Source organism: Phalacrocorax carbo, chromosome 1 (assembly GCF_963921805.1).
Source record: "Phalacrocorax carbo chromosome 1, bPhaCar2.1, whole genome shotgun sequence".
Taxonomy (NCBI): Eukaryota; Metazoa; Chordata; class Aves; order Suliformes; family Phalacrocoracidae; genus Phalacrocorax; species Phalacrocorax carbo.
Window position 1 is genome coordinate 7,259,706 of NC_087513.1, and position 496,583 is coordinate 7,756,288.

At 43.1% G+C, this 496,583-nt stretch overlaps 7 protein-coding genes and 1 long non-coding RNA gene across 21 annotated transcripts; 5 read left to right on the plus strand and 3 right to left on the minus strand.

Annotated features, from left to right (window-relative positions):
* Positions 1–417: 417 nt before the first annotated feature.
* PROSER2 (proline and serine rich 2) lies at positions 418–25,959 on the plus strand. 3 transcript variants are annotated; one of them, XM_064443160.1, is made up of 4 exons: positions 418–537; positions 9,936–10,151; positions 21,075–21,330; positions 22,197–25,959. In XM_064443160.1, the coding sequence occupies exons 2-4, from the start codon at positions 9,972–9,974 to the stop codon at positions 23,186–23,188; spliced, it is 1,428 nt and encodes a 475-aa protein (XP_064299230.1). In that variant the 5' UTR covers positions 418–537; positions 9,936–9,971; the 3' UTR covers positions 23,189–25,959. The 3 variants fall into 3 exon arrangements, with proteins under 3 accessions (XP_064299230.1, XP_064299239.1, XP_064299249.1); XM_064443169.1 differs by having other exon boundaries at positions 21,075–21,327; XM_064443179.1 differs by lacking the exon at positions 9,936–10,151 and having other exon boundaries at positions 454–537.
* A 5,292-nt stretch (positions 25,960–31,251) lies between these two features.
* On the minus strand, positions 31,252–36,764 carry LOC135311963 (uncharacterized). Its single transcript, XR_010371548.1, has 3 exons — positions 36,293–36,764; positions 34,448–35,250; positions 31,252–34,166 (listed from the first exon to the last, which is right to left on the minus strand). It is a non-coding gene; the product is annotated as an uncharacterized LOC135311963 (long non-coding RNA).
* Positions 36,765–38,571: 1,807 nt separating this feature from the next.
* Positions 38,572–111,051, minus strand: UPF2 (UPF2 regulator of nonsense mediated mRNA decay). Of its 4 annotated transcripts, none has more exons than XM_064443036.1 (22): positions 110,924–111,051; positions 105,099–105,478; positions 103,262–104,041; positions 98,023–98,183; positions 96,840–97,037; positions 94,865–95,014; positions 88,673–88,776; positions 88,069–88,154; positions 80,354–80,462; positions 78,949–79,062; positions 77,713–77,829; positions 71,818–72,003; positions 71,072–71,275; positions 70,145–70,420; positions 68,198–68,381; positions 64,364–64,503; positions 62,439–62,543; positions 61,409–61,507; positions 59,510–59,677; positions 54,443–54,584; positions 47,696–47,816; positions 38,572–39,860 (listed from the first exon to the last, which is right to left on the minus strand). In XM_064443036.1, the coding sequence occupies exons 2-22, from the start codon at positions 105,458–105,460 to the stop codon at positions 39,851–39,853; spliced, it is 3,816 nt and encodes a 1,271-aa protein (XP_064299106.1). In that variant the 5' UTR covers positions 105,461–105,478; positions 110,924–111,051; the 3' UTR covers positions 38,572–39,850. The 4 variants fall into 4 exon arrangements, with proteins under 4 accessions (XP_064299106.1, XP_064299098.1, XP_064299117.1 ...); XM_064443028.1 differs by lacking the exon at positions 110,924–111,051 and adding an exon at positions 110,637–110,792; XM_064443047.1 differs by lacking the exon at positions 110,924–111,051 and adding an exon at positions 108,819–108,969.
* A 6,852-nt stretch (positions 111,052–117,903) lies between these two features.
* On the plus strand, positions 117,904–137,800 carry DHTKD1 (dehydrogenase E1 and transketolase domain containing 1). The gene is made up of 17 exons (XM_064442985.1): positions 117,904–118,097; positions 119,888–120,043; positions 120,810–121,021; positions 122,819–123,013; positions 123,331–123,600; positions 126,675–126,846; positions 128,384–128,582; positions 129,413–129,725; positions 130,782–130,866; positions 131,539–131,678; positions 132,072–132,222; positions 133,449–133,555; positions 134,636–134,800; positions 135,199–135,281; positions 136,030–136,199; positions 136,723–136,808; positions 137,277–137,800. Exons 1-17 carry the CDS (start codon positions 117,935–117,937, stop codon positions 137,376–137,378), a joined length of 2,769 nt encoding a protein of 922 aa, XP_064299055.1. The 5' UTR covers positions 117,904–117,934; the 3' UTR covers positions 137,379–137,800.
* A 6,097-nt stretch (positions 137,801–143,897) lies between these two features.
* Positions 143,898–161,901, plus strand: SEC61A2 (SEC61 translocon subunit alpha 2). Of its 2 annotated transcripts, none has more exons than XM_064443148.1 (12): positions 143,898–144,006; positions 145,424–145,491; positions 149,443–149,508; positions 151,283–151,361; positions 154,705–154,836; positions 154,980–155,089; positions 155,694–155,847; positions 156,794–156,954; positions 158,012–158,209; positions 158,452–158,643; positions 158,794–158,870; positions 160,913–161,901. In XM_064443148.1, exons 1-12 carry the CDS (start codon positions 144,000–144,002, stop codon positions 160,941–160,943), a joined length of 1,275 nt encoding a protein of 424 aa, XP_064299218.1. In that variant the 5' UTR covers positions 143,898–143,999; the 3' UTR covers positions 160,944–161,901. The 2 variants fall into 2 exon arrangements, with proteins under 2 accessions (XP_064299218.1, XP_064299209.1); XM_064443139.1 differs by lacking the exon at positions 160,913–161,901 and adding an exon at positions 159,574–160,659 and having other exon boundaries at positions 143,899–144,006.
* NUDT5 (nudix hydrolase 5) lies at positions 161,603–175,306 on the minus strand. Of its 3 annotated transcripts, XR_010371544.1 has the most exons (11): positions 175,197–175,306; positions 173,242–173,364; positions 171,535–171,698; positions 170,900–171,008; positions 167,223–167,290; positions 166,037–166,089; positions 165,255–165,362; positions 164,631–164,726; positions 163,531–163,632; positions 162,355–163,111; positions 161,741–162,088 (listed from the first exon to the last, which is right to left on the minus strand). XR_010371544.1 is itself a non-coding variant. In XM_009511123.2 (9 exons), the coding sequence occupies exons 1-9, from the start codon at positions 170,960–170,962 to the stop codon at positions 161,979–161,981; spliced, it is 663 nt and encodes a 220-aa protein (XP_009509418.1). In that variant the 5' UTR covers positions 170,963–171,008; the 3' UTR covers positions 161,741–161,978. The 3 variants fall into 3 exon arrangements, 1 of the variants encoding a protein (XP_009509418.1); XM_009511123.2 differs by lacking the exons at positions 171,535–171,698; positions 173,242–173,364; positions 175,197–175,306 and having other exon boundaries at positions 162,355–162,408; positions 163,103–163,111; XR_010371543.1 differs by lacking the exons at positions 161,741–162,088; positions 171,535–171,698; positions 173,242–173,364; positions 175,197–175,306 and adding an exon at positions 161,603–161,739.
* An 86-nt stretch (positions 175,307–175,392) lies between these two features.
* CDC123 (cell division cycle 123) lies at positions 175,393–232,019 on the plus strand. Of its 2 annotated transcripts, none has more exons than XM_064443118.1 (13): positions 175,393–175,556; positions 176,519–176,590; positions 178,852–178,906; positions 179,731–179,763; positions 182,293–182,388; positions 183,099–183,205; positions 190,923–190,971; positions 192,659–192,734; positions 195,728–195,850; positions 199,641–199,669; positions 207,041–207,169; positions 209,005–209,142; positions 231,697–232,019. In XM_064443118.1, exons 1-13 carry the CDS (start codon positions 175,483–175,485, stop codon positions 231,763–231,765), a joined length of 1,050 nt encoding a protein of 349 aa, XP_064299188.1. In that variant the 5' UTR covers positions 175,393–175,482; the 3' UTR covers positions 231,766–232,019. The 2 variants fall into 2 exon arrangements, with proteins under 2 accessions (XP_064299188.1, XP_064299198.1); XM_064443128.1 differs by lacking the exon at positions 231,697–232,019 and adding an exon at positions 209,932–211,178 and having other exon boundaries at positions 175,394–175,556.
* CAMK1D (calcium/calmodulin dependent protein kinase ID) lies at positions 184,631–478,216 on the plus strand. Of its 5 annotated transcripts, XM_064443201.1 has the most exons (12): positions 184,631–184,637; positions 246,320–246,545; positions 346,158–346,289; positions 385,287–385,361; positions 429,478–429,616; positions 433,571–433,697; positions 443,220–443,295; positions 454,625–454,737; positions 456,531–456,609; positions 465,811–465,898; positions 466,484–466,622; positions 470,447–478,216. In XM_064443201.1, exons 2-12 carry the CDS (start codon positions 246,454–246,456, stop codon positions 470,566–470,568), a joined length of 1,182 nt encoding a protein of 393 aa, XP_064299271.1. In that variant the 5' UTR covers positions 184,631–184,637; positions 246,320–246,453; the 3' UTR covers positions 470,569–478,216. The 5 variants fall into 5 exon arrangements, with proteins under 5 accessions (XP_064299271.1, XP_064299264.1, XP_064299279.1 ...); XM_064443194.1 differs by lacking the exon at positions 184,631–184,637 and having other exon boundaries at positions 246,195–246,545; XM_064443209.1 differs by lacking the exon at positions 184,631–184,637 and having other exon boundaries at positions 246,195–246,545; positions 470,495–478,216.
* The last annotated feature ends 18,367 nt before the right edge of the window (positions 478,217–496,583 follow it).

Genomic DNA, 496,583 nt, shown 5'->3' on the forward strand with positions numbered 1-496,583 from the left:
CCACGTCCCCCACCCCGCTCACACTGCTGTGGGGACACTGGGGAGCGCCCCTCAGCGGAGCCACCTCAGGCGGGCAGCCCTGCGGCCGCGGGGACACGCGTTTGCACCGCGGGTGGGGGGTGTTATGGAGCAGCACAGCGAAGTCCCTCAGACCCGACCGGCCCTCGGCCGCCCGGGAGGGAGGAGTACCGGCCCCGTGCCCTGCCCAGAGGGCCCAGGACAAAGGCGACCGTCCCGCCCGGACTAGGCGGAGCCGTGACGGGGCACCGCTCCCCACACGGGGCAAAACGAATCAAACCGCCCCACCCCAGACCGGGGCAGCGCCTGCCGCTTTAACCGCCCGCCGTGGGTGGCGGCCGGGCGCAGTGCGCATGAGTTGGGGGTTGGCAGCTCGGCGGAGCCCGCGCCTGTTCGCCGCCGCCGTTCCGGACACCTGCCTGCCGTCACTGCTGTCCGCTTTCGCCCGGGCTCGCTCCCGCTCCTCGCCCTGCCCTCCGCTCTCTCGCCGGGAGAGGCGCGGACCGCTCCCCGCAGCCGGTGAGTGCAGCCTCCCTGGTCCTCCGGCTGAGGCGATCTTCGCTTCCCGCCCCGTCCCCGGCGCTCGGGGGCTGGCGGCGAGGGGAACAGCTGGTGTGAGGCGATGAGCTCCCGCCGCTCGCCTGCCCCTGCCTCCGTCTTCCTCAGTGGCCCTTTCGGGGAGAAGCCATGGGGTGCCCCGCGCGTTTGTCAGCCCTCCATAGGAGTGGTTCAACATTGGTCTAACTACTCATTAATGGGTTTTTAATTGTGTGTCCGTCCCCCCCGCCCCTCGCGCCGGTTGCCGCCGTTCGAGGAGCAGCCGTCGGTGCCGGGCTCGGTCCTGCGCGCCCAGGAGCAGGGAGCAAAACTGTTAGTGCTTCTCTGCTCCGTGGGAGGTGGAGTTTCCCAGTATTGAGCTGTGCTAGGATTATTTTTCCTTTTTTTTTTTTCCTTGGCTTTCTTCTTTCCCTTCATATGCTGCCTAATAACAATTTCTGTGTGATAATTGGCAACTTAAAAAAAAAAAAGCTAAGGAAACGTTTCATACCCATGCACTGTTAAACTTCGGATGTGTGGTGTTACTAAGGGTGATGGGAAAGAGCTGCCTTATTCTTCCTCATTTTCTGACTGCCTGCGATTTACTGTTACCATTGGAAAAAACTTGGCTTAAACACTAGCAGATTCTAGTTCAAAATACTTTTTTTTTTTTTTTTTTTCCCCCTGTGTCAGGTGCAATTTCCATCTAGAGATGGTAAGTGTGAGATGGCTGGTGCTTTTTCAGATTGTAATTTTTAGGTAGCCAGGATGAGGCATGTGTAAGAGAAACCGCAGCCCTAAAAACGCTCTTGGGATTTTCAGTAATCCAGGATCTCAAGGGCATGTTTCCTGAATAGTTTTTGTTTTAGCGTGTCACTGAGAGGAGGTGGCTGGAAGTGGAGCTCTTGTGCTTGGTCCTGTGCATGGGTGTAGCAAGAGAGGATTCCTGCAGTAACAAGCATGCAGATGAAATAGGACAGAAATTTGGAGGAGGTTGTCTTTCTAAAAATTTTGTAAGGATTTTAAACTATAACAAGTATTAGAACTATAAGTAACAATTCTTTCCTCTTCCTTTTATGAAGGGCATAGAAGGAAAAACTTCTTTACAAACCCTAAAGCATAAGTCTTAGTTTTAAAAGCTTTTGCAATTTTTGGCTTAGGCTAATAAAAAGGTATTTTAAGACTCTTCTATAAATCCTCAACTAATGTAGCATTGCAGATGGACTTCCTCATACAGGTACTGCTATAAAGAATAACAATTGTGGTTTTTTTCCCTTCCTTTGCAGTAATTACTGCTATATGAGGGGGGAGCTGGTGTTTAAACAGTAAAAAAAAAAAGTTGCTCACTCGGATCTCCGAGAGATGAGGGTACTAATTATTTCTCTGATATGGAATTGATTATTCCAACTGTTTCTATCTTATAATGGATTTGTTTGGGGTTTTTATAATGGAATGTGAATGAGTAAAATGAAGTTTTTGTGACTAGAAGTATGACTAATGCCTGATGTCGGAAAGGAAGAGGGAGATTCTATATTGCATCTCTTTATTGCAAGTTTCTATATTACATCTCTCTATTTTGTCAATAGTAAAATCTCCTCCTCCTGTTGGTCATAGCTCCTCTTTTCTGCATGTGTCTGAGAGAAATAGTAATGAAGAATGTTGGCAGAGGGGCTTGCTGGTTGGATATAGTAACTGAAACAACTCCTGAGCAGTTGACAAGTCTCAGACTGACTGACCTTCTAAAATATTGGAGCATGAAAATGAGTGAGCATATGAACGTGGCTTTCACAGCCAGCCAGCCAGGCTGTGTCAAATACTGTTACCAAGTCCTCCCTCTGCCTTGTTTTTTTCTTCTAATTAAAAAATAAAAGCAAGGAATTTTAATTTCCAGTGTAACTAACTGCTTAACGATGTCCTTTTCAACTGGGTGCCTATTGATTATCCCTGTACCAAGGACAGTCCAGGGCAAGGCTTTGCTGCTCTGTTTTGCCAGTGCTGTTTCCAGCTCTGTTTGCCTTGGGCAGGCAGACCTTTATGTACTTGCATAGGAATGAAATGTGCATTAAATTAGTTGCTTTTTAAAGGAGACACCTCTGCTTTGTGCTTCAGATGTCTTCTGCCCTCCTCCCTATACCAGCACAGCAGTCACAAAAAGAAACACAGGAAAGCAACCTAAGATCCAGCTGTGAGGCTGAAAATTATCTTACTATCTTAAATACTTCGCAAAACAGGATTTGGTTCACCTTTGTTATGACTGTAGCAGTAGTTACATAATGAAACCCTAAACCCCGGTGATGCTATACCTGTAACAAGGCAGAAGTTGACTAATTACAGAGGAGTCTGTGCCTGAAATTGTTTGTGCACATTTCATATTTCTAAAGTGTTGGCTGTGGTAGATAGCACCACCCTGATGTTAACAGGGGAGACTAAAAAAGAGTAACTTTAAAAGAATTGGACACTTTCCCTGCTGAAATTTGCATAAGGATATTTGAAGTCCGAGGAGACTTCAGCCATCACCTGCATGGGTTTAAAGTCCCATATAATACTGGACTAGACAGCTCTGGGTATCATATGTTGTTTTCCCACTGAGCAGATACTGGTCATCAAATCTCAACTGGAGAGTACCAGTGAGAGCCTTATCATATCCTTCGGTAAGATGTTAATCTAAAGAGAAGTAACTACTTGTCACTGGCTTTTCAGTTGGGGCAGGGAAGGAGTCTGTTGCCATAAATGCATGGGAAATGCGAGCACTTCAGGGATCCTTCTCTGGTGATTTAACCCACTCTATTGTATATGAACGTTTGCCACTGGCCTTCTTTGCTTTAGGCAACAGGATTCAGTTGAAGCTTCTGTGGATGTAGTGAACTGGGAAGAGTTTACTTGCAAGGGATAAGGCATGTGAGAACCTGCTTCACAGTTTTCTCCTGAATAAATTCTGTCCTGAGGCTGGACCAGTGTGCTTAGCATCGTCAAATCCTGCGGTGGTATGCCACTGCCTGTTTTAAAAGAAGCAGCATTTCCCAAACACTGCAGAGAAGATGATGAGGTAATGATGATCTAGGCTTTTGCAAAAGTTCTCTTGTCTAGTGTTGGCTTAGTTGTCTTCAGTAGGTGACAAAATTTCTGAAGTATAGGGTCTCAAAAAAAAAAAAAAAAAGGCTGTTCTTGAAAATCCAGAAAGACCAGTTAAGGATGAAGCATGTTATTGAACCCTCTTTTTCTGGTATCTTAAGGCTTGGATTAGCGTGGTCAAAAGTGTGACCTTAAGTGTTGTTTCTGATTTAGAGAATTCAGTGTAGTAATTGAATTATTACTTGGGTGATGAAAACGTTGGTTTGTGATTGTTTCCTTTCTTTTTAAGTGGTTGCTACATTTAATTGAGATCCAATTCAGCAAACCGTTTAAGCGTGTGATGAAATATCATAGTGAAGTCATCTGGATTTAAGTTTTACTGAATTGGTTCCTTGCCCATCTAGTTCTTTTAAAAACTTATGTACACAGGATTAATTATTTCACTGTTGGCAGCTTTTGCAAATTCTAGTGCGAGTTGTATGAATGACATTCAGTGTGTTTCTTGAGGCTCCAGTTTCCACATTTAGAGGACTGAGAGAATCTTTGTTTTTCATTTTAAAACTAACGGGTTTTGTAGCTCTCCAGCCTGTAGAGGAAAGTTTGAATTGTCATGAATACACCACAGAAACCAGAAAGTTTAAAACAAAATACTGGGGTTACTTTCATTAAATTCCCTTGAATTGTGGGAGTCTTGCATGGTTGTAAGCACTCTAATTACTTTGGTTGTAGCTGCATGTCTGTCCTCGGCTGCCAGGCTACCATGCGAGGACCTTGAGTTCTGACTTTGGTAAACGGTGTTCAATGTTGACACCCATTCTGAAAATCTCTATCAGCATTAATATCCAAGGAAGTGTCTGTAAAGGTGCTGTTGGCCTAGTTTTTGTTTAGAGGACCATACTGTCATAGACTGGGGGGTGGGTTTTTGTTGGGTTTTTTTGTTTGTTTGTTTTGTTTTGTTTTTTTTTAATGCTCAGCATTTTTATTTGGCTGGCTGTTCTACGGTGACAGTCCTTCTCTAAACAAGGGCAGGAACAATTCTTGGTTACTGGATATTAAATAGCCATGACTGTTTTGGACAGACAGGATTTTTCATGAGCAGAAAAGGAATGTATAGTATAGTAAAATATGTTAGCACATTATCATAAGCATCTACGCTTATGGAGAAGTCAGAATTTAACTCTGTTGGCTAGTTTTGGTTTATCTTCCTTCTTAAACATCAAGTGTTGTTGATTGTTACTTCAGTTTTGTTTTGACTCTTTCTATAAGAACAGCTTACAAATTTACTGTCTCATTCTGGGGTTTCTATGCACTCAAAGCAATACCTCTTCAGCCATCCCATGTACTCCTACCTTTAGTCAGCTTGCCTGTGAGGTTTGTCCTTTGTAGGCAGTACTGTCACCTAGTCCACTCCTCTACTAGAAAGCATAAATCCTACTGTATGTATATCACAAGGGTTACCTTTAAAGGTTGAGGATTTGCTCTGTTTCATATACTGAAGGAGGTAAGAAGAATTCAGTTGCTCATAGCTCTCTTTGTAAGGAGGAGATATGTCCATCATACTGCGTCAGTTAGTTTTGAGGAGTTTGTAACAGCAGCAGCTCAGTGAAGGCGTGTCACAGGCCAGGTGGTTTTGTTTAGCTGTGATCTCGTACAGCAGGTTCAAAGGTATGTTGCAGGACCACTTAATACAAGAAAAAAATAATCAGGTTTAGACACAAATACCTGGCCTGTTTTGGGAAGCCCTGTGGTCTCCTGAACACAATGTGTAGGAATCTGAATTAATTCCTACCCTCTGCTTGCCTTGCTTCCCATACTCTTCCCTCAGCATCTGCGGCTAACTGTCAAAGACTAATAGAGGTACAGGTCTCTAGTCTGCCCCTGTACCATCTGTTTTATAAAGCCTGTCCCACAGTAAAACTTCAAATGACCTCAAAGTACTTTCAGGTGTGTTTGTTCCAGATGCTAAACTCTCCAAGCTCAATCACCATTGTGGAGTACAAGATGACTGACAGCGTGCACAGAGCTGAGCGTGTGTTGGTATGTCTGGGTACAGCTGATAGATCAAACAAACCTCAAAATTCACTGGCCAGTTCTTCTGTTTCAGGTGTATCACTGAGAAATAGCTGTTTAAGAACAGACAAAGTGTGTGTGATGCTCAGAGTACAGTCTAGGCTTAGAAATCTAGCTTTAAAAATGTTTTATGGGAAGAGTGTTCTAGAAATTGTATGTATAGTGAAGGGAGGGAGAGACTGATATTGTGCCCTTTTAAAAATGTATGATAACTTTCTAAAAATTGTCGACTCTACTTGCCTTAAATATACTGTGCAGTAAATGGGATGATGCTGTCTGTCTGCTGGCTTTCAGCTGCTGGCTTAGGTAGCGGTTTACTTTTAGCCTCTAAATGTCTTCCATTTTTGTGGGATTGATCTTTTGCCTATTAAGCTGTTCTTCAAACAGAATTACTAATAAACAATTTTTTCAATCTCCTGCTGCTACAGAAACAGTCCCTTGTAAATGAACTTCAGTGGAGAATTAATCTGAGTCAGCAAAACTATAAAAATATCCTTTTTAAAAGCACAGACCACACCTTATCTTTGATGGCAACTTAATATAGTCTCTCTGAATTATGTGCCTCTGTCAATGCGAAATAAAATCTTTGGAGGTAAAATTCAATGTTAACTTTAGAATATTTCAATTTCTTCCTACTACCCTCTGGCAAACATGCATGATATGTGAATTGTATTGTTTTAAATACCTCATGAAGGCTAGCTCTAGTGTAGTCAAAAAGCAATTGTTTCAGCTGATAGAATCACAAGGTATGGCTAAAGATGCCTTTTTGGGTTAATATTTGGGATCTTCTCTCCAAATGGTACTGTGCTTGTCATACTTCTGCAGTCTGGTATCGTGGTCTGATTTCTTTTATTAATCCCTAATGGTATAGGCACGCATATCTTAAACCAAGCAAAAAAAACCCTCCACTACAATGCATTGAATAGACCAAGTGACAAATCCTGCTGTGAGCAGATTTCATATTTAATGCATCTCTGAAGGTCAGAAGGAACAGCCGCCTGTTGTCCTGCTGTTCTTGTTCTCTCTGAGGATGGTTACCTTATTTTAGAACCTTTGCTTGTTACCCAGGCAATCCTACAGAAACAGGCAGGGGGGGGCCTTGAAATTCATTAGATTCTAGATTCTTGACTAGTTCTCTTTTAAATCCACAAAGTCTCTCACTTAATAGAGTGGGACATAAAAAAGGGTGAAGGGACTTCTGTTAGCCATGGTTAGGAGGGGAATTCGTAAAGCATGCTGTATGTATTGCAGCAGTGCTGGGGGACCTCACATCAGCTGTAGCTGTACTAGGCACTATACAAATGTGTAGGAGTTTCTCCCTTGAAGTATAAAGAACACAGCAAATGGGAGAAGAAATAATGTATATGAACGGGTTATAATCTTATTGGCATGTACCCTTGAAGTGTTAAAGATGATGTGAAAGATAGAAGGGAAAAATATCTTCCCCCCCACCCCTTTTCTGCAGGCTCACAGGCTATTGCACAGCTCCTGAGCTTTTCTGAAATGAGCAAAACCTCCAAAGAAGCCACAGGTTACAACACAAAAGCAGAACCAGTGCTGTAACACTTGCTACTTGATCTTGTGTGGGTGGCTCTCTTAACCAGTCACAGTCACTGCATTCATTCATTGTTCAGGAGCTTTGTGAAACATCTGAGCTTGAGCTCCAAAATGAGTAATAGGAGCTTGCTGGAAGCAGAGTTATTTGTTGTTATTTAGAACTTGTGGCTTTAATGTTTATTGCTACTGAATCTGGGTGTTCCTGCTCTCCTGGACACATATAGTGCACTAGGAAGCTTAGACCTGGTTGTGCTAAGGTTTTGGTGTTGGAGAAAGCAGAACAGTATTCTTAAATACCTTTTTCTCCCTCAAAGTTTTGGCCCATTAATTGGTTTCTTGACAACTTGGATTAATATCTTAGTCTTTAACTGTGGGTTTTGTCTATGTTATCTATTGTAATCTGGAGCAATGACCACTTATGTAGTCTATAAAATGTTCACAAACAGTTTTGAGTATAGCTCTAGAAATCTAGTAGTTGTGTACAGTACATCACTGAGGGACTGATCAAACATGGCATGTCCAGTTTATACTGGGGACACCAGGATAGAAATTGATGCTGCAGCTTAAAAGTGCTGATGAGAAGTAATACCTTACGCTGGATGTCAGTAGGAATATAGTCGCCTCTTGCTGGTCTCTCCTTAGAAAAATAATCTTTTTCCATCTGAACATCACCTTGAAAGTCATGGGATGAAATCTGAAGTCAGTGGGAATTTTCTGTGAATTTCAGAGGTGTCAAGGTTTTCTCTGATAGTCTTGCCTTCTACAAATGATTTATTTTTTTTTTTGTGTGTGTAGCATTTCAGAGGAGTAAAGATTTTTCACTGATAAAGTTGTTTTCTAAAAATGATACATATTTACTTGTGTGTGTGTTTGTGTGTGGGTATTCAGTGCCATGGGGTTTGTTGTAGATGGAGCTGCTGTTGCAGGATATGTTCTAGACTCAAGCTGCTCTTTTCTGGTTTAGCTTTCTGCAGCACCGGTGTTTGGCTGGAGCCTGGGTATGTGGCAATCAGAGGTACAGCAGCTGCTGGGGTGCTCTCCTGTGCTGGTCTTGTGAATCTGAAAACCAGGACCAAGAGCATGTTTCTATCTCTGGCATCGTTTAAAGACCATTATCCTGAGGTGCACTGTATCTATTTATAGCTAATGTTGTTATAGAAGAAAGGAAGAGGTTCTTTTTATGTAAAAGCAAGGTTTAATGTTAATCATTAGACCTAATGTTCATCAGAAAGGCTATCAGATGGTTTTATTGTGGCAATCCAGTACTCTGTTTATGTGGCTTGTGCTTCCAAGACTTGCTGGACTGCAGCCTAGCTACATTGTGTGGGAGCCTTCCCGCAGGACACATGTTGGTGCTATGGTACAGATGAGGGAGTGTTCGTATGTACCTCTGGTAATGTCATAGCCCTCTCCCGGGAGGAAATGTTCAGCGGGATGGAATTGTTGCTCAGTATTGGCAGATGTTATCTCACTGCTATGAAACACTAATCAGCTTACCAGGAGGCTCTGGTTTCTCAGCCCTCAGCTGACAGGGGTAGGGAGGAAGAAGTAATCCAATTGAATTGGAAATGCAGACTTGACTTTGCTTCTCATGTCACCTCTCAAACCATAACAAAGGGAGAAGCACTTGGGAAGCAGGACCATGTCATTTCATTTGTGCCATGTCAGGGTAATGATATCTGGTTCCCAGCTGGTTGCATATAACGTGGTCTCTCAGAACCAACTGTTTTGAGGAATGTGTAACTGCGGTTTGCTGGTCACAGGCAGGGTAGGTGAAAGGCTTGGTAAAGACAGCAGCAATTTCTGGTGCAAAGGATGTTTTAACATATTGGAGAGAGAGAGATGAGCTGTTCTACATTTTGCCTTCCCCCTGTTTGTGCTGTAGTGGAAAAGGATGACTTTTGGTACTTTGAGAATGAAGGAAGAAATTCTGCCAGAGTGTTTTGGGAGATGATAATTCAGAGAAGTATTACAGAACTGAGCACTAGGATAGCTTAAAAAAACTGGGGCCTCTTGCTCCAGTAAGTGCCGGTGCATATGTCTGTTCCAGTAAGCATCTTGCAAGCGTACAAGCACTGTTTCTTCATGGCTGAGTGAAATAAAAGCTCTGTAAGCTTTAGAAAGCAATTTTGCTATGTTCCACAATGGTGCAAAAATGGCGTTAAGTTCTGTTTACGGATTTTTCACCAGAAGTAGTTGGCATAGAGCTGCTTCAGTAACACACGAGTTAACTGCAGCAGGATTCTGTTTCCCTCATGTGATCCAATAAATAGAATTCTTGTCTAAAACCTCAAAAAAGAGAAAGATATTTGAACTGGATCAGTTGGTGTCTCAGCCGACTGGATTTTATTACTGTTAATGATGTAGCATAATAGAAAACACAAACTGAATCTGTAGGGCAGGTATATATGCAGGGTCCATGCTTGTAAATGTAGGCATCTGGTTTGGAAGCACACGAGATGGCGTACAGAAGCTCGCTATGCTGGATTTTTAAAGGTACCTTTTAGAATAAGGCTAACTTTTTTAAAAGGTGCCCACAGGTGGTAGATGAGTTCTAGAGCATAAAGATATGCCTGTTATTAACTTGTGTGGGATCTTTTTGCTATTTTTTTCCACTCCTTTTGATGCTTTTTTTTTTTCAAAAAAAACAGATTTAAATATAACATGTTCTCTCTTTTCAGACATGAATAAAGCTAGCAGCCCTACGTAATACGCTGATGGCATTCTATGCTGCATCAGGATCAATAAGTCAAGAGGGTGTGATGCCTAGAAATCTTCTCTTGGCTTCTCCTGAAATGGCATCTGAAACGTCTCCAAAGCATGCACTTGGGAGCATGGAAAAGAGTGGCAGCGTGGAAAATCATGGCAGCCAAGCTAGGTGCAGAAATCTTGCCTTGGTAAGTGTTTAATGAGCCTTATGCTTAGTGATACAAGTTACATTAATAGCTTTGTTCACATCACAGGACTTTTTTAATTAAGCGTTGATTTTTTTGCCATTTCTAGTCCTAAATGGTTGCTTGTGATCTTGGTTGTTAAGAAATTGAAAGGCCAGAAATAACTACTCTGATCTGGTACAACAGCTTGTTATTCTGGTCTGGTTGTCCCACAGAGCTAGGAATGGCAGTGAGGAGCGCCCGTGGTGCTGGGCAGCTTGGTGCAGCTACCCGTATGTGGCGCACAGTTTGGTGCACATCTCTGCCTTTGCTTTCTTAAGTAGCTTGTAAAGGAACTTAAGGATAGTTCCTTTGGTTCTATAAGCTGTTTCTTGTTTAAGCTCCTTGTTCACACTTCTGAATGAAGGTCTTGGTTTATTCCACCTTCATATAATTAGGTGAGTAGCAAATACATCACCATAAACAAAGTCTTCTGCACATTAGTGAATATGAGTGTGTGACCATTTAAATAGCATGTGAGTAATTGAAGGAGTAGGATGTACTTCTGCGTTTTTCCAATTAGCAGGATGATTCAGGAGATGAACTCAACAGTACTGTTTGTGCTGACAGGCTAAGCCTAGAAAGCAGGTATGGTTCCCTGCACATTTTTTTAATCATCACAACCATTTGAAAAGCATCCAGTTTAAATACAGGAAAGAGCACTCCCGTAAACATGCTTTACCAAAATGGGAATCTAAATATGCCTTGCCTTAAACATGGAATTAGGCTTTCTGCATCTACCCCTCTACCCTCCCTGCTAGCTTTCTTTTAGTGGAGTAGTTTGTTGCTGTGAAAGAGTAAGTGATGAAAATAAGTTGGCAAGTCGATACCTGTATTTATCTATATACTTCAGAAATGCTCAGTGTTGTGTGCTACTTTGTGAGCTTTTTGGCAACGGAGGTGATCCTAGAGATGTTCCTTCTTGGTTATTTCTAACAAAAATACAACTCAGTTAATATTTTGCCATATCCTTAAGGCAGCTTGTGTTGTTAGTTAAAACACAAAACAAGTATTACTAAATTTAGCCCCTCAGCTGTTTCTGATCTGCTCTAGAACAAAGTTGTGAAGGGTCAGGGTGGGGGAGGTCGAGAGAGTAGCCAAGTACACCATCTGGACTCAGGTATTCAGAGTATGTTGTTTATTACAATATGAAAACTGATTGGATCTTAGAGAAATACAGTGGGACTTGCACTTTGTTAAAGAACTGCAACTTAATTTTATGCAGAATTACAACTTAATTTTATGCATTACTCTGACTCTAGCTTTCCAGGTTATCAGACTAGTAGCCAATCATGTTTCCACAGGTTTTATTCTGACCTGTGGTAGCAGGCATGAGACTGGTCATTCGAAAAAAATCGGTATTGAATAACAAGGCTATGTATAAATCAGTACATTTGTAGAGTCTCACCTTGAGTCTGCTGTGTCAGAAAATGACACAGATTCCCTTGGTCTAACTAGATCTTACCATGTGATAACCCATATGATGATGCATCAGCTAGAATTGGAATCCCTTCCTACTCTGTAATGCAGTAATTTATAGATGGAGTAAAAGCTGCCAGCAGGTTTAGGCAATTCCCATCAGACCTATGCATCAGCAAAAGAAGTTCCCAAAGCCTTGAGTTTGTCTTGTTTGAGCTTGTGCATGAAGAAAGTGAAACATCTGCTGACAAGTTCATTCTGGTGCCACAGATCCCCTTCCATGACTGTTCTGGCAGTATAGTAGGTGGCATGTCCGATACCGCTGACAAGTAGCATGCATGGAATTACAGGTTGGGGAATGGAAACTCTTTTCAATAAAAGCATAATTTCAGTTTCTGAGTTTGAGAAGGGGTCTGTGGTGAACTGAATATGAAAGAAATTTGGCCAATTGTGATTGAGTAAATATGACTCAAGTCTTCAGCGCTCCTCAGATCTTTCTGCTTTGTGATCAGATGTAAGAAAACAGTATTGCTCCACTGGCTGATACGTTTGTCTGTTCAGCACTGAAACAGGCTTTAGAAATCCTCAGGATAAAGAGCAATATTCTTCAAATATTTCTTTTTATACATGCTTGTGTAACTGTGTATTAAAAGCATGATTTTTACAGTCCACTAAGCAGGTCAGGGGATTTGTAAGAGGAGAAGCTAGTTGCTGGAACATGCTCCTAGAGACCCTAACTTCTTGCTTCAGTAGTTTTGTTACCAAAGTTCAGAAGATGCAGAAGCTTTGATGGCCTAATGAGAAGGAGGGGATAGATAACTTTTGTAGACAAATAATTTCTTATTAGACCAATTCTGAGAAAGGAAGGTGCAGATTTTCAGGCACACAGGACCTTTATAACCCTGAAACAGAAGCAGCTACAGACTTGCCTGCCTCTTCAGTTATCACTCTTCTGGGTCTGTTCACCTAGAGATGCAACAAGGGAGGTCAGGGTTGACTTAGAATTTTTTTTTAATGGCCTTGCAAAGGAATGAAGTGTAGCAGTGGTTTTTATGACAGGCCTGTACTGCTGCAGCTTTCTTCCTACTTGATTACAAAAATAAGACTCTCTTAAGGTTCTCTGTGTCAAACTACGTTAGTCACTAAATGTAACCTTTGTATTGGATCTGTGGAATTCAAACAAACCTAGGGATGTGATAATAGACACAGATACTTGGACCGGCTTTAGCCTACACTGACTGCTTAGAGCTGGTTTGGCTGACTGTTAGCTGTTCCTGTGTACTGTGTGTCTGCACTGGCATTACTTGCTGTAGAACTGGTTATTGGTTTAGGAATGATGAGGAGATGGACATGAATTGCCATGTGCCATAAAGGTCTTAAAATTCTGTGTGTATGATTCTTACCAGTCAGCTGTTGTCAGTTCTGTTTAATTTTGCCAGATTTTTCAGCTTCTTACCCACCCAATGGTGCTTTTAGTTAATCTTTGACAATTGCAGTCATTAAAGCCAATTTTTTTTTTTTTTCTAATGGAAAGCAAGGTGCTGATGTCCTATCTTGATTGCAATAGGATTTTCCATATAGAAGATAGATGTTCGGGTCTGGATTTATGCTGCCAAATTTATCACAGCAGCTGAAGACAAGTACAAGAGTATACATTTAGATAGAAGGAATGCTTGCTTTAGGATTTTAATCTCACACTAACATAAAATTTCTTATATATGAGGACATGAATTTGCATATATATTCTGGTTTCTTTTTAATGAAGGTGGTGTCTCATCCTTTTGCCAAGTGCATGTATGGATAAGCGTACCTTCTCGATACATGGAATCAGTTGCACTATCCAAGGGGGAGGGTAAACAGAAATACTCTGTTCTGCTTGGCAATTCTGACTTCCAAAACCCGTTCTCAAATGACACTCCCTGATATGTGGTGTAGGAATTAACTGGCAGTGAAATAGGCTTGCAGTAATTTAATGACACTTAATTTGGAGATAAAACTGGGTCTTAGCTTTTTTTTTTTTTGAAGCAATTTGTCTTATTCCATTGACTGAAGAGGCACAGACTGACTTCCGAAAGCCAATCCTTTTTCAGTGCTTCACTCTGGTAATTGTACTGTGTATCTATTCTCAGCCATGAGTAATTGCGTTAGTTTCTAGGTGTGAATAACATGTTAGGACAATAGTATCACCTGTGAAAATCATACCAGAAGGTGCTGGTTGTACTTAGTGAGGTGTGTGGAACTGCACAAGTAATAAGCTGTGTCAGTGCCTTTGATCCATTGATACGAGTTCAGTACTATACCTTCTGTATTGAACATGTCTTACTGAGTGATAGGCTTGAGGGGTAGTGAGTTTCTTGTTACTTCCAGTGGATCATGCTGTGGGGTTTTTTAATTTTATTTTTGCCTTTGGTTCAGACAAGTTTTCAGTTAATGCCACAGATCACCCCTCCTCTTGGCACAGTGGTGACCTCCAGAATTTGGTCAAGTGACTATTTCTTTTGATCTCTAATCAAGTGGCTTAGACTGGCAGATGGCCATGATTCTAAAATGATGTCTTGCTTATTCCATTTGTAATTTCTTCAAATGAGCTTCTTCTGTGGCTCTAAGAGGACTTTATACCCAGTCACTTAAGATGTCATTGCCAGACACCTTGTATGTAGTACAGGTAACATTTTGAATGCTGGTTACATAGACAGAGAAGAGCAAGTATCTTGTGAGTAGTCTGAGCCTGGCGTTTAACTCAGGGTTGACCTGGTTATTTTGTAGTTATGATGTCTCTGGAGCCTAAAGATCAGTGGTATGACCTTTTACTGTTTTTGGATCAGTACAGATAACTCAAATGCAACAGACCTGGTTTTCTAAGCGCACTGTGTTACTGTCTCCTTGCCCCAGCCTCTCTGCAGAGGTCCTGGCGTTCCAGCGTGGTTTTAGGAGTTACTGGAAGAGGACAGATCGTGTGTCTGTTAGCCCACTGCAACCTTTTCGTCACAATTTGAGTGTGTGGAGTCTTGCGATGCTGAGCTGCACTTCAGGTACTTTCAAGGGAAAGTCCTGAGAAGGACTCCTTTCATAAAATTAATGTGGGGTTTTTACCCCCTTGATACTGATATTCTGCAGGCTTTACTCTACTACAAGGTCTTTCACGACGTTATTTAGCAAAGTACTTGGACAATACACAAAAAAAAAATTAAAAGAATGTTTGAATGTTTGATATTTTCTATGGATACAGCTGCCTCTGGGCAGATGGAAGCCATTTCTTACAGGTTATGGAGAAAACTGTATGCTTCACCCACTTCAGATTGATACTAACACGACTTGGAAGCAGTATGCCTTAGAAAAATAAGTCATTGTTCCTACCAGCAGGGCAAGGAGTAGAGAGGAAGAGGGGCTTGAAGACTGCTTGCTTTGGACCATGAGTGTAGAACTAAGGTAAAGAGTCTGACTCCTAGCAAGGAATGACCTTGCTGTAAAATGTGCTAGTGAGAATGTGCACAGAGTGCAAATTGCTTTCAGGATCTATAAACTGCATCATTCTGCTTCAAAGTGGGATGTGGTAGATAGATTATTCCAGCAGGTGGGCAGCTCTGCTCTGTAACCCTTGCTGACAGGCATTCCTGAACTTCCAAAGAGTTCTCCACTACTTTCCTTTTCAAGGAATACTTGGTGTTTCTGTGATATGAATGCCAATTCTAACTTGTCTCACCTTCAGTGCACATAGTGGCCAACATTTTATGTATTAAAATACATCCAGGGCTGTGCCTGCCTACCATGCATTCTTCCCCGTTTTAAAACGTAACATGCTTCGTTCTTCCAGCCTTCCAGTGTAGCTAAACTCTCAGTATTCCTTGCTTTGTTCTGGACCCTGTCCAGCTTGGCTGCATCCTTTCCAAAGTTCAGCGACTGAATCTGAACCCTGTGTTCCAAATGGAGATGTCCTGTTATTTCATCACCCTGGTTAATGTATCCCAGAAGGACATTCGCATGCCTGAACGCCAGCACCCTCTTTCCTCTTTACAGTGCTTAAACTGACCTGCCACTCCTGCTGTCTTGTATTGCCACTTAGACATTGTTCATCACTCTATTCATGTGGCTTTACAACTGAATTTCGTTGTATGGACTACTAGCACACCTGTATGGCTCATGAAGGTCTCATTCTGTCCTACCTAGTTCTTGGAGCAACATCTTCCAGTGTAAGGGGATTAAGAAATACTAAGTTAATTGTCTGCTGTTGTTAGTGAAGTATCAAAAGTTTAGAGGTGTAGGGATAAATCTGCTTAGGACTTACTGTGTTTCATATACAATTATCATGCTACTTCTCAAAAATAACAGTCTCTCCCCTGATCCCCAGTTACAAAGGCACCTTGCAGTAACTTTGTCTAGGCATAATTTTTTATTCATCTATGAGTGTAATTTTGGGGGGGCCGTGCCATAAAGCCTTCAAATTAAGGTGTATGTGACATCTCATGCTTATACTTGTTGGCCAACTCAGTAACCCTCTTGTGAGAAATGAGGCTGGTGTGAAATTACTTGATATTTGTAAAAACTTTTGCCTGAACCTTCTCCCAAACCTTATCAATGTGTTCTAAAATAGAAATTAAAGGGAAGAAGACATCATAAGCTGATCAGCCCAACTTTGAGAGCCAGAGAGATGTCTTTAGAGTTTACGTAGATCTTGCATTGCTTTAGCTTGCGTTTTTTAAAAGTAGGTTAGAAGTAATGTAATCAGTTTATAACTTCAGTTCATCTAGTTTTTTTTAAAATACTGCTAAATCATTTGTTTCCTCACATATGACCTATTGATTATATGCTTTGCTAACTATTATGAAACACACAGGTACAATTATGTTAATAAACTGAAGACAACATTCAATATTATAATCTCCTTTACCAAATGAAATAGTATTATCAAAATCATCAGATAGTGGGTTGTAAAGGAAGTACTTTTTGACACAGCACACAATTAAACTATGGAACTCATTGCCACAGAATGCTGTGAATGCCAGCCATTTAAATAGGCTTAAACAATAAGATGAATTCTTGCTAGAAGAGCTCATTAAGGGCTATTAAGTACACAGATGCAGATGCAACTGGGAAGTCCTTAAGCATTGTGTTGCTGGAAACTGGAAGGATGTAGGGAAGAGAATATAAATCCATCCAATCTACAACAGCACTCTTCCCCCCAGCCCCATTCCCCTGTGCTGTGCATTACTGGTGGCTGAAGGCTACCGAGCTAAATGGACTTCTTGGACTGTGTGGTAGTTCTTGTTCTTATCTGTAATTCACTTGCTTCCAACTTAAGCAATGCCCAGTATGATCCATTCTGTTTCCCTTTCTGTAAATAAATCATAGGTACTTGCTTTTTTCTTCTGTGCTGAAGCTTTTGTACCTGTTCTGATAGTGTTCCTGCATGCAGGGCTCTCTCCTTCCTTTCTTTTTACAAGAAGAACTGCCTGCCTTGTTGTTAGGCTGAGGCCTAAGTGGTGCTACATCGGTCTCTTCTTACTACATATTAGAATACTTTGCTCCCTTCATGGTTGTTCTTAAGCATCCAGTCACTTCTCTTCTGTGGATCTGTGCCTATTAATTCTTTGGCACTGTCAAGTGATTGGTGATGAATCAGTTGAATCTGGTGTTCTCCTGGTATTTTGCTGATTGAAGTGTAACTGGCACGGGCAGTACTGTTTGGTTCTCCAGCAGTTTTCAGGAGAAACCTTTTTTAAAAAAACACTGCAGATGTATTGAGATTTCCCCTGCTGTTCTGTTTCCGTCAAAGCTGTGCTGGTCTTAGGATTCTACATCTGGATGTGATGTTAAGAATTTCTTCAGCTGCATGTGAAAAATTGTAGGCCTTAAGTCACTGTTTTGGGCAGGTAGGAAAGGGATCTTTTCCATGAAACAGATTCTGTTATTTCTCTTTTTTCCTTGTTTCTTTTTTCCTCTTTTACACCAAGGACAGTCATAACAGACTCTTTCCTGTTTGGCATAAGCAGGAAATATTTGGCTGTACAGGGATCTAAAATATTAATGCCAGCTGAGCATACAGAGCTATTTCAGCTGTTTGCATCCCAGACTACTTCTGTCCAGGCAGCGTTTTTAATACTCAGCTGAAGCACAATTTTAAAGTTTCAAATTTGGCCTGGCTTTTGGTAGCAGCTTTAAAGTTGGTGGTGTCAGGTATATGTGAGCTTTAGTTTTGGGATGTGTGTTTGTATACTAAGAGTAGGGAGTTAGTGGAAAGTATGAGGGGAATAACTCAAGTAGCTGAAAAGACTCTGCTTTGACTGTTAAAAACCCAGATTCTTCAAGGAGAAAGGAGGCCCGGAAAACCAGCCCAGAAAGAATATGAACTGTTCCAGTACTTGGAATATGTGGAAAATGGACTAATTACAAATAGACTTGGTAACCTTAGTTAAAACTGGCACTAGCTGACTACAAAAAAAATCACTCCCATCTTTCTGAAAGCTTTGCTATAAGTAATACAAGTGGGCATTTTATAATACACCACTGTTCTCAGACCAGTGGTAAAGCAAGTCACTACTTGCTTTACATCTCTGAGCTCCTTTGGTTTGACCAGCTTGAGTAAGTTTATTTTCCTGTGCTTGCGTGTTTAAAATGAGATTATTTCCTTGTCTCTCAAACTGAAACATGCCTCACCTGAGGAAGTTTCTAGCGAGGCTTGATGCCTTGCATCTCAGTAAGGTAACCTGACATAATGCTGCCTAGTCTCTAGAACTACTGTCTCCCCCACCCACCCCCTTCCCCACCCCAGAGGAAATGTGACATTGGTCATCTTGAAGGAAAACTGCATGAGGAAAGAGATCAAAGTGCTAAGTGAGATGAGGTTGGCCTTCCAAATCTAGGTATGCCATTTATTACAAATGTATTTGCAAAGGGATAGTTAGTCATTCCAGATCCTTCACCTAAAGCGAAACTGCTTGTTTCAGCAAGATCCATGAGGGATGGTAAGTCAGGCAGAGCTTTGCTGACCAGTCCCCCTGCAAATCTTACCTGGCATGGAAAAGTGCTCACTCTTGCAGCACAAAAATGGAAGGAAGGGCTTCTGAAAGTCTCTTGCTTCAGTTCACATGCTGGTTTCCTCAGATCTTGATCAAATGTGTTAAGCTCATGTGGGGGCAGTTGCTCTTTTAAATGAACAAAAGCGTGGTGCGGTCATTTCTGTGCCATACTGCGCTCTGGATCTGCTGCCACCATGAACCTCTTAAACACATTAAACGCAACCCCCTCTTTTTTTTTTCTTTGCCGGCGGAAGCCTGGCTCTTGCAATGAGCTCACCAACGACAAAAGCTTCTTGGAGTCCGGTTCAGCTCCAGCTAGGACCCTACCTAACAACGGCTCCTTTCCTGTCATTCTCTCGCCTACTAGACATAGCAGCGGTATGAGTATTTGGGTGGGGAAGGAAGGAGATTGCAACATCCATTAAGAAAAAAAGAAGGCTTGTCTGTCTCTCATTTTTCAAGCGCAGCTGTAAAACTTTCCTTGGCCTTTGAAAACTGAGCTCTGCCATGTGGTGGGTGCAAGCTGTGGAATACGTCAGCCTTTGAAGTTAGTGCTTTAAATAGGCAATTGCAAATGGCATCCAAATTTAAGCTTTTGTAGCAGTTTTGCTGCAAGCTGGAATAAGTTACTTATTTCGACAGTGCACTGTGGATGGTAAGACTAAGTTACAGGTACCCACCCCTGTGCACGTGTCTCCCAGCTGTCAAACCATGATCACCCTGATGACAATAGATCTGAATCTGTAGAAATGTAGGTGTAGAATGCACCTTTTGTCAAAACCGACTTTGTCTGTCTGTCTTCTGTATTTCATTCATTTATTTACAGGGAAAATGTTCTACTGGCCACACAGGAGAAGGCAACAAAGAGCCCTAAAGCATTTAGTTTTCATCTGTAGTGTTTTGAGTGCTTAGAGACTAACTGCTACTTGGTACAATACAGCACTTCATAATTATTAATCTATAGGCATTTCTTTTCTACAGAGGTATCTTGTCTTATTTTTAATGCCAGGGACAGGGATAAAGGCTTTGTTTGCACAAGAAGTTGAGTTAATGGGTAGAGCTGCAACCAGTTCTTTCCATTCTAACCTAATGTAAGATGATCTGAACAGGCATGGTGAGTTTGAAGCAAGCTGTGCTGCCCTAGCAGGACCATCTCTACCTATATCTGCACTGCATACCTTTATGTATTTAAATAAATCCCCCAATCCTCCTTTGAGAAGTAGCCTTGTTACCTGCATGCACAATCAGATGTCCTTGAAGAAGCAAAAAAGAGATGAAACTTTCTTGTGTAGCTTTGCTGGTGTCTTCTTGTTGAGTTACTGATGGCAAAGTTTCTAGTATCGGCCTAGTGGGGGAGAAATTCAATCCAGAAAAGGGAAAACCTCACTTTTCAACAATGCTTAGTTACATTGCAGAACTTACACAGCTCTCTTGGGAAATGTCTTTCCTGTATCCATTGTCTAAATGTAGTGCCTTTCTTAATCACTCTTTGTCATTTCCAAGCTTCTGGAAAAGTGAGTGTTTCCCAGGGTGTAGGTGGAGGGTAAAGAGTTTGTACATTGCTGCCTAGCTTCTCATAGCGATATTGTGTTAACCAAGTTAATCAACAGCAGTGACTCATAGAAGATGAAGACTGGATAATCCAAGTGACTATTTATCACTTCTGTGGCCTACAGGATTGTCTCCTGCTGCAGAAAATAGCCCAAGGCACGTTATTGCTAGGGAACACATCTTAATATTTATTCTAAATTTTTCCTTTCTGAAACTCAAAGGTAAAATCTTTAGAAACCCTCTCCCTTATTATTACTTCTTTGTAATCTACCATGTAACTCTGGGTAACTCAGAGACTGCAGTGGTAGGGCCAGATTTCAGCTCCGGCTCTGCCTCTAGAAGCCAAGTCCCACTTTGGTCTAGAGCAAAAAGGGAATCAACCCATTTATTGGACTGTCCTGAACACCCCCTTTCCTCCCATGCTACTCCCAAGCCTTGTCCTTGAACCTGACACAGCACCTGATACAGCTTGCTGCAGTTTGGAGCCCAAAGAAGCTATCTTAACCCTTGTAAAGGCACAGGTATGGAAGGTTTTTTGTCATTTGGGTTTTTTAGTCTGGTTTTATGATCTTTCAGCAACTTGTTCTGTCCAACTCAAATGGTCTCTGAACTGAAGTTAGGTAATTTAAAGAATGAAATACCAGTTGCTGTTCCTCAGTCAAAATTAATACACTGTAAACTCCTGGCTTTTCCCCATCCCCTCCTTGTATTGTAGTGGCTGAATGCTTCTTTGGGAAGGGATGAAACAGCAAGCAGGGGATGCTTCTGATGTGACTGCTGCCTGTTTCATCCTGCCCCTTTTGGCCTTTGAAAAGGGGTGCTGCGTTTGCTATCATTGGACTTACCTGTACTCATCTGTAGGGTGTTAATCTTTCTGGCTTTTTTCTTCCCTCCCCCATAGGATGATGAGAGTCTGAAATACTTAACTCACGAAGAGCAGGATGTTCTCATGTTCTTTGAGGAAACCATAGATGCCTTAGAAGATGACTTGGAGGAGCCGGTCCTGCGTGACAGTGGCATCCACTGTCAGTCTCCAAGGTCAACGGAAGAAAATGTGTCCAGTCATTCAGAGACAGAAGATATCATCGACTTAGTACAGTCAACACCTGAGAGTAGCGACCACGAAGGCCCTCCTAGCAGAGATGCAGAACCAGGTAGTAGTATTTCTTGGGAGTGTGGTTTTCCCTTTGACGTAGCCCTGATATACTCCAGTTCTCAACAGAAGCAGCTAAAGAAATTCTGTACTTTCCTTACTGCATCAAGATGAATCTGTTACACATCAGGAGCTCTGAGGACTGTGACTTTAATTTGACTTGGGATTTCTGAAATTCTTGCTGCTACTATAACTTTTTTCCTCATGGAGGTCATGCATATAATTAAGTTGTTGGACTGCTATCTGTCCCCTAACTGGTGACTGAGTTGTAACAGAACTGAGTATTGTGCAGAGTCATTGCAGCAAGGCAGGCTGGTGTTCATCAATGCGTTCACGCTCTGCTTCTCTCTAAGACCTCTTAAGGCTTCTTCTAACAGTTTTAAGATCACAGATTGTTTGTAGTGTGACTTTGTGTGGAACTGAAAGGCACATGATCCTATCAGTAAGTTCATGATGAGACATTGTGTGGTATGTTGTTTTCTTCAACCTGCAGAGTTTGCTCTTAAGATTTGGAGAAAGGATTTGTCAGCTAGCTCTCCTGGCCGTTATAATAAATAAGAATTGCAAAACTCTTGGAGAACAAAAGCAGCCATTGAAACACAGTGAAGCTAACATGCAGATTGTGAATGAATGCAGAAAGAGGGGCTTCTAGTGAACGCATTGTAAATATGGTGATATGAACTATAGCGTCGCCTACAAGATGCCATTGCTAGCAGTTCAGTTATAGTTTCTTCTGGTAATGCAGGTTGCGTTTGAGTTAGGAAGTTTGGGGGAGGGAGTACTGATGCTTGCTAACCTTAGGTGAAAGAAAGCCTTGTATTCTGCTCTGTGTGACCACTTAATTACATTGTTGCTGCTTTGTCTTTTAAGTGTTGGATGCCACCTGGAGAACAGAGAGCCCTAAGCCTGCCGTACCTGCTGACCTTCCCCCACATCCCCCTGTACCACCACCATCAATGTCTGAGACGCTTCCGCTTCCTCCTCCGCCCCCTCCTCCAGTGCAGCATCCAAAATTGCTTCGCTCTATCCCCACTCCGCTCATCATGGCCCAGAAGATGTCTGAGCAGCAGTTGGAGAGCAGGGTGCGCTTCCCCAGTGCCCTGAAGGAAGGGAATTCAGACAGGAAGAAAACCCCAGTAGCCAATGGTGATCACTTTGTGGCTCCGAAGCACCCTCCTGCACCTGCACCCAAACTGTACCGGTTCCCGAGCAACATCAACATAACCAATGTCAGTGGCAAAGAATTCAATGAGACTATTTCAAAAGCAGCAGTTAATGTCCAGGAGCGGAGAGCTCAGGTGCTGGCCAACATAAATGGAGGAGCTTTTCTGGCAGCTGAACTCGAGGAGAAGCTGCAGAAAAATGATTTCTTGTCACGTAACAGAAGTTCTTCCTTAAGGGATCTCTCCTCTGAGCAAACACGATACGAGGCCTTGACAAAACTTGGCCTAGTTAAGGGAAAGCCAGCTCAGGACCAAGTGGACCATGCCCCAAGCACTCAGCAGCTTGATGTGCAGCCTAAACAGGCAGACGCTGTTCCCAATGGATATCAAAACATCCATGATATTTTAAAAAGCCAGCCCAGCCCTTTCCTTCCTATGGGCAAAACCATAACAATCAAACCAGAGGTAGCTCTCACCGCTAACACGGTCAGCGGCACACAGCAGGACGCAGCAAAAAGTTTTAATGATTATAAACAACCTAGTCTAAACCCGGATATGAGGAGGCGATCAGGTTCGCTGCCTAGACCTTCAGGATTTCGATCCCAAGGGATAACGGTAAAGTTCTCTGGCCGTGGTTCAACAGAAGAAGCTAGGAGAGAGGCGCTTCGGAAACTGGGACTGCTGAAAGATACTGCTTAATTTTGACAGGAATATTCTGGGGGAAGTCATAGCATGGCTTTGTGCTAGAATAGTCCCAACAGGATTGGGATCGAACAGACTGGAAGAAGAAAGGGGAAGTTCTCTGCTTCAGGCAAGCTACAGAGGTACTAGATACTGTGGAATGACCACTCATGTTTATCCCAAAAGGACCAGCACCGTGTGCGGGGGGTTTCACCTCTCCTTCCTACAGAAATACTCATCCGTTGCTCTTTGTGACTAAGAGGAGTTTTGTTTAAGTAATGCTGGACTATAGCAGACAGCATCTTGTTAATGAAGTGTACAGTGCAGTATTGTTGTACATAGCAAACCAAATGGCAAATCTTCCTTTTGCTCTTTCTGAAGCCAAAAAGAGAAGTCTGTCTGTCTGTCCCACCTCTGTGTGTCTGCTCGTGGGAGCTCAAGATAATGTCAAAACTGAGATTTCTGACCAGCGTGACAGACTTCCATGACTTTTTGTTGTCTATACTGTCTGGCTTGGCTTTGTTCCCTACCAGTTGTGGAGTCTTCTGCTTCCTTGCTCTGTGCCCACTTAACTCAAAACTGTAGAGGGCAGTTTCTGTTTTGACCTTCTTGACAGAGCAGCCCAAGCTTTGAGTGGGTGACTGCATTGCTCTGCTGCTTCACTTGAAGTCTTGCCTTTCTTCTCAGACACCTGCTTCTTGGTCACGCTCTAGCAACCTACGTGTCCAGTGAAAGGCACCAGACAAGCCTCAAGGGTATGCACCATGCGCCGGTTTTCGCACTGAGCCAAAGAGCCTCCTGACAATCTGTGACCCCAGCTGCTCTGTACCAGTGACGATCTCATAGCTGAGAAGCCATAGGAACAAGTTAACTGCGTACCAAATGCGAGAACCTTATGACAAAAGTCTTGTCTTTTACGTTAGGGTTCCTGTGAAGAAACTGTTACTTTTTGAACAATAGCTGTACTACACTGAATAGTTCTAAGTTCTCTTACTTCTAAAAACTGATCTTCACGTAGTTTGACAGCCCTAATAATCCTCTGTTCACAGCCTTATTTGATTCTGCCCTGCCAACGCATAACAGAAGCTACAGCCAAAATTCTTGCAGGCTAAGTGGAGTTACAGGAGAGAGGTGTACGTTAGGAGTACGTTGCTCCTGAACGGTCCAAGTTGGCGTGTATTGCCTTTGTTCAACAGACATGCTTTTAAAGATGGTCCCAAACTATATTTTTGTGTTGGTATGATTAATTTTTTTAAGATGGCAAAGCTGCTTTTCCACATTCAAACTCCCTTCCCTTTTTGTACACCTGAAAACATCTAGAATAGCCATTTTAAAATCAAATGCCAAACTCCAGACCCTTTAAATTTCTTATTCCTGCATGTTTGAGTTCTCCCTGCTTTGGCTTTTTTTCCTAAAGGGAAAAACTCACCATTTTTCTGCACTTTCTAAAGCCTCAAGCAACCCCCTCTTTTTCCCAAGAAGGTGAGTAAGGAACCTTGGGGAAGAGGAGGGGAGCAGCTATAATAGAAACTGACACACCCTTCAGCAAGGAGCTCTGATATAACTGTGATAAACAAGTTTGTAGTTCTTGTGATAAAGAATTTCAAACTTGTTGAGCTGTACTTGTAAATGAAGCTGTCATGAAGGAAAAATCTTTGCATCATTCTCGACCTGCCTCATAAGTTAAAGTGTGTGGTTCTTTGGTGTATTTTTTTTAAATTATTGGCTTGCTGCTTAAACTTTTAATTATGTTCATGTGGTATCTGGCTGCTTCTGTTATAGTTATTCTTTTCAGCCTTTTCACTGGGTAACTGATCATGTTCCTCATTGTGATGGGCATACTATACATAAGCAATCAGTAATTAAAATACGTGGCCATTTCTCAGTCTGGCAAAGCACTTACGCGTGCATAATCAAATGTGAGAAGTGCCACTGAAACAAAAAAGGCTGCTTGTATGCTGCAAATAAAGCACATACTTATTTTGCTGGGCTCTGAGTCTGTAGTCCTAAATCAGAAGGACAAGGAAGCACATAAAACACATCCAAGCACCTGCTTCTGTGCAGCGGAGTCCTACGTGTGGATGATGCATCGTAATTTATTAACATAACCTGCTAAGTAAATTTAAATGTTTCATGACCTTTTTGCTTTTAAATTCTGTTAAAGCAGATTCTTTATTGTGAATGTGAAGTGTGTACGAAGCAATCTTCACATCTAATAATTTCTTGCCAGTTCTTCTTTGAGTTGTTTACAGCTGAGAGGCCGTGCTAAGCAAAGAGGGGAAAAAACCCAACACTAATCGTTTCACTGAAATTCAGTCCTACTCAATAACTCTGTAACATAACCCTATTTTAAAAAGAATACATTAGATGTTTAATATCTAAAGTATAAAGTTGCAGTATGCTGAATTAGTTGGATCATGTTCTTTCATCCTTTGTGCAGGGCTGTGTCCTCAACCAGTGGGAAGTGAGAGTTAGATCTTCATTAGATAAACCAATTTCTGCCCAGTGAGGACTTGGAACGAGGTATTCATTGTGGCCCTTCATTATAGCAAATACCCTACTGGTAAATTCTTCTTTGTGCCTAAAACTGTAGTAAGTAAAGCCATGTACTAAATGAAGTTAAGAGTCTAGCTGCTAATAACCTGTATATAAATTTAGCTCTATTTTGTGTATCTTGTTTTCTGTGTATATGTTGCTGTGATAGTATTTCCTCTCCCCCTTGTGTTAGAGGTAACTGTCTTGCACAAATCTGAAATCTATTAAACTGGGATAAAACCAATGAAACAATGGCTGATGGGAGGTGGAATTTTTTTGTCACCCAGTAGCATGCATCTTTCCTGGAAGAGGGAAGTGACTTTTAAAAATGGCTAATACCAATTTAATAACTTTTCTTTTTGTAACTGTGGATGTGTGTGTGAGCCAGAGCCCAATCCCGTCGCACCGTGAGTGAAAGAGGGAGAGAAAAAGAAATAAAGAGAATTATGTCTGTCTTCTGTCAAGAGATGTGTATTCCCACTGCATGGCTTCAGTAACTGTGACCAGGGTCCTTGCAGGAATGAAGTTCATCCTTAAGAGTGTTTGAAATAGGCAGAAGCCCCCCTCTCCCAATGTTTTTGCAATATTAAAATGACTTCCAAGAGGAATATTGTATGTGTGAAAGAACAGTAAATCATCTTTGTGTTTCCGTAAGTGAGCATGATTCTGCTGAGGGTCAACATCTTTCCTGTTGCACAGAACAAAGTTCCCCTTTACAGAATATTCCTACCCATCCTTTCAGAGCACGTGCATGTGTGTTCTGCCTACCTGTCTTTTGTTTGGATACTTACACATCAAGACTGCTACGATACTGCCAACCGAGGGCTACCGCCGACTCTGGCGTGCGTTGCTAGTGTTAACTTCTGCTCAGTATAGAAATGAAGGTTGCCTAATGAAATGCTGCATAGCTGAGGTGGTGGCTAAATCATCTTGCGCTGAGACTCGTCCCACTTCAAGCAGTGAATGGTTTAGAGCCAAAACTAATGAACGTTGACTAAATGACAATGACAAAACCCGCAGAACAGATGTTCAGGAGTGAGGCTGCTTTTCGCTCAGACTCCCTAGGGTAAGGGCTGGCTTCAGCCCCTAGTTCTTTGTGCAGGCTGCCTGGAGTGGGAGGCTGGAGGGTGGTGCTGCCACCCCAGCTTGTACCAGGGAGGAACCCCTGAAACAATTATACTGTTATGAAAATGTTTGGGTTTTTTTTTAATATACAGGTGGTGTTGAGTATTTGTCCAAATATCATGTATCATGAAAGATACAATGGAGATCACTCTAGGAGAAAATTAACTCCCATTTGCATGAGCTACTGGTTTTTTTTTATCCCTGGGGTGGGATGTTGATGGTAGCCAAAAGGCATCAGCAGGTCTGACAGCCTGTCCCCAAGCTTTCCAGGGCTGCCTCAGGGCCTGGGGCCACATCTCAGCCAGGACAGGGCACGGGGCCTCTTGTAACTGTGTCCAGCTCCAGCCTGGAGCCAGTGTGAGAGAATTTAACTTGGCTCAACCTGTAATGAAACTTCAGCCACGCTGCAGTGCCTCACCTTCGCTGTAGGGTAAAACCTCACACCGCTGCCCAGTTGCTGTCAGCCTTTCGAGTGACTGCAGCTGTGGGAATAAGCTTTTGATGTGTTGACTCCTTCTGTGCTTCTTTTATATATATATATATATAAAAGATATGTTAAATATATATATACACACAGAGAAATTAATTTGGCTTCTTGCTTGAAAATAAACAGCTTCAGAAAGCATCACCCATAACTGATCAGAGAAGGCATGATGCTAAAGGTAGATGATAGTTTTAGCCCAGTGACTGGGGCTGATTTTCTGTACTGCTGGAGGCACAAACAGGACTGTAGTTTACAGCGCTTCTGAATGAACTTAAATTACTTTGTAACTGAAGCTACCGAAGTAAGAATTACAGAACCCGTTCTTTGGCTAGATGGTGGTCATTATTCCTGGCAGAGCGGGAGCCCAGGATAGTGCACCTCAAAAGCAGTGGTGTGGGGTTGCTCTGGAGGCAGCTACAAAGCCAAGTCTTGATGGGTCAGTTTTCAGGGGTCTCCTGTGCCCCTGCAGCACCCACAGCTCCAACTAACTTGTTTTTGGTGACTTGGACCCTATGCAAGTTGTTTGTCTTTCATAGCTCAGCACTGAATGCTGGGGGGGGTGGGGGGGTGTGTGAATGTGAAGTGAGAGGAAAACCTTGAAAGTCTGTTTCCCTTAAACACACTTACCTCTAAACGTTACCCTCTAACCTTTCTTTTGGTTGAAAAAGCTGACACCAAGTTGGTTTGGGTTTATTTACCAGTGTACTTTTACTACTTCGGTGGAGTTATGAGCTTACATCCCTGCTGGAATAGCACTGGCCACAGCTATGTTGACAGCAGTTCCGCAGAGGATGGTTTGGGTGGTACCTCGGGGCCTGTGGTAAGAGGTTACATGACTGTAGCGATGACGGCAGAGCCAGGGGAGGAAGGGCTGCAGAGCAGGAAGGCAGCGGCATGGCTGTTGACCCAGCAAGAGAGGAGTGTGGCCTCGAGGCAGTTCTGCCATCCCGAGCCGTTCACTCAGCACTGCTTGGCCGCTAGCTCGGGAGTGAGTTATATTAGGTAGATACCTGTTCTGTGCATAATTTTGTCCCACCCTTATTCCTGTTAACTCACCAGAACAAGCTGTACCAGCGTGAGTTCAGATACCAGTGCTAGTAATAGAGTTTAGCAAGGTGATTTTAAAACAGAAGTGTATGCAGATAGGGATGCTCACTTAGATGTAGGTCTTGGACGAGAAGAAGCCTTTAATCCCTCACTTTCATGAAACCCTCCACTTGTACAGGGTCTTGCTTTCAGATAATCCCTGTGCCATGTAGAGGCAAAAGCAGTGGAATCTTCATCACGGTGTTAACTCCCAAACTATAAATATCTTTTCCCCTGAGGTAAGGAGGGTCCTTAGACTGGATGGAGCCAAACCTTTCCAAGGGAACACACCCTTCTCTTGCATGTGTTTTGTTTGGTCTTTTTTTCCCCCTCACAACCAGGCTTTCTCTTCCCATGCAAGGTGACCCCTCCCAGATGAGGAAATGCCTTCCTTGAAAAGTCGTAGGTGCATCCCCAGCTACTTCACTGACGGGTCAGATGTGTTCTTACCTCAGGGGACCTGCGAGGAAAGATTATTTTTGTTAATAAGCTAGCCCTTACTTCTCAGCCTTTGCATTTTGCTGCTGGGTCATAATTACCGCCTCCTACTTGCAACTGGTGAAGTAAAGAAAACCAGAAGTGGCTTCAGTAACTTTAGAACAGGCATGAGGAACTGTAGAGAACCGAGCTGGCAGGCTTGAAGGGGTAACTCACCTTCCCTTTCTCTTTTGTTGGCCAGTCTTTGAGCCTGCCCCTGAGCATTAATGAATTTTCACAGATCCCCAGGAATTGCAAACTAATTCTGAGCAGTTCCCCAAAGCTGCTGTGGCACTGTTCTCCTGGGACCATTATTTTCTTCTCAGATGAGTGTCTCTGTATCACAGAGAAATGCAGCTGTTACTGTGTCCTCACCTGAGCGACAAACAAAGCCCAAGGGTTTGGGCTTCCTCACCCCCTCACCCCCTCCCAGCATTTAAAAAAAAGTACTTTCCTAAATAAAAAAAACTTGATAAAGACCAGTGCATTTGTTGAAGGTTTGAATTTAAAAGAAAACAAATAAAATCCTTTACTTAAGCACTGAATTGGGGTGCAGCTCCAATTTGCAAAGCCTGTGCCACTGAACGTTCTCCCTGTCCCTGGGCTGTAGCCAGCCATGGGCTCTGCCAAGCTGCTGCCTGAGGTCTCTCGCTTGCAGTAGCTGCACCGGGCACAGCATCCCCACCGAGCTCGCATCCAGGCCCTCCCAGTAAGCGCCCAGCCCAGCATCACTGCCCTCCCTGGCAAAGCCCAGCACAGACCCTAGGGCTGGTCCCATCTTTTTGAGCTGTGGCTTGTTCAGTGCAGGAGCGACTCGGAGCCTGAGTCCCCTGCAGCTGCGTGGTAGGGGCCCAGCATCCTTCATGAGCTGGGAACACCAGCACGGAGCTGCACAGGGCCCTGGAGACCCTGGCTCTGGCCGTGCACAGCACACACTGGTGCTCAATGGCAGCTCTCGCAGCGCTCTGCTCTTGCCGCTGCCAGTGGCCGGTCACGTCCCTCTCTGATTCAGCCCCAGAGATCCCTGTTACAATGGGATCACTCATTTCCTCAGAGGTTTTGGGAGGTCAACTTCACTATCAACCATTGATGATGTGGTTTTTTCCCATAATTTCAACGGAAGCTCTTTACTCTTTGGGCTTTTGTTATTGTAAGCATCAGAAAATTCTGTACTATTTTATCTGCTCTCTGCCTGCTTATCCATCCCTGCAAGGAAGGGCAAGACCTGTGTTTCCCAACTGGGAAGTGAGGGCAGTGCTGTTAAACCAAGAAAGAAAGGGGCAGAGATGAGCTTGACCTTCCCGTTCCCAGGCTTATGCACTAATCCTGACTCACCCTTCCTCTCCCACCACCACACCTACCGCTTCGGGAGCTTTGCTTGCCAGCTCTGGAGAAGAACCAACAGCCTGGAAGCCTAGACTCAGGTGTGCAATGAGTGAGTTGTTCATGGTTAACGACAAGAAGCTACCCCTCATACTGACGCTCAGAGGGTGGAAGTGACACCAGAAGGAAAAGCATGTGTACAAGCTGTCATGGCAGGAGGGGGCTTATTGCTTCATATTTAAACTTCTACTAGCAAATAGTTGTCAACATGTTTCCATTTCTGCCACACAAGCCAGCACGAGGGCAGAGGATCAACAGGGTCTTCAACCTTCATGCCACAAACAAACTTCATTACTGTGGGACATTTCCTGCCTTCCTAAATGGATTTAGTTTGTCTGATTAGGTTTAATTTTTATTTATGGCATGAGTTTTCCAGCACGCTCAAGCCCAGGAAATGGGCACTGCATGCCCAGCGTGGCGGTTCCTGCTACGTCCTGTAACAAACCCCTGAGCTCTGGGCCAGCTACGCCGAGAGTGGAGAGTTTCCTCTGCGGCATGTCACCCTGCAGGCAACGGCAATGCTTCCTCTGAACCAGCAGCTGGTTTGATTTTACATTAGGTAAGACTCACAGCTAGTAATAAACCCTTTGTTTCACAAGGCGTGGGACTTGGGACCAACCTGACTAATAAACCACAAACAATTATGCCTCTCTGGCATTAGAATAAAAAGGGAAGAGTTTGTCTAAGTCCTGCTGTTGGATCCATCTTTCCACTGGAAAGGAAAGCCTGCTGCAGGAGGGATGAGGAACCGGCGTCTTCCTGGAACAGCTCGGCTGAATTCCCAGCGAGAAGCAGCCTGACCGCTGGGTTTTCCTCCCAGGAGAGGGCTCGTCCTGCCGCGAGCCTGAGGAGGAAGCCAGAGCCCCATCACCACGGGAAAAGCGTCTCAGAGCAGAGATAAAAAAAAGCCAATGCCGCCTCTGAGATTCTTCTCGCCACTTCAGTCTTGGGCTTCATTTCCATCACTGCAGGCACGCAACTTCCAGCAACTTATACCAATTTAATAACCGTTTACTGGATTAATACAACAGAGACCCTGAACATCTCTTCAGGTGGGTTATGAAAGCCTGAAGCATTCAAGTCTTGCTTCCCAGGAGAGAACATCTGATCTTTAGCTTACTATGAACAGATATACGAGAGAGAGAAAGGTGTGTCCATATACATATATATAATATATATAATTTCAAAAACTGGATACTGGCACAGCAAGGACAGCCGGCTCAGCTGGGCAGTGACACTGAGATGCAGGGTAGCTCTGCGGCCAGGAACAGCTCTCCCTTGTAGAGCACATGTGGGCTTCCCTCAACAGCTGGCGGGGGCTTCCAGCAGTCCTTTCCCCTGCAAGGACGTCCCCAGGCCAGGCAGGTGCAGTGTGTCCGCGTGTGACGTCCTGGCCCCGCTGGTGGGGAAGGGTTTCCGAAACCAGCTCCCTTGGGGCACCCTCTGGCTCAGGAGAGGTGGTCGCAGTTGGGCAGTCGCTGCTTCTTCACGGCATGGCTGTTTTCACCCAGGAGCTACCCAAGAAGTAAGCCGATGGCTCAGAAAATAATATCTATCTCCAAAATGGGGCTTTAAAAATTTGATTTAACCAAATTACAGAGAAGAGGCTTTTAAGGGGCTGATTGGTGGCTACAAGCCCTAGAAGGTAGGAGCAGCAAGTGGAAAACGGCAGTCCTGAGCAGGCCTCTTGGGTATCCCCAACTCCTGTATTTACATGGGCTTTCCTTGGTTGCAGGGGAGGCAGAGCTGACTAATGGCTAATGCCACCCCAATTAAGTCTCTCACTAACACTCTTTCAGTGTTTGTTCTCCCGCAGCAGGCTGACTGCAGTCAGAGCAACCCTGTTTGTTTGCTCACATGATTTAGAGATGTTTCACACCCTTGCATACCCTGTCTGAGCCTCTGCAACCACTGGAGGAGGACGGCAGATCTACCCCAGACCCCTGCCAGTCCCACCTGCCAGTCCCACACAGACACCCTGGGTAACACCTCAGGCACCTGCAGCGTTCAGCTCCAGACAAAGGCACCTGAATTTCCGTGGCTATGCACACACAGGACGCCCAGCTCCCACGGCCACAAGGGAGATCTCACCCGTTGCGCCTCGGCAGTGGCTGAACTCACCCTGAAGGAGACACCTCGTAGCTGCTGAGGCTTCACTGCTCCGATCTCCACCAGCTGTAGCAGGACTTTGATGCCTCGCACACTGTGTAGACATCTTGGCTGACATCGAGGTGCTGGAGCGCGTCCAGAGAAGGGCAACGGAGCTGGGGCAGGGTCTGGAGAACAAGTGTGCTGGGGGGCAGCTGAGGGAGCTGGGGGGCGGGGTTAGCCTGGAGAAGAGGAGGCTGAGGGGAGCCCTCATCGCTCTCTGCAACTGCCCGAAGGGAGGTTGTGGTGAGGTGGGGGTTGGTCTCTTCTCCCAAGTTACTAATAATAAGGCGAGACGAAACGGCCTCAAGCTGCATCAGGGGAGGTTTACATGGGATATTAGGAAAAACATCTTCACTGCAAGAGTGGTCAGGCATTGGCACAGGCTGCCCAGAGAGGTGGTGGAGCCACCATCCCTGGGGGTGTTCAAAAGCCATGTAGACGTGGCACTTCAGGGCATGGTTTAGGAGGCCTGGGAGTGTTGGGCTGGTGGTTGGACTTGATGATCTTACAGGTCTTTTCCTACCTTAATGATTCTATGATTCCATGATTCCACACTCAGGCACCCGTTAGAGGCAAGAAGTAGCATCTGAGCAATTTTGGATCTATACAAGGCTTTATAGGTACTAAGGGGCTTCTTTTTTTTAGTGGAAGCAGCAGGACACAACACGTCGCTCTTCACAGCATCACTCCCTGACTGGTCACACCACCTTTGGTGGTGCTTCCATGCAGCTTTCTGCATTGTAATTTGTTCCACAAAGTCCTATTTTGAGGAAGAGCAGTACACGGGGGAGAGGCTCCTCATGCACATAGAGCTCAAATTCCAGTGTCTGGGAGGGAAATTTGCAGTCTGAAACATAGACATGAGCTACAAACCCCTACAAGCTCAGTCTACCCTGAAATGAGGCTCCTCACCCGTATCACTGCAGGATGCTGACACCGATAGAGGAGCGGGGCCGGCCGAGCCGCCGTCAGGTGAGACGGAGCTTGCCTGGGCCCAGGCAGCGCTGGCAGGTTTAGCAATGCAGCTTCTTAGATGCAAAGATCGCGCCCTGCAGTAGTGCCTGGAAGGGGAGTGATACAAACGCATTCAGGTGATCAGCACGCTGGAACAGCACGTGGCCCCGCAGCAACGCGACAGCCCATTAGGACAAGGTGCCCCAAAAACAGGGGGTCCGGTGGCAAAAGAACAACTGGCTACAAGTATTTTCTGTGAATAGAGCTGAGTGATGGAACCAGTCTTAAAGTATTGGGTAAGTTATCAAGAGCAGGCCAGTGGTGGTGATTCTTGGGGACAAAGGTAGCCCTAAGGGTTTCACATCACGTAGATAAACTCAAAGATAGTATTTTTCCCAAAATTTCAGTAAGTTACATCAAACGGACGGAGCAGAACGTGCAGCCATGTTCCTATCACAACCACACGACCCAAAACACAGACCCACCGCTGGCTTTCTCATCACGCCACCGACGCCAGAGCTGCACGGTACCTTCGGCGGAGAAGAGCGTCACCAGCCCCCGAGATGGCTCCCCAGGGCCCACTCGCGAGCATTAGGGCTGTGAAACGCATTAATGCGAGTGTGGCGGGAGTGTCCTTACCACGGCAACCCAGAGGTGCCACCAAAAATTGCAAAAAAAGGAAAAAAACCCAATGAAGGGGTAAATAAAACAAAGTTCTGAAGCTCTTGGGCTGTCAACCACTACTTGTTTCCAGCAGAAAAGGTCACTCCCCTTCATCCCATGCACGACCAAGACTTTTTCCTGCAGGTAAATGTCAAAGAACAAATAAACGTCAGCAAAGTCTATATTTCTTCCTCCTTTTTTAGTGCCTCAACCGTTTTTTATTTGCCTGATGGCATGGACCCAGGTAATGGAAGGAGGAAGGAAGGAAGGAAGGAGTCTTTTGAACAACAGTTTGTTCTTCTAACAGTGATCATAAACACGTAAGTGTTTTAATAGCACAGTCGTACCCCGACAATAATAACTTAAAAGCAAAGTTTATAACTCAAACAATACAAGTAAATGTTTTGACATTTACTCACTGTTTGATTCTTGCCCAGATAGTTTCCTACTGCCAGTAGGCTTGGATCTCCTTAGGAGTGGTTGGAAAAAGCCTATTTATAGTCAAGTTCTGAGGAGAGACAGCGAAGTGTTGTCTCGGACGAGCATCTTCAGCGGGACAGAATGGCGCGTGGCCGAGGAGAAACCTCAGCATGGAAAAAATGCGTTACAAAGCTCAAAAGAAGGGGGGGAAAAAAAGGAAAATAATAATATATTTATCAGGGGCCAACAGCAGCCTTATGGTATTATTATTATTACTATTATTATTGTATTTATTTTGAAAATATTCACTCACCTGACTAGGGTATGTGGTCTTAACACTACAGCGCCACTTCTTGTGGACAATAGTAATTAGCAAGTTTGCTTACTCGCATTTTCATTTCTCTATGGCCCAACGACCGTTTCGGTGACAAGCGCGTAGCCGGGGGCGGCTCAGCGCCCGTGCTCGGGGGCGCGGTGCCCCCCCAGTGCTGCCGCCGCCGCTCCCGGCAGCGTCGGAGCATCGATCGCTCGCCCTCGGGCGCAGCCGTTCTGAGCCGGTGCCGATGCACGGGCTGGGAGAAGCGGCGCTGCCGGCCCGTGACGCCCGTCTGGGGTTATTCCTCCAAGTCAGCGCTTTTCAACGGCACCGCATTTACTTAAGCCAAACGCGTTCCCGTGTGAAGAGAAGGCTGCATCAGCAAACCGCCAGGGCCGAACGTGGTAACCCCTCCGTGTCCGTGCTGCCCTGCCAAGCACACGATCACTGCTTCAGCGGGAAGGGCAAACGACAACAACCTGAAAACTGGAGCAAATCAGGCCAAATTGTCACCACAATACGGAGGTGGCTTCCCAGCCATTATATATATAAAATTACGTGTGTGTGCCGCTACGGATGTGCGTTGATCTGTTGGCATGTATTTTTATCTCTATAACACGAACAGCAGAATGACTTATTTCTCTGAGGCTTGGGAAGTTAATAAAACTAGAACAAGTATGAAAGGCTAATACAGCACCTCAGCTCAAACAGGCTTTCAAGGGATGTGCCATAAATCATGGAATCAGAGAAGGGTTTGGTTGGGAGGGACCTTTGAAGATCATCTAGTCTGACCCCTGCCATGGGCAGGGACATCTTCCACTAGACCAGGTTGCTCAAAGCCCTGTCCAACCTGACCTTGAACACTTCCAATGATGGGGCATCCACAGCTTCTCTGGGCAGCCTGTGCCAGTGTCTCACCACCCTCATAGTGAAGAATTTTTCCACATGTCCAGTCTAAACCTACCCTCTTTCATTTTTAAAATGTTGCCCCTTGACCTGTCACTACAGGCCCTGGTAGAAACCCTCTCTCCATCTTTCCTATAAGCCTCCTTTAAATACCGAGAGGCCACAATAAGGTCTCCCCGCAGCCTTCTGTTCTCCAGGCTGAACAACCCCAGCCCTCAGCCTGTCCTCACAGGAGAGGTGCTCCAGCCCTCGGCCGCCCCAGGGTGCATCGCATCAGGTCCCGTGGCCTTGTGTATGTTCAGGTTCCTCAGGTGGTCACAAACCTGATCTCCTGCAATGGGAGGGACTTTGCTCCCCCAGTCCCTGCCTTGGGTTTTAGAGGCTTGAGAGATGCGGGAAGAGAGATCACCATCAAAAACTGAGGCAAAAGAACTGCTGAGTGCAATCCTGCAACACATTTTCTGGTTGTCAGCAAGGCAGCTCAATGAGCCTCACGTCGGCAAAGATGCAACTTCAAATGCCTGGGCCTGACTCGAGTCCAAATTCTTTCCAGAGGACGATAAGATAACAAATTTTTTTACACAATCAAGGACATGAAACAATTTCTCCTTCATCTACGTACATTTTTCCAGATTTAACTGCTTCCATGTGTGTTCAGGAATGCTGCTTTCGAAATACTTGTTGCAAGAGCACCTTCAACGAGCAGCCCTTTGCGTAACGTTCCCGGAGGAACGTCCTCTCCCACCAGCGATGCCACAGCCTGAATTTGGCACGATTCCCCCAGAGACCTGTCGCACCCGCGGGTCACTGCACTGTAGGAAGAGAGGAGCAATGATATTAGACATAACTCCCCTGTGCCTGTATCAAAAGCAGGCTGCTCGCCTGACCATTTTAATATTCTTTAAAGGAAGACAAACCATTCTCCGAATGGCAAGTGAAAGGAAGCCGCACAATCCCCAAAGCAACAAATGGCACGTGGATCAGGTGGCAAAGCTGCTCCGCAAGCGGCAGGACGGCCTCTGGCCACACCACCAGGCTGCGGGGCCAGCCAACGGAAAAGCAAAGAATAAACACGATCCAAGCACTCCCCCCGACTCCGCTGTACCCATTCAACCCTGATGGCTTCACTCGCACTGATGTTTAACATGAGAATTTTATCCAGCAGAACTTCGGAAGAGTTTATTTTAAAATTAAACTTCAAAAAAGTTTCACTGAATTTTTAGATTTCAGCCTGAAGTTGGGGAAAGCTCCAGCTGACCCCCAACTATTTTTGGCAAATAGTTTTATAAAGATATTTCCATTGATCCCAATTCCATCCAAGACATTAGATCAACACATACAAAACAGAGGTTATGTGAATTCATGTTTTATTTTTATGCAGTTATTCAATTTGGATAAATTAAATGCCTTTGAAACTAAGCAGCACGTTGAAAAAAAGGAAGTTGACTTTAGTCTGAACCACAATTAGATGCTTAATTTGCTATTAGGAATTGGTAAGCATTTTTCATCAGGGAAGAGGAAATTAGATTTGACCAACAGATAACGGTCATATTGCTGTAGATGACGTTCCTGGAAGAGCTCAGAGTTACAAAGGTGATTAAGAAACCTACCCTCACATTTTGTGTGGAAAACATTGGTATGTAAAAATCACACAAGACTCAAAACAAAACCACAAAACGGCAGGGGTTGGAAGGGACCTCTGGAGACCCTCTCATCCCACCCCCCTGCGTGAGCAGGCACACCCAGAGCAGGGGCACAGGGCCGCGTCCAGGTGGGGTGTGAATGTCTCCAGGGAAGGGACCCCACACCCTCTCTGGGCAGCCTGTGCCACTGCTCTGGCACCCGCACAGCAAAGGGGTTTGGCCTCATGTTCAGGGGGAACTTCCCGTGTTCCACCTTGTGCCCGTTGCCCCTTGCCCTGGCGTTGGGCACCACTGAAAAGAGCCTGGCCCCATCCCCCTGACACCCGCCCTTCAGGTATTTATAAGCACTGATGAGATCCCCCCTCAGTCTTCTCCAGGCTGAACAAACCCAGGTCTCTCAACAAATACCTGGCCTTCCTCCGACATACTCCTCCTCAATGGGCACATGCGCCACCCACGCCCAGGGCATGGAAGTACCTTCCCTGAGCACAGAAGCCACACCTGGAGGTGGTTTTGAAGCGGCAGGGTTTGGGGGCCCGCGCACAGTCAGGGTACTTGCCTCCTCACTCAGTGAGATCTGGCAGAGATCTAGAGAAAGGCATCTACATGTGGCGTTACAACTTCAAGCCACGCTCTGCAAACTGGCAGTTGTCCGCCACGGGCCTGCCCGGCCAGGTCCTCGGGGAAAACGCGCTCTAATGATTCCAGCGCTTCTCCAGCCCTGAGCGCTGTTACAGCACGCGTTACCGCAGGCCTAAAGCTGCGCTTGCTGCTTCTCCACTCCCCATGTTTGATCCTGTGATTAAAGAACACAACTTTAATTAGGTATATTGTAAAGATCTCAAATCATTCTCTCCAAAGCACTGTTGCTTGGTTTAACTCAGGCCAGTTTTCTGGCTGGGTTCAACACGCGGCTGCACAAGCCCCGGCTCCGGACAACACCAAGGGGGCAACAGGGAGCTGCTGTGGATGAGGTGGCGTTGAAGTCGCTTCTTCCAGAGCCACCGTGACAGCTTACGCTATGTGAATGAGAAACCAAGGTTGTCAACTCCCCACCAAACAGCAAGAAAACCTTGCGTTTACTAAGCGCGCTTCAAGGATGTTTTCTGGGGCAGGAATGCTCCTGCTTTGGTAAAACGCCACGATTTTTACGTTGCTCGCATGAAGCGCTGCCCGAGCTACAGCCCCACAATGGGCCACAAACTCTCCAAATCATCACTGCGGAAGAACAAAGTCAGCGTAAAGAGACAGGCACCAATAAAGTACAACACTTTATTGCAGCATTGGCAAAGGTCAGATTTCTGAAGCTGGTGAAGATCGGGCGGCATTTCTGTATGAAATGTTACAATTTTATAAGTCTCTCTTCCTACATGCAGAAACCAAAAACAGTGGTAAAAAGGATTTTAAAAGAGCTAGAAAAAAGAATTAGTAGTAACATACAGATGAGCTCCTTAACTCAATTAACTACTTCTACCTGAAAGCAAACAAAAAACTATGCTAATAAATAACAGATTGTCAGAAACAGACCAAGAAACCTCATTTCTACCTAGAAAAAAAAAAATAAATTCTACTTGTTTCCAGACTTAAATCTTTTTTTTTTTTTTTTAAACATTTTTTGTTTCAATAGACACAGAGGCTTATCAGCCCATGAAGATCAACAAAATATTTGGATCCACTCCTTGACATCCTCCTGTTTTGCTGACTGGCACATTTTGGTTTTCAATGATACATACAATGGGCTCAACTATATCCCTGTCCTTAGGCTGGTGTCAGGCTGTTCCAAGCAGTACGAGTCAACACCCTGTGTGTTAATCAACTTCACATTCCATTTTAAACCTTAACAGACATTTTACCTCCTTGGCTCTGGAGTTTTTCACCCCTCCCCGCTCCCCACCCCCTCCTTCTTGCTCATCTGGAGCAAAAGGCTATTCCTTAACCAAAGACTTCCACGCTGAGGAGCGTTTGAGAAGAAGTTATCCTACTTGTCAGGGTTTTCCCTTAGATTTCACTCTTTGCTCTACTGTAGATTTGCAGCCCCCAAAGAATATCCTTCCAACACAAAGTGCTCGATTTGGAGATAATGTAACTGGCATCGAGTTTAGAACTTTGCTCCTCCATATACTGAGCTGTCAAAGACCTTTTCCGTTCCAGTGTAATCCAGCTGAATTTCAGGTTGATCTCCGTCTTCACTGAGCTGCTCCCTCGTCAAGGTAACCATCTCATTCGTTTGCTTCTGTTCTTAGGAGAAAATTAACCCTCAGCACGGTTCCCATAACAAAAAGCTTTTTTGTTTGTTTGGTGTTTTTTTTTCTTTTTTTTTTTTTTTGGAAGCTTCCCCTGTTCTGTGTGGGGTTGGGGGGGGAAGAGGGGAGGCTGTTGTTTCTGCCCCACGGCCCCAGCCTGTCCCAGGTTTCGATTCTGAATGCTCTAGACTGACATGCTGAGATGTGTCCACTGCTCTCGTTTAATCGCTGGAGGACTCCGCTATCCACAACATCAGAGATACAGGACCTAATGAAATGACACTTGCTGCTGGATCAACGTCTCCTAAGAAAAGAAAGGAAAAAAATAAATAGTTTAACATGAGATATCCAACACTCTACGGGTTAGCAACTGGCGAACTGACTGCTGGCGATTTTGACATTCTTTTAGCCTCTACATGTTAAAGTTACTTATTTCTGTCATCCACACAAATTTCTCAAAAGATAACATCAGACAAAAGAAGGCAGGTAACTTTTACCACAAAAAAACAGTCGCCTACACAGTTTCAGCAGATGGGTCTGAAGTTGTTCAGAAATAGCTGCCGTATCCTCCCAGACGAGATGCTGAACTACTGAAGTGCACAGTTGATTTATGAGTTTGTTGAAAAACAAGGTATTTAAATAGTATTCATCTTTCTATGCAGTTTCTTGATGTTCAGAAGTACTGCAGAAATGTTAGAGGACTTTCTAGAGTCAAATAATTGTTTAGAGCATTTTTAGCGAGTCAACAGTTGTATTAAGATCTTCAGTCATCCCTTGCTCATGAAAAACATGTCCCTGCCCACAAAAGTCACATTTAATTCTCTTAAGAACATAAACATGCACTGAAAAATTACATCAATTTGCAGGCATGTGATTCAACAAGACCAGAGGAGTCTGGCAGCTCCCGGAGTATCACTGCCTTCAGCACAAGGGTCAGTGACCGTCTCCGGGCTGGTTTTCAGCACGTTTCTAGGCTGCAAATTAAAATTTAGTAGTGCAAAGCAAAGTAAAAATGAGACGTGTACAATTACCAGAAAGCTGCAGGGCTACACAACCAAGTCATTTACCATGTAAACAAAACAGTGTGTTTCTTTACATTAGTGCATAAACCTCAAGCATTTGTTGAACAGTAATTTAATCTAAACTTAGTTTTTATTGAAAACCTTCCAAGAAAAATGTTATCAGTACGTTAAACCAGACACAGTAACTTCTGCATTTCTTGTAACAGATAAAGCTTTCACAGTAATTCTGTGTTCTTACGTACTGCTTTGTTTTGTGATCCAGCATTTGTGTATTTTAGTTAAACACACCATATATTTTTGTCAGGAAGTGCTGAGCTGATGCATCACTAGAACTCACTGCAGTACTGCCTCTGTTACTTGGCTTTAACCATCTTTTAGTGTTACATACTGCAATAGCCCCATTCTTCGTGGCGCACTCATTACCAGGAACATCAGCCACGTGGTTGCAGAAGAAAGGAACTTTAATTTTAATACATTTAGTTGAATGAGACTTCACTTGCAGAATGTTACAGCTGAGAAGAAACTTCAAACGCCAATGAACTGCAGAATCGTGCTTTAGAAAAATAATTATGCTCCCTTTAGGAAAATAATTATACCGGTGACGGGGAGGGAAGGAGAAAGGCTAGGACTAGCTGCGTGTATCTAACTTCGTACAAACATCCCCCAGCCAGAGCAGCAGCTGCCACGGTGTGCCGGCGGCAGGTAAGGCAGAGCGCGCAGTGTTTCAATAGCTTAGGACCAGATGCTGCTGGTAAAAACCTTAGTAGCAGTTTTTCCAAACCCAGGTATTTCACATGACATTTCTCTCCAAATTAATAAACTTGATCCAAACCTGCACTTGGCAAGGTCAGCCTTTGTACGCAGCTGTAATTAAAGACATCTTGAACTGTACGTGTACAATGAATCGATTTTTTGCACCCTACTCTCCCCACCTCCCTTCCCTGCTACCAACAGTTGTTAATTTGTATAAAAATCTTACAGTCATCTTTTCCACACCACTGCTTAAGTATTAATACTGCCTAAATATCACATAACTACTCCATGTGATAAAGACACAGATATGCTTTTACCCAATCGTGGCTGGAGCAGAAAACCAGAACTTGTGAAGAGGCAGGGAAACGCTGCACCACAGTACGGGCTAGGGAATAATCACAAGCCCACTGCACATGTGACGTTGGCAGAATTCAAGTCAGCAAGACAACACTATGGCTTAAGTTGAAATGCGCCCAGGAGAATACACATGACTTATGAAATCAAGTCCTTTTTGCACATCATTGACATCAGAAGATGACAAAAAAATCCTTGTTGTTTCTTAATGTGTGAGATCTTTGAGAAGTTGCACGCTTCTCCCTGATCTCTTCATGTCCTGCACCAACCCACAATATTTCACATATTTCTGAAGTTAAATATGTATTCACAAATTTCAGGCACCTTCCCTTCTCCTCCAAACCTCACTTGCTGCTTTGCTTTTCATGACTGATCTCAGCTTTGGTGCTCTCTCTTCCCTCTCTCCCCTAATCACATTAGCCAAGAGCAAGGAAATGAAACAACAGTGAACACCTGAAATATATTTTTCTCTTTTAAACATACCACTCTTTCATGAACAGTTCTTTTTGTGCCTTACTCTGCTGAACGCATTTTCTTGCTTTCAGATGCATGAGCTTTAAGGGGGGAGGGCAGTCCTTAGAGGAAAACAGCCTCTGAAGTCCCGACTCCTGCTCTGAACTGCTGCCTGCAGGGACAGCAGGGATACCTTAGAGAGAAGGACCTTTGCTTTGTGCTGTCCTCCCGCAAAACTGGCCTTTGAGAATAAACAGTACATACGTGTTCCTATGTGCTGGCAGGAAAAATACTGGAGAGTACTAACTTAGGTCCTGGCGAACTTAAATTCAAGTACCTCTCGTGGCAGAGTCAGGTTCTTTCCTGTCTCACAGATCTATGGAACTGGCCAGAACATCATCACTTGCCTTCCACACGAGAGCGTGTGTGCGCGCTCACATATCAGACTGTGACTTGATTCCACAGTAAGGAATGCGGTAACAGAGATTACAGACATTTGTACCTTAATATGGGCTGGAGAGAAATTTCAACAAATGCAAAGGTGTTTCGACTCATTCTAAACATAACTGCTGCTGGCGTGACGAAGTTCTCAATAGCAAAACTGGTAATGACATTCTGTAGAACGTTAAAACTTAGCCATTTGGTATTGAAAAAACATAGCACTGGATTTTAAATAGCTGTTATCCATTAGGCTGTGCAAGAATATATTCTCTAGACAATAATATTTCAGTGTGTGTGTTTCTAGACTAATAAAATACTAAGGTGCCCTGGTCGTTTCCGAACAAATCTGAATTATCAACTTCCACACTGTAAACATCACAGATTCAAATAATCCACAAAAACTAGACTCACCTAAGTAAGAGAATCTTAATTTGTGCAAATTATTTTATATTCTCATCTGTTCAACAGAAATATAATACTCTGACAAAATCAATTCAAAATCATAGTATGCAAAGTGGGCTCTTAAGGAAGGCGTTCTGAGGACTGGTAGGTAGTTTCCAGGAGGCCACAAAGCTGCGGGGGTTTTTTGTTTGGTTTATAATTTTTATTTATTTATATTGAAACAACTTGTTTTAAATAAAGAGTCTTTATAAATGAGTATGCTAATAAAATCTTGCCTTCCTTTCCCTCTAAGCCGTAACTGTGATCAGGTCTCTTCACCTTTGCTCTACGGGTTAGACTCACACCTACATTTGCAGAGCCAAGAAGCACCACATTGCCACGACAAAAGCCTGGGAACCTCGCTTTCCTTATTCTTTTCTCTTCAATTCCAGTGCACCCTACCAAAAAAAAGCTGCAGGATTTGGAAACCCCTCCTTCAAGCTCCTACCCTGGGCTTTCCTTCCCTAAAACAGCTGAAAAGGGAGGCTGAGTTTCTCTGCTGAGTCTGAATGGCTTTCATGGAAAGCTACACTAGCACGTGTATGTATTAGGGAAAAGAATGTAGGACAGGATCAAGAATGACAACTGAGAAAAGATCAAGATTAAAATACTGGTGGAAAAGGTGGCACAGAATAAGGTGAGCTGAGCTGGCACACAATTAAATAGACCACTGAATTTTTTAGTTTTTATGGTATCTAGAATGTGAAGATGGGAGCCATATCATCATAAAAATTCCTGAAGCAAGAGCAAAATATGACTGAAGTGATAACCTTTTTTTTTTGTTTGTTTGTTTGGTTTTTTTTTTCCCCTGGAGAAGAATAGAAGAGATCATTGGAAATGACACCTAAAGATTTCAAAAGCAGCGTGAGGTACCAGGGGGCAGATTTGTCAGCTCAAGCCAGTGCCAGGCCAACACCCAAGAGTTTGGCCAGTTTGAGACCATGACAGTCTATGACGGTCAGCTACACAGCGGCTAACAGAAAAATTGGATTTAGGCTGCCCAAGACTTCTGGTATATGTCAATAAGTGAATTCAAAGCTTCAAAATATAATATTGGTCAATACATCAACTACATAGCGGGTGAGGTATGAAGCATGTTTGTCCAGTAGCTGAAACAGGAAATCATGTTAAATTCACATTTTTCCTTATTATCTATACTTTGATTTTTCAGCATTAATGAAATACTCATTGTGAGAATATTTAGCTAATAAAATCCCAGCATCCTGTTATTACCATTATGCTTCATTTTTCTTTATTAAATGGGTTAAAGAGAGTAAGAGTCAGATGCAAATAGGGGACCTGAAATTACCAATTAACTTGAAGACGACTTAGTTTGTCACCTTTTGTCGGCATCCCAATGGGCCTTTTGCCACAGACAGGTCCTCTTTCCTTACTATACTTTCAGAACAGCAGGGAGGTTTGAGGTTACTGCTTTTAATCAGGAGAGGTTTAACAAGTTAAAAACCTCCCTGGTAAGACTTGCTTCTCCATAGTCAAATTTCTTGCTGCAATTCTTTTTTCTGTCTTGGTAATAAATGTTTTTAAACAGATTTCAGAAAACGTGGTTATTCACATTTCACTTTGTAAGCAAGCCATTTAATGGATCTCAGTCCTCTTTAAACAGAGGAAGAACACTTTTTTGAAGTGAAAGGCTGTTCTCCAGAACTGTAAAAGAGTTTTTTCATAATAATCCCGTCACTGAAAAAAAACCACACCACTTTTGCAACTTTTGTGTTTCCTGAAGGTATCAGTTTAATAGCTCAATAGCCAAAGTCCTCTTAATACACAAATGCTACAGAACTGGAAGCAAGGGTGAAAACTGTTGCCTTCCCAGTTCTGCTGAAGCAAACCAAGGAGCCATACATTCAGTGGAGTCACAGTAAGTTATCTTTAAGGCCAGTCAGCCTTAAATGTACGAGTCCCAAAAAGAATCACCTCCTTGCAGGATTAGCAGGCCTTAAAACCTGAGGCTATACACGCAGGCAGTTACAAATAAACAGCAATAAACTCCAGTTTTCGATCCAGCATTTTGTACACACTGAATTGTAAGAAATCTGACAAAGCCTGTCAATCTCACTGCATTTAACTCAATACAGAAAAAGGACATTAACAGATAATAAATAAACACTGCAACACATTTCTCTCTTGTTTTTTGTTGTTTTTTTTTTTTAAACAAAATGCATGCTGTATAGCCACAGCCACTAATTCACTCTTCCATTTACTGGAAGTTTATCACCGGCAAAGGAGGTGACACATTTATGGGTGGGTTTGGGTTTTTTGGTTCTGTTCTGGTTTAGCACTCTGCTAGACCAAAACAGAATCACAGAAAAATTTAGGTTCCAAGGACCCTCTGGAGATCCTCTAGTCCAAACCCTGCTCTGACAGCAGGGCTAATTGCAAAGCTAGACCCAGTCGTTCAGGTCAAAAACAAAGGAGAGAACCCAGCGCTGCCTTCATTAAGTTTTGAATCATCCATTATGATATGAACATTTGGATTTAACTTCCTGAAAGATGTTTGAAACACGGTGCTTAGGACATATTTAGCAACACAAAAGTAAAGGTAAAAACACCAAATCAATTTCTCTAAACACTATCTGAAATGCAAGACACTCCTCGTCCCAGCCTTAGCTATCAGAACCTGTCAGGCTGTACGTTACAGCAGAATCAACCAGGAGATTTACTCGCTCTGATTATCCCTAACCTCAGGAAATTTAAAATAAAAAGAGCCATACCTTAAAGAAAGTTACTATTATAAGAAAGTAACATATCAATCATCTTCAATACAAAGGAGAGACAACACAACACAACTCACTCATCTAAGTGATAATATCTGTAATTATACAAATTGGTTCTATCACATAGGAAAGTGAAGATTTCTCCAAACAGGTATTAAAATTAGTAGCTCAGTTACTATTTGCTTTCAGCAAATAGGAAGATACTCCAGGGCCCTCAGAGGCCGTGGGATAACTTCTTAACTAAAACATGAGGGTAGCCTGGGCAGAGGCTGCAGCTCACCCTTCAAAGTCAGAAGATGATCTTCAGTATAATCTAAAAATCAGAAGCTCTAAAAAATGTAGGTGACAATCTATACCATAAGTGGTAAGCCACCAGTGAAGTCTCCAATAAATAAGTCTCTGCTTAAACCTCTTTCAGTTGGGGTTACAAAAAGTAAGATTCCCTTAAAACAGGCTAAGATGGCTCAACTGATGCATGACTGCAAAGCCTGAGCATTGCACTATACAACAAATAAAATATGCCTGCTAAAACAAACTTCCTGGTCCCTGCTCTACTGAGCTTACAGATTAAAAGGAACAAAGAGTAAATTACTTAATACAAAACTACATCAGAATTGCAAGAGCACGGCACAGCTATTTGAACATGCAAACAGTACTCATTTGCTGGACAACATCTGACCTAGTTTATAGTGAAGTCCCAAATCACGTTTTTCCTAAACATTTGAAAATAAAAAGCTTTCAAAAGAACTGCGTTTAAAAAAACCTGCAAATATCACATTTACTGGTCTCGCTGCTGTATTTAAAGAATAACTGCAGTGTGCTCCTCATACAGGTTGCAAGGCATTTGGGAAAGATGCCCGAAAGAAGAGAAGACTGGGCAGCTCTTTATGGAACACCTACAAGTATCAGAGCAATTCGGTGTAACTGAATACTTTGTATTTCTACAACAGTATTAGGCCACAGTGGTACGGAAAAGCTAAACAGACAGCACTGCTCATTTTATCGAGTTACATCCGTTAATTTTTTAAAAAACATTTCTTTTAAATTGCAGTCTGCTTCCAAAAAAGATGGGGTTTTTTTGTACAAGCAGTATCTGTATAGGGTCTCGCTGGAGTCAGCAATTATCAGAAAGTTTTAAAATTACTATAAAAATGTTCCGGAAAGCAGTTGGCGATGTTACTGTAACACAGGAGTAGCACATTACATTAACTTATTTGTAGTTTACAAAGAGAGACCCATTAGTAGGTAAACTCTCCCTTCCCAGTTGCTGCTCCTACCTATCCTCATCCAAAATTAACTCACAAACGAGAAACATGAAAGCAGTCTGTGTTCCACCTGAAACTCTGTCTATTCAAATTTGTGCTGCAGGGTTAATTTAATGGTTTATTCGCAAGCTTACTCTGAGTGAGAAAAGACACACTGAGATGTATTACAGCTTTAGAATGACTATTAGGCAATCTGGGATGACTCTTCATGTTAATACTGGTTTTGGTATGCTCCTGCACACCACGAATCAAAGCTTCTCCGCCCCCCTTCCCACCTTTACTATATTTACTTTCCATTCAGGGCTTCAAATACAGAGGTATAGGTCTCAAATTCACCAAATTGAAAAAGCACAATAGGAATTTCTCTAGATTCTCAAAAATCTCTTCCCCCTCTCGCTGAGAAAGCAGGCTTACATCTTTTCCCCTACAAAAATAGGCTCAGATTCTACCAGCCATTTCACAACTAATCCTCTGGTTTCTAAACCTCTGTCAAGGACATGTTTACAGACCTGCGTTAGAAGCACAAAGCACTGCTCAGTATTTTAAACAGAATGCTTCAGAATGGAAGCAACTAACAAATGCGCTTACACTACAGAGATCATTATCTGTTTCAATTATGAAGGTAATTACTTGCCTAGAACCAGAATTACCACATTTAAAAGAAGATTGTCCTACCTCCCACCAGTTTTAAAGATTAGATCTGCATTAGGTGCTCCCTTCGGATGCTGGTAACGAGGCCGCCGTTCACGATTAGTATTGGCTGGAGCTGGACGCTGGGCCAGAGACTGCAACATTTCTGTAATTTTGTACAGAAAAAAGTTAAATACATTTTCCTATGCATCTTTTAAAAAAAGAATTTACACAAGCACATTTCACTGCCATGTAGTAAAAAAAGACATCTTATTTACTTTGCTATACTGTAGGGCTAACCCTCCTCCAGTTATTCCACACCAACTAATTTTTTAAAAGTTACTACATTGCATAGACAGCTTTGACAAATCCAAGCTACTCCATAATAGGAACCTGAATTTCCAGATGTTCTTCCAGAAGGAACTGCCAGAAACGGTTTTCATCACAGGTGCTTAAGAAAGGGCTGTGACCTTTCCTTTCTAAACATACCAGCCAACACTTTCTTTATCAACGATCAGGGACAAAGCTTCCCAGCAGTATGAGAAGCCACAACATTAAACTACCCTGAAATAGCAACAATTGGACAATGTTGCTGCCAATTAAAGTCTCAGCAAGAAACCTGTCCTAAAATTAGGCACTGAGAAGTCAGGTATTTAAGCCTAAGCTAGCCATAATAGGATCCTTTTACAGAGAGGACAGGCACCTGAAGAGGGTGACTCAGCTGACCTACATTACACCAGCTGTCTCATGGATGGAGTTTTTCACTTTATTACCAGTGAGAAGAAATAGGTGACTGCAGAAATAAGCCTACACTACCCAGTTTAGCCCTGGACATCCAACTCTGGGGCAGTTTAAGGTAGTTAAGTATTGTGTTTTGGCATTTGGTAAAACTTCGTTTCTAAAATTCCAATTCATTTTTTAAAAATGGCTCTTTACCAGGCTAAATTAACAGTTATTAAGCACCCAACATAATTACAAATACATCACAGGAACCTCCACATAGCCTCCACCCATGTTAGTGCATCTAATGGGAAGTATTTCTGACAGTCCACCTGTGCAAGAATCTACATTGCTCAGCAAACAGACAGATGGAATAAAATGAATGGGAAAAGTGGAATAAGCTGTTAAACTGATTATGTTTGAAAGTCTGCTCTGTCTGATTCTCTAATCTCTGGTAATCTCATTGAAGACCCATACCCATCACCTGCTAGAAACAAACACTACTCTCACAATGACTTGCATGGGGCAAAACCTGAGACTAATGAGATCCTCCCACCATTTACTAAAAGCTTTGCATGCATTTTGTAAGTTATCCACCAAATCTTTGAAAAGCTACGAATGATTTCCCAATCCAAAGGGGCAATGCTAGTGCCATCACATCCAGCGGGGGAATAAGCCAGGCCAACCCGAGCAGTGACAAAGGTGCCTTAGCTGCCTCATAAGAAAACAATCAGAAGACCAACCACCTCAAGGGTGTGCATGGCTCTAGTGGGTCCTCATGCACCCCTCCCGGGAAACCTGTGTGCTCAGTTACCTCTCTGAAATGCCTGTACACCAATCCACACAGCATGGGGAGTAAACAGGAGGAACTTGAGATCTGTGTGTGGTCGCAAGGCCACGACCTGATTGCAATTACAGAGACATGGTGGGATAGGTCACATGACTGGAACGTGGTCATGGATGGCTACAGGCTTCTTAGGAAAGACAGGCCAGCAAGGTGAGGTGGGGGAGTTGCTCTTCATGTGAGGGAGCAACTAGAATGTATGGAGCTCTGCCTAGGGGTGGAGGAAGAAGGAGTCAAGAGCTTATGGGAAAAATCAAGGGGAAGACAGATATGGGTGACACTGTCATGGGCATTTGCTACAGGCCACCTGCTCAGGAAGTCGATGAAGCCTTCTACAGACAGCTGGAAGTAGCCTCACAATTGCATGCCCTGGTTCTCATGGGGGACTTGAACCACCCTGATATTTGCTGGAAAAGCAACAGGGCGAGGCGCGCATAATCCAGGAAGTCCCTGCAGAGCATCGAGAACAACTTTTTAACACAGGTGGTGGAGGAGCCAACGAGGTGCTGCTGGACACTATACTAAAGAACAAGGAAGGGCTGGCTGAGGATGTAAGAGTTGGGCGTAGCCTTGGCTGCAGTGACCATGAGATGGTGGAGTTCAGGATCCTGCGTGGTAGACTTTGGCCTCTTCAAAGACCTGCTTAGAGGAATCCCATGTGTTAGAGCTCTAGAAGGCAGGGGGGTCCAAGAGGGCTGGTCAGTATTCAATGACCACTTCCTCCAAGCTCAAGATTGGTGCATGCCTAGGAGGAAGTCGTCAAGCAAAGACCCAGGAGACCCGCATAGATGAGCAGAGAGTTTCTAGAAAAACTCAAATGCAAGAAGGAGGTTTACAGTACATGCAAAAAGGGACTGGCCACTTGGGATGAATATAGGAATGCTGTCAGGGTATGCAGAGATGTAACGAGGAAGGCCAAGGCCCGCTTGCAACTCAGTCTGGCAAGGAATGTCAAGGATAACAAGAAGGGCTTTATCAAATACATCAGTAGTAAAAGAAAGACTGGGGAAACTATGGGCCCACTGCTGAGCAAGGTGGAGACCTTGGTGAGCCAGGATGCAGGGAAGGCCGAGTTACTGAATGCCCGCTTTGCTTCAGACTTCACTGCTACGGCTGGCCCTCAGGCATCCCAGCCCCGAGAGGTAAGAGAGAAAATCTGGAGAAACGACTTCCCCTTTCTTGAGGAAGATGGGGCTAGAGATCATTTAGGCAAACTGGATCCACACAAATCCATGGGCCCCAATGGGATGCACACATGAGTGCTGAGGGAGCTAGTGGATGCTCTTGCTGAGCCACTCTCCATCATCTTTGAAAGGTAGTGGAGGACAGGAGAGGTGCCCAAGAACTGGAGGGTACCCAATGTCACTGCAGTCTTCCAAAAGGGCAAGAAGGAAACTATAGGCCAGTCGGCCTCACCTCCATCCCTGGAAAGATGATGGAACAGTTCATTCTGGACGTAACCTCCAGGCATGCAGAAGAAAAGAAGGTTATCAGAGGTAGTCAACATGGATTCACCACAGGGAGATCATGTTTGACCAGGGAGCCTTCTATGATGGTGTGACTGGCTGGGTCGATGAAGGAAGAGCAGAACACGTGGTCTATCTCAATTCAGTAAGGCATCCAACACTGTCTCCCATAGCATCCTCCCAGGTAAGCTTAGGAAGTGTGGGTTAGATGAGAGGACAGTGAGGTGGACAGAGAATGGCTGAATGGCAGAGCTCAGAGGGTTGTGATCAATGGAGCAGGGTCTGGTTGGAGGCCCATAACTAGTGGTGTTCCCCAGGGGTCTGTGCTGGGGCCAGTCTTGTTCAACATATTCATCAATGACGTGGACAAAGGGACAGAGCGTAACCTCAGCAAGGTCACTGATGATACCAAGCTGGGAGGAGCGGCTGATACACCAGAAGGCTGTGCTGCCATCCAACGAGACCTGGACAGGCTGGAGAGCTGGGCCCAGGGGAACCTCATGAAATCAACAAGAGCAAGTGCAAGGTCCTGCCCCTGGGGAGGAAGAACCCCTGCACCGGTACAGGTTGGGGGCTGATGTACCGGAAAGCGGCTTCACTAAGGTGGCCCTGGGAGTGCTGGTGGGCAGCAAGGTGACCCTGAGCCAGCACCGTGCCCTTGTGGCCAAGAAGGCCAACGGTGTCCTGGGGTGCATTAACAGAAGTGTGGCCAGCAGGGTGAGAGAGGTTATCCTCCCCCTCTGCTTTGCCCTAGTGAGGCCACATCTCAAGTCCTCCGTCCAGTTCTGGGTTCCCCAGTTTAATAAGGACAGGGAACTACTGGAGAGAGTCCAGTTGAGGAGCTACGAAGATCATCAGGGGACTGGAGCATCTCCCTCATGAGGAGAGGCTGAGAGACCTGGGTTTGTTCAGCCTGGAGAAGAGAAGACTGAGGGGGGATCTCATCAATGCTTATAAATATCTGAAGGGTGGGTGTCAAGAGGACGGGACCAGACTCTTTTCAGTGGTGCCCAACGACAGGCCAAGGGGCAATGGGCACAAGGTGGAACACAGGAAGTTCCACTTAAACATGAGGAAAAACTTCCTTCCTGTGTGGGTGCCAGAGCAGTGGCACAGGCTGCCCAGAGAGGCAGTGGAGTCCCTTCCCTGGAGACATTCACACCCCACCTGGACGCGGTCCTGTGCCCCTGCTCTGGGTGTGCCTGCTCAAGCAGGGGGTGGGACGAGAGGGTCTCCAGAGGTCCCTTCCAACCCCTACCATTCTGTGATTCAACATACAATGTTGGTGTCAACAGTTAATAAACCATGTATCCACACTCTGTATATTCTCCTGTCAACACCTGGAAAAGGCAAAGAAAGCCATTCAACACAATGACAGTCCATTTTTGTAAACATCGTGAAATAACATCCTTCAACACAATTCTGAATTGCAGGAGAGATCTCTGTCGGCAATGACAAGACCCAGGAAGAAATAAGAAAAGATTATGGTACGTTGTCAGCCAGTTGCTAGAAGCAAGTAATGAACGAGCAAGTGCGTCCATGCCTGTCTCTACTGTTTTCCACACTGTAGGTGGAAGAAAGTATTGGGGTTTGTGAGAAGTCCGTGACTGAGACGTTGAATAACTGAGAAGATAACACAAGGAAGAAACGGCCAAGGAGCACAGTGTATTAGTGTGTCACCCATCTTTGGTTTTAGTGAAGAAAAAAAAAAATCTACACAGAAAAATACTAGTCTAAACTACAGAGTCGCCTAATTCCTAACATTTCTCTAAATTAAAAAGTGCAATACTAATAAATATTGCTGAAGTATTAGATTATTATCTGATACTACTTTGGTGAATTTTCATCTACTAGCTACCCTGTGCAGACGAAAAAAAACCTAAATGTACATGCAAATGTTAGGACAACCCTAAGGCCTTCTTCCAGAAACTGAGACTTCTTCCTCCCTTGGTAACTTCAAAGCTGGAAACAGAAACTTAAAACCAGCTCTTTCTTTCAATGGATAAGTACCAACTTGTTACAGGCGGGCTGACTCTTTGAAAGTAATAATCAACTGCACAAAATCTAAATAAAACAGTTCTGAAGAGGAATGTAACTTGGCCTGTTTGATTTAACCTGATTAAAAGGTCCTTTTTAGTTTGGTTTTACTGTGTATATCACCCAGGTTAATAAAAAAAGAATCGACAGCTCTTCCAAAAATGGATGTCAATTATAGAACTTATTTCTTCGGTATTAATTTTCCCCCTATACTCATAGCACCTAGAAAATCTACGAGAAAGTTAAAAGAAAAAATTGCCTATTGCTGGTTATCAATTGGTATCAGTTGTCTAATTCATTTGTCTTGGACAAAATCAACGTGATCCTTTTTTGGATAATAAGTACAGTTGCTTACAATAAAACCATAAATTAGACAGGCTCGTTTTAAACACAAGGTCATATGACAAGGCATAAAAACCCAAATGCCCTGATCAGTAAAAATATGAGAAATATCATTAATGAGGAAAAAAAAAAAGTCTGAGAAAAGTGCTGAAATATCTAATTCTGAAGTCTACTGTTTCTCTTCCTTTTTCACGACTGAGCTTTATAAGAGGGAGTGTCTTGGAAAAGATGTTTTTTAAGCTGATTATGATATTTAATACTAAGAATATATTGTGTTACCATATCAGAGCTCTGTAGACACTCACTTTGGAAAAAATACTCCTTTTTACAATTACACATTTAGTTCCTGTACTATCGAAGTTCTGAAAGGAATGTTAGATTCCACAGTGCTTATAGAGTTGGAGCTGCTTTAATTTAGATTTCCCATTTCTTGATGAATAATGACCTTTCACGAAATACCTTAAAGGATATTTCCTGGTAATTAACTATTTACATTGCGATTACCACCAGACTGCAATGTTTTTACAAAAAAGTAGAGCAAGAGCTTTGGAGATGCTAAATGGAAATTCTAAAAAAGAATTGAATACATCAGTGTTACTGGTCAGGCTTTGTTTACTATTCAAGTAAGCCAAGGAAAGTTGGGTGGTTTGTTTTGGTTTCTTCAGACCCAACAGCCAAACACATCAAGTGCACCAGGTTAGGGGCTATATCATCTGTTGTATTCACTGCTTGCTTCAATCTGTCCAGGTTCCAAAATGCCTGCCTTACATATCATTAAAAAACAAATTAGGTCATATAATTTATATGAAACCTTCATTCTCTTGATTTATTCTTATACTCCACATTTGTAGCACTCCTAGAATCTTCAGCAATATGAAGCTGAGGTGACAGTTTTTTTCTCAGGTGAAGGTCACCTCTTAGTATTTGCAAGTTTTAGTAAGGCTGAAGGGTCTAAATACTATTCTTATCTAAAATACGTATTAACATCTAAAAAGCAGGGTTCCAGTTGCACCAAATTAACTCCTCTTGTATCCAACTCAATTGTCTTGCAGTAATGGAGGCAATGCCACAAATATCAGATTAATTTTCTGTTATCTTATTTTTAAGGAAACAATCTCAGTTCTTCCCCTTTCCCAAAATAAGTGGAAATGCTAAGATCTGAGGCCCGCTTGCAAGCTCCCTCTCACAGAAGAGCTATAAAAACTTCTTCAAGCACAGAGACCAGGCAGTAAATAATGAATGACAAACTAAAATACAGGTTTTCCATGAGGTATTGCAAATCCCTATTCAGAACTTGAACTGCTAATTATCAAAAATAGTATTTCTGTAGATCTGCTAAAGTTCCTCCGAAAATAAAAATTAAGTACTTGGTGATTTTCTTACCCTGGTAGTCCTCTTGTTCTTGCCGTTCATTGATATCCAAAGTGAGCTTTTTCATCCTCATTCTCTCCTCCTGTTCAGCTTGCTGTTGGTTCCAATGGTTTGCAGCAAGTTGGGAAGACATTGGAACATTTAGGATCTTAAACTGAAAATGAAAATAAGTTTTTAAGTGCCCATCACAGAAAAAAAAACCCAACCACAAACCAATCCAAAATATAGAGGGGTTATGGTTATTTCTAGGTGACTGTGATAAGACACTTCTTACAGAAGTTTCTACTGGAAAGTATTTGTTGGTTTTGGTTGGTTTTTTTTTTTAAAAATTATTTCGCATAAGGAAGCATGAGAAAATACAAGATATTCAGACCTCGCAAAGACACACAGAACATATGAAAAAGACTGATGTACTGCTAAGACAAAAGACTATTACACACAGTATTTATGAAAACAACACTGATTAACTTTCACCAGGAGCACATAGCTATGTGCTTTATTTCTTATTTTCATACAAGCCAATACCATCTCAGTGAATTACACTGGTCTTGAAATAAAAGCACCATCACTGACTCAGAAAGCTGCACCTCCTTCCAAAGGTCTCTACCTTCCAAATAGATGAAGCTCCTGAGCCCAATTTCTACTATTCTCCCTTGAGAAAACAGAGGAGAAATGTTCCAAGCATTCAGATATCCCCTGGTATTCCTCGGCTTTTCCTTTTACAGTGCTTCTTAGTAGCCTGTAGACAACTGTGGTGTCGAATTTAATCTTTTCCTCCTCGCCCACACCCAAACATCCACACTACACATTCGACACTATCTGATTTGCCGTAAGCTATATTAAAGGCAAGCTTTTACTACTCCTACAGAAGTACCCTCTCTCTGACAAATACGGCTGAGATTTTTCAGAGGCATAGAGAAGATGCTTTCTTTTTCCTCAGACTCAAAATCCAAGGTTTTATCTCCACAAAATTGTTTTTTACAATTGTTCCAAAACAGAGAAGTGATTCTTAATCTTATCTGCAACTGAAACAATAGTTTTTAGAAACCCCTTAATGCTAAAGTTTGTGAACATATTTAAAAAATTTTCACTTCCTCCTTGAACTGCATGTCCATTAGAAGTAAGTATTTCCATGCTCTAAGTAGGGTAATGCATTTACGGATAATCACTCTCAGTATTCCACAAACTACTCTGAATCCTGCTGCTTGTTCTTGTCATCTGAGATCTATTTCCACAGAAATAGAACACTCAGAAATTTGCTCTGCTATTTTTCTGCTACACTGTCAAGAGCTGCAGACAGAATGATACATTATCAAAACCTCTGGTTGAGCAGGTATACAGTAAAAGTGAAATCCTCTCTGTGCATGGTATTTAGTGTAATAATTACAAAGAAATCTCAGGGTGTCTCTATTAGACAGTAGTGCCCCCCTAGCAGCAGATGAATGATGAGCGTGAGAAGACGAAGTACTCAGATGCAGCATTTGAAAATAAACTCTGTTTGGAACAGTTAAAACAGACTCTTGCAAAGACCTGAGAAAACCCTGGGTACAGTGAAACCTGATCAACTAAAGGATTTATCTAGACGAGGCAGATCAGGCAGAAGATTGGGGTTTTTTGGGGCAAGGGGGTTAATGGCATATTATATTGAATATAAATGCAAGCTTGGTATTAAGGTGTGTGTGTAAGAATGAAAATGAAAGTTCTTGAAATTCCAACAGAAAAGGAAGCTTTAGTTACTTATTGCTGAGCAGACTATGCATGTTCCCAGGCATTATCAAGTGAGCTTTATGCAAACTACACAAATAACTAACCCATTAGCAGCATTTCATGATAAAAATAATTCCCTAGCTTCACAGTTAAGCTCCTCGTTCATCTTAACATGTCCTTTATATTTTATCTGTTCTATGGATTTATCAGCTTAATGGCATTGCTAAGCGTTTTCAGGCAGGATACTTAAAGTAGAAAAAAGAAAACTGAAATATAGAAGGGTGCAAATGGAAGAAACTGGTACAAAAACCAACAAACTGGTAATTAACAAAATATCACTGAGTCACTATCTCAAGGCAATCAGACAGTTGCCATCTGAAATCAAATCACTGATGACAACTACCAACGGCTATGATGATTACTGAGCAAACGAAACATTTCCAAGTTGCAAAGAGTAAAGAGCTATATTAAGAATCTCTTATAAAATCTGTGAGATGAGGACAGACCATAAGTCCTTCACTCAGAAGACGGCAAACTGAAGAAAGATCAAAAATGATCATTCAGAAGACTAGATTACAGATTTCATAAAAATGTCACTGTGATAAAGAACTTCACATTCAAGGGCAGACTTGAGCATTCCACGGATATTACCGTATTACCGTTCTTTCATGGTATGCTTTTATTTTATTCTAAAAATCTCTGAAATGAAAGGAAATCTTTTGTCATCGGTATTAACCAAATTTCTTGACACTAGGTGACTTTTTGCTGTCTACATCTCACCTTGGTTCACACCTACGTGGTACGTTTGGACCAGTTTCAAAAACATCAAACGGTATTAGACAGACCTCAGCTCTGACCCGTTATGACGGCAATATTTCTTTTTTCCTCTTGCTCCGTCACGGCTTGTGGATGTATCATGATGCCATGGTCTAATTTCCAATAACCATGTTCAGTTCTACTGCTACTAGTTTTGTAAGTTTTGTCATACAACTTCTTTGCTACAGCTGACGGGTGAGAAAACCCATCCACCTGTTGCAAGACACTGGTCTACCCAATATCCTTGCTATTGCCTGGTTTTGTACATCTCAGTGTGACAGAAAATAATAAAATATGGTGTCCCTGTTACTATCAGCCTGCAATGACTATTAATTCATGTTGTATGCTGCTGGTAAATAGCAGTCAGTTGTTCTTGTGTTGCTTAAAAAAAAACCATGAGTTGTCAATGTTCCACTAAGTCCAGCTGAACACCGGCACGTAAGCTGAGTATTTAGGGACTGGACCTCAACTACCAAATATTAACCTCCAGAAGAAAGCACAGCATGATCCATTTTCATCAGTAAGTACTTCTTACGGTGAAGATTTCTAGTTTCAGCAGCATCGTTGACAAAGAACACAGAGACCAAACCAAGTACTAACGTAGAAAGCGGTTAAGGTTGATGTGGTAGTGAGGTAGTGATGCCTATCATTCCAGTGACACTGCAGATGAGAAGTTACTTACAGCCTTCCAGGTTGTCTTCAAACTCCTTTTGACTGTTTTAAAAAAGCTGAAAGTTTACAGCTATAACTTAACCATAAAGCATGCACCCATCACTTCAAAACTCTGTGCTTATTTTAAATGTGTGTGAGCAGAATAAAGTACTATAAGAAGGAATACTTATTTTCTTTTCAACTCCACCTTTTCTTTCCTGGTTATTTTTCTATTAAAACTGACTACGAAGATATGTTTCTTTTCTCAATACCGAACTATGGACAAAGAAGCCTTTCACTGACTCAAGAACTGAAGTAGTCTATAAAGCAACTGTTTTCTACATTTCTAGAAACACTGAGAGGAGTTTTGGCAGGAAGAGCCTACTCCCAAAAGCAAATATTGGGGGTGGAGCAGGGAAAGCTCCTGAACAAGTTCTGCTTTCTTTTTGAAGCCACACTTCAGCAATACTTTCCCCTCACACAGAATATGAAGATCCTAAAATTCTTGGTAACTATAGATACTTCCAGTAAGTTATCCTGAAAAAGCTAAACACCACTTCCTTTTAATGGAGTTCCCTTAAACCCCTTCTCAGCCCAATGACAACAGTTACAATTCCCCACTCAAAGCTTCTGTAGAACTTTGTATACAACAATCAAGTTCCAGGAAAACAGAATAACCCAACAAATGTACTAAGGAAATCAGTTAATGACCACTACTAAATGCCGCCATGTATGTGCCCATGCAAATAGGTATCACCACTTATATTTTCAGAGCACTTACATAGCACAGCATTTTCTTTACAGATTAATGAGGCTTAGAGACAGATTGGGAATCACGGAATCAATAGTTCAAGGGTTTTATGAAAACAGACCTCACTTTCTACACAGATTTTTAAAGTGTCTTTCACATGGAGAAAGAGAAAATTCTACTTCAGCTTTATATACCTCAACTGATACACTGCTGTCACAATTCAGGTAACAGAAATCAAAACAAAGTAATGGCATGGAGGACATAGATCTAAATATTTGAAAGGCACAGATGCATGGAATAAAACAATGCCTTGGCTTCGCTTTCCACAAAAAGTCACTAGTGTCATTCACTTTCATCATCAATTTATACCACCAAAATGAAAAGGTTTCTTTAAAGAACCTCAACCTTGACCAGAAATGCATGCGGAATGTGTTAGGTATTGATTTGCATCCTATGCGTTTGCTTATCCAGGAAAATTCAAACATGTACTAGAGAAAAAAGCCAAGACAAATGTATAGCTTGGCTGCATGAAGCAAGAGGTGTATTTGTTTTATCAACGTGATTTCCATTTACGTTTCTGAGAGATTCACGCAGCAACTTCTGGAAGAGCCCCCTAAAAAAGCCTTCAGAGATAATGATTTTTTTTTCCAAGCTGAACAAATTCAACCAAGTGGCAGTTACTTAGGACATGGAATGTCGCAAATACCATATATCTTGATTAGAAGCTGAACGTATTTTCAGAAAAATCTATAAAGTTTTGAAGATTCTGGAATATTCCTTCTCCTTTTCTTTTCTACTCCTTTTAACTTCCAGTGGCAGTCCACTAACCACAAGCATCCATCTTCAACAACCATGTTTAACAAAGATATAAAACGTTCCACTGCCCTGCTGGCATGGTCATGAAATGTAATCAATAGCGGTATAATTTAATCACAGAATTTTCCTACATGGTTTCTATTAACAACCAAGAATTCCAAGAAACTACACACGGTGTTATCTATTTATCAAAATTAAGATGTCTGCAACCTAATCTGATTAAAGGATGAAGAAACAAAAAACTCTGACTTCACAAGTTGCAGAATGTGACTTTCAGAAAAGTGAACGGATTTTATTTGTTTATTTAAGCATTACCTATACCTTACGTGAACTCTTACCTGCTGTTTGTTGCCTTTTCGTGTTAACATGACAAATGGCATTGTGTCTCCAGATTCTGACTCTCCTTCCCCACCTCCAAGCGGGGGACCCTTCTTCAGCTGACTTTTGAGATGCAGAGGAATAGCAACATCCAACTGATGTACTTTAACAGATTCGCCACTCCGTTGCTATAAAAAAAAAAAGTAAATTCTATAAATGATCAGGTACTAAAAATGTCAGTCTGGCAACATTCATATTGTCATGACTGAGAAAAGTTTTAACCTTCCAAGAAACAGTGTAATATATAAATAAATATATTAGGCTTTATTTCAAAATCCCAGGTTGGAAGGGACCTCAGGGATCGTCTAGCCCAACCTTTCTGGGAAGAGCACAGCCCAGACAAGATGGCCCAGCACCCTGTCCAGCCGAGTCTTCGAACTGTCCAGTGTGGCCGAGTCAACCACTTCCCTGGGGAGATTATTCCCATGGTGACTGTTCTCACTGTGAAAAATTTCCCTCTCATGTCCAACCGGAATCTCCCCAAGAGCAACATGTGTCCATCCCCCTTGTCCTCTCCATGGGACTCTGTGTAAATGGGAGTCTCCGTCTTCTCTGTAGCTACCCCTTAAGTACTGGTACACGGGGATGAGATCCCCTCTAAGCCTCCTTTTCTCAAGGCTGAACAAACCCAGCTCTCCCAGCCTATCCTCATATGGCAGCTTCCCAGTCCTTTGATCATCTTGGTGGCCCTTCTCTGGACCCCTTCCAGCCTGGCCACATCCTTTTTGTATAGCGGGGACCAGAACTGCACGCAGTGCTCCAGGTGTGGCCTGACAAGCACTGAGTAGAGTGGGATAATGACTTCTTTCTCTCTGCTGGCGATGCCCTTTTTGATGGAACCCAGCATCCTGTTGGCCTTCTTGGCCACAGCAGCCACTGTTCGCTCATGTTGAGCTTTCTGTCCACCAGCACCCCCAGGTCCCTTTCTACAGAGCTGCTCTCCAGCCAGGTGGATCCCAGTCTGTGCTGCACTCACGGATTATGTTTTCCCAGGTGCATGACCTTACACTTCTTGTTGAACTTCATAAGGTTCTTGCTGGCCCACTCCTCCAGCCTATCCAGATCTCCCTGCAGAGCAGCTCTCCCTTCTGGAGTGTCTACTTCCCCACTCAACTTGGTGTCATCAGCAAACTTCATCAGGCTACACTTGATGCCGTTATCCAGATCACTTATAAAGATGTTAAATAACATTGGGCCCAATATCAATCCCTGTGGGACTCCACTAGTGACAGGTTGCCACTTGGAAAAGGAGCTATTTCCCACCACCCTTTGGGTGCGGCCTGTCAGCCAGTTCCCCACCCACTGCACAGACCACTTGTCTAGGCCACAACACATCAATTTCTCCAGGAGAAGACTATGGGGGACCTGATTAAACACACTTGAGAATGGACATTCTACATTCAAGATTTTTTGGTAGCATGTTATTAATGTGTTGTTCATACAGGGCTTGCAACACTCAATACTTAAATATTTGCCAGATGTGACTGAAAAAAAAACCACAGGACTCAAAGGTTATGTAAATTTAAATGCAGCTACATTTTAAACATATTAGAACCTAGGCTTAGATAGTCTAGGATAAAGTCTAAAAAGTCAGAAGCATTGCATAGTATCAGATGCAGTTGTTATTCATCCAATAAAATATCTGTCAGCATGTCATACATTCACTGGGCAAACAATACAATTAACAGCTATTTCACTAAAAGCTACTTATCCGAACATGTCAATTGCAGAGAAGCTACAACTAAGAAAAAAAAAATCCATGTTCTTTAGTATGGTAAGCTGTGCATTTATTTACTTTAAAAAAAGTCAAATACAGTTAGCTGTACAGCAAATTAATTTAAGAAAATAAATATTTATACCTGAAGATTTTCCAGCATCATTTTATCCAATGCCTGAATGAAATCCTCATCTTCTGCACAAGGGACATGCTTAAGTCCTCCTCCCTTAATCATTACTTCCTATTGCAAAGGGAAAAAAACCCTTCTATTACATTAGATCCAGAAATATTAATATTCAGGGTTAAAATATCCTTACTGCTTCCATATCATACATATCAAAAGCTTAAAAAAAATTGTCAAAGAAAAATGTTTTCAGCCTAGATTATTTTCTTGAAGAAATATTTTCTGACATTTATTGCATCAATTGTTACAAAGGCTGGCCACTCATTCTGACACACTACCGTACCTGTACAGACGCGCATGTACACATTTGAGATACAGCAACAATACAAAGCAAAGTTTTATCCATACCATGGCCTAATTTAACTAATTCTTCCATTAAATCCATAAAGTTAGATGGTCTTTTCAAGACAAATATTGTCCTTCAGTATTTGGAAAACACAATATGACAACAAAACAAAACCACACTGTTTCAAGTCAGTACCCCAACACATTGTTCTATAATGATTATCTCGTTTCTTACTGTGTAACTGCAAGTCAGGCTCAACTGGATGGTTTTTTTGCTACAGATGTTATGATCTGCCAATCCCAAATCTGTATTTTAGGAATTTTACACTTCTTGGTTTGTCTCCTCTTCAGTTTTGCAATCTAGTGCAGAGTAACTAGTTTACCTTGTTGTACCGTATCAGTTTGCTATCATTGCTGGCATTGCAAAACCGTCATTTATGCAATCCTTTCCAGTCTAGCTACCTGTGAAAGTGCCTGGTCCTGTGAAAACATGTTCTAGTAAAGTTGACAGCATAAATATTTTCAGAAGGTAATCACTGAAGTTTGCAAATACAAAAATAAGCTCAAAATGCATCTGAAAAAACAGCAGGAAGTGTTCTTGCCATGTTTTCCCAGGTATGTTATAAGAGCATTGGCAAAAAGCGTTCAGTAAAAAAAGCCAAAGATAAAAAGACAATTACTTATCTGAAGTAACAATACATACTGTATTCTCCTCATCAGTTTCATTTTCCTTATTTGAGTCTGTAAGATAATCTGTGTTTTCTTCCTCCTCTTCTTCACCTTCTTCTTCCTCATTGTCAGAGCCCTCCTGAAATATTCAATGTTTAAAATTTGAGAATAGAATAACTTCTGACTGTTTGAAAACAAAAAAGACCACTTGCATATGAACCCTCATACACGTTTTCTGCACCTTTCCTACGCTCTCCCCATCCGAACCTGTTCAGTTCAGTTTAGTCTTACTAAATTTGTTGTGTTTTGTATTTAACGTTTCAGTCTGACCTCACTTGCCTTTGACATTTTCACAAATGTATAGCATAAAACTGGGAGCGGTGGCTGATACACTAGGTGATTGTGCTGCCACTCAGAGGGAACTCAACATGCTGGAAGAATGGATTGACAAGAACTCATGAAGTTCAACAAAGGGAAATGCAAAGTCCTGCACCTGTGGAGAAACAGCCCCATTCACTAGTACAGGCTAGAAGCTGCCCACTGGGAAAGCAGCTCAGCAAAGAAGGACCTGAGGTCCTGGCAGACAACAAACTGACCAAGAGCCAGCAATGCACCCTTGCAGCAAAGGCAGCTGACTGCACCCTGCGCTGCATTAGGAAAAAGTGTTGTGGACAGCTCAAAGAGGGTGATCCTTCCCACCTGCTCAGCACTGGCAAGACACATCTTGGGTGCTGCACGCAGCTCCAGTTCCCCAGTACAAGACAGATATGGACATACTGGAGCAAGTCCAGCAATAGGCGTGAAGTTGACTAAGTGACTGGAGCACCTCTTATAGGAGAAGAGGCTGAGAGAGATGGTGGTGTTTAGTGTGGGGAACAGAAGGTTTGGGGTGAGGTGGGAGATCAAAATGTGTATAAGTACCTGAAGGAAAGGTACAAAGAAAACGGAGTTGGATTCTTAGTGGTGCCCAGTGACAGAACCAGAGGCAATGGCCACAAGTTGAAAAATTTAATTTTAACGTAAGAGAAGCCTTCTTTACTGTGATGGTGTTTAAACATCAGAACAGACTGCCCAGAAAGGTTGTGGAGCCTCCATCCTTGAAAATATTCAAAACTTGATTGGACACTGCCTCAGGCAACCTCCTGTAGGTGCCCCTGCTTTGAGCAAGGGAGGTTGGACAAGAAGATCTCCAGAAGTCCATTCCCTACCCCCCAACCATTTATGATTCTAGTGATATTAATTTGTGGGTAAAGGCACAAACCCAGCCAAACTTCAGGAACTGTAATGCTGAGAAGCACAGCCTGAAAGAAATCTTACTAGTAAACCAACCAATCCAAGCAAGGAAAAAAAGTGTTTCCTATTTCCTCGATGAACTCATTTTCTCCTAACACTACCATTATCACGTCAACTTTGCTGTGTCATAGTGACAAGTTAGAATTTCTATGTACACACCTATTTTTAAGTGGCTCCACCGTTTTTGATTCAACAGATTATTTGGCACAGTAAACAAGAAAGGTTTTTATACTCCATAAATCATTTATTTATTCATATTATTCATATTCACAGGCACACTCTAAACACCTGTTAATTTTCCTGCATGACTGCTTTGCCATCTAGTCAATACATTTGCTTCTGCAACAGATAAAGTTATCTGAAAGTGTTTTCATGCCAAAAAACTGAAGGCATCTCTTTGTTGATATGCAGCACATACCCTGAGCAATGTTGTCAGGTTCAAGTTTCTGCCATAATTTTTTTGGAATAAGCCTCAGACACTCTGTATTCAGTTTTCCATATATACAAAACTGAGATGTAAATATCCTCAAAGTAGTGACTGGCTTGTGCGCACCCATATTTCACCTGCTAACTCTGTGACATAAGAAGGGCTTCAGAAGTAAGGAGTAGCCAAAACATTGATTACTTATTCTCTTTATGCGAGGTAAGGTAAGTGATTAAGTTCACCTCTTCTTCAGGCTCATTGACTTCACTTTCATTTCCAGATTGTTCCTCTGTCTCTGCTCCACCTTCCTCCTCCTCTTCATCCTCCTCCAGATTCTCTCCTTCAGTAATGGAATCTTTGGAATCTTTGTCATTCACAATTCCTGAGATTTAGAAAAAAAGAATTAAAACAAAGAACTGGAACAGAATTAGAACGAGAACTAGAACATTAGAACACACACAACCACTCAAGTTATATGTGGAAGATCGCTTCAGTAGTCCATTTTTACTGAATGCTAAAACTTCCCATGGGTCATTATGTTCAACTTCTGAATGAAACATGTTTATTACCCTTTACAAGCAAGGTAGCTGTATAATCTCCCTGACAGAAGAGGAGGAAAATGTTGTGGAGAACGTTTAAGATCTCCCATAGAACAGCAATCAAGCTGCACTGTGCAAACTGCTTCAACATATCCTCAAACCAAACATTCAACCTTATAGAAACGTGCACTGAAATATGGGCACTAAGTTACAGATGCTCTACAAAACCAGTAGAACCCAGAAGACATCAAGCCTCCGCAGCCTTAGTAGTGTGAAGTACTGGAACTGTCAATTAACAGTTTTGAAGCAATTATTTTCTCAGCCTGTAATAAACCTTTCTGACTCTCTTCTAACGCTCCAAGGCTGCACTGCAACCTATGAGGATGCAGGTCCCTATATAAGGTCTTTAGGAAATCAATCTCCTCCAGAAGTATTATCTAGTGTGCTCATCCTACTTGCATACAGGACTGACAGCTTTCACTGTGTTTTAGTTCATCTTGCAGCTTTCCTTAACGACCTGTTTGCCACCTCTTTCCCTCAATACATTTTTATTACTGTGTGTCTAAGGTATCAAGCATAGCTCCCTAAACCTCTGCTCTCTATCAATAAGGTATCCTTCAATGTAATACTCATATCTATACCATTTCCACAGTAGTAGAAAAATAAGTTTTAGCTTCTTTCAGTGCTTCAGTGTCCAATTTAGTCTTAGATACAGAATGTTTCAGAGAAAATATTTAATAATTGAGCATGGTTCTAATTCAGGAAAAAATGAAGACCTGTTTTTAGAGAACAGCTATTGCAAAAATTAAGTCATCCAATGCAAGGAACAAATTTCCAGCATACACTATTGTTCTTATACATGCTTTCAATTTTTTCATTAATTTACATTAATTTAATCCTCCAGAGGATCATGGTTTGAGCTAGCAGAAAGCGCTGATGGCAGCCTTCTGCAACATAGATCTAAGCCAGTAATTTTTCAAAGATTTTACTAAGGAGTCAATACAGTGACTACACAGTTTGCCATTCATATTTTGACATTATACCAACCATACTTAGCGCCCACCGTTAGCTTAAAAGTTTTTTGGACAGCAAACACACACATCAGTTCTGCGCTCATGGCACTCCTTGTTTGTTCTCTGCCAAATGCAGAGAACAAATGCAGCACTATGTTATTCTTACGTGAAAGTCTAAATTCTGAATATACAAGCGGTTTGGGATTTACCAGGTTTTTGGTTTTTTTGCTCCACCCCAAGATGCCATTAAGGCATGCACTATGCAGACACACAGAGCCAGGCCTCTTCACAAAAATTTTATTAAGATCACAAAGATCAGCTCTGGGAGGAGGTGAATCTTTACAGCCACGCTTGAATTAGAACTCAGAAATAAAATGAACGGTATATATGGCTGAATTTCAGTCCTGTGCAAACACACGCACGCACAATTCCTCCTTCATATTCCAGAGGTTTCAAAGCATTCTTTTTCCCCCCTTATTTATAAACACTGTGCTTTTCAAAATCTGTGCTGCTCCATAATTATGCAAGAATTTCTTTTGAATCACTCAGTATATTCTCACCGGCACAAAATCACCAGAGCAGCACAGGAACCAACAGTCAGTCCCCAGCTCAAGGTCTGCAGGCAACAAACCACCCCACTGTTCTGCCTAGAATTACGCTTCAGACTGATAAAGAGCAAAGCACATCAGAGTCTTCAGCACAGTACCTTCTCAGTGTTGTTGTCCCTGGGCTGAGGAACTGTGGGGACAAATTTATCAAGAACTGCAGTTTTACTAGAGCTTTTGCTACAGTGTTAAAAAACTCATTTCCTTCAGATATGCTCGTACTTGTCATCATAACCTTCAAAGATGAGAAAGGCAGGTGACAGCCTTCCTGAGACTGGCTTCAAACAGCCCTAACAGGAGGACTAGGAGCTCTCCCACCCCATACTGACATTTCATAGCAAGCAAGTAACACCAGTATCAAGAAAAGCAACACACTTGGGGGGTGGAGGGGGAACACAACCCCCTTTTTAAAGGCTGTACAGTTGACGGGCTTTGCTCATGCCAAAACAAACATAATAAAATGCCCACCAACACTTGCTCATATTCAGTGACCACATATCCCCCCTTCAAATATGCCAAATTCAACTGCTATGGTAACAGCAATTCAGAGAACAGAAGTCATTATGATTTGTAGGAAGGAAGTGCTGAGTATCTTCTAAAACAATATTAGTTTATGTAAATAGTGGTGAATTACTTCCTGGTTATCATTTTAGAGCATAAAAGCTAGTAATTTAGATCATACAATAAGGAAATTTTATCTGCATTTCAGTTGCTATATAGGTAATTTTAAGGTGACTCAATTAAATTAACAGCATATTAAAAATATAGATTCCTCCTAAAACAGAAGTTGCAACGTTTTATCTGGCCATTACACATACTTATCCCACTGGATTAAAGGATTATTCTCAAAAATTGAACTTGCCTAACTAGGTGAAGTGCTACTAAGGCTACAGTTAACGCTTATAAAGTGTAAAATTTACATATAGAAGCTTTTCATGACAAAGCTTGTCTTCAAATAAAAATAGATTAGAAAACAACTCCATTTAGTGAGAAGTGAGCACAGCAGTGTCCAATAATTAGTAAGAACTGACATGTACAAAAGGTTTAAAGGTTAATATGATGATAGTAGTTTTAGATACACACTAACCAGTATTTTGTCAACTTCACTGTACTGTAAGCCCAACTTTTTTCCTCCTGAAATTAACTGATTTTTAACACAGCAAAATTTACAAACATACATCACTGTACTCTTAGCAGGAACCTAGCCAACAGATACATCTTAAGAAGAAAAAAACTTCAACAATCCAACCAAAGCTCTAATTCATGAAAAGGAAATCATCCTCTGACCTCTACTGAAATGTAAAGCCCATTCAAAATTATTCCAAAGGAAGTACAAGGCTCAAAGTACCTGACAGTGTTTTAAAAGCAAAGCATGTTCTCTCTTATACCGTAGTCTTACACTAATGCCTATTTTGACACAGCAGCTCTAGTCAAATCCAGACCTGGGGAAGGAACACAGAGTTGCAAGCAACCAGTCTGCCAAAATGACCAAGCTGGTTTCCATCAGTGCTCACCAACCAACAGGCTGCAGTAACCGAGCGCGCAGATGCTCCTCGCTTTTTGTAGCGGAGTGCGCTTCCTAAATTTTCCTCATGAAATTCATAGTTCTCTTCCTCATCATTTGCACCATACTACTCCCTATATTTATTTATATATTTATACATACACACACACTCCCCCTCTCCAAATACTACTATATTAGTAGTATTCATATTGACTTTTTTTTTTTTTAACACAATCACTTCAGAGTTCTAGAGATTCTATATGATCCCTATGGTGATCAGAAAAATGTAAAGAAGTTACAAAAATGTTTCTTTCATGAGAACAACAATAGTTACCTGTCATCATCATACAAAAGAGAATTTCAAGAAATACAGGAATTGTCAAAAAGACCTCATTTCCCTTGCACATTTTCTTACCTAATTTTATTAAAAATTCTCGTTCCAAGTCTTGCACCAGTCTGATAGCTTCTTCCAGAGAATTGCAGAGCTTTATCTTTGGTCTCAGCAGTTCCAGTGTATCACTGATCATATAGTCTATGTCTATAGGAAATGGGTGGTCTTTCGTCCAAACATCCAGACTTTTTTTCCACCAAACATACCGCTAGAATACAAAATAAATTATATGCGCACTACCATTTATAAACTATTTATGAAATTTGTAACACCTAGTCATGTTTGTACAGTAGAAAATGCAAAAGATTTCACATCACTACTTTCTTATTTCATATAACTATCAGATATTTTGATATCACTAAACATTGTTCAATAACAATGGATATCACAAACATTAAAAATACACTCCTTTTATCATAACGACAGAAGTAAGAAGACTGAGCAAGCAAGCACTGAAAAGAAAGTGCCTTTTAAGGGTAGGTTGTTTCTAGGAGAGACGAGCACTTAACAGTCAGCCAGCTTTCAATTCCCCCTTATATTTTAAAGAAAATTAGTTCCCCCAGAGGCATATTATGGGAAGAAAGGGGGAAACATCACAAAAAGTTTTAAGACTGCAGCTACCATGAAGTGACTTACCCGGTTTGCTTTATAACGAACCAGCACACATCCCTTACAATAAAATTGTAAAAAGATAAACACTGTCTTAAGTGAACCTAATAGCAGAATCTGAGAACAAAGGTTTTACAAAAATTGCTTCTGAAAATGAACTATGAGTAACAGATTATTTCTTTAAAAGGTGACATGGTCAGAAGGAACACTTGCTGAGATTGTAAAATACGACTTCACTGACAAATTTATTTTGGGCTTAAAAGTAGGACTATATGTACTTCAAAACATCATTTTACATCTCAGACACAGAGGAAGGATATGCATCCTATAGGTATGAAATAAGTTATCACCTTAATTTTTAGTAAAACAAGGATATTGAAAGAGGGAAGCAGAAAGAAAAAGAAATTAAGTCCGAAGAGTTTTTCCATGGACTGGAATTCCACGTTTGCTCAGAGGAACCCATTCCAGTATTTAAACACTCCCGTTATGAAATCTTTTTCCCTCCCTTACATCTACTGAGTCATAACTTCCCCTGCTGCAACTTCTGACCATTACTTCCCAACCTTTCACCGTGCATACCTAGGGAGTATCTGACTCCTCCCTCTCTACAAACACTATTAGCTGAAGACAGCAACTTAATTAGCAAATTAATCAATCTTCTCCAAGCTAAGCAAACCCATGATGTGAGAACTGAGAGCCTCCTGATCATTTTGGTGACCTTCCACTGGACTGACCTCAGTTTGCTGATGTCTCTCCTCTCATCTACCAGGGAGCCCTGAATTGGAAACTGCTCCAGATGTGGCCTCACAAGGGGGGAAAGGAACAAGAAGGGAAGGGAAACAAGGAAAAAAAAAAAAACACTTTCCTCAAGCTGCTGGCTATACTCTCAGCAATGCAATACGCTGTTGGTCTTCATCACCCTAATGGTGCAGAACCTAATGTCATGTTCATACAGTCCAGGAGGCCCGGCTCTATTCCTGCAAAGCTGCTTTCTAGGTAGTCAGTGCCAGGCTGTGTTTTTGCATGGAGCTACTCCATCCCAGCTGCAAGACTTGATACTTACCTTTGCTGGAAATCCACTTTTCTGTCAGCCCATTTTCCCACTTAGTGAGACCCACTGAAGGGGGAAACCTAAACCTTCAGTGAACCAACAACTTCTACCCCAGTGTTCTGCAAGTTTGTTGGAACAGTAACATCTACATATAACCAAACATACATGTCACTAAAAACCAAACTGCTATCAGACAGGCAGGATTCTAAACATTAAAGTGCTAGAGAACAATGAGAGAAATATGTAACAGACTGACTTACATCGCTTGTTAAAGAAACCTACAGAACTATATAAAATTTAGTTTAAGATACCTGAAAATATACAAGGAAGCAATCAAGTTTTCGTTTGCTGGATCCTCTGTCAAAATATTGCCCACAGGTGTCGAGAATAGTACAAACTAGTCTGATTCTGAAAAGATGCTCTGGAGGGTCCAGTGGACTAGGACTGCCATCAGGGTTCACACCAAATGATGTGAAAGAATAGAGAGTTCGAAATATTACAGCTGATTCCACCATTCGATAATTGTAAAGCTCCCCCAAAAACTTGGCACTGCTGATCCGCCGTTGGTTAAACTTTGGCTGGTTAACCTTTATCAAAACAGAACAAAAAATTCACTTTATCATATAGACACAAGGGAATCTTCATAAAAGGTTGGTTGTTGGGTTTTTTGTTCTGGGGGTTTTGGGTTTTTTTGTTTTGTATTAAGGAAAAAAGCAGTCTACAAAAATGATAGAATTAATTTTAATAAGATGGTTATTTATGGCTACATACATTACACAAAATTAAACATTAAAAAGTAGTTATGAAAGCTGATCAATTAGTAGTTATTATAAAGTTCAGATACATTTAGCATACACTTTATCTTAAATCTATGATGATTTTTCATTGCCCAGAGAACTCTTTGAATTATAACATCTATCAAAATACGGATGGGTCTCCAAAGTTACCTGAAGTTGCATGAATCTGACTATACTGTGAAAGAATTAATTATATGCCCTTATTACGATAAGGGGGGCAAAACAACTGTCCTAGTTATCGCTGCAGTTTGTTGGGGTTTTTTTGGGGGGTGTTGGTTTTGTTAATTTAAATGAACCTACATAAAGCAGATAACCGAGATAGAAAAGTCAGTAGACAAATCTAGAATCCAAGGATTCCTTCCTTTAAGCAAGATGATTTTATTATTTTCATTTCAACATAAGTATATAAGCATAGCTTAAATAAGAATGTTAGGGTTTTACCTCCATTCCTAGTCGAATATCTTCTAGCACTCCATCCACAACGTGAATTCCGACATCTTCCTGGTAAAGGACCAACCCTGCTAAAAGGTTGGCTACACAGTGAATACTGTTATACTTGACATTCCAGATGTTGATCATACAGCATATAACATAGTCTTTTACTTCTGCATCCTGCCAAGGCAGCTTGCGCATCTGTCTCAGGACCTAAACCAAATTTTAAGACAAGCGTAACATTTTACAAGGCAAAATATTGAGATACTACCTGTCACCCCCTGCCTCCCATGACTGGGATGAAATCCCTGTAAGCACCTGCAAGCAACCTCATTCTCTTTTACAAGCATCCTTTAGATCTGCAGTAGCTACGGAAAACTTTATACAGGTAACCCAACTGCTGTCCACTAGCTACTAATCAAGCTGTCCAAATCTGTTCCATAATTTCCTTGCTCTTACAGTCTGTATTTAAGTCCAGTCTTTTGTCTCTTACTCTGAACCCAAGATACTTAGCGCAAAGATTCTCATTTCATTCTCTATTTCTTCAGCACTTAATGCTGTGGAGAATGCAGGTCCATGACTGGAGCTTCTATGCATTTCAATAAAAGAAGTGAATGTACCTTAACAATCAGGGATACAAAAATGATCCCTCCTCCTTGCAATTAAATAAAATTATATCCCTCCCCAAACCCTTCAAAAATTAGTACTACATCACTTCCAGGAAAATCTGTATTAAAGATTTCAAACGGATTTACCTTCTCAGTGGTGACCTTGGAGAGATCCTTGTAAAGAAGCTTACGAATATACTCCTGCAAAGGAGGACGTTTTTTCTTCACAGTTTTTTCAGCTGGAGGGGGATTACAGTAGTAATAGGCATTTTCTACCATCGTAACATAGCGTGCATCAAGATGCATTGCTTGTTTTTTTCTCATCATTTGTTCCTGGAAATAAATGCAAATGATCAGTTAAAAATGTTGACATGCTACATTCTCAAGCCAAAGGCTTTTATAGTTATGTTTGGGATAGAGGAAACACAAAAGGTACAAAAGTAAGTTAAAAGCTTGGGTAAAGAGAAGAAAGGACAAAGCATATACATGGTTCCGTGTTGCTATTTCCAAGGTCATTTTTCTTTACAATCCATTTTTTATAATGGTTCACCTGTGGTGAAAATGGTTTCAGAGAAATATCTAAAGTTTAACTTGAAAACTAAATGTTATTGTTTAGATAAATGGTTAATAAGATTAACCACTCTATTCAAAACATGATCTTATTTATCTAAAGTAGCTGAAATACTGATGTCTTGACACAAGCGCAGTGAGTCATCAGAAGAATGGCAATCTACTTTTTACATCAGTATGCAACTCCAGAGAGTTTATACTGATGGTTTCACGTGAATTTTCAGTGGTTTAGGCAATGGCATTTTCCTTATTACATGCTCCATTGTTGCTGTTTACCCAGCAGAACAGAGTGCAAGAAAAAACGGTACCTACCATAAAGTAGTATTTCAGTAAAAAATCAGACAAGTCAACACTAATTTCTGTGCTTAATTGTCAGGATTGTCCTAATTTTCCTCACAGAATGCAATCTTTTCTCCATACTTCATTTTGGATATGTACTTTAATATTTACTTCGTGGACTTCAATGTCTTGTATCTAAAAAAACTGAAGTAGCAGTTCTAAGCTGCTGATTTTTACTCTTAAAGATGAGGATGAGGTTAACTCCATTAGAAAATAGTTCTTATATGCGTATGTGTATTTATAGGTATATATGGGTGTAATTCTATAAATTGCATTAAATTTTTATGTACATCATATAATCCCATATACTCTAAATCATTCTAAGGAGATTCAACAAGAAAAGGAACTGCACTGGTTTAGACTGTTATTTAATAGAGGTCAGCCACACGGTTGTTTACAGCATCAAACAGATAAACAAAACTAACCTGTAAGTACTGGTATACCGCTACACACAAAAGTTAGCATATACATTCATGCAGTTCAGTAAGCTAATGATCAGTGATGAAGCAGCACAGTATTTCAGGCTGGTAGACTTTCCACTAAACTTGAATGATTTAAAGTTTCTTTTACAGGGCAGTGGTTCAGTTCAACTGAAGTGTAAGTACTCAAACAGCTCCTTAACTTTGAGTTTCAGCTTCTAATCCAATGAGGAAGAGTTATTTTGTTTAACACAGTAACCCAACAAATAACATAACTTTCCCCCTACACTGCGTGCCTCCATTGCCAGGAAGATCTCAATCCGACACAAGCCCTAAGGCATTTCATTTTTAACCTTTTCCATGACACAACTGGCCTCCCCTTTGATTCCCTGACACTGCTCCTTCCCAAGTGGGAAGTTTCTGTCCAGTAGTAGTATGAAGTGTACCTACAGGTGCTTAAGAGATGCACAGCACTTTTAACAATTGAGTTCATAAAAGAATTTATGTGGGGAAAACCCACTCACAGTAGAAAGTTCCAAAATCTTAGTGTCATATACGTTAATGCTAGCGTTGTAAATGTTTTGCCTTTTCTAGATGCATCAGGAGAAAATACATCTTTGCTGCCTTAATGGCATTTATCGTGTTTTACTATAATCTGAAAAATGAAGTGGGGCAAAGCATAACAGAGAAAATGGCAGAAGAGCCTGCAAATAAAATTTAAAAAATCCTAAACATACATAATTTGCACATTTTCCTGCAATAAAAAGTTGCACATTATACTGTAGATAATAGGTTATAATTAAAATGTTTCTTCCCAGAAGAGACAATACCCACTATCCCAAGTCTCAAAATCACTGCAATTTATCATTTTTTTGAGCAATCCCAAGTATGTATTCTAACTCTAAGTGGATGGTACTAGTCATAATGTCTATTAAAAGTCATCACCATTTAACCAACTGTGTATGCTTCAATCCTTTTTCATTGGAGACACCAAGTCAGATGGACAAGCAGGAAAGAGAAACCATAACAATACACTGTCTACAGTAACAAAAACCTTGACACATTTCAGAAGAAAAAAAGCAAGACCTGCACTCTAAAGCACTTTAAGCTAATTACCTACTTTGGGTCTTCATTTTACCAGGCTAAAATGAAGAACTACGAAGGTAAAGCATTATATATGAAGATTAGGTTTCTGGTTTTCCTTGATAAAAAGAGATCACAAACAACATCAAAATGTTCAAGTTACAACAGTAAAAGGGTTTGGGGTTTTTTCTTGGTGAGTAACAAAACTTCTCTGCACGCAGCATATATTGCAGATGCATTTCAAAAGAAAATCTGGTGAGAATTAGGAGGTGCTCTTCTGGTTCGTACCCTTGCTCCTGCCCCACCCCCACCCCCCGTAACACCAATTTGCACTGCAAGAACTACAATTTTTGCAAAGCTGGGTGTGGGGGGTGGGAGAGGGAGAGATCACCAAGTAAAACCCAAGCAGCAGGAAAAGCCCAATTCAGAAAAGCATTTCAGCATGACTGACATTTCAATTATCACGTAATAAGACACTGAAACTCTTCAGCTCCTCCTTCCCTTTACTGCCGACATTGCTCTGCCCTGCTACTTGTTCCAACAGTTCAAAATAAAAATTTTAGATTTCTTGGAAGCACACCATTGTTATAATGAAATAACAGTCTCACTCTAACTACATGTAATTTGTCACGGCCTGTCTGTACAAACAACGCTCTCCCACAGTTTCAACTCCATCTATAAAAGGAGTCACCATGTAGCTTAAGTTCTGTATGTTTATAGATAAAAGTGATCTTGCTCTAAAGCTTAAAAAGACAATTTGACACAGTTGTCTGAATTAAAGGATTAAAAATGCATCAGAAGGCTTAATACTAAAACTTCAATTATTCTTTTAACAAGACTACAACAGCATAACACAAGAATTCGACATTTTAACATGATTACATTACAGAAACATAGATCAAGATAACGCTGATTTTCCTTCCAAAGCACCAATTTAAATAATCCAATTCAGATAATCCATTTATCAACAGACCAATCCTAAAGCCAAGTTAGTTTTACATTAATATTCTAAATTACATAAAGGATACTGAATTTGAAAGACTTGCCAAGAAGAATGATTAACAGAAATAAACATAAAAGAAGAATCTTTCAATAATTGATTATAGTAGTTCTATAAAACCAGAATGTGATCATTAAACGCATCTCTAAAATAAGTCACTTAGTGCTGCTAAGTTTGTGGCACTATTCTAGAACACTTTACTTCTTCATAATTAATTTTCCCTTCATTACTTTTAAAATCCATTCTTAACTATGACTTTCTTCCACACAAGGACAAAGCAATATTGTCTTTAATAGGAGACATACGGCCTGTTTGGCAGGTTGTTACATAATATATCATCAGCAGTAAAATTAAGACCAATAATTATCTGGAAGATCAACAGGCCTCAATTCTACCCATAAGAATTACTGATAAGATCAGCTTTACATCTACTTAGATTTTTACCACAAGAACCTAATTAGCGTGCTTTGAGAGTAATCTTTTCTACAGTTAACACTAACGGGTACCATAAGACTATGATCCAATTTGTATAATACTATTTAAGTAAAAATTAATCTCTATAGTTTCTACAGGGCAACATTAGAAGATGCAGCTATTAAGATGGTTGTAGAATATAAATCTATTTGGCCTATTTTACATCTTAATTAATAGATATCCCAAACTTATTTGCCATCTCTATCTTCTCCTGGTTCCTCAATGAATACGAAAAAGCTACTTATCCAAAACCTTGTGAGGCTTTGAGCCTCAGTTATTGGAACAGTGATTGTGGTTTGTCTTACACTTCGCTGTTAAGCCACGTTTAGCATTCATCCAGCGGATTTCAGCAATACAGCCAACTATCTGCATTACTGTAACACTTAAGACTAAAAGCAGTCATGAGACTAAAAGCAGCTCAGGTAAAGGCATTTAATTTTTCCTGACTTCTAAAATTTTTTATTAACTACAAAAAATAGTAGCAATGAGTAAAGTGTCTTTTAAAGATAATGGAACAGTGTTTTCAGGAGAAAAATACTTGACTATGGAAGGGTATATATTTAACAACAGAACACATCACCCGGCAAGCCTTTAGAAAAGTGAGAGATTCAAACCTTTCAAGACACAAAGTATACTGCAACAAAAAGCGTGAGCCAAGAACTTGCAGTTAATTTGTCCATCTCTTTCCTCTTGTGACTACACCACAACAAATGCTATGACATTCAATGAGGTTTAGAAAGAAACAGCATTTTGTGGAAGAGAAATTGTACAATATACCCAAGTATGAAACAACTGCATCTCCATTATCTCTGCAGCATGAGAAGGGAGTCTACAGATTCAAGAGAAAGACTGTCAAGTGTAAGTCTCTGCTTTGATAAGAAAGGAGATAAATACAGCAGAGTGATATTTCACAGCTTCAGAGCTGTATCTCTAGGAGGAGACTCCAAACACTTAAACCACTCCCTTCCAGAAGGGAGCTTCACCCCCAGATGCAGAGACTGCTCCCTTTACTGCAGACACATGTGTCTATACTCTTCTGCAGTGCACGGATTTGAAGGAGCAAGAAAACACCTAGTCAAACTTCTAATACAACAATGTGGTCTATTAGCTGGTCTGTATCTGCTTAAGCTGCTTTTAATTTAATGCAATTTCCTATTGCTAGTATCCATCTTTGCAGGACTTCCTCAACCATGTTTGACTCAGTCTCTTGCCCTGGACAGAGTTTTAGGATTGTCTCCCAAGCCAGCAAATACATTATTCAGGGCTCAAATTCATACACTAGAAAAGACCCAAAACTAATGCTTGTTATTTTTAAATCTTTGCCAGTACTTATCTACAACTACTGATACCACTTCTCTTACCTTAATTACCAATCTCTACTTCCAAAAGCCCTTCCTCTAGTGTCTTCATAAACTTTTTCTTCAAATTTAGAACCCCAGATTGTTACACAGGGTGCAGAAACTACCTCTCTCACAGTTGTCTTGACCTCCAGCTGGAATATCTTGCCATATCTGCTTCTATTCACTACCATTTTCCCCTTCTAATAGTATCTCAGGCATGTTCAGGTATAGCTACTATATTTCTTTCATCCTCATCCCTCTGTTTTTGCCCTTCCTCTGAATTATTTGTAGTTCAAAAGCAATAGATCTTCCCTTCAGAAATTTAATTCTTTAATTACATTTAAGTCATAAACGGATTTATAGGTCAACTAGAGTCGTCCAGAACACTTTCAGAAAGATATTCTCACAGAAGGTACAATCTCAGAGCTGAGACAACACCAGACAGGCTATAAATAACAAGATGACATAAGTCCATAGGACTACAAAGTGCCAAAACAGCCTAGGACTTGAACATATGTAGCAGCAGTCCATCTCAACCCCATCCCACAACGAGGAGGCAAGACTTCAGGAAAATGGATTCGTTCTCTTCCCATACTCATCTGTTTTTATTAAAGAATCAAGAACATTATCCTCCCTGCGCATTCAGGATAAATGAAAGTTTTCACTTACTAGTGCTCAAACACTGTAACTCATAATTAAGATATTAGTCACAATCATTGTTATGATCAGACCGCATCAAAGGCAGAAAATAAAAGTAGTAATTGGTTTAATTCAGTACATGACACTCTCCCGCACAAGACAATAAGTTTTCTCTTACCAAAAGGACACTGGTTCTTAAGTGAGATTCCGGTGATCGAAAGAGGAATCTTCCACAGGTTTCCAGCAGAGTACATGCCATTTCAATATGGTGATGAGAGAAGTCTGACAGAAGCATCTGATATATATTTATATAAAACACAGCATGTTAAGCATCATTTTCAACTGCAGAAAACAGTATGGTATACCTACTAGACCTCACACTATTTTGGTATTCCATATTCTTTAAGAAAAAAAAGCAAATTAGTTTCACTTATCAAATGTTAACAAAATTCAAAATATTAATCTCATTTAAACAGTATTCTAAGAACAGTCCAGACCCCAAATTTAGGCTCTAGAAACCTAAAACAAGGATGCTTCTTCAGCCTTGCATAAGACGACTACGATATTAAAACAAACACTATAACCTCTCCCATACCGCTTCGAACTCGGTTATATCTGCTTTAAAATTCCTGCTGCTAGACTGGAAAACCACTGAAGAACCTTGCACAGAGACACAAAATCCTCAAAGCGCACCAAATTTAATTTTATTGTATTAAGTGAAGCAACAACTAAAAATTAATGGAGCTTTATATTTTACAATATCTTATAGATGAGAGGGGAAATATGAGTTAGTATAATTTTTTAAGAACTCAGCTTCGTACTTAATGAGTCAATGAATAGAAACTATTCCTAGAGGAATGGATCTTAACCCATGTGAGTCTTCAACCACCTTTTAGAGAAGGCACTTCTATTTTTAAAATCCATTTTTAATTTGGGACCTGACATCAAAGGTAAGTTTGAATGTTTATCAGCATGCGAACTGAGATGATATGGCCAGAGATTAACGCTTCCCAAAGGTTTATTTTGTTCCTCAATAAACAAAAGCACCTGCTAAGTTGGCATATAAGCCTCTCCTTGCATGACTGAAAAGTTTTCTGCCTCTAACCTCTCTTCCTTACCATTATTTTCTATGTTGATTTCAATTAAAGGTTTTACAGAATGGGAAGAAAAGCTCACTTCCAGTTTTGTAAGATATCGCGGATGAATAAGTAGCAATGTCTACCATCGCTGTACCAAGAAAATTATTAGCAATTTAGTTACACCCATAGGAGGAAGGAGAACAGCTACAAAAGACTCCTCATACACACTAGCAACAGACATATCCAATGAGTTAATGGTTAACATCAGCAGTAGACGTATGACGGGGGGGTACATCAGCAGCACCCACAGTAGTACAAGATTATCACACACTAACCTTTAGACAGTGCAGAGTATCGTTTTTGGAGAACATCTTAAACTTGGTAAGCTCACCGATAAATCTCACAGTTTTATTCTTTGTTTCAATGTTGATCTGGTCCTTTTTTCTTACCTTAAAAAAAAAAGCATTTGATTTTAGACCCTCAAAAATACCTCCCTCTTATAAATTACTTTGACCCAAATGTATTTAATAAGTTTGGGAATTCAGTTTGATATTTGTTTGGTTCCTTATGCTCTACCTTTACTTATCACTGGGTTTCCTAAAACTCTCTCTACAGCCTTCTTCAGAAGCTTTTGAATTTCTTCCCCAACCTTCCTGCCTCCCCCAAAAAAACCTAAGTCCTCTAACATACCTACAGTTACACACATCAACCTGGCCACCCCCACTTTGTCACAGTGAAGCAGTGGTTAAGTACTCTAGATTCTACATTTTTATTATCAGTAAGTAGTCTCTATATGACTAGGACCACTGGTATAGTCCCTAAGGAAATACTAAATATTGACAGCTTTTTCCCATCAGGTTTAATAACGTGCAGACTTTTTTCTTTTAAAATCACTGACATCCAGCATAATTTCACTAATGAAGTACAAATTTATCTCTATTTCTAAACACAATCATGTTCAGCAAAATAGAAAATTGTATTTCTCCACAGAGAAGTAACTTTTTCTGACAACAGTTAACTTGGCACATAGTTAAGACTTAAGTCTGAGTAATTCAAACACGTGTTTAGCGCCAATATTAGGAATTTTAGAATTTAGAAATTTAGAATATTAGAAATTAGAAATTTTGAAGCCTGTACCATAAAATTCACAAAACAGTGAAGGAGTCATCACTGTGCACCATAACCAATTCTAGCACAAAACTTAGAACAAAGCAAAACAAACAACATTGAAAAATATGTCTGTGAGGCATCGAAAATTTTGGTTGATGAAAACTGTAAAAAACATTTTTTAGAATTAAGCATTACATGACAATAGTAACCACTACCTTACTATAGTAAACTTGTAGTGGGGATCTTTGTTAGAATAGGTCAGTTCTCATTTTAAATGTAAGTTATTAATTAACAGAAAACTCTTAACACGGAGCACAGTTTCTAGTTTTTGCAACTTTCATTTTAACTCTTATATAGGTCATTTTAATCTGTTTAACACCTGAAATTAAGGAAGACACTACAAACAACACAATTTGTCATATATGTCCATATATATCTGCAAAAAAATTTTCAACATACAAATATAGTTTTCTATAACAAATCTGCTTGATGACAGGAAAATATTTTAAGTAGAGTCACTAAATTTTAGAATTAGCATCTACATAATATCAATTGTTATTTTTTCCCCAAAAGATGACAATTATCAGACTGGTTAAATGGAGCGCAAAAAACTAAACCAGCAAAACGTACATGAAATCTGAAATCCCCTTTCAGCATAGAACAAAGATCCTCTGCTACATCAGACATACAGGGATGCAACGTGGCAACCAGCCTTGCGTAAAATGGTAGCAAATCCAACCTGCAAACAAAGGACACGATCAAATAGACAACTCATTTATGTTATAGACAAGAATGTATTTATGTCTAACAAGTACGGCTACCATTTTGCTTGTGAAAAGAACAAATGTGCATATACTGACAGAACTACGTACATGCAATCTTACAGTTTACACTAGGTTGCAATGCCATTTAGAAATAACAATACATAAAGGTGTACTACCACACCCTATGGGAATCCTTCGCATTTAATTTCCTTTCAGAACTACTGCCTTAGGTTAAATGCCAAACGCCATCTTAACTATGGAATTGTATCTTTAAGAAATTACCAAATATACACAAAATTCAGATCCCACTCAATATGCAAAATGAAATATTCTAATAGACAACTCCATTTGTTATTGCAGTTGTTTTTTTTTTAAAGAGTAGCAGCAGACATAAAAAGAAAGGTAAGAGCATCTTTATTTTTACGGCAGTGGAGTTCTAAATAAATGTAGTAGTGTTATTACATAAAACAAAGCTCAGCAGATGTGATGTGGCAACCCTTTCTCCCAGAACTCAGCTAGTATTCCCACAAATGGTAATATTTTAAAATTTCTACAGAACTTCATTTCTTTTCTTTTCTCCTGCCTTGATTACATGCCTTCATACCCATTTCATAGTATCCCATGTTTTCCTTAGGGAGTTTTGGAGGGCAATTTGTGTTTTCCTTCATTTGTACTTTGTTTCTTGCCATTAAAGACTATCTGGTTGTAAAAATGAGATAAATGCCCTTAAACCTGGTTTGTGGCATCATGTAACAGGACAGAGACTATAACACAGCTGCTTTGCATAAATGTGCATGTATCACTTAAATGCAGAGAAACCAACAGCATTCTAAGGCCTCATAATATCATTTAACAAGCTGAAGAAAAGGATTTGTTTTATTTTCAGAATGTAAGTTAATGCTGTAAACAGATGAACTGTAGAACAAGCCTACTGTTTAAGTGGAGAGAAACATCTTAAATCTGTATGCTTCTAGTGAGAAATTGCCTGTAAGGGAAAAACAGATCTTGAGTTTATACCCTGAGAAAGATTAAGGTTTTCCCTACTGCTAGGGAAAAGAAAAAAAAAAAAAAAGAGAAGGAAAAAAAAAGATGCTGCTGAAAAAACCTAAAAGCACAGTCAAGACATAGAGCTTGCCTTGGGCAAAGTAAAACTGGAAGACTATCAAGCCAAAAACCCCCAAACCAGGCATACATGACTGCCTCCCCTCTCCTTTTTACTGCTATGTCACTACAGCACATTTCCAAGATCTTTAATATCCACTCACAGAAAGAGAGGGATAATTATGCATTGAAATTGTAGCTTAGAAGCATCAGAATATACTAGCTGAAAGACCCATAGCTAAGCAGCCTCATGATAATACATAAAACTCCTGGTGAAACATTGCAGGTATCCCAGTTACCTATTTAACAGATTTTATTCTCTCTTGTTAATCAATAACTGAAGCAGTGTTTGCATTTTTCAAGCTTGTTGGAACACACAGTCAAGGATGACTAGCCACAGCAAATTACTATGATGTTATTAAGCATTTAGCCATTAACTCTCAGAGAAGAAGTCTCATTACTGCACACACAAATGCACAAGCTAAACTAAAAAAGGACTTTAGCTGAATTGTTTTAACTGAGGGATTTCTGTATGGCATCTCTTTTAAGACAAATAGCAGAAAGTTTTATTCTGGTCTGAACAAGTACCTGCCTACTGAGAGCTAATAATTTCATCTCTGTAAACTGAACATACCTGGGGGAAAATTCAAGTCTTAGAGGACATTGTTGTTATTCCCTCACAAAACACAAAAGGTTTCTTCATGGAGAAGAATACTAGGTCTGGGTATTTCTAAATAGGTGAAATATAATAAGCAAAAGCCTAGGGTCAATTACTGTGAAACTGGCAGCCAGAGATTAAATTCGTTCCCTCTCTCACAGGGGAGACAAAAATTCATGATCAGAAGTGGAGAGATTGCAGTACCAGTGGCACCATCTACTGGTACCTGCATTAAGGCTAATCTGACTACTTATTTTTGTTTTCTCCAAAAGCATTTCTTTTTCTTGAGAAGGGGATAGAAATTAAGTAAAAAACAAAAACAAAACACAACCCACACTATTGCTTTCTCTTCCTGCTCTTTCTACATTATGAAGCAAGATCTAGCATCAGGAATGAGTCAGTTACTCTCTGGGGCCTATGTCAAGCACCCCAAATATAAACTGTCATAGTAAAAACCCACTACTTCTGACCACTGTCATTCTCACCACATACCTTGGGTTGAAATCTAGTCAACTCTGGACCTCTGATCACACAGACTGCACTTCAGTGAAATATCTCAGAGCACATCTTTTTGTGAGAATTTCAAATGTTAGTTTATTAAAAAACAAACAAACAAAACTTCGCTCAATTAAAGCACTAATTGCAATCTCTCTAGAACGTGAGCATCCAAAATTTTAAACCCAGCCAGAGTGAAGGGGGCATTTTGTACATTTATTAACTGGGATTCTACCAGAAAGACAGCTTAAAGAATGACGCAACAGAGCAAGAACTCCTGCCTCACAAGCGTAATCATAATCCAGATAAATGCAGCATATTCACAGGGCCTGAACAGGTACAAAATGGCACCCACCCACACTGCTCAGTGGGAAGAGAGTGATGCTGTGGAACTGGCATGCTGTCAGATAAGCACTTTTTGCTTTTGTTTCTTAGCTGTGACAGAAACACCTTACCTCAAGCACATCCCTCAATTTTAACCTCAAATGAGACTGAAACACCGATGAGTCAAGTTCAATTAAACAAAAAGGATGTTGCTATTGAAGATTCTCATGATAAAGAGCTGAAAGAAGGTATGAGCAAACAGTGGCTGCTGCAGCCAAGAAGGCCAACAGGATGCTGGGTTCCATCAAAAAGGGCATCGCCAGCAGAGAGAAAGAAGTCATTATCCCACTCTACTCAGCGCTTGTCAGGCCACACCTGGAGCACTGTGTGCAGTTCTGGTCCCCGCTATACAAAAAGGATGTGGCCAGGCTGGAAGGGGTCCAGAGAAGGGCCACCAAGATGATCAAAGGACTGGGAAGCTGCCATATGAGGATAGGCTGGGAGAGCTGGGTTTGTTCAGCCTTGAGAAAAGGAGGCTTAGAGGGGATCTCATCCCCGTGTACCAGTACTTAAGGGGTGGCTACAGAGAAGACGGAGACTCCCATTTACACAGAGTCCCATGGAGAGGACAAGGGGGATGGACACACGTTGCTCTTGGGGAGATTCCGGTTGGACATGAGAGGGAAATTTTTCACAGTGAGAACAGTCACCATGGGAATAATCTCCCCAGGGAAGTGGTTGACTCGGCCACACTGGACAGTTTGAAGACTCAGCTGGACAGGGTGCTGGGCCACCTTGTCTGGGCTGTGCTCTTCCCAGAAAGGTTGGGCTAGACGATCCCTGAGGTCTCTTCCAACCTGGGAGTCTGTGATCTCCAGGAGTTTTACAACTTTTGAGTTAAAATGCTCAGAACTATTTTACACTGAAGAAGCAGCTAACTTCTGAGTTAAGAACAGCCAATGATAATGTTAAAAAAATTCCGTAAGAATGAACAACAGATCTCCTGCTTTATAAACTTGCAGCTTCATAGATCACCATAGATAGGAATTGCCTAAAAAAAAAAAAAAAATCAGAAGCCACGACAAGCTCTATTTACTGTTTAGCATTTGTCTTGAATAGTTTAGAAGTTAAGGCCTGAAAAGAGATTTTAAATTTTTTGAAGTTGAAAAAATTTCAATAAAATTGCAGTATGCAGTTAAACAAATATTTTTGTGTATCTGTACAGGAAGATAATTCAGTTAGATAGCAAAGAATTACACATAAATGCCCTAAAGCTGTGAGCAGTATGGATTAAATCACTGTAGTGTCACTTCAGTGCAAACTCTATAGTCCTGAATTAAAAGGCTAATATTTAGTTTTAAATCAATTCTTCAACACAAATCTGAAAGCCACCTGTATACTAGCATTGAAAAAAAGTCTTTTTAAAAGGCTTTCTGTTCTGTTGGGTTGGAGGCTCAAATTGCAGCTGAAAATATAAATGTGATCCATTCATAAGTATTCAACAGAGCAGTGCAATGATGTTGCATACTAACACTAATCTACAGTTAGTTGAGGAGAAAACATCCTTTTTTGTCAAATTAAGTTTTTTGTCTTGAAGAATTCTGCATTTGTCCCAATCAGCCCAAGCCCATGGGAGCAAAAAAGCTCCCTGGCAACACTGCATAATGACTGACTTTCAATGTCCGCATTACTCCTCAAACATGAAACCAGTTTTGTATTTTCTTGATAAAATTGTTGTGCCTGCACATTTCCTAAAACTGATCTCTCAAGAGAAGAAACAGAGCTTATTCTATTATTGAAATATCTTATTATGACTTACAGGCCAACAGCTAGACTTAAGCAGCATTATCTGATATGCTTGGAGACTAAACACTTCTGGAAAATATACTACTTTATCTATATCCTATAAGGACATTGCTCCTCTGAACCTTTTACAAAAAAACCCCCAACAACCTCCCAAAAAACAAAAGCAAACAAACAAACAAACAAAAAAACCAGAAAAAGCTCCTCAAGAACATAACCACAACAAGCTTTCTTCTCCCACAGTATCCTGGAGAGATATTGCAGAAACTCCTGGAATTAGAAAAAAAACAGTACACAACAATAACAGAAGATAAAGACATATCATTATGGCTCAGTGAAGAGATACAGAACACAAAAACGTTAATGCATAGTACACAAAGCTTCAAAGCAGTGTGTTAAATAATTTTCTAAATTGATTTGTAGCATCTTATAGCAACTGTTAGTACTGTGTGCCATATACACACCTGGAGTTTTTCACAGGATTATAAATCATAGAATTGTTTGGGCTGGAAGTAACATTGAAAGCTCAACTGGCCCAACCCCCCTGCCACGGGCAGGGACACCTTCAACTAGACCAGGCTCCTCAAAGCCCCATCCAACCTGGCCTTGAACACTTCCAGGGACGGGGCATCCACAGCTTCTCTGGGCAACCTGTGCCAGTGCCTCGGCACGTTCATAGTGAAGAATATTGATTTCAAGACAGAAAGCAGAACTGCTCCTTTACCAACTGCAGTAATAAAAGCTAACTTAAGTATCAGGATAGGTTGCTCTTTAAAATCATCTGCATCTATGGGCAATTCAGATGGTATCTTCAGTGTAACTGTTTGTGGTTCAGAACAAGAAGCTCAGTCAACATCCTGTTTCTCCTGCTTAGTAGCCTGGAGATGGGCATCGCTAATCCAGGCAAAAGAATGGGCAAATACATACAACTGAATGTGAGACCTTACAACAGGAAGCTGGAGTATTCGTTAGCCCAGAAGGTCGCAGAGCAGACAGCAGAAAAAAGAGTTATACATGGAATAGTAATATTTCTTAATATTAAGAATATTTATAATTAAAGAACAACAGCGATCAGATGAGCCATTCACTTCAGTATTAGTTCCAACTACTACAGAACTACCATGAAGATAGCCGCTCCTTGAGCCAACCACACCATCTATACTGGTCTACTGAGTTCCTACAGAAAATGAATCTTTTTCAAACTGTTATTAATTTTTAAGACAAATTTGTGGGATAATGGAACTAACACTGGGAAGACGACAAAACAGCGGCAATGTGGAGACTCTGTAAGTTTCTAGCAACTACTACATTCCTAGTACAGCCTGATCAAAGACACATCTCCTTGCTTTTAATACTACAATACACGAGGAGTTTAATTTTTGTTTCAGGGTATCTATGAAACCACACTGCTGAATCTGCAAGCCATCAAGTTGTTCATGTTTGAAACTACCTCTTTTGCTCTGCGCAATGTCAACAAGTTACTTTAGATCATTATCATCTAGTGCACTTTATTATTATGGATTATGGAAAGAAAATCGTTCATCTTCAAAGAGGTTCCAAGAGTTAATGATCAATTTGAGCAATCTGGAATTTACAGCACCAGGAACAAATACAGGGCAGTGGTGCAAATATTACCGTATGTTTACAGACCAGCCAACAACCCGCTTCCATTTTGCAAACAAACATGGAAAATTCTCTATTACGGTGGAGGTGGAGACAAAAGTCAAAGTCATCCTGCTGATCTACAATGCTGTAGGTGCGTAGATGTTCTAGGCCATGATAAAGAGTCAAGTCCTTCTCAAATTGTGTTTTGATCCATTTCACAATTATCAGCAGGCTGATAAACTGAAATGTTATTTCCTTTACAACATAAATTTGGGCTGAAGAGCACTTGTTACATATAACACAGAAGATATTCAAGTGCCTTCCTCCTCTGTCAGCAATTCATATTTCAGGCACAGACATCTATCAAAGTCTCCAAAGACTGAGGTATCAAAACCATAATTTTTAGAGAAAATAATACATAAGAGAATGAAAGATAATGCGCACTTCTAATTGCAAAACTAGTATCAACATAGGGTCAGGTTAACGCATACAGACAGCAAACAAACCGTCGGTTTATATATGGCTAAGAGAGAAGGGTTATGAGCACGGCAGATCCTTATTACAGATGGGATGTAGAAATAGGCTAAAATTAAGGTTGAAAACACAATGCAAGAACAAAATGATTAAAAGTAAGGAAAACAAAACACTACAGTCTGTTTACTCAAAGCAGAAGTCTATGCTAAAGTCTTGAGACGAAATGGACAATCCATTTTTTCCCCCCGGTGTTAAAAGGGAATGGAATTGAAGTGGTGTGAATTCCAACAGGAAATTCAAGATGAAGATGAAACATTTGAAGCTAAAAGCAGCATTAAAACAACCTCTCAGGAGAAAAAAAAGACAAGGTGGAGCGAGAAAAGTGACTCCTTCATAACTGCACCTATTTAAGGTGCAAGTTTACCAGAGAACAGAGAAATATATTATTCTTCCAGTGAATTTAACAATTTTATCTCAATATTTGCAATCATTTCTAAGCAAGGCTCCTCCTGTAAGTGCAGGGACCTCTCTTACAGATAAAGAGAGAGACAAGGAGAAACAGGAAAACTCTACAGGGACAGACCTACACGATGGAAGAGGCCAGGCTCCAACTCTTATCCTTGCTTTCTCTAAACCAGCTGGCCTAGAACCAGCTCTGCTCCAGAACATAAATAGCCAGAATTAACATATCACAAGAGATCCTCCTTCCTAAACTACATTGTGCTCTAACTATTCATAGGCTCTTCTATAAAAAAGCGCAAGTTCTCCTGAATGACATATATCCTCCTTTTTTTATAGAAGGTAGTTTTTGCTGTTGTTTTCATAGTTAAAGTAATGAAAAGATCCACTATAGACACAAAAGTACCAGAAAAGATAAACTAATTATTAAAAAAAAAATTTACACTGCTATGGCAAATTATTGTGGTGAATTGCTTGATCACTAATCCCAAGCGTTTCTTTGGTGCTCTAGCGTGTATCACTCCAGAAATGCAATCAGGAATAAAAAAATCCAACTTGGAATATGCACTGGTCTTCAGTACTTTAACTGGTTACAATACATATACGTGTGTTAAGTTAAATAACCAAAGGATGGATCCAGCTTGTTCCCCTTCCGTTCTTACCTTTGTCGAGGAACTATGAAAAGTGCTCGTACTAGTTTTCTTCTGTTGGCTTTTGTATTCATATTCATGCAAAAATCCATTGCTGCCTATAAAAAGAAAAGTCGATGTAATACTTCACCTTTAATGCAGTGGGCTTTTATTTAAGGCAATATAACATGCTTTTCAAAAGCATCTTTTACAGAGCTATTCCTGTAACATGCAGCTGCTTTAAAAACAACCATAAAGAAAAAAATCTTCATTTTTGTCTAGAACTGACATAATTAGGAAACACATCTAGTTACAGGAATAGAGACTGATTCTTTAGATCAACACAAGGGAGAAAGCAGTTTTAGGTAGATGGGGAGTAATTAGTCAGGGGATGACGGTAAGAAGAAAGGAAAAAGCCAAGTCTACTTCTAAAACAAACTAACACATAAGAGAACAGGCAGACAAAACCAGTATCACGTGGTATTTGGGCAATGGGTGACTAAGTGAGAACAATAAAATATTTCCTCCAGGTTAAAAATGAATTCCATTACTGCTAGACTCCAAAGCTTCAAGTCTTTATTTCCAAAGCATTATAGCTTTTAAGAGTGGGGGGGGGAAAAGAAAACTATAACTATACCTTGTCTATGAGGTCTCTGTTGACACAATTTGGAAGTTGCTGAAGAAAAGCATCTACTATAAGTTTTAAATGAGATCCAGTACTGGCTTCTTCATCCTCTTGTTCTAACAGAGTGAATAAACAAGCAGCACACATCTTTAAGCTATGAAATATGATTTACGATCTCATTCCTCAAACACGGTGCATTTGTAATGTTTAGTTGTTAAATACTCATCCACAGATTAAACAAAAAAGATAAAATGACAAGTACAGAACTTATTTTTTTTTTTGCATTAAAAAATTCCATTGATGGTCTATGCTGACAAAAGTAAAAAAACAAACACCTTTAAAACTTGTCTTCCAATTTATGAAGTTCCCTACCTCCTAATTTATGTCAGGAGTAACAATAAATATATATTCCTAGAAAACTATGGTAATTTCTTCAGGCTATAGAAGGAGGGAAGAAAATAAGAAGGCCCGAATGGGAGGGGGAAAACCCAACAAAACATTTATATGCAATTGTGGATTCTATTTTTAATGCATGTTTGCCCTGCAGGAGAAACAGAATTTTTGATCAAAAATGTCCATTAAGGCCATTCTTTCATCCAGTACGTGTTTGACATCTTTTCACTTGAGGCTGTAAAAGCTAGAGGCCAACTCAATTCTTTCAGCTGTACAGAAACCAGAGCAGAGAACCATAAAGCAACAAGGATGGAGGGTTGATCATGTAGCAGTTGCAAGGCAAGTGACAACTTGCTTTTCAAGCAACTGCTTTCATGTTATTTGCAGCACAGGAAGCAGTGACAGTGACCTGTATCTACTAACTGAGTCAGTAACACTACTCAAGTAAAAGACTGCAGCACAACTCTACCATTCACACTCAGGTTTTCTGGCATCATCTATGAAGATCTCACTAGACCAATCCCCCTACAGTTACCCTTTAATTGCAAAACATGGTATACTTCAAAAATTTTCCAGATTTTACTAAGTCCTGGAGAAGAGTCTAGTTTGCTCTATAGCACAACATGACCCACGACGAGTTATAATAGAACCGCTTGGAAAGAACCCTTACTTGGCCAAAGCAACGCAAAAGGATGCCATTTCCTGAAAAAGGAACATGATGTTTGGGTTTTTTTCAGTTTGAGGATGCTCATCAGCAACAAGACTACCCGGGAGGTACTTGTAAGCAGATCAGAGACAGACAGAATTCAAAAAGGTGAATGTGATAGTGGTGAAATTGCACCCAAATAAATTACAAAATACCTGAGACTCAGTAAAGTCACTTTGCCTTTACAGGCTACACAGTAAGGCAAACTAGCATAAAAGACTGAAGCTCCTTTTTCCAAGTTAGAGAAAGGCAAAGAGAAAACAAAGATGCTATGCTGTACGGCTTTTTTTCCTTGGGTTTTTTGAGGAAACATCTGGGGGCAGGGGTTGAGCTTTGGTAGAGACCAAGAATTGTTCCAAGGAACACTGCCACTACCCCATCTTGAAGATGCTAGAGAATGAAACAGATGACATCGTCTCCTCTCTTGCACAGGCAGCTAGAAGTTGGAAGAACAAGAGACAAGGGTTCATTAAGAAAGGATTAAAAAAAAGAAGAAAAAGAAAGATGTTCCAGATCCTCATGGTCCTCTTTTGTCTGAGCTTCAAGGAATCCTGACTCTCTCATCACCCATATACTCTAAGTTAGAGTTCACTAGGATGCATGCAATAGCTCAAACCAGACAATTTTTACTAGCAAATCTTGTTCTAATATATTTTTCCATTTAGGAAGGTGTGGCTGTAAATATCTATCTCCTTTTATTTTCCCCTTTCTCCCTTACAGCTGTTAGTTGTCTCACCTTAGTCTTCTTTTCAAACTGACTCAATGGTCTCGAAATAAATTTAAAAAATAAGTCTTCGACATTTCAGTCACTTTTCAAGACAACCTTTCAAGAGGCCCTGCTATCACATTCAATTTCAATAGTTCCCAGATAGATCTCTTCTCTCACTGGTCCTCTCCCTCACTGGAGAGCTACAGATATTTTCACATTATATTTCTAGGTATTTCTTTCTCATCACAGTATGTGGATCATTTATAAGTGGAAAGGCTTTTTTGCAGTAGCTGAAGCAGGTTTGGGACTTAAAACAGAAAGCTAAGAATTTCAGAGTGACAGGAAATGAAATGGTCAGAGCTTCCTTCTCTAAGGCAAACAACAATTCTAAGTATGCAATTCATGCAAAAAAATAGTTCACTTTGATCTTCCCAAGTGTCAGTCTTGCATCATCACATTTTAAAACTGCATTACCTCTTCTGAAAAATTTACTACAAATAGTAATGCATAAAAATTATGGTCAGACTACTTGTAATAGTCCATCTGGGTGCAGATCAAATCATGCAGTAAGATCACTGAAGAGACAAAGAAAAATTATTTTCTTCTTTTTAAGCACCTTTATATTTAACCAGAAACATATACAATCCTGCAATTTCTAGGGAGGAATATGAGAAGATCCCAAGGACTTACTTAGTAAAGTTGTTCTCTGCAACAATTGGTGCTAAATAATTTTCTACAGCAGTAACTATAGTTATTTGCCTTCCCCCCCCCACACACATACTTTCTGAGAAAGCCCTGGCTCCCTTATTCTATTATCTTATACTTCTATTATTAACTTCTTTTTTGATTTTTTACAGAACTAAAAACTTGCAGAGGGCTCTCTCCTAGAAACTTCACTCTGCCTGAAAGCTTCAGTCTACTTTGTATAGTATCACCCAGACAGCAGAAGTAACAGAAGTGCTTTTGTAATGCTCGTAGCTATTCCTCTGTGAGACGAGCTTCTGTAATGAATTTGTTCATGCAGGAGCCCTCACATTCGGATGGTACAAACCAATACTGTGAGCAAATTTTTGGCTGGATTCCCCCTCTGCACAGCGCTTAGGCATAAGCATCATGTTAAACATCATCTTCAATCAAAGCCTCACTGAGGAATGTGTTCAGAATCCAGTCTCACAAGTCACCCAAGTCCAAAAAAAAATTTCTTAACGAATATTTTTAAACCTTTATTAAATTTCTGCTTTTCTGATAGGAACTTTGCTAACTCTCTAAACAGTGTAGCAAAACCAACAGAGTTGACTCTTACTGTTGACTGTAGCAAAACTAACAGTGAGGCGATTGTCCCGCTCTGCTCCGCGCTGAGGCGGCCTCACCGCGAGTGCTGGGTGCAGTTTGGGGCGCCAGAGGACATTAAGGATATAAAGCTACTAGAGAGTGTCCAGAGGAGGCCACGGAGTTGGTAGAAGGGTTTAGAGGGGAAGCCGTATAAGGAGTGGCTAAAGTCCCTTGGTTTGCTCAGCCCGGAGAAGAGGAGGCTGAGGGCAGCCCTCATGGCGGTCTGCAGCTTCCTCACAAGGGGAGGAGGAGGAGGGGCAGGCGCTGATCTCTTCTCTCTGGTGGCCAACAAAAGGACCCGAGGGAATGGCAGGGAGATGTGCCAGGGGAGGGTTAGGTTGGGTATTAGGAAAAGGTTCTTCCCCCAGAGGGTGGTGGAGCCCTGGAACAGGCTCCCCAGGGAGGCATCACGGCACCAGCCTGGCGATATTCAAGAAGCACTTGGACAAGGCCCTCAGAGACATGGTGTGAATTTGGGGCTGTCCTGTGCAGGGACAGGAGCTGGACTCGATGATCCTTGTGGGTCCCTTCCAGCTCAGGGCATTCTGTGATTTAATACTCACTTCTACACATCATCTCTGCTGCTGACCAACCTTACAAAAACTGGGACTAGATATATATTAACAGCAGACTTCTGCTCACAGTACTCTTCATGGCTTCCACCCTGGCCACTCCTTAACATCTTTGTCTCCATTCACACAGCTTCATTTTTAATGTTTTATCTTCTCTTTTAAAAACAACCTCAAAACTCACTTCTTTCAGCATGTTTTCCGTCACTATTTTCAGCTCCGGTGCTAACTGCTCCCTCTCTCTTCCCTGAGCATATTGAAATAAGAAAATTAAGATTCACTCAAAGTTAATACAATAGAGAAACAAAATAAATTAGCTGAATTCCTGGTAATTCAACTACCAGCGTCAACTTTCCTTTTACATCTCATATCTTAAACACACACTTTGGAAAACTGCAGTGTCTCCCTCATATTTGGAGAGGGGAGAAAACACTGAAGTGACAGAAGGAGATGAAGAATTTACAACAGATGGGCAGCGCCTACCGTCTGACTGGACTGTCTACCGTATTTATCCTATTTCCCCCCTCAATAATTTACTTATTCCCTCTGGCAATGAAACCCACACCCCTAGATTATCATAATAACTAAAGACACCTTTTTTCTTCATCTTGGACTTTACATCTAGGACCCTGATATACCTTATGCACCCTCCCTTTTTATATTAAAGGCCCATCTCAACCTAGGAATACTCTGTTTTATATTTGTAATAGTCTCATAATACAGTGGTTTCTTTCTTTGCTGGCTTTGCAGAAAACATTACTACTAACTTACCTGAAGTACAGATACACAAAAATTCAGTACATATGAAGAAAAGTTAAAGCTATATTTTGCAGTTGAAGAACACCTAATTCTCCTCATTTCAAACCTAAGCAAATTTTACTTAAGAGATCTACCTGTTCAGTAGATGGAAATAAATCACAGAACTTGAAACAACATCTAAATACAGATTTTTGTTAATTCTGTATACCTGGTGCTGCCAACTAGGGGTGTTCAGAATTACACACACACCCCAAAGAACCCAACTATTGTGTTCCTCTAGATGTTTCGAGTAACACTTACACGCTGCTAATTTATAGCCTAGTTTTCTAGGAGAGATGTGGCAATCATATCTATTTTAATTTCTACCATTAATTTATGAAAGTCCTTGTCAGTATTAAAGAAATTTGACAAAGGTATAGAGTTTGCAAAGACACTAAGGTTCTACATTTTTCACAAAAATAAACTAATCAGCAAAGACAATCATGAAGCAACAGTTCCCCACTAATAAAAAGCCTACACTGTGACCCAAATGACATTACCTTCACAAAGTAGAAAGTAATAGGCTTTCTTTAAGGGCTGGCTGTTTAATGATAAAAAATAAACCCCCTTCTGACACATTTTAGTTTACCCTTTCAGATGGGAATATGTTTAATGCTCAGACAATAGCTAGTGTAAAAACAGAAACTAGTATTGGTGATTAATATTTTATATTATGACAAAACACACATCACCTTCCTTTTACAATCAAAAGCACGATCATCTGTCCCTCCTGTGCTACTGTACATACTCAAACGGGCATTGCCCCCCAGTAAGCTAGAACTATACAGAGACTGCATCTTCTGTTTCTGACCTCCTCCCATTATTCCTGCCTCACTTCTACAGGATCTCACACTCATGTTATTTGGCTTTGTCTTTATGTTTGGAATAATCTTCATCCTATCAAGTCAAGAATCCCTTCAAAAAAAGACACGGAGGAGATATCCACATTCCTTTAGAAGTCTATTGACAAAGTATTTTTGGCCTATCTAGCAGGCTGTAAGCAATCCAGAATGAACTGCTCTTTTTCCTTTTGACTCCAAGAGACCATCTACGGGTACCTCCCTTACTGATAGCTGGAGGTCTTCCCACTATTCAGTACCACTGAAAGAAAAACTTGTTTCTTAATAGTTTTTCCTTATGACTTACATTTTGCTGCTGTTTCCCCTAGTAAAACTAACACAGCTAGATTTTCCCAGGTGCTATTTGCAGCCCTTTATGCATCATTAGATGTCAGAATTCTTAAATCCTGCTATTAAAGTCATATCAACAGAAGAGTCTTTAACAATTAATAAGACAGAAAGGCAGAGCTGAATCTTAGATTTCAACAGAAGTTAAAACCAGATAATATTTCATTAGTACCCCAAGCACACTTGTTGAGAAAGTAATTTATGCACCGAAGTCCTCGTACTTCTTTCTAGTCACTTTTCAGACAACCACTTTCACATTTTATTATTTCTGAAAGCTCTGTGAAGAAATCTGGAACCTTCACCACATAAACCTCCATATAACACTTTTCACTTGTATCTGAATGCCTTGTTACAAATGCATTCTTCACCACAATCCTAGCAGTTTCTAGCTACTAAAGTTTCATAAATAAATAAGTAGTTCTCCCTTAAGTCACTCTACCTACTGACTAAAAACTCAAAAAAAAAAAATTCAGGAAACAACAAAGAATTCCTAAAACCATTTCTTTTTACCTTGCTCATCAAGAAGCTTTTTTGTAAGATCTTCTGCCTCATCTCCACAGTCTAACTCCAGAGGATCATCATTAATATCCAGGTTCTCCAGCTCCAACTCCAAATCCTCACTCCCAGGTGCTTCCTTATTATCTTTGGCATCTTTTGAATCTATTTAAAAGTCAAGCAGAAATATTAAGCTATTAAACACATGCAGTCACAATTAGAATACAGGAAGATTCACGTTGCTAAACATACGTCTCTTTAGTGTCTTAGTCTCGTTAAAAGGAAATGGGAAGAATATCTACTTCTTGAGACTATACTGTCTAATCTGAGAGGTCTCAGTGGTTTGATATTCTTCATATAGCTTTACCCATACACCTGAAAACTGCACACATTTACCTACACTGGGGTCTGTTAAGGACTGCCAACAGTTTTTAGTGCTTTGGTTTGCTCTGAACTATAGCTGCTATGCCTTCATTGGACGGCAAGCATACATTCAAACGGAACAAGATATTCAGAAACAGAGCAATCTAAGTCCAAAAGTTAAAATGCTTAAAATTGATTGCCAGGCAATCAATGGAAAGTACAAGCAAAAAGAAACCCAATCAACCGAACAAAAAAACCAACTTGCATTCTGGGAAGGTCAGACAGAAAACCAGTGCACTCCAGAACTGCAGTAAATGAATATCACAAACATTATTCAAGAAGAGCCAGATTCAAAGGTACACATTCTCATTTAATATTTGCACTGCAAATTCTTATAGCTCAACTGATCTCGAAATTGTCAAAGCAAAGTAAAGAGAAAGTATTTTATACAGACCAAGGAAAAAAGGCAAAAAGCAGAACAGGAAGAAGATACTGAATAAATAACATGCTATGTAGAAGGTAAAATAAAAATCATATTTTCCTTGAATACAAATAATCTATGAATCTCTAGATGAAGATTCAGAAAGGAATAGCTAATATTCTTCTTTGACAACACTGGTCCAGCACTGAGCACTTTCCCAAGAGATCACTATCTACAACATTTTACTATTCTTTTAGGTCTCCTTCAAGCCTCATCTGCAGACTATGCTTCATGTAAAAAAATTTTGAAGGCAAATAGCCTTATTAAAATTCATACACTTTTTCAAACAAAAATGTGACAACTAAGCAGTGTACACATCATATGAAAATGGTAGACTCACAAAGCAAACAACCTGTTTAGAACCACAGACTAATTTAGTCTGGAATGGACCTTGGTGAGGTCTCTAGTTCAGCCTCTGCTCAGTGTGGATGAGCGCTGTATTCAGACCAGATTTCTCAGGGATTTTTTTTCCGGTTTTCTTGAAAAATCTCTTTAGGCAGAGATTCCAGTCTCCCCAGGCAAGCTGCTCCAACATCTAATTATCCCCACAGGCATATTTCAGAATTTAGAGATCAGAAAGAAGGCCATGAACTATAAAGATGGATTTTCATTAACACTCAACACTGACCTACTGCATGTGTATTAGAAAACCACTTTGCGCCAGTGCTGCTGAACGATATTTTTATCCCATTATAACTAAAGTCTACCAATGCCTGGTGGTGAACCTAGGGCTGCCTCAGAAGTGAGGACCCATCCAGGCCTTTTAATCTACTGGAATTTTATATGGAGATAGTTGGCCACCACTGACAATTTAGTGGAAAAACCAGAATGAACACTAACGTCTTCCAAAGAGGGTAAGCTTTTAGGTTTCTCACAGAAAAGTTAATATTTACTCACATTGGTTAATCTCCAATTATTTTAAATTTAAAATTCTATCAATACTAAAAATGCATTTACTTTTTCTTCCTCAGATGCCATACCCAGATATAACCCCTATCCCACATAGTTTCCTCCCTAAAAAGTAATCCAAACTGGTGTACTGTCCTGATCACCACAAATTACTTCACTGGTGATTCATTACTTCCAAAAAATTTGCGTACTAGTTGGGCAAGATATTTTAAAAAAATAATCATCTAAGCATTCTACCTCTTGATTCATCTTTGCCGGAATCCTTGTTCTGGGAACATTTTTCGTTATCTTTAAACAAAATTGCTGGCACAAAAGCCTTTAAGTCGATGAGATTCTCGTAGAAGTTTCTAGCATCTTCATCTTCCCAGATGCCTCCCTCCAGGTCATATTCACCAGGTTTTCCTGGTGTGAAAATATCAATACCAGGTCCATGTTCTGAAAATAGTGAAACCATAAGAAAGTTATTTACACAAATTTCTCACCTTCTAAAGGGAGGCACCTTTAAAGATTTTAAAAAAAAACTTTTAGAAACATGTTAACGTATTTATTACTACCACTTTTAACAACCCAATCTTAATATCAGATATATCAATAAGCTATCTTAAAATTGTAAATTTGGCATTGACAGAAAACAGTGTCGGAGTGAAGGTCAAATGAAATAAAATCAAGGAACACATTATGTGGTATTAGAAAGGAAACCTGTAACACTAACTACATTAGCATAAAAAGTAATCACTTTGCGCATGATGAACTGTACTCTACTGTATTTTAAGAACAGAAGTTTAAAAAGAATAATTTTAAATTCAGAGGCATTCAAGAAATACAGCTTTTATTTAAGCTCAAGATCACTTCAGACAAGAGGTACGGTCATGGTTTCAACAACATCTCCAAATCTAAAACTTGAGATTCATTAAGGCACTGAATAGCTCTGCCCATTAAATGCAGTACTTTGCCTCAGGAGGTCAGAGAGCCACCTAGTGACTTCTCCGGCTTAACAATATGTTCCTGCTACAACACCATGACCCGACGTATACTTCAAACTCAATTTTTAACAACATCTAATTTTAGAAGTCTAACATATACAGTTCTTTATTAAAAATGCATTATGTAAAATGGAAAGGATTAAGTTAAAAACACTTTCATTTTTCCATTGATTCCTATATTACCTGAAACAAATCTAAAGAGATATTACTTAAGTTACCATAACTACTCAGCATGCACAATAGTTACAGTTATGTGTTAGGTTTAATTACTTTAATAAAAACTTATGTATTATTCATTCACTGATATCCTTAATGGGGAAAGCCTAAATAAAAAGAAATCAATGGGAAGACCACACAGTAAGAGGGTTTGGTTAGCTTTCCCACCACGTCCAAGCAAAGTCCAGCATCCTGTTTACTTGTTTTAGAAGACAGCCTACCCTCAGGTGCTGGTTTCTCTTGGGGAAGGTCGGGCATGTTTTCATCCAAAAGGTCAGCTAGAGATTGAGAATTTGCCAACAGCTTCTGGTAGGACATTGCAAATTCCTCATATTGCTTGTGTCGATCTTCACTCAGCTCTCCCTTGGAGTGAAGAATGCGCCTACAAGAATCAAAGTTACAGTAAGACAACCTTCTTTCTTAAAACGTGTTTGAGCTATGTTGCACCACTACCAACTGCTCTATTGAGCAAAGCTAGCCTTCCCCCTGCGGGACCTGTGAGTATCCTAGTTTAGACTGCAACAGCAAAAATTTGAGCAATGCTATTTTTTCCAAGCAACCGTACTGAATTACCGACTTCAATATCATTCAGGACAGTACAGTCACAGAAGCTCTCACACTTCAATGTCCAAAGAGAAAGGCCAACTTATTTTTTGCCACAATTGTCCTGTAACAGTCCTGCACAATGAAAAGGATCTTGTAGTAAAGTAAAACATTCAACTAACATGGAAGTTGGACAAAAGTTGCTTTGGATCTGTAACAATACATTTCTATGTTGTTCAAATGATTAAATGGGCAATTGTGGCCAGGAGGCTCAAAAATTGTTCCACATTAAAACCAGCCCATTAATTTTCCAACAAACCAAGTTATTTTAAGGCTATCAGTCCAAATTAAGAGCAGTTACAGTTCTTTTTCACTTGTTTTTTGTTTACTTCTATTAAACTATCCACACTTGTTCTAAATTTTTATATTTAAAAACAAAATCTATTGTCAAAAGCAACTTGTGTTTGAAGGAGCATAATCACCACTCAGAACTGGACAGGGAAGCAGTTTCATGATTACATGCAGAGCAGTACAACTCAATTTTCTTTCTAATCTAACGCCAATTAAGGCCTAACCCTATACCAGCTTAAAAATGGTCTCACTTGTTTTTAAGGACAATATAGTTCAAAAGTGTTACTCTTTACATCTTTTTTAATTTTGCCAGTCTTCACGATCCACTTTCAAAGTCATATAAAACTTCATGTAATCTGTTTGACAGGACTAGATCTCTACAGGAGCACGCTAAAACAGAGACTACATAAAGCCCTGTATGCATTCTGAAAGCCAAGGCATTTTAAATTGACATCACTTTGTAAAATCATACAGTAAATACTAGGACTGCAAGTTACCGATGTATCTTTCATTTCAGAAAGACAAATCTTTGCCTCATTTTCAAAGGATTCCCTTTTACTCCTCACTGCATTTGGTTGCTTTGATTCACTTTAACTATGTATTTTTAAGAAATGGGAGTAATCTAGAATTATCTACTATTTCAGAAAACACCAAAAGCTGATGTTAACATTATAAAATTTTAGGAAGTAACATACGGCTTTTCTCCCCATACATGCTCGTGTATTTTCTCAATTTCTAATAGAAAAGTTGTAAAAAAAAGAAAATATTTTTCCTTAAGTCCCTTGAAAACTCTTGGACTAAATACATCTTTATAGTTATCAGCAAGTTACCATCCATTTAGTTCAACTTATTAGTTATAAACAACCAAAAAGTACACTTCTTGATTCTGATAAGGTGTTGTACAACTTCTAAAGTCACATACCAAAAAGGAATATAAATAACAAACCTCCTACAAAACATCCTGGATTTTATGCAACAATTATCAAGAACTTTCAAGTAGTTTGAACCAAATATCAAGAACAAGGTAATCTCTGCTAGTACAAAGCTTGCCACAGCAGGCTGACAAAGACTGTCAATCCTTGATTTTTGGGTTAACTCAGAATACACTGAGCAATGTTCTAGTTTGTCCCCAGCATGAGCTCCTGAGAAGTGCATCTTCCCCATCTGTGGCACAATCCACTCTGCATGAACGGTTCTTGTAAGGACAAGGCACAGTCAGTTCTTTACCAGTAAGGGACACTTGAGGCCAGCGGAGCTGTTTGGGGTCCCAACTACACGTGAGATACAAACGGGCTCAGATGAAACATGGACTTTCAAAGGGGAGCTGACAGAATGAGCTTGCCTAGCAAGTTTCCAATTTGTTTTACAGTAGTTTGAATAATGCTAGTAACATTGGCCTAACTGGCTTTAACCACTGCCAACACACCCTGCACTGAGGTGAAAGCATCAGAAGCTACAGTTTGAAATAAGGTGTGAATGCCGTAATTCCTAAAGCAGGTTGCAACATTACATTAAGATTAGGCTTTTATTAAGTAGTAAGTGTACAATCACATTCTTGCCAAAAGACCCAAACATTTTATGGCATAAAAATTCTAAAACAGTTTAAGGAATATAAGTTGAGGCATATCAGGCATGGCTTTTTTCAGTTCCACGTTAATCGTAAAACAAGTCATCTTTGTACACAACACATTCACAGGGTGAGCAACAAAATCCCTATCTGCTCAGAAGCAAGACTTGACACAGATGTCTTGCTAGAGGGCAAGACGCAGTAACGCTAGAAGTTCTATTGCTTGACCCTCTTACAAAAGCACACCTATAAAACATGTATTACCTGCTCCTGCAAAGCAGAGCAAGGAAAATTAACAAGTTAAATAACCACTAAATTTCTAAAGTGCAGTGGTTCAGTTTGGATCCAGGAAACATGTTAAGTGCCAATTCATAGCCTTTCCATGGAGACAGCTATCCATTAGGTACCTATTTTAAGTTTAAAATACACCAGCAGCCTCATAAACATGAGCACTGAAGCTCTGTGCTATTATTAAAAAAAAAAAAAGAGCAAAGTGCTGCAACAACAGTACAAGAGTTTCAGTTCTCAGTTTCAGTTCCCAAAAGACAAGTGTTAACAAATTCAAGCAAGCTAAAGCATACTAAGCAAACTTTAAAAAGCGCAATTCATAACCAATTAAAAGTACAGCACACAGTACTTATCTTACTTTATTCACAAATTTCACAAAGTGCCACAAAACAAGTTCAGCAGGTCTTAAAAAAAGATCCTTAATTTAGGCAAAAAGAAGTCTCTTCCATATCCAACACTCATTCTTGAAAACTCACACTAGAAGTTGGGAATCAAGTTGTTTCCTTCCAATGACACAGCCTGCAGATTCCACCGTGCCCTCAGCTGTGTGACCCAATGACCATTGGGTTCTACTGTCAAAGCGTAACTCAAGGTAGTTTTCCTAATTATCTACTTGCAGAAACCCTTGTGTCTGATAATGCTTTAATTTTACCTATTATCCAGCAGGTAACACAAAATTAAAGCCCTATTAAGGTTAGCATATTAATTTTCAATTAACCAATCTGTACAGCTTGAGTTATTTCACAGTCATTCTCCTGACAGAGGTGCATTTAAGAGGTGTTTACCTGACAAAATGTCATGACCTAAACAGATGTCACTGTTGCTGCACTAGAGGGAACAGTTTGTTCCCTGTTCACTTCACCAGTTCTGGAGTAACAGTGGGAATAAAAGCTGTTGCTATCAGCAAAGTGGATCAGGTTTCAAATACACAGAGGACCGTTTTTTCCAATAGGATTATTTCTTTTTTAAAACAAAACAAAGCCAAGAAAAAAACCAACAACACACCACCACAATCACTTCTCAGAAATCCACAGGTTAGGAAGATTTCTATAGTATTCACAGACTTCTTAGTGGGCAAGTTTCTGTCTTTGACCTCATGCCTTGCACATCCACAGCATGTAAATGCCATGCATCTCTCCTGTCACAGACACATCGTAAGCAAACAAAATTAAGCAGGAAAGTTTTTCTGAAGTCCTAGATCTTTAACAAAACTCATTCCTCAACTTTTATTAAGCAGCTAAAATAAACATCTAAAAGTTCAGACAGAGATAAATAATAGAATTATCTTCGTCCAGTGATAAACACATTCCCTCCCCAAAACAAAGCTTTGCACCCAAGTTCACAAGGACAATTCAGATGATAAGGTGCATAAAGAGGTCTCTAGTCTGACCTACTCAAAGCAGGCTCAACAATGAGATCAGACCAGGCTCCTCAGGGCTCTATCCAGTCATTTTTTTTTATCCAGTTGTGCAAGTAAACATTAAAGTATACTTCCCTCTCCCAGTTCACTTATGTTTTCTTTCTTTCTTCTTCATGGTTTCTTAACATTCTTCATATCTTTTAGAATTTTTTTCCCCACTTCCATTTCCTATCATACAGACTTTTCAACACTCCCACATTGAAATCCCAGCTAAAACCAATGTGCTCAGAACCATTTATAACTGTGAAAGTATAAAAGTTTATATTCATTAACTTTAAAAAAATAACATCTAAGTCAATAACACACTTTAAAGTAATAAGGTACTTGTAGAAATAACGGTAGCTCAAATGTCAGTTCATGGTCCTGCGACATACACCACTTGGCTGACCGAGACCAGCGAAGACTGCAGCACAACACCCATCACCACAATGGATCCAAGTCCAAAGCCTTGGTTTGAGAACACCAAATTTTAACGTATTCCAAGCATACATTTGGCTCTGGACTGATGTTCAGCCTTTTCGATGAAACCTATGCCTACAACAGTAACATGTTCATTTCTACTGCCTGGAATGCTTCCAAAAGTATTTAAGAATGACAGCCTTTTAAGACCAGCAGTTGGGGTTAGGCTGGCTCCAATAATGACAATTCAGGATGCTTTAAACAAAAGCAAACACTTGTTAAACAGTGTGGTCGTAGTAGAAATTAAATTATTCAGATCTTAAACATATGTATATCCGTACCCTTCAATGTTAGTATTCCATATAGACATTTAAGGGGATTTGAATCACTTTGTATATACCCTCCAACATTTTAATATATAAAATTTGCCCACATTGAAGCGTAAGGGATACATTGTTAATCTAACCTAAATTTTCCTCCATACTGGTACACTAAAAAAGTAAACAAGTCAAAGCCATTGTGGCATATGCTCCATTAGATGTGCGTGGGTGGAAAGGGAGAAAGCAGATTGTGCCAGCTGGAAAAGGGCGGTACCAGCTGGGAAAGAAGCATTACTCTCAAGCTACTAAGGGAGCGTCAAACTTAGGGAGTTACAGAGAATTAAAGCTAAAGGTTGACCTCCATTTTCTTTAGAGATATTCAAAGAGTCTGCTTGGTTTTTGCTTTTTAAGTATTCAGAGCAAATTCAGAACCTCTTTTAGATATATTGCAGAATACACTTATCTTCTACACACCACTAATAGACTTTGTTTACAAATACTGCAACAAATCTAGGCATTTCATAAATAAACTATTTTTTCTCCATAAATAAAAAGCAACATTTGAGTGTCACCTGTTTTGTCTTTCAATATTTTGAAGCTCCCTGTGGTCCCTTTTCAGGTGTTTGGTCAAAGACGTAAAGTATTCCTTCAACAAATTCTGGAAGGGCTGTTGTTTCTCTGGACTAATTATCTCACTAGGAGGAAACCTCAAGTTAAACTTCTCTGCAACAGTTTTTACTCTCCTTGGTACCAAACCAGCAATGTCATCTCCACAGTGCCGACAAAAGCTGATAACCACAGAAACATGAGTGTGGGATTCTCGATCAGCGTTAATAATATTTTTAAGCTGCTCATAGATTAAAGACAGACCTTCCTTGTCAGTGAAAATCCCGACTATTGTCAATTCTGCAATGAAACGCAGATCAGTTCTTAACTTGGTAATGTTGGGAGTCTTCTCTTCTTTCCTTGCTTCAAAATGTTTTTTCCAAGCCTGAAGAAGTGAAGGAGCAAAATCAGCATAGCGCTGGTGAAAGAGGGAACACAAATGCACAGCGCAGTTCACGTCTGATATTTTCAGTTTGGCTTCCACAATAGAAGCTACTGCTTCTGCTATGTATTTGCTTAAATTCAGGCTATTAAAGTCATGCGACAAGGAGTCCCTTTGTTGCTCTGTAATGGTTTTTAGCTTCTTAACAAAAGCTGTGTTCTTCTTCAAACTGGAATCTAGTCTGCTGAAGAAGTTTTCCTCAGGGCGATTGTCTGGTGCATTCTGGTTTTTGCTGCGAAGCTCTTTTCTTGCCTGATGGCGCTCCCAAGCCTCCTGGTGGAGCTGATGTGCTTCCTCTTTTTCTCTAAGAGAAATAAAAATTAGTCATTTTCATTACAGAACCTTACTTTCAGGTTAACAGTTTAAAGGGAAAAAAGTCACAGTTGGAAACCCTCCAGTAGTTCTAAACACAATTTCCCCTTACTACTCTATTTTTAAATATTTAACAAGTTAATCCTAGAAAGCTAAAGCATCTGCTTCATAAACTACTGTTCCATTTTTTTGCTTAAAAGGCAAGCACTACTTGTTACAAAATTAAATTTCTCAAATATTTCTATGCAGAACATGTTAACCCAACAGACATAGAAAATATAAACATAAAACTTCATTTACTCCAGACAGAGATAAAGTTCTTACAGAAGAGGACAACAACCTTTCAACAGGTTACTGTGTTACCCAGGTAAGGGAAATCTTATTCCCAGACTACTGATATTACACAGAAAAATGTACATAGGTGAAGTATAACTGTCCCAGCTAGACTTCAGCTATGGCATTGCCCCAGTCTTAGAAAGCGACATATTTCAAACACAAGAATGTCTGGAACCTTGGCTTTATTGGTCTAAAGACGCTATCTGCAACAGTGTAGTACCTTTTGATAACATACTAAGAAACAGTGGCTTTGTAATACCACATATTAAACTGCCAGGTTACATTCTGTGGTTGCCGTCCAGGTACAAACTGTCTATGACTGATTAAAAGTAAGTACAGCCATCCCGCACAGTCCATTCACTCCCATTATGGTATGCGGACCTGTTTGAGCCTCTATTCCCAATTTTATTACACCAACACTTCTCCATCTTAACAGAAACTGTGCTTCTTTATTCAATCATATTTGTGCATTACTTGGTCATCCCATGGAGAACACTATCAAAAACCCATGTTAGAGACTAAAGAGGTTAGAGGTAAAAACTCAAAACTACACAGAAGTCATAAAGCACACTCAGCTAGCCATGTAAAACTTACAAGACTACATACAACTTATTATAAGTAACTCAAACAGTTCGCCTTTTGTAATTCTGCCCACCACCCCAACTGCAGCACTACAGCATTTGGCACAGTTAAACCATTAAGCGACAACTTACTTCAGTTGAGCAGCTGCTTCTTCTTGTTTCTTTTTCTCTTCCTCCTCTTGTTTCTTTTTCTCCTCTTCTTCAAGTTTCTTTTTTTCTTCCTCTTCTTTCTTCTTTTGCTCTTCTTCTGCCTTTACTTTATCCTCTTCTTTTTTCTTCCGCTCCTTGTCTTCTTTTTTTCTTTTATCCTCTTCCAGTTTTTTCTTTTTATCTTCAGGAACCTTTAAAGTCTCTCTCTTCATGCCAACCTTGACATCCTCTTTCGGCTTCTCCCTGGTGCTCACAGGTCGCCTTTCACTAAATTCCTTTTCTTTATTATTTAACTGAGATTCTTTTTCTTCCATATTTGCTGGCTTTTTGCGCTCAGCTGGCATTGTGTTACCCAGGCAAGCCTGCAGAATCACAGGAAAATAAGTACTTTTAACTTCTTGATATATTAAGGTCACTTGCACAGCACACCCACGCTCAGTTAAGAGCTAAGTAAGGTAACTCACGAATGCCTGACTCATTAGAATAAAATACAGGTTTAAGGTAAGTTTTCTTGAACTACGATATGGACCTAACAACAGGTAAAAACTAATCATTTTGTTACAGTGTTATACTGCAAAGTCGTCTTCAGCACGAATTGTGAAGTAGAAGCATTTGAAGTTTCTGCAACCTGAGGAACCCAAGATCTTGGAACATAAACAGAAGTCCATCTGCAAAAAAATCCAAGACCAATGAAAGCAAAGTACCCCCACCTTAAAAATGAATAAAAATACTTCGGCATGCACCTGCGCCTCACTTCCACCTAAGAATACTCTCCCTTCCACTACCTCTACTTCGGAACATAGTATAATGCAGGTTAGACAGGACCTCAAGGGGTTCGACCTCCTGCTAAAGCAGGGTCAACTGTGAGGTCAGACAAGATTGCTCAAAGCTCCAGTCTTGAAAACTGCCAAGGAAGCAGACTGCACCATCTCTCCAGCCAACCTGCTCCAATGCCTGACTGTCCTTGTTGTGAAAGGGCATCATCTTGTCCCCTCTTTCCTCACCCCACTAAAGATTCCCCCAGTCATCTCAAGCAACTCTTCTGTATAGCACAAGTACCAGCTGGAAAAGCACACTGTGCTAATATGCATACACAGACCTCCCTGCCACCAGAACAAATAGAAATGAGAGTGGAAAGGCTACAATTATCAGGAGTCATCAAAGGCTACAATCTGTACCTCTTTCTACTCAACCAATGTTTTTCTAAGGACTTGTAGGAGCTTTAGCATCTTTGGAGTTTCTAGCCCTCTAAGCTTTAGTTTCATTTGGCTGAGGATTCCAAAGATAACAAATATTGAACAAAACCCGATAGAATTACAGAATAATTTAGATCGGAAGGAAACTGTGGAGGTCACCTAGTTTACTCCCTCACTTAAAGCAGGTCAAATCAGATCAGGGACTTAGCTAGCTAAGTTTTGAGTATCTCCAAGGTCCCCTCTGGGACCCTGTTCCAGTACCTGAAAAACTTTAATTTGCTATGCTCCATCTTGTCTCCATTTCTTCTTATCCTATCCCCGCAGAGCTTTGAGAAGAACCCAGCTCTATCTTCTCTATACTCTCCCATTAGGTTGGTGTAGACACTAATCGGACTTCCCCTTCCTTTCTTACAGATGAGAAAACCCAGTTCTCTCAGTTTCTCTTCAGATATCATGTCCACCAGCCTCCTAATAATCTTTGTGGCCCTCCAGTGGACTTGCTCCAACACGTCAATGCCTTTCTTGGAACAGAGAATCCACAACTGGATGTGGTGTCCAGATGTGGTCTCGTAACCACTTGTAAGAGGGTCCTCAACCTGCTGGGTAACACTTGTTACTACAGTCTAGAATGCAGCTGGCCTTACCACAAGGGCATTCTGCTGACTTATGCCCAGGTACAGATAGGGCCAGACAGGACTGGAAGAGGCAATTAGAACCACCTAAGCCTTATTTACTGCAGCCTAAATTGATTTCTTAAAACAAAAAGTATTTTTCACATATTCACATGCTTCAAATTAAATTCATATAGAGGCAGGGCTGATGGGACACAACTGAATGTGACATCTCCTGAAGAACCATCGCTTGGTTTTTATTAGTAACACCAGTTTGATGCCCAGTTACTACCCCTACTTTTGCCTTTCTAACACTTCACTCAGACTGAATGATGAAAATATGCCAGATTCACATATTTCCTGCATCTACTCAACAAAACAGATAATGAGACACTCGCATTCCAATCTAATGTAGAGTGCTTTTAGTATAATTTTTAAGTATTTTGAAAGATATTTATAAATAGGACATCACACTAAAGAAAATCTCTGTTTCTAACTAAGTATGCCACATTCCCTCCCCCATCTCCCAAACAATAAGACAACAGATTCATATACTGACTATCCCATATGGAACGCTGCATTGCAATTTTTAAGATGCTTGTCCACGTCTTCTGAAGAAAAAATTGTTCACAAAACTTCACAGTATATTTGGATATGGGAAGAGACAACTTAACGAATTGGGAACCTATTCAGGACTTGGCGTATTTAACAGCCATTGGCAACAGCACCAATGCAGAAATGTTTCTGACACTGATTTACAGAAGCGAGACCAATCAAATCAGTGTTGCTTAAACACGTACTAGCAAATTTGGCTCCCTAATACATATCTACAACTAAAAGGTTTCAAAGCTCAGCATCTCAGAACTACCCGGATTTCAAAAACACTTACCTACATAATCTTAAAACAATATTAAATCAGTATTTAACCAAGGAAAAAATTAACAAACCCCAAACAACTAAGCAGCCCCACCAAACCCCTTCATATTAAAGGTCAGAACTAATTTTTCCATCTCTGTAGGCCAGTTAAGTGGGACCCGTTCCTCACATATCCACCTGGGAGATGCAAATCCTCTACATGTTCTGTTTCCAATTCAACAATAACAGTTCATTAATCTTTTCTCACTACAAATCCACATTGGGAATTCCATCAGTTTGAGACAGCTAAACGATATCTCCCACCATTTTTCGCAAAAGGGGTTTGAAACAGAAGCTTTTAGCATATAAACATCACTGTAATACCTTACCAGTAAGATTAGGTCCTTTAGGACATTGCATGAGACTCTCCAACAACTTTATTAAAATGCTTTTCATCAAGAAGTCTATTAAACAAAAAAAAGGAGAGTAACACATTTGTTCTAAAAAAGGCATTAGATTCTGAAAGATTGGGAGCTAAGTTTAAAAAGAAAACACTGGGGGGGGAAAAAGGGTTGTTTTATTAAAGAAATGCTGGAATGCCACAATTCCAATACTCTAGTTTTTCTCTCTGTCCCCCACCTGTTGTTAGCAGGACAATTCAAATACAATTGGGGGGAAAAAAACCCAAACAAAATATCCAGCTACACCTGTAACTTTAAACAACATGGTCACTTTCCAAAATCATCACACTACTCAAACTCTGATTCATTTCAGAAACTCAGAATTCTGTTTAAAAGATATCTGTTTGTATAAAAACAAAATAGAGAAGATGGGATCAAAAGAAAAGGGATGGACATTAATCGGGTACACTGGGATTTCGACCACAAGGCAATATTATCCACTTTTTCCCCATGAAAAACTGTTGACCAAAATAAACCCAACGATCTAGTTTATAATAGATTTCTGTCCTGTATCACACAATATGTATGTTACAATACTCCTCCCTACCTGCTACATATACAGCTCCTTATCTCACAAACCTTCTCGTAGTGTCGTCTTGCTTATGTCTACCAAGCACCGATGGCAGGAGGCAGGCGGCGCGGCTGCTGCCCCAAGCGCGGATTCACCGGTCAGCACAGGAGCGCCAGCCGACAGCAAGGATGTCCTTTTAGACACTGTTACTTTTCCTCAATTGCCAGTTATCACAAGATCTGTAAAAAGTTTATACCTTCAAAACATCTGCCTCATTTGACTGAAACTGGCAGAAAGATTCAAAAGTTGTGGGATGCAAAGAAAAATGGAAACAGAGAGGCAGCAGGATTGCCTGGGTCTCACTTCTATCGGAGATAAGACTGAAGATACACAGTTTGGTTCACATTAAGGGAACGGTAAGGAAACATTAAGAGAAACTTAATCATTATGAGAACTCCTATTTAATACCTAATGTTTATGTGAATCTCCTGATGAAAAGGCAAGATAACAACATGAACTTCATAAGCCAGTAGATAGGAAGAACTAGCACTTACAGCTGAAGATTAGAAAGGATAGAGAAGACAGATACAAGTGCTCCATATGCTTTTGGACCCTTGACAGTCCATTTCTGCAGTGACATTTAGATGCTTTAACACTCTATCTTCTTAGTTTTATCACATACAGATGCTGTTTTTCCAGAGAAAATGACTTCTCTTAATTTTCCACAATTTTTTTCAGAGTTTGAAAAACTGATGTGGTTGAGTTCATGATGATCTAGGCTCAGAAACTTGAGAAATAGGTTTGAAAGTCACAGGCAACATTTAAGAGAAAGCATCCATGTACTTACTCACAAGCAAACCAAAAAGTCATAAAAGGTATTCAGCACCATTAATCTAGTCACCATTCAGAAGAAATAGATAAAACATCAACACCTTGGTCTGGTCTGATATGACTGAATCCTCTCAAATCAATAAAAACAGCCGACTGTCACAGACTGCAGTACCACGAACCAGAATCTCAATACTTGCAAATACAAGTATGGGGGAAGAAATACAGCTTTATTAAACTAAGAATATTGAGATTTTCCACATTTTTTACTGCTACCAGAAATTAAATTGATCACATAAACAATCCTTTATGCAGCTACTCTATTACAAAAGAGATAAGGAAGATAAAGACTGTAGGCAAGACCTGCTGAAAAACCTCAAAGAGCAACAAAACTTCTTCACCGTTACAAATCGCACCACTAGAAAATTAAAAGTTTCAAGAATTGAAATGCAATTAAGGTTTCCCTTAAAGTAAGGGAAAGAACATGAGAAAAAGACCCCGGTCAATCAGAAGAAAACAAACTAAGCCATAAGTTTTGAAAGATGAGACGCAGAGGAAGTCAGGAAATTAGAACGCAGGGAAACAAGCCCCCCCTGCGCACGGGCAGGGAAGGCAGGCCTGCCCAACCGGCCGGGCACTTTTACTTTCGATTCCATTAGTCTCGGACAAAGTGTTTTGCTGTCAGATGTGAAGGAACGCGCTTTCCACTGGGGAGAAAAGAGGCCTACATACAAGTCACTGAACAGACACAGAGCCAGAGCGCTCCTGGCTGGCAGCCCTCCCGGGCCCCCAGATGCCGACCCACGTCCGCAGGCTCCCCGGCAGCCCAGCCCCTCCTCGGGCTCTGCTCTCCCCGCTCGCCGAAGAACAACCGCCACCTGCTCCGCTCCCCGCCACCGCCGCCCTGCGGCCGCCCTTCCCTCCCCTCAGCCCCGCGGAGCCGCCTCACGGCCCCCGCCTCCCCGGGCCCTCTCTCCACACACACGGCAGCGCCGCCCCTCCCTCCCTCCCTCCCTCCCTCCCGAGGCGGCCGGTGCTCCCCCCCCCGTGCCCGGTACCTCCGCTCGGCGCAGACACGGACATGGGCCCGGGCCCGGCCCCGGCCCCGCCGGCTCCACCGCCCCCTCCCCGCTGCGCGAGGCCCCCTCGCTCTGCTCCCCTCACGACGCCCGCCGCGCTCCCTACCGGGGCGCCCGCCGCGCTGCCTGACCGACAGCGCAGCACAGCACAGCCCAGACTGAGCCCGCCACGCCCGCCCCGCGACGCCCAGCCTCGTAAAGGGAGGGCGACAGTTCCTAGCCGCACCGTCGCCGCTGCCCTGGACGGCCGAGCGAGGGGCCCTTACCGACGGGCGGGGGTCAGGCAGTGCGACGGGCAGCCCCGGGCGGGGTCCTGCCGGCGGGCGGCCCTGCTCGGGTTACCGGGCGGCCGCGGAGGCGGAAGTCCCGGGGGGTGGGGGGGCTGTTGGTGACGCCGTTCCTCACGGCGGGGGGCGGGGAAGGATGGGACATAAACGGCGCTTCCGTGGTGTCCCCAGCGCACGATTCGCCTTGTTGCCCTCCCGTGACGTCGCTGTCGTGACGGTCTTGGGTCATGAGTCGTCACGTCGCGTCACGCTAGTCGCCACGCTAAAGGCGGCCGTTCCGGGGGGAGTGCGCGGCAGCTGTACCGCACGGGTGGGCATCCGCGCGACGCTGCCTGATCCGTTCAGCTGTCACCGTGATAAAACACTGGGAATAACAGTGGCGTAATATCAAGTTATGACATCATTGATGATTTAAAGGATGTCATCTGTTGTGTTTTGTAGTCTAAATGTCTAAATCTGGTATCTCCACTTCGCCCTCCTGCCCTGTCAGTATTCTTGTCCGGACATCCGAAGGCATTTGACAACGGTAAATTTAGGTGCATGAATCTTCCCAGTTTATTTGAAATGCTCGTGGCCTGCGTGTCGGTATGGCCTGCCCAGAAGCTGGAGGCGATGATCCCTGCGGGTCCCTTCCAATTCAGGCCATTCTTAAGATTCTATCATCTGGGCATGGTGTCATTGGGCAACTCTAAAGTGACCCGAGCTGGAAAAGCTGGCAAAATCCAGAACTTCAGGGTGTGAATCTGATATTTATTTTACATTTAGAATCCAGATTCTGACAGAAGCTTTTTCTTAGTTACAGGGAAGTGTTGACACCCCCCCCCCCCCCGGACTTACAACAAGCACATGCACATACGTGACCGTGACAGCAGGCACAGGCCTGGATGTGCATAATGGGATTATTCAGCTGTTAAAGCCACCTTTTATTCAGGGGCAAGAGTCAGCCCAAATATAAGACTCTGTTTACTGATGCAGAGTTTTAGGTATCCTCTGCCAACTGGTACAGGAATGGACAGGTTTTTTTCCCATGAAAGAGCTCTCCTCCTGTTTGTTAACTTCATTGCTCGTTTTGCAGACGCATCTAAAAATCTCTTTCTGGAAAAGTTTGAAAGGACAAAGTCACGCTTGTTATTTACACAGATCACTCAAGTGCCCTGGCTACACAAAGACTGCATTTACTTGCCAGGATATCCTGAGTTACGAGGTTGATTAAACTGATTCACCAGAATGAAGAAGATCGGTGTGCTTACCAGGGAAAAAAAAGGGATTAAATGAGGAGGTAAGCTCCATATTCGTGTTGGTGCTTTATTTCCCGAAGGCACCAATCCTGCAGCCTGTCAGCGGGTGCTTTGTATTATTCTGTTTTGGGCTGGATTGAAAAAGCAGACTCGGCGTTACATTAGGCTTAAGGATCAGTTTTGGTGGCATTACATCAAGAAATGTTGGCTTATTGTCTTCTGAAGAACGATATCGCTGCCATTTTAACACAAATAAAATACACTTTTGCTACAGCTTTGAAGGGAAACAAAAGCTCCTTCTCTATTTATATCACATTCTCCCACATCTACGACGATGTTGGAACTGTCTTTTGTAAAGACCATGCAAGTAAATCTTGGTTTATGTTTGGTAGCTCGGAAAGCTTTTCCTCATAAAGTACCCATTTCACTTGTGTACATACTGATCAAGTTTTTATACTAACATACCAAAAATAAAACCAAGCAGGTCTCATTTCCTGAGTCTCAGATATAAACCATGTCTTCCAATTTTTTTTTAATTCCTGAAGATCTTCTTCCCAATTTTTTCAGTATGTTTCCTCAATTACTGGCACCAAACATACACACGGTAGTCAGAGAGTAATCACAGTTCTGCCAAATACTGGCCTAATGTAGAATCTGTAGGTGTACTCAGTATTCCCTTGTAGCCAAATCCAGAAAATGATCCTTTTTGCCAACTGAGCCGGTATTCACATAACTTTTTCAGACCCATCTGTTTTATTCCCAAAATATTTAGATTTTTAGATTATTCATAGTCAGTTTCCTGGAAAGAAGCTACATTTTAGTGCATGTACTTTTTCAAGGTGTACAAGCTTGTGCCTCATCCTGTTAAAATCACAGAATCATAGAATGGTAGGGGTTGGAAGGGACCTCTGGAGACCCTCTCGTCCCACCCCCTGCTTGAGCAGGCACACCCAGAGCAGGGGCACAGGGCCGCGTCCAGGCGGGGTGTGAATGTCTCCAGGGAAGGGACTCCACTGCCTCTCTGGGCAGCCTGTGCCACTGCTCTGGCACCCACACAGGGAAAGGGTTTGTCTTCATATTGAGGTGGAACTTCCTGTGTTCCAGCTTGTGCCTGTTGCCCCTTGGCCTGTCAGTGGGCACCACTGAAAAGAGTCTGGTCCCATCCTCTTGACACCCACCCTTCAGATATTTATAAGCATTGATGAGATCCCCCCTCAGTCTTCTCTTCGCCAGGCTGAACAAACCCAGGTCTCTCAGCCTTTCCTCATAAGGGAGATGCTCCAGTCCCCTGATCATCCTGGTAGCTCTCTGCTGGACTTGCTCAAGCACTTCCACATCCGTCTTAAACTGGGGAGCCCAGAACTGGACACAGGACTCCAGATGTGGCCTCACTAGGGTAGAGCAGAGGGGGAGGATAACCTCCCTGACCTGCTGGCCACACTCCTGTTAATGCAGCCCAGGATACCCTTGGCCTTCTTGGCCACAAGGGCACAGTGCTGCCCACCAGCACTCCCAGGGCCACCTTAGTAAAGCCGCTTTCTGGTACATCAGCCCCCAACCTGTACCGGTGCAGGGGTTGTTCCTCCCCAGGGGCAGGACCTTGCACTTGCTCTTATTGAATTTTATGAGGTTCCCCTGGGCCCAGCTCTCCAGCCTGTCCAGGCCTTGTTGGATGGCAGCACAGCCTTCTGGTGTCTCAGCCGCTCCTCCCAGCTTGGTATCATCAGTGAACTTGCTGAGGGCACGCTCTGTCCTTCTGTCCAGGTCATTGATGAACATGTTGAACAAGACTGGCCCCAGCACAGACCCCTGGGGAACACCACTAGTTACGGGCCTCCAACCAGACTCTGCCCCATTGATCACAACCCTCTGAGCTCTGCCGTTCAGCCATTTTCGTCCACCTCACTGTCCTCTCATCTAACCCAAACTTTCTGAGCTTACCTATGAGGATGTTACGGGAGACAGTGTCAAAAGCCTTGCTGAAGTCAAGGTAAACAACACTCACTGCTCTCCCTTCATTGACCCAGCCAGTCACACCATCATAGAAGGCTCTCAGGTTGGTTAACTATGATCTCCCCTCGATGAATCCACACTGAGTACTTCTGATTAGCCTTGTAATAAATCACATTTGTTTATGTCCAGCGCATCTTGACACTCAGATCCAAGATAACCTCTCTTCACCACATACCACCAGCTGATAAACTTCACCAGGACTTATTTGTGGGCAGTTTTTTCAGGCTGATACAACTACTAAAGTGGCAAGGACTACAGTCCCTTTAGAAATGCTCCCAGCTGATGATGATTTTTTTTTAAAAATATTGCAAGTTCAGATCTTTGAGGTAGTCAGTCGTATACTCTTTAGTGTATACAACCTTGATTTTCAAGCATTTCTAGTTTGCTTAGCCAGAACATCAGGTAGTACAGAATCAACGTCCCATAGGGGTCTTCTCTAGGACAGGCTCACTGTGCCAGGAGAGTCAGGCCAGGAGAGTCCCCTTGCAAAGCCAGAGCATATGCCCTTAGCAGCGGTGTTTCTGCTGGCATAGGTATCACTTTCTCACATTTAGATATGAAACAAAGTCAACAAAACCTTTTATTGACCTAGATATAGTACAGCAAGGCTTTTGCCACATGTAATCGTGTGCTAGGCAAGATGATTACGCTGGCAAAGGTCTGCAAAGTACTTTAAATCTTTATTAACTGAATTTTGAATCACAGAAAAAACCCAACAAGTTTACTTGATGAGTTATATATTCCATAAACCCATGCTTAGACTTGATTAAACCCATAAGTGAACCTGTGTATACAAATATTCCATTACTTCACCAAGATCCACACTGTGTGACCAAACCACCTCATTTAGTCCTTTTTAACTTCGGAAGATTTTTGATGTTCAAACTTAAAGGTCTTTTCCAACCTAAATGATTCTATAATTCTATTCCTATCAGAGCTAACTGGGAAATATTAAACTAACTCTCTATCTGCTTTAAAGCAAAACCACATTGATATCTGTTATTTGACTGATATTTGCATAAGAACTGTGGAAAAGTATTTCATCATCAGGTGATCTGCCTGCAACATTTGTCTTTTTCCCCAAGCACAGGGTAGAAATATTTAACTCTATCAACCTATCCTGCCTCTTTACTGTCAACTCCGCAAAATCATGTAATATTGCAACATTATTTTCAAGGTTCCTTTGTTCTAATATACATTGAAAAAATAAATATTCAAAGACACATTTCTGCTATGCTTTACTCTGTTGGCCACACGTCAACTGTCCTACTACAGCTGTATCCTTTTGCCTTCTCTGCAGCTTTAAAGGTCATTCACTTTTATTTTTCTACTGAATTGGCTGCTATAAATCTTCATAAGACCAACCATACAGACCTCAAGGAACACGAGTGGCCCCTCTCCAAGATCATAAAAAATCCCTGTCCAACTGTGGTGTCATAACTGATTCACTTGCAAAATCCTGTTCTGCCTGTTCCAAAGGCATATAACTAAAGCTTGATTTGAAGGAAAAAATACTCTTTGATTTCCCTGTTGTGAAGGCAATTTCCCAAGTAGGTCCATGGGCACAAGCCTATGGAAAGGTAACTTGCCAGGACCCCTCCTGCCTTCCAGGCCTGAATTCACACAAAGTTCACAAAATCACAGAAGGGTTGAGGTTGGAAGGGACCTCTGGAGGTCATCTGGTCCAAACCCACTGCTCAGTCAGGGCTTCCTAAAGTCAGTTGTCCAGACAGCTTTTGAATATCTCCAAGCATGGAGACTCCACAACCTCCCTGGGTATCCTGTTTGAGGACTTGGTTGCCGTTAAAGTAAAAAGATGTTTCCTGATGTTCAGACAGAGCCTCCAGTGTTTCAGTTTGTGTCTGTTGCCTCTGGTCCTATCACTGGACACCGCTGAAAAGAGCCTGGCTCCAGCCTCTTTGCATTCTTCTGCAGGTACTTACGTGCATTGATAAGATCCTCCTGAGCCTTCTCTTCTCCAGGCTGAACAGTTCCAGCTCCCTCAGATTCCTCATTTGTGAGGTGCTCCCGTCCCTTCATCATCTTAGTCGTTGGATTGTCTCAAATATGTCCATGTCTGTCTTGTAATGAGGAGCTCAGAACTGGACCAGTGTGGCCTCACCAGTGCTGAGTAGAAGGGACCTGCTGGCAGTACTTTATCAGCCCAGGATACCATTTGCTGTCTTTGCAGCAAGGGTGCGTTGCTGGCTCATGTTCAACTTGGTGTCCATCAGGACCCCGAGGTCCTTTTTTGCCAAGATGCTTTCCAGCTGGGTGGCCCCCAGCATGTACTGGTGCATGGGGTTGTTCCTCCCCAGGTGCAGGACTTTGCACTTCTCCTTGTTGAACTCCTTGAGGTTCTCATCAGCCCATTTCTCCAGCCTACTGAGGTACCTCTGGATGGCAGCATGACCCTCTCATGTATCAGCCCCTCCTCCCAGTCTTGTTTCATCTGATGTTAAACAGGACTGGACCTGGTAGGGACCCTTGGGGAACACCGCTAGTTACCAGCCTCCAATTAGACTTTGCACCACTGATCACCACTCCTGGACCTGGCCATTCACCCAGTTTTCAGTCTACCTCACTGTCTGCTTATCCAGCTGATCAACAGCTTGTCTATGAGGATCTTATGGGAGAGAGCGTCAAAGGCTTTGCTGAGGTACAGGCAGACAACGCCCACGGCTCTTCCCTCACCTACTGGGCAGTCACTTTGTTCCAGGTGCTTATCAAATTGGTCAGGCACGGTGAAGCCACGCTGACTACTCCTGATGGCTTGCTTGTCCTTTATGTGTTTGGAAGTGGTTCGCAGGCACCTGAAAACTTTAGATAAAGCTTTTAGGTTTTGTTAAAACTTTCTCTATAACTTGTCATTTTTTGGTAGGTTTTCCAGAGGCAGTGAGGTTACTGTGTCTTTTCCCACTCTAACCATGATCCAGCATAGACAAAATTATACTGTGATACGTTTCAGGAGAGATGTTTAATAGGAAATTTGGGCAGCCTTTTAATAGGAAATACCAAAACACTGGAATATATGTCTGGAGTGGCTGAAAGGATCATAGAATCACAGAATGCCCTGAGCTGGAAGGGACCCACTTCGAGTCCAGCTCCTGTCCCTGCACAGGACAACCCCAAATTCACACCATGTCTCTGAGGGCCTTGTCCAAGTGCGTCTTGAATATCACCAGGCTGGTGCCGTGACGCCTCCCTGGGGAGCCTGTTCCAGGGCTCCACCACCCTCTGGGGGAAGAACCTTTTCCTAATACCCAGCCTAGCCCTCCCTTGGCACATCTCCCTGCCATTCCCTCGGGTCCTGGCGTTGGTCACCAGAGAGAAGGGATCAGCGCCTGCCCCTCCTCCTCCTCCCCTTGTGAGGAAGCTGCAGACCGCCATGAGGGCTGCCCTCAGCCTCCTCTTCTCCGGGCTGAGCAAACCAAGGGACTTTAGCCGCTCCTCGTATGGCTTCCCCTCTAAACCCTTCACCAACTCCGTGGCCTCCTCTGGACACTCTCTGGTAGCTTTATATCCTTAATGTCCTGTGGCGCCCAAAGCTGCGCACCGCACTCGAGGCGAGGCCGCATCGGTGGGTCAGAGAGCCAGGCTGGACGCGCGGCTTTAACGGGACACACACACCCGCCCGGCCGCACTGCGGCCCCGCCGGGCCGCCTCAGCCCTCCGGCCGCGGGGCGGGGAGCGGCGGCCACACCCCGCGCGGGGGCGGCGAGCGGCGAGCGGGGCGGCCATGGCGGCGGCGGCGGGGGCGAGCGCCGTACGCTGCGCTCTGTGGCGGGGCGGCCTGCGGCGCTGGTACCGCACCGAGCGGGGCGTCTACGGCTACAAGCCGCGGAAGGAGGCGAGCGGGCGAGCGGCAGAGGTGCGCGGCGCCGGGGCGAGCGGCAAAGCAGGTCGGACACCGTCAACCCCCCCCTCCCCGCTCCCATCGGGGCCGCGCTGGGCTGAGGGGAGCGCGGCGGGGGCTGCCCCGGCGGCGGGGGCCGCTCATCCCGTCCGCGGCCGGGGTTGAGGCTGGGTCTCCCCGCAGCGGCGCCCCGGGCTCGGCTCGGCAGCCCCTCGCTCCCCTCAGGAGGCGGCGGCGGCGGCCGCGGGGCCCGAAGTCCGAGGGCGCCGAAGCGTCCCGCTGTTTCGCTCCCGTTGCCCGAGCGGGCGGCGTCCGCCAGAGCCCCCGCGGCTCCCGCGGCTGCTGGGGGGTCTGGCCTTGCCGTGAGGCAGGGCTTGTCCCCTCTGCCCGCAAAGCCCTTCGCCTCGGCTCCCGAGCAGCCTCCGGACACCTTGCCCGGCTCCGCGGCCCGGAGGGGCTGTCAGCGCCTGAAGTTGCTTCAGTTACGTCCCCTTGTAGCGTGTTACTGCTCGTAAAAGCACTTATGCCACGTGCCTGTGTTTTTTCTTTATTTTTGTCCTTGAACTAGCTAAGTACAGATAACTCTGCTGTAGCAATAACTGTGATGCTTTTACCTCAGCTCTACAGTGCAGAGAAGTAACTTCAAGCAGAAAATTCTGGGGCTGTGTTAACACCTCAGGAGACTGCAGGAGGAATTAAACCTGTTGTACAGAAGCAGGAGTGAAAACAGTTTGGTAGCTGCTGGCCACCAAGTTCCATCACTAAGCAGCCTCCTTGTTAAGCAAGGAAAGGGTTAATATATTTTTACATTACGTTTGAAAAGTTGCTTTTAAATGGCTTTCTTGCTGAGGGTGTTGTGGGAGACATCAGGGTTACGTTCTTCCATCGTAGAGCCCGTTAGAGAAAAGGTCCTGTTTGAACAGGCTGGCTGCATGAACATAATAGCTGGAGCAGAGCGCTGGCAATGGAAACACAAACGTCTGAGAAATAGCTTCATGAAGTGGTCTCAGAAATTGCATTGCTTTGGAAGACCTGAATCTGTCAGTGTTGCACCTTTACCAGGCTGAAACGCTTCCCACCCTTTAAAAACATGTTATAAACTGGTTCATTCAATTAATTTGTAGCAGGTTCTGCTTGCAGTATATTTTACTGGTGTACAGTTTATCGACCTGGTCTGTGGCATGTGTTCACTGTGTGCATGACCTTTCTGCAGGTCAAGTTTTGCATATGTCGATAACTGTTTGATCTCACAGTGAAATGCCTGCCACGGTGTGTTGTTGATGTCTTGTTGAAAAGCTTGTCCACATACTTGAATTTTTAGTACATCTGGCTCAGCACATGCACATGCTGTTGGTTGGTGGCTCCTGCAGATGCAGGCTTTTTTTTTAAGTCATAGGACCTGAGTTATTGTTAAGACCTCCTGTCATTCCAGCGAGCAACAGGGAAGCACAAGCAGTATGATTTGAGTCGGTTGGGGAAATAAGACTTTGCACGCTGGTACCATGCCATTCTCAAGTTGTATGTGCGTGGTATAAAGAGATTCAATACAAAAGGAAGTAGCTTTGTGAATGTTTGCAGGAGCCTAGATACGAGGGGAGCCATGGGAGAAATCTAGAGTGCACTTGCTTGAAAATTTGATGAGTGAGCAGATTTAGCAGTTTGATGATGGGAGCTGCTGTGGGGTGGTAAGGTGAAAATGGCTGCTTAAAAAAGGTTCTATCTTCCCAGCCAGAACCTTGTTGATTACTAACGGACCAAGTACTCTGGTGTTGGTGCTCTAAATGGATTAAACATGAGCATGTGTGAGATACTGTTCTGCCTTCTTTTTGTTTTTAGTTGACCATGCTCTTGCTCGTTTAATAACTGCATATGCTGAACATGGCCACAAAGCAGCCAAAATAAACCCACTGTTTGCTGGCCAAGCGGTTATGAACATGGTACCCGAAATCCAAGAGCTGGCTGAAGTTCTTCAAGGGCCTCTCATTACTACAGGTAAGTCTGCAGCCTCATCACAGCAAATTGTCTTCACGGGTGATCTATTAAGAGGCTGTGTCTGCTGCGGAAGAGCCAAATATTGAGTGGTGGTTCAATCAGTAATGAACTGTTGGACGGAAAATTGTTAACTTCGGCCTGCTTACGTGTTTGTTGCAGGAATCATCGTGTAATGAGTGGCTACCCTCTAGCGTCTTTGGAAACCTTGAAAATTTTTGCTTGGTCTTACAACTACTAAGGTTACACATTAATTTCTTGTGTTGCTGTAATATTCTATGATTTAGCATAATACTTAACACTGTAGTGAAGCTGCCAGAGCTCTGGGGCAGAAGTCAAGATTTGTCTTTCCTTGCATCTCTTAGACTCTCGCTGTGGCCTTGAACAAAGGTGGGCCTTCTCCATGCTTTATCTTCTCCATCTGCAAAACAGGTGCTTATTTACTTGTGATGCAGCTGGGATTGGAGCTCATCTCTCTGAGCCAAAAGATACCGAGTGCTATATGGAGTCACAAAACCAGCAACTTAGTTTCATTCCTGGTAAACTCTTTCAGAAAGGCATTCTGAGCACCTTACTAATAAGCATGAGGCCCTCATATTAATAACACTGAAGTGTGCTTATAAAATAATTTATTGAGTTTTGTTTTTAAAGGAAGACAAGGCATTAATTTGTATGCGCAAAAAGTTAATGTAATTGCAAGACAACAGTTTAGGTCTTAGTGCCTCCCCCTTGTCCCCCAGAATCGCTAACAACATTTATTTTCCACCAGGGCTTCTAAACATGGGAAAAGAAGAGGCTTCCCTAGAGGATGTGTTGGCTTACCTTGACCATATATACTGCGGGCATATTTCCATAGAAACAAGCCAGCTTTCAACTTTGGAGGAGAGAGAATGGTTTGCTAAAAGGTTTGAAGAGCTAAAACAAGAAGCATTTACACCTGAAGAGAAAAAGCACTTGTGCAAACTGATGTTGGAGTCCCAGGTACCTTGTTCGCTACAGTTGGATTCTAATAGAGTTGTGGAGGCTGTCATGAACCCTTCACTGCTCCAGACATTATTCGTGCCGGAAAAGAAAAATTGCTATCCTGAAAGGCTTGGACGGTGTGCAAGAGGAAGAAGTACAAGGTTTTGCCTGAAAAAGTGCAATACACAAATGTAGGAATCTCATGGAAGGTTGTTGCTGTATTTACTCAACAGCTGTTATTGAACGACATAGCGACGCCTTTTGGTTTGTGTCGACTACTTTGGAAATTATTTCTAGGAAAATATTTCCAGCCAAACTCAAAAGGCTTTTGGAACTAATTAGAACATATATTGAGTGTAATATATATTCCTGTAACTCATTCTTTAATGTCTGGAGACACAAATAATGACCCTACAAATCCATGAGTAATCAGTATTCAGAAGTGAGATTCTCTTTGGCTAATGACCTGACAGCTTATATTAAATGTTACTGATGGGGACGCGAGGTTGGGCAGAGCACTGTGAAATTTTGTGCTCTGGTGCAGCTGGTCTGTGTTTTCCTTTCACTGTCATGCTGATCTGTTTCCTTAGCTTTAAAGCATGATGTCTCTCAAAGTTTGGGGAGGAAAAAAACAGAGTTGGACTGAGGTGTTAGCCATATAGCACTGGTAAATTTGCTGCTTTTCAGCAAAGGAAGCTTTGTTCAATGCATTCTGTAAGGAAGTGAAAGATTTATATACTTGCAAAATGTATAGAGAAGATTTATTCCAATACTACTGTACTGTGAAAAATTTACATTTTTTTTTCCCTTTTCTCCCTTCGTTGCCCAGAAGGATGGAAAGGTAGAAAAGCAGGATCGGTGAAGTTGTCCCTGTTCCCAGTTCTCCTAGTGGAAGGAGTGTTAAGTGTAATATTTACCAGTGACTGACCAGAAGCATATGGCATGTTTCATATTTTTCTTGCCTCTTTGGCAGTTAAAGGAATTTGGCAGTGAGGCAGGAGGATGAAATCAGGACACTGATAGATGCCCTATTGACTTCCATATGGTCAGAACTGTACTTGGAGTGTAGAATTTGACAGGATAAAATGTCTTCTGTGTGTGATCAGTTTTGTATACATTATTCCTTGGAACTAAATGTTGCTTAACTAGAAGGTGTTCAGCAGTTGGCTGAGATCTTTGGCTGTGGCTCAGGCTTCTCAGTTACAGCCTTCGTTTATTTTCAGTCCTCAGTTGCAGAACACTACAGACACTTCCAGTGTTTCCAAAACTTAGTCACTTGTGAGAGGTGTCTAGGAGTAGGTGAATGGAGTGAAGTGGGAGGAGTGAGAGGAAAGTGAAGTAAATATATGGATTAATTTATTTTCTTCCTCTCAAGCGTTCTTCTACCTGTGTTCTCTAAGGGCTAATAGTGATCAAAATGAAACACTGTTTCTCTGGCACTTTGAATCTCAGCATATTTAAGGTTTATACTGTAAAATAACACCACTCCTTAATTTCCACCTAAAATAGGTAAACTAGCAAGGAATTTGTAAATTGTTCTGGTGTTATATTTCTTCATGCATCTCCTTCCATGTTAGAGACAGTTTGGTCCTCAATCCAATGTTTTTCTGCCTAAGAGGAGATAAGAGCTGATTTCTTGTAGTCATCATAGCATCTGCTCTCGGACTGTGTGGGTGGAGAGTAAGCTGAGACTTTCATGGGGTGGTCTTAGGTCTGTATGCCTTAAAGGTACAAACATAAATAATATTTCAATTTTATAAACAGAAGACTGCTGCTAAAAATAGCCTAATACTGAAGTTCTCCTGTTTTTAATAGGAGTTTGATCACTTCTTAGCCACGAAGTTTGCCACGGTGAAGCGGTATGGTGGTGAAGGAGCTGAGAGCATGATGGGTTTCTTCCATGAGTTGTTCAAGATGTGTGCGTACAGCGGCGTGACGGATATCATTCTTGGGATGCCTCATCGCGGAAGACTTAATCTTCTCACAGGTTTACTTCAGCTTCCACCTGAGGTGAGAGACTTACAATCTCATTGAGAGTTGCTCTGTGCCTTATCCATTTGCAATGAAATAAAACCTTAGAAGTTTGTTGTGTTGCAAATGCTGAAGCAATAAAAAAGTTATCTGTATGAGAATGTACTCCCCTTCTGTCAGCACCTCAGCCAGATCTTCAGACTGTTGAAGAGAACTCTAATGAAGGGGTTTGCATGCTGTTATCAGAAGCATCCTTTCAATTTTAGGAGTAGGAGAGCATACAGTTCTGTAAATGTTTTCCTTTCAATGTGTTAATGAATCATAAAGGGGATTTAACCAAATTTGTTTCCATGCAGCTCATGTTCCGTAAGATGCGTGGTTTAAGTGAGTTTCCAGAGAATTCAGCAGCCATTGGGGATGTTCTGTCCCACCTGACATCTTCTGTGGATCTTGACTTCGGTTCACACAGGCCCGTGCACGTCACCTTGCTACCTAACCCCTCGCATTTAGAAGCAATCAATCCAGTGGCTGTGGGCAAGACGCGAGGAAGGCAACAGACTCTGCTCGATGGAGACTACTCCCCAGAGAGCTCCGCACAGCCTGGAGACAAAGTTATTTGCCTGCAGGTATTTAACTCAAACTTTTTAACTGATCTTTTTAAGACTTCCTGGAGTAGCATGTGAACAGTAGTAGTGTATATGGAAATATCAAATGAAACTGAATTAATGTAGAATATCAAGAACTGGGATTTGCTTTGTGGAGAAAGAGGAAGAAAAGGAAGATTCCCAGGTGACATGTGATGATACTGGCATTTAAACAATTCAATTTCTAAGATTTCTGAAGAATGATTATGATACCTTCCTTTATTTTAATAATACTCTGCATTGAGAGTCGTGTGTGCCTTTCCTCACAGACCACTTTTACATTTAAACCACCACTGTTAGCCTTCTTCTAAATGAGTTTGGAGAAGAGCTATTAGCAAGGTGGCAAAATATATAGGAGGTTTTAGAATTTTGTTGTTTTATCATAGTACTGTTGAAGAAAGTCTGCTGGAATTGTTTTTTACTCCCTGACCTGTCTTTTATAGCTGTGGAGGCAGTCCTAGATAGTTCCTTGATAATTTTTTTTCTTGCATTGTATTCAACTTGGAAATTACAAGTGAGTCAATCTCTGAAACATTTTTAAAGCTGGGAGTAAAAATGAGTTGGGGCAGAACTGTTCTCCTGTCAAGTATGATAAACATGGAGGAAGTTACAGGTAGAAGTGATGACCTATTTCAGTTAAATAAATGTTTTGCTTCCTTCTGGAAAAATGTGTATACTGAGAAAAAGCAGAACTATTGAGAAACCTGGAGGCAAGTTGGGGTTTTGTTATTCTTTTTTTTTTTATTTAAAAAAAAAGGGCTTTGGGGCATGCAAGTGTTTGTTGCCCAATGCATCTTCTCCTCATCTTTCAGTGCAGTTGTGTCAGTGAGTTTGATAAGATATTACTGCTTCTTAGATTCTGTCTGTCTCATAATATTAGATCTTCACAGTGTAGTAATGAAACTACTATGACTCCTTAAACAAATATTCTTCAGGATAAACGGACCCTCCCTGTGCAAGAAGAAATTAACTTTTGGGTTTTGAAGGGGTAAGTGGTAGGGAGGGTTGCACAGTAGAGGAGGACAGTGTTTAACTCCAAGCTAGCCACCTCTGTGTTAGTCAACTGACTCAAAGTATTCCCAAAAGAAAGAAAGCGTTTTACGTAATGTGCACATCGGTAGTCGTGATTGTGTCTTTAGGAGGTCCAAGAGTTAGACTTTTAAAAAAAGGCAAATTTTTACAGTTCTGACTGGTAACTGCTCTCATTCAGTTGAGAAGAAAGATGAAAGCAGAAACTTCCTGTTTCAGAATCTTGATTTGGAAGTTTTTTCTCCTTGGGCTTTCAGTTTTCTTAGTACTTTCTCTCTTGAAATGTAAGTGTAGAAACTCTGATTTGAGGTTTACTCTGGCATTTGTTCTGTCCTTTCACTAGCCTGAGTGCCAGAGCTTGAGGGTAAAAAGAGTAACGATCAGATGAGGTGCCAGTGTCAGTGGTGAGCCTAGTTGTCCAAGGTCTAAAGATCACCTTTTCTGGAACTTCAGTGTGCTTGGAATACATGAAGACTATAAAACTCTTGTGTGGATAACTACTATAGATACTTCTGCAATGTTTAATTGTCCATCTCAGCTGAAGAGTGGCTTGTTTTTCACCTTCTCACATATCTTAACTCCACTTCCTGGACATCCAGCAACTACTGGTGTCTGTGATTTGAACAGAAATCTGAGAATAAGGTCTCCCTGAAATAAATTTCACATTTGACATTCCACTGTCAGGGTCACTGTTTGAATTAAACTTGATGGTGACCTTCCTTGCAGCTTGCTTCTAGAATGAAGAAAATCCTACCTGCCCCACAGGAATTGAATCCTCTGGGGTTGAGGTGCGTATGAAGAGTCTTGTGTAGTTGGATATTCACACTGTAGGCTTTAATGCTTTGGGATGTACTGGAGGCCATAAAGTTCTTTCAGATGTTCTAGGGTCTTCAGTCAAGTGGTGTCACCGAGATACGTAGCCTTCTTAGGCAGCAGAAGAAACCAGAGGGAAAAGTGAAACCCCAACACTTCAGGAGCAAGTGTAGCATGGTAAGGGGTAGAGTGGGGATGCTGTGTTGGCTCTCTTGGAGTAGTTAGCTTTGGTTTTCTGTGATGCCTTTTAAAAAAGTCTGTATTAGAACTTTATAAAACCGAGTGCAGCATTTTCACTGGTTGATTGCACCTCTACTCTCTCTCAGGAGTACTTGCACCTCCAAAAGTCCCTTAAGGCTTGAAACCGTTACCCCATAACTAGAAAGTAGAACTGTCATCTGCTCTTAATAAGAAATTGCATCGATCTGCATAGTGACTTTGATATGCAAAGGATTGCATCTGCATTCTGAAGAAGCTGTGATCAAATTCATCAATAGAGAGAGCTAGTTCTAGCTTCAAAACATTGAAATGTTAGATGATACTCATTCTAGTATCTCTAGCCCTTTTGGAAACCTGGGTTGAATGCCACAGTCGCCTCCCCTCTGCCTCCAAACTTTTTTTGCTTGCAACATTTATTTGCAATTTTGAAATATGACTAAGAACTTAGGTTTTATTTCCTTCTGAAAGCTTTATTTTTATATGCTTCCATTCAGTTCCTTTTCCACTTTTATTTTTCTCCCGTCATGTCTGTTCTTGTCTCTATTTAGTGAGGTGGCAGTAGGCATAAATCCCAGCTCACCAGCATTTAACTTTCAGCAGAGCATGTACCAAATGCTGTGGTGACTGGCTTCGTTTTGTTCAGTGGCCAGTGACTTGCTACTGACTACTGCAGCTTTGCTTTAGCCATGATCCTTGCAGCCACCTATACGCTGGCGAGTCAGTTTTAAGAGATGTAGGTCTGTTCCAGGTAGGGATTACATCAGGCAGTCATGTACAGGTGGCGGCTGTTATGACCGTGTGTTAGAGATAAGACTATATAAACTGTCATGTCATGAAAACAGTAGTCTGAGAGGGGTTAAGAAGTGGATTGGGCTGAAACTGTATCTGTTGTACCTACTTAATTTAAAAGGTCTTGCTTAATGAGTTACAGGTTTGATTTCTCTGTTCCTCCAGCGTTTTCTAATAAAGGCTTTCCATCTTCTTCCCTAATGTAGGTTCATGGCGATGCTGCTTTCTCTGGGCAAGGGATTGTTCCTGAAACACTGACCCTCTCTAATCTCCCACATTTCAGAGTTGGTGGGAGCATCCATTTGATTGTTAATAACCAGCTGGGCTATACCACTCCTCCAGAGCGAGGAAGATCATCTCTGTACTGTAGTGATATTGGTATGTACACCTGAATCAGAAGGAAGGTTGCCTGTTTTGTCAAAAAGGAGTTTTAACTCCAGTGTTGATACATGCTCTTTGATGGGCTTTTTGTAGCAAGTGCCTGTCAACTCTGGGGAGCTAGATTAATCTATCTCCATTTTCATGATTGAGTAGAAATTAAAATTATTATTGATTATCACCTCCTACTGGGAAAAGTTCAGATGCTACAAACATGCCCTGTGCTTTATGGCAAAGGCTAAATATCAAGGGAAAATCTTGTCACATTTTCACAGGACGTTGTAAAATACTTGCAGGATTACTGTGAAGTTTATCACTAATTTAATTTCTGCCATGTCCTTGACAGCTTTAAAAAATATATTGTGATGGAGTGTATAAGAGACGTATTTTAAATATATCTTATTAAACGTAATAAAAATCACTGCAGTGTGTTTTCTGAGCAAGATTTATAAGTCAGATACTCCTTAATTTTTCTGTTTTGTTTGTGGTCAGGTGACCTTGTTGAGTTTTGAAAGATGAGCCTTGTGCTATTTCTAAGCTTAACCTTGAAGTCTTTTGGTTTGGACTGGTCTTTCTTAGTGATAAACAGATGTATTGTAACCAACAAGATAACAGACATAGTAGTTGGTGTCCTTGTGTACATCTTCTAGATTAAAAATATACTCAAGCATGTTTTTAAGACATACCATCAAGTGTTTGTATTTGTCTTATGGTTTCATCGAACTGAACAGGTAGATTCATTAAATCTGAAAATCTGATTAGGTGGTAGCATATGTTACTATTACTTTTTCCCTGGGCAAGTTTGTGTTGTGTGGTGTGTTTTTTGTTTTTTTTTTATTGGGTGTGTTTTCATTTCTTCTTGCCTGGTCAGTGAGGAGCAGGGCATTACCCATGTAAGCTTCATGATTTTGCTAGGGAGGGAAACTTGGCATGGGTCAGGAATGGCTGAAGCATCTTAATTTCCTAGAATTTGGGCAGACAAAGTACAGGAGGAAGATTTGCAGCCAAATTGTCATACAGGGGAGGGTGTTAAGATATTTTGCAGTGTTCTCTCTAATTTAGAGACCATTCTGCCTGGAGAAGCAATGGATAGGATGATTACTAACAAGGGATAAGATTGTTCCTGGCCTCTATGAATTCATAGTAGTGACAGCTTAGGCTAAGAAGGAAACAAAACTTGTTTTTTGTCTGAAAGGGAATCAAGCAAATAGTTCTCTCCCATTCCCCAGAGACTTCCATCCAGATAAAGATGATGTAGGAACTGCATATAGAAAGTCCTCTGGGAATTTAGCGCTGGTAAAGAAGTTGTGCTCAAACTGTGACAAATGTAACAGGCTGGGCTAATTGCACTTTCTCTTGGGGAAGACTCCTTACTCCTTACTACCACTCTTACCACAAAGAGCATCTTTTGTAGATTGGTTTTTGTTAAATACACTTCATGTGAGCTGTCTGTAGTTTTCAGCAGAGCAGGTGTGTCTGCTTTCTTTGGAAGGGGTTGAGAGTGATTACTGCTGTTATGTTTTGAATCCCTGGGCAGGTAAGATTGTTGGATGTGGAGTTATCCATGTAAACGGGGATGATCCTGAAGAAGTTGTCCGTGCCACACGACTGGCTGTTGAGTACCAGCGCCAGTTCCGCCGGGATGTAATAGTAGACTTGCTGTGCTACAGGCAGTGGGGCCACAATGAACTTGACGAGCCGTTCTTCACCAACCCCAGCATGTACAAAATCATCAGGTAAGGGTAACGTGCCCAGTGGGGGAACCCAGCACGTCTACACCAACTCAGTACTGCCTCCTGCGGTAGTGGAAGTCTCTGTATAGCGAAGATCCTTTGACATACCAACAAGTCTTTAAGTGTAGCTACACTGTCAGCGGCCCTTGACTAAGGTGTGAGTCTGATGATGATGTATTAATGAAGGTAATGACTAGTGTTGGTTCCTGAACATGTGCCTTGGAGAACCATCTTGCACATAACTCTTGAATTTTAAGTCCATGATGGCTAGCAGTCAGAAGGCAGTGTTTTTTTCTGTGTGCCAGAGGGAAGCGTAGATAATGCAGGAGAATGGGCAGGAAGCCAGTATGACATTTGTCTCGTCTTTGCCTGCTTCTGCTGGTTCCAGTGCGGACTCATCTTTATTAGTGTTTAAACATATTCAGATTCCATCCTTATCCCCAAAGGAAAATACACATGAAAATTTACTGGCCAGTGAATTCTGGTATTTCAGGTGAAGCATTTATGGGATGGAGGCTTGATTCTCAGCTAATACTGAAATCCTACTGTCAATTTGTTGGAAGAAAATATGCATGCTAGCACAAAGTCAGTCTAACTGGGAGGTTTTTTTGACTTGTTACCTGTAACTGCCACCTATAAGCACTTTATTTTAAAATAAAGGGCTGTATCTTTCTGGAAGTGCGAGAAAAGCAGACTTGATGCAAATAAGTATAATGCACCAGGACCATTTAGTTTTCTGTGGTACCCAACAGTAGTAAGGTGGTATTTCCTTGTTCTGCAGTGACACTGTTTTCAGGCTTAATGTCTATGGGGTTTGATTCCCTCCCTGACAGGTCCCGGAAGAGTATCCCAGACACATATGCAGAACACCTAATAGCTGCTGGGCTCATGACTGAGGTCGAAGTATCTGAGATAAAGACAACATATTATTCTAAACTGAATGATCATCTTGCCAACATGACTTTGTATAGTCCACCTCCTACCAACCTGCAGGCTCACTGGAAAGGCTTTGTCGAGCCTTCTGCTAAAATCACCACTTGGGACACAGGTATGCCTGTACCCCTTCTGCAGTTTATTGGAGTCAAGTCTGTAGAGGTGCCTGAAGAACTCCAGGTGCACCACCATCTTCTGAAGACCTACGCACAGGTCAGTAGAGCATAATGATGCTTCTAGTCCCATTGCTCAAAGGTGTGACCCGTTACAGGAAAAACTAAACCCAGCGTGGCTGCCAGTTGGAGAATATTACAGTATTCTCTAGGCAGGGCAGCTTGCTCTCTCTTTCAAGGCTGAGATTATGCCATTTTTCCTCTAGTTTTGAAGAAAGATATGCCCTCTGCCCCAAATCTGACCATATCCTTAATTTTGTAATTTCAACAATATTTTGTTGCAATGAAGAAAAAAGAAAATATATTTTATTTTTACAAATAAGAAAAACTATTATGATAAATTACTATCATTTATATACTTTATAATGAGTACTTTGTGAGAGAATGAATCAGGAACTTGGTAACAATTTCTGAAGCCAGTAGTGAGTGTTCATGTTTTATATATAAAACATAAGCATACGCATGTGGCTGACTTTGACGGTCCGTTTTTGATAGCTCATAAGTTTGTGTAATAATTGCACTGGCTTGGGTTTGTGAATGTTTCCTGTTGATGAATGATGACCATGCGCAGGTGTCTAGTTGGCAGCCAGCGAAGCCATGAGTTAAGTATTTTAGAAGATGGATGTTCTGCCTTTCCAGCCCAAGACAAGGACAACACAGCTGGGTGTGATCATTTGTCTGCAGTCCTGCAGCCAGGACAGGGGAGAATTCTGGAGGCTGAAATACCTACACCCGCTGTCTTTCATAACTGCTAACCAGACAAATCAAAAGTCTGTCAAGAGCACGCTCTGTGCTGTGCTAAGATTCTTAATAGTTTCAGACTAAGTTCTACTTTGTCGATCCACAGTTTGTTTGACTGGTAAGTGAACATGTGGGTCATCCATGGTTCTGTGGTCTGCAGGCCAGCCTTCTTCAGGATGTGCTGAAATAAGACTCTGTGTATTCCAAACCGACTTAAGCTGGCTGCAGGAATACAGCATTTCTCTCTATAGTGTGTTAATTTTTTCCTAGCTTCTAGTATTGATCAGTGCCACTAAAAGAGCTACAAATGGGAAAAGGCGAAATAGTAACTTTCCCTTGTTGTTTGCTTGTTTAGTCAAGAGTTCAAAAAATGGAGGAAGGAAAGAAGCTGGACTGGGCAACAGCTGAAACTTTAGCGTTTGGTTCCCTCTTGAGCCAAGGTAAGAGGCAGATAGACAGCAGACAATAAAATAGTTTTGCTTTGATGGCAATGAAGTACAGCATCAGTCTTTTTTAGGTGATTCTAAGTCCAAAGATTAATATGATGTATATATTTGAAAAGTTGCATTTGCATGGTACTAAGGGAAGGTAAATATGAATACTGTATGTCACCAATATTTGTAGATTGACTACTAAATATCTTAAAAAAAAATATTGTTGATCCCTCCCACTGCCCAAAGAGTTGGTGCTTAGCACTAAGCACGTGAGCAACGTGGCCGCCATCAGCGGGGCCTCCCATACGCTTACCTCTTACAGTGTGTATCATGCTGCAATTTATTTTCCCTCCTCTCTAGCCTGAATTTGTATCTCCATTTACATATGATACAGAATGCACTTATTTTGCAGCTTGCGTTAGTAAATTGAGCTACTTACCACAAAACAATTCCTGGCTGCAGAGAGGATAAAAGAGAAATGTCTGAGCATCTCTGTGCTTGTGAGTTGGAGCTGCTGCTGGTTAAGAATTCCATCTCGGGGTTGATGTTGCTGATGAGGGGAAGTCCAAGAAGAGACTTAACAAAAGAAGTAATATTTCAGCAGTGGGGGGCTGTTGTCCTGCATGCTTTCTGTTTACATGACTTACTAATCCAGTGTTTTGTTTATTGCTTGGCAAGGGTTTAATATCAGACTAAGTGGACAAGATGTTGGCAGAGGAACCTTTAGCCAACGACATGCAATGTTGGTTTGCCAAGAGACAGATGATACCTACATTCCCCTGAATCATATGTCACCAGACCAGCAGGGTTTCCTAGAGGTAGGTTCTGTGGCCCACAACATGACCTTCTTCAAGTGGTGCTGAAGCAGAAAGCATATTTTAAAGCTGCTGAGATATGTAGGTAGCCTGTATAAACTGGCAAACCCCAGATACAGAGACATAAAACTGTCAGAGCACCTCTGTTCTTTGTAGTTACCCTCTTTATGAATTTAATAAGGGGTTTTGATTTTCCATGAGAGATCAGCTATTATTCTTTTCCCCTCAGCGTCTTCATTCAAAAGCAAAAAAAAAAAAAAAAAGAGATGACCATCAATTGCCTGTAGGAGCACGTGTCCTCAGTGCACCTAGCACTGATGTGCCTGGTTCCAAAGGTTCTTAATCTTGGGTTGTCTTCTTCCTCCCCCACCCCTCCCAACAATTTCCTTTTGTTAGGTGAGTAACAGTCCCTTGTCTGAAGAAGCTGTGCTCGGTTTTGAATATGGAATGAGTATTGAGAGCCCTAAGTTACTGCCAATTTGGGAAGCTCAATTTGGAGACTTCTTTAATGGAGCCCAGATAATATTTGACACTTTCATCTCTGGAGGTGAGTGTACAAGGAGCTAATATATTTAAAAATTAATCATATGTAGTAAGTCTATTTTTAGAAAATCCTTTATCTTTAAAAGTGCAATGTGTTGAGAAAAGAATTCTGTTTTCTCAAGAAATCTTGTGAGCTTGCCTGTGTGGTCCTGACTTCTATGCAGCTTGTCTCTGAAGATGATCCATCTAAAAGGAAAGACCCCATCTTTGGCAGAAGACAGTCATTCTGAAAGGACAGTTGATTCTATTAATGGCCTTTCTTTCCCCCTGCTATTTATTTTACTGTGTGCATTTATAGTTAATAGCTTTTTAGGCTGTACCTTTCCTTCGTGAGGCGTATGAAAAATCAGTGGAGTAACATGGAAGGTAAATAGAGATTATTTCAAAGAAACAAACCAACCCACAACAATGCCTTACAACCAGCCTCTACGTTTAACTCTAGCGTTTTTTCTGAGTGCTCAGATGTTGTGAAAGGACCTGTCTGAGATGGAACATGCTGAGAAAATGCTGAGATGGATTTTTAGAGTGGGATTCCTTGTATGTAAGCATCCAGAATTTTGGCATCTAGCCTCACTTAGGCCTCTGCACTCCCTCCATAATCATAGATGGAAATTCAGAGGCCCTCATATCCCACCCATCCTCAATGTGTATTTGAGGCTGGGATGAATCACCTTCTGGATTTGACTGTAATCCTTCAAACAGCACAGGAGGTTTGATGGAGCCCAGGAGAACTAGCCTGGGGCTAGCACTGCTGTGTTAACTAGGACTGGCTCACAGGATGCTGCCTGGGTCATGCCTGCAGGGGACCAAACAACAAGATATGCAGAAAACAGCAATGAATTACAGTTAGGGGTTTGCTCACTGGAGAGTTACTTTTGAAGACCCCTGTTAGTCAGGAGGACAATTCCATTAAGAGGATTCTTGTATACCATGGTGAAGCTTTAGAGTAAGTTTTAAAACTTCTCCATATCACATGCTCCACGTGGAGGCTTAAGTCTTCTGGAAACCCAAAGTTAGGTGCTAATTTCAGAGACTTCAGATCATCTTAAGTGTGCTGTTTCGTTGTTGTGAATCCGTGGCAAAATGCCAGCAGCATGTTTCAGGCTTGTATTTAATGATGTGGAAATTACCTGTTCTTTTTTCCTGAGTAGTTTGTGCAAAGTAATGTGTTTTGCAGCTTTATGTTCTGTGGGAATCATTCTTTCTTCCTTCCTCACTGTGTGTTTCTAGGTGAGGCCAAATGGCTTCTGCAGAGCGGGATAGTAATTCTTCTCCCCCATGGCTATGATGGTGCAGGCCCTGAGCACTCATCCTGCCGGATGGAACGGTTCTTACAGGTACCCTGCCACACCCCTCATTCACATGTCCCCCATCACAGCACTGGCAGTCAGTGCTCTGGGAGTCTTGCCACAAAATGCCCCGTTCCTGGTGTACCTGCTGATGACATCAGAAGCTGGAGACATACCAGGATCATACCACCATGATGAGATAGGAATGGGCTGGGCTGAAAGTGGAGGTAGAAGGGAGCCTGTAATGAGAAGCTGCAGGTTTGGAAGTGGTGAGGAAGCAGTTTGAGCTCAGATGCTGCCACAACAGCTCTGGTCCCAAGAGTTTGAACCTTGTAATAAATGCTTGCTGTTCCTGTTGCACCTCTGTCACAAGCCCAAGTGGGTGTGTGGTAACATGAAATTTTGTAACCTGAGATTCACACAGTGCAGAGGCCGTGCGCCCTCTGCGAACAGCCCTGGTGGGATGTGCCTCAGTACTGCCTGCTGTCTCTTTTCTGATTGCTGCTCCTCAGCAACATCACTGTACCACAGAGCGAGTCCAGTAGCAAGATGGAATTGTTGAATTGCGAATAGCAGGCCTCTCATGAGCACTTCTTAAGAAGACATTTTGGGAATTGGCATCTGGAACAGGCAGCCACCTTGAGTGAACCACTCGTCTGATCTGTGCCTAGGCACAGATCAGACAGAGTGCTGGACACTGTTAAATACCAGTTAGAGTATCTGTGGCTCATTTAAAAAAAAAAAAAATCCACTGTTGTGCCCTTGTGACTGTAGTAAGTCAATGAAAGCTTTTTCATCTGAGTAATGGCTTAGGGAGGGTTTTGCAGCATGTTTAGAGGATGCTGCCACTCTGATGAAGTAGTCATGACCTCTCCACTGTTAGAAGAACTGTCATGCCCTGGTGACAATGTGCTAGAAGGAGGCAGTTCAAATATGGTCTTGCCAGTTAAATGCTAAAGCAGTTTCTCCTCTGAAGTTGTTCTTCCTTTGCAATCAATGTCTGAATTGGAATATTTGCTTTTCTATTCTTATACTAGTCAGCATGCCTTACGTGTCTGGGTTCTGTCTCATGTGTTTGGCTCGGTGCTTGCTTCTTGACAAGGTACTGCCTGTGTTTCCCTTACATAGATGTGTGACAGCTCAGAAGAGGGAGTTGATGGGGACCAGGTCAACATGTCAGTTGTGCATCCCACCACGCCAGCACAGTATTTCCATTTACTCCGGCGGCAAATGGTCCGAAACTTCAGGAAACCTCTCATTGTGGCTTCTCCCAAAGTGTTACTCAGGCTCCCTGTAAGCTGAACACTTTTTCTTTTTTCTTTTTTTTTTTTTTTTCCCTCTCCTTTTCTTCCTCCTGTTCTGTGTTCTCTTCTGCTTTTTCTTTGGTCTTCCTCTGTGTTCTCTGATCTCTATTTTGGGGCCAAATCAATGGGGTTTTGCCTGTTGGGCATGGGATAGGTTGAGGATTAAAGCTGGGTGGAGGTGGGCTAGAAGTAGGGTTGATTCTTGGTCTGGTGGTGTTCTTGGGAATCTTATCATCCCACCTTTCATCAGCAGGAATGGGAATAGAGGGAGAGGGAAGACTGTATCTTTTTTTACTTACCAAAACCCTGTCTCAGTATCCTCTTCCCAACTCTGGCCTGAGGCAAAAGGGAGCAAGATTTGGTAACTTCCAACTGTCCCCCATGTAGGCTGCCGTATCAAGTCTTGAAGAAATGGCCCCAAGGACAACTTTCAAGCCTGTCATTGGTGACTCTGCAGTAGATCCTAAAAGGTAGCTCTACTTTCTTAGAGGAAAAGCTCAGAAAAGATGTCCTGTCCCTTCCTCCTACCTAACAGCTGAAGTTTGAGGTGATATGAAAGAGGTGACTTTAGGGGAAAAATGTTGGTTTATGGTGGGTGACTTAGTTTTACTTGTTTCTCTCCTTTTCTTCTGCTGACTTGTTGGTAGTTAGCGTAGATGTCTGCATAATTGTAAAGCGTTCAGGCTTTTTTTTAAGTGGGATGGTGAGGCAGAAAGGATGGTGTTTATCTCCTTGCCTTTTTCCAGTAAGGTTAGGCAGCCAGGACTTCTTGGATTGCTGGGAGGGTATTGTGTATCTCCAGCAGGCAGTTCCTCTTGGGCGTGGGAGAGAACTGTCCTCTGGAGTTATTTCCCTCGCTCTCTGGTTTATTCTCTATGGAGAGTGCATAGATTACTAGCTTTGACTAGGTGTTTAATTTTTATATAGTTAAAGCTAAGAGAGGTGAATTCCATTGTAACGTAACTTCCCCAGGATTACTGAAGAAGCAGGACCTCTGGGCTCTGACTTAACTGAGCCCAAAGGTTAGTTTGCCAACTGTTGGAGGGGAGAGGGAGGGAAGGGAAGGCAAAGAAAAGAAAAAGATGGTCTAGGATAGCAATTTAGCTTCATAAAGATGTCTTTAAAGTTTGGCTGGTTGTTTTTGTTGAAAGTGTGAAATGGCTTTGCACAGAGTTTCTGTAAAACACTAAACTTGGAAACATTCCTATTTTTCTTCAGCGTCACCCAAGTGGTGCTCTGTTCTGGTAAGCATTACTATGTGCTGGTGAAGCAAAGAGAGACACTAGGAGAGAAACAGCACAACACAGCTATTGTGAGACTTGAAGAACTCTGTCCTTTCCCCCTGGAAGCTCTACAGCAAGAGTTGAGCAAATACAGCCGTGCAAAAGGTCAGCGTGTTTTTTACCTTTGTGTTCCTAGACTTTTCAAAGTACTGAACTAAACCTCTTGCCTGTCTTTTAGGATGGATAGTTGTAGTAGCTTTTTCCTCTTTGCTCTCCCCTGCATTTGTCTCATGATTCTGGAGTGGGATAAAACAAATGTTTACGTCTTGTGTTGACAGAACTTGTCTCTCTGCTATTGTTACCTTCCATAAAGCACTACTAAATACCAGAGTGAACCATTTGGGGCATTTTTTTGCATGGTCTTTGCAGTCCAGTCGTTTAAGTAGCTTTTGAAAATGTCAGTAGAAAAGCGGAATACACCAACGGTATGCCTTAATGGTGGACGTATTTTTAGTTTGACTTCAGCAACGTGTGACCTACAAGGGAATTCATTCTGGCAAGTTTTCGTTTCAAAGATAGTGCCAACACAAAAAAGGCAGAGGTGCTACAGGTGAAAAAACCTGGGTTTTCTTGAGCTGCTGAAAAGGTAAATACGTGCATTTGTAATGTACCCTTATAATTCCTTTAGTCTTCATCTGGAGTCAGGAGGAACCACAGAATATGGGTCCATGGTCCTTTGTGTCACCACGGTTTGAAAAGCAGCTGGGGATTAAGGTAAGATGTCTCCATGGTGTTTTAGTCTTTGAAATGAAGTTTTAAGTTCTCCTTGAATGCAAAATTCTGTGGTGCTTGCACAAAAAACAGCCTGATACATAAATGTGTGTTCTAATTTATGCTACTTATGCTCTTAATGGCACCGTTTAGTGGTGATGAGCAGGACTGGAGCTTTCTTTTACGAGGCGTTTAGTCTAAGTAGACAGGATGATGAAAGATCCCAGGTAGGAAACAATATGCTTGAAGTGAGTAGGAGGAGAATCCAAAGCTGCTGTTGGCTCTGGCAGATTGTGCACTGTAATGTTCTTGGAGCCATGCTCTTTGGGAGATGGAGGATAACTTCCTGCATTACTTCCAGCTGGGGCTGCCCATTATCTGCCAGTAGATATTGCCATGGCATCAGAGGACCTCAGGATGTGAGCCTATGCTTGTGCTTCATTAATCATTTCCTCCTGACTCAAATTTCAGCTCCGTCTTGTGAGCAGACCTCCTTTACCAGCCCCAGCAGTTGGCATTGGAATCCTGCACCACCAGCAGCAGGAAGACATTCTTACCAACACATTTATCTAAGTTTTCACCGGACAGACTGACAGACTGCTGTCAGTCATGTTTGGTGCCTCCTCCTGTGAAGAACAACAAAAGACAGACCCTTAAGACTCTTAATTCTCCAAAATGGGAAGAAAGAATGGAACAAGTTCTGTAATGATGAAGCAATTTTTTCATTTAGGGGAATACCTAAAGATGTGGGTTGATACCTGTTACTTCGTGTTCTCTTCCAATATTTTCTACTAAACATCTTCTCAAAGCTAAAAAAAAATCCAGTCCAGGGGACAGGTCAGTGAGGTGGCTGTAAAATACCTTGTGTCACACAGCCTACCTTCACTGGACAGTTCCCTGGGATGGTGCCTGTGTGGAAACAGTTTCTGTTTCCACAGAAGTGTTAGTGCTGGTTGTTTGAATAAATGCTTCCCTGTGCCTGGGAATGAGCCATTTCCATAGCAGTGTGTTCTGGATTTTCTCATTTCTTTTCCTATGGGCCAGGAATTAAATCAGTTGGAGCTGTTGGTGTTCTTCTTGACACCTGAGTTGTTTAAAGCAGGATTCCTGGGGGGGCCTTGCAAGATGGCTCCTGAAGGCTTCAGGCACTGCTGTTTCTCTCAACTGGAGAAGCAGTGCTTTCACATCAAGCTTGCAGGTGGAAGGCAAGCTGCAGGGCTTGTGCCATATTTTAGAACCATATTTTGTAGAGGCCAAGGCAGATTCTAGAGGCTAGCCTGAATGGTGACACTACCTCCTACCTGGGAAATTCTTCTCCATGTCCTTCCAGTTTGTTGTTTCTTTTGGTTTTGTTTGTTTGTTTTTAACCCCAAGACTGTACTGTTAAATTGGTCAATTGGTTTAGTCTTCTGTGTTGACAAGGAACTTCTAACTTTTCACTAGTAAAGCCAAAAGGAAGTGCATTTAAGAAGCCATCTCTTCTCCAGTCCCAGGCTCGTGAATGTGGCCTGTTTTTGAGGGCTGGCTTCTGCTTAGTTTCTTCCTTCAGCAGTCCTTAGTTCCCACACAAAATCTTGCTCATGCTGGAAGAAGGCTGAAGTTGTGACCAAGCAAGAGCAACAGAAAAGAGTCAAAAACTGTGGCAAGCTAAACAGAGAAGTGCAAAGAGCTTGAGGGACAACTTGCTGAAAGGTGTAATAATGAGGCCTCTTTCAAATACACCAGAAGGTGGAAGAGGGAAAGATGGGAGAATTAGGAGGTTGAAGGGGCACATCAAAAAAAACTGCTGTAGCAAAAAACCCCAAACATCATGGCTTTTTGGGGGTTTGTTTTTTTTGTTGGGGGAGGTCCTCAGCTAGAGGCCTGTTGGGATGTTCCTGAGCAAAAACTCTTCTTTGCAGTGTAGGTATTACAGACTTTGCTATGAAAAGGTGTGCTAATAGAACACCTTTATAGAAGAAATCAGTGAAGGGAGGAGCAATACAAGACGGAACAGGAGGGTAATCAGCCAGGTTTTCTGAAGGAGCTCAAACAGATACAGGTATTGAAGATATTGAAGACATTTGAAGAAGTTCCCAAAACGCACCTTTATGCCAGCAACAAGAAAAGGTGAGCAGGAAGGGACTGACTGAGAGGAGTTCAGCTTTAGCACTCACAAGCAAGGAGTGACCACGGGTCTTCCCCCTCTTACAGCTCCTCCTGAGAGGGCTGCTCCTGAATCCTGTCTTTTCCTTCCACCATGAACGAGCTCTGCATCATTTAGTGGACTGGTGTGTCAGATAAAGCCGCACAAGTGATCTCTTAGGGCTCCCTGAAGGCTTGGTTATACCACTGCTCTTTCCCTTCTGCTTGTGTGATTTCTTCAACTTAATGTGTTTAGAAGAAATGCGACAAAACCCCTTTGCCTGCTTGTTCCCAGGCTGCTCACCACTCCTAACTGCAGAGATGCTTCTGTAGCCAAATGCTCTGTACCCCAGCAGTCGGCATCCAGCTCCTGGCCACACAGCTCCCTGAGGGAAGGTTTCAGCACAGCTGTCATCTGGGGACAGGGAAGAAATCAGTCTTAATTGGGAAGCAAAGGTTAAATGACCAGAACATTGAGGTTAAGCAGGAGAATAATGAAGCCAGATGGCGGAGGGAGGTAAAAGCTGCCCCGCTGCAGCTCCCATCACCACAGCATTTTTCCCAGCATTTTCTCTTTCCAGTCTAGTTGTCAGTATGAAGTTGGCACCTCCCTGCTCCTCTGAAGAGTTATCTGGGGGCACATGCGTGAACAAACCAAACCCTCTACAAGCCAAAGACCCTTTAGAAAAGAAACAAGTGGGATTTAACCAAATCCAGCACTTCAGGCAGAAAGTCATGGTAGGTGAGGAAGGGTACACAGTCACCTGGGGCAGTTTCCAACAGTGTCTCTGAAGCGTACTTTGGTGTTCTACCTTAATTAATTCACACATTCATTCATTAACTCTATATGACCCAGAATTAACCTCTGTAATCTCTGTTCTGTAGTCTGTTTCACATTACTTCTTTAGCATATCCATCACAGTGACATGAAATCACACAGTGATCATGAAATCACTAGCAAACTTCACAAATTCTTATGAATTCTGAATAGCTTGATGTAAGCCAGATATACTCTGGTTTAAATTTCTGATCTGAGATTTCTGAGGATTTCTTGCTGTGGTACCTGGGCAGTAGATACTTTCAGGTTGAAATTGCCTTTCCTGAGAAGAGCTGGAGCTCTGCCTGTCCTCTTGGTTAAAACCAGCAAGAATATCTAATAACCTCAGCTGTTCTTTTACAGGAATATGGTTATATTTTGGGGGGTATAACTTGGGGTGTACACTTCAGTTTGTTAGACACTCAGCCCAAACAGGTGCTTGTGTCGTGCTGGGTACTTTCTCCACAATTTCTCTCCCGATGCTTTGCTCACAAAGAACCTCCACATCGGTAAGTGGAAAAAGGAGGCTGAAGAGAAACATTGCTTTGGCTGCGGCTGTAGCTAAGGAAGTTGTAGAGCACAATCATCAGCCTTGACTGGAAGCTGCATAAAATTACATAAACCCACACTTCTCACTATGACAGTACGCACAAGGGAAGAACAGAACCTGTTTGTGGAGTCTCAGGCAGCCTAAGCCCAATGCACCGCTTGCACACAGGCTGTGCAGGTTTGGTTATCTGACAGAGTAAAGGATGCTGGAGCCTTCCGAGCCTATTTTATCCTCCCAATGGAGTCGCAGCTATTTCTCTGGTGCTTCTTGGCTAAATGCGCCTGGGCCAGTGCTGCTGTGCCTGGAGCGCCCTAGGGATGCTGAGTAAGGGCGGGAGAGCTTCAGCGCTGCTCTCTGTGGTATCACTGATGCAGATTGCCTGCAGAACGCTGCTCTTTCACAGTGGCTACAGGAGCAAGGCAAAAGCACTTGCTGAGTTGGGGGTTAACGCTGCTTCTCCCACCAGTTCTGGATGTGCACGAGGCTGGTTTTGGTCTGTGTGCTGTGCTCTGCCTGTGTGCAGACTTGGCTCTCCCTGCATGAGTGCTGGAAGCCTTTTGCAAAAAAGCATTTTGGAAAAGAAGCAGAAATTGTGAAAGCCCTGGATGTGGGTGCTGCTTGACAATGGAGAGCAGGAAACCTAATTCCGGGAAGTGCCAGATGAAATGGTGTGCAAGTTGGGTGAGTGGGCAACAGAGCAGGTCCCAGTCCTTGAACTGGAGAATTTTGTGGGTCATTGCAACAAGAAATAAAGCTGTATGTACTTTTAGATAGTAAAAAAGCTAACTAGAAAGAGAGGAAGTGTTACGGCACTTGTGCATTGTGGTGCGTGGGCTGAGATGCAGAGGTAGTGACAGAAGTTACGGTGGATGTTCAGGATTTTCAGAGAGAAGTGTAGGACTGCAAGGAAAAAAAATGAAGATGTTGAAGGAATGAGATGTTAGGTTGAGCAGTTCATTAGAGACAGCAGAAACTCTTAGTGGCAGGAAGAAAACACATCAGGAAAACATTTTAAAACCAGTACTTTACTAACAGTGGTGTTAGTTTAGATTGAAAAAAAAATCTAGCCTGAATTTTGAAAGTGCAAAACGTTTTTTAACTTTTTTTTAAGTTAGCTTTTGGACGCAGTGTTATTCATTTGGAATGAGCAAGAAAGAGTACTGCATTTTGATTTTATTTTTTTTTTCACTTCCGTCACTGGGAACCCATTCGGAGGTGACACGGTAACATTCCTGCAGCACAGCTGGATCAGCCCACCTGTGTTAGTATGGACTGAAGAAACCTCCTGAGTGTTTTATCCATCACCAAAACGCGGCCCAGCGACATGCAGATAGGAAGGTCTGCTGTGAGCAAGCAAGCTAACAAGACCTGTAATTTAAGGAACTTTTAAGATAAATGTGGCTAAAAATCAGAACAAAGGGTAATTACAAGAAACTTCCTGAACTTTAGCTATTAACCCAGCTATTAATCTGTAAATTATAACCTACAAGTAAGATGCTAGGCTGATTAATTACAAGCATTTGTCAGACTATTCAGGAAACTATAGGTGAAAGTAACAGCCATGGGGTAACTGATTAGTATTTGTAAAATTGTGACTATATAAACTGGAAGAAAAACCCTTTTTCAGTAATTTCAGATGAGGGAGGCTACTGAACAAAATTCTTTAAAGATACTATAGCAGGGTCTGGGTGAGGAGGGTTTCTTCTCAGGGAATACAGAATAAAATCCAATATTTATATTCAAGGTTGGGGAGGAGCCCTAATCCTTCGCACATCTCATTCCTTCTTGGTAACTTAGTCTGAAACAGGAAGCATACAAGCTTATGCAAAAGATGAGTTACTGAGAATATTATTTTATATTATTGTACCTAAATCCTGCAATAAATTCTGATAACTGTCATTTTACAGACTATTGCATGTTGTAACTGAGAGCCATGGAGAAGGTACGATACCCATTGCATATGTTTTGTGAGTTGTGATTAACAGGGCAGAGTCTGGTTGGAGGCCCATAACTAGTGGTGTTCCCCAGGGGTCTGTGCTGGGGCCAGTCCTGTTCAACATATTCATCAATGACCTGGACAAAGGGACAGAGCGTAACCTCAGCAAGTTCACTGATGATACCAAGCTGGGAGGAGCGGCTGAGACACCAGAAGGCTGTGCTGCCATCCAACGAGACCTGGCCAGGCTGGAGAGCTGGGCCCAGGGGAACCTCATAAAATTCAACAAGAGCAAGTGCAAGGTCCTGCCCCTGGGGAGGAACAACCCCTGCACTGGTACAGGTTGGGAGCTGATGTACCGGAAAGCGGCTTCACTAAGGTGGCCCTGGGAGTGCTGGTGGGCAGCAAGGTGACCCTGAGCCAGCACCGTGCCCTTGTGGCCAAGAAGGCCAACGGTGTCCTGGGCTGCATTAACAGGAGCGTGGCCAGCAGGTCAGGGAGGTTATCCTCCCCCTCTGCTCTGCCCTAGTGAGGCCACATCTGGAGTCTTGTGTCCAGTTCTGGGCTCCTCAGTTCAAGAAACACAAAGAACTACTGGAGAGAGTCCAGTGGAGGAGCTACCAGGATGATCAGGGGACTGGAGCATCTCCCTTATGAGGAAAGGCTGAGAGACCTGGGTTTGTTCAGCCTGGAGAAGAGAAGACTGAGGGGGGATCTCATCAATGCTTATAAACATCTGAAGGGTGGGTGTCAAGAGGACGGGACCAGACTCTTTTCAGTGGTGCCCAACGACAGGCCAAGGGGCAACAGGCACAAGCTGGAACACGGGAAGTTCCACCTGAACACGAGGACAAACCCCTTTGCTGTGCGGGTGCCAGAGCAGGGGCACAGGCTGCCCAGGGAGGCTGTGGGGTCCCTTCCCTGGAGACATTCACACCCCACCTGGACGCGGCCCTGTGCCCCTGCTCTGGGGGTGCCTGCTCAAGCAGGGGGTGGGAACGAGAGGGTCTCCAGAGGTCCCTTCCAACCCTCACCATTCTGTGATATCCATTCCCAGTCAGTTCCTGTTATCAGATTCGCTTCACCCACAGGCCTGTGATTTTATCAAATTTTCCAGTTACCTGTGAAATTATCACAGCCACCCATCAATATGGGTGGATTGGGGTACTAGTAAATCACACCGGTACCAAACCCCTGGCTGCACTTTCCCGGTCGATACTGCTGTATCAACAGCATCATCGAAACCTCCTCAAAACCCCTGAGGACGGAGAAGGTACGAGCGCGGCTACGGTGCGGAGCGAGGAGGAGGTGTATTCCCGCCTCTCCACACAGGCAGTTGGAACACGAAGAGGGAGTTCGGGCGGCGTGAGGAGCCGCGGCTGGACGGGCGCAGCCGCAGCCCCGCGGCTGGAGCGGCGCCCTCACGGCCGCAGCGCACGCTGGGAGCGCGGTCGGTCCTTCGCCGCTGGGGCTGTCTATGGGCAGCCTGATCCGCCCCGCCGCGGCCGCCGTTCCCCTCGCCTCGGGGAGGGCGGCGGGACGGCGCTCGGCGGGCCGTGGGCGGCGGGGAGGCACCTCCTCCCCCCGCCGCGCCGGGAGCGCCGTCCCGGCGGGCCGAGGGAGAACCGCCCGGCGCGATGCCTGCGCGCGAGGGGCGGGGCCCTGCGGCCGGCGTCACGTGACGGCGGTGGCGGAGCGGCGCGGCGCGGCGGTGAGGGCGGTCGAGGCGGGCGGCTGAGGCGGGCGGGTGGCCCCGCCGCCGCCGCCATGGGCAGTGAGTACGGCTCCGCGAGCGGGGGTCCCGTGAGGGGAGGGCGCGGCCGGTCGCCGGCCCAGCGGGCTGGGGTGGCGCCGTGCCTCAGGTGTCCGCCCCGGGCAGGCCGAAGGGGCGGCGGGGCACCCCCCTCCGAGCCGGTTTCCTTGGTGCGGGCGGGGGGTGGGACGAGTCTCCGCTTGGCACCGCGCGGTGCTGGGCTACGGCAGCGGTGGGACCCGAGGGAAGATGTGTCGGGGGGGGTTAGGTTGGGTATTAGGAAAAGGTTCTTCCCCCAGAGGGTGGTGGAGCCCTGGAACAGGCTCCCCAGGGAGGCATCACGGCACCAGCCTGGCGATATTCAAGAAGCACTTGGACAAGGCCCTCAGAGACATGGTGTGAATTTGGGGCTGTCCTGTGCAGGGACAGGAGCTGGACTCGATGATCCTTGTGGGTCCCTTCCAGCTCAGGGCATTCTGTGATTCTATGATTGATTCTCCCCCGTGTCCTTAATATATTAACACGGGACCCAGGCCGCCTTCTGTGGAGCAAGATGCATCTTCTGATGAGCTGTCTGAGGGCTTGGAGTAAAAAAAGGACAAATACGGCACAGCAAGCGTGAAAGTAAATGTGGCATTTCGACCAAGATGTTACTTAACTCGGCCTGTGCTGTAATAAATGGCTTTTCTTTGAAGAGGAGCTGATCGCTGTTCTCTATGGCTATCCAAATGGGTTGGGGCTGGCAGTAATGTACAAGTTCTGGAGGGCAAATTCCCCACCAAGCATGTGTGCTTTCATTTTATTAATTTATTTATTTCACAGAAAAAGAGCTCAAACTGTTGAGCTTCTCTGTGTTTTTAAAGGAGAGATTGTGAAGAGAGATGTAGTAAAAGTTAAAATTATATCCCTCAAAGTTCTGATCGGAATAAGCGTTGCAGTGATTTAAATTGCAATTTCTAAACATATTTTAGCAATTGAATTATTTTCTCAGCTTAATACTTCTGTGAAGCACAAGATACTAATCTCTACATGGGTACTTTTTGATGTCAGTATCCTTTGCTTCTGTGTTTAACTAGCACAGACTGATACTAGGTCACTTATTTTTAGATGGAATACAATTTCGTTCGCTTCTGGTGACATATATGGTGCTGCTTCTCAACAAAAATTATTCCAGCTGTTGAAAAAAGAATGGGCCAAAACTGATTATAGCAAGAATTCTCTTTTCACATTTTTGCCCTGTCTTCAACTGTTTAAGAAGAGGGTGTTAGTTTTCAGGCATTGAATTAGAGTGTATGTTGATTCAATAATTCACTTACAAAGTGTTAGAGTTTGTTTATTTCCCTAGAAGTTAAATAAGTTGTTTGATGTTTTATAAATTCATAAAGGTTCGTTAACACATTTTTCTCTCTTTTGTATGTGTCTTGTTTTTCTGGAACAGTAAAATTTTTAGAAGTTATTAAGCCATTCTGTGCAGTGTTACCTGAAATCCAGAAGCCAGAAAGAAAAGTGAGTGCCACATTATGTTCTTAGTTTTATTGGCTCAAAGATAAGAGAATATTGTGATGCTCAAGTCCATGCTCCAATATAAATACAGACAGTGGGCCCTAAAGTAGGACGTATTCTTTGGTGGAGGGGAGTCCATGTTAAGCTAAAAGATTACCATGATGATGAATTTTTAGCAGTCTTCTGATGTTGTTCCACTTGGTAATTATGCTAACTAATTTTTTTTAAAAAGTCCCGTCTCTGGACTAAGTTTACTTAGTTTCAGCTCAATATGATTGTGTCTGGTTTTATACACCAGAAGAGAGTTTTCCAGCTTTTTTTTTCCCCCTGTGGACACCACTCTTGTCTTTGTGGATACCGCTGTGGGCTTCGAGTACTGGTCACAACTCTGGGCTTCAGGCTGTCTTATATATTACTTTGAAAAGGCTTGCGCTGTAATTCAGGAACCACTAATTTAGTGCTTCCTTTCCCACAAAATATTTTCTACTCCCATAGCTGTGATTCACCTTGATGAAGTGGGAAGGTGATCTGTGATGTAGCTGAGGTAATTGCTCCCTGTTTACCTACTGGATGTGACCCTTTTCTTTGTTCTGAGATCAGTGAACTGAGTTCATTTACAGCTGATCTCTCTATTCCCCTATCCTGAGAGACTCCTCCCATTTCTTGGCACATTTCCTAGATTAAAATTAATCAATTTCTGCAGATCAGGAAGAGGCCCACCTTGTCAACAAAAGAGAACCCCCCCATATTTTACTTCTAAAACTCAGGCAAGCACGTATCGCTTAGGTGTCAAGGGTTCTAATTAGTGTAAGAGATTTACCTAGTATTCATTGTCACGACTGGCATGAACGTTTCTTAAGAGCTAAATGTTGATCTTTATTTTCTTGAAAAGAAGTATGTAGCTGGGAATGTGACACCATCCGAGAGAATTCTCTTTTGTTGATGAGGGAGTCCCAAAGGTTAGGACTGGATGCAGAGATGTTTCTGTCAGTAACCATAGCGAAGCCTGCTGGATTGAATAGAGAAGATGCAGTAGACACTGCTGTTTATTCTGCTCTGAAATTGATTTTTTTAAAAGTTTGGGATTTATCCCCTGGCTCTTTGCTCCATCTGTCTTTCCCTGTTGCTTTCCAGCATCTTTTCCTCTTGGGACAGGTTTCGAAACAAATTATTTAGGTCAGACAAAGGCATCTTCAGAACAGGAATTTCCAGAGCCAGACCCTGTGCTAAGATCTGGATGCACCAGATCTGGGTGGAAGGTACCCATCTTTGTTTCTGCAGTGGTGAACCTCAGTGCAATCTCCTGGTGCAGATTTATGGTGTATCTGTGACTAGCTGGTTACATCCATCCCATTTTTGTCTAGTGAAGTGGGTGGGAAGAGGAAGCTAAGACAACTCTACAGATATTGATGTTTCTGGAAAACTCTTTGACAGCTGTGATTTTCCTCTGGGTTTTTTTCCTCCTCCTTTTCTATTAGCTAGAGAGGAAGAGGGGCTTGATCTGCCCATGTCCTCCATCAGCAGATGAAGGCTGCCCAGAGGGGTGCCGAGATGCCTGTCCTTGCTATTTGGGTCACTTTGTCTTTATTACTATCTAGGTCACTGTCTAGGCAATGACTGCCAGTTGCCAGCTTTGTACAAATTTGAAGTGAAAATACAATTAGGAACATCTTTCCTAGACTGAAAAGCCCTTTGACCATTCTAAGTTATGTTCCTTGCTTGTGTTTGGTCTATCAAGAGACTGAGGTCATGCTACATATCTGTAATTCTTTGTTATTTATTGTTTTCTTGCAAGCTGTCACTGGCAGACATCATTAGTAATGGTTTTAGTGGGTTGGTTAAGGCCAGGACGAGAAATGAAGGTAACAAAATAGAAAGAGACATCTATTTTCTCTAAACTTGTATTGATTGTTAAGTGAAGGTGAAGTTTTGATTTGGTTGGGCTCTCATTGAATCGTTTTGCCATTACTGTTGGTGCGGGAAGTGGGCTTTCTCTGTCACTAGGGAGTGTTGCTTTTGTGTTTTGGCCAACTTGATTAACAAAAACAATTGCTACTTTCTGTAGTTAGTGGTATCAGCTCATATTTCCCTCATATGCACAGATTTTTCTAAGTAGAATGTGATGTTCAGAACACCAAGAAGATGATGCTTAAGTCCTTTCATTTTCACAAGTTTTAAGGAAAATATTGGAGGGATAACATGTCCAATTGAATCTGATCAGATGATGAAATGTACCGTCCCCAGCTAACAAGATTATCCATGATAACAAGATAAATGCTTGTTGTCATTTGTGGCTGGAATATTTTGGTACCAGTCTGCCTTTTGCTGTTCCTGGTATATGGATTCAGATGCCTCCTTTTTCCTTTTTTTTGTCTTTTTGAATCATAGAGACTGTTTTCCTTGTGAAAAACAGTGATTTGGGTGCTGCAGAATTCCTGTAATGCTCATCATCACTGCAGTTGTAGAGAGAGCCAGAGCAGTTGCAGAGCTTGACTGATACCTTGGAAGCTAAGGGTAACTGCTGGGCTGCAGAGATAATTTGGTTAAGCATTTTTCTTTTTAGAAGTCTGTACTTAAAACCTGAATTATAGAATTCAAACAGCACTTGGTAAAGTGGGTCAGCACTGCATAAAGCCTAACTCAAGATACTGTTTGGATTTGTTTGCTGCTGTCACTATTTTTCTTTTTTTAACTTTGTACTGTAAGTATTTTTAGCATCTGGCCTTTTTTTTAGAAGAGTGAGGCGGTATCAGTAAATAAATTAAATTACTGGGATTACTTTGCTTCTAAGTAAGTGCATGATTTCACTTATAGAGTACTGCTGGGTTTTCTGTTGCTCGAGAAGCTGTGCTGCTGCATTGGTTTGTGGGTGTTCAGTCCCTATAAAACCAGGCACTAATCCTTTTTCTTGTTACTTCTCTACAGGCAGGTTCGGTGGTTGGAGGCAGAAAGCTAGTATTTCTGCTGTATCTATCTTATGTGTTAGTTCATGTCACATTTTAGTAGCTGCTGTACTCTTGCCTACTGTGAACACACTTATCCTAATGTTTACAGTCCGTGGAGGAGAGGTGGGAACTTGAACATAACACTGCATCTTAGCGCTCTCTGCTCTCTTCAAGCGCATTTCTTTCTGTCTCATGCTTTGAGTAATCCTCTGGTTCAAACTTAAATCTTGCGGTTCTTCTCTTCTTGCCTGGCACTAGTTACAGTTGCCTCAGATGTTGTGACCCTGAGATGCTCTTCAATGTGTTACTGACTAATGACTGTTGATCTCACGTTCTTTTTAAAGTAATATGTAGTCTACATCGATAAAAATATTTGGGGGGCGGGGGGCGAATAGTCTTTAAAAATTTTGTGATCTGTGTCCATGAACTTAATGGTGAATTTAAGCTTCCTCTAACAGCCTTTGAAGAATTTAGATCTAAATATTTTGAATTGCTCTCCAGAACTCATGGTTCTTCTTTATCACTTGTCTTCACAGCAGTTAAATCTCTTTAAAAACTTTATACTGTTTTAGTTTAATAACTTCCAGCCTTACAAAACAGTGCCTCCAATCTGTTGAAGCCTAGAGCACTAATCACCAAACATAATTTTTTTTGCATTAACCCTTCACATTTGTTCTGGTATGTCCATGTTTTTAGCCATGCTGTTGTTTTTCTGTAAATACCCACTATATTAGAATACTATATATAAAATATATTTTACTGACTGAATGTCAGCTATGGTGTCTGCCAGATCCCATATAAGTTTTCTTTGACTACACAGAAGCACATGACTGTCTCTTTCTATAAAATCTGAGATTATATTAAAAATAAAATCTAATGGGAAATTATGCTTTGTTATTCAATATCTTCGCATTTAATTCTGAATGATACAGCATTTAGTACTACTGTGAGAGTACAGTGAAAATTCTACATACAATGAACATATAAATCTCTACGATCTGTTCTGTAGATCCAGTTCAGAGAGAAGGTACTATGGACAGCTATCACGCTCTTCATTTTTTTAGTATGCTGCCAGGTAGGTATCAATGTTCTCTGTGTTTCAGAAAATGTGCATTCTGTACATCTAAAGCAGAATGGTAGAAGTTCTTGTTTCATGTTGACCTGCCAGTTTCACTTACGAATTTTTATGGTTAAGTATTTAAAGTTCAGTTAAAGAAACCTGATTCTCTGCAATAGTTTTTATTATTGATTGTATATGTTTTCAGAAACTAATGCTTTCTATTTAGTCTAAAGTGCATAATGATTTTTCTTGTTATATGGAAGGTCCTATCAAATGATGATACTGGCTGCAGGGTAAGCAGCCAAGCTAATTACTCATTGAGTAGTCTAAACAAGCTGAGCTGTTTTTACCTGATTTCTCTTGAACAAGCTGATGGGTTATAAAGATTGCAGAAAAATGTTTTTCTGAGGAGTTTAAGTTGACATTTCGAACTTCTGTGAATATACTGGCAAAGATGTGAGCTAAACCCCCTCTAAAACACAGGTCTTTGCAAACATTTACATGATCTTTATTACTCACAGTTGCAGAAGCTCCTGGAACCTGTACCAGGGTTGTAACAGTGTTGGGTTTTTTTTAAGATTACTTAGATATTGCAGAAAATAAGAATCCATGTATTACTTCATCTATATTTTTTAGAACTTTTAGACCTCTTAGGACACGTAAAATGAACCATACAACTTCAGAATCAGGTGTTTTATGTTATATTTATTAATGTACCCATTCCAGCCTCTGGAGCAGTGGTTTAATAATTTTTGTTTACAACTCTGAAGGAGTGTTGAAAGGCTAAAACCCAGCTCTTGTACCTACCTGTTTTTTTGGAAGGAGGAGGTGGGAATGATACTAGACCTAGAGGAATATGCAGTTTACCTGTGTTTCCTAGCTGCTGGATATGTGCCTAATTAAGATTTTAATCTACACAAAAGGTTATATTAGTTGCATTAGGGAATCAGATGGTGCAGACTAGAGTTTTCAGGAATTAATCTGTAAGATTGCCTGGATTCCTTGTTTACTCTTTTTGTGATTGAGAAGGGTTAAAGATCCCTCAAAATCAGTATTGACATATAGAACATTTGAGGTTTTGTATAAACTTGGCTAACTTTGACAGTTCTGTATGGGATATTGTAAAACATATTCCCAGCTGTAGGATTTGAATATATAAACTTATTGGAGGAAGATATTTACCTCGCAGTTTATGCTGTATATTTAATTTGTACTGAAAAGAAATGTTACTTAGGACCGTTTTTAAAAAATTTTAAACCTGCTTTCTTCTGTCTTCTCAAAGATGTTTTGCTACAGGTTTCTCTCTTTTTTTTTTTAACTCAAAATTGCAGCAAAAATTTTGTTAAAATAAGTAATGGAATATCATTTAATATTTTTCTCCATTCTGTTAATGATTTGTGTGGCTACCCTATTTATTTTATGCTTTTTCTGTTCTTTTGGGGGGTTGTAGTACTTCAGAACGGCGTATGTCAGGCATTTCATCTTCAACTTCAGTAATCTGGTTTATGTGCACCGAATCTTCTTTCTAGGGGCTTCTGCTTTTTCCTGTAGAAGGTTCTTAGTTTGCATAGTGTCATCCTCTGAGTCATACCCCCCAGCTGGAGGATTAAAATAGATGGCATCAGTGTACCTGTTATTGTATGTATCTGGTTTAATTTTTTAAAAAGTTTATTATATTACACAGTATGACAGTCGAATCCTTACACGTTAAGATGTCTGGATTAATGCAGCTTTCTTTGTATATCTGCTTAATACAGTGCTTTATAATACTCAATGTGCACTTTGACAGATACCTTTGTTTGGAATCATGTCATCAGATTCTGCAGATCCGTTCTATTGGATGCGAGTCATTCTCGCGTCAAACAGAGGTTAGTAGATTATTCCTTTCTCTGTTTTGTAGCATTGTAAACGGTCTAGGAGAAAAAATGGTTGGCTGATAAATTTCATGCAGCCCAGACGTCATGTTGAAATGCTTTGTAAAAATCTTAACACAGATGTAATTAAACTTCACTGATACCTGAGGAGTACTTCACCTTAGGAATGGGGTTTCCTTTGACGTGCACGTGAGATTGATCTTGATTCTTAAGTTCTGGGATGATTCTGTTTCGAATTGTAGAGCAGTCTCTTTCAGATTAAGATATGGGACAGGGAATCTTCTGCCCCACCACTTAGAACAGCACTAACGTGCAGTATGAGAGTGTCGACTAGAAAATACCGTAGGTGATCAAGTCAGTTACGCCTCATAATATTTTGGCAACACTGTGGGTGAGTAATTTTATAGGTGTGAATGCTGAGGGCAGAGGATATTAAGCTTATACTTTAATGAAGCCAAACTAGCTTGTTTTAGAATAGACAAGGGGATTCCAACCACATGTAGATGACTTAAACTAATGCTAGAAGTCTAAAACTCTGGATGACCTGGCATGCGTGACTCTAAATGAGGACGCTGACCTCATCTCTATCATGGAAAATTGGCTGGAAGTAAGAATATCAGTGGAACCTTCTAATGTGAAGGTACAAACTATTTAGGAATAGCAAATTTTGTCACACCGGTGAAGATGATAAATCAAGGTATTAAGTCAGCTGTTTCAAACTCTACTGCAGAATGTGCATGTAAAAATTCTGTGTCTCACTAGCAGCCTGTGACAATATGCTAAATGTGCTATCCACTACCCAGACAGAATGGTAACAGTGGCCAAGAAAAGACTAGAGAGACTGTAAAGGCAACAAAAAGCCCGAGTGGGAAAGTTAAGTTGCGCCTATGTCAACTGACTAGATGACATTGGAGGATGTGAGGTAAAGACTAAAGTTTTTGACATGCTAATTTTCTTGCTGTTTGAGAAGTAGAGATTTCCATGAGAGATGACGTAATATTTAACATAGTGCTGAACAGTGTGCAGACTGCAGGATGCAAGTGTGAAAGAACCACATTATAATAATGGCTTTAATGCTTTCACATTTTACATTTTGATAGCAGGGAAAACACTTTAAAAAAAAAAGTTGTGCAATAATGCTTAAAATTAAAAAAAGTTAGAACTGAAATGAGGACCTGTAGTTATGCAGAAATGAAAAGATGACTCCAGATCACTTGTTAAAGGCTCTTTAGGAAATTAAGCTATTGCGGGATAAAAGGGAAGACCTAATGGCTTAAGAACTGGTTGAAGGATCAGAAGAAATATCTACAAATCTGTAAGGTGCCACAAATTGAATATTGCATGCAGTTCTAATCTACCATGCCACAAAGGATATTAGTGGAACTAAAAAAAACCACTCAGGCACCAGGGAGTATATTAATCTATAGAAAGTAGATAATAGATATTAATTTGTAGGAAGAGATCCTAAAAAATAAGGACTCTTTGCCATGAATTAAGCATATCCCAAATGTCTTTTAATGCTTCATCTCTGGAACAAAGTGGGTAGGGAACGGATAGTCACTTTTTCCTTACACCATAAGACAGAAGGGGCAGCCAATGGTATTATTAAGCAGCACATGTAACTCAAAATTTCGGACTAAATTACTGGCAGAAGTTGCCAGAAGCAGTTTCTGAATCAATGACTGATACATGGGAAAAGGGGAGTACAGAATGGTACTTCCCCTGAAGAAGGGGCCCCTCTCAGAGATGGGGTGTGAGGACAGATAAGCTTCTAGGCAGATCAGCTATGGATATGCTGTTTCTATCTCTCTTCATGTCCAGTATGACCGTACAGACCGTGTTCCCCTGTCACTGGATCTTGCTGAGACTCTACAAGTCTGCAGTGGCTAAATAGTTTTTTATTAATAATTTTCTTGGTAATTTTATGATGAAACACCACTGTACTACACGTGAGAGCAGAGTTACGCTTAAATGTACAGAACTGAAAAAGATCGTAAGCTGATTCTCTTTTGAATCACCCTCGTGGATATTGTGACTTAACATCAGAAAAAACATGCATTATTTTTGTCCCTTGAGTGACCATGTAAAAGATGGTTACAAAGTAATTTGATCTGCCTTAATTGAATATTAAACTTGTAAAATGTGTCCTTACTCACACTTTCTTTCTTTAAGATTCCACTTTGGGAGATGTGAGAAGTTTGATCACTTGGTAGTTCTGGTTTCTGAAATTTCATCCAAGCTTTCAGCTTTTTGGGGTTTGTTGAGCACACAGTGTCTTCAGATAGGAGAAAATGTTCTGGTAGTAGCTGAAGGACAAATTAAATTTCAAAAAATAATCTCTTTATAATGCTGTTGCTCCAAAAAGATGATGTGGAAGGTTGTTTCTGTATTGAGATGGGACAGTGTACTGTACAGGCAAGAGGCAGGCCATTTTCCTGTGTTTGTTTGTGTACTTCCAGTTCTGCTTCTGTACCACGTTATACCATAACTCAAGACTTGAACAAGGTACTTGAACAAGACCTTGCTGAGAATACTTCTAAATCAGAACAGCAGGTGGTAGTTCTGGTGTTGCAGGTGTGTCGGCCTGAGGATGCAAGCAAAGCGGGTGATGCCCGACTTCTTATTACAGCAGATGAAGTGACTGAGAGGGAGAACCAGGCAGGGTTTCTGGAATATACTCTTCTGTGCTGCAGCAGTAGTGCCTTCTGAAGTTGTACCGCCCTGTTTGAGTTGTACACAGTTGGAAGTTGATGCCTCGGCGACATTGTGCTAGTAGGTGAATTGGCAGAGCAGAGCATCCTGAGGACATGTGTGTGTTTTGTTAAGAACTAGTTTTATCCTAAACTTCTGTTCTCTTAACTAGAGTCAGTAATTCCAAGAGTGGCGTTACCAGCCGCTGTGGATCTGCAGCATCTCTCTTGTGGTCTTCAGAATTAAACTTTTGGAAAATGTGACAGTTGAAGCACTGACCGTAAACAACCAGGGACAAGATGCTTTCCTGTGAAAGGTTCCTTGATATGACATGCCAAAAAGCCAAGCTTCAGTGTACATTGACCTTTAGTGTTAGCATGGTTTCACAGAAATATTTGAAGTGAAAAGCTGCATAGGTTTCTCATGCTGCCTTCAAAATGACAGATTTTAACACAGCAGCCTTCTTTTGTGAGGATATAATGGTCTTTGTTTTGATCATACCTGTACTGGAATATATGTGTTTGAAGCGTTATGAAAAATGTTCCATATAGGTCAGAAACCTTTCAACAGACCTCATATCCTCAGAGTGTAATTCTTCAGGAGAGGTGCTTGAATGGCAATTGTATTAATTTTTCTTCCTGTTTAGGTACTCTGATGGAATTAGGTATCTCACCCATTGTGACGTCTGGTTTGATCATGCAGCTGCTAGCTGGAGCGAAGATCATTGAAGTTGGTGATACTCCAAAAGACAGAGCCTTGTTCAATGGAGCTCAGAAATGTAAGCCATGTTCCAGTTAAAATTAATAAGCATATTTTTGTTCTTGGGAAAGCAGCCTGCCTAAGTGATACTAGATGTGAGATTTCTTTGGTAGGAGATTTCAGCAGATTATTTTAAAGGATTTGCTTTCTCTCTTGTTTTAGTATTTGGGATGATTATTACCATTGGGCAAGCCATTGTGTATGTTATGACTGGAATGTATGGAGATCCTGCTGAAATGGGTGCTGGAATTTGTCTCCTTATTATAATTCAGGTTTGTAATGAGCTATTTTGTGTGTAACTGAGACTGGTTTGATGCAGTGTAGCTGGAAGGAAAAGCCTTTCTATGTCTGGTTGCATTTCTTTCTTTGTAACGCTGTAAAGCAGCATCCTTCGTCTCTGTCTGTCTCTATATGAGAAATTCTAAATATTCCATAAAGGAGGAGAAAGTTGGGATAGTTGGTATCAAAAATGTTTCAGATAGGAGCAGCTGTTTGATCAGAACACAGGAGTTAGTATTGAAAGCAGTAGCTGCTGTTCAGTACCATGGAGGACTTCTCGCTAAACGGCACAGATGCAGCTTTGAGGCGTTATCCTGTAGGGCAAAGCAGTAAATGCAGACTTACACACTCTTTTGAAAAGAGTGCTCACTGAGTCATCTGTTTGCTAGCGTCAGTATTGAAAAGTCACAGAGATCATTGCCAGGTGAGATGCGCAGGCACTTGTACGTGAGAGGGCAAAACTACTGCATGAATGATATTTAGATGAAAAACATAATGATCACTCTCTGACATGATGAAAAGACTGAAGCAGAGAATTAATGCATAATTCTTGACTTGATTTATTGTTTCTGCTCAGTTTTGTTTCTTTCCCCACAGCTGTTTGTTGCTGGTTTGATTGTGTTGCTGTTAGATGAGTTGCTACAGAAAGGTTATGGCTTGGGGTCTGGTATTTCCCTGTTTATTGCTACCAATATCTGTGAAACCATTGTCTGGAAGGCTTTTAGCCCCACTACCATCAACACTGGCAGAGGTACGTGTGGGATTACAGTTACAGTACATAACTATACATAAACATACATAAACTCTTGAATGTTTACCAGATGGATATTTAAAAAATGTTGTAATGTGCGACAATTAAATTCTAAAGTCAATTTTCTAACACTGAAGGTGAAAATGTTGTCTGACTCATGGTAAGATTAATAACCTACAAGTTTGCCTTTGCTGATTTGAATCGCAGCAGTTAGAATGGGACTTGAAGCCCCTTGATGGAAGATTTTTGGATTTCCAAACCAAAAGAGTCTTGGTTTAGCATCATTTAGTTGATAGAAATAGAGAAGATAAGAAATTCCGTATGTTTAGAGGAGTTGTTTATGATCGAACTGTTGTCGGTGGCTATAGGATACTTTTATAGACGGTGCTTCCAAATTACTTTAAGCTGGTTTGATTCTTCAGAGGCTACCATCTCTTCATTCCTCAGCCAGTCTTTGACATCTGGTTGTCCTGAGACCCTGGAAATACCAAGTCAGGTACAGCCTGTTGCATCAAGAAGTGAACTAGTTTAATGCATACATTTGAAATCCAGAGCCATGTTTTTAGCTTGCTTTCATTTTCACCTGATTTTTAGTAGTTCTGTCTATTGCATTTTACTACTGCTTTTCTAAAGCTAATTTTCTCGTTTATTATTTCTTCCTTCCAATCATCCTCCTGCCCCCAGAAAAGGAAGAAAGAGTATTCTTTCATGTGTGTGACCTTTATTTTTTCTTTTTTAACTGGGAATAATATTTTGGTAGCTTGTTCTACATTCTGTAGGCTAAAACAGAATCCTGTATTGTGAGATATTTGCTGTAACAGGATTTATGTTCTCTTTGTATCTGATTTTATATGTGTCATTATTAAAATTGCCAAAAGTAAGGTACTCTTGGTAAATGTTTTTAATTTACAGATTAAAATTTATTTCACTTTTTTGCTTTGTGCAGGAACAGAGTTTGAGGGTGCTGTGATTGCATTATTTCATCTTCTGGCTACACGAACTGACAAAGTCCGAGCCTTGCGGGAAGCTTTTTACCGACAGAATTTGCCCAATCTCATGAATCTGATTGCTACAGTATTTGTATTTGCCGTAGTCATATATTTTCAGGTAAAATGAGAATTTCCTCATAGTAGCTCTGCAGCTGCGTGGTGGAAGCGTGCAGACCCTAGGCAGTGCAGGCAGTGGGAAAAACGCAGAAGTTAAACTAGGGTAGCTGTGAAGTATCTTGGCTTTGAGTAAGGAACTCTCTTTATTCCAACATTGTTATTTCAGTAACACACCTCTGCGGCGGTACAGCTGTTAAATTTTACAGCCAGACATACTTGTACTCAGACAGTGATGTAATCTCACATTCCATTAAATGCCTTGCATGCTATGAAAGCATTTTTGCTAAAAAGGGGTTCTGGAACTGGAGTGGTTGTATCACACAAATGATATACTTGATATTCATAGCTGACTTCAAAGAATACCTTTGGACAGATTTAAAGAACCTTGTCTTTGGGGTGTGCGGATACAGATTTGGTCTAGAAAACAACCGTGGTATCAATGCGTGGCTTACTGTTTTTCCCCTAGTTTTCTTTAAATACTTTCCTAGTATGTCAACTTAAGTATTTACTAAAATGGACACTAAAGGAGATCCACATGGTGCTTTTGGTTTTCTTTTTTTGTGTGTGTTTGTGTGGGGCTAAAATGTGATTTTTTATTTTTTTTTTTTTTAAGCTGTTGAGTCGGAGTGCTGGCAAAAAAAAAAGAATTATCTGGTTTTCAAATCCATGTAGCTTTTCTTGGGTCTACTCAGATAGGAGCCTGCCCCAGAAAGCAGAAGGCTGGGCTTACTTACACAGAAGTCTGCTGTTAATTGGCTAGTTATCAAGCTTTTAAAGGCTTTTATCAAACCCTATTCTATAAAGTGTGTCTTGGAGGAATATCACTTAGCAGATGAGAGATGATGTTTATGTAAAAAGCATGTAATGCAACCAAGCAGTAACACTTACAAATCCTTAAAATTTGTGACCCAGACCGTAGCCTCTGGGTTTTACCCTCTTGGACCTTGCACGCCTTGTTTAGCCAGCAAGAGCTCTACAGTCAGGAGCAGCTTTTAGGCGTACTGGGAATACCTTGTGTCTTGGAAATAAGCTGGGTGCATTTGTGTTCTTCCCTGCAGGGATTTCGTGTTGATTTACCTATCAAATCTGCCCGGTATCGTGGACAGTACAGCAGCTATCCTATCAAGCTCTTTTATACCTCCAACATTCCCATCATCCTGCAGTCTGCCTTAGTTTCGAACCTCTATGTTATTTCCCAGATGTTGTCTGTTCGTTTTAGTGGCAACTTCTTGGTGAACTTACTAGGACAGTGGGCAGTAAGTATTCTACCACTTTTTTAACTGCATAGAATTATAGGTATATATTACTTCACTGTGAAATTTTGGTATTTAACCACCAGAAAACCGGAAGACTTACTTTTTAACATTTGTTAAAGCTGTTTAAAAGCATGTTTAAAAGCTGTTTGAAACATTGAAGAGGAATTCCTCTCTAACTACAGGACAAGAATGTGAGAGATCCGTGAGAAGTAACTAATTGCCTTTTTCTTCCCCTCTCACAGGACGTCAGTGGCGGTGGCCCTGCTCGCTCTTACCCTGTCGGTGGCCTGTGCTACTACTTGTCCCCTCCAGAATCCATGGGTGCAATATTTGAGGATCCTGTCCATGTCATAGTTTATATAATATTTATGTTGGGATCCTGTGCGTTCTTCTCAAAGACTTGGATTGAGGTGTCTGGGTCATCAGCAAAAGATGTAGGTGTTGTGATAAATGGGCCTGAGCATTTTCAAACGTTGCCTCTAATTTAGAAGTGACAAGCTACTAGCTGATCAGTTACTGCTCTGACTAAATAGCAGGTGACACTGAAACACCACAGCAGTTCCATCGAAGTGTGTTTTTTGCAGGTCGCCAAGCAACTCAAAGAGCAGCAAATGGTGATGAGAGGCCACAGGGACACTTCAATGGTTCACGAGCTTAACAGGTAAGGGCAGGCTGAGGCCAGTGGCGCCGCTGTGCTGGGGGGCTGAGGGAGCTGGGAGGTGTCAGCTCGAGCAGACGCAAAAACCTCCTTCCACTGCAAATGTCACAACTCTTCCCATTCGGCTGACGCCTTTCGTAGCAGTGCAGATCTTTATAGCAGTAGGTAAGAGATTAACCTGTAGTATCTTTCGTTTAGGTGGCGTAATGAGAGAATGTGGGTTGAATCTCTTCCCTGTTTGTAAAAGGAAGATACCTTGATTTTTACAGGTCTTTAATTTGCTGTTACTGAGCTAAGATGGCACTACAAAAGCAGTATTTTGTGCAGTATTGCAAAGCCTGCAGATCTATATTGAAAGGTAGATTGATCCCTGCATATTTAAGTCAACGTAGTTATTCTTGGTCCTGTGGAGGTTACACAGCATGCATACGTATAAAATCGTTATACTTCTAATTGAAAAGCTTCGCCAGTGTTCAGTTATTCACACAGCTTTTCTATCAGTGAATATTTATTTTAGTTTCTGCTTTGTGCAAATACGGAAGGTAGTAAGAGCCATTAGCTCTTTGCAGAGTTGCCTTTGCAACACTAGATTTGTTGCTCAATATTCTAGTTGGTTATTTTAGCAGTAGGTGTATTGTTGGACTCCTTGGATGAAAATCCCTGACTAGGAATACCGTTTTCTTTTCTTTGTTTTCCCTTGGTGCAGGTACATCCCTACAGCAGCCGCGTTCGGCGGTTTGTGCATCGGTGCCCTTTCAGTATTGGCTGACTTTCTGGGAGCCATTGGGTCCGGCACTGGCATTCTGCTTGCAGTCACTATTATTTATCAGTATTTTGAAATATTTGTAAAAGAACAGGCTGAAGTTGGAGGAGTAGGCGCATTATTTTTCTAGATGTCCAAATACGTCATGGTTTGTGTGAAGGGGAAAGTATTTTGACCACATGTGTCACGTAGTCCAACAATGCTGTTTTCTTTTTTCTTGTTTTAAAGCGCTCCATGTCCCATCAGTGGAGTGGGCATTGAGCAATGCCTGTGTGCAGCATTAGTACCAGCTGCCTTAAGAATAAAGTTTACATTATCTTGTTTAAGTATTATCTAGTGTTGCCTGTAATGCTGGAAACCAATCATCTCCCTTGCTGTTCAGACGCTACAGTGAGATGGGAAAATGTATCAGTTCGATATCAGTAAACATTTTTGTGCACAGCATTAAAATCTTAAATTTCTTTCCCTGTCCTTAATAGGATAAATAAAAATCTGAGCTCAGATTGCCACGTGCCAGTACTCTTCACAAAATTTATTTGCAGCCTGTATTTTACATTAATTTTTTTATACTTTTTTAACATGTGTTTCCCCATCATTGAACTCGGTGCTCCTTATTCCTTTGCGGTGTCTCCACCCAGGCACCTTTCTCTTAGCTCTAAGGGTGGACAAGCAAACATTTTACTGGAGACTGATACTCATCTCACCTGTGAACTGGTTCTGTGGTGGATTTGCTGCATCGCCAGGCCCCGGGCGGCCTGCCTGCTGTGAGACAGCGCGCTCGCCGCCGTCACGCTGGCAGGTCAGCCCAGTGGTTTTGTTTAAACATGTACTTGTGAAAACTGCGCCACTGAAACTTCACGTCCACCTCGCTTCTGTGAGTCTAAAGAACAAGGCCTGGTTCCCAAAGCAGTGTTCGTAGAAGGGGAAGGGGGGGACGTGGAGTTCCTCCTGGAAATTTATTTATGTTGTCGCACTTTACAGTGGCAGTGTAACAACTGTAAACGTTAGACAATAAACTTATTTAATTAAGCTCTCTCCTGTGTCTGATCTGTGCTAGATGTAACTCGTAGGCAGTTTTTGATCATTTCTAACATGCTTTGGTAGTGAGGTAGGTCTGGAAGGCTCCTTCTTTTTTTTAATCTTTATCCTTTCTCTTTCCAGAGTATAATTCTGATTGTTTTTTAGCAGCCTTAATTAAAAACCAAATCTTACGATTCCTTCCCTTAAAATTGAGCGTTTCTGCTCAGCTGTAATCAATGACTTTTCCCCTTTGATTTCACAGTTTGATCTCTTCTGTCTTCTCTCATGCTTAACTTGAAAGTAAGTTCGTGCTGTTTGTGACGGTAAGAAAATCCTAAGCACGTTTTCTGCCTCGTTTCTAAGCTAGGGAAGTCTTCCTTTCTATCTGTGCTCATCCAAATTTATTTCAGAGGCAAGACTTTGATATTCGCGTGTGTTTATTACAACTCAGATCCTGACCTTTAAGTGGTGGTGGTGGGGTACGTAACTGGAAGCAGTCGGCAGCGCACAGGTACACGGCAGGTTGGTTTGTTTGGCAGCAGATTTACCTCAAAGGGTAAATCTGTGTCTGAAGTGAGGTGCCGCCTGGGTACAGGGATGTGTCTTAGGGAGAGGGAGAGCCATCTCATCTCAGGGCACGTAAGGAAGCCCATACCTTAAACAGACTCCCCAGGCTGGGTCCTACACCGTTCTGGTTTGCACCACCGGCTCCTTTGTTGTACTGTCACCATCATTGTCAGAGCCTGCGTTTGCTTAGATCAAACAAACCAATTTTCTCTTTCCAGAGAAAAGGCTAGGAGAAGGAAGCAGCTCCTCAGGTCTAAGTCGTAAAAGGAAGTTCCTGAAGCTGCAGTTTCGAATGCTGCAGCCAGAGCACACACCCCCTGTGTCCCTGTGCAGCTGTTGCTACTCCTACTGCAGAAAGTGACCTCGAGTTGTCCAGATGACACTGCTGGTGGACAAGGGAAGCTCTTCCTGCTGCCTTCCTCCTTTTGAACGGACAGCATTACTGCATCAGCTGCAGTTACTGAAGCATCTTCCTTACGTTTCAGTATAAGTGCAGTGAAATACAGTGAGAAACAAGCCATTCTGAAAATTAAACAGCATTTTTATTATGATTATTCTGCCAAGGTTTGATATCATGAGCAGTGAGAATAAATGCTTTTTGTCAGTTACATTAATTACAGATAAAAAGACCAGAATTGTTCCTACAAATACTTTTTTTTTTTGCTCTACGAGTAAAGCAAAGGACCTTTATTACAAGAAGAGTTATGCTTCTAAGCCCTCTGAATTGGGCAGCTTTCAACAAAATTTCTTATCCTCTAGTTTTAGAACTTCATAAAAGGAACTTGGAGCGGTTTTTCCGCTGCACGCTTCAGGGCCAAGGCGTAAGTATAAACCCTGGCATCCACTGCAATATGTTCTTCGGCTACTAGTTCTGAAAATTTAAGAAAAAAAAATGCTGTTAAAACTTCTCTACAGAAACATAAGTCCTTTATGAAAATGACGATGTATAGCATGCCAGACACGAATCCTTAATGCTGACACCTCGTGCTATCACTAACTGTTACCTGGCCAAGTCCCTCACAGCTTTTTAAGACACAGTATTCTAGGCTGGGAAATGCCACGAGTTGCTATGAGAAGAGAAGCCAAGGGCTTCCTGAAGCTCACATTAGTGCACCAAATGTGTCAGAAAGCTCTTACCATCAATTCTTTGCAGTAGGTCATTCTTTGGAAGTGAAATAACTTCCACAAATTCTAGGAGAGAAGAAAAAAAAATTGTATGCACCTTTAATTTAGTGAACAGTAGCAAAGTCTACCTTGGCGTCCTGTTTCTTACAACTTCGAAGGGGAAACAAACTGGCTTAATGCTCATCAGCATCCAAAAGCCGTGAGCCCTCATGTATCACAGAAAAATCGATTAAAGGAGGGAAGGCAGTGACTGGGGTCATTAAAAAACAGGTTTGGCAGAAAGCAACTGGAAAAAACAGTGTAGCTGAGAGCTACGGAGGATGAGAATCCTTCTAAAATGAGACCTTCTCCCTTCTGAGAATGGAAAACCTACTGTTGCAGTGGGCTTGGGTTTGGCTTATACCGGTACAGTAATGGATTGCGGATGCATTTGAAGAGCAAACCAGCACAAAGGCAAAGGGTTTGTGCTTGATGAATTTGTGTTGACTTACACCTCCCCGGCCTGTCTGAACTGGTTGTCTTTGGGGCTGTTGTGGATCCAGTAATTTGTATTTCCTGCGATACTGGTGCTATAGGAGCAATACTTGAGTGAATAGTGCCCCATGTCTAGGCCCAAAGCCAATCTCATGCATGTTTGATTATGGTCAGGAGATTAACGAAGCCAAATAACCATTTTTAACTGACATTTTCTAAGCAAAACCCGCCATATGAAGATCACACTGGACCTTACTGTCCCTGTGAGCACAGCTACGTAACGTACCTCCATCATCTGCAAGTAAAAAAAAAAGTAGCAAGTTACAGATTTTGAAATACACTTGAGTTTACAACTAAAAAGCATTTCAGTAGCTGACTGATGGTGAGTGATGCTGTAGTTATTTCCAGGGTCCAGCCACAACTAAGAGGAATACGTAGGTTCACAAGTGCTTATGGCTCTCACCAAAGTTTGGCACCTCAGTTTCTCATTCTGGGTACGCCAAAACCTGACACTTGACACTTAACACCTAAGCCTCCCCAGTGAATTCAGCAAAGGAACACAGCTCTGCTTATCTAGACTGCAGGATAGGATTTGAAGGATGTATGGGATCTAAATCAGCCAGGACAGAAGAGGTGCCAGCGGTAGGGGTAGTTCTGTTAAACCCGCTGTTTTGTTGTCACCTTGGAATTTTCACGTAAGTGGGCAAAACTCACCGAGTTTTTGCTTAGGTCTTGTATTCTCAGCCTCATCACCATTAATGGTGACGCTCACGATGTGTGTTGTGCTGTTTGACAGGCCTGGGTCCAAGCAGAGAGCTGCCAACAAGCACATGTAGAAGTTCATTTTTCAAAAGCAGAAGTCGGGCATCTTGACATTTTAACAAAAGCTTTCACAGAAACATGTCTGATACAACAGGAGAATGTACATTTGACAGAAGTTCACGCTGGAAGAGTTGCGAAAAGTTTGTTTTCACAAGTTCTTAAAAGTAGTGTTTCTGTAATTCTCAGTTCTTCTACAGATTCCTCGTAAGCCTTGTTTTCAGCTCCTAGGTCTACTTTCTATTCCATAGGCTGAAGATTAAACGGTAACTGTAGTTCCCTTATAGACTTCCTCAGCCATCAGAGTGTAATTTTGCCATCACCTGCCTCTGTCCCTCCTAGTCCCCAGCACGCAGTTGTACTGGATCACCAAGAGCCAAGGCTCAACTGTAACGGCACTTCCTTGAAATCCTACGCAAGCTGCCTCACCTTTCTACCTACCTTCTGAAGTTGTATTTATGACCTTCATTTTGCCTTTATTTTGTTTTATGTCGGATTGGCAACAATAACATTCCAAAGGATCTGTGGATTTACTCCAATTATTCTCTGCTTTCCTCCTTCCTGGTTGGAGAGTGTGAGCACCATCACACACTCCCCCCCCGCTGACGTGAGTGTGACCTCCCTCGGACTGCATCGCGCAGCTATTTCTCCTACCTAAATTCATGGATGTTGTTCACATTAAGCCCAGCAATTTAGACCTTTATACTAACATGCCAAATCCCTGCTTGAATAACCGGGTTTTGTGGAAAGGATCTTAAAGGCAAAGTTTTCCCCTACAGGCATGGAATTGTTACTTTAGTCCTGTACGTTGAACAGTTAAGCAACTGACTCATAAAGGACCAAAGTCCCATTGGTACAGCCATGGGATACTGCTCTCTGCTAATCTGCATAGGCTTCTCTGCATAGATTTTTCCTTTGGTTTAGAGCATTTCAGACATTTAGAGTACTCATCACAGACAGAATTAGCTTCGGAAAAATAGGAATAAAGCAGAGACCTGGAGTACATTCAACGACTTCGCCCTTGTACCCAGTTTCTTCTTCCAACTCTCGCAATGCTGCACTTTCCGCAGTCTCATTTTCTTCAATGAGGCCTGTGAGATAATACAAAAGAACAATTAAAAAGTTAGCACTTAACCACAGCACCCACCCCGAGATCTAAATCCAGCTTTACAAATGAGGTAAAACATTGTTACTACCCTATTTTTAGAGAGGGATAGACTGAGGCGGTAGGAAGGACTCCGGTTCCAGTATCCATCATGCTGCTGCCTGTGTCTTCAACTGATTATCTACAGGAGCATGCTACCTTCCCAGGAAATGGCATTAATATTCTCATGAGCAAAGGAAGCGAAATGCTTCGGCTCTTACAGAAAGTAGAGTGGAGGAAATGCCATATTCTACTAATGGGCTATTGTGCAAAATGTCTGCAATCTGCTAAAATGAACTATGTTTATTTTGTATCCTTCGTTGTCACATATTCCTATCTCTGAATAGCACACTGAGCTACAGAGCTCACCACTATCTTCTCGTTTGAGCTACTTCATTAAGACTGATGCTCCAAGCACATCTAAACACACTTATCTGTCAGCTTTGTGACTCATCTTAATGTTTCAGTCACTTACCTGCAGGAAATTCCAAGCAATAGCCGTTAATTGGGGGCCTGAACTGTTTCACTAGGACAACACAGTCGTAGTGGAGAGTCCTCTGTAGCACAGCTATCACTGCTACACCTGCAACAGTGACAGAAGACACAAGTATGAGCATAGCAGAAAGCGAGGATTTAGTGCTAGATCTGGAAGGGGACACAAGTACTGTTACTCTGAGCATTAAACACGTAGGTGCCTGCTCCAGAATCCTGAACTAAGAATTTAAGCATCTTTTATAAACGTGATGAGAGATAAAAGCTCAAAACGGGACCTTCAAAGTACCCCAGCAAACAGGAGGCACACATACCAGCAAGACCAAGCCGGAGCCCACCAATACCTAGGGAAGGACTCTCTTGCCTGCAGAGACTGTGGAAGCCATTTAACAGAACCCCCTCCTATGCCTTTCATGACTAAACCATGTCCCTCTTTTGCCCAAAGAGAACTGGATCCCAGCCCCTAACAGCACACCCAGTTCATCAGTCTATGAGGGTCTCCGTATCAGGGCATCCATTGTGTCTTTGAAATTGCTCCATTGTTCTGAAGTGAATACAACAGTCTTGGGAAAACACTCCCAGTAAGGTTCTGACTCTTCAGCACTGAAGTTAGTGTTTCATTAGCTCAGGGGTAGAGCTCTGCAGAGCTATTTGTTCCACAACCTCATTAATTCAGAAAGAGATCAGCTCTAACTCTGCACTCTGAGTTTATCAGAAGAACTTTCAGAGGAAAAATTGCAAACAAAAAAGTCACCAATGTCTTACCATCAGCTGAAATGCCCTTTTTGTTGCCAGTACGCTTTACTGTTTCCCAAGTTCTGTTTAACACAGAGAATAGAACAGATTAATACATTAAAAGCAACAGCATCCTTTTTATTTGTTAAGTATTCTTCTACCCTTGCTGTTGTCATTTAAAAGCAAAATACACCATCACACAGTGAGCCCCCATAAGAAAACAGCTGCCCTTAGGCAAGCCCCATCATGCGCTGGCACTAAAAAATGTCAGGTATCATTTTGGTTTGCCTGCTTAAAGAAGGGAGAGAGAAAGACATAAATGGTTGTCACAGAACAGGCAAGTCTTATAAAAGTGATCCTGGAAAAATGCAAAATAAAGCAATTTCTATATTAAACATATCAGATTTTGAAAGACAGTTTTGTATCAAGACCACCTGTGTCCTATCTTTTATCTTGCTTTTGCATAAGGTTTATGGTGTAAGTTATTGTGAACTCTCAGCTTGGGTACCTGAGCACACGAGGAGCACGCAGGCAAGGAAGACCGAAGTTTCTCTCTCAAATAAGCAATGAGATGAGTAAAAACCAAAAATGCACCAGCAATAAAAATTCTTTCACAAAAGCTCTAATCTTTGCTATTTTTTAAAAGGATACCTTGCTGATGAACTGGAGGCACTAGAGAAAGCAATCCAGACAGAATCTAATACATCAAGAGGAAGGAAATAAAGTTGTGTGGTCACGTCTAGATAAATACAGCAAAACTAAAGCATAGAAAAGAATTGGACAGGTGTGGTAATACACAAGAGGACAGTAACGTATGAATAGTATATGCAAGTCCCAGCACTGGCGGCAGGGAAAAAGCAGCCCTTAATGAAGAACCAGAAAAGCCAAGGGATGGACCCTCTGACCATCACAGCCTAGTTGCACGGCGAGAACTCGCTTCTGCACAGCGCCTTTACAAGGAACAGAAAATGCACGGCAAACCAGGGTCCAATGGGCCTGAAAGAATTTGGGAGCCAAATGTGATCCCACATGCTCACACATCTGCAAGAGCAAGGTTATTTTTTCTCTGAACAGCACAAACTATAAAGGAATTGCGCAACAATAGATCTCATCTTGCGCTGAGTAATCGCTCTGTAATGCTCATATTCTCTAGCCTGGGGCTAGTCTGTCCGACTGGGAACATTACAGGAATCTGAAACACCAGAAAGGCAATTACCTGGTTTTACCAAAGGCATCAGTATAAGTTGTTTCTTCAAGCTTCAACCATTTTCTTTCTGCAATTACCTAAAATAAAGAATTCTTTGTTAAATACATTATAAGATTAATCCCAAAGATATTTGGGGGCGAAGGGAAGAAACAACACAACTATTTTTGGATTCTTTTGAAGACAAAATCTCAGCATCAGAACACATGCAGGAACACGCAACAACATTCCTGTAGCTATTACGGAAAAAAAATATTTACTCTGAGTTCTTGAATAGGAATAGAAAATAGGCTCAGTAACTTTTCCTAATATGACTTTTATAACCATGTTTCAATTAATTCAGTGGGTTTTTATGTACTGGAAAGTCTTCAACTTTTTAGAAGGATTTTGCAAAGGTCACATTTCAGCTGAAAAAGAGTCGCTGGTCAGCAGAGGCTTTAGTGACGCTGGTGATTACGAGTGCCCAGTTATCAGAGAGAATGGCATAATGGCTAAGCATGCAAGACTGAAACCCAAACTATTTTGAAACTCTTCTTGCCATGATCTCAGAAGGCAGCTTTGTGTAACTGCTGTTTCTGCACCTGCGAGCTGTGATACACACCTGCCCTTTTAGGGTTTCTGAGAGCTGCTGACTGAATGCTTGGCATTAACGTTGTTACAAAACATCCTTTCTGAGCTAAATGAGTTATTTGCCCTGTGATGTTTCCTCATCTTCTATGTAATTCCTTTAAAAGGGGAAAATCCCTAGGTACTAGCCCAGCAATTTACTTATTAAAATAAGTATTTTATTTTAAGCTTTGCTAAAGGTATAGGCAGACAAGAAGCTTGTCTCCAGAAGTCTGTATCAAGTTGGCCACAGGTCTGACCACAGAAATCAGAAGTAACCAGTAAGGTGAACAAATCACTTGCTATTGCCTAATGAGACACACTGCTGACAGCAACAGAGCAAGCCTAAGCAAGAGGATCTGGGAAAAACCCCACAACATTAAACTGTAGCAAAGGATGAAGTCCGAGAGGCCAGTCACGCGGTTGGCACGCTACAGTCCTCTAGTGCCGGACAAGGAGCAAATAGGGCCTGTGTGGCTGTGCGGATCTTGAGCTTAAAAATGAGAGATTCGCCAGCTAAAACAGGAATATAGTGAAATGCAATGTAGTACATGATGCAGCTGTAACTAGGGAGCAGAGCCTCAGTATAGTATCAGCTGGAGGCAGAAGGCAAATCAGAAGTGATTCAGGCATCCAGTAAATTATAACTGAGCTGGATCAACTCATGTCATTCTTACAATGGTCCTTCCGAACAATTATTTTGATAGGCAATTGAAAGAACACCACCACTCCTATGGTTGTGAACATGGCTGCACGTATTTTACACATAGGAGTTTTGGCATTTCTTTTGGAAGCATATTTCCACGTAACAGGAATTGGAAAAGGAGAGCTGTGTGCTTGCAAAAGGGCTTTTTAATGGCTTCATGGTCACAAAAACAGCAGGTGAGGGGAAGATGAAGTATATTATGCTCATTATAGGTAGAAGAAGCAATTCCCTTTGGAAGCATTCAGGAATATTTTAAATAGCTTTGCATTCACTCCTAAATCACTGCAGAACTAGAGTACAGGAAGATCCAAAAGAGAAATAGAGGAAAATCAAGTTCTATTGGTTGGCCAAGGCGTGGAATATAAATACTTCAGTTAAGTAAACACAGCCAAATGTTTTCTGCTAATGAATTTTTTTAAACCTTGCAGAGAACACAACGGACTGGATTACTGATTACAGTCCCATATTGCTGCAGCACTCAACAGAACTGGCAGACCATTGCCCCTCTCACCAAGTTATTGCTTGCTAAGCAGAAAGAAGAAAGTGGCTGAAATCAGAACCACATCACTGTCCCCAGGAATCTCAGAGATAAAAATAAATCCCTCATCTGTAAGAAATTAGACCTTTCCAAGCTAAAAAAAAAAGTTTTACCTGTCAAACCGAACAAATTCAAACAAAGTGTCTTAGTGTCTTGGTTTTAATCAGATATTCTTAAGTAAGTACAGCTTTTGGCCTCTACTGTCATGGAGCAATAATTAAAAACTACTGTAGGGCATGTACCATAAATATTTACAATGGAAATGTTCCACAGTCCTCTAAAGTTTGGTGAAACTCCTGACGCAAACAGCCTACAGGGTGAGAAAAGTGAAAGTTGACGGGTTTCCCTAGAAGAAAAAGAGAATTTTGTCACCCGCCTCATCGGGTGCACCAGTAACACCTGCGGAAGCTGGCCCAGAAGCGTAACTTCTGCTCTGCTAAATCCCCCACTCAGGGCCTAAGGACACTTTGCAAGATGTGTTGCACTTACCATACTCAGTTTTAGAATGAGTTATTTTTATTGTTTTATCTAGTACTTTGATGGGCAAATAACATCTGCTTTTGCTTACAACAGCCTGACTGTGGGTTCCCAGAAACAGGAAGAAGGAAATAAGATCAGCTGCTGCTTTTGCGGAAGGAGATATTCCAACATCAGACCACATAGTTACTGAAGAGTTACAGAACCACTTTTAATATAAGGGCCACTGGCAGAGGCACGGTAAATACTCTCCTGTATTAATCCCACAAAATGACTGAAAAAACTAAATAGCTTAAGATATGTAAGTTCTAATTACAAACTTCCAATGACACCAAAGAGTACAATATTCCAAAGGAGAAGAACTAAGAGGCATTATGGAAGAAAAAAAAAAAAGGATTAGATGAAAACGTTACCTGCAAAAACAAGGGTCTTAACAGAAAACCCAAAAAGCTTACCAAAACAAAACCCTTTTTGCTTGAGAAATATTCATATTAAAAAAACCACCCAAAGGGAAAAACCATAAATATACCTCCACAATGTGAGTCTCTTCTTAACTGGAAAAGTTTTGTACCTTGAAACCTAAAGAAATTACCAGACCGTGTTCATTCCAAGGAAGGAACAGTGGATAAAAGGAACTACATTTGTATTATAATGACAGTGTGACACTGTTGCCAAACCTGCCTTTAACACCAAAGATTAACTTTTAAGAATTTACTTAAAAGAGAACAGAAACCAGTATAGGCAGTTTAAATTAGGGTGAAAGTGCTCCTAATAAGCCCTCAGAAGTATCTCCAAATTCCTTCCTCAGGACCTGATATCTTCTGATTCCGTGAAGAGGCGAGAACAGTTTTTTTGAAAAAAATCTTACTGCCTCCTTACTAATGTCTAAAACAGTAATTATCTAAATTCAAACCCTTTTGGAAAGCATCAAAGAAGGCACAATCCTAAATGTTAAGGCAACTCTTAGCGGTTCATCATCTTAAAGGAACAGACAACAAGGCTGGGTTTCGTGACCGATTTGTTTAGTCTCTCAGAAGTATCAGCATTATTTCTGAATGTTGAAAACAGCCTCAACAGACAATACAGAAACAGCTGCAAAATCATAAAAACAGAAGCTTAAAATAATGCAACACTGTAGATTTCTCTCTCCCCACTGATAATTTGTAAGATTATTTCAACAAAGAGAAACGCCACCTTTTTTAAACTCTCTGACCATCAGGAGGAAGTGTTTTGTCCATTGAATAGATTTTACAAACATACAGCATCTATAGCATTTCTTACTCTGCACTCACAAACAATCTGATCAGTCTCAAAAAACTATTATTTAACAACAAACACGTGTCAAACCCAAGCACGTTATACCTGTTCTTTAAGGACGAACTGTCTAGTAGGTTTTGGAACTTCTGTGGATGTCTCTGCTGCCATTTTCAGGAATGTCAGGCTTTTTCCCTCCTGTGCAAAGTCCAGCTTACTATGAAACAAAGTCAATATTTGCTTTCAGAGTAAAGTTAAAAGGTTCATTTCTGCATTCTATGTTAACAAATAAAACTTGCTGGAGAAAGTTAGGGACATGTCATGGCAAGTGCAATTCAGCTCCACCTGACGGTTTCAGAATCAAATAATTCAGCGAAGCGGAAGTTTGGGTCAAATCCCTGATTTGCATAGCTGTAATAGTCCTATCAGTTGTGGAGTAACTATGCTGGCTGAAGACACCCTCCTTAACTATTCAAAGGCCAGACACATGCAGAGACATAACTGAGCTACGTCAAATTGTTTCATCCTGATCTGGGTGATGTGCTCTGTCAACACAGCACTACCACGACAGGACTATGCACTCCACTGTGAAAGTGGAAGAAACCCTTATACCAAGAGGATTTCAGTGGTAAAAACTGTTTGCTATTGAGAAAGACTCAGAACTAGAACCTGCCTTACACACACCACAAATAAGCATGTAAATGAGTCAATCATTCCCCCCAAAAACAAGGTCAAAAAGTCACCTTGTGTTGCAAGTCTAGGTGGCACGTGGAGTTACTGTGACCAAAGCACGTCAGTCTCTCTTACTGGGAATGATGTGGCTAACACCGTGCAAAAGGCAATCGAACACAGGCCCCAGCAAGGCTCTGCACCTGCAGCTCAATGCCTCAGCTGCATCCCAATGCTCCTGAGGAAGATAAGATTGTCCACTCACTCTCTTGATCCAGTTCTAGCTGAAAGGCACACCAGGCAGCAGAAAAATGCAGTGCGTTAGAGATTTACCATTAATGTCCCATCTCACTGTGGAGCTACAGGGCGCTTTCAGCATAGAAACTCTTACTCCAAGGAAGCTCATCTCTGATATTAAGTTGTAATACTGAAGTCCTGAAAATCAGCATGAATCATAAGCAAAAAGACAGTGCGAAGAAGCAAACCAGTTTAAACACCAGGAGAGATGAGATAATCTTAAAGATCTCTATCATTCTTAATACTGATGGTTGTAAACTTTCCAGAAAGTCAACAGCAACCTTTCTGTTGACTTCAACTAGGGTTTAATAAGGCTCTGTGGGGTCTCTAGCAATGAACAGTGCCACAAGTGAGTGATCACCTTGGTCATTTCATCTGACCGAGCACTTCCAATATTTACTTCATCTTTATCCTTTCATGATAACATCCACTGCATACTTGTAAAACATTTAAAAGCATGCAGCAACAATCAGCTTTCTTACATATTGGATTTGTGTTAACTCCACAAAGTAGTTAAAAAGAACAGGTAGTGCAAAATATTTCTAGTTATCAGCAGGATTAAAACTAACGTACATGAATCTATTTCCTCAGCACATACACAGGGCAGGCTCTTTCTTAAGCCTTAAGGCAGTTGCGTTGGATGAAGGAGGTCATAGTGGTCAAACGTTCAATTTGTTTTCAGGTAACAAAAGTCCTGAAAAGGAACCCTGACCTATTAAACACAATTCGTTTTTTTCAAAAATATGTGCTATAATCCTTTCTTAAAGCAATAAAGCTCCGTCTTTAAACTATGTAGATTTACTATCTACCTTACTACTGTTTGTATGAAAAACTGTTCTAGAACCTCACTTGCTTACCCTGCAATTTCTATCCTGTGTTAGTTCAGTTAGCTATTCCCCATTTGTTATTGAGCCAGTAACATCTCAAGCTCCCTTCACTTAGGATTTAAGAGCTGTAGCTGGACAATGGCCTCGGTCGTCTGCTGTGACTCTAAAATACAAGATCAAGTTTTCCACCAAACTTATGCAAAAGAAGCACAGCCCAGCAAAGCAGTTCCAAGAGGTTCCTGGTCATCCAGAGGAAACAGTTGAAGGAGGCTCTGTGTGATGCTGGAAGTATACAGCATTAAAAATATAAAAACCTCACATATGTAGCTACAACAAATCCACCTTCTATGTTTGGAAAGAATTATAACCCTTCTGATTGACAATATAAACATATCAAGAGAGTAGATAGTGAACCATATCCTTATCAAACTGTTTTTGATGAGGCTGAATAAATCTTCCTTTTAGTCTCCCCTCACAGGAAATCCTGTTCCATTGATCACACTAACCCTTCTACATAAGCCTGCAAGTATCAGCGTATCCTTCTCAAACACAGATTACCACAATCGTACCTAAATGCCACAAGCAGGTACAGTAATGGTTGGCACAACAGTATTAGTACTTACCTATAGCAGTTACAAACACATACTAGAACCTCACCTCATGGCAGCAGCTCTTTCCAACACAGCTTGCTCTCTTCTGCAGTGGAGAGATTCCAGGGTGGCTTGCAACTTAAAATAACAAAAATTATACAGCTTCAGTGGTTTGAATTATCACTCAAATCTACAATAGGTGAAAACGAGAGGAAGACTCATCTCAGCTTCTGTAGTTTTGATCTCCTCCACAAGTGGGTGCAAGAACTCTACATATGAGTGCCATTTTAAAAAGTTCCACCAAAGTAATTTTTTCCCAATTCAGCTGACTGTATAGAAGGGAGAATTCTCCTGTTAGAAAGCTGAAATACTGTTTGTTTAAGTGAAGACTGCAGTTCTTGTACTTCACATTAGTCACTCTGTTACGGATGGCCACACCTTTTGTTCATAAAATTAGCTGCAATGGAAAATTAAACTTAACACTACAATGTTATGTTTCTAAAGCCCTGTGTCAGGTTTCAGAATAGACCTTGTCTTACAGCCCTCAGACAGGAAGGTCTCAAAATTACCATCTCATAAAATTACCACTGCACCATTTGAGTTACAAATGCAACGCAGCTCGCACAGCAGTCTGGGAACATGACTTATGGTTACATCAACTCTATGACTATAAATTTTTAATAGTTACCAGCACAATTTTAAGAATATGTCAGTGTCCACATTTATCAGCCTTCTTAGCACAAACCAACAGCACTTGAACTATAAATTATGGAAAAAAATAATGTTTGGCCTGCTTCTGCCTTCTCTGATGATTTTTGTGGCTAGCATTACAGGCTACTGCTGGAAAATCATGCTACTTGTTCCATTTATTTCATTTGGGAGTCACACTCAGACCTGAAAAAGGCATCCCATTTATAAAAGGTTTAACTTTATTCTTGTTCTCTTATTAAGTGGCTTCCTTTCAAGGCAACGTCCAACCATGCTACAGTTTCCAAGTTATCCTTCCCAGGAGTTAAAATCTTAAGCCAACTGAGCCCTGTCAATCAGCTTGGAGAGCAGCCAAGCTATCGGGACTTTACATTAACTGGTCCAAGCCACGAGAGATGGATTAGCTTTTCTAAAACAATTCTGAAAAGATATTCTCTGATCCAAACTGCACATCCCAGCTGACAGCAACCAGATTTAATGGAAGCCCAGCAATGGTGTCCTAAGGCAAGCTCAAGATAAAACAAAATACAGGGTTTCTTACACAGGATGTGCCAAAGGGACACTGGCAGCGTTTTATACACGATTTAACCAACAGCACACTGAGATAGGTGCGCTGAAGAGAAACATCACTAAAAGCTCCTAACTCACTTTAAACTTGTTACGATCAGTCAGTGCACTTGCACTTCAGCACTATAATTCTAGTAACAAAACCAAGTAGTTCGCAGAAGTTGATGGGAGAGAGGAAGAAGGAAAAAACCGGTAATGTTTCATTTTTGTCATGGCATTGAGAGCGTGGATGACTCGCTCAGCACCAAATAAAATATGGAAAAATAACAGGACAGACAACGACGACAAAGACTATCTTGCATAAGCAGAAGAGGGTTAGCAGCATCCCACACGGTTATTGACCTTGCGGACAACTGACATGTGAGGCCTTTGGGAGATGGCCTCGGACTGCAGATTCGAGAGCATTTGAGGAAAGCATGGGATGGAAACGACTCGACCCTCCATATAGGAAACACACAGGCACAGACACGACGGCAGAACCATGGGGCTTAAAAAAGAACGTATTATTCCGTTATTACTCGATTCGCCCCGAAATAAAACGAAACGCAGCCCTGCTTGAGGGTAGGGAGGAAGCTCTGTGGCTGTAGAGCTCCGTTACAGCGTTGCAGAAATGAGATCTTCCACAAGCACATGCAAAGCGAGCCAGCAAAGCCTGCTAGGCAGGAAAACCACCCGCGGCTTCCCTCAGGCCACCCGTGTTTCCAACGTAACCGCCCGCAAACCCCCGCTCGGGCCACGCACACGTACGAGGCCGGGAGAGCGGGCCGGCAGCTGCGGGGAGCCGCCACCGCGGGCGGGACGGACCAGGGCCGCGGTCAGCACCAGGGCCGGGCGGCGGCTGAGGCGAGGCGAGGCGAGGCCACTCCCGCGTGCGCCGCTGAAGCGGGTCCGGGTGGCGTCGCGCCGCGTGCGCCGCCGATGGCGGGCCGGGTGGCGCCGAGAGCTGCAGGGGGAAGGTTCCGGGCGGAGGGGGAGCTTCCGGGAGCAGCGGGGCGAAGTGGGCCGAGCCGGGCCGAGGGGGAGGAGGAGGAGGATGAAGAAGGAGCAGGTAGTGCACTGTCAGTTCTCCCTTTGGTACCCGCTCTTCCGGGCCGTCACCATTCGCAGGTGAGGGGCGCGGTGCGGGGCTGGGGGCAGGCCTAGGCCGTGCGGGGCGGGTCTGGGGGCTGTGTGGGGCTGGGAATGGGCTCGTGTCGGGGCAGGGTCGAGTGGGATGTGGGGTGCAGTGCTGGGATGAGGTGAGGAAGGCTTGATCTGGAGTCCCCGGAGCGGGGGTCTCAGACCCACACTCTGAGGGGGAGTTTGGGTAGCCCCGGGGCAGGCCAACACTCCTGTGCTCTCTCCTCACTGCTGGGGTTCCACACTGGGCACCAGCTGATAACCACACTGCTGCTGCTCCCACTCGGGTGCTCAGAGAAACTGAGGCAGAGAGCACCCAAACCAAGTGGCTGCCTTCGTGTTTCTGTGTGTTTCTGGAAGCTATAGCAAATTCTGCAGTTTCTGAGGTGCTGCTGTAGGTCACAATGTGTATACGAGAACTACTTAGGAAAGTCAAACTCAAGGTAGTTGCCCTGTTGGATCAAAAAGTGCTGACATCAGGCTCTTAGTAATCAAAGCATTTAATCTTATATGGTTTTGGGTGTTTAGCATGTGCATATTTTTGGTAAGTTTAGTGATAGTCCTGTATTTTTGGAACATTTGTGTGGAATAGGCAAGTCTTGGTTTGGATCTCAGAAGGGTTTGAGCAATGTGTTGTTTCCTTCTCACCGCCACACATGCTCTTTCTTAGAATTTCCTGGAGCTTTGAAGGAGTGGGGCATTGTGCATTTCATCTAAAATTTTTGCCTCTTTCTCCTCTACTTCCCTGGAGGAAAAATGGGCATTGCTTTTTGGGAAGGGATGAGATGGGAGAAAGAGAAATGTTTTTTTTCATAGTGTTAGAGAATGAAACGTACTGTTATTGAGGTATGTTCTATTAAAAAACAAGTTATTTTTAGTCAACTCTTGTTATAATTTTAACAAGTAATATTAATAATAAATTATTAAAGAAATGCTTCTGTTTCTTCCAGTGTTATACTTCCCCTACCAGAGAATGTGAAAGAATATTTGCTGGATGATGGAACACTTGTGGTTTCTGGAAGGTAAAGAGCATTGTCCCCCCACCCTCCAAGTATTAATACTATTTTATATTCACAGTGCTATTTTGTATACACATATTATATTTTGCATAATGAGTTTTTAAAATTTGACCAGTCTGGCTGCAGTAAACCTCATACTGTCTGACCATGTGAGTGGGCTGACTGTTGCTGTTAGTAAAACCTGACTTGCTGGTGCCTGATGTAGATACTAAAATCATAGAATCATTGAATGTTTGGGTTGGAAGGGATCTTAAAGCTCATCTCGTCCAACCCCCCCTGCCATGGGCAGGGACACCTTCCACTAGACCAGGTTGCTCAAAGCACCATCCAACCTGACCTTGAACACTTCCAGGGATGGGGCATCCACAGCTTCTCTGGGCAACCTGTGCCAGTGTCTCACCACCAAATCCCTGTAATACATTTCATTCTAGACCAAGTGGAGACAGTTCTTTTGTTTTATTTCTTCACCTTTCCTTGTGGAGTCTACCAGTCTCTCGGGTGCCTGGCCCGCTGGTTTGCATTTGGTCGCTTTGATAAGGTTGGCTCCAGTTCAGATGCTTGACCTGTCCCACACCATTCACATGCCTGCTGCCTTATCCAGGGGTGAAGTGACATTACCCGAGTTTAATTCTCAGTAAGATAAGCCAAATATAAATCTTAGTAATTATTCAGTTTGTATAACCATTAGCCTACCTATAATCCATGCATATGACAAGGCTGAATATCCAGTATGTATACCTATGCCAAGATTTTGGATGGAGAAGAATGAGGTGGATAGATATGAAAAACAGTTGGTAAGAACTCAGGCCTTGTTCCTTGTTTTCTGCTTAGACTCTTACTGTATGGCTTCCTTGTAAAGTGATTATTGCATGCATACATCTTGTTAATGATTAGACTCAGAAATCAGTCCACACTCCATCATTTCCTAACTGGTAGTTTGCCTCTCACAGAGCAACCCATTAGGCTGTGAGTGTAAGGGAGCGGTGTCTAATTTCTCAGGAATCAATTTATATAAAATTGAAGCTGCTTAAACATCTTGTAAAGATGAAAAGTCTTTTTTATTTTAATTTTTTTTTTTTTTATAAACGGCATCCAGTTGTCTTTTAAACCATTTTGGACAAGAAGTTATATTGTTACCTGTTGCTACAGAATTGTGTGACTTATTTAGCAGCAGCCATTTATTTTTTAATAAGCCTTTGGAAAAGCTGAAACTGAGTGTGTGACTTTATAGCTGTGCTTTCAAAGGAATAATGGACAGCTGCATGGTTGACTTAAATTACATTTTTTTAAAGATATTTCCAATTTAAAATCCCTTTTAGAAACCACTTTTCCTCTGAGTTGAACTAAGCTAGAGGTGAATATAATCTTGTAGTCAAGGCTAAGACTGCTTTTAATCTTCAGTGAACCGGTATCTGACCTCTAGATCTCAAAACCTGAATCGATAGTTTAATCCCTGTGGAAGTGCATTAAGGGACTGCACAGATGTAGCTTGTTGAGGAGTTGACTTCAGGCAGGGATGTACATTTAAACGTGCCTGGTTTGCTACGCTGACTTGCTGTGAATGAGTTGTCTTCAAAAGCTTGTTCTTCTCCTTTAAGATCTTCACATTCAGCTATATTGGCTAAAGAACTTCAAAAGTCACTTAAAACTTCAAATGAATATTTGCAATCAAGTGCTTTCTCCCAGCTACGCTGGAGAACAGCAGATCTCGCCTGTGTAGAAAAAGGGGCTTTTCAGGAGGAAGCTAACGACTGCGTATCCACTTGCCATAGGATCTTCTTTTCTGTGCGTGGAGTGTGAGGGCATTTTCTTTTCAGAACCAGAAGTTCAGAGGTCAACATCTGAAACTTAAGTTTTTCTAAATTTTTCCTTTGAAAAGGAGTGTGGAGGCAAAGCATAATTTAGACTGAACTTTTTTTAAATTAAAAAATGTTTATTTAATTTGTGCTTCTATGACAGTACAGTAAAGAATGATTAACGGGGTGTTGAAAAGCTTCAGTTATAGCATTTTCAGAGCAGAAAGTGATCTGGTAATTTGAAAGAAGTGAAGTTGTTTTGGTGAGGGCCCAAGTCTAATGCCAGGGTGTTTGGTCTTCACTTTTCTCTAGTGACTTGCTCTGATTTTTTTCTGTCAGGGGTTTTGAGGCTTAATCTTCTCACAAAACATTTTGAGACCAACAGCTGGTAGATGCTGTGGCAATGCAATGTGTATGGTCAAGTCAAACTCCAGTGCTTAAATTTTTCCTGCTATTTTTTTGTTTTAGAGAAGATCCGCCAAGCCATGCTCAGGAGGGGAGTGATGATGCAGAGGAAATACAGGTCAGTATAAAATGCAACTTCATGTCAAGTCTCTTGAGAAAAATATGAATGTGTAACCTTTTCTGCATAATTTACAGGTGAGGAGAGTACTTCACAAAACAATAATCATGTGGTAGTTGCCTTCAAAAACTTAAAGCTGTCATTATTTATACTGTGATGCCAGAGGAGGTTTAAAACGTTTCTATGCACTTTCACAGAAGACTTTTTTATTTTTGTTATTGTTTGATAATTGCATTTGTAGTAATGAGGAGGGAACGTTGAAGGATGTTGGAATTGAACTTAATGCTGTTTCATGCCCTGAAAAATTAGGAGGAGGCATACATTTGCAGGAGTTATTTCAACAAACAATGAAAGTTTCTGAGGCCGTAATAGCTCAGAAGAGTATTCTAGAAGAAAAATGCTGAAAAATGTTGTAAGCACAAAGTGGCAGAAGGTACGAAAAGGAGATGAAAAGAAACGTAGGTGAAACTGATGGATCCTGGGTCTAAGGATAGAAGTGCTGGAGCTGGAGACAAGCTTTAGACAGGGAAGACTGCTGATTTCTGAAATCTCCAAGTTTATGTTAAAATCCACAATTAAAATATATAGGTGTCTTCTTTTTTCTGTACTTCAGCACTTCTGCTGAATGTACAATATTTTTCCTGTTTTAATTCACAGCCATAAAGCCATAATAATTGGAGGATGGTGATGTTATGCTACAGGAGCTCCAGGGTAATGATTTGATCTACATGTTGTAGGAAGCCATTTGAATTCTGGTGTTCTCATAAATGATAAAGGATGTCTCAGGAAACCAGTAACCTTTGATTTGTTCTTATTTTTAACAGTGGTCGGATGATGAAAATACTACAACACTTAAGGTAAGGTCCTGTATAAGCCTAACGTGTGGGTTTGTCGGCAGCATCCTTTCTGCAACCTTGTGATATAAACTTGTTGCCAGTTAGAGATACCTGTTGCTGTATTTAACATTTTTCAGGCCATTCTAGATGGTTGGCAGTGTAGATGTCTGTATCTTTAAAAAAGTTTTGCTGGCTTAATTTTATTTAACTAAAAATAAAATGCTTTTATTCATCCCCAACAATCACACACTTGTTAGACTATAGGAAATGAACTGAAGTATGGCTCTAAATATAGCTGTCTTTCATTTTCACTACTTTGAGTATCTCCCAATTACTTAATCAGACTGGATGCAGAAGAAACGAAGCCCCTGCAGCTCAATTTTCACAGCTCTTCTCTTACACCTGCGCCATTATTTCCTCCTAAGTGCATTTCTTTCTGTCGTTTTTTTTTTTTTTCCTTTTCCTGTCTTTATGCCCTGCTTGCACTGTGCCTGGCTTAGAATCAGGACCAGGATGGGTACAAACGAGGCTTCCCTGATCTTATTTAACATCTTTTTTGAAACTTGCTGGTGCCCTATCATTGCCAGAGTTAATATACTTGTGTCATTTGTCTGCCATTGATACTATTACTTCAGGCCTGTTAGCTCCCTAATGTTCAACATAGTCTTGCATTGCTCACATTGGATTTGGTGCAATATAAACAGCCCTGCTTTGAGTTGTACGTATACTAGCACAGAATTTATAGCCTAGATTTTAAAACTGGGACTGCTGTTCTGCATTCACTGTTAGCCTAGGGCTTTTGTATCTTACTGACGATAAATCCCAGGTTATAATTCTCTGTTGGTTTCTTGGCTCAGGGAGCAGTACGGTGGGTTGTGGTTGTGATTATTCTGATTTGATGACTCGCCTGAGTCATCAGGTAGAACTTGTTTCCTTTGCCCCTTCTGTATTCTGAAGAAAAATTAGAATATAGGTTTATAGAAAATTCTGTGTTTAAAAAAACATGCATTAATATAGATGGCTTCAAAGTCAGGCATTCAGAATTTAGGAAATGTTAGAATCTAGCGTATTTACACAGCCTTAGAGGTATCCTCTTGTGTGTATTTCTTCACTTGTTTTAATCAAATGACGTGATGGTAACACTTTTCCAGGGAAGCTTAGTATGTGCTGGTGTTACGTATATAGCAAGACTCCTGACTTCTGTCAAAAGAAGAGGAGATTGGAACAAAATACAGTGGATGAAGAGTTTTACTTCTTGCAGGAACAATTTCTAGATTTGACTGAAGGTCTAAAAACAAAGTAAAATAAAAGAATTGCTTTTTCAGTGTTTCAAGTGTGGTTTCACATGGGGAGACTAGGTAAAGTACTAAGGAAAGATTCAGAATGTTTGAAGTTGGGTCTAGGTCACTGTGCTAAAATGTGAGAGGGTTTTCTTAAGTGTTGGCATTTGTGGGGGCTGCAGAAAGGAGATGCCAAAATGTATGAACTTTTTGTGATCACTTGTGTGGCTGTGAGGGCTTTGTTGTTTTAGAGACATCAGTTAGCTTTAGCCTAGAAATTATCTTTGATTTGAGTTTAAAAATACTCAGGCAGAAACAATGTTCTTATACTTTTTGATATAAATCCTATTACATGAAAAATCTTTGACATATGCCTGAAATCCTTTCATATTATTTTGAAGGTCAGCAATCTGCTTTTTTCTATTACACCACATTCAGGGTGGAGTTTATAGCATCCTGAGGAGTTTTTTTCCTGCTACCTTATGTTTACAATATTGACAACAATATTTACAAGGCAAGGTTTTCTAGTCCAACCCATACCTTTGCAGTATGTTCTCTATTTTGAATCAATATATTGTTAAGGAGCTACTTTAAGACATAATTTAAGAGCTGATTACTTAAAATATGGCTACCAACATTTTTTAAAACTAAAGCTTAAACGAGGAGCTCTCACTCAAATTGCCTATGAATTGATTTACTCTGCTCTCTTACTGTGCTCCTAAATGCAACTAGAAAACTATTACAAAACAGAACCAACCTCTTTCTACCATTTAGTCTTTGACAGAATGCTACAATATTTGTATTCTAGATTTTTTTAAAGAGATGCTTAATTGTAAACAAATTATTTTTGAGAGTTTGTTTTTAAATCTTCTTGGATCTTATTTGTATACAACAATCTACCATCCGGTATAAAACAACAGGTATGTATTTAAGCTCTGTTTATTTGGTTTGCATGTTTGCCAGCTGTTGCAACGTTCATGATGAACATTACGAAGTTCCAGGTTTTCCCCTGAAGTTCATGGAATCTTGCTAGTATTGAGAGTGAGAACTGGAAATGTATTTTCAATGTTCTCTGACTGAAAGAATGTTGGAGTTGATTCTTAAATGATGTATTCTACAAATACATTATTTTTGTAGGGTTCTTGGTTCCTGATTTTGGACATGTTTACTCCTTCTACAATATGTATTTGTAATAATATTTAGAAGATGGCTACACTTCACTATTAATGTATTGAAATTGATATTTTTATTGTTGTTGTTCTTTGTTCAGGCACCAGAATTTCCTGAGTTCACAGCTAAGGTTCAAGAAGCAATAAGTTCCTTGGGTGGTAGTGTTTTTCCTAAACTTAACTGGAGTGCTCCAAGGGTAAGAATGCTGACTCCCAGAACTTGTAACAGATGTTATCATAAGGAACTTTTTTGTTTGTTTTATCTTAATGCATTGGAAATTAGAAGAGACTAGTGGTTCTGAAAAAGGAAGGAGTGATAGTCAATGTATCAGTGAAGTATGATACCACAAACTGTTCTGGTGGATTAGAGCTAGATGGTGCAGTTTGGTGAGGCTGATGCAAGACAGCACTGTCTTACATAAAACCCTGTATCCTTGTCACAGATAACAGTATGCTGGTCAGACTCTTCTCATTTAGGATATTAATTGAAAATTTTGCCTGGGATAAAGATTAAAAACCCCACATATTTTAAAAAACCAATAAACTTCCCTCTAGTTATTTTTAGGTACTGCAGCTATACCATAAGGATAGGTGCACCCAAATGTTCTTGTATCGTATTCTCAAGGGAAACATGTTCAGTCAAACCTTCCAAGAAAGTGCTTGGAAGCAGTAAGGCAAAACCTGAGATTTTAAAAATAGATTTGCTCTGTTTTCAGCAGACCAGTCATAAGAAAAGCAGTAACTATTGTGTGTCTTGTATCAGCTCATGGAGCTTTCCTCAAAATAAAAAACCAATTTTCTGCCTGTATTTCAAATGTTGCATAATATTTAGTGCTAATAGATCTGCAGCCTGAATTCCTTCCTGCTAATAAAGGCATGTTTTTGGATAATCTCCTCTTCGGCTTAGGATGCCTACTGGATAGCAATGAACAGCTCTCTGAAATGTAAAGCTCTCAGTGACATCTTCCTCCTCTTCAAGAGTTCAGACTTCATTACCCGTGACCTCACTCAGCCGTAAGTAGATTTCTAGCAGACAATCTTATTTATACCCAGTCAAAAAACCCCCCAGCCCTCCAAGGGTAACTTCTCAGTTCTTTTGAAAGATCTTACTTTTTACTGTACAGTAATGATAAATATTAGGTATGAAAATATATATTCATGTTTAAAAGTTGTTCAGGTGCAGTAATAAGTTAGTTGTTATTTGAAGTTCCCCCCACCCCTTCCCTCTTCCTTCTTTGACTCCCTCCACTGTGCAGAAGTAAATGCGAGGTCCAGCTTAGTGCAGAGAATTGCGAGGCAACTTATCTTCTTTGTTAATTACCATGAGTGAGTCTTTCCCAGTAAACCAGAATTGTTTCAGTCAACAGGAGAGGAGCAGCCTCCACTTTATTCTTATATCATTACTCTTCATTTTAATATGCAAATAAATAAAAAGCAAAACAGGAAGACATTATATTAAAGTAGTACCTACAAAATGACACTATGGACTAAGACCATTTTTATTGAGTTGCTTTCCAGAGCAAGTGGTGTTTTAATATTGGGGGGTTTTTGCCCTCCCACCCCTGTTGGCATTTACTTGTTGCTACCTACCTTATTGTTGTCACTTCTCATGGTAATATGGGTGACTTTACCATGTCCCTTCCAAATTTTAAAGCTGTTGAAGTTTGTGTGGTGGCCTGGAAGATGCCCGAGACTTCTGCTAATGTATCCGTAGAGCTTTTTCTAAACTCAGGTTCTTGTAGCTCTTGAACAAATGCACTCCAGGAACTGTGACTAGGGATAATAGTTACAGACAAAATTACAAATACAATGTGTTTTGGGTTTATTTTAGCTGTTCACATGAAGAGGGTGTGTAATTACAGAGGAATGGTTTCCTTCTGTAGTACCTGCATCTGATTCATGTCATTCATTTCTAAAATACAGCCTTTTTCTGAAAGAAAATAAATTTATTGGTATCTAATGTTGTTGTTACTATTATTACTATTATTTTTTTTTCATAAAAGCAGAATTTCAAAGAAAAAGGGCAGTCCATGGCTTGGTATCTGAGAGATTGTCTTCGAGTAATTATTCAATGATTATTTACATTACTGCAATATTTAGGACACGCAATCAAATGCAGGACCCTTGTTCTAGGTGCTTTATAGAGGGTTACCATGCATAATAGTCCTTCTGAACCGATAAGAATTGTGCAGTCTAAAATGTGGAACCAGTTGCATTAATGCTGTGCAACTGCCGCTTTTTTATTCTTGCAGCTCTAATAACACTCTCTTCTCCCAGTTTGTTGGTACATTAGAAAAGTGATAGGTAGCAACATCCTCATCCTTATCTCTGCATTTATGGAGTGCTAGCAATGCTGTCGGTCCCATTCTGATGCTAGGTTTTACATTATGTCTAACCTACAACATTGAGGTGCAGGGGAAGAGAGTGAGAAGGAGGGGAGAAGATGGTTTGAACAGTATGTTGGGCTAGGGAAACAACTGTGAGCATTGAGAATTCATGAGTCTGGGATATAGAGAATGAAAGGGTTGGTAGGGATGAGAAACTTATAGTTTACATTTCAGAGGCGAGTGAATAGTGATTCTCAGAAGACTTTGATGCCTTACCAAGGAGCTTTTTTCCTGGTTCCCCCTGATGGGAGGCTTGGTAACTTGGCCAGGTGTCCTGAGGACAGTTTGCTCAGAGGGTTGAGCACTAAAATTTAATGTGTTCTTTGTTGTAACTGTTTTCAGGACTGAGTCTTGTGGGTCTGAAAAGAACTGTACACTTCATATCATCCCTCTGTGAATATTAAATAGTATGGGTTTTGTATTCTACTATGCTCATGTATAAAGAGGCTCAGCAAAAAATACACTGAGCTCCTTGGAGAATTCCTGTTTGATTAACCACTTTCTAATGAGTTTGGGACACAATCAAGTGTCTGGCAAGCACCACTTGATTTAGAAGATGTGGCAACTCTGTGTTTGTGTTTGTGCTCTTGGTTTATGCCATTTGCATGGTAGAATGAGTTGGCTTGACCGCCTTTGCTGAGACTGAAATCAGTGCATTTTCTGTCAAGTTTTATCTTGTATTAGGTAAAGTTAGTGCCTCAGCTGCTCACCTTGCCCTCTGCAGACAGCGCTGACTTAGTGGTAGAGGCAATGAATGCATTCTAGCTCTCATGCTGTGAGATTTCACAGCGTGGGTGTTACCTTGAACCATCAGTCATTTCACCTTAAGTTCACACCAGACTAAGAACGGTAGTGGCTGAGTGGCCTGTAGCAGGCACGCTCTCTTCTACTGGTCCTGCTGTGGGAGAATCACCTCCAGCAGAAAGACAACACCTCAAATTGCAGTAGTCCAGTCCATTTAGGCTCCTTTTCCAGTGTGATCAGACCGCATGCATGGCCAGATCGCACAGCTCAGCTAGTGGGTGGTAAATAAGCAAACCTAGTGACACAATTGTGGGATCATCACCTAAACGTTAAGTTTCATTTGAGAAGTGTTGTATTTATTTCCCTTCCTATAGAGTCTAATCTAACGTTGGTATAAATTTGGGTTATGAGGGACTTTTTTGTCAGAACAGGCTTTGTTGTTTTGGTAAGGTAGAGTCAATATGGGCTGTGCAGCCTTGTGGTTTCCATGAATTTGAATGGAAGTTGTACTTATGACTAGGGGGACGTGTGTAATGTGCAAAATCACTTTGGTCTCTATCTTACGTTTTATGAACATGTTGTACTAGATTAAAGCACATATTGTTGTCCAGTCTGTGCCTGGTATTTCTAAATTATGAAGTCATTTGTACAAAATGTCCCCACCCAAACAGTGAAATGATTATTGCTGAATCAGAACAGTGGTCCTCCTTAATTATACTATTGATTAGCTGCCAGTTCCCTAGTCCTTAGCAAGCAGAAATTAAAAATGTAGCTGGTGTAAGAATCTGAAGTGCTGAACAAATGAAAATTGGATACGTAATATATCCGAATCCCTTGGAAAGGTTACTCAGAGGGAGGATAAATGCACTGTGTTTCTACTTCTTTCATTAATACTCAGTATGGTCTAAATGTGTCTTGCCCTGCATAAGTAACAGCTGAAATGTTGTATGCCCCCTTTCTTTTTGTTTTGTTTTCTGTTCCATTGTATTGACTCAAAAATCCACTTCGTGGGTCATAATATGGAAAAGATTTTGCAATGGCAATTTGAAGATCTGTTTGTTAATCTAGATTTGCCAGTGATGTACAATTTAAGGCAAACCACTTTCTTTGTCTCTTCCTTTCTCACCCATTTCCCCTCTGCTTATCTGATATCAGCCTATACATTGTTTAGGTCAGAGAACAGCTCTTGCTGTGATTCTCAGCTGTCTCAAGTTCCAAGAATACTTCAGCTATGCAACACTTCAATACAAACCGTTAAATGTGGACTTAATGCAAATATATTGATCATGACTAAATAAGCTTTGACTATTATGAATGTTTGGATTCTCTCACGACATTGACACTTTGGTTGAAAAGTTCAGAATAATGAGTTAACTTTCCTCCTTATTAATTTTGTATAAATTAACAAAGACTTCAGAGCAATGCACTCATTAATGTAGTCAAGTTTCTGCTTCAAAGTAATCATTGCTTTTTACTTAGCTGAGTTCACAAAAAACCTTGAGTGGTGTAATCCTTAACTTTTCAGGTTTTAATGCAGGCTTCCAAAAAACTTAGTGTTGTGGATATGTGATTAAAAAAAATCCCTTTCTAACTGGGATTTTTATGTGCTTAAAACTCCTCATTTGAACAAAAATCCTTTTAAAGCCCTGTTAAGTATATTGTTTTAGAACAGAGTTTTCTTCCTGATTGTTACAATGTGTGGACTACATCTTGTTAAGACGTGATTGCCCATGTTGAGACTGGTATAAGTACTAGAAATTATTCTAATGATAGGCTAATGCCCTTTCAACTGTAAGGTAAGCTTGTTTTATCATGCTTGTTAATAAATCTTGGAAATTTTGTCAAACTTTGGAGATGGTTCCTGTTCTGCAGGGCAATACTGGACACTTTAAATCTGCAGATGCTACTGTTGGGATTTTGATCACTAAAGTGTTTTTATTTTTCCAGTTGTTTAATAATCGGAACTATAAAGGTAAAATAAGAAGTCCTGTAAGTTCAGCCTTGTTGGAAAGCAACCTAATGCAGAGAACATCATTTGCAGGGATTGCTCTTTGACTTCTTATAGAGGGGCAGCATGAGTCACGTGCAAGAATGGCTGTTTTCTGATGTGCACTTAAGTGTTGTAAATTGACTCAGCATTTTATTGAACCAGCTGGTGCTATGGACCTGTTACTTTGAGAAGCTAATTTCCGAAAACTTTATGAGAAGCTTGTTAGACAGGTGAAGTAAAGAGTCTAAAAGTAGCCACTCAAGCCTGCCTAAGCCCAAGAAACAGTGAAAGGACAATCTATGTCACATTTAGTAGGTAAGAAATCTCTACTACATTAACAGAGCAGGTGAAACAACTCCCACTGGGCCAAAGAAAAATTGCCAAATATATTGATGTGCAAGATACAAAAGAACATGAGGGGAATGCATTTTTTAATTATTTATGTGTCTATAAGAGGGCTTGGTTAAAATATAAGTGTCTGTTTCTGAGAACAGTTGTGAAAGTATGCTCTTCAGTGAGGTTTAGCCCATCAGGCTCCTAAGCACATTGTTTAACTTTAAAATCTAGCAGATGTTTCAGTCCTTTTTATTTTCAAGCTAGCATTCTGACTGCATTTTTGATACCAAACTTAATGCTTCTAAATATTAAATGACAAATTATAAAGAAGTTATAAAGTTTTTCTGAGATGTGGAGTAACAGCGTGTGTTTTCCTAACAGAACATAGGAGGCAGTGTTGGCTCATAAAGATGTGACTTGGCACTCAGGATACCTTTTTGTAAGAACAGTAGTTGTTGGTTTAGACTTTAGTATAACCTATTTGAGGTATACAGTTCCACGTGAGAGGATGTGGAAAATGAGGCCTTTGATTTTTTTTTTTTTTCTTCTTGAGGTTTTACTCATATTCCGTTTTTCCTGGCAATTTACAATGTAGTGCAAGAACCTCTTTTGAATGGTGCATGAATTTCCTATTTCTTGTAGTCCTTAAAGTTCCAGCAATGTTCAATATCCAAGAAATAAAGATGTAGTTCAAAGGCTGTAAGAAGTTTCTCCTTGATATTTTTTTATTATTAAGGTTTTAAAATAAACAATGAGACGATAGCAGGGGAACTGTCAGGTACAGATTAACTTTTACAACTCTCATTATATTCATAGTAGTTTATTATCCCCAGAATAGTCTCAGCAATTTGCAAATGAGTTCATGGCTCTCTCAGCAGGATGGGTACTGGAGGTCTTACAAATCTTCTTAAATTGCTTTTCCTAGTGTTGAAAACTGAACTGCGTAATGACTTCAGGTAGTGTGTGCTGTTGTCAGGTATATACATTTGGAGATTAACATACAGCTGCTACATATAAAGAGACCTTGATCCTTCTCTTCTTGACATCAAAGTATTAATCTGTAAACAAGCTGTTGACCACAGCACGAGGCCTATAAGCAGTAGATTTTAATTCCCTCACTCTTAGTAGTGTTCAAAATGACATTTTTCAAAGGCTTCAGAGAATAGAGCCCAGGTGTCTCTCAGTTTTGGGTTCCTGAAGTTTTTCTGATTGTGCTTTCAAGTACCTCCAAACCTGAATAAGGTGCAGGTTAAAGAAACCCCCCTTAGCCTCCTGCCTCTTACGATTAAAAGGCCGTATGTAATAGGTGAATTCAGCTGGGTCTGAACAACTCATGCTACAATAAGTTGGTAAAAAATATAAAATTGCAAGTACCTCAAGTTGCCAAAATTTACTCCCCAAAAAGGGGTGGTAGTAATGTTGTTCTGTTGACAAAAACTCATGATACTATTTAGAAGGAAAACGCAACTACAAAAACCTGAGTTTGCTTTGTCTTTCTCTGCGTTCTCCATTTTTTTTTCCTCATTTGTACTCAGTCCTGTGCCATTAAGGCTCAAGAAAAAATAACATTACTGCATCTTGCAGGATTTTTGTCTGTATTCATAATTTTGCCTGTTTGCTTGATTTGGCAGCAATACCTGAGCAGTCTGTGGCTTGGGATGGCACCCACAGATTTCATTTTCTGACTTACAAGAAAGGAGGAAGTATCCTTCCCCACATAACTCTCACCAAAAATATTTGAGAATTGAGCAGGGGATAATTCTGATTGTTCATAAGGTTGTTTTTTGACTGCTGGAAAAGACTGCATGTTATTAGAATGAAGCAGATTGCAGGTACCCTTATCTCAGATATGGAAGTCTGTGAGAGGTAATACAGGCCCTGGTGTGCAGGGACTGTAAAATTCCATGTGCTGGACTTCAGCTGCCTTTTTATATACAGTTTATGATTGTTTGTGTGTCGGGGGATATTTTCTTGAGCATGATAGGCATCTGTGCTAGTAAGGGAGGAATTCTGAACCTAGCAATACTGCAAACTCTCATGAGTTTGTTTCTGTTGCCTTGACAGATCTTAAATTGTGGGGAATATCCTGCAGCTAAGTTTATGTTATCTGTTTACATAGGCTTACAGATATATATGATCTGTTTGATTACAGTACTTCTGGAAAGCATGCCTGCTATCTCCCTTCTTTTCTGAGTGTAGTGGATATTAAAGTCTAAAATGTGTGAAATTTATTTCTGCTGGCTGCATGCTGAATGAACTCTTGCAGTAGCTCTTCATATCAAACCGAAGGCTGGGCAGCCATGTCTTACAAATGCAGTGTTTATATTAGAATGTTAGACTTTTGGATTGCTTAACTAAGTTCAGTGTCAAAGGGAGATAGTATAAATGTTGCCATTTAAGACTATTGCTCGGCAGTGACGCTTCACAGAGTTCTTCCGTGCCTCCAAGTAGTTTGTTGCCAGTAAGGTCAGGGAGCACACTTGGAAGGAAAATGCATGGTCTTTTGCTAATTCCCTTCGAAAGTTACAGGATTTACTGCACGATTTGCTGTAAAACGGCAAAAAGGTACATAGAAGTTGGTGTGGGTATAACTGCCGCCTTTCTTGATAGTTCCTGAAGGGTGGCACGCAGAGTCAGCTACTCACAAGGGACAAAACCTTGACATCTGCTTGCAGTTATGGAAATAGTTTTGTTTATTCCCACTCTCAAGAGATTTGAAAGAGTATTTCTTAAGGCTCTTAATTTAGAAAGATACCATGCTGTGGAATCAGAAGTGCCGAGTGGTGCTGCTTTGCATCCCTTATTCATGGAAATGAACTGCTGTAAGGCATGATGATGTGTCTCTGTTGTGTGGTTTAGGAAGTTAAACATTAAAAGTACTAGAGAAAACATGCTGCACTGAAACTAGATTAGATTGCTCAAGTTTATCTGGCTTTTTGAGAATCCAGTTATGCCAACACAACAATAAAGAAGAAAACAGCACTGTTGAATCAAACAAAAAAAACCTCGGTGAATAAACACATTTTAGCCACCACCCTGTCCAAATGTAAGTGCTTCCAAATTACACTAGATGAAAAGAGGAGAATTTCCATCATCCCCCCCTCAGTTGTCAAAAGGAGGTTCGTTAATGTTGTATTGAATTTACTTGGTTTATACATCTCGGAGATAATTTAACAGTAGCTTTTGTGATTCACTGCTCAGGGTTGTTTTGCTCACTATGGCTAAAATCTTAGATGTAAAAGCAGATTTTGATGCCTGTGCCTTGCTTTTCTAGATTTATTCACTGTACTGATGATTCCCCTGATCCTTCCTTGAACTATGAGGTAAGACTCTTTGTGTGATTTCTAGGTAATTTAAATGAATCGTTCACAGGGAGGCTGCCATTTGTGCTTGGGTATGGGCCCATAAAATTTTGTTTGTTTTAATTGTGTTTCTTGGGCAGTGTGGGGAAGCCTGGTTAAGCACTGCAGGTCATAAGGAGTTAATTTAATTACAGTTCAGAGATGAGCTGAAGTTCAGGCTTTTGAAGCTTACTTGCAGTTTCCTCTCATGTCTGTCAGCTTTTGCCAGGAAGGACAAGTTCAATAGCTTAAAGTCATATATTCTTGATAATATGCTGCTTGAGGATGTCACAACTGAGGTTACTAAGAGACAAGCTACCTGTAGTGGCTGGGGACATCCCGAACTGAAGTAATCTATTGTATCTTGATATCTTGTTTAATATCCTTGTTACTAGTATAAGATGTTAAGTTAGCAACGTAGATATTAACAATGCTTTAATGTGCTCATGCGGTGCTATGGCTTTTATGATAACATCTAGTCATGTCCCTAGTAATACTTTTTATGTAAATATAGCATTTGTCATCATCCTGTGGGCTTAAAGGGCTTTAGAAAAGTGAATGAACCCCCCCCTTTTTTTTTTTAAAGCGCTATCTTAATGTGCTTTAAAAATACAGGACATCTGAAAGTTGGAACAAAGAGTTTCATGTTTACACTGTAGTTAGGAGTGCCACCTTTGATTACTGAAGTTTTTCTACTGTGGTTGATCAGTGTTGGGAGTTTCCAGTACCCATGAGCAGTAGTACAGGCCCTCAGAATAATGGATCCATCTGGATACTTCAGCCTAGGAAATGCAGAAACTTGAGAAGGTGCCAGAGATATGCTGTAATTACCAGGCAGTCTGTCCTATTGACGATAATAGTTTGGTTACTATTTCTATCCCATGTCCTTCTTTTAACTGGTTTGCGCCTTCAAAGGCGTCACAGAATTCTGCTGGGGTGTATACCAGAATAGAGGTTGATTTGGTTAAATTTAATCCTGCTCATCAGCTCTTTTGACTAGGGAGCAACTTTCTGCCAATTCTGTGACAGATTTGTTGTGTTGTACAGCATGGGGGTTTTTTTGTTTTGTGATTTTTTTTTTTTTGTTTTGCATGCTTTATCATTAATGTTACTTTGAAGTTATTTCATAAATCATTTCACATTTATAAATACCTTATAAAGTGGAAAAACATAAGATTATTAAGGTGTGAAGGGGCCTTGGGAGGTCTTTAGTCCATTCTCATGCTCAAAGCTGGGTAAGCGATAAGATCAAATCAGGTTGCTTGGCATGTTATTGAATCTGGTCTGAAAACGTCAGTGGATGGGGGCTCAGTAACCTCTGAGGGAGCTGTTCTAATGCTTGACAGTCCTCACAGTGAAAAATTTTCTTCTTACGTCCAGTCTGAACCTTCCTACTTTAAACTAGTTTGGACTAGATGGCCTTTAAAGGTGCCTTCCAACCAAAAATAATCTGTGATTCTATGAAATTAAGTCTAGTTACTTCGAAGTATTTGCTAAGATAAGTACGTGAACTGCAGGTTAAGATTGTTTTGTTTTCTCATATCAGGTGTAACTTCAGAGGTCATCTTATTGTTACATCAGAGCTGTAGATCTAGAAGGATACCAGTTGACAGAAAGACACCTGCTACCTTTCTGAAACAATTCTTTATCATTTGGTTTTCTTCTATAGCTTGTTCTTCGCAAATGGTGTGAACTAATCCCTGGTGCAGAATTCAGATGCTTTGTTAAGGAAAACAAGCTTATAGGTAAGGATTTTTGTAAAGACAAAATTTTTAGGTGAAGTTCTGAGGAGTTTCTGTGATCCCTTGAATCAGCACTAAATATGAAGACAGTTCTTTCTTTACACACCTCATTTCTGGAAATAATGTTTTCTTCTTTCTATAATGTAAAGTATGGCATGCTACATTTCTCTTTCCACGGTATTTGAAAGCCTGATGACAGAGCATGCTTGATATTACAGTGGGAATGTTCTTAATTCTAATTGCTAATTCAGAAACTTCACCCAAAGGCTGTTCTTTAAGTGATTCTTTTATATTCAGGAGCAAGTTGCATCATCTCCAACTTGCAGAATGAATACAGAGGCAGTTGAGTATTCTGCTGAATAAACGTGACCACATGTGGATATTACATGCAGAAAGTTGGGGAGGTCAAAACATGTCCACAGGTGTACGAGGTGTCTGAGTTCATATTATGTTCAGTGCAGCTTAGTCAGAAAACCTGTTGATCTGTTACTGTGGTCCAAAATACTAATGTAAAGCGTTTCAAGTGGCACTGAACAGCCGGCATATCCACAGCATGCAAAGAGCTGGTGGGTGCATTGGAAGACCTGTGGCGTGGACAGGCAGGTTGTGCTACAGCATATATTTTAGGCAGCCATAGGGTAAATTTAGCTGAATTACACTCCTCTGGATGTGTTGACTGTTCTCTGCTGACTATAACAGAAGCTTAGACATCTAGTGCACATACAGGTACTTGAGGGGTTTAATTTCAGGCTAAATACTATTCTGTAGTTTGAATTCTGTTTTGTTGTGCTTTACCATGGAATCTTTAAAGATGAACGGATGTGTAAATAGCACAGGACTGGTGCTCCTATGTCTTTAAAAACATTGAATCATTTTGTCTAAACTTTTTGAACAAGGAAATGTTGTAGCAGGGATGTAGCAAAGCTTTAATCCAGACTTTATAGGAAGGAAGGTGGGGTTTGTTTTTGGTTTGGGGTTTTTTTTGTTTGTTTGTTTTTATTTTAATGTTGTAAAACCAAGTGTGCTCATTTAGCTGTCACACACCTACATAGTCATAAGCACCAAGATGCATATATACAAGTGGTCTGTCCAGAATTCCTAGTGATGATACAGAGGAGAATGGATTTTAGCTATCTAGTCCTCACTGTTTCTCCTGGCTTCTTCTCAGCATGGTGACTATGCGCTTGTTTTGGATGTGCCGTTTTGTACCTGTTAGGAGCTGTCAGCAGTTTGTTGCTCAGTCCTGTCCCACCTCCGTGAATCATCAGGAACATAATCACTGTTCTTTGTTTCCTGATCTGGGTGTCCTATGGAGCTGCACATAGATGTTTTGGGATGTGCTAATCTAAGTACTGTCAACACATACCATTCTCACAGCCCTCTTATTTGGCTCTTTGTTCTGGTGCTTCTGTGCTCTTCTTCCCATTCTCCCTCCATTCATGCCAATTGCAGGGTTTATTAGAGTTCTCAGTTACAGCGTGTATCTTGCTAATAGCGGAGATTCTCCATTAAGCCGGCATTGCTTAATGGCTAGTCACACAGCTTTTTGGAGGGGGAAGAGCTGAATCCTGTCCTGTTATGTGCTGCTGGAACACCACAACTGCCAGCGATATGCATCACTGTAGTAACCTGTAAAACATTTGAATGTAGATTTATTATAGAATATATATGTGGTGATAGTTACTTTCAAATACTTCAAAGCACTTGTACCCTGGCTAATGAAACACTCTGTACATTTCATTACTAGGTTTTGAAACCTAGTAGAGCTACCAGTATGGGGGTTTTTTTAGCTAGCACTCCAGCTGCATTTCTGAAGGCAGTTCCAAGATTTTTCACAGTATGTTCCCATGCTCTTGAAATTAATAAGCCTGTCAGTCAAACTAAGGAGTGATACTTGCAGTGTAGTGAGTGCTTTTCCAGTTACACATCTGCATCCTCTGAGATGCCATCTCTTGGTTTTTTGTTTTTAGACCTGAATTAAGCTTTGCAGTGGTATTAATAAATCAGAATTCCACTGATATCGTAAACTTTATATGAACTTTTCAGAAGAGCACATCTTTGGAGGTAGTCAGCATTGTTTTACAGTAACACTTAATCTCTGTGTTTTGTATATGGTTAAAACAGCAAACTTCCATCATTGATGCATCTTTCTTGAGAGATTCTGGCTTTTTCTTCCCCTAAATGCCATAAGTTACCCATTCTGCAGTGATGGGGCAGGTCTTCATGTGACATTTGTCCAGCAGGGTATCGCAGCGGCTTATGTTGACACATCCTGATGCGAACTTCTGTCACTTAAGATGCATGCAAGTGTATAATCCTGTTGATGTCAACTTAAACTATTGTCTTGTAGACAATCAAATGCCTGAAATTAAGAGCTTGTGATGTAGCTGGGATAGTTTATCTAATGTCAGATACGCAACAAAGCCTTCAAGGGGGCAAATAGTAGAAATAAGGTACTGGACTGCATGCCATTTCATTGATTTTAGGAATTAAGGTTTCACCTGTAGTGCCTTATCAAACAGGTATGCCTTATTCCATGGTTAGTTAAATTAGAATCTTCACGGTATGCCTTTGCTAATGTGCAAGCTTAGTCTCTACCCCTTTCATTTCGTGGTTCCAGTTTCTGGTCCCCATGTCTGATGTACAGAACAGAAAAGGTTTTTGACCAGAGTAACCAGAGGGAATAAAACTGGAAACTTAAACACTGGCAAAGGTTCCTCCTGAAATTCACTTAAGAATAGTCAAAGCATGTACATACTAAATGAGGTTCACAAAAAGTGGGACAGAATTGTTCGAGGAAAAGATTCCTAATAGAAGTGCTTCAAGTATAGGAGACTAAAGCCAAACAGTAGGTCATCGGTAATGGTCAAAACTGGGGAGAACTCAGTCTTCTGAAATATAAATTACAACATGCATGTGTCTGATAACTGCATTTTGTGTGGTTGGGGTTTTTGCATGCCTAAAGCTCTTTCATAATCAACTAAAATTATTGACAGGTGTATCGCAGAGGGACTACACTCAATACTATGATCACATCTCTAAGCAACATGAGGAGATCTGTAGATCAATACAGGAGTTTTTCAAGAAACACATACAGTATAAATTCTTGGATGAAGACTGTAAGTATCTTAAGGCTTCAACTGGCAAGGGGAGCATGGGGGAGGGAAAGAGGATGTTTATGAAGTTTTTAAATACTTATTGCATGCATAGTTACGAAGACTTAAAATCAGAAAGGAAGGGTCAGCCTCTTCGAAGTTCTTTTTGCAGGGTACTGGGAGGTTTGAAATTGAAATGACTTGCAGGGCAAACTCCATAGAAATGAGACCTGCCCTCCTGCCCCCTTGCCGTTGCTGAGCCAGGCTCCTTTCCTCCACAGCGCAGAGAGTTGCAATGTGCTAAATTCCAATTACTGCTGGAGATCAGTGTTAAAACTAGTACTTCTCGATAACTAATGGCATCCCCGATATTTTAATTCTGTGAATAGGCATCTCTCTCTCATAGCTATTGCTTTCGTAGGGCTTGGTTCTTTTTAACTTGGGAGGGATGTATAGCTCTTGTGGCTAGAGCATGTGGAGCAATGTAGTTTTTGAATGGCTGTAAAATTGACAACAAAAACCCCCTGAAGGAACAGGCTGGAGCTCTTCAGGAAAACACAAGGAATGAGTGACCCCTTCAGAAGGCATAATGACTTTTTTTGAAGGCTTTTTCCCCTAATACTTGTTTTTAATGAAGAAAAATTCTAAACATGAGAAGTAGAGGTAGGAAATGCTTAACAAAAGACATTCAGTAGTACAAAGAATACTTGTTTATAAAGATGTTGTCAGATGTTTGCTGCTAAATTACTGCTCCTAGATAATTGCTCCTAGAATATCGATGCACAGCAGTTTAGCTGCTGAGACTTTTGAATAAAGGCCACAGTATTTGATACACCTAAGCAGCCCAAGGAAACAGTCTTGTTCTTTAAATATGGAGTCCTTTGCAAATTCTATTGGAAATAGTTTCCTGACATGGTTTAGTGAGAACTGAATAATGTTCTCTTGTGAGGGATGATCAGTAGTGGTGAAAGATATGATGAAGACATTTAATTTGGGTCCAGTGTGGACCAAACCTCAGTTTAGTAAAATACCTAAACATAAGAATTGTCTGGCAGTTGTATTCTCTTGAGTAAAGCTTTGAAGACTCAACCTTTAGGTAAGTTCTGAACATGGTTAATTATTTTGCTGAGCCACCAGAGCAATCAGATAGATCTGTCCTGACTGACTTTCTGAAAAGATACCTTCTAATGCCAGTCTCTGTTATGTTAAAATTCGTAATAATTTGACTGCAGAGTTCCTTTATTTCAGCCCAGAGAAGTTCTCAAGGACCACTGCTTGGAGAAGGCTAGTAGCCTGGAAATGAGTATACTAATTTAATAGGTCTTTAGTCCTAACGTTTTGAAGTAAGATCAGTCATGTAGATCTGATGGGCTGATTAGTGTCTTTTAATTTTCCTCTGTGTTCCAATGTAATTTTAGCTGGTATGTAATCAACTGATAGATAAGAATTCGGGGCACTATTTTTGGAAACTGCCGCCTTGATTTAGGCTCTGACACTGCTGTCTGGTGAACTGAAAGGTCTGAAGTGACATCTTATGTAAAGGATGTAAAACTATGCCACCTGAGTTACCTTCTGGGAAAAGGAGGTTCCAGGGTGACCTTCTGGGATGAAGCTTTGTTAATGTTTTGTTCTTAGGCAATAATGCTGATGATTTGTCCATCCACAGAGAAATGCCATGCAGAAAACGTTTTCTGGGTGCTGTTTTTTTGTTTTTGTGGGTGGTTTTTTTGGTTTGGTTTTTTTTTACCACCTTTCAGTCATCCCCTATCATATCCCTTGATTCACTGTCTGGTAACATATGTGTTGTTAACAATAAAAAACTGGGTTTGCTTGTTTGTTTGCTTTTAAAAGGAAAGGTATTATAGCTTTTTCCTGACTTCTTGTTTCGTTGGGGATTTTGATGCTGTTTGCTCTGCTTTTTGCAGTTGGTCTGGTAGCATCTCCAGATGGATGAGTTGAGTCAGAGCAGCTGAAGCATTGCAGAGTCAGAGCAGTAGGATAACAGATGGGTGAATGCTTTATAAATACTTCTGAATGATGTTAGAACCTTCTAAATACCTTTCATAAGAGCCCAGTAAGAACAGTGTTCTGGAGGTATTGATACTTACTGTAGAGCTGAGCCTTGGCTTACCTTCCATTTTGAGCAATTGCAGCTTTACTGCAGTCTCACTGGCACACAACGCTCTGCTCTGAGGTGGTCCCTAAGAAGAGGGAAAAGTTTGGGTTTTCTTCTCTGTCCAGTGTTTGGGAGTATTCTGAACTAGTCACCAATGTGCAGTCAGTCTTAACGGGGATGTAAAATCCGCTAAATGCCATTAGCCTCAATGATTGTCATAAGCTTGCTTCAAGATGACGGGCGTTGTTTTATAATGAAGCTCAGATGCAAGTTTTCCATTAATGAAATATGACTAATGAGAGTACACGGTGCAGGCAACAAGTTCAGTTGAACAGCTGGAGAAGAAACTTAGGGTTGCTGTGCTCCTCTTCACGTTGATGACCTAGCCACCGAGGGCTTGTCTTCTCAAGCATAGCTCCTAATTCCAAAGTGACATTTTAAATTGACATAACTGAGCTTATGCAAAAAGCTGTGTGGATTTGGGATGTGGTTTAGGAGGCATGGTGGTGTTGGGTTGACGGTTGGACTTAATGATCTTGGAGGTCTTTTCCAACCTTAATGAGTCTATGATTTTTATGAAAAGTAGTTACGTGACTGGCTTTGGTGCTGTTGAGTTGTGGTTTGCCCTTAGCCCAGCCAACTTTGCATGAAATGTTAGATGAAACTGCTGAGTAGTGTTACATGCATGAATGTGATAAATCAACATCCCTGTTACTGATGGGCAGCTTCCTGAGTAGTCGCTGAGGCTCAAGTGTTCTTCAGTCATATCCTGAGTTTAGTTTATCCCACATGTATTGGGAAATATCTTAGCTGAAATATTCCCTTCCTTATTAGTGAAGGAAGTGACAATACAGCATTTTTTGTTTGGGGTTTGTTTAGGTTTTTTTTAATCTGGCTTTTCTTTTCCTTTCTTTCATTCTGCTAAACTGGTACAGCTTCTCATGTAGTCATGCCTGAATGCTTATCTGTCACTTTCCTTAGCTGAATAGAAAGACAAAGATTTGTTTAACCATACAGAACAGAAGCTAATAGAAAGATGCATGTAAAAAGATTCACGTTTAAGTCAAGGGGAGGGACAACAATGGAGCTACGCAAGGCAGCTTTGCGTCAGTCACCGAGTCGCAAAGGGTCTGTTTGAAAGAGTTGTTGATAATTGGTAGGTGCACTGTTGCTGCTCTGGGTTACGTTAATACATAGCCATTTCACTGCCAGCTCCTCCTCAGCATGCCCACAAACTTCTTTGTTCCTACAACCTGTTTGTCGTGTTATCTGCTGAAGTTCTAATCTCCTTCAAGCAGGAACTTTCTCATATTAAATGTTTGTGCAGTGTCTAGTACAGTGGAGTCTTGATCCTTCCTTGAAATTTCTGCTGTTCAGTTTACAGCCAAACAGAGTAGTGTCAAAGATAAGCTTCTCTCTGTGCTAAGAGTTTATCAAATGTTCTTCATTGAGGGAAAAATGAACAGAAGAAACCAATATTAAGTGGAAAAGCACGGCAGCTGATCTCTGAGTGCGTTAAGAGTAGTTCTTGAAATGTTTCAACTCCCTCTTGGAAGTGAACCTAATTCTGGCTTGCAGATCTTTAGACATACTGACCTTGCAGATCGTGCTGTGTACACAAGTATCTAGTCAGATGTAGACATCTTCTGTGAAATTATATGTTTTTTAAGATTAACTTCTTTTTTTTCTGCTTTTCAGTTGTTTTTGATGTGTACAGAGACAGCATGGTAAGTGAACAATAGCTTGTATATAATTGTTTATTCGGTGGAAACTCTTCCTGAAATGCTACAGAGATTAAATAAATAATAGCTTCATCTTCCTAGAAGTGGTCCTGGCAAAAAAAAAAAAAAAAAAAAAAAAGAAAAGAAAAAAAGAAAAAAAGAAAAAAAAAAGATGACTAGGTGTTATCATCCTGTTCCCCAGGTCTTTCTCTATGTTAGACACTGACTGTCCACAGTAGGAAAATAATAGGATTAGGGGTGTAAACATGTCTGTGCCAGTGATGTAATTATTTAGTAAATAACTTCCAGAGAAGTAGTCCGTCTTAAAGCGTATAACTTTGGCTTCAGCTGCAATTCCGTCCGTTCTGTGAATCTACTGAAGGCAACTTAGTTTTCATTATGACACGGAAAGTCTTTGCTGAAATAATTTAGAATAGAATAGAATATTTCAGCTGGAAGGCAGCTACAATGATCATCTAGTCCAAGTGCCTGACCAATTCAGGGCTGACCAAAATTAAAGCATGTTATTAAGGGCATTGTCCAAATGCCTCTTGAACACTGACAGCCTGGGGGAATTTTCTTTTAAGATAGGTACTTAGTAATGTTGCACAAAATTGATCGAATTGTTTTAGCAAAGCACTACCTGTTGCTAAGGTTCTGTCTGCGTAGTGCTTACTCTGTGTGCTTTTGATCGCAATGTATCTGAACATTCAGCCAGAATGGCTGTGATATTTCAAAAAATAAGGCAGGGTGATGTTTTCCTCACTAAAAAAGAATTTGGGGGATTCTTACAAAAAATTATTCCTTAGGCTTTTTTTTTTCCCCCTGTGTTGCTTTTCCCTGTAGCATCTGAACTCATTGAAACTAATCATTAATATTGCTTCAGATTGTCCATGTGAGATTGGAAAATGATAAACTTGTACTTCATATATGGAAGCCTAGGGTATGCAGGGGTAGTTGTCAAAAGTGTATATGAATGTGGCATGCCCAGTTTATGACAGATAGAAGTTAATTTTTTCTTTTCAAACTGCTCCAGCTGTGGTTCTGAGTGCTGGGCAGATCAGACCCCTGGACATCCAGATAGTGATGGAGTGGGGAGGAATGTCCTATCTGAACTTCAGGTGCTGAGATCAGAGTTAGTCGCTGTTGTGGTTTAACCCCAGCCAGCAGCTAAGCCCCACGCAGCTGCTCGCTCACTCCTCCCGGGAGAATCAGAAGAGTAAAAGTGAGAAAACTCATGGGTTGAGATAAAGACAGTTTAACAGGTAAAGCAAAAGCCGTGCAAACAAGGAATTCATTCGCTCCTTCCCATGGGCAGGCGGGTGCTCAGCCATCTCCAGGAAAGCTGGGCTCCATCACGTGTAACGGTTACTTGGGAAGACAAATGCCGTCACTCTGAACGTCCCCCAATTCCTTCTTCTTCCCCCAGCTCTATATGCTGAGCCTGATGCCATATGGTGTGGGACATCCCTTGGGACAGTTGGGGTCAGCTGTCCCAGCTGTGTCCCCCCCCAGCTCCTTGTGCACCCCCAGCCGCTCGCTGGTGGGGTGGGGTGAGGGGCAGGAAAGGCCTTGGCTCTGTGTAAGCCCTGCTCAGCAGTCACTGAAACATCCCTGTTATCAACACTGTTTCCAGCACAAATCCGAAACACAGCCCCATGCTAGCTACTGTGAGGAAAATTAACTCTACCCCAGCCAAAATCAGCACAGTCACCTTGACTTCTAGTGTCAATGGAGGGAAATAGGTCAGATTAATTGTGCTTGAAAGGCACACCTGCATTGTTTTAAAAGCAACCATAACCAAAACTGCATTATTTAGCCTTAAATCTCAAAACCTGATTTTGGGAATCACATTAGTGCATGAGAAGTCAGTCTTTGTTTTAGTTTAAATTTTTTCCAAACTCTAAACCAAAAATGCAAAAAAAAAAAAAAAAAAGATACGTACTTTTGCTGTATACATTTATGAGTGTCACTGTTTCACTTGTTTACAGTTATAGGATTGGAGAAGGTCTTTATTTGAGTTGAGTTGGGAGTATTTGTAGTACGTCCTGACATTCTGACTGTTGCTAAAGTATTTCATAATTGCGTAATAGTAAATCATGCCATAGTTTGCAAAACAGAAACTAAACAGGAATGGGTGTCGTGTGGGAAACAACTGTTGTACTGTTACACAGCACAACTTTTAATATAGGTACCTAAAATTGGGCTACAGGCTAAAACCAGCCATGCTGAATGGCAATGAAAATTACCTGCCCAGGCTCAGATCATCAGACTTGAGGATGCTGTCAGGCAAAATGAGGAACAACACTTCAGCATTGAACCTTGTTCTGCCGTTGGGTACTCTACCTCACAGCTGAGGCATGAAGACAGAGTATTTAAGTAAAAGGTTTCAGCCTGTGTGATCTCAAATGAACAGTGTTTCTTCCTTCATCTGTCAAGATAAGATATATCTGTTTTGTAGATATTGCTTGGTGCCTTCTGCCCTCAGGTCTTGTAAACTGCCAGATAGCCCTTTGGGTGTCAGAACCTCCTCCTTTCACACATACTTCTGTGGTTTGCAACTGTATTATTCATCGTTCCCTTTGTACATGAGGTATAGGCACCAAAAGAATACTGAGTGTTGTTGAGCATGATTAATTTCCAGAGCCTGTGCTCCTCATCAGGCTGGTTGCACAGCAACCTCACCTACGGAATGAGAGAAATGTCCAGTGTCTGCTTATTTTGAATTCTTTCAACTCTAAATATTCAGCTTGGTGAAGCTTGTTCTTTGATATGGTTGTGAATGAGAGCAGCACCCTCCCCGTGCTCGCATTGGAAGACTGTACGGAGTAGGCTGCCACAGGTCCTGCTTGCTGAGTTGGTGGCACAGAAGTGGCGGTGGCCTGGTTCAGAGTAAGCTTTTATGTGTCTGCCTTTCCTGTTACGCTCTCTTCACCAAGCTCATCTGAGCTAGTGCCTGACTTTGTGGACAAGTCTTCTTTTAAGGAAGAAATGCCGCCATACAGTCTTCCAAGCTGGATGATCAGCAGACCTAGCCATGAAGAGGTGATGTTGCAGGACTGGTAGCCTGTTTTCATTTGGACCCACTTAAATTTTTTCCTGCTAGCTGTTCCCAGTCGTTGTGCAACAGTTGGCAAGCCTGACAGTCAGCTCTGCTGTTGCTCTTTGTGTGTGTCTCAGGTGTTAACAACTTGTAACCATGTTTGAGACAAGCCGCTGCTGTGGCAAGGCAAAGAAATGCAGTGGGTGGCTCCAGACCACTGCTAGCTCACAGCTGCTCTTGTTAATGTGCAAACTAGTACTTGTGTCTCTGCCTTGTGAGTATTGTCGCTGTGCACGAAGGTGCAGCTGGAGTTAGGGAGATGTAGCAGTTCAGTCTGCATTTTATCTATCTTTTATCTTCCTTTAAACAGTCTTTGTCGTAGGCACTTCCTTTCAGCAGCATGTTGCTTAATGCTTGAGTAAAGCAAAACACAAAGCTGATATGGTAAATCTATTAGTCCCTTTTTTAGGGTGAAAAGAATCTTATATAATACAGGTTGAGGTTTTTTTTCCCTCCAGATATGCACAACCTCACTTTCCTGGCTTGTGCATGTCTGTGCTCTCATATGACAGAGATTACTAATACCAGAAGATGGCAGATAAATAGCTTTACTACTGCTCTTTAGATATGCAGTGCAAGTCATCTGTAACTACATTTAAACAATGACATGGCGTGTAAGAGTTGAAAAAAGCATTTAATCTTAAGAAAAGACAGTTTTGTTACTGACCCAGTGTTATATACAGTGCCTTTAATGAGTCCTGAAAAAGGGTATTTAGTTTGTTTTGCCACTTGTCATCAATTTGTGGCTGCCAAAGCTCAGGCCCATTTAAGTCCATCTCAGGGAAACTGTTGGTGTTGTAGATGGTGTACTGCTGTCTGCAGGGAGGGAGGGATACTGCGGGGTGCTCACGAAAAGCAGGTGTTGCTTTCAGTAGTCTCAAAACCAATTTTCAGTTTTTCCCAGGGTACATGTCTTCTCTAGAGAAATTATCTCGAGTACCAATGAAAAAGCTGAGTTGCATGAATTTGGGGTGAGGAGAAGTCTCTGTGATAGCCTTTCATAGGGAAGACCTCTAGGAAGTATAAACATTTCTGGTGCAAGGAAAGATTCTCTGATATGCTGAATGACCTTTGCCAGCCATTGCTTCTGTCTGTGATTAAATTGGTTCATTAGCTTGTTTTTCTAGTGTGATAGAATGAATCTAAAATTACAGATTCCGCCTGCTGCCTTGGAGCTAACAAGATGTCCCCTTGAGCAAAAGTAAAACGTCACTTAGTGAGAGATTGTGACTGCCTTTTGAAGAGAAACAGAGATGGGAAATGGTAGCAGAGCTTGCCCCTGTTTGCTCTCTCTACCGATGGTGTCAATATTAGTGCAGAGGTGTTGCAACTTAGCCATGCGGATTTGTGCTTCTTCACCGTCTGAAACAAGTAAGAAACCGCTCAGGTCTGTGTCCCTATAATTTGCAGTCTCTTCTGTAGCCATCTGGTTTCAGTACTGCTGTTGCAGTGCATTGCCTTCTTAAATTTTGCTCTGAGGGAACTGTTCCCTGTGGATCTGCCCTGAGACAGAGACCTGTGAAAGCCCGCATGCAATCACACACCGGTCTGGGTGCTGGCTCGGTTCCAGTTTACAAGTAATATCACTGGTTTCATCTCTGCTGGGATTCCCCCCACCTGCATGAGTAACTCGCTATGGATGATAACAGATCAGCCAGAGCATTTCTGTTCTCTATTGTATGGGTTTCCATGCATTTCCTATTCTATAGTGCGTTAGTGCCTGTGGGGGTGGCTGAAGTAGTGTGGGTGGGAGAGGAAGTCTCCATGTTACTCTGTGACTGAAGGCTTCAAAAGCATCTTTGTAAGGTAGAAACCAGATGGCTCTAGTGTAAATCATTGAAGATATTTGCTGTTTGCATCAAGATAGGGAAGATCTTTTAAAGAAAGAAGTTCTTTCAGGAATGAGGGAAAGAAAGAGAAAGCAAAATGTTTTTAGTAGCTACATAGTCTTCAGATTTGGTTTCCAGTACTAGTGGATCTTTAATAAACACAATAAAAACATTCAATCCTGCTTATGTTACATCAACCTTTTTCTTTCTACATTTGATAGATCTGATTTCTTCCAGATGTAATCTTTTTTTGCAAATTCTTACTAGCAGTTGTAGTCATATTTAATTATAATTTATTAGAACCAATCATTATATTAGAATAGATAACACTTTCTTGGGTAAGAAAAGATGGCCCTGTATTGGGGGTTGCATCTCAAGATGACTCAAGGAATGCAAAGTATTTCTTGCTCCCCTGAAGACATCTCTGTTACGTTTAATAAGCCATGTTAGTCTCTCTGCTTTCATTTTTCGGTTGCAGTGTGCCCAACTGCATGTCTGTTTTACCAGAACTGATTGGAACAGAAATATATTAGAGATGAGGCAGGAGAAAGTAGTCTGGACTACTAGTAATGGCTATATTAAAGATCACAGAATCACAGCATGGTAGGGGTTGGAAGGGACCTCTGGAGATCATCTCGTCCCACCCCCTGCTTGAGCAGGCACACCCAGAGCAGGGGCACAGGGCCGCGTCCAGGCGGGGTTTGAATGTCACCAGGGAAGGGACTCCACAGCCTCCCTGGGCAGCCTGTGCCACTGCTCTGGCACCCGCACAGGGAAGGGTTTTTTCTCATGTTTAGGTGGAACTTCCCTTGTTCCACCTTGTGCCCGTTGCCCCTTGGCCTGTCAGTGGGCACCACTGAAAAGAGCCTAGTCCTGTCATCCTGACACCCACCCTTTAGATATTTATAAGCATTGATGAGATCCCCCCTCAGTCTTCTCCAGGCTGAACAAACCCAGGTCTCTCAGCCTTTCCTCATAAGGGAGATGCTCCAGTTCCCTGATCATCCTGGTAGCTCCTCTGCTGGACTCTCTCCAGTAGTTCCATGTCTTTCTTGAATGGGGAACCCAGAACTGGACACAGCACTCCAGGTGTGGCCTCACTAGGGCAGAGTAGAGGGGGAGGATAACCTCCCTGACCTGCTGGCCACACTCCTGTTAATGCTGAGGTTACGCTCTGTCCCTTTGTCTAGGTTATTGATGAATATGTTGAACAGGACTGGAGCCAGCACAGACCCCTGGGGAACACCGCTAGTTACGGGCCTCCAACCACACTCTGCTCCATTGATCACAACCCTCTGAGCTCTGCCATTCAGCCATTCTCAGGCCACCTCACTGTCCTCTCATCTAACCTACACTTTCTAAGCTTACCTATTAGGATGTTACGGGAGACAATGTCAAAAGTCTTGCTGAAGTCAAGGTAAACAACATCCACTGCTCTCCCTTCATTGACCCAGCCAGTCATGCCGTCACAGAGGGCTGTCAGGTTGGTCAACCATGATCTCCCCTTGGTGAACCCATGCTGACTATTTCTGATAACCTTCTTTCCCTCTACATGGCTGGACATGACCTCCAGAATAAACTGTTCATCTCCTTTCCGGGATGGAGGTGAGGCTGACTGGCCTGTAGTTTCCCGGGTCCTCCTTTTTGCCCTTTCTGAAAACTGGAGTGACATTTGCTGTCCTCCAGTCCTTGGGCACCTCTCCTGTCCGCCATGGCCTTTCAGCAATGATGGAGAGTGGCTTAGCAACAACGTCCACTAGTTCCCTCACACTAATGGGCGCATCCCGTCAGGGCCCATGGATTTGTGAGAATACTGACCAGCTCTCTTGGACCCCCGTCCCTTCTAGAGCCTTAACCCTTTAAGTTATTTTTTGTTTATCTGTATCAGTGCAGCGTTTTTCAGTTTTCATGACATCCACTATAATTTTGCAGACCCTGCTTTGTATTTTCAGAATCCCTTCTAAGATTAAGAACAGCAGTTCCTGTAGACTGTTGAATGTTCAGCAGTGCTGAGGTGGCTTTTGATGGAAAGCAAAATCCCTGTTAGTGTGGGTTGGTTTGTTTGGTTGGTTTTTTTCTTCCCCATTCCTTGCTCATGCTGTCTGGATCTTGGAGGACCATGGTGATTAGACAGAATTTCTGTGGTTTCATCTGGAAGCACCTTGCACATAACTGAATTCAGTTTATTTAAGCGTGTCTGATCTTCTGTTTAAAAATAATAAATAAATCAGTCATAGCTTGCTGTGTTTTTGAAACTATCTGATGTAAAGGATGTTAGAATATTATAAGTGCTTAAAACCAGGTGATTTCAATTTTGACATCTTTGTATCTAAAGACCAAGCATACTACAGTAATGTAAGTATATGTGTATTCTGATTTTTTCTTTTTTTTTTTTTTTGTTTTAATTCCGTGGCTTCTTTTAATTATTCTGTTGTTCCATTGCAGGGTAAGGTTTGGTTGATAGATTTTAACCCATTTGGTGAAGTAACAGACTCCCTGCTCTTTACGTGGGAAGAACTGACCTCTGGGAAAAACCTGAAAGGAGTCCAGAGTGAAGGGGAAGCAACAGAACAGGTACAGCCCTTCAGTGTGGTGTGGGAGGCTGGCTAACAAATCCAATAAGCATTGCGGCCTTTTTTTGTTTGTTTGTTTATTTCTTTGTTACAATCAAATTGTGATGCAAATCCCATTGAAGTAAATGGATATCCTTAACTCATGAAATGTAAACTCTTTGTAAGTGGAATCTACCCTATTAGACAGTAGTTAATCTCAAGTATCACATGCTAGTTTTAGAAGCCTGTAAGCGAATTTTTAGTTCAAACAGTACAAGCCCATATTGCAGCTTTGACCGCATTGTGAAGAAGATGCCCTGAAACCTGCTTTTATGCAGTTTTGATGTGCTCTTTTCAATTTCTCTTAAAATCTGTTACTTTTCTATTTAATCACTTCATGTTCTGCTTTGTTCCTGATATCTGTCATATGGTTTCCCAGAGCTCCAGATTTATGTTTGGGAGGAGGCAAAAAGAAGCTTAATTTCTGTCTCTTCCTTATATCGAATACCCTCAGGGAAGCCTTGTCCTCTGGTTGAACTCCCTGGACTTGCAGAGCAGAGCTTTTCTATCCCCCTTCCAAGCTGCATTGCCTCTGAAAAACAAATAACTTCCCGTTAATACAGAGAGGAAGGAAGAGTCTTCATTTATTTGTACTCCAGCTTTTTTCTCACTGCATGCTTGAGGCCGAGTCCTCACATCTTAACGAGTCCTTGAACAGCTGGATAGAAGATATAAAGTAGCGTGTTACTTGATCTTGGGAAACACTTGGTAGTTGTCTGAGGACAGATGGCTAGTCAGATAGTGTGGGCTTTTCTTTATTTTCAAGCTGTTAAACTGCATTAGAGGTAACTGAAATGACTTGCTTTACTGAGATGATTTTAACATTTGAGCTTTGCTTTAGTTCTGTCACCATTTTCATAACTCATTGAAAGGGAAATACACCACTCTGCAGGCTATCATTCAGGCCGTTTTCTCTTGGTCTCACCATGTGGCTATTGCAGTATGAAAACCCATTCAATGAAGCTTCCTGCTAAAAGCTGTGTCTGGTTTGTTAAAACACACTCCCAATTCTTGAGCTGTCCATGGGATGCCTGAATTTTGTCTCGAGGATTTCTTTTTCTCGGTGCCAGATGCTTTACCTGGTTTTCTGTGGTGTATGCCTGGATGAAAAGTAGAATGACTTGTCTTAGTGCTTTAGCTTACATCTGATCACAGAATCTGGTGTGAAGTTACTGAGCTTCTGTCTTTAAAATGAAGCTGTTTATTGCCATACAGTGGGCAATTACGTTGCATGTCAGTGTGTTGAACTGAAAATTATATCAAGTTACCCAAACCCCATTGCTACAGTTGAGCATCTAGAGATATTTTCTAATGATACCTTTTACTTCAGTGGGTAAATTGGTTGGGAAACTTATATTGTAATTTCAGTAAAGTTATATTTGCAAGCATGAGTTTAAGCAAGGAATCTGTGAAGAAAAATTTGGGGATTCTATTGTAAAGATTTTCTTTATCAACATATTTATGTAGATACTATAGCCCAAATTTCCTTATAGCTCCATTATTACAGCATTATAAGCAGAGTTATAATAAATGCATTAATAGTTGATACATTGTAGAAACTTCAAAGTGAGGGAATGAATGCCTTTATTTGACTATTAATATTTTAACTTTTGCTCTTAAGTGAGCAGAGTTTTTAATAAGACAACTACAATTTTTAGAAATCGCAGATTTAGTTGAATGAATGCCAAATAAACTCATTGACAGAGTGACTCAGACAATCTCACAGAGGAGTTCAAGATACATTGCTAGCTTTATTCACATACAGTGTTCTTGTCTTATCTGATATCTTTTCCAAAGGACTATCCAGTTTTCCGTTGTACGAACAGTAAAGTTACTGTCCAGCCTAGTCCATACCTGAGCTACCGACTGCCAAAAGATTTTGTGGACCTTTCTACAGGAGAGGATGTTCACAAATTAATTGACTTTCTTAAACTGGTAAGAAGTAGTGAAAAAAAATTCTGACCATCCATCTTTGTGAAATGGCAACATCGAAGTGCCTATAATTATGCTTTTGTAATTAACATAGGGTACATAATTACAGAGAAAGTAATGTATTGTTGGGTTAATTTTTTTTTTTAGAAGTGATGAAGAGCAAGCTTTCATACTGATCTCACGTCAGTTAATTACTTCTATCTATATTGGAAGCAATGAATGTAGTTTGACAAATCTTACAGAAGGACCTAGCTGTCTTCTGTCTTATTTAAATGTAAATACAAATGTAGTAGAAATGGAAATGTATTTTTTGAATGGTTGAAGCTAATGCTTTTAAGAACTTTAAAAGTTAGAGGATAAATATATTAGGAAAAAGCCTTAAACACTTGTTCCTTTTTCAGTACAATTTCTTTGTTCCTTTGATGAGCAGTGACATGGAAACATGACATCTTGTAAGCTAGGGAAGGGAGGGCAGGTTGCTTTCATCTTAACCACTGACTTCTGCCACCACCATCATGTCTTCTGGTCTTGTATATTAACATATGGTTAACATATGGGACAAATCTTGTCCTTTACTGGAAATAACTCCTGTAGTTTGGGATGGGGGAGAGGGTTGGTATTGCTCTTGTTCTGTTGGCTGGAAGCACTGTCTCTTGCCATTCAAAAAATAGCTTAGAAATGCAGTCATTGTCTGATATCCATTGTATCTGGAAACACTCGTCATGATTTATTAGTGCTCTTACTTCAGATAATTGTGTCCTAACATTCTGAACTGTCCTGTTCCGCTGACAGAAAAGAAATCAGCAAGATGATGACTGAGGTATCAAGAAGGATTACATTCAATGACAAGGAAGAAATGTGGCAAAAGCTATATTTAGCATAACTGTTAAGCTATTGATTTAAAGAAAACCTGCTTTTTATAGTCAATGACAGAACTGAAGAGCTGTTCATCCTGTGTGTCTTGTTGGTTTATATAAAAGTGTAGAAAAGCTTTTTCAGGGAAACACAAAAGGTCAGGGTGAGTTCTCACTGGGTTCCAGGTTAAATGCAGTTATACCATGGTGCAAGCCAGCAACAATCCGAGTGCAACTGAATGACTGCTTTCCCATCTCCTAATGTGAAGCTTGATGCCATTGGACTCTTCAGTGATAAATATGACAACATTTAATGCTTGTGCTGTTAAAACATCAAGCATTAGGCACAGTCTTGCTTAAATGTAGTATAGTCACGAAGAAAGAAAGGAACGTACTTTTTTTTTTTTCCTGTAGTAACCTTTTGAAATTGGAAATTGACTTTGTTTTGGGAGCACTTATCATCCTTCCTTTATGTAAAAAAGAAAAGAAAAAAAGTGGAGATGTGATTTTTTTGTTTGGTTTTGGTTTTGTTCTGAGGGCTAATGCTTCCTTTCAGAGAACTGCTATAGCTATAGTAGACTACTTCAGCTTTGAAAGTTTTGCATTTCAGGTATTTGACATTCTGAATGCATTTCAAGTATGGTAATATTTTCACAGCAAGCTTTAGCTATGAAATTTGTTAAAGTTCACCAAATTTCATTTCATTTTAATAGTAAAGCTTTCTTGAAACTTGTTTTTTAACTTTATTTCATACCAGACGTCAGCTGTGGCTTTAATATAAATATGTTAACCATAACATCAACCTGTAATTGTATATATAGACTCAGTCTTGTTTCTTTTGTATCAGATCTCTGAGTTTCTTAAGAAAATGATTACTCTTTCAGCTCTTGAAATTCTGTATTCATTTGGTACTTCATGTCCCTTGCATAAAAGGAAGCTTGTCTAAATTTGTGGAAACAGAAGCTCTTGTTACCAATTGCTGTTATTGCAGGGGAAGGGACAATTTCAGACAAAGAACCAACTAACTTGGACATAGGTGTTTGCATGGCATCAGTAATTTGTGAACAGTTCCTGCTGAAATGAGAGGACATTTGGAGGTGCTCACAGTCCCGGGGAATTGGTTCCTGTTTCAAACCAGTTATGTGCTACTTTGTGCGTGTATATAAAGCTGTTCATGTTTCTTTGTCTTGCTTTTGCTGTCAAATTTATATGGTGCTCGGTTACAATCTGTTCTTAGCTGTTAAATCTGAGCTTAGATGTTAAGTTATTACTTACTGTCTTTATTTAGCTTCAGTTTTGAATGAATACTTACTCTTGTTAAAGATTATGCAGATTAAGAATCCAGTTCTACCAAATATGTTGATGAACATTAAAGCTCCTGGATTCTGGGAGTACAGGATCTGCCCTACCCTTGAAACCATGGAATCTCCTTCTCACTAGCTTTTTGTACACAAATTAGATGATCATTAACTCAGGGCTGGGCTTTACCTAATCCTGCCATACTGCAGGACTTTGGATGAGTTTTTTCCTCACCCTTAGCAGAGGGATTATTTGGGTATAAATATCTCTAAATCAGACAGGAACCTAAAAACATAAAAAATCAACAAAGCTTCCCTTTTTCTTTTAAAATTCCTAGCAATAACTTAAACTATTATGGTGTTCTAACCATACTTCCTTTACACAGATAATACCCTGGAATTTCCAGCAGATTCATAAATGCTCTGAACTACAGAATACAGTCTTTAAAAAATACCAATTCTTGGTTTAAAGCTGTAAGATAGTTTCCTGCATCTTTTTTTGAGGGCTCCACTAATTTACCATTATCACAGCTTTCTGTGCTGGATATTCCCCAGAACATACATGGTGTTGGGACCAGTTTGAGGGGACCCTATGCACTCTGAGGTGTCCCTTTAGGTGAGTAGGCTGGAGCAGTAGCCTTTTAACAGTCCTTTGCTTCTTGACTTCATTATTTGTTCTGAAAATGGCATCCCCCAAGTGACCAAATGAACTGACCGTAATCAGTGCAGAGCCCTTAGACTTGCTGGCAGCTTTCCTACGTTCACAAGAACTGCGGTCTCCTGTGGGCGCTCTGCATTTATAGTTGAGCTCTTCTAGTGCAATCGCAGTGGAATCGGACACTGGCCGAACACCTGGCTCCCTAAATGGCTTTGCTGGTTGCCTGGGTGGCCTGTGCTGGTCCTCTAGTTAAAGGACCACCTGAACAACATGCTGTGCTGTTCCTGTCTCCTACCCAGTGTCCTCTGGCACAGCATCACCCCTCTGTCCCTCATCAGTTTCAACAGCTTTTTAACATACTCAAAGAATTCTCTCTATAGTCAGATGCTAGTCGTAAGTGAATTCAGTTAGGGGAGAAAACCAATGATTTGCTAATAGATGACCAATCTGAATTAATGGGCTTCTCAGCCAAGCTATCAAACACTGATTATGAACTGTATTTCAGAGTTGCAGTAACTTATGCCACTTCCTCTGGGCTTAGTCTTAATGAAGACCATAAAAGGTAGCAGAGCAAAAATACTAGTGCCCTGCTCAGGTCCTGGTACGGAAAGAGTCCCCACTATAAAAACCTGTTCTACATAATCAGATTCCCAAAAATATCATACCCTTACAATTTAAATATATACTTTATATTTACTTTGCTTCTTTCTACGACTTCAGGTAACCAGATGTTGATTTTATTTTGTCTGCTAGATTAAATATTATTCTTCTAAAAGAATTTTCATCCCATACAACCTTTTGATCTGTGAGGATATTTAACAAACATATTCCTCTTGGGGAGGTGAGGAAGCTGATGTTGCTACATTAAATATGCTTCAGAACAGTTTTAAACTGAATAGTATATGACACTTTTAATTCCATTTTGGGTCATCATAAAGTCAGTTTCTGCCTCTAGCCATCATACAGAAATTTGAAAACACAAAATTCCAATTGTTCGGGCCCTTGTTCCATGTGATTCAATGATACAATCACCATTTGCTGAGTAAGCACTAACAATACACTATATATTCTTAGTTATATGCTTAAAACATTGTATAGAGGTATTTGTAGTCTCACCTAGATAACAAACATGAGAAGTCTTAGAGTGAGGTAGCATGCAGTTGTTTTATACAGGAGCTTGCCAAACTGCCTCCTGGTAAGACGTCTGGCTAAGTCTAATGGCTCAAGTGTAGTGAGGCTCAGTTCTTGGACTGCAGCTCTGCCAGGAGCGCCAAAGTCTTCACTGTTTCACAGCTAATGCTTGCAATATTTAATCTCCCAACTGGATAGTGGGGGTTCAGGATTCCATTAACCCCGTAAGTGGTAGTTATTAACATGTACTGGCTTAGTTCAGGATTTGGAATAATGCTCCTGTAGTTCTGGGCTGCAGACTGTCCGTTCTGTTTGTACTCCACTGACTCTTCTTTTTCCAGTGTTCTCGTGTTTCCTGACCCACCAATGTAATATTTGGATGAATATTAAGATTAAAATAAGTAGCAACATGGATAATACTGATCTGAATTTTAAAACCTCTCTCTCCACCTTTTCCCTTCCTTTGAGAGATTTTTTTGGGTGGTGCTCTATAATATCTAAAAAAAACCCTGTAAGTAGGGGAATAATAGCCAGCTCTGAGTCTCAGTAAAATGAATATCATTTGTTGGATTCTGGTCACAGTGGACAGCTTGTAAAAATCCCAACTGAACAGAAATTTCCTGTATCTCATTCTTACTCACTTTCCTGTTGCTGATGTCCAGGACGCGGTGCTGACTGGAAAAAAGGTACTCGGTGAGATGCAATTCAGATGCCCATTTAAGCAATATAGATGATTAGACTGAACTGTCATGGTTTCAGCCTTTCGTGAGAGTGTTACCAGATGAGAGGACCCTAAAATAGTCAGCAGTAGCATGGAGATGGGTAATGGCATGGCACAAACCTGTGTAAAAATACTTCTGGTACCTTTGCACACAACTGAGCTGGTTTAGCTTTCACAAACTGGCCCAAATCTGAAGTGTCGAATAGCTGGGGAAGACCATGGGGTATCTGTCAGTGAGTACAAATACCCAAATCAGCTTGGCAACTGGTAAATAATTTAAATCTTAGAGGCCAAGGTTATACGATTCAGGTTGTGTTTGGGTACCAAGCCTATCACTTCAAGAAATAATACTGAACTAAAATAAGTGTCTATGGCTAAGAGAAGATGGGCCTTAAAGTGTGATACTGAAACAGACCATAGTGCTTTTGATTCACGATGGATACTTTGTAATGCTGATATTTAGAGGCTTAATAAATCTGTCTCAAGAAAAGTTTGCCTGAATGTTGGATTAACAGCGTCTTCATTGATGTTTGAATTTGATGACCTCGGTAAGCAGAAGGTCTCCAATTTGTGGTCATCCTGAAGTTATATAGAATTAAAATAAGACTTGTTGCCATAACTGGGGTATTTTGTGCAGACCTGAAGCTTTCTCAAAGGTCCTTAAGCAATGATGTGTGATTATAGGTTTTTATCGGCACTGCTTTGATGGGGTTGGGTTGGGGACACCTGTTAACATTTCTGTGTGCAAACTATTATAGCAATGTATTCCTTGGGTACCAAGAGTGTTTTGACTGCTCTAAGGTCCTCTTAATAACTGACCACGCTTCTTCCAATGATGTGTTTTGGCCAGCTGTAGGGAAAGGTTAGTTGGCTGTTAGGTCAAAAATGCTGACTTCTGAGAACCTTTCTCTATGGAAGCATGCTAGTTACAAATAAACTTCCAGGAGAGATTTGTGACTCCTAAACAGCATTTCTAGCCCAGAGAAAGAAAACAACCAATACTTGTTAATTCTAGTCTTTAGGGCTCAAATCCAGGTGGTGGATGGGCTTGAAATCTTGGGTTCTGTCTTAGCTTCTGCTATGAAACTTTATGGCCTGACGGACTGTTGCACTTCAATGATGTAAATGAAGTATTTGTTGGAGCTGGGATTGTAAGAGGCAGGAAGGAGAATGAAGCAACATGTTAAGCTAAAACGCCTGTACACAGGTATGAGAAATACACAGGAGGAACTTGATGTCAGTATGTCAAAAATGGTTGATGGGCATTGCGGAGGCTTTGGGAGATAAAACAGCAGCACTGGAATAGAGGGATCTGTGCTTCAGAAAGGGCTGGAGGCATGACGCTGAACATTAAGAGCGTCTGAATTTCCAAAGCTTGGGAATCGTAGAATGGTTTGGGTTGGACGGGACCCTTAAAGAGACTATCTAGTGCAACCCCCCTGCCATGGGCAGGGACATCTTCAACTAGATTAGGTTGATCAGAGCCTTGTCCAACCTGGCCTTGAACACTTCCAGGGGTGGGCCCCCTAGTCATTTTCATGGCCTCCTCTGGACCCACTCCAACAGGTCCATGTCTTTCCTGTGCTGAGGACCCCAGAGCTGGACAGCCTTCCAGGTGGGGTCTCACCAGAGGAAAGCAGAGGGGCAGAATCACCTCCCTCGACCTGCTGGCCACGCTTCTTGTGATGCAGCCCAGGATGCGGTTGGACTTCTGTGCTGTGAGCGCACACTGCTGGCTAATGTCCATCTTTTCATCCACCAGTACCCCCAAATTACGAAGTCTGGTAGAAATGAAAGCTATTTGCTACTTGGGTATCTGTTGGGAAAGTAACGTGGGAAGACTTAAAAAGACAAAGACTTAATGGATTTTTTTTTTCCTGAGGACAGAGTTTGTATTTCAGAAAGTACAGGGTGTTGTTCCAGAGTTGGCTGTTCTGGATTGCAGTCAGGGTTATTAGAAGTGGTTAAAAATCTTGAAGTCAGAGGTAATTCAGGTGACAGTGGCTGTGGAGTTGGTATTTGGTGCTCTTGGAAAAGCTGGGAGATGAGAGGAGCAGAATAAGGACCTTAAAAGGCAGTTTTGGTAAGGGGGGGTATTGGTGCCTGGGTCCCTTTGGGAGATGATGGGTGGGAAAACTCGAGAGGTGCTTTTTACTGCCCCAGCAGTAATCTCCTAACGTGAAGGAAAAGTGGCATAGCATGGACATGTAAGGTCAATCAAAATGAAACTGCAGAAATTGGAAGGAAAGGTACATTATTAAGTGTAAAAAGATGAGGAGATAGAGAAAAAAGGTGGATGAATCAGAGAAAACTGATGCATTTAAAGCATTTTTTGCCTCACTGTATCCTTTTTACAAATGAAAGAAGGAAATGAACTAAATTATCACAATGTAGCAGAAAAATTGCACTTGGAATAGTTACTGGTATGTAGCCAGAGAGGGTATTTTGAGTGAGACAGCTATACATTTTATTGTAGGGCCTGTTTTTTTCCATAACTTCATTAATGACTGGAGTGGTGAAATAAATAGCCCATATAAAATCTGCAGTTGTCACTGAATTGAGAATACACACAGGCACTTTCCAGGGCTGTATCAGAATATGAAATGGCTGTAATACACAGGAAAAATGGCCTGAAATAACAAGAAGAAATTTGATAAAGGCAAGTGCAAAGTGCTGTAGTTAGAAGGAGAAATCAGACATTCAAGTACAAAATGGGGAAAGAGCTGGCAGAGCAGCAGTACAGTGGGAGTGGATAAGTTACAGTACAGACCATTAAATGCAAGGCAATAATAAGCTGTTGGGGGAGGAAAAAAGCAGGTGTCATTCTGGGCGAGCAGGAGAGGGATGGAAGAAATGAGAGAGATTATTTTGTTTGATGTGTGGATGGTGTACTGTGATGTGTCATTTTAGGCAAAATATTGCAAGAAATAGGCCGGTCACTGGAGAGTAGCCAAAGGTTGAATCATAGAATCATAGAATATGATTGAGGGCAGGAAGGCTCTACAGAGGCATCTGGACAGGCTGGATCAATGAGCCAAGGCTAATTGTATGAGGTTTAACAAGGCCAAGTGCCGGGTCCTGCCCTTGGGTCACAACAACCCCAGGCAACAGAATCACAGAATCACAGAATGGTGGGGGTTGGAAGGGACCTCTGGAGATCACCTTGTCCAACCCCTCTGCTTGAGCAGGCACACCCAGAGCAGGGGCACAGGACTGCGTCCAGGTGGGGTTTGAATGTCTCCAGGGAAGGGACCCCACAGCCTCTCTGGGCAGCCTGTGCCCCTGCTCTGGCACCCGCACAGCAAAGGAGTTTGTCTTCGTATTGAGGTGGAACTTCCTGTGATCCACCTTGTGCCCGTTGCCCCTTGGCCTGTCAGTGGGCACCACTGAAAAGAGCCTACCCCATCATCCTGACACCCACCCTTCAGATATTTATAGGTATTTATGAAATCTCCCCCCAAGTCTTCTCTTCTCCAGGCTAAACAAACCCAGGTCTCTCAGCCTTTCCTCATAAGGGAGATGCTTTGGTCCCCTGATCATCTTCATTAGCTCTCCACTGGACTTGTTCAAGCAGTTCCATGTCTTTCTCAAAGTGAGGAGCCCAGAACTGGACACAGCACTCCAAATGCAGTCTCACTAGGGCAGAGCAGAGGGGGAGGATAACCTCCCTGACCTGCTGGCCACGCTCCTGTTAATGCAGCCCAGGGTACCCTTGGCCTTCTTGGCCACAAGGGCACAGTGCTGCCCACCAGCACTGCCAGGGCCTTCTCAACAAAGCCGCTTCCCAGTACTTCAGCCCCCAACCTGTACTGGTGCATGGGGTTGTTCCTCCCCAGGGGCAGGACCTTGCACTTGCTCTTGTTGATTTCATGAGGTTCCCCTGGGCCCAGCTCTCCAGCCTGTCCAGGTCTCGCTGGATGGCAGCACAGCCTTCTGGTGTATCAGCCGCTCCTCCCAGCTTGGTATCATCAGCGAACTTGCTGAGGTTACGCTCTGTCCCTTTGTCTAGGTTATTGATGAATATGTTGAACAGGACTGGCCCCAGCACAGACCCCTGGGGAACACCGCTAGTTACGGGCCTCCAACCACACTCTGCTCCATTGATCACAACCCTCTGAGCTCTGCCATTCAGCCATTCTCAGTCCACCTCACTGTCCTCTCATCCAACCCACACTTCCTAAGCTTACCTGGGAGGATGCTATGGGAGACAGTGTTGAATGCCTTACTGAAGTCGAGATAGACAACATCCGCTGCTCTCCCTTCATCGACCCAGCCAGTCATGCCATCATAGAAGGCTGTCAGGTTGGTCAAGCGTGATCTCCCCTTGGTGAAACCATGCTGACTACTTCTGATAACCTTCTTGTCCTCTGCATGCCTGGGGATGACATCCAGGATGAACTGCTCCATCACCTTTCCAGGGATGGAGGTGAGGCTGACTGGCCTATAGTTCCCCAGGTCTTCCTTCTTGCCCTTTTTGAAGATTGGAGTGACATTTGCTGTCCTCCAGTCCTTGGGCACCTCTCCTGTCCTCCATGACCTTTCAAAGATGGTGGAGAGTGGCTTAGCAAGAACATCTGCCAGCTCCCTCAGCACTCGAGGGTGCATCCCATCGGGGCCCATGGATTTGCAAGGATCCAGTGTCATAGGTGATCTCTGACCCAGTCTTTCTCAACCGAAGGTTAGTCTTCCTTTGTCACAATTTGTCCTCTCACCTCTGGGGGATGAGGTGCCTGAGGGCCAGCCTTAGCAGTAAAGACCGAGGCAAAGGCGGCATTCAGTAACTGCGCCTTCTCTCCATCCTGCGCCGCCAGGGCCCCTTCCTCATCCAGCAGTGGGCCCACTGTATCTCCAGTCTTCCTTTTGCTGCTGATGTATTTAAAGAAGCCCTTCTTGTTATCTTTGACATGCACTGCCAGATTTAATTCCAAGTGGGCCTTGGCCTTCCTCGTCACATCTCTGCACACCCTGCCAACATTCCTATATTCCTCCCAAGTGGCCAGTCCCTTTTTCCGCATACTGTGACTGTCCCTCTTCCATTTGAGTTTCTCTAGAAGCTCTTTGCTGATCCATGCAGGTTTCCTGGCTCCTTTGCCTGACTTCTTCCTCCTGGGGAGGCACCAATCTTGAGCTGAGAGGAAGTGGTCCTTGAATACTGTCCAGCTGTCTCGGACCCCCCTGCCTTCCAGAGCTTGAGCCCATGGGATTCCTCCTAGCAGGTCTTTGAAGAGGCCAAATTTGGCCCTCTTGAAGTCCAAGGTTGTAACCCGACTCATAGCCCTGCTTCTACCTCGCAGTACCCTAAACTCGACTATCTCATGGTCACTGCAGCCAAGGCTACGCCCAACTCTCACATCCTCAACCAGCCCTTCCTTGTTTGTTAGGATAAGATTGAGCAGCACACCTCGCCTCGTTGGCTCCTCCACCACCTGCATCAAAAAAGTTGTCCTTGATGCTCTGCAGGGACCTCCTGGATTATGCGCACCTCGCCCTGTTGCTTTTCCAGCAAATATCAGGGTGGTTCAAGTCCCCCTTGAGGACCAGAGCCTGCGATTGCGAGGCTAGTCCCAGCTACCTAAAATGAAACCATGTGACTAAGAGCATTGTCCAGACACTCCTTGAACTCTGACAGGCTTGGTGCCATGACCACTTCGCTGGGGAGCCTGTTCCAGTGACCAACCACCATCTTCAGTGAAGAATCTTTTCCTAATGTCCAACGTGAATGTTCCCTGACACAGCTTCGTTCCATTTTCTCGTGTCCTGTTGCTGATCACCAGAGAGAGATCAGCACTTACCCCTCTACTGCCCGCCTTGAGGAACTTGTAGGTTGCGATGAGGACACCCTTCAGCCTTCTGCAAGCTGAACAGGCCAAGTGCCCTCAACAGCTCCTGGAGACCTTTCATCACCTTGGTCACCTTCCTCTGGACACACTCTAATAATTTGATGTCCGTCTTACATTGAGGTCTCCAAAAGTGCAGAGTATTCGAAGAGGGGCCGCACCAGTGCAGTGGGACAATCACCTCCCTCAACTGGCTAGCTATGCTGTGCCTGATGCACTCCAGGTCACTGTTGGCCCTTTTGGCTGCCAGGGCACACTGTTGACTCATATTCAACTTGCCATAGTCGTATACTTGATAGATAGAGTTGGTGAGATTCCCCCCGAGACTTCTCTAGGTGAAACATTCCCAGCTCTCTCTGCCTTTTCTCACAGTAGAGATGCTCCAGTCCCCAATGGACTTCTTCAAGAGGCACCCAGAGATGGAGGAGAGCTGTGAAATTAAAAGCTTAGAGAAAACTACGGCAGTCATGAAATGTATTTTTCTAACTTCAGTGGATGATAACCTCTAATTCCAGAATGAACAGCTTGGCCTATCATACCATCTTTGAAGTCCAGTGCAAGGTAGAAGTCAGTAAAGGGGCTGGCTTTTCCAAGGTAGTGCCCCTGGGTTTGGGGTCAGGAATGCACTAAAAGCTACCTCCAGCACCTGGTGCTCTGCATGCCTGAATTTCTTCCCATCCAGGTCTGCTTAGGTGCGCCAGCGGGGTGGGCAAAGCACTGCTGCATATTGCATACTTGCCCCCCTTTCTTGTCCATGCCCCCAGCTCTGCCCTGAGACACTCTCCTCTGCCACTGGCAGTTGCGGGGCAGTAGAGACGGAAACAAGAAGGAGTCATCCCCACAACTTCTCCATCCTGGAGAGCTCAAGGTGGTGCTTATGCAATGGGCACAACAGGGATCCCCCATGGAAACAAGCCTGATGCCATCTTTGCCACTCGGTGCAAGGTAGCAGTCAGCAAAGGGGCTGGCCTGCCTTCTTAGGCTGGCGTTTATTCCAAGGAGCCAAGGACCAAGGTCTCACCTGGGTCTGCAGCATGAAGCTTCAACACAGTGGCACATGCTGTGATCTGTTGCTTAAAGTGTTGCACTGAAGTACGGCAGTCCTCCTCATGCCAGAGGCGCTGGCTGCCCTCTCCTGCAGAAGCCTAGGCCATGGACATTGCTTGGGAAGCAGAGATGCATCTCTACAGAGATGCAAGGCAGGACAGTGTGTTTCCCACACTCTCTGGTCCAGCCACTGCACTTTATGAAGAGGACAAGCAGAGCAGGAGATAACTGCAAGGACTTCTTGTCACCGCAAGACTCTGGATGATGTCCTCTGCTCACAGGAGCCCTGGGGAGGGAGCATGGCTTGCTGAAGGAGTGCCTGAGCCCTGTGCTGAAGGGGGTCTCTCTAGGTCCTAGAGGGAAGGGGTCTGCTGGCTCCTCCAGGCTGAGAACACAGGCAACATCTGCTGCTTGTGGTGCAGCAGGGGAAGCCCCTGACCAAGACAACGCTCTGACCTGACTCTTGGCCCTGCCATGGTGATGCCGGGGCCTGCTGCACGGGGTCACAGGGAGGGAGCCCAGCAGGCTGTCCCAGCTGTGCCCAGTGCATGCCCACCAAGGGCAGGGACAGCCCCCAGCCTCAGGCACAGGGACTGCCTTGGAGCCAGCACCCCAAAAGCTTTCCTCCTGTGTGGTGCTCCACCATGACATGGGGGGCCCTGCCACCCCCACGTCGCAGTGCCACCACCCAGCATTGCAGCCATCACTGTGGCCAGGCAGGATAAAAGGGGCATCCTCCCATGCCCCACCACCAGCCTGCCAGGCTGGGCCATCAGGACACGGCTGGCTGGGGGCTGCCCCACAGCATGGGAGAGGACATCTTTGAAGGGCCCATGGGATTAATTGGAGGATCCAAGGGGGGAAGACTCAAGGCTGGACAAGGCTGCTGGAGGTTCTCTCCTGCAATCCCAGTCCTTGGCAGGGCTACATTCAGAGTTATACTTTCTGGATGGGAATCCTGCTTCATCCTTCCTTTGGAGAATGCAGACAAGCTCCTGGGGAGACGAGAAGTGCCACAAACACCTGGAGGTGCACAAGGCTGTCAGGCCTCTTCAGCTGGATAGCGATGGAAAAAGTTGGCTTGGTGGCTTGTCAGGACTACAGGAATACGTTCTTGGTGCTTGAGAAGCACTGCAGAGCTCGCCATCCTCATCCCCCGTGGAGCTGGTGCCACTAAGGCACAAGCTGCAAAGATGTTGCAAGCGGTGTCAGTGTCAGCGCCTTCCCCCAGTGCTCTGGAGCACCCACTTGTGTCCTGCCAGGCACAGGAAGGATTCTCACCCCCAGGGTTGATCCAGCTGGGAGCTTTTTGCCACTCTTGGGAGCCCCAGAGATGGCTCTGGGTTGCGGGAGAGAAGGGGTTGGGCAGTGGTGGCATCCCTGGTAGGTGTGACCACCCGGTGGGGCTGGGAGGCAGGTCTTGCTCACATGCTCAGGGAACAGTGGATCACCAGCTCTGGGGTTAGGAAGGAACTTTTTTCCCCCAGGGAGACTGGCACTGGTCCCCAGGGTTTTTTTTTTCCTTCCTCCTGCAACAATTAGATGCATAGTTTTCAGCATGAAGATGCCATGGGTGCCCTGATCTGGGGTCAGGAAGGAAGTTTTTTCCTTGGGGGCAGATTGGCACCGGTCCCCAGGGGTTTTTTTGCCTTCCTTGGCCACATTTAGCACAGCCCCTTGCCAGGGCTTCTCTAGGACATTTTTGGCTAAGTGCCTGCCTGCTGTTCTTGCAGCACAAAGACACCATGGGTGCCCCGGATCCCGCGGAGCTACCACTTTTCAGCTGTCCCTGCTTTCAGTAGAAGTGGAGTTTTCTCCTTGATCCACATTAATTTCGAGTGTGCTGGTCTCAGCCCAGGAGCCATGTCCTGCAACTGTGCTGTCAACAATGGCACGTATGCTCACACCGCGGGCCTGGCAGTGCCCTGGCAGAGCTGGGAGTGTTGGTTGATTGCCAAAGCCTAGCCTGGGTCAAAGCATCTCAGCAGCCAGAGTGCAAGGCATGTTCAGCCTCTGCCTCCTGGCCACCCAAGCTCAGCCTCAGGGACACGCTAAGAGCTACCTTTAAATGAATAGTTCATGGGACAGTTCACTGTTATCACAAGAATATATGATTAATTAGAAAAATCTGAATCCTTCAATATGGGAAAAGGTGCTGAGCTATGCGTTGTTTCTAAAAGAAATCAGCTAATATGTAGCAAAGATGAGCAGGGAGAGATCGAGGAAGAAATATTCTAATCCCAGCCCTAAGGCAAACTACAAGGGGAGTCTGGGGAACCTGCAGGAATCATATTGCTTATGTCCAGTCTTACCTGAGACCTTTCCTCACCCTACTGCTTCAAGATGCAGTGGAAATGTCTGCCTTGTCCACTGAGACAACCCCACCTCAGACTTCAAATCTCACCTGTGCGTGCCACATGCCCTTTCAGTCTCTCATAGAAACCATTTGATCGATATCATCAAGCTGCAAAACGACTTGGTGGGCTTGATGATAGATTTTGATTGCCTGGAGATAGGTTTTTCTCTCTAATCTCACAGCAAGGGGAAGAAAACTCATCCAGTATCTTTTGTACCTGCATACATCTGGGGAAGGGACAGTGGATCTTTTGAAAAGGAGAAGCAGAATGGGATCAGGCACGTAAAAGGGAAGAAAGCATTGTGTTGGAAATTCTCTGTCTCAAAGCGTTTACCTTGTGGGATTTGGTGTTCTTTGGAGTGTGAATACCATTAGTAAAGAACAAAAACAAAAACCAAAAAAGGAACTAATATTATTTGCTGGTCATTTTTAATTATAGAAAATCATGCGTGACAGAATCATTGCTCAACTCATCTCCATCTTTAACCTAATTTGATGAAAAGTTTTCTTAAAAATATTAAATATCATGAAAATAGGGAGCTAGATGGAGAGATGGGCAAGAGCGAGATGCTCTGAAAGCCCCCTCCTGAAGGAAAGGCTGCAGTCAGGGTTTCTCTAACAGCTGGTAATGAATCCATGAGAAAAATCTGCCGCGAACACCCTGAGGGCATGAAAACCTTCAGTGTGAGTTCCTTTTATCAGTCACTGTAGAAACAAACTGCAAAACCTAAGTCTGTGCAAGCCTTGCCTACACTCTGCTACCTAGCAGGCAGACTTCAAATGAGTTTGAGTCAGAAATGTTAAGACTGTCAAAGAACTTTGGTTAATCTGGACACTTTTGACTTGCTTTTGATGACCCTTTTCCATTAAGAAGACTTGAAAATAAGCGCTAATGAGTGCTAATTGCTGCTTTTTCACCAGTCAGGCCGGCATGGCTCTAAGCAGTGATTGATAACGACTCCTTCCATCTCAGGGTGTGTGAGATTTACTTACTGGATTAGCCATTAGGGAATCAGGGTGGATTTCTCAATAAAATACCTGTCATCTTAAATACCTTGGCAAGCAGTAAAAGACCCACCTTCTACTTCTTGCTCCCCAGATCATGCTCAGCATATTTCCCTGTGATTTAGGGAGAAGGACCTTTTCCATAAACCTATGAACACCTGAGACCTTCACTCCACACAGCCTCCACCATGTGCATTCAAGGGAGAAAGGAGAGCGCTGCCCAGGGACGGTGGCTGCTCCATGCTGGGCTCTCAGGGTGAAGAACAGAAACTGGTGTGCAATATTTGGGCATCCAGTTCTCATTTTTCCTATTCAGCCTGAGATTCTTCTAGGTATGGAAATAGTTACTCCACTTGATGTTAATTTCCTAAGCGAAAAATTATCTGCTTCTCTTTAGTATGGACGTATAATTTCTTAACTTCAATTATGTTGTTTTAATACATATAGCAAAGATAATTCTCCTTAATTATTACCTTAAACACATGGCTGCAGATGCTGTTTATGTATATTTTTTTCAGCAGGAAATCTGCATTAGTCCTAAATATTGAAGTGTTTTTCATTATTGAGGGTGCTAATAAGTTATTCAGCCTACAGCTTTCATGTGTCAGGAGATAAGGGCTGTAGTGACTTCATCGTTGCAAAGCCCTCTTTAAAATTAACGTAAGGGAAAAATAGGGCCCAACCCTGAAATAAATTAACTGGATTCGTTCCAGACACCTGCAACTGCCACATGTAACCATCAGTCTTGTGGCTGACATTTATAGCTAGAGAAAGAGGTTTCTGTTTGGAACGGCATTAACCAGCTACTGGGAACCTCTGAAGCCTGAGAATAGTGTTGTGTGCTGCTCCCAGTGATGCATGTCCTTCTGAGCACTTTTGACTACTCTAAGCTCCTCCCTGGGCAGGATGTTCTCCCTCGTGCTCTGTGACCACTGTAGGGATGTCCTTCACCAAGAGGAGCCTCCCCAAGTGGTCTTGTCCCATCCATCTTGAGGCTGGAAGGAGAGCAGGGAAGGGAAGGAGGGATGGTGGCAGGATGGGTGTGTTATGCTGAGATTCAGGTCTCCAGGCCTAAAGATTCTGCTGTAAACCAAAGGAAAACAGTGGCTATCAGCCTTTCTTAGTTCACAGAAGCTTCTCCAGCAGAAGTGCAGAAGCTTGGATGGGAAATCTGTGCTGCTTGCCTTCATCGCCTTTTACAGGCACCTAACTATGTGTCCATGACCTCCAGGTACTCCTTGGTGATGGGATGAAAACCACAGCTACAGGCAAGGACGAGGAGGTCTTCCCTAGAGGGAAGTAGCTCACTCTTCTCTCCTGTGATAACCTGTTATGGGAGTTAGGACTTCCAGCACACACCTTGCACCCACAGCACCCCAAGCTGTGCAGGGAGAGGATCTTTGTGGGGAAGAACTGCAGGACTGAGCATCCCCTGGGGAAAATGGACCAGAAGGAGCCAAAGCAGAAGCTACAACAAATAAGTGCAATAAATTGTTCTGTGAACAGTAGAGCTAAGTCTGGTTTCCAATGGCTTCGGATCCCCTATACAGGCTCCCTTGCATTAAGCTCACGTCCCTCCCATGTGCCCTGTTTGTCTTCAGATTTATCTCGTGTTCCTCAGATGTGGGCAAAGCAAGACACAACCTCTCAGGGCTAATTTCTAGCAGTGCCTGAGCTCACTGCTCACAGGCTATCTGGTCCGCCAGAAGGACAAACAGAACAGATAAATGTTGCCTTCACAATGCAGCTTTTTAAGGATGGCCCTAATTTCAGGCTTTTTTCCCCTCTACCCAACCATTGTTTTTCACAAAACATGCAGCTATTTCATATCTTTGATTTTTAGCTGTCAAGGTTGGTAGAAATTGGCCAATGGACCACTTGTGGATAGATGGAGAGACAGAGAAAGCACAAAAGCCCTGTACCTTAAGGAAACCAGGCTAAAACATGGGATGTGTTTTGCATCTCAACAACTGTACACGTCTTTCTTCCATCCCTGGCTCCTGCTGGAGTCGCATCCATCATGCTGCCCGCTGTCCTACGTGCACAGAGGCTGTGCTCAGCCCACAATATTTCACAATGTTTTCCATGAGCCTCCATCAGCTTGTTAAACAAGATAATCCCGGCTGCATGCTTCCTAGAGGTTAATTTTGTCTAATGTCAGATTTCAGTGAATTCTATTAGTTTAAAATTCAGATGTCATTTATTAGGTTTAGGAGGGACTATATGGGAGAAATAGAAAATAAGGGGCAGAAAATTACAAGCATGGAATATAGGGGTAAAAATGGAGAGCAGAACAGGAGAGATATGGTTACCTTGACCCAACCAGTATTAGCACATAGGTTAACCTTGGTCAGGATTTCCACTGAACTGGATCCTGTTATACACAATTACACCATACCCTTTGCAGTGATGAATTTGTAGGTTTTGAGCTGAGCCTTTCCAATAGTGAGACTCCTTGCAAGTTGAACACAAACCTAAGTATTCCAGGTCTGGTACTTTGACATATAAAAAAATAAAAAGGAAGCATAAGATATGCCTTATTGCCTATATACTTATAATTATGCATCTCTAGGGTAGTGTAAGGTGACTCATTGTTCCAGCTTGAGTGTTTTAGCTGTGCTTTGGGTATGTGGGTGGGGATGCTTTATGAATGTGTGTTTAGCTTCATGCACAGTTATGCAAGAGCATGTTTCTTAAATAGAGGAATCCCAGGAAACACAGAGAGACTGCAGCCCTCCCCACCCTGGGTGGTGCTGCTGCAATCTCTGTGTTTCCCGGGTTTCCTCTGTTTAAGAGCTTCCCTCAGGGCTGAATCTTGGAGAAGGTGTGAGGTTTCTGTGGAGGTATTGGGTACCCAAAACCTCCAAGGAGGTTTTGGAGGTCAACCTTCTCCAAGATTCAGCCCAGAGGGAGAATGAGGAGAAGGGAACAGATTTACATGGTACCGTGCTCCGTGGTGGTAATGAAAATTGCAATAATCCAATTTATTTCCAACAGCTGGAGGGGCTGTCCATGAGAGGGAATCATCCAGTCTAAAGACTCTGGGAAATGACCTCTCCTTGAGGTTGAGGGAAGACATACTACAAAGGTGGTTCCCGGTGCAGCGCTCAAAGGAAAACCCAGCACAATGGAGTCCCCCGACAGGCTGCTCCTTCAAACTTGTTTTTAAGAGTGTAGGTTATTCTGTTGTATATATGTGCCACACACCCCCCAGCCCTGCAAAAACCCAAGAAAAGTGAGCAAGCAAAGTATATTTTCAGTCTAAATTGATAGGATGAGACCAAGGGATCAATCTGGCTCTCAAAACATCATCTGTGCTTCATCAGGTGAATTAGGCATGTAAGAAGCCAACTTCTGCTCTGGCCAGTGATGAGAGGAAGCAGAAGGAGCCAGAAAACCTGATGCTCAAGTTACAGTAATGAAGGCCAGCTAAGTAATTAGCTACATCCCATCAATCTGTCCTGTGCTGGAAGAGGCTGCCAAAGAAAATATACTAAGGGGATGTGTTTTGGACCTCTGTCTGCAGCTTTTAACAATAGTTGCAGAGCTCCTGGCTTGGACTTGCCTAGGGCCTGCCTGCAGGGAGTTTTTTTTAGAGGACATCAGAATCTGGGTCCAAGCTTGCTCCACAGTGGGGTGATTCCAGCATTTTGGACATCTTGCATAGGTTTGTTATTCCTGCAGAGTCAGGTGTGGGCTGAGCCCCTCAGCTGGAGCATTGCAGCATAGCTGATCACATCAGAGTAAGGCAAACCACATCATCCTGGAGTAAAGCCACACTCTTGGCACAGTGTACTTCTCTGTGGCTTCCTCTCCAGTATCAATCCTGTTTGTGAAGGTCTCAGGTGTATCAGACCAGCTTTTCACCTCTACCATTCCTGTCCCAGCTCCTGGAGCACATTTGGGAATCAATAGCTTAGCACAGGTATGAGTGATTCCCGAAAACAAATTGGGGGAAGCAGATATTCCCTTCTGGCTGTTCCAAGGTTTGTATGAAGACTCCTCAAGTCCTTACAATTTAATCTTTGGCTTTTTCACACTCTGAGGCTGTGCACCTCTCTGCTCTCCTTCTCCCTCTTCCCGCCTTCATTCATTTCCTTCCACAGAACCATTCCTGTCCTCCAAATGTGAGCTTTATTAAATTGCATTCATAGCTCATTAGGGCCTGCCAATTCAACTAAGGGAGCACAAAAGCCAATATGCCTTGTGAAAAGCCATTAAAGCCAGAATGCTGAAGAAGAAAAGCACCCACAGGCTTTGTGATGGGCTGCAGCACAGAAGCCTGCCTGAACCTGAAAGACTCCTTCGTTTAGCAAAGCTTTGCACCAGCAAGCAGTGCTGAATGTGTAGGGCTGGATCCGGACATGTCCTGAGCACCGCTCATGTGCAGAACTCCTTGAGGCACCTTTACAAAGCCATATCCTCGCTTGCTTTTAAGAGATCCACCAGTCCAAGATACCAAGGGGGATGACAATGGAAAAAAAAACAACCTTGCTACAAAACCAGGTTTGGGGCAGCAGAGAGAGCCCAGGACCTGGACCAAGAGTTCAGCTTGGGATGCAATCGCTTATGGGGTGTTAAAGGATTTCTTCCAGAAACTTAAATCTTGGTATCAAAAGATGAGTTTGCACTGCCCAAACAGCAGTCTGATGCAGAGGCTGCCAGGGAATACCTCCCCTCCCCACCCCCCCACCCCCCCTCCTCCTGCCCAAACTCTGCCAACGAGAAGCAGCCGCAGACATCCTGCTAAGGCAATTCTGCCTCTGTCTCTCTCTTTCCCCCCTCCACAACCCCTTTAGTCTAGGGTCTCCAGCTTGGCAATTGTATGGGCACAACCGATACCGTAGCCTCCTGGTGTGTCCAGGGCTCAGGCTCATGTGGGATGCGGGGGGGATGACTCAATTTGCTCACCCCCAATCTGGCAGCACATCCTCACTGCAGGGAGAAACCACAGCACGGCAATCACAGCAGAAATGTCCCATCAGCCAGCTGTGAAAATGGAAATTTCAGTCATAGTTCATAAACTCGCTCTCAGCTTTTATAGCATTATGAACGTTTTCAGATGGGTGTGGTTCTTCTGTCATTGTGATATAAATTAATATAACTACAATGACATTGTACCATTGCACCAGTTGTTCTGCTTTCCTCTCTGAATAAGGACTAAATCACTAAAGCAGTCATGGGTTTAAGATCCTCAGAATCCAATAACTTTTTTAATAAAGGCTCTTGGTTAAGTGGTGTCTAATATAACAGCTATTCCTGCTAGAGTCTGCCTCAGTTACAGTCCTTGAGCTACTAAAGCATCATCATTCCTTAGTTTCTAAAACATCTGGAAAACTTGATGGGTTCTAGAAAGAAATATTGTTCCCTGTTGGGCAAAAACCCATCACTCTTTCCCGGAGCTGCAAGAACATTAGTTCCAGAGCTCTGGGTATGCGGCAGCAGCCGAAAGACTTTTTTTGCTGCAGCACATCTTCACAAGTGCATGGGCAATGCTGGCGGCCCCGCCGCCGTTGGGGAGCAGGTCACGGGGTTTTGTCATTTTATTGACTCTACTGTGAGAGCTGGGCACTCAGGATAAAGGGAAAAATAACTTTTTGACTTTTCAGTTGAGAACGTAGGAAAGGAGTCATTAATTCACATTTTCAGTTGTGCTGAGAAAGAGGGAAAACCCAATGTTTTCTTATGGTTAGAAGAATAAATTGGGTTTTTATGCACTGGGAGAGAGCTGCTGGCACTCTCTTTGGGGAGAGACTTTCTCCCCAAACAGGAATATTTGCCATTTCATTTCAGATACGAAAGTGGAAACAAAGGTACTTCTAAGCACATATCTTCTCTCATTCAAAAAAATAAAATCCAAAGAATCACATTCTCTGCTGATAGAAATCAGCATAGCACCAAATTCATACTGAGATGCTGACCACAGCTTCACTGGCAGAAAAGACTCTAAGAGTAGCGCTGCGGCTCTTTCAACGTTAGCTGGAGGCTGGTGGGGAGCGGGGAAGGTGCAGTGGAGGAGCAGTGGTTTTGGGAAGCAACTCACGTTTATCTCTGCGCCGCCTGGGGCAGCTCTCTGTGCAAACCAGGGCTTTTGCGTAAACAGATGTACCTTAGGCCCTCCTACCGATCTACTAAGCAATCTGAAGCAATGCGAAGCAAACTCTGTTCTGCATTCAAACAACCTGCTTAGGATCCATCCTTCCCCACCCCTGTGATGGAGCTCTGCCCCAAGTGCCCGGCTGGCCCTGGCATCCCCTCCGCTGATGCTGGTGCCTGGCTGCTTGTGTTTCGGTGCCAAGGCATGGCTGGGGTGACACTGGGACTGTAGCTGTTTGCTCATGCTTTCGATTTATCTATGTAAAGTTAAAAAGGAAAAAAAAAATCCCTTTTTATTATTCATGTGCAACACCTCCTGCCTTCTACAGAAAGGTCCCTGACTTTCCTCCTTGCTTTATGTGCTGATCAAAAAGGTGATGTTTTTCCCCCAAGTAGTTTCCAGGCTGAGACAGAGGACAGCAGGAGCATGCATCCAGTTCAGTGGACGATGTATGAATCAATCCTGTTTGGAGAGGCCTGCTTCATCTCAGCTGCAAAATTACGATGATGGTTCTTCTAGCTTTTGCAGCAAAGGAGGCCTGGAGGCAGGATTTGGAGGCAGCTGCTCATTGGGGAGTGGTTTTGGAAGCATCCCTCCCGCAGGAAGGGCAGGGTGAGGGAAAGCAAGCGCTTGGTTTCTCAATTCAGTGCGGGGCACATCAGATGCACAAACAGGCTGCGTGACAGCCCTTTGCTGTGAGCTCCTGTGGTTAATATTGATTTAGCATCAGTAAGAGCAGGGTGGGAGAGCATCCCCAGCAAGGCCACACTGCCAAGCCATTAAGCAGCAAAGATGCTTCCTTGGCTCCAGATTTTGCCAAGGCTGGAAACAGCCCGACCAAAGAAACTTGTAACAGTGAAAAAGAGGAGGCAGAAAATGCGCAGAAAAGTCCTTCTGTTAAAGCCCCTTGCTGCAGTGTCACTTCTGCTCCTCAAGAAGTGCTGAACGGCGGGACTGCAAAGGTGAAAGCTCTTTGGGTGTCCACACAGCCATGCTTCACTGGGGCTGAGGGGCCAGTGATGGAAGAAATGTTGGATTCTGTCCTAAGAATAGTATTTTCTTACTAAATTTTAATTACCTTTCACAAAATGTCCCTTGTTCCTGTACAACACCAGTAGGTAAAAAGTAGTGCCAGTTCTGAATCACAGAATGCCCTGAGCTGGAAGGGACGCACAAGGGTCATCGAGTCCAGCTCCTGTCCCTGCACAGGACAGCCCCAAATTCACACCATGTCTCTGAGGGCCTTGTCCAAGTGCTTCTTGAATATCGCCAGGCTGGTGCCATGATGCCTCCCTGGGGAGCCTGTTCCAGGGCTCCACCACCCTCTGGGGGAAGAACCTTTTCCTAATACCCAGCCTAACCCTCCCCTGGCACATCTCCCTGCCATTCCCTCGGGTCCTGGTGTTGGTCACCAGAGAGAAGAGATCAGCGCCTGCCCCTCCTCCTCCTCCCCTTGTGAGGAAGCTGCAGACCGTGATGAGGGCTGCCCTCAGCCTCCTCTTCTCCAGGCTGAACAAACCAAGTGAATATCTCTATACTTTCCCTTTCATTAGGTCCTTGCACTTCTACAGGTTCCCCCATTCCACCAAACTGGGAATAGCTGTATTTCCACTGACTGTTGAATTCTCCACTGGAGTTTTACTGGGATTGCCGCACACTGGCTTCAACCTGATGTTGGAGGAGGGATGATGATGGTGACATGCCACCTTCAGACTTGTCCATCGCTGCTTGCCACTTTGAATGCTGAAGATGGGAACCATCACACACAGCTGCATGAAACTGGGAATTTTTTTTAGGTGAAGTTGCCCAGTATTAAACTGGCATGAAAACTGTCTCGGGCACCAGCCTACCTGTGCTGGTTCCTGCTGTGGCTTTGGGAAAACAAATGTCCTGGGCTCGCTGTGAATAAAACTTGTGGATCAACTTAAAGAGAGGTTGGCAGTATAACAGTAAAAAAAATCCATCAGGAGCAAATCTATCTTCATATATTTTTCATTTACAGCCTCTTTGCCTACCCAATAACCCAATATCTGTTATAATTACTGTATTATATATATAATATATAGTATAAGGAGAAGCGGTCCCAAACTGATACCTACAAGATCTGCCCTTGTCGGCAGCTCATGCACCCGCTCCTTCCCGACCACAGCCACACTATGGGGCTTTTTAATAAAAATTGCTTCCTAAAAGGAAAATATTCCCACTGTCCTTACACCTGCATGCCCACATGGCTATCAGCCTGGCTTTTCCAAATTAATCCAGTCTCCCCTTAAAGAGATGTTGTATCTGTTCTTCTTATGGCAGCATGGAGGCAGATGGGGGGAAATAATAAGATCAGTAAGGAAAACAGAGGAAAGAAGAGGAAACAGCCTTTTTTCCCCTGCATAGGATATACTCTGAAGACAACCATTCTCAGGGAAACTGGAGCTTTTCTTCTGGAGAGCAAGGCATTGTGTGTGTTATTGCAGAGGCTCCTCTTGCAGGAAGGAGTGGCACGGAGCCGGGGGGCAGGAAGCGGCGGCAGGGCGGATGGGGTTGTTGTGCTGGCAGGTAACGGGAAAAATAAATGAGCCTGTGCTGGGTTGAAAACATCACAGACGTGGCTATTACAGGATTGTTGGTGCGGCAGGTTCCTGGAAGAGAGCTGTTTGTCTGAACAGCCATCCTGTGTGCTCTAGCCCGTGACAAACACAGAGTAACCCAGGGTACAAGAAGACCCATGTCACGGTGCTATAATAAGACACATGGCATCAAGAACAGCATTACCCCTTCCAGGAGAATGGCAGGCATTTCTGGAACAGCCCTTTTCACTGACTAAAGAAGCTCTTGTTGAAAAAAAACCCTGCTGAAATCTTAATTTTCTCATTTGGTGCATAAATTAAGAATCAAATAGGCTGGGTCAAATGGACTCTCCCCATCCACATCCTGGTGTGCATAACCAAGGCTTTAGGGAAAGGCAGTACTGTTCAGGTATTAGGACAGGGCCTGGTTTAGATCTGTTCTCATTTGTGCTATGATTTTCAGTTCATTGCCTTTGGTAGATCTGCTTTGCTTTAACAGTCTGAAACTGCCTGAGCAGTGGCATTCCTGGAAGCCAGCCCCCATCTAACCTGCCCTGATGATGGTGGGCAAGATGACGAGAGCCCACTCTGCCTTTCAGATGTGCAGTGAGATGGAAACCAAGGGAGGCTTTTGGATGGGTCACGTCTGATGAAGCGAGGTGTGAGCTGGCAGCCCTGCTTTGCTTTGCAATGATAGCTGGGCAATGGGCTCCATCCCCTTGGTAGGTGTCCGAGGTGGACTGGATGGACCTCAGCAAGACAGCAAGCTCAGACGTGGTGTATGCTGAAGGCTGAAGGTAGGTGAGATGACACCATGTCTTTGTCACAGGCTTCCAGGGAGAATTGCAGGTGCATTGTGTTTTTTTCAGACCTTCATGCACAGTGTGATTCCCCAGTTGAACCACACTGGCAGGGAGCAATGGCTTTGTCTGCACTGTGAATGCACCCAAACGTTAAGGGTTGAACATGAATGGGGCATGCACAACCTCCAGAAGTCTGACTCTTTCCAGACAGTCCCTGCAATGCTTGGTGATGTTTGTTTTCCCAAGTGAGCAGAAGGGTAGATGCAGCTGTAGAAGGGCAGGATGAGCTCACCCTAATCGCAAAGCTTTGCTCACACTGGTGAAGTCATCTGGCCATAGACCTCTGGCTATCTGTGTTAAGGTACCTCTGCCAGACAAATAAACCCTTCTGTCACCTCCTTACCATTTGACCCTGCCCCAGGGTTCTTAGTTAAGGCTAATTAAGACTGTAAAAAAGAGTTGTATAACATGCCTGTGGTGCACAGAATCCACACAAGGAGGATAAGGAGGCATAAAGTTTCTGAAGGTCCTCATGCTGCAGTCTGGTGCATCACTAATCTTGAAATAAAAACGATTTGAACACAGCAGCTTACATGGGAGTTACACTGGTGGACACCATCATTTTTCTTTAATTTTTTTTACACACACAAATCATTGCAGTGGCAGTGGGTTTGCACAGGTCACCCTGGCAGGTTTGCCCTCATAGCTATAGCTGGCAACCAGATTGCTGACATCCCAGAATCAATCTGCTTGTTGACTTCTGAGCATGGGAGTGAATCAAGCCAAACCATCACTGCAAATGAAACTGAAGCTTACGGGCTCTGATACTTATGAGGTTCATAAGTTATGAACCTCACTTATGAGTGAGGTTCATGCTTCAGTTTTCTTAGAGAATATCTGCCAAAGTCCATTTCAGAAGGGACACTATTGCTCAGGTACTTGCAGTCTTACCAAGGAGATGGGACCAGGACAGAACTTGCTCTGCAGAAGCCAAGCACTAAAGTGTGGTTGAACAAGAATAAAGCAAAGGCCACACAGAGCAGAAAACATTTTTGTTAGGGGATTGAATTTACATGGAAATGCTCAGTGAGGTGAGCATTGGTGGTGCACAATGTAAAACCTCGCACTAGCTGGTGTTTTCCTGCCTGCAGAGCCCTGATTAGATCTTATCTGACCACAGCCGGCACAGTCAGCAGGCTCTGGAAACACACGGACATGGCAAAACACAGTGCAGTCCCACTCAAAAAGTGACCCATGGGAACAAAGAGTGGCTGAGTTACTCTCTGGTGGGAGGGCGAGCAATGGCCGTGTGCAGAGAAAAGCCAAAAGCCATGGCTTGGTTTGGGAGCAGAAGAAATGAGGGTGCAGCTAGAAGGTGTCATTCATGGGTGTAGCAAGGTGGCGGGAGCACAGGTTGAATGCATCGCCTAGTAGCTACTTTTGGGGCAATGGCAGCCCAGGGGTTGTGGGGAGCTGGCAGGATATTGCTCCTGCCTGATCACACCTGGCTCTTTCCAAATAGTTGCTCTTGTGCTCATTTTCCCTGAGCTCTGGCTTGCCTCTCCTGTGCAGAGCCAGGTCCCAGCCCAACTGTGGAGCCCTGCAGGCATGCCACAGAAACTGTGGAGAGACGTGGAGCACCAATCTCTAATCAGTCTCTTTGGTCTGAGCAATTAGCCAAAGCTGAGTGAGGCTGGAGGAGCAGCTGGTGAGAGATGCAGTCAAGCTCCTCAGCTGTTTCTCACACCAGGCTTTTGTTTTAGTTTGAGACATAGACCTACATTTTGGGGGCTGAATTTCAGGTGTCCGTGAAGGGTTATATTAAGATGCAACAGTGTCAGTGAGACTCAACCCAGTTAAAACATGCCAGTGACACGGTTGATCAGGCCAATAGCTTCTCCATGCCTCAGTTTCCCCCTTTATAATGAGGATGTTGCTGCTGTTTATCAAACAATATGTGCAGTGAAGGTAAAGCAAGAAAAGAGCCTTGATGACAGATAGGGCAGAGATCATCCTACTCCAGCTTCCAGCAGAAATAACTGAAAAAGTCAGGGTGAGGAGCCTCTTTTTGACAGCTGCTGGGGTTTGATGTGGCTGTAGAGCAGACTGTCCGCAACAGTCACCGCTCATAGCCCTGTGCATGTGTGCGAGGTGAGAGAAGGCAAGCTGAGGAGAGCCCACAAAGGCATGATTCAGCCCATCATTGGCCTGAGAGACAGTTAGGTAGCTTTATGGTGGAGCAGAAAAAGGATATTGCTAAATGAAAAGAGCAGAGTTCAATAAAGCACTCTGGCTTTCCTCACTTTCCGTGCCTATGCAAGTTTAATTAAGGGAGAGTGCCTAAAATACACCATTCAATTAAACAGTTTTCAAAGAGCACAAACTGAACTTCAATTCCATCAAGGAAAGCCACCTGCATTGTGGCACAAGGCTTAGAAACACCAGTTTGATTAGCCACTGTGTAACAACCTCTGTGGGACTGTATGTAGCTTCCATATCAATTAGATGAAAGCACATTCTTTTGCTGTGTTATAGAACTCTGAAAAGTGAGATTCAACCTTCTACTAAAATCCTTCTCCTCTCCACCAAACTCTGCATAACTCACCTTCTGGAGATCTTTTCACAGTCCTCACATTCCAGCAGACACAAATTTGGACAGATGGAAGAATTACACCAGCTGACACTGGCCCTGGTAGCCTGAAAGTTGGTAATTCCAGTAGAATTTTCCAAAAAAATGTCTACTTTTGCTAAACACTGGCAACTTCTGTTTTCAGCTCTGGCAGTGAATGGCACTTTGGCTAAAAATGCAAAATTGGACCCTTTCTTTGCTTGGCAGCTCATCTGGTAATTTTATTATGTAAATGGAGCATGGCCTGCAAAGAGCGGAGGGCACTGATTTAGCCCTTGGACAACTTTGGCTCGACTCCACCACTTGTTTGCTGATGGGGACTGTGCAGAGCGAGATAGTGTTTAAGCCTAGATCTGAAAGATCATCCCAGTGCCCCAGTAGTGGCTACTCCATGAATAGTGCCTGGTCTTGTGAACGGGATTATCACCGCCATTAGTTGCCCTCTATCAACGCAACTGGTAGCTTCAAGTTCAGATATTTACCCTTTATGTACAAGAGCTGAGCTCGGGGCACAGCCCAGGGCAGTCTTGATGCCCCCATTCTGGAGACATGAAGCTCTTGTGTGTTTTCTAAAGCACACACTAAATTTGGGGGTTGCCTGCCAGGGAGCTCTAGAGCATGGCCTGAATTAGTTGCAAGATCTTGTTTAATGTAAACAAAAGTTTAGATTGAGCAAGCTTGTGCATATTTGAAATCCCACGTTTCCCTTCCAAGCAGGTGGGACCCATTTCTCCTGTAGGTTCTCTTCACCCATTAGCTTTTTTTCCAACACATGGAACCCCAAGCTTTTAATGTGTCCTATCCTGTATTTGGGTGTCTTCAGCTTCCCATGGGCTGCTAAGGTCCACCCAGGTATTGCAGGGCCGGAAGAGGCCTGGATATGCCCAGCAACAGTTCTTTCTCCTTCCCACCACTGTCCCAGCAATACAACCCTGTTGCCAAGAAGCTGGTGCTAATGTCCAGAGCTTGCATGTGAGTGTAATGTTGTCCTGGACTTAATGCAGTGGCTGCAGTTAATTAGCAAAGCTCCTTCTCTCTTCGTTATTCAGCATCATTAATGTCTGGGGAAGGAAAGAACAAAATGAGCCAAGTTCATTTCAGTTGTGTGAGAAACATGGGAAAACGGCAGTGTTCGCCAAATGAGAAAGGAGAAAATGAGGAGATAAAAAAAAATTAATTTCCAGCTTCTAAGAGGACTTTACCAATAACAATATAAAAGATAGCTGAGTGTTCTGCTTAAATGAAAAAAGTGATTACTTCACGGCCAAGTGAATGGCTTTCCATATCTTCTTCCCCTGCCGGTGTCATTTAATATTTTTTCCTCTGCTTTTCACTTATTATTTGACTCCATCAGTGTGGTGAGATGGTGCTGGAGGCTGCCGACGTTTCTCCTGGGTGCAAGCAGAGGAGACACCAGAATAAGTCACCTCCTTTGGAGGAGATGACTCTGGCCTGTCAGCCCTGGAAGTGAGTTGTGTTGATGCAACATTCATATGGCTCAGATGAGCACGTCAAGCTCAGGAAGACGAAAACTCATAGTAGATGTACAGCCTTAATGGTAATATTGCATGAAGCTAAGGAGTCATGATCCGCCTTCAGGCTGAACATGGACCCAGTGCAAGCATGGGACAGGCTTGTTGCTGTACGCTTCTACGGGAGAACTTATCTTGGGCCGCATATCTCTGGGACACAGGGCTCTACCCACCCTGGGGACAGTGATGCACAGACATCAATATGATGGATACAAAATGTCCGTTTATTTAGCTGCGTCACACGCTTATATAGCTCTTGCGCTTCCTGTTCCTGCCACTCCTATGGGGAGGAGTCTATCTTTCCGTCACAGCCCGTGATCTTCCGGTCGCCAATCCCTGTCTATTCCCCTACACAGGCTGGAGAAGGAAGAGAGGCTCTTCCATGGTGTCAACTAGCATAGCTGTGACCACTGCCTGCTTCACAGCCAGTAAGATCTGGCCTCTACATGTTATTTTGAGGTTCACAAGGCCAGTTTCCTGATGAAACATAGAACCACGGAATCCCAGGTTGGAAGGGACCTCAGGGATCCTCTAGTCCAACATTTCGAGGAAGAGCACAGTCTAGAGAGGATGGCCTGGCACCCTGTCCAGCTAAATCTTAAAAGTGTCCAATGTGGTGGAGTCAGCCGCTTCCCTGGGGAGATTATTCTAATGGTGACTGTCCTCACTGTGAAAAACATATCCATTGAATGAAAAAGTAGCGTTCTGGGCAGCTAAACCAGTGGAGCCCCACTACAGACTTGTGTCTCCATCTGCCCTTGCATCTGCTGTGGGCTTCCCAATGTCCAGCAAAGCAAGCAGTTTCTCCAAGGAGGGTAAACTGGCTATTTTCTTTCTACTCTGCCTCCTCATTCACAGAAAGCTTGTCTTTCTGGGCTTCCCTACAGTGGTGTTACATGGGGTTGGAATTGGCTATGAAAGCCAAAAGTTACTGGGGGTGGAGGAGACCAACAGGCACATGCACGGAGGTGGTGCAGAGAGAAGGTGTGATCGGATAAACCTCCATCCTTCAGGGTACAGGCTAAAACCCCACGTGCAGAAGACAGTAAGGTTGTAAAGTCAAACTCTCAGGAGCTAGGAAACACTGGAATTAAACAGCCGGCATATACACAATTTGGGCCTTTGTGCATACTGAATGTGATGCATGTTTTAACTATCTGATCACCTATCATTTGGGGTTATTTTAATCCAGTGAATTGCTCAAGGCCACATTAACACATGCTTTTCAAACCACACACTGAATTCAACATTAATTTCCTTGTGAGAGCCTCTGTAATGCTTCAGCATCTGATCAATATTAATTCGTTTATCTTCACAGTGCTCCTGCGATATCACCAGCTGGTGAACTGAGGCACAGAGAGATTAAGGCCAAAATGATCAAACACGCTTGCTAATTTTGGGTGCTCAATTTGTAACACTGGGGATCTGATCTTCCAGAGCACTTGGCATTTCACTGCACTTTTTGTGCCAGAAGCACAACTCCATTGACTTGCTCCTGTCTCCAGAGCAAATACAGCAAGAGTGTAGTATGTGGGGCACCCTTATGGGCAGCTCCTTCGCTGTGCAGCTGAATCCCCTGTCACAGAATCAGGTAATGGTGGGGGTTGGAAGGGACCTCTGGAGATTACCTCGTCCCACCCCACTGCTTGAGCAGGCACACCCAGAGCAGGGGGCACAGGACCGTGTCCAGGTGGGGTCTGAATGTCTCCAGGGAAGGGACCCCACAGCCTCTCTGGGCAGCCTGTGCCCCTGCTCTGGCACCCGCACAGGAAAGGATTTTTTTCTCATGTTTAAGTGGAAATTCCTCTGTTCCACCTTGTGCCCGTTGCCCCTTGGCCTGTCGTTGGGCACCACTGAAAAGAGCCTAGTCCTGTCATCCTGACACCCACCCTTCAGATATTTATAAGCATTGATGAGATCCCCCCTCAGTCCTCTCCAGGCTGAACAAACCCAGGTCTCTCAGCCTTTCCTCATAAGGGAGGTGCTTCGGTCCCCTGATCATCTTCATTAGCTCTCCACTGGACTTGTTCAAGCAGTTCCATGTCTTTCTCAAAGTGAGGAGCCCAGAACTGGACACAGCACTCCAAATGCAGTCTCACTAGGGCAGAGCAGAGGGGGAGGATAACCTCCCTGACCTGCTGGCCACACTTCTGTTAATGCAGCCCAGGGTACCCTTGGCCTTCTTGGCCACAAGGGCACAGTGCTGGCTCAGGGTCACCTTGCTGCCCACCAGCACTCCCAGGGCCTTCTCAACAGAGCCACTTTCCAGTACATCAGCCCCCAGCCCGTACTGGTGCATGGGGTTGTTCCTCCCCAGGGGCAGGACCTTGCACTTGCTCTTGCTGAATTTCATGAGGTTCCCCTGGGCCCAGCTCTCCAGCCTGTCCAGGTCTCGCTGGATGGCAGCACAGCCTTCTGGTGTATCAGCTGCTCCTCCCAGCTTGGTATCATCAGCGAACTTGCTGAACTGTTCATAACAAGGCAGAATTCCGGGGGCGGGAGGGGGTATACAACTCCAAAACCAAGTAAACCTTTATTACGAAGTTGAATTGGAAAAAATCCTTTTTTTTTTTGCGTTTTTTTTTCAGCTTTTGAGTCCTTACCTCATCACCTAATGTTCTTTCAATGTAAACTTCGTAGGTGTAGTGTCCTAACTCATTGCTCGCTGCAAAACCAAGTGTGCAAAGCCAAATCAGCGAAACCAACCAAAGAAAGATCCAGTTCTCATTTTGACCAAGACTTCGCTTGTTGGCAAGCCTCAGCCCCGTGGATCCCAAGCCTAGATCTCCACCTCTGCAGCTCAGGGATTGAGATAGGAAAGGTACAGCAGGGTTTATGTTAGTCATGCTGCTTGCTAAAGTCACAAGACACTTTCTGGTGGTGATTTCACACCAGGTGCTTGGCAGCAGGAAAACACTGAGATTTGGGTCTCTGCAGCTCAACAGCAGCAACTGAGTGGGGTGTGTGGTTTTGCTTTCTGTAAATTTTGCCCCAGGAGCATCTCCTGTTCCTCATCCCTTTGTCCTGCCCATCCCTCATCTGTTGCCTGCTCTCCTGTCCAGCTCCTGCCTGCTCTCCCATTGCTCAGGTTCATCTTTACCGCGTTACTTCTCTCTTTTGCTTTGGCAGTGGCAGTTTCCACCCCCCACCTCCCCTATATTTTATATGACGATGATTTACAACCCGGAGTTTAAAGATTTATTGCAATGCACACATGGCATGGCAGATTCTATGCAAAGTATTCAGCCTGGTTATCATTCTCTTAAATCCCAATTTTTCCATAGTGGAACAAGTGGCCTCTGCATCAAGTTGTCAAGACTTTTGTACTCTAACTTGCTAGGTTTATTCTGATGAGAATAAAACCAGGGAAGAAAAGTCACAACTTAAAGATTCTGGCTGGCATCTATGAACCTCACGAGTAATATAAGAACCTGAGGGCTTAACCAAGCACCAGATGGTCTTCAGGAAACTAATTGAAGGCTGAGGATTCACGTCTGTATCAGTGCTTGCTTATTCCACTTTGCAGACATGGTTAAAAACCCTACAGCAATTTAAACTCCCTCCTCCCTGTGAGAAAGGCAGCACAGGCAGCAACCATCTATCATCTCTTCTCCCTTGCTTTTATATGTTTTGGACTGTGTTTTAGCTACCTAAGATGAGCAAGAGCCTTCTTAAAGATGACCCCACAAGGGTCATCTTAAAGAGTTTAAACTGATCTAAGGCTTTAATGTGCTTAAGGGTGGTGTAAGGACATTAATTATAATTAACCCCATAAAGAACACAAAACACTGTGTATCTACGACATGCAGAAGTCTCTTGTTTGGTGTGGATCCTTTTTTCCTTCACTCGCGTCCTCTTGATGTACAGATGAAGTCCCCTAGAGTCACTGAAAAGTCTTCAGTTCACTCAGAGGAGCATTGCTGTTGGCATCAGCTGCAGCAGACTCAGCCTGCTGTTGTGGACATGCTTAGAGCTGAGTTTGTCATTTTCTGTATTGAACTTGCGGCATCAAAACTAACCTGGAAAACATTAAAACCCAACTCTAAGCTCTAGTTTCACCTGTGGCGAAAACCCCAAATCCATAGTCCCCTACCAAAGTACACCTTTCAAATTGTGGTTCTTTTTAATTATTTTCTTAATGAAGGAAGTAGCATTGAACCTTTTTTTTTAAAAAAAAAAAACACAAAACAAAACAGTTTTCTCATTTAAATAAGCATTAAAAGTTCTAATTTAAAATAAATATTTTTCTCTCTCTTTTTAAAGTAAGTGTTTCTTGTCATAAGTTAATTTTCTCATGACTCAGTATAATTCCCATGAGGATTTTCTCCACCTTGGGTCAGAGACTGGAGTTACAAGATCCCCATCTAAGAAATGCAGTGAATGAGTGAAGAAAAAGTGAGTTTGGAGGGAATGTTCACCACACTGGTCAGACCTGACATCTAATAAAATTAAGATGGTAACCTGTGCTGCTGAATTTGAAGATGCCTTGCTCCAGGATTTTATTTTATCTTAGGCTTGTCCTAGAGACTATGAAGCATCCGAGATGTCATTTTGCTTTGAATTTTTTGCCGAGGTCTACACTCACCCATGGCAGCATTGCTATCAGCAGCCACGTGAACAGACCATCACCAAATACCCATGCTCCTGCTGAACTGTAGTTTGCCTGAGCACATACTATGCGTGTGAAACCAATAACCCACCGCCTGAGTAGGACTGGCCCCGTTTTTTTCTGTCGCAAGCAGAAAAGCCACTCTCTGAGGTTGCTAAGTGGTAGTAAGGCAGCAGGGAACAGCCGTGTGCTTGAGTTGTTTGCTTTACATCAAAGCTGCTCTGGCTCAGATGCTGGAGGTTGCTGCCTTGCAAACTACAGCTTGCACATGGAGTTTTAACCCTAAGCACGGAGGCGGGTGTGCGAGCGCTCATCTGTCGGGCTCAGACCTGGGCAGCCGAGCAACAGGCACGTTTCTGCCGTTCTTGCAGAAAAGCATCAATAGTGCTGATTTGTAACTGAAAAGGAAGATTATATTGTATGACTCAGAAACAACGTTGGGAAAGAGATCCAATATTATAGTATTTAAGCAGAAGAAAACCAGGTTGCGAGTGAAAGAGCTTGGAAAGCAGACGTGACTCCTTTATTTATGCTCATTATAATGTAGTTTGCACAGTGCCTGTGTAAAGGGCAAGCAGTGAGTGAGGCCGAGCGCAGCCGTACCAGACGTAAGCAACCCCAACATCATTTGAAGGACCAAAGTTGTAAAAATATAGTTTTAAGTATTACTCCAAAAATTAGATCACTTTATTATGAAATAAAATATTTCACATAATTAATTTCTCATCTGAATTTCCATAGGAGGCTTTATAAAATATTTGGAACTTGTACATCTCTGATATAAGGGTTTGGGTTTTTGTTGCATGGAGTGCTTGTGCAGCGTGTGTAGCCATTTCAAACGCACATCAGCCACGACTGCTCATTAGCCATTTTCCGATATAACCCTTGGCAGAGCTGCAGAGCATGCCCAGGTAGGGAGAGATTGCCATTGTGCAGCCACAAAAAGGGCTCAAATTGATGTTTCATTGGCAGTCTTAATTCTGGCATTTCTGCGTGCTTCATTTTACCACTCTATTTACGTTCTTGTAATCTAGTGGTATGTAATTAAGCATTGAATACAGCCGTAGAGCCACATAGCTGCAGCACGCGCGCTATACACAGCCACTCCAGAGAGAACTTTTCATGTAAGATTTTCATTTTAAAAAATACCTGTTCTTCAAATAGCTACAATAGCTCTGCAGGAGCTTGTCAGTCAAGAAAGATTACAGACTCCCTAAACTCAGCCTGACATGACAGACTGTAATGACTCTGAAGGGGCTGTTATGGACTATTGTGCCAGTGGTCCCTGCCTGATAGGAGCATCTTGTACACTTCTCATTAAAACTGCAAGGACTCCAGAGATTTCTGTATTACCAGTGACTTTAGATACGAGTTATTTTATCACAAAAAAAAAAAAAAAAAAGAGAGCACATTCATATGATGCTAAATGTGCAGGTTAAATATGGAAAAGAGAACTTTGATTTACAGGCTGACAGGTACCTTTACCTTATGCAATTTTGATGCTGAGAAATTGCAGCATTGGGAAGGATTTGAGCAATTTTAAGTAAAATTTTTGCCTGCTGAAATTGGGAATGGAAAAGTGGGTGATGCTGTCTGTGTAGTGAGATTTTAATGTGATGCTGTAGGGACCAATGCGGCTTCATAAATAATAGCGGTGGATGGTTTCAGTATGCCGTAACTCCGAGATAAGTTATGGCACTTGTCTTCTGGATGGGTGATGATCTTTGGCCTCCGTCGTGCTGGAGGCTGGGGCAGATGATCGCACTTGCACTTTCTGGCCTCTGAGTCTCTCAATCTTGTCCCAAAGACAGGAGGGTTATGTTCAGTAATCCCATTCAGTGAACCCAAATCACAGTGTGGCATTTCTGATATCAAGTGATTTACATGTGAAAAAAAAGAGAAAATATCACTGTGGCGCATGTTGAAGGGAAACTTGGATTTGATAGTCACTGCATCTTTCTAGGCCAGTCATGTCTTTCATTTTCCAGGTATGCAGTGGCGTGGAGAGCCTGCTTGGGGACTCCTGGTGACACTACCACAGAGAAGGTCATAAGGATCATAGGATGAAGGAAATCCTGAGGACAGCACGAGGATGGGTATGTCAGGAGCAGAAGGAAAGCTGTTCAAAGTGCACACCGTGACAGCATGTAGGCACCCATCTTAGGAAATCCCAGGCTGTTTGGGCTGCCGGTGCGGTGGGATGGTCACCAAAGCATCGAATTAGAAGGGTGTAGAAATAAATTGCAGGAGCTGGCACAGACTAAAGCGAGTGGCTCTGCCCAGCAGAGGGTAGCATTGCCCAAACACCCCAGCCTCTTTTCCAAGTTTACACCCTCGCACATCTCCGAAATCCCACCTCCACCAAATCCCCTTTGAACTGGGAGGTACAGCTCAGCCCAGACCCAGGGAAAGCCTCACAGGCTGACACCTTGTACATTCTGCTCATAAATGATGAGACATCTGGAAAATCCCCTTCAGAAGTAGAATTTTAAGGAATCTGTTAAAGGACACAATGCATGTTAAACAGTTATGTGCATACAATTGCATCTGGTATTAAGTAAATGTTATTTAGCTGCTTGTATTAGAATTTATTTTTGGACACCTAATTTGATGACCAGGTTTGAAGCTGTCCCTGAGGCGCGGGAGTGCCTGTGCCTGCGCCTGCCGGCTGCGAGGCCTCTGGTTTAGTCGCTGAACTTCGGTGTCCCAAAAGTATTGCACTTTCCCAGCGTTTTACCCATTCTGAAACTGAAGCCCAGAGATATTACCACTAAACCTCTCTCAGTTAGTCTAGACTATAATTTCCTCTGATGTCTCTGATGAGTCCTGCCCATTGCCCCACATCCAAGCTCAGCCGATGCCCGACGCAACGACACTAGAGGTCTCAGTGTTGCAGAGAAAAAGCTGTTTTTAGCAATAATCTCAGTGGGGCCACGTGTGTGTGTGCCAGGCTGGTGGTGTGCCCGGCTCGGAGCGCTGTGCCAGCGGCGTGGGCACGGTGCCGGGGCTCGGGCCTCTCGCCGAGGCTGCGCGGTGCCCATCCACCCGCCTCTGGGCTTGGTGCAGCTCCAGGGGGTGACCCTGGTGTTGGGGTGCCCCTCGCTTCGCTGGGTGCACCGAGGGCTGTGCTGGGTAAGGGTGCCCCTTACCAAGGGGCGAGTTTTTGCATCCCGGGAGTGTGTGTGTGTGTGTGTGTGTGTGTGTGCGCGGGGCAGGTGGGCACCGCCGCCCCCGCGCATCCCCGCGCAGCCCCGCGCATCCCCGCACAGCCCCGCGCAGCGCCCGCCCGGGCAGCCCGGCCGCTTGTGGTGTGGCTTTTAATTTTTTTTTTTTTTTTGCTGCTTTCCCTTTTTTTTTTCCCTTCCCTCTTTGCTTTCCCTCCCCTCCCGTTTGACGTGCGCGGTTTTGGTGCAATGCGAATTATCTCCAGTCATTCAGTCAGGAGGGGCAGCGCCAGGCAGCAAAGCAGCGGCGGGGCTGCCTCCTCCTCCTCCCTCCTCCTCCTCCTCTTCTTCCTCCTCCTCCTCCTCCTCCCATTGCCATAACAACCGCGCACAGCCGCTGCTCCCGCTGTGCCGGCGGAGCCGCACCGCACCGCTCCGCACCGCTCCGCACCGCTCCGCACCGCACCGCGCCCGGGAGGCTGAGCATCCCACGGGGGGGGGCGGGGGGGGAAGAGAAACAGTGACCTCCCTCCAAAAGAAAAAAAAAAACCCAACAAACCCAAAAAGAGAGAAAAGAACAAAAAAGGGACTTTTTCGCGGGGTGGGTCTGTCAGGGACCAAAGTGACCCCAAGACGGGGTGCGCGCAGCTGCTGCGCGGGGCGCGGGAGGAGGGAGGGACGGGGCAGCCCCGCGGGTGACTCCGCGGGGGGGCGCGGGGGAGGGGAGAGGAGGGGAAAGGGGTGGGGGGGCAGAGAAAGTTGGGAGGAAATAGCCCAGGAAAAGTGACACTCGCGGAGCCCTCCGGAGCGCGGAGGAAATAAAAGCGGCGGCGGGCAGGAAGTGTAAGGAGGAGGAGGAGGAAGGGGAGAAGAAGGAGGAGGAGGAGGAAGACGAAGAAGAAGAAGAAACGGCAGCAGCAGCCGCTGCCGGCGCGGCAGAAGAGAAAGCAAAAGCCGCCCGGCGGGTGGTGCCGCCCGGCCCGGCATCCGCGGGGCTGCGCGGGGCTGCGCCATGGCCCGGGAGAACGGGGACGGCGGCGGCTCCTGGAAGAAGCAAGCGGAGGACATCAAGAAGATCTTCGAGTTCAAGGAGACGCTGGGGACGTAGGTGGCGGGGAGCGGGGGGGGGCGCGGAGCTGTCCCTTCGCCGCGCGGATGCGCGGGTCTCTCCGCGGGTTGGTGCGTGGGGGTGCGCGTCTGTCTTTTGGCGTGTGCACCCGTGGGTGCCGCTCCGCGCCCCGCTCATCCATCCGAGCAAGAAGTCAGGGCGAATCTGGAAACACGGAGAAAAAGAAAACTGGGGGGGGGGGAGCTGGGCTAGCACCCCCTCCCCCCCAAAAAAATAGATTAAAAAAAGGTGGGAAAAGGTGTTTTAAAATATTCATAGAATGAGGAGAGGGGGGAAAGGCTTTTTCTTGATAGTGCAACCGTAAATAAATGAGGTCTGACTTGCACGCTCTCCCCTAAAGCCGACGGCTGCATCTATTCGTGGACAGACGAGCAGAAATAATCGGAGTGGATTGGATGTGTTTTAGCTACGACGCTTAACTGTTGTTGGGGTTTATTTCTGTTATTTATAGTGGCGGGGCATAAAGATTAGTAAAACGGTAGAGTTTTTTTTTTCTGAAGGCAGACAATAAACATGCGCAGATGGTGCAAGGGAGCAGGGTGCAGGCTGATGATTTTTGGCCGAGCAGAGAGTTTTATTTCTGTTAAAAAATATTTCGCCTGTAGGATACTGTAGAGGTAGAGAGCCAGGAGTGCTGAAGGAAGGCAGCATATGGGCTACTGTACTTTTATACGTTGTAATAAAGTTCATTTATATTGGGAGTGCTCTTAGTTGCTGTGTCCCCCCTGCTCTGATCGCAACTTTAAGCATGCCTCAAAACGAAGCGCCCTTAATCCCAAGTAGTGCTCTTCATACTCTGCATGCCACTTCCAAAATGTGATTGAACAAGTGTTGACTGTAATATTTCAGTTTCTTTCTGCTTCCAAGTGAGGGCTCCCTATAAACAGAGTATTTCTGGTTCACGGACTCACTGATTTCCTACGAACAAACTGCGAGTGAGGATTAGGCTGATCATTTAATATGGAGGTGGGTCGCTCAGCTCCGCTGTGATGAGCAGACAGCGTAGCCCTCAGGAAAACACTGACCGAGCAAATGGAATGAATGTCTGTCCAGGTCTTTGAAGAAGCAAAGTGCAGCGTAAGAGCTAAGTGCTACGGTGTATTCTTGTCACCCACATTGAGTTTTTGCTGTCAGAATTTCATGCCAGGAGAGACGTGTCCCTGCTTGTCACCTTAGGCGTGCAGTTCCCTTCCTGAGCGAAGGAGTGTCAGGGAGGAAAGTCTTAATACGAAGAGATTCATTAGAGCAGCAGGACAGTTTGCTGTGGTTTCCATTATGCAACTCTCTATCATCTCCCTGGTTGTTGTGTGTGAAGCCACCTGCAAGGGTTAACTTGTGCCACTGAAGAGATCCAGAAAGAATGAATGTTGTGGCCTTGATCCGTATCTCACTGAAGTTAATGAGAGTGGGTGTAGGTCCCAAGGAAGGTAAAGTTGGTCAGAGTTAATAATTATGCATATTAGCATAGCTGTTGCAAATTAAATTCATTAAATATGGCCAATTAGCTTCTCAAACTATTAACCATTATCTTAGCCTCACAGTTTGGTTAGTAAGTCCTGCCTGATGAGAGTGGAAGCATAAAGTTTTTGAACTTAACAGTCAGCCTAGAAAGCTTTAGAAAATTAAAACAACTGGATTGCAAACCGAGGCCTGTATAAAGAAAATAGAGTGGTTTTCTTTTCCAGACACAGCCATGTTAATTATGACTATGTGCATTTAACAGCCTACACATCGGCTGCCTCCTGGTTGAGCGTTCCTTAGTTTCGGAGAGAAGGCTGACAATTAGAGGAGTTGAACCTGAGTTTTGGCTCTCTCCTTGGCCGCCCACCAGCGTAGCACCTGCAGTTCCTACCAGCTCTGGTGTGACTTACCAGGGTGTGAAACTTCTAACAAATTTAAGCCATCACTGTGCAAATCATTAAAGTACTTGTTCCATTCCCACTGAAGGCAGTGAAGGTCTGGTCACTGACTTGAGCAGCAGATATACAGGGTGCAGGAGTCCAAATGATGGGACACATTCTAAGTTACTGATAGGAAAGTACTTAAAAAGAAGCTAAGCAAAAGTCTAAATGCCTTTAAAGCACCTGGACCAAAATGTTTTACTCTGGCATTATTTAGGAGCAGGGATAAAATCTGGTTTGATCCCTCCTGCACTGTAATGCTGAACCATGTTGGACATCCATTGGTTGATCTCACCATCTAATAGATTTTTCTCTAGCATGGCTGGGCTTGGAGTGAAAAACTTAGCGTGTCAGATGAGATGCACTGGATTGGGGTAGTAGGTGTATTTTGCATTTCTCTGCCACCTGCCATTTCAGGATGCCAAAGTGCTAAAGGCACTTTTAACAGAAAAGCAGCCCTTTTTCATGCAGCAGTCTTAATTGCCTGTGGTAAAATTGGTTAGAGAAAGAAAAGCACTAAACCCCCAAATCAGGGAAGAAAGTGAAAGAGAAACTTTAAAAACATCTTTTATTTCAAGTGCATTGATTTGTGAATGTTAAATCTGTGTGTATACTCTATTAATGATTTTTTCTCTGAAAGGAGTCTTTCATCTGAATAAAAGCCTTTCAGCAGATCTTTAACATGGGAGAGCTGAAATTGCTGGAATTATTAAAAAGGTCCTAACTCGGTTAATCATTATATCATTTGGGCTTCAAGGAACCTCTAATGAGCACTCAGCTCTCTCTTCCAGAGCTGGAATTAATTATTTACATGTCCCTGTAAATCATGTCCAGCCACACTGATACTGAAATAGGCATCCTGAATTGGACATCACCTCCAGATGTAAGAAAGTAGCTTTTTCCACCCAAAGAATTGTTTCCTTTGGTGGCTGAGGTCTGTGGTCTGTGTTGTTTGCTCTGCTTAGTGCTGTTGGGCAATAGTGTTTTTCCTAAAGAAGTTACCAGCAATGCAGTGGCTGCCTCAGCTGGCACCCAAACCTCTCTCTACCCTGTTCTGTATTTAGGCAGTCCCCAAGCATGTGCAATCTTGGTTTGTGGCCGCAACCTCTTGGGTACCAGAGTGTCAACAAAACATTTTGGTATTATTAATCAAGAAAATATAATATATGGTAAATAAAACAAATATACAAAATATATTTTATATATTATGATATAGATAATATACATAACGGTCCCGATCCATTCGTGGGCTTTCTCAGTTTGGTGGTGCCGGTCATGGAGGACTGCGGTAACGCGGCAGTGAACCACGCTCTGTACGTGCAGGTTCAGTGGGCACCTCTTCTTGAGACTGGACCTGTTCACTAGTGAGCCATTGAAAGTGAAATTACAGATCCTGGAAAAGTACCTAGGAAGAAATACACAAAGTAGATCAAGGTTAAAATAAAATCATAGCAGTGGGCCAGGTCCTCAGGTGATGCAATTTAGAGTCCCTTCCAAGTCAAGACAGGCAGGTTTGAGGAAAGAAGATGATCAGACTAACTGCTTATCTTTTTAAATTTCCACAAATTCTCCTATTTTAGCTCTACTCAATTTGCAGGCCTGCCTGGAGAGGGGGATTTCTGCCCCAGCCCTTGAGAGATAAGAAGTTTCACAACAGCAGGAATCTGATGAGTGATCACTGAAATATAATTTTTCTCCATGTTTAAATGATATTATGTCTAAGGAATTTTAAAACTCAGATTTTGATATTCCAAGAAGTAATAAGATACACTATGTCATCCACCAGCCAAAGAGGAAAGCCTCGAATCATTTGGTCTGCCTAATTGGATCAGCCCCGCATTTCTAAGGTATTTGTCATTAGGCCTTATTGACATTAGAGTTATGATCAAGTTGTAATATTTAGAAATGCTCGAGCCTAGTAACTATGGAAATATTGGTGCTGTCCTTAAAAATGATGCAGTAGATTCCTTAAAGCTTAGTAATGATAACATAGGGAGTTGCACGGATATAGCCATAACATAGTAAGAGCTGGGTGGGAAGACAAATACACTTCAATGATGTGTCCAGTACTTTTCTAAAATACAGTGTAGAGAAAACATATAGGCAGTACTTTTTTTCTCCAGGGCTCTACCATAAGTTTTTGTTCATCTGTGTCCTGTGTCTCTTCCATACTCTGATGCCATTTGATGGGCTCCTCGTCCTCTTCATGACTCTTCTATGCATGTGTTCATTGGTGCTGTGAAAAGAAATCATTCCACGTCCCGCTCTCATATCTAGTTTCTTTCTCATGCACACGCACACACACTGTCAGAAACTCCTATGCACCGAGTCCGGTGTTTTTGTCCTCTCACTTCCTTTCCGGTATCTTCCTCTGCATTCAGTCTCATGCTGACGCTCAGGCTTTTCATGAGCAGGTCCACCTCATGTTCCCATCTGTTCTTGGTTGCTCAGACCTTCCCAGGAGACAAGGCTGATGGAGGTGACATGCCTCATCCCTACCTCAGACCAGGCATTCAGCCTCAACTTCCACTGGTGAGAAGATGCTGGTGGTAAGGACAGGTTCTTACGGAGGTGCCTCATGTGTTTGAGTTGCTGTGTAGAAAGGAGGTGTTGGGAGGTACCAGTAGGATCAAGATCTGGTTGTCTCTGGTCAAAGATCTTCCCTTCTCATCAACCCGGTGCCAAAAGCACTTGTGTTGGATTCAACACAATGAATCATCACTGTTTAGCCATCTAACTTGAGGCATCAGGCAAATTACTCAATTGTTTTTCCTTTCTGATTTTGGAAATTCTCGAGACGTAAATAAATGTGTTGATATTTGTGCTTCCTCTGTCTCCATACCCCCTGTGAAGATTGAAGAGTTTGTCTGATTTTCAGGTTTCTGCTTACATTGCCAGCAATTTCTGCCTCTCTCTTATGACACCCCAGTGAGACAGCAGTGTTTCTGCTAGACTTTAATCTTTTTCTCAGTTCAGTATTTTCTTTTTTATTTTTTAAATTACATTAAGGAAACATTTAATGGTATAAAATATCTTCAGGGGAGGAAATATAGGGTCCCACAGGGCAGAAGTTAAGGCACATGTTTTCAGGAGAAAGGTTGATTAAGCACTGGGGCAAACTATGAAGGCAAGTGGTTCCCGTGTCCTCTGGGATGTTTTGCCGGGAGAAATCCTTATGCCGCCTGAAAGCTCTCAAGCTTCGTGCAAGAGTCACCATGAAAGAGCCTCTTGTCCATGTTTAGAGAGGAAGAGATTTCATTGTCATTTCTGACCTTAAGATCTGTACCTCTGGGAATCTTACCATCAAAACCACGTGGGGTTAACTCGTGCTAAGAGGTGCGAGGTACCTACAGCACCTCTCTAGCATCTGTGGGAGGAGGAGTAAAAGCTGAGGTCCAGGTATTAATGTATAACTTATGGTGGTGAAACAACTCAGACGTTTTAGTTTGTGCACTCTATATAAGGCAAACAGAAAAATACTCTTAGGACCCCTTTAAGGTGACACATTTACTTTATACTAAGTAATCCTGTTTGTTGTGTGGCATAGTTTACTATCCAGTGTGTTCTTGGGGGCTTAAAAATAATGAATCCCTACTATTTGCAACATGAATTGTGGTATCTTGTAATGTAGATTGTTGGTATCCCTTGAACAGTTACAGAAAATAATAGGTTTGAGTGTTCAGCTGGAATTGAAATGTGAAAAAAAAAAAAGAAAAGCAAGACGGCCAATGGATTTAAAGGCTGATGGAGAGGATTGGGAAAAAATCTGCAGCCAGTGGTAAGAAGGGGTTTTTGACAGCTTCTCAACTGTGGTTCATGGGTGCGTTTTGGACAGTGCCCGTTTGGGGCAACAGTGTAGCATAAAGGTCAATTTGCTTTCATTGTCTAAAATAAGATTCCGAAATACTCAGTAATTCAAAGCCTTTTGGGTAAATCCACAGTTTTGGAGACACCGAGTTTTCTGTACTATCAGCTCATATATGTGCTCATGCTTCCTTCACGAGCCTTATTTTCTACTAGTTTTGATGCCTTACCTCTTTTTGCCCTGCCTTGTCTCTTTTTCCATGGCTGTTCTCTTTTGAGTGCATCTTTGTACTGCCTGAGCTCCCTGCTGCCGCAGGATACCCGCTCATCCGCATGCCCGGGCAACCACGAAGTGTGCTTGACCGGCAAGGTGACAGTAAAATGTTTGGGTAGGGTTGGAACCGGGTATCTGGGCTTCCCCCCCCCACCCCCCCCACCCCCATTTTTTGAGAGGGCTTAGGAAAATGTGTTCCTTGCTTAGGCCAAAACTCAGTATTACTGCTCAGGACCTCAATATAACCAATACCGAGTCTGCAGCTGCTGTTTGTGTAGATGTGAGCTGAGGCAAAGCATGCATAAAAATGTTGGTATTTTTTTGTCAGCCAGAGGTAGCTGACACCCTAAAGGTTGCAGCAAACAAAACCCAAAGGGTCTTAGGACCTGGTGGAGAGGTAGTGGATGGAGCTGAACTCAACTCTTTGGAGTCCTATAGTAATCCTTTAACCAAAAGTCTATTCTTCCCATCACAGCCACAACACAGTGGGTGTGAGAGCCTTCTTCGCTGCCGCTCCCGCCATCTGGAGCAGCCTGTCTGCTTCCTTCACCCTCCATCTGCTTTTGCATAGGAGCTGAAATATCTCTTTATGTATTTTTTCATCCCTTTTTGTCTCTCCTTCTCTCTACCTTGGTGACTGACCTCAATTATTTTTGTTGTCCTTCACACACAATTCTCCTGACTACGTGCAGAATATTAGTTGGACTTATTTTATCCTTTCAAGCATCCAAGGATACAGTTAATATTGAATAAAGTTGTATTATTTTGGTTTGCTTGACAATAACAAGCATTTATAATAGGTTTCTGAATTTATTGCCAGTAATGGTGTTCACTTAACCGGTGAGTCACAGTTTATATTCGTGATTACTTAATAGGACCTAATTTTCTAGTCATTTTAGATAGCATGAAAACAAGTTGGAACTAAACGGGAACTGTTAGTAAACAGGTAATGAGTGAAAGGAGGGATAAAAAGTTCCTTGGGGCAGCAATCTGTCATTTTCATTGGAATTCAAACCACCTTGCATTTCAGCGCTTCTCTGTAAATAATAATTAACAACAATAACAATAATTTGCAAACATATGTGTGTGATTGGGCTGTTCTTGAATGACAAATAGCTTAGCAATCAGAATATTTCTCTTTTCTAGAAATCATACTGTTCCTTAGAACCTTTCTATCAAATCTTAACACTGATATGTTTTTTTTGTTATCTGACTTGGCGGTTCCTATAATTTTCCTCTGAATGTTGTGTCAATCATTTTTTAAAAAAGAAAACTATAAATAACAGATTGTTAATATACTTTTCAAGGCCCTTCACTGATGTTTTCATGTTGAAAGCTGTGTATTGAGTTTTATGCCAGAATTACTCACCAAACAGATTGTATGAGGTTAAATTAAAATAATACTGTTTAGCAGAATTTTTTGGCTGCGTTAAAAAGCTTTTTTTTTTTTTTAAATTATTATTATTTTTAACACTGGCTGTGCTAAGAAAAAGCTACTAGGAAGTTCACTTTTGGATCTGATCTGTGTGTAGAACAGCTGAGCACAATGCTGGAAATCCTCTGTAACAACAGATCACTGATTTTGCTTGCTCTTTTCCTGGGCAATATCGTACGTCACATTTAAAACATCAACAGTTTTGGACAAATGGACTACATAACCATGAAGATAGTTCTTAAAATACCTTTTTCAAGAGTCTAAAGGGAAAGAAGCACATGAGAGAAAACATGCTTGCTTAGGTGTATTAAGGACTTATTTTGATTTTTGTTTTAATTTTCTTACCTTCTCAATTGGAGGTAAAATAAACAGTTTCAGTCTACTTAGAGTTTTCAGGAGGAACAAAAAGGAGGTGCTTTTAATGACACAAAGACAAGCATTTACCATCAGCAGCAATAGGGTGCAGCACCGTGGCACCTCTCCCCTAGACCCTTTGCCTTTGCACTCTTTCTGCTTGCTGTGGATTCTTCTCGTTGTCCTGCTCTCAACGCTCTCCCTAATTTAAGCTGAGTATTTGAAGGTATGCTCTTTCACGCCTGAGCACCCAAAATTCGGGAATTACATCTGATACTCAGTTGTCAGAGTACAGAGGACCTAGAAATTTCATCCATGGTTGATGGGAGTGGAGTGAGGTCAGGACCCATGGAAAGTCTCAGGTCTGGGGGCCTTTAACCTCCATCTTTGCTCTGGTGAGAGTTGGTGTGACAGTTTGGAGAGTAAGGCGGGTAATACCGTCCTTGTTCACGAGTGGTTGGAGTGTGAAGGGTTGCAGGTCTCCCTAGGAGCTCCAAAGGAAGGGTTCCTCAGATGTGGCATGTATCTCCCTTAAGAGCTGCAGCGTCAGGCTGTGATGTTGGCGTGTTTTAGCTGAGCAACGTGTTTAAAACCTGCCTGCTGACCTGATGGCATGTGCACGTGAGAAATGTGGCCACCCTTCTCCCACCAGCTACATTACTGGTTGCAGAAATGGATGGGCTTTTGAGGGTAGTGCCAAATAGCACAGCCACTCGCGCTTAAATGTAAAGATCTGCAAAGACTGAAAAGCTGGTGTGTATTTGAGGGTTGGACATTAACAAGTGAAATATGAAAGGTCTGAAATATTTGGGGGGTGTATTACCATGTCTTTATTGGTCTCAAATGCGATCAGGCACTGTTGAGCTAGGAATATTACAACCACCAGAGTAAAAGACTGTTTGTACCTACTTGTAATCTAAATAAATAAGACAACAATGATAATACTGTTTTTTTTAAAGACGAGAAAGTGTGTCACTTATAAACCCAGAGCTGAGCCTGAATCTTAACTCCAGCTTTATGCAGTGGACTGTCCTACTTCTTTTAATAGTGGGCACTGTGTCAGCACCAATGTCTTCAGAATTTTTTATTTATATATGATTCACCCAGGGTCATCACATATAATTATTTTTTACTAGTTAAGGTTTGAAAATGCAAAGCACTGTTTATATACTGTTGGCAACAGCACGGGCGCTTTATTGCCGTGTTGTTTCACAGATGCTCAGAGGAATCGAGGTCTTCCCAGAACTATAAAGAGCTGAGCAGACAAGGCAGTTCTTGGGGCGATGTGGGATCGCTCCCAGCAGGTTCCCATTCTCCCATCTTGGCCTAAATAACTCACGGGACCAGGCTTCAACCAGGCTTCAACCTTCCAACCAAACTCATTAGCTGTGGCCCTGCCATCCCCCCTGTGATAGGCAATGTCTGAAATGAGGGAAACTATTGGATGAAAAACTGTGGAAAAACTAAAATAACATAGAAAAACCCAAACAACACAGAAGGGAGCCGGGTGGGGGGAGAAGAGCACTTAGAGGATTTGCAGCCATGTGCAAAACTCCTCTGGGGAAGGCACAGGTTGCTAACCAAATTCAGCTGTAGCTGAGAGAGACTGCCAGAGCATCCCTGAATAATCCTGCACTGTTATATTGAGTTGGCTTGGAGATTTCCTCCCACCACTTGCTTTTGTCTTCTCCTGCCTCTCAGCGTAAGCAATAAGTACAGTATGCCCAGCCATGAAGCCTGAGGTGTTTTGGAGATTTCAGGCACAGCAGAGTGCTTGGTGGGCACTGTCAGTGGCAGAAGACATCTGTGAACATATTAAACTTGTTTCGGGCTCCCTGCCCTGTTTTCTTGCAGAGTACCTGAACAAATGCAAAGGCTGTGTCTTTTACTTCGGGACATTTTATAGCTGGGGCCTGAGATCCTTAAAGACTATCTAAAGCTCTGGGATCATCATCAGCCTCACACCTCTGCATTAATGGGATTTCTTGCCGTAGGGGTGTAATTAATTTATTCAAAAGAGGCAACATTTTTTTGAGGGGAAAATCTGACTGTGCTGAGCTTCTCCATGGGCTGATGACGATCCTCATAAAAACACCGCCTCCTTCTCTGAGTCCATGCTACGGTGTTTTGAGACACCTTCTCTAGCATAATTACATAGCAACCTGAATATTGCAAAGCAAACAAGCTCTCCTTCCCAACATAAAATGCTCCCAAACTTAAAAAAAAAAAACCACAAAAACCCCTGCTAGAAGACTGCTGCACATGAGTGCCCTTCTTTAAGGAGAGCAGAGGGAGGCAAACAATATGTGGCTTGATAGCCAAGTTGCTTGATGCACCATGAGAAGATGCTTAGATAAAAACATTTATGGAGCAGAATAGTGGTGTGGCTCCTGTTGGCCAAATGCCCCAGGCACTGGGGCACCAGAGGAATAACTTAGAAGGAAAGGAAATGTCTTATGTCACAAGTTTAACTTACAGCTTTTGCTTTTTAGGAAGCAGGAAGCTATATATTTAGACACTGGGGGATAATGTTCCAAGAAATGAGCTGAAAGAGCTAGGGTTCTCAAAAGCACGTGGACACAGGATATACAGGTACTGCAGGCTGCAGGGAGGCTTCTGCTCTTGGATACATTAAGGTGTATCTGGAGTAATTTACTGACTAATTTTCCTGGTCATAGCCATGTAACTTATGTCATGGTCATAAATTCTATGCTCTTAAGAGAGAGACCCTGAAAAAAGATCTCGTGGAGCTTTGTAGTCAAGTGTATTGAATGAGTTTCTCTGATGAATCTTATATTTTTAATGGAAAGAAAATAAAGTGATTCTAGGATTCCTGAGTGACAGCTTAGATGGTTTGTGTCCAGAAAGCAAACGTGTTCCCTCTGGCACTGCTGAAGGAGAACGTAACGAGTACTAAAGCTGAGAGCATGATCGTTCTACAGGTGAGTGGAGCTGCACTGGGGGAAAGCCAAAAGGAAGAGGTCTGGGGCAAAGAAAAACACCGGGATTCAGCTACAGGCAAATGCCAAGAAAGACTCATCAAAATGGGGTGGCTGCTTTTAGCTTAATTGATTCTAGAGGTAGCTAGGTCCCCCTGCTTGTTCATGAGATATACCATTGCAAATATTCATAGACATGGGTCCTTTGGTCAGGATAGCTCGTACGCTGCACCAGGCAACAACCACTGTCAGCCAAGGGCCACTAAATGACTGGCCGCTTCAGTGCCAGTGTTTGCTCTGGAGATGGTGTGATGCTGTGACGTCTTTGTCTTGCATTGCCATGTGGTTATGATAAAGGTGTAGGAGCCCTTTATATACATAAATAGATTTAATATATATGTGTATGTATATATATAGTGTGTATATATATGCACACACATTAAAAACACTATTTATATAGTGATACATAGTGATGTATAGTGATGCACAGTGATATATAGTGTTAGTTTCTTGCTGCAAAGCATGTTGTTTGGCTTCATTAATAAATGCATAGAGAATAACCCGTGCCATTTGGTAAAAACTGTTTAAGGCATTGTGAACATTGTTAATTTATTCTGTAGTTTGAATTTCTCATCTTATTTGGGTTACATTTAGGTGAAGTCAGGCGAGTCATGCCTGCTTACATTACCTAGGTTTCATTTTTCCTAATAAAGTGTCTAATCCAAAATGCAGTATGAGGATATCTGCAGAGTTGAGGAGGTATTTGTCCTTGGATACAAACCGACTTTAGCTGATTTCTAAATACCTTTGTCTACGAAGTGACTTATTGAAAGAGATTTTTCTGATGCCTTGTTGTGTCCTTCCATCTACCTAGATAAGACTTAGGTCCAACCAATGGCTCTGTGTTTCTACTCTTGTTCACCAGTCAGTTGCTTTCAGCAATGGAAGGGGAATAGTGGCTTTTTCCCACTCTGTCATGTTGAACAGAGATTACTTTGGTAGTGCTCCACAGCTGCTGAAATATGCTGTGTTTGACCTTGCTCTGTTTGTGACCAGAGACCATGGAAAGCAATCAGAGGCTGTCTTATCTCTGTGATGCCCCAGGTCCCCCACGGCCCTCTAACTCCATTTCTGAGACACTTCTGGTAGGTCCTCTTAAATATCAGAAGGAAAATGCTCACTTTGCCTAAGATTTGAAGAGGAACTGTGTGGTGCCCCCTCCTTTATTTAGCTCTTACCAGTCAAATAAGAAGTAAGAGCATGATGGTCCTTCCCTCTCCTCTTCTCCTCCATCTCCACGTTACCTCTGCTACACTGAATCACTGCTCTCCATCTCCTGTCTAAACCCTGCCCACACCACTTGGTCAGGTGCAGTGCCGCAGTCACATCCTGCAGGTGTGCACAGCTGGGAAGCACAGCTGGAAGACAGCACAGCATCTTCCTTTGGGTCAGTTCAGGGCTTTATTTGTTTAGATAAAGCACCTTTCACATGGGTAAATCAAGGCAGTGCAGAGCAGATGGAGCCTGCGAGACCTTTTTGGGTGCAAACTTGACTGCAGCAAGTGGAGGGTGAATTAACTAACATTGTGCTTGATGTTAGGAGGTCTGTCTCAGATAGCCTGTGAGAAATTCCTCTCTGTACATGGGGGTGTTTGGAGTATGACCATGTTTCACTCCGGTCTGCACCACCGCCCGCAAGGCAATGGCAACTGCTTGTTACCCTCTGCTATTGTATGGTTATGGCTTGCAAAGGCATTGTCGATTAAACATCCATCCTGTTAATGTCGTGGTGGTGGGTACATTAGTTTCTGTAATCAGTTCCCTTTTCTGCTATCATTTAAGCAATATCTCTACAGACATATCAGTGACTTAGATATTTTGCTATTTCAACACCAAGGCAAAGTATGGAAGATAGGGAGATTGATAGTAAAAATATTAAAAAAACCCATTTTTGGTTTCAGAAGGTGCCTGTAAAATGTCTTCCTAGAGGTTGCCTTGTGTGTTGGCTGCTTAGCACTCTGAATAGATCTTCCTGAACTCAGAGGGTAGAACACGCAAAAGCACACTAGGCCTGTTCCTCTTCTGATTTTCCCTTAAATCATTTGTAACAGCCCAAAGCGACTGTAAAATTCTGCCTTTGATGTGCACAGCTTGGAGGTTTTGCTTTGGAAATCAAGAAAAGGCTATCCTGCTCAGCAGCACGCTGGAACAGCAGCATTTTATGCTCCTTATGCTCAGGTTTCAAACGGCAATATAAAGTTACAAGGCTGTAAAGGAACAGGTTGCAATTCCAAGAGAAAAGAGGAAGGGGCTGAGCATGTCCCACGGGGCAGTTCGCATCTTCTGCCAGCCCAGTTGTTTGCAGGGGTGTGCTGTGAATTTATTTAATGAAACAATGCAGGTTAATAATAGCCCTCCAAAAAGGAGGTAGGGGAAGGGGAGAAATACAAAGTACAAGAAGTTTAATCTCTTTTTGGTTCCATAGATGCTATGAATCAGCAGGGAAGTCAGCTGCATTTTTTATTCCTTCTGTCTTGTGTCGTTAAAAGATCACCAGCCACTACACTGAAACGGTTTGCAAAAGCCACCTCATCAGGAACAATTTCTGGCTAAGAACAATACAAAGTTTGTAGATGCCAGGCTGCATTCATGTATCAGCGGTTACTGAATTCAGCTTAAGAGCTGTAAAAGGAACCAATCATCATTTCTTAATGAGATATATGAGAACAGAGTCACAATGCTTGAATAATCTGTCACATCTCTATCAGTGCTGCTTAAGAAATTATTCAGTTTGTTCAATGGTTTGACAAGGTAACATGACAAAATCAATTTACAAAGCAGATTAAATATAAATATGCGGTGCTTTTTTCCTAGTAATGTAATTTTTAAAGCCTTATGTTTTTATCTGTACAGTCCCTACTCAGTCATCTCTTTCCAGTGGTACTGCTTGGATGAAGTCCTACGTGGCCCACAGTGACATTATTCACCAGTTCATTTGTCATTTATCCATCTCTGGCCTAATGAGATTGTCATGTGGGCCTTGGTAAAACGAATGATGCATTGCTCTGACATACAGTGTAAGTAAGTTTTTTCACTTAGTGCTAAATTTGTATGTTTCCAGGGCCCTTAAGGAAGCCTGGCCCTCGGCCCTTATTAACGCATAATGTAAATCTTTCTGACTATTTCATTCATTTGGCAGCAAATGTAGAAGAAACTTGGTATGAGTTCCCTAGGAGCTAAATAACAAGCGTTATACACAGAGGTGATGCGATCACCTATCTTAATGCCAGACCTTTCATCATGTTGCAATGGACTGTGACTGGGACGGTCCCATCCCTGTTTGTTGTGACCGGTATCTGCAGCAAACCACCAATAACAAGTTACAGGGACCATTGCAGTGGGCACTAAATGCCATTTTCAGCAGCGGGAGTTCAGTGGTGTTAACTTTTCTTCCATAAATGAGTCCCCATCCTTTGAATGTGCTTGGGTAGCAGGGTGTTATCAAGCTGTGGCACAGAAGAGATTATTTCCTTCCCCCTGTGAAATGTTTGCACTTCTCATCTTCTCCGCAGGGAACTCAAGAATATAAGATTTCTGTTGAAAAAAAGTCCCTGTACAAATAAGTCTGGGACTCCCTCAGTCCATTTGTGTTTTATGTAGTTTACAAGATGCCATTGATGTACCTGGCTGCATATCTCATTATGTCTCTAACGTTGTATGTCACTGCGTTCTCAACAGAGATGTCGTACAGCTTTTAGGGAATAGTAAGTGCTTTTCTTTTTATTTCAGGCAAGGTAACAGGGTTCTCAGCAGCCTTTTAAATATACCAGAGGATTGTGTCATGGAGGAGAACAGTATTTCTTAACTTATTGTTGCCATTAGACTCCCATTACTAAAATTTCTTAGCAAATCACCATCCTTACAAAATCTGTGATACCGAAAACTCATACGCTTATATTTTTGCTACATTTATGCATGACAGATGGACTTCCAGTATCTGGTTACTCAGTTTATGCTCAACATCTTGTATTTTCTGGTGACTGTTGAAGAATCTGAATACATACGGTATTTCCTTATCTATTATTGGTGTTGCTGAGCCTTTATCTCGTGGTTTGTCAGCTAACTGTCAGATACGCATGACTTCATTAAGAAACAGATGTACAGGTCTACACTTTGTTTTTGTAGCTGCACTTTTGACATATTGTAAATGTCCTTAATTGATTTTGTTCAGGATAATACCATCTGCTGGCATCTGTTTCTGCTGTGGTTCTTGCTGAATACTTGTGAGCATCGTGGTCTATAAGGACAAATTACAGAGTTTCAGCAAGGTATTATGTAGATTTTTTTCTGAAATAAATCAGTTTGAACATTGGATGACCTTATATATACATAATTTAATATCTAGATTAATACAGTTTATTCCAAAAGGCATGTTTCAAGTAAGAATTGCATCCTGTGTCCATGTTGGTCTCTCTTTATTCTTGGTATGTCTGCAAATGTACCAGAGCTCCTAGACTAGGAGAAAGGCAGCCTTTGGGTTTATAATTGGCTGCCCTTGATCATGAAGGGATGCGGAGCAAACTTTTAGATCTGTCTGAAGCCTTGACATGAAACTCTGTCTAACAAACAAGATAAGTCATCTTTAAACATCAGTTACTCTATCTGTAAGGTTGATGGGCTTCTTGTCAGCTTTCAACATAGTCAAGTGTGTTCTGATATGAAGCTTTTGGTGGCAAAGGCAATACTGGTCAGGCACTGGGTGAGGTGTCTGCTGAGGATGCAAGTAGGAAAATGTGTGCTGTCTCCTGAGAGTCCAGAACAAAATCCTCCTTTTTGTGTAGCCCACTGTCATGTTGGGTTTAGCTCTCCATCCTCAGTTCAGTTCTTTGTATTAGATAGCATCAGCATTTATGCTAGATTTTGTTGCAGTTGCCATGTCGTGTCTGAACTGTGAAACAACAAGTGCAGCAAGCATCAAAATTATCTAGGTTGGGATTTATCTGCAGTGGCCTAACATTTCTTCCCCCCAAAATAGTGATAGTTGGCCTATGATGTCAATGAGACAGTGTTAAACCAATTTTGAGATGTTTATGAAGCCTTTGCTTCTCTCCGCACTGCTCACAGGCAGTGGCGACGGGGGGAAGAAGTGGGGTCATGCAGGGAAATGGGAGTCCTCCAAACACTGTTGAAGATATGGAGATTGGTGTGTTTAGTGTTTTAATAGAAGTGGGTCACCAGTCTGAAGTACTTGGTGTCCCAGCAGGGCTGGATTGTCCTCGAGCTGGAGTTGTCTTTGTGGTACTTCATACAGGCAGGATTCAGCAGAAAACTTAAATATGGAGGGCCTTCCTGGCTGTTCATGTGTATCAGAGTTCACATGAGGGTAGTGCAAAAACACATGTCCTGCTTTTACTTTGCCAACCAGTTTCTTTGGCCTAATGCCCTTGCTGTTGCTGTTCTCCCAGCATTTGTACCCCAGTATTGGCACGCCCATACTGGTACCTGAAGCTGGTCACAGGTCAGGAGTCAGACTTTGTGAAGCCATGAGCTTTGGAGATGATGTGGGCTAGTGGTAGAGGCATTAATTGGGTGGAAGAGCACTAGCCAATGATTTGGGAGACTTGGGTTTCACTTCTGACTGTGCCACTGGGCTTTTTTATGACCTTGGAAAAGTTGCAGCACCTCAGTGGCCTGGTTTCCCATCTGTCAAAGAGTCACTGACCTACTTTGTAACTCACTTTGAGATCTGATTAAAGCTTGCTGTGTGAGATGTTCAAAATGTGCCATGTAAGGTATTTTTTTTATCATGGTAATATGGTAAGAATTGTCCATAAGATGTATCTGAGTGTGTAGGGAACTGGGCTGTGATGCTGGTGTTTTGCAGATGATGCTTTGTGTGGGACACGCTTCTGCAAAAACCTGCTCCCTTTCCTAAAAATACCATTGATGACAAAAAAAGGTGGACTGCCCCACCTCAAAAACATTAGAAATCAAACAAGAGAGTAAACCCAACTGAAGTGCAATTTATTTTCTGAAAGTGTTGTTTTCTTTCAGTGTGCTGGGAATCCCAGCAAGGCAGAAAGACCTTCCAGAAATGTCTCTGAGCTCTCAACTCCAGCCCACTGACAGGTGTTCCAGTATTAGTTGGCTGATCGATGGACATTAGGGAGACAACTGGAAGGGACTGTAAGGCTGCAAGGCAGTTTCCCCCTCCTGTGCAATCCAGGTTATAAGCAGCAGTCAGAAAATAACAGCGGTTTTAGCATCATGCTGCCAACAGAGTGGGATTTGCAGAGCAGTGGATAAGGATTTGTACTGCCCTGAAGAGCCCTCCGATGATAGGACAATGTGGTCTTGCCTCAAAGATACATCTGTAGCATTACTGATGTATTAGTTAATTATATTTTTTAATGTCTAACAGTGTTTGTGCCTCCTGAAAATCAGTTCAGTAACTGAACTCAGCGTGGTAAGTAGCCATGGTGACCCTGAAGTGATAAGCTTTTTGAAACACCTTCAAAAAGCAATTAAAGCAATTGGAGGAATGTCTTAATTTCCATGTCTTCACAGGGACAAAAGGTGGTACCTGTGAGATGCAGCAGGAATAGAGTCATGTTTCCAGTCACCACAGCGTTACTGTTTTAAAAAGCCTTTTTGTAGGCAGAGGGCATTCAGTTTTTTCTCTGATTCTTGAAAAAAAGTAAAGTTCGTGCATAAACTGGAAAGCAGGCTTTCATTTAAGCTGCATGATTTAGATCTACTGGTGAAGGCTGCTGCTGTAGAGCATTTGGCATTCATCAGAAAAATCTCCAAGTCTAAACAGTTTTATTATGCAAAGTTATATAGTCAGAAGGTAAAACACTCTGTCTCTTTCTACTTTGAAGAGCAGGGCCAGCTGATGGATGTCCTGTCAAACTTCTCTTAAGCTTGCAGGGAAGGTGAATGGCTGTAGGTCTCACTTTTCAACCTATGGCTGCCATAACCAAGGAGCCCTGGGGGAAAAGGATGCTCAGCTGGGCTGTGGCCAGGAGAGCAGCTGTGGTCAAGAAACCATGTGGGTATTCTCAAATAATGCGTTGCACGAGGTGTGATTTAACAAACCACCGATGCCTTTCTGAATTAGGATCCCAATATTTGCATCTTTCCATTCAGATTTTGTTAGCACAGCTAATACCTCCGCTGCTCCACTAGCAAAGCGTGTGACGACTGCACTTTTACATGAGCGTAGGGATTTTCCTGAAGTGAATTTTCCTTAATGATTTAAGGAAAATCACAGTTCACTAAAACATTTATTAATCTTCACCTTGCTCAGCGTGTGATTAATTTCCTTATGCACACTGCCATGTGTGCTTATCCCAAAGCACATGCTAAAGTCCTATTAGAGGTGTGACGTCAAAGGGACTTAAGCAGGAGCCAAAATATTAAGTACTTAATTGCTTTTTTGGTAGGTATGGATTGCTGAAAGGTGACTACGAACAGTCCTCCTGAGTGGTTGTCTTCTGTATTTCTGTACGTTTCTATATAATGCAAGGGACCAGATTTGCAGTCCTACACAGGGTTCGTCACAGCACCCATAAAAGCCTGTGGTTTTGGGTGAGAGACGTCCCCAGCCTCTGCAGCTGGGTAGGATGGGAGTTGTGGATCAGACCTCAGCCCTGCTGGGACACCAGTTTGCCCAAATGGGGCAGCCCCACGTCTGGTGGGGTTGCCTGACCCTCATCCTGCACCCACGCAACATTCAGCCACAACGAGCGCGAATGAGGGCCTTGCAAAGTCATTTCTGTAAAACATCACTGCACAAGTATCTTGGCAGGGTGAGAGGGAAAAAACTATTTAGCTTAGCACGCTGTTGATGCACCATAAATATTTTTCTCAGTTCCATAAAAACTGCAATAAGGGAAACCAACCTTCATGAAATGCCCTTTAAAATGCAGTAAGAAAATGCAATATATTAATAAGTTCCTGTTTAATCAAGCAATCTTTTAAAAATAAAATAAACTCTTGAGTGCTCAGAAAAATAACTTTCCTCCATCACAGGCAAAGGAAATGTGTTGTTTTTTTATTTTTGGATATCTTTAGCTTTTCTGGGAAAAGGACTGTAGCAGAAAGAATAACTGAAGGCAATAAATTGGGTCTTGAACAAAAACAATTTCTTGCATGTAGTTTGGGTTTACTTTTGTCTGAGGCAGTACTTTAGGTGGACTGTATAAAACTTGGTGGTCTTTCAAAATCTTGAGGGAATACCAGAAAGGGCACATTATCTCTTTACCTCGTGCATTGCAGGATCTGCAGAGATTGTGAGAAGTGCTGCTTTTTCAGACAAATCTGCTGTTTCCCAGGAATTACATTTTTATTAACGGCAGTAAAGAGGCTGGGTGGGATTCACTGCACCTGCAAGGGTGGGTGCATTTGCCTAAATTTGCCATTCAGTATCATTTCGGATGTCCCAGGCTATCTGAAACAGCCACATGAATTGGTCAGGGGTGACACTGCATGGCTGGAGATGGGCATCCTGCGGGAGCTGAAAACTGGGTGGGATAGCAGTGAGGGTCTCACATGGTGTTACATGGTGCATAGGTATGGTGTACCTATAGGCAGATTGGTAGAACCCTTGGACACTGATATTTGGGTCCTGAGAAGAATGCAAGAGCAGAGTCCTGCATAACTGAAGGGCTGGTGGAAACACCTCCTCATCTGAAACCAGTCCAAGACTGACATAGACCAAGAGTTGTTGCATCAGGGTGGGGGAGCTGATCTACTGGTTTGAGGAGGACTGAGCCAGCTGAATGCTGTTTGTAATATAAACACTGCCATAAGGGTTTTTTCCTGCTAGTTCACAGTCTTACAGGTGAAAGTAAACATTTAATAGCTCTGGTGCTCAGTTCCAGGTGATTAATTAATCTGAAATTAGGCCAAAGGTACCTCAAACTGGGCCACCTCGATTAACAGCCAGCTTGACAATATAGGTATGTGATTTGTCTGTATTCACCCGTGAGAAAACTGGTTGTGTTTCATGTTTCTGGTCTTGCAGCATGTTGCTGGGACTATTGCTAGGCAATTAAATTAATGGTATTTTGGCTTGTGCAGGATTGGGTCCCAGAGATGGGATGGGTATAGCAGCTGCATCTTTCTCAGTTGGATCCAGTCGTTTATACTGCATGTAAAATCTTCCATTAAATAGCGCTGGCAAAAGTAAAGATTATTTTGGTTGGGTCTAATTCCATTCTCTTCACTTTTTTTTGCTTCACTTGCCAGATTTCCAATTATCTCTGGAAACTTAAGGTGACCTTTTTCAGTCCTCTGAGGGTGGCGGTAGCAGCGTTCTCTCTCCCTGGATTTGGCACAGATGAGACATTCCTTTAATATTGGTCATTTACAAATAAGTTCTTGCAATGAAAAAGTAAAACCACATGCATCCCCACTCGTACCACTTGGGCTACTGAGTGGAACCTGTGTGGAAAACCAGTGTTTTCCTGAAAAACCTCCACAGTGGGAATTTCATACCAGGTTTGTAACCCAGTGGGGAAATTGTGTGATCCGCCACTTCTGCCCTGCAAAAACAGCATCCACAGTAATCAAACATTAACTCTACCTTTGCTCGAAAATAGCTGTCATCATTACCCTCTGCAGTTGTGAGATATTTTTGCATGTGTATGTATACTGATTATAAGATTTTAAAGCACATTTCTACTCTTTATCTCAGTTGGTATTTACACTGAAAGGTGATTTGGATCCTGCGATTTCACATCAATATGGCCAATCTGCTTGAAATGACTTCTGGGTCATGATGCAGAAAACCAGGAATTTTTTGCTCCTGGTTTAGTAGTTGATGGAAGAGCCTGTTTTCTGCTTTCACATCGTAAAATTGGCAAAAGGGGAGACTCAGCCAGCTGAGCACGGCTTCAGCTGGGCGTTTCTTTAGGGAAATGTGGGGTTTGGCAGAGGAGGGTTGGCAGAGGCAAGGGTGGGTGAAAAAATGGAAACTCCAGCAGGGCTTTCTTCAGCCCCATTTTCTCTGAACCATCCTCCAGCTGGCAAAATCTCCCTCCCTCTGTGGTGAGGGGATGGTCAAGCACAGGAGCAATGTCTGGTGACCTGGTGCCCTGATGGCTTTGAAACTGTGCTGCTGTTGTCCTTCTCTTGCATGAAGCCTTGCTACACCAGTATTACACTGCCTGGGATTTGTGGATGGTTGGGGGCCAGAGGGTGAGAACACACAAGAACTGGAAAAACAAACCCCAAAATCCCCAACTCTAGCCAAATAAAACTGGAGGGAGGTAGGAGAGTGGGGGAAATATGAGTCACAGCTGGATGTGCTGAGGTTAAATTGCTTCTTAGGTGGCTTTAAAGGAAAACCACTGCACAAAATATGTTTGTGGCCTGAAAAAAGAAAAAAGAAAAAAAAAGGAAAAAACATGAAAAAATTAAAAAAGGGGGGAAGGAAAAAGAAAAAAGGAAAAAAATGAAAAAAACCACCCCAGTTTGATCATTCTTGGATTGCACAAAAGTAAGAAGCACCGCTCAGCATCCTCATTTCCAGGGCTGTGTGAGCTCTGACTGCGTCATTAGATGGTTTCCAGTTCAGGGCTGGCCAATGTCCAGCTGGCGGGGAGCACGGCCGAAAGATCTCCCGTCTGTCTGTGAAACTCCACGTAGATGCAGTGTGCGCTGGTCGAGTGCAAACTTCTCACCTTACAGCACAGCCCGGTCTTTAAACAAGAAAAAATGTAATTCTGAAAGGCTAGAGAAAGCTCTGTCAAAACACAGTGTTTGAACCCTGTAGCAGAGATCATGGATCCATGGGGTCCTTCCCTCCGCAGCCCAAGGTCAGCCACCCTCGAGGCATTTCTTGGGAAGGTTTAATTCCCGCAATGTGGGGCTGGGGAGTGGAGACAGCTCAGACACATGCATCTGTTAAGCAGTAGCAGCTGAAACAAAGAAATAAAGTTATTCCCCAGATTCTGCAGTAATTACCAGGCACTTTCCATACCTTCTGCTCCCCTGTCCAAGTAGGAAAATTTCCTTTAAGTCTGGGAAACTTGCATAGTGCAAGTGTCAGACTGTGTACCCTGGGGAATTTGTGATGATAAAGTCCAAAGAAGAGGCTGTGAAGCTGCTGAAGCCTCCTGCAACATTTAGCGAGGCAGACATGAAGAAATGAACTGTTTCTGCAGATGTGATGGGATTAGAGGCTACAAAATCCCGCCTGCTCCTGAGTCCCCTTAAGTTAGTGAGCAACATGGGAGGAGGACAGGATCTATGTCTCCTGCACGGCAGCCTTTCAAAAAATACCGAGTAATTTTCACTATCCTCCAGTGCTTGCCGCTTGCCATATTTTGTATTTCTTTCCTGCACAGGCGTGAGGAGCTATTGTGGGTTGGGGGCCAGCGCTTCTGCAGTGATTTGCTGTGCATCTCCCCTCGACGGGGAGGCAGCTCTCAGGAGGGCGGTTGCTGCGCTCGGCTGCACAAGAGCCAGGAACATGCTGGTTTTCTGAGGTTTCGATTTTTACCCTGACTGGGAACAGTGGGGATTGAATTATCTTCTTGGGGAGAAAGTGGCTTTGTGCACCAGCTGCGGCACTGAGATCAGCTGTGACCGCCTGACCCTGAGACAACTTAGCTCTGGTCCCTGTGCTGAGAAGTCAGACCTGGTTCACAGAATCACAGAAGGGCGGGGGTTGGAAGGGACCTCTGGAGATCACCTTGTCCAACCCCTCTGCTTGAGCAGGCACACCCAGAGCAGGGGGCACAGGGCCGCGTCCAGGCGGGGGGTGAATGTCTCCAGGGAAGGGACCCCACAGCCTCCCTGGGCAGCCTGTGCCCCTGCTCTGGCACCCACACAGGGAAAGGGTTTGTCTTCATATTGAGGTGGAACTTCCTGTGATCCATCTTGTGCCCGTTGCCCCTTGGCCTGTCGTTGGGCACTATTAAAAAGATCCTAGTCCTGTCATCCTGACACCCACCCTTTAGATATTTATAGGTATTTATGAAATCCCCCCTCAGTCTTCTCTTCTCCAGGCTGAACAAACCCAGGTCTCTCAGCCTTTCCTCATAAGGGAGACGCTCCAGTCCCCTGATCATCTTGGTTCATCTGGATCTGGTTGTAGGCTCAGTTTAATTATTCTTTTCTTCAAAGCAGATTAAATTGATTCCTTTGCAGAAAAAAAAAATAATTGCCCTTTGCATTTTTTTTTTTCAGTAGCCAGCTGGGAAAAAGAGAGAAATTAGGTGGATCGAGATGGTTTTCACTTTTAAATCTTTTTTCAAAAACCTCCACTCCATCAGGTATGGATTAAGATGCTGTAGTATAGACCGTCCCTCATTTTTAATGATCCTAGAGTGACATGTCCTGCAAAAGGAGAAGCAATAATGGAAATAAAACTTTGCTTTACAACCCAGCAATGAAGAGAGATGACTACAGCTCAGAACCACTCCGCCCTCTCCCTGGAAGACCCTAAACAGGCCATGTATAATGAGTTAAAGCGCTGCTATTTCCATCTGGGACGTGTGTGCATGCATGCTGTCTGGTGTGCCGAGAATATCCTCTGCACCTGGGATGTGATGGATTTACTACATTTGTCTGGAGCTGGGGCTTCACGTGCTGGATGAAACTGTACAGTTTTTTAAATGGATGCACGTGAGTTGCGTATGTGGAGTTCACACTGACCAGGACTTCTGAGATTTTGGATGTCCCAAAAGTTTCGCACAAACTGCCAGCTCTCTCTCCTTGCACTTAGACAAAAATTTCCAGATGGAAAAGAGGATCTCTGCAGGGAAACTCAGGGGGGAAATAACCTAAAACTGGAGCAATGATCAGTGAATTTTGCCAGGGTGGATATTTTTATTGTTTTAGTCTGGGTAAAAATTGATTTTGAAGTGAAATATTTCACTGGTTTGTTAAATCATTTTTTTAAACTTTTTTTTTTGTGTGCTGCAAAACGAGAAAGTTGCTTTGAGGAGGGAGAATTTTGTTTGGGTTTGTTTTTTCTTTAGAACAGTGATCTTTTTTCCCAAGCTGAAACTAGTGCTGATGGCCTCCAAACTGTATGCTCTAATTAATATAGTAGTAATTTTTTTTTTTTTTAACCCTGCAACTGTTCTAAACTTCATTTCTTCTGTCTGATTGATAGCTGAGGATAAAGAACAGGATATTCCTCCCTTCAAAACTGCTTTCAAATCCACTTTAAAAAGTCCTGTGCAAGTGCTGTCTGCTATTGTTCACTGCAAGGAGGGATTCTGCAGGAGAGCTGCTTCCTAGAAAAATTCAATTGCAATTTGTCTTAAGTTTCCATTTCCAGGTAACTTGCAAAGGGTTAATAGATGATTAGTATATCTTTTGAATAATAAATAAAATAGCCAGGGAGAAATTATGTCAGCATTGTGCTAACAGCAGCTGGCTGTAACCACCTGTAGTCCCTCTTATAGATGCATGCGTGGCCATTAATAATACATATTGGCCAGATGTATTGGCCAACTCTCCTGGTTCCTCTCGGCATTTTAATTGCAGGAATCAGAGTTTGGCCTTCACCCATGTCTTCAGCTAATCCGCTGCCCTGCTCTTTCAGCCCAGGTTATTCAGAGATCTGTTTTTGCATGCCTTACTGCCCACCTTGAGTTTTCTAGGTGGACTTTGAGTCTGAAGGACGTGTTCATCCATGAGCTGGCTGAGAGGTGTCCCCCGCATCGATCCTCCTGGGCTGTGGGTGGACTGCAGAAGCTATCTGCAGCAGCGGGAATATGGACGTGCTATGGGAGATCTCCAAGAAGTTGGCAAAGACTGGTTTTCCATGCATGGCCGCTGATCTTCAGCAGCAAATGTGAGCATAGCGGAGTGGGTCCCCGCCCTCCATGGTTTGTGCCACCCTCAGCTAATATAAATAGCCCAGGGTGTTACCAGGTGTTTCCATATTGACATGGCCAGACATAAAGGGATTAATTTACTCTCCTGTCTGTAACTAGAGGATGCTACATACAGGTAAGTTTGAAATCCAGATTGCAGTTTATAGCTGGCCATCTCTTTCTGTGACAGTGCTGGTGCCCCGTGTCCCCCTTCAGCACTCATCGAGCCGTGCCTGCTCTCCATGCCACTCCTCCATTACAGCCCGAGAGGAAGCATTAAGGAGCTTCGGACAGGGCTGTGTTCACAGTTCCATTTTGAAGGCTGGGCAAGACCAGCTTTTCAGTGGGAGATGAAACAAAGAGGCGCAAAGGATCTTGGGGTGCTCCAAAGAGCTTTTATTCCCCATCTGGTGATGTTTCCTTCACCCAGGAGACCCAGGCTTTGCATAAACATCCCCCAACCTAGTACATGTCTCTTCCTCCGAGCACTAAGACCCCAACATGGTGGTTAATCCTTCCCCACGGAGGTCAGCAGTACCCCTGTGTGTACCCCCATGCAAACCTCTCCCTGGGAAGGAAACGAGCCGAGGGGTCAGCCTAAGGCTTGTGAGAACTAAAGATAAAAGTGCAAAAGTTCACAGAGGACTTCTTGCATGACTAAGGGCTGTCGGCTGCCTGTAGTTTTCTACCGTGATAAGTGGAGGGTGGGCTAACTGGAGATGAGACGGAGGAGGGCACAAGGGGGAATGTAGGAACTGGAGCTGGGACCATGACATCATTGTTTCTTTCCTCGTGTTGATTAAAGCATGTGGCTATGTTTATCTGAAAACCTCATCACAGCCTATGTAATTTGAGCTCAGTTTTAGGGATTTAACATGTTTTGGAAGCCACATATTAAGAATACAATTTATCCACGTAATATTTTCCTATTTTTGCAGGACACAGACAAAAATGTCAGTGCAGGGGCTTTATGTCGAGGGAATAATTCAAATTAATATAACTATCTGTAAATCTTGGCAGAAAGTCCTTTTTGTAAGCAATGCGAAATACCAGCTAAGAGGGTTCGCCCTGGCACTTTTAAAGTGCCAGACCTGCATGGGTCCTGAGGAATTTTAATCTGCCGTTTGATTCAGCAGGGATTTTGTGAGCCTAAAAAGCTATGCCTGCTACTTGGGGTGCGTGTTGGGAGTCTCAGCTGCTCCCCATGCTGGAGTGTGGCTGTGTTTCAGGTTGGGTAGAGACGGTCAAGGAGATGGTAACAAGGTGTTGAGTTTGGAGTTGGGTAGGAAACACTTCTGAGGAGCACTGTGAGCTGTGCACCACCAGGCTTGCTGCTGCACGAGGGACAAATTCTGCTCTCAGTTGCAAAGGCATAACTTTGGCTGGTTTCCAAAAGTGGAGCATCTAATCTCACTGTGATTTATGGACTTTAGTGGAGTTTATTCTTATAATTTTTACAGTGGTGTAAGCGAGAGCAGAATTTGGCCAGCAGCCACTGTAGTGCTGCTTTGGCAGACAGAGTGAGCGAAACGTGCAGAAGCAAACCCATCGCAGGGCCATTTCAAGTTTTGTGATACCCAACACCATGCTTATGGGTTCAGGTTTGTCATTTTCCAGGATCACCAGAAGGGAGCCATCCATCCCCACTATGGACTCAGCCACGTGTAGAAATAGAGTCTGGGGCCTTATTCCCAATTCTTGTTTTTACTTTCATACCAACTCTTTTGCCATCCTGAGCTATGCACGCTGAGTTGATAAGATACACTGCATTGTCAAGCGCTTCTTGACGAGACACATGCTTAGTCTATCCAGGATGATAAAGACCAAACGAGAAGGAATGGGCAAAGCTGTCGTTCCTGTGCAGAAAGCCAGCACGTGACCGCTGGCTCGTGGTGACACGGTCTGACTCCAGCAGCAGAGTCAGCAGTTTGGGCTTTCAGAAGAGCAGTAGCTGCAGTCTTTGGCAAAAAAGATTTTCTCCCTGGTGCCTCCTCTTAAACTTCCCCTTTCAAACACAGGTCAAAGAGGTTTAAAGATGTGATGAAGTATGAAGCTATACTTGTAGGAAGGGAGTTGTATAGGTATACGTGAGCAAATGAGAGGAGAGGAAGGTGAGGACCTGACCGTGCACATAATTTCCTAATGATTTCTGTTGCTATTTATGTATTAATTGCATTGCCAGTGCAGTCTCAGTAGCGTTGTGTCTCCTCTTTCCTTATTCCTGGCAGTGGCCTCCACCAAACGCCGTGGAGGGAGGTGTAGAAAGCAGATGTGTGGGGTATGATCCTTCCACCCCCATACCTTACTGCAGGTCCTTTTTGATTTCTTATGCTTCAAAGATTGGCTTAAGCCCTCAATATAACCTTTAATATGCATTCAAAAGATGTTTAATCATTAGCCGTAGCTCTGCTTAGTCTTGTTATCTGTATGAATGCCCAGTAGCATCACACGGTACTATCAAGTTGGACATATATTTAATTAGCTCATGCTTTATATTTGATCTGATGAGTTTTAATCCAGCAGATGCTTTTAGCTAATCAGTGCTTTTGGCTTGGACGTGGTCTTCTTCTCTTACTGCAAATACAATGAGTTTATATTACTTGAACATATTGTAATCCATGCACAAATGTACAACATGGATGTCCTCTTTGGGTGCATAGCACATGGAGAACAAGGGGAGGCACCTGTAGGAGTGGGCCTTGGTGGCTCCCTGGGCTGTGTTTAACTGGTAGCCTTGCACTTGGAAGAGATTTCCTTTATTTGGCAGTGTCTGCTCTTTCGTACTGTTCCAATTTGTTTTCAACACAGCCTGAATGTAATTGAATGGCCTCTTTTATTTCTGTGTAAAAAAATGTCTGGTTTACATGCCTCCTGAGGATTAGACAGTGAATTAAAAGCAAGTGGTTTTAGAGAATCACAAATAATGCTTTAACCTCTCTCCCCACAGAAACCAATTAATGATTCGCTAAATAAACAGATTTTCTCTTGTATACATTGGGTTGGAACAAAACAAGAGTCTTTCCCCCAGCTGGCCCCCTCCAGATCATGGCTGGACCCTGGTGGCATGTGAAAGTTACTGTGTGTTTACCAGCAGTAGAGTTCATCCTCCCTATGATGGGGAGCTGCCTTCACACATGGGTCGCCTGGTCATCTGGGTCGGTGTTATCTTAAGTTGCATAAAGAGTTTAGAACAAGACTGTTCCTCTGTGGCTCTTTGACTATTTTTAGTTAATCTCTGTGACTTCCCTATAGTTCTGTTCCCCCTAATGCAGCTTATACTAATAGGCAGAGACAGGCGCTGGGGACGTTAATGACTTGTCTGTTGAGGTCTGTCACTTGCTCGTGCCTCATGTAGTCAGGTTGTTGTTTTTCTCCCCGGAGTGCTTCAAGATCCTTTATCTGAGCCTCTCTCTCTTGTCTCATTGGGTTTGCTATAGAGATTTTTAGTTGCAGGTGCACTTCATGAAACATGGAATACTCTGCATAGTTGAGTAGAGTGTTTCTTTACCTCCTCACACGTATTCTTAGAGCCACTTATTGAGCAGAATTAAAAAAAACTTGCTGCTCTGGTATCCAGGGACTCTGTTAGGAGAGAACCAAGCATGTCTGATATTGCGGGGGCTTAAGTCTCTATGGACGATATGATAGGTGACAAAAATATTGTGAGGAGGAGAGGTGCTGACAGTTTGGATGATGTAAGTCCTGTAGGTCCTGTGTTACTGCATTTCTCTTAAAGGGTCTGTCAACAATGCCCAGACTTTTGGACTATTTCCCTTCAGTCAGGTTTGCCTTTTCCATTAACCATCACAACATGCCATTAGGGAGAGTGTCTTGGGAAAAGCTGGGGGATGCTGTAACTCCCTCGCCCTTAAATGTGCTGGATTTTCTGAATGGATAGTGCTGATGTGCGGGTTTTTTTTAGATGAATAAGTTATGGGTGACTGTCAGAGAGGTTTCCCTCATGTTAGGAGGAACTCGGGCACCTGGCAGATACTGCAGAAAAGTGTCTCAGGTGAGCAGACTACTACCTAAAGTCTCTGGTTTTGGTCTCTGTTGCTGCAGTAACTTACGGTCCTGCTGCCCACTTACCACTGCTTAATTTGATTGCAAAAACCAGACCTTCAAGGAGAGACTTTCAGCTGTGCTTATAGGTTGAAATTGAGAGAACATTGACAAGAGCTTCCCGTACCATCCAACTCAGTAAGAGGATACTCAGCCTGTGGTCTCTATAACTGTGCTGTATTTTACAAGTTTATAAACCTATAGCAAAGCCAGGTCTCTGGCCCCTGGCTCTGATATGCAGATTAAGTGTCTGAATGTATGGTTCAGCTATTCTGTGTATTTAATTTAGTCTGTTCAAGTTGTAGCTGGATGTCTCCTAGTAGTACAAATCATGTAGCTAATTTCTGTCATGAGGCCTATTTTTTTCTCTCTTCTTGGAAAGTTAGTAGAACAAAATGTTGAACTGGGATATAGAATTGGTAAAAAAGGAGTACAGAGCTATTGCCTTATACTGCATTTGGCAGCTGTAGATATCCAGAAAATGTAGAATAATATACCCACTCTAAATTGTCTTCTTTCTTGGATAAGTAGGTTAAGTAATAATAACAGTTTCAAATCTGCCTGGCTGTTGGGGATATTTGAGTGTGAATCCAGAACTGGCTTTAAATTAGGCACTATAGCTCTCCTGCTGGGTCTAGATGTGAGTCCAGATCTAGGCTTTGAGACTTCAAGCCTGTATCTAACCATAATGTTTGATAAAGAGATGAACGAATATAATATTAGAGGGAATAAATGCATGAGAAATGAGTGTTGTAATTACAAGGCTAGAGAGGTGAAAGGGTGATGTTGGTGTGGCATTTTGCATTGCTGCAGAAGCCTTCAGGGGAGGAGGATGCTCTAGCGGCATGGAAGGACCTCACCGCTCAGGTGTAACCTCCCTGCCTCCCCTTCATGTGAGTGTCTTCTTATACCAACAATGCTCCAATAGCAAAGGGCATCTCCTGGGTTTGGAAGAAGCACATGGTAGAAGTGGCAGATGTAGCTATCAGATGTAGAGGGAGCTGGGTTTGACACACCTCAGAAGATTGCTATGGGGACATGTCTGTGGGGCACAAGGGTAGATATCATGGGTGTCCAGGTGAGTTCCTGCTTAATGCGGGGTAGGGACAGCTAGTCCGTGCTGGTCCTAGGGACATGGGGGAGCATAGGAGGGATTTCTGCAGAATAAATTCAGGTTGCTGTGTGGGAAACTGAAGTCCAGGATATCCATGGTAGCACTTTCTGAGATACCGCAGATACCACAGGTGAGGCTGGAGAGGTGGGCAAAGATCTGCAGTCTCAGTGCTTGGATGAGATGGAACAGAGAGTCAGGGATATGCTTTGGGTCTTCCGGAGAACTTCTGGGGACAGGAAGAACCTGTAGGTGGGCCATAACTTTGTCAAAACAGATTAAGATTAAGAGCAAGACTGCTGGCACTGAAAAATAAAAGGGTCAAAGAAGAGTGTTCAAACTGGGAGCTGGAAGAAGGTGCGGAGAAGCACCTTGCTTGGTCTGGTGCAACCTGTTGAGCTGGATGTGGCTGATGCTCAGTGTGCATTCAGAAAGTCCAGGAAGGCTGTGCAGAGCAAAAGTAGAGTAAATGGGAAAAGCAAATCAGACTGCCTGCAAAAGCAGTTGAGTGATGTGCACAGTATTAGGTGAAGGCAAAGCATACGGGTGTTTGTACCCCAGAGCTGGAAGCCTGAAAAAATGAGTTAGGGGAGCCAGAGGGCTTGGTGTCAAGTGACAACCATGGTGTAACAGGTACCCCAGGGACCTGGTGGAAAGGAGATAATTAGAGGGATGCAGTGTTGCCAAGCTACCAGCTTTATAGGAGTGCTGGAGTAGGATGTATAGGCAGAGGAGTGACAGTACAAGTGAGGGATAATATAAAGTGCAGCAGCATACAAGTGTTACGGGAAAAGATAAGCACTATAAAATCCTCATAGATGGAAATCCCAACTCTAATAATAAGTGTAGTACTAGGATTGTACCACTGACTGGCCCCCTTCCAAAACAGGAAATATTAAATGAAATTAAAGAAGCAGCAAATTTAGCATGGGTATTAATAGCAGGAGATTTCAACTATCCATACATAGATTGGGTCAATGCCTCATCAGGATGAGATGCAACAAGAAAGTTTTCGATGGAGTAAATAGTTGTTTCCTAGAACAATTAATATTAGATATTGTAAGAAAAGATGCTATTCTGGATTTGGCCTGAAGTGGTGCACAGGACCTGGCCCAAGAGGCATTAGCAGGAGAGCTCACTAGTACTGAGTGCAATACAATCAGATTTAACATCACAGCAGGAAAAAGCAGGGCACATAAATCGCTTATGTGGATATTTATTTTCAAGAGAGGGACAAAGTAAATAGGAGGGAAACTTTAAAATGAGCAGTTCAAAAAAGCAAGAAAATTGCAGGCGGCCTGGAAGCTGTTAATAGCAGTGTATTAGAAGCTAAGATAAAATGTGCACTGCAATTTGAAAAGAAAACAAAGTTGTCCCCCAAATCCCCTGCAGACTCAGTAGGAAAGTTAAACAGCGTATCACAGGAGATGGTTGGTATCTGAGAAATGGAAAGCTTGTTCAAATGGAGAGAGTGGGAAAGGATGTAAAATATGGCAGGTCAAATGTAAACAGAAAATTGGGTTTGCAGATGAAGCCAAGCTCCCTTGAGGAGTCAGATGCCACGTGGATGGTGAGGAACTCCAGAAAGACCTCATAAAAATGACTGAATGTCGAAAAGGGAGCACATGAGCTTCAGTGTAGATAACTGTGAGGTAATCCATCACAGGAAAATTAAACCATGCCTTCACAGTGCTGAACTCAAGATCTTGGAGTCACAGTCGACAGTTGTTTGCAATTGCTCACTCCATGTGCAGTGACATCCAAAAAAGCAAACAAACCCCTACATGGGATCAGGGAGGGTGCTGAGAACAAGGTGTGGGGTGTCACAGTGCCACTGTGGGAAGGCTTGGTGCACCTGTGCCAGGGCAACACTGTGTGCAGTCCAGGATGGAGGTAGAGAAGGTCCAGGGAAGACCAGCTAAAATGACTGAAGGGATGGAGCAGCTCCTTATGAGGAGAGACTGCACAGGCTGGGTCTTCAACCATAAAGCAAAGGGAGAGGGCATGTACGGGGTACGTTGAAACTAGCAGGTGGTTGGATATAATCCAGAGATTTTAATCCAACTGAAAGGCAAGTATCCAGCTGAAAGTAAGAAAGAAAAGAAAGTAATCCAGCTGAAAGAAGGCATTTTTTGTGCTTGGCAGGTAGTGAGCTTCTGGATTGTGTTGTCCCAGGAGGCGGTGAGCCTGCTGCTATCAGCAGGTTCAAAAGGGAATTAGACCAATTTACTGACAACAGGCCTATGATACTAGGAGTACAGGGCTATTCCTGGTAATGCCCCTTAAACAAGAAATACAGGTCCTGGAAGAGTAAGAGTGGAAGAGACTGAAGGTAGAGACCAGGCTCACCTGCTCTCCCTGAAGAGCACCTCTGCTGGGGACACTCCTGGGCTGGATGAACCACTGATCTCACCCAATATGGCATTTTTTATTTTCCTGAAGCAAAACCATCACCTTGATGGCATTTCTGGGTGTGTGTGCTATCTTCTGCTCTGATAACTTCTGAAGCTGTAGAGTTGCAATCCAAGGATATATTTTAAGTATGCAGAAATCTACTGATTGTAAAGAAGAACAATCAAAAGGGGTAAATGGGGAGATGCATGGGGCTTCTGTAATCTGTGACTGACCAGCAGCCAGTCTTTATCTAAAAATCAAACTACTAGATGATGGCAGCTGTTGACACCTTGCAGCATAATTGGCCTTCTCATCAGCTTTACCTTACACAGCGGTCCCACACAAATTAAAATATTAATGCCCTTATTTCCCTAAAGGATGGAAAGGAAATGAGGATGGAGGTGGTAGGAGAAAGGCTGTGAGAAGAGCCCTGTTTATCAATACAAGAAGAACAGAGCATCTAGGATAGTGTGGAGGTAAAAGCAACGCCCTAGGTATGGTGGAGATAGTGTGTGCAAAGGGTAGAGTGAGAAAGAAGTTCATGGGAAGGGAGTCACAGAGTCCTGGGGTGGAGCTGACCAGAGAAAGCAAGAGGTATGTATTACGGGGGTAATTCTACTGCATTTGTAGAAGCCAGTATGGTATACATTTAGGTCCATTCATCCCCACACTAGACTATAGTTCATGCATACTGTATATGTGGTTGTGTAGTAACGGGGCATTATCTTATTCGTTAATAAATCAGGATTTCGGTAGCATGCTGACTAGGTGCTCTAGAGGCTCCTAAAACAAGCTGTTTTGATGCTTAGTCAAGTCTGAAAAGCAAACATATGAATCCTGCCTCATGCTGAAGCCATTAGAAATCCACCCACCCCAAAACTAATTTTATTACAGATAGGAAAGCAATTTCCTGACAAGAAGCCTCTTAATAGGGTGTGCTAATAGTGAACGGCAAGGGGAAGATTGTGGGCTATGGTGCAGCTTAGCAACCACACTGGGAAGAAGGAGACCAGTTTTATGAAGGATTGTCCACAGTGGCTAGGGCAGGGATGGCATTTCAGGATGACTAAGACCAAGCTATGGAAGGGACCCCTTTGCTTTGTGGCTGTGGCTGTGGTGGATGGCCTTGGTGGTTGCTTGTCACGTAGAGCAGGAGAATGGCAGCACCCCTGGGCATTGCTGGTGTGAGGCTAGGGTCACCTTGGAGGTCCTTGGCCAAAAAGTGCAAGAGAGAAAGAGTAGGCACGGGTATGGCTGTGTTTTTATCAGCATTGCAGTGTTCTGACATGTCTTTCCAGGTGAGAGGCATCTCATTTCCCACTTGACTGTCTCTGGGTTCGGTCAGAGGACTTGGAGTCCACCAGGCCAAGCAGATGGGGATGGAAAGCCTCCAGGAAACTCAGCATTTTCCCTTGGCTTTCCCTGTTGTTTTCACTTTCCTCCCCTCAGTTTGCAGTCATTTGTATTGGCAACCCTCACTCCTTGTGAGGGCTGAGGTGCTGTGGTTAGGGATATCCTTAGAGGCTGTAGGAGTCCGAATTTGATGTTCCCAGCTCTTCTGAAGGGATGGGAGGCCTCCTGACTCCCTGTAACCTGCATGGTGAGGCTGACCCCAAGCACCAAGTCTGTAGTATCTGGCTGCCTTTAGACCTTCATCAGCTGTCTGGTTTTCAGTGGAATCCCTCCTGCAAGAGTCAGCTTGCCTATAATAAACTAATGAGTCATGCAAGCATGGTATTTCTTCCTGCTCTACCTTAGGATTGGGTTGTCACATAAGCAGACTGCACAACTTTGACCTGATGAGGCTCTGGTTTGCTCTGGCATCTCTTCTTCTCCCATGGGGACTTTCGTTTTTGTGTACTTTTCTGAGCAACCCTGAGAAATGCACACAAAAATATGGGTCCCACAGGGGCAGAAGGGATTCCCTGTCTCCTGCATGGCTATGCCTGGACCCATTTTCTCCACTCACCGCGGGGCAATGATGCTCCCTTGTGGCTTACCCCATGCAGCCTTTGTGCATCGATCTGTACGTTGCGGGTGGATGAACCCTGTGGTGGGTGCCTCTCGTCCCGCAAAGGAAATGAGACCAGGGCCCTGCTCTCAGGAATGCGTCATGGTGGCTCTATTTTGGGAAACAGCTGTATGACTGAGAGTTTGAAGAGTGCAACATGCATCAAATCTAGGACGTGTGTTCAACTCTGGTAGGGAGGGGGAGGCCGGTTTGATTTTCACTGTGGGATGGGGTCCTCTGCTCACCCGAGGAGCTGTTCCACAAAGCCTGCACATCTGCAGAGGCCACCCCACCGCGGCTCTGCAGAGAGCTACAGGGTCTGCCTCAAAAGCAGGAGACGCAGCAAACAGTGCAACCCCCCATCTCCTAACCATGGAGAAGGATTGTCACCCTCCAGAAAGCAATATGTCACAGTATCTATTTAAATAGAGCCTTCCGCTGTGGATGATCCTTACTCAGCTAACTTCACTTTTGGAGGTGGTTCTGTCATTACTTCTCAGGCCCAGGTTTTGGCTGACTTGGACGTTGGTAATGGCTCCACCATGAATTCAGTTGAACACATTGAGAAAAGGCCTCGTGGGATTGAAGGTTTCACCTGAGCTGGGAGCACCAACACAAGTCCTTAGGATTTATATTTTGAAATCTATTTCTTTGCACCTTGGTGCCGAGACTGTAAAATGAAATGGTACCTCTGGCCCAGGTGCAGTGTCGGGGAGACTGTTTAATTAATTGGTAGTCTCTTAAGACCAGAGGAACCACGTGTAGTGACACAGAATTGGAAAGATGCTCATAGGATCTAGAATTGAATCTGATGGCTATGCTCATCGCAGTCTATGTACAAGGCTCACTTTGTCCGGCACGGGAATTCATCATCCTGCACTGGAGGCAGATGTTTGACACTGCCCTGCTTATCTCTAGGTTGTGGCAAGAGATGAAAAACTTCATCTTCCAATGGAAGAACAAGGAGAGTTTAATTAGGCAAATTATAACTACCAAAACTTAGTTTCCCCAAGACAAAAGAGGCTGGTGCCAGCCAATGTAGTGCTCCTGTTCCCTAGGAAGCTGAGCAGATTTGTACTAAGGCAGGAGCTTGAAATGTGCATTCAGTAGAGGAAGTGTTACACAGGATCTTGGAAGAAAAATATTTTCTGCCTGTTTTAGAAAAGGAAACTCGACCGTGCTGGTTTGTGCAACACAAGTCGTGCTGTACCAAGCCTGAGCTTTGCTCAGCAGAGCTGGGGGCTGGTGTGTTCCCAGCCCTGGAGCATCTGGTGGGAGATGGGCACACAGAAAAGTCTTGGAATCTCCTTCACTCAGTGTTTGGCTTTTCTGAGTGTTTCCCTAGCTGAATTGCAACCACAGGTCTGGCCGACCTTCACCTGAACAGTGGTTGATACGCTTAGGTCCCCGGGGTTGGATGTATTTCATAAATGAAGACTGCAGTATCTCCAAAGGCAGGAGGATCTCCAAGGACCCCTCTGCCCATCTGTATGAGGTGGGTTTTAATTCCTCCTCCAACTTGGCCTTGGCCCCACAGATAAGACTTCTTTGCTGAACCTATTAAAAACCAGATTAAGATCTCTTGCAGAGTTTTTTTTAGCAGTGAGATGAATTAACAGCCCTTTTCTAAGGAATACTTGTTTTCCTCTCAGTCCTCAAAACAATCTGGGGAATGTGTTTGGAGTCAGCCCATTTCTGAACTTAACCCTCCCATCCCTAGCAAAAATAGTCTGTGTGCTGCCCTTGTGCTTGGGATGGGGCGAGCTGGACCCCAGGAGCAGATAGAAGGGTTTGTGTGGTGCGTGGGGGTATGCTGTGCCGAGAGGGTGACTAAACCCGATGGGTGTGCAGTTACATAAATTTACATCAGCCTGTATGTTGTATGTGAAGCACAGGGATGACTCAAAGGCAGGAGCTGCAGCAGCACGTAAAGTCTGCCAGCTGTCAGCGACTGACAGCCTGGGGCAAAGCTGCCGACTCAGTGTTGGGTCTCATTGGGTGTCCTCCTCATCTGCCATGGGTGCTGGGGGTGCTGGTGTCTCCTGCACTGGGGCATTAGGGAGTGGAGGGGGATCTGGTACTGAGCCTCTGGGGCTGCAAACAAGTCAACCAGTGAGTCAGCGTTAGGTGGAAATGCAATATTGTATATGTGGCTGTTGAAATGCAAAACAGCTGATAGGAAAATGAGCCCCATATCTCCAGGGTGGTGAGTCCACCACTGTCCACAGGATGTGAGATCATGTTTAGGCGTAATGCTAAGGGATGGACTATAAGCAGAACTCACCTGCGAGCCCCACTGAGCTTAGGATCCAGCCCAAAAGCCTAGAGAAAAACACTTTGGACTATGGAGAAATTTTTTGCTGGTAAGGCTCCTCTCTATGAAAAAAATAAAAAAGAAAAAGAAAAAAAGAAAAAGAAAGTAAGTTTTTTTCCAGGAATCAGTCCATTCTTTATGGCAATCCTCAATATTCAGACTCATGCCTTCAAATTCACAAGCTGTAAAAATAATAATAGAAAAAGATCAAAGTTTCTAATATTCAAATTAACTTTCGAGGTTATGGAACTTAGATATCCGCGCTTTTTTTTTGTTTTGTTTTGTTTTGTTTTTCAGTGGAGGTCAGGAGCTTATTTGAAAAACACAAAAGAAAAGCAAGCAGCATCCCATCCCACTCCCCCCTGCCCCTCAGAAAGCCTTGCAGGACGGCTGGCTCTGGGAGCCAGGGTGTTCGGAAAAGAACCAGGGAATCACAGGAGTGGGCAGCGCTGGCGCTGCCTCAGATCCCCTGGTAATAAACACGCTGACTGAAGCCAGATGGGAAAAGTGCACTTTTATCATGTTTTATGTGGATTAATGATTTCAATAAACATTTTTTTGTTATTTGTATATGTTCGTGTCAGAATTTGCATGACATCTAAGAAAACTCGCTGAGCTTTCTGGCTTTCTCGGTGGCTGCACTCGAAGGCTAAGTTTGTTTGATCTGCCTCAATCCTCTTTAATGTTTGTCATTTGTGTTAGCCACAAGACTGCAGTGAGACAGCAGTTGCTGATCCCAGAGGGGTCTGGTTTTCCTTCATGTGTCTGTAATTCCTTTCATAATAATATGAGTTATTTGTTCACACGGAGGGGATTAGTTAATGACCTGCGATGCACAATCCACTGGGGCACAACTCTCCAGTGACTACTGTTATATGATGTGTCCCAGGGATTTCTTGAGTGCTTTGGAGACGTGCCTACATTAAATTTCAGTGTGTGGTGAAGACAAGTATCGCTGCTCTTGTTTCAAGATGGGAAAACAGAATATTTCCCTGTTTGGTTGGTAAATAATGTGAGGTGGTGCAGAGTAAAGTGATTTATTGTACATACAGTCAGGGTGCTGTGGTTCAACAAGTCATCTTTCCTCATCTGTGCTCGCGTAGGGGCCAAGGGTGTTCTCTTAGCCAGGGGCGATTGATGGGAAATGAGCTTAGCTGGAGAGGAGAGGTGATTAAGCTAACACAGGTGAGGTTATGTGTGTGCACATTTCCCATGCCTTTGCTTATGAGGTTATTTGTAACATGAGTGTTTCTAAGCCTCCAGTGACAGATGCGGGAATCAGGCTGGTGGCACACTCAGGTCCGTGAGGTTGGGGCTGAAGCCCATGCATATGCCCTTGTGTTCACAAAACTGTCAGAAATGGTAGGAGCAGTTATGAAGGGAGAGCATGGCAGTGTGAAGGCTTTGGTAAGCCTTCATTTGTGAAGGAGTTTTCCTGCTTGTGCAATGTCTGTGCTGGTATATATACCTATGGTCACTGTGTTGCACAACCCACGTTCCCATCGGCCCAATGTAAAGACCTCGTCCTGGGGCTTTCTCTGAGGGCGGTATATAACGTCTGAGAATGACTCACCAACCTTGTATAGCACATCTACTCCTGGCCAGATGTGAAACTAAACACATGCTTTTAGTGTTATCTTGACCTAGACTAATGTTGCTATTTTGGGGTTTTATGTCAGAGGCACAAAAATCCTGGAAATCACTGATGGAAAAGACCTATGAGATCATCCCTTCCACCCACAGGATTGTTCCCTGCGAAATGTTCTCCATCGTTTTGTCCAAAGCAGTCAAAATTCGCTCAAGTGAGGGGGATCCTAATGCTTCCCCAGGGGACGCTTACATCTTGCAGCATGCCAGGGAGGACTCATTCATCCCCAATCTACAGTCCACAGTTAATTTTACTTAGTTTAAACCTGCCCGCTCAAGTTCACATCCCCAAGACTGTTCCAGCTCTTCCTGCTGTTCATACCCAGCACGGCACAAGAACGAGATGACACCCCATGAGTTGAGCACAGGATGCTCAGACATCTGTAATGGGATGAGTTTCCAGTCAGACCTCAGATAGTTACTGGGGGGTCCCCCACTGTACCACTGTCACAAGGATGGTGTGGGATAGCAATCCTCGTATCCCAGGGCTGCATCTCTTCTTTCCCTCTGAGGCAAAAATCTTCCAAGGCACTTTTTAAATTTCATTGAAATATCTCGCTGCTTCATGGGAAGCGAAGATCCCGACTGGTAGCCTGGTGGTGTTTCCTATCAATAAAAAAGGCAAAATTCCCACTGAATGGGAGCGGGCTGCAGTAAGTGGGTGGTAGCTACCTGATGAACAAGAGCTGGATTAGACCATCTCAATGTGCCCACATGTGCAGGCTCCTGAGCAGGGGTGCTGGGGACACTGAGTCTTTTGTTAAACTTTGTCATGCCTGAGATGCTGCAAGCTGTTAACAACCTCTGCTAATGAGTACCGTAACATCACTGAAAGATCTATTTTTAACACAAAGTGCAATCGCAAAAATAAAAAAAAAAAAGTCAGTCCCCACATAACAGATTTATAGATATGTTGGAAAAGAAAATAATCTCTGTCTGCAGGGTGGGGACTTTGTGTGCCAGGTCCCCGCGTTGGCCCAGCTGTATGCCCCATCTCGCCCTTGTGTCCCCCAGGAGTAGAAATGGAAACCTCTGCGCTGAGCTCTGGCAGCACAAGTGGATACCAGGTGAAGTTTTTTGCCAGTACTTAGCAGGAGCCAGCTCTTGCTTCACTGCAGCAGTTAGTTAAACACATCAGTGCACCAAGCCCGTACAGCCCTCCTGGCACTGACTGAATAGGTATTTGTGGGTTGGTTTTTTTTTTTAGTTTTTTTTATATGCAGGGGTCATTTTCTTGCTGGGCTTCTGAGCACTCATCTGTGAAACATGAAATTGCTCATCCCTGGGTTGGTGAGATCCATGAGTCTGCAGTGAACAATATTTTCCCTCCTTTATACATGGAGGAGTTTTCAGACTGCAATCACTCAGCAGCCAGCAATTTTCAGCTGTCTTTCCTTTATATTTTCAGTGGGATTTGAACATTTTTGGAAAGTGTAAATTTACAGCCAAGGATCACAGAATGAGGCCTTGCTCTGTGATCTTTCTTTAGCAAGCCTTCAGTAGAGGCTGTCGTTACCACCTTTAAGGGGCTGCAGTGGCTAAAGGGATGCTCTGCAGGACCCTTCCAAGGTGCCTGGCATGGCTCCAGGCTGCACACCAGGGATGTGCTCAGTTGCCCAGTGCCGTAGTCCATGTGCAGACCGAAGGAATCTTTCACCTGATAGCAGGTCCTAGGTAAACTGAAATCCGGGAGCTTTGCGGAGCTTGTGCAGCCCCTCTCAACCATTACAGGATGCTGATGCTCAAGTGCTGGGAGGAAGAAGGTCCTTATGTCTGTGGACAAGTCTGGTTCATTTTGAGCACATGCTGGGGAGAAAAGGTGTAGAGTGAAAAGTATCTTTCAGGAAACCATCTCTTGCTCCTCCTGTGGCTCCAGTATTTTTACTGAAATCTGCTTGTCTTGCCCCCAAACCCCAGCACTCAGCTCTACCCTCCTCCCATACAGCTGCCTCCTACTAGCAACATTCCCCCCATCTCACTCCCATTAATTTTCCCATATTCATCTGACCACCTCGTGTCTCATTTATTTTGCTCTGTTTGCATTTATTTGCTCTGCAAATTCCTCAGGCAAGGGGCTGTCTGTATAAAGCATTTAGTGAATGTACAGTAGAATTTCAGTGCGTAGCTTTTTTCAGAATACACAGAAAATGGCAACTCCAACCCTATAGGCTGCTTTTACAAGTTGCTCCCCATTTGAATCAACCCAGCTTTTAAAAATAAAATTAATTCCTGTAACAAAAGAATATAAACCTCAGCTTTCATCAGAGTTTGGCTCTGTAATAACTGAATCTTGCAGAAATTTGGGAAAAATATGCAAAAATTCTGGTCTTCTCCATATCAAGCACAAACACTTGGAGTGTATTGGGTTATTTTTCATCATTGCCAGGCTCTACTGTGCCTGCATCCATTTCTTACCACCCACAAAAGCTGCTTTCAGAGCAACCAGGCTGAGTCATTAATGTCCTTAGCTGCAAATTTTGCTCTTTGAGCTTCAAGTTGCTTCTTTGCATAGCACATTTGTGCCGATTCACTGAAGCGCAGTTCATTTGTTTTATCAATACATCCACGGGACAAAGGGCCCAGTCGAAGGGAGCCTGGGGTTGGGGTATTGAACCTTTCATCTCTCAAATCATTGCACTGTGCCCTGGGCTGGCGGGGGACAGAAGCCATCCCAATCTCATGGCCTTTGTGTAATGATTTGGAGGTCACAGCTGTGCTTGTAGCAGTCAGACGTCCATACTGCAAAAAACTCACCACCAGAGCTGTTAGCAGAAGGCCATAGATGAGATGCTTTAGCGCTGTGAGCCACGCGGTGGGTCAGCATGGCACCTTGCTTTCCAGGCTAGCAGTAGCATGCACCTGTGGGGAAAATGGGACTGGTTCTTTCTCCTGTGCCCTGCAGACAGGCTCACTGCCTGTAGTACAGTGCAGACGGTCTTTTGTGGAGGCATTGTAAATTCTGGACCAATTATTCGTGTTTCAGTCATGCAAAATTCAGAGAAATTGACTGTCGGAGCAAAGCCTTTCCTCATCTGCTGCCGTGTGTTCATTTCCAACTAACAGTGGAACCATGAAATCTCTTGAGTTTTATTATAAAATTACTAAACCAAGAGGCTGAGCCCTTGCTTTAAGTGGAAGCCTCAGTGCGGCCTCAGCTTTGAAGCTGCTCTCCACTTTTGCGATTATCCATTTACAGTAAATAAGAGAATATGATATAATGGACTCACAGATACATTGCTGTTAATTATTGGCAGTACTGTAGGCTCAGCTGATATTTTGCTTTGTTGTCGAAGGCACTCTGCAACGGTGCAAACCAGAGTGCTTATGGCTTAAATAAGATCAGTTGAGTGCCCGGGGAAGACCTTGGTGTTCTCCAAGGCCATTAGTTATTCCATTTGTGTATAACACAGGAAGGAGTCAACCACAAACCCACCAAAGCCTGAGGACAAGAGGCTGTTCATTATGCACATCTCTTCACTGGGGCACACACATCAGAATTCTTCCTTTTATTCTATTTCTGAGTCTCTATGAGCTGCTTTCTGTCAGCAAATGTCCCTTTTGGCATAACATAACCATACTGAAAGAACTAAATCCTCATGTTCCAAGTCTGTGCTGCAAACGCAGGGATTGCTTTGGAAGCTGACCAGGAACATTTCTTGTCTGCACAGAGATTTTCCTCTTGTTGAGCATTTCACGCTTCTGGGAATGCTGGTGCCCCCAGGGGCAATGGCGTTGTAGAGTTGACGCCAGCATTTGTGGGGACACAAAGGGAGCAGGGTCTTGATTGTAAAACATTGCTTCGAGTCCCAATAATTCATAGACTTTAAGGGTTTGTCCATGCCACAGACTCCAGTGTCACAGGGCCATCAGTTTCACCAGCACCCCAGACTGGTTTGATTACAGCCCCTTGAAGGGCTTCCAAGGTGTAGCACTCACACAAGGAGTGTAGCTAAATTGAACCTGGAGCTAACTGATTTGGGGTACCTCTGTGTCCTGCATGGCTGGATCCCACACTGGCCCTGGCTCAGACCTCCCTCAGGTCTCCTGCAGGACAGGTCACATCCAGTAGCTCACTTAAGCAAAAGTAGTCAAACTTTGGCCATTAGCCTCAAAGCATGTAGGAGTTTTTTCACAGTAGTGCTGTGGCTGAGACATTGGGGTAAGGACTGGTCGACCCCAGGGATTTGTAGTAGCAATTCGAAGATAAACCTGTGCAGTTCCTTACTATTTGGACTAAATATCCAATATCTCCAAACAGCGTTGTCATATCCCATTGTCTGAGCACAGATAAAGGCCATAAGATACGATCTCAGCAGCAGGTTACATGTGGCACGATCCTTCCTTGCTGTGTCACAACCTGGTCTTTTTTGTGCAGATGCTCTAATTTAAGCATTTGTTTGCAGAAGCAAGAAACTGCTGTCTCTCTGCTGCATAATTTTAATGAATAGGGGAACAAGAGGTATAATCTGATTTTTTAATAGAAAAAAATAGAGTATAAATGTAGGCAGAGGAGGTGGTCAGCCACAGAGAAAAGGGGGCATCTGCAGTGTGATACTTTATACAAATAAAACACTCCAGATAGTTCCTGTGAACCAGTGGCATATACAGATGATTAATAACAATAACATGCCAGTTCCAGTTGGCAGGAGATGCTCTTCAGCTTTGGCACGTAAGCGTGGAGAGCTGAGCAAGTGGGAGTTTTGCATATTGTGTGGGTACAAAATCAAGATGTGGTTCTGTGGCTCCGGCGTGTGAAAGAGGCAGGAGGGTGATCAGAACAAACCCCATCTTCTTTCCTTTGGCTGCATTGTTTAAAGGGGATAGACTTTATTAGGGTCGAAGGCATGGATTGGGTGCTAGATGTTAGCTTTGTTGCTGTTTCTTGCAAGGATTCCTCACATTCCAGTGTCCAAAAAGTATGATAGTTCATCGCCTCTATTTACGTGCCAGTACAATGGGGATCACAAAATCACTTATCTCATAGCAGTGTTACAAGCTTGAATGAATTAATATCTCCTAAGCACTCTGATGGTAGGTGCAAAGTCTTTTCATAAGAGCTCACAATTCCAGCTAGAAAACAGTTTTGTGTTGTGAATGCTGAGGTTAGAAAGGTGTGAAGCCAATTTAGCTTCCAAACACTGTGGGCTTTGATGCAGCACCAGATAATCTGTGAATTCAGGTCCTTGATGCTGAGTGGTTAATCAGGATCAGACTCTGCCATGCGCTTGCTGAAACCAATAGGACTATGCGCATAATAACACAATGCTGATCAAAAACCATGGTAGACACAGGTTCTGTGAATGATTTTTTTATGCACCTCCTAGTCATCTTGAAAGACAAAAATAATTCTTCAGGCCGTATGAACAGGAACTCTTTTTCTGGGATAACCTCTGATTTGCTGATTGGAAGCTTTTTACCCTACAAAAACCAGCAATCTCATCAGGAGTTGTGGACGTGGGGTTCACCACAGTGTTAGCACTGCAGCGAAAGCTATTTTGCTGTTTGAAAGTTGGAGTTCTTCACTGGGCCCACGTGTTTATGATGACTAATTTCCCACTCTTATCTAAGAGTTACTTAATCTAAGAGTTCCCAGTGGGATAAATGGAACAGGAATGAGGGCGATAGTTTGCAGCTGTCAAGGTGAAAAGAGAGAAAATACCCACATATTGCACTAGGCAGGCTCCTAGAAAATGTGCTAGCTTTGCCAGGAAAGATAAGGGTCTCTCTATAGCTGCAAAGTTTCCATGAAAGATACTGTAAATGCTGCAGAAGTTGGAAAATGGTCACCCAGATCGCGCCTTGGGAAAGGTCCCCAGCTGCTGCTTCATACCACTGGTACTCCTCAGTCTTACTGACACAGGCTTAGCCCATCAACCTCAGTTCCCTCTGGAAAAGAGATAAAAGCACACCCCCGTATCCTGTGGGGTGCTTTGGCACAGGGCTGATGGCAGTCATGAAGATCTGCACAGGAATGCTGGGGTTATGCGACTGTGGATGTTCAGGGATCTAAGGCAACAAGTGTGTTTCTAGGTAGTGCTCTTTTCCCCTAAGCCCATTGCATCCCACTTGGGAAGAGTAGGAAACCACAGTGTAAAGGCAACTTGCTCATATAAATAACTCTGATTCCTGCTCTGAGGGGTCTGAGGCTGTGAAAGGGGATGTTACAGCTCCCTAATCAGAGAGTTTCATGTTAGCTCTGGCCCTACTGTGATGGCCTGGGAACCTGCAGAGACTTAGGATGAGATTCATCTGGGTAGGTACCTGCGAGAGCACTAGTCGTCTTGGGTTCCCTTTGGGGAAGGTTGGAAGCAGCAGGTACCTCATGGGTGGCATTTTCCATCCTAACAGAGGTAATCGGGATGGGTCGGATGAGGTGCTTTTATCTCTGCTGAATATAATGTGAGCTCAGGGGGCGAGGTAGGACATAGCTTTGCATACAGTAGATGTGTCTTGCAACTGCCACTGGGATGACACGCTCAGAGTTCATTGTCTAGAGGGCATGATGGTTATCCTTAAAACCACTGCTCAACTACCACTTAATCCCACGGATACTCAAGCTTCTCTTGGTGGATATAAATGAATTATCCCAAGTTCTGCCATAAGCTAATGAGTTGCTGAAAGCCCTCACTCCAGCTGAATCCTCAGGGGTTCTTGAATGAACTTTTAAATTAAGCAGAGGAATAGTGTCTGATATCGTGCCTATCATTGCCCAGGTTAAACACTGTGTTTGTTTCACTCCTGGCTCTTTAAAATGGATTGTGATTGTCAAACCTGTGTTCCTGGAGGGAGGCATGTTAATAATCTGCGTTCGTGTGGATATGTAGGGCTGAATGTGGGTTTCTCAATATACAAAGTTGAAAATTTTACCTCAAGAGTCACAGACAAAGTGTGGCAGCCTCAAGAATAGCATTTAAATCTGCAAAGACCCAGCATTAGCTACAAAACTGCTTGATGATACACTGTATCTCTGGATGTACTTTTATAGAATACCTCACGCTGAAAATTTAATTAATCAGAGAAGGGTTATCACATTACCAGCCTGACTGAATTATTTTTTAGTGAAAAAATGTGTGTTTAAAAGTCTAAATGCTTCTGTTACAATGACTAATTATCTCCAGAAAATTGAAAGCACACAAGAAATTATCAAGAAAGAACATTTAGACATCATCTGTCTTGCTAAAAACACTTGTCTGAATGTATTAAGAAGAATGTTATTGCAGCATAGATGTTGGCCATTTGGAATATAGTTTTTCTGTCTTCTCTTTAAGTGCATTCTTGCTACAATTTTTTTTTTATACAGTGTCTGAATGGATTAAAGATTTATTGAATTTTTTAACTGGGGTGATTCTCTGGAGAAGATTGATTTCCCTGCTGCCTCATATTCAGTTTAATTTTTGTGTTACTTATGAAATAATGAGGAATATACATCAAAGTAATGGGGAGCAGCAATGGCGTGGAGCACTGGCAGCATGTCACAATGCGTGGGTCAACAAGGAGTCTCGCCTCTTGTATTTATGATCTGTGACGGTATCACAGGGATTGCAGCTTGCAGAAGCAAACCGATTGCCAAAGCCAGAACTAGTGGAGCATATACCCAGCAATCTATAAATCTGTGTACTCTTTTTCTTTATTAACTGAGGATCAGGGTTTATTAATTATATGAGACTTGATGACATATCTTGTGAAAAAGGAAGAGTCACGTAGAGCAACTCGATAGCTTTACTTTAGGCAAACTGGAGATGGGACTTTTACAACCCAGCATGGATTTAGAAAAGTAAAATTTACTCCTGTTTAGAGCATCTATAGGTTTTTGAATGGGAATTTAGCAATGAATTAGCCCTGTATCAATCATTTCCAACAGGCTGAAAATTACAGGAGGGAAATAAACAGCATCCGGTTGTTCTTTCTTAGGAAACAATGCAAAATCAAAACAAGAAATGGCCCAAAGGAATCCCAGGCAAAGGAAAACAGATCAGTTATGTAGATTACACAGGATGCACAGAGAAATCAGCAAACATGTATTTGATGACCACACAAGGCAGAACTAACACTGTAAACACTACCTCCTGAAAAAGAGTCAAATCTTTGTAGCAGAGAGCAGTAGCAGTTTATACCATCACTAGACCAGTGTGGAAGAGAGAGCAAGGGGATAGAAACAAATGCTTGAGAATAGCAGATTTTTAAGCCAGTCTTGCTCTGGGAGACAGTGTGCCACTGAACTAAACCCTCTGAGCTTTGTAAAACTTCTGTCCACTAAAATCTTTGGCTCATTACGCAGGGCTTGATATCATGGAATCAATTAAATCCATTTATAGTAGCTTTGGAGGAGATCTGGGCTGGGTGGAATGCCTTTAGCAAGGAAACTGAATGTTAATAACCAACCCAGTGAAGCCTGTGCAAACAGTTAGCCAAAGAAAATAACGGCAAAATGAAAAATAAAGTACCTATTCCTCCTGCCTTTGCACATACAAGGCAGGTTCAGCCCTTCATTGATCCTGGTCTCAAAGTCAAGGACCCGAGTCACATATCTGAACATGGCAAGATCAAGTGAAATTTATTCTTAGAATTAATATTAACTTTTGTTTTCCAAATGTTTCTAAGACTAAGAAAAGGACTTTTATTAACCTGGTATAACTTTCAAGCCAGGTACTCCTCTAGTGTTCTCAGTGCCTCCATTTAGCATGTTCAGATATGCTTATATATCAGAAATGGAGGGAAGAAAAAAGAAAGCAGTATCTAGACACATTAATGGTCACACATAAAAGTGTAAGTGGATGTTGTGAATTATTTTCACATTTTTTTTCTAATCGTTAAGAAAGACTGCACTGATGCCAGTAATAAATAAGAACCCACTGAGCACATTTTGGAATTACTGTGGAGCTTTTCATCAACAGAAAAGGCCTAGCCCTGCTGCTGTAATTACATGATGTATAGTGCAGTTGTCTCACCCTTCTTTCTCCTTATACGAACAACCACCACTCTGTTATGCTTGCTGTATTAAAACAACTGATATCTCCAAACAATGTGTCTAATGGTGCTAATCATGCTCTTAAAAAATATTCATTCCAAATAATGGCATCCTTTTATCATTTGTGCTGCAAATGAAGACACATTAGTTTCTGGAGAGCAGCAACATCAACTTTCATCATGTCCTCCCAACATAGTGAGTTCTGACATCCCTAATGTGCTGCAGGAACTTTCATTGACAGCCTAAACAGGCTTTAAAGAGATGCTGCAGCTGTTCTGAATTTTACTCAGCAAAGAAGGCTCCATAGCCACAGGTTTCTCTCTCCAAAGCCCTGCTTTCTGAGCAGAGGAGACCTTTTTGTCTGACCGTATTTTCACAGTTGCCTGGCACACAGTCGCTGTTTCTTCGTGAAAGTTTTCAATGTTCACTGCTCAACTGTAGACCCTGGAGAAGGGGCAGAAAAATAATTCATTTCAATAGCTGATAGATCGAAGGTTGCAGGAAATTAAAAAAGGTTTTTGGAGGAAGTTTTGCCCAGATTGGTCCTTGTTTAAGAGGTCTAGTGCCATGTTTGGTTTAGGACAAAAAACCCCAGTACAGCTTGTGGCTGTACCAGAAGTGGCTGTGTTACCATATTTTAGCAGCTTGCTGTTGTCAGCTGTATGGTAGTTTCAGGATTTATCCAGCTGGTTTCACTTCCCACTGTGGGAGGAGAAGTGAGTACACGTGGCTGGTTACTGCAGCTCAGCTGTAGCTCCACAGGCAGTAAGTCCCTCACTTCTGGGTGTACATCTGTGCCCTAGGATTGCCATATGGAAACACCAGTTTTGGGCTCCCCAGATGTCTCTGTCCCCCTAAAATATTAATTAACTCAGAAACCACTAAGGTGGTGTGGGGCTGGAGCACATGGTGCACCAGGTGCAGTTGAGAAGACTGTGTTTGTTCAGCCTGGAGAAGAAATGACTCAAGGAAGAACTGCTGTCTATAAGCACTTAATGGGAGGGTGTAGAGAAGATGGGGCTCGTCTCTACTCAGAGGTGTGTGTTGACAGCACTAGAAGCAACAGGAGCAATTTGTGACATGGGAAATTCCAGTTAGGTGTAGGAAAACTTTTTTTGCCATGAGTGTGATCAAATGCTGGTGGAGGTTGTCCAGAGTGTCTGGGAGATCTCCACCTTGGCAATGTTCAATACTTGGCTGATGTGGCTCTGAGCCGCATGATCTAGATGGATGTACTTTGTGTGGTGGGTCGACTAGACACCTCCAGGGGTTCATCCCAAACAGAGTTACTCCGTGATTAGTAACAAATCCCACTGAAGACTTAAAACCCAGGAGATGAATAAACATTTATCTCTCATTGGTTCCCCCACCTTGTGTTGTGGGGCCGGGCTCATGATGTGGACAGTGCTGCCTGGGTTAGGGTAGGCTGCGCGTGTCTCAGAGGCAGGTGGGAGCCACAGATGGCATGAGGAATGAGCGACTCACAATGTGGCACCGTATCTGCTGTAGGGCAGGACCTCCTGGTCAGAGGCTGAATGGGCTGGGAAGAGGTGGAGGAGCCCTGCTGTGAGCTGGGTAATGCTGACTCTGTGGGGCCACAAGTGATGGGTTTTTACCGGCTATTCAGCGATCCCAGATGTGCTGTTTCTTGCTTCCTTGGAAATTTCACATAGCCAAAGGATGCTGCATTTTCTGGCTTGTTTTGATCACCGCTGCTTGAGCCCTAGCCCTTGAGCTGGCCTCCGAGTGTCACCCTGCACACCAGTGTGCTGCTTAACGTCACAGCACTATATTGACACTGCATCAGTGGAGCCACACGGGCTTTCCAGCCCCCGCTGCCGAGCCTGCCAGGACCTGTCAGCTGCTCCCCCAACACTCCTGCCTGTTTCAGCCGCTCCTGCCTCTTATGGATGTAGCTCCGTCCAAACAGAGACCCTGGAGCTTGGCATGGAGGAGAGGCATGAGCTAAATTTACCCCCTTTTTTTAAATAAGTTTGGAGCTTCCTATATCAAAGCTGGAAGTTTCCTTCTTTCTGGAAAGGCCGCCTTCTGCATCCTGCTACGTGCTTGCTAAAATGTACCCAGTAAAGCAATACTGGAGCAAAATGGGGGAGGCTCTCAGGGAAGCCTGGAGCATCTCTATGGAGTGAGCAGGTTGCTAATTTGCTGTCAGACTAAAGAAATAACCCGTGGTTAAAATGGCACTGAAGTAAGCAGACGCTTTTCTGAACAGGCTCTTAAAGACCTTCAAAGTCATTGAAGCACTAGGGAATGGAGTGAACCAGGCTTGCGTGGAAATCAATATCCACAAGCTGAATTTTCACATTTTGGAAATGAGACCAGCTCATTTGTGTGCTTAACCATCCACTCATCCTCAGCTTAGTTCTCCAAAATATTCAGCATGTGTGTTCTTGTCTACCCACTTTATGTCTACATTTATTATCATCTCTTGCTGCTTCATGGCTGGTGAGAAGAGATATGCAGCTAGTGTTTTCAAAAAGCAAAAATATTTACTATGATGCTTTCTTTTCAGATTTTTGAAACTCTCTTTATTTAAAAGTCGCAAAACACAGTGTGGGCACCAGACAGTTAAACCTCAAAAAATTTATTTGGGATCAGGAAGTGAAGTACCTCAAGATCAAGGCCGTGCATTTATTTATGATCGACATCAACAGGGAAAATGTTGGGAAAAAAGATTGTTCTGAAATTTTTCCTCCCTTTCTATTGCACCTGTACTTTTTGTCTCGCCCTTTTGATTCCCAAACCCAGTCTTGCCTTGCTCCCCTAAAGCATATGCGTGCTTTCCTCCCACCTGGGCTCTCCTGTGCTTGTGATGGCTGCCTGGCCGGGCATCAGCATAATGAAGCTCCAGCACAGTGAGGTGCAGTGTCCTGACCTTGGACAGATTTCTTCCTATCTCCAGGGGAAGTTTTTTTCACATTTCCCAACTAATTCTCTGGATCCCTGAAGAGGAGCACCCATTGCTTCTATTGAGAAATGAAAAAAAATCAATATTCAGCATACTTACTAGTAAAAATGCTACTCAGCAAAACAGCCCTGATCTGAAGTCATCAGTCGACAAGCATTCAGTTTTCATCTAACCCTCGTATCTTTGAGATGCTTTCCTCAACTTACCAGACCCACTTGTTCTCCCCAAAATGCAAAAGCTCTTCCTGGGCCTGAGTGTGGGCAGTTCTATATCCTTCTCAAAAGGAAAGGGCAAGGGGGTTATTTGAGCTGCGTAGCACTGAGGGGAGCGGAGGCTGTGGACGTTAAGCGGAGCTTGTAAAAGCAATCTGGTGAGAGGTGGGGCTGGCTAGCAAAGGTCTGGTAGAAAACCACTCAGGCTTTCTGCATTCACGTTTCCAAATTTTATTAATTTTGCTGGAGTCATGCTAGCAAAGTGAAATGTTTTTTCCAGTACAACCCGGCAGATTTCAGTTTAACAGCTGCAGCAGATCTCTGCCTGTGGAGGTGAACATCCAACCCTGGGGCTGGAGCTGGGGACAGCAAAAGTCCATCTTAGAGAGGCTTTCTGCTCTCTTAAAGGCTCTCTGGAAAAAAAAAAAACAACCTCAAAAGCTGGTTGTACTTCACTATTGCTGTAACAGGAAGACAAAGAAGGCAAACCAAAAGTAGATGGGAGTGGGATCAGGGAATAGGGTGGTGTTAATTGTTCTCCCTCTGTCTGGGACTGAGTGAGCCCATAAATCTCAGGGTGCCACAGCACTCTAGTAATAAAACACCATCTCAGGCAGTAAGGCAAATGGATTTGAGGAATACTTTAGCACTTCCTTGGCTTCAGACCCATGTTTTGGGTAGTTCTGTTTTCCAGTATTTCACCGATGGGGCTGGAGTACATGGCTTCTGGGTAAGCTAAGGCCAAATCCCCATCTGCCCTGAGTTAATGAGTGGCATGGGATGGGAAAGGTTGGCAGGGAAAGGTAGATTGGAGACAATTTCTCCTGTTGTTGGTTTGAAGTGATGGGAGGGTGCTTGGCAGAAGCTGGATTTAGGTAACATGATCTGTGATGTGACTCTAGTTGACCAGCCAGGATAATCCACCTGCAACTGTTATCTGGAAGGATTGGGAGCCAGCACAACACTGGCTAGTCCAGGTGGCTCTTGGCATTGGGCAAGCATTTGCCAAGGTCTTCACCTTGGATTCATGCTATGGCTTTGATCAACCTCAGACAGATACATGGCAAACAGGGAATTTGAACAGGTAGGAGACATGTGGGGCAAGGCTGAAGACCCCGTCAGTTACACATAAACTTGCTTGTGTGGCACCATGATGGCTGATCACAATCTTCACATGGTGAAGACTGTGTGTCCCCAACAGTGCCGTACTCCTACTCGTTTTGGGGTGAAATGGGACCATTCCTGTGCAGCATGAAGGTGAGTTGGCCTCGATTGTTATTCAGGTTTTGCTGTTTATAGGCTTGTCGATGATGATAATCCTGGCACTGTGGAAGGCCCAGGGAGATGCAGGGTGTGCCAGTAGTATTTTACACTGCTGTGCTTGAATAAGGAGGAAAATAACCAGACACATAATTTATTCCTAATATTACTCTACGAAGCTCTTTGTTGCGTGCCACCCTGTGGATGTGATTAGTCATGGGATCTCTTTTTTAGTTGTAATTACGCCATTAAGCATACTTTCCCTTCAACCACAAAAATGCATGGTTAGACTCTGTAATTACACCACTTAATGACATTACATAATTCTATATAAAAGTATATGAAGCAAACAATGTATGGCTCAGGCTCCCTCTGACTCGCTGCTGCTTTGATCTTCAAAACGGTCACTGGGAGTGCAAATGCCGCATCCTGCATCTGGGTGCGTCGAGCTTGGAGAAGCCGTTTTCCGCCCAGAAGCACTTACACCTAGTGCAATAAGGCCACTTGTGTTCGTAACTAATTGAAGAATCTGGGCTTAAGTCACTGTTTGTGCTGTTTTCAAGTTTGTGGAGGTTGTTAGTGGTTTGGTGACTCATCATAGCCTGGTAGCAGTTGGGGTTGGTGTCCCCAAAGGAGGGAGGACCTTAGGGTCAGCCTGGTGAGGCACCAGAAATATAAATAGACAGTGTGGATGGGAAGACCAGGAGAATAACTGCAACGCAATAGAACGGCCTTGGAAGGGCAGTGGACTTTTTCGTGCAGACTGGGCTGGCTGAAGAGAAGTGTGCCTTTCCTCGGCTGTCCTTGACCCCAGTAGCTACAGGTCTTGAAGTGTGTGGCACAACATATAGAAGGGGTGGCAACTTCAGAGCACATCTAAAAGATGTTTGCTTCATGGCCTCGCTACCATTTTCATCAGATGGCATCACCCACCCATGGCTGGCACTGTCCTTGACAGTCTCAGCAAGGAAGCTGAGGATACGAGGCAGTGAGACAGACCTGATGAGGGAGATGTCCCCACAACAGGAGTTGGGTGCCACCACTAAATAGCAGTGGCTGCTGTGCACCTAATGAAGAGTGCTTCCCTAGCATTGCTCGTCTGGCTCAGGGACATGGAGGAATGGGATATAGCCCATTTGGTGTGGTTTTCACCTGGAGCTATCTCCTTCTGGAATAAAAATCTCTTTGCTTACATTTTTCAATGTTTTATAGTTTTGCCATATGTTTGTACTGCTTGCTTGGAAAAAAAGAAAGAGAATTTGTGTTTTTTATGTTTCTTTAGTTAAGAGAATCAAATGACGAGTCCAATCTTAAAAAGAAATCAAACCCAAACAACAGGAGCTTGGGAGCTGCACAAGTGGCTCACTTCCTCTAGGTTTCTAAATAAGCACAGGTCCATGAGACATGTTTTTGTTCCTGTTTCTTCTATACACAATATTGTGGAAGCTTTAAGTAAAAGGCTGTCCCTAAATAGGCACCCCTGGGACGTGCAGCTGCCAAAACAAAAATCAGGCAACAAAATTGGGCTTGTGTCCTGCAAACAATTTATCCTGCTATCTTTTTTCTTTCTCTTGAATCCCTTCCATTTAGTTTTCCTGACACTTTTTTTAAGCAATACTGTGCCTGATCAATGTTTCACTCTCACTCTTTGGGAGACTGCAGCCACTTCTGTAACAGATCATTGTTTCTGGTAGTGCCCATGTGAGACGCTCCATGCCCTGCCTGGGTGAATGTTCCAGCTGTAGGGATGCCTGGAAGGTTGGACTTCCATGGGACTGGCAGCCAAAGCATAAGTTAGTTTTTTGTATTTGTTGATGTCTTATCCTGGTTCTCACAATTGCTCTGATACATTTTTGGGTAATGGTGCAATGAAGAGTGTATTTGGGCTCATACGATTAAATTGCATGTAGTTCTGTGAAAAAGCAAAGCTTGGCATAAAACTTTGCAATGACAGCATCAGCTTATTGCGTTTCCAGTATCTGTCTGCGTGGTTACTAGAAGGACAGTTGAGGAACTTCTAAATTAATCGACTCTCGTCTCCTTGTAAAACCACTTGATTTCCTTTTTCCAAGCTACGTTACTCTGTATTTAGGCATGGTGCACAAGTGGCTCACTTCCTCAGGGTTTCTAAATAAGTACAGGTCTCATCTGCCCTTCTCACACATGAGCAAAATAAATGTTTGCTTACACGGGGTCACTGTTTTTATTTGAAAAAAAAAAAAAACTTTATCCACTGCTAGTACTTAAAGGTTTATGTAACTTGTCTGTAAGGAATATATATGTATCTTAAAAGCACAAGAATACTCTTTTTTATCTTTCAAGAAAATACACTTTGTGGAAATGCTTGGATTTAAAGCAGATGCTTTCTGGAGCCTATTGCTTTGTTTATCTTGACATGGAAAGGGTTACACTGCATGCCTTAAATCTCAGAAAGAAGCACATAGTAATGGACTTTTTATAGGCTGAGGAGACACCAATTCCAAATTTAGGGCCAATCTAATATTATTCATGATAACGATTTCTCCATTTGCATTTTTATTGTTGCTTTGGTAGCCTTTTTGTTCTCTATCTGATTCTCCGAAATTGTCTGCAGAATAGTAGTTTGTTAAAGACCAGAGCTGCAAGTCTGGCAGCAGTCAAGGAGTTTGAAGACAGAAGCTGACCTCTGCCATCAAATAAAGCATAAACAGAAGTTACTTCTGTTCACAGGAGAAGATGAAGGGCACAGAAGAGGCTGTGCTACCCTGGCTGGTGCCCTTTGAAAGGCCAGTGTGAGAACTGGGGCCACTGCTAGTACAGATCCCCTTTGGTTGATGAAAAAAAAAATAGTCTGATGGTTCTTTCCTGTTCCCTGGCAGCAGTGCCAGGATGGGTGTGTGTAGTTCATGGTTGCGTACTTGGTTGTGCTTACGGTGAACTGAGAGTCACGTGCACTCAATAGTGTCAGAGATGGAAAACTTCGTACAAAGTTTGGTACCCTCTGCTGTAAACTATGGTTGCAGTTTGGGAGCCTCTGGCAAAATTCACAATGAAAAGTCACTTAGCAGCTTTAGGACACTTCTTTGCATGATTTTCCCTGAAAAAGGACCTAATTTTGTGTGCACTAGCAATACTGACCAGCACGTTTCCTACTTTGTGGTGTGAGCCTGAGAATATTCTTTGCACCGGCTCTCCATCGAATGCACCACCTAGTTCATGCCCCATGTCTGCTGCAAAAAAAATCTTTCCTGGAGATCATGACCATTGCATATAGGATTTTCCCAGGATGTGAACTAAAAGCATGGAAGTTGTTGGTGCAAGTTACCAGATCTCATCTCTTTCCAAATGAAATTAAAAGCTTCATGCTTTGGCTTAGTTCTTTTTGGCAATGTTTTCATGTTGCCATTGACGTGTATACAACACTGGGCAAAGAAGCAAGTCTGGGAGCAGTAAACATCCTACAGACCCCACAGTCTGGAGGGGAAGAAGGTGACTGCTCTTTGCCAGAGGGATCATGAGATAAATTCTGTTGTGTCTTTGCATGTACCAAAAGTGCATGGATGAGCATTGCATATAACAATATCTGGAAACATCAACAGTAACTGCTTTGCTCGGTTGGAAATATATGGCCACCAACCCAGGACAACAACACTTTACACAGAATCACAGAATCGCAGGCTGGAAGGGGCCTCAGGGATCATCTAGTCCAACCTTTCTGGGAAGAGCAGAGTCTAGACAAGATGGCCCAGCACCCTGTCCAGACGACTCTTGAAGGTGTCCAACGTGGCCGAGTCAGCCGCTTCCCTGGGGAGATTATTCCCATGGTGACTGTCCTCACTGTGAAGAATTTCCCTCTGGTGTCCAATCAGAATCTCCCCAAGAGCAATTTATTATGGCACTGGTGAGGTTATGAATGTGTGGCACAATTCTGGGGTGTCTAAAGTCTCAGTTCAGTGAAAAATTTTGCAGAACTACGACTAGTGATAGTAGGTGTTGTAACAAATTCTAGATTTTCTCCTGTAATAGCATATATGCAGGTTCCTTTCTAAAACACCAAAACCCCTCAGTGGAACTACCAGTTATGTAAAATAAAGCAAAAGGAAACTTTGAACAGGTCTTGGAGCAAGAAGTGTTAGTGATATTTAGAACTTTTCTCTTGCAGTAAGTTGCATCCACGTTGGCTTTTCTTGAGAACTGAGTTCCTCTCTTCAGTTTCTTAAACAACATCTGTAGATGAGTGTGCAGGCATGAGCCAAGGGCATGGCATGTAGCCCATAGATTCAGCATGGACAATTATGTATCTCAGTTATTAAACTACATACTGATCTAAGAATATCTGATTTTCCAATAGATGAAAAAATCCTCAGTGCAATCTCTTCCACAGGAGTTACCTTTACAGTACCTCTTTCCACTCTTTTTCCCCCTTCTCTGCTTATAAATGTGTAATTTCCTGAAAAAATTTCCCCTACAAGTTTATTTTTAGGCTTTTGTTTGTTTACCAGAATCTGTCTGAAGCCTGGCTAAATAGCAGTTCAATAGCCACTCATTGATTTCCTAGCTCTCATTAGCTTAAATACTTACTCAAAGCACAGGGTAAGGAGGCCTTAATCTTTTATTTTAAGAGCATTTGGTTTTAAGATGGCCTTTTGTGATCTGCTGTATCTGAATCAATTTGAAAAGGGACCATTTATGTTATCAGTCTCTTTAATGTTTACTTTTTGACATGAACATCTGGTTGTTTCTGTTTTATAGTACTTTGAAACGGAAGCTAAGTTAGATATAGAAATTAATGATCTCACTGATCATTTGCCAAAGAAAACATGACATAGAAGATCCATGTAAAAAATTAACCCCAAGATTTCCCCGAGAAATGCCATTTCCTTTATCTGAAATAACAAACATGGAACAACCTAATGTTTAAACAAATTTTTTTTTGAGGGGGTCACTGTGCTTTTTGGAAGGTGATATGATCTAAGGCAGCATTAGTAAACCCTGAATGCTGCTCCCAGAGTTGGTCTTAAATGTCTTCTATTAACTAATTTCAATTTTCTAAGCCTCCCATTACCGTCTATTATATCTAAAACTCATCTTTTTTGTTATAAAATGCTCTGAGATGTGTAAGAAAGTGCTCTAAAAGAGGCAAAATGAGAACATTTATATCAGTGGCATGGTTTCAGCCATGCTTCAACCTTTTGTCTCTTCTTGGGCAGGAAACACATTTGCTATACAGTCTGTATAGCTCAGCAATATGTTCTATCTTGGTTGGTTGCCAGAGGTACCAGGGTCTGGCTTTTCTTACTGCCAAGGCAAGATTTTAAGGACAAAGAGAGTCAATTAACAATGCATTTCTTTAGAGGCAGAGACAGCTCCCATGTAGGAAGGTCCAAGAAAAAAACTGGACACTGAAAATGGAGAAAAATTGTACTACAAAGGCTTGGGATTTTTCTAAGTTGGCTGTTATTTAAGTTTGAGACAAAAAATGAGGGAAACTTTGAAGGAAGGAAATTAGAAAGAGGATATGAAAACATTGCAGTCACCACTTCGCTTGGTTTCAACAAAAACCCTTTTAATTTTCCTAAATGTTGTGATAAAGAAAAAGCATTTTTCATGGAGGCATACCCAGACAGCAGAAGTGTCTTGATCAGCTCTGTATTTCCATGGGTCTGACTGAAAGCCCGGCGGTGAGCAAGCATGTTTCATTTCCCAACTCCAACCAGCTGGTTACAGGAAGATGCTTTTTCTGGGGGGCGTGCAAATAAATTATTACAGAGTTATAGAAAATATTAGTTATTATTATACAGTTAAATAAATTATTACAGTTTTGAAAACTTAGCTCAACAGGACAGTTTTGAAATCATGTCCCCTCCTTCAGTTTGCCAAAAGACCCAGCTGATTTATGGAGGCTGAGGCAAACAAGCCCTCGTGGTTACCGTCCATTTGCCCACCTATAGCTTTTGCTGGTGCAAATGCAATATTCACCGATGACTAGAGGAGCGTTTTTGAAAATGAACTCTGAGTGCAAATGTAGGGGCATGTGCACATACTGTTAGTATATTTGATCTTCACATGCCAAAATGCAAATATCTTCACTGACAGAGCTCCCAGCTCTCTGCCCCTCCCTCCTCTCCCCTTCTTCTCTGCCCATTTCTATCTGAAAATGATAGGAAATGGCTTGCTTTGTGTCTCCCAGCGTGGGTGGTACGTGGGGTGGGTACGCAGAGCCCCAGTGATTGGTGGGCTATAAAAACCATCTTAAACATCCTGTGAGTTGCACTTTTTAGTGAGCCTGAAGCTTTAATATGGACCTAATGGTAGATCAGGAGACATCTTTGGACGGAGGCTTGCAGTGTAGATATCTTGCTGGTGTTAGTCCAAAAGAAGTGTGTTTTCTGTAAAGAAGTATAAAAGATTGCCCTCAGACCTGAGGCTCAGGTGTCATCATTCCAGCTGTGAGATCAGGGTATTGGGGAGCTTGTATAGCAGCTGTCCTCACTGACATCTGTTTGCTGCAAAGTACAGAGGAAAGGAAAGGTGAGCAAATTGTGAAGGTACTTCTGCAGGAGTATACAATTTTTATTTGGCATTATGAAAATTACAAAGGGTCAGTCTGCAAGTGAGAACAATTTATGACAAAAATTCTGCAGTAAACAGCTAGCTAGAATACATAAAATTTCACTGGAGGAAGATTTATTGAAGCAGCATGTTTTTTACTGGTAGAATATATTTGCAAATAAATGCAGTACTCTACAAAATATTAGAAGGGCAGCATGGCATCCTTCCAGCTTTCGATGCTGAACTCTGATGAACAGATATTTGAACAGAGAAGGGGGAGGGAAGGGAGAAGAAAAGATCCATAGCATTTGCATGGGCAGATGATTTGCAGCTTGCAGTTGTTATGTTTCAGTGGGGAATCAGTAGTGTCAGTTGTTTAGAAAATACTGTTGACACAGAAATGTGGGACTTTGAAGAGTAAAACTCAGGTTCTTATCTTGCCAACACATCTTGTGATGCTGTCAGTCACCAGCAGCTGAGCAGAGCCTTGTTGAGGATATTATTTGCTTTGGTTTTGTTTTTCATCCTGGAATCCTACTTTGTTTTTCTTTATTTCTTTCTTCAACTTCATAGTAAGAGACAGTCCCCACCCCAGACCCCCAAAGACAGAAGATGGATAAACAAATGCTAAGTTGCGAAGTAATTGAATAGCAAAAGCAAACGGAGAAACCGGGTGTCCCTGCCTCCTCTCCACTCTGTGTCTCAGGAGTAATTATCCATTTCTTTCTGTAGCACTTGTGGTACTTCACAAAGCACCTGGACTGGCAGATGGGTTATTTAGGCTCCTGGCCCTGCTAGGCTGATTCTCATGTAAATGCTTCCTTCAAAGGAACTGCTTACGTGAATGGCAGCTATTGATGTGAGGAAAGGCAAAGTCCACCCATAAATAATGAGCCAGGTATAATGCAGCAAGAGCAAATCTGTTTATGTATTTTGCATGAGATAAGTCACTGGGTTCAAGTCAAACCAAACAAAAAAAGATAATCTGTGGATCAGGGACTGGGACCAGCATCAGTTCCTCCCAAGTTGTCAGGTGGGGTCCATCTCCAGTGCTCAGTATCTGAGTTTTGGGAAGAGGGGTGAAGAGTTCTGCTGCCACAGCACTGCCTATGTGGTGATTAGGGAGCTCCCTGGAGAGGTCTGGGTGTGAATCCCTCAAGTTGGGGAGATTGGATATTGGTCTTCTGCTGCTGGTGTGAGCGGTCTGGTGGCATTCACTCCCCTGCTGTAGAGATCTTGGTTAGTTGTCCAAGTCTAAGCAGGTTGTTTTATGTGGTCAGTGGGGAGAAAGAGTGGTTATTTCATCTTTCCTTCCTTAAAATAGGGTGGAATATCTCTTTTTCCATGGCATAGACTAGATGCCTGTCTTTAGACATCTGCACTTGAGAACTGAATCCCAACCTCTATATTAGTATCATGGATAACACAGGTGAGAAGGGACCTCAGGAGGTCTCTCATCCAACCTCCTGCTCACAGCAGGGTTGATTCTGAGATCAGACCACGTGGCTCAGGACTTGATCCAGCTTGGTCTTAATGGCTGGAGATTGCCCAACTTCTCTGGGCAGCCTGCTCCACCTGAACCTGTACTTCATCTGAGTATTTCCAATGGTCTGCAGCCCCTCATAAGACTTATCTTGAGGCCACCTCTTATGTGAATCCCACACAGCCTCATGCACAGTTAAGGGGACTCTGCTTTGGGACGGCCAAGGTGGTGGCTCCTCTAGGCATGCCCAGTGGGAGAACTTAAGTGACAAAGTTTTTGCCAGGGAATGTAGGTTCAGATGGCATTTCAGGTGGTGAAAGAGGTTAGACCATGTTGGTTCAAGTTCTGATACTCTGCTACTTAGTCATAGCCATTCTGTTTGTGTTGCTCTTTAAGCACTAAGTGCTATAGTTCAGGAAGTGTTTCGGGGTGAATGGTGATTTTTAAGTGCACAACTTCAGAGTGGATTTGTACGTGCCAGCCCTACAAAGCCTTGCAGCATGGACTGCTTTGAGAGAGTTTGCATTTTTGTCATGCTGATGCTGGAAGAACTGGGTCTCGTCCAGGGAAAGTCTTCCAGAAAAGAGTCTTTTTGGGTTATTTTAAAAAGGGATTTCAATGCTTGGTAAGAATCACCTCTAAATATCTCTTCCCGTGCATATTCTGTGTGTGCAGCTTCGCTGCAAACTTGGGAGTTCTCCCTTCCTCCTTTAGGGATTCTCTCTATAGGAAGAAAAAAAGGAAAGAAATAATGATTTTCAGTTCACAGAGAACACACTAGGAAACTTAAAATCAAGAGTTTGGGGAAGGAAATACTGTTTGGATTCTTTCTGTTCACTGCTTGACTTCTGAGCTTTCAAGGTTCAGGATTTCAAATCTTCTTCCACATTCAATTGAGTAATTGAGAATTTCGGCTTTCTTCCCTTCCTTCCTGAAGCAACAGTGCAGCAGGATGATGTGGAGAAAAATCCCTCTCTCCTGAGCCTTAACCTAAACACCAGTCCTGTTATTTCATAATGATGAGGCATCCCTCATAGCCTCATTTGCAGCTGCTGCAGAGGGCAAAACCTACCCTGAGTATTAGCAGTTGTAAGCTGTCCACTTGCATCTATCTATTCCTTCTCTCTCTTCCAGCACCTACAGGTGTTATTCTTGAGATTGACTCGCTCCCATGGTGGCATTTTGATCTTGTCGCCCAGAGAAAGCTCCATGGCTGCAGAGATTTATTGCTGTGCCAAATCTTGGCCGAATGTAGAGTAATTGTCAGCAGTCCTAGCTTTACCTTCTTCAGGGAGAGAGAGGACAAAGGAGAGATGCTGCTTGGGCTAGGATTTTTCAAGGAACCACTTTCAGCCTGCAATTCTTCTTTGAGAAATAAGCCTTGGAGCTGACTCCGTGGGAGATGAGTCTGGAGTAGCCAAAAAGCCCACACAGCAAAGCAGTGCCCATATCAGGACAGAGCAATTGCTGAAGGTTTTGGTACTGCACAGAGGACCAGGTTCATCTCTGATGAAGATCTCTGCAATCTACCTGTCTGTTAGACCACAGATGGGGCGATCCACAAGGGCTGAAGTGGTCATGACCTACCCAGCTACAGTGCTGCAGACATGCCTCTTTTTACAGTAATAGCCTCAAAGCAAGGTTCAGTTCCCCAGTGGCTTACGTGAATGTCTGCATTGATCTGAATAGCTGTCTCATGTGGAGTCCATGGAATAGTTTCACATCCTTTGCTGGATGCAGCTCTGAAGTTAGCCTGTGTGTTTTCACTGTGTGGCTTAGTGGCATGTGAGGGTTGTGCTTGGGATCATACTTTTGGCTCCCTCTGAACTTCCTTCCTCAGGAGGAGGATTGAAGAAACCAGCTCACACATGGACCTTTATAGGAGGGTTATTGTAGGTTTTTTTCCAAGACTGAGATATCACAGTGATGGGAAACGACTCTAAAGGGGAAGACTGACGGGAGCTAAAAACACCACTAAAAACACAGCAAATGTTTCGGCATGGCAGGCAGATGCGAGCGCCCCGAATCTGGGGATCATCAGCCCTGAGATCATAGAATCATAGAATCGTTAAGGTTGGAAAAGACCCTTGAGATCATCGAGTCCAACCGCTAACCTATCACTGCCAAGTCCACCACTAAACCATATCCTCAAGCACCACGTCTACCCTTCTTTTAAATACCTCCAGGGATGGAGACTCCACCACCTCCCTGGGCAGCCTGTTCCAATGCCTGACAACCCTTTTGGTGAAGAAGTTTTTCCAAATACCCAACCTAAACTTCTCCTGGCACAGCTTGAGGCCATTTCTTCTCATCCTATCACTTGTTACTAGGAAGAAGAAACTGACCCCTGCCTTGCTACAACCTCCTTTCAGGTAGTTGTAGAGAGCGATAAGGTCTCCCCTCAGCATCCTCTTCTCCAGGCTAAACAATCCCAGTTCCCTCAGCTGCTCCTCATAAGACTTGTTCTCTAGACCCTTCACCAACTTCGTTGCCCTTCTTTGGATGCACTCCAGCACCTCAATGTCCTTCTTGTAGTGAGGGGCCCAGAACTGAACACAATATTCGAGGTGCGGCCTCACCAGTGCCAAGCACAGGGGCACCATCACTGCCCTGCTCCTGCTGGCCACACTATTGCTGATACAAGCCCGGATGCCATTGGCCTTCTTGGCTGCCTGAGCACGCTCCTGGCTCATGCTCAGCTGGCTGTCAGCCAACTCTCCCAAGTCCTTTTCCTCCAGGCAGCTCTCCAGCCACTCCTCCCCATGCCTGTAGCGTTGCATGGGGTTGTTGTGACTGAAGTGCAGGACCCAGCACTTTGCCTTGTTGAATCTCGTACCGTTGGCTCCAGCCCAACAATCCAGCCTGTCCAGGTCCCTCTGCAGGGCCTTCCTGCCCTCCAGCAGATTGACATTTCCACCCAGCTTGGTGTCATCTGCAAACTTACTGAGGGTGCACTCAATCCCCTCATCCAGATCATCAATGAAGATATTGAACAGGACTGGCCCCAGCACTGAGCCCTGGGGAACATCACTTGTGGCCAACTGGATTTGACTCCATTCACCACCACTCTCTGGGCTCGGCCGTCCAGCCAGTTTTTCACCCAGCACAGAGTGCATTTTTCCAGGATGTGAGCAGCCAGCTTCTCCAGGAGAATGCTGTGGGAGACAGTGTCAAAGGCCTTACTAAAGTCCAAGTAGACAATGTCCACAGCCTTTCCCTCATTGACCGGGTGGGTCACCTTATCGTAGAAGGAGACCAGGTTAGTGAGGCAGGACCTCCCTTTCATAAACCCATGCTGGCTGAGCCCCATCCCCTGGTTGTTCTGCATGTTCTCCATAATGGCATTCAAGATGATCTGCTCCATGACCTTTCCCAGCACCGAGGTCAGGCTGACAGGCCTGTAGTTCTCCGGATCCTCCTTTTGACCCTTCTTGTAGGTGGGCATCACATTTGCTAGCTTCCAGTCATCTGGGACCTCCCCAGTTGACCAGGACTGCTGATAAATGTGGCTTGATAAAGAGTGGCTTGGCGAGCTCCTCTGCCAGCTCCCTCAGTATCCTCAGGTGGATCCCATTTGGCCCCATGGACTTGTGAACATCCAGGTGAAGGAGCAGGTTGGTGACTGCTACCCCTTTAACAACTGGGACTTCATTCTGCATACTATCTCCATCTCCCAGCACAGGGGCCTGACAGCCCTGAGGATGACCAGTCTGACTATTAAAGAGGCAAAGAAAGCATTAAGTACCTCAGCCTTCTCCTCATCTTTCATGGCAAGGTTACCTTCCGCATCCAACAAAGGACGGAGTTTCTCCCTGGCCCTCCTTTTGCCACTGATGTATTTATAAAAACATTTTCTGTTATCTTTAACGGCAGCAGCCAGTTTAAGTTCCAGCTGGGCCTTCACCTTCCTAATATTTTCCCTGCATAACCTTGCAACATCCTAGTAGTCCTCCTGAGTCACCTGCCCCTTCTGCCAAAGGCAGTAAGCTCTCCTTTTTTTCTTGAGTTCCAGCCAAAGCTCCGTATTCAGCCAAGACGGTCTTCTCCCCGGCCTGCTCGACTTATGGCACATGGGGACAGCCTGCTCCTGCGCCTTTGAGACTTCCTCCTCTAATAACACCCAGCCTTCCTGGACTCCTTTGCCCTTCAGGACTGCCTCCCAAGGGACTCTGTTAACCAGACTCCTTAACAATCCAAAGTCTGCCCTTCTGAAGTTCAGGGTAGCGGTTTTGCTGACCCACTTCCTTTCTTCTCCAAGAATCAAGAACTCTATCATGTCATGGTTGCTGAGCCCAAGACAGCCTCCGACCACCACCTCACCCACCAGGCCTTCTCTATTCGTAAACAGCAGGTGCAGCGGGGCATCTCCCCTGGTTGGCTTTCAAGAAGGAAGAAGAGCCCTGGTCTGCCCTAGCCATAAGTTTTTGTGCTAAATGGCTGGCAGTGGTCTTGGAGACCTGTACTTTTAATAGCAAATTTCATCTCCTTTGCATGGATGTAGCAAGCCCAGGGATGGCTGGAATTGCTGCAGTTTGGTTGTGTGATAATAAGGAGCAGCTCTGTGCCTGGGAGCACTGGCTCTGGTGTTTCTCTGCTTTGAGTTTCCAATCCTCCTCAGACTGACACTTCTGCAGAGGTGGGTGTCACCGAAGTAGCATTTGCTGCAAAGAGCAAGCAGGAGGCTGTAAGCTGGTGTCTAATAAGCACAGCCATATCAAATCTGCAGGGCCATGTACAATAAAACAGGCGTTCCTTTTGCATGCCACAGGGTGCCGATGGGACTTACATGCACTGCTTTTGTAGCAGCCACCACCCTGGGGTCAAGGAGAGGAGCCCATGCCTGTGTCCCAGAGTGGTTCCCAATGTGAAACCTACTCACCTGGGTGAGTGCAGGGGGAAGAATTTAGCACTATGTGTTTCTGCAGAGTTTGGTTTCTCATTGACCTCGGTGTAGCATCCCGGGTGGAAAATGCTGCCAGGGATGAGCGATGCATGTTGGGCCACACGAGGGGAAGAAGTGCCATGCATAAAGGGAGAAATGGGCATTTGTGACTCTGTCGAGTAAAAATAGGGCAGTCCCAGGAGAAGCTGCTCAGCAACCTTTAGGGAAACTAGACTTCTTTGGCAAGCAGAAGCATTGTAAGAAGTTGAAAAGAAATTTGTCCATTAATCTAGTGATTTCATTGGGCTTATATGAAGGATAATTTTGTCCCCATGGCATAAGCCCTTTAGGATGGAAAACCCTTTTAAATGCTTGGTAGTAAGATCAATTAATGTTTTCTAAACCTCAGTTTTCAAGTGGGATTTTGTTGGAAATTAAAACTACTATAATTTTTTTCAGAAAAGTTTGTTATAAGTCTAGTATATTTTGCTTCCCTCTACATAGTCAAAATGTTTAGAAAATAAAATGTTGTCAAGAAATGTCAGGTTTTTCATATAAAGGCATGTAGAAGGTACTCCCAACCCTGCCTCAGTGCTCTTCTGTAATAATTTATCAATTTACTTCAGAAGCTTCACTGATTAATTTCATAGTTACACTCATTTCCCTTCTTGGCTAGCCCTATATTTAATTATTTTTAATAACAGGAATTAGTCTTCATCTTTCCAGGGATGACGGAAATAGAGAAATTTGCGCTGGGCATTTTGATGTACATGATGGAAACATAGTAGATAGATATTTTTCTTCACGAATATTAGTGCTCACATGAGTCTGTGTGTATTGCTTGCAAATTTAATCTGAATTAAAGTAGTGCATGGAGAGCCACATGAAATGAAAGCCCATTACTGTAAACCCCTGTGAAAGGAGAAGCTGTGTCCCAAAGAGATTTTGGTGCCAGACCAAAGGTCCCACCAGCAACCTGTAACCCATTGGGATTTGGAGCCAGGTGTCTTGAGTTAAGTATTCCAACCACAAGACCACTTCCCAGCATGGTGATTTAAAATTTCAGGTCAGTTTTTCCTAAGTGCTGAGCATCTACCCAGTTCCCAATAAGTGGCACTGCAAGGTGACTCATTTTTTAAAAGGGGGGAAAAAAGGGTCCACGGTGAATATAACCTTCCTGGTTATACTGTGATCATTTCCAGCAGACTTTCTCAGCTGTAAGTCAAGAGTATATCACTGGGGTTTTTGTTAACGAAGTACGTCTTTCTGTTGTACTTATATCCCCTTAGAAGCTACTTTTTCTTTTACAAGCAGATCTCTGATATTGTGCCTTTGGGCTATATCCTGCAGACAGGCTCAGACAGTGCTCCCCTCTAAGTCATATCACATAATGACTTGTGAATGAAAGATACTTCAGATCAAAGAAAACAGGAAAGTTCAGTGCAAAAAAATAATACCACGGCTCTAATAGAACTTTCATTCCCTGATCTCCAAGGGATTTGTGAAGGAAACTTCATTTATGCATATTCTGCAGATGGGGGAATACCCAGAAAGTTCAGGATCACTCAGTAAAATACGAGGGAATCAGAAGTAGGTTGCGGGTGCCAAATCTCCTGGTCAGTCTCTTACTATGCCATTTTCCAAAAATATTATTATGTAACAGAAGTTTACGTAGTTATTTTTGGTGGGATTTTTTTTTCCCTGAGTGAACACTATAGTTTTTGATCATTTAGTTTTCCCAGTTTGTTTACCAAAGAGATGTGTTGGAAGATGGGACTTTTTTTAACCAGGGCAACTGGACAAATATCTGTCATCAAGGGGATGGCTTTAGTGGAGTGTCAGAGGTAAGGAGAATATTTTACACATTGGGACAGAGTGAAGTATCAGCATCGCATGGCATACTTCAGCTGGAACACATGTCTCAAGTATATGAAACAGTCCTGCCAAATTGATAAGGCCTGAAAGTTGGCCAGGAAAGCTACTTTATATGGATTTTGCATAAGAACACACTGGCCTTTCATTTATTTACAGGAGGATGTATATAAAATCTGAATTCTGTTCTCTGGTCCATGGTTGTTTAAAGGAAATAGGAGAAAGAGAGTATAAAGTATCCTTTTTTTATTTTCCTTCTGTACTCATTTATCTGCAGAAGAGAAGGCATTGTCCCCTATGTCCCTCGTATCTGGTTTTCTTGGTGTTTCTGGGGGCTTGGCTGCACTCAGCCCTGAGTGCTTTGCTAATTCTGACAGAGCACAATCTGTTTAAGATAACAAGTTAAGGAAGCTGGATGTTCATACTTGCACTTGTTTGCTGTGTAGGATTGTAGAAAATAAAAAGGGTCATCAGCTGCCAGGGTAACACTGAGTTCTCTTGTTTCCCCATGGCCAAGATGTCATTACTGATAAACAGACCATGTACCTGGAGATGCTGCTTTTAAAACAGGATGTCTTAAACTTTTTTTCAGGCTTTAGATTGTTGCTTTTCTGCTTGTAAACCCTGTCCAGTCCCATACAAGCTTCTGCTTGGTAGGAAAGGAAAGAAGAGGAGTCAGCTTTGTCCCAGTTCCTGCAGCTATTCTTCATGTTTTCATCATGTTTGTATCACTTGTAATAGAGAAACATTGCTGTCTTCTTCAGTCATGGATATTCATCGACTGAGGGATTTCTCCTGGTTTGTGCTTCTGTTTGTCTGTGTGAGTGACAGGAAGACCAGGGTTAAATCAAGCACCTGAATTTTCTGCGGAAATTGTTAGCACTGGGTGTTTCTTGTTTTGGGCAACCAGGTCTTTAATAGGGCCTTACTTGGTAGGGTGGATGGTTGGGACTGTGGTGGCCCAGGGCCTTGTGCATATCTCATGTGGCCTGTGAGTGTTCAGAGTTGTGCTGTTATCTTTCTTCCTGTTTTTATCTTCCCTCCACCAACTTTCAGTAATACATGCTTTGAAATAGTTGGTCTTATACCATCTGAAGAAAGAAAAAAAAAGAAAACCTGACTTTTACCATCCTTAGGACATTTTGGAGCTCCTGAAACAGGCTGGTCACTGCCAGGGGTCACAACATGCCTCATGGAGAGAGGAAGGAAGTGAAATTAATTACATAATAAATAAAAGCTGATTTTCATGCTCAACAGATGACTCACAGGAGTAGTGGCACTGGAGAGTCTGACATACCTGCTCAGCTCATCAGAAAGTTATGGTAAATTGGAAAAAATTGTGTTAGTAACATGATGAGCATGGTCTAAAGCTTGCAGCGGGACTTCAGATTTTTCCAGATTTTTCAGCACATGGCATTATACAAGCTAACCCAAATTAATTTCAGAAGCAGAATCCAGTGTGGAAATTGGTGTTACGGCAGAGTTGGATGGAGCTCTCTGAGAATCGTTTGCTTTGCTATTAGTCTGTTTACAGATTTTGAGCAAGATGATCAGAGTTGGGTTTATGTTGGTTTGGCAGCATCTAGCCAGCAATCAAAATTAGTTAAACAGCTAAAACAACTTGAGATAGGCAGGCTAGGACACCTTTCCCATGTAATCAAACCATGTGTTATGAGGAATTTGACCCAGGAGAGCTTATTTTACATCTTTCTTTGGTAGGCTCCCGAGGTTGCATTCTCTGAGCTGGGAGTTGTGAGGAAGTGTCACAGGGAACGATAGCTTGCTTCAAAATTAATTACAGTGAGATAAGGGTTGTGAAATAGAGCTGTTCCTCTTGGAGCTGTCAACGTCTCCCTTGTGCTTGTTCAATGGTTGCGTTGCTTTTGTGGATGCCAGCGACACTCGTTAAAGCCACTTTGTGATTTGTACCATCTACACAAGGTGTAGTGAAATCTTGGTCTTCTTGGTCACATTGAGATCTGGTATTTCTTTGCCATATTGTGAATATTTTCTCCATTTCCTCTTTTGTTGGAAATGGTTGAGTTCTGATATATTCTCAATATTACCTCTGGAATTCTCTGAACAAAAACTATGAGAAGACCTCACTGGTTTTCGGGTTCCGTAGGATAAATCCAACCAGGATCTCACAAATTCACCACTAAATATTGGTCACCCAATAGGTGTCGCTGACTTAATCTTTCTGAAGGAGTGTACTGGAAGGGTTATTTAACTGAAGTGACTCCTTGATTGCTCCCACATAGGCAGTTGGTTTGGAAGTAGTTACTAAAAGTAATGGGGTGGTGGGAAGAACAATACTTCAATCTGATAGATTTGAAAGTTACATAATTCTAATTATTTGAAGTGTCTGTCACCTATTAACAGTTATTGAATATTTTAAAGAAATAACGTGCTGAGAAAGCTAGACGCTAAACAGGTGAAATTGGTGTCTATTATTATTTTTATTGTGCAGCCCCATCGCCTCAGGCATAAACATATCTTCCTCCTCATGGGGGTATTTGGGATTTAGTGTAGGCTCTGGTACTAATATGGGATGTTCAGTCTAACTATGCCTCTGGTTTTCCATCAGTTAAATGGAATAATATTTGCCTTCTTTTGCAAAGTGCATAGAGATACAAGGAGAAAAAAACATGAGAGAAAATAAAAGTACTATTAATTAGGGTTGTTTTATTTAGTGTTTTATTGATCTAATGCAATTGTACTGTTAGCTTCAAAGATTCCCAGGAAGAGTTCCTAGAAATTCAGTATCTCCAGGAGGAAGAAAATTCACAGAGGACTAAGCACTAAAGAAAAAGGAGGAGGTCTCTGAGATTGGATCTTATTAAAGGAGATGATAGAAAAGAGTCTTATACATCTTTCAAAATGTAAATCATACTTAGGGGACACATCTGAAGCTAATGTGATTAGGCATAATGTGAGATTTATACCCTTGCTTCAAATTATCTTAAAATCAGCCCTTTAATGAAACCACTCAGTCCAAAACCAGATAAATTATAAAGATGAGCGATGAGAAGCAGAAAGCGCTTGAAGTGACTGAAAGGTAATAATAGTTTCCATTTCTACTTGACTCCAGATGAGACAGTCTTCATTGGGTGTCCCATTTTACAGATGGAAGAACTGAGGCAAGGGTGATAGAGGTTGTGCTTTTCATCTCCATCCGTGCTGGTGTCTGCATAGGATAAGCGTGACTTGGGCTCCTTTCTAGGGTTCAGAAGAGAAGAGGTACCAAGAGATAAATCATGCTATCATCCCTCACCAACTGTTTGTATCAAGTATATTGTCAAATAGGCGAAGAGCAATTGTATTTGATGACAGCCTTTAGGTTTATCCTTTTGTAATTCAGATGTGATTGAGTTCGCTTGTTAAAGTAAACATAATTTGGACAAATCTAGGCACTTACAGCTCCTCTGTGAAATAGAATGCATTAAATTTTTCATTGGAACCAAATGAAGATGTGAATATGACTGTATTTTGCAACACTAGCCCTGCTGTTATAATGCATATAGGAATACATATGTGTACACACACACACTAAGAAAAAATAATTGCAAAATGCCTTTCTGCTTTTGTGGGCAAGCAACAGCCTCAATTTCTGACATTTCAAGTTACCTTAAGAGCAGACTGGCTTCTGAAGTTAGACTTACATGAATTTTGACGCAAGAAATCTTTCTTGCTAGGCGTATTACTCTCACTGCCCTTTAAAAAATGTGGTGGTTTTTTTTTGAAAGTAAATGCCCTGTGCAAATATTTTTTTTTATTCTGGTGATTTAATGAGTCATTATTTGAGCGATCTGTTGAAATAATTTTATTATAGTGACAACTTTAGGGTTTTTCTGGACTTTCAGTTGGTAGTTTTATTGCACTGACTCTGTACTCAGGATGGGAGAACAACAGAATCAATTTTATTCCAAATCGAGCTGCTTCAGCAGCTTTTTTTCAATTTTAAGATTGTGTGATACTGGAGGTAAAGACAGAGTGCATAAATTGGTCTTTAGGTCAGACAAATACTTGGATACATTGTTTTCCCTTTGCCTTCAATATCTAGCTTTGAAATCTTTTAAATTACTGGTCTCCTTGGCTGTCTTGTTTTAGGACATCAATTTACATTTTGTATTGTGTGACTAGAAGAGGCCTCAGCGTGTCATGTTTGGTAACTGAATTTGTTTCAGGATGCGAATGTCCACAGGGCAAAGCTACCATCTCCTCCTACCACACCAAAGTTGCCGTCTCTGTAGGAGGTCTCCACAAAGGGACTAAGGATTAAGCAAGCAGAGAAAACTGATTTTTACAGCTGCCAAAAGAGACCTAAGACTCACTGCAGGGGCAGCAGGAAGCTGTTGCTGCCTCTCACCAATGTCATGATGGGCTCATAGACTTTGAGTGCTTGATCTGGTCCTGAGACCTTGTCAGTCTTAAGGCAGGAAGAAGTAAGAGTAGGGATAGGAAGATGATGTTACCTGCACCTTTATGCCCTGTTTGGACAGTCTGGCATACAAGACTTGTGTGGGTAGATTGAAAACGATTCCAATAAAGAATTAAAAACATGTTTTAAAAGTTGCTTGAGCTCTTTTTATGCCTAAACAATGACTAGTCCTGGACGGCTTGCTGAGAGTTTTTCAAAGGTGTGCAAGGAATAATAAAGGATTCTTCAGTCTATCAGATGTGTCTCCCAGGCAACTTCTTGTGATGCTAAAGTCAGACAAATCCAGATGCAAAATACAGATTTTGACATGGTCATTCACCAGTGGATGCAAAATAAATAAATAAATAATGAGTTGGATCAGGCATGCCCTGAGAGACATGCTCCCTCAATGTGGGATTAATTCAAGGAGGAGGTCTGATGTCCAGCTGTACAGGTGATCAGACCACCTGACCTTCATGGTCTTTATATCTATATTCATTAATGAATGCTCTTTGTTTAGCTCTGCTGAGATGGTCCTGCATGTTGGAAGATGAAGTGTTTTGTGATATTTCTTTCTGGTTTTTAGCCTGTTCGTTCACCTAGATGGTGTTCCTGAGAGTGAGTCCCCCTTTCTGGATGTGTTTGCCCAATCTAGGATTCCTCACCTGCAGGTCCTTTCTTCTGCCTTCATTCTGTCCCTTGCAAATGCACTCATGTTCATGTTCCTTCCTTCCTAATCACCTCTATACAGGTGAATTCTGGACATTATGGTATCTTTCATCTGAAGGATAGGCTTTCATTATTCTGGAGAAATCATCCATATGAATTTTCACTAGGGTGGTGAAACCCAGATACAGCTCTGTCTTTCTTAAATAACTGTTTATGAAGTGGGACGCACACAGAACAGGAAGGTAGATAGTTTCAATTCCTTGTCTTTTCATTTTGGGCTTTGCATGAATATTGCTTGTTTATTTAGTGGTTACTTTCTACAGTTGGTCCAGTCATAACGAGGATATGGTAGCTTCATTTCTGAAATCCTTTTCTTATGGCGTGTGTGCATCACCCTGTTGTGGGAGCCTTGTAAACATGGGGCCCTGTCTCTCCCATATATGAGAGCATATCTCAAGGTCCACTGTGTGCACTTTCACATATGGATTTGACTTCTGAATGTCATGGATATCCTAAAATCAGAGCAGACAAGGCCTGCAGAGAACACCTGTAGTTCCTTATTCTGCTCATATTTGATGTTATTTCTAATTCTGGTTAATTATTTAATCTGTCTGTTTGAGTCAAAGCAAATGGATTTAGGAAGCTCTAAAAGAAAGCAGTAATTTCCATCTACCAACTGAACAAACCAAAGTGATTCTTCCAGTCTTTTCACATTTACTGAGAAGTAACTAATTATATCACTCATTACAAATTAATATAACATCATCACCTTTATCCATCTGTATTTGAGAGTAATGCATCTTTACAGAAAGAAGGGAATAAAATAACTAAGGAGAAGCAAGTACACTGATGTGAATTTGCCTTTGGTTGAATGCTCTTTGCCTGAGGTTTAATGAAACTTGTTTAGTCTAAAAGTGGCTTATAAAATTAACTAGGGCCCAGTTTGTCCCTCAGCTGTGTGGTTGCATGGCTAATTGACCCAGCAGATTAGACTTAAGCACATAGATGCTAGCACATAGATGCTAGCCCATGGTCTTGTATCTATCAGTGAGGTTCAGATGGAGTCCTGTAGAGTAAAAGACACCTCTGAAACCACTGGTTTAAGATCTTTTTCTGAAACAAATATTGCAGCTCTCCCCATCCATCCATCCAGAGTGGGGCAAATAGACCTAAATGCCAATGCTTAAATTTGAGCACAGCTGCTTCAGAACAACACGAAACTGGTGGCTGTCAGACAGTTTCGCTGAGAACTAGTTGCGCTCGTGGATGAGTGATACCCCGAATGTGGTTTTCCTCTGTCTCTCCGTGATGTGTTCATCTTTCCGATATGCACCACTAAGGAAGAGTTAATGTTTCTGCAGTTGTAATGTCTGGTAGCCTAGTTAAGGTAAGCAGAAGTGTTGCTGGATGATGCCATGCAAAGTCTTAATAGCATCCCACGTTTGTCCTCCTGAGCAGTGCAGGCAGGAGGGCCTCAGGAGGGTCACAGCGGCTGTGCACTTGGCTGTAGGTCTGTAAGTGATTGCCAGCTCCACAGGAGGACCCATATTTTTAAGAATAGAAGCCAGCATTAACCCAGCCTTCCACAAGGATTTGCTTTGCTTCCAGCGTGCAAGCTCTGCATCAAGGAAGGTTGGGCTAGCAGCTGAACAAGGATAATCCCCTTTAGTACCAGCCTTGGACCTGGACGTGCCCAGGACCTGGTTTGGGTTTGCAGCCAGTGTGGCCTTGGGGTGCATGTTCACAGCAGGGGCTCTTCCTAAGAAGGGTGGGGAGTGAGACTTCCTTTCTGTATTTCAAGGATATTCTCCAAGGGGAGAAATGCAAATGTCTGAAAAGAGGGAAATAAGGTTCACTCATAAATACAGTGAAGAGAATCAGCCTCATCTAAATGCTGCACAGAAGTGCTCTGTGCTGCCAGTGGTTCAGGCAGTGCCTACTTCTTATGGATTTCTTTATTGTTATTGTTTTCTGTTATTATGTGCTATGTTATTTCTGCTGCCATAACACCATGAAAACATGGCTGTTTTTCCTCCAGAGTAAATGCATTAAAGCAGATGCGATTTACCCCACAAGTGCGATGAGGCAGGACCACGCTCCCACCAGCTACTGTCACCTGGATGAGCAGCACTTGTGCCATCTCTTTGCAGAGAGCATACACCGAGGGGCCTTCTCTGCTTGGATGGGGTCACAGTTTAAGGTGGACTAGAAAGCATGTAAAAAGTCACACATATAATCTTGCCTTCTAATGAATGTGCCCTTTTCCTTTTATACAGTTTTCTTGGAATCGGAGGCTTTCTTTATAGTTGTGAACATCAATTATCCCACCAGCTTCAGTTAGCAGCTTTGATTTAGACCTATGAGCCTGTTCTCATAACTAATCAAAGCTTTTAATAACACTAGCTATAGTGACGCCTTTGTAACTTTGCTAAAAATTACCTAACACCTGTCAAAAGTTTTGTTTTATTAAACTGAAAGTGATAGGATTTATCCAGTCAGTAGCCGGCTGTTTTCTAAAGAATCATTTTATTTTGGATGCCTACCTACCCATTTTTCAGATGCCTAAAGTTTGCATGTTTGTGAGTAACTTCGTTGCACATTCTGTACTACAGAAAAATCAAATTGGAGGACCTTATCGTACAGTGCTTGCAATTAAAATGAGAGGACCAGACATAATGAGAGCTGGTAACAGACTGTGGAGAGTTATGTAGAGACAGCACAAAAAGAGACATATTTATTCTTGCGAGAGCATGTTTTTTACAAGTAGTACAATTTGTGTTGTGCCAAAGTCTGGATTAGGGGCATCTAACTGCAACCAGTGATGGGATCAAGTGGGCCAAGTGCATATTAACATGTAACAAGACATACGCACTGGGTGAAAATCTTGGTCCTTCAAATGCAATAGGTATTTTGTCCCTGACTTCAATGCAGTCTTGATTTACCACTTCTAAGGAGAGGATGATTTTGTCCATGCCAGTCTAGTCCGTGCAGCTGGGAGGATATGTGTGTATTCTGGGGCTCTTCTGGAAGGCTGCTACCTCTTGATTTAGAGAGGCAAACATCTCCCAAGCCCAGCAATTGCATGGCATTCATCCCAGGGATTAATTGCCTTAATTCAGTAACAATCACATCTGGAGTTTGCTCCGTGAACCACCCCTTGGGAGAAATAACCTGACTGTATCTTCATCATTTTCACCATACTGTTGAGATTTTAAATGTCTCATGGAAGGGCTGTGAGTTTGTATGAGACCCGAAGTGCTTGACCTCTGTTTCTTGTTGAGCTGTCCGAGTATGACCATACGGTGACTAATCCCCCTTGAAGGGGTGGTGTTGTGCCATAACCTTTGTTGAGCTTTATGAGAGAGCCTTAGCGGATTTAAGCCTGCTGCTTGCAGAGGTGGACATGGTAAAGATGGCATCAGGTTTTCACTGATTATTTCAGTAAGTTTTCAATTCACTTTTTGTCTAAATTTGAAATTCAAATTTTTAATATGTTTTTTCCTCTGAAGCCCCTACTATTCATAGGTAGAACCAGACCTTGAAAGGTTTTTTCCATTTCTGATACTGCCCAAAACATGTGGCACGTACTGCTGCCCGGGGAGTCACAGCCCTCAACTCACACCTGCTGGAAAACATTGCAGTTTTTATTTCTTTTCTGGCTGCAATCACCTTCATATATGCCCCATAATCCCAATTCACATAAGGGACTTAAAGAGACAGTCTGGCCCAAAGTTTCTGAAATCAGGGTAAACTGAGCCTGGATGAAGGATTTTTTGTTTGCTTTGAATGTTCTCTCCTGCACCAGTTTTGCAGTAAAAATTAAGAAATTAATTCCTGTCCCGTGTCCTTGAAATTTTAGCCCTGCTTACACAGCCAGGGTCAGGTTTGGCAGTAGCAGTAATTGGATGTCTTCATGGGCTCTTCCCAGGGTGCACCGTGGGGCTCTTCTGGAATGAACTGCACTGCAATGTATATTTAATACCTTTACCTTTAAGTTAGGTATTGAAAACAATATGTCAAGTTGAAAGGCAAATAAAAACCTTGGGTAAATATGCCCTAGAGGTAGGTTGATTGAACTGTATATTTTTTTTTTATTCCTGGTGTCTTGTGAGAAAAGTCTGTGTTGGAAAAAACCTTTCAAGGTCTCTTTTTACCTATGAATAGTAGGGGTTTCAGAGGAAAAACAGATCTTGAGCTGTGGACATTTTGCACTTACATGTTGATTATATGAAGCTGCAGCATAAAACACATTTAGATGCTAAATCTAACCCTGTAGACAAGTCAAATCTAAGAGTTAAAAAAATATGTTGTCCAGTCTTCCCAGAATCATAAAAATCTCCCTAAAAATAGCAAGATTATGTAAAAATTTCAGTTGGGTTCTTGGTTTCAAGTCTTTAGGGTGTACTTGAGCCACGCAGTCAAATGGTTCCCTGTAACCCTGAAGGCTAACAGATACCAAAATAAAGCAAAATAAAAATGAAAGCTGAGCCACAGCACTACTCATGCCTTTACAAGCTCAGACCTTACAAAAAAAATCCTACAAATACCCAAAGACTGAGGATAAACTCATGAGGCTTGGCAATATATTTACTGCGTGTCCAGGAAAAAGCAGAGAGTGAAGCTGTCTAGAAATTGATGGTGAACTTAGATAGTCCGGACTGAAAAGAAAACCAAGGGCATTATTAATGATAAGAAAATAATTATCTTACAAAATCTTTTTTTTTCCCCTTAAATATATAGTTTAAGGTGTCATTTGGAACTTAGGAAAGAATTTTTTTTTTTAAGATATCTTCCTTCCAACTTGGCAGTGCCCTTTTCAATAATTCAATGAGCTTGGTGAGCAGAGAAAAGGAGCTGTAGTGAGTCAACTTTGCAGCTCGGCGATGAGTGAGTGGCACTGCAGCCTCAACACAGATAATAAAAAGGAGAAAGAAAGTGCAGGGAAGAGAGCCTGAAAATGAATAAACTTGCTGAAACGTTCCTTAGTGACAGACCTATGGAACAAAGCGAGACATATTATCTCTCTTCTTTTGCATGAGGAAATTATGCCTTGAAAATAGCCAGAAAATATTTCACCATGTAGAGTGTTATAGTTGCCTCCTGGTTTTACTTTAATTTTTTTTTTGGCAAATTTTCCTGTGGGAAACACAGATACCAAACTTAATCTGACCCATGTTCTACTTGGGGTTTTTTTCTGTTCTAAAAGTGTCCTTTCTGCTTTCTTCAGAAAATAAAGGAAGGGAAAGCAGCACGTGACCTCAGTCATTGGTATGAAATATAACAGGGTAAGCAATGGTACTAAAGCAAGAACCTCCCCCTTCTAGGCACCAGAAAAAGCTCACATCTTTCTGCAAACCGTATATTTTAGGGTTATTTCTACTTGGGATGTGTTGGACTGTGGGGTTTTAAACACAGACTCTCACAATTCACTAAATTGGTCAAAGGGGAGATTTTTACCAGCAAATCTGTGTCTCCTGGGCCCATCTCTAATCACACACAGAAAGAGGGTGGCAAAAATAAGAAGGTGCTTCCCTCCTCTCACCCAGCACGTATCAGTGTGGGAACTTGAAGTCGGCTCCCCAGCAGCTGATGAAAGTAGGAGCTTTGCCCTCAGACTTTGATTCAGGGAAAACCCTTTTGTTTGCTGTCACATCCCACTCCTGGGCAGGTTTAGAGGGCTGTCAGATATTGGTTGGTCCCATACGTCGTCCTGCCTATGTGGAAGTATTTTTGGTTAATGCTGGAGCTTCCCATTCTAAATATTTAATATCTCTCCTGCTGATGTTACACATCAAAGCTGGGGGCTGCAACTGGCTTCCCCGATCATAAGGTGACATAAATGAGAAAACTGCTCTTATGTGACTGACAAAAAGCATGTTTCTCTGGCTTACTCTGCAGTGGAGGACGTGCTTTCCAGTGAGCACATTAGCATTGCTTGCACACAAACAAAACCTGGAAGGACTTGAAACGATAGATTCAGCCAAGGCAATGGTTCGCTGTGCAAGCAATGGCATTGCTGAAATTCACCTGCCACTTAGGGATGCCATCAGCGTTTCATTTTGAGGAAGGCCCTCTCATGCTTTGCACCCAGTGCTAACTCCAGGGCATGGCAATAAGGGCAGGAGGCACAAAGGGGCTAAAGTGATCTAGAGTAATGAACCGATGGAAACAAAGCTTTGGAGCCATGTCTCCAAATTACTTCATATTCTTCCTTCACCTCTCACTGAGGTCAGTGATTTGTTAGAAAGGGTGTCTGGAATAGACTGTGCTGATGCTATCAGAGATGTAAAATGAACTTGGCTTTTTCTGGGAATAATTGCAGGTACTTTCTTTAAAGCAGGATGGAGAAGCACAGTGTCAAGACCAGTGTTGGCAGTGTGCTCATGGGGATGAAGGGCTATAGCATGTCCCACCCTATTTCCCCTGGCATCACATTAGTAGGGATTAGAACAGCCCAAGGGATTTCAAAGGATAGAAAGACCCGTATTGAAGGAATAAGCCAATATTTAAGTAATGAGGGTTAGCATGAAGCTTTCTCAGGGCTGGGGTACTCTGTTACAGCCCTATGGCAGTGGTCTTACATCTTCCTCTAAAAGAGTGGATGTAAACCAGTGTCACAGGCAGTGACACTGCACAGCACGTGCTGGACTAGATTCACCTTCCCAATGGATATCTTCTATATTGAATCATACAATCACAGAATCATAGAACGTCCTGAGCTGGAAGGGACCCACAAGGATCATCGAGTCCAGCTCCTGGCCCTGCACAGGACAGCCCCAGATTCACACCATGTCTCTGAGGGCCTTGTCCAAGTGCTTCTGGAATATCGCCAGGCTGGTGCCGTGATGCCTCCCTGGGGAGCCTGTTCCAGGGCTCCACCACCCTCTGGGGGAAGAACCTTTTCCTAATACCCAGCCTAACCCTCCCCTGGCACATCTCCCTGCCATTCCCTCGGGTCCTGGCGTTGGTCACCAGAGAGAAGGGATCAGCGCCTGCCCCTCCTCCTCCTCCCCTTGTGAGGAAGCTGCAGACCGTGATGAGGGCTGCCCTCAGCCTCCTCTTCTCCAGGCTGAGCAAACCAAGGGACTTTAGCCGCTCCTCATATGGCTTCCCCTCTAAACCCTTCACCAACCCCGTGGCCTCCTCTGGACACTCTCTAGTAGCTTTATACCCTCAATGTCCTCTGGCGCCCCAAACTGCCCCCAGCACTCGAGGTGAGGCCGCCCCAGCGCGGGGCAGAGCGGGACAATCCCCTCCCTCACCCGGCTGCAATGCAGGGCTCGATGCCCCCCCAGGGCACCGCTGGCCCTCTTGGCTGCCAGGGCACGCTGTGGGCTCATGTTCAGCTTGCCATCGACCAGAACCCCCAGGTCCCTCTGCAGAGCTGCTCTCCAGCCTCTGCTTCCCGTGTCTGTCTGTACATCCAGGGCTGCCCTGCCCCAGGTGCAAAATCCGGCACTTGCTCTTGTTAACTTCATATGGTTGGTGATTGCCCAGCTCTCCCAGCTCTCTGGTCTGTCTACTGGGCATCAGATAATCTGTTGAGAGGGAAGAGAGTGAGAATAAATGGTATAAAGCAGAAAAAATCCATTAACATCTGTGGCACACAGCTGGCACCAGATGAGACACTTTCTCATATGGCTTTTCTCTGAAGGGCCACAGCAGGTTGTTTGGCGGAGAGCTGGCAGGAGATGGAAATAGCCATCGTGTGTGTGTGAGAAATCGTCTTGCTGTGCACAGTGGGTCACTGCATGGGTGGGCTCAGAACGGTCCCAGAGCACCCTCGCACCCAGGAAGCCCCTGAATTGTGGGAGGTCAGGAGAGGGAATCAGGTGAAAGATCTCACCATATTTTCTCTTTCTTATGATTTTTATGCAAACTTTTGTTACAAGCTGGAAGATATTTTGCTCGGCTGCCCTCTGGCCTGACCCAGCTTGGTGGGTCTTCTCTTATTCCACGCAGGCAGGTTGTTGAGCAGGTCTGTATTTTCCACAGTAAATGGACAAAAGGGAAAACACTATAGCCTGCTTTGTTTCTCTTGCTCTGCTTCATTTAACTTCTCTAGTTGAGTGTGTATAAGCACTGTTGCAGGTCAAATGCACATCAGGGTGGTCTCCATTAGTGCTTTTCTGTGTACAGGCAAGAGGGCAAAGTCCTTGCAGAGTTACTCATTGTGTGTAGCATTTAGAGATAAACTTGAAGAAAGAAGGGCTTGAAATCTGTGGACTATTTGCTTCTTGATGATTGTGTTTATGCCGTTAAATTATTAGAAATGCAGGCTGAAATTTTGGTGGCTGACAAGTGGTGACATCTCATGGGGCTGGTTCCAAGCCTGGCTGTGGTCGCCTGGCTGCGGAGTGGTGTCAAGACCCCTGCACTAGGCACGCAGAGCTGGGCTGGCAGCCACCAGCATATTTGATATGATGCTGTTGAGACTTATACAGCAAGAAAGTTTAAGAATGGGGCCATTTTTTAATGCCTACTTGGAGCAGAGCTCTTGGGGTCATCCCTGGTTTGCAGCTTTGAAGCCCCTGCTGAAACATGGGTGGGTCCTAGCAGGCAGTGTAGGGTGCACCAGCACGACTGGGGGGAGGTGGAAGGACTTCCATTCTGCAGTGATATCCATAATGTTGGGGCCATAGAGAAAATAGTGGTACCTGAAGTAGTCTGCCTCATGCTTGGTGCTTTTACTTGGTGCTCTTTGCCTTTTTCCCGACGTTGCCTGAAGGGTTGATGTGGGCGGAACATTGTCAGCCCAGGAAAAGGCAACTCTCTGATCCAGCTCCAGCTGCAACTAGTGCTGTGACTTTGCCTGTAGCAGATTGGGATGGCTGATGGGCAAATCTTGTTGATGTGTGTCTATCACTTGAACCAAGGATGCTCTGTGCAGCTCCTGCTTCCCCATTTCCCTGACTGGTGCTCCAGGCATCTGCCCTCTTCTCATGTTTTATGTCACTTGGGATCAGCTATATAAAAGGACAAGAGAGTTTGAAAGCAGCAGCATTGCCAATTCAGAGCTTGGCATGAGCTGACTTCTCCTCCTGCAAAACGAAATTTTTCCAGTTCAGAACTAGCTCAGATATCTCTGCAGTTACTCTGCTGATAATATACAAGAGGGGCAGAATTCAGCCCACTCTTGCTTAGTTGGACTGACAAGAGAATAGAGGTTAAAATCAACAAATCCCAGTTTCTTTATTTTTTATTTCCACCCCCTGGAGATGTTATTCAGGATGCAAATAACAAGCAGATTCATGGAATACTAAGGTGCTTTTACAGATGCTTTTTAAAGAGCTACACTTGAAGTGTTTTGTTTAGATTTTTAAATGTCAAGTCAGTCCTACTGGTTAATTGAGATTTAAATATTAAATAGGTTCCCAAACAGGCACAGACTGTGCAGTGTCATGTCCGATATTAAACCTGCCACTCAGCTACCTGTCCCCTTCTAATTAAATGGCTCAAAATCAAGCACGTGTAAAATTTGGAAGGGTTGCATTAAAGGGTTGCCTGCATTCCCTCATCCTCTCTCTTTGTTAAGTACTTAATTATTTTTGTTGCCTTCTTACCTATTCATAAGTGGGAACTGCTCTGTGTCTGATGTGGGTAATTTTTCATTGTATTGTGCTTCCAAATTGACATTTATAAATTAAACAGCGGTGTACCACCCCAGAGAGAGCACCATTATGGTACAATTAGAAATGTAATTGCATGGAGTCACCTGGGAGGCAGCTGGGATGGGGAAGGCACCGCAGATATTAGAGATGGGGATGACATAGGTAACGCCGATGTGCAGAAAACTTGCCCAGATGATAATTAGGATCACACTCACCAGTTTGCTCTGGTGAGGGAGGGTGGAAAATGCATTAGAGAGCTGAGTGCAGGGCCTCTTTTCGTTGAACTCAGAAGGGATTTTCAATTTGACTTCACCCTAAGCAACATATCGATTCTTAATGTAGAAATCTTTGATGCCTTATGCTAGGTATGGAGAAAACACTGGAAAGAGCAATTAATTTCTCTCCTCCTGCATGCTGAGACCTATTACTTGGGCAAGTCCATGGAGGGAACTGGTCTGTGGGTCCCTAAAGACCCACGCTACCACCTCCCAGCTGTTGCAAAGGGCTGAGCTTTCTGGATAGAATCAAGTCAGATCTGAGCTCGGAGAATTTGGTGGGGGAAACTGTATGCTCCCTAAGCTCACTGGAGTTGTGTTTACTTCTGCTTTTATCACACAGGTTGGCTTGTAGCATCCTTTCAGATGTGATTATCATCCTAATTGGCCCTAATGAGAACTACACATGCAGAGGAAAGGGGATAACATGTGTTCCTCCCCCCCTAATCTTGTTCTATCTCCAAATTACAGGTAATAGGAAAAAAAGATGTGTCTTTCCATATATATATATCCTCTACATTGATGTTGCTGTCATTGCGGCCTTCAACCCCCGAATGTGTTTAAGATAGGATCATTTAGTTTCTTTAGGCATATGAGGCTGAAAAAATAATTAGGGGGGATCCTGGGGGTTATTTTTCCCTTCCTGAATTGGTGTTAAGACTAAACAGGCAACTCTGGAGGCATAAGGCTTCCTGCTGGTGACTGCTCCAGGTCTCTCCCTTGTGCTGCCAGTGCTCATCAGCCCTGCCCCGGGGCAGACAAACCTCCCGTGTGAAACCACCCAGGTCTTTGCAGCTCCCTGGCACCGCCGCTGTTACAAGCGACTGGCCTGAGTCCGTGCTTGTGGGTTTTGCCGCGTGTGACTGAGTTGAATCTATCAAATTTGTTTCTCGTTGGGTAAACACTGCCTCATGGTAATGTGCCAGGGACTGCTGACCCTGGCTGCATTTGAACAAGTGACCTCCTGGGGGAAGTGGCCCTCAGCAGTTTTATGATTAACATTTTAATGGCATGCTATCAGGGAACTTTTTTTCCCAGGAACAAATACCCGGAAAACTCCACATCTTAACTGCTTCTCCAGTTGGAGTTGTCACTGCACATTTGTTAGGTATGCTGGAGGCTGTCCTGGCTTGGGTGAGGAAGAAGAGATTTCCTTGGAGCTCACTGATGTCCTCCTTTATAGCTGAGAACAGAAAAAACCGCTTGCACGATTGTATCTATCTCCTGTGTTTTTTGCTTAACTAGATGAATAACACTCTGGATCATTTATTAGTTCAGGCTGTTGTGATTTACTCAGTGATGTTCTAGTTTATTGGGGTTGCATCCCATTTTGGGGTTGGGATTGACAGGGTGATACACAGCCTATGCCTTGCTTGAGCTGTCAGAGCAGACCTTCAGCTGCCCTGCTATACTGGGGAGAAATTAGGTGCCATCCTTCACATTTACATGCCATCTTGGGAGTAGGGGTCTGGTCTAGGCATAGGTGGCATATGGAGCAGTGAAGCAGAAGCTGGAGACTGCCCCCAGCCCCACCATTTCCCCCCCGTGTGCCAAGACTGGAAGCATGAAAATGGACATGGTAGAACTGGTCCTGGGGGACAGAAGTGGACCTCCAAAATGCAGGAGATACCTCCCTAAACCACCTTCCTGGTAACAGCAGGAGCAACAAATGGGTAGCTTTCCAGGGGTCCCTGCCCCTTCTCAAGTCAGCAAAATTCAATCTGGCTTATATCGCCAAGAAGCTTTGAATTGACTCTGTCCTTTGCTGATGTGACTCAGCATACCACAAATCACTATAGCTCCATCAGCACAGTAACTCGGGTAAGTACCAGGAAAGGACCTGGCCCACAGATAACATAGAAATAATATAGAAAGCTGGGTATGAATAATTTCAGAATATAGATGTAGTCATGGTAGTAGTAATAATAATAACATTTTCCCTAGTGGAAGAAAAATAGACCTTTCATGGTTGTTGTGCCTGGAGCTATTAAATATGGATGAGACAGATGAAATGCTGCTTCTCCTATTACACAGAAATGAATAAACAGTAATTCTCAATCACTATATGCATCTCAGGCTTAAAAAAATCCACAAAAACAAGTTAAATATGAACACCTGCTAACATTTGTGTATAATAAATGCTACTCTGAAGCTTTTGTCAATAAAGAGAAAAGATTTGCTTCCTTGTAAAGACTCTGATGGAAGCTCAACCAAAATGTATTTACACTGCTAAAGTTAGGAAAATGGATTCACTATGAAACATGGGGGTCCAATAAACAAGTTTACTTAACGGTCGGACTTGCTGGGTTGACGATGCTGCTGGTTTACTCAGATTTAGTAGCATGTGGTGTAGAAAGCAAGAAACACAGGAAATTTTAGAATTTTTTGGCAAGATGGCAGGGAAAGATGCCAGCTTTTTAGCAAATCTATTTTCCAGGGAAGAACTAAGCTCTAGCCCTTACCATGGACGAAATGCCTGTGGGGACAGCAGTCTGTGATACAGGAGGAGGGGAGAGCTAAAGCAAAAGGTCTTGGGTGAAAACAGGCTGTGTCTGCAGTGTGATCTGACAGCACGTGAAGATGCTCTTCCCATTTGGTAATGGGTGTTGGACTTGGGGTTTCTCTGCTTTATGCCCTCCTTGCCTTAGTTTCCACAGATTTCATACATGTGACGGCACAGCCTGATCCCATAAGGATGTTGTGAGATAAAATGCATGAGAAATTTTGAGGGGTTGGGCTATTCTAGCTGAAGGGGTGCAGAGGAAAATAGTTGTTTGCTATTTAAGAAGTTATAAGTAAGTCTTGGGATGTGATCTTGAGTTTAATTAGTGGTAGCTACCTTCTCATCCCTCAAGGAAGAGACAATTGTTATCTGCAGTAGCAATAAAAGGCCCATCAGACAATTCACTTAAAGCAAGAATAAAGGAAGACAGGGGTTATATTTATGCCAGAGAGAGCAGTCCAAGATCACAAAGGCTGATTCCTCCACAGGTATGTGGTGCACCTTTCAAAGCTGTGCATACCCTGGACATCTCATGATAATTCTCTGCTGGTTTAATTACTCTGAAGTCAGAGGTTGACTTTACTACTAGATGTCCTGACTGGGTTACTTAGGTGAAAATGCTCTTGTTGGAATTAGGCAGTATTTTACATGCACTTTTCCTTGCTTTTCGCCATGGGTTAACCTTAAAGAAATTGCCATTTATCTCGGCCATGGGCTTGCTCCTCCATGTGTTTTGCATGCCCATTTTTTCCCATGAGCTGCTGTCAGCTCCTGCTGACTCTACTACATTAATAGACTGTAAGAACTGCTGCACTGGGTCAGACCAAAAACGCAGCTCATCCAGTGCCCCATCCCTGCAGTCAATGCGAGATATTTGGGGAGAAAAGTATAGGTCAGTGTTTAACAATAATATAATTATTATAATACTGTCAGTACTTCCCTAGCAATCAGTGAGATGTGTGCAGGCATTTTCTGAGACACAAATGGTGTCTTTAGTGGTATGGGATGGATTTAATCACCAGTATTTCCCCAGTTTTGTCTGAATCCTTGTTAATATCCACTCCTATCCTGTCCTATGGAAAGAAGATGGATGAAGTTTGTTTTGAAGTGGGTCCTTGCTACCTTCATGTCTGTCACCTCATCCTTGTGTTGGAAGGGACAGTGATCACCTGCCCTGCTCCACTCTGAGCTTTATTCTGTCCCCCTCATTTGTCCCTTCCAGGCTGAAGAGCATTCAGTAATTCCTCATAATAGGGCTGTTTCATACTTTTGAATCATCCCTGTCGCCTTCCCTGCTTCTGCCGTATCCTGCAGGCAAGGAGGAGGATCTCAACAGCGCGAAGCATTCAGGGTGTAGCAAACTGCTTTCTTAGTAATCCCTAACATTGGATATTAAATGGATTTACCATTTACTCCTTGCTGTCTTCTGTCTTTTAACCAGTTCTTTATCCATGTAAGAAGCTTCTCTCCTATCCCCTAACAGCTCAGGTGCTCAGAGATCCTGCGTTGAGGCATCCCATTGACATCTAAGTAAACTACATCAATGGGATCTCCTAATCTTCATACACCTTGACCCCTCCAGAGTACTGCAGTACATTTATGAGGCCTGGCTTCCCTTCTCAAAAGACATATTAGCTTTTTCTTAATCTATCGTATTCTTCCAGGTGTTCAATAATTCTATCTTTTGCCAGAGGGATGTTCTTCATTACAGATTTACTGACCTGCTGATGCCATATTTACTAATCTGGAGTTCCCTGTAATTCCTGAATTGTTCCTTTGAATCCCTTTTTAAAAACAGCATCTTGTAGGCTGTCTTCCAATTTTTGGGTACCCCCAAAGCTTTAAGGGAGAGACTTTAGCCCATGTGTAGATCTCCAGTAGTTTCACACCTAAGTTCCCCTAGAATTGTTGGGTCAGTTCAGTCTATAACCCCTTCTACCAGCCTTGTAAAGAAAGTTGTGTGTCCAGTGTAGGAACCTCCCCAAACCTCTCTGCAGTGAGCACAAATGCCAAAAAAAGTATTTTTTTTGCTACAGCCATGTGGGTTTATTCATGCTTCTTCTCTACTTGACTGCTTCCTGGTCCATCAGCAATCTGGCACAATTCTGGCTTCTGATATGTGCAAAATAGTCTTTACTGAATTTTCTGCCTGGTGTAACTTGTTCTTCAGATGCTTTTTCCTGCCTTTTGAATTTTTTATATTTTACCCATTAGAAGTTAAAATCCATTTTGTTTCCTTGTTTGGACACACAACTTCTGATTTTGTCTTACTTCTCGTAGTTTCTGTTGCCCAACTGCTTGGTCTGCCAGACTTTTCTGTTTCTTGAGTTTCTTTACGTGGGGTATATATTTGTTCTGAGTTTCAGGTGTTGATGTTTTTAAACAGTCCTAAGGCCTCCTGCAAGCTTTAACTCTCCTGGTTCTGTCTCCTAGGTCCTTCTTACTTCTTTTTTAACAAATTTCCTCATTTTTATAGTTGTTCTTTCAAAATTAAACATGACACTAAGGAATTAGCACAACGTAGGAGGATATACCTCCTTTCATAAGAATTTTGGTTTTGTCTCGTGTAAATCCTACTATAGGTTGAGAGTTCCTTGCCATGCAAAGGGGAATCCAGTTCTGCACGCTCCTTTTGCTGATTGTTTCTAGCAGCACTTTCTAGTCCTGATTTAAAAACCTTTTGGTATATTTGTCATTAAAATCCATTATGTGACATGGGAAAGAAGTTGGTTACTTAATATATTTAAAATGTGTTTTAATAGAGAGTTATGGAAAGAAAATATTAAACAGCAAATGTAAAATGAACAAACAAGAACTGCTTTCTCATATAATTTGTACTCAGTGGAGCTCAATTCTACAGGAGACTGTGAAAACTGAAGTGTAAATGGGTTGTAGAAAATTATTTCTATGGATTAGTAGAGGATAGGTAGCTACAACATGATGGGTCAATGCAACTTTCACCTGAATAGCGATCCCTTTTCTGGATCACTGTCAGTTGGAGGTTAGGGATATAAATGGGGTAAGGGGAAGTCTTATGCTGCATGAGCTCCATATCTTACACTTTTTCTTTAAATAACTGATAATGGTTATTACTAAAGAAAGGACCCTGGACTGGAGACACTCTGTTGCTTAACCCTGTTGAGCATTTTTTTGCCTTCTTCATGTCTTCCTTTAGCCAGGTTAAAAGGATATTTTACATGAGCAAGCCATGTGAGTTTACATTTAGAGAAACCTCAAGCCTCCATTGACTTCCAATGAGTTCCCATTCACTTAGCAATTGAAATATTTTAATGGCTTTGTTTCAAAGAGAGCATGAACTTTCTAATCAAATTAGGCTCTTACTCATAGCAGAAACCAAAAGTGGTTTCTCCAGGGAAGTATTATGCTTTTTCTGCTATTCCAACAGTTTCACATACATCCTTTTGACTTGTCCTGTTTTAAAGGACTCAGAGCTTATTTATTCATAGTGAACATCCCCACCTGATCATGGTGGGGAGACACACTGTCCCATTTTGATCTATTCCTAATGACCCCAGGGATCAACTTGTGCACTTGCTGTCAGCATTAAATGTCCAACCCTTCCTGCCCTCCAAGCCCTTTCAATGACAATAAACAGAGGCTCCCCAGGAGGCCAAATTTCTGGAATCTTTCTAGCTTTTTTCTTTAATCAACTTTTAACCTGTTTTGAATACTCTGCAGCCCATCCCTCCTGTAGGCTGATGTACAGACCACAGCACTTCTGTACCACACGCAACTTGTGGCAGCTTCTACCAGATGGACCAAGCTCATCTTAGCACCTCAACTCACCGCCAGTGGCCTGCTACGTGAAGTATTTTTGGGAATTGGCTCACAGATAACCTTTACAGTGCACTGGGAGAGAGAGTCCTGCCTGTTCTTCATCACTTTGCCAGTGCTCTCATGCAAACTTTAATCCTCTGGGGTGCATTTCACCTGGGATGATAATATGCTGCTTCCTTTTTATTCATGTTTGAAACTATGCAACAGCTTCCAAAGAAACACAGAAATTATTACTGTCAGGTTTGAAGAGCTGCGTCCCCCTCTCCCCACCCTCATCCAGCTATTCAGGCGTGTTATGGTGTTGCTCAGACCTGCCATCCAAGTTCTGGGCTGGGTTATCTGGACCAGCACGATGGCTGAGAAGCACGGTGGTGGCGCTTGTCGATGTGTGTGTAGCATGTCAACCTGAGATGGAAATGGGTTCTGAGAAATTTCATTTTTAAAAATAGGTACGGCACGTGGCAGTCATCTCCTAGGAAACTTGTCATTGTATTATGAGACTATAATGTGCTATGATTACATTTCAGATAAAGGGAAACAATGTTGCTGTCAGATTGTTTCTGCTGAAGTTTTCCAACACAGAAGGTCATCCCTATGCAGCAGTTGTCTTTGGTTGGTGTTTGTGAGCTGGCTGCAGCACTGAGATAATTCTTCCTGTGCTGTTGCTCGATGGAGAATGGGAGGTGAAGACTGTGGCACAAGTAGCCCAGCACTGGCACGTGTTTGCATGGTGTGCTGAAGCCGCAGGCAGTTGTAGTCTGTCATGGTTCTGGTGAGCCAGGTGAAGCTCAGTAGCAGCAGCTTGCCTAGGCAGATCTGGAGGTCTTCAGTCTTCAACTCTTTACCAGCAGGACTGGTAAATAGATGAGTGATTTTTTTTTTTCTAGGAAGACTAAACTGGTTGCTATTAAACCAGAAATCTGAAGTAGTTTATGGACGCTATGACAGAGATGACAATGTCTGTCTCACTGCTGATGGCTTCCACAGACCATCTCAATGACTGATGGCTTCCACAGACCAGCCTCAACCCTTTGGGTGGGGAGGTCTGTCCTCCTTTAGACAAAATGTGGGAAATACCAGCACCTTTTGTCTGCTGTGATTTGCTAATGGGCTCAGCTGCTTTGGTGCAGGTTGCCATGCTGGAGGGACTCCTTCCCTTCTGACGCTGTCTTCTACCATTGCATTGGCAAGGCAGCAGAAGGCGGGGGTGGTTCCCATCCTCAGGGGATAGGATTGCTGCATGTCTCACTGACCTTCTCTGCTGTTAAAAGCATGGGATGAACCCAGAGGACCGCTGTTGCTAGGACCCATGTGCTCCCTGCTTAATCTGGATCAGTGCTTAGGCTGGGCTTGGTTTGGATGGAAGCTGGTGCAGCTTCTGGTTCCTTACATCTCCTGGGGAATTTCCCTTTGGCTAATCCCAGTATAACTCCATGACATCAAACATGTTCCTTCAGAGCAGTGTTGAGGCTCATGACAATACGTTCAAGGGAAGAATGTTGTGCTGGTGTTGCGCCCATTTTGTGAGCAACCTCAGTAGTCTCAACACACCGCCTTAAACAGGGAGCCATGGAGAGACTCCTCATCAACTGAAGCTGAAAGGAGGGCTGTTTTTGCACTGAGGTTTGAGTGAGAACAGGACCGAGGCTCGCATACATGGCGAGTGTATGGCAGTTCTTTTAGCAGAAGTATCAGTGAGTTTCAAAAGTGCCTGGTAACTTTTGTATACAATTATCCTGGAATAATCTTTGCCAAAATGTTTATTTTCAGGCTTGCTGGTTACTAGGCAAACCAGTTTGCTAAGATTTCTTAATGTACCTCAGACATGAGGCCACATGTGGTTACATGAGTCAAGAGGCTGGGGAGCAGGAAAGCAAACACTCTTCTAGTGTTTTAAGGTATGGCCATTGGAAGTAGGGATGCAGATGGAGCTCTGGATATTATCCTGCAGTGGCTTTTCCTGTCAGAGCTCAGTTCTGAGCTATGAAAAAATTTGTATTCCATTGTACTGAATTGTGCCTCTCTCTTTTTTTTTTTAAAAATTCTAAGCTATGACTTGGGGTGGGCGAGGATATAAAATACACATCATTTTTAGTCCAAATATCTAAAACAGATATGCAGGACTGGCTGGGTGGGTAACAACAGGATGAGAACAAGCCAATTAGAGCTTCACAGTGGCACAGAAGGGCTTTTACACAATGGGAGTTGTTCAGCTGTGCTGTGACAGCTCTGAACCCTGTGGCCTCCTCTTTCGGTGTCTGCTCATCACATTCATGGGGACTGCTTCCTGACTGGGGGCTGTAGATTGGGTCTAAAGAATTAAACTAGAAAAGGTAGATCCTATGAGATGTGCCTTGGTTTCACGGTCTGATTAACTAATCTAAATTTGTCCTTAGAATAGTCAGGAACCAGGCTGTGATCACAGGTGTAGAAGGCTTACAAGTCCAAATCCTGCTTTTGTTTTGAATATGTGGTTATACTGCATACTCAGGTCCTATGAGTTGGGGAGGACATTTTTCTGCCTCAGCCTTCAAAGCTTCCACACTGTGGACATCTTCATCTCTCCCCCTACACTCTCTTTGCTCTCAGTGAAGATCAAGAGATGTGTTTAGGGTGTGATTCTTCTGACCAGCGTTAGATGGTTACCCCAGCACAAGGTGATGGCACTGCTGTATTGGCCATCTCTTGCCTGTACCAGGAGACATGGGGGAATAGCTTAGATGTCAACAACATCCATGTAGACATGGTCAGAGGAGTTTCATTCTGGGTGGTCAGACTCTGCTTTCTCTTGAAGTAAGACCAGATCCTAAGGCTGGAAGCCATCTGCTTAATTGCGACTCCCTGATGGGCATCTTGGTGCTAATGTCTGGGTGTCTCAGATGGTCTCTTTGGCCAGAGTCAGGCAGCAAATGGAGCAGGGGATTTTTGGTTGACAGGCTTAAGGATTTCTACAGGGTCATAGTGTGCTGTCCTCTATATATTTTCGGATGGGATGTAATAATCTGTTGGAGATGCTTCTCTGTTGAGTACAAAAGGAGTGTGCACTTTTGGATTATGTAAAGTTCCTTCGTTATAAATAACTAAAGTTAAGCAAGAAGAATTAGTCCATGTGGTTCCTGTTCTCTGGGTCCCTCATCTGCAAAACGGGACATACAGTTCATGAAACCGTATGGTGTATTGGGTTGGTGTTTGAAAGTCACAGGTCAAGTAATACAATAATTTGCTTATGATCACTGAGGAAGACCACCAGAATTGTACTTGGGTTTTGTTGTGTAGATAGATAAATGCCACCCGAAGGAATGAGGTGCGGTGCAAGCTTTTGTAATTTGGATTTGTGAAGGTCCAGACACCTTGAGGCAAAACTCCTGGCTAAATGGGAGTTTCCCATGGTTTAGAGCCAACTGCAAAGTTATTTGATCTTTAGGCAGTTGCTAGTTTCATCTTAACTAAAGACCTTCTCTTTAGAAGAGATATACTCTAGGCACTGTAGTGTCTGTACTATCTTTGCTTTGCTTTAGAAGATGCAATGTCATCCAGTTATACTTAATTGAGCCAGCCCCTCGGAAAGTGCCATGGTGTGCCAGATAATTTCTTGTTTCCATGTGGAGGAAGAAGAAGAAACCCACATTTTAAAATTGGTGTAATCTGCTTTATGTAGCCAGATAAGGTCTCCAGAAATCAGATATGTTGTAATAGACCCTGCATATATCAGTGTCAGAACAGGGAAACGCTTTGAAAAAAAATATGGAGATCACTTATCCCTCAAGAAAGGTTTGAGGGCATTATTAGAAAATGAAAGGTTATTTCCTTGTGAGAATGCTGCCATCAGATAAAACCTGGGAGACAATGAGCTCCTTTTGTCTTATAAGATCTAAGTAGAAAAAAAGGTACTTAAATATTCACTTTGGAAAGAAAGTGATCATCGGTGGAGAAAATAAACTACTCTAACAGCCCATTTGTGAAGTGTATAATGGAAGGAAGAGCTCAATACAGAAAGCTGTATGTTTTGCTTTTGATTCTGGATAGCTTTACTGTGATTGCCATGGAGGATGTAATGTGAATGTAATAGGCCTTTAAAGACAATACTTCCCTTTCTAATAGGGGTCAGGATTAATCAGAAAGGAGCAAACAGTTCAGGAAAGAAGAGGACTGTAATAACAAACATGACTGGGGATCTGTGCTGGGCCAGTTTCCCTTTTTAGCATCCATGTATCACTGTCTCAGAACAGACTGCATAGCATCCTATTAAATTAGCATACACCAGGCAGCTAAAATAAATTAGTTCATCTCAGAAAGGAAGAGATTCTGCAGAAACTTTTCTGTTGGCTTAATTTCTGGGCTTTATGTGGTTTATTAATCTTTGAGCCTAACTTTTATGGCACTGAAGCACATATCCCTTGCTCTGTTCTGCACATAATGGCTTTTTTTTGCCTGGGAGTCTCCCTGGCCATGTGCTTTGGTGCCTTCACCCCACTGGTGTATGAGTTGGAGTGCCCCAAGCACTACAGGATTTCCTGTCCGCATGGCTGGAAGCCATCCCAGAGGCGCTCTGCTCTCCTGCCTGCATTGCAACACAGGTCTTGAACTTGGTGGAGCTCCAAAGTGGGAGCTGAGCTGGCTTGTTGGCAGTGGTGGGCAGGGAGAAGTGCTCGGGATGCAAGGGAGCAGTGCGGCGCCTTTGCTGATGCCTCACACTTCATGTTTGAAGGAAGGGAAGGGAGTCTGTCAGTGACACAGAGTGCTGGGGATGTGTGCCATGCCCCACTGTGAACCTGAAATTCATGCTAGAGTAAAGAACAACTTTCAACTACAGAATGGTTTAAATGGTTTCCAGCAATTTTTCCTGGGGTGAAAATGATTGTTGCCCATTAAGGAGGTGGTTGTGTTCTGGTGAAGATGCTCCAGGGTAAGAGGCAGGGGTGTGAAGGAAACCACATTGACTATATTGTCATAATTTCACACTTTATAATGTGCAACTTTAAATGGGTGGGCTTTGGTTTCATAGAAATCTGTCTCCTCTAAATAGCTTTTCTTTAAGTAGCTGACATGGCTTTTCAATCTTAATTTTAGGGATTTTGGTGGGGTTTTTTTGGTTTGGATGTGGCTTTTATTTTCCCCCCCTGAGAGTATAAAATATTGAGTAGCTAAAGCAGAAGAAACGATAAGCCTAAAACTGACACTAAAATTGTTGCAGCTGACTCTGGTGACAAAAACTGTCAAAACACGAAGCTGTTGTTCTAATTGTAGATAATAGTACCCCAAAAAATGGAAGTTAAATTCAAGCAAACCCAAACACTCTTGGTGACTATGCAAGATGAAAGCTTTCTGCTTCTTCTTCTATCACAGTGAGTTGCCCTGTAATGGTGGGAGAAAAACAAACTCGTTTATAAGAAGGGGAAAGAAGAAGCTCCACCTGGAGTATAATATCATTGGGTGTCTCTGTTATGGTTGTGGCTGTAAGTCCCAGCAGAGATTTGTGTATTGGTGTGGTTCCTCTCCCTGAAGGGAACTGTGTTAGAGGTGGAGCAGCAAGGTGGTTGGAGAGACAAAATCTGGAGCTAGGGATGCGCTGTGATTCCTGGGCGTCTCTCTCACTGTGGGGCAGCAGCTGCTCATCAGAAGACCCCAGTGGTCTTAACAGACCTTCTAACTCAGACAAAATGCTGAGGGTATTGGCATGGGGCAATGGCTCAGCCTACAGAGAATGTCAGTGGTCCAGAAAGGATGTCCTTGCTACAGTAACAGATAGCAGAGAGTATTTTTGCCCCTTGCCATTTGTTGTTTGGGTGTCCATCAGACCATAGCAACAGCATTTTAGCACAACTGGAATTTCATCATGTCTAATGTGTAATAACAGCCCCAGCCCTGGATATCAGCAAGACCCCAGCCCCAGACATCCCCCCCATCATGGGGATGGGGGACATCACTGCGGGTAGGGATCAGGATCAGCCCTGGGGAGGGGAACCAGGGTCAGACACAGCCCAGGGCAGGACCATGTGTGGTGTTACAGCAGACACTCACCAGGCCCCAAAGTAGAAAACAGCATTTTCAGTGCGGCTGAGTGGCTTAGTGGAAGTTAAATAAGTAGTGAGGCTAAAAATACCGGTGTTAATACAGCGATCCTGGTTGTTCAGCTCTTGCCCAGGCGGAGGAAGTATTGCCATAGAAGGGGCTGCAGGGTTGGGACTGTGTGTTTGATGAATGAAAATAGCTAGAAAAAGCATTTGTCCTCTAAAGAATAGATGGCTGCAACCAGATTAGGAAGTGTGTTTCTTTCCATGTAAATTTATATTCAGCTCTTGGGAATGTGTAGGGGATTTAGACTTCTGTAACACATGTAACACAGTCCTGAAAGCCTCCTCCTTTGCTGTTGGCTAGGTAAAAACACCCTCCACACTTTGGTTTTGTTAACTGTGCATTCAAACATCATTGAGCTATTGAAACTGCATTGTAAATTAATTTTCACACAGATGTCAGGACATTCATGAACACGACTTTGGAATGAGAAACTTTATTTCCAGCCTTAGTTTGGGCTTATGTTGGCATGCGCCTGGAATTTGGGAGACGGAGGATGTGTGTACAGAAATGACTGAGTAGAAGATTTAATAAAAAAAAGTAGAACATGCCTTGTGCAGAAAAATGGCTCAGTAGAAAAATAGTCTGCAGGACCAGAATCTGCTGGTTACACAGAGACTGAGCTCATCCCAAGGTTAACTCCTTGAGGCTCATGGGGAAAGCTGTGAAAATGCCAGAGAAGATTTTTTTTCAGACATACTTGCCTCTGTTTGCAGCACAGTTCAAAGTCACCTTTCTTTGGGGAGTCAAGGAGCAGAATTTGTGTGTAGCTGCTGAAGCCATGCTACAGAAATTACCTTCTTCGATTTGGTCGGTCCTACGTTGACTCGGTTGGTCTCCCATCTCGGTGATCTTTGGTGACCTGGTGTATTTTTCAAACCATGAGTGTTCACTATTTTTTTCCATGGTTTGGCTGGGGCAAAGTACACACAGAAAGCCCACTGTGTCATAATTAAGATCATTAGCTATACACAGCCCGAAGATGTGAAATCTGTTTCCTGACTATGTCTGTTGATTTAGTATGACAGAGCACCTGCTAATGCAGTGGAAAACTGCTCGACATGGAGGTGTCTGCAAATGGAAAAAATTAAGTTTTATCCCTCCACCAACACTTTGTTTTAATTTTGTCAGTATTTTTGTATCAGCAAATTTTTTTTTTTGATGAATGAGAACAGATTTGCTGTCACAGTATATGTTGTTTATTGTATTTCAGAAACTAAGTGTTCATATGAAATTATAGTTCAAACAGATGAAGGAAAAAGTTATTTGGCCTTTATTTTGCTTTCATCTGCAGGACAGCCTAGCCTTGCAGCCGTTCTTTTCTAATAGAAAATCCAGTCTGGGTATGAATGTCATTTGTATTGCTATGATAATCTTGAAATCCTAATCTTTAAATCTAAATTAAAGAAAAAAACTGGATGAGAAATAATATAAACGAACTAAAACTATAAAAGATTGACATCCCATAGGATGCTGCATGGTCCAGATGTGTGCAAAGTGGTGAGGAGTCAGAACGTCTCAACGACCTTCTAGAATTTGACATTATCTCAATGTGACACGTCAAGTCATTTAAAGTCTCTTTTTTTCACTTAGGTTGTTCCTAGTTCGTATAAAAATGATGTAGATCATAAAATTATTCCATGCCTTAATTAGAAGTTTGAAAAGAGTCTATCCTCTAGGGTAAATGATAACATGGCCAAAACTTTCAAAAATAGGTTCGCTTGCCACACACATATTTCAGCATCTAAGTGGTTTAATTTTGTAGAAGTTCCTTGTTTACCCATTTCCACTGCTGCCCTTACTTCCTCAAAACTCTGATGTTCTTTTTTTTGTTTGTTTGCTATAATCTCCATGCAGGATAAGGAAAGCCCTCGAAAGGGTCTGAAGCCCCTCTTCAACAAGGTAAAGGCTGGGTCCCCAGGTACATTGGAAAGGTTGCAATTACCTATTTCCCAGATGAAGGGAATGGGACATCCCAACCATTGCAGAGACCTTTAAATTAATAACTTTTAATCAATTAACCTCTTCTCCCTATTTTTTTTAAATCTGTATCAGGGTGTAAAAATAATTTTTGGACCATATTTTCTGGGAGTAGGAGAAAAAAACTCCCCCAGATATTTTCAGAGAGCAGACACCTTCCTCAGTATTACACAGAATAAAAAATATCCCTGTTTGCTTGTGTCCTTCACAGAAATTGTGTTTTTCCATGCATGAAATTACAGATAAAAACTCATAATTCAAAATACAAGGTTGACCAAGAGGTTTCCAAATATCTTTCTGGCTTGGTGCTATTACCGGGGAGATACTGGCATATTGGTTGTAAATGGCAGGTCTTGGGAACATCATGTCATTATAGAGACCATGCGGTACCTCCTAGAAGAGGTGGGGTTTTAATCCAGAGCCCTGTCTGAGCTGCAGACATGTAGCATTCCGGTTGTCCAACATCTCCTGTATCATGTTTTTCCTGTTTATTGTGCAGCACTGCTTGGTGATGCTTAATGGAAGCCACATCCTTTTGACAAAAAGTCCTGTCACTTTCATGGTGTAAAAGGCAGCATTTTCCAAAACCAAGCGTCTTTGTAGAACTTTGTATGCAATTAATCTTTAATCCTCAATAAAGGATCATAATAAACTCTTAGAAATAAATTGCTTCCTTCATTAATGTCTTGATTTTAAAGGGCACCTTAATTCTTTGGGGGGAAAATCTTCTTTAGCAAGCCTGCCAGGTCAGTAGTTCTGCGGAACTTTTCTGAGAAGGCGGAGAATTTGCTTTAGGATATATTGCTGTTAGCAAGGAAACGAGCAGCCTTGTCTTTCTGACTGTCTCGCTGGTGTTTATCTATTCATGCATGAGTCAAGAGGGGTTTAATGGGGGCTGGACTAGATCGTTAAGGGTGGATGAATTCAGCTGTGTATTTGAAATTATGATAATTGCTTGCCCATCTATACGCTATTATTTCTGACTCTTCCCTGACTCCAGCAGGCTCCAGGAGTGTCTTTGCTGCCTTTTCCTTGTTGATGCTCCCTGCTACCGTTTCTTTCTTCTTGTCCTATACCATTCGTTCTTCTTAGTCTGTGTTTACCTCTTTGATCCCTATCTGTATCTGCTTCCTCCTTTCTCTTACCCTCCAGCACTTCACTTATCTTTCTTTTGACTGTTGCCTTGTTGCTTCCCCCCTTCCACGGCTCTGTGAACAGAGGAGCAAATATAGTGCACAGGATAGCACAGACTGCCTCGGAAATCCCTCCTGCCTTGCCGGCAGAACCACCCCAGCACTCCCTACCTTATGGCCCAGGGGCTCTTCCAAGCGCCAGCAATTTAATGCCTTGGCCTCATATAAAACTTGCTGTAAAAAACCACCCTATCAGTGCCAAGGGTTGACATGTGAGTGAACACTTTAGCTGAGGTTCAGCTCGTTTCATGCTTTAATGAGAAAGGTTGTTAAGGAGATATGGAATTGGTTTTTATGAGTATCTTGGAGCTCCTGAAAAAAAAAATTGTTTAAATTCACAGAGGCTGTTTCCAACCGTTGGACCCCATGGCTGTCCTAGTAAGTGGAGAAAGAAATCCAGCAAAATGGTGAAGCCAGCTGAAATAGAGGCGTTTCCCAAAGCTGGCTTTATTGCGTAGAGAGATATAAAGGGATTTCCTTCATTTTGTTGTCTGAGAACAGCAATGAAAACCAGACTGGGATGGGAGCTCTCTGTGTTTTTATAGTATCATAAACACTGGGAGAGTTGTGTGATCAGTAAACGACTGGTATGAATATGCTGCTTCTACCAGCAGTTAACTGAAGACAAAAAGCTTGCTCGAGACAGCTGGAGCCAAGTGCAGTGTTGAAAGCTTAAGCAGATGGGACTTAAGGGGTTCATGAAATATAGCTGGGAGCAGTCCTGTGAGTTTCTGAGCACCCTGGTCTGCAACCAAAGCTGATAAGCACTGAGAGGTCTTAGGGCTTTCCAGTAAAAGGATTTTATTGCAGTTCTGGTCTGGCTGTCCCAAGCATGAGGGTCAGGGTGAAAACCCCATTTGGTGAATCAAATGACTAGGACTGTTGATAATAGGAAAGCAAAGAATACATCTTTAAAAACACTTTGCATGGCTTGATTTCTTTATTGCACAAGCCATTAGGACCAATTGTGTGGATTCTAAACAGCAACCCTTGGTGCTCTGACATGACACGGTAGATTATAAAAAAAGCATAAAACAGTGAATCGTTCCCGCACTTAGAGTGGTGTAAATGTGGTCAGAGTCCGGACCACTGTCCAAATTGAGGCAAAACATTATTGCTTCAGAGGGTCACTACCACATGTAGACAGGCTGTCAAACATCCGCTGTAACAGTTTGCAAAAGTCTCTTTTAATCCGTTCCTAAACTTCCTGTCACTGTTTCCCTATCACTGCTGGCTACAAAAAGCCTTTCTGGATAAACAGGCACTTTCTTTCCAAAGCAGTAGCCTCTTCCTTTCGCTTATCCACTTATTCACTGGCTTAACAATTCATTTGGTCGTTTTGCAACTTGGGAACCGTTGGTGAGGTCACAGCCACTTGGTTGTGTCATCGAAGTGCATGACTTGAAAAGGAAGAACCTGGCCAGGAACGGAAAGGCTTCTGTTTATGTGCCAACATCTAGATAAGCAGCAATTCTGGGGAATGAAAGTCAGCAAAAGTTGATGGTAGCCAAATGAGGCTGTGATCAAACATTAAAGTTTTAAGAGTGGGCTGGAACACGGTTGGGTTTGCTCAGCCTGCTGCCGAGCTCTTTTCATAGAGAGCTATGTAGAAGAGCAGAATAATCTATTGGAGAGGGTGTAGGGGGTGGGGGAATGAAGGAAAGTGTTCTGTCTTATTTTGTATAAATAAAATATGATCCTTCAGCTGGTGAATCCTTCAGCTGTGATCTGGTTAGACAAGTCCTTGTCTTTGACATCTGTTGGACAAAGCGGGTGCTTCAGGAGGTTTTGGTGAATACGAGCAAAGATTTGCTGTTCCTCCTCAGGCCAATGTTCTGTCTTGGTCGGTACCTCGCTGCTAAACCAGTGCTGAGCACTGGACTATGAGTGGCCCATGTGCCAGAGCAAAGGTCCATCCAGACCAGCAGTGTCTGAATGATGATCAAATGCTCACAAAACTGTGTGAGAACAAGAAAGTTGTGCATATAGCACTGACTGTAACATTTTCCTGCCTTCTCCCCAGTAAGGTACAGATGCTTTGGAGGAAGTGATGAGAATGCAAGAAATAATACACTGTTACGGAATAACCTAATGAAGGAGTGGCACTGCCCACTCTTGGTAATTAGTGACTGGCTGCTGCAATGAATTTTCTTTATTTGTGTTAATCCTCTCTGGGGTAACCATAGGGAGGCTGCTATTAAGGTCGATGTTTGGAGTTGTGATTTAATCCGATTCTTTGGCTTTAGCGATTACACACATAGCAGTTTGTGTTGTGGAATAACTCCGTGTACATAGAGCAATTCTGACACTGCTTCCCTGTCTGAGTCAGGGTTGAGCCGATGGTGAGGAGATGCTCTGGGCTGCCAAGGCGGACCAAAGCGGAGGCCCTGACCTCTTGTGGTCACTGAGGAATCGGGAGCATTTTTGGCACTGGTGCATCGTTTAGCCCAAGGGACTTTGTGCTGCTATGTGGATTAAACATTGTAAAACTTCAGGAAGCGGAAAAGTACATCATCTATCAAGTCAGCAGCCGGACAACAGTCCATGCCCCTGTGTGTGGCAATGGTATTTTCTGATCTTCAAGCTTTGCTTATACCTCTGCTGGACTATGATTCTTTATTAAAATTGTTGTATTTGGTGAGCCTCTAATATATTGTGCGAATATGAATGTCTGCATATGTTTGCAAAGGCAAAGAAAGATGCTCATAATGCCATTGCTGTGATTAACAAGAGCAGCTATCAAAAGACACTAGAAGAACTAGATCTGATGGCTGTGTTTCACTTAACAGCTGCCACAGAAAATATACCACTTAAAACTGGGGTTTTTCTATTCTTCTTTTAGGGGTGCATTCTCTGAAGTTGTTTTGGCTGAAGAGAGAGCGAGCGGGAAACTTTTTGCAGTCAAATGCATTCCCAAGAAGGCACTGAAGGGAAAGGAAAGCAGCATAGAGAATGAAATTGCAGTCCTGAGAAAGTAAGTATCAAACCTTCATTTCTACTTCTTTGCTTCAGTTAGACTCCTGCTTTTAAGGAGAAGGAACAGTGACTGACAGGTTGTTCAGCCCATCACAGGCAGACGAGATCACCTGAGTTTAAATGATGCTGAAATAATTTTGAGAAATGCTCTGGTTTACTTTTGTATTAATGCAGCCAGGTGACTGCAGGTTGGGAAAGGAGTGGAGTTAAGCTGGAGTAAAGCCTATGATGACTTAAAAAGACCTTATCCACTAATAATGTGAGCAGTTGGGTCACTGGCTTTGAGGAGAGCAGGACCAGGGTTATTGTTTCCAAGTGCTTAAAACAGGCTGGATCCTAATTGCTCTAAAACTATGGCATGATATGGATTGTTATAGGAGATGGTAGTAACCTGTACCACTCTGCCACTTCTGGAAGTGACTTTGCAGAGCAACTTCTATTTTATCAGGGTTGTCCATGTCCATGGTGTGTATTTTTCCTGACTGTGGCTGGAATCATGGATAAGAAAAAGTCAGCTCACAACTGCTATGGATTCATTGCAGTCATTAGAGCCTTGATCCTTCCTCATCTCATGCCTGACGGTGGGCTTCGTCTTACCTGACTGGAAACATTTCCATTTGAGCTCATCACCCTTGACTTTCTTTCTAGGAAATGGAAAGAGATTGGTCACTTTAGGATTAGTCTATGTAACTTCTTTTAAACTTCTAACAGTGCCTTCTCTACTCATTGAATTAGAGGTAGTACAATTATATAGTAGTCTACATCAGATGGGGGCACTCTGATTCCTGTTGCACTGCTGTTCCTAGTGGGACTTCTTACCCCAGCTCTTGGTCATGTAGGAGCTGATGGCTGATCATCTGGGCACCATGTGACAAAACTGATCCTAAATCTTTAAAACTAGTTAGGTACTTCTGAACTGAATGCTCAGACAGCCTAAGTCAAAGGAGCAGGTTCAAGAGCAAACTCAGCCATCTCAGTAGGCAGAGAGGCTCCTTTTGACTGGAGCGGCATCAGTGGGGCTCCAAACAGCTACAAACATATGTTGCAGTTGCCTTCCTGTTGCTGGACCCATATTAGGTCAGTACAATGTAAACCTGGTGATAAACACAGCATGTTGCTGCGTAGTGTTACTGAGAATCTGTCACAAAGCTCAACTGTTGCCATCCCCATAACCAGGTAATAACAGCCAATAACTGGCAGCTTGAAACAGCCTTCCTTTATATGGGTCTGTCCCCTGATACTCATGTATGGGTATAAGAGTGGCAGTATTGGCATGCAGCAAGCATTGCCATGCATCAGCCTTGACCCTAGGCTAGTCAAACAGAGAAGTCATTGAGGTTATTTATTGCTTCTGTGTTGTGAAACGTGTCTGTTCTCTGCAGACAATTTCCTGAGAAACCAGTAGGCAGCACCCAGGCTGTGCTATTCCAGCTGCAAGGGCAGGAGAGCGAGTGGGTGGAAAATTCCTTAATGTCATACAATTAGATCTATTTGGTCTCTTGTCCTATGCACATTAGAACCTTAAGTGAGATTTTTTTCCTTTTTTATTTCCTGATGTCTTCTACTTAGCTGTTGCTAATACAAACTTTGCATGTCATTGTATTTATTCTGAAAATAGACATCTTTGCTAGCACACACAGTATTGAATTTGTATGTGCCACCAAGGAAACACTTAGAAAATAATAAACTGGACCTGCCTACAGTTGAGGAGAGGGGATGCCATAGCTGGCAACTAAGCCCCACACAGCTGCTCACTCACTCCCCCTCGGTGGGATGAGGGAGAAGATCAGAAGACTAAAAGTGAGAAAATTCATGGGTTGAGATAAAGACAGTTTAACAGGTAAAGCAAAAGCCGTGCACACAAGCAAAGCAAAACAAGGAATACATTCGCTCCTTCCCATGGGCAGGCGGGTGCTCAGCCATCTCCAGGAAAGCAGGGCTCCATCGCGCGTAACGGTTACTTGGGAAGACAAATGCCGTCACTCTGAACGTCCCCCCCTTCCTTCTTCCCCCAGCTCTATATGCTGAGCCTGATGCCATATGGTGTGGGACATCCCTTGGGTCAGTTGGGGTCAGCTGTCCCGGCTGTGTCCCCTCCCAGCTCCTTGTGCACCCCCAGCCGCTCGCTGGTGGGGTGGGGTGAGGGGCAGGAAAGGCCTTGGCTCTGTGTAAGCCCTGCTCAGCAGTCACTGAAACATCCCTGTTATCAACACTGTTTCCAGCACAAATCCAAAACACAGCCCTGTACTAGCTACTGTGAGGAAAAATACTTCTGTCCCAGCCAAAACCAGCAGAGGGGATATCAACCTGTTTCTCTGTTCAATGAATTCTCTGCTTCAAAAGCTGTCAGTAAAAATAGATGAGAGAGGTGGAGTAGCTCCTAAGCAGCTGTTGCTAAGCTCCAAAGCTATATAAGTGTCCTTCTTTTGTTTCTGGTAGCTTAATACTGAGTGGGGATGGCTAGTGTGTGTATTGTCTAATTAGTGGGTAGGATGCCAGAGTCCTGAGCTGCCTGAAGTGCCGCGGCCTTAACGTGCCACAGCGAACCACTGCTCCTGAAGGGGATATGCACAGAGGGTGCCTGGCAGGAGGAATTGGTCCCTGTTCCCTGAGAGGAAGGTGTAGAGCTACAGAGGATGGATGCAAAGCAAATATAAATATGCTTGTGTGTTGATCCTGGTCTCCCTTTCTGGTTTTGTGTTATGCCTTTGGGGGGGTGCTTAACCTCCAATGGGGTAAAAGCCCCAAAGGACATCCTGCCTAGCTAAAATGCAGGCAAAGTCCTTGTGATCCTCTAGAGAATGATATCTTGTCTGGTGCTGGACTTTCTCCTCCTATATTCACTCATTAGATTTTTGTCTTCATCCTGATGAGGTACTTGCTTTCTGGCAGACATCTGCCAAATGTTGTGAAATGCAATTCTTGAGTTCCCTGGTTGTATGTCAAATGCGGGTCTGCTGGGGAATCCTGAATATAACCCCTGCCAGCTCTCAGGTGAGCTGCTTATGCCCTTCTGTGTGGCGAGCAGGTTTTTAGGGACACTCAGAGGTTGTGCTGGCTGTGTCTAGGACTGGTACACGCAAGTATCACTTATACCTTGTACACTCGGTCTGCCCTGGAGGAGGTTTGTGCCCCTGCCAGTCCTGCCAGATCATCAAGATCTGGCAGAATCATTATGGAAAAGGGTTTGGATGATGTTGTGTGTTGAAGTTGTATTTTAAATAACCTTTTTTAAATTCAGGATTAAAAGTCTGTGCATGGAGTACTATAGGAAGCAGAACCTGGTGGTGAGAGCATGAATCCAATGACCAAAACCTTTGGGTTCCCTCTAACTTTTGCTGCTGACTTCCATGTGACCTTAAGTATCTTCTGTCTCAATATTTATTGTCTGTAAAACATCCTTTATTCAAAAGACTTCCAAATAAAAAGTTTTACCTGCAGTTCATTTTGCAGTCCTTTCTCATGTCAGCAGGCCCAGGAGGGTGGGTCCAAGAAGGGAGGTTTCTGGGCTGGATGTTTAGTGTGAAACAGTTGCAGCGTCCTGATAGCCCGTCTGTGTGTCTCAACTGAAAAGCTATTTGAAGTGTTAATCAAATGTCTGTGCTGAGGAAGGTCAGTGGTCCCCATGTGAAGTACATGGAAGGTAGGAGATTTTATCTCTCTGTCTGTGGGTTTGGACACTCTTGCTGCTGAAACAAAATGACACATTTTAGAAGCGATGTTCTGCTAACAGAGGAGCGAGCTGCCAGCCAACTGATCTGCATGTTTGTGTGAGTGCCAGAGTGAATCATGCATACTCCAGCATTTTATTTTTCCAGCCATGGCCAACAAATCTGTTCTTAAAAAAGAAAAAAGGCGGAAGAGCCGTTAAGTCAATATTTACGCCTAGCAACCTTAAACGGGTTCTTCCAATATGGACTCTTTTGTGTCCCATGGAAATCCATGGCAACATTCCCCGAAGAGTCGGATGGGTGGGGACGGAGTGGGAAGGAGCTTGCTGTCGAGTGCAGTGCCGGGAGAGACTAAGTCTGCATGCAGTTAATCCAGGAGCCTGAGCCCAACAAAGCATTTAAGCATGCACCTAATTTTAGATGGTGATTTGTTCCAGTGAACTCAGTGAGTAGGTTGAGCTCACCTTGCTGAACTCAGGCCTAAAGAGATGCTTCAGAGCAGGGTGAAAGTCCCACTAGGCACCTGTGTTTGGTACTGCATCAGGAGGGGGGGTTTCTTAACATTTTCAATTAGTGCCCAGATGATGTGCTGGTGCGCAAGGATTGCTGCTGCTTCTAATTGTGTGCTGGCTGCATGTAGCTGGGCACAGGGCAAAATATTACATCTCACCACAAAATCAGGTGTGAAGCTGGGCTGCATCATTTTTAGGTTTTAAAATTTATTTCTTTTGCAGTGGAAAACGTGCTATGGTTTAGAATCTGTTTGAGGAAAACTCGTTCTCTAGGATAGCACTATCACAGCTCTGTTAAACTAACTGGCTGTGGGGACCAACAGCACATGGTCACCTTTGTGTGACACAAACGTTTCGTGACCTGGGATGTTGGGAGTTTCATAACCTGCTCTGAAAGCAACTGTTTTCTGGTTTTGAGCAGAAAGGTAAATGCCATCCTTTCCATTGTTGCTGTAGAATACATTCTTCCACTTATGGTAATTGTGCAGGTGTGAACATGCTGAAAGATGAATTGTCTTGTTAGATGGGTTCCTGACAGCAGTAGGTGGTGTGAAGAGTTGGACTGCAGAGAAGCACCAGTCTGGGGTTCTAGTTAAATAGAAGAAAAAACAACATTGCAAGAGTCAGAGAGTTAAAAATATGCCTGTTTTGTTGTTGTGGTTTTTTTTTTTTTGTTACACCACTATTTATCACAAGAAACTTTCTAGCTGCCTGGGAAATACTTGCACGATCATACAGATGCAGTGCTGAGTCAGAGCAAAGCAAGGGGAAGAACAATAAACTGTGTGTAGCCCTGCACCCAGGTGTATTGATTGCTTAATAGCAGTAATGTATACAAATTAGTGTCCTGTTAAGCAAATACTGTTTAGCTGGCAAATCATACTCTGCTTTAGCTAGTTTCTGCTGATCAAGGATTTTAAAAATCATTTCTAAACTCTTTAGGTACCTCTTACTCTCATCCCCTCCTCTTTACTCTCCCAAATCCTCTGGGAGAGGCACCGTTAAATTCCTTATTACAAATCAGAACCATGCCTGATTGCAGACTGAAGCCATTTTTTGCTGTCAAACATCCAGCATGATCGAACTGTTTCTAGCATGTCAGCTAAAATTCTGCTGGTACTTTCCATTCCTGTTTCCTCGGAAGATGGGGGGACTGGGTGTTCAGGCAGTGATTCATGCCCAGGCGCTGCCTCTCTCCTTATATGCCTGCACCTACAGCCAGGAGCTGCTGTTATAATAAGGAGCTGGGAAGGAGGCAGGGAGGCATCCTCCTGCAAAGGCTGGGAAGTCAGGGCTGTCCCCATCTCAAAACTAAACAAAAAACAGCAATGAGAAGTTTTCCTAAAGTGGGCGAAAGTGTGGATGTTCCTGCTCTCCCATAAATCAGATGATGGCCAAAGGGGTCCCTTGCTCCACCCCAGTTGGCAGCGCCATTCCTGACATTAAAGAGGACACCCTTGATAACAGATATGGAAAATCCACCCCTTCTCAGGATTTTCATGAAGACTAAAAGGGTAATTTAAAAAGTGGTACCTTTTTGCTCCTTTTCAGTAGCACATTGACAAACTTCCCCTAAAACCTCTCTGCCCCCGAGTCTTGCCTCTGTAAGGGCTCATCCCTCCAGGGCTAACCCAATAGCCTCTACAAAGATTAATCCAAATTTAGTTTTGAAACCTATTAGTTACCTTTTATTAAATGCTTCTGTACAATTTAACTTGGAATCAAAGGCTACATTAATTCTGAATAAAATTGGCCGTGCAAAAGTTTAATGTGCCCTAACATAAATTCAGGCATTTAATTAATTCAGATGAACATTCCTGAGTGACTTTGTGGGACAGACCTGTCTATTCAAGCCACAGCTGCCTCTGGGTCAAAAAATACAGCCCTCGCAGGTCTGGATGGTCCAATGCTCCCCAGTCCGGAGGCTCTGCTGGTGCCCGCCCATGCTCTCCTGTGGTAATTATTTTCCTGTGCAAGGTCACACAGCTGGAGTACAGGGCCAGCTGAACTGAAAAGGAGACACTCAGATCTGACACTCAGATCCTGTGTTGATAAGTGCTAACATAAAAGTGACCGTAATTAGATTGTGTAGCTGATGTACAAAAAGTTGTGGGATGGGAGTTTAAGGGGTTAATGACTAATTACCTCTTTATGCCCCAGCAGTAAGAGTTCTTTTTCCTGTAAAGAAATGAATGGGATGGTTAGGAATGGAAAAAATAAAAAAAAGCTCTTGGTGTCTCTGTCTGTCAGGTAACATTATTTCTCTGAAGCTTTGCTTACCCTACAGACAAAACAGGCCTGCTGCTTTTTTTTTCCCTTTTTTTCCCCTCTGTGAATAATGGTGAGGACATAGGCTGCCTCAGCAAGAACTGAAGAGACAGCTGGTTGTTATATTAAGTAATCACTTTCAGAGAAAGCTTTTATGTAGATTTAGTTGTTAAAACCTGGCTTGCTCATGTCATTGCAGTTGCACCAGGGTGACAGAAGGTTGACTCTGCCCTCCCTGCGTGGCCGTGCTCAAAGCTCTGCCAAATGCAAATCCAGGACATCCCAAAAGCTGGCTCCCCTGAGGGGCCCCAAGGATGGCTCAGAGTGTCCAGGCGTGCAGCTACGGGTTAGGGGCAATACCCAGTGGTACTATTAATGATGTCGATGTCAATGGAGGAAGAGTAGGGCCCCTCTGAGAATATAGTTGTTGGCACCTTGCATGGATAGACTTCATCATTGCCCCATGCATCTGCTCGACTGACGTGGGTGCCTCGTGTCTGCCCTTGGAGCCACCCCTACTGCTGGGCAGTCACACGTCCCTGCGATGGAGGCAGGTTAGGCATGGAAAGGAGCCAGGATCTACAAAATGCTACAGGGTAGGGGGACAGTTGGGCATGCCTGGAGGCTGACATCATCTTTAGACCATGAGCTCATCTGCTGAATCAAGGAGATGCAGACTGGATGAATTGCCCTTCTCGGGTTTCTGGCGAAAGTGAATCTGACCCTATATATATGTGGGTACGGTACGGAACAGCTCTGCCTTGGCACTAGTAGTTGACTTCTTGTTAAGCAACTCATTTTGCTGCAAAGAATTTGTGTGAGTGAAAAAATGTGAAACCTGAAACAAAGCTGACACCATTTTTGATCACTGAGATGCTGGAAAGTTTGCAGGGGAAGACTTTGCAGCCAGGACTGCCTGGAACGTGTGTCATGCTAGGTTAGATGTAAGCAGAAGGAGGGGAAGCAGATCAAGGCATCTTAAAAACCTTAAAATACATGCTATGAAAGAGAAAAATCCCCTCTGAAATAGTAAACACAGACAAAATCCCTTGTATCTTCCCTGGTCTTATACGGGTTCATTTACATGCAGTGTGCTCAGTAATAGCTTTAGAGATGGCGTGTGGCATTTCTGTGTTTCAGCCTGCCTTCGTGCTGTGTGTACGCAGGTGGTTCTGTTCCTTGAAGTAGGTTATAGTGTGATAAGTCATTTTGCTGTAATTGCCGGGTGACAAAGCACTCTCCTCTCTTCTGGGGGCAATGGTTTACCAAATCTCCCTTGCATAACTGTTCTTCAAGGTCACTCCATACCCTGAGTCAACTCAACAAATGGCACATGCATGCTGGGAGGAGGGTGCAGGTCAGAGGGGATGAAAGTATATCGTTGCTCAGAGCTCCAGCTTGGAAAATAATTCAATGTGTTATGGAAGAACCAGCTGCTTTCTGAAACAGTTGCTGTAAGATGCTTTCAGATTAGCCAAATGGGTTTTTCAGCCTTAGCTGGAGTCTGCTTCTGTGCTGCATGTGTGTTTTATGTGGACCCATCCTGTGCATAGCTGGAAAAACAAAGCTGGGGTCTTCTCAGAGCTCCTAGATGAAGAATAGGAATATGTACCCTATTTTCCAGTATTTATTACTCAGGAAGATGGTTACGATGGTGTCTCAGTGGTACAAGTATCTGATTATATGCACTGTTGTCTGCTACCTATAAGGAAAGTCTTGTTACGATGTGTAAAGACTCTTTAACAAGATCTAACAGTTTGATAAATGACTCCGCTTTATATCTGGATGCATAAGGTCTGTCTTTGTTATATCCACATGTTTAAAGCTAAGAGTTACCTAATTTGCAAGCACATGCATTTGGTTTGGGCTTATGGAGCTCACAGAAGCTAAGGTGGGTTAGTCTTTGCATGGGAGGACATGCAAACCTCTGTGTTTGGAATTTATCCAATATATCTTGAATTGACAGCCGCATAAATTAATTGGTGTTTGGCCAACTAAGTCTGCAGTTGTCATCTGTAATACATATTGATTCACTCTTACAATTCTTACTCATACAACACTTTGTGCTCAGTAGGAGTTTTGAAGTAAAAAAAAAAGTCTGTAGGTATGGACTTTGTCTTTTAATAAAGAAAGAAATACAAGACACTCATTTAGTCTGCAGGCTGCCCTAGCCCTCAGTTTGACCAAGGAAATTGCACTGACAATTTTTTCCCAAATTAAACATTTGTTTAAAAAAAAAAAAGACATTCTAATTTTTTAATTGTGCCTTATATTCATAAGGCATTGGCTTAATCAGAATAGACTGGTTTTATTCTGAATTAAAGAGTGGTCATATTAGGGATTTGTGCTTCTGAAACTGTAGGACTTTAAACCTATTAATGAAATCAGTTTCAGAGTAAAGCTTGATATTTTCCTTAATTACATCCATGTTTCTATGTCTCTGGCTATCAGAGACATCCTGCTATATTGCCCAGGTCTTAAACCTTTGCAAGTGCAGAAACCTCTGGTTTAGTTTTAATACTGACAATTTGTATTAGTAAGTGGACTATGAAATCACTTCCCTAAGGATGTGTGGCAGCTAGCTTTTACTTTGCCAGATATTTTATCAAATTAAAATTATGGAGCATTACATTAAACAGGGATGTTATTGCCTCCTTTACTTCCCCGTTAAATTTTTTTCCCCTGAGAGTAGCCATAGGTGAATTCAAGCTGTCTTAGAGACAATACACCCTTTTTGGAAGGCATTTAAAAATATAAATAGCAGAACTGATTTATTTTTCATGAAAATTTGTTCAATAACTTTGAGAAGGTATATTAGTAGGAAGCATTACTATATATTAGTATATATTATAGCTCCATACCGAACCCAAACCAACTGAAAAATGCATAGCAGTGAAGTGTGCCAGGTATGTTTTTGCACACCAGCGCAGACTCCTTCTGAGATTAGTCCAAAATTTCTATATATAATCTCTTTGGTTCCTACCAAATAGAGTAGCAGCCTGCTTCAAATATCTTCATACCTTTGTGATATCTCCTGTCTTGACTGACACACCAGGGATTAAACTGGGACCTTTTTGGACTTACACATATATATCCTTATGGCTTCAGCTCAGCAGCCATTCCCTGCAGGCAACTGGAATGGATTCAGATATTGGTGGACCAGGCACCGAACACAATAGTTAACTCATGCCAAAATACTTGTTTGAAGAATGCACATCAGTGCGGGACTGTTTTTCAGGTGTTTAAGACTTTTTATTCCCCTCCACCAAAAGCAGAAGGGTCCTCATGCAGCATCAGTATTCGGCATAATACATTTTGTCAAGAAGCATCTCTCCAAGGCAAAGTCACTCCTGTGTCGGCTGTAAACTTGGTGATTAGAACAGAAAACAGGGGCTGTTCACCACTTTGCTCTTGAAAAGGATAATAGGGGTTTTCTAACTGAAAACAAAGAAGAAAGTGCTTTTTCATTCTTTTTAAAATGCTCTCTTATGTGAGTCACAACAAATATGTGGATATGGCACGATCCACAAAGATGTAGCTTTTATTGGCATTTATATATAGAAACACCAGTTCTTCCCTTTCTAAAGATAAAATGTAATAGCGATGGCTGTCTGCTTTTATATTTACTACAAGCCGGTTGGTGGGAGGGCAGCTGAAAACTTTGGTGAAGCCTGAAACTTTTCCTTCTGTGTTTTTTGGGCACATGAGAAAATTGCCATTGAGTGGAGCTGCTGCATGTCCCGCAGTGTTTATGTCTTGAAGACATTGTCCTTGCCATTTATGGTGTACAAAACACGCATCCAAACCATGTGGCATCAGCATGGGTAATGAGCGCTCGTTGTTAACAAATAGACATGGGTAATATGATCTAATGCTATTCTGGTCAATAGGAAAATTCAAAGTCGTTGAACTTGGTCACATGACGCTTCGAGGCTCCCTTGAGAATCCCAGACCAAAGCAAAAGTGGAAAGAAAGCCTAAGCTGAGGTTGCCCATGACCTGTGCCATCATGCAGTGTGGACTCAGGGCTTTATACATAGCAGATGAGCTGCATAGCCTCCTTTCCCAGTTTCCAGTGCCTCTTGAATTGCTGTATCAGAGGGGAAAAAAAAAGGCCACAGCCCATATTTGTGGCTTTACTATTCCAAAGGTGGTTACTCCATCTTCATGCCCTAGTAACTCAGGCATGGCTAAGCCAACAGAGGATCCTGGCTTTCCCGTAAGGATAGCTCTCCACCGTCTCTGCATATGGGTGGGAACAGTGGGTGTTTTACAGTGTTATTTCTGATGTAGGCTGCCATGGCTGAGGCCAGAATTCACTGTGCAGAGGGGAATCTGCCAGGGACTGGCCCTGTCCCCTCTCCTCCCTCCATGTAGCTGTAGAGCTGGAACAAGGCAACCCAAAAGGCTGCTTCTGTGAGGGGATGGGGAACATGGTCTGTATCTTACAAAGCAGGGTTTTCTCCTCCTAGGTCTTGCTGCTGGCATTAAGTTGGAGTTCTAGAAATTGAAGGACCAGGCACAGAATTCACCACCAAACTTCACTCCAAAAAGATGGGGTTGGCACACAGAAATTTTATCCCATCTTGGTTCTGATTTACCATTAGTGCCCTGAATTTCTGACTTTGTTTAAAATTCCTTCTCTCATTAGAAACACATGTTTCTGATTTTCTTTTTTATGATGACATAGTTTGCACTCTTACCCGAGAGCTGTTTTCTTAATAGGACCAACTATATTTGGAGTCACTCTGAATTGCTCATGAAATGGAAGATTGATGTCAGTATTTCTGGCAATTTTTTCATTGTTTGTATTTCACCGTAGTTGAGTGTTAAATAATTGTTCAAGCTAAGAACCCCTATACCACTTTATTTTAACATAATTGGATTTGTTTTATTTTAGTGCTGTATATGCTCCTACAGTAGCTGATATAGGTAAACATATTAGCAGGGTGATTTCCAGAGGATTTAGTAAATAACAGAAAGGGTATGTCAATGAGTGTAGAGGGTTGTGCTTTGCATCAATTTACACACAGGGAAGTCTTATCAGCTTTAGAGACCTGATCCTGTGTCAAGTCTGTCACATTGATGTCTCAGGTAGACCTGAGTGCCATTTTTAAAGGCATCTGCACAGGAGAAGGATCTGGATCCCAGTGAAATTCCCTGTCCAGGGAACTGGGGGGACATTAGGAGACCTCATGAGTTTTGGTACAGTCAGCTATAAAATTTCCTATGTCACAATTATGCCTACAGCATCCATGTGGGAGATGACCTCTTTCTGCTCTTGGGGGCTGGTCATATGTAGTCCATCACTGTCCTTCCAGTCCATTGCTGTCTTGGACTACAAACGAAGATAATGTCATTCCTATCTCCCAGGACCCAGCTGCTGGGCCTGCCTTCGTTAGCACCGATCCCTTTCGACATCAGCCCTGGCTCCTTCCCTGAAGGCAGCAGGTTAGAAATAATGCATACCCCCAAGCATCTCAAAGTACAGGGTTTACACTCTCTTTTGTGTAGATTGCATTTTTAATTCAATTTACATGTCACAACAGTTTGGATTGTGGCACGTAAGGGTAAACTGAAAAATAATGGTAGCAAGTTTGGCTTAGTTAACAACACACAGCTGCTTTAGTCAGGATGTGGCCATGCGCACCTCAGAAGCCTCCACGTGTTAAGTTGTTTTCACCCAGCAGAGCAGTTTATCTTCAGTGGGCAAGGTAAAGAGGGTATCTTCAGCACGAGGTGGCCAGCCTGCCCTCCGTTGTGTCTCTCCCATCCTTTTGAGAGAGACGTGTCTGGTGTGAGAGGGAACACTCGACTCAGTCTGCTGCTGGTCTTAGTTTTTCACCATTTTGGAAACCTCTTTAAGACTCTCTTGTAAAAAAAGCCGTTCACCTTTTTCAAGAAAAAAACAGGACCTGAACTGTCTAGAAGTTTGGGCTCATTTTGGATGAGACTTTGGGTTTAGGCAAGCCCTCTTTTTAAACTCTGTGTTTAGTTCTGGAAAAAGAAAGTCACTCACTGGGTCTGACTTTCTGCGTAACTGGGCTGTGTTATTTCATCTCTAGATACTATGTAGATCTTGATAACTGGATTTGACTGACTCATAGTGGTTAGAAAGGTAGCCAGGCTTCATAGGAGTCTCTTGCTTATTCAATAGAACTGCAAAAGCATCCCCTATACTCCTTCAGAAAAAGAAAAATCGACTATTCCCATTTGTCTGGGAGTTTGTCTGGGTTTAACTTCAGTTTACTTACTTGTGGGTGTGTTTCTCAATATATTAAGAAGTCTGGTGTTTATTTAATTTTCTGCTTATATAGGTACTTGTTTTGTGTAATTTGTCCGTTTTTACTCAGCAGAATTGAGCAGGGTTCTTCTTTACAGACAACCTTTGGCACTTGGAGAATATTTTGGTCCTTCCTCATGTGTACTCTGCAGCTAGAAATGTTGTCATGGCACATAGTAATTTACTGGGAGAGTGATGGGAGAAGAATAAAAAGCATTTTCAGAGTGGGGTAATCCTGAAAAGAGTGCTTGATTTGGTAATAACCCTAGTAATAACCCAAATTTTATCTTCATATATTAAATAAGTGCCTTTATGAAGTTTGGTTAACTGAGAGGTAGGAAGAGCTGATTTTAGGAGCACACTGAAGCTGTGAGGGCAAGATGTGGGAAGGACCTATAGCCAAGGACATGAAATATCTGGAAATGGGGCAAAAGGAGGGGTTTTGGTGGAAGAATCAGCTGTGGGCAATTGCTGTGGGCAATTTGTTTCCTGTTTTTAGGAAAGTGAAAAAGCATAAGCCCAAGAGCTTATGCTGGAAATGGCGTTACGATAATGGTTTTCAGCCAGTTTAATAGGCAGGTACTTTAATTTTTTTTCCAGTTGCAGGGCCAGCTCCTGTGCAGCAATTTAATTTAAAACTCACAGAAAACAGATTTACTTCCTTGGTTTTCCTTTACAGACCCTGTGAAGCCCACAGATCCCCAGGGATCTGCACTCCCCAGGGTGGAAACTACCCCTCTGAAGCATGAATGAAAAGAAATTGGAAAAAAAAAACCAACACAACAGACAAACAATAAACACAGGAGGAAGCAGAAATTAACTGTGGCAGGTTAAAACTAATACAGAGGAGCCAGGCTGTATGCCTCCAAGTAGCGGTACAGTTGTGGAGGAGTTAGTATCAATACAGTTTTCAGGAAATCCCTGTATATTAACTTCCCCCCCACCCCAGTATGTACTTGAGCTCACACCATCTTTAATCAGCCTCACAGGAATCTCAGCCAGTCCTTGCCCATTCCTGTGCTTCTGAGGCAGAAGGCTGTGTTAAGGGATGTTGGTGTCACTGAGATTCTTGGTGTCTGTGTTTTTGTTCTTGGTTCTGGCCATGGTTTTCATACTCCAACATGGAGGAACAATCACAGAAAACAGGATTTTTCTAAGCCTATTCCAGCCTAAACTTTTCATTTGAGGGTCCTAAAAGAGCATCTTTTCCCTGAACCTTCTCCTGTAGCCACACGTGCCCCAGGGTTCATTGGGTGGTGGCAGAGCCCCACTGAAATACCATTTCTGAAGCAAAATCATAACCATTGCTGAGATATAAATATCAGTACTTGGCACTGTTATACAGAGCCAAAAGTATTGCTGGAAGAAAGCAGTTAATTAAAAACTGCTTTGCAGTGCTGTGCTTTTCCTTGGATTAAAAATAAAGCAGAGCATTGTGAGCCATTGGTCTTGCTGTTTTGTAAACAATTTTCCCCGTGCTTTCTCCTCTTTATTTTTTATAATGTTGAGGAATTATGCTGCTGATCAAAGAAGCTGCATAGCATCTGGTATGGCAGGACCAGAAACTTTGCCATAGCTCTGCCAATAGAACTTATTTGTCCTATAGCACAGCAAAAATGCTCCTCGCTTGGGATCATTACACTTGTAGTAATCCACTGTTCCCTAGGAGGTATAACACATGCACATTACTGTAAGTAGAAAATATATTTAAAAATGACACATGGCTGCATGGATGCTTTTATGATTGAGTAATCCAGGAGAATGTGGGGAGGGAGGAGTTATGGCAGCAAGACAAAAAGATTCAAGGAAAAATTTCACCAACTTTGATGCTGAAAGAGGTTCCAAAAGAGTTAATTTCTTCTGCATTTTTTGTGTTCCTCACTTAGAATATTAAAAAAACCTGAAAGTGTTGTGAAATGCTGGGAATGCAAACTGGGAACTGTGAACCCCCTTGCAAGCTTGCATCTTGTTTGAATTTTGCCTTCAGTATTTTATAGATAGTGGAATTTTACAGGTAAGTTCTAAAAGCTATAAAAAGCCAAGTGAAATTATGTGCCAGATCATTCTTGCACTCGAGGAAGTGGTTTCCAAATGCATCAGAGGTGCGTCCCTACGGTTGAGGCTTAAGGCCAGATGCTGGCTGTAGTCGTGGCTGGAAAATGATTTGAAAATGCATGGACAAGGGCTTGAACCTTTGCAGTGTTTATTGCCTGAGTCAAAAAAAAATCAAACAGGGATCAACAAGCACTCAGGGCTGCAGAGGAATGGGGGTTCAGGTCCTTGTACCATGGGCTAACCCAGGTCTTTCTTACCTGATGTGCATGATGTGGGCATGGCAATCTGCTGCTCGAACCAACACCTTCTGTTCCTCCTTGTTCTGCAGTGAGATGCCCACGAGGTTTTGTGTCAATCTGAGAAAGCTAGTTTTGTGTGTAAGTTGTCTTGTACAGAGCACAGTGTGCACCATGTATTACAAAATAGATTTGTGTGTAAACGATGCTGACCTTTACCATGGTGCGGTCTGCTTGAAAAGAACGCCCTGAGGAGACATACTCCACCGGGTAGACAACACCGTGATTTCTGTAATTTGTGTGTGGTATTTCAGACTTAGGAAAGGCTAAGCCATTTCAGTGCTGTCACTCCCCACCAGATACCTTAACACCTTCTTGTCCAGGCTCTGGCTGGTAACCCTGCTCTAAGCCAAATTATTTTGGTAGGGATGGATGTGTAGAGCATTGTTGTCCCACAGAGAACTCCAATATTTTTGCTGTTCCCTTTGGTTGGAGTTAATGGGGTTCTTCACACAACTGACTTGTCTGCTATGAGCAGAAAGGCCACACACAAGCTGTCATTGATGTGACATGCATTGTGGTATGGACCATATTATAGACCCATTTATGTGTGCATCTCTTAGCCCCAAAGGAATGTCTTTAACCATCATGGTTCATAGCTGTCTCTCACCATGGTATTTTGGCATTGTGTTTGCAACACTGGAAAAAAATGAAGTACAATTAAATCCTTCTCTACCTGTGGAGAGGTGGAAGCATTTTCCTAAGGTCTGTGGAAAAAGCGTTCATGAAGAAGGTCTTTCATGAAGAAGGTCTTTCATGAAGAAGGTCTTTCACCAGATTTGATGGTGGCAAGGACATGGGTATTGGTAGAAGTCATCATTTGGATTGTGGTGGTGTTTCAGGGCTATTTCTGGACTAAAATCCTTTAATGAAATTTCTGTAGAAAAATAAAACATAACTTTGTCAAGACACATACTATGTCCCCTCCTGCTCTCCTTCAGGAAGCTCTTCCAGAGCTTTCAGTCAGCCACTGAGATATCTTTTCTCCTGTCCCCTTGGACCTGTTAAACCTGTTGTGTCTGACAGCCATTGCTGAAATAACCGAGTCTAGTAAAAAGGTGGATGCTCCTTGGGATAGCATAAGCTTAGTTTAGTGTATGAGTTTTTTAGATTAGTACCAAAACCTGTTCTTGGATGCCCTACAGAGCAGAGGACCAGCACAGGCTGAGATATTGTGGTGTAATGCAGCACACAGATGTTTGATCAGCCCACGGTGAGAATGAAACTAGGCGGTGAGCCCAGTTTCTTTGTGAACTCTTTGGTCAGCGATGGGCAAGGCAGATATGCTCACCAGGAGTCAAGGTGGTGATCAAGTTTTTTTGTTTCCTTTCTGGGAACTGGAAATGGTCCCACCTTGCTCAAGATATCATTGTAGTAGGATGCCTGCCCTCAAATGGTTAAGCGCTGAAGCTTGTCTGAGATATTTCCCTCTTCTGGGGAATGTGTTAAGCACTAAATGATGCATGAGCCCTGTTGGAAGGAGGCGTTACATTCTGTATGAAACTGTACACAGACTGTTTATTTTTCACTGATAATTTTATTCTGGTAGCCAGGTGTGGTTCCAGGCTAACTTGACATGCTAAGCAGGCCCCGAAGCAAAGCAGTCATTTGCATTCCTCTAAACAAACACATCCTCTAATTCCTGTTTTAAAGGTGATCTCACATTGGAAGAAGCAACAGCAAATAATTGTACAGGGTGGGACACATGTCAAACTGGCACCGGAGTGAAAAAAGGTCTTGAAGTTGTCGTGACTTGTCTTTATACTTGGCATGCTGCTTCCCTTGCCCCAGATTTAGTAAGATCTTGGGTGTGATATTTCCTAGGAAAGATTGTTATCTTAGGGATCAGAGTCTGTCCAAATGGTAAAAAAAAGGTCTTTTTCTCATCAGTTTGTCTCTGCTTTATGTTTTTTTGCTTTTATTATTTGCTTTTTCCTATGCATATTTTAACACATGAGTGCTTGTAACATCAGCTGGGGACTGAGAAGGGCTCTTCTGTGGTAAAAACAGAAGACACTATAGCCAGAGGAGCCCATCTCTGCAGGAAGGTTTGTAATAGACTCTTAACAACCACACATGGGGTACAGAGGGGGATCCAGAACATGCTGTCATCAAAAAGCTGTATCTTGAGGAATGCACAATGAAGACAAGCCAAAATCTCTTAGTAATTAAGATTGCAGTCAACTTTCATTATGATGCCCAACATTTGATCCTCTCTTCTGCCCCTGGTCATGGCTTGCAAAATTTGTTTGGCCTCGAAGATGACATATTTATTTTGAAATAGGCTGCTTTGATTTCTGCAGAGTGAAAAGGAAATTAATCCAATTCATTTTTAGTGACAGATCACTAGACAAGTTGGCATTTGTTGAACACTTCTGCATGTTCTTCAGAGGTTGCCATCCCCTACCTTTACCATGCCACCGGCAGCAATTCTGGGGAAGTTATGGGCCCTGGGCGGCATGTTCTCTGCTCTCCTCTATGCAGGATAATAATGACAGCAGCTTCAATTTTAGCTTATTTTTTTTTCCATGTGTTGACTAGCAGAGTTAGAAGATCTCCCATACAGCGTATTGGAGTTGATGGCTCTATATTATTTATTGTCTCTAAGAATTCCCCAAATGCTCTTTATACCTTCACTTAAAAAATGTCTGAAATTATTTAATAAAAAATCAGTTACATTACTAAATTAAATTTCCTTCTAGTTCTCTAGGTTGAGATTGTTTCCCTTTTATTTGTATGAACCTTTCCTGACATTTCTGTTATGCATTTTGTGTATTATAAAACCCTCTTCCTCACACTCAGAGAGGAAAGCAACTTGCCTGGAAAAAGCAACCTGTTATAAAACATCCCAACATTCAAGATCTCTGCAGTCCATATTAGTAACAGAGAGAGAATAAAGATTTCATCAAAAGTGCCTGTCATCTGATTGTTCCACATTTCAGCAAAACCTGTAATATTATCACTGACTGCAGCCACGACATGTCACGGCAATGTGTCCAGGAATGGGGCACATGTACCAACACTTGAGATACCAAGCCAGACAGGTACTCAGCAAAGAGCACAGGGATATAAAGAACAGAGATAGGGAAGAAAGACTTTTTAGCTGTACTGCACTGTATGGATCAGTACAGTTCACCACCAGAAACCTGTTTAAATTTCAGAAAACACTCATTTAAATAATTTCCTTCCATTAGAATTCAGTCAAAGGCTTCTTCATTCAAACTATTCTGGGATGGTTATTTAATCTTCATCCAAAAATATTTCAGTTTTATCTGAGTGAACTGTGGCTTTCTTCAGCTAGCAATAACTTTAGTTTGCAGAGTAAAACATTGCAGCCTCTGTAATGGCAATAAATGGTGACTTTAATAAATGCACGTTCCCTTTCCTAAGTGGGATGTCTTTTGATACAGTGAGAATTGCATGTAGACCAAGGGACATAGCAGTTGTTCGTATGACTGTCATGCACAGCTGAGTTTACATATTTGATATGATCCTGTCTGACTCCAAGGAGATAAATGAAATTAAGTTCTCAGAAGGGAAGTAATTAGACCATGACACAGTGGCAAAGTTAAGGCACTACGGGACAAAATGTCCTGAATAAAAAGGGAGCAGAGGGAGTTCTTAGTGGAGAAATACAGGTTTTCTTAGCTCTCAATAGAGTAGCAAAGCTAAGACTTCTCAAAACTAAAATGAGAGCCAAAGGGGCTGCTACAGATTTGACGATCCTGGCTTTGGAGAGAGAAGGGACAGGCTGGTTGGAGATCAGTACGGTCAAGAGCTCTTCATAAGAGAGAGGTGCTGGGAGGAAGGTCTGCAAGGTTGGTTAAGTCCAAGCTTCAGTCTTCTGTCTCACTTACCACAGATCTTTTGGGAAATGAATAGTGAGTTGGTTTAAAGAGACTGGTTCCTACAATCAGTGGCCACAGAAAAAAGTCTGAGAGGTGTCAAAAACAGAGGGACCATCTGTGTCAAGGTGCCTGGAAAATGAAGAGTCTGCACATTAGAGTCATGGGGCAAGAGGGTTTGGCCAACAGCCTTCAACTCAGAGAAAGGTGGGAGCAGTGAAAGAATGGCTTGGCAAAATGCCCTGGCTGTTGACATGAATTTATTTCTTCTAAAACTGAGCAAATTTCCAGCCCTGAAATATGCCTTTGTAGTGACTGAGACAACATATTTTTTATTATTTTGCCTGACCTTTAGTTAAACAAATAATAAATGCTACCACAAGGAAATACTGGCTCACCTTCATTTTAAATTATCTGATAGCATAACTTGTTTGTTTGGAGAATCAGTCTCTAAATCTCTTCCTAGTTACATTTGTTTTACATTTGCTTTTTATTTTTTTTACATCAACATGGTTGTTTCTGAATTAAAATCTAACTGGATGTAATCAGCTATTAGTATGAGCAGCTTGCAAACAGTGGCAATGGGATGGTGAAGGTTTCTTATCTGGACCAACCAGAGCATCTGGAAACTTGCGACTGTGAGAAGCAAAGGCATATATTCTGTACAAATGCCTGAAAGTAACTTTTGTACCATCTTATCAAGCTCACGTGAGCCCTGGATCCCTAAAGAGGTGGATATTGCTTGGTTTTCCCTTAGATAAAGGATGGCATCAGAGTTGACACTATGCATGGGAGGGATCCTCTTTATGAAATAGTGTATTTAATCATACAAAATCCTTAGAAGTTATTTAAATTTAAAATATGTCTTAGTCTTAAAAAATGAATTGATATTGTAAAATGTGTAACAGGCCCATTTCAAGGGCAATCACCTGGAAATTGTGGGTCTTTGCATTAGAAATCCATAAGTGTTTGACTAAAAAAATATCAGGCTGTAGGTGAGATTTCTCAAGATAGCTGGGAGTGGATGGTCGTTCTGAGGGACAGGGAGGTATGCACTTCTGCATCAATTCTGGACCATGATTTGAAGCTCAGTAAAGAAAATGGCCTCTTGATTTCAGCTGTTGGTCCCACTCCCTGCTATGGATGGAGACTTCATCCACAACACCACTCAGCCTGTTTATAAAATGATGAAAAGTAAATCCTGTTTGAAATGGAGGATTAATGTAGTCAAGGGGCTGCAGTGAGCAGAGAGCGTGTACACACATCTGTCTTCTTGTTTTATATTGCAAACCACCACGATGTCCGAGTAATGCATCGGCTACATTAGGAATTGCCAGGTCCCTGGCAAACTTAATGGAGGTGTTAATCACCTCCATTTGGGGTTATAGAGTTCATACACATACCTGCTTGATGATTGGTAATTAATTTTAGATTTCTTTGTTTGAAAGTTCTTTTTAATTTTTTTTTATGGGCAACCTGGAAAAGCAAGAAAGCAAGGAGACATTTTAGTCTTGGATGAGTTTAGCAGCATTTGTCAGAGTCATGTTCTAGTTTTTTCTAACCACCTCTAGAAATGCTTTTCATAGCTAGTGTCCTCAGCAGACACGTACATGGGCGAACTCTGGGACTAGGAAGCATCTTACGCAGCGGGTGGATTCGTCCTGGGAGGCAGCTGACAGCTATTTTCAGAAGGCAAACTCCTTCTTCGGGGTTTCTGCAAGGGAGAGGAAGTTTTCAAAAGGAGCTGTGCTCGCAGCCTGACGAGTCAGCATATCCTCAGGCTGTTCTGCTTAGGCCCGGTTCCCAGCTGGCATATTTCTCTCAATGGGTGCTGAGAGAGGTCTCAGTTCATTTCCAAGCCTGCAGTTCCCTCCCTTAGTGAAATTTTCCTCTTTTAAAGGCCATTTTTACTGTAATCAACTGAAAGTTGAGTTCCTTTGGACCATTAGACATCTGTGTTCTTCCTCCCAGGAGGACTGTTATTCTGGTAAGAAAGAAATGGAGGTTGTTTATCTGCAGAGCTCTTTGGCCAAGTCCCACCTTCAAACCATAGCATTGTTATTTGGAAGGAAAAGGAAACCCTGAGAGCCAGGGTAGGATGCAGATTGCCTTAATGTGGTCCAAGGCCTGTGGAAATGATCCATGGAGAGAGCTGAGAGCCTGAGAGCAGCCCTCCAGAAAGTCAAAATGTTGGAAGCTCCTGTCACTCTCTGGAGCTCAGAGACCTACCTCCAGGCAGTACATTAGCTGTCTCCATTCATCTTGGAGCCAGACCCTATGGCCCTTTCTGCAGATGGGTATCCAGCAGAGAGGGGTTAACTGCTTGTTGTTGTGCACTCCCTCCTGGTGGGGATGTGTGACCAGGTGATGAGACACCTGGCAGCTCCCAAGTCCCACCTTCTGGGTGGCTTTGCTGCCTGCCATCAGGCTAATGAACCTCCTGAGTTTAGGTGTTTTCACCCCTTCCTAATGAAAGTGGCACTAGGAGTGCAGGATCCAAGGGTCAGAAAGAGACAATGACATAGTGTGATCACCTAGTTGGGACTTGGAACAGGGAGATCTTTTGTTCTGTTCTGCTCCATGGCTATGTCTTCTGCCTTAGGGACATTGGATTAGCAGCGTAAAGATTCCTGATACCTAAAAGCTGTTCAAATGAGTGTAAGAAGAGTTCACATCACAGGGGAACATGTGGTATAAGAGACAGATGCAGGTGGATGAGAGAGCACAAGGAATTGGGGAAAAGTGATCATGCCTCTGTACTCAGCACCAGTGAGGCCACACCTCGAGTACTGTGTTCAGTTTTGGGCTCCTCAGTACAAGAAGGACATTGAGGTGCTGGAGTGTGTCCAGAGAATGGCAACAAATCTGGTGAAGGGTCTGGAGAACAAGCCTTACAAGGAGCAGCTGAGGGAACTGGGATTGTTTAGCCTGGAGAAAAGGAGGCTGAGGGGAGCCCTTATCGCTCTCTAAAACTACCTGAAAGGCAGTTGTAGTGAGGTGGATGTTAGACCTTTCTCCCAAGTTGCTTAGAATCATAGAATTACAGAATCATTAAGGTTGGAAAAGACCTCTAGAATCATTAAGTCCAACCATGATAGGATGAGAGGAGATGGCCTCAAGTTGTGTCAGGGGAGGTTTAGATTGGCTACTAGGAAAACTAACTTTACTGCAAGAGTGGTCAGGCATTGGAACAGGCTGCCCAGAGAGATGGTGGGGTCACCATCCCTGGGGGTGTTTAAAAAGCGTGTAGATGTGGCACTTCAGGACATGGTTTAGGAGGCCTGGGAGTGTTGGGTTGATGGCTGGAGTTGATGATCTTAGAGGTCTTTTCCAAACTTAATGATTCTATGATTCTATTCCATGATCATTATAATCATAGCATGGTTTGGGCTGGAAGGGAACTTTAAGATCATCTAGCCCAACCTGCCTGCCATAGGCAGGCTTTTAGGAGCCTAGAAGTGTTGTGAGGAGGGCTGTGATGGTGGTCACCCTGAAGATAAGGAGCAGCTCCAAAATGTGTGGGCATCCAGTGATTGTAATAGGCAGCATAAAGGTATTACTTTAAAAAAGTGGTTCTTTTCTTGATGGGCATTACCACCTTGTCAGAGGTGAGAACTGAGTATTCAATGAGATGGGTAAGATGGAGATAGGCTAAGAAGGTCCTTAAAGTTGGAGATGTGTTATTTTTCAGAAAATAGATAGCATAAGAGCCGATGGATAGCACATAGAAGTGCACAGTTGAAAACATGGACTAGGAAATGTGCTTTGCTACAGTGTGAGTGAATGAAAAAGGCCAGAGAGGAGGAGATTGCAGTAGCTGAAATGTGCATGTCTGGGACTCTTCCCTTCCCGTTCTCTTATTCCTGACTGCTCCCTTGAGCAGGGTCTTACAGAACAAATGGAAGCACAAGGCTTTGGAAACTCCGTGTCATCTGCTGTCATTACATGGTGTGGCTGGCACAAATAGCAGCCACAGAGAGGACTTGTATATGCAAGACAGCCTGCCACGGAGAAGAAAAGAGCTTTCCACCTTCAGGTGGGATTCTGACAAAGAGTAAATGGATGGGAAGGAGACAGCTGAAACTAGACGAAAAAATAGGATGTAAAAAACAAAACCAAAAATGCAAACAGACCAGGAGGTGCTGAGTAACACTTAGACTAATGTGAGATTAATTTTAAATGTTTTAACCATTCATGCTGAGTCATTAAGTGCTGTGAGATTTGACAACTCTGATTATCTACTCAGAAATGTATTTATGTCTGTCAAAAGCAAAATGACATGTTAGAAACAGAGCCTCACCTTCCCCACCTGTATGTGGTATGCAGTTTGTAAAGCGTAATTCAATAGTCTGTATTAATCAGAATGATAACACTGAATTGTGTCTGAATTAAGCACATGCATGACTGATGCAATATTAATTGCTCAGCAGATTTTGTACATGGAATTATGACTATGTGACTTTACTGGTATGATAGGCCTGGTTTCAGGTTGCTGTAACTTGTCTACCTCTTGGACACTCTGCTTCTCCCTTGCCTTGTATGTTATGGTGTCATCAGAAGCAGCTCAGAGGTACCACACCAGCACAGTGTAGAGGAGCTCAAGTTTGAATGAAGACACAGGGTTTGGTTATCCTATCATTTAACTTTAGATATCTACAAGTGTGTGTCCTTGGAGTAAGCACTGTCACTTTTCTGCCCATTCCAACCAACAGGTTCCTCTTGGTTCTATCTTTCATAAGGATATCTAAGGTGACAGAGAGACATTCTTTCGTGTGTGGTGTCTCTGGAGGTTTCTGGCTGGTTTCTTGACTGCTATTTGTGCCTCTCAATGCGCCTGCTAGTCGGCATGAAGTTATACAATGGAGCCCAAATGTGGATTCATGGTTTTTTTCCCTAAATATTTCCAAAGTATTTTTCATCATGTTTGCTGGCACCTTGGCCCAGCCTGAAGCCTGAGCATGTTTCTATGTTAAGTACGGCTCCCTTTGAAATGCTCATAACTTCTTAGACAAATTCCATTGCCTTTGCAAGCTTTCTTTTTGGCTCCTAGCTCAAAGGTGGATTTTTTTTTTTTAAAGTGTGAGAACAGTGTTTCCAGTCACACTTCAGAGCTATTTGAGATGGGAGAAATGGACTTTTTTTCCTGTATGCTTGGTTTGAAGGTCATGACTTCATAATGAAAAATGGTTGAAGTTAGGAGGTTAATGGAAACTCAGAGCTGAAGCATTAACTCAGCAGGTAGCTTCCTCTCTCTTACGGTCCTATTCAGAACACACAAATGTCCTCCTGAGTGGAGGAAATAATTATTTGCATCAAATAATGTTGTTATTTTAAAATCCCACCAGAACACAGAGTAACATGGCAACACAGTAATATACAAGTTGAAGTATATCTAGGTGGATATAGCAATAAAACAGGGCAAAAACACTAGGACAGGATGTCTGTCAGGATGCAACTCCAATGCAATTTGGAGTTAAACGTCAAGGGGCATTGCACAGGATAGTGTGAAACATGACAGGTCACAAAATTGATATGGACCTGTGCAATTCTAGGTTTTAATCTTAGGCACAAATTAGGAATTGTATACGAACATCTGTACCTGTATTTGTGTTGCATTTGGAATTGAGATGTTCTGTAAATTTTATTCCCAATCCAGCTCTTGAGAGATCACCAGATCGAAGATGATAAGACTTGTAAGAATGCGTATATTCATCTAGAAATGAACCTCTAACCTCTTAGTTTGTGATGCTAATCACATCACCGATTACTTTCCCAGCAGTTTTTACTTATGTGTTCAGCATCTGTGAAGTGCCAATATTCAGACTGGGTATAAGGAAAAAAATTTTCATTATGAGGGTGATGAAACCCTGGCCCAGGTTGCCCAGAGAGGTGGTCAATGCCCCATCCCTGGAAACATTCAAGATCAGGCTGGATGGGGCTCTGAGCAACATGATCTAGTTGAAGATGTCCCTGCTCACTGCAGGGGGGTTGGGCAAGATGACCTCTAACGGTCCCTTCCAACCTAAACCATTCTATGATTTTATGATTCTATGATACTTGCAATTTGTGACAAGATTTGAATTTATTGACGCCACATAAAGCTGAGGTAATGATAAAAAAGAGGTACGTGTGATGACTGTTTCATGATGTGTCTTAAACGAATGCAGTGTTCCAATTAGGCAGATAATAGGCAGGAGTAGATGCTATAAAATCACACCCCTTGCTTTGTGGTTCTTTTTTTCTTGTGGGAGAAGCCAAGCGTTGAGTAGCCTCAAGGGCTGAGCTGGAGAACGCCTTCTTCCCAAACACATACTCCACGCAGCTCAAAATTGATGCACCCCTTGGGAAGAAAAATTTGTTGTATTTGGAGTACTCCAGCATCATCCTGGCAAACTCTATTGGCAGATGCACTTTAAAAAGGACACAGCTTAAATGTATTAATTCAGTGTTATCTGTGGTGAGCAACACAGCTTTTAGCACAGCAGAAGAGAGGGCGATGTTACCAGAACGCACTGTGTCCATCAGCACTAAGGCTGCATTTAGTACCATTTATTTTAGACTTCATCTAATAGCTACCTTTCATTCTAAATACCTTGAATTAATTAGATGTATTGCTTAGGAAAAAATGAGTCACTGTGTGTGACTTGTATGTGTGACTTGGCTGCATAAAATATTAGAAATCCATAGCACTGTAGATTATAAGTCATTTGGTTAGAAAACATTTTCCTGAATGCCATGGAATGACCCACTTTTTCATACTGATTTCTTCTTAGTTGAGTGAATGAAAACAGGGCATTGACAAAGATAAATCTGCTATCCTTGTCCTTTGAAATACATTTATAAACTGTTTTCAAAGTATTTTCATTCCCATTTGTGCTTCATCATGGCAGGCAAAAAGTCAATGGGCAGTGGTAAAATGTAGAATAATGGAAAAATAACCCATAAGTCGTTACAATATTGCTCTTTAGCCCTACTGTTCCTACAGTTAGACACTCATTTATTTTACATGAAGGATTTGCTGTCTTTTAACATTAATTACTGCTTATGACATTAATATTCTGCTTGTTGCTCTCTGAAGTATCAGAGTATTGAAGTTAACCTCCATGCTCTGGAGCAGGACAGTGATGCAGTGACATATCTAAAAAACCATAAATTGCATCTGCAGTGGATATTAGGGGTTTATAAGTATGGAAAGATTCCAGGTTTCCAGGTCTTTAGTGCCTATATCACCTTTAGAAATAATTTGGAGATGTATTTTTAATATATTTAGCTATCTGAAGATACCCAGGAGGATGATTGAAAGTGCTTTGATGCTTAGTTACTGTAGGAAGTTACTTGCATCATAAGGTACCTAATAATCTTTAAAAATCTGGTCCTTGACTACTAAGTGGGTGTTTTTAAAAAATTTTACTTACATACCATGGGAAAAGAGAGAACTGCAATTTAAAGTACTCTTTACTGGGCAGGTGACTGCAAGTATAGGCCTGGCTTCTGCTTTAAACTTCTCTGTTACTTCCCCAAAGTGCCTTTGGGACATTTGTGAATCCGGTTTCTCCCTCCTAAAAATAGAAACCTATACATAGGGTCCCTGTACATCACAGTAATACAAATAGCAGGAATAAATGAAGTTCAACACTATTTAATTTTTAATTAGACTCCCTTTATCATATCCTTTGTAAAAATGGGGAGATTAACTTTCTCAGACCTATTCTCACCTAGTTAAAAACCAATTAGCGGTTATACACAAGCCAAATGCATCCTTATTAGCAAGGATTTCTGCTAATTATTTTGTTCTGGTTAAGTGCCTTTTCTGCCACTTGGTGTGTCAAGTTGAGGTCTACTTTGGACTCTACAGTGATGCTGCCAAGATTTGAATCCGTCCAAGTGAGACCTCCAGTGGTCTTTGCTGATTAAAGGTTTCAAGATTTGGCCCAGCTGAATTATGCCATGATTAATTCTGCTCGTTGCTGGGAGTTTTTTTCTCTTCCATCCCTCTGCTTCTTTCCTGAAGACCACATGCAAAGCAAGCCCAATAGCTGTGGAAGCAGAGGATGTATTTTTGTCTCCAGTATCTGGAAAGATTGAAAATAAAACAAGCTTGAACATCAGTAGCCTTCACTTAAGCTTTGAAATGGCAGGTTCAGTTACGGAGGGATGAAGCTGTATTTTCCTCTGTCATTACCAGCTGTGTAGAGGAGTGGCTCCTGGACATTCAGTAGTCCCACTGCTTTCACACAGATGTCAGGAGAAGTGAATCTGCCTTTGAGTTTGGTTTTCTATACTCTGTGGTTGAGGACTAACTCATAATGAACAGAGAGTGGTACTGTCATCCTCCGAGATCAATCCCCTGCTGTGCAGAGCTGTCCCACTTACTCTCTTATGGTATAGGGTATATATGACTCACTCGAAGGCTATTGGCACTTCCCACAGGCAACTGGGGGAGCAGTCCTCTGTGTAGGTGTGTCCTAATAGAGTGATGATGAAATGTGGAAACCTGCCTAGCCTCTTACTTATCCTTCTGTCTTTTTCAATAAATAAAATAAATTGGCTTCCCAGTAACTTGATGGGAAGGAGGGGGTTTTCTGGCAGGTTGCTGATGATAAGTTTATCATGCGACACGTCTCCGCAGACCAAGCATTAGAGTCAGACTGCTGCCAAGATGCCAGCTAAGGATTGCCCAGGAGCCCCAGGAGAACTGTGCTCCAGCATCCTGGTCTGTGGGGATTCACCACTCCCTGGGCACGTGGCCCTGGGGCCAGCCAGGTGGGCAGGGTGGTGGGCAAGCACAGCTGATGGCACAGTGGCCCTAATGACACAAATACATTGAGACTTGATCAAGACTCAAAACCACATGTGCTAGGAGACGCAAAGTGATTATTAATGCTCCCCCCACCCCCATAGGATCTCCCACCACTTTTGGAGAGCATTTCCGTCTGCAGTCCCTCACTGCAACTGGGCAAATCTGACACTGTTGGCCTCTAGCATGCCACTGGGGAGCTGTAATGGTCTTTAATTATCATGTGCATACTCAAGCTGATGGGAGTCAGCCCAGAGAGGAGGAGGCTGAGGGCAGACCTCATGGCGGTCTGCAGCTTCCTCACAAGGGGAGGAGGAGGAGGAGGGGCAGGCGCTGATCTCTTCTCTCTGGTGACCAACGCCAGGACCCGAGGGAATGGCAGGGAGATGTGCCAGGGGAGGGTTAGGCTGGGTATTAGGAAAAGGTTCTTCCCCCAGAGGGTGGTGGAGCCCTGGAACAGGCTCCCCAGGGAGGCATCACGGCACCAGCCTGGCGATATTCAAGAAGCACTTGGACAAGGCCCTCAGAGACATGGTGTGAATCTGGGGTTGTCCTGTGCAGGGCCAGGAGTTGGACTCAATGATCCTTGTGACATTCTATGATTCTATGAGTCAGTCAAGGCTTGTGATTTGCTAGGCTGCCCAGCACAGTGTGTGGTAGCTTGATCTGCAGAACTGAACATATGAAAGACTCATCAACTTCATTGGGGGGAAAAAAGTTTATACTTAGGATGTAATTCGTGCTTGGTTGCTCATTTGCTTTTCTACTTCTTTTATGGAGAAAATGCAGTTTTGGGGTGTAAACCTCTTTGGATATGACTGTAGAGTATAACTGTGCTTCATGCTGTGAGCCAAAGTATCCTTTTGGTTACATCTTTGCTCTCTGAGTACATAAATGATCTCCATCTCTGTCCTGTTACTTGTCCTTATCATCAGAAGTATGAACAAGCCACATCTGGGTGTCCCAGCTCTGTCACATCTCCTGGGTGATAGCTACATTTATTTCCCCTGTGGTGGAATGAAATACCTAGTTTTGTACAGCTTTCAATCCCATGCTCATCCAAATAGCCAGTTATCCATGTTTTTGTACACCTTATCTATACAGGTGCACAGGTGGAAGAACATTGTCCCTTCATTAATATGTATTCAAACCAATGACGGAGATAAGAGTAGACAACCACTTCCCTGTGTCTGTGTCAAATGGGTATTTCATGGCTGGCAGAGCTTTCTTCTCAGAAGTGTAGTATCTGCTGCCAGGTTCAGATATAACTGAATGTATGTGTACATACTGCACTCATCTGAGAACCAGGAGGCTACAAAAAGAATACTGTGCAAGTTATTCAGCTCTTCATTCACTGTAGACTAATAAGAGCTTCTCATTTTGTGAGGCAAGGTATGGGGATGGTTGCTCTGTCTGCAGCCAGATCACCCTTCCAAGAGTCAGTATTCCTCTTTAGGAATGTTTTAGTATTTCTCTTTAGGGCAATGTTTTTCAAGGGTTTTGCAAATAGAGCCTCCTTTTTTGTTCATCTATTGTTGCATGAAACCCGTTCAGAGCAGCCCACCTCAGCTCAGGAGCTGCTCACCACCTTTAACTGCATGTAGCTCCCCACATCTCCCAGGCAAGGGAGTGGGAATCAGCTATAATTACTGGCTGCACATGTAAATCCACACTCCTCCACGCTGGAAAAACAGGGCTGCTGCCAACAACTAAAAGATGGTTCACTGGTTTTGGCTGAGATAAATCCTTGCAGCCACTACTTTTATCTTTTTCACCTTTAATGATTAATTCATCATTAATATTTGTTTTGATGTGTTTCAAATTAAACAGTCTGGAGGTTTTTGCTCAAGCTTTGAAAGCCTTTTTGAATGCTGCCAATTGCATCCACTGCTTGGAAACTGTCATTCTGGTGGCTTGGTCTCCTTCTCCATGGAATTGAGGGAAACTCCTGAAGTCAGGGATGGCACTGACAGGGGGATATTCCTGTTGCCTTAAATGGGCTGCAGGTCCTACTGTGGGAATCCAACAATTTCGGAAGGTTATTTGGTCCCAGTCTTCCTGCTGGAGCTGTGAGTTATTGTAATAGAAGACCCAGAACTGGAATTTCTTTTTTTTTAAATGCTACTGAGCAGCCTTCACACAAAAATGCTTGAGACAAGTGGACACAAGGTTGGCTTCTAACTCCAGGTGTGCAAGCTAGGAATCCCTCATTTTTATTCTTGAAGTGCTGCTATTCATTTGTTACATTTGTGTGGGATTATATAGTTCCACTGGTGCCTAGCAAAAACCCATGCATCTGTGCCAGAGATGTTCAGCCTTTGTCTGAGCTCTGTTGTGATCTGGATACGAGGCAGAACAGAGCATAACCTCAGCCTGTGTCCCGGGGAAGCAACAAGCCTCTGGGCTCACTCGTTGCATGCTTAATGGACCCAGCAGCATGCCCAGCACAACAGCTGGAATCAGCTTTTGTTTCAGAAATGGTCAGGATACTGCCTCCAGCATCCCTTTTGCGCCATGCCTGATGGCTAAAATGTGCCTCCAGGAGGAAAATACATGTACTCTGGGCCTGAGGAGGTTCATACGTCTCCCTCCTCTTCCCATAAGGGAACAAAGCTATTTTTAAGATGAGCAAACAGTGTCCCCTTCTTCAAGCTGCACTGCTGTGCAGAGTGGTGCAGGAAGGCACGCTGCCGTGCAGACTGCTGGCGAGCAAACACCCCCGCTAGTAAAGGAGCCAGGCCATTCTCTGCTCACAGGAACTGGGGAAATTAAAAATGAACAGAAAGACTACACTGCTAGGGAGTATAACATGAGGTAGGGCATGAATCAGAAATTGCAAGGTGCATGTAGGTAAGTTTTGTCACAGCCAGTTAGTGTTACAGTTATTTAACTACACAGCTCAGGTTTCCAGCTGCAAAATGTCTCCAACTTGACATTATCACCGCGAAATCTCATGAGAATATTTTATGAACATGATACGTAAGGCTGGCATTTGTGATAGAAGACATACAGTGCTGGGGAAGAAAGGCCACTGAAATTTTTGGAAAGATTTCTGGTTCTTCAGCCTTCAGTAACAGGAGATCACAGAGGTGATGGGTAGGATCTGAAAGATGAAATGGAGAGAGGTCAAGTTGTAAAAGCATGAAACAAGGTCTCCTGATACATCCACATCCCTTCTCCACCGTGTGGTGGGTTATACCCCTCTGTAAGCCCTAGAGGAGGCAGCTGCATTGATAGCAGAATCACTCAGCATCCTGCAAGGACACCAGCTCAGGACAAATCCCATTCTGGCTCATTTCTTTGCATATAGAAAATTTTATGCCAAATTGAAGTGTTAAATTCTGAAATAACTAAACTGGCAAAAAAATGTTAATTTTAAAACCATCACCATCTTCTAAGTCTAATAGAAGCGTGTCTTTTGGTGGGCATCTGTCTCTCGCCTGAATTTTGGCTGTCCCTGCTTCCTTCAAATGCCTGCTCTGAGCCACTTGCTACCAGCACTGGGGCTTTTTTTCACAGTCTCCTCTTCAGTCACAGCTGAGGGAATATGTATGAAGTGATTCATCCCTCCATGTTTGCCTTTGTGCCCCATCTTCTAGGGCATCCAGGGTCTTTCTCTTCTAGCTCGTTTTCGAAAGCAGACAGGACTGTATGATGATGTTTCCCATCTGCTCCAATTAACCTGACAGAAGCACAGAGATCTTAAAATATCAGTAAAGACACTAATTTCCTTCATGTGTTGTGAGCAGTCTGTGGTTTGGAGACCACACTTGACCCCGAAGTTCAACTCCTTGGCCTTCCAGCCACAGAGATGTAGCTAATCTGGCCAGGCAATCAACACATGGGCACTGAACCATCTGGCTTTGAGCTGGAATTAGCTCTCCCTTGCCCAGTCCTTAGATCAAGCAAGGCAAGATGGGCAACGTGGGTGGGAACAAAAGGTATCGCGGTGGTAGGAGATCAGAGGAGGTCAAAAACGCCATCTGGCTGTGAGACATTGTTAACACTATTTCTATTTTTCTGCTCATAAATTCCATTTCTCTTTCATTTTTAATGCAGGGGAATATTCGATACTGACTCCAGTAAACCTCATCCAGCTCTTTGCAATAAACAAATTAAGACTATAACTTAAAAAAACCCCAGCAATCTAAATGCAGTTAGAGAGAAAAAGCAGATGTTTTGGCTTTGCAAGCTCTATAGATCCACCTTTGCTAAGAACAACTGACATCTGCCTGGTTTTGTTCACACCTCTGCTCTGTGTCTAGTTGAGGTTTTGCTAACTTTCACATTATTTGCATGTGTGTTTGTGAGTGAGAGAGAGGGAGACAGCTGATCTGAGACGGTGGAGACTGAAGCCCTTTCTGTAGCCACAGAAGCTGTCACCACTGCAGTACCATATATTTGTTGGCTGCGGGGGGAAGAAACTGTGCGTGGGATATGAAGTAGTGGAAATTAATCTCAGTGCCATTAAACCTTTCACCTTTTTTCTAAAGCTGTCTTGAAAGATGTCCATTTCAGGGGAGGGTGATACGAATCTGGTAGCCTATTACTTATCATGGGCTGCCGAACCCTCAGATGATACTAATCCAAGGATACAATCCCTGTGTTGACATGAGCATTTTTAAATTTACAGTCTTCCAACTTGGAACTTCACTTTTGTGTGCAAAAGAAAATAAAATCAACCAACCCCCTTTTTTCGCTCTGCAAACTTTACTGCAAGGAGCTCCACCTATACAGTTTCTGCTTGCTTCTTGTGAACTGCTTGGGGCCACGCCGTGTGGCTGCTTGGGGTCATCGTACAATGCTGTCAGTAGACTATTTGCTGACTATGGAACAGTGGTATAAAAGGCATTCCTGTTGAGTGGCCTGAAATCATCACAGAGACAAAAGGGTTCAGTCTGAGATACAAAATCCCACAAGATAGTTTGTGCCCTGTCTGAGCGGGAAAGGTCTGCTATAAAGTCAACTTTTACAAGATACAAGATACCAGAAAGCCAATGGATGAGAAAGACCTAATAAATACCAACTGTGCAAAACAGAAAAGCCTGAACTGGAGCTTACATTTCTTCTTTTCACACCAGAAAGTCCATGTGGGAGGGAAACCTGGACGATGGGAGAAGTGTCATGCTGAACTCTGTTCATGCAAATATCAGTGAGGCTATATGGGGAATATCCATCTGTAAAATACCCATCCTGGAGGATGTTTGGGGGCTACGGGATAAGGAAGGGAGGAGGTAGAGTTAGAGATGTGGTACCTCTCATCATACGTGTCTGATTTTCAGAAGTCAGCATTATAAGAGGCCTTGCATCAAGGTAAGGCACTGCAAGTCCCATGGACAGCATCATTATTTGAAGGTTTTTCTAGACCAGGAGTGGTGGGCACAGCTCTGCTGAAGTCAGCCAGCCATTTACAGGACAGCCATCCGTTACCTTCCCTGTACCAACCCTTGCCACCTCACTGACACTGTTCTCCTGTTAGCAGACTTGTTACATTTTCCCCTTGGTAGCAGGCTGGGTGGTTCCCATGAGTTTCCACACCATTATGAGCCATCCTGAAGACTTTTTGGTTGTTTTCTTTCATATGAGAGTGATCTGATACAATCACTCTGTGTCAGTATGTGTGAGACTGTCCTAATATCTGTTGAAATTATTGACTTATTTCAACCAAGTAAGACAGCTGAGCAGAGGGTAAGTTTCTAGTGTCTAGAAGATGTGATTTAAATCCTTGGCCAACTAGTGAATTCATCAAGCCCAGTAACCCCCATGCTGCTGGCAAAACTCTCTATATGTGGAAATAATGGAACATTTATTCACAAAGACATTTGGTTACTCAAAGCTACAAATCCTTACAGATTCAGGCTTTGTTAGTTCTGTCTTTCACAAAATTGTTTGTGCTTTCTTGTGGCATTTTATCCGTGACTCGTGCTGTTCATGGAGGTGTAGCATTAAATGTCACGTCTTGCAAATGTAGCACTCTGGCTTGGAAAGAGTTGTTACAGAGGGAACCTGCCCTACTTAAATGGCTCTCATGTTTGCCCAAGGTTTTTGCACAGTATTCTTCTAACGGATCCTAGTTTTCCGTGTTAAATACAATAGATGTTAATAGAAGTGATTCAATTATAGTTTTATAGCATGTTTTTGCAGCTGGGATATTTAACATGCTCTCCTGGCAGCTCAGCAGCCAAAACAACAGCAAAAACTGGGTCCTCTGCTTTTATCCGTGCAGAGTGTTACCCCTCTAATTAATGGTCTGCGGCAATAAGCAACAGTATCCTTTCAGCTCTTTGGCCTCTGGGACAGTCAGGAGCCAGCAGAGATGTACAGGAAGCTCAGGCATTAAAGGATTTAGTTTCCCTTATTGTACACCAACTTCCATATTTTAATCCTTTGCTTCTTAAAAGCAATCTCCAACTAAAGCCCATGGAATATATTGATTATTTTTTCTCAAATGTTGAAGTGAGTTTTACGCATTAGGGCTGGTTGTGATCCTATGGGACTTGTGCTCTCCTGGTGGCAGTGCATAGGATGTGGCAGCTCTGTTCTGGCCCATGGTGAGAGTGGATTTTAACATCACTGAAGCGCCACACCACATACTCATTACTACTCCAACGCTCCAGCACACCCAGTTTGGCATGATAGAAACTGTCATGCAGGGCCAAATGCCACTCCTGGTCAAGTTGGGTCTTGTTTCAGGGACAGGTTCCAGGTCCTTCAGAGGCAGACGTTTCTGTGTTTCAGCAGCACTGGATGCTCTAGCAGTCAGGGAAATGACAATTACCCTATCAACGCTCTTGTGCAATGACTCCACAACAAGCAAAGGGGACCAGTCTGTGCTTGGGGCTCTGCAGCAGATCAAACACTCTCCTGTCAGCCCTTGTTTGCACAGCTGCCATGCTCGGAAAAGTCACCTGAAGTCACTGGTTGCCCAGTTCAGTTTGCTCCTTTAAGTCTTGACTGGCAATTTGCTTGTATGTTAAAATATTGCTCAGGTACAGCACTGCCTCTGTTCATTTGCGTTGCTGACACCTTTGTAACAGCACATGGGCAGAATCACAGACCTGAAAGGTCGGAGGGGAAACTTGATAATTTTGCATGGCTGCATCAAGCCTTGAGGCTTGTGTCTGCCAGTGGCACAGCATCCAAAGCAGCACTGCCCTGGAAATGGTGAATCCATCCTTTCTTTTCATAGTTCCTTACTAGGATTAATCACTCTTCATGGGTTTTTTGTATACTTAAATTTCCCTGATTTCTCCCTGATCTCTAAATTTATTTTCCTCTTCTTTGTCCCCTGGATTTCAGCATCTCATGGGCCTTGTAGGGTGAGGAGTCCTGAGCAAATTGGTTACCGTATTGGCCCCTCTTTATTTCTGTTTTTATTTCTAGGCATCTTTTTTCTGTCAAATGGCCTCAAAACATTCTTGAAAATGAGCAAAGCAGCAGTGGCCAGAGGTGGCACCCACCCTTCGTGTCACAGATGGGGGATTCGCAGGCACACATCAGGGTGTGGGAGATGCCAGCAGCACCTAGGGTTTGCCAGGGAGGAGGGAGAGCATTAGGGAAAACGGCAAGTCTGATAAACGGGAGGTTACAAGTGTGGTAAGGGAGGTTTCCTTACTTGGGTGTTTCCTTGCTCATAGCAATTTACATAATCTGATACAATTTGCTTTAACCAAGCCTGTGTTTTGATGTTTACTTTCGGGGCTTTTCTTCTTTTTGGAAACAGTTAATGAGAACTGCTGTCACCCCAGCCCATGTCCATGTCCCCTCTGCTTCAGCCATAATGTTGCACCTACATACCACCACAACATTGATGCATTGCTTTGTGCAGAATTAATCCAGGGCAGTTTATCTGTTGCAGTGTGGGAGCCACACATTGGGAAGGGGGGAGGCCGGTGAGGAAAGACAGAGGGAAGAACAAGGCTGCAGAGAAGTGCAGTTAAGATCCTCTCACCAAGATGCAAAGGAGAAGAGATTGGAATAATACGGCTCATCAGCTAAGATCATACTCTGGGGTCAGGGGATCTGGTTTCTCAGCACCCTCTGCTACCTCCTCTCATGTGACTACAGAAAAACGCGTAGCTTTTCTGCATGCCACTTCCCCTTTTGTAAAATGAGAGCAGCACCTTTAAAAAAAATAAATCCTGGCAGGTCTTGAGATCAGATAGTCCGGTGAGTATTTCTGCTAAGCGAGATCACCGGTGGGGCTGTGTGGAGGCATTTGAAGGATTAGCAGAATGAATCCTCTGAACCTTTGAGATTCACTTGGCGCTTCTAGAGGGGGATAAAAATGGAGTTAATTAAGCCATTCCCAAATCCCTTCTGATCCATGACCATCAAGTAGCTGCTGCTGCACAATGCTTTCCTCAGCCCTTCATGTAGCCAAGCATCCGTGCAAGCCAGAAGTGTCTGGCTGTTACCTGCACGTCTGGCACTGCCGATCTGCTTGCAGAGGAGTGGGACAAACTTGTCCCAGTCCCCACTGGCCTTTGTGGTATTGCCAAAATGCTGTGAGAATATTGCACCCAATCTCCCAAATCCCGGGATGTTATTGTGATGAACACTGTTCGGCCTTGAAGGGTTAATTATTGTGTATCAGGGCTGTAAGTGATTGCTCACCCATGCTTCAAAGTGAAGAAAGGAGTACATGAATTTCTGCGGGTGGAGCGAACGGCAGAGGAGCGGGTGGCTGCTGCTGGCTGCAGTGACCTCTGCTGGGAAGCCCACCGCTGCTCTGGTCCGGCTTCAGCAACACAACCCGCAACATGGTCTAAACTGTAGGTTTCTTCCCAAGTGATTTCCATCGATCTTTTTTGAATTTTGAATTCCATTTTCCTTTGAATAGCTTGTCATTTAAGAGTCCATCTGAACAGAGAAATGCCGTGTAGGTCAAACTGCATAATTTGCAGGCACGCAATGTGCACTTCCCTGGGAATACTAAGCACTGTGTAATGCCATGATTAAGGCCCTGTTGGTCTTGGGGAGACTGAGGCAAAGTAGAAAAAAATGCTTCCCTCCCATCTCAGCAAGCCTCTCGAGTGCAGTGGCCATCAGCGTTTGGAGTGGCTGGTGTGCACGGGCATCACCTCCCAAAGGGATACTTCCTTCCAAGTACCCTCATCCCTGTGGGGATGGCTCCCTTTGTACTTTGGGGTGATTCTGCTGCCTTCTTCCCCGTTATGTTTTACATTCCCTGTCTCCCTGTACCCCATGTGCTCACATCCTGCCTCTGATTTCAAAGAGGGGCAGATTGGCTCAACACGGAGGACCCCGCAGTGGTAGGATAAACCCTTTCTCCCCCCTTCACTTTAGAACTGAGCAAGTTTATTGGCCTTCAGAGAGCGGAGTGACACATTACCCATTTGGTTTGCAAATCAGAAAGGGGAGAGGGTCTTGCGGCATCCCTCAGCATGCAGTGTTGCATGTCTGATGAGCTCTTTTCTCATCTTTATTTCTTGCCTCCCCGGCTATTCATCTTTGTGGGTAACCCACCTGTTAGCCCTGTGTGTGACAGTTAGGTGTTGCTGGCAGCTGCCTGAGGGGGGTTACGTTGGTTTGAAGAACCTCTGAGGTTCTCAAAAATAGAAATGCAAAACATTAATAAGTACATGGTAAAAAGCTTACAGCAGACTAAATTGGAGGCTTTAAACAGATAATGTTACAGTAGATGATTTGTATTAAAAATACCTTCTTGATTGTGATGGTATGAGGTACACAAATGATCATATGAATGTGCATGTGCATAGAGGAAAATGGATAAATACGTATAATAATTTCCAGTAAAAGTGACTATTTGCTTGAAATGTCATTTGGGATCCTAGTGTATCAACAAGCGAAACTGCCCTTGCCCCAACTGTAACCCTTAAAGAACCAGGCACTAGACCTGCATGGCAAAATAAAGGTTTCCAAACTGTGCTGCATAAAGCCAAGTGGGTGATGTATTGGCTTCCTGTTGTCAGTATTAAGAACTTAATTTGTGATGCAGTCTACCTGGAAATTTTGCTAAAATATCATGGGATTTTCCAGATATTTATGTAGAGTGAGGACCCTACTCTTGTATTTGTTGCTCTGACATCCTGTAGTGCATTATATTTGAGTTCAGCTATTGTTGATGTTAAATTTCCTGTCCGTGAAGGTCTTTATAAGAATGCAGATTTTGATGACTGATTATGGGCATAAATTCAGGTCAGTCATAATCTTACCAGTGAATTCAGAGGAAATTGGATTAGTCTGTGTTCTTAGGGGAAAGATCCTGCCGGAGTGCAGGGGACTTTCTGCTCTTAGCACCTTCACGCAGACGTTAGGGCACTTGGGACCGTTGAGGATGAGGTTCTGACACAGGATTAAAGATCTTAATTAAGCTACTTGAACCTTGAAACATGAAGAGAGTTTTGCATTTGCTGACAATGCACTCACTCTCTTTCTGAACGCATCCATCTGTTGTTTATTAAGTGGTCTCTGCTTAGCATTTCCCAGCTTTCTCTTGTTCTTAAAACAACCGTCTGCAATTGGTATAATTAATATTCTGCCCCTGGAGTTGCACTGGTAGTCTCTTTAGGGTTTGCACCAGTTAAATGTATCCTTTGGAAATTATTTGTAAGCATTTAAGGAGCAAACCCAGAGAGGCATTGCTCTGAGTAGTTAATTAGATGCATGCTTGTAGAGATGATTTTTCTCTTTAAAGCTAGCATTTTGACAAGAAGCTTAGTGGGAATGATGGGTGGGAACGGTGAGGGTGTAGAAAATCCATGAAGATGCTTGGAGCTGTTGCACACAAACCACGTGGTGTTTAATAATGCTGCAGGGAAATTTGGGCATCCAGGGCAGATATGACATTGGAGCAGGGCAAATTTGGTGGGACGGAGCTTGGGTCTGTCATATGGCTGCTGCCTGTCTATGCCAGCTTCTGCGCGGGGGCAAATCCCTGCCTTCTCCCTGCCTCCATCACCCCCCTGTGCCCTGCTTTGCTGCTGTCCTAAGACTTCAACCTCCACCCAACAATCTTCATGGATCTGACACAGGAACTGTAAACATCTAATGCCCCAGACACTTAACCCTTAAATATTTTGGCTTCAGAGAGGATTGGAGGAATTTCAAGTAATAACAGTATTCAGGGCTGCGAAGCACTCCTGACTGTTTATTTTTGTCAAGATTGTATTTTATGATGTTGAATAAAGCACTGACAAGTAGCATCTAACTAAAACAAGCTTTATGTTTTGCAGCCATGTAAAAAATAAGAGTCAGTATTTAATCTTATCTTATGGTTTTTCAGGATCAAGCATGAAAATATAGTTGCCTTGGAAGACATCTATGAGAGTCCGAACCATTTATATCTGGTCATGCAATTGTAAGTACTGGACCTAATGATGTTTTTGTGTCAAAATTGCCAACTTTTCTTGTTCTGGTTTTGTTTTTTAACCCAAAAGATGGGATACATGAGAGGTATTTGTCTTGTGTGCTGCAGTCTGCAAAATTCTCACCAGGTGGATAAAATGCATTTCCAGGCGTGATGGGCTGGGCTGTTGTGAAATTGGGAACTCAGGTGTTTTGTGAATAGTCTCGCCCAAATTAAACCAGAGCAAAGAGGAGATGTTAAGGGGATCAGAACTGGCTCCTTATGTATGGAGTTGCCACGGTTTAGTTCTCTGTGACTGAACAGAGACCTGGTCTGTACTGAGTGAGAGGTGACCCGAGACACCAGTGCATGGGTGCTGGATTTGCAAGAAAGCATCATCCTTGTCTCAGCAGCAGTATTAGCTCTTCTTGACACATCTCTCTCACCAGAGCCCCTTTTCTTTCCCATTTTCTCTCTCTGAGCCTGAGAAGATCAGGATCCCATCAGGTGCACAATATTCTGTGGCTGACCTGGTCCTCCCATCACACCCACCTGCTTCTCCCATCACACCCACGTGGTAGGGAGGAGGGAAGTGATGCTCATACTGCTTCCTCCCCCACCCCCCTTTCTGAAATAAATTACGAAACATGGTTTGAAGTTAAAAGTGTTTTCTTACCATCTCTAGTCTCTCTCTTTTTATAGTATGTCTTTGTTTTTTTTTTAAATGAGGTCACAGGAGCAGAACAGACAGGGCAGGCTAATAAAGAACAGCTGTGAGGAGCCAGATGTGCCATAGGGAAGCCTGGAGCATCTGATAGAGGCAGCTCTGGGGTTAAATACCCCATGGGAAGAAGCTGTTCTGCTGGCAGTATGGGAATACTAGTGCCCTGTACTTTTTTAATCTGTCTTTGTAGCTGTGCATTTCAGCCCAGAGTCCTGCAAAAGGACTTGCACAGGAACATCGGTGTCATACAAATTCCAACAAACCAGCTGGATTGTGGGAAGTACCAGTTCCGTGACCAGTTGATTCACAAATCCTTATTTTTGTTTAATTTTTTTAGAAAAAAAATAATCAATATTACTCCTACTTATTATTAGCTTGTTTAATGTTGTGCAACCCTCACTTTTCTAAATTTCTTGCGTCCAGACCATTGGGTTGTCTGAAATGTAGATCGGTAATCATAGGTGACACTGAATATATTTTAGTATAAATTTCTGCTTGCTCATAATTCAACACTTACTAGGAAATTATCCTTTCTGTTATAGCTGTATTGGTAAACCCAGTCAACTAATTTTCCAAGGGCCAAGTATTTATTTAGCTGTTCCAGATAGACACAGCTTCACTGATGCCCACCGGGGTGAGATGCCCTGCTCAAGTCAGGAGCCAGGAACCTGTCCACAGCATTCGGGTGGCAGGTCTGAGCACTCTCCAGCCCCAACAAATAGCTGCAGCTTGTGTTACGAGGTAGACCAAGACATCCTGCATACACATGCATTGAACTTTATCTGCCAGCAAGTAGGATCAATGCTTTTTATCATTCCTATTAAGAAAAATCAGGGAAAATCCTCAAAAACTGCGTTGTCATTTCATCTGAATATGGGCACATGAATGCAATCAAGGGACAGCACTGTAACAAATTCCCACTCACACAGAGAGCCCGTGTGGCAAAACTCGTGTGTGTGTGCTCTTAATCTGCCTCAACTATGGGGTACAACATGTTAGCTTAAGCTTAATTTTATTAAAGTCATTTGATGTTGTGCCAAGCTGTTGCTGTTGGCCCTCCTTGCTTCTGTGAATCAAACAAGGCCGTGGTGTTCTTTGCTCTGCACGGGGTATTTCCAGGGAATAACTCTTCTGCACTTTCTTGGAAAGGGTTGTGTCCCAAGGTGGAGAGGACAAGATGTCCGGGTACCCACCCTCATTGCTGTGGATGTTGCATTAAGGATGGTGCAACCCCTGTACTGCCTCTGAATATTCATCAATAGTTGGGATTAGGATCAATCGGCAGCAGTAGTTGGGTGGCAACTCCGAAAGACTCAAAATCAATCCTGCAAGCCCCCTTTCCTGGTTTCTGTCTGGGAGAAGGCGTGCATGGATAATCTCTTGTTTCCACGGTAACACCAACTTGTTGATACAATAGCTGTGAAGCATTGCACAGCATGAGGTATCTGTTTGTTTACATCTCTGCCCTATTTATTATTAGATACCTTGTGGGTTTTTTAGCTTCTCATTTTTGTGTATTTCTTCTAAACAGGACAATAGTTGCCTACATTTAAAACTGGACTTTGATATGAAGCAGAAGGGGGTCTAATCAAGCAGCTTTCAGGAAGAAGCATTTTAATTAGAAAAAAAAAGGGGTGGTAAAATTAGGGCCACTCAAAGCTCAGTATCATGGGCATGACAAATCTCAAATCCATATGCCCTTCTCCTTGTCCCATTGCTTGCTAAGTGGGCACTAACTAACGTTTCCCAAGCATGGACACCATTTTCATTACCAGCCTTTAAAGCACTCCTTGCAGTGGTGTGGGAAATCCATATTGCAGCCCCTGAGCGTCTCACAACACCTCTGTGGGAGAAGGCTGCTGGAGGTAGACCAAGCCTCCCTGTGTATGTTTGCCCTCTGGTATATCTACTTTTACTTGAGAGCCATGCTTGTTAGCAGTCCATATTGCACCTTGTTTATTCTGTCAAAGATATGGGCAAGCACTGGTGGCAGTGTCTGTGCTGGAGCTGGTAGGAAGAGATGTGAAGAGGCAGCTGTCCATGTTACTTGACACTGAATTTATTCCCTCCAATCCTTCTGGGAGCTCTTCCAGGTTTATGTAGCTGTTGGTTAATCTGTCCTATGTGTTTCCTGGCATGTTCATGGGGAGCTCTGATCTCTGGCTTTGGTTTCACCACCTTGTTTTTACATACATTGTATACAAGCATCATAAAATTGTTCAAACTGCCACAACCCTCTTAGTGTAAGGTAGGCCAATGTCCAGCTTGGAGATCCCCAGATTTGACAGCTCAGAATTTCATGTGCTGTCTCAAAGTGTTAACCTGCTCCTTAGAAGTAACCGGGCCATGTTTTCTTTATTTATTTTTCAAAAATACAGGATTTTCCAACCCAATGACTCTAAGTTTAGCAAGGTTACGGACAACTCCATGCTGTCATTTGCTGCAGGCAGTATTGCTCAGCTTTGGTATGTGGTGGAGTTACCGGTGCAGCTGCAAAGCAGAATACAGAAGTAGGATAATCACTGCCTCTCCTATGATGATTCTGCTAAAATTTTTCAGATACTATAGAAAAATACTGTAGAGCATTGAGATTTTGTCATATTTCCATTACGATGATGTGCTTTCTAACCAAGAAAACACCTGCTCCTTTCCAAACTTGGATTTCCTATAGTACCGTTAAGACCTACACAGGCAACAAAGACAAACACTAAAATACTCTGAAAGTTTAATTCCTTCTGGATGCTGGTTTAGATTTCCCTGCAGGGTATTGTAGAAGACAGGGGGAAATAAAGTGCTTTCAGAAAGAAAAGTTTTATTGAGCTGTGTCTTGGTATGATAGTAAACTTTATTAGGGAGCGGTTACAGGATTTTTGTTGCTGTTGGTGCTACTTGGCAAGAATTACCCTACCGTACCTTCTAAGCTGCCTGCCTTCACCTCGTCAGTGTAGGGAGATATCCCGATAACTTGTTGGGGTTAGTATTGTCACATACTAGTATTTCATTGGCATAATTGGCTTCTTTGGGTATTGATGATTCATTTTCTGCATGCTGGAAAATCATGTGTAAAATGGATTTACATAAACACGTCTCTTCCATCTGAGTGTTACGGGCCCGTTTGCAAATGCTGTTTCTGAGTGTGCCGCCTGGGCAGGTTGGAGCAGATTCCCTAAGCTCAACTCCGACTTCATCTGTATTGTTCGCCTGCGTTGAAGCGTGAAGCAGTGAAGTTTGGTTTCCTGCAGATCTGTGTACGCCCTGTGCTAGTCACAGCTCCACAGGACCTGGGGCTGTTGCCTCTCCTAAAGGATATGGGGCCACGTGAAAAATCAATGAAGACATTAATTTCCTTGTTCTCCTTTATTCATCTGTATTTGCTTAAAACACGTAGCAACTTAACATTTTTGCTCCCCCTACTCTTATGTCAAAGTTGAAATTCACCCATTGGGTTAGAAGTTACTAAGGGCTGGCAAACTGGGGTGGAGAGCCATTGCCTCACTTCATTTTGGAAACCAGGCTAAAAACAGGTCTAAAAAGCACCTCCAAAACTTATGGAATTCACGTGTCTGTCCCAGGGCAGAATATGCTGCCTGTGCTGGCCGATCAGCCTTAGCAGATGTTTTTCTAACCTGTTCTTAAAAACATCCAGTCGCACACTCCCCAGGGAATCAACACCATTGTTTAACGTCCTTATGGGTGCAGAGAATTTCCTAATAACTAAGTTTTCCAGGCTGCAATTTTAACCTGCTTTGCTGGAAGTCTTATTTCTGTAATTCCTCCTGAAGGTAACAGAACCATTCAAATGGGTATGTTACAGGAGCAGGCCCTGGAAAGCATGTGGCTGGGTAGATAATGATCGAACTTGAACACCTATGTGTTTCTCTGCACTGTTTTTCGCAGTCAAGAATAGTGCTGAATCCAGAGGAATTCTTATTAATACCAAACTCTAGTTAAAGAAAGTGAAAACCCTACCACCAGTCTGGTATAGTGTTCCACCTCGCTGAGAGGCTGTGCTCCCAAAGAGTTGGCCTGATCCTCTCAGCAAGAGGGCTTCTTTACCTGCATCCTGTCAGCTGGTGTTTCTGGTTCTCCAAGGAAACTGGAGTATTTCCCCTGCGTGAGGTCTTTTGAGGCTCTAATGACTCTGCTCAGAACAAGCTTTTAGTGTCAGCAGCCTAGATCAGTCAAAATGAAATGCTTCTCCTAATCTTTGCAAAAAACCACAGCCCAAACTGAGCCTAAAACCCTGACCTTGGGGTTTTTCCAGCTTGGCATCTTAACTCTGCTGAATTATTCAGATGATTTCCATCACAGAAAAGCCAAGATGACGGGAGCTCCTTCCTGCCAGGTGGAAGTCACGCACCAAGGAGAGCCCTGCCCAGAAGTCTGCAGGCTCAGAGTCCCAGTGTCCCGTTCCTGCTGTTTATCAGCTCTCCTCCACCACACACAATCACCTTATAACCTTGTGATGGCTTGGGAGGCAGCTTAAACAGGCAGGTACCTACCTGTGGTAAAATCTGCAGAATTTTTTATTATTACTGGATCTACGCTGCTTGAGGTTTTGCCTTTCACCTGTATACTTTGCAAATAAGTGGAGTGCTCAGCCATGATGAAGTGCCGAATTCCCTTTGTTTTTTGAAAGCCCAATGCCTGAGCGCGCTCCGAGAGCAGCTGAGCGTGGACGGGGTGTGCAAGTGACATTTCAATGAAAATATTCAGCTTCCAAGAAAAACAACAGACAATGGAGGGAAGTGCCGTGTTTGCCAGGTTCCTTAAGGAGTCTAGCAAGGACGCACTGCGTTACAAAACAGCGATAGGCACGCCAAGCTGCTATCACATCAGGATGCTAATTAAAGCAAAACATAGATCTGCCACACCACATACTTCGATGAGATTTATTCCCGTACTTGGGTTTTTTGTGCCTGTAACACATTATGCAAAAGACAGAAGGAAATACCTCTGCATTCACAACGGGACTTGTATGAACGATAAAAGCAAGCTAGGTTGTCTAGCAGCAGAAAATACTTATGTCCAAGCACCTGAGAGAAGCCCCTCAGCATCACCTTTTTCTGCAGTTCATGTGTTTATTATCATAATTAGTAAAAACAGTAATGGTAACAGGAGAAACAATACCAGTAATGAAGAACACTGGAGCTGATGACCATGGGCCAGGGGATTCAGTTTGATTAATGATACAGGATAGGAGGTCAGCTGCACACCCATAGACTCTGCTCTTTATTTCCAACACTCCTAGCTCACATAAGGTGTCTTAAAAGGGCCAGCCTGAAGTAGCACCTGGCACCCATTGAAAATACACTGGGTCTATGTCAAAAGCCTTGGATCCCGTGCTTCCAGCACCTCTTCGTGCTGCACAGGAATAAGATATGTGGTAGATGTACATGGCAGATGGATCTAATGGGCTGTATTGGCTAGGACACTTAACGGATGTGCCAGGGAAAGACCTGTTCCCAATTCCTGGTCAAGCAAATACACATGCATTTTATATTAATCCATTATTGGATAAATTGTTTGCTTGATTTTGGTTTTTTTTTTGGAGCAAATGCTACTTAAGAACTACAGCACCGGGAAGGCTGATGCACATCTGGGCACGCCAGGAAAGAGCCTGCGAGGTGCCAAGGGAGCTTCGCTTGGACTTTGACACAGCTGAGCAGAGACTATGGGGCTCTAGTTAGGCAAGACTTCATTTCCTCACAGCTTGTGGAGTGAAACATCAGTGATTTAGACAAAGCAGCCTTCATGACTCTGCAGTGGATGGCACTAACTACACCCTGTTGTTGAAAAAAGTCTTTTGCTGCTTCTGTGGACAAGATCTATTGAACTGGGGGAGGGTGCTATAGAAGGCACAGCTCTCCAGGGATGGATCCAGCTGGTGAACATGGAAAGCAAAGTGGGAAGCAGCAACAGAATTGAGCATGTGTGACACGACTGGGAGCATCAGACCGTGATCATGGGAGAAGCACTCAAGAAAATGAATCCTGGGCCCATCGCAGCCTTCAATGTGGATACATTGTGGACATGGGCCCAAGCTGCAGAACTGGGATGTTAGATTTTGACAGTGTCCTTATTATTTGGGCATGTGCAATACAGGTTTCGTTTGCAGACCACTTCTAGTGCTTAGCACAGTCAGAGTATGGCCTATCAGTATAGCTCAAAAAAAGATATCTTAGAAAAAAATCATGCTTTATCTTCAAAGGCATATTGACTGAACAACACAGGTCAGCCTATTAAAAAGCTAAAGGAGTTAATCTTTCTGCACTTCAGCACTTTCCCACTAGAGCTTTGCAAGCTGCTGACCACATAATAAACTCACCCCTAGCATCATGCCCCTGGGAACTGGATAGTAGTTATTAATCCAGCATGAATTTCACATCTTTTTCTTTTGGGGAAAAATGATTATTACATCAGTTAGGTTATGCTGGTGAGTGTTCAATACAAAGCAGTATCTCCCTTTTCCAGTGGCTGAGGGGTTATAAGTAGTCTAGGAAGGATTAATGTAAGAGTAGAGATCAGAGCATGGGCAGATTTGTTGGTAACCGATTAACATACCACAGAGTGATCTCCAGGATGACTTTTATATACCTGTAATTGTGTGGAGTCTATATTCCCAAAAGTGGCCTATGTGCTCATTGGATGGTCCTAGCTGCTCTTACTACTTCAGGTTTTCTGCTTCTTTCTGGCTATGGCGGGACTTTTGGTAGCTCCTACTCCCTGTGTCCCCTCCAAATACAGCATTTTGTCCTGCGAACAGCACTGAACAGCAGCCCTGTGGCTTCCATGTACTGTTTTATGTGTAAGGGCTTCAGCTGTGGCTAGGAGCAGGCGTTTTAGAGTCCATGAGCATAAGTCCAGCCTTCCTACAGCAACACAGGAATGGTGAGAACCTTATTAATCTTGGGGACTATAAAAGACATTCTTATGATGGTTTCCAAAACCACTTATAGGCAGTCACCTTCAACTGGTGTAGATGATTGTCAACATCCTTGCTCCTAAGCTTGCAGTCATTATTGTTAGCTTAGTCTGAAGTGTCCCACTATGAACTCATTAGCAAGGCAACACTGAGGGTTTGGTTTTTTTTAAAGTGCTATGTGACATCTGATGGAGAGTGACTTTTTTCCCCTGTAGCCTTGGGAATAAAAAGACAACAGAGAAACATTTCCACATTTTCATTGAACAGACAGCATTACAATGTTTGCTTTTACAGAAATGTGAGCAGTTCAGATAAAAATGGACTTTTTAATCTGAAATGGACTTAAGATATCTATTGTTGCAAAGCTGCTGTTGCCAATAAGGTAAACAAGAAGTTTGGTGCAAAATTCCAAATAGAGCTTGTTCTAATATATTATTCTGTAAAGTTACAGAAATATTTGAAGGGCTCATAAATCAGACAAGCATATATAATTATTTCCCTGTACTGGTGAGTACAGGAAGCAAGTATTTTCTGAGAGGTTTTTTGATGTAATGTCCAGACCCCAACAATGGCCAGTACCAAACCCTTATGGTGAGAGTATATGCCTTGATTGTTTTTTTACAACAATAAGTTTTGGCATCATCAACTGGAGTTCCTTCCTTCAGGCCACCAGCAGTTCCCTTGCTAACTCCCCAGTTAGGGCTTCCTGTGCAGCTAGGCACGGCAGCAAATGTTCCTGTGTTGTATAGCTTGGTCTGGTATAGGAAATTCACAGGGCAGCAATATATATATATATCTATATATAATCCTGTATAATATCACTGCTTCCCTGAGAGCAAGAGTGAGGTCTTTCTCTCTGAACAGCAGGCAGGTGGCTATTTAGAGCCCTAGTAATTTTCTCTCCATTTTGTTGGCTTTGGATAACCATCTCCTTCCTTTCATGCCTTGCCCAGAAGCTTCATTGCTGGTTACTTGGCGTTCATGTAGTCACTGAATGAGTCTTTTACATTTAGTTCTGCATCTTTCAGTACCTGGTAATTTATGCTGTGGTGCACTAAAATCAATTAAATAGCTGGTGCTTTCTTCAGGAGGAAGGGGCTTTGCAGCAAGGCAGATAATAAATGTTAAATCCGTGTATGCCACAGTATGAAAATTCATTATTATATGGTAGGATCCCTCTCAGGCACAACGTGGAGGCATTCTGATTAAATGGTTACACTCATTTAAACAGAAAAGGACTTTCATAACAACCTGGAAAGCTTTGAAGTGAAATAACACGTCATTGAAGCAAGATGCAAAATTAACATTGGCATTCACAAGTCCATTCTTTTACATGGTGAAACCATTATTAAAAGTTGTTCTTCCCTCTTGAGTTTTCTTCTGGAGGAAAGTTGTACAGACTGTGGCAAAGGGGACAGCAGTAGGCTCATGAGTGTTACATGTCAGTGCATACCAGAAGATATTTAATGATTTTGTGGCCAAAAAATAGGCTCAGTTTCCCAAGCATGCTCATATCTCAGCTCTGACCTCTGTTCTAGGTAGTATAGTCAGGTGGGTTACTCTGCTCAAGAGTCTATATGCGACTCCAGAGTCAGTGTGGCACTAACTTGAAGTTATATTTTTATTATATTACCAAGCTACTCTGTGTACAACTTCTAGAAGAAGAACCCAGTAAGCAAAGTGATGGATGAAGCATTATCATCCCACTCATATTCATGCTGGAAGAAAAGATCTCTTCCTTTACACTTGCCCCAAAGACTCTACATAGGGCTTATTTTTAAAGCCAGGGAGATTCATATCGTTTTCTGTGGCTGGTCTGGGGGCCAAAACTCTAAAAAGGGTTGTGTAAAACCTAGAATTTTTAATGGAAATACAGGTTGCTGTTTGAAATCCTGTTTTGGCTTGCTTTTGTAGTGCTGTGGTTACCTCTTCTTACAGAAACTATTTTCATAGGACTGCAGAAGTTCTTGCCATAATTTTCTGCTTTAAACATTCTCCCTGGAAAATTATTCAATGGAAAATAAATCTGGAGGGTTTGGATTTTTCTTTTTTCTGAAACAGTGGTTAGGTCTGCTCTAGCCAAACTTTTACTTTTTTAAGCATTTTATAGAAAAAGAAAATATTGCTGCTGGTGAAGCCTTTCTTTGATGCATTTATAGCACATGTGCTCATTTTATTCTGATTCATGCCACATGGTTGTATCATAGCCTGTAAAGGCCATTTTTCCCCTTAAATTGGAGGGAAAGTGTGTTCAGAGACCCAAATACTTATGTCGTCTTTTCCATTCTTCTCCAAGACAAAATTCCCATTTAGGGCCGTGTGATCCTGGCTTAGCTGTAAAAGGCTTCCTGTACTAGAGAACTAAAGATGTTTTGGAGGAGTTTGGTGTTTATTCTGTCTGATTATTCTCTTGGTTAGCAGCATTTACCCCCTCTGTAATTCTATTTTCTTCACTCTTTAACCCTTTTTGATGATACTCTAAGGAGCAGCGACATCCTTAGGTGAGACATAGTGGAGCCTTCATATGTCTGTATGTCCCTGAGGAAAGAAGATACCCCTCCCCAAATGAATTGTAATGGAAAAGAAGTCAGAAATACAATTTGAAATCCACTGAAAGAGAGCTGAGATTTTAAGACCTATGTAAGCATACAAAGAGGCAGCATTACCAAAAACTGGGGTTGGCATTCTTAACATTAAATGCCAGTTAAAAATAAAATTCTTCAAACTGTTAATCTCTGCCTTAGGGTTTTTTGCCATTAAAACTCTGCCATGAGTCTCTTACAGCTCCAGAAAAGGGTTTATTCCTTTAGGAGAAAGCAGAGCCAAGCATCCATCCTGCCATCATTGTGAAGCCTCCTGTCATCATGGTGGTGTTCCCCAGGGCTCAGTTTTGGAGCTGGTTCTTTTTAGTATCTTTATCAACAATCTGGATGATGGGATCAAGTGCACCCTCAGTAAGTTTGCAGGTGACACCAAGTTGGGCAGGAGTGTTGATCTGCTTGAGGGCAGGAAGGCTCTGCAGAGGGACCTGGACAGGCTGGATCAATGGGCCAAGGCCAATTGTATGAGGTTCGACAAGGCCAAGTGCTGGGTCCTGCACTGGGTCACAACAACCCCAGGCAACATTACAGGCTTGGGGAGGAGTGGCTGGAGAGCTGTCCAGAGGAGAAGGACCTGGGGGTGCTGGCTGACATGAGCCAGAAGTGTGCCCAGGTGGCCAAGAAGGCCAACAGCATCCGGGCTTGTATCAGGAATAGTGTGGCCAGCAGGAGCAGGGCAGTGACCGTGCCCCTGTGCTCGGCACTGGTGAGGCCGCACCTGAAATACTATCTTCAGTTTTGGGCCCTTCAGTACAAGAAGGACATTGAGTTGCTGGAGTGTGTCCAGAGAACGACAACGAAGCTGGTGAAGGGTCTGGAGAAAAATTCTAATGAGGAGAGGTTGAGGGAACTGGGGTTGTTTAAGCTGGAGAAGAGGAGGCCGAGGGGTGACCTTATCACTCTCTACAACTACCTGAAAGGAGGTTGTAGTGAGGTGGGGGTTGGTCTCTTCTCCCAGACCGCTAGTGATAGGATGAGAGGAAATGGCCTCAACCTGCATCTGGGGAGGTTTAGATTGGATATTAGGAAAAATTTCTTTAGTGAGAGAGTGGTCAGGCATTGGAACAGGCTGCCCAGAGAGGTGGTGGAATCATCATCCCTGGGGGTGTTCAAAAAACACGTAGATGTGGCACTTCAGGGCATGGTTTAGGAGACATGGTAGTGTTGTGTTGATGGTTGGCCTTGATGATCTTAGAGGTCTTTTCCAAACTTAATGATGCTATGCTTCTACGATACACTCAGCCTGAAAGTTCGTGGTCACCCTGTTGCAAAACATTACCCACTGCCACTGGACAGGAGATGTGTAAACATAATTAAGCGATACTGAAGAGAAAAGAGGGAATTTTCCTCACCTTGCTCACCAGGCTTATCTGTGGGAATATTTATCTCACTGGAGCCCAGGGTCTTTTCCATCAATTAATGCTTGTTTCCCTGTAAGGATGGGGCAGGACCTTTTGCAGAGAGTTCTTCTGACATTTTGCCTCTTGGGGCTGGAAACGCTCTGCCAGTAGCTTTTAAATCTTCTCTTTTCAGAGGGTTTTGTGGCTGGATTTTCTGTATAAAGGGCTTGTTGACATTGTTGCTGTCTTGCCTAGTTTGAAGGGTGGTAAGGGAAACATAGGTTGGATTTCCGTCATTGAAGATTGGGTCATACTTTACACAAGATGAAATATATTTTTAAAAGCAAATTTCCTGGGGAAAGGCATTTTATCTGGCACTTTTTTCCCCCAGAAGCTTAACATGGTTGTAGTTTGAGTCCCTTTCCTCACTATTGAGATGTGGCCACTCTCAGGAGAGCCACAGCAGCTCCTAAAAACAGCACATGGGAACATTCTGGGGAGAGGTAATTTCTCTGCTGTGTATGGGCATTTACTCTATAATGGAGTGGGAGTGAGGACGCTGCCTGCAAGCAGAAGCAGGCAGGAGGAGCCAGGGCTGCTGCCCGCAGCTCTTCCCACAAAGCTGGAGAGAGGTGCTTTTGAACAGTCTCTACTTTTAATCTGACCCTACCTGAGCTGAATTAACTCAAGAAATTTGCTACTTCATTCATGGCTGTGTATGTTCAAAATTTTAGTGCAAAAAGGCAACAGTTTGCACAACGGCACAGGTGAAAAAACTAAGTGGGGAGAAAATGTAAAAAAAAAATCATGATGTAGCCACTGTCTGTGCATTTAGCTGAAGCTCCAATGCTGCTCTCTGGCCTGAATTTCCTTTTCCTTGGAGTATGCTGTTAAATGTGACCAGGTGATAGGCATTTAATAGGTTATCACCTGTGGCTGAGCTTCATTCCTGACCACACGTCTGCTCTCAACCCACTCCACTTGCACGTATCTTCACCCAAGGTCTTCTCCTGCACAAGGTGTTTTGCTACGGGTTTTTCTCATTGCACAGGCAGATGTACTGCTCTCCAAAACTGCAGCAGCATAGTGTGCCAGAGACATCCCAGAAGGGACTGTACTTGATACTTACATTCTGCTCTAGGTCACCTAAAGCTGGTCTGTAGGTTACAACCCCTTGGATGCCGGTGGGAGGCAAGAGCAGGTATATTTTATTGCTTGGTTGCTTTTCCTGTTGTGTGGCAGCCTCTGGCAAGGCAAATGACATAATGGTGTGCCTCTAACATCGTGAAGAACCACTGCAAATACCTATCGGCTGTTAATGAGTCAGGAAGGATTGGCTGGCTCTAAATTTCAGTATGCTGCTGTGTGAGCTGCTGGTGCAGACCCCGGAGCAGGGGCTCCTGCTGCCACCACAGGGACAGTGGCAAAGAAGACAGCTCACGGCTCAAAAGAGGAGGAGGGAAAAGCAGAAGCTGAGCCATATGGTACAAAAAGTAGAAGCAGACACAGTATCTCAGTGGTAGGTGCTCACTAGACTGTCTCTGATGTGCTGGGAAGACTGAGTGTGTTCTGTTAGAGGAATTGCAATGTTCTTCTGTAAGCTAAAAAATGTAGCAGAGCAGAGTGGGTAAGGGACAGGTCTCTTTATCTATGGAAAAATATTCTAACCTGTTTACCAGCAATGTGAGGGAACCAGAGGCTGCTGCTCTCCAGAGTCTCGCAAGGATGTTTTTGTGGTTAGAGCACGCAGGTCTGAAAGTCCTGAGCTCTTGACTTTGTCATTGATTTACATTGTGGTCTCAGATCATTTTGTCTTGTAATTTCCCTGCCCATGGAAAGGGAATACTTTCCTAATTAATTCTCATTAAGATTAATTGGGTTTGGCTTTTTTTTTCCTCAAGTCAATGCTACTCTTTATGCAGTAAGTTGTTAAAAAAAAATGAAAGGACTGGAACCTGGCCTCTGGCCTTGTCCACCACGGAGAGCTGTGATCTCTCTGGGAATGAGTAAAAGCGGATGGGTTTGGTTTTGGGTTTCAAAATATTGACTGTTTTGAAAAACATATTCAGGTATACCTTGATCCCCTCCGGTGTTTCCCTAGGTGCCCCATGCTGTAGAGTATCTGTGCAGTGGCTTTATCCCTCCATCCCATGCACATCTATGCAGAAACCTATACAGAACATAACCCAGGCTGCCTGGTGATGCAGTATAACAGCGTGACTGGTGGTGGCCAACATCATTGCATAGATTTATTTATCCTTACAGTGCAGATGTGTGGAAATCTAAAGGGGCAGAGGTATGACATCCAAAGTTAAAAATCCACTTACATAAAGCTGGGATTTCAGATGTGGATGCAGCCAAATGCATCATACCAGCAATGGAGGGGAGCAAAAAGAGGCATCAACTGAAACTTGAGAAGGGAGAGCTATAAAACAGCAGTTTAAACCCAGGCTGGATAAAAACTGAACAGCAGTATCCCAAATTTTAATATCCATTTCTTTATGCTGCAAGTAGGTGGAAAGGGTTATTGTAAATATGGGGATGAAGGAATGATGTGCCAAAGCACGCGGTACAGTGGGCTGGCTCCATCACCTCCCTCAACTTTGTGGACCGTGACTCATGTTCCCCCTCTGCAGCAGGAGTGCAGTGTGCCTGTATCTCTGTGGGGGCAAAGTGGGGTGGTGATTTGGGAATCCCCAGTGTGCCCAGGTCCCCTCCAGGTCACAAAGAAAGGCACATGGGGCCTCTTCCCCATCTCTCCCCTGTTCGCATGCAAAGAAGTGAGCTCAAAGTGATGGATGCCCCAGGATGCACTGCAGTAACGAGTAAGATAACTAGTAATCAGCTGTATGTTTGAAATATTTATTGGCCTCGATAATAAACACCAGAAAGGGCCTTTAGAGGAGGGTTCTTGGGGGCATGAGAGCCTTAGTCTTGACATATAAGACTTCAAACCCACTGACCCTGCTGGGAAAGTTGTCTGGGTGTGCTCCTACGTCTTATTCCTACTCTGGGGGGTGGATATGAGTGACCTTTTTTACTACATCTATATTACTAAATAAAGAAATCTGTATTGGTGATATCCATTGAGCTGTGTCCAGGCACGGGCCAGGAGGATGCTGGCTCAGGGTGAACCTGCCCAGGGGAGCGTGCCAGCAGTCCTGACAGCATGAGCAATTGCAGGGCAGTGCCCTGTTCCTGTTCAGCGACAGACCAGGCACAACCTCCGTGACTCTGCGCCTCCTTTGGGAAGCGGAAATGCCCTTTCTGCCACATCTGAATGCCGTGACAATAAACATGTTAAAATCTATGAAGTTTTGAGATAATAATAATATCAGTTTAGGCATGTAAGTGCCTCAGACAAATACAATGTGCAAACACCAAGTGGTTTAAAGTACAACTTTTGGCACAGTGAAATTGCTTAAAGGCTAGTTTAGTTTGATTTCAAAGGGTTTCTCAAAATAGCTAGTCTGAATCCTGCTCCTTCTCTGAAAAAACAAACAAACAAAAAAAAAACCCCAAAACCAAAAAAACCCAAAACAAACCACATTGTCATCAAAAAGCCATTAAAAAAAAGAAAAGCAAAGCAGTTACAAGATTAATCCTGGTCTGACTTTTTAGATATCAGAGCAGGACACAACAGTTCATCCATCAGGTGGTGTTGGTCTGGTGCTGGTACTGCTGTCCATCACCCTGTGGCACAAACCACTGCAGCAAGAGCTTCCTGGCCCACTTTTTTCAGAGGTTTCTAACACAGTTCAAACTTCAGCCTCTCCACAGTCTCACCACTGGCATGAACACAAAGGTATTAGAAGTAGTTTGCAGAGTTATATTCTGCGACCCAATTCCCACGTGGGGATGTCAGCCCTTATTTAGCCCCAGGTACCTCTGCAGGGCGATGAGGTCTCTCCCAAATGCAGGGCAAGGAGAAAAAATGGGAGATGGAACCTGAACTAGAAGTGGGAGAATTGACTCTCCAGCAGGAGAACTGACTCTATCTTCAAACGCTCTCTTGTGTACCTTCGGTCATGCATACACCACGCCACATGGCTGTTAGCACAAAATTCGCTTTCTTGCTCTTTACTTAATATATAGCCTCTGGGTAGTAAATTACGTTCATGGCCTCTGGGTCCTGGTCCTATTGAATAGTTATTTGCAAGGCAAAGGAAATACACAGTGGTTTTATTCTGTATGGACTTTGAATGTATAAAATAGTCTATTTTTTCAGTCCGAATATACAAGTGTCCTTTAGAATGTGAATATTAGCATTGCTTTCAGAAAACATTTTTTCCAATGCATTACTTCTCATGTAATAACACATTTTAGAGAATTCAGCATTTTTTATGTTTTTCAGATAAATTCCTAAACCAAAAGGTATTCTTTCCTTCATATCAAATTCTCACTCAGAAGCTAGCATCAGATTCTAGTGCAGCTCTGTCTTGTACAGTTAACCTGTGAAGCCTTTGCCTTGTAAAACTAATTTGTCCAGAGAGAGGGGAAGCAAACACGATCGCTTGTAAGGTTTTACTTCTGATGATATGTTTGGATTTTCTTTTGAAAATTCTAACACTTTATTTTCTGATAAATCATAGAAACACAGAAGGTTTTGGGTCAGGAGTGACCTTTTAATGATCATCTAGTCCAACCCCCCCTGCCATGGGCAGGTACATCATTCACTAGATCAGGTTGCTCGATGCCCCGTCCAACCTGACCGTGAACACTTCCAATGATGGGGGACATCCACAACTTCTCCGGGCAGCCAGTGCCAGTGTCTCACCACCCTCACCATGAAGAATCTCTTCCTTATGTCCAATCTAAACCTACCTTCTTTCAGTTTAAAATGGTTGCCCCCTTGTCCTGTCACTACAGGCCCTGGTAAAAACTCTCTCTCCATCTTCCCTATAAGCTCCCTTTAAGTACTGAAAGGCTGCAGTAAGGACTCCCCGGACCCTTCTCTTCTCCAAGCTGAACAACCCCAGCTCTTTCAGCCTTTCCTCACAGAGAGGTGTTCCACCCCTCTAATAATTTTTGTGGCCTCCTCTGGACCTGCTCCAACAGGTCCCATGCTGAGGACCCTAGAGCTGGATGCAGCACTGCAGGTGGGGTCTCACCAGAGCAAGGTAGAGGGACAGAATCACCTCCCTCGACCTGCTGGCCATGCTTCTTGTGATGCAGCCCAGGATGTGGCTGGCCTTCTGGGCTGAGAGCACACATTGTCGGCTCATCTCCAATTTTTCATCCACCAGTATCCCCAAGTTAATCTGTGTTGGTGAGCAACAGGTCCAGTAACACTTCTCTGGTTGGACTGTCTATCACCTGGGTTAAAAAATTATACTCAACACTCTCCAGGAGTCTCCTGGAGTGCTTACAGCTTTGCTGGCTGCTTTTTAGAAGGTGTCAGGATGGTTGAAGTTCCCCAGCAGGATCAGAGCCTCTGAGCATGGCACATTCTGCAGTTGAAGTAAGAAGGCTTCATCAACATCCTCCTCTTGATCAGGCAGTCTGTAGTAAACACCAACCACAAGGTTTCCTTTTTTGGCTTGGCCTGTTCATCACTGTTTTTCAAAGACAGTTCTGTGCAATCAATAATTCTTTTTTACATAGAGGACAACCTCCCTGCCTCTCCTTCCTTGCCTGCCTATATAGATAAATAATGGATAATAACATTTGTAATAGAAATGTCCTATTTTAGACACAAAGATCCAAAGTTTAACCAGCACCAGCAGCTAAATTTGCCATAACAAGACTTGTCCAAAGTGCCCTTCACGAGTTGTTTCCTTTACTGGAGTGAAGCCTTTGCACCCTGGCTGGGCCACGGGATCTGCCTGTTTTTGGAGTTCCTCTGACGTACATGACATGTACAAGATTTCTGTTTTAAGCTCAGTCTCTTAATTACCTGTCTGGGTGTGTGGTGGGGACTTTGCCTTGGCTCCCGCAGAGAAGCAATGCAATGGTGTCAGGCCACACAGGGCGGTCCAGCCAGGCTTCTGCAGATGAGTCATCTGAAGGACTGTTTTTGAAAGATTGGGATCTTACATTTGATTCACTCTCCTTGGTGAGCTGAAAATAGCGTGCATTGTTCTCATAATCCTTAGCAACTTGAAAACTGCTATATATTGAATACTTTTTAATCTTTACATACAGCAAGAAAATAGGGTAATTCAATTATTCCTGCAGTTACTTAGCTAATGCTTATTAACTGAGATTTTGATGGCTTTGTTTTTTTCAGCAGTTTTCCAAACATTTCACTTATCATTTCAATGCGTCCTTTACAAATCTGAGGCATAGTGAATAGACTCGTTTCTACTGTGTGCATTATTATCAAAGCAACATGTAAAAATATAACTGTCCAGGAAAAAAAGACCCACTCCCACAATCTGATTAATCATAGATTATCAAGATTTGTAATACCCTGGATATGGTTTGGTTTCTGGTTTTTGGTTTTGTTTTTGTTTTTTTCTTGCAGGGAAGTTGTTTATAGTTGTGTCGTAGGGCAAAAATAAATGAAAATAATGTTAAGAAGTGGTACCGCACATTGCTAGTACCTCACATTGGTGGGGTTGTAGGGTACACACTGGACAGAGACTACAGACCCACCAGACCTAACAACTATGGCCAAAACTGATCTGGAGGACTGTGTATTCCAGCTTTTGGCTATTTTGATTACTATTTTGAGCTGCACTTGCTTGATTTTCCCTGAAATCTGTTCCTTGATGGTTGGACTTGATGACCTTCGAGGTCTTTTCCAACCTTAATGAATCAATGTTTCTCATCTGGGTTACAGGCAATTTGGTCAACGATTTATGTGTGGTCAGATAGATTGGTTGAAAGCCCTAGGTGGATAACTTCAGCCTGGTACTAATTGTTTAAACGTTTAAAGGTTGTAGTACATCTAGGAAGACCATCTCTCAAATGACCAGCACAAGTGACCACACATGCTGTGCAATGCAGAAGAAGAACCACGTATATGCCTCCATAATGCCAGATTTTGACCTCAAAAACTAGGGAATGGTTGTTCTGCATGGCTATTCTGTGGCTATGATGGCCCACTGCTTACTATCATTTTGATGGGGAGTCACATTTGTATCTTGGAACCCTATAGATCCAGTGATTTCTGTCCAGACCTGCTCAACTGCACTGAGCAAAGTCTTGCCTCCACAACCAAAACTGCATTAAGCAATGGACAGATGAAAATTAACAGCCATCAAACCATCTGGGAGTGTCAGATAATCTCATTCCACATTCATTAAGGAATGTCCTCCTCCTTTTAGTGTACAAACTGAATGCCTCAAAGGGATCTTCAGGGACTGTGTGGAGAGACTGGAAGCAAGACAGAGAACAAACAGGACTAGTGGGATGAGGATGGGGGCGAGCAGCACTGATCGGCTTTCCGTGTCCAGCTGAGGAGTAGGTATCAGCTCTGACACTCCCTCGGGCTTTCTCAACCCTGTAGAGTGCAGAGACCAAGTATGTCTGTGCTCACCTATAGGGGCACAACATGCTGTTGTTGAATTCAGCCAGAATTTTTCTGCTAACTTTGATAGGATTGGTCCCATAGGTGAAAGATTAGTTTTTGCTTCTGGATAGAGCTGTAATAATTGAAATAATTTCAGCATTGCATGGGATGATGCAGTGCCTGTGATAAGCTAGGGAAGTAAAAAATACTTTGGCAAACAAAATTCCCAGATAGAATATCTAAAGAAAAGGCAGGAATGGACCAATCCTGCTGTTCAGAGCAAAGAATTCTTTCCAGTCCTAGCTGGATGTGGTTTGTTAAATAAAGAGGGCAGGGGCTTGTTCATGATCCCTGGGCCAAGTGGCTAGGACAGGCTTGCACCTACCCTGCTTATGACCAGTCTACTCTGCATCTTAGGTACATCCACACCACAAAGCACTCGGCCCTTGGTCTCCTCAAGGCCCCAGATGGAGCCATGACAGCCCTCACACATGATGAACGTGCTGCTTGGCTTTTCTCAGTTCAGAGTGTCTCAAAGGCCATGAAGGACCATGTTGCAGTCCACCACAACAGTGCTTTTATAGCATGACACCAAGAGTGTGAGTTGCATGACCTGGGGGCTGGCATGGGAAGCTGGGAGGTATTGGAGAGACAACTCATTATAGTGATCCAAAACAGAGCCAGGGTGTGAGCTAGGAGGGGATCCATGGCCCTCAGACATTCAGTGCTTGAGTGCTTAAGCTCATTTCCTGGCCTTCATTTAGTTGGTGTTGTGGATGTGGCCTACATCTCCCTCCTAGCACAAGGAGACCCCCAACTCCTGAAATTAGATCTGCATGGTCAGATCCTCAAGCAAATCCGCAATCTCTTTGAGATGGCCAGCATGTCTCCCGTCCTAGCCAGTTTTAGGATTGGGGGAGATCTTAGGACTGGTCTTGGTGTCTCTGGTCCTGGAGGCTGGGCTGGTTGCTACCCTACCAGGGCGGAGAGGCCGTTGCTGATCCCAAGTTAAGCGTAGCATCTGGTGGGTGGGAGTTGGCGCTAAGGCAGCATCCTGTGCCTCCCTGGCGGTGTGAAGAGCTGCTCGGCAGTGAGGGAGGGGAGGAGGGAGTATGTTGGGAGGAAGCTGTCACGGATCTGCCTCTGATTGCTGCTCACAGTCCTACGCTGGCTGAGTCAGAGCTGGCGGGAAAGGCGAGACACACGGGTGGTCTCTGGGGAAAGTCCACACTCAAAAAGTTTATGTGGCAGAGAGAACCAACAGAACCCCTCTCTAAAGGCTGTAAACCTGAAGGGCTGTGCCTGTTGTTAGAGAGTGGACGAGGGTGAGGAAGACTATGCTGGAAGGCTGTGGTGGGTAGGTATTGGAGTGCTGTCTCACGCTCCTGGGAACCATGAATTTGTCAGCCTGTTTGGCCGTGGGGAGGCTCTGCCTTCAGTGTGGACCACGCCACTGCATTAGAGCTGCTGAGAGCAAAGGAGAAAGATGGTGCTATCTCCACCACAGCATCCAAGGAGTTTCCCTTCCTTGTTGCCTTTCTACACTCATGTTGTGGGCTCTCCGGTGCTCACATGGCTGTCTCAGCACACACAAACACTGTTCTCATCAATAACACTTTTAAAAAGTTCTCTGGGAGCTACTTAAAATGTTTTATGTCATTCTCGGTTCAGATGTGCAAAGCTAAACAGGGTGAGCTTTGAAATCAAGCTTATGTTCGGCAATAATCCAGAGAAGAATTAGCAAAGACTTCAAAGTTAAATTATCTGAGATAGTATGTCAAGCCATTGAATTTCAGTATAGCAGCATGCCAAAATATCTCAAGATGTCTGTTATGATGTATTTCATTGTTTCTTAAAATTTGAATAGTAGGAAAGTGATTAAAAATAAGACTGCATCCTTCTGTTTCTCTTTGATTCACTGTCTAAAAATTCAAGATGTTTAAAAAGGTATTTATACTCGTACATTTGGGCTTCTGCAGTCATTTATTTTATTATGCAGTTTGAAAGTGATTCAGTTAAGCAATTAAGATCTAAACTAAATTGTCACTCACAAAAAAGGATATTTGCATATGTTACTTACAGCATCCCTTTCAAGCTGATTTTCCAGAGAGAAGCATGGGTCTTTTTGTTCCTTCCCTACATCTTTCCTTAATAATTTTTAAAACATTGGCTAATTTGCAATGTATTTGATGGAGGAGTAGAGTTCTCAGATGTAAATGGATCCCTATGAGTTTTGTGAGGTTATCTCCCCAATAAAGGGAGAGCATATAAGTGCCTCCAGCAGAAGGAAAGACGTATTCTTGTGAGTTTTGAAAGTGGCAGCATGTGCCCCATAAACAGCTCAGCATTTCCCAGTGGCTGAAACAGAGAGGTGTTTCCTTTTCTAAGTATAGAGTGGTTATTTTGAGGGCTTGACAGGGGAATGTAGAGTTTCATGCATCACCCACAATGTTTGAAAAAGCATTAGGATATTGAGACTATCTGTGACAAGAAGTACAGAAATGATTTAAGAGGCTGGCAGAAATGCCTGGGAAGAGTTTAAAAGAGCTCAAGAGGTTAGTTTGACCAAGCGATGATTAATATGGGATATGTTATGCACAGTATCTGGTAGATGCAGACTGCTAGGAGAGAGAAATTGGCTGCTGTTGGAAAACTGTGACAGACCTTTTCTGATTATTCACTCTGACTGCAGGTGTTAAAAAAGCCAGGAGAACAGTTTCTGCAGCTCTGTTAACCTGCTACAGCAAGCAGAGCTCTGTAAACCTGCCTCTTTCTGGAGAAGGACCATCAGCAAGCACCCAGGCTAGGCTAAACTTTGGTCTGGAAGGACATCTAGGTTAAAAGCTCACGTGTGCATGTGGAACATTGCTCAAAAACACTGAAGTCACTGTGAGTTTTTCCATATGCTCGGTGAGCTGTGATTCAGGCTCTTGCTGAGGTGGGGAGAAAGATGTATCTATTTTTTCAGGGAAAAGCAAATACCGTCTGCAGAAACTTCTGTTCAGCAAGAAATTTCAAAGAAAACTTTGGAGCTTCTCTCTCCTATGACATTAAGTTATGGTAATTTTAACATATTCCTTTGAGTTTTAAAAGAGAGTAACATGTGCTCTGTAAACAGCTCAGCATTTCCCGGTGGCAGAGGAGAGGTGTTTTTTTGGTACTAGTGATGGAGTTTCCATACACCCTCAGAAAACAGAGAAGGAGATCCTGATGGGGTTTATGTTATAGCAGCAGTGTTGACTCCACTGGTAGCTCACAGAGGAAGAGCAGGAGAATTTGGGGAGGATCTCGCTGGGGGCAAGACCATGGGAAACAGCCACTTGCCCAAAGGATGCCAACACTGAGGTTTCCATGGAGGTATTGGTTTTGAGTCATCTGCCTCAGAGAGGGTAGGAATGGTGGGAAAGTAAGAAAAGATGAAAGAAAAGGATATTTTTATGATGAGTATTGGGACAATCTTTCCTAATAGTTGACGGTATCCTCTGATGAAGTGTGAACAGATCTGTCACTCAAAGCTGAACAGGACAGAGAAGCAGGGAGGGATCCTGCAACTTCAGAGGAAACAATCAAAAGATTGATGGACAAAATGGTGCAGGAGTTTTTCTCCCACTTCTGCCATCTCCAATTTGAAATTGCCTCTAATGCTAAGAAAATTAGAACAGAAACTGGCCAATATTGCAGATGCATTGGGTATGGTCACACATGAGCTGTAACAGGCCATATAATGAATTTCCTCCTGAAATTCTGCAGAGTACATTTTGTATTTTAGTGGTGGAAAACTGGGCTCAGGTTGATTTTTCTCTGAAGGGTAAGAATTTTCTGAGTAACGTTTATCTTCAGGATTTACTACATTTTATAAATGGCTTTGTTCTGTTTTCTTTTCCCAAATAGGAAAATTCACTCTGTAAAAGAAAATTCTTTCAAGATCTAGCCTGAATACAGAAACTACTTTTGTGCAAAGCTGAATATCAACTTAAGAGACAAACTAAAAAAAAACCTCTTGAGGTTATTACATCAATCTCAAAGTTAATAAGCTGGAAGAGAATGCACTTTAGATTTTATATTAACTTCCTTCCGACTGAGAACCATTTTTCCTTGCACTTCAGTTTCCATCTCATTAATTTATTAATAATTAAACACCTGAAAAATAAAAGATCTGTTACTTCTTATGTAACATCAATCTATAGATTTCTAATTAACCAGCCTTAGAGCATGGGGAAGCAACTGTTGCTACTACCATCAAATTTTAGTCACAGAAATGGAGTTTAACTGTTTTTCTGTACCACAACAGAGACCAGAGGCCAACTGAGATTTTTCTTAGCATCTAAGTGCAGCATCTAAGGTCAGAGCCTGGGAGCATCTCCCAGCATCCTGGGCCCAGGTATAATCTCTAGGTAGGTCCTGGTTTGTGGGGCAATGTATCCCCTCCTCTGCTGGTTGGAAAACCTGAGAGCACAGACGGGGAAGGATCCCTCTGTGCTCCCAGCCTGGCTATGGGGGATGCTGCGATGCTCTGTGCTGGGAGGTGAGCAATGGCATGAATACATTGCTCTAGCCTTGGAGATGTCACAGGCCCTGGAGCTCATAGATGAGACAAACAGCAGAAGGCAGTGTGAAAGCATTCGGAGGGGTAAAACGTGCTTTAGGGCACAGAAGGAGCCTGTGATGGTGTCAAAAAGAAACGCACAGTTTTCAAAACCTAGTTTTGCCTGTTTCCAGGATTAAGTTGTCTTTCCAGCTACTCTCCAACACTTCAGAAATCTCCTGTGGTTTGCTGGCAAAGAAGTTGTTAAAGGTATATTTCATCTCATGATCTTGCAAACGCTTTCTGATGTAACTGCCCCCATAAATAATCCCCTACACAAGGAATTGAGAATCACATTCTCAAATTATAGCTCCCAATGCACCAACTGCCTCTGACTAAATAGATCTCAGTCCATGGAAAATATCCCTAGAAACTCTTTCCAGATTGATCAATATGCTTTTTCAGAGTCATTTTAAAAAAATATTTCCTGGCTAACAACTGAAAGGGACAGCCATGTATATAGGGTGAAACTGCAAAAGCTCTTCGGTGATCTCAAATTCTGCCTGCTAGAGTGGTACTGAGGCTCCTCCTGTGGGGATCATGGAGAAATACAAATGATGAAGACACTGGAAGCAAGTAGTAAAAGTGTCTGAGGAGCAGGAGGAGGAACACCAACTGACCAGTGAAGGATGAAGGTCTTAGTAATGAATCATATGATGTCCCTGCCAAAAGTATAAAACAAAACCAGTAACTGTCCTCCCCTTGCTATGAACCTTAAGAAATTGCTGTTTTGCTTCTGAGTAGCTTTTGTCCTCTGTGCTTTTTGTTGGAAGCATTGGCACTGATTCAGGCTGAAATCAGGGTCCTATGGGTTTGGGTCTTTCAGGGGAAAACCAGGCAGGTTAACAACGGCGTTTGAGCTCTAGGAGAGCCCTGACATCGCAGGGTTCCAGAGAGCAGCACAGCATCACTTTGCTGAGGCTCAGGTGTAACTCCTGTCAGCTTTTCTGAGAATGACACCTACTCCGTCCTCCTGGAGAGGACATCCTGCCTTGTCACCATCTTTCCCTGCTCTTAGTTAACTCTTCTCCAAGGGGAGGTTTGCACAGTTACCGATGAGACCTATGCAAAGAAGCTCAGCAGAATTGGCATTTCTCGGTACAGTTGAAAAGCCCAGGCACATGGATTTGTTTGTCAGAGAAACCCATTAATGACAGTGGTGACCCTGTTCCAGATTGGGATTTATCACGAGAGTAGATTTATCATGGGAGTGGAATTACACAGCTAGTCTGACCCCACCTGAACTTCTGTTTAGAAGGTTCAGATCTGGGAATAAAACTTGCAGAGGCACATCTGTGCAGGGCAGGAGAGATAAGGGCATGTCTATGCAGGAATAGAAAGATAAGGGCTGAATGCCAGGAGGGACTTGGGCATCCAAAATTACACTTGGTTGGAATATAAATGTTAACATCCAAAGCTGTCATAATGAAGACTTCCACTCAGCTGCCGCCATCCCTGAGGGTGGGAAGAGCTTCCTAAGTTGCCGGTTGTTATTTGCTCCACTCTCTGAACAGTGATGAGCAACTCGGCCCTAACCTAATTAGCCAAATTATCAAGTCCTTCCTCTGCCAGCCCTAGAGCAGCTTGGTTTGGCAGCTGGACTCCAGCACGCTTCCCATGCACCCGTGTGGTTAGGTCCAACAGCAAATGGAGCCGCAGCTTCTGCTTGTTTCAGACTTCTGCCCAAGGAGATGGTGCCAGTTTGGGACCTCCACTTTCCATAGAGGCTCCGGGCATGGGTAGCCTTCCAGAAATTGGTGATGGGGCTTTGATCCCCTCCTGAAAAAAATGCCATGGAAATGCCTGAACCAGCAGTAATGCTTAGTTTCAGTATCTGCTTTTTTTCTTTCTTTTTTCTTTTTCTTTTCTGTATTTCCAAACCCCAGATATATTTCTCTTTTCAAAATGTGTAAAGTCATGGGGGAAAATGGTGAAGCTTTCTAAGAAACAAAACATTGATTCCATAGAAATACAACATAAACTTACTTAATCCTTTACTTTTCTTTTTCCATCATAGGAGGGATTTTTGTGAAACTATTCCACTTCTAAACTTGTAAAAAATATATAAAAAATTAGAGAGTAAATGCATCATTCATTCTTTGTGGACAACTCACATTTACAAAGCAATGGCAAAAGCTTGTCTGAATTTCCATATACTTAAATTTTACTTTCACAAATCTTATGATGCTTAATTTCTCTGCATTTTTGCTCTGGGCCAGCCAATTTAGCTTGGCATCAGAGGAAGTCAAGAGCCCAAGAGATGAATTTTAATTAGAAGGCAATCAAACCACCAGATGGCTCCCTGATGTCTTAAATCTCCACTTGGGTGAAATAAATTGATTTTTCTTGAAAACAGTGCTAGAGTAAGTTTTAAACAATGCCCCAAAGCTGAAACATAAAGTAGGTTTGCATAGTTGTGAGTATAATTTGTAGGCTTTGAGGCATTTGTCAGAGTGTTTTATTTGTTTAATAAAAAGCGTTGAAGTCTGAATCACTGGTTGCTTTCACACTGTGCCCATGATCTGTTCTCAGTATGACTTTTGTTTAAAAATATTTTTAATGTTTGGTTTTAGTTGTACCAAATTACAGAAAATAAACAAAAAATAAATTAATTCTTCCCCATTCCCCAGTTTCAGTGTTGTGCTGCTTATGAAAGCGGTGGCAGTTTGTGTCTGAATCCCCCCAGTGCTGGTGGGGGTGGGATGGGTATTTCACAGGTAGGGTGATGAGGGCAGGGGGACAAGGTGACCTCCCAGAATCAGTCAACTATGAGCAGAGGTGGAGCACGGTACAGAATCAGGACTGGGAGACAAACTCTGAGCATCATCGGTACACTAAACCAGGAGAGGCCAGGAGGAAACCTTCATCAGAGGGAAGGGGGAGAGCGGCATGGCAGGGAGACCTGGGAGGTTGGTAGTGTCTGACTCACCGTATTGGGACCTGCTGAAATCACTTGTGTCTTATTTTTTCTAGGTGGTTACAGTCATCTTTCCCTGCAGCTGGGGTCCTTTGCAGAGTATTTGTGGGATTACATCTTTCTCCCACATCCCCTCTGTTGCTTGAGGGCCTTAGGGCCAAATTCAAAGCCCATTTGTAGTCAAGGGAGAAAATGCCTGTTAACTGCGGTGATTCAGACCCCAGCATCTCACTGCTTTTTTTAGCATGTATGTCAAAATTTGCCATCTTGCCTTGGATTGATGGCTCATGTGCTGGTGTGGACCAGGTGCCAGCAGGGCTGCAACCTCCTGCCCCCAAGCCACTGCCCTGCAGGGCTTGCATCTGCTGCTGCAAGAAGGAATATCCTAAAACACAGATGACTGTTAGGCAGTGGGTTCAGCTGCCGTATCTGGTTTGGCAGCTCACTCTGAGTGTCTAAATGATCTACATTTTTGTGCCTATAAATAACGACGGCCGCAAAAATCGTGACTATTGTTGAGCCGTCTGTCTCTGGAACAAGCCCAGTCTTGTGATCTAACTGCTCCATCAAGGAGCTCCTGCTTTTTTGCGCGCTCCCTATATATTGTGTTTCAACCTGATCTCCTGCCTGTGCTGCTGGGGGTCCTGGTGTCAGGGTGACCATGAGGGATGCTGCAGAAAGCTGTGTGTCCCAGGGGGGTCCTACACTGCAGGGACAACCCAACTGCAGCTGCAATGCCATTGCCCCTTCCACATCGCTGGACTAGGTTTGTGGTGGTGTCTGCGTCGTGTATATGGGACATACACACCATGGGCATGCGATGGACACATCAGGCTGTCTGAGGCCTAACACCTGGGGTCTCTTGTACTAGACCCTAGGAAGCTGGGAGGTCTGTTCTTGCAAGTTGTGGTGCTCTGGGATATGTTTATTATTCTATAACAATACTGTCAGTCCATTGTATTGTCTTACCTGCCTGAATCCAGAGACACTGCTGTGTGCAGGATGCGTTAGTTCATTAAGATGTTCTTTCTGCTGGGTGACCATGTCCTTAAGGAAGTTGAGCCATGGAAAAAATTGTAATAACACAGCTTGGTTTTGCATCCTCAAACAGGGCTTTGGTCAGCTCTGAATGTCAAGTTCAGCTGGTTTTGTGTCTGAGCTTTCAGCCTTGGGAGGGCTGCGGTGTCAGGCATTGCCTTGCGGGAGGGTTGGGCACTTCCAGCCTCAGCGTTCAGGTGGCAACAATGAACACGAGCACTTAAGGTAGGACATTGCAGCACAACAGCAACTATAAAAAAAACCCAAATCATAAAAATATTGGCTCCATTTTCCCAATAAATAGTTTATTTTAACTGAGTATTATACAGAGGGGCTTTTATCGTACTGGAATAGCACTTTAACAAAAAGCACTTTAACAAGGGGGTTTCAGTTTGGTGCTTAACAGCTACAAGGGGGGAAACATTTGGCATTTCTGTTTTCCTAACCTCCTGAGAACACACCAGCAAGATTCCTTTTAATTGAACCTTTAAACTTTTAATGCAGTCCCTGGACTGATATGCATTTGCCATATGTTTTACTTAGCTGTTAAATGGTTGACTAAGGCCTTTATTTGGCCTGTTAAACTGAATTGATGACATTTTAATATTGCACAGGGAATACCACAGCCAAATAGAAAACAGACATCTGTGGTGCTGAGACGGGTCAATCCTGGCTCTGGGCTGAGCAGCCGGACCAGGGAGCTGAGTTCTTGCAACCCACACAGCATAAATAACATGGCAAGAGCAGGAGACCATTTTCAGCAGTGGCTTTGGATGTGCGTACCTGGTTATAACTCATTATTTAAGAGCTGTCTAAAAGCACTTTATAAATCATCAGTGTGAAATCTGTTTTCCGTACTGGCCTGTAACAAACGGATAAAGTGAATTACTTCTTCCACTGTGTAAATACACCTGGTTTGCCTGCTGGAGAGGCGGACACACTGTCTCTCTGCAAGACCAAACTTGGCTTGGTGATTTTTCAGTTAGTTATAGAAGACATGGGCTAAGATTACCATCTACTAAAAGCATGGTAGGATGAACATATTTCTTAAAGGGATGAATTTGGCTCCCTACAAAGGTTAAGGGAACAATCGATATTCATTTTAATGGACCCTGTCACTGCTGTGTGACATTAACATCAATAAGGCAGTCACCGTGCTGAGTAAGTCGAGTATGGCGCTGAGGGAGTCGAGTTATTTTCTGAGAGGTGACACATTTTCAGAAGGAGGTATGGAAAACACCATGTGGTCTAGGGCACTTTCTGGGAGTTGGAGGTATTGGCTTGAATCCCCGTCTCCTCTTTTCCTGCTGGAGCGGGCAGTGGAGTTTGTACCCCATGTCTTGGGAGCTTTGCTGTTCGCAGTTGGCTGCATGATGGGTCTTCAACTGTTGGCATTGTCAGTACCTGGGTTATCTGAACCACATGTTTGATCATAGACACCTAATTCCCCCTCGAGGGACCTAAGTCCCTTTTTAGATTCATCCTTCAGTGACTTGCCCAAGGTCGTGTAGGAAATCAGTGGCAGAGTAAAGTTAAACACTGCTCCCCTGCCAATGTGCCAGGGGAGGGTTAGGTTGGGTATTAGGAAAAGGTCCTTCCCCCAGAGGGTGGTGGAGCCCTGGAACAGGCTCCCCAGGGAGGCATCACGGCACCAGCCTGGCGATATTCAAGAAGCACTTGGACAAGGCCCTCAGAGACATGGTGTGAATTTGGAGCTGTCCTGTGCAGGGCCAGGAGCTGGACTCGATGGTCTGTGTGGGTCCCTTCCAGCTCAGGGCATTCTGTGATTCTATGAATCTCTTTCCTTGGCCACGCTTTCATGTTTGCAGGGAAGTGCAATGATCCTGTATGTCTCTTGCCTCCCTGCCCCGCAGCATGAGAGACCTGGGGAGAAGAATTGTGGGGCTGTGTGGCAGCACTCACTCTGTGAGTATCAGAAGTAATTACTGCAGTAATATTAATTTCTTTGCCATATCTGGTGTTAATAAGACCTTGTCTGGCGCGTAGGCTGTGCATGTTTACACTCCTGGCGCTTCTCTTTGATCTCTTCCTCAGGACCAGCATAATAGCAGTTTACTGTTTTGAATGCATTGGCTTAGGGAGACTCAGTGCCTCCCTGGCGGTACCCGGACTGAGCGCACTGACTTTTAATATCGTTTCCTGTTTTCAGTCTCAGAATTGCTGTCATGCAGACAACCAGTTGCACAGATTTTTTTGCCCTAATACTTGTGCATCAGTGTGCAGGCTCCAAGGTGCTGGAAGACAACTGCTTGACAAAAACAGGCATCCTACAAAAGCTGTCTTGTGTTATAGGCACATACAAGGCACAGACCCTTTAAAAGCTAGAATAGTGGCATTCTTCAGCTAAGTGCATTGGGCTTCTTGCTCCGTGATGCTCAGATCTTGTCTGTACTGGACAGTGACTGGAGTAGCTACTATAGATAAGTTTTCCACAGATATGATCTGTGCCAGAATAAAAGTCTCTCTGCTCCGGGCTAATTGCTCTGCTATATGAATTGCATCACTACTCGCCATGTCCCTCTTCATAATCTTAGGGTCATTACTGGTCACACTGGCTGGGGGCTTGCTTCCTTGTCAAGCCCTGGATTAACTCTGAGTGAAATGCCCCACTGCTGTAATCAGTGCAACACCACTGGCATGCCTGGGTCTGTCCCACTTGGTATTTGCCCATCACTTGTTGGATGTTATTGGTAAATGCAGGACATTAGGGATCACTGTGCAGCACCAGTGAGCCCTGCAGCGGAAGTACGTATTTCATTTTCGTCCATGAGTTTTTGCAATGTGCTGTGACTACCATATTAGCAAAAAACTCCAAGTATCCAGCCGTTTTCTAAACTCCTTGCTGTTCTTAGTCAGTGTATAAATCACACAGCCCAGAAGGAGAGTGAGGGTTATATCTGCTAGAGCATTGCTGGGGTTTGATGTAATCATTATTTTTGATTTGGGATAGAGGAGGAGCTTTTGAATTTAATTTTCACATAACTGTGTTTATAACATATGCAACAGATGCTAAGGAGCCAGGACTGGAACTGAGGCGTATCCCTATAAAATGTAAAAGGAAGATTAAAAACTTATTTTTTTAAGTCACAGTTGAATCCATGAAATGATGAGGTCATGTTATTTTGTCAGCTGGAATGCCTGGGATCTTATCAGATCCTATGCCGGCCAAATTAAGTAGATGGCAATTAAATGGTAATGATGGGGATTCTCTATGGGAGCTGTTAACGGTGGAAGTTCAGACCAGTTCAGCATTATGTCCATCAGCACAACCCTTTGCATCCCCCAGAAGTGGGATATGGTCCCAACCCAAGTGTGCTGTCTTATAGCTCTTCGATGGCCAGTGTGCGTGGCAGAAAGCAAGGTGCTGGGGTCATGTCCTGCCACGGGCCTGCCCAGGAGCAGCACAGCTGGGCTGGGAGGAGCAGTCCAATGGCTGTAATCTGAAGCTGGTGCAGTTTTACAGCTTGTATTTTTGCTGTTGCTTGGGGCTTGCTCATGAATGGGATGAAACACGGGGGAGTTATATCCTTTATGGTCCCCAAGAGGTAGAGCTCAAGGAAGAATTGTGCCTGGGGCACAGCAAAGAGTAGGAGGCAGCAAGTTTCTTTTGAGGCTTCGGGATGGTCCTCTTGGATGCTTTGGAGGCTGGTGGGGCTTGGGGGAAATGAGGACCGACCATGTCCTCGCTCTTTGCCCACTCTGCTTTGGGGTGGTGCTTCCCAGGAGCTGCCTTTGGGGTGCCACTCCAGGGAGGGGGATTTTTATGGTGCTGTTGTGTGGGATGGAGAGGAGTGTCACTGTGCCCTGCCCCAGCACCGCTGCCATCCTCAGACTGATGGTCTGACCTTGAGAAGATGACCCAGGTGTTTGCTGTGATATAGAGGAGAGTCTTTGAACTGTGCTGTATTGGGCTTTTGGTGGTGGAGTAGCTCCCACAGATTACTGCATCTGAATAAATCTGGTTAGCTTTTCTCAATTTTCCCAGCTGTTTGATTATTTGTTTTACTAATTTTGGCTTTGCTTTTTTTCAAACATCAGCTTTTACAGCTTGTCATTAATTCACCTGTTGAAAAGATATTACAGAAATAGATACAGTGATGGTAACACAAACTCCTAAAACATTGAGCATGAACTATAAGGATTTGCTTGTTGTCATTGGTTTGTTCTTCTGTCTTGAAAATAAAATTACTGTGGAGCTACTTGTGTTGATTAACGAAGATTTAGCTGGAGACTTTAGTTTCTGTGTCAAGGAAACTGTATAAAGTGTTAGAATAGACAGCAGCCTTGGAGCAATAATGTATAAGTGGATATTTATAATCTCTCCCAAGGCCATGAGACAGTCCCAATAAAAAACAGAATGACTGGCTGTTGGCCAGCCTGGTTTGTTAAGACGCAGGAGCAAAAAAATAACAGATATATAAAAAATCTTCTCTCTTTTGCTGGAGTCCTCATTATTAGTGTGAACATGTGTCTGTTTTCGTCTGTGTGATTAGATTCTTGGAAGTCATCTCCATGATGAATTGATGATTTCCATTAGAAACATCTCAATGGCCTGGACTAAATCAGCCACCAGTAACACAATAATTGAAGAATTATTAAAATAAGCCCCGGGCACATTTGTTTTATGTAGGACATTCTGGAAACTTTTTCTTTTGTATGTTAGGCTCCTACTATATCTTTCAACAAATAATTTTCCTCCAGGAAGGGTGGTTTGTTCTGTCAAAAAGCAGTAAACTCAGCTGTTGCACAGAATAAAACCAGTAAATCTGTGGCTGTGGTACCTGGGTTTAGTGCTGGGGCAGCCAACATGGACTGAGCAAGCACAGGGTGTTGGCAGGATCATCCTTGCTGTCCTCTCCATGCCCAGCTGGTTCACTTGTGGCTCCCCAGCATTTTTGGAGGCTGTCCTTTCTGCTGCCCAGTTTTGCCTGGTTACTTCTTTGGCTGCTGGTGGCACCTCATTCTTCCTGTCTCTCACAGGGTGCCATGGACAGCATCTCCTCAAGGAGCTCATCCCATGGTAGTTGAAGAGCAGAAATCATGTGAGCTTTGGTGGTTCACATGCCTGACTTCTGGGTTTTTGTGGAGAATATCAGGAATTAGGACCAGATGCCTTTTTTCCTTTTTTTTTTTTTTTTTTTTAAAAAAAAAGAAAATTACTCTTTTGTACATCATAAATCTTCCCTTGAGGCCGTGAGAGAATATCCGTTGCTGCCCACCCTCCAGCCAAACCACAATAAATCAGCGGGTCCTCCTGGCCCCTGCCGTGCCTTATCTGTGCAAAGAGGGCAGCTTGGAAATTAGCTGTTGCTAATGGGAGAAGGCAGCTGGCGATCTGCAAATAAACATGAAGCTTTAGTCACGAGTGCTGTTCCTGGCCTGTCAGCAATGCACGAGCAGCATCACAAATCATGTCCACTCACAGGCTTCATGAACGGAGCTGGAAAAGAATGGGTAATGCAAAAAAATTGCAATTAATAGGGTAAGTGAGAGGAAAGTCTCAGGTGGGACACAGCAAGGTGTACAGTGGTTTTGGAGCAGTGGGGTTTAGAGCACTGGGTTTGCCATAAACTGCTTTTAACAGCTTTGGTCTGTTTGTGTGTGCCACTCATCCTCACTCACCGTGGCCTGTGCCCCCCGTCCCTGCTTTAGAGATGACTGGGCAAGAGATTAATCAGCTTGTTTATGATCCTGAGGTGTCCAAATTCAACTTCTGTTCCTCCTGGTTCCTTCAGTGATATTACAAACGACCTTGCAGCTCCAGCTGAAACTGAATTTACTGGCTAAAGATAGGATATTGTTCTAAACAGTCACGTAAGTTTTATTTAGCCGAGAATGCATCTGAGCTGTAAGAATTCAGTTTGATGTCTCTTTACATCACTCAGAATTGGAGAAATTCATTCTCTGCTGTGGAAAATGGGGACATTTTGGTTGAACAGTGGTGAGATAAACATAATGAGATGTAGTAGAGTGAAAAAATGGTGTTCAGAAGAGAGTGGTAATTGAAGACTCTATGTTCTATTTAGATTATATCTGATTCAATATTGAAATACAGATGCTTAGTACCGGTCCTGTCCAGGAATGACCAAGTCATTACTGATGCAGATGTAAGTGAAGAAACCCAACATGGCAATTTAAGTTTCCAGATGGAGAACTGGAAATGAGCATCACTGTGTATGCGCTCAGCATCTAGTTATCTCTTCATGGAGGCTGTCAAAGTAGTTGTTGAATATCTTCTTTTTTTTTTTTTTTTTTTGAGAGAGAGAGAGAAACATCAGATAGAAGCAAGAAAAATGAAGTTACCAAAACCTGAAAAGAGTAAGGTTGCTTTAATATGGCTAAAGAATCTGCAGAGAGTGTTGAAAGGGATCCAATGACAGGAGATCGGAAATTATCATCAGAAAAAATCTCAGTATAATTAGTCAGCATGTGTAATTAACCACTGGACAAAGTAGACAAGGGATTGATTAGTGGTATCTTCTAAGTCAAGCCTGGATACACTGCTAAATAATAGTCTTTTTTTCCAGACAGGAGCTATGGATCCGAGGCAAAAATTGTACAATCTTTGTTTTGTCTGGGGTCAGATTAGATTATCATAATGGCTTTAAAATCTATGAATCTGTCATATTTGATTTTAAGTGAGTGAATCAAAAGACTCACTTTATGTAGGTATGCACATTCAGACCAGATTTGAGTGAGTAATTCAATAATTAATTTGATGAGCACAAATACAAGAACATGAGTGTCGTTTTATTGGGTCATACCAAAGATTCATCTCTTCCAGGATTGCTCCTCAGATGACAAATGCTTTTGTCTTAAATCCACCACCTGCTAATTCCATTAGGTCCCCCATTTCTCATCTATCATGTGAAATTATTCCTTATATTTCCCTTTTCCACGTTACATCATTTTCATGATTTTGTAGAGAGTTATCGTATCTCCTCTGTCATCTCTTTTCTTTGTAAATTTGATGTCTCTTTTCATGGAGAAGCTCTCTGGTACTGTTTGTCTTTCATCTCTGCACTTTCCCAAGTTTGACTATACTTTTGGCCAAAACAGCTTCAGGACTTTTTTCCATAAAGGTCATCATGGTGGGATTTGTCTGAATGAACTCAGAGATGGACATTTCTGTACCTCACGCCCTGAAGTGTGCCCTGAGCAGCATCACACCCTAGAAATGCCTCCTTCCTTGCGTTGGCTGAAGGAGGTGAGGGTGGTAGCTCTCATATGGGCGCTTATTCTGTAGACCTACAAGACGGGGTGAGATGAACTTTGTCAAAAATGTTGAAGGTGTGAGTGTACCATGGATACTTAGTGGGACAAATTATTTTCTCCTTTGTACTCAGTTTTTTCCCAAGCCTTCTGCTTGCTTTTTCATGGTCACAGAGCATTTCAGGGAACTGTCCTTGATAACGCCAATGTTTATTTCCTGATTTTTATAGATATTGTATATCCTAAAATTGTTCATGCACCATAAAATGGGGTTTTCCTCGTATTGACTTTAGTTACTTGCAGATTTCTTAAGAAATACTTCATTATAAACAGCAACTAGATTCTTGTGTTTATCAATTCACTGCAAGTTTCTTGACACTCTCAAAAGTTCAAGAGCACATTAATGTCTTTTTAAATGTATATATAGTTGTAGTAACAGCTTAATAAAGGAAGATACCTATATTATTTACAGTTAAGTTGGTCTGTTTGGTTTTAATATCTAGCTCCCAATGACTTGTTTCTACCCACTGCTTGGACAAGTTGATTTTTTGCATCAACGTATCTTGACAAATTGATTGCATTTCTTTCCTTGGTTCAAAATAAATTTTTCTTGGTGTACTTCATCCAGTACAGTAGATATTGTACATCCAGTACTGACTCAAAGTCAGTAGGTATTGTACATCCTACAGAAAAGCTAAAAAAGAAGTAGAATTTATATGAGAGATAAGTGATACATGGGGCTTCAGAGATCTTTCTAAGACAACTATTACCCAATATTATCTTAACATCAGATATTTCCATAATGACGTCTGCCTGCAAACTTACTTGTGAGAAAGCATGTGGAAATCAGACTCAGAAAAAGGAATATACACACAAAAGCAAATTTCTACTGTTATTCACAGAAAAGCTGGGCTGTTTAAGCTCCAGCTAGCAGTGACTTTACTATAATTTTCTGTGGGGTTTTTTGATATTTAGGACCATTTTTAGTGCTGCATTAATCTTATATTTCATAATTGTTTACTCTACATTGCATAATTTACAGTATCTGTTTTCAGTTACACTGGTTCTCATTACTTTTAGATCTGTTCTTCCTAGTTAATGCTGGCAGGACATTGAGGTTGGTTTCCATTGGAAAACAAGTCAAAAGGAAAACAAACCCAACCTCTTAGTGCTGAAACATGACCTACTTTTAAATTGCTGTCAGGTGAGGAATCTCCTCCAGATTTTAACTATCCGCTTATTTCATGGAGAGCTGGAGGAATACAGCAGCAGTTGGAAAATACATTGTTCCAGCCCTCAGACACTGGAAAATGTGTTTTGTGTGGTGGTCTGTGTACAGAGCTCTGCTTTTCTGTTTTCTAGAAACAAAGTGAGAAAGGTTGAGGCAACAAAATCACATGTGTATAAATATATCTATATACAAAATGAGCAAGCCCAATGCTTGGGCTGATTTACTGATATCTCACATAAGGAAATTAATCAATCAGGGAGTAATTACTTCTTTAAAACTAAACTTTTGAGTTATTTAATGCATACTGTGCATATTTGAATGACATTTTAAATGTCATTAACCTGTGGTGAATCGATTGTATGTATGGATTCACATGTGGTGCCATCAAATCGTTGACTGACACAGTGGGCACAGATGAAAGTCACCATTGCTGAACTTCAGCTTTGCCTTTTGGTTTAATGCAAAGCCACGAAGAAAAACAGGCTGAATAACCAAAGTATATGCCCGTTGGTCTTTTTTAAAATGGCAAGGATCATACCTGAGTGTGATCAAGCCGCTAATACTAGATGATTCCATGGCTCTTGTGGAGGTGCCAATCAAACTATAAGAGCTCAGAAGAGTGGAAAACAGATGTGCACATCTTCTGCCCATCGTGGTGTGTAGACCTCAGCAGAACGCTAGAGATGTGAAAGTTTGCTACAATATTCCTCAAGATTTGACTGCATGGTGGTGTTACCAGTGCAGGTTGCTTTACTACAGATATGTGCCTCATAAACAGTGATATCAGCACTGGGGGAGTGTTGCTGTAGCCGGCAGTTCCTAGGTTTCCTCCACACTCTGCTGCCTGGGGGAAAAGCATAGATGGAGGCAGGTGGGCTCCTGGCACTTGAAAGGCTGTCATAAGCTGTCAGTCAGTAAGGTTTAGTCACAAGAGACTTAAAAACTGGAGGTCCTTTGTCATTTGACTGCTACTAGTGCTGTCACACTTTTTACTGCTGATGGAAGCAGAGGAAATTTTGAATACAATGTTGAATATTTGAATATGGAATAAAATTTTGAATAAAACAAGGCAGCATCAACCTCGAAAAATCATGGACCTCAAAAGAGCTCCACAGTAGGGATTCTGTGAAGGAAAATGTTGTCTCCAAAGCTTTTAACTGCCAAACTACATTATATCCCTGAGCTCAGCTTTCCAGAGACTTAACGGTCTTGTCCCAGTGGAAACAGAAGTCCATTCTCCAAAGCACAACCTCACTACAGCTGCTCAGCAAATGTCATGAAACTTTTAATGTAGGGAGAAAATGTTTTAGCTTGCCCAGTTTGGTTCTGAGAGATAATCGTATCATTTTTGCCCAAACTTTTCCAAAACAACGCCTCAGGGTGGGAGGCAGCCCTCTGGTGCAGTCACCATCACAGTGGTGATGAAAGGCTGAGGAACCATCAGCCCTCCAGAGTAAATCCCACTGCAACATTGCTTTGAGCAGTGCTGTCAAAGGAGAGGGTGCTTACACCCACCCATCCCTCTCTACCACATGCACACACCTATAGTCTGGAAAAATAAGCCAAAACTAATTCCTTGTCCTTTCTTTGGTGGCCTTGGAGCATATATTTGTGTTACCATCAGATTTTAAGGTGAGTGATTTAAACCTACAATAACAAGGAAAGTCCTTGCCTTGTTCAGACTGAATATTTTATGATGTGCTGCAAATGAGAAAGCCAGTGCAGTTGTCTGAGATGTACACTGAATAAAGCAGGTCTCTGTAGGACATACAGTATTTCTATAGCAGTATCTGTCCCTGCCTGATTAGCACCTTAGATTATTGGCACAAGGAACATTTTAATCACCTACTTATATTTACAAGAGGTCAGACTGAATAATCATAATATTCCTTTCTGGGTCTAAAATCTATTAATCCGTTTACTTGTTTTCTTTTTATGTGTTATGTCATTTGTACAATGAGATGAGGGCAGTGAATTTATCTTCCCTTTCTAACAGTGAGCTGACCAGGTTTGCTTTCTGGTTCTCACACATTTTCACAGTGTAAAGGAAGTTTAAAGCCGAACAGAAGAGCCCTCCATTAAAAACAAAATAAATTTTTAAAAATGGGAATATTTGTATTATAAGAATTCCTTCATTAGACAAAACTAATACTCAGAGACAGAACTTCCCAGGAATGGTCCCTTCAGTCTTTCAGCTTTCAGCTTCTCATTTATATTGTAGGAAATTGTGAACATGTAACTTCTGATCAGTACGCTGTTCACAGTAATGTAAGTCAGTAAGTGTAATGCTCATCTTTTACCTATTTTTCATATTGGCCTGGCATGTTTCCTGCTCCAAATTTCTGAAATCAGCCCTCTTTTTGCTAGGCATCCCTAGTCTGCAGGTTTAAACAGTGTTGGCAAGTCCCTAGGGATGTCTCTGCCTTTCTGCACTTGTTCATCTGACCCAGCCTGGTGGTGCTTTGATAACTTGTCCAATGGAGGCTGGATCATGGCTTGAACTGCAGTGAAGCATCAGGTGAACTTCATGCGCTTCTGGAGGAAAAAGCCTGCAAGCTCTGAATAGCTTTGATGGGATTCTCTGTGTAAATCCACCGCTGATGAGTTAATCAATAAGATATTTGATAAAGAAGCAATTAAACTGTCAAGCAATAAACACTCCAGAGCAGCACCAACCTGTACTCTAAAAAAGTCAGGAAAGAAAAACATCAATGTTTTGCCAAGTGGCAAAGAAGTCAAAGTGATATTTCAAAGGGTGTTATTTTTCAAACTCCTAAGACAAGCAGAAAGGTTCCTACGCTTGATAACAGTGGGGGATGCAAGGGTGAATAAGCAAAAGCATTTGTCTGTACACACAGATGATACCAGCAAGAGAAAGAAAGGGTAACACGAATACATTAATATCAATATATGACTAACATACTTTTAATTCCAGCATTTATTAATTTTTTTATTCATGTTTTTTTGAGCTGCAGGCTAACATACGTAGGGATATCCCCCACCAGGCAGCCCCACTATGGTGGTGGTCTGGCAGGTACTTGGAAGAGTGATCTGCAACACACAGGTGCAGGTTTCACACTGCTGGCAAAAACGTCAGAAATCCAGAGAGACTGGCTCTTTGTTTATGAGTTTAGGAGTCTTAAATTACATGGGAGGGATTTTTTGGTGCTCATATTTAATCAAAGCATTTCTTTGAAATTTTGCATGTTCTGCTTTCCTGATGGTACTGCAAAGTAATCAATTGCTTCAGAAAAAGGTTGATCGTGGGCTTTCTCCTTCCCTGTATCAGGGGGCTGTTCTCTTTTTGTTTGTTATTTTGGGTCTTTCTTGATGAACCTGATGGTGAAATGGGGTAATGTAAAGTAAAGATGTAATAGTAATGCTGAAATGTCTCCTCATCTCTCCCAAGTTACGTCTGTAAATTAGAAACTACAAAAATATAGTGTAATGACACAGACCAAGAGCCTTAATAACTGTTAAGATGTTGTTACAGTGACCTCTCCTTTGCCTCTAATGAAGATTGTACCGTCTTTCGGTGTCTGTGCAGGGTGTTCAGCCAACAGTGCGCACACACAGAGCCCAAATAATGAGGTAGCTCATCCGTGTACACAAAACCATGGGTGTTTTCAAAGTTTTTTGGAACCTATCCTAAATTGAGACACTCAGTATGGCAGCCTGTGCTGGAGGTTTGGATCTACATTTAAACACCAAATTGGGAAGAAACAAGTGGCAAACCCCACAAATCCAGCCAGGAAAAAAAAAAAAAAGATTTAAAAAGAAACAACGGGCACTGATTCTGTTTTTAACATCTGTCTCTGTTCCCTCCTTCATCTTCATTAGAGCTGGGAAAACTTTCTGTAGTTGACTCCAGACTAGACGACTGTAGGAGTTTATTGCGAACTCCAGCACCAGGCTAGATCCTCTGAAAGATTTGCAGCATCTGCATGATTGATACATGAAGTCTCCGTAAAGAAACACTAGATCTGTCAGGTTTTATCTCAGGAAACCCTGGAACCAGGGTGAAATCTGTGTCTCTCCATTGGAACTGCAGATAATGCTTCTTTTTTCATATGGTCAAGCTGTGTCCTACTGCCCCTCTGCAAAATGGGGTTTGACGGCAATGCATATGTCTTAGTGGGGTAGGGCTTGTGGGACAGGACACAAGCTATACGTCCTGGCTGTTTCTTTGGGATAAGTCTGATTCTCTTTCCTGCAGTAAGAAAATGGAAATTATGTTTATTCTGGCCTTCCTCATGTTGATAATCAGTGACATGAGCTAAAGGCACATAGCCTCAGGTAAAAGATGTAGCAGAAGTGAAACGTATTCATATTTATGGTTGGGTTTTTCTTTTTTTTTATTTTAAACTAAATAAATCTTCTGGTCATTGTTTTGAAAGTGTTCCCCATATTCCTGGAGATAGGCAGAGCACGTGCTGGGGGTGTCCACGTGTGATGTGGACACACAGCTTAGCTCCTTGTCCAAGCGGTGGGCTTTGCCCACAGCCCTTGGTGAATCAGGGGAGAACCACTGTTTGGTGGCTGAGCAGGCACCAAGAGATGGAGCCGCACATGCCTTGCAGGCAGCCCCAGCAGGCATCCATGCAGAAGATGCAGCTGCAGATGCTTTGCTGATTTTTGCCCAGCTCTGAGTCCCCGGGCAGGGGTAATGTTACTGTGGATCACAGCGTGACACTTGAGCTGTTCCCAGGGTTAAATGCTTTTCAAGTAACTGCACTTGGCTACTCTTTCTGTGACTTTTTCTTTGCGGGAAGCTAAGATAGGAATCAGCAGGGGAAAAAGGTTCCTTGTGCTGATGTTTGGAACAGTGTGTCCAGCTCCATGAGCCAGTGCCAGCTGCAAGACAGAAGCAGTCCTCTTCCATTAATGAGAAATATCTCCTACCCTTTCTTTCTGGTCAGAAAATTTTGTCTTAAATTTCTTTAAGATAAAGACCTAATTCTGCTCATACCCTCTGCAGTTTCAACTCTGCCTCCTCTGCCCAGCTCAGAATTGCCATAGAGAGGGCAAAGATGGTGCTGCCATTAAAAAAGAATGTATCCGAGAATAATAAAGACTGGAACAAACAATTTGCAGCAGCCCTTTGTGAGTGCCCGGGTCTGTTCAGAGCAGGATGCCAAGTCCCCTCTCAGCAGGATAGGGAGGGTTGGGATCAAGACCAACTTTAGCTAAACAGGCCGCATGTCCACTGTGAGTTTAGAGCTCAGATGCTCTCCCCCAGCTGCCCTTGCCGGTTTGCTCCTGATACAGCATTGACTTCTGTCAGTCCTTGGGCAGCACACAGGGAGCAGCACTCCCAATAACATTACAGTTGAGTTAACCCAGTTTTGGAGGAGAAAAGCCATATGGACATAAGCTCCATATGGAAAGTAGCTATGGCCTTGGGTGCTGAGTTGCAGAGCTTCCCTGGGAGGCGAACCCCAGCCCTGACACTTTGCCGGAGCAGGGAAAGCCTGTGAGTGCAAACATGTAATACAAATCCCATGTACCATAACACGAATAAATAGAAGCAGGGGTTTCTCAACTCTGCATGTACCTGGGATGCTGCTGACACTGAATAAACAAGTAGCTGCGAACCTACTGGCTGCTCCTCCGGAGTCCTTGGATTAAGCCCTGGTTTGCAATGCAGCATTTAAGAGGTTGCAAATATTTTCCATGTGTTGAAGGAAAATTATAAGCAGATTGAGCCTGGGTACAGTAGATCCACTGGACTAAATTTGACTTAGAAAAGCTTTCTATTAAAGAATGAGGCTTAAGGAGGATGGGGGGTGAGCTGGGATGGGGGAAATTTCATCATTTTAATGAAGTTTTTGTGGAAGTATACTCTCTGCAAACATCGAAGGAGAGAGTCCTTGTGCAGGAAAGCACATGGTGTAAATCAGTACCTACTAAAGCAGTCCATCTCTTGAATATAACAAAAATAACTGTATAAAATTGCAAAACAGCATGCACTGCATTTTCATGGGGAAATGTGCTGTATTCAGTCATATTAATTACTGCGTGGGCTCAATTTTCAGTGCAATCAATCCATGGGAAACAAAAGGGCTGCAGAGGAAATATAAAAAGAGAGTCAGCTAATAGGAGCCAGATTCAATAAAACTGTGTCTGCCTCCAGTGAACAGCGAGGCAGAGGTGTGTCCATGCTCCCTTGGCAAGGCTCACAATGGGTTGGGCAAAAGGTGTAGGGCTGAGAAGGGCTTGGAGCAAAACCCTGTGTATGTATAGATATGTATATATGCATGCATATATATATGAACGAGGAGTACAACTCCTGTTGTGAGAAACTAGCAGAGAAAGGGGTTTAATTCAAGTTTTTCTGTGCGGTGTTCAGGGTGTCATCTCACAGCATGTTGTCGTGTGATGGCACTTCTGCTGGTGCAGCCTCTACCTGCCATACCTCTTTCCCCACTGTGCCGTGAGTTCTGGGCTCTCCAATTCGGTACGGTACCAGGGTGTTTTCCTCGCCCCGCTGTCAGCCCAGCACTGCTGCTCCGGTCCCTCTGCCAGCAGCGAGCAGCAAGCCCCAGGGCTGCCAGTACAGCCAGGGGTCTCCTGGGTGGACTTAAGACCCTGCGTGAACTTCACTTTTACTGCAGAGTTTCGGTTTAATGCCAATAGTTTAGCGAGCTATTTGGTCTGTTTGCCTAGAACTTAATAGGGGGATTATCTGGTTTATTCTTTTTTTTCTACCAAGATTGCTTTTCAATTTCAAAGTTGAATGTGTTCATTTTTAGTGGTAGCCTTCTCTTCCATTCAGGCTCCAAGCTTCCCTAGGAAGTGACTTCATGGCATTATTCAAGCAGATTATTGCTTGGAGTGGCTGTGGCTGAATTACCTAGTGTTCATATAACGACAAGCTCCTACTCCATATGTATTTAATAACTGTAATCATTTATTATTTTCCCTTTATTAGGTTTGTTTTTAAAGAAAGTTTTACTGTGCTATTTATGATATGCTAAGTGGTTCAACTTGCTGAAAAAACATATTGCATACATTTTATTTTTAATAGGTTTTGCTTGTTAAAATGGAAATCTTTTATTTACTCTAGTAGGGCAGCTTTTTTTCTGACAGTTTTATTATTTCAATTACTCAAACATTTCTTTCCTCTTTTGTTTCCCCAGATACTCCTCCAGGGAGTTTTAATGTGTCCATTCTTTATTTAAGATTGGGTTCAGAACGTGTTATTTCTAGCAGGGCAGAGGAAAAGCATAATATAGCAGACTTTAAATAGTAGGATGTCAAGTTTTTATTTTCTTTCCTTTTCGAGTTGTGGTGTCCTTTCCTATCTATGTCATCTGGTGATAAATCGTGCTGATAATCTGTGCACCCTCATCAATAACTCTCTGGGCCATGCTCTGCCTAAAGAGTTTGTGGTTGCTGGTAAACAAAAATACATGTATGAATAAAGTGGGGGGAACCCCTGAGTTCAAGTAAAACTGCTAGAGACCCAGAGTCCTTTAATGAACTAATGCTCTATAGGTACTGGCAGTAACTACTGTATGCGTTTCACTTGCCGGTGGGGAAAGGGGAATGGGACCATTCCTCCAGGACAAAACCCAGGCCTTGGTCAGAGGACTGAAAAGTGAACCCCAAGGGCATATACTAGTAGGGAGCCTTACAACCCCAGTGGGGCATCACCAGCAGGAAGGACAGACCGATTTCACGTATACAAAGTTCGCTGGGGTGGGACAGCGTGGAAGCTCATGTCTGCCCTGCCTGGCTCTTACTGGGGTAGAGTTGTGGTTTCCCTCTGCAAGTGCTACTGAGTCTTTGACCACTCTCTGATTTGTGATGGATTTTATTCTCCATTATATTTATGTCTGGTTTAGTTCTGTTACTTCTCTTCTTTGCCCCTTGCTACTCTTCTGGTCTCTGAGGGAGAGACCAGTCCTTGGACTATGAAGAAATTAAAACCAAATGCTTGCTGGGACAGTGGGGGAGCCCCCAGAGCTCCAGATGGGTGTGTGCTTGGACTGCCTTCTGCCTGGCCATCCTTGAGCAAGGTAGAAAGCATGTTACAAAGCATATCCTCACACTTTTGCATCCCATCATGTTTTCCAGAGTGTCTGGGGGAGAGCTTTTTGACCGCATTGTTGAGAAAGGATTCTACACCGAGAAGGATGCCAGCACCCTGATCCGGCAAGTCCTGGATGCCGTCTATTACCTGCACCGAATGGGCATCGTGCACAGGGACCTCAAGGTATGACTGCAGTGTCTCGGTCCTCTGGGCAGTGTTAATAAAAGTTGCATAATAATGTGAGTCTAACACACGAAAATCCAGCTTCCCTGGGACTGGCTGTTTCAGGAAAGTTTTACCATAAAAGGGATGCTCTGAAGGCTCCATATCCTCCCATCATAATTAGTTTTAATGAGGACTTCACAATCAGTGCTGCTACAATGGAAGTTTTGCACATATAGGGTGGAGGAAAAGTCATTCATTAAGACTCAAAGCACTACATTAAGGCAGGAAACTCATCTCAGCTGGGATATAAGTTCTTACTGCTGTAACGTATCTTGCAGATTTGCTGTGCTATATTTACTTTCACTTAATAATAACTAGTAACAATAAATAGTGTGGGAAAGTGGAATTATTTTCTACCGTGCTATTTGGACTAATGTTTTGGAGACACTGTTGACAACAAGGATTCTTCTAAGGAACATTGTGTGCCAATGTGATTTTTAGATAATTTTCCTTTCAGCTGTACTGTGTTGTCCTATCAAAATCTATCAGGTTTTCTGGCAAAAAAAAAAACCCCAAACATTATTTCTGTATTGTTTCCTTCCTATATCTTAAACTGTCATTAAAATAAGCAGAAAGGTTTGGATTTCACAACAAACAGCTAACCCTCCCCACCTTCACTATCTTAAAGGATAAATTAGCACAAGGCATTAGAAAAGATACAAATGTCAAAAGAAAATTGTGGTTTCAGTTCCTGAGCTAGTTAATTCTATCAACGTTTACTGCCAGAAATTAAGAATTCAGTGAATGAGATAACACCTCTGATTGTGTTTTGGAGGGATGCTCCAAACAGGAGTGGCCTTGGATGTTGATGCCGTGGCCTTGAATTTTCCCCGTGTAAAGACGGTGGAATTTGGCTTAACAGGTTGTATTTCGTAAAGGCTTAATGAACATTAATAGAGTCAAGAGCCACAAAGAAGGGGTTTTTTTCTTTTTTTTTCTTCTTAAAAACATTTTTATTGAATGTATTTTAAAATTAGTTGTATTTTTAATGCAGTCTAATATTAAACTTCATGTTTGCAATTTTTGGCAAGTCCTCTTAGAGAAGATGTAGTGCTGGCAATGTGACCTCACTGTTTTGCCTTAAGATGGATGAAAAATTGTTGTGACGAGAAATACTATTTATTTGCTTTTTATCTCCTCCAGAATTAGTGCTCATGTGAAGTGCTGCATGGAGTAAAATAATTATTCCAAGATGTGATGCAGCCAAAACAGAGCCTGTTACTGGTGTAACCACCAGCACCAAGGTGGAGCAGTGCCCAAGACAGGCAGAAATGGCCTCGTTTTGTGAAAACCGCAACACAGTCTTTTCCTTCTGCCACTCTTTGACTCCAGATGTGAATCTTTTTGCTGGGTAGGGGTTGTTCCCCTAGGATTAGGAGCTTTTCCAGACCTTACTGCTGCAAGGGACTTTCCTCAGTCCCGGATATCTTTGCAAGGAGAAGACATCCTATGATCTTTGCTTCAAAAGATAGACTAGATGAATAGATAGTAGAAATATATTTTTTAAAGTATTGGTTTGGCACATTTTTAAGGCAAAACCTTGAATCCACTGAAGGAAAATATACACTGATGTCCACAAATAATATTTCCTCAGCATTGTGCAGCTTAGTCTGAACAGTTTCAAATAATGAGTTTTCTGAAAGGAGGCACTGCGTAGTCTTCCGTGTCCTACAGTTTTACACGTTGCCCTCAGTTCGCATTCATTCCTGCTCTTGTGCTGAAGTACATAGGAATATTCTTGCATTTATTAGAGTTCCACCACATTTCAGTATGGAAATGTAATTTAGTATTTTAACATGATCAGCTTTCTCTTAAGTTCAATTTGTAGGAAATAATTTCAGGCTTCTTTCTGCAACCAGAGGTTTCGGAGGGAGGTCTGAGTCCTCTTAGTTCACATATTCAATTGTACAAGCACTTAATATTCCTGTCTTTATCATTTAAAGGAAGGCTGTAGCTCTCATTTTAAAACAGATTAATCTTATTTAATAGTTCCTATAATAAAATATGTGATCTGGTAATTGGGAAGTGGATTCATCTACAAATTACTTTCAGAGTTTGTGTAAGGACATGCTGAATTTAGATCAAACCAACCTTCTCCACTGGTATTTTGGGGCAAAATCTAGCTTTTTCTCTTTCTTTCTTTTTTTCTGTAAGTCTTTTTCAGTACCATAAGAGTCGTTAAAATGACTCATAAAATATGGTATATGAGGAACACCTGCTGTGAATTTCTGTTAGCACAAACATACCATGATGGCAAAAACAGGGATATAATAAGGCTCTTTACGATCTCAAAATATCAAGATAAGTGCAAGTTCCAAGCTGCAATCCCCCAAAATGAAACTCTGGGTAAGAATCCACTCTACAAAAATACAACCCTTGAAACATCTATAACAATTATTTATTGTAATTATGTGTTATTCAGGTACCAAAATAGTACTTGCTGTAGTTGGGAAAAACAGATGTGTGCTCCAAGTCGCCGATCTGAATAATGCAGCAGCAGATAACACGAGATGGCAGCAGCTGAAGCCCAGTGAAGTCCAGGATGTGCAAAAGGGCTGAAAGGCTCGAGCAGCCCTGCTTGGCAGAGAGCCACCTTGTTAACACTTTCTGAGTTAACCAGCTTGAAGAACCACAGTTCTTTTAAAAGTTTAAGTTTTAAATGGATAAAGTCAACACTCCCTGGCTTCATGCTGGGGTGGGGAGCCAGAAAGTGCTTTAACTTCCACTGGCAGCTGAATGGGAACCTCAGAGTAGGGTGGAGGCAAAATCAGCCCTGGGTGATTCTTCGTCCCCACTTTCCCCAGAGCAGAAGGTTACAGCGATGGAGGAGGCAAGACAGATGCTGGTGCTGCTGCAGTGCAATTGCTCCTCCTTACAAACCCAAGCCTGGATATGTCCCAAGGAGTCTCATGATCTTGTGTGGCCCCAGCTGCTTCTTACCATTTCCTGGAGCACACAGAGGGCTGATGATAGACAAGATGTGTTGCATGCGGATAGGTGTTTGTACCGGCTTCTGGGCAAAAGTCTACACCAGGGTTATGTTGCAACATTGGGTATCAGTTACGTTTATAGCTGGAGACCCCGAGGTCTGGGTGGTGCAACGGCACCCCATTACCACCAGGCAGTCAGAGTGCCAGCAGATGCTGGAACTTTTTGCAAGCACAGATATTAAGTAGGGGAAGAAGTGTGCTCTCATAGCACCTAGCAAGAGCGTTTCAGTGTAGCAGTAGCACTTGCAAAACATACGGATGGAGGACTATGCTGTAGCAGATGGGGTTTGGTTGGGCTCTCCAACCCACCTGACATCAGTATAAAGTCACAGGGCTTTGTGGAGTGACTCTTGTTTTCTCTCAGCATAAACAAGTTGTTGTGCTTAGTGCTGTGGCATTTTTTCCTAATCAGCTCCAGATAAATCATCCTTGCTGCAACTCAGTTAACTGTAAAAGTATTTCCTCTTTCACAAGTTTATTTCGGTGGAGGATATGCAAAAATGGTCTAATACCTACTGTTTTCCTTTTTCTTTTTTTAAATATGTAAAAATGTTTCATTACACTACCCAATTCACTGTATTTACCTGCCTTCAAATGAATCCTTCTGTTTTATCACTCTGAAGTGATGGTATGTTGGACATATCTCACAAGTAAAGGACGAGCATTAGTTCTTATTTGGGGTGCTAAAGGAGAAGTTTATTATCCCAGGAAAATTACTCAAAGCTCAAGGTGTTAGCCACCATACAGGAGTCTGAGAGGTTGTCCATATAGGTTGTAGGACTAACTCCGTAGGATTTAAGGGAACCAAATTATGTTAGCATGTGATGTAACTAAGGACTGTATTAATTGCAAAGTATCTGCCAACAGATGTTGCTAGTGGACTTACATATTCAAACCCCACTTTTCTTGTTATCCTTTCTAGCCTGAGAACCTGCTTTACTACAGCCAGGATGAAGAGTCAAAAATCATGATCAGTGACTTTGGATTGTCAAAGATGGAGGGTAAAGGAGATGTGATGTCCACAGCCTGTGGGACTCCTGGCTATGTTGGTAAGAGGTTTGGTTATACTGTCCATCCGCTCTTCCCAGCTGCAATACAGACACATAGTGAAAAGGGAATAATACTTGTTTTCCAGTGCCACTACACAGTACACATGAGATTTTACAGATGTTCATTAGAAATAGAGATTTCAGAAGTTGCTCGTGCTCTGCCTTGTGTGCTATTCTCCTTTGGGTTTGCATCCTGCAATCCAGAGCAGGGTCTGTGGGATTCACTTTCATGGTTTCAATCCTCTGCAGAATTAGGTTTTCTCAGAGACACTGTAGCTACATTAGGAGCACATGAAGAATATTCTCAAATGCATGGATTCTGCAAGCACCTATAAAACCAAGAAGCTTTATCTAATGTAACATTACTTTAATCAGAAAGGACAGCATTTGCCACATTCCCCTGATAGAAGATAGAGAAATGAAAGAGCTACATTTATTCACACATGTTCAGTCATTCTCTGTTACAACCATGTTAAGTTACTGACTCCTAGGTGTCAAAAAAGGTCCTTAGGTCATTGGGCCTTCCTGGGCGGTATCAAATTGTTCCCTCTCATTTATTGTTTACTCTTTTGTCCATTTGGTAGTGATTGTACCAGGCCCCTGATTAGCAGTGTGTTTACCAGCATCCTTTTAAAAAAGTTAAAGTAACTGTGAGAATTATATGGCAGATGATGACAGGGTCTGTTTGAACAAACACTATTTAAGGCTCACTTCATGCATGAGAGGGATCTAGCAAACCTGTGCCTCCTATGATACCTAGCTAGTCAGCTGAGATGGTAAAACTAATCTCTGGGGTATCCATGAAATCCATGAACCTAAAGTGACAGTAGCTTCCCCAGGGATAGATTTGTATCACATCTTTCTGGTAGGAAAGACCTGATATTTTCCAGCAGTCAGAAAGTGGGTCCTTTTGCTTTGCAGCTGCCACCTCACCTGTGTTTTCATAACTCTGATGGTACCATGGTACGAGAACTCAAAGAGATGATGAGGTTATGACACAGTGATTCAGATTTGTCCCAGGAATACCTTTCTCCAGGCATTATCTTCCCACTGTAGAGTCATACTCTATCCTGATAACATCAGGAAAGGAACAGATTTCTTTGGTTTCCTATCATGAAGCCATCAGCCCGTCATTTTTTTATTTTAAGACATATAAGTCAGGATGCACTCTGTACAGCCTGAAAAGCTGCCTTGTGTAATCACACCAGATTGGAAATCTTCTTCCAAAGCACTAGCAGGAATTGAGCTGAGACAGCAATTTTAATAATTCTTGCTGTCAGCTCTTCTGCCCTTAATTAACATGTTTTATTTTGTTCTGAAATGGGTACTGACTAGCATAAGTCTGTGAGACGCAGGGAAGCTCAAATGACGTTTGCTGAAATGCTGATGAAAATTAAGGAGTGCGACTCTGCTTGGGCACTGAGTGATCTCATATGGCCTCTCAGCGTAGCCATTTACATAAGAAAACTTGCTATTTTGGAGAGGAAGCTCTCGGAGGATGTGACATGAGCTGTAGTGCTTTGAGAGATGTTTGAGAGCTCTCATTACTCATGGTCTGGGTGCTGATAGCTACCCAAGTGCCTCCAGGCCCCTTGGTACCTTACTGAATCTAGGATTTACTCATCACAGTTCAAGAGGTCACAGCTGCTTATTTCTGAAGTGGTGACAGGAGTTTTACCCCTCTTTCACAAAGAAAAACCTCTTTAAGTATTTGTCCTATTTCTTTTTTTTTTTGCACAGAGAAAGCTCCTCTTTAGTGCTACTTTTCTTTTTTTTTTAATATAATTGATTGCCCAGACAACATCTTCCAAGAACAAAAATTGTTATGGTCAGTCACTGTGGTAATGCCCACAAATGAGCCTCCATGAGTGTTATACCTGATGGCATGACTTCTGCATGCATGGTCTGCCATTTGTTTACATCCAAAAGCTTTCATGCCTTCCAGTGTCACTCCACTCTTTGGCACCTGCCTAATGCCCTCACATAAATGTCAGTGTCTCTCCTGCTAAAGGCACAATATGAAAACGTGGCCTCATCTGGATTGGGGCAGGTATGGGGCACAGGGCTGGCCCATGAAGTGTCCTCTCTGCCAACTCTTCTGGGGTATTTTTCCATCCACTTTACCTAGCATTGAAGTAACACTCAAAGATTCCTCGCTTACAATGCAATTCCCTGCACTTTTCTTTAAGGATGTGTAGAACATCCCTTTTTCTAAGACATTATGAGGAATTAATTAGTCAGTTTAACCACATTGATTTTTAATTCCTGGAAAAATGTTAGGCACCTACCGCATGCCAAATACACCAGGGCTCAGTTAAGAAGTCATTAACATCTGCTATTATTTATACTTCTTTACCTCCAGAAATGGATCCAGCTGGATCCTGCTATGCAAAGTGCTGGGCAAGCTTCTCACTTGGTAGCAAACCTGATCTTAAGTTGGAGAGATGAAGGGGTGAAAAGTGAAGAAAGGCAGCAAAGGATGCAAAGCCCCCTGTCATTTCAATCTAATTTCCTTCATTAGAATATACTTTCAACTCTGTGTTTCAGTTTTTAACTTAACTTTTCTTAGTTCCACCTGTTTATGTTGTTCAGAAATTCATTAAATAAGTAAGGGTGTCATTACGATTTATCTTCTTAATAAATATCAGGGTTTTTTCTTAAAATCAAAGTATTATTTATCAAATTAGAGTATATCTAAAATCTGCATAACCAGTAGTGCATTAGCACAGTAGCTTTTAAGGCTCTGCCTTACAGATTAGATTACTGTCAGAATAACTGACATTACTGTTCAGAGATCTTATTCTTTCAGGAGTCTTGTCAGAGACTTTGGCCCTGTGATGAAAAGATGACAGGATAGTTTAAACCAATTACACTCAGTTGAGGCACTTTTGTTAAGATGCAAATCTAAATGTTTATTTACTGAAGAGGGGGTCTGATAATGCACCATCTTCTAATGAAAAGGTCATCCATTTTCTTATCTGCTTAGGACTCTTATCTCCCTCCATTTCTTATGGAAGGAGTCTAGGTGAGGAGATGGGACTAGATGCCCAACTTTCACATAGCATCTAAATTGGGTAAGATGAGGCAGCTTGTGTGGCTTGTTTAATTGCAAATTAGATGTGTGGGCTGGGTTGCATGGATCCCACGCCACCTTCTAGGGTGGAGAAGAAGCAGTGTTTTCAAAACTGTGAGTGATCTGTGTGTTTATGGGCAAGATCTGAATAAGCCATTAGTGATCTGTCATGGGCTGCTCGGCTTGAGACTGTTCGTAAGAACTTGATTTTTATGAAATAGCTGATCAAAACTGCCTGAAAATGAGTCATCCTTGAGGTTTGTCAAGTTGGGCACTCACCAGGAGGTGCCTCCATTCACTCAGCAAATTCCTCTGAAGAGATTTTGGCTGTTTTGGAATTAGGTCTCACTGACTGAATTTTCACTAGAGTTGGTCTTTCAAAAGTTTTGGTTACTTTTGCAGATGGGACTTAGACTCGTAAGACACTTATGAGCATTAAAAAATTTGAAAAAAAAATGGTAGAAAGCCTGTCTCAGGCAATATGATCTCCTTTTGCAGAAATGCTGAATTATGAATTGTGTTTGTGGCTGACTGTGTTTTAATACTTCTGAGATTTAAAAGTCTTGCTTGGAGTCCCAACACAACTTCAAGTAAAATTTTCTTGTATTTCCCGGTTGTACATCCAGGGGTGGACCCTGGATGTGTGGTTGGTCGCTGTACACCCCACCTCACTCACTGTTTTTATCCTCTGTAGTGCTTTTATGAAAGGCCATTTCACACCTTTCAGCTCTGCCAGATATCCAGTAGCAATTTAAGATCATATGAAAGCTGTGTGTTTCTCTTAGCCCTGAGCAAGACCAAATCATTTAAGTAAGCACTAGGTTTCCATGTTGAATTTTTACTTATTCCATATCCATTGAGTCAAAGGTTTGAAAATAGTCAATAAGCCTTTGGAATATCCTTATTAGCAAAAGCAACCTCAGGAGTTGTTTAGGCAGTAACATGAGTAACAAAGTAAAAATAAAGCATGGGAACTGCTCTCACCAGGGTTTGCTCAGGCACAAGCTCGTGAGAGTGTGATCACTCAGCTCCGTTGCTGTATCCTGAAACGGGGTTTGCTTGCATGTGGTGGTAGCTGCTTTATGTTCCATGACAGCTATCTAAATCTGACTCAGTAACGTGAAATAGGGACAGCAGGAATACAAGAAACCAGCAACACTGCACCAAAACCCTGCTATCCTTCAGAAACAGCCCCAAACGGCAAAGTTCTGGCCAACCAGAACAAGGTGAGCACTGGGGGACTGTGTGAAAGCAGGAGAGAAGTTATCTCTGGATTCAATGGAAGAGGGACTCTGGTCTTGAGGTGAAGCTGCTTCAGATGCCCCTTAGTCTGTTTGCACCAGGAGGAAGATGCTTTGTGTGGTGGCCGGGGAGCTCACACTGCACTTGCACCATCTTTGGCTTCAGGAGAGGGGCTGGGTTGGCCCTTCACGCATCCAACCATCTTCTCAATGGTGCAAGGCTGTTCCTCTCTGTCCATGTTTTTGAGGTAGTACCTTCAAGTCCTAAGCACCTCTCTTTTGTGTCCCTTACAAACCCTGCCAGCTACTCACCTTCCCTCTCAGATTGCATGGCCATCTTGCACCTGTGCAGCCCATTCTCATTTCCCATTCCTCACTTGCAGGACCTGCCTGGAAACCGGCACTAAAATAGTTACCAGCTGAACTACTAGTCCTGGTTTGCACCAGGCCAATTTTCTGGGCCAGTAGAGCTGTGTGCTGCCCAGTGTAAGCAGGTCCCTGGTTATTTTAACCCTATTTAGATATTTTTATTCCTCCCACATTTATGGCAACCTGCTGATTTGTTACTCCTATGGGGATCTACAAAACCATCACCCTTTGTTCAAATGCCTCATTCCTTCTGGCTTGCAGCTTGTGGGAAGCCATATAAACCACAGAAAACAGCATTAAACTGAGTTCTTGTGAGACAGTAAAATCTGCTGGGAGTAGCACCATCATGGGAGTGAAGGAGAACTGCTTTTAAGTATGAGGCTGGTATGAAGAACAGGCACCCTCATGACTTTTACAGTTTTTTCAACAGACTTAAAGCATCAGAGCAATGCCCATCACTTGAGCTCTTTGCAGGAACATGGGTTGCTGGTTTTGGCATCCAGCAGCTGCATTTTTAGGGAGCTTATTAGCATAGCTGTGCTCACTGGGGGTAATGGCATAGTGCTCTGAAAGGTTTCCAAATGTTCCTGTTCTGTGCTTTTCTTAAAACCCCACTTGAAACAAGCCTTGTAGTTTTTTTCTTTTATTAAAAATAAAACATAACTAAACAAAGAAAGGAAAATACCTTTAACTGTAAAATGGGAGATATCTGGCCAGCAAGTGGAGTCCTCTGGGAAGTACATCTTCATGCACCTGCAGGTGGGATGAGGCCCTGGGACCACTACCCAACATTTTACCTGCAACATGTCGCTGGTAGCAATTCTGATTTGGCCTGAAACACAGTTCCTGGATGTGAAGCACCCACAGGGAAATAGACTCGGGAAGGGTCCAGGTTTGCTTCATTGACTTGCCAATCTCGGAACGTTTGCAGCATAGCATTTGAGCCCACAGTGATTCCCTGGGGAGATGTGATGCTGGAAGCTCAGCTGGCATTTCCCCAGTTTCAGAAATGGGAGCTTTGACTTTGCTGTTCTCCTTATTGCTGTTTTGTCTCCTCAGTCATCTGTGTTGATCCTTTAATGTTGTCAGCTCTTGGATTTTTTTCATTGTGTCTCTTGCTTTTGCCTCTTGGCACTGATTTACCATAATTTCTGAGAGCTCCTCTGCCTTGTTTTTCAGCTCATTAAATACTTCTGTCTTTTCCATATATCAGAGACAGATGATGCTTAGCTATGTTCTCCTGCTCCTGTTGCATGTCTGCTCTTTGGAACAAAACCCAAAAGCAGCCATTTGGCTTTAAAATAATTATTTAAACCTCCTGCCTTTCTTTATTGAAGTTTACCAAAAGGCAGGTATAGCCTCACATTTACTTCGGGCTTGATCCTTCTGTCTTCTTACCTGCCTAGCAGCCACCATCCATGGCAGCAACTGCCTGTTATCAGTGCTCCTCACTCCTTTGAAACTGAGAAAAATGCCCCAGCAGAGGTTTGATGTTTTAACAGGGAGAATCTTTATATAGTTCACATCCCCTTGTCTCAGATTTGTTTTCTGTTATGTTAATGTGGCATATCTGTATAATGTCAGGAGCTCACTAGGATCTGCGGTGCATTTTTTGCATATTTTGCATATTTTCTTTGGGGGATATAAGATGTATAATGTTTACCAGTCTTGAAAATTATGCAAACAGGACCAGACAGTCAAAGGTAGAAGGGGTAAGCAAATAAAATATTGGGAATTTGGAAAGACTGGAGAGTTGGAAGACATCTAATCACCTAAGGACAGGGGGAAATTAACTCCCTTCTTCAGCATTTTGTCACAAAATCTAGTCACAAGTCACCCAAAACCTATTTGATGCACATTTTGAAAAAGACTGTTTTTAGAGAAAAACTTGGAGGCAAGTTTTGATGAATCAGAAAAGAAAGAGTCAGGTTAAGGGAAACAAGGGTTGTCTGGGAAGGCTGTCTTGAGCAACTTTGAGGTACAACTGTTTTATACAAGAAAAATGTAAATTTGCCAGACTCTGCAAACTCACCAGGTCATCTGTGAGGCAGTGTCAGGCCAGACAGAATGGCTGTCCAGCGCTTTATTCTTTTATCTCAAGTTCTTCAAATTCACCCCGCTGGACTGTCTAGCACCAACCTGAATCACAGATCCTGACTCAGCTGTTGGGAAAGGAGTTACTTTTTGGACTCCAGCTGAATATGCCTTCTATATTTCTGCAGCTCTGTCCCCTCTTGTAGGGAGAATATTTTAACCTTTATCTTGATAGATTACAGCAGTGTGCCCATGTCCTGGAAGGAGTCAGGGGCTTCTCCGGAGATGCAGGTTTCTGCGAAGTACCTGGGGCCAAGTTAGGGGCCGTTCATGCTAGGTACAGTGGAAGCAAACCTCCTTTGGCAGGTGGTGGATAGGTGTCAACACTGTATGATGTTGACACTCTCGAGGGCAGAGAGGCCCTGCAGAGAGATCTAGACAATCTGGAGTGCTGGGCAATCACCAACCATATGAAGTTTAACAAGAGCAAGTGCCGGATTTTGCACCTGGGGCAGGGCAGCCCTGGATGTACAGACAGACGCGGGAAGCAGAGGCTGGAGAGCAGCTCTGCAGAGGGACCTGGGGGTTCTGGTCGGTGGAAGGCTGAACATGAGCCAACAGCGTGCCCTGGCAGCCAAGAGGGCCAGCGGTGCCCTGGGGGGGCATCGAGCCCTGCATTGCAGCCGGGTGAGGGAGGGGATTGTCCCGCTCTGCCCCGCGCTGGGGCGGCCTCACCTCGAGTGCTGGGGGCAGTTTGGGGCGCCACAGGACATTGAGGGTATAAAGCTACCAGAGAGTGTCCAGAGGAGGCCACGGACTTGGTGAAGGGTTTAGAGGGGAAGCCATATGAGGAGCGGCTAAAGTCCCTTGGCTTGCTCAGCCCGGAGAAGAGGAGGCTGAGGGCAGCCCTCATGGCGGTCTGCAGCTTCCTCACAAGGGGAGGAGGAGGAGGGGCAGGCGCTGATCTCTTCTCTCTGGTGACCAACGCCAGGACCCGAGGGAATGGCAGGGAGATGTGCCAGGGGAGGGTTAGGTTGGGTATTAGGAAAAGGTTCTTCCCCCAGAGGGTGGTGGAGCCCTGGAACAGGCTCCCCAGGGAGGCATCACGGCACCAGCCTGGCGATATTCAAGAAGCACTTGGACAACACCCTCAGAGACACAGTGTGAATTTGGGGTTGTCCTGTGCAGGGACAGGAGCTGGACTCGATGATCCTTGTGGGTCCCTTCCAGCTCAGGACATTCTGTGATTAGGAATAACAATATATGAACAGAATCATCATTTTAATTTCTTATACATGCAGTGGTACCAGTTTGCTGGACAGCTTGAAGATTGTGGTAATATTTACCCCATGCTATGGATTGAGGCAAATTCCAATTTTCAAAAGCATTCATAATTTGGCTACCAGCTATATTTTTGCCCACATTTCCCTGCATTTTCTTCCTTTTTACAATGTCTCCCCAGTGTGACTTTACTCTTTCCATCGTTCTGCTGTTTGTGGAAATACAGCCTGAGTCCCCTCGTGTGCCTCATGCACTGTCTTCCCTTCAGTCTTTTCTACAAGCTCTCCTGCCCAAGCACCAGAAAGTCTTTTCTGTTTCTCATTATTGCTTCCAGTTCCCTTCCTTGCTGGCAGTTTTGATCTTAGTTTTGTTGACTTGTCTAGCTTGAGAGTATAACTCTTTGAAGAGTCCGTACCAGTACACCAAAGCATATGTAGCAATTAAATGTGAGGCTCAAGTTTTAATACATTTATGTGCTATTCTTCAAGTAACTAACTGATGTTGATAAGACTCCTAGCAGAGGAAAAAGCAAGAAATATTCTTGCTGCAACTTACCCCTTCATGATTCTTTTGCAGCATTTGAACTCCAAAGTACTCAGAGGAAATACTGTGCTTTTTAAAACCCAGTGTGGCAAGTCTGCTTCAGGAATGCCACAAGCAGTGACTTCTTGCATTATTTTTTTGCTTTGAAAAAAAGTGAAAGCTTCTTTATCTGAAAAAGATTGGAGTCACAGGGTTTTAAAATTTAGGTTTAAGCATTTGCACCGAGAGGTCCCAAAAGGGAAAACTCCAGGCTCCCAAACAAAAAATGCACCTTTTAACTCTGACTGGTGTAAGAAAGGAAAGCCGACCCACAAACAGTTTCAATAAATGCCCAGCTCTCACTTCTAGCACAATTCAGACTATGATGGCTGAAAGCTATAGAGGCAGAATGCTCAGCTCCTTTGCGCATGTGTCCAATTCCTGCTATTTTTCATTTCTTCCTCTGAGGGGTCTGACAAATTACTCCCTCTGACATCCAGCAGGCTTTGGAAGGCAGCTGTTGGGAGGTATGGTGACAGCTCTCCTTCCTCTCCTGCAGACATAGCTTATCACCTCCCTGACACGCTGCACTTTCTGAGTTGCCTCTTGAAATTCCCAGTTTGGCAGCACGATACAGTGGAGCTGAGGCTGTCAGGGTGAATGTGCCTCTCGGCACCGGTGCAAAGCTTGGCCTTGTTTTCTTCCAAGTCTCCTAAAGTTCCTCTGACAGAGAGGTGGTGGCCCTCTGCCTCTCAAGCATTTTCCTGTGGTTGGTTTTGTTTTCTGTCCGTGGAGTCAGAAAACAGGGAATTTACTCCACTTTATGAGCCATTCTTTGTGAGAATATGAGTTTCAAAAACATCAGGATATTTGCAAACACAAGGGCTGTATGCAGAGGGCAACACAAGCTCTCAGGGAGCTTCAAGTTTCAGGGTCCTACCTCTTGGCCACATTCAAATGTTTGGTCTTGTAACATGTGCTTGTATGGCTTTTTATTTTCAGCTCCTGAAGTGCTGGCCCAGAAACCCTACAGCAAAGCCGTGGACTGCTGGTCCATTGGGGTCATCGCATACATCCTGTGAGTATCAGTTGGGTTTTGAATCACAGAGTTGGCACCTGCAACATGCTTTCCTACCATAGAGTTACTCACTTTGCCTTGTCCAAGAAAGTGCATCTCTGACACTTGTGACCCAGGTTAACATGGACCCTGGTCACCTCCCAGTTACGTAAAGGTTGAAAAGTGGGCAGAAGTAGCCGGAAATGAGCCAGGACCCTTCAGAAGCAAAAATCCTTGCTCCCACCTGAACTACCCAGTGTGCAATAGTATCAGCTTGTCCAGGATGTGACGTTAGTGAAGCTATTCCCTCCCCTGCTCAGGTAAGCTTTGACAAGAAACAAATTTGGCCATGTCCACAGAGCACAGCATCATGCCCACAGGCGTATTCTGAAGGGCCACCTCTCTCAAAGTGTCACCGTAATGGCTTTTTGTACCATGGGGAGGGCACAGAGGAAGGTAAGTGAGGAATAGTTTTCATCTACTGCAGTGAATTATTCTCATCAAAACTAATACAAAATATTAAGATTTTTACTGAAAATGAGGGATCATATTCCTTAGCACACCCAACCATCTGGTCCCATAGGAGAGGTTGAGTTCTGTCACTCTTCTATTAAGCCATTAAGTCCCTTGATTCTTGGCTGAGATTTGCTCCTCTAATGGGGCTAATTGCTGCTCGAGGGAGTGAGGGTTGGTTGCCTGAGAAAGCTACAGAACCAGGACTTTTGTGCACTCTCCAAAGTGGTGGATAGATCTCAGAATTCGTATGTTTATGGAGATTTAGTGCCTGTCCTCACTCAGTACTCGCCACCCTTCTTCACAAAGGCTTGATAGGATCATTTAGATTAGAGGGAACCTCAGGAAGTCATGTTCTTGGAGTCAGACTAGGTTGCCTAGGGTCTTGAAATCCTCCAAAGACTGAGACTGTGGGCAACCTGTTCCACTGCTTGACTGTTCTCATGGGGAAAATGTTTTTCTTTATATCCAGATTTGTCTCCATGAAAGGGGCAGCCAGTACTCTAGGTGTGGGTGCACCTTTAGTGCTTAAACCATGGAAGTAGATAAGCCAATTCCTGTCCCAGCAACAATGCTTGGAAGGACTGGAGAGGTGTCATGGCCACTGTAGCCACAGGGATGCGCTGGTACCAGGGGTCATCAGTGCTGTCCAGAGAAGGGCATCCATAACATTTCTGGGCACCACCATCTGAATCCAGCTTTGTGTGCAAGAGCATAGGAAATCACTGCTAATATTTGGATTGAGAAGGAAATGCAAAACTTGTTGTCTGTGAACCTGTAGGAAGACTGCCTCTAGTTTAGAGGCCTGTCTTGATGGGGTGGTCCGTGCTCAGGACTCAAGCCTGTGAGTCCATGCACATCATTCAGACAACAACTACACAGGTTGCATCTGCACAGCCTAGTAGGCTTTGAAGCAGGAGCTATTCATGTGGGTCTTTGAGAAGAGGTCAGGCTTTTGCCATGAGCTGACCCAGGGTGACCATGGAGAGCAAAACAAGCCTGTTCCTTTTGTGCAAGAGAGCACAGAACTGCTGGTAGCTGTTGACTGCTGCAGAAACAAATGTCTTTTCATGCCAGCATTACCAGTGCTTTCCCTTTTCTTTTATTTATTTATCTTTCCCTTTTACCCAACTCATAGTTATACAAGACTGAAAGAAAAAGCAGTTCCAACGAGGCACAGCATTAGAGCATTCCTACTTTGTTCCCTTTCTCCTTATGCAAACCTTTCATGGTTTGTCAACATGAATAACTTTTTGGTGGTGTAGTAGAACTGTTTTTGCCAGGACAAACCTCATTGCTGTATTATCCACTCTGTGCAATAGTCATCCTTTACATATTCATTTAGTCTTGAGCATAAGTTATATGCTACCCAAAATAACTTTCTTATATTAAGAGAGTAGGGGAAGGCTTTATTTATTTGCATGTATATTTATTTATTTAAAACAAAGTCCTGCCTAAAAAATCAACTTTATGACTGGCTTTCAAATCCACATGAATATTTGAAAACTTGTTGAGTACAAAACTTTGCAGGGGAGTGGGTGGATTTACTTTGGAGCAACCATCAATAGCAGGATGCAGCAACCATCAATAGCAGAATGCAAAAAGCTTTTGCATGACAAAGCAAAAATCAACAGTGCTGATACTGACTTTGTGGCAAAGCCTGGCGGGACTTGCTACAGCAGTGAGGAAGACAGCAGACATGCCAAAATACCTCGGAGGCTGCTTCACACATCACTCCCTAGTGCTCTTTTAGATGAGGCCAGTGTGTGCTGACCTGAATTTACTACCTTCCACAAGCAAACATAAACATGGAAGGCCTTGCCAGCCATGGCAGGACAATCAGGTAGGGTCTTTTCTGTTGCTTTTGTAGTACTTTGCTGAGTACCAGCTTCAGAGAGCGGGAAGAAGGATGATGCAGGTGGAAGACAGCAGTACACTGCCTCACTTCCAGGCTCAACCACTGCCTGGGTTCAGTTCATTGTCAAATATCCACCATGAAAATATGTGTCCATCTGGCAGCCCACAGGAGGGCTGTGAACTCTTGCATCCTGCTTGCCTGGAGATAAACTTGGCTCTGCTTTCCTCCAAGTTTTCAGTCCCATTCAACCATGGCTCATGCACCAAAGGTCATTTTGGCTGGCAGACCTGTTGTTATTTCACTTGTTGCTTTTATGTGCCTTGCTGAGGAATACGGGTGAGACAGTGTCAAGTGATGTGTCCTCCACATCCAGTTTATGAACATACCTTCAATAGGTAGAAGGTTTCGATCTCATCCATAATCCTTCCCCCTTCTTAAGCAAGGCTGCTCTTTCTGCAAAGTTCAGCTCAGTCATTTCCTGCTCTGTTTTCCAAATCAGTGGGTGCTGGGCTCATCAAGTGAGGCATACACACTCCTCAAATCTAAATTCCCCATTTGCTGTATGGGGAATTCCCAACCCTGAAGTCTTAAATCAATTTAGTAAGAACAAGGCCCTATGAATTCCTGTTTGCAGGACAAGAAAAACTTTTCAGGGTTTCTGTGCTTCATGTAATAGGGACTTGATTTTTATTATGTACAGTCAAAATAAATGGCAATAATGTGTTGCCATAGAAGGACCATGGTAATGTGTTTGCCAGACTGTTACTGCATGGGTGGAGTTGGGTCTGAGATCAAACCACCTACCTGAATATTTCTGCATTTGAGCTACATCTTTCAGCTCCTGTTACAGTCAACGGCACTCCATGGCTCACTTTGCTTACCCTAACATAGGTGCTTAATGCTGTTTCTGTCACATACAGTGTCCCGGCTGGTCTCAAGCTGTGGCTGCAGGACAGTCCAGCCCCCCATACCCCCATGGCATACCTGCCAGCTAGGGACAGGGGTCCTCTGCACTCAACAGCTTCTTCAGTGGCACGGGGCTCTTCTGTGCTTGGGCACCTCAAGCCAGCCTGGGTTGACACAAGCAGTCATTTCACTGGCATGTGTCGTTCAGTTGCTTAAACTTACGCTTTTAGTGCTACACTGGGGTGTCGGGACAGCCACGTGGATTTGGCAAGTGTAACACACTGCAAAGACCTTCCTTCTGGAGTGGCAGATGGAGGCCAAGTGAGAGACCATGGGCTGTGTCAAACAGCACCAGATGCCCATGCTGAAGCTACTGGACCATGTCCTGCTCCATACTCAGAATCCTGCCTTCACAGTATGGTTTCATCTGCTTTATGGTACATTTGCATCACCCTCCAGCCTCCGTTGACTCCATCTCTATTGACTGCAATGGGAGCTTAGAAAACCAGCCCACATCTTCTATGTCATGATCTTGAACTGAGTCTCATCCTTGCTTCCAGGAGTAGCCAGAAACTGCAGACATGGCCTCATAAGAAAGTGGATGTGAAGAGTACAGTAAAGACAGAAAGGAAGAGAGGTCTTTCCCTAAGCTGGAGTGACGTAGCCCTGCTGGGGTGTCTGATACCACCAGTGGTGGTCACAGGTTTAACATCTAGGTTTGCTATCTCAGCAGTGTCACACCACCAGAGGTAGCAGAGCCAGCATGCTCACAGAGCACATGGCACTGAGATGCCACAAGCACAAGCAGCATAGCCACCCTGGTGCAATGCTGGTAGTTAATCCTGCCCTGAGCAGGTGTTATTAATTCCAATATCTCACACATCCATCCAGATATGCCATTCCCAGCTCCACAGTCAGCACAATTGAAGCTACTTGCACATGTCCAAACCAGTCGGAGATGTATTTATGCACAGGACAATCCAAGCACATCATCCTGCATCACCTCCCCACCTCTCCCACAAATCCTCACAGCCACTCTGACCAATGTTGTAATTTCAGAAGATGGAAACTCAGGGGAATCCAACACAGAAGCCAGGCATAAATTAAAGATGCTCTGAGCTATTATTACTCCAAGTGGTTTGAGTGCCTCCAGACGCAAGCCCAGTCTCACGTGAGAGCCTTCAGTTTATGACACTGGAAGAACAATCTGTTTCTGGTGCACTGATGCTCTAGACAAATATTTGTTTCTATGATATGCAAGGTGAAGGATGTCTTAGGAAAGAATACCTTTGTTTCAGTGCCAGTCTCTAATGCTTCTCGCTAATGACAGCCAGATTGCAAAGGCTGCACCAGCAGAGCTTTTATCAAAACCTGTTTTGCATGAGAAGTCATTATTCACACCAACTAATTTTAGGAGCCTGAGATTTCCTGTTATTCCAGTTGCAGTACTTCTCAATTTGAAACAGCCTCATTGTTGAGCTCAGCTTTCTGCTTATCACAAGGTAGTTTTTGTACATGTTCAGTTTAAAACATAAAGCACAAGAAGAGTAAGAGACTTCACTGGATTCCCAACAGCTGGATCTTGGACCTGTCTGGGACACATGAGAGGTTACAAAAGCTTGGGGAGCTAAAATACCAATTGCATGCATACCTGATAGAACGAAGATTAAGTTAATATACGCAAAAACCAGAAGATCATGTTCCAAAGCTGGAAAAGCACCCAGGGCCACAGAATGCTCTGCCTCAGCCACTAGTTATTAATCCTCAACACCTCCTGTCTCTTCTGCAGCAGGGTCAACACATTTTGCCCTGAATTTCATTCTGATTCTGTTCACTGAAGGGACAAGACAATTACTGGTTTGTTATTGTTAGTTATAAACAACAAGTATCTGGAGATAAATCTTGGATCGTACTTTCCTGTACTTCTTTGCTGCTGAGCTGCTTTTGATTTTCAAGAAGGTGTGCGCGAAATCATCAATGTTTGTATGGAAGGATTAACCAGGTACAATGCAAAGTCTGTTGTGCTAGAAAAAGTTTCCGCCATCATCCTGGAGTCAGGCACTGGGAAAAGCTGGTCAGGCATCTTGCCTGCTCAGCATCTCACACAGCCTAAACAAGAAAGTAAGGAATAACTTACTTGTTCAGCACTTGATGGAGGATTAGTGGTGGCAAAATGTACACAGGCGTGTTGGATTGCTCAAGATATCACAGTTAAACACTGGGAAAACAACCCCAAATGATTGCTCCTTGTTGCTTGCTTCTTAATTTATTTTTATTCCCCATGTAATATGTCCTTGTCCACAATTTCATGAGGGCACCAGTGTCAGTCTGTATGAGGGTCTGTTCCTAAAATAAGAAAAAATACATGTGTTTATCCCTATAAATAGCATTTGGACAACTTCCCACACCACACGTCTCAGGCCTTTGAGCATTTACTGAGTTCTTTGCTCTAATCTCCCTATAAAATTGTTTGTAAACTAACCCCAGTGCCTCTTGTTTTGCAGATTATATACTGACCAAGTGAATGGGTTATTTAGCCTTTAGTATCACCCCCCGGTATGTAACAGGACATGCAAGGGTTTGCTTTCTCTGCCTGGTGAGGAGGAGGCATTCCTGGTATTCCTCTTGTGCTTTCCTGATGGCTTCTAGAAATGACTTCTAGCAATATCTTTTTTTTGTACATCCGCCTGCGTTTTATTTATCTGCATCCCATTCTTTTTAAGGCAAGACTGGGAATAGGAGGATAAGGGAAAATCTGTTGCTGATGTGATAAGGTTGCTAAATAATTCTAAAAAGCTTTTATTTGGTGAAACTGCGAGAAAATGATGACAACTAATAGCTGCCTAAAGCTCCCTCAGGACAATGCAGGATTTTTTCACATAGAAGACATATGGGTTATTTTTGTATTTCTGCATATCTAAAGAAAAGCAGCAGAACCTCTGATAGTGAGGTCATTTTTTTCACACAGAAATGTCCCAGTAGATGGAAATGAAGTCGGTGGGATTTTGATTCTCTAAGAATTAAATAAAAACTTTTAATGGATGTTGGAAGGTGGCCAGCTGCTGGAAGTCCTGCAAGATTTTCCTCCAGCCATAAAATGCATGATAGGCTAATTTACTGGGGCTTTCCCATCCCTTACTGCAAAGCCAGTAATGTTAAAACATTAAAGTAAGTAACATTAAAACTCTGTGTCTTCCTAAACTCTGATTTTAAGGAAAAGGACAGCAAGACCATCTATATTTTGGCTCCCAGCGCCTCTGAGCCGGGATGCCCTGGTGTTCCCCTCCCACACACCACCTTCTCTGTCCTAAGGAGCTTGCTCCTTTCTCATATGCTTTCTTGTATAGGTCCTCAATGATTTGCCTTCTGGAGGAACATCCTTGGGTCCCCCTATGCAGGCAGTTCATCCCATCCCAGGCTGGGCCAGAACCAGCCCTTGCCCTGCACCCAGCCTGCTCTCAGGCAGGGGTCTGTTTTGGAAGGTTGTCGCTGCCCATGACCTCTAGTGGAAGACTAACACTTCTCAAGCTCTCATCAGCAAGGGAAAAGTGGTGCCAAAAGAGTCTAGGTTTTGCCCCTTGACCAGCTTCCAGTAGGTCTGGCATCCTCGTGCATGACACTGACTCCTTGTACAGCCCTTCCACCATGCACCCCTGCAATGGGCTGTGGTGATCTCCCAGACACAGAGGTAGATACCCCAGACGTGTAGATACTCAAGCCATGTAGAGGAGCAGGAGAAGAGCTGGATGTATGTAGGAAAGGGACTGAAAGGCTCTGGAGAGGCTGAGGCTCTTGTTGGGGTTTGTGTCTCTCTTCTCCCCGCCTTGCAGGTCTATAGCCCTCCAGCTGTGTGCTGCTCAGCAGTTTTCTCCTACCTTTTGCTGCCACAAGCATGTATAAATCACAGCAGCCCTAACTTGTGCTCTTGTACCTTTGCCAAGGTAATTAGTACAGTGCACATTTTAAAAGAGTTATTTCTCTCTCCGGAGCAGCCTGCCAGCGCCTCGGCATGCACAGCGCTGTCTGCTCGCCCTAAAATGTTTTATCAGAGCAGTTTGGTTTTTGTTTAAGAAAAGTGCTGAGGAAGGCAAGAAATTAATGAAGGGCTGTCAGGCTTCTTATACAGAGTCCAATATGTCCCCCAGGGAAGAGGGACAGAGTGATGGCTCCGAGTGCCTTTGGAGGAGCAGTTTTCCTCCAGCCTGGACATGTCTACTCCAGTGGCCATCCTAACAGTTCCAATGCTGCTGCTGTCAACTCCAGCCTTTCCAACCCCTCAGTAAAGCACCCAAAATCTTCAGGGCTGTGACAAAAGAGAAGGGTGAAAATCAGTTTGTGTGCATCCCCCTACAAGACTGTAGGACATAAGTGCTGGTATTTATTATATTAAAGTAAGATATATGAATGCTTTTCATAGATACCTGTAAAGCTGGATCCTGGCTGTGGATCCAGTTTCTGCATTAGGTTACCAGATGTTTTCCTTCATTATCCAGGTGCATAGTAGCTTTTTGATGTCTGCTTATATGCACCATTTTTAATGGCCCTTCTCATACACCACTCCTACCGCTGGGTTTCACATAGGAGTTGGTACACTGAGCCCTGTACACAAAGGTGTGCCCATTAAGTAGGTATGCAGTCCTGCTCTGAACGTAAGTGCTTGTCTGGCATGAGGTTATCTTACTTGCTTTTGATAATGGCAATCATCCAGTGGGACACAAATGAGGACTGGCTCATCTGCTTTGCAAGATAAAGAGAGAGGTTTCTGATTCAGGTGAACCACAGTGGGCTCATTACAATGCTACGAATTTCAGTAGAGTTTGCCCAGGTCAGTATGGATCTGATGCATATCAACATCTCATTCAGCATGGAAATAATTTGTCAAGGCCACTGGCTCCTCAGAGCTAACGAAACATTGCTCCTTCCACCCTCAAGCGTTGAGTTGCTAAGGCAGCCAGCTGGCTTTGGGTTATAACTAACTTGAGTATTTAATTTCTTACAGTCATGTGTGTCGTGTCCCCCCCCGGCTCTGTTGTTGCTACAGTGTAGTGTTTCAGCTAGATCTTCACTCTGTTTGTAATGACTGGCTCTCTCCAACTAAATGCTTTCTTGAGGTTGATTACTCAGGGTTTAAGAAAACTGTAGGAAGAAGTCCATTTCAATATCAGTGAAGTATGTGAAAAAATTACACCATAGACTAGAGATAAGAGAAAAAAAATGTGTCATCTCTATACGAGACAGTAGAGGCAGAAAGGCCTGTGTAACTGAGAGCAGAATGGGTTTGTTAGAACCTTGGACCAGCCTCAGAGGTAAACCTGGCACTTTGCAACACTGGTATTAAAACTTGAAGAAGGGGTATCTTTGCTGGCATGTTTGCACAGAGAGGGACAGACTTCTGCATGCAGCATCAGCTGGCACGAGGGATCTCGGATACACAAGTTTTATTGCTGCATTTGCTTAACGCAGTGCTGGATGTGGTTTTCCCATGTCTGCAGGGCTGGAGGGGCCCTACCTAGACAGAATGACTATCCTGCTGTCTGCAGCACTGGGAGGGTGCACCCTGAGTGTTTTAGCTCAGACTAGGCAAATAATGTTCAAAGTTCTGCTTGTCCTGGAGCTAGGTTTTCTCAGAAGTCTGATTATAAATACTGAAAACCAGGACGGGACTGTCATTAGCCTTAGGCAAGGTAGGCAATTTGAGGTTGGCAGCAAAATCACTTGTAGAAGTGAGAAAGCGAGAGGCTCTCTGTGTCTGCAGCAGTGGCAGGTCCATGTGCAGCCTGTGCGGGCTCTGCTGCAGAGGTGGAGTGACTCCCAGACATCTCCCTTGCAGGGACCTGAGGATGCAGAGCCCAGCACAAGCCACAGACACATCCTGCCCTCTGTCCTATAAAGCTGCAGGGCTCCTTGTCCTACTTTGCACCAGCTCTTCCTCCCTACTGTGCTGGAGAACAGGTCCATGCAGGTGGCCAGTGACTCTCCAGATGGACAACAAACTTCCCTATACAGCTACAATCTCTTGCACAATATAGAGACCCCAGGCTGTGCTCAAAGCCTGTCCTGATACCATGCAGGTGACTCGGTAGGTGTCATCACCTCTTGTATATCCTCAATTCCTAGAGAGTAAAGCCAGTGTAAGAGGCTTGTATAAGACATTGGGTGAGAACAGTCCAGAAAGACCACCAGAGCAGGGAAGTCTGTATGGAGAAGACTCTTGGATGGGGAATGGTTGTGCTAAGGGATGAGAGGAACTGGTGCTGTGTGGATCGTTCATTTTGAGTGAGCTCACCAAGCATGTGCAGGACAACCAGGGGACTAGGCCCAGTCAGCATGGCTCCATGAAAGGCAGGTCCTGCCTGACCAACTTGATCTCCAGCGTGACCCACCTAGTGGATGAGAGAAAGGCTGTGGATGTTGTCTACCTGGACTTTAGCAAAGCCTTTGATACTGTCTCCCACAGTATCCTCCTAAAGAACCTGGAGTCTCATGGCTTGGATGGGCGTACTCTTCACTAGGTAAAAAACTGGCTGGATGACCGGGCCCAAAATGTTGTGGTGAACAGAGCTAAATCCAGCTGGCAGCTGGTCACAAGTGGTGTTCCCCAGGGCTCAGTTTTGGGGCTGGTTCTTTTTAGTATCTTTATCAACAATCCAGATGAGGGGATCGAGGGCACCCTCAGTAAGTTTGCAGGTGACACCAAGTTGGGTAGGAGTGTTGATCTGTGTGAGGGCAAGAAGGCTCTGCAGAGCGATCTGGACAGGCTGGATCAATGGGCCAAGGCCAATTGTATGAGGTTCAACAAGGCCAAGTGCCGGGTCCTGCACTTGGGTCACAACAATCCCAGGCAACATTACAGGCTTGGGGAGGAGTGGCTGGAGAGCTGCCCAGAGGAGAAGGACTTGGGAGTGTTGGTTGACAGCTGGCTGAACATGAGCCAGGAGCGTGCCCAGGCGGCCAAGAAGGCCAACAGCATCCGGGCTTGTATCAGGAATAGTGTGGCCAGCAGGAGCAGGGCAGTGACCGTGCCCCTGTGCTCGGCACTGGTGAGGCCGCAACTCAAATACTATCTTCAGTTTTGGGCCCTTCAGTACAAGAAGGACATCGAGTTGCTGGAGTGTGTCCAAAGAAGGACAACGAAGCTGGTGAAGAGTCTAGAGAGCAGGTCTTATGAGAAGAGGTTGAGGGAACTGTGCCACCTGCTCTAGGTGTGCCTGCTCAAGCAGGGGTGTTGTATAAGATGATCTCCAGAGGTCCCTTCCAACCCCTACCATTCTGTGATTCTGTGAGTCTGTGATTCTGTGATTCTGTGAACTGGGGTTGTTTAGGCTGAAGAAGAGGAGCCTGAGGGGAGCCCTTATCGCTTTCTACAACTACCTGAAAGAAGGTTGTACTGAGGTGGGGTTGGTCTCTTCTCCCAAGTCACTAGCGATAGGATGAGAGGAAATGGCCTCAAGCTGCATCAGGGGAGGTTTAGATTGGATATTAGGAAAAATTTCTTTAGTGAGAGAGTGGTCAGGCATTGGAACAGGCTGCCCAGAGAGATGGTGGAGTCGCCATTACTGTAGGTATTTAAAAGACGTGTGTAGACATGACTTCAGGACATGGTTTAGGAGACATGGTAGTGTTGGGCTGATGGTTGGACTTGATGATCCTAAAGGTCTTTTCAACCTTAATGATTCTGTGATTTTATGATTCTATGATGTAGGGTGTAGCCCATGAAAACTCTTACCACATTTATAGGAGAGGATGGAAGGGCTCATGGCTGTGTAATAAAATTTTTCCTCCAGCTAAATACCCAAAAGCATGCAGAGGGAGGCCAGGATATCTGCATGAGTCAATGTAGGATCACGAGCACCAGGTTTCCATGCAGAATTCCTCTTTGTCCAGGATGGTGCCAATCTCCAGAAGTGGGTTTACATGTCCCAGAACAAACTTCTCTTGTGGCAGTGCTTGCCTGCTTGAAAACTTATTGGGGCAAGTCTTAAACAAGTTTCTTCTTTTTGTCTCTCCCTCTTTCTTACTTTCTTAGCCAGATGGGTCTGAGGGTCACATATCTCTTTTCTTGTTCTCCATTAGGCTCTGTGGGTATCCCCCTTTCTATGATGAAAATGACTCCAAACTCTTCGAGCAGATCCTTAAGGCGGAGTATGAGTTTGATTCTCCATATTGGGATGACATCTCTGAGTCTGGTAAGAAGCTACTGCTCATTTATTTGCAACAACCATGCATGCATGCCTGCCTGTTGCAGTTCTCCGCCTCTGGGTGTGAGAACACCCTTCATCATGTGTGGAGATCTTTTTAACTGAAAATTATTGGGAATGTGCATTTCTTTTAACTCAAATAGTTATGGGAGGTCATTTCTGCAGGAGACCAAATTAAGTACCATTTTGTCCAGTTACACACAAAGCACTAAAAGGTAGCTGGAACAGAAGATGAAGATAGGAGAAAACTGTGTCAAGGCGACAAAGGAGTTGAACTTCTCCATCATATCCAGATAAAATGCAGGTAGTTTATGTGTCACTAATAATAATACAGCAACCTAGTTCAACTGTTACTAGAACTGTACTGCAGGTCCAAAGCGAATCTGCAGTGTATACAGCAAAGACAAACCCAAGAAATTAATGGCTTCCAAATGTGGTGAGTAAGCGTATTCAGAAACTGGGAGTACTGTCCATGTGGTCGGCTCCAGATAGCTGCCCACATGCTCACCCAATTCCCCACCCAGTGCAGAATACATTTAACCCATAGCACCTGCCTGTGCCTGCCTGCTCTAGTCAGTCTGGCAGAGAGGCAGATACACTACCCTGTTACAGGCAAACGTGCCTGAAGGCTTCTGGCTGCAGCACGGCTCATGGACTGCCAGCACCAGCGTCTATGGGTGACCACAGGGGCATGTTCAGCATTGCACCCTGCGTGTGCCACTGAGATGCTCTGTGACCTCCAAGAGGTCACACAAGCTCAGTGTCCTTGCTCTGCCCAACCTGGGGGAACATCTGTCATTTCATGCAGGAGAAGAAATGAATTCTAGGAGCATTTTATCAGACAAAAATATCCTTAGAAATGCAGTTTTCTGATTCATTAGTGCTACTGATTAAGGCAGGAGAGATATAAAAAGAAGTATTTTATTTTAAAGATGATTATATATCCTGTTATCTCTGCATAGAACAACATTTCATGCTGCTTACATCTGCGGTCCAGATATCATTATGATGGATTGCTTAAAAATATATGTGATGAGAAGTTTTTCTAAGGCCATAAGGGTTTTCTAAGAAAATATGAAGGTCTGCTGGCAGAACCCTTTGCATTTTGGGGGGAAAATCCATAACTTAAATGAGTACAAAGATTTTCCTGCTATATTTGGCTTTGCTGTGGCTCCTTCTGAAACTCCTCTTTCCTGAAACTACTGGATGCATGCCATGCTGTGATCTCCCTTCCCTCCATTATAGTATTGATTAAAAACATACTATCTCATGCCCAAGGGAGTAAATTTTCCTCAGTAACTTGTTTTTGAATATTCAACATGTCCTCACAGCTGCCCATGGGTGCAATTGCTTGGAGTAAGCAATGAGAAGCTCCTCTTACTGTGGCATCTGACCTCCTTCTTGCCTTTCCCACTCAGTTTATCAGCATGACCAACAGATGTGGCCATATGAAGACCATTAAAATGGTCAGAGGTACTTGGGTGACCAGGGAGCTGGGACCTGGCAGGCTTGAACTCTGCTTGATCCGAATTATTCATCCCACTCTACAGGTGGCCCTAACACCCTGCAGCTTTTACCTGCCATATTAAATAGCTTGGAGTTTGTCCTAAGTCACTTTGGCTATATCTATAGTAATAAGTGATAAATGACCCAGGGCCTTTTTTCTGGCACTGTGGCCAGATGGCACTTGGTAGCCTGGTCAATGCTGTTGGCTAATCATCCTGAAACAGAACTGGACATCAACCCTATTGCTTTAAATTATTCTTTCTTTCTTTTTACAGCTAAAGACTTCATTCGGAATTTGATGGAGAAAGACCCTAATAAAAGATACACCTGTGAGCAAGCAGCACGGCACCCTTGGTAAGCAACAGTGACTGCCCCCTGAAACCCTCAGGACAGAGAGTATCATTTTGCATTGATGGGTAGAAGTGTTTTTTCTGCCACATAGTACACTAACCTTTACTAAATAACTCTGTGCTCTTATTCTTACAACCCCTGCCTCTGTCCTCCAGATTTTCCTGGAAAACCATGATGGACTTTAATCTCATGCACCAACCTGTTGAGTATCTGTATAAGAAATCAGTGAAATGCTGAGTTATGTATGTTGACTGTGGTGCAGTCTGGCAGTGGGATATGCCAAAGTGATTGAACCCAGAAATCATACTCTGGGGCAAAAGGTCAAATTCTGCAGGTGTGCAGAAAGCTGGGTATCAACCTGCTCATGAAGGTGTTTAAGTTATGACTGCACAATTAGTAGAAATAGTGGAATGGCCATAAGTCAGGATTTCTCCATACTGAAAATTATGTACCAATGTCTGACTGCAGATTGTCAGCAGCTGGGGTTACAAATCAGGCTGAAGATAAGATTGAGGCTCAGCCTTTAAAATCAAAAAGTTCTAGGAAAGACTTGGGTTGCAGAAGGCAATGTAAATCACTGAGAAAAGCAAGGCTCTTTCTTTTTATCCTCCATACCAATGACAATAAGAAACATTTTGTGGATGGTTATTAGCTGCATCAGTGGCTGGCATCAATATGAGTGAGAGATGAGGAGAAGTCAAGACCTGGACCTGCTCTTTTTCCCATGTCCCATCAATAACTGCATTGTCTTTGTGACAAAAAGGAAATCTGGGAAATGAAATCCAGCTTTCATGAGATAACAAAAAACAAAACCAACCATTTCTAAATGATACTGACCTGAGCTGCAGGAAATTAAACAAGTTACAAAAGTCAGTATTAGGAATACAGAATAAACAATGGCAATACAACTCCCAGCAGAGAATGAGGTGACCATTTGTATAACTCAGAGGCAGATTTGACAAAGCCTTACCATCCAAGATACACAAAATGTAAGCATCCAGCTCTCGGCCCCTCTACATCTGTGTTGGTTGCTGGAGTGCAACAAAGAAACGTGGCACTTGTAAGACACACAGCTTCTGGGCCCTCATAAAGGAACAAAATGATGAAAAGTGTTTTCATTTCTTTTTTTTTCCCTTTTTTTTCTTTTGCATGTCATGGCCAGAGGCCAATGGAAACCCACAGACTGCTCCATATTTTTTTATATTTTCTACAGAATCCAATCTTCTATTTAAAAACAACCCAAAAAAAAGGGGTTTCCCTATTTCTATGGCAGGGGGTCTTCTTCTGCCAGGCTGACTCTGCAAAGCAGTGGTTCATCTGCAGGACTTCCTCCCCACCATGTAAATCATGGCTTGGGGTCAGCCTTCAAGATGTCAGACATGCAAATGGCACTGCAGTAGGGAGGGTTAAAATATTCACCATGTTTCCATTCCCCATCCCAAATACACCTCCCCTCGACACAGAGACAGTATGTGCCAGTGGATTAAACAGCAGAAGGATGTTAGTGCAGTGAAAGCAAAGCAGGAAGTTTCCAAAGATATGGCTTCAGATCTGCCTCTGTCCTCCCCAGTGAGCTCTTGAGCAAAACTCGATATTTAATTCCTCCTTGCTCTGAGAAGTTTCCTGTAATATAAATGTTGCAATTACGGACCTCTCTGGAAAGTGGTGTAGTGATTTTTTGGAGGGTTTGGTTCCTGTAGTGATAAATGCTGCTAAAATGCCTTTTTGGATAATCAAGGCTACTCACCCAGTTATTATCTGTTATTTCAGAGTTAGTGCTAGAATCTCCTTTTGCCAAGCCATTGCCCAAGAAGCGTTTTCCACCCAGATTGCTTATGCCAGGAAATAATGAGGTTTTTACTGGTTCTTTTCTCATTCTAGCCATTATATCTGTTGCAATGGCATCCTCCCCTCCCCTTTGAAAGAGGGAGAAGCCCTTGTGGGTGAAGGAGGAGGAGAGGTCTGTGCTTCCTCTCAATGGTCAGCTGTGCCTACTCATCCTGGGTATTTAAGTTTCCAATAAGTTCAGGCTTGAGTTCCTCTCCCTGATAGTTGCATTCACTGTTGCAACAGTCGGAAATAAGGGCAAGTGTTTAGCCAACAGAGAGAGGCTACCACCACTTTTATAATGGTGGCATACTGTACATGAGCATGGATTTTTCAGCATACATCCCCATTAGCAATATCACCTTCCATAGTGCCTACAAAGCATTGTCTTCTCTGTGTGTGATCAAGAGTAATGAGGTATGTGAGACTTCTGGCTTAGTGGGAAGACACGGTCAGAGCAGACTTCAAGTGGTCCCATAAATGATACACTCTTGCAGAGTGCTTACACTTCAAGTGGCCCTTAAAGGCATCTCATAAACGATACCTTTTTGTGTGCTTTAATGGTTCTGTAGAGCAACATAATGGGAGAACCATCTTTGAACCCGAGAGATCGCATGAATGAAATCCTGATTCCACTGAGGTTAATGGGAGTTTTGCCACTGACTTCAGTGAGAGTTGGGGTTTGTCTCGTCTCACCAGCAGAACACAGAACATCTACCCAAGACACTGGTGCTGTGTAAATGGTATATAATTAATATATATGATTAAATAGCTCCATGTGGTGGTGTTTTCCAGCTTTCCCTTTCCCTTCCTCCTGTGAAATCTGTCCCTGCAGTACCAGATCATTGGGATCATCAACAGATTAGGAAGAAATCTATCAAATTATGAGTACTTTACACATACGTTACAATCTGATTGTGATAAAAATTCTTAACTGAGATTTTGTTGCTTCAATATATAACATTTGTGAAGAACAAACTAACTCCAAAATATACCCCTTATTTTAATTACTATATTTTATTAAAAACTTCCAAGCAAGGCTTGCAAGAACTGGATTTTGCAAGATATTACGTTTGTGCCTTTAAGGTTAATAATCTCTTTGAATTTCAGGACGTTGCTCTAGAATAGCCAGCTATTCACATGAGTAAATGTTTGTACAGGATCAGACCCTAAAAAAAGTAAATACTTCTTCCCAATGGCCCACTTTTCTGTGCTGTATCTGCTCCCCACATCCCTGCATTTACGTGATGTTTTGCTATTTATAATCAAATGGCCTTGGCAGAGGGACGGTATGTTAAACTCGGAGTTGGCAGAAAAGGAGGCTAATAATTGCAGTGAAGTATGGTAGCAGAAACAGTACAATGTGTAAAGCTTGTTGGCATAATGATTACACCCCAGCCTGTACAATCTGTCCATTTATACAGATTTCTCCAGTTTAATATGCAGTTGACTTATGCTTTCCATTAGAAAAGTTATTTATTTTGTAGCATATCTTCCACTGAGGTTTGCACTGTTTATGGTGTATTGCAAAGGTGCAATGTTCTGCTTAGTTGTTCTACTATGACTTTTCGAAAAGGACATGGAAAATGGAGGTAACAAAAGAGCAGGGTAATTTTGCTGCAGCTTGATACATTTTAATGTTTCCCTAGCTCATATTAATGACAGCAATTAAGTTTATTAAATATATTGCCATATCAGAGCCCACATCCTGTTTAGGGCAGTTGCTCAGGCTGCAGTGATTAAGGACGAGCAGCAGAAAACCAAGGACCTGTTTTTTCCAGCTGTAGGATCACACTGCACTCCCCATCAGGTCAAGCTGGGTCCTGCAGCCCCAGATTCAGCCTCCAGGCTCGGGTCACAGGGAAAGAAAACTGTCCTCAGAGGGAAAGGGGAAGGTCTAACAGTTAGAAAGCTGGTATAGGAATTGGAAGGCATGCTGTGAATTTATTTGATCTGTCATCCATTACCCAAGTGACTGTAAATGGAATATAGAGCTGTGTGCTGAAGCCGGTTACAGCATTGAAGGCAAGACAGGACATCTAAACTGAAGGGTGACATATGTATCACCTACCTGTATAGACTGTGCAGGGGAGAAGGAGGTTGTGGAGCCCAAGTTAGACACCTGTGTCCACGAGTGCAGCCCTTGCCTTTCCCCACTGCTCATAGGGATGGAGAGCAGCTACTTGGGACATGCTGACGTCCATCCCCGCCTACGCTGAAGAATCGCAAAGCTCTGGCAAAGGCTGAGCCTCTGCAAATTGTGACCATGACCCTGAGTGTTTATTATGTGCCAGAGAGCACGAGCCAGATGATAATTTCCACGCAGGGAGTGGACATGGTTTACAAAGAGCTCAGTTCTCAGACAATGTTGTTTGATGTGTGAAAAGGGCTCCCTGAAGGGAACTGCTGATGTTTACAACATTAAATCAAACTCTTACCAAGTTCATCCCTGCTCTCTATTTATTTTGGAACATCACTGATACAGTGTGTGTGTGTGTATTTATACTCATGCATATGTGTATATGTGTGTATATATATGTGTGTGTGTCTATGCATAGAAGTTATGATCCTTCAGCATTACCCATTACAGCTAACTCCATGTTTCCTGTCATCATACTCAAGAGTATTTCCAAGCACTGTTTGGCCAGCACAGCGTTTGAGTTGGCTGGCTTCAGTATGAAGGCTCAGAAAATAATGACAGATGAAAGACTCTACCTGCCATCATGGGCGGGAAGGGTGCGAGAGACATGCTTGCAGTATGCTAACAAAGAACTGTCTAAAAGAAAATTTAATGTTTTTGTCTTTGTTGGAGGTTCCTCTCAAAGCTTAGAAGTGGTATGGCCAGATAAATTGCTGTGACAGCTTTGAACCCAGATAGAGAGCTAAAATAAATTAGATACTATGAAGTAATATTTGATCATTAGATTAGATTCTTCTTGTGTGCAGGGCTAGATTTGTTATGGTTTTTCAAGAGAAATGCCCTTCTTCACTTCAGTGGAAGTATTTGTGATGGAGAGTCACCAGATTGTGGCCCTTCGTATCCAATTCTGTGTGTTGAGACACTTATATATTTACAACTGGACGTAAGACCAGCTTCAACATGAAGTTTCCCAAACAATTGTTAGGGCATAGCTGCTTTCAGGTGCTGCAAAATGGGGACCCCAAGAAGAAAAACCAGGTTCTAGTTAGGCTGATCAGTCCTTGCATGGTTCTGGGTGGTGCTCAGCGTGATAACAGAACAACAGAACATGTTTGTTCTGATTTGTGTAATTTTCTTTCTGTATATGTGTGTGGTAGGTAGAAGTAATAACTTTTAATGGGCCAACTGGTATAGCTGGTAAAAACAAGCTTCAGTGCTGACACAAAGTTAACTGCAAAGCCAAGAACTATTGCTCAGGTTTGACTAGATATGCATGAGTTTGATTGTCTCTGAAACAGAAGATGGCTGTTTCTAAGGGAAAATTGAGCTGATTCGTATAGAACTCCTGTAGGAGTTGTGTAGGGGAGGGAGGAAGAAAGAAAGGTGCTAAGGTATTTTTGTCCTAAAAGGAGAAGCAAGATGGTTTATAGCCTGTGGTCTTGGAGAGTCAGGGAAAGGTGGAAGGGTGATTATAACATGCTCTAAACCCAGTATCTCTATTAAAATTCATGTGTTAACTTCTCAGCATGGGAACTAAAGCCCATGATTAAGTACATTCAGTATAGATGTGATGATGCGTATGATACCCACCTCAGGGTAGGCTTGTGTGCCTAAAAGCTTGTTTCATCTTTCAGACTGTAACAGCTGATTGTATAAAAGATATGACTTCTATCTGCCCAGCTCCACCTCTCTTCCCTGTGTCCTTAAACCACTACATCTCCAGCAAGACACCAACAACGAATGGATGTTAACATTTCTTTTGTTTTCCTGGAAGTAAAACTATACTATAAACACTATAATGCCATGAGTATTTTATAAAAGTTTGAAGATCCTCCAAGGCAAAATAAAGCATAAAAGCAGAGTCCTCATGTTACAGTGTTGCACCGTTAACAGGATAGCTCTTCATAGGTGGCTTGGAGAGCAATCCCACACCTGGATATGGCAGCCCGGGTTGTGATTTGGGCCACACTGTTCATCGTACCAGCACGTGTTTGAACGGATCCTGCTGCACTAAATTAGCCCCAGCACTGCTGTTATTTTGCTCTGATTAAAAACTAGCATCTGCAAGGTGCTAATGCTGCTGAAGAGACCTTAGATGTAGGATGGTCCCCATCACTGCAGTCTTCAAAGGCTTCACAGCCTTCCATCCCCTTTTGAAGTGTACAAGTACTATTCTGCCTATTTGGGAAATATCCAAATAACAGCACTTTTTTTCTGTAAATACAATAATTGCGTGGTGAACATAGAGTTAGTGGTGGCAGAAGGCAGTTTATGAACTATTGGAACCAGCAGTTTCTTATTGAAGCCACCATCATTTCAGAAAATGATCCCTAAACTCAGAAAACAATATATAGCTTGTATTTGAGCTACACGCCCAATGAAAAGTTTCATATAGCAAAAATACATTTGTGAGTCCTTGTGGAGACTGGCAGGAAAGATCTTCTGGTAGAGCTGGCAAGGGTATCATACCCCAAGAACTTGTTCTGCCCATGTTTCCAAAATAAAATTTGACAAGTGGAAAACATGATCTGTGCTTATACAGCTTGTTAACAAACTCGTTCATAAAGCAAAATGCTTCACTAGCTTTGGAGGAAAAATGTTCTTGGCAAATGCAAGTAAATTTTCTCTTTGCAGCTTGGTCTTTTTGATCAATCACTGAATGGATACTTTGGCTTGTAACTGTCCACATATTAAGTGTTCAGCTTAGTTTTCATCTGCAGATCTGTAGTATGACAGTCAGTGCTCCCAGCTGGCTCATGTTGAGGACACCTGCCTTCACCAAGGAGGTGTCCTTGGACAGAGCAGAGTGCTCATGACATTTTGGAGTGACTATAGGGCCTGTCCGCACCAAAAGGCTGAGTGGGTGCAAGGAGAGTGGACGCAAATCTGCACACACTTGTGCACCTGAGCTAATGAGCTGTGCCGGGCAGGTAATACAGTGAGAGTCTTCTCAGGCTTCTGGTCAGCTCTTCAGAAGTGACCTGGAGGCAGTCAGGAACACTGTGCCATGTCATTTGGGTCATATAGGTATGGCTGTGGTAAAGCTGTAGGAGCTGCTAGGGAAATACAGAAAATGGACTATTTATGGTGGGTGCAAGGTCAGCTGGGTTTTGTATCTATCTGCGAGTATATTCTCCATGGATCCATCAGAGGCTGTGCTGATCCTGGCAATATTCCAGAGGATGGAACAGTGAATAAGATGCTAAACTTACATACTGCCTCACGAAGCTTTTAGCCACCTGGCCCCAGTGGGAAATCCAGACCAACTTCCTCCCTGTCAGTGGGAGAGGTGATCAGAAGGAATCCTCTTCAGAGTTCTCAAACACCTCCCTTTCCCCATCAACAGCATAGGGACCCAAGAGAGGATGTCAGGTGCCATTTTGGGAGCCATGCTTTGCTCATGGTACCAGTTCTTCTGTCTACTTGAGAGAGAGGTTATGTAGCAGTGGCGGTTAGACAAGTGCCCTTCCCAGTTGGAGGTGGGCTACTCTGAATGGGAGCTCTGCTCCTTCTGGCCCACACTCCTGCTGGTGCCAGTACTCATCAATAACTCAATATAGATTAGCTCAGTTGCAACAGGATGTGATTGATGGCTTTCCACTCCTGGGAGACGGGGGTTTAGTCCCTCACCTTCCTCCCAAGAGTAAGTAGTTCCTCTTATCTCTCTGACATCCCAGGTGAGTGTTGGCATCAGGAAGGAGGGGAGCAATTTGTAGAAGACTGGTCCCAGAGAGCACTTCTTAGATGTGCCATTGACACAAAGTTGGAAAAAGCTTCATGTCCTTTGAAGAACAGGGTTACAGTTCGGAATGATCTGGGCAAAATGAAAGGATTGTCTCCAATTCATGGCACACAAATGGAAACAGCAGGCTGGGGTATGTAAGCAGAGTCTCATCTTTCAAGAAACAAAAAGCAATGCTGCCATTCTGCTGCCTTAGTTGGAAAACAGTGAACAGTTCGGGTACCGCTCTCTAACAGAGATGTGGACTAGTTGGAGAAAGTCCAGAGAAACTCACTAGATCAGAGGATTAGAAAATATGAGTTATGAAGAAACAGTGAAAGGATCAGTTTGTTTAGTCTACAGAAGAGAAGACAGAGTGAAGACATGATAACAGTCTTCAAATATGTGAAAGGATGCTTCAAAGACAAAAGGAATAAACTATTTCCCATGTCTTCTGGGAGATAGTGGGGCACTGGAATAGGTTGCCTGAGGAGTCTGTGTCTTCTGGAGATCTTTAAGGACTGATTAGCCAAATATCTGGCAAGCTTATTTTGACAGAGCTGGGGTGGGGGAAGGACTAAATGACCACTGGATTCCCCAGACCCTCTGATTATTTTGTTGGAGATCCCCAGCCTGAAATGCTCTGGCCCTGATGGATTATTCGATTTCTTATAATTTTTTATAACTAATGGACACTGTGGCTAAAAAATTGATTTCTGAAAACATTGCATACACCCTAGGAGGCAATCTTTGCTTCCTGTCACCACCTATGTTAGATAGCACTAATTACCCCAGCAGATGTCCCAGCATCAGTTCACTATGGTGCCTTCTCTTCCAACAGATCTCATGGCTTGAGGAGTTAAATGAATCGATAAAATTCCCTTGAAATAATTGTGTTTAGTGGAGATTTGAATGTGTCTTTACCTGTTAAGGAAACTGCACAAGATCAGTCAAGCTTTTAGGTTGAGTGTTGTTCACCTGAAGCTATTTGTGCAGCCTGTGCTGCTTTAGTGAGCGACCATGTATCTGTTTTACTGTAAATCTACATTAATCATGATGAATGGCTATGTATGTTGCAGGGTGGCAGGAAAATCTCCAGCACAAACAGAAATCAGACAGGTTGGAGTGGCTCTGGAAGCTGCTGCATGGTTGAGGCTAAAAGTAGTCTCAGCCTGTTGATGTTAAATCCTTAGATGTAAAGAAAAAAAAGGTAGAATGTTTTCATCTAGGGCTGTAATGGTGATAGAAAGCAGCCATGCACCAACAAAATAAGGTCATACCTCTTTGTAGCTGCCAGACCTACAAGCCTTATCTCCACTTGCTTTTATTGCCCCAGATTTTCCACCACTGCTGCCAGCAAAGACAGTGGTGGGAAGTCTGAGCCCTTGTGTGAATGAAATCATTAACTGCAGGAGCAATCACACCTTGAACCAGCCTTCACTGTTGAGGAGAAGAAGAAAGAGTAGTCAAGGAAAGCAAAAGATGTCTTATAATTTGTCTTATTTGTCCATTTCAGGATCGCTGGTGATACAGCACTCAACAAAAACATCCACGAGTCAGTCAGTGCTCAGATCCGGAAGAACTTTGCAAAAAGCAAATGGAGAGTAAGTGACCCATCCTCAGGGATCACGCCTAGATACATAACTGTGCTAACGTGGCGGCCGTACGGCCACCCCTTCAGCACGTTAGTGTTTTTGTGGACCAAACGTTTGGTCAAAATAGTTGGTCCATTCTTGGGTTATATTGACTTGTGGGGCCTTTTAAGGAGGATGCTACTAACCACGTGTGTAAACATAATGAAGTGTGAGAGATGGGGCTGGTGCTGCTCATAGCTACAGCACCAGTGGTTATATGCAGAGCTGGGGTCAGCACTGTGGGGGGACATGAAGCAATGCAGACACCCTATGTGTTGGAGCAGGGAAGGATGTGTCAAATATGACTTCCCTTGTAATCTGCCACATCCCAACTGAGTGCTCGAAGGAACGATGGGGAGCAGGACCAGGGCAGAAGTGCATATAGCTTGATATTGCTGTTTCTAGCTTAGAAACTAGATATTGGGAAAAGTTTAAAGGATGATGGGCTCGTTCACTTCTGACAACTCCAAGCAGCCAGGAGAGGAGCAGAAATAACCCTTCCACCTCCAATTTTTTTATTCTTTCTTTTTTTCTTGTTTTTTTTTTTTTCTCCAGCAAGCGTTTAACGCCACAGCAGTCGTGAGACACATGAGACGGTTACACCTCGGCAGCAGCCTGGACAGCGCGAGCGCCAGCGTGTCGAGCACCCTCAGCCTCGCCGCGCCACTTCCCGACGCAGCCACACGGAAAGATTGTGAGTAGCTGACATCCCGGGAAAGCTCCCGCCAACCAAATTCGCGGGATCCCTGTTTTCTCCTTCACCCCCAGGCTGCAGTCCTCGCTGCCAGTAGGTTCAGCTTTGTGCAAGCAGATGTTTAAAGTAAGGACTGAAAAGGGACCGAGGCCTTCATTTTCAGCTGGCCAAAAAAGTAATGATTCAATTGGAAAAGTTTATGCACTAAAAAAAATTAGTTTTTAGTTCGGTGCATTTTTAAGAGAAAAACACTGTTTCTTGTGAAGAAAAAGGGCTTTTGCTTGGGAAAAAGACCCAGTCCTCCACAGCAAAAGTTTTGTATTTGGTTGAAAACTGAAAAAGTTTAACCAAACTGTTTATGTTTGAGTTTCCAGTATTATGATAAGACATTTTTCTGTAAAAATTGGCTTACTTTCCATTTTCCATGGAGGAGACTGATCCTGCAAGTCTGACCCAGCTTCCTTCTTCCTGGGCCAAATGAAGCTCTTGTATGAAGAGGCCCATTTGTCTGCGCAGGACTGAGGCTCTGTACACCACAGCGGTACTTGGCCCACTGCCTTGTTTGTCATGTGCTATAACTGAGATTTGCAAGCTGCCCAATGGAGTCAGATGCTGGGGATATATATTTTTTCTGAATGCCAGGGAAGGACACATGGCAGCGAAGGGATCATTTGGAAGACAGAAATGCATCCTTTGAAATGAAGCCTATTTAATCTCTGGCTTCCAAGCATTTCTTTTATTCCCTTCTGCCCATCCATAGAGATTTTTATATCATGAAATGGAGGGATGTGGACTTCACAATTAGAGGAGATTATTTTAAAATGCGGCAGCAAAAAGGAATGCTAATAGCTTATGGTATTGCAAGTCAGTGCTTACCTCACTGGGGACTGAAGTGGTCATTTCTGGACTATACCCTGCACTATTCTGGAACCGAAAGCACCTACTATTCAGATGGGTTTTGGATGGCACTGCTGCCTGCCTCTGCTACCCCTGCCTGCCAATCTCTGCTCCTTGACAAGGACATGCCACCAGCCACAGTCCCTGCTGCTCCATATGGAAGCTGTGGTTTCTCTTGCTGTCATGGACACAGTTTCTCCCACAGCTGGGGTGGGATCTGCCTTCTGGGCTCTGCAGGAGATGTTTTTCCCAGCCTGTGCTGTGGCTGAGCCACAGGAGAGCCCCTTCCCTCTGCATCCCAGGCCTGATGGGCATTCATGCCCAGTGCCTAGTTTGCAATGCCCAGTGCCAAATCCTACAGCTGATGCCAAAAAAGCATTACTGTTCTCCTGGCACACATCTGGCACGTGCAAAGGAGTGACACAGTGCTGACTGACTGCAAAGCACTTCCAACCATGCACTAGCAACACAGCGATGTAGAAAACCCCTTACAGGGAAGAAATGCACCTTTATTTTGGTTTCTGCAGCAGTACGGCTAAGCTGGACCCCAGTTAGGTCTAGCGCATCTGATGGCATGCTTTGGTGTTAAACTGGTGGGTGATTAATCTCCATCCATCCATTTGATTAATCTCAAATGGTGTTAATTAACAGCATTGAGTAGTCTGAAAGTAATGGAAAAACATCTGTGAACAAGCAGGGTGGGAAGAGAACAAAGTTTGTTTAACCGCTACAGAATCCGACCATATTTTGCAGTGGTGGAGAAGTCAGCCTGGATACGAAGGAGGAAACCAGACGTGTTAAGACAGGTCAAGTTTTTTCATGTCAGAAATATGAGGCAGAAAAGTATCGAAAGATTTCCAAGCATCCCAGGTTAAGCGCAGCCTGGCAGACAATACAGAAGAACTTCCCTTCCTCAAAGAAATTAATTAGTTAGGAGATGCTGGAGCCCCAGAGAACCAGTGAGGAGATCCAGCAGCAAATACAAGGACTGACATTAGGAGGGAGCTGACATATCAAATGCACTCCACCAGATACCTCCTGTTGGGAAAAAGGAAACCTCTGAGGTCTCTGTCCTGCCTCTTTCTTTCTCGGTGGTTTTCTCTGGGGACAGATTTCTTGCACAAGAAGATGTCAAGCAGCAAGTTACATGAAACAGCTGTGCCACCATTACAAAATAGAATACTGCCTAATGCTAATAATAAACATTTAATGAGCTCTCCAAATAGTTTCAAATGCAGCAATTTCACATCATTGAAGACAATTAAACACAGCCTTCGCCTGAGAGTAGGTTATGTCAGGCTGCATCCTAATTCTGTTCTCTGTATTAGGCCAGAGCAGAGATGATGCGGTAGGCTGGACCATGCTACCTGTCAGGAAAGTCTAAGTGAATCATTTGGCATTTCTCAAGTGTATTGCCTGATTCTCAGTCCGTGTTTGGTTTATTCTGTTTAGACATGATTGGACTGCCTAGATTAATTACAGGGCCTAGATCTCTGTATTTTTAAGGTAATAGATAAATTGCAGCATGAAGCCAAGGTGTCAAATGTTGATACTGCTGGGAAACGGGATGTGGCTGAGATTAGGTACAGCCTAGTCATCCCTGAGGTGGAAATGCCACCCTGAAGCATAGAAAAGTAGTTGTAACATGTTGTAACAAGCATGAAAAAGATACTGTATAGTCAAGGGGCCATATCAAGCTCCAGTCAGAGAATATATGAATATAGGTTTCATCCATCCTTTATTCACCAGGCTGGAAAAATGAACTGTATTTCTAATCACTCTAAGCCTGTATCTTGTCAGAGCAAGGTGACTGTGCCAGGTCCCTGTTCAGCAGCTTTTCTCACACTGGAGCTACCTTTGCACATCAGTGCCTACAAGGCTGCCAAACCACATGCAGAGCTGAACACGCTGGCAAAATCTAAGGATCTCCCTGGTGGGGTCTCAGTGGCTACTGGGAGAGGGGTAGTTCATCTGCAGAAAGCTCTGGCAAGAATGTATTTAATTTCTCTTCATTAATGTTTTCAGTAGAAACTGCTTATGTTGTGCTGGAATAGCAAAAACTCGAATCTGCCATTCAAAACCCAGCCTACTCTGGGTTTTCAGGTGTTACGTTCTGGAGAGTTGTGCTTTTTAAAGCTGTGGTGGAGGGTTCACCAGAAGTGGACACTTTCTATAAACATTTTCCTATAGCTAACACCCTCCCCCCCCCCATTTTTTTCATAAAAATTATCTGCTGGAAGTCTTTGATTAGTTCAAAAGGAACTGCCTGGGTAAATTTCGGGTCCAGATACTCAGCCTACATCAACCTACCTCTCTTAGCTGGAAGTCCTGCAGACATACCAGCAAAACCTGGAGCAACATAAGCTGTAGCCAGAAGGATGTCCAAGTCACAAAAATTTACATTCTCTCTAGCTTTACTGGAACTCACCAATGATTTTGACCCACTGTACTTTTTTATCCACAGCTTTTTAGGATGCCTGGAGGGATTTTTGTATTCCAGGTGCACACTCTGTTCGTTTAGCTAGACGGCCGTGATGAGAAGTTTAATCATCTTTAACATGCCCACGAGGAAAATTGTTCTGAGCAAGTACAATGCTGGAGGGATTTTTGAATCCCAGAACTCTCTGTCTTCAGCCCCAGAAATATGGAATCAGTCTGATTGAACATGTACCAAAGCTGGACATTCATTCATTGCAACATGGGCGTGCCACAGCCTGTGGTGGCAGTAGGCAAACAGCCGTGGGCCAGGAGGGCAGAAGATGCCCGTGGAGATACCCAGCCAACCCATCGCTGCAGGAAGAGCAGGAGCACTGTCTCCAGCTGCGGTCCCCTCCGCTCTGTAGTGTGCTACGAAAGAAACACAGCTTTTCCCACATTCCCGCCTCCAAAAATAACATTTCTAACTCTGTTTCTGGCTTTCCTTTTAGGTATGTCTCCATCCACTCTCTGTAGTTTTGTTTCATCTGCTTCTTCAGGCGTTTCTGCAGTAGGAGGGGACCGGAGACCCAGACCCACCACAGTGACCACAGTGCACACAGGGAGCAAGTGAGAGCCGGGGCGGCGAGGAGCAGGCAGGCGCCGGGGCTGGCAGGGTTCATCTGCGCGATCCCACCCTGTGGTGCACGCTCAGCGAAGGACTAGAAGAAAGAAGATTTTTTATGGCCATATTTTATACTGCAATTCTGAAATGTTTCATTTATCACAAACTGCAATGACTCCAGGGGGAACGGATCTAACAGTCTCTGGTGCTGTACATATATATACATATATAAACATATATATATATATATATGTGAGTCTAGCAATGTTCTAACTAATGAACACTCATTCTTTTCCCCAGTAATTTACTCTTTTCTCAGTGTAGGTAATAGTATATGTTTTATTTTTTTTCCATTAACTACAAACATCTCAACTGGATTATTTAAATAGAGATACTTTTCTGAGCATTATTTTTTTTTTCTTTTAAAAAGTACTTCCAGTAATGTCCCTCCTTCCAGTTTGCTGGGGGATAGGCTATTTCTGTAGGTAGGAATTGCTGTTAACTTTGCAACACAGGAGGATTTCAATAGCATGCCATTTCTCTCGCCTCAAGACTGCAAGTCTGCCTGGCTTTAGCAGAGCTGTTACTGCCCAGATTAAGAAAGTGCTGCTTTCCTTCCACTCCTCCTTCTTGAAAACCATGGTGAGAGTTAAATTGCCACCAGCTGGGAGTCAGCTTATCCTAGGCCTCATTCCTGTAGTGCTGGGGATCTGCAGCACCCTTGTTTCAGAGGGGAGGCAGGTACACAGTGCCGGACAGGAGCAAACAAAATGACAGAGCATGGTCTCATCCTGCAGGTCTTATCTCCCTTGAGCTGCTCTGTGTTATGAGCAGAGCGAAAGAAAAGGAAGACGTGGGGCCGGGAGTCATAGTTGTCCTCTGCCACCGGCTCACTGCACTGCCCTTGAGCAAGACATTTAATTCACCAGCCTCATCCCAGTCTGGCCTCTGACACTGGGCGCATCCAGCCCACAGGGTCTGTGCCAGAGGTGAGGAGCACCTGCAGCTCCTCGGGGATTTGCCTGGTGTTGCTGATGCTCAGCACCTCCCAGAGTGGCTGAAACTAAGTATCAGAAACCAAGAGAAAAGTTTGGACCTTAATCTCTGCATGCCTGGGTTTTACCCCCAGAGAGAGGGGTGATGCTTACGACCTTCTGTGAAGCACTGGCAGGTTCTTGGGTGCAAATTCCGGGATCTGGAGTAATGTTGCTCCATCATGCTTAGCTCTGGCTGATGGCTGGCGAGGAGCACTGAGCTGGGAAAGCAGGGCCTCGCCGAAAGGCATGGGCATATGCAGGGGCAATGGTGGCTCGCTTCCCCTCCTCCCCAGGAGCTCATATACAAAAGCAAACTCAATTTGCCCATTTTTTAGTTAGTACATATGTGCCCTTCCCAAGTGCTCTGTGCTGGGGCATCATTTAGGAACAGCTACCGTACTGTTGTGCAGCCATGCATTAAAGCATCTTGAAACAGAGAGGAGAGCAAATCTGCCCAGATTTGCCAAAGGGCTCCAGGTTACTTCTACACCATTCCCATCTGTGATTTTCATTCAAGGAGGAGAGAAGGGAGGTGGGCAACATTGTCCCTGGCCACCGTGAGCCTCTCACACCCAGACAGGTCCATCACCAGCCAGAGGCACAAGCCGTTTCCCACAGCATGCCCTACTGTCACGCTCACTTCATTTATCCTGCATAAGACATTGTGAAAGCCAGTCACAGACACAGCTGATTGTAGCAGGCAATAGTGACCATTCCGGGAAAAAACATGAGATACATATTTTTCATTGAGACTTCAAAATCCTGCTTCAGCTTCAGTCAGTTGGCTTCAACCAGCAGAGCCGGGATTTCATCCATCACACTTCAAGTGTTAAAAGCTAGAAAAGCAGGCAGCGGTGAGCACTGACCCTGAAATAGCCACTCCTTTGGTGGCACTTAAATCTGTTACACCCAATAGCTCTCTAGTTTCATCAGTATTAAGCTGCTCACCATTTTCAGAGAGCTGTGGCACATCTGAGTGAGGCCCTGGTAGCCCCTGGTGTCCCCCACCATGTTGCAGCTGACATGGATGCTCATGCAGAAAGTCTTTGACTTCTCATTTTAGGAAAGATGCCAGATATTGGTTTCTTGGTGGTTGGTAGCAAAACTCCATATAATTTTCCTGATGGGGACTTCTGACTGAGATTTGGGCAGACCAGAGGGCAGGGGATCTCCTTGCTGCAAGTCATGCTCCTGTCCCCATCCCCTGGCCATTGCCAGCATATACTCCTGCCCCATTGACAAGGAGTAGGAAGAGCTTTTTGGCATTTACCCTCGGAGCTCTTTACGTCTTGCTACAAAGGTATCTGAAAGTGAATATAATACAGTTTAAACTAATTCTAAGGCCACTTTATTTTGCCAGCCTGAGTAAAGAAGCTTTAGTTTAGGAAACACGTCTATCCCAAGAAATTCAAGTTATTTTGAACCCCCATGATTTCATAAGCCCTACTGTCCCTATTCTGCTCCAGTTGCAGGGATGTAAATAGGCAGTCTCCCAGTTTGGCATCAGTGGAGTTCCCCATGTTTACACACGTGCAACCAAAAGCAGGATTTAGTTAAGGAACATTTTTGTGTTTGTAAAAGTGGTTTTAAAGGTTAGGGCTCAAGCATTTCCTCTTTGCCTTCTCTTCTGAAACCCGAGGTCTGGTTTGAACTTGATGTTACTGCTGAGGCCACTAATCAAAATACAGCATCCAAACGTATCTTACAGAAAAAAAGACAAGCAAATGGATTTCCGCCTGCAAAACAAAGAGCAGTGGTGGGAGAAAAGGCAGACGTGCTGTCCTGCAGCCGGGGGGTTTCCATACACTGGCTGCCCCTCCTTGCTGGATGCTTTCTGTGTTTTTTTGTTGGGAGGGTTATTCTTTCCTTCCACACTTGGAATTAGGATGATCTGTTTTCCTTCCTGCAAGTAATATTCTGCTGTAGTTGTGTAATTTATTGTCATACTCTTTTGCTTGCTATCAACTTCTGGGATCTTAAGACAAGAAACAGAATCACTTAAAAGCAAAATTGTTTCTTTCTGCCTACAACTTTGGGTGGTGGGAAGCTCTTCTTTTGTACCGGTGAAACACAGCTGGAGACCTGACCAGGGTTCACCAAATGCTTAGAGATCTCTCCTGTCATTGAGTCCTGAAGTATCTCATGATTAAAACTTTGCAGATTAAATCTGGATAAATCTGTTAACTGGGGTGAATTACCCAGGCCAGATTTACGGAAAGGGCTGGAGCTGTTTGCCCTTCGGCAGCACAGCCTGGTACGGCAAACACTCCAACATTGCTTGCTGGGACCATGTGTCCTTTCCCTGCCCCAATCCCCCCCTGCTCAGCAATGTGAGTGCAAAGCCAGGAGTAAATAATGTGTGCATGTGGGGAATGGGCTAATAGCCCCAAAGAAGAAGATTCAAAACAAATCCCTAGCTGATTTTGCCATGAAGGAGCAGGTAGAAAAATCCCTCTGGGCTCTTTCCCAATGGACTATCCTACTAAACAATGTGTGATTTGTTCCTCACATGAGGACTTCAGCCTGGACTCCCCTGTCTGTTACCCTTTTCCACTTTACTTTACTGGCACCAATGTGTTTTTCCTTTTAACTTGTTTTCCTCAGCTCCTTCCCCTTCTTTTTCTTTGCTTGCAGCTTTGATTGTTGATTTTTACCTCCAGAGTCACAGAGGCCATCTCTGATGCCAACAGCAGCGCTCTTGCTGGGAAAAAAAAAATCCAGAAAACCTCCAGCTGGCCCCTGAGCCTGCAGAAGAAGTTGTGAGGACAGGCTGCCTGTGAACTCTGCGAGCTGAAAGTCAGTATTGCAGTGGCAGGGGCTTCCGCTGCTGATTTTGCATGTGACTTCATTCCCAGAGCATCCTAACTTTCTGCTGGATCACCCCTTCTGCAGCACAAAGTGGATACTGGCCCTGCGGCACGGCTAGTGGGGAAGTAGGCGTACGGGGAAAACCTGGCAGTGATGTTTCCTGAGACTGTGTTACTCTGCTGGTGATGTGTCTTCTGTCCTGGTTGCTATTGTACAGGTGCCGTTAGAGTAGTGGGTGGAGAAAAAAAGTAGGATTTTACCTATGCCTTGTGTGTCTGTTATGGTTGTGGTGCTGAAATAAAACCAAGCAATGACAGAGGTTCGTTCCTGATATGAATCAAACCACAAAACAGGGTGTCAGCCCACTGGTAGACATCTCCATGTAGTTCTGCAGTAGGCATTAGATAGGGTTTTCCGCTGTGCATGTGCCCTGCATACCCCCATGGCTATCGACAGTATGTTTTCTATAACCAGTTCTCCTTCTTCTGGGTCTCTGTCCAGCCCTGAGGGACTCTGGGGCTTGTCCAAAGCTTTTCCCAGCACTGGGGAGCCAACACAGCCCCTGACCTCTGGCTTTTCTCCCCAAACCCTTTGCAAACCAGAGCACAGACCTCCAGGGTGCCCCAGAAATACAGCGGCTTCTGGCCCTAAGACAGCCCCTTCCTTCAGTGTGACCCTATTTTTAGTGAAACAAGCCCCCAGGGAAAGCCAGATAGCTTTTAGCCGTTGGTGAGAAAAGAGAATATTGTCCTTCAATGTGAACTTGGCATTAACTGGATCAGATATAGGGAAACCTGTGTTATTATTTCCCCCTCTGATAACAGCTCCAGCCCTGAACAGCGCTGGGTGGGCACTACATAAAAACACCGGATTGGTTTTGCTAAGAAGTTCACGCCGACTGTAGCCTGTTGCTTTTGCTCTCTCCAAAGGGTCAGGGGGTTTATCTACTGGCAAAATAATGGTTTCTAGACTGAGTCCCAGGATACAGAAGTATCATCCTTTCGGCATTTGGAAATTCCCATTTAATGGGATTGCTTGCGTTCTTGCTCCCATGCCTATTTATCTGTCTGAATTGGGGCCTGAACGCATCCCAGAAATTATTGATGGGAAGGCAGTTTTGCCTTCGTTATCATGCTAAGTATTACACTCATTCAAGCAAAGAGCAGAAACATACCCGGAGGCTACAGCATCCAAGGAAAACAGCATCAAAACCAAACAGGGAGGATTAGCTGGCAAATCACTGTGAGCAATGGCTGAGTGAGGAAATGGCAACCTGCTCACAAACGTTGCACGAACAGAGTTTCCCCTGGCAAATTAGTCATTCCAGATTTCTTGCCTAGCAGCAAGTTTTACACAATCCCTTTAGTTTTTCTCGGCATCCCTGCAGCTGGGTCTTGCCTTCCCATCCTGTCTGCCAGGGTGGTCTGGTCTCCGTGACACAAGTGCGTGTGCGTGTGTGCGTACATAAGCGTGTGTGTTGCAGCCCCAGAGATCACAGATCTCACCAGTGGGAGACCAGGAGTTGGTTCAGCATTTTTGGTCTGACTTTGCATGGTTGGGTCAAAGCTGTGTAAATAGTGTTTGTAATGGAGGATAAAGGCTCTTTATCCCAAACTCTGGTTTTCAAGACCCCTTCCCCACCACAAACCGTGCCACTGAGCTGTCCAGGTAGCTATTTTTTTCCTCCTCTTCATAAATGATAAGGTCAGAAGAGCAGCTCTTACATTTCTCCATGCTCCAGAGTGGAATCAGGGCATGTACGCTCACAAGCATTGCGAAAAAACACTGCTGAACTAATGATGCCATCGGATGTCCAATAAATGCATGATACTGCACTGCATGTATTAAACTGCTGTTCACTGTTTCTGTATTTCCCAAGCCTTTTCTTTATGCACATTCAACCCAACGTTTTCTTCGGGGGGGTTACTTCTTGTTTTGCTTTTAAATGAGTCAATGTATCTGTAACTCGAAATCCATTGTTAAGTTTGAGTAAATGCAAAAACTGATGTTTTGTAAACAAGATACTGCAAAGCCTGCTAACGTATTTTGTCTTTCTGTTGAATGCTCTGCAGCACGTACAGGAAGAGTCACCATCCAGAGCAGCTTAAAACTATGCAGCAGTCATGTACACACGTCTAGAAATAGGGATTTGGGGAGGGGAGGGTCCCTTTTTTAATAGAATGCTTAAAAATTTAATCGGCATCAAAAATTCCTTCCCTGGGTTGCTAATGCTCAGGGCTACCAAGAAGCATGTTGGTGTGTCTCTTCGTTTTTTCTTTTTTTTCATGTGGCTCATTTTTCTCAGTCAAAACTTTAACTGGTTCACTCAACACTTAGTAGTTCTCTCTTCCTGCAAGATATTTCTTTCTCGCTGTTGCAGAATGAACTGCATTTTGGGGACCAAGATGCTGTGATTATTTGCCTGCACAAAATAGAGCTGAGCTAATTATCTCATCCTTTCCGAAGCAACACCTCCTAAATACTAGCATTTAATCCTTGAACCACCGTGTAGTACCACCATTTATCTGCAGAAGAGTTTGGTGTGGTACTTTTCCTTCTTCCACATGGAAATCACACCCTTGCCTTCTCTTCCTTTAATCATTGACCTGTTTTCATTTGTGCTGGTCTTTCTAAGGCAGGGCAGGTTACAGAATGGCCACAAGGTACTTTTAGTACCTCCAGCCCAATCCTCTTGTGGGCATCGGCAGGGCAATGGTCCCAGCTCCTGAGCAGTTGCTGTGTTAGTGTGGGAGATGCTCAAGTTCCCAATACTCCAAACAGAGCCAGCTGAAAAGGCTGGGAAAGGGCTGAAAGGGCTCCTGGCAAGGGCATGCCAGGCAGAGGGCCTGGAGAGAAAGCACTATGCTGGTGGCATAGGGAGCAAGTTTCAGTCCTTGGAAATTATGCAAGGGACTGCTCCATGGTGGCTGAAAGCACCAAGAAGTCTTGAGACTGCTTTCAAGGCTGGTGCTCAGCCAGGATGCTGTGCCATGGCTGAAGAACTACATGGCAGCATAAAAAATCATCACGAATAATGGTTGAAAATCAGCCCGATTTCAGATTGCTGTGGCAGCACAGGGTGCAAGGCTCCACAAAGAGGTGGACATGTGCTGTTGTTCTGGTGGGTGGGAGCTCCTAGGGGGGTGCTGAGGGCTTTTCTCAGCTGCATCGCCTGAGCTCAGCATGGCATCACACATGCTGTGTCTTACTAGATCGAGCTGCAGCATGATCCCCAAAGTGAAGAGCACAGAAGGTTGTAGCTCAGTGGGAGATACGGTATGACTCATGTTTCTGGTCAACACAATGTCAGCATCCTGTTGTACATTGGCCTCTAGTTGAGAAACAGCGTTTTGGTCAGTTTAGGCCTTTTTTTAGATAGATATTTGATTTGGTCAGCAAACAATGAAAAAAAGCCCAGTCTACCCAGACTAGTGACTCCCCAAATATCCCCAACTGCAAAACATCTCTCAGTTGACTTTTAATGAAAATGCAAGCATGTTTTCTACAAAGGCTTAAATCTTAATCAAGGAATGTCAGTGTGCCTAATATTGCAGGTCTTGTGGTTGATATAAGTTCATAACAGCATCCATGTCCAAACAGAAGGGAGAATGTGTATTTACTCCATGCATGTATTAAGGCATCGCAAAAGTTTTATCTGTATAATGCGTTTGCAATACTGCAAATTGTTAATGGGGCTACGTCGCAAGTGGTTCTCTGCCTTGACAATCATGTATACATATCAAGATTTCTATCATAATGACAATTTAAAGGGATGACTAATTGTTTTCCTCCAATAAATCCAATTAAATCACCCTGCTGTGAAGTCTGATGTTTCTGAGTGCATGAGTTTCCACCCACGTGCAAGAAAAGGAGTGAATAATTTCTATGATGCTCCTTGTGTTTTATGCAGTGATGTCCCTTTATGCCCCAAAGGAGGATAGGGGGATGGGTTTCCTCCACAATTCATTCCTTAGGGAAATGGATAAAAAGGTTGAGTCTTTCAGGAGTTTCCTAAAACTGCCATTAGAAGTGCTGCTAACTGGTGACATATGGGCACATGGCTGTCTCCTGGGGGTTGAGAATATCTGTGTAGGGCTGGGTAGAGGAGATGCAGTTGTTGGAGCTGGTGCTGGTGATTTACACAGCCTGTGGTGGGAATCCTGAAAGGAGGAGGGGTTTTAGCTTGTGTTTCTGAGCCTCTTTGCAGTCAGCCGTGGGCTCCAAAGGCTGTTATGTGAGCACCATCATTGGCTTCCTTTTCCTCCAGACCATGTTCCCAGTATATGTTATTACTTGCTTTTTTTTCCCCTTATTCTCAATTCTCCCCACTTTTACTTCTGTTTTTCTGACTTTCACTCACTGGCACACAAGAATTCCTTCCCCTTTAGAAACAGCTGGCAAAATCACTAAGCCCAGACAAGTGTTGTTGGGCACCCACAGGAAGGTGGGGCCATGCTTGAAGTCAAAGCCAGGTGGTTTTAGACATCTGGTTTAATAACAGATCTGGAATGCACAGCAGTGATAATGGCCAATTCATAGCAATATGAAGAGAAAGGCAAATTACTTAAATAGCTTTTATATTGTGAATGAAGAAGCAACCACCAGAACCAACCTGATTACTATTTCAAAGCTGCGGTATGTAACTGTGGCCACAGAACTAGGATTAGCTGCTGGACTATACCAGCAGAGATGAGATGACCTCCCATTTGCATTCTGGAAACGCACATCCTTGGGGGTTTACATCTTTGGAAAAGTTCAGCCATGTACAAAAACAGTAGCAGGGAATGGGATAGAGGTGGAGGGTGAATTGAAGCATACACACATGATCTGGGTTGTCAGAAGGAGCAGCAGATCCTGTAGAAAGATTCCACAGTCTTCCCATGTGTGACAAGCCTGAACGCTGACCATCCCTCCATATTCAGGACCACTCTCCCACCTGTGTAAGTTAGGTCTCCTGGTTTGGCTCAAATACTGCAGACTTATGGTAGCTGAAGGTGTATCCCACATTTCACCATGAAATTAAAATCTCAGCCAGGAAAACCTTCTTCTCATGTCTTGATTTTAAAATCACAGGTTCCTCTGTAGGCTTAGTGGTCACCTGGTGTGCACTAAGCTTTTCCTAGCTCCCAGTGAGACAGGGCAGAAGATCACCACAAGACCATTGAAATCCTGATGCTATAAGATGGTCTCTTCAAATCATGACAGTATTTACTTGATCTTTGTGCATTTTCTTCACTGTTACAGGCTCAGCAACAAATTCTTGGTTATTTGAAACAAATGAGATAAAACATCAGTGGAAGCCAAAGGGACAAGACCAAGATGGGGCTATAGAAAATATTATACTTGCAACCTTGCCAAGATCCACAGCCATGTTTGCAGTGGAGAGAAGGGGTCCGTCCTTATTTTTAAGGCTTTCTGTGTGTTGGTATGCACTGAGGGTCTAGCTTATGCTACATATCCGCCTTTCTTCATGTTATACCAAGGTCATTTCTCAGCTCCTTTGGTCTTCCTTTAGCATTCCCTCAGCCAAACCAGGGCTCTGATGGCCATTGCTGGGCTATGGGCAGCTCCCCTTTTGCAGTCAAGAGGCGGTCTCCATGAGTGATATCTGTTGAAGCAGAGTATGTGCAGGTGCCCATCCTCAAAGACCATCCAACCTGAGAAGGGATGGATCCCCTGTGGTTCAGGCCCCCCACGGCCAGGTGAAGCTGAGGAGGAGGAGTTCCGCACAGGGCTTTCAGCCACAGCACTTGTTTACTTGCAGTGTAGAGAGTCCTACCCTTTCTCTGGTTATGCCTACACTGAATTTCATCCTTAAGGTCAAACCTCCCTTCAAGCTTGTCTGTGCATCCACAAAATAATGTTTTCAGGTATGGGCTTCTAAGGATCCCTCTGGGGGCTCCATGGAGAGAGAACATGGGCCTGCACTGCCCCAGAGCAATCCCAGGACTCCATAAGCTGCTGTAGGGACAAGGGGACATGCTGTACCTGTCATACTACACTTCCTCTCAGCTCTGGACATCCCTCAGGGAGAAGGTCTACCTTCATTGTTGTGGGTATGTGCCCTGCCCAGAACATCTGAGTCCTTGCTTTGGTGGGGTCTCTCAACAGTGTTGCATTACTGTGATGATAACCATTTTTAAAACTGTGGGGATGGGGAAGAAGGACCATCTGGATCAGCACTGCAAGTATTCAATTGAGTACTTCCAGATTGTTTGGCATTTGGTTTTTTTGGATTACACTGGGATAAATTCCTGACCTTCAAACTCTGTTTACTTATCCTGAATTCAAAAGTTTCTTTTCTTTTTTCATCTTTAGGTTTTTTCTTTTTATAATTGCAATATTCTGATAAATTTACAGTCAAATAATGGTTTGTTTACCTTCTTCATAATAGTGTTTTGTTTAGGGAGATTAATAATAATAATAATAGAGCTGAGAGGCAATTTGTCGTTCCCATTGAACTCACAAGGTTTGTGCTTTCTTTGGCGCCATATAGGCTCTTGTATGTTTTTCATTTTCTTTCTTTAGGGAAGAAGCAAGAGCTGTGTTCACGTCCCTGCCTCAGCTTGCAGTCTAGCAGCGACCAGAAATGCACAATAAATCTCAAACAAATACTTCTTTTTGTTAGAGGCCATCTGGGCAGGTACCAGCTGGTACCATACTGAAGGGTCACATACCACTTTTATATCAGCGCTACTTCAAGTTTGCATTTGGTCGAAGCAGCATCCAAAATGTAACTTTCCCTCCCAGTCCCTGATGCACTGCAGCTCAAAGGAACAGCTAAGTGGATCACATCCCTGATCCACCACAGGGACAAACTGTGCCACCAAAGTTATAGTAATGGTGAGCTCATACTGACCTTCAGTGGGAGTTGTTGGATAAGCTCCTGTCTCAATAGATAGGACACAGTACATGATGGATACACACTGGAGTTGTTATATATGTAATACAATACAATGTAATTTATTATTGTGTTGTATTATATTATGTCATGTCATGTCATATATTATATTATATATTATAAATAATAATGCCTCTGCCAGACCAAAGCAGAGGGACAGCATGGCATAAACTGAAGATTTGGGACTAGGCTATGGAGACAAATATGCCTTTTCAGTACTCAAATGGCAAGATTTTATTATTTGTTTAAAGTGAGGAAAGAAGAAAGAGAACAAGCTTTCAGGTACTTTTCGGACACAATACCTAGAAAGGGAATTCAGCTATGATCCAGCTATGACTGAATTCCTAAGACAAACATGTCAACATCAGAGTCCACTGCCCAGTCAACTGATGATTGCTGTGGAGGCCCATGCTGAAGGACTTCCAACTCCTCTTTCCTCCCTAAGTATTTGCAGTACTTACATGGTCATTCCTGATGTGGTTTGCATGGATCTCAAGACAGAACCACAGAATGGTTGAGGCTGATAGCAACCCCTTGGAGATTATCTAGCCCAACCCCCTTCCTCAAGCAGCATCACCTACAGCAGGTTTCCAGGCAGCTTTTGAGTATCTTCAAGGGCGGAGACTCCGTGACTTCTCTGGTCATGGGCTTCACTAGCCCAGGGCAACAGACTGCAGCATTGATTGAGCCTTCACTAACAAGCCCAGATGATGTACAAGTTAGTTAAAGATCGGAAGGAACAAAGGAAGAACTCAGATTTTGCTTTCAACCTTCACCCTCTGTTTTCCTTCTTTTATTCTTTTTTTCCTCCTTTTATTTTATAGTTGGACTCAGTGATCTTGAAGATCTTTTCCAACCTGAATGATTCTATGACTCTATGGTTCTATTCCACAGAAGATGAGCGTCTGTGCAAATAAGTGTTGATAAGGTCAATAGTCTAAATGTTTTCCTGAAGGACAGCTTGCCATGAGGCTGGCCAGAGGATCATTTGGGGTAGAAGTCTCATTATGTAGCAGGTGCCACATGTGTGAGTTTACCAAAGGTTCACATTAAGTTTATGGACAGAATTGACTGTTCAGCAATTCTTCTGGAGGAAGGACAAAAACCTTCAAGAAAGAGCCAACAGCTGCGATTAAGAAGGATTTGTTAACAGGACACCCTGGGGGCTTTACTTATCTGAGCAAAGGAGGTGGTGACAGACCAACAACACGATTTATCTCCAAATGTGGCTGAACAGAAGGACAGGTTGCAGACAGGATGCATATCCCCCTGACACCCATGCCTGGAAGTCACCATGCCCAGAGCTACATACAGCCACCACATGGCCAGGGAGGGCCGCTTGGCTGTGCACCCAGGCAATGCTCCCCAGCAGGCGGATGGACCTGTACCAGGCTGTGCCCATCACCACTGAGTTGGTTGTGGTAAGATGAGCTGGGGACCTCAACTGGAAGGTATTTCACTCTTAAAATTCTCTTGTGGCAATGTTAATACAGTAATTCTGTTTAGCATCAGCCTCATAACTTGTTTTGATTATCTATGGCTTTATACTTACTGATTTATTGATTCAGGCTTAATTGGGTCCTGAACAGGGTCACTGCATCATTCTATCTTTAATTGTTTTAATGAAAGTCTAGCAAATTAGGCTGTAATATGATTGCTTAGAGGGATCTAAGCCAGTTCATGCTTCTTAATGAAATCCATAAAATGTGAAAAAGGAAATGAGCTTATCCTACTGAATTCCGACTTGTATCATGGAGTCTGAGTGAAACTCAGAAAATCAATCTACAGTGCCCTTGTCTCTTCCTCCAAATACATGTCCTCAGAAAGAGAAAACTTAGCACGTCAGCAAACATCCCCGCAGAAGATTAATGGCTGGAAGAAAATAGTAAAATGTGAAGCTAAAACCTGGGTTCCAGTTCCCGCTTTTCAGACTTCCTTCGACTTTGCATGCAAGTCGTTTAGGAGAAGACCTAAATACCTACTTAAATCCCAAAAGTGAACATCAACCCAGTGGCTAGAGCACACTAGGAATTCCTGTTCTGGGAGCCCAAATCTCTGTGTTTTTGAGGTCTTTCGTCATGTCCTAAAAAGTTTGTCTTGTCCTTTCTCTTTCCTAGCAGCTTGGTGCCCAGGTGAACATTTTAGGCAGATGACTCAGCAGTACCTGTGAGAAGAACTATTTTCTCTCTCCTGTCTGTCATGACATCCTTGAGATGCAACCTTGTCTGTCATGGCTGCCCCCCGTCACCTCTGGGTACTGCCCGCTGCATGCACAGGTCCTTACCACCTCCTCCCTCCTGGGATTTCCAGCAAAGCTGCTGCATCTGCAATGCATTTTATACCCACTGGGCTAATGAGCTCTCTGTTGCCAAAGCTGCCTGTAACTTCTTACAGCTTAATACCCTCTGTCTTAGGGCTGGAAATATGCTGCTTCCTCCCACTCCTTGCTCTTGAGTGAAGCCCATACATTGTGCCTCACTTGACACTGGCTCCTGCTACAGAGAAAATATCATTACTTATCAGCAGTGCAAAGCCCCCCACCAGCCCTTCTCATATACCCCAAAGCCTGCTTCCAGCATACAAAGAATCTGTTTCAAAGATACAATTGCAAAACCAAAGGCAATCTGCAGTCGATTAAAAAATGACAAGAATTAAGCACACAGCAGATGAGGAATACAAAGTTCAGATCGGTTTGATCCCCAGTGTGACAATGCATTTTATTTTATCCCTTTAGCAGAATGGGGATTTTTATCTCCATATGTAACGATTTGGCTGGAAAGCTTCCATTGTCTTTAATTAAAACAACGTGATTACATTTTCCTCACTCCAGCCTGTTTAGCCCGAGTCAGCGCACAGAACTAGGTACCCATCACAGGTCCTCTGAGTGCAGCACTAATCTTGCTCCATTGACCAGGGCCGGACCTGGCACTCCAAAAGCCTGTCCCTGGGCTGCCCACAGCTCTAATTGCCATACAGTCTTAGATGCCACTGTAGAAGTCAGCTGTCCCAAGCTGGCTGCAACTGAATTCACAATATGCATTTTAGAACAGTTGCAGCTGGTACAAAAAAGCCTCCTATGAGGTCAGACCCACCAGATCAGAAGGAAATACATTATATTTGCAAAGCCAACACAACATGTAGTGTTTTCACAGAATCACAGAATCCCAGGTTGGAAGGGACCTCAGGGATCATCTAGGCCAACCTTTCTAGGTAAAAGTACAGTTTAGACAAGATGGCCCAGCACCCTGTCCAGCTGAGTGTTAAAAGTGTCCAATGTGGCTGAGTCAACCCCTTCCCTGGGGAGATTATTCCAACGGTGACTGTCCTCGCTGTGAGAAATTTCCCTCTCACGTTCAGACAGAATCTCCCCAAGAGCAGCTTGTGTCCATTCCCCCTTGTCCTCTCCATGGGGCTCCATGTGACTCCTTGTTTTAGTTTTTCCTGGAAGACGAAGTGGGCAAGCTTTGTGTCCACTGCAGGATGGCTTCATATTTGCTGCCTTTGTCTGATGGATTTTGCACCTTACTGAATGCAGTTTGGAAGTTTGGAAGCTGTGTAAACAAATAGGGAGAGGTTGGACTTGCTTTTGCTCCGTGACTGCAATAGTTGGTAGCTGAGACAACATGCTGGCTGTCCGTAGCAAACAGCATCTGTGCCAGCTGCATTTGGGGAGGCACCTGGATGTTGTATAAGTTGTATGCAGCTGCAAGGCTGGACTTGCATGATTGCACTCACAAGGATGGGGCCAGGCAAGAGATGTCTGAGGTCTTGAGCAGTTGCCTATTGCCTGGCTTCCTGGGGCCAATCATGAAGCAACGGTGCTCTGCGGCTGGGGTTTCATCTGCACACCAAGAAGCCCTGTCGAGTGAGTCCCTCCAGCCCACGACATGGGTCTGGCTGCTCTGCTGCATCACAAAGCACAAAGATCCAGTTCCATGAATGCTTCCTGGGCAGCGTTCGCTTTGTCACTGGCAAGGCTTTGCTGGAGGTTTGAAGGACCATTGCTGACTTAAGTGTGAAGCAGGTGGATTCAGTGTAAGGGGATGTGTGAAAATCATTTCCCTACCAAGATACCCTGGCCCCAAATGACCCACATAGCTGTAAGGTGATCAGTCCCTGCACCTGGCATTTAAAGTTCAATAGGTCAATGTCAAGCCACTATCAATGTATTTTCTCTTCCTTACACTCACCTACATAATTGCGCAGAGGCTGTGAAGGCTCCTGGTGGATGTCAAATACCTCGTTAGTGGTGCTGATGTCTTCTGCCTCAGGCTGTATCTCAACAGGTTGGGTATTTGTTGTCTATGCTTGCCCAACATACCTGGAGTTTACAGACCTGAGGCAGTGTTTATGCGTGTTGCAGCACACCAGTGTATGTCATCCTCCAGGTTTGGCACCTTCCTGATTTTCACCTGAATATGTGCACTCACCTGGAAGCTGCCAGTCCTGGGCCTGGGCACTGCTTGTTCCCTTTAACATTAAATTGGTCTTGAATAAAAACATGAGAGTCTTAATCGGGCTTTGGCATGAAGGCTTCCCCCTGCTTTGGTCAATGTTGGTGCCACTGGGCTTCAAAGCCCTGTTCCTTGCAGCTGGTCCTGGGTAATTTGTACTCCTGGCTGTGTTTTTGTCCAGGTCTTCATGGAGGTTCCCTTCCCAGCTCTCCTGTTCCAGGTGTGCTTGCATGGCAGGCTTGGGTGATAGTTATCAAATGCAATGGAGGACTGAAGGAACGCTGGAAATGTAAGGTTTTGTTATTATATGCTAGGCATCACTTAGCATGCTCAGCAGCTCAGCAGCATGTGCCATTCCCAATGATCAATGGGGCAAATGCTATTGCAACAAGGCCCAGAGAGGCGGTATCATTGTTGCCTTGTGGAGTTGAGATGCTGGAAGGGATGTACGTAATTCTGGGTCTCAGATGGATTTGGTATGCTCATGACGTCTGACTGATGCTCAGGACCTTTTCCTGACAAAACTGATCCAAGTGCTTTATTGGAGCCACCTCCCATGGGGGATTTAAAGATGATTGTCCCAAACTGCTTTTACCAGTTTGTCCAGCTCACTGACATCACCTTTAAGTGTCCTCCTGCCACCCCATCCAGCAGCTCCCTCCTTGATGGAAGAGATGGATTAATTTATTTCACCTCAGCCACTCTCTGGCTCACAGCCCTGTTTTGTGACGGGCCATTTAAGTGCATCATGGCTGTGGCACTAGGGGTGTGGTGGTTCGTGTGTGGTGCAACCATCACCCACTTGTGGGAGGCACGTGCTTTATCAGGCAAGCACCTCCAACAACAGGGTTATGAGCAAAAGCAGCTGATAATGCCATGCCCTCTCATGATGCAAGGACACAGAGGTGTTTTTTTGAGCTAGGTGAGCTTTCCTGGTGCTACAGGATTCCAGACATGGAAAACAGCCTTCTTCCCCTAGATCTCACTGGAAATGAGGTGAAGACCATTGGGTTTTGACCAGAATCTCTGTCTTGGAGCAATTCCAGATCAGTGATGAATTTTTCTCTCCCGTTGGGTGAGGTACTAAGTCTGTGGCCACAGGATGGCTTCCCTGGTGACATGAGGATGCTACTGCAGACAGTGTTTTCTGGCAGAGACTTTCAGCAAGTTAGCAAGTGGCACCACTTGGATCATCATATTGCACCAAGTTACCCAGCTGTGGTGCAATGCTGGGGACCCCACCAGTGGCCACTACTGTGGTCCATAAGACTGGTCCAGTAATGCTGGTCAAGAGGGAGACTTGACTGAGTGTCTGTAGCCGAAGAGCTTTTAACCATTCATTAGAACCTGCCTGAGTTGGGGTGGACTTTCCACAGACATAATAGACTTGATATAAAAATGTCCTCATCAGACTCCAGCTCTTTGCTCTAAAGATGGTGATGGTAAAAAAATCAGCAAAAATATTTAGAGAAAAATAAAATGTTTTTCAGTTGCAGACAGCCCCAGAGATGGTTGATGGTTTGGAAACTACTTTTTCCATGCAGTGAGGCAGAGACCTGCACCAGCACGGAAATTTTCAACCTGAACAGTGTAAATACAGCTACTGGAAGTTTAAAATCACAGCTGTCCCACTCTGCTGGCAAGCAGTGCTTGTTCCAGCCACAATTATAAGATCTGTTTCTTGAGGCAGGAATTAACTTTTCCTCTTGGGTTCATGGGGAGCAAAATGAAGCCCTAATTTTGTGTATGTGAAGAAGATTTTAATCCTTAAACTAGCCTGAATCACCTATATATGCACAAGAGAAGAGAGATCAGGTTATAAGATATTTTATTTTACTACAGAAAAGGTTTTCATTGCTGCCAATGAACACACTATACCTATTGGTGCATATCTGAAACAAATAATTTGAAGAGAGCATAACCCATGATCTGTTTTCCTCCAGTAAGAGCTGCTTTTCCTGGCATCATGAAATGGGAAAAATAATTTACTGACAACAGTCTGTGACATTTCCTCTTCCTTATCTCTTGAGGCCAAGTCTCCTGCTAGCAGGCTATTTCAGAAATAATCATAAAAGGAATACTAAAAAGAAGAAACCAAAACAGTTGCCCCGTTCCCATGGAAATGCATGGGAACAGTTCAAGCGAGCACCCCTTTGTGATGTGGTCATGTGTTTGTCCTCGGACGGTGAGTAGAGATCACGCATCTCATCCCGTGTTTTCTGACTGGGTTTTACTGGCATGGCAAATCAAACAAATCCTTTTTCCCGTGGAGGCTCTCTACTTTTCTCTGGGCAGGGGAAGTGGAACAGAAATGTCATGTGAGACATAAATAAGTGGTTGGGGCAACCTGCTGCCCTATGCTTGCCACCTCCCTTCTTGGCTGGTCCAGCCCTTCCCTTGCATGCCCTGGCAGTTTGGCGCAAGGTCCCTCTGTCCTCTTCCCAAGCCACCAGCGACCCAGCAGGAGCATCCCTGCCCATCAGACCCACTCTTATCCTTAGAGAGGGTGAGAAAGAGATTAAGAAATTGGACCATGAAGGTTAAGAGAAGCATGGCCAGCAGGTCAAGAGAGGTGATTTTCTCCCTCTATTCTACTCTCCTGAGACCCCACCTGGAGTACTGTGGTCAGCTCTGGGGTCCCCAACATAAGAAGGACATGGGCACCTGTTGGAGTGGGTTCAGAGGAGGGCCACAAAGATGATCAGAGGGCTGGAACACCCATCCTATGAAGACAGACTGAGAAAGTCAGGGTTGTTCAGTCTGGAGAAAAGGCGGCTCCGGGGAAACCATATAGCAGCCTTCCAGTACTTACAGGGGGCCTACAGGAAAGAAGGGGAGGGAGTCTTTATCAAAGAATATACTGATAGAACAAGGGGTAAGGGTTTTAAACTGAAAGAGGGTAGATTTAGGTTAGATATTAGGAAGAAATTCTTTACTGTGAGAGCGGTGAGACACTGGAACCAGTTGCCCAGAGAAGCTGTGGATGCCCCATCCCTGGAAGTGTTCAAGGGCAGGTTGGGTGGGGCTTCGAGCAACCTGATCTAGTGGAAGATGTCCCTGCCCATGGCAGGGACTTGGAACTAGATGATCTTTAAAATCCCTTCCAACCAAACCATTCTATGATTCTATGAATAACCTGAAATACTTTTCAGTCAGGCTACTGCTCCTCTCCTACTCTACGAATTCACCAGGCAACACACAAGCTCCCTCGTTGCTCTGAGGGAAGCTAAAGAAATGTTTCTGATGTCATTTTTCTGCCCAAGGTCTCATATCCATGGAGCAGATTTGCTTTACTGAGCAACCAGTAGTTTAAAGACCTGCTTCCAGCTGTGGGTCCAGGGCTGCCAGGGAGGCTGCGGGCAGAGAGAAAATCCTGAGCGTGTGGGCTCGAGCACTGACTCAGCTGAGCAAAGCCCTGACAGAAGCAAACATTTCCTTTGGAGCTTGTGCGATGTGTGCAGGGACAGGGGAAATGCAGCAGATGCCAGGGCAGATACTTATAAACTTCAGAGACAGGATTTGTCTGGGACTTGTAAAAATTAGTTTGGATTATGGCCTATCTGCTAGAGTAAATAGAACAGAATAGGAAAAAATAAGTGTCAAAAATCATCTCTGCTCTCCAAAGAACATGTCTACTCTGCAAGGAAACAATGAGAAAAAGCAATGGGTTTCCAGCCTCTGCTTGTATGGGGAGCACTGGGACAGCTGCTGGGAGAGAAGCTGAAGGTGGTGGCTTACCTGCCCAAGTGCTCGTCATCCTCTGCGCATGGCCACAGCAAAGGGATGGTGTCCCCATGGTTCCTACAATGAAGGATTCCCAAGTTTGCCTCCTGCCAGGCAGCCTTGGCATATCAGAAGTGCCAAACCATGGCATTCCCCGGTAAGGACCTGGGTTCTGTGTGGGGACTGAGTAAAGACTTTCAATAGTCAGAGGCTGTTGAAAGAGATCTTGATGCTGAGGAGCAGAAGAGATCTCCCTGGGCTTTGCTCCAGCCAAGAGTACATTTGTCCCATCCCTTTTGTTCAGTTAGGTGTGTTTTTGTGTGAATAAGCAATCCAGATTTTGGTACCTAATGCAGATGACTGTGATTCATCCTCTGCAAGGAGCTACATCCCTCACTGATGTGCTGGCATCTCCCCTCCCCACCCCATTTGGGCAGTCAGTGACTTTAGAAACTGGAGCAGTGGCCTAAAGTCAAGGATCCCTGAATTTTCTTACCCAGACCTGCCACTGAACTGCTATATGAATTTAAGTGATAGTGATTTACGTGTGTCTTGGTGCCTTTGCTTGACTTTGAGTGGAAAAGGATCATGCAAAGCATTGCTTAAAGCATTTTAAGGACTCAGCGTAGTCAGTGAAAAGGTGAAGTAGTTTGTTGCAGTTGTTGCCAGACTGTGATCTATGGGCTGCTCTTCGGCAGCTGGTGGGTCTCCAAAACCATGTGGTTTTGGGTTTCCTTTTGACTGCCTTCCTTGCAGAAAAGATCCCAAGAGTCTGTAAGAGCAATTAGAAATGGAGAAAAGGAGCCAGGCCACTTTGTGTGCTCTGGACGCTGACAGCACTGGATTGAGCTCACCTCTACTCTTCACCATGCTGCCAAGTCTCCACCCAAAAGCAATGCCTCCAGGTCAGCAGCAAATGTTCCTGGGTCACTCCCACCACAGAAGTGATCACTTGTTCATTGCTGTCCATGCTGGTGCTCTATCTGGAGCTAGAGCTGGACTATGCATCTCCTGGCCATCTGCTGATACGAAACACATACGATAGAAGCTGTCTCTCCCACAGGGGTCTTTGCCAAGGACTGCAGGTGAGCTGGGCATATCTGAAGGAACTAGGCTGAGAAACAGTCAGCTCTGATTGCTGAGCCTTATTTCACACTACTGCAAGCATGTAGTTGTAATCTGCCACAACCTTAGGAAAATCAGCTTGTCAGCAGTGTCACCAGTGCCTTGATTGTCATTGCTGCTCCTGCCTAATGTGAGAAGAGAACTGGGACCATAATCTGTGTATGACGTGGAGAGCTGGGTGCTGAAAACTGACACATCTCTCTGCAGAGCCTGCCCACTCCTTGCAGAGACCGAGCTGTCAATCCACTGTGTATGGATGGAGGAGCTCCTGGTGAAAGCGAACACATGCACAGATATGAAGGACTCAGTCTAGCCTCTTGTGAGCTCTGTCAGTGAACTCCAGATCTCCTGAAATGCCAGGGACACAGTCAGAGCCAAAGTTGGTGGGAACAGGGCCAAACACACCCAAGAACAAAATGCCTTATAGTGTTTCTGATTAATAGTCTTTCCTAGTGACCAAGAAAAGAAGGACACACTAATAATGCCTCTCCTCTGGCATCACAATTGAAATGAGATTTTTTAAAGCTCTTTAATTGGTGACATTGTCCCCGTGTGATGCTGCAGCCCATGGCCTGGCAAGAAACAGCAACAAGCAACATACTGACAGGGTCCTCTTGAAGTCAGCCCAGCTTTTGAAGAGCAATGTGAGGGGAGATGGTGCCTGCACACGTTGATGTGTCCCTACCTTCGCAAGCCAGAGTGCACAAGGAGGGCTGATGTTAGCAGAGCGGATCCCATCAAGGGGAAGGGTGGTAGCAGGGTGCCATAGGGGTACATGGCAGCAGCTGAGCAGTTACTGAATCTGTGAGCTGCTGCACTGCAACTTTTGGCTGCAAAACCCTTGGAGAACTTCGTTGGTGGAAAGGAGAAGGGAGTTCATTTGAAGCAGAACCCCTTCTCTCAACATTGGCCCTGGCCACTTTCCTTTTCCTGCTTGCAGGTCTTTTCTTCCCTATTGTGTGTGATGGGGTGTTTTTTACTTCATTGTGTTCATCAAGGTGGCCAGTTTCTGCGTGACTTCCTCTCCTGTAGGAGGATAGGATGCTGATAAATCTGACTTTCAGAGTCTACAGTTAGCAATCACCTGTCTGACACTCAGAAAGATTCATATTTGTAGGAAACATTCCACTCAGTCCCCATCTAAACTTAGATCTAGGTAATTACAAGCAAAACTAGAACTACACATTTTATTTCTCAACAAAACATGGCAAGACAAAACCCACCCTGGACCGTGGTACCAAGGGTTTTGGGGGGTTCAAGCAGTATGTCAACATGGAAGGCTGCAGACTAACCCACCAACCCTCCTTGCTGGCCAGATGAATTAAGCATGTTGGATGCCACATACCCACCTGCCTGAGCTAATATGTGGTTTTCTGGTAGTATTTGTGGGTAGGTTTGTGGGCACAGCACCAGCTGAGCCCAAAGCTCTGGCCACCTTGTGGTTAGGGGATTTTCAGTAGGCTTGTGCTGCTAACACAGCATCCTGGGTCTATTCTCATTAAAGCTACCAATTTTTTTCAGTAATTCAAAGTTAAGCTTTGAAACCATAGCCATGACTGGTTTTTGGACAATTTTCCTAAGAAGCAAGATGTTTCAATGATCTTGTTGGGAGTGGACTGGATGCTCTGGCTTTTTCTCAGTCCCTGTGTTGCGCCGCCTGCAGTATCCCACACCTCCCTGTACCTTCCCTGGGTACTCACCACCCACCAGTCCTCTGCAGGTCTGGTTTTTAAGCAAACCAATTCCTTCTCTCACACCACTGAAATGTCACTGACACAACCGAGTCCTCACCAGTGGGGACCTTTGGGCTCCCTTATGCAGACCCCTTATGGACAGTTCATGGCAAATGGCTCTCCTCTTTCTGAGGGTCCCATCCAGGTCCTGGTGGCCACCTCCTTAAGACCAGTTCGACCCCTAGGAGTGCTCCAGCTCCAGTGCCCCTCCTGTAGCTTTGCCTTGCCTCCTTCCTGAGCTTATTGGAGTACCCTAATCCTTACGGAACCTCCCTGAGTGCACAGACCATGACCTCCCCCAGCACATGCCCCAGCCCCAGGGCACTGCGGAGGCATCCTGGAGCTGGAGATACAATAAAAATCTGCTTTTATCTCTTCTGGCATGAGCTGTCTATGCTGCCATCTTTGGCAGCCCAACTGTCTGGTCGGGATGAAGACCTAACACAGGCTCAGGAAGGTTCATTAAGAGTGTTCGCTGTGGTTTTACCCATGAAGCACTGTGAAGGCTTTGCTGAGCTTGTGTGCATTGCAAAACCAAAACATTTCAAAGGCTTCCTGATGATTTTTTTTGGGTCAGGGAGGTACAAGGATGTGAAGGGACTTCGGCTGAACTTTGTCACAACTCCAAAGTCGGAGTCTGCCAAAGAAAATGTCACTTCACTGATTACATTTTAGCGTTGCAAAACACTTATTCCCGCTCTGCCCCCACCCCACCCCACCCCACCTTGTTCTGAGAAATGGTTCCTTGTTTGTGGAAAACTTCAGTAAAAAAGAAAAAATATATTAATGAGGCAGACAAACAGAGGGGGTGTACTGGTTTCAACTGGGATAGAGTTAATTTTCTTCACGCTAGCTAGTATGGGGCTGTGTTTTGGATTTGTGCTAAAAACAGTGTTGATAATGTGGAGATGTTTTAGTTGTTGCTAAGTAGTGCTTACACTAGACAGGGGCTTTTCAGCTGCCCATGATCTGCCGGGTGCACAAGAAGCCGGGAGGGGACACAGCCAGGACAGCTGACCCCAACTGGCCAAAGGGATATTCCATACCATATGATGCCATGCTCAGTATATAAAGCTGGGGGAAGGAGGAAGGAAGGTGAGGATGTTTGGAATGATTTCTACCCAAGTAACCATTATGTGTGATGGAGCCCAGCTTTCCTGGAGATGGCTGAACAACTGCCTGCCCATGAGAAGGAGTGAATGAATTAATTATTTTGCTTTGCTTGTGTGCGTGGCTTTTGCTTTACCTGTTAAACTGTCTTAATCTCAATCCACAAGTTTTCTCACTTTTACTCTTCCAGTTCTCTCCCCCATCCCACTGAGTGAGCAGCTGTGTGGTGCTTGGCTGCGGGCTGGGGCTAAACCATGACACGGAGAGATGCCATTGCACACAATTAACATTAACCAAAGCAGCAAGCAACTGCTAAGACACTCTCATCAGGAGAAACCATCAGGCACCTCAGGAGTGGCGTGAAGCCATCAAGCCCATCTAATGGAAAAACAATCAAGTCATAGAATCCTAGAATCATTTAGGTTGAAAAAGACTTTTAAGATCATCAAGTCCAACCATTAACCCAACACTGCCAAGTCCATCACTAAACCATGTCCCTGAGCACCACATCTACACGTCTTTTCAATGCCTCCAGGGATGGTGATTCAACCACTTCCCTGGGCAGGCTGTTCCAGTGCTTCACAAGCTTTTTGGTAATGAAATTTTTCCTAGTATCCAATCTAAACCTCCCCTGACACAACTTGAAGCCTTTTCTTCTCATCCTATCATTAGTAACTTGGGAGAAGAGACCAACACCCACCTCGCTACAACCTCCTTTCAGGTAGTTGTAGAAAGCGATAAGGGCTCCCCTCAGCCTCCTCTTCTCCAGGCTAAACAACCCCAGTTCCCTCAGCCGCTCCTCATCAGACTTGTGCTCTAGAATCTTCACCAGCTTTGTTGACCTCCTCTGGACACGCTCCAGCAGCTCAGTGTTTTTCTTGTACTGAGGGGCCCAAAACTGAGCACAGTATTTGAGTTGCGGCCTCACCAGTGCCGAGCACAGGGGCACGGTCACTGCCCTGCTCCTGCTGGCCACACTACTCCTGATACAAGCCCGGATGCTGTTGGCCTTCTTGGCCGCCTGGGCATGCTCCTGGCTCATGTTCAGCCAGCTGTCAACCAACACTCCCAAGTCCTTCTCCTCTGGGCAGCTCTCCAGCCACTCCTCCCCAAGCCTGTAATGTTGCCTGGGGTTGTTGTGACCCAAGTGCAGGACCCAGCACTTGGCCTTGTTGAACCTCATACAATTGGCCTTGGCCCATTGATCCAGCCTGCCCAGATCGCTCTGCAGAGCCTTCCTGCCCTCACACAGATCAACAGTCCTGCCTAAATTCATGTTGTCTGCACCAAATCTTGACCCACCAAAAGGAGATTCCTCAGAAAGACAGCATCACTCCTGCTCCACTACATCTGCGTTGTGTCTTCCTCCCCATGCATTAGCTCTGATGCCACCTGGGAAATCCCTGTTGGAATAGGTTGGCCTGGTTTCCCACAGAGCCGATGCAGCAGGAGCCAAGGAGCCCTCCCAGCAGTGCCACGTATGCTGGGACGTGCCGTCCTGATCGCTGTTTGTTTTAGGGGATTAGGAACATACCTAAACCCAAGCACATGTTGGAAATGATGTTTCACACAAAAGCAGCCTGGTTTGGAGGGAAATAGCAATGTTTCTGTGATTAAATGAAAATAATTGGGGTTAAAAGGGGAGGAAAATGAAATTTCCTTGCAATTACTTGGATTTATTATAAGAAAGAATTACATACCTTGTCAGTTTTATCTGCTCTCCACAGTTTTCCCTTTATGTTTTTATTCCTACTTTTAGAAATGAATTTGGGCTCCTTTGCCTCATTAATGAGAGATTACTTAGCTTGGCGAGAACTTTTGCATATTAGAAATAGGCTTTACTGATACAGCTCTTTAACACCAATGTGCTCTTCTGTTCCAAAAACCCCTTCTGCTAAACCCCAAACAGAATAGACATGGCTATTTCCCTAAATTATTGTTCAAGCATATGGAAGTCATTCTCTTCTCAATGATTTTGGTGTTAAGGAGCAAAGAAAGCTGCTAACATTATCTGCTCTCCATAAATCCTCTTTATTATATGGTCTTCCCAAGCTACCGAGGTATGGTTGTTAAATCAGGACAGTGTTTGGGATTTAAGAAAAAATAATGCAGCTTATTTAATGCACATTGCTCTATAAGCATCCACTTTCAAAAAACCCAGAAAATCCCATTGGAAAGTCTAAGGACAGAAGGTGCTTTTTGGGTGCAGATCAGCATCTGAAGTATTGAATTCAGCTCTGGTGAGACACACAAACCTTGCAAAAGCTTAAGCAGCCACTGAAATAGCACAACAGAGACATGTGGTGATAGTGAAAAGAGGGCCATGCCAAGATTTCCCCCCTTCTGTTTCCCTCTGTCATTCTCCTCTCTCTTCTCTCCTCCAGCCCGAAGTCCTAGAAAATATGGTTGCTTGTCATATGAAGCTATTCTGATTTTTGGATTTTCCTTGCCTCTCATTATACACTTCCTATTAGACGCTTTTTTTGAGACAGGGAGTAACTGCACACTGCGTCCCAGAGGTGGGCGTATCTCATACTTAGCAGTGTAATGATGGTCTCTAGCCCTTTTCTAACAATTTCTACCACTTAACCTACTTTTTTTTTAACTGCAGATGAGCGTTGAGCCAATTTCTTCACAGAATGATATGGTGTAATCTCTCTATCATCATAATACTACATTGATCCGGTCGAGTGACTAATTGACCACTAATTGTATACAATGGTATTAGCTGGCTGGTGCCAGCTCAGAGCATCTAATTTCATGTGAAAAGATAGGTCAGTTTTTCTTTTCCCCATCAATATCTTTTTACATTATCTACATTGCATTTCATCCATTTTTGTTGACAGTCACTCACTCTGCATCACTCAGCGAAGTCTACTCTCTGTTACTGTTCATACTCATTTGTTCTCTGTCCTTGTGATTTGTTACTATGCATTTTGCTCCTTCGCTTCTTCTTGTCACTTTTGGATCCACCAGGAAAAATTGATTCAGACACTAGAGCATCCCTAAATTCCTCCACAGTGAACATAAATGCCAAAAAGCCACTCCTTGCCTCCAGTTCTGGCTTTTTCTGCTCTGGGAACCCCTAGCACTTGCCCTGCAGATGTACTGGCAGCCTTCAAGCTCCTGATGT

Excerpts from the sequence above, each read along its gene's own strand:
- DHTKD1 (XM_064442985.1), top strand. The coding sequence starts at position 117,935 with ATGGCGGCGGCGGCGGGGGCGAGCGCCGTACGCTGCGCTCTGTGGCGG. Across the intron at positions 135,282-136,029 it reads TCTGCAGTAGATCCTAAAAG|CGTCACCCAAGTGGTGCTCT; the intron begins GTAGCTCTACTT and ends ATTTTTCTTCAG. Across the intron at positions 136,809-137,276 it reads AAAAGCAGCTGGGGATTAAG|CTCCGTCTTGTGAGCAGACC; the intron begins GTAAGATGTCTC and ends CTCAAATTTCAG.
- CDC123 (XM_064443118.1), top strand. The coding sequence starts at position 175,483 with ATGAAGAAGGAGCAGGTAGTGCACTGTCAGTTCTCCCTTTGGTACCCG. Across the intron at positions 182,389-183,098 it reads TTAACTGGAGTGCTCCAAGG|GATGCCTACTGGATAGCAAT; the intron begins GTAAGAATGCTG and ends TCTTCGGCTTAG. Across the intron at positions 183,206-190,922 it reads ACCCGTGACCTCACTCAGCC|ATTTATTCACTGTACTGATG; the intron begins GTAAGTAGATTT and ends TTGCTTTTCTAG.
- CAMK1D (XM_064443201.1), top strand. The coding sequence starts at position 246,454 with ATGGCCCGGGAGAACGGGGACGGCGGCGGCTCCTGGAAGAAGCAAGCG. Across the intron at positions 429,617-433,570 it reads TCGTGCACAGGGACCTCAAG|CCTGAGAACCTGCTTTACTA; the intron begins GTATGACTGCAG and ends TATCCTTTCTAG. Across the intron at positions 454,738-456,530 it reads GGATGACATCTCTGAGTCTG|CTAAAGACTTCATTCGGAAT; the intron begins GTAAGAAGCTAC and ends TTCTTTTTACAG.
- SEC61A2 (XM_064443139.1), top strand. Across the intron at positions 155,848-156,793 it reads TACCATCAACACTGGCAGAG|GAACAGAGTTTGAGGGTGCT; the intron begins GTACGTGTGGGA and ends TGCTTTGTGCAG. Across the intron at positions 156,955-158,011 it reads CCGTAGTCATATATTTTCAG|GGATTTCGTGTTGATTTACC; the intron begins GTAAAATGAGAA and ends TCTTCCCTGCAG.
- NUDT5 (XM_009511123.2), bottom strand. The coding sequence starts at position 170,962 with ATGGCAGCAGAGACATCCACAGAAGTTCCAAAACCTACTAGACAGTTC. Across the intron at positions 166,090-167,222 it reads GATGCCTTTGGTAAAACCAG|AACTTGGGAAACAGTAAAGC; the intron begins GTAATTGCCTTT and ends TGTGTTAAACAG. Across the intron at positions 164,727-165,254 it reads TTGCTTGGAATTTCCTGCAG|GCCTCATTGAAGAAAATGAG; the intron begins GTAAGTGACTGA and ends ATTATCTCACAG.
- UPF2 (XM_064443036.1), bottom strand. The coding sequence starts at position 105,460 with ATGCCAGCTGAGCGCAAAAAGCCAGCAAATATGGAAGAAAAAGAATCT. Across the intron at positions 68,382-70,144 it reads GCTTCCTTGTATATTTTCAG|CGGTATGTTTGGTGGAAAAA; the intron begins GTATCTTAAACT and ends TTTGTATTCTAG. Across the intron at positions 47,817-54,442 it reads AGAACAAGAGGACTACCAGG|AAATGTTGCAGTCTCTGGCC; the intron begins GTAAGAAAATCA and ends ACAAAATTACAG.
- PROSER2 (XM_064443160.1), top strand. The coding sequence starts at position 9,972 with ATGGCATTCTATGCTGCATCAGGATCAATAAGTCAAGAGGGTGTGATG. Across the intron at positions 10,152-21,074 it reads GGTGCAGAAATCTTGCCTTG|GATGATGAGAGTCTGAAATA; the intron begins GTAAGTGTTTAA and ends CCTCCCCCATAG. Across the intron at positions 21,331-22,196 it reads CAGAGATGCAGAACCAGGTA|TGTTGGATGCCACCTGGAGA; the intron begins GTAGTATTTCTT and ends TTGTCTTTTAAG.